This window comes from Mobula hypostoma, chromosome 1 (genome assembly GCF_963921235.1).
Source record: "Mobula hypostoma chromosome 1, sMobHyp1.1, whole genome shotgun sequence".
In the NCBI taxonomy this organism is placed as follows: domain Eukaryota; kingdom Metazoa; phylum Chordata; class Chondrichthyes; order Myliobatiformes; family Myliobatidae; genus Mobula; species Mobula hypostoma.
In genome coordinates, this window is record NC_086097.1 from 218,429,170 (window position 1) to 218,869,574 (window position 440,405).

Genomic DNA, 440,405 nt, shown 5'->3' on the forward strand with positions numbered 1-440,405 from the left:
GAGCGGTAGTGATAGGGGACTCAATAGTCTGAGGAACAGACAGGAGATTCTGTGCCCATTCTCCTAATCTGTCTAAGTCCTTCTCTAGCCTCTTTATTTCCTCAAAACTACCTGCCCCTCCACCTATCTTCCTATCGTCTGCAAACTTTGCAACAAAGCCATCAATTCCATCATCCAAATCATTGACATATAGTGTAAAAAGAATTGGTTCCAATCCCTGTGAAACACCACTAGTCACTGGCAGCCAGCCACAAAAGGCTCCCTTTCTTCCCAATTTTTGCCTTCTGGCAATCAGCCACTGCTCTATCCATGCTGGAATCTTTCCTGTAATACCATGGGCTTGTAGCTTGAAAAGCAGCCTCATAGGTGGCACCTTGTCGAAGGCTTTCTGAACACAACATCAACCGATTCTCCTTTGTCTATCTTGCTTGTTATTTCTTCAAAGACTTCCAACAGATTTGTTGGGCAATATTTTCCCTTGAAGAAACCATGCTGACCACGGCCTATTGTATCGTGTGCTTCCAAGTACCCTGTGACTTAATAATCAACTCCCAACATCTTCCCAACCACCCAGGTCAGACTAACTGGCCTACAGTTTCCTTCCTTCTGTCTCTCTCCGTTCTTGAAGAGTAGAGTGACATTTGCAATTTTCCAGTGTCTTCCAGAACTATTCCAGAATCTAGGCATCCTTGAAAGATTATTACTAATGCCTCCATAATCTCTTCAGCCATTTCTTTCAGAACTCTGGAGTGTGTGCCGTTTGGTTCAGGTGATTTATCTACCTTCAGACCTTTTAGTTTCCCACGACCCTTCTCTGTAGTAATGGCATCTTCACACACTTCATGCCCCTGATACCTGGTGCTAGTGTCTTCCACAGTGAATACCTATTCAGTTCATCCGCCATTTAGTTGTCCCCCCATTACTACCTCTCCAGCATCATTTTCTAGCAGTCTGATAGGCACTCTTGCCTCTCTTTTACACTTTATGTATCTGAGGAAACTTCTGTTATCTCTAAATATAGCTATGGAATCTTGGAATTTTGCCTCACCTTAACTGGGAAATCCAGTTTCTCAATATAAAGCCTATGTATATTAGCTGGCTTCTGTTTATAACACAGAGGGAATATGTCCAAGATGAAGAATATTTTAAGGTAGTTTTTCACTTTGGCACTCTGGTGTGACATTAACTCTGGAAGGAAAATAACAGCTTGTGCCTGTGCACATTTTAAATAAGAATGTGTCGTAGGACAGAGTGTCCTCGGAATGTAAATGTGCAAAGTTTAGTTATTTTGCTATCAGGTTAGCAAAATTCATATGTTCTGGTGAGGTTTGTGTTTTGATGACTTGGATCAAGTATTTGCAATCTGTAAATCAACAAAGTTGTGTTTCATTCTACATTGTATTTCTCCTTGCAGATTTAGAGGGGCTTTCAGGAACACATTTGGTTTTCCAGAAATTGGAGTATACCATTGTTTACAGTGATATCCACAGGAATGTATTTTGCATCAGTCGTTTTAAGCTAAAGTCTTTCATGTTATGAACCAAGCTGGCTTTTCTGAATGCAGCTGTGTTCTGGAAATTTCTCTGCCAGTGACTTCTCATCCAATTTGGTCAGATTATACTTCATGCAGCTGGCACTAAACTGTGAGTGGGCTGAAGAAACAAGAGCCTTCATACTGAAAATTCTAATATCTTCAGAAGCAATAAGTAAAATAAACATTGAAAATGCTGGAGCTAATTCATAGATCAAGCAGCATCAGTAGGGGAATATCTATGTTTGTTCATTTCCGGCCGTTTTAATATCCTGACCTTCTTGAACTACAATGATGTACGTGCCCTCATCTATCAACCCCCAGACTTCGGTATTCGTTGCTTAAACGTCTTGTTTGTTAAAACACACTAAAGCTTGCTGTTCATTCCATGTTTAGCACTGCCAAACTTTGACTTGGCCTCTGTGTACTGTCCACATTTTGCTGTGTTAAACACACTTTGTAAATATGACTTCGAGAAGCAAAGTAAACTTTACGGGTATCCAGTTTTCAGGAAAAGTTAGAGAAGTACAAGGATTTAAGTGTAGAATTGTGGAAGGATGAGAGGAGACGAAACAATAAAAGAGGAACACTATGATAGGGCGAAAGAAAGGAATGAAGGTCCAAGGAGCATTGGAAACATTAGGAGGCCTCTGAATGTCTTCAAATGATTGCTTTGCAAATCACAGTATCACGTGTAACAGTCCCTTCGTAATGTGTAAGTGAGAGAAAATTGTGTAATTCTTGGTGGAACAATTGTTTAAGGTGATGGTAATGGTTGTGAAGGTATGTTGAGGCAGATGGGAGAGGGGGAAGTTAAGGACAAGGAGGTTTGTTTAGTGGTTCTAGGAAGGAGGGTGAATGTAAGGGATAATTTTGAATAATGCTATGGACATGATTGAAGACTTAATCAATATTCACTCTAATCCTGCATGAAATTTAATGCAGTTGATGTACAATTGGCTCCTGAAATGGCTGAGCAAGCCACTCGATGGTATAAATGAATATGTCAAAAAATATACTTATTGAGAACAAAATCAGGACTTGGCAAAGGTATGTACATCCATGTCCAAAAACATAATGGAAGCCCTTCTCTTCATGTGGGCTCTGAGGTTTATGTAATGAGCTCCAATTATCACTTGGGTTCCATCTTCTGCATTCTTATCTCATTAAAAACCCTGCAAGGAATTCTCACTCCGAGCACCTTGAGTTTTTGAACCGGGCTTTCACCTTAATAGTACTCAACCATCTGTGCTGATACCGGCTGGACTGTTCACTGAGATCTTTATTTTTATCACTTCGGCAGTCTGAAATACCCGCCTGCTTTAAGTAGGCTTCACGTATACCAGCGTCCAAGAAGACATGGTAACCTCCCTCAATGACTATCATCTAGTAACACTGATATCCACATCGATGAAGTGATTTGAGAGGTTAATGAGGAAACATGTCAACTCTTGCCTGAGAAGCGACTTGGATCCAGTCCAGTTTGCCTACGAGCAACAGATCCATAGCAGAATCTATCTCATTAGCTCTTCACTCAACCCTGGAACATCTGGACAGCAAAGATGCATACATCAGGATGCTGTTTATCGACCAAAGCTTGGCATTCAATACCATCATCTCTTCAAAACTGATCAACAATCTTCAAGGTCTCGGCCTCAATACCACCTTGTGCAATTGGAAGTCAGCTGGATTGGCAACAACATCTCCTGCACAATCACCATCAGCACAGGTGCACCGTAAGGTTGTGTGCTTAGCCCCCTGCTCCACTTGCTTTACACTTCTGTGAGGCTAGTCACAGCTCCAATATCATATCCAAGTTTGCTGTTGACACCACTGTCGTAGACTGAATAAAAGGTAGTGACGAATCAGCATGTAGGAGGGAGACTGAAAATCTGGTTGAGTAGTGCTACAATTACAACCACTTACTAAATGTCCAAGGAGCTGCAGGAGGAGGAAACCAGAGGTCCATTAGCCAGTCCTCAGAGGATCAGAGGTGGAGGGCCAGGTGTTGTCATTTTGGAGGATCTGTCCTGGGCCCATACATAAGTGCAATTGTGAAAAAGTACGGCAGTGCCTCTACTTCCTTAGGAGTTTGTGAAGATTTGGCATGACATCTAAAACTTTGACAAACTTCTATAGATGTTTGGTGGAGAGTATATTGATTGGTTGCATCACAGCCTGGTATAGAAATACCAATGCCCTTGAAAGGAAAATCCTACAAGAAGTAGTGTATGTGGCCCAGACCACAATGAATAAAGCCCTTTCCACCATTGAGCACATCTATATAGAGCATTGTCGCAGGAAAGCAGCACCCTTCAACAGTGACCCCTACCACCTCAGTCATGCTCTCTTCTCACTGCTGCCATCAGAAAGAAGGTGCAGGAACCTGAGGACCCACACCACCAGGTTCAGGAATAGTTATTACCCCTCAACCATCAGGCTCTTGAACCAAAGGGGATAACGTCACTCAACTTCTGTCAAGGTGTGCGCTGACAGACGACTGAACCCAGGTGTGGAGGAACGGCAGACTCCCATGTCGAGACAGAAGGAAGGATTTATTCTTAGGAATTCCCACTGAACATCGGTGGCTTGACCAAGTGACGCCGTGAGACAATCCATTCTTGAAACACACTAGGTTCCCACGATCTGTGCTAATTTAGGAGTCCACTTTAAGTAAGTGCCGTCTGCTGATTGTGGACTACAGGAGGGGGCAGTCGAGGGGACACACACCAGTCCTCGTCGAGGGATCAGAAGTGGAAAGGGGGAGCAGTTTCAGGTTTCTGGGTGTCAACATCTCTGAGGATCTATCCTGGGCCCAACAGATTGATGCAATTACAACGAAGGCACAACAATAGCTAATAATTCAGTAGGAGTCTGAGAAAAATAGGTGTGTCACCAAAGACACTCAATAATTTCTACAGATGTACTGTGGAGAACACTCTGTTTGCATCACCTTCTGGTATGGATGGGCACAGGATCAAAAAGAGCTGCAAAATATTGTAAGGTCTGCCAGCTCCATCATGGGCACTAGCTTCATGGACACCTTCAAAAGGCGATGCCTCAGAAAGGTGGTATCCACCGTTAAGGACACTCGTCACACAGGATATGCCCTCTTAACATTGCTATCACCAAAGATTCAAGAATTCAAAGTATTTATTATCTGAGTACTGCATGCATGCAGTATATAACCCTGAGATTCATCTTCCCACAAGACAGGCATGAAACAAAGAAGGAAGATGAAACCTGTTCGAGGAAAATATCAATCCCCCAACATGCAGAAGAAAAGAACAAATCCCACAAATGGTAAAAAATGAGCGGAAAAACACAGGATATAAAACATCAAATCACAAACTCATTGAAACCATCTGGGAATGTTCAGTTTAGTTCAATTCAACTTTGTGCTGTGCCATTCGTTGCCTGAAGGGCACAGAGCCAGTCAACCCTGATCAAGATCATACAAAATGGCAATTGAAAACGGGGTAGTCAGAAACACATCATGATATGAACTACAGGCTCCAATCCATCATTTAAACCTTGCCCAAGGACCAAGACTCTGGCACCATTCTCTGGCATCGAGTTAGAGGAAGAGAAGGACCACTTGAAAGCTTGCACGTTCCTCTGGCAATGGCGAGCGAGACTGGTCAAACAGAGGTAGACGATGCTGAACACCCGCTCGCCTTCCACTCTCAATCTTCCTCGATGCTCTAATTGGTGAGATCAGCAAGAAATGGAGTCGATCACGGGTTCTAGGCCCGCACACTTCGTTCGAAACCTCACCAAGCTTCCTCAGAGAGACAGCAAATCGCCAGACCACTCAATCAGCCTGAAAACACGCCATAAAAATATAAATCACAAAATCTAATAGTATCAGAATCATATTTGAAAGGAGTAAAAGACATAGAGAACTGTCTGAAGGATATTACCTTTGGCCATGTTGTTCGCTGGTGCCATCTTCTTCAAGGAGGTGATACAGGAGCCTGAAGATACACACTCAAATGTTTTAGGAACAACCTTTTCTCCTCCGTTGTCAGATTTCTGAATGGATAATGAACCTACGGACACAACTGCTGTTTTTTACCTCTCTTTTTGCACTAAATATTTATTTCTTAAATATATACTTATTGTAATCTATAGTTTTTATTCGTATTATACTGTACTGCTGCCACAGAACATCAAATTTCATGACACATGCCAGTGATATTTAAGCCTGATTCTGATTCTGGCCATATTATTAGGTATACCCTATAACCAATAAAGTCGTCACTGAATGTATGTTTGTGGATTTCTGCTGCTGTAACTCATTCACTTCAAGAATTTAATGCGTTGTGAAATCGGGGATGCTCTTCTGCACATCATTGTATTAAAGTGTGGTTTTCTGAGTTACTGTCGCCTTCCTGTCAGCCTGAACCAGTCTGATTGTTCTCCTCTGACCTCTCCGATTAACAGGGCGATTTCAGTCATGGAACAGCTGCTCATTGGATGCTTTTTGTTTTTCACACCATTCTCTGTAAACACTAGAGACTGTTGTGTGTGAAAATCGCAAGAGAGCAGTAATTTCTGAGAGACTCACACCACCCTATCTGGCACCAACAATCGTTCCACAGTCAAAGTCACTTAGATCACATTTCTTCCCCCATTCTTCTGTTTGTCTGAACAACAACTGAGCCTTTTGACCAGGTCTGCATGCTTTTATGCAGTGAGTTGCTGCCACTTGATTGACTGATTAAATATTTGCATTAATGAGCAGGTGTACCGGTGTTCCTAACAAAATTACAAGAAAGAACATTTATTTCACATTGCTCTGCAATGAGAGATTCTTTTCTTAATTAAATACATTCTTAATTAAATCCAAATTCCAACATACTGTTCAGTTTTGATTTGTATTTGTTAGAACCTTTTACCTCTACAAGAATAAAACCAGAGGAAGCAGATGAACTGAAATGCTATTTCATTTTCAACCTGAAATATTGAATCTGTTAATCTTTTCACAGATGCTGCCTGGTGTGCTGACTGTTTCCAGCAGCTTGAATTTTGATTAAAGGTTGGGGCCAGTTTTAACCCCAATGTAGAAATGAAGTTGGTGTAATACCTGCATGTGGCCAGTTGGTGGTGTAGTGGCATCCACACCAGACTGCGAGGCGTGTACTCCCGAGTTCGAATCTGGCCGGCTTCTTGCATGCTTTCCATCTGTGCTGGGTTGAGCGTTGAGCGAGCAACTTGGCCTCATTTAAAACAAAAAGTAGCCAAATGCTATAAAGAAATGGCAAGGTTGCAGGTACCAACAAATACCTGCATGCATCTTTACACTTGCATGGTGCCTAGTGACATCTTAACTGAGGGTAAGGACTGAAAAGGGCACACTTTAATAAATAAAAACACTTTAATCTGCCATTCTGTCATGACAGACACTGCTTTGAACAAGCTGTTCTGGTCTGTTGTCAAGCTTGCAAAGATATAGTATATCAGTTTTGATTGAATGTGACTGTCTTGGAAGAATTCTCAGAACCACTCTGTATCTGCCTGATTCCAGGCTGCAACAGTGACCAGTACTAATGTCTACTCTTACATCAAATTCATGTGCACCAACACTATTATTATCTTACCCAGAGAAAATATGATCGACAATGAACTTTTCCAGAATAAAGCACTTCAGTTCTCCAAGGGTTTATTAATTCTCTTTGTGTTACTATTATAGCAGCTTCTCTCGGCTGACAAATTTCCTATGAATAGGAAATGCTTTCAGTCTCTCAAGGTTTCGTGATTATTCCATTGGAATTATGCAGCTGTTTGTGTGCACTTTGCAAAGTTCTGTGATGGAAACATACACCACTGGTTTTTCAGCAGCAGCAGTACAAGTAGATGACTGACAGTAAGGTGCAGCTTCCAGACGTGGTTAAATGCCTTTATGCATCATTTTCAATGTCTCATAAAACAGTACAACAGCTAGACTCTAGATTTGAAGCAGTATCCATATTGTGATTAGGAGCTTACATTGTCTATATGTACAAATTCCTATCATTGCCAAGTTAACTGATGGCATTGCCCACTTTCTTATCAAAGTTCAAATTACTTATGATCAAAGTACATATAATTCATCATATACAACTGTGAGATTCATTTTCTTGCAGATATTCACAGTAAGTACAAAAAACACAATAGAATGAAAGACTGCAACTGACAGGATGAACAGCCAATGTGCAAATGACAGCAAACTGCACAAATACAAAAAGAAAGGAAAAAAGAAAAAAATAATAATTAGAAATAAGAAATAAATTCAAACAGCATCAAATGAAGAGTCCTTGAGAGTGAGTCCATAGTGAGTCCCTTTTCTCACTGTTACCATCAGGTAGAAGATACAGAAGCCTGAAGGCACACACTCAGTGATTCAGGAACAGCTCCTTCCCCTCCGCCATCCGATTCCTAAATGGACCTTGAACCCTTGGACACTACCTCACTCTTTAAAAAAATATACAGTATTTCTGTTTTTACACGTTTTTAAAATCTATTCAATACTGTAATTTTTTAAATTTATTATTTTTTTTTTCTCTTCTATATTATGTATTGCATTGAACTGCTGCTGCTAAGTTAACAAATGTCACGTCACATGCCAGTGATAATAAACCTGATTCTGACCGATGTTCTGAAGTAGCATTAACCCTGCCATTTGAGGGAGCTCTCCAAAACAAGCCATGCTGAATTTCCCAGGTCGAGGTGGTACTATCATGCTGCAAAATGTTATTGCCTATAAGGATTGAGCAATTCCTAAATGGGAGAGGACAAATATCAATTGCAAGCTCTGAAGACTACGCGACCCAATAGCACTCACTTGAGGGTGAGGAAGATGCTTGTGTGAGGAATTTACTACAAACTAATGGAGGTAAGGTAATGTGGCCCAAGTGATAGAGTGCATATTTTTGTAGCCTTTGGATAATAATGTGATAAGACCACAGTGACACTTTCAACAATATCCTTGTTTACCAGAATGTCCAAGGTATCCTGTTCTCTGGAATAAGAACTGGTGATAGATAGTTCTTCTCCTCTCAGTTACTCCAATCAATTTTATTCAGAAGAAAGAAGGGCAGCATTTTACCTTGCAAAGCATATTTCTTCTTTTTCTTCTTAAGCCCATCACCCCTACTTGAGTATAGGCTGCTGCACAGAGTCCATTGTCTTGGGCCAGTCTTTCAAGTCATCCCCAGTGTAGCCTATCTTCTTGGTGCATCCTTCCACTCCCAGGGATGGGGTCTTCGGAGCCTTTGTTGGCATTTCTGTACTTCTGGGTTTTAATAGGGTGGGGTTGCTTGCCTCATGCCTAACCCTCTTCCATTTGCAGCCGGCATTAGGACCGTCCATGGCGGAGTTGAAGCACATTTATGTGTCCAAAATCGATATGCTACAGGTGCTTGGTGTGCTGTGAGCAGAGCTTTCAGTGGTATGGATGATGGCAGGACTATAGGAATGGTACTTATGCGTTAAAGTAAGCTCAGCCAATTAAAGGAACAGTGAGCGTAAGTGGTAGACAATTAAATTGGTTGAACACTTAATGTCAACTTCTTTTGAGTCCGTAACTGGGATGGAAGCAAGAATAATTGTGATAATTTGCGTAGTTTCTTCTTAAGGCTGTCATAGCCAGGGGGAGGCGTGGGGAAGGGTGGGTGATAGTGGGGATAAGTGTGTGCCTCAGATAGCCTCTGACAACCAAGTTCAGCTCCTGAGCTCCTCGACTTCACATGTGGTTTAGCTACCAAGCCTAGTAGAACTGTCTTTACTGGCAAGAGAAGGGGCACAGGTGAGTTACTGGTACCTTAAAGCTGGTTGCACCAGGCAGCTGGAGCTCCTCAGCTGTGGTTGGCAGCTCATCTAGGAGAAGGAGAACTTTTTGAACTCAAACCTCCATTGCCTTGTGGAAGAGGGATCATATTACTTCTATCCTGGTCTCTCTCCACTGGCTACCAGTATAGTTTAGAATTGATTTTAATGTTTTCCTGTTTGTTTATTAAGCCCTAAATGGGCTGGCCCCCTCCTATATCACAGACCTTCTAACCCCTTGTTGTGGGCACGTGGTCAAGTGGTTAAGGCATTGAACTAGCGACCTGAAGGTCGTGAGTTTGAGCCCCACCCGAGGGAACGTGTTGTGTCCTTGAGCAAGGCACTTAATCACACATTGCTCTGCGACGACACTGGTGCCAAGCTGCATGGGTCCTAATGCCCTTCCCTTGGACAACATTGGTGTTGTGGAGAGGGGAGACTTGCAGCATTGGCAACTGCTGGTCTTCCGTACAACCTTGCCCAGGCCTGCGCCCTGGAGAGTGAAGTCTTTCCGGGCGCAGATCCATGGTCTCGCAAGACTAACGGATGCCTTTTACTAACCCCTTATTCTACTTTCAGGTCCCTCAGGTGGGCTGACCTGGGGCTCCTGGCTGTCCCGCGATCTAAATTTAAGTTCAGGGGTGACTGCGTCTTTGCTGATGTAGCAGCCCCTAGACTGTGGAACAGTATTCCCCACCCTATCAGATCTGTCTCCTCCATTGACTCCTTTAAGTCCAGGCTCAAAACTTAACTTTATTCACTAACGTTTCAATCTTCCTGATGTGGCTGATTTTTTGGCTTGTGCCTAGGCTTATGTGTTGTTTATTTTGTGCCTATAAGTGTGTGCCTTGTTGTTTATATCTGTGTTTTTTGTATTTGTGATTTTAGCTACCTGTTATGGATTGCACTTTGGTCAACATGGGTTGACCTTAAATGTGCTTTATAAATAAATTTGACTTGACTTGACTCACTCATGGGGAAGGTTTCGGGAGCAAACTCCAAGGAAAAATCTGGTGCTGGAGTCCCTAAGACAGTTCTACATTGAGTTGTACACTAACTGGCAACTCCTGAGACACTGCTGGTGCCCTGGCTTGTATCAGCTTTAACGAGGATGCACCACCCCTAGTTGACCCAACCAGCAGATACCCATACATATCTCTATTAATGCCTGTGATTTGATTAGTTAGGATATGAGGAAGACACCATTACACACCCATGCTGGTTCCAACAAAACTGTGGGTCAGGTTTGCAATTTGAGGCATCTTTGTTCCGTTAAGGTCCTTTTTTTCTTTCCATATTCAACAGAAAATGTTAAGCATATTCTTGTTTTAAACTCAGCAGTTCAGGCACCATTTATGGAAAGGAACAAAGTCAATGTTTTGGGCCAAGACACTTCATCAGGCCTGAAATGTTAACTGTTTCTTTCTCTCCATTGATTCTGCCTGATCTGCTGAGTTCCTGCAGCACTTTGCGTGTGTTATTTTGGAGTTCCAGCATCTGCAGAATTTCTTGTGTTCATGTTTAAAATTTGTTTTGAGAGAGATTTTTCTTTATACAGAAGGAAAGCTGCTCATTTATGTCCTAAAATATGAAAAGATTAGATTATGAGGACACACAGTCCTCTTTTATTTTCATTTAGAAATGATTGTCATTGCATTAAGAAATGATACAATATTCCTCCGGTGTGATATCACAGAATCACAGGACAGACCAAGACTGAAAAACTAACAAAAACCACATAATTATAGCATATAGTTACAACAGTGCAACAATACCATAATTTGATGAAGAACAGGCCATGGCACAGTAAAAAAGTTCAAAGTCTCTTGAAAGTCCCACACCTCACGCACACGGGAGAAGGAAGAAAACTCTCCCTGCCGTGTCCGACCACAGTCCGACTCTGAGTTGTCCGAAAACTTCGAGCCTCCAACCAGCCCTCCGATACCGAGCACCATGTCTGCCGAACGCTTCGACCTCAGCCTTGGTCGCCAGCAGCAGGCAAAGCCGGGGATTTTGGGGCCTTCCCTCTGGAGATTCTCAATCGCGCAGTAGCAGCGGCAGCGAACCGGGCATTTCAGAAATTTCTCCTGATGTTCCTCTGTGCCTTCTCACATCTGTCTCCATCAAATCAGAATTGTGCACGGCATCCTACTTACAAATACGATATTTCACCGGACAGCTGCGCGCGCTGTGTTGTGCCGCCATCTTCTCCTCCCACCTAATATAGGGAGGTCATAGGGAGATTAGGGAGATTATAGGGAGATCATCCCTCTACCTCCAGCAAATGGATAAAGAAATCAAACCTGGAATTAAAATCTTTCCAATTGATTCCCAGGTATTTTTCTTTGCACATTCACACTGTATTCATGATTCATTTATAACATGTATGATTCTCCTGATGAATGAGAAAATTTTATTTTTTCAGTTCCTCCTACAGATGTTTATGTTATCAAAATATGGTTTCCCTACTCCTAATAGTTTTCTAATCACATTGCAATTGTGGCCATTGTGTATGAACTGGCTTCCTATCAGACTCAATTGTATTTTCTATCAGCAGATTGAAAACAAAGCTACATACATGCTACACCCTACAGATTACAAAAAGCAGATATTGGAGTGATTTTCCAGTAAACCAATTGTGTATCCAGATGCCTGTTAGAAAGCACTTTAACTTATACATGTAGTCTATGACATCATCAATTCCCCTTAATGAAAGCATTATAGTGCAGTTTGTCACCTATCCATTATTTCTAACCTATCGAGCTTCAGTATCTGACTGACCCTCACAGCATTTCAGTCCGAATGTTTTTACAATATGCTTTGCATCCTGTTTAGTTAGTACTGGAGAGAAGTTTGACATACATACATAACTTAGCTTCCCCTCTATCTCCACTTTTGCTCTTTTGTGCTCCTGAAGTAATTTATTACAATACTGTGGAAGCATGGTTACCATACCAAATGACTTGTGTATATTTTCTGGCTTACAAATAAAATTATGGATGTTTGTAAAAATGGAACATTTGTAACCTGGGGGCAGCCAGTAGTTTTGTTTTAGAAGCAGAGGTACCAAGAATATATTGTGAATTCTATACTTGTATCAAACAAGCAGCACATAATACAGATACCTTACTTAGCTCAAATCTGCCAAGATACAGATGTAGGGTTTGCATGAAATAACAATGAACCTGTCATCAGTCACTGTTTTGAAGGAGTAGCTGACAAAAGCTATCTGAAGTACAACAACATTCAGAAAACTACAGTGATGTACCATCTTTACAGGGAACACTGTTGTAAATTTACTGAGTAAATTGACGTGTATTCAAGATTTTATATACTGTCTGCTGAAAGAATACTCCGGGGGAGTCAAAATATCTGCTGTGGGCCCGAAGACCCAAGATCTTTGTGCTCTTCGGGCACAGAGCTCGGAAAAAGCGTCATAACGGACTTTTAACATCGTAAACCAGCGAGTTGTTTGTTATGTCTCCCCTCTCGCTGGTGAAAAAATGGAGACACCTTTTTAAGGAGAGAAAGAATGTCGTATGTTGGATGAAACGCGAAGTCTTTGGGGTAACTGCAAATCTGTGTCTTTGCTATTGCTTTGCTCATGCTGAGTGCTTGGTGGTGGTACTGATGCTTTTTTTTTGTCTCTGGAGGGAGGGGGGATTGTTGCTCACTGCTGCTTACGCGAGGGAGGGAGGGGTGCTGGGGGGGACTTTGGGGTTCTTACGTTTATCTGTCGTTCATTCTTTGGGGCACTTCTCTGTTTTTGTGGATGTTTGCGAAGAAGAAGCATTTCAGGATGTATATTGTATACATTTCTCTGACATTAAATTGGACCTTTGAAGATGTTTTGTGGAATGAGGTGAATGTGTGTTCTTCTAAATATATTAAATAATAATTAACTAATCAATCGTGTTGTTTTTGTAAAAGTAATTCTAATTTTGTGGGTTCTAACTCCTGAGAATAATTATAAAATTTAATGGATTTTAGTTTGTTCATGATAATTCAGATTTCATTTTTAATCCATATACAGTGGATTCTGTTTAATTGGACCATCAGTTAATTGAGACAGCTGCTTATTTGGGACAACATTTAAAGAACAAAAGCTAATTGAGAAAATTGTCAGGATTCCCTTCATTTATTTGGGATGCTATGCTGCTTAATAGGGGTAGGGGACTTGCCAAGCAGGTTCTAACTAGTGTTAGTCGTACACACTTGTGTGCCCATTAGACTCTGCACCATGCTTAAAGCAAACAATTTTAAAATAGTGTCATTTGCGCGTATTGGTGAGAAACAAGCAGTAAGATAATTCCAGACATTTTTGCTCACTGAGGTTTCAAGCATTCAGGGATGAAAGAAATAGCCAGGAGTGAAAGTGAAATGATTGCACTACTTCAACATGTTAAGAACTATGAAGACTTTGAAGTGATTGACAATAAACTTGAACGTTGCAAGTGAAAATGAAGATTTGTGGTATGCAATTATCAATGGCATTATATGAAGACAGTCCATTATCTGCACAGGTGTCTGCACTGGTTGGTTAATTGTGTACACTAGATTGATTCCTCTGTTGATAATTATTAGGAACTAATACAATGTTTTATAGTACTGTAGTACTATTGGTAGTGTTCTAAGTTGTTCTGTATTTCATTTAAATACATAATTTGTTCATCAGTTTGTCTTTATTATACCTTTTCAACTATTTCCACGAAACTTCAACTAATTGGGGAACCATTTAATTGAGCCAAAATATACTGGTCCTGTTGTGCTCCAATTAACTGGAATCCATTGTATATGGTAAAATATTTCATTAATATACTTAACAAATTAATAAAAATTGGATATTTTTAAAAAAATGTCTGTTGCCCCTCAGACTGTATCTGATCAGCTGACCAGAATAGTTCAATTTTAGTGATAGACTCTCAATATTGTTTGCTGCAGAGAATATCTTTTAAAAGGTGGATAATGGTTCCTCAAGAGAGAATGGAAAATCCAAGCTCCACTGCCCAAGAAGAGCAGGGTGAGCTGTCACAACTGTCACTCAGTTGCACTCACATCTTACTGCTTTGAGAGGTTGGTCATGACCAGGACCAACTCCTGCCTAAGCAAGGACATGGACCCTCTTCAATTTGCCTATCACTGCAGTAGGTCTACAATGGATACAATGTCACTGGCTCTCCCCTCTGCCTTGGGTCACCTAGACAATAGTAATACTTGTGTCCGACTGCTCTTTATTGATTGCAGCTCCGCATTCAACACAATCATACCGTCAGTTCTAATCAGGAAGGAAGGAAGGAACGTTGACTCAGACCATGAGAGGCCTGTGTCGGGCATTTTCATGCCTTACAAGGCGCAGATTGGAAGTCTGTGTGGGGCGCCACTCCTCGCACAGACTAGAACAATGTGTGATTAAGTGCCTTGCTCAAGAACACAAACACACCGCCACAGCTGAGGCTCGAACCAGCGACCTTGAGATCACTAGACGAACGCCTTAAACACTTGGCCACGTGCCCAGCAACAAGCTCCAAAACCTGGGCCTCTGTATCTCCCTCTGCAACTGGATCCTTGACTTCCTCATTGGGAGACCACAGTCAATGCCGTTCAGAAATAACATCACCCCCTTGCTGACAATCAACATCGGTACATCTCAAGGATGCATGTTTACCTCTTTGCTCTACTCTCTCTAAACCCACAACTGTGTCGCTGGGCACAGCTCAAATGCTGATGGCACAATTGTTGTTGGCAGAATCTCAGATGGTGACAAGGGAGCGTGAAGGAGTGAGGTAGATCAGCCAGTTGAATAGTGTCACTTCAGGAGCCTTGCACTCAATGTCAGTAAGACCAAGGAATTGATTTTGGATTTCATGAAGGAGAAGTTGAGGGAACACACATCCAATCCTCATCAAGGAATCAGCAGTGGAAAGGTTGAGCAGTTTCAAGTTCCTGGATGTTTGCATTTCTGAGGATTTATCCTGTGCCCAACATATTGATGCAATTACAAAGAAGGCATGCCAGCTGCTATATGTCATTAGGAGTTCGAGGAAATCTGCTGTGTCACCAAAAGACGCTTGTAAATTGCTGCAGATGTACCATGCAGAGCATTCTAAGTAGTTACATCACCATCTGGTATGGATGTGCTACTGTACAGGATTTTGGAGAAAGCTGCAGAGGATTGCAGTCTCAGCCAGCTCCATCATGAGCATTATCTTCAAAAGGTGATGCCTTAAAAAATGTGGCATTCATCATTAAGAACCTCCATCACCCAGGGCATGCCCTCTTCTCACTGTTACCATCGGGAAGGAGGTACAGAAGCCTGAAGGCACACACTCAGCGATTAAGGAACAGCTTCTTCCCCTCTGCCATCTGACACACCTCACTTTTATTATTTCTGTTTTTGCACTATTTTTAATTTAACTATTTAATATACTATATATACTTACTGTAATTGACTTATTTATTTTCTTTCTATATTATCATGTATAGCATTGTACTGCTGCCACTAAGTTAACAAATGTCACGACAAATGACGATGATATTAAACCTGATTAAAAGACACACACTCAGTGCTTTAGGAACAGTTTCTCCCCCTCTGCCATCACACCATCAGTTTTCTGAATGGACAATGAACTGACTATGCGTCCGGTGCTCCCGGCACGGCCTTCTATATATCGGTGAGACACGACGCAGACTCGGAGACCATTTCGCTGAACACCTACGCTCTGTCCGCCAGAGAAAGCAGGATCTCCCAGTGGCCACACATTTTAATTCCACATCCCATTCCCATTCTGATATGTCTATCCACGGCCTCCTCTGCTGTCAAGATGAAGCCACACTCAGGTTGGAGGAACAACAACTTATGCTCTGTCTGTGTAGCCTCCAACCTGATGGCATGAACATTGATTTCTTTAAATTCTATTAATGCCTCTCCTCCCCTTCTTACCTCATCCCTTATTTATTTTTATTCCCCCTCTTTTTTCTTTTTTTTCTTCTCTCTCTGTCCCTCTCACAATCACTCCTTGCCTGCTCTCCATCTGCCTCTGGGCTCCCCTCCCCCTTTCTTTCTCTCTAGGCCTCCCATCCCATGATCCTCCCCCTTCTCCAACTCTGTATCCCTTTTGCCAAACAACTTCCCAGCTCTTAGCTTTATCCCTCCCCCTCCTGTCTTCTCCTATCATTTTGGATTTCCCCTCCCCCTCCCACTTTCAAATCTCTTACTATCTCTTCTTTCAGTTAATCCTGATGAAGGGTTTCAGCCTGAAACGTCGACTGTACCTCTTCCTATGGATGTTGCCCGGCCTGCTGCATTCCAGCAGCATTTTGTGTGTGGTGCTTGTAATTTATATTTCTTTTATGTTGCTGCACTATATTGCTGCTACAAAACAACAAATTTCATGACATATTCCACAGATATTAAACCTGATTCTGAGTTACGTCTCCAACAACTCCCCTTTGATTTATTTTGGCGAAATATAATAATAGCACACAGTCAACCTGCCAGCTCATCTTGGAGACGTGGGATGGAATCTTAACATGTGGCAGAAACACGCGTGATCATGGAGTGAATGGGGAAGCTTCACCCAGACAGCGGCTCATGTCAGGTTCAAGCTGAGTTTCTTGGAGCTGCAAGGCACTGCACTATCATGCTGCCCCAATCATAATTTCACAACAATATCCCCTATCTTAGGCTAAGGGTGCCAAAATGAAAATCAGCACCATAGTTTTATTGAAATAACATACAATGAAGTTGATGACAAGGACTGAGATGGAACCAGAATAATAACACTTAAGACATAATATTCCACTTCACTTATTTTGTGAGTTGGGTGGGGGGGGGGGAGAAACAAAGACATATCTATTGGCCCTAATCTAATATTGTAATGCAAAAGCCCTGCTGAACTTACTGCACAGGAAAGAATAAATATATAATCTAGAAACAATGGCACAAACTGTTTGGATACTTATGGTAAGTAACAAAAAATAGCAATGACAGCATCCTCACAATGGTAGCTGCATACTTTAAAATGAAAACAATTCATAATTACATGCAAATCTGTGTATTCTGTAATATTCTGCTTATCCTGGGAATAGGGGAAAAAGTAACAATCTAAGGCGATATGGCATGGAAGCAGCAGCCAACAGTATGACAATTCATATGAATACCTTATCGCAGGGCAGCACTTTTCCTGATCTGACATATTTGCAACAAAGAGGTTAAATTAGGAAAGTAAATAAGAATTATAATTACAAGTGACTAGGAACTCAGATCCATTTTCATATAACAGAGGTTATTTCCTGACGTGTTCCAAATCCAATATCTGCTTACTTCAACCTGTAATGCAAATAAGGATTTCCAGGATCTGCAGAATCTCCTGTGTTTGTTTGTTAGTCAGATGCTGTACCTGATAAAATGCAGTAAAATGATTTTTGAATTTTTATTTGGCTTCATTAATGTACGGGAAACATCAGTACAGGCAGAAAACATTAGTGAACAAGAATCTGAAATAGGCATAGAAAATGCTGGAAACTGTGGATTGGGAAGCAGAGTTAATATTTCATGACCTTCATGCTGCATAGAAAGCAGAGCCTTCATCCCACCTGGTCTTCAGGTACCCATTTACATAATCCTATTAATTCTCACGTATGTATCAACTGCCCCCCAGGTTCTACCGTTCTCCATCACCATCATACTGTACCAATTCACTGTTGCCAATTAACTATCTTCTTTGGAATGTGGGAGAAACCCAATGCACCTCGAGGAGGAAACCTCCGCGGCCACGGGGACAATGTGCAGTTAGTTCTTAATTCTATATTTGGCTCGAGGTTACAATGAAGTCTTCAGCCCCGGAAGTCCTTGACAGAACTTGGTCACGTGGGTGTTTGGTGCTGTGATGCCTTGTACCTTGACTGGGAAGATACTGGCAGAGTCATTTCAAGCATCGGTGAATCAAGAACAAGGGCCAAAGGTTTAAAATTAGGATACAAAATAGGTGAAATAGTTTTGCTCACGGCTTTGGAATTCTAAAGGAGGGACGGTATCAAGACATATCTTGGCAAAATTACAGAAATATCTTCAAATAGTGGTTGAAGAAAGTGAACCAAAACGATTTAGGAATAATCGGAATTAATTAGATAGGATGGGCTGAAGGATGTGATATAAATCTAAGACCCGAGCACAAAGCATTGAAATACTGGTATCTCGGGTTCAAGCAAACTTGCTTCCCTTTCGCTTTCTGTGGGCTCTCAGGTGGCCAGTCTGGGATTTGCAGACTCAGAAGGGGCAATGATTAATGGGGCAGATGGATAACTTCCCGCAATAATAATAAATATTTTAGTCATGAGAAAAACTTCTTCACTCAGAGTGAGAGTGTGAAATGAGCTGCCAGCACAAGTGGCCGCTGCGAGTTCGATTTCAACGTTTAAAAAAAGTCTGGATAGGTACATGGATAGTAGCCATATAAAGGGTAGGTGGTTGGGAGTAGACAATTTAAATGGTTTCGGCATGGACTAGATGGGCCGAAGGGCCCGTTTCTGTGCTGTACTCCTCTATGACTGATACACTTATACACTTGCTGGTGTCAAATCCCACTAACTCTAAAGGTAATGAGATGGGATTGTTAGAATTAACCTAAAAGTTTTTTTGCCACTATGCAGTAATTATTCTCTCTCCCTCACACTCCCTCTCTCTCTCTCTCTCTCTTTCTCTCTCTCTCTCTCTCTCTCTCTCTCTCACACACACACACACACACACACACACACACACACACACACACACAAATACACACCATCAGTTATTAGTTCTCAGCTTCATTAAACCGTTCAGGGCCATTTAGAACTTGAATGCAATAGAGGTTGCCGATGATGCAGAAAGAAAACGCATTCGACTATTCAGTATTAGATTACTTCACTTGCGCCACCTAGCGCAGCACAGAAATATTTTTTTGGAGACGAAATTCTACCGAAAATAAAAGGGAAATGTAATTTAAAAAATTGTTTTGCAACCTTTGCGTGGTATTGTCAGTTTGCTTAAATGAAAAACACAATGATTAATTTACAGGTTTATTACGTTAGCGCCTTTAATCAATGGCATGTCATTTTTACGCATCTATTCACTAAACATTCTCTTAAAGTTCGGGTCCACGTGCAATTCAGATTTCAATATGTTTGTATTGGTTTCATGTATATCAGTTCCCAAGTTTGATGGATTTTATGATTTGATGAAGTTCAGCAAACAAGATGGTTCTTCCTGTTGGACCATTCGTGTCACTTGTAAGGACTATCAACTTTTATTTTCAACTTGTCTTGTTTTGCTTGTTTTTTAAAAAAAATATATCATTACAGCTGACAGGTCGTTATCTGAAACGTAATGATTTTAATTAAGTTTTACGTTACGGACGTTTTCACTTTTAAGGATGTTTAGAAGAAACACGCTGACAATTGGAAGAAATTCCCCCCCCCCAATTCTTTATACCTTCTCCGTTCTGGCCCGCCGAAGGGTTTGGGCCCGAAACGTCGACTGAATTTTTCCCACAGATGCTGCCTGGCCTGCTGAGTTCCTCCAGCATTTTGTGTGTGTTGCCCCCGTTCTGGCTCTCCTGTTAATCGTTTACCTCACCTGCCCTCCCTTCTACCAAAGTCCACTGTCCTTTCCGATCAGATTCCTTCTTCCCCCTCTTTTTTTCATCTATCACCTCTCAGGTTTTTACTTCATCCTCTCGCTCCCCCCTCACCTTCCCCCTCATCTGGTCCCACTTATCCCTCCCCACTTTCTAATTCTGGTTTCTTCCCCCTTTTCCAGTTCTGATGAAGGTCCTCGGTCAGAAAAGTCGGCTGTTTATTCTTCTCTACAGAATGTTTATTCCTTCCGCTATTTTCCTCCGTTCCCCATTTTCCATTTCCCTCAAGTTCCTCCGGCTTTTTGTATATGTTGCTCCGCAGAATCTCTTTTGTTCCGAATCTCTGAACAAAACAGTACTTGTAAATTTGGCCTCTCTTTTCCAGATTTTGGTCCCATTAGTAGTGGGAACTCTTTGCTCTGTGAGAAGTAAAACCGAAGCTTCATGGGGTTCTCCCTATAAGTTAAGACCATTAAGAAACAAAATCAAAGATAGCGTTTGCAGTTGATGTACGGCCGGGACTAAGACGCAATTGGGGACAGATTTCGTGGAAACATTCCCGGTATCCTAGGTGTGCAAGCGACGTCGGGGACACGAGGGTCTGCAGAAGCTGGAAATTTGGATCAACGCTGGAGGAACTCGACATGTCAAGCAGCATCGAGGGAGGGAAATGGAGACCCTATGTTTTGGGCCAAGACCCTTCATCGGGACTGTTGCTAACGAAGGGTCTTTGCCTGAAACATCGACTGCTTATTTCCTTCCAGAGACGTCGCCTGGACGCGTTGAGTTCCTCCAGCGCTGTGCGTCTGTTGTCCTTGCGATGTTCAGTATATTGTAAAAGAAATGGGTGTTTTGAGTGAGACTTGCGTGACTGTGTCTCGTCACAATCTCTTAAGATTGTTTACCTATCTCCTTTACTGATTCCGGTGAGGGTGGAAATATTTGATGAATGAGAGAGAGAGAAAAAAGTTTTTTCCCTTCCCAGTTTATTCCATCTGACTGCCGCAAGCAGCATTCAAGTCAACACAGACCGCCTGCTCTCCTTGGCCTCTCTGCCCTCCCATCTCCACAGCAGCCTTGATTTATTGGAGTCGTCCAGCTGACGGGAAGCCAGCCCCCTCCCCCTCTCACCTCTTAAACATTCTGCTGAAACTCGCCGAAATCCTGGGAAAACAATGCTCCCTTTCCCTCGTGTTGACGAGTTTAGACCCCTGAAGTGAGGGGAGGAAGCGGCGAACCAGACAACTGTGAAGTGGTACATTCACCATTGGAATAAATACAGAAGTAAAATGACCGAGGAGGGGAAGTCGGAGAGTAAAGGAGAAATTAGCGGCAAAGATTTGGAAAAACAGCTTCGTCTTCGTGTTTGTGTTTTAACCGAAATCCTGAAGACTGAGAGAGATTACGTGGAGACTCTGGAGTTCCTCGTCTCGGTAAGTTTATTCTCTAGTCCCTCTCCAACTTTAGGACGTTTCATGGACCAGTTTAAATTACAGTTTCATTCATGTTTGTTTTTGTTCATTTAGTCTCGGCACCAAGAATCGAGAAACTGCGCAGTGTCAGGTTGAATGGCAAGGTTTGGGCAGCACAATGTTGCTGCTATTTGTGAAAGTGATGCTGTAAATCTTGTCGGGTGATCGTTATAACCGCATCATTGAATTCTTTAATACGGATTTGCTGAACATTTGAAGAATAAACACCTTTCCTATACTCAATTTGGTGTACAGGAGTAAAATAAATCTCTGGGTGAGAGCACTTTGTGATTATCTATCACCCGTCCTCACTCCTATAAACTGCATTTTTTTTTGTTTTGGGTTTAAGTCCCAACAAGTTTCTCGTATTACAGTGATACCTGTAAACTCCATCTGTGCCAAGGCAGATTTCTTTTTGAACGTCTAATAAAACAGAAATATCTGGTATGGTCCTGATCTTCTTGTTGCGATAGTTGAGGTTTCTGCTTTCAGGCACTTCGACAACTAAATATTGGATCGCTGTTGCGGACACGGTCTACGGGTTCTGTCTCCCATGTTGCTGCTTGTCCTGATCGTCTCTCTAATTGAGCGCAGCCGTTCCGCTGTTTCACATTATGGCGATGGCAAACTCGGCTTAACATAAACGTTTAGGTGGCTTCTGTGAATAGCGAAAATTCCTACCCAGATTTATCAGTGGAAACTGTGCAGATGGTGGGAAACTTGCAGAGAGGAACCCTGCGGGAAATGCTTGGAAAGGCGATTTTGGCTTTTCTGTGATTAGGGAGGAAATGACGCGAATCCCGAGAATTTGGAGTCTATTTATATAAACTTTATTTCCTGATTTAAGGGCTCCCCGAGGGATTCTGAAGGAGTCCAGACAATAGGCTGTGAAATTGTCGGTATCCTGAAGGAAAAGTGACATTATTTTGGAAGCTTTTGACTGTTTTGTGAAGTTCAGAGACGCATTTGATCGGCATCTTACTGCACGGTTCAATGCGGGAAGTCGTTGAAAAAGTGTAATAATCCCGAAAATGAGCGACTCGCATAACATTTGACCGCCTAACTGGCCAATTCGCAAACTTACCGTCAATACGTACAAGTTAATATTGACGCTGCAAAGATAAGCTCTTCTAAGTCCGTCTTCAAATAAACGTAGAGGCAGATCTACACTAACCCTTACCAACCCAGGAATTTGTTTCTACCCTCTGATTGTATAATCAAATCCTCCCACTGAATCCTCCCGCTACTTTTATAAACTTGCCAGAAATAATCTCTATAACAAACTGCGATGCAAGTCCCACATTTCCGTGATACATTCCCAAGTCCATATTTATCGGGAATTGCCAGTGTCAAATTGTCACGCTGTTGTACATTCACTCTCCGGTGAAGGCGATGAGGCGCCGTGGAATTATGTCTATCTGTTTCCGAGTCCGCTCCATAATCCATCCAGTTTCCCTGCTTCCCAACATTTATATGCGTTTTGCTAGTTAACAACAACTGAAATCAAAATTACTGTCGTAATTTAAAGTGAAGCATGAATTCTGCGAATTACGACTGCACACGTCTTTTCAATTATCCAACCTCCTCTAATTCTGCTTAATTTGAACAAAGGTCTCAACCGCTTGTCTGCAATCCTATCGAAGAACACTGTGAGTGATAAATTACAAATGATCTGTCAGTGTGTCCTTCTGATCTGCGAAAACGTTTCAAATGCCACATTTAGATTAAACTATCGAGTCTACACTTGACAGTTCAAGGGCACACAAGACGATATGCACAGAGTATAAAAAAGATGAAGCAACGTGGGAGAATCATAACTTAACATCAGGGCAGAATGTGAAAATTAGTGAAAGAAGGAATTGAATCTTAGAACTGAAATAAGATGAGCAATCAGCAATAAACTGTAAATTCACCTTTAGCTATGGGAAAACTAACAAAAGCAAGAATTGGTGATAGAAGAATTGAACACTTCGGACAAGTGCTGACCAGAGACGGTCAGCATATACTTGAGAAGGGTAAACTATGCCTGGCTAATTGAGAGTTGAACTTTTGAGGAGGTCATTTGCATGGTGGATGGGAAGGCAGTGAAACAGAAACATAGAAAACCTACAGCACAATACAGGCCCATCGGCCCACAATGCTGTGCTGAACATGAACTTACTTTAGAAATTACCTAGGGTTTATCATAACCCTATACTTTTCTAAGCTCCATGTACCTATCCAGGAGTCTCTTAAAAGACCCTATTGTATCGGCCTCCACCATCGTCGCTGGCAGCCCATTCCACGCACTCACCACTCTCTGCATGGAAAAAAACTTACCCGTGACATCTCCTCTGTACCTACTTCTAAGCACCTGAAAACTCTGCCCTCTTGTGCTAGCCATTTCAGTCCTGGGAAAAAGCCTCTGAGTATCCACATGATCAATGCCTCTCATCACCTTATACACCTCTATCAGGTCACCTCTCATCCTCTGTCGCTCCAAGGAGAAAAAGCCGAGTTCACTCAACCTATTCTCATAAGGCATGCTCCCCAATCCAGGCAAAATCCTTGTAAATCTCCTCTGCACCCTTTCTATAGTTTCCACATCCTTTCTGTAGTGAAGTGACCAGAACTGAGCACAGTACTCCAAGTGGGGTCTGTCAAGGGTCCTATACAGCTGTAACATTACCTCTCGGCTTTTGAATTCAGTCCCAGGGTTGATAAAGGACAATGCACCATATGCCTTCTTAACCATGCAGTCAATCTGCGCAGCAGCTTTGAGTGTCCTACGGACTCGGACCCCAAGATCCCTCTGATCAAGAGTCTTACCATTAATGCTATATTCTGCCATCATATTTGACCTACCAAAATGAACCACCTCACACTTATTTGGTTTAAAGTCCATCTGCTACTTAGCCCAGTTTTGCATCCTATCGATGTCCCGCTGTAACCTCTGACAGCCCTCCACACTATCCAGAACAACCCCGACCTTTAGCATCATCATGGAAAAGGATAGAATCAGAGAGGACAGGAAAATAAGGCTATAAGGCTAGAACTTGTGGGTGTGAATTGGGATGATGTTTTTGCAGGAAATTGTACTACGGACATGTGGTCAATGTTTAGGGATCTCTTGCAGGATGTTAGGGATAAATTTGTCCCGGTGAGGAAGATAAAGAATGGTAGGGTGAAGGAACCATGGGTGACAAGTGAGGTGAAAAATCTAGTCAGGTGGAAGAAGGCAGCATACATGAGGTTTAGGAAGCAAGGATCAGATGGGTCTATTGAGGAATATAGGGAAGCATGAAAGCAGCTTAAGAAGGGGCTGAGAAAAGCAAGAAAGGGGCATGAGAAGGCCTTGGTGAGTAGGGTAAAGGAAAACCCCAAGGTATTCTTCAATTATGTGAAGAACAAAAGGATGACAGGAGTGAAGGTAGGACCGATTAGAGATAAAAGTGGGAAGATGTGCCTGGAGGCTGTGGAAGTGAGCGAGGTCCTCAATGAATACTTCTCTTAGGTATTCACCAATGAGAGGGAACTTGATGATGGTGAGGACAATATGAGTGAGGTTGATGTTCTGAAGCATGTTGATATGAATGGAGAGGAGGTGTTGGAGTTGTTAAAATACATTAGGACGGATAAGTCCCCAGGGTCTGATGGAATATTTCCCAGGCTGCTCCACGAGGCGAGGGAAGAGATTGCTGAGTCTCTGGATAGGATCTTTATGTCCTCGTTGTCCACGGGAATGGTGCCGGAGGATTGGAGGGAGGCGAATGTTGTCCCCTTGTTCAAAAAGGGTAGTAGGGATAGTCCAGGTAATTATAGACCAGTGGTGGGAAAGCTTACATCTGTGGTGGGAAAGCTGTTGGAAAAGATTCTTAGAGATAGGATCTATAGGCATTTAGAGAATCATGGTCTGATCAGGGACAGTCAGCATGGCTTTGTGAAGGGCAGATTGTGTCTAACAAGCCTGATAGAGTTCTTTGAGGAGGTGACCAGGCATACAGATGATGGTAGTTCAGTGAATGTGATCTATATGGATTTTAGTAAGGCATTTGACAAGGTTCCACATGGTAGGCTTATTCAGAAAGTCAGAAGAAATGGGATACAGGGAAGTTTGTCCAGGTGGATTCAGAATTAGCTTGCCTGCAGAAGGCAGAGGGTCGTGGTGGAGGGAGTACATTCAGATTGGAGGATTGTGACTAGTGGTGTCCCACAAGGATCTGTTCTGGAACATCTACTTTTCATGACTTTTATTAACAACCTGGATGTGGGGGTAGAAGGGTGGGTTGGCAAGTTTGCAGACGACACAAAGGTTGGTGGTGTTGTAGATAGTGTAGAGGATTGTCAAAGATTGCAGAGAAACATTGATAGGATGCAGGAGTGGGCTGAGAAGTGGCAGATGGAGTTCAACCCGGAGAAGTGTGAGGTGGTACACTTTGGAAGGATAAACTCCAAGGCAGAGTACAAAGTAAATGGCAGGATACTTGGTAGTGTGGAGGAGCAGAGGGATCTCGGGGTACATGTCCACAGATCTCTGAAAGTTGCCTCACAGGTAGATAGGGTAGTTAAGAAAACTTATGGGGTGTTAGCTTTCATAAGTTGAGGGATAGAGTTTAAGAGTCGCGATGTAATGATGCAGCTCTATAAAACTCTGGTTAGGCCACACTTGGAGTACTGTGTCCATTTCTGGTCACCTCACTATAGGAAGGATGTGGAAGCATTGAAAAGGGTACAGGGGAGATTTACCAGGATGCTGCCTGGTTTAAAGAGTATGCATTATGATCAGAGATTAAGGGAGCTAGGGCTTTACTCTCTGGAGAGAAGGAGGATGAGAGGAGACATGATAGAGGTGTACAAGATAATAAGAGGAATAGATAGAGTGGATAGCCAGCGCCTCTTCCCCAGGGCACCACTGCTCAATACAAGAGGACATGGCTTTAAGGTAAGGGGTGGGAAGTTCAAGGGGGATATTAGAGGAAGGTTTTTTACTCAGAGAGTGGTTGGTGCGTGGAATGCACTGCCTGAGTCAGTGGTGGAGGCAGATACACTAGTGAAGTTTAAGAGACTACTAGACAGGTATATGGAGGAATTTAAGGTGGGGGGTTATATGGGAGGCAGGGTTTGAGGGTCGGCACAACATTGTGGGCCGAAGGGCCTGTAATGTGCTGTACTGTTCTATGTTCTATGTTCTATGTCATCAGCAAATTTACTAACCCATCCCTCGACTTCCTCATCCAGGTCATTTATGAAAATCACAAAGAGTAGGGGTCCCAGAACAGATCCCTGAGGCACACCACTGCTCACCGATCTCCATGCAGAATATGACCCGCCTACAACCATTCTTTGCCTTCTGTGGGCAAGCCAATTCTGAATCCACAAAGGAAGGTCCCCTTGGATCCCATGCCTCCTTACTTTCTCAATAAGCCTTGCATGGGGTACCTTATCAAGTGCCTTGCTGAAACCCATATACACTACATCTACTGCTCTACCTTCATCAATGTGCTTAGTCACATCCTCAAAAAATTCAATCAGGCTTGTAAGGCATGACCTGCACTTGACAAAGCCATGCTGACTATTCCTAATCATATTATGCCTCTCCAGATGTTCATAAATCCTGCCTCTCAGGGTCTTCTCCATCAATTTACCAATGAAATGGTTGTGAAGGTATTTGATAAGACTCTGCGCAAGCACTTTAACAAAAATAAAGACGTAATCTTGTGATGGGTTGGGATATATGCAATTAAATCAAGACTATGGGGAATGCTTTTACTTGATCTCCACTTTTCTATGTTATCTACTGAGAAATGAGATGAAGGAATGAAGAATGGCTACTGAAGATATGCTGTACTTTTCTATGACTCTGTAAGCTTGATTTCGATGTTTAAAAGAAGCTTGGATAGGTACGTGGATGGTAGGGTAATGGAGGGTTATGGTCCCAGTGGAGGTCGATAGGAGTAAGCAGTTTAAATGGTTTGGCACATACTAGATGGGCCAAAGGGCCTGTTTCCATGCGGTACATTTCTATCACTCTGTGATTCTAATATCGCTATGCCATCTTGTCGCAGCTAGTATGGAAGTAGCTCTGGAAGTCTCACATCACCAGACTGAAGTACAGCTGCACAACCCTAATCACCTCAGTATAGCAACACAATGACTGCTTTGTACTATGATGGTCTTTGTTTTGTTCTGTTTTACTTGTATTAGTATCATTATTTTTGTTATTTATGTATTTCTTGTGAATGTTTTGTATATGTGATGTCATTGTAAGTATTTCATTGCACCTGTGCAGACAAGTTCTTGTGTGTATGGCAATAAACTCAACTTTATTGAGACACTGTTAGGAAGTAACATTAGTTATCTGAATATGGAAGGAAATTGTAATTGAACATACACATGATCTGTAGATGTGTATAAACTGAGTTGTGAAATTATAGAAAATAGATTTAAGAACATTAGAGTCAATGAAATAGTAGAGTAGAATAACAAGAATAGGTCTTATGGCCTCTCGAGTCTCTTGCACTATCAATGAGATTGTGCCTTATCTGACCTTCAAGTTAGCTCTACTTTCCTGCCAGTTTCTCATAACCTTTGATTGCCCTTTGGCCTCAAAAGATACCTTTCTCAGTCTTGAAATATATTCAGCGAAGTAGCTTCCATGGCTCCCTGGAGTGGAGAATTATAAAGATATGCAATCCTCTAATAATAGAAATTCCTTCCTATCTCATAAATAGCGCATCCCCTCCCCACTCGATTCTGGGCCATCAGTTCTAGATTTCCTGTCAATGTGGAACATCCTTTCAGTATTTGTATTATTAAGCTCACTTGGAATCTTTATGTTTCAGTAAGATCTCTGAGCAGCTACAGCCTCCTCAACCTTATCTTCTAAGATATATTCTTTCTTCTGGAATCAACCGAATGAAACTTTCCTGTGCTGCCTCCTCAATTAGAAGTATATTCCTCCTTAAATAAGAAGAATGAGACATGTCCCCTCCTACGTGTGCACACTGACTCCAGCGCTCCAGGTGTGGTCTCCCCAATACTCTACAGTTGAAGCAAGACTTTCCTAATTTTTAAATTCCATCCCCTTGATGTAAAGCCCAATATCCTGATTTATTTCCTAATTATCTGTTGTAACCATGCTTTATGTGTAAGGACAATCAGGCCCATCTGAACAGGTGCATTCTGCAATCTCTTTCTACTTAAATAGTAATCTACCTTTCAAATCTGATTACATTTTCTCACATTATATTGCATCTGCCAAATTGACTCAATTAAACAATCTATCCCTTTGTAGATTATCTGAATTCTCTTCTTAACTTGCTTTCCCTTCTGACCGGTTTTTGCAAATTTGGCTACACTGCACTCTGTTCACTTCATCTAAATCATAACTATAGTTTGCAGATTGTTGAGGCCCTTGAATGGACTTGCTTAGAATCACCTTGGAGGGCTATAGTCCTGGTGTATGTCAATGTGAGTAGGCAGTTTAAATGGTTTTTTAAATGGATGGGCTGAAGGGCCTGTTTCTGAGCAGTACAAGGGGTGATTGATAAGTTTGTGGCCTAAGGTAGAAGGAGTCAATTTTAGAAAACCTGGCACGTTTATTTTCCCTACATTTGCACACTGAGTCCAGTGGTTGTGGAGCATACGGATCCCTTCTTTGTAGAAGTCGGCATCTTGGACCTCCAGAAGTGGTCCACAGCAGGGGTGATTGATAAGTTAGTGACCTAACATGGAAAAAGATGGAATATGGTGTAGGGAAAAGTGTCTGTTCATGCACTTTGGAAGGAATAACGATATAGACTATTTTGCAAATAGGGTGAAAATTCAAAAATCAGAGTTGTAAATGGACTTGAAAGTCCTTCTGTAGGATTCCCTAAAGGTTAACTTGCAGATTGAGTTGGTGGTAAGGAAGGCAAATGCAATGCTGACATTCATTTTGGGAGGACTAGAATATGAGTGGAAGGATATAATGCTGAGGCTTTACAAGGCATTGGTCAGACTGTTCTTGGAGGGCATTCATGGATGACCTCACAGTCACCACAGAATCAGTCCCAGGCTTCCGGAGAATTCTGCAAGGGCTTGAAAAGCTGGTGGAGTGGGCCCGGATGCATTTCAAACCTGCTAAATCAAGATCGATGGTGCTGAGGAAAGGGAAGGTGGAGAACAAGTTCCGGTTCAGCATCGCAGGCACAGCCATCCCAACCATCACAGAGCCAGTCAAGAGCTTAGGCAAAGTTTTTGACCGCTCTTTAAGGGACACAACATCCGTTCAGGTGACCTGCACCGAGTTGGATGGCTGGCTGAAATCTGTGGACAAGCCTGGCCTACCTGGGAATTTAAAGCCTGGGTGTATCAGCATGGCATTCTTCCCAGAATCCTGTGGCCCCTCCTCATCTATGCAGTTCCGATCTCAACAGTTGAAACCTTAGAGAGGAGGGTTAGCAACCACCTCAGGAGATGGCTGGGGCTGCCAAAGAGCCTGAGCAGCATCGCACTCTATGGACACCACAACAAACTGCAACTGCCCTTCAAATCCTTGGAGGAAGAATTCAAGGTAATAAGAGCCAGAGAAGTGCTACAGTATAGGGACTCAAGTAACCTGAAGGTGGCTTGAGCAGGGATCCAAGTAAGTACCGGCAGGAAGTGGAGGGCAGAGGAAGCTGTTCAGGAGGCAAAGGCGAGGCTGCGTCACAGGAGGCTGGTGGGAGTGGTCACACGAGGCCGAGCTGGGCTAGGATCCTTTCCAACTCCCCAAATGGACATCAGAGGGAAGGAAAGGCGTCGTCTAGTTCACGAGGAAGTGAGGGCAGTAGTGGAGGCGATGAGAGCCTGCAAGGCGGTGGGAATGAAGCAACAGGGAGCTTGGACAAGATGGGAGAATGCGGTTGAGAGGAAAATGACCTGGGCTCATCTTTGGAAAGCCGAACCACACCGCATCCAATTTCTCATCCAGGCAGTGTACAATGTGCTTCCAAGCCCATCAAACCTGCACACATGGGGCAAGGCAGAGTCATCTGCGTGCCTACTGTGCTCCAAGCGAGGAACCCTGGAGCACATCCTCAGCGGCTGTGCAAGAGCACTTGGTGAGGGACAGTACAGGTGGAGGCATGATCAGGTCCTGAAGACCATCGCTGAAGCCGTCAGCGCAGGAGTTGAGTGGGCGAAGCGGTCCCGACCCTCCAAGCAGACCATTGCCTTTGTCAGAGCTGGGGAGCAGCCAATACCCGCCAAAAGAACATCTGCAGGCATTCTGACCTCTGCAAGGGACTGGCAGCTGTTGGTGGACCTCGAAGGGCAGCTGAAGTTCCCCAACCATATCGCAGCCACCACCCTGCGACCAGACATTGTCCTAGTGTCCGAGTCTACTAAGCAAGTGGTGCTGCTGGGGCTGACAGTCCCATGGGAAGATAGCTTGGAGGAGGCCTTTGAAAGGAAGCTTGCCAAGTACGCAGGACTGGTCAGCAACTGTCAGCAGGCTGGATGGAGAGCGAGGTGTCTCCCAGTGGAGGTTGGTTGTAGGGGATTTGTAGCCCATTCTTTAGTTAGAGCCTTCAGCATTTTGGGCATCGAGGGAGAGAGGAAGAGGAGAGCCATCCGCAGTACCACCGATGCGGCAGAGAGGGCCTCAAGATGGCTGTGGCTCAGAAGAGGGCAGCCATGGAGTCATAAGTAGCTAGCCATCTGGACACAAGCTGGTGTCTGATCAGCCCCGGCTGGGTCACCTGGAGGAGAGTGTATGATGTTGAAAGACCTGGAACACCCGATGATTCCAGGAACATCACTGAAGATGTCTCCAGAAGCATCAACAGATGTATGGACACAACAGGAGTGTTGTGAGCAGTTTTGGGCCCCTTAATTAAGAAAAGATGGGTTGACATTGAAGAGGGTCCAGAGGAGGTTCATGAGAATGATTCTGGGAATGAAAGAGTTAATGTAATGTTTGATGGCTCTGGGCCTGTATTCATTGGAGTTTAGAAGAATGACGGGGGATCTCATTGAAACCTACTGAAGGCCTCAATAGAGTGGATGTGGAGGACACGTTTCCTTTCATGGGTGAGTCTAGGTCCAGAGGGCACAGTCTCAAAATAGAAGGACATCCATTTATTGTGGAGATGAGGAGGAATTTCTTTAGCCACCTGATGGTGAATCTATGGAATTCCTTGTCACAGATGGCTGTGAAGGCCAAGTTATTGCGTATATTTAAAGAGGAGTTTGATAGGTTCTTGATTAGTCATGGTGTCAAAGGTTACAGGGAGAAGGCAGGAGAATGGGGTTGAGAGGGATAATAAATCAGCCATGATAGAATGGTGGAGTAGGCTCAATGGGCTAAATGGCTTAACTCTGCTCTTATGCCTTGTGGTTTTAAATTGATGTTCATGCCTTCAGGGTGGAGTCTATGCAGAGGCATAAAGTGAAGCTCCCCCAGTCTGAGAGTGGCCTCACTGTGATCATAGGGGAGGTCATGTCTGAATAGGAATAGGAAGTAGAATTAAAACAGGTGGCCACCAGGAAATCCCAATGTTTAGTCTCTGAGAGGGTTGAACAGAGAAACTATTTCCTCCGGCAAGTCTTTCCAGGACAAGGTAGAATGACCTTAAAATTAAGAGTAGATCCAGGAAATACTTTGGTAAAGAATTGGTAATGGAAATCTGGAAGTGTAGCTCAGAATCATGTTTATTATATGATGTCTCATATGATGTGTAATTTATCGTTTCACAGCAGCAGTACAAATCAAAGATGTAAACTTACTATAAATTACAATATATCTAAATAGTGCAAAGAAAAGGAATAATGAGGTAGAGTTCATGGAGCGTTCAGTGATCTGTTGGTAGAGGGGAAGGAGCTGTTTCTGAATCTTTGAATGTGGGCCTTCAGGCTCCTGTACCTTCTCCCTGATGGTAGAAATAAAAAGTCTAACCAATCTTATAGAGTTTTTCGAGGAGGTTACCAGAAAGGTTAATGAAGGCAAGGCAGTGGATGTTGTTTACATGGATCTTAGCAAGGCCTTTGACAAGATCCTTCATGGGCTGTCGGTCAAGAAGGTTCAGTCACTTGCTTTCAAGATGAGGTAGTAAATTTAACGAGACATTGGCTTTGTGGGAGAAGCCGGAGAGTGGTAGTAGATGGTTGCCTCTCTGACTGGAGGCCTGTGACTAGTGGTTTGCTGCAAGGATCAGTGTTGGTCTATTGTTTGTCATCTATATCAAAGATCTGGAAGATAATGCAGTAAACTGGATCTGCAAATTTGCAGATGACACCAAGATTGGGACAGTTAGAGAGAGGGAGGAAGGCTATCAAAGCTTGCAGCAGGATTTGGACCAGCTGGAATTTAATGCAGTGTGAGGTGTTGAACTTTGGGAGGACAAACCAGTGTAGGTTTACCTGGTGAGCAGTAGGGCACTGAGGGGTGTTGTAGAATAGAGGGTTCTGGGAATACAGATTCATAATTCCGTGGAAGTTTTGTCATAAGTAGATAGGGTCATAAAGAGAGCTTTTGGCACATTTGCCTTCATAAATCAAAGTATTGAATATAGGAGCGGGGAATGTTATACAGACAACCCACCTCTCCCGGAAGTTCCGGAAGTGTCCTGCATATTAATAGTAGCTCCCTGATGCCTGCAAATTATATACGATATCCCGGAAATCAATTTTTTTGAGAGCAAGCGAGCGAGAGAGAGTGAGAGAGAGAAAGCTAGAGAGAGCAAGAGCGACCACGAGAGAGAGAGAGATCATGAGAGAGCGAGAAAGCGAGTGTGAAAGAGACCATGAGAGAGAGAGAGAGAGAGTGCGAGAGACCGAGCAAGAGAGCGATCACGAGAGAGAAAGAGAGCGAGCAAGAGAGAGAGCGAGAGTGCGCCATGGCAGAGTGTTCCAAAAAAAGAAAATATAAAACATACGTCACCCCAGACTACCCTAAAGTGTACCCCTGCACAATAGGGGTCAAAATAATGACAGTGTTGCTCACTGCACTGTTTGCAACAGTGACTTTTCTATTGCCCATGGTGGGTTAAGACTGTAAAAGATGTGTTGAGGTGAGTTTAACAGGTGTCATTTGTTCATTAGCATAGCTAACATTATTTAAACTAGCTGGCTAGCTGCTAAGGAGCTACTCTATTGCAGACATCCCACCTCTCCCGGAAGTTCCGGAGTCTCCCGCAAATTGATGGTGCTACCTCCCTGAAATGAGTTCTTGCAGGGTGGGATGTCTGGTTATGTTGAATTAGCATATGACTTTGGTGATGCCAGAATTGGAGTGTTATGTACAGTTTAGGTCACCTATAGTACCTACAAGGAAAGGTATTAAAAATATTGGAGGATCAGAGGGATCTTGGGGTCCGAGTCCATAGGATGCTCAAAGCAGCTGCGCAGGTTGACTCTGTGGTTAAGAAGGCATATGGTGTATTGGCCTTCATTAATCATGGAATTGAATTTAGGAGCCGAGACGTAATGTTCCAGCTATATAGGACCCTGGTCAGACCCCACTAGGAGTACTGTGCTCAGTTCTGGTCGCCTCGCTACGGGAAGGATGTGGAAGCCATAGAAAGGGTGCCGAGGAGATTTACAAGGATGTTGCCCGGATTGGGGAGCATACCTTATGAGAATAGGTTGAGTGAACTCGGCCTTTTCTCCTTGGAGTGACGGAGGATGAGAGGTGACCTGATAGAGGTGTATAAGATGATGAGAGGCATTGATCGTGTGTATTGTCAGAGGCTTTTTCCCAGGGCTGAAATGGTTGCCACAGGAGGACACAGGTTTAAGGTGCTTGGGAGTAGGTACAGAGGAGATGTCAGGGGTAAGTTTTTACCCATAGAGTGGTGACTGCATGGAATGGGCTGCGGGCAACGGTGGTAGTGGTGGATACAATAGGGTTTTTAAGAGACTTTTATATAGGTACATGGAGCTTAGAAAAATAGAGGGCTATGAGTAACCCTATTAATTTCTAAGGTAGGGACATGTTTGGCACAACTTTGTGGGCTGAAGGATCTGTATTGTGCTGTAGGTTTTCTATGTTTCTAGATTAGATTAGATTAGATTCAACTTTATTGTCATTGTGCCGAGTACAGATACAAAGCCAATGAAATGCAGTTAGCATCTGACCAGAAATGCAAAGAATAGTGTTATTTACAAAATAACTGCGAATAAGAAGTAAGTGCTACAGCACACAAATATAAAAGTACTGAGACAGTACAATATGGGTGCAATACTGCTTAGCGCTGTAATGTGACGTTCAGCAGGGTCACAGCCTCAGGGAGGAAGCTCTTCCTGTGCCTGCTGGTGTGGGAGCGGAGGCTCCTGTAGCGCCTACCGGATTGGGGAGAGTAAAAAATCAATGGTTAGGGTGAGATGCATCCTTGATAATGCTTTTCGCCTTGCCCAGGCAGCGTTTATGGTAGATGTTCTCAATGGTGGGCAATTAGATGCTGATAATCTGCTGGGCAGTTTCTAATATGTTTCTAATGCAGAGAAAATGTATAAGGATGTTGCCAGGGCTTGAGGACCTGATTTATAGGGAAAGGTTGACTTGGTTAGGACTTTGTTCCCTAGAGTGTAGGAGAATGAGGGGAGATTTTATAGAGGTATACAACATTTTGAGGGATATAGGTAGGGTTAATCAAGCGGGGTGACACTACAAATAGAGGCCATGGGCTAATAGTGAAACATGAAGTGTGTAAGGGGAATATGAGGGGGAACTTCTTCACTCAGAGGGTGGTGAGAATGTACAACAGTGTTTCCCAACCTTCTTTAGCCCAACACCCCCTAAAGCACCTTCATACTTGCCAACGACCCCCTGAAGCACCTTCGCACTTGCTAATGCCCCTCTTAAGCACAACGTATACTTTCTGCCGCCTCCATAGTGTAAAAACATGTCTACCATATGCTAACATGAGAAAGATGATTCTGCTTTAAGTTTTGATTTGCCTTTAAACCTAGTTTACACCGTACCTGTATGCTGTACAGCAGCTTCGATATCAATCTGATCCTTGAGCTTCATGGTTTTTATCAAGAGTTGAAATAGCTGGTTCAAGTTGTGACAGCAAAAGCCTTTTAAGTCCCCATGAGTAACAATGTGCGTGTTTTCTGTTCTTTGTGAGAATGAGGTTCACTGCACTGAAGCATCACATACCACAAAAGCTGACATTTTGAAAAGTATTTTTGCTTCTTCATCATTCTGAATTTCAATAACATTTTCTTGTAAGTTCTCTTCCTGTCCTTCCACTTTTCAAATAAATGGGTTAATTACCCTGTCTGAAATCTCCATATCATCAAATGCTTGAATCAATTCTGAAAATCCTTCTTTAGTGACTGCAGATGTAAGCAGTACTTTCGCAAATCACCATCTGTGAAAGAGAGTGCCATACTTTCCATGTAGGGAAATTGTGGGAACATTCTTCTCCCAATGATTTGCTCATGTATTACCAATTTTCTGATAAAAGTGGACACTGCACATTTTGCCTGAATTAAATTGAAATTCTCACCCTGCAGTTTCATAGTTAGAACCTTCATTTTGTCATATAGATCAGCTAGGTATGTCACATCTCCATGTAGAAGTTCAATGTCATTTCCCAAGCTCTTGTTGAATTTGAGCAAAAATTCAACCCCAGTGTCAAAAAGATCAAAGAAACATTTTAAACAGCAGCCTTTCAACAGACAACACACTTCAGTGTGAAGAAACAAGAATTTAAACTCTTCATCGTTATCTTGGCATAACAGGCAAAGTGTTCTGCTATTTAATGGATGAGCTTTAATTTTTTGATGGCAGGTATTACAAGAGTCATGCTTGAAAAAAATCACTGGCTGAGGTTTCTGGCTGCAAAACGTTGATGATGAATTACACAATGGATTGCAAACAGACTAGGAATTTCTTTTTTCATAAATGCCACTAAATGAGCATGGCAACCTGTCATATGTGGTGCTCAGGTCATGTTCCTAATCACAAGAAATCATGTTCCTAATCAAAACACTTTTATCCTCAATATACATTTTGAGCTCATCATGGATTGATTCTCCATTGATATTTGTTTTTAACTTTTTACAAAAGGGAATCTCTTCATAAACTTTTCCATTTTTGATAAATCATACATATGCCATTAGTAATGCCTCATTGTCTTGCACAGTTGACATCCAGTTGCATTCCAAAATCTGTTTTTTGTAGCTCTGTCCATAGTTGATACTCAATCTCTTCATTCATTTCATCAATATGACAAGCTACAGAGTTATTAGTCAGAGGAATTGATTTTAAAACTGGTATGATTTTGGGAACAGTGGTGAGCACTTCTGATATAGCTGGCACAATTAATCTTTCACCAGTTGTATGAGATTTTCCACATTTAGTTATCATTTTGGAAATGTTAAAAGATTTAATGAAACCACTATCAAGGTGATTTTTAGCTTTCTTGGCAAATGACTTGTGGGAGCAACACTTTTCAAATGCTTCTTTCGTCTTCTAGAACTGCATAATACCATAAGTAGCCTTTTCAGGGTGTGTTTTATGGATGTGTTCCTGCAATCTTGATGGTTTCATGGCTTCATTAGACAGTACACTATTACAAATAAGACAGATGGGGCATTGCTGATCTGACAGGAACAGACTAAAACCATACTCCAGGTATGTAACATTGTATTGACACACTTTCTTTAGTTTCTGTTTCTTAGCAGGATTAGAATTCAAGGCTTCACCACCCCCAGACTCAAGGAGATTGCGCTGTACTTATTTATCCATCATTAATGTAAAAATTAATGTTAAATTAAATTAAATTAAAATAAAAAATTAACACAAACTGGGAATGCCTATTGGATGTTGATGATGGCAGCAAGTTGACACAGATGAAATGATGGTAGTGGCACGCAAAGGAATGGCGAGGCGAAGATGAAGATGATCACAGCAGTGAAAATTACATTGACAAGGATTCAGATTGGAATCTGAATGTTAGTTGGGATAGAGATGGTGTTGGGCAAGTTACCATTATACTATTCTAGTTAGAGTGATTGTCCGATCACATAAAGTCTCTTAATCCCCAAAGATGGTTCTTGACCACACATATGAAGCTAAGGTCGCTTTGAACACCTCAAGAGGGATCCTCGGGGTTGGCAGGCTCACTGATTGTCTCTATATCACCATTTGATTCCGGCCAGTGCTGTTTCATTGCATGACCTGTTTTCCATAAGTCTGGAGAGAAAGTTGAGACAGTGTTCTTGACTTACCAACTGTTAAATTGCATGAACTCCTTTTGTAGTGTGAGTCAAGGGGAACCCTTGGTTGCTAATTTATGCACCCTCAATTTATGTTTGGTTGGTAAGGTCGGATGAGATGGCCGATTTTCAGACACGTTGTGACGATGAGAGCTCATTGCCTGCAGGGCTGTGGTTCTTCCTGTGTTCCAGTGCCTCATTCTTATTTTTTGGAAGTACCTGCTCTACTAATAGTCGGTCAGGTCTCGTGCCTCAAGTTAGGGGTGCCGCTTACCGCCCCACCCTCCCTAATGATTTCTATTTCCGCTCACACCCCTTTAGGACACGTAACCACTCTGTTGGGAATCACTGGTGTAGAGCAAACTGCCAGTGGAAGTGGTGGATTCAGGTTTAATTTCAACATTTAAGAGAAATTTGGATAGGTACATGAATGGGAGGGGAATGGAGGGCTATGGTCCAGGTGTAGGTCGATGGGACTGGTCAGATTAATGGTTCGGCACAGACTAAATGGGCCAAAGGGCCTGTTTCTGTGCTAAAGTGATCTATGACTCTCTGACTCTAAGAGTTCATGTCCTAAATGGTGAGGGTCCCTAATGAGATGTGCCACCTTCTTGAGGCATCACCTCTTGAAGATGTCCTTGATGGTTGGGAGGCTTTTGTTCATTATGGGGTTAGCTGTGTCTAGAACGTTCCGTAGCCTCTTTTGACTCTGTGAGTTGGAGGATTCATACCAGGCTGTGAGGTGACCAGTTAGAATGCTCTCCACTGTATATCTAGAGAAATTTTCAAGAGTCTTTGGTGACATACCAAATCTCCTCAAACTCCTAATGGTGTGGAGCTGCTGATGTGCCTTTTGCATGCTTATGTTGTTATGTTGCACACCCTTTCCACTGCATCAAAGTTCCCAATTGCTTCCCAGTCTCAATGAGGCCTGGATAGCTGGATAAATCAATTGCATTTTTGAGGTGAACCAGTGAAAAGGTCTATCCAAAGAGACAGTGGAGAGATGATTCACTATTTGAAGTGAGTAATCAGAAAGTATTAGTTTTGGAGGCTAGGTGATCTGCGGAGATGACAAAATCCTGCATTTTTAAATATTTTTATTTCTTTTATAGAGAAGTCCTCTTCTACTTCGAAGTGCTGATGAGACTGCTTTGAGTATAGTTTACCAAACCTGGAATGTTGTCTGCTGGCAGGACGGTCAGGAAGCCTTCCTGTACATTCTGTGGATACGGGTTCTCATTTTAAACTGGCGAATGGCATGGAGTGCCATGGCGTCCATGCTGGAGTCAGTGCTGCCCCGCAGTGTTTGCTCAGTGGAACACTGGGGCAGCACGGTAGTGCAGTGGTTAGCACAATGTTTTCACATAGTAGTGACCTGTGTTCAATTCCCACTGCTGCCTGCAAAGAAGTTTGTACATTCCCCCCATGACTGTGTGGGTTTCCTGTGGGTGTTCCGGTTTCATCCCACAGTCCAAAGATGTACTGGTTGGTTGGTTAATTCATCATTGTAAATTGTCCCATGATCGGGGCTGGCACGGCTTGAAAGGCTGGAGGGACCTATTCCATGTTGTATCTCGACTCAAAATTAATAATATTTTTTTGAAAATATGAATATTTATTAATAATAGATTTTAATATTAATTATTAACAATAATTACAATTATTGTTAAATAAGTTAAGAATGTTAACACATGATGTGTCCTAGATTATACTCTCAATTGTACAAATAATACTAGCATCTGTGGAAAGAGAAACAGAGAGCTGTAGAAGATCAATTAGAACTACCAAACACAGTAGATAAATAACTTTGCAGGGAAGCTGGAAAAGGAAGGGAGAAGACACAGGCAATAAGTTTGACAGGGTGAGATCAAGTTTGCTAGCGGGATAAGTTGTAAATAAGAGCGCACCTTAAAGATGGAGCCAGATAGTGAGAGTACGAATAAAAGAAAAGAGAAGCTGTGACGTGTAGAGCTGTGAGAAATGCTCCGCAGGTCAGGCTGGTGGAGGGGAGAAGGAAGAGAGCCAATATTTGGTGTCACGGTAGTGTAGTGGTTAGTGTGATTCCGTTACAGCTCGAGGCATTCTGGAGTTCGAAATTCAATTCTGTTGGCGTTCTGTATGTAATCTCTGTACGTCCTCTGTGTGGGGTTTTCCCGGGTGCTCTGGTTTCCTCCTACGGTCCAAAGCCATGCTAAGTAGGTTAATAGGTAGTTGTAAATGGTCTCTTGATTAGATTAGGGTTAATAGGGATTGTGGGGTTGTTGGAGTAGCATGGCTTGAAGGGTTGGAGTGGCCAAATCCGTGCTGTATCACTAAATAAGTGAATAATGTATTATTGATGAATGACCTGAAAAATTATAATACAAGCACAGAAAGTCATTTGGTTATCTGAAATTAGAGTATTTGATATTGAATCATTCAGCTGGCTTGCCGCCTTCGTACATGCATGAAATGTGATAATTCTTTGGAAGACCCAAGATCTGCGCTGTAGCTGGGGTCATTCTGATTGTGCAAATGGTTGAATTCAGACTTCAGTCAAGCTGTTCATTGAGTACTGATGGTGAGTTGTGAGGTGGGATGAAATCATTGTGAGTTATTTTGCACTGTGGGTAATAATGTGTTTAGTGCCAAGATTATATGTCACTTTATAAAGACCTAAAGGTACATAATTCACCCGGACCAGATGAACTGCACCCTAGGGTTCTGAAAGAGGTAGCATTAGAGATTGTGGCAGCATTAGCAATGATCTTTCAAAAATCATTGGACTCTGGCGTGGTGCCAGAGGACTGGAAAATTGCGAATATCACTCCACTCTTTACGAAATGAGGAAGGCAGCAGAAAGGAAATTATAAACCAGTTAGCCTGACCTCAGTGGTTGGGAAGATGTTAGAGTCAATTGTTAAGGATGAGGCGATGGAGTACTTGGGGACACAGGACAAGATAGTACAAATTCAGCATGGTTTCTTTCAGGGAAAATCCTGCCAGATGAATCTGTTGGAATTCTTTGAGGAGATTACAAGTAGGGTAGATAAAGGGGAGGAAGTAGATGTTGTATATTTGGACTTTCAGAAGGTCTTTGACAAGATGCCACACATGAGGCTGCTTACCAAGTTACGAGCCTATGGTATTACAGAAAAGATACTAACATGGGTAGAGCATTGACTGATTGGAAGGAGGCAGCAAGTGGGAATAAAAGGAGTCTTTTCTGGTTGGCTGCCAGTGACTAGTGGTGTTCTGCAGGGGTCCCGGTGTTGGGACCACTTCTTTATATGCTGTATATAAATGATTTAGATGATGGAATAGATGGCTTTGATGCTAAGTTTGCAGATGATATGAAGATTGGTGGAAGGGCAGGTAGTGTTGAGGAAATGTGTAGGATGCAGAAGGACTTAGACAGATTAGGAGAATGGGCAAGAAAGTGGCAAATGAAATATAATGTTGGAAAACGCATGGCCATGCACTTTGGTAGTAGAAATCAATGTACGTACTATTTTCTAAATGAGGAAAAAATCCAAAAATATGCAAAGGGACTTGAGAGTCCTTGTGCAGAACACCCTAAAGGTTAACTTGCAGGTTGAGTCAGTGGTGAGGAAGGCAAATACCATGTTAGCATTCATTTCAAGATGTCTAGAATACAAGAGCAAGGATGTGATGCTGAGGCTTTATAAGGCACTGGTGAGGCCTCACCTTGAGTATTGTGAACAGTTTTGGGCTCCTCATCTTAGAAAAGATGTGCTGGCATTGGAGAGGGTCCAGAGGAGGTTCACAAGGATGATTCCAGGAATGAAAGGGTTATCATACAAGGAATGTTTGATGGCTTTGTGTCTGTACTCACTGGAATTTAGAAGGATGAGGGGGGATCTTTTTGAAATGTTGAAAGGCCTAGACAGAGTAGATGTGGAAAGGATGTTTCCCATGGTGGGAGAGTCTAGGACAAGAGGGCACAACCTCAGAATAGATGGGTGTCCATTCAAAACAGAGATGTGGAGAAATTTCTTTAGCCAGAGAGTGGTGAATTTGTGGAATTTATTATCACTGGCAGCTGTGGAGGCCAGGTCACTGGGTGCATTTAAGGCAGAGATTGATAGGTTCTTGATTGGACATGGCATTAAAGGTTACGGGGAGAAGGCCTTGAAATGGGGTTGAGGATGGGATAAAAAAAGATCAGCCATGATAGAATGGTGGAGCAGACTCGATGGGCCAAGTGGCCTAATTCTGCTCCTATGTCTTATGATCATTATTTGAAAAGCTTGGAGGCTGCCTTGGACTGGTTCAATATAAGCGGAGTTTTGAATAGAGCTGTAAAATCAGTATTGATCATCCCATTCTTATCCTGAGTGATGGAGGATCACTAACAGGATGATACACATGAGCCTTCGAAAATTTTGAAACAAGTTTTACTACTGAGAAAGTGTAATTGATGAATTTTAGTGCCCTTTGAATGGACAAAGAATAACTAATCTCCAAGATAATTTTAAGATATCCCCTCCTCTTCCTTACATCACTGTCCATATCTTCCTCACTCCACTCACTAATTTCCATTAATGATTATGCTGGTTTTCAGTAGAGCTCTCACTCTTCTACTTTTCAGATGAGACATTAAACACATGTTCTGTCAGGTGGGCATAGAAGATTGTTTGGAACAATTGGAGGAATTAAGCTCGGTAAACATTAAACTCTCGATCAACATTACTTCAATAGATTAGCTGATCATTATGTTACTACTTGAGGAGCTTGGCTGCTGCATTTCCTACATTATGTGAAAAGCAAAACATTAATTTGATGGAGAATATCAAATAGAATCAAATAGAACATAGAACATAGAATAGTACAGCACAGTATAGGCCCTTCGGCCCACAATGTTGTGCCGACCCTCAAACCCTGCCTCCCATATAAGCCCCCACCTTAAATTCCTCCATATACCCGTCTAGTAGTCTCTTAAACTTCACTAGTGTATCTACCTCCACCACTGACTCAGGCAGTGCATTCCACGCACCAACCACTCTCTGAGTAAAAAACCTTCCTCTAATATCCCCCTTGAACTTCCCACCTTAAAGCCATGTCCTCTTGTATTGAGCAGTGTTGCCCTGGGGAAGAGGCGCTGGCTATCCACTCTATCTATTACTCTTATTATCTTGTACACCTCTATCATGTCTCCTCTCATCCTCCTTCTGTCCAGAAAGTAAAGCCCTAGCTCCCTTAATCTCTGATCATAATGCATACTCTCTAAACCAGGCAGCTTCCTGGTACATCCCCTCTGTACCCTTTCCAATGCTTCCACATCCTTCCTATAGTGAGGTAACCAGAACTGGACACAGTACTTCAAGTGTGGCCTAACCAGAGTTTTACAGAGCTGCATCATTACATCGTGACTCTTAAACTCTGTCCCTCGACTTATGAAAGCTGACACCCCATAAGTTTTCTTAACTATCCTATCTACCTGTGAGGCAACTTTCAGGGATCTGTGGACATGTACCCCGAGATCCCTCTGCTCCTCCACACTACCAAGTATCCTGCCATTTACTTTGTACTCTGCCTTGGAGTTTGTCCTTCCAAAGTGTACCACCTCACACTTCTCCGGGTTGAACTCCATCTGCCACTTCTCAGTCCACTTCTGCATCCTATCAATGTCTCTCTGCAATCTTCGACAATCCTCTACACTATCTACAACACCACCAACCTTTGTGTCGTCTGCAAACTTGCCAACCCACCTCTCTACTCCCACATCCAGGTCGTTAATAAAAATCATGAAAAGTAAAGGTCCCAGAACAGATCCTTGTGGGACACCACTAGTCACAATCCTCCAATCTGAATGTACTCCCTCCACCACCACCCTCTGCCTTCTGCAGGCAAGCCAATTCTGAATCCACCTGGCCAAACTTCCCTGGATCCCATGCCTTTTGACTTTCCGAATAAGCCTACCGTGTGGAACCTTGTCGAATGCCCTACTAAGATCCATATAGATCACATCCACTGCACTACCCTCATCTATATGCCTGGACACCTCCTCAAAAAACTCTATCAGGCTTGTTAGACATGATCTTCCATTCACAAAGCCATGCTGACTGTCTCTGATCAGACCATGATTCTCTAAATGCCCAGAGATCCCACCTCTAAGAATCTTTTCCAACAGTTTTCCCACCACAGGCGTAAGGCTCACTGGTCTATAATTACCCGGACTATCCCTACGACCTTTTTTGAACAAGGGGACAACATTCGCCTCCCTCCAGTCCTCCAGTACCATTCCCGTGGACAACGAGGACATAAAGATCCTAGCCAGAGGCTCAGCAATCTCTTCCCTCGCCTCGTGGAGCAGCCTGGGGAATATTCCATCAGGCCCCGGGGACTTATCTGTCCTAATGTATTTTAACAACTCCAACACCTCCTCTCCCTTAATATCAACATGCTCCAGAACATCAACCTCACTCAGATTGTCCTCACTATCATCAAGTTCCCTCTCATTGGCGAATACCAAAGAGAAGTATTCACTGAGGACCTCGCTCACTTCCACAGCCTCCAGGCACATCTTCCCACCTTTATCTCTAATCGGTCCTACCTTCACCCCATCATCCTTTTTTTCTTCACATAATTGAAGAATGCCTTGGGGTTTTCCTTTACCTTACTCGCCAAGGCCTTCTCATGCCCCCTTCTTGCTCTTCTCAGCCCCTTCTTAAGCTCCTTTCTTGCTTCCCTATATTCCTCAATAGACCCATCTGATCCTTGCTTCCTAAACTTCATGTATGCTGCCTTCTTCCACCTGACTAGATTTTCCACCTCACTTGTCACCCATGGTTCCTTCACCCTACCATTCTTTATCTTCCTCACTGGAACAAATTTATCCCTAACATCCCGCAAGAGATCACTAAACATCGACCACATGTCCTTAGTACATTTCCCTGCAAAAACATCATCTCAGTTCACACCCGCATGTTCTAGCCTTATAGCCTCATAATTTGCCTTTCCCCAATTAAAAAATTTCCTGTCCTCTCTGATTCTATCCTTTTCCATGATAATGCTAAAGGCCAGGGAGCGGTTGTCACTGTCCCCCAGATGCTCACCCATTGAGAGATCTGTGACCTGGCCCGGTTCATTACCTAGTACTAGATCTAGTATGGCATTCCCCCGGTTGGCTTGTCCACATACTGTGAGAGGAATCCGTCCTGGACACACTTAACACACTGAACACACTGGATACACTGAGTTACATATGGCCCTTGTGGCTAAAGGGATCAGCGGGTATGGAGGGAAGGCTGGTACAGGGTTCTGAGTTGGATGATCAGCCATGATCATACTGAATGGCGGTGCAGGCTTGAAGGGCTGAATGGCCTACTCCTGCACCTATTTTCTATGTTTCTATGTTAACAAACTCTGCCCCATCTAAACCCTTGGAACTAATCAGGTGCCAATCAATATTAGGGAAGTTAAAGACACCCATGATAACAACCCTGTTATTTTTGCACCTTTCCAAAATCTGCCTCCCAATCTGCTCCTCTGTATCTCTGCTGCTACCAGGGGACCTATAGAATACCCCCAATAGAGTAACTGCTCCCTTCCTGTTCCTGACTTCCACCCGTACTGACTCAAAAGAGGATCCTGCTACAGTGACTTATTTGAAAAAAGTACATCTTAAAGTGCATCTATGCCTGAAAAACACACCTAACTTGCCTAAAGAGACTTCAACTGCAATTGTTTCACTGAGCTTCCTAGTTCCATTTACTTTGGATTAATTAAACCCTTGCCCTGTGTCTGTACTTAACTATGTTTTATCTTGGCTCACTGTCTGCATTGCCAAGGGAAATCATATATTTATGTGTTTTGAATAAGCTCTTATAAGTAATTGTTTATATAGCAATAATAGTTGGAATTTTGATCTAGTTTAACTTTCAGCTTGATTTTATCTACCGCTTGTTCAGTATGTTTGGTATTTGCTTCATTTATTTGTTTATTTTCAACTTAAATATTTAAAACTGAAATGTCTGTCTTAACAGTGTGTGCATATTTATGTAAGCATCTGTTCACATCATGTTTCTTTCTTCTGTTTTGAATGCAGTACACGCTTGTGAAACATCGTCTGTGTCCATTTTACTCAAGTTTTCCATGGCAAGTCCAAGCATTTACAGCATTTGAGCACGTTTATAGTTAGAACTTTTTATGACTTTGCCACAAACCATTCTATGTATAAAGCCCTCTGCCTGAGCAAATAATTTGCACAATTTTGTTAGCTTAGTTTTTCCAAAACTTTGTACTCCTTTCCTTATTTAAATAGTTGTTGCACATTTGATTTACAAAGGCCTTTAAGAAACAAATATCATCTATTCATTGATTATATATTTGCAGTTTGTGAGGTCATATTCAGATACGATAGATGGTTCATCTTCTTGTGATGTCAAGGGAAGGGAACAACTAATTGATATTGGGGCTAGTTTTGCAGGCTTTGTTGTGTAAGTGCCAGCAAGCTTGAAATTTCTATGTTTGCTTGCATGAATACAGAAAAAGCCAAGCTGACTTGTAATTATGTCTATCATTGGACACACTATAGTGTGGTATTCAGTCTGGGTATGTAATAGAATCGTAGAATGTTTACAAGCCAGAAAGAGGCTGTTTGGCCCATTACGTCTTTGTTGGTTCTCGACAAGAACAACCTTCTAGTCCTAGTCACCAGGATTATATTTCCAAAGCCCTGAAATTGTTCTCCAATGTACGCTTATAAAATTCGCTCATATTGGCCTCAATAGAACCAGCATCCACCACACTAGCAGGCAGTGTTTTTCAAATTCCAACCACATACTGAGTAAGAACGTTTTTCCTCACACCACTCTAAATTCTTTAGTCCTTTATTTTACACCTGTGACCTTCATGATCCTCTATTGTCTGTTACCCAACTAACTTGGTATCTGTGTTATTTATGTCCACTTTATGTTGTTATATGCTTCATCTTTGCTGATAAGCCTGTTACGTGATACCCTATCAAAAGTCTTTTGAAATACATTCAAAGAACACAAGTCAGGTTAAAGCAATTGAACTGAGTACTCCTTCATTGAGGCAAGAAGAAGACACATATTTCATTTTTTTGATAAATGGTTCAAAGCTTCTTTTTATTGTGAAAGTATGCATGCATAATACAACTCTGATATTCATCTTCTCCAAATAGCCATGAAATACAGAAGGGCTAAGGGGGTTGTTAAAAGAAAAAGCATCAACTCCCCCCCACCCCTGCATGAAAAAGGAAAAGATGCAACCCCCCACTCACCCTTTCCCTTGCAGGTAAAGAAACAGCGACCATAGCATCAAATCCCCCATTCTCTCCCCGCAGAAAAAACAGAGACAATAGCGTCAAATCCCCAAACCCCTCCTCGCAGAAAAAACAGTGACAATAAAAAATAGTGTCTGAGTTCTTATTTTTTTTTATTTGTGCTTTCATCAATTTGTTTATTTTTAGTATTTCTAATTTAATAGTTTAATTCATTTTAAGTAGGTTTGGGTTGTTTCTGACATTCAGAAACTTTATTTTGATGATTTTGATTGCTGTTTAATAATGGATGGGACCAAGCCAGCAGATTTTTTTTCCCCGTTTCTTGTGTGAGGCTCTTTCTGATATTTCACTCTTCCCCTGCCAAGCAAACATGTGTTATATGCAAATAAAAGTTCTAATATTGTTGAGAATTCAACCTTCTCCAAAATGGCTTGCCCACTGGCAAACAACAGTGTTGCGGGCTTGAGTTAAAGTCTACCCATGTTTCAATAAGATCACTCCTCATACTTCTAAAATTCAGTGAATACAGACCCGCCCTGTTTAGCCAAATCTTGATGAAACATTCCTCTCACCGCAGGATTTAGTCCAGCAAATCTCATTTGGATTCCCTCCAATACTACTAAATCCTTTTCTCAGTAAGAGACTATAAATGTGCATCAGGTAATTATTTGCGATGATCAAGTCACTCCAAATCACTGTGGAGATGATCTGGCATGGATCAAATTGAAATTTAATGATGTTGACACTGACAGTTGTTGTTGGACATAAATGCTTCAGAATTTCCATGGTGATGAAAGGATAAGCCTGCAGAGAAACTCAGACCTGTCTCATAAGCAATTCAAGTTATTAGTATGAGATATTAGTCTCTGGATATCTTTGAAACTTTCCTCTTGTATGGTATGTTTTGCTTTAAACTGAGGTGTCGGCAAACTAGGAGCCAGTCTTGCACTATGAGCAGTGATGAAATAACTTGGGGTGCCCTATATAATATGAGCATCAAAGTCCGGAAGACATCAGACAATAGAAAATATGAGGCTTTGCATGGTTTGAGGTTTTTATGGGAGAGCAACTGAGCCAAAGTCAGTGTCTAATAATTATTAGTTATTATTAATATTTGCCCAGCCCTCCTTCAGAGCTGGTGGTAGCATAATGAAAATCCTTGCATGTTACTTTCCTGCCTGTGAACACAATGCTAAAATTACCAGCAGATTTGCAACAAATTCTATAGTGCACTTATTGTGTACCATCTGTTCATGTCATCTTAATTTAACTCATTGTCACTGTACAAAATTTAACAAACTGTAAACTGTGCCTGTAGCTTGATATACCAATCACACCTTTGGCTGTAGGATGCATTTGATTGTATAAATGGGATGTTTACTGTGCCAGTAATGCAAATTCAAGTTTTGGATTACAGCCTGTATTAGTCACTGAAAAAATTTTGTGAAAACTTCTAGAGTTTTAAATAAGGCAGAATGCCTTGCCAATGTAGTGCGTGCCATATCCATATTCAAATTTGGACTATTAATTGGCATGTGTCATTTACATCACATTTGTGATGCAACAGGCAGAGCTTCATCCTCAATGATGTATTTTAAATCATGTGTTTTCTATGTGGCATTTGTACTTTCCTCTAGTAACCTTGTAGGCTTCCTCCAGGTGTTCTGGTTTCCATTCCCAACTCACGGATGTGTTGTTAGTTTAATTGGACATCACAAAATTACTCCCCATTTAGGTGTGCAGGAGAGGAGGTGGGTGTACTTTATGTTATATGAGAGAGGGAAATAGGCTGAGGAAAGAGACTGATGAAACCAATGTTCTCTCTAATTTGTCATGACCAGTGTATGCAAAAATCTTGTGCTGTACAATTTTTTGCCCGGTAACAACAACATGTGCGCACTGAATAATTTCTTCAATAAAAAAGTATAAGTAAGCTAGTTCTAAAGTCTGCAGGCAAATCATTGCAAATTCCACATTGTCAGCACTGTCTGCATCAGGAACCGGAAAAGGAAATGTGATTGTGTACGATCGTGAAATATACTTAATGTGCCAATGAGGTAGAGGGTGACAACCTTTTGTGCGCAGTTTAAGTTGCTTTGTGTGCTAGTAACAAAAGATGTGTGTGCACGCACGTGTGCACACCTTACAGGGAACATTGGATGAAATTGGTCTGAGGCTGGCATAGACCTGACGAACAAAATAGCTTCTTCCTCGATGACAAATAACTATGTGTTGTGTATTGAACTTCCTTAATATGTTCTCATTACATTGAGTGGCATATTGTTGCCAAATCTCCATCCATTATTAAATCTCTGGGGATCATCATTGCTCAAAAACTTATCAAGACCGATGGCATAAGTATTCAAGAGGAGGTGGGAGAGAACGTGTTCTATGGCTTGTACTTGGATCATGACTTTCAAGCGTCATGATCGAGCATCATAGGAGGTCATTGCTGCCTGTGGCCATCAAACTTTACAACTCCTCCCTTGGAGGGTCAGACACCCTGAGCCAATGGCTGGTCCTGGACTTATTTCATAATTTACTGGCATAATTTACTTATTACTATTTAACTATTTATGGTTCTATTACTATTTATTATTTATGGTGCAACTGGAACGAAAACCAATTTCCCCCGGGATCAATAAAGTATGACTATGACTATGACTAAATCCCTTGCTAAGGGTTCATTAACATGGCAGTTAAGTTACGATCTAGAAACTGAGGGTCCCAGAATTGATGATGGGGATATGAGAATTCAAATTCCAACAGAACTTGAGAGAGATTTAATTTCACTTGATTCAGTAAATTTGGAATAAAATGAGTGATGGTGACAATAATATTACTGAATGTACAAACCCATTTGATCCACTGTGAAGGGAATCTGGTTTTCTATGTGTGACTCGTACCTACAGCCATATTTGACCAACTGAAATGGCTGAGGAAGCTGCTCTGTTCAAGGGCAAGTTGAGACCTTTCTGGCAATGCTAACATCCCATGAATGAATAATTGAGTGAGATGCCATTAGTGTAATGGAATACTGACATCTTGCCTGGGTGTGTTACAGCTTCACCAATACATAAGCAGTCTGGCACTGTCCAGGATGAAAACAACTTGAATGACACCCAGTCCACCATTGTAAATACTGATTTTCATTGCCATGGATATATCTTACCTGCAGTGTCTACCATCCATGAAATGCACAGCAGCAACTTGCTTTATCTTACTTTATCTGGCATCTTTCGCAACCTTCTCCATACACTTATAAAAGTATGTTAAGAGTTCAACACAGAGTTAAACTATTTTCTTATCTTGGCAGCATTGTTGCTGATTTATCTCTCTCCAGCCACCTTTCATTTTGCTTGAGTATAATGACCGAAGCAAACTCCATCACAACTTTTAAATTCACTTGCCAGAAATGCCTCTGAGCCTCTTAAGAGTTTTCTTCCACATAAAGCATAATGTGAATGGACTGAATTAACAATGGGCTGGAATTTCAGCTGAAGATTGAGAATCCTTACTTTTACAAAAAGGCCCTTATTTGTATGCTGAGTACATCCTTTATGAAACCCTTGAGTATTCTGTGTGACAGCAGCATGCAAGTTTAGCTGGAAATATTGCGTGGGAGAGAGCTTCAAGTGAAGTCCGGGTGTGATTGTAGTATGTGACATTTCCTGGTCTCTATGCACTTGGTTCAGGGAAGGGCTCACCATTTGGAAATTTTAACTCAAATATTTTTTAATATTTTCAGCAGTCTTGAACTATTCATCATTTTTGTTACATTTAAAATAAGATCTGACTCTTACATGTTTCATGTTGTGATTACTTGCCAGCTCTCTTTCCTCTTCCATTAAATTGTAATTGTAACCAAATATCTTCTTGGCTCCTTCACTTTCCACTAACTTCATTCCCTTCCTGGCCATCATCGGAGACTGAACTAGTCAGCTCCATCTTGGGTACTAGCCTCTCTAGTACCTAAGACATCTTAAGGACCAGTGCTGCAGAAAGGTGATGTCCATTATTAAGGACCCCCACCACCTAAGGCATACCCTCTGCTCATTGTTACCATCAGGAAGGAGTACCATACAATTCCTAAATGGACATTGAACCCATGAACACCACCTCACTTTTTAAAATATATATTATTACTGTTTCTTGCACGATTTTTAATTTATTCAAGGAGTGCATCCCATGTATCCAGTCTCTTAATGTATTCCAGTTTCTATAGTTGCTGATGCACATGGGCTCCTTTTTCTCAATGCAATTTCAAAATCGTTCATTATATAGAGAGTCTTCTTCGGATTTTCTGCAAGAGCTTCTACAGTTTCCTCCACCACTATCCCCTCTCCTGAATGACTGTTAGTCTGTCCCTCTCACTCCTTCCTTATTCCCTGCTGGAGGCGCAGTGTTGAGGCTACCCGACTAGCCACTTGGAGTAACAATCATAGAATATTAAAGCACAAAAACAGGCCCTACGGCCCATCTAGTTCATTCCATATTATTAATCTGCCTAGTCCCAACAAGCTGGACTCGGGCCATAGCCCTCTATACCCCCTCTCATCTATTTACCTATCCAAATTTCTCTGAAATCGAACCCACATCCACCACTTCTGCTGGCAGCTTTTTCCACACTCTCACCACCCTCTGAGTGAAGAAGTTCCCCATCACGGTCCCCTTAAACATTTCACCTTTCACCCTTAAACCGTGATGTCCAGTTCTAATCTCGCCCAACCTCAGTGAAAAAATTCTGTTTGCATTTACTCTATCTGTACCTCTCATAACTTTGTATACCCCTGTCAAATCTCCCCTCTTTCTTCTATACTCTAGGGAATAAAGTGCTAACCTGTTCAACCTTTCCCTATATCTCAGGTCCTCAAGTGCTGGCAAGATCCTTGTAGATTTTCTCCACATTCTTTCATTTTTATTGATTGATTCAATCCAAAGACCTGAGTTCAAATTACACCACAGAAGCTGTGGAAGTTTAATAATCTAAAATTATTGGGGAATTAAATGACAAATATACTTTTTAATAATAACTACGAGAACTACTTATGAGACGATCTGAATGAATACTCCACAGCTGTCATGGACTATATAAAGGCACTTGTAGGCAAGTGTGTGCCCACAAAATCATTCACAGTCTTCCCCCACCCGGAAGCCCAGGATGAACAAGAGATCTGCAATCTGCTGAGGGCCTGGTCTGGCAACAAATGAAAGTACAGGAGGTCCAGGTATGACCTCTGGAAAGCCATCTCACATGTGAGGTGACAATTTCAGACCAAACTTGGATCACAGAAGGATACTCGACAGCTGTGTCAGGGCTTGCTTGCCATCCCCTCCTACAAAGTAAAACCAAGCAACATATGTGACAACAGGTTTCACTCTCAGATGAGCTCAATGTCATTTTTGCTCGCTTCGACTGACAGTACATGGAGGCAACTTCATCAACTCCCATAGTCCTCGACAACCTGGTGATTTTAATCTCTGAGGCCGACGAGGGTGATCTCACAGAAAACATTTGGCCCAGATGGTGTAGCTGGCTGAATACTGAAGACCTGTACTAATCAACTGGCTGGTGTGCTACTGATATGGAACAGTACAGCAAAACACAGGAGCAAGCCATTTGCCCCACAATGTTCTGCTGAACCAGTTAAAAAGCAAATCAAAAACACTCAAACACTAATCCCTCCTACCTTCACAATGTCCATATCCTTCCATCTTCCTTACATCTAATTGCCTATCCAAACATCTGGTAAAAGCCTCTAGGCATTTGCCTGTACCACCAAACCAGGCAGCATGTTCCAGGCATCCCTGACTCTCTGTAAAAAAAAAAACTTTCCCATCACTTCCCCTAGAAGCTACCCCCTCACACCTTCGATGCATGGGCTCTGGTATTAAACTTCAACCCTGGGAAACAGATACTCCCTATCTACCCTATCTATGCCTCTCATAATCTTTAAACCTCTATTGGATCTCCCCTCAGCCTCCAGTGCTCCAGAGAAAGAAACCCAAGGTTATCCAGCCTCCTGTGATAGCACGTGCCCTCTAAGTCAGGCAGCATCCTGGTAAACCCCTTCTGCACCCATCTCCAAAGCCTCAACATCTTTCCTATATCTTTCACCTCTCACTTTGGTAGTCTGACTTACCCATCTGCTTCAGGGCCGTGTGCTCAGACCCTGCTTTACTCACTTGACCCTTATGACTGTGAGGCTAAGCACAGCTCCAATGCCATATTTAAGTTTGCTGACAACACCACTGTTGTTGCCAAAGGTGGTGACGAATCATATAGGAGGGAGACTGAAAATCTGGTACAGTGATGCCACAGTAACAACCTCTCACTCAATGTCAGCAAAACCAAAGAGCTGATTATTGACTTCAGGAGGAAATTGTAGGTCCATGCACCAGTCCTCATCAGGGGATCAGAGGTGGAGAGGGTCAGTAGATTTAAATTCCTCGGCGTTACTATTTCAGCGGATCTCTCCTGGGTACAGCAAATAAGTGTCATTATGAAGATGGCACAGCACTGCCTCTACTTTTTTAGAAAGTTTGTGATGATTCATCACTGGCGTGTGGCTAAGTGGTTAAGGCGTTTGTCTAGTGATTTGAAGGTTGCTAGTTCGAGCCTTGACTGAGGCAGCGTGTGTGTCCTTGAGCAAGGCACTTAACCACACATTGCTCTGCGACAACACCAGTGCCAAGCTGTATGTGTCCTAATGCCCTTCCCTTGGACAACATTGGTGGCGTGGAGAGGGGAGACTTGCAGCATGGGCAACTGCTGGTCTTCTATACAACCTTGCCCAGGCCTGTGCCCTGGAAACCTTCCAAGGCGCAAATCCATGGTCTCATGAGACTAACTGATGCCTATAAAGATAAGATGATTCATCATGCCATCTATGACTTAGTAAAACTTCTATGGGTGCATGGTGGATTGACCGCATCACAGCCTGGTATGGAAACACCAATGTCCTTGAATGGAAAAGCCGACAGAAGGCAGTGGATATGTCCAGTCCAACACGGGTAAGCCCTCTCCACCATTTAGCACATCTACATGGAGCGCTGTCACAGGAAAGCTACATCCAGCGAGGACCTCCATCATCCAGGCCATGCTCTCTTCATGCTCTGCCCTCAGGAATGAGGTACTGTACAGGAGTATTAGGTCCCACGCCACAAGGTTCAGGAACAGTTAATACCATTCAATCATCAGGGCGGATAATTTCACTCACACCAACACTTTAAGCTGATTCCACAACCCATGGGGTCACCCTGCAACTCATGTTATCAATATTTATTACTTATTTTTTTATAAGTAAGTAATAAATATTGTTTAATATTACTTTTTTTCTTTTTGTATTTGCACGATTTGTTGTCCTTCACACATTGGCTTTTTGTTTGTCTGCGTGCAGTGTCTCATTGACTCTATTGCGTTTCTTTGTATTTACTGTGAACGTCTGCAAAAATGAATTTCAAGGTAGTACATGGTGACATATATGTGCTTTGATAACACTGATTGTTGTAAAAATCCATGTGGCTCACTCATGCGCTTGAGAGTAGAAAAATTGCTATTCTTACCCAGTCTGGGGTATATGTGACTTCAGACCCATTCCATGTGCTTGATACTTAAACTCCTTCTGTTTCACCCAGCAAGTTACTCAGTGGTACCAGTACTGAAAAGGAATAAAACTGGCAGACTAGTTGGCACCAACCTAGGACAGGGAAAGTCACACCCAGCCCAATTAACCTACAATATGTTTCTCACAAACCTCCAGGGACTGGTGTCTGAATAGAATGAGAAAACCCTCAGACAAGTCAAGCAACAGCCTCAAATATCTGTTCTTGCAGAATCGTGCCTTTTGTTTCAGTAGTACCCAGGCTCACTGTCATAACTGTTTCTTCAGTACATTGAAGACTGGATTAGTGCTGCTTCCTGCGCTTAAGCAGAACTTGAAAATTTCATTACTTTGACTTCCATTTTCTGCCCTGCTTGCAAATTCACATTGTCCATCTCTCTCGACCTTTCCCTTTCTGGATCTCTTCACCTCCCTTTCTAGAGTTAGGCTGCCTACAAGCATCCAATGACAGGTCCATAGATTCTCGTCGTCATCTTGAATATACTTTTTCCCAGACCTGGTTGACTGTCTTCTATTCTCTCTGTTCATTTATCTTCATTACACTTGCCTCTATGATGAGGTGTTCCGCACAAGTGTTTTCCTTCTTCCCTCACCATGTCTTCTCATAGACTTTGATCAGTATTAGTTTACCTGTCAGGTATAATGTTAAATAGACTGGTTGAAACCTATTTTTTTGTTGTTGAATCAGAGAATCACCAGCTCCTTCCTAGGAGTCCAGCACATAATCTAAACTGACAGTTCGTAGCGGCTTTGATAAAAGATTGTATTGTTAAGTGTGTTCTTTATCAGATGAGATCTTGATCTAAAATCCTATCTGCCTTTGTAAACAAAAGGGATCCCATGGCTCTTTTATAATATGGTCATTATTAGATGTGGTTGCACACATGCTTCATAAAGTCTGATAATTCTGCTATCTTACACGGAATAGAATTGAGATTAACTGGACATTTGTTGCCCATGGCTGTCTTAACCCTCTTCCATGGATATTGTTTTTAATCTGCTGGCATTTGCCCAAGGTCTGTTAATCTCTGATAATGCTTGTCAAAGCCTCAGCCATCTGTAAGAACTGCAATAGATGTCATGTAGCCTTCGTGATTTATTTCCTTTAAGCCTTGTTACTTTGTCTAGGATTTCCATTTCATTTATATTGAAACCATCAATTTTCTCTAGGCAATCTCTGTTTGAATCCAGCATGCTATTTGTAGCTTGTCTTTTGAAAACTAAATTTCTCCTTTCATAATTATTCTTGTGCTCACTTTAATATAACTGCCATACCCCTGTTTACAAAAGGGATGTTCCTGGAAAATTATTCATTCAGTGAAATTATGTAGATTGAACATATGGGGTGAAATGCCTTATAAGAACTCGGTTAAAGTTTATCCCAGTGGGTGGAGACTAGGCCACTATTTGTTAGAACACAGTTTCATAAATTAAAGACGGGCATTTCAAAAAAAATCAATGATGAATATTCATAATTTGAGTGTTTGTAAATGGAGGAATATATGCAATTCAAATAGTTCAAAGTAAATTTATTATCAAAGTACATATATGTCACTATACTCAACCCTGAGATTCATTTCCTTGCAGGCATATTCAATAAAAACAATAACCATAATAGAATCAATGAAAGACTGCATCAACAGGGTGGATAACCAGTGTGCAAAACACAAAAAGTAAAAAAAAAATAACATTAGTATTAGTATCCTGACAATCTGAGCAGACTAGATGTTGACAATGAAGTGTCAAATGCCTGGCTCACAGTTGGAGACCTCTTCCCAGAAATTGAGGGGTTTAACCAATGCAGGTGGTTAACATAAAAAATGATCAAAAATGCACAATAAAAGACCAAAAAGAAATCAAGATGATAGATGCAGAAAATGCCAAGAGAAACCAAAAACAATTCAACACACAACAGGATTCTGCAGTAGTTGAACTCAATCTGACTACTTACATAGACACAATCAAGTGGCAACATCATTCGCCAAAACCTTGCTTTAAAATACGAACTCGGGCCGGCTGGTGGTGCAATGACATCGGCACCAGACCCAGGAGTGGAGGTTCCCAGGTTCGAACCCAGTCGGGTCCACTCCCGAGTACACTTTCCATCCGTGCCGGGTTGAGTGTCGAGATTGCAACTCAACCTCGTAAAATAAAGGGGGAAAAAAACTGCAAAAATGTCTGTGTGGGGAGTGGTGTGCCACACAGTCTCTCTCTCGTTCCGTGCCTTGTAAAAAGCCACGAAAAAGACATCATCACGGATGGACGCACGCGCGCACACGCAGACGCAGACGCATGCACACGCATACACACGCAGACGCATACACACGCAGACACACGCATACACACGCAGACGCACACGCATACACATACACATGCATGCACACGCAGACGCACACGCACACGCATACACACGCATACACACGCATGCACATGCAGACGCACACGCATGCACACGCAGACGCACACGCACATGCAGACGCACACGCACACGCATACACACGCAAACGCACACGCAGACGCCCACACACAGACGCCCACGCATGCACACGCAAACGCACACGCAGACGCCCACACACAGACGCCCACGCATGCACAAGCCAGAAAAAATTAAAATATAAACTCATAAAAGACATCATACCTTTCTATAATTACAAGCCTAATCCAGTTTTAGAGTCAGAGTCCTACAAATTATATTATGATCGATCCATAATAACAGATAGGACAATCCATAATAACTTTCCAAATGTAATATTACAGGATAAACAAGCAAGAACAACTTACTTAATAGATATAGCCATTCCAAACACTCACAATATATAGAAATCAATAACTGAAAAACACCAGAAATATGCTGAATAAAAAGAGGAAATTGAAAGACTATGGAACATGAACAGGGTATACATTGTCCCAATAGTGATATCTACAACTGGTATCATCCCAAAGTCACTACACAATAGCATTAACCAATTAGGCCTACACAGTAATATCTATGTAAATCTTCAGAAAGCCACAATACTAAGCACCGCTAGGATAGTCCAAAAGTTCCTAGGAATTGAGAAATGAATGTGCTTGGTAATGACCATACTCAGGTTTTACCAGCTTGAGTTGAGAAAAAAAAACAATAACAGTAAATAAGCAATAAATATCGAGAGCATGAGATAAGAGTTCTTGAAAGTGAGTCCGTAGGTTGTGGGAACAAATGAGCTGATTATTTTATTCTGTTGATCTCTGTTCCCTTGTTTGGTTCAAATTGTCAGAGAATAGAGAGAGATCAAAATGATCTGCCCAAGTAAAGTTACTTGGGGTATGTACACGAATAGATAAATAGACTTGCACCAACTCTTCATCTGCTCCTCTGTGGTGTTTGAACCAAACAGGAAGTTGAACTAAATATGTTCTTAGGTCTGCTATTCAAGTTACCATTCAAGGTTGATATAATAAATTCAAGTATTTAGAAATTGTTCTTAGTTTAAATAAAACTAAAGATACTTATCTCTTCCTTCATTCTGGTGGCCCTCTCACCTTTTTTCTTCCCCTTCTCTGCCTGCATGACTTGCTCATCACCTTCCCCAATCTCTTCCCTTTGTTTCATGGTCTGTGGTTCTCTCCTACCAGATTCCTTCTTCTTTAGCCGTTTACCTCTTCATCTGTCACCATCCATCTGTGCTTTCTCGGTTCGCACTGTGACTGTCTGCCTTATCCACACCCCTCATGATTTTATGAACCTCTTTGAGGATACATCTCATTTTCCTGTGCTCCAAGGAATAAAGATCCAGTGTGTCAAACCTCTCCCTATAACTCAGACCCTCTAATCCAGGCATCATCTTTGCATATCTCTACTGCACCTTCTCCAGCTTTTCATTGTCTTTCCTATAACGTGGTAACCAGAACTGTACACAATACTCAAAATCAAAGGTCAAACAAATTTATTATCAAAGTACATGTATGTCACCAAATACATCTGTGAGATTCGTTTTCTTGAGGGCCTTCACAGTAAGTACAAAGAAACACAATAGAATCAGTGAAGATTGTACACAACAAGATGGACATATAACCAATGTGCAAAATACAACAACCTGCAAATACAAAAAGAAGAAAAAAAATTGTAGTAAGTTCTTTGGGCCTGTAGGGGGTGCCAGAAAGCATTGGGCTGCAAAGTTTTTAGAGCACTCTTTTGATCCTGTGCATTGGAGGCTGTGATGCAACCAGTCAGAATCTCTCAAGATACCGCTTTAGAAATTTGCTGGAGTCTTTGGTGATATATCGTGTTAGGGAACTGGAGCTGCAGCTCGATGACCTTCGTCTGGTCAGGGAGAGTGAGGAGTTGACAGAGAGGAGTTACAGGCAGGTGGTTACACCGGGACGACGGGAGGCAAACAAGTGGGTCACGGTTAGGAGGGGGAACGGAAAGAGTCAGGTACTAGAGAGTACCCCAGTAGCTGTGCCCCTTGACAATAAGTACTCCTGTTTGAGTACTGTTGGGGAGGGACAGCTTACCTGAGGGAAGGAACAGTGGCCGTGCCTCTGGCACAGAGTTCGGCCCTGTAGCTCAGAAGGGTAGGGAAAGGAAGAGGAGGGCAGTAGTAAAAGGGGACTCAATAGTTAGGGGTTCAGATAGGTGATTCTGTGGACGCAGTCAGGAGACCCGGATGGTAGTTTGCCTCCCTGGTGCCAGGGTGCGGGATGTTTCTGATTGCATCCAAGATATCCTGAAGTGGGAGGGTGAGGAGCCAGAGGTCGTGGTACATATAGGTACCAATGACATAGGTAGGAAAAGGGAAGAGGTCCTGAAAGGGGAATATAGGGAGTTAGGAAGGGAGTTGAGAAGAAGGACCGCAAAGGTAGTAATCTCGGGATTACTGCCTGTGCCATGCGGCAGTGAGAGTATGAATGGAATGAGGTAGAGGATAAATGCGTGGCTGAGGGATTGGAGCAGGGGGCAAGGATTCAAGTTTCTGGATCATTGGGACCTCTTTTGGTGCAGGTGTGACCTGTACAAAAAAGATGGGTTGCACTTGAATCCTAGGGGGACCAATATCCTGGTGGGGAGATTTGCGAAGGCTACCGGGGAGACTTTAAACTAGAATGGTTGTGGGGTGGGAATCAAATTGAAGAGACTAGGAGAGAGTAGGTTAGTTCACAAATAAAGAAAGCTAGTAGACAGTGTGTGAGGGAGGATAGGCAGGGAACAGAGAACAGAAGCACTCAGACCGAAGATGTAGGGGAGAAGGAAGAAAAAGTTAACAAAGTTGTTTGCACCATTAGGGATAAACAGAGAGTACGAGGTGGAAAGTTTCTTAAATGCATCTATTTTAATGCTAGGAGCATTGTAAGAAAGGTGGATGAGCTTAGAGCATGGATTGACACCTGGAAATATGATGTTGTAGCTATTAGTGAAACATGGTTGCAGGAGGGGTGTGATTGGCAACTAAATATTCCCGGATTTCGTTGCTTCAGGTGTGATAGAATCAGAGGGGCAAGAGGGGGAGGGGTTGCATTGCTTGTCAGAGAAAATATTACAGCGGTGCTTTGGCAGGGTAGATTAGAGGACTCATCTAGGGAGGCTATTTGGGTGGAATTGAGGAATGGGAAAGGTGTAGTAACGCTTATAGGGGTGTATTATAGACCACCTAATGGGAAGCGAGAATTGGAGGAGCAAATTTGTAAGGAGATAGCAGATATTTGTAGTAAGCACAAGGTTGTGATTGTGGGAGATTTTAATTTCCACACATAGACTGGGAAGTCCATTCTGTAAAAGGGCTGGATGGTGTGGAGTTTGTCAAATGTGTGCAAGATAGTTTTTTGCAGCAATACATAGAGGTACCAACTAGAGAAAGGGCAGTGTTGGATCTCCTGTTAGGGAATGAGATAGGTCAGGTGACAGAGGTATGTGTTGGGGAGCACTTTGGGTCCAGTGATCACAATGTCATTAGTTTCAATTTAATTATGGAGAAGGATAGGATTGGACCCAGGGTTGAGATTTTTGATTGGAGAAAGGCTAACTTTGAGGATATGCGAAAAGATTTAGAAGGAGTGGACTGGGACAATTTGTCTTATGGGAAGGATGTAATAGAGAAATGGAGGTCATTTCAAGGTGAAATTTTGAGGGTACAGAATCTTTATGTTTGTGTTAGGTTGAAAGGAAAGGTTAAAAGTTTGAGAGAGCCATGGTTTTCAAGGGATATTGGAAACTTGGTTCGGAAAAAGCGAGAGATCTACAATAAATATAGACAGCTTGGAGTAAATGAGGTGTTCGAGGAGTATAAAGAATATAAAAAGAATCTTAAGAAAGAAATTAGAAAAGCTACAAGAAGATATGAGGTTACTTTTGTAAGTAAGGTGAAAATAAATCCAAAGGGTTTCTACCGTTATATTAATAGCAAAAGGATAGTGAGGGATAAAATTGGTCTTTTAGAGAATCAGAGTGGACGGCTATGTGTGGAGCCAAAAGAGATGGGGGAGATTTTGAACAATTTCTTCTCTTCGGTATTCACTAAGGAGAAGGATATTGAATTGTGTAAGGTAAGGAAAACAAGTAGGGTAGTTATGGAAACTATGATGATTTAAGAAGAGGAAGTACTGGCGCTTTAAAGGAATATAAAAGTGGATAAGTCTCCGGTCCTGACTGGATATTCCCTAGGACCTTGAGGGAGGTTAATGTGGAAACAGCAGGGGCTCTGACAGAAATATTTCAAATGTCATTAGAAACGGGGATGGTGCCGGAGGATTGGTGTATTGTTCATGTTGTTCCATTGTTTGAAAAAGGGTTCTAAGAGTAAACCTAGCAATTATCAGCCTGTGAGTTTGATATCAGTAGTGGGTAAATTGATGGAAAGTATTCTTAGGAATGGTATATATAATTATCTGGATAGACAGGGTCTGATTAGGAACAGTCAACATGGATTTGTGCGTGGAAAGTCATGTTTGACAAATCTTACTGAATTTTTTGAAGAGGTTACTAGGAAAGTTGATGAGGGTAAAGTGGTGGATGTTATCTATATGGACTTCAGTGAGACCTTTAACAAGGTTGCACACGGAAGGTTAGTTAGGATGGTTCAAACATTAGGCATTAATATCGAAGTAGTAAAATGGATTCAGCAGTGGCTGGACGGGAGATGCCAGAGAGTAGTGACGGATAACTGTTTGTTAGATTGGAGGCTGGTGACTAGTGGTGTGACTCAGGGATCTGTACTGGGTCCAATGCTGTTTGTCATATATATGACTGATCTGGATGATGGGGTGGTAAATTGGATTCGTAAATATGCAGATGATACTAAGATAGGTTGTGTTGTGGATAATGAAGTAGGTTTTCAAAGCTTGCAGAGAGACTTAGACAAGTTAGAAGAGTGGCCTGAAAGATGGCAGATGGAGTTTAATGCTGAAAAATGTGAGGTGCTACATTTTGGTAGGACTAATCAAAATAGGACATACATGGTAAATGGTTGAGCATTGAAGAATGCAGTAGAACAGAGGGATCTAGGAATAATGGTGCATAGTTCCCTAAAGGTGGAATCTCATGTGGATAGGGTGGTGAAGAAGGCTTTTGGTATGCTGGCCTTTATAAATCAGAGCATTGAGTATAGGAGTTGGGATGTAATGTTGAAATTGTACAAGGCATTGGTAAGGCCAAATTTGGTGTATTGTGTACAGTTGTGGTCACCAAATTATAGGAAAGATGTCAACAAAATAGGGAGAGTACAGAGAAGATTTACTAGAATGTTACCTGGGTTTCATCCCCTAAGTTACAGAGAGAGGTTGAATAAGTTGGGTCTTTATTCTTTGGAGCGTAGAAGGTTGAGAGGGGACTTGATAGAGGTATTTAAAGTTATGAGAGGGATAGATAGAGTTGACGTGGAAAGAGTTTTTCCATTGAGAGTGGGGGAGATTCAAACAAGAGGACATGAGTTGAGAGTTAAAGGGTAAAAGTTTAGGGGTAACATGAGGGGGAACTTCTTTACTCAGAGAGTGGTAGCAGTGTGGAACGAGCTTCCAGCAGAAGTGGTTGAGGCAGGTTCGATGTTGTCATTTAAAGTTAAATTGGACAGCTATATGGACAGGAAAGGAATGGAGGGTTATGGGCTGAGTGCAAGTCGGTGGGACTAGTGAGAGTAAGAGTTCGTCACGGACTAGAAGGGCTGAGATGGCCTGTTTCCGTGCTGTAATTGTTATATGGTTATATATCAAATCTTCTCAGACTCCTGATGAAGTATAGCTGAATATTAAGTATAGCTGCTGTCATGCCTTCTTTATGATTGCACCATTATGTTGGACTCAATACTGATCGTTCAGAATGTTGCCATCCAGGAACTTGAAGCAGCTCACTCTTTCAAGTGCTGATATCGACATTAGTCAATATCCAAGTATATCAAACTGCAAAGTAAATTTTCGTGAAATAAAGATTAAATTGAATTGAATTGACTTTATTTCTTACATCCTTCCGTACATAAGGAGTAAAAATCTTTACGTTATGTCTCTGTCTAAATGTGCAATCATAGTAATTTATAATAAATAGAACAGTCATTGTTACATAGAAGTGCACTCAAATCAGGATGAGTTACTCAGTCTGATGGTCTGGTGGAAGAAGCTGTCCCCAGAGCCTGTTGGTCCTGGCTTTTATGCTGCAATACTGTTTCCTGGATGGTAGCAGCTGGAATAGGTTGTGGTTAAGGTGACCCGAGTCGCTAGTGATCCTTTGGGCCCTTTTTACACACCTGTCCTTGTAAATGTCCTGAATAGTGGGAAGTTCACATCTACAGATGTGCTGGGCTGTCTGTACCACTCTCTGTAGAGTCCTGTGATTGAGGGAGGTACAATTCCCATACCAGGCAGTGATGCAGCCAGTCAGCATGCTCTCAGTTGTGCCCCTGTAGTAAGTTGTTAGGATTTGGGGGCTCATACCAAACCTCCTCAATCGTCTAAAGTGAAAGAGGCGCTGTTGTGCCTTTTTCACCACACAGCTGGTGTGTACAGACCACGTGAGGTCCTTAGTGATGTGGATGCCGAGGAACTTAAAGCTGTTCACCCTCTCAACCCCAGTTCCATTGATGTCAATAGGGGTTAGCCCGTCTCCATTCCTCCTGTAATCCACAACCAGCTCCTGTGTTTCTGCAACATTGAACTCCTTTGTTTTTGTATATTGTTAAATTGTAACTATAAAGTAGCAGGAAGCAATCAAAAAGTAAATATCAAAACACTTAAAAAGGCTATTCTGGAGCTCAGCATCTTAAATGAATAATATCACAGAGGACTGATGCAGAAGAACTGAAAATGAGAGGATCTAGCCAGTCCCTGTTCTTTCCTTATCTACAGTGTTTACTGAAAGATGACTTTCACCTAAGGTGAGACAAACTTAGATGACACAATCAGGCTGAGCGCTGTGACAGGGTAAGTTGGCTGAATGTGTAACTGAAAACCAAGTCTGAGTAAACTGGGTCCAATTTTGCATTGATCTGAGGAACAAATTAATCACCATAGCTAGGAATTAATGTATAATTGTACTTAATTTATCCCATAATGTTTCCTTTTACCACCAGATAAAGAAACGTTACTTGCCTGAAAATTGGACTAAGTGGATGCTGCACAGAGCCCAAACATGAAATCCAAAAGTCAGAAGTAAATTCTGAAACCAAGACATCCTTGCCATGAGAAAGTATTTGTGACTTCTGACCTTTGGGAAGCTTTACCTCCCTATTTCGCAAATGGCAGCTTCATTTGTCAGATGACACCAGAAAATTTAAAGCAATTTCTTCATGGCATTCCTGGATGTGACATTTGGAGAAACTCATGGAAAAAAGTTGAGAAGGGTGAGGGTATAACAGTGCATGGTCTCCCTGACTATAGCAGCACTGATCGTGCCTAATAGTCATGTGTGGTGCTGGGGCTGGTAGTTTTGCTCTGGCATTGTGTTGACAGCTTGATGGATATGAGAGGTGCATTTAATAATTCACAGAAGCTTTGATCTTCACGTGACTACTATCACTGTTTCTTTTTAAAATTAAAAAGTACAGGGTTGATTTTTTTTTAAACAATGTTCTGGAGTTACTTTAACTTGCTCATAGTTCATGACTTTTGGCCAGATGTAACACTTAATATAAATTTGTTTATTAAAGTCATAGCTCGTGAAGTTTTCAAATTTCAAAGATTCTGAGATTCACAGATTCAAGGTCCTGGCTTCCTGGCCTTCATGCTACACGGTTTGCTTGCTGCCTCATGGAACCCTCTTGGAGACGGCAAAGCGCCAGTTCGCTTAATCAGCCAAAAAACACACCGCCAGAATGTAGATAACAGGCTCCAACAGTAGAAGAATCACATCTGAAATAAAAAGATGTAAAAGAAGTGAAAGGAATTGCTTCTTGGGGTTGCACCCTTGGTAGCATTGTTTCCTGATGCCACCTTCCTCTGGAAGAATAACAATTTTGACACAGCTTCTGTCATGAAGTAATTAATATAAGGTGTCCATACATAGTGTACGTAATGACATTTATCACAGATATGAAACTGAAGTTAGGATAAATTCTGGAAAAGTGCCTGGTTCAGTTTTCCAGCGGATGGGATTTTAAGAGGAAGCCGGCTCATTGTTTAAGAATGGGTGCAAAATGCATTTTCAGGTGTTATTTTACACACAGAAATCATGGAAATGGTACAATTTATGGGCCTTTCTTAAAATAAGGTCATATTCAATATTGTCAATCGCTTATCTTGTACAATTTTCAGATATTTCTATAGAAGTGCTTAAAATATTTTTTGGATTTAGAATTATTGAATCATTCTACAAAATCAAACTGTTTTGCCCACCTACTTTAATGACTCTTTCATAGACAGAACATATTTATTACTTACTCTCTTGTTTAATCCCTATTTATTTTCAAGCAAACTTCTAAATCCCTGAAAATCCTTGTGGGCTCTGCTTCTTCACTGATCTGTATTTTTAAAAAATATACCTTTTAACCATACTCATTAGAGGTAATTAAAGGACAATTTGGAAAAAAATATTATTTTGTATATTTAGGTTATTTAAAGGAAAATGTAATGATAAGATCCAAAACATAAACTGTTTATTCCACTTCGTAGATGCTGCTTGTCCAGCTGAGTTTCTCCAGCACTTTGTATGCATTCACTATTGCCAGCATCTGCAGAATCTCTTGTTTTATGACCACAGAATTGCCCAGAAGTACTGGGATCAAAGGGTTAGTTAGTTCTAGGCAAAAGTTTGGAGAGGAAAATGGACTCTCCTATCTGCTGAGCTTTTGAAGTTCTTCTTCAAAATGTCAGAGATGGGTCTGCAAATAGAGTAATGTAACATAATGCATTTGATGCATTTTCCTCATTTAGTGTATATCACTAGGATGTTAGGAATATCAGTGAACTATTGGTGCAGCTGTAGATGAAAACATTTTAAATACAAAATTTGTCATTGCAATGTAGTTGCTAGATAGGATTTCCTTCGCTATCAGAAGAAAATCTGCTTCCTTTGAGCACAGTTTTTAATTCTTAAAGGCTGCTAAATTAAAGAGCATAACAAATTACCTTCAAGCTCACCTATATCCTGCCCCATGATAGAATTATTTCTCATGCATATATTCATGAGAAAATAGTCTATTTTACCCTTGGGCCTCTGAGACAAAGATAATAAGACCATAAGATATTGGAGCAGAATTAGGACATTCAGCCCATTGTGTCAGCTTCGCCATTTCATCATTTTCCCCCTCAGCCTCAGTCTCCTCTCTGCAGCCCTTCATGACCTGACTAAACCTCCGCTTTAAATATATCCAATGACTTTGCCTCCACAGCCACCCGTGGCAATGAATTCCACATATTCAGTATTCTCCAGCTAAAGAAATGTCTCCTCATCTCCATTCTAAAAGGAAGCCCCTCTAATCTGAGGCTGTGTCCTCTGGTCTTAGACTGCCCCACCATAGGAAACATCCTCTTCACATCCACCCTATCAACACCTTTCAACATGCACTAGGTTTCAATGAGATCACCCCTCATTCTTTTGAATTCCAGTAAGTAGAGGCTCAGAGCCATCAAACACCCCTCATGTGACAAACCTTTCAATCCTGGAATCATTTTCGTAAACCCCCTTTGAACCCCCTCCAGTTTCAGCACACCATTTCTTAGATAAGGGGCCCAAAACTTCTCACAATACCCTGTGAGAAAAAATCCTCAACATCCTTGCTTTTATGTTCAAGTCCTCTGTTATGAATGCTAACATTGTATTTGCCTTCCTCACCACCAACTCAATATGCAAATTAATCTTTAGGGGTTTCTGCACGAGGACTCCCAAATCCCTTTGCACCTCTGATTTTTGAATTTTCGCTCCAGACCTGAAAAGCACATTAAAGTAAATTAATTAAACACTTTAATTGAAATACTGTATATGAATATAATATAGGAAAAGACAATTAAGTAGATAGCTCCATATAAAGAGTTAATATAGTGAGCTGAATGTTGTGAATCTTTATGAATTTTATTGAAATACAGTCTGCACTTTTGCACAAAAAGCAATTTATGTCTTGAAATTCCAATGCTAACATGAGTTAATTGACAAAATATTTGGCATCCTTTACTTCCAAAGTATGTTTCGCAAATCAATTTCCGACTTAAAGTAGTGTTGTTTGATGTTTCACAGAGTTCACAGCACAGAAACAGGGCCTTTGGTCCAACGTCTACAGCGGCCAAGATACCATTTGTATTTATTTGGACCATATCCCTTGATATCTTTTCTATCTGTGTACTTGTTCAAATCTCTTTTAAATATTTTAAATTTTAAATTGTATATGTCTTCACCACTTCTGGCAGCTCGTTCCATATGCCTATCACACTCTTTATGAGAAACTGGCTTTCAGGTCCTCACCCATTCACTTTACCTATGCCTTGTTGTGTTAGACTCCCCTACAACTGAGAAAAAGACTGACAATGTACCCTATCGATTTCACTGATAATTTTAGAAACCTCTAGAAGGTAACCCCTTAGTCTCCTTTGCTCCTGGCAAAGCAGTTCTTATAATTGAGGCCTTCCTGTCCAGCTTACATTTCTGTAAATCTTTTCTCGTGCCTCTCTAAATAAATCACATCTTTTTTATGGTGTGGTGACCTGAACCATGCACAGTACTCCAAATGTGGCCTTTTCGATGATTTGCACAACTGTAATATGACATTCCAGCATTCAATACAGAATGCTTCAGCTGATGAAGGCTGACTTACCATATGCCTTCTTCAGCACCGTGTCCTGTGGTGTCACTATTTCAGAGACTATGTACTTGTACTTCTCTAAACAACCTTCTTCATTGCCCATTATATTATTTAGATGTCATCTGCAAACCTATATTCGCTTTCATCATATATGGTACAAGGAAGGACCCATGACTAGGTCCTGCAGTGCACCATTGGTTACAGGGCTCCTATCTGAAAAGAAACCCTTCTCAGCCAATATTGTGTCCAATTTACCATGTCACACTGAATCCCATGTAATCCAACATTCTTGAACAGCCTGCTATGCAAGACCTTGTGAAATGCCTTGCTGAAGTAACGTAGTAATCCAAGTCATAGACTATACTTTTGATAACCATTGACCATTCATGAAATAAAAACTCTGGATTGAAATCAATGATGCACTTTATTATGCAATCAAGTCCAAAATCAGAATTAATTTTGTATTATCATTGACATATGATGTGAAATTGTGGCAGCAGTACATTGTAAAAACACAAATAAATAATGCAGAAAAGAGATATAATGTAGGGTTCATTGTTTATTGACCATTCAGAAGTCTATGGTGGAAAAGAAGAAGCTGTTCCTAAATCATCGAGTGTGGGTTCTCGTGCTCCTGTACCTCCTCTCTGATGGTAGGAATGAGAAGAGGGCATGTAACATTTATTCAAGGTCTTAATATTGGATCACAAACAAGAGAAAATCTGCAGATGCTGGAAATCTGAGCAACACACAGAAAATGCTGGAGGAACTCAGCAGGCCAGGCAGCATCAAGAAAAAGAGTACAGTTGATCTTTTGGACCAAAACCCTTCGGCCAGACTGGAGAAAAAAGCTGAGGAGTAGATTTAAAAGATGGGGGGAGGGGAGAGAGAAACACAAAGTGATAAGTAAACTTGGAGGGGGAAGGGTGAAGTAAAGACCACGAAGTTGGTTGGTAAAGAGACAGAAGGCCATGGAAGGAAGGTAAAGGGGGGAGGAGCACCAGAAGGAGACAACGGGTGGGCAAGTGGAAAAGGTGAGAGAGGGAAAAGGGGATGGGAAATGGTGAAGGGGGTGGGGGGCCTTACTGGAAGTTTGAGAAATCGAGGTTCATCCCATCAGGTTGGAGGTTACCCAAACAGAATATAAGGTATTATTCCTCCAACCTAAGTGTGGCCTTATCACGACAGTGGAGGAGGCCATGGATGGAGATATTGGAATGGGAATGGGAAGTGGAATTAAAATGGGTTGCCACTGGGAGATCCCGCTTTTTCTAGCGGATGGAACTTAGGTGCTCGGTGAAACGGTCTCCCAAGCTACATCAGGTCTCACCGATATACAGGAGGTCACACCGGGAGCACCAAACACAGTATATGACCCCAGAGACTCACAGGCGAAGTGTTGCCTCACCTGGAAGGACTGTTTAGGGCCCCAAATGGTAGTGAGGAAGGAGGTGTAGTGGCAGGTGTAGCACATGTTCCGCTTGCAAGGATCAGTACCAGGAGGGAGATCAGTGTGGAGGGACGAATGGACAAGAGGGAATGATCCCTGCAGAAAGCAGAGGGTGGAGGGTAGGGACAGATATGCTTGGTGGTGGGATCCCACTGGAGGTGGTAGAGCTTTCAGTAAGTTATAAGCTGGATGCAAGGCTGGTGGGGCAGGAGGTGAGGACAAGAGGAACTCTATCCCTGGTAGGGTGGTGGGTGGAGAAGTAAGAGCAGACATGCGTGAAATGGAAGACCATAAGACCATAAGATTTAGGAGCAGAAGTAGGCCATTCAGCCCATTGAGTCTGCTCCGCCATTCAGTCATGGGTTGATCCAATTCTTCCAGTCATCCCCACTCCCCTGCTTTCACCCCACACCCTTTGATGCCCTGGCTAATCAAGAACCTATCTATCTCTGCCCTAAGTACACCCAATAACTTGGCCTCCACAGCTGCTTGTGGCAACAAATTCCACAGGAAAAGATGCATTTGAGGGCAAGGTTGATGGTGGAGAAAGGGACATCTCCTTCATTCTGGAATGAAAGGTCTCATCCTGAGAGCAAATGAGGCGGAGACAGAGGAATTGAGAGAAGGGGATGGCATTTTTATAAGTAATGGGGTGGGAACTTGTTGGGATTTGGGGATAAGGGTGTGTTTGGGGAGGAAGTGATCTATGATAATAGATTAAGCAGCATTGCTCTATTCTTGAACTTGGAAGAATGAGAGGTGATCTCACCAAAATTTTCAAAATCCTTATTGTCTAGAACAAAATTTTGTTTAGAAATTTTCAAGAAATAATCTTCAAATATGGAATCGGCCATGAGATGGGAAGAAAGTACTGTGTACTGTACTGTGTATGGTGTACTGCGTTCCGATCTGGTCACTTCATTATAGGATGCTATTGAGAGAGTGCAGAGGAGATTTGCAAGGATGTTGCCTGGACTGGAGAGCATGACTTATGAGAAGAGGTTGAGTGAACTTGGCCTTTTCTCCTTAGAGCAATGGAGGATGAGAGGTGACCTGATAGAGGTGTGTAAGATGATGAGAGGCATTGATTGTGTGGATAGCCAGAGGCTTTTTTCCCAGGGCTGAAATGGCTAATACGAGGGGGTATAGTTTTAAGGTGCTTGGAAGTAGGTATAAGGGGGATATCAGAGATAAGTTTTTCACACAGAGAGTGGAATGCACAGCAAAGGTGGTGGAGGTGGATACAATAGGGTCTTTTAAAAGTCTCTTAGGTACATGGAGCTTAGTAAAATAAGGGGCTATGTAGTAGGGAAATTCCAGGCAGCTTCTAGAGTAGGTTACATGGTTGGCACAACGTGGTGGGCCGAAGAGCCTGTAATGTGCTGTAGATTTCTATGTTCTATGTTCTAAGTCTGTTCACCCAGAGGACTGGGAACATTTGGAGTAAACTATCCAAGAAGGTTATGGAGATTCAGTCAGTGAGCATATTTCAAGGAAAAGCAAGGCATTTGATAAGGTACCCCATGCAAGGCTTATTGAGAAAGTAAGGAGGCATGGGATCCAAGGGGACATTGCTTTGTGGCTCCAGAACTGGTTTGCTCACAGAAGGCAAAGAGTGGTTGTAGACAGGTCATATTCTGCATGGAGGTCGATGACCAGTGGTGTGCCTCAGAGATCTGTTCTGGGACCCTTACTCTTCGTGATTTTTATAAATGACCTGGATGAGGAAGTGGAGAGATGGGTTAATAAGTTTGCTGATGACACAAAGGTTGGGTGTGCTGTGGATAGTGTGGTGGGCTGTCAGAGGTTACAGCAGGACATTGATAGGATGCAAAACTGGGCTGAGAAGTGGTAGATGGAGTTCAACCCAGGTAAGTGTGAAGTGGTTCATTTTGGTAGGTCAAATATGATGGCAGAATATAGTATTAATGGTAAGACTCTTGACAGTGTGGAGGATCAGAGGGACCAGAACTGAACACAGTACTCCAAGTGGGGCCTGACCAGGGTCCTATATAGCTGCAACACTACCTCTCAGCTCCTAAATTCAATTCCATGATTGATAAAGGCCAATACACCTTATGCCTTCTTAACACAGAGTCAACCTGTGCAGCTGCTTTGAGTGTCCAATGGACTTGGACCCCAAGGTCCCTCTGATCTGCCACACTACCAAGAGTCTTAGCTATCTCAGCCTGGTTTGGCTCTACTGCACAGGATCACAAGAAGCCTCAGATGGTTATAGAGTCATCCAGCTCCATCGTGGGCACTACTCTACCTACCATCGAAGACAACTTCAAAGGCAGTGCCTCAGTAAGATGGCATCCAACATTAAGGACCATTAACATCTGGGTCATGCTGTCTTATTATTACTATTAGGGAGGAGATACAGGAGCCTGAAGATTCCCTCTACCATCAGATTTACGAATACCTCCCTATTCCTTTTTTTGCACTATTTATTTAAGTTTTGTAACTTATAGTAATTTTTATGCTTTGCATTGTACTGCTGCCACAAAACAACAAAATTCATATCTTATAAGACAGTGATGATGAACCTGATTCTGATTCAGAAGAAGCCCAAGTTCTTATTTCCTATTTCTTGAGAGAGGAATCAAAGTGGATTTAATTCCATGGTTGTCGATAAACAACGATTGAACGGCTCATCATATGATGAATGTTTGATGGCTCCGGGACTGTATTCACTAGAATTCAGAAGAATGAGGGGTGATCTAATTGAAACCGATTGAATGGTGAAAGACGTTGATGAAGAGGATGTGGAGAGAATGTTTCTTATGGTGAGAGAGTCTAAGACCAGAGGGCACAACCTCAGAATAGATGGTGTGTCATTTTAGAATGGAGATGCAGAGGAATTTCTTTAGTCAGAGAGTGGATAATCTGTGGTATTCTTTGTCACGGGCAGCTGTGGAGGCCAAGTCTTTATGTATATTTAAGGCAGAGCTTGACAGATTTTTGATTGGTCAGGGCATGAAGGGATACTGGGAGAAGATTTGGGGTGAGTGGAAAATTGGATCAGCCATGATGTAATGGCAGAGCAGACTCGATGGGTCAAATGGCCAAATTCTGCTCCTATAACTTATGGTCTTGTGGTCTAACTGTCTGCTGTCTTGGTTGGTAGCTGAGTGGGTAAATTACAGTGTAGTTTCTGTTTGTCTCAAGACACAATGGACATTAACTTCACAATTTGCAGAGAAATGCAGGTAACAGAAATAACAAATGTTCAGGATCTTATTAGACATCGCTTAATGCTTTGACTCAAATTTGCCTGCCCACAGGAATTTGTCTCCATTGTACTTTGACTTTATAATAGGTGTGAGTCTTGTTCCTAATTAGTGGACACACAAGAAATTTAACATCAGAGTGGACTGCTGCAAGGAAGGCTACGAGTTTGACTCAATATCTTTTCTCAATATTTCATTCTGCATTGTTGCATTTAATTTCTGGTAGATCTCTGACTGGAGTGGAGGTAACGTACAGGACTAATGGGAATCTTTTCCAAACCTGTAACTTCTCTAATCTTGCAAACACGAGGAAATCTGCAGATGCTGGAATTTCAAGCAACACACATAAAAGTTGCTGGTGAACGCAGCAGGCCAGGCAGCATCTCTAGGAAGAGGTACAGTCGACATTTCGGGCCGAGACCCTTCGTCAGGACTTCGTCTAGTCCTGACGAAGGGTCTCGGCCCGAAATGTCGACTGTACCTCTTCCTAGAGATGCTGCCTGGCCTGCTGCGTTCACCAGCAACTTTTTTGTGTGTTACTTCTCTAACCTTAGTGGTTGTGCTTCAGTATGCAGGAATGTCTCATGGATGCACATTCACGCACTGAAATCCAAGCCATTGTTGGCCCATTCACTGAAGAAAATGAGAGAATCAGCCTTATTCCAAACATCTGCCAAACAAAGATCCAGTACCAACTTGCTCCCACAGTCCAGCACTGCCCAGTGACACCAAGATGCCCTGAGTAGCCCTGGCAGCATAGAACACTTCCCATATTTGAGAAGGCACCTCACAAAGGCAGGTGGTGGTTGTTCTTGTGTGCAGAGCCTTCGGCTGTCCAAAGAAAAGAGTGTTTGAAGATCAAGACCTCAAACCTAGACCAAAACTCATGGTTTCCTGGCCTACCCAGAGAGCTACCTTCAGGTCCATGTATCAGAGTAAATAGCGAAAGATGTACATCAGCTCCAGCAATTTCCTACCAATAGCTCTATGTAACTATTTTCACCAGAAAGGTAATGGCAGATCCAGAAATCACATCTCCACCACCTTACCAAGGGCAATCAATGCTAGTATTGCCAATGATACCCAGAAACTGAACATTGAATGACCAAAAGCACATCCTGCTCCACATATGGACAAATCTACAAGTCTACATTGCCTTTATTGGTCATGTCAGAATGCACAAAACCAGAGTGAATGAAACCATCGTTAAACTCAAGAGACTGCCTCAGAATAAGAAGTAATCTCACCCATATGAACATAGTCAAAGCAATATATTTTACCATTGAAGCATTAGAGCACTCACTCAATTCTCAAATTTATACACTCTCCAAGAAAAAAATGGATAGAACTCATTTACATTATATAGAACATAGAATAGTACAGCACATTACAGGCCCTTCGGCCCACAATGTTGTGCCGACCCTCAAACCCTGCCTCCCATATAACCCCCCACCTTAAATTCCTCCATATACCTGCATATATAATTCCTCCATATATACACATAGGTACTGTATATTCCTCAGTGATCACTGTGGATGCATTGCAGAAATCTGAAGGTCCCTGACTTAAATCTGAAATATATAGTTTAAGTCAATGAACAAATAAGCAATAACAATATTATGTTTCATTTTGTTCTTGTATATAACATGAACATTTGGCACATGTCCATTGACCCAAGCCTTAGTTATCTTTGTTACTATTTTGGGTGCATAAGCATGATCTGGTTTTATACTTGTGGTGAGCAAAGCTTCCAAAATATGTTGGATGATTGCAACTCTGGGTATTTTAAAGCTTGTTTCAGTCCAAGCTGATTTCCTGGAATTTTTAGTTCATGTGGCTTGTTACAAGTCGGATGTACAATATTTCATTTTTCTACTATTTGAAAGAAGATGCTTGAAACATTCTTGGTTATAATGTAATCATTGACATGGGACACATGGTCATTGATTTAGTTCATTTTGATGAATTTCTTACTCTGGAGTTCTTTTGCAACAAAATATTCTTGAAACAGCTGGGGACATTTGATTTAAGTAACCTGTGCTTGTAAAGATGGTGAAACAGTTGATGTTTGCCATGATTACTGCATAAATCTGACAGCAATTTTTAGGATTTCTTAGCTTTGTTGTTTATGAAGCCTTTTCCATTGCAAATTCAATTGAATTTATCAAAGAGCTAACAAATTTACGGATGGGTAATAGTTAAAGTGGTGACATTGACTGCAATAAGGCCCTTGACGAGGCCCCACAGAGGAGATTGGTCCAAAAATTTAGAGCTCATGAGAATCAGAGAAATTTGGCAAATTGGATCCAAAATTGTCTTAGTGATAAAGGACAGAGGAGGAGGAGAGCATGGTTGCTTTGGTTGCTGGAAACCTGTGACAACCCCTGTGGTGTGCATCAGGGATTGGTGATGGAACTCTCATATATGTTAACAATTTGGATGTGATATTGGAGGTACGATTGGTAAGTTTGCAGATGAAACAAAAATTAATGGTATTGTAGATAAGGAATGTCCTTTGTTACACCGTAATACAGGAAACTACAGCATTACCAAATGGTTGTATTCTTAGAAAACTATTTATATCACTAGTTTCTGTAGTCCAAACCCAATTTTCAGCATTGAATCCCGTGATAATTAACATGGTCTGTTCCTATGGGTTCAAATGATTCAATTTAACATTAGAGAATGTATACAGTATACAACCTGAAATTCTTACTCTTCACAGACATCCGTGAAACTAGAAAGCCCACAGAATGAATGATAGGATCATCAGAACCCCAAAGGCCCCCTCTGCCCTGGGATATTTTTTTTCTCTTATTAAGCCATATTTTTGGCAATGATAAAGTGACCCACTGCTGAGACCAACATTAGACCCAAAGGTAGACAAGGGTCATGCAAAAGAATCAACAGATTTTTTCAATTTTTAGTCACTCAGTACTTTGAGGCAATAGGATGCCAACATATCCATTGGGTTGGGTGTCACAGCCAAGTCCGTTCTTCGCCACCCTGCTCCCACCCGGGAACATGTGAACTGATGTCTCAGTGCAGGGGTGAGACATTTTCTCGAATGCGCAATGTTTGTGGATCAGGAAAAAGGTCTAGGAAGTGGGGGTATCAGGGAAGGGGATGGGATTTGAAGATTGAGGTTCAAGGGAGAAAGGTGATATAGGAGGAGTTCAGAAGGAGTCAAGCATGCTGACTTAGTGGAAGTGGAGTAAAGGCCCATGAATTACTTTAATTACTTTTAAGAAGCTGGCCTCTGACACTCCACAATGCAGATTCATTTTCACCTTTCATTTCTGGCTGTCTGTTGGTGCTTTAAATGGAGGTTCAAGGTGTAGAGCGACTGTGAGGAAGGATAGGTAGTGGATAGGAGGTGATCTGATGGAGGTGTATAAGATGATGAGAGGCATTGATCGTGTGGATAGCCAGATGCTCTTTCCCAGGGCTGAAATGGCTGGCATGAGAGGGGGCATAGTTTTAAGATGCTTAGAAGTAGATGTCAGAGGTAAGTTTTTCACACAGTGAGTGGTGGGTGCGTGGAATACACTTCCAGCGATGGTGGTGGAGGCGGACAGAATAGGGTCTTTTAAGAGACTCTTAGATAGGTACATGGAGCTTAGAAAAATAGAGGGCAATGTGGTCGGGTAATTCTAGGCAGGTTCTAGAGTAGGTTACATGGTCAGCAAAGTACTGTGGGCTGAAGGGCCCATAATTTGCTGTAGATTAATATGTTCTATGTTCTATGATAGGGTATACATGCCGTCAGTTGGATGGGTTGAAATGTGTTCATTTTAGTGCAAGGATTATCAGGAACAAGAATGATAGATAGATATTTTATTGATATAAAATATTAGAAGCGAAGTAGGAAGAAAAAATAAGTTACCTCAAACAGCAGTCTAATGGAGTGGGGGTGGGTGTGGGGAGTTCATCACTTCCCCAGCTTTAGGTTGACTCATTTTAGCGCCTAATGGCTGAAGGTAAGAATGACCTATCTTTGGAACAGTACAGCTGTCTTAGTCTATTTCAAAAAATGCTCCTTTGTTCAGCCATGGTGGCATGCAGAGGTAAGAAACATTGTCCAGAATTGCCAGGATTTTCTGGAGGGGCGACCTTTTTGAACAGAGGTAAGGAGGGATTTTTTTAGCCAGAGAGTAGTGAATCTGTGGAATACTCTGCCACAGACTGTAGTGGAGGCCAAATCCATGGGTATATTTAAGATGGAAGTTGATTGTTTCCTGATTGATCAGGGCATCAAAGGATATGGCGAGAGGTAGGTTTAGGGGGTTGAGTGGGATCTGGGATCAGCCATAATGGAATGGTGGAGCAGACTCGATGGGCTGAATGGCCTAATTCTGCTCCTATGTCTTATGGTCTAAAACTGATTATTACTTAATAGAGAAATGTATCAGCATAGAATAGCCTAATGTGCTGGAACATGTTGAGGCAGTGTTGGAACTTGGATGAGGAAGTGGAAAGGTGGGTTGGTAAGTCTGCAGATGACACAAAAGTTGGTGATGTTCTAGATAGCGCTGAAGGTTCTTGTAGGTTACAACAGGACATTGACATGATGCAGGACTAGACTGCGAAGTGGCAGATGGAACTCAATCTTGAAAAGTATGAAGTGATAAACTTGGAAGATTGAACTTGAAGGCAGAGAACAAATTTAATGGCAGGACTTTTAGCATTGTGGAGTTACAGAGGGATCTTGGGGTCCAGTTCCTCAATTTTGCCATGCAAGTTGATAGGGAAGTTAAGAAGGCATATGGTGTGTTGACATTCATTAGTCAGGGGATTGAATTCAAGAGACATGAGGTAATGTTGCTCTATAAAACTCTAGTTAGACCACAAGAATGTGGAAGCTTTGGAGAGGGTGCAAAGAAGACTTACCAGGATGCTGCCTGGATTAGAGAGCATGGCTTGTGAGGATAGGCTGAGTGAGCTAGGGCTTTTCTCTCTGCAGTGAAGGAGAATGAGAGGGAACTTGACAGAGGTGTATGAGATGATAAGAGGCAGAGATAGTGTGGACAGCAGCATTTTTCTCCTAAGACAGCAATAGCCACTACCTGAGCACATAGATTTAAGTTGATTGGAGGAAAGTATAGGGGGTGCAATGCCAGAGGTAGGTTTTTACAAAAAGTGGTAAGTGGATGGAACACGCTGTTGTGGGTCGTGGTAGAGGCATTAGGGATGTTTAAGAGATTCTTAGATAGGCGCAGTGATGAAAGAAAAATAGTAGATCATGAGGGAGGAAAAGGTTAGATTGATCTTGGAGGAGGTTAAATGAACAGCACAGCATCATAGGCTGAAGGGCATGTACTGTGCTGTACCTGTTTTATGTTCTATGTAGTATGATTGAACATTGGTAATGGCCTATAGCATGAGGGGATAGCATGTTTCCAGCTATTGATGGGATCTTAGTATTGAGATGATTAAGATTGGAGATTATGGAGGGGATGAATGGCGAAGTGCGAGTGAACTTTACTCTTTCTAATGAGGAATAAAACTCACTCAGAATGCCACAATGTGGTAAGTTGGGGACATGCTTTTATTTCTTCCTTCTCAGCCCTTAACCAGACTTGTCTTGTTTGTCATGGTACTTCACCTACAAGTCCACCCTGACACGCCAGCTTCTTCAGCTAGAATAGAAGGGAATTCTACTGCTTGACCTCCAAAATGGTTGTCATTAAGTAACTGGGGGACAGTTCAAGGGAAAAACAGGTAGGAGACTTTAGCTCACAGAAAGGCAAGACTGCAATTGTTGCTCCTTTATATTGTCTTCCAGTCAAGATGGTGTTTGTGTACAAAGCTCCTTCGGTCGATATCTTCTGGACAAACCATGTGCAAACCTCTCACCTGCACTCGTATACAAATTTGGCTCGTTAGCTAACTCAGTGGTGAGAAGGTCACCTTCCATAAGCACACATGTCTGGGGTCAGTATGATTTGGGTTCAACCAAACAGGAAAGTTGGAACGCTCTGGAGAGGAACATTGATTGTAGGGAATGCTATGAAAATACTGCCCAGTGCAAAGTTATCATTTGCCAAAAAAAAAGGCAGACTGTACACTGGCATAAAATTACAAATGAAATATATTTATCAATATTTCAACTTTAACAAACAGCTAACAGAAAAAAAAGAAAAATAAAAGGGCCCATTTCAGCTAAAACAGTCCAATGTGCACATGAACATTGGAGCTCATTTCTAAAGTAGATGGGTGCATTGCTTTACCCAAGCGCTGAACCCACGTTCTAAATTCCCACAAAGACCACCTCGAATAAACTTACTAACTAAGGAGTATTAGCTCTTCTTCCTTTGAATCACTTGACTGCACAAAGCACTTCTTACAACGGGGTCTCCTGTGAGCGGCATTCTGCAGCATCTTCCCTTGTGCTTCACTCCACAGCTCCTGCCAAAAGACCCCAAACCAGACTACCGTCCTTCAGAAATCTGATCCTGCCTAGCTCTCTCAAATCTTCCATTGCATCCCACTCGGAAGAAAGTTACAACACATACCAAGACAAAGCTGACTGGCTGATACAATATTGCTAAGTTGGACAAAATGACTCTTTATCTTTAGCCGAAGCCAAAACACTCTTACTAACAGGACACACTGCTTTTGCAGAAAACTGCTAAAATAAAAATACCTCACAGCATAGCAGTAGAAACCTTAACCAGGGCACTGCACACAAAAGTATTTATTCCACTTCTTTTACATCTTTTACATCTGTTTTTCATCTTGAATGTGTTTCTGGAACTGCCAGAGCCTGCATTTTCCAGTTTGGGGATCAATTGAGTGATCCCACGTTTTGCTGTCTCCGTGAAGATTCTCGGAATCAGTGAATGTGAACCTTGAGGCAAAGAAACTATAAGACTCCATTTCACTGATTGAAGCATCGAGGTGAATATGGAGGGTGAGCACTGATGGCCTTCTGATCACTGGTGGGATCGCTCTGCTGCCTATCGCTGTACCCGATATATCTCTCTTTTGCCAGTGCAGGTGGATGTTACCAAAGTTTCTACGTATGGATTTTGGACTATGGACTTCATTTTTCAGTCTTACGGATTTTATATTCCGTGTTTTCACTGTTCTTTCTCAATGTTTTTGTGTGGAGGGTGAGATTTGATGGTTGATGTTCTTGTGACATTTTGTGCGGGGAAGTGGTGTCTGCGTGTCAATTTTTCCAGTTGCATTTTTGTTAGATATTTGTGTGGTGGGAGGGGGATTTGGAGGCCAATGCTCTTGTTGCATTTCATGCGAGGAGAGAGGGGTTTGGAGGGCTGACGATCGTGTTGTTTTTGCTGGCCATGACAGACAGAGTGCAGGTTCATAATCTGTAGCCCTTTGTTGACTTCGCAATTGCCTCCCGGCCTCCATCTATCTCCACCCTCCCTCCTCCACCTGGCTCCATCTGTTACAACCACCCCACCCCACCCCCCCCCACAACCAGAGTCCAGCTATGACTTATCACCTTCTACTTCACCCCTCACTCTCACTTCTTTATACAGGTTCTCCCCTGCCTCCCTTGCACTCTCAGCCCTGATGCAGCGTCTCACCCCTCTAACGTCAACTACCCCTTTGCCTCCACAGATGCTGCCTGCCACAGATGCAGCCTATTTTTTTGACTGAAGTAGAACAAGAAGCTGCTTTATTAATTGCAACTGACTCTCGAATATTTGAATTAAAGGATATAGGTTTATATAACTCACTGGCCAAAGACAAGGAGCCAAATACAAAACCTTCCAAAATTAAAAGCATCAGGTACTTGCGGGATGTGCCTCATTCCCAGTGTCGACCACTGGGAAAAGCGGATTGATTTAGCGAAGCAGCTTCTGAATGTTTCCACATCTGAATGATTTGGAAACAGATAGATGTGTGTTCATAATCTGATCAGAAGGCTAGAGTTGTTCTCAATTAGAAGGGAACCGCTGTCAAGACCCCTTTCACGGGCTGTGATGAGGTCTAACTGGTCGAACTGGGTCATAGTCATCCTGCAAACAAATATTCTGTTCCATGGCACTTGCAACAGGAAGCTGCTGGAATCCTTTGCAGCATCAGTGGTGGGGGCAGAGGTCGAGCTGCAGTCTCATTCACAGACACTGGGATGGCACAAGGCCCAGACTCTATCTGTGAGTGCTGTCACTGCAGATTTTAATTTCCATCGTGATGCAGATCAGATGTTATAAGGCTTTTTCTTTCACTGGAGCCAGTTCCCTTATGTGAGCCAAAAACATGTTATGTGAAAACAACAGAAAAAAAAATCGGAACTAGTTTCCTAGCAAATTGAAGACCCTATTCAATTATAATTCACATTTTCCACTTCTGTGTATGTGCATCTATGTCTGTGTTTTATATATAGGATTATTTACATTATCCTGTATGTCCACTGAAAAGAAAATTTAGGCTTTAAAACCTTTTGAAGTGTGACGCTTACGGTTTAAGTGAAACTGATTGGCCCTGCACTTTGCCAATACTGTGGTCAGGGTCCTGCTGTTTTAGACATTGACAAATTTCTCCAGTTCAGTAGCACAGGAGGAGGGTTCTGATCTTCACTAACTAGGGTCCTGGGGTTTAGCAGCCTTAGTAAATATAGGACTGAGCCCTTTCTTCCAGCCTGAATTTCAGACTCTTGCTTTCTTTTTTTTTACTATTTGACATCTATTGTTTCACAGTCATCTTATAAAGCAATCTCTGACATTTTTCTGCGCGAGAAATAGCAATGCACATTGTTGTAGTTCTGCTTCTGATCCTGTCATTCCAGATCAAATGCTCACAAATTCTTTGGATGGAATTGTAATATGTAATGTGGACAAACTGGTTTGTCTACATTACATGTTCAAAGGTTCATTTATTATCAAAGGATACAACTCCGAAATACTTCTTCTCCAGATCGCCACAAAAACAAGAAAGAAAAGAATGGCACCATGATCATCAGCCCCCAAGTTAACCCTTTCCTCCCACAAAAAAAACACTAACAAAATTGGAATAGACACATTGACCCCCAACCCCTCTGAGAAAGATTGGGCGAAAAACATAGAATATAAAAAAACCATACAACTGAAAATAGATCTATTGTCCATAGTCAAAGTCCATATCCATAATCAAAATGCAGCAAACCTGGGTAACATTCTTCGGGCATAGTGGCAGGTCACGCAGTCTCCCTTCTCCGGTAGCAGAGCGATCCCAGCAGTGATCAAAAGGCAGTCTCCCCTCTCCGTGGCAGAGTGATCCCCAGCAATCAAAAGGCAGCCCGGTGCTTACGTTCTGCATTTACCTTGTTGTTTCAATTTCCCTCGTCACTTTAATCGGTGAACAATGGAGTCAAACATCGACTCACACCCATCTCACAGTCTGCTCGCTGCCTTTGTCTCCCGGAATCCTCTCGGAGATAGCAAACCGCTGGATCACCCAAATGATCTTCAAACTGCAAATCACAGGCTCCACCAGTTCCAAGAATCACATTCAAGATGAGAAGCAGACATAAAAGAAGTGAAATAAATAGTTTCATAGTCTATCCAGAAGCTGTCGACTGTGGGAGCATTGTACACAGGCACCATCTTGACCGGTTAGTAGCTGGTTTGAAAGTTCATAGGCCATGAGAGGTTGGATGAACTTCAATTGTTTTCTTTGGAGAGTCCGAGGTTGAGGGGAAACATGAAAGAAGAATATCTAATTGTTGGGGTAGATAGTCAGAGTCAATTATGCAGTGGACCTGATTGAAATCCCCTCCTCTCCAAGCTTCCGATATCCGGATAGGCCACTGGTCAAAGCACAGAGTCAATGTGATAGCACTATTTAAGAGCCATTGAAACAGGCACATGAATAGGCAGGGAATAGAGGGAGATGGAATTAGATAAATGGCATCATGCTTGACACAGACATGGTCAGCCTAAGGCTCAGTTCTGGTGCTGTACTGTACTGTTCTATGTTCGGTATAAGATAGAACATTGTAGCACAGTTCAGGCCCTTTGGCTCACAATGTTGTGCCACCTTTGAGCTTACTCCAAGATTAATATAACACTTTCCTCCCACATAATCCTCCATCTTTCGTGCAAATGAATCACTATCTCCCTCTTTAGTTTGAATTAAATGACCAGATCTTTGACATCAAGGTTTCCATAGACCCCTTGCTTAATGGTATTGGTCCATGGCATAAAAGAAGTTGGAAACCCCTGTTTTACACAAATAAGAGACAAATGCAACCATTTGAAGAACCTTTTCCCTTTAACATCACATAATAATTATTAGTTTTATATTGATGATTTGCCGTTTAGTTTCTCAGGTTGAGTAGAATTCATAGGGTCTTAGAGTTATACTGAGCTAGTCCCATTTCGAATAGTACAATTGTACCTGGCTTGACTAAATTTTCTAATAGCTTACACAACATACCCTCCACCTGCTTTGTGGAAAACTTGCCCCTCAGGTTCTCTTTTGTATGCTGAAGTTTACTATCATTGTCATTATTCTCAGTATGCCGTTATTACAAGTTATACAGTAATAGAAGTCAACAAGGTTCATACAACTGTTTGCAATTATCTCAAGTGCTGGGGCCATGTGAAATAATGCCCTTTAAATAGAAGCAATAGATATTCTGCTGGCAAATCTCAATGAGTTGAGCAGTGTCTGTGGGTGGAAAGGATTTGTCAACAGTTTGGGCTGAAACTCGATATCAACATTCATGTCTCTTGTGTTTCCTTTTAAATAGAAATGTATTCTTCTGCAATAATTGAAAGTTTATCTTTGTCACTTCTTATTTTAATTATAGCTTTGAATCAACATTATTAACCGAATGAAAATTAAATGTTTGTACCAATGAGAACTTTCTTTAATTAATAAATAGAGTCTGTCAACTTGAGAGAATGGGCAATGTTCCTTTTGTGTTAGTTTGCTTCTTTCTGGACAAAAGCACAATGTCTAGCATAGCAGTCCATGTAGTTGAAAATGTTAAAAGATTAAGGGGCAGAAAATATATTAGAAGTAAAAGAAAATAGTAAAGATAGTTTAATAACATTGAAATAATCAGGGTTATTTTTAAAATTTGAGAACACATGAGTTGTGCCATTTGTCAGTGAGTTCCTTTACTAAAATACACACTCAGTGATCACTTTTATCAGGTACACCTTTACACAATGTTCATGCAAATATCTAATCAAGCAGTTATGACTTTGACAAGGTGCCACACATGAGGCTACTTACCAAGATAAGAGCCCATGGAAAGTTACATACGCGGATAGAGCGTTGCCTGATTGGCAGGAAACAGAGAGTGGGAATAAAGGGATCCTATTCTGGTTGGCTGCCAGTTACCAGTGGTGTTCCACAGGGATCAGTGTTGGGGCCGCTTCTTTTTACATTGTACATCAACGATTTGGATTATGGAATAGATGGCTTTGTGGCTAAGTTTGCTGACGATACGAAGATAGGTGGAGGGGCCGGTAGTGCTGAGGGAACGGAGAGTCTGCAGAGAGGCTTGGATAGATTGGAAGAATGGGCAGGGAAGTGGCAAATGAAGTACAATGTTGGAAAGTGTATGGTTATGCACTTTGACAGAAAAATAAACGGGCAGACTATTATTTAAATGGGGAAAGAATTCAAAGTTCTGAGATGCAACAGGACTTGGGAGTCCTCATACAGGATACCCTTAAAGTTAACCTCCAGGTTGAGTCAGTACTGAAGAAGGCAAATGCAATGTTGGCGTTCATTTCTGGAGGAATAGAGTATAGGAGCAGGGATGTGATGTTGAGGCTCTATAAGGCGCTGGTGAGACCTCACTTGGAGTACTGTGGGCAGTTTTGGTCTCCTTATTTAAGAAAGGATGTGCTGACGTTGGAGAGGGTACAGAGAAGATTCACTAGAATGATTCTGGGAATGAGAGGGTTAACATATGAGGAACGTTTGTCCGCTCTTGGGCTGTATTCCTTGGAGTTTAGAAAAATGAGGGGAGACCTCATAGAAACATTTTGAATGTTGAAAGGCATGGACAGAGTGGATGTGGCAAAGTTGTTTCCCATGATAGGGGAGTCTAGTACGAGAGGGCCTGACTTAAGGATTGAAGGGTGCCCATTCAGAACAGAAATGTGAAGAAATTTTTTTAGTCAGAGGGTGGTGAATCTATGGAATTTGTTGCCACAGGCAGCTGTGGAGGCCAAGTCATTGGGTGTATTTAAGGCAGAGATTGATAGGTATCTGAGTAGCCAGGGCATCAAAGGTTATGGTGAGAAGGCGGGGGAGTGGGACTAAATAGGAGAATGGATCAGCTCGTGATAAAATGGCGGAGCAGAATCGATGGGCCGAATGGCCTACTTCTGCTCCTTTGTCTTAATGGTCTTATGGTCTTATGTAACAGCAACTCAAATCCATAAAAGCATGCAGACATGGTTAAGAGGTTCAGTTGTTTTTCAGACCAAACATTAGAATGGGGAAGAAGTGTGATCTAAGTGACTTTGACCTTGGAATGGTTATTGGTGCCAGGTGGGGTGGTTTGAGTATCTCAGAAAGTACTGATCTCCTGGGATTTTCATGCACAGCAGTCTCTAGGATTTACAGAAGATGGTGTAAATGTAAAAATAAACATCCAGTGAGCAGCAGTTCTGTGGGCAGAAATGCATTGTTCATGAGAAAGGTCAGAGGAGAGTGGCCAGACAGGTTCAAGCTGACAGGAAGTTGATAGTAACTCAAATAACCACGAATTACAACAGTGGTGTGCAGAATAGTATCTCTGAATGCGCAATGTGTCAAACCTTGAAGTAGTTGGGCTGCAGCAGCAGAAGACCACGAACATCCACTCAGCGGCCACTTTACAGGAGGTACCTAATAAAGTGGCCACTGAGTGTACAAGGCAGTGACTACCCCCAGCAAGAGAGCCCAGTGACCTACTTTTAACATTTAATGCCATAGCCAGAAGAGTATTTCTGAGCACACAACATGTCAAACCTTGAAGTGGATGTTCCGCAGCGTTAGGAGACTACCTGGGCACCACACCTGTATGTAATAAAGTGGCCTCTGAGTACACATACTTAATGATTTATTTAAATAAAACATGCATTAAAGCTCACAGTATAACTAACCCCAATGCAAAGTGAGTGCCATCTGAGTAGAGTAAGATTGTGACTCTGATCTGAATTGCAAGATTTCTATAGAAAAGTCGACATGTCAATGGAAAGCAACAATCATATAAGTATTAAGGGAGTCATTACGTTGGTAGGTGAAAACATGATACATGGGTGCTGAGCTTAAAAATACTATTTTAAATAAAAAATAGTCAAAGCTTGGGACTAATTGTTTAGCATACCTGGGGGACACTGAACACATACCCTACTGCTTTAGCATTTGTACTTTTAGATTGTGTGTGTGTGTAACTTACATCTGCTGAAGCCGGGAACTGCAGTAGCTGCAGGACATCTCTAGATCCATTGAAGGAGACATGCAAGTATCCGTCCACAGCCCTAGAGCCCCTAGAAGGAGAGAAATACCCCGAAACTGCAGGTACTGGAGGCAAGTAGTCTCTCTGATTGCTGTTGATCCCCCCATCTGCAGCATTTTCTGCTGCTCATGTGGCCTTGTGGGATCTTTCCTTTCTTCCAATGGGCCAAATAATTTCTTAGCAAGGTGCATCTGACTCAGTGTTACCTGTTTGCTAATGACTCGTAGAACATGAAGGTATAGTAGTGAAACACAACACTTCCTTGGTGTTTTTAGGATAAACCACAGGGTCTGTCCAAGAATGATTAGATGTTCATAAATCTTGTCAAGGAAGTATGTAGATGAGGAAGACCCTTGCAGGATTTGCTTGTTATTTGTATACTGGAAGCAAGAAGAGATCTTCTGGTGATGTTCTGGCTTTGATCAGACAGGTGAGATCAGAATCAAGGAAGGGGAACTTAATGTGTTTGCACAATAGATCAGAGGCACTGGAGAAAGCTGCTTTGTTCTGCTAAGTCCAAAGGCTGACCAGAAGACACACAGAAAATACTTACAGTACTTTTGACAAAATAAGAAACATTGCCACTCCGTGGGGAGGATTTTATTGATGATAAGTGCAATACCTCTGGTCATGCATCTCCGAAGTGTACACTAAGATTACAGGTCCAAGTTTATAATAGAGTAGTATTTAGCAAGGATTGAAGAGCTAAATGTATGTTTTGTTAGGAGGGAGTGTAGGTGGGGGAGAGGCAGGGAGTATGTTGAAAGGAACAATCTTGGGGTCACTGATAAGGTCAATAGAATGGGAGCCAGGCAAATAACTTGAAAGGCCAACCAATTAATTAGAATGGGCCCAAGATCCAAAATGCTGCTTTGTAATTGTCAAGGTGATCTTCGAGATGTTTGAGGAAGTTCAGAGTGAAACTAAAAATAAAGGCGTGAAATTATAATTAGTGCAGATGGAATTCTGGAGTGAGGAGAATTATTTCAATGGCAAGGTAAGGATGTACAGGAGGGGGAGTAGGAATATTAGAGGAAACCACAAATGAATGAAAATTCTCAAATCTGGTTGCGACAATGTCTGTAAAAATTCAGCAGTTTTAGTTCCCAGTATGAAAACTGTGATTTAAGGGGGTCCAGTTTGAGGAATGGGGTTAAATCTACAATCATGTTTGTTTGGAGTGGAGTCTTTAAAACTTGCAAAACAGCCTTCAACTATTTCTGATCTTTACCAATAGTGCATTTGCTTTCAACAGTGGCTTTGCTAATACAAATAAAATCTTGCTAAATGATTGGACTCTATGTACAATGACCACCACTGGAGAGTAATGTGTAGTAATTTTCAACTTCTGTCAGGGTGAAAGAGCACGTAAAGTCATAGAATTATAGACCATAGCGCATCTAGTCCGTGCCAAACTGTTATTCTGCCTGGTCTCATTGACCCATACCCGGACCCTCCCATCCATGTGATACCCATTTGGAGCACTGTGCTCAATTCTGGTTGCCTCACTACAGGAAAGATGTGGAAACCATAGAAAGGGTGCAGAGGAGATTTACAAGGATGTTGCCTGGATTGGGGAGCATGCCTTATGAAAACAGGTTGAGTGAACTCGGCCTTTTCTCCTTGGAGCGACAGAGGTGACCTGATAGAGGTGTACAAGATGATGAGAGGCATTGATCGTGTGGATAGTCAGAGGCTTTTTCCCAGGGCTGAAATGGCTAGCATGAGAGGACGTAGTTTTAAGGTGCTTGGAAGTAGGTACAGAGGAGATGTCAGGGGTAAATATTTTACGCAGAGAGTGCTGAGTGCATGGAATGGGCTGCCGGCGGCGGTGGTGGAGGTGGAAACGATAGGGTCTTTTAAGAGACTCCTGGATGACTACATGGTGCTTAGAAAAATAGAGAGTTATGGGTAAGCCTAGGTAGTTCTAAGGTAGGGACATGCTTGGCACAGCTTTGTGGGACACAGGGTCTGTATTGTGCTGTAGGTTTTCTTTGTTTCTATAATAGATTTGTCATTTTTAAAATAGATCACACTGGGAAAAGAAATTCAGCTGGGTGTATGATGGGTGGCAAATTTTTCTATCTCTATCAAAGTTAAAAAGTACTTTGGGGTAATATTTTGTTCAAAGAAGAGGGAACCCAAATATATTTTAGCATTGCACATGAGTGACAGTCAAGAAGGAGCCTGTGCTGTAAGAATAGTGTCTCTGGTAGCTGCTGCAATTAATTTTCAGAAGTATATTCCCACTTAGAAAGGAAGAGTCCTGAATTTATATGTGGCGCCTTTTGTGAGTTAAGGCCATTCTGAAGTGAGCTATAGCCATGTAGTAGTTTTTGAAATGAAGTTTCTGTGAAACGCAGAAAATGCAGCAGCCAATTGGTGTGATGCAGCGGCCAAGGATAGTGTGATAATGGCTGAACATCTACTCTATTGTTGTTGATTTAAGGGTATATATCAGTGGAATGTGTCAGTTAGTCACTGCTCTTTGATATAATGCTATCTGATTTCTGAAATTTATCTTGAAGAAGCAGATGGTTTAATTTGTTTTCAGACAAATGGCATCTTCAATGATGCAGCTCTGCTTCAGTGCTGCATTGAAGTGGTAACCCAGGTTTTTGTGTTTGGTCTCCTGTAGTGGATTTCAAAGCACCTTCTGGCTCAGAGGCAATAAAGTGATGAAATATTACTCTCATGTTGCTTTCTGTAGAGTTGATTGGCACATTTATCAGGTGTAACAGTGATTACTATTTTATTTGAATATGTTAATCACTGCTATAATGCTAAATTGGACATAAGTAACCAAAGAGTATGGCAGGCAAACTCCACTCATCTCAGGTTTCTTCACTCAAAGCAATCCCCACAATAAAGTAAATTTTAAAACTATTTTGATGGGAGCTAAAGAAGCAACAGACACCAGAGAGTCTTTTCTGTCCCCAAACTCAGAGTGCAATATATATACTTGTTTCCATTTCATTTGCTGTTAACAAACTCAATTGATGTAATTTACTGTTAAAACATATTTTAACTTTACCATTCGAGGGGGAGATTTTTTATTCTAATTGTTGGACATTTTTTCTATACTCCGGTTGACTGTTTATTGATCTGAGGACTTGTGTGTAACCACAACGTCCTTGAAGGAGACAAATCAATATATGATGAGATTGCTTGCTTGTTTCTGTCTCTATAAATGTTCTGGTTCATTACATCAGTTATGAAGTTGTTGAAATGTTTAAAAAAATCAATTGATCTTTCATATTTCTACTGAAATATTCATTGAAAATTTCAGCATCTCACTGGAGAGATTATTGATTTCAGATGACTGCTTTCAGCAGATATGTGACCTGTTTTTAAATAGACCATTAATAAATGCACCATGTTTTTAAACTGTACCGTCGAATATGAATGACACACAAAAAGCTGGAGGGAGCTCAGTGGGTATTGGCAGCATCTATAGAGGAAAATAGTTGACTTTTTAGGTTGAGATCTTTCATACAGTGTTTGCTTTCATTTTGCAAATGTTAACATTCCATGTTATACTTTCTGGCAGAATGGGATGTTCTAATGAAATACACTTGGAGATTTATTCAGTATTTTCTGAGAATGAAAGTTGTCACTGATATGGGAGTGTGGGATGTGGAAAGCACCCTCTGCTGGTGAAATAGATGGTGTGTTATGTATATCACCGTGAAGATGATGATATTGCACCATATTCTGTGAAATACAGAAACTCCTGATGATCAGTCAATAGCAGACATCAAAAGGAATTTCAACAATGCCTTGATGACGCTATGACTGAAATAAGGCACTCATGACTGATTTCCTTTGTGTTAAGTAGTACTCTACTCAGGCCAATGGGAAAAGAAATTGCTTTTGCCCTTTGACCCAAGTTCCACTGGGACTGCCTGGTGCCATGCTCAGTTGAACAGTGTTTTGTTGTTGAGGGCAAATACTTTCAACTCTCCACAGACATTCAGAAGACATATTGTTACAGCTGTTGAATTGTCATTTATTAAGGCCAAGAGGAATTGTGTAATACTCAAAGCAACTCATGATTCCTGATAAGTACGGTAACTGTGAGGTACAGATCCTCTCCAGGTGTCAATAGGGTTCTGTTGCTTTGAATTGTTTGTCATCTGAACAGTTTACAAGTCAGAAGTGTGGCAGCAAACCGAGTTCCCACACAACAGAAGGTGGCAAATCTATTCTGCTGTCAGTCCTCTAATTGCTTGTTTCTATGTTTAGTCTGTACATGTCAGGCATTCACAAGCTGAGGAGGATCTGTAACAGGTAACTACTATAACAGATGCTTAAGTTAAATATTCAGGATGTTGGCTAACTGAAACATTAATATTGCTATTTGATGACAGTCATCTGTCAATGCAAAGACTAGTAGTTAACCCTTGAATGATAGCTAATCAGTACATAAATCTACAACAGCTGGCTATACCTTGTATGATCCAAATATTATTGTAATTTATTTTAGTTGTTTCCGGGAGAGTCCCCTGTTCAATGTATTACCATACCTACAGCATAGTTTCAAATTAAGTTGTACCTGGCTATGCTCTGCCAGCCTTTCAAATGATTTTCTATTGGAATTTTCTTGGAAAAAGCTCACATTGGTATTTTAAAAATCTGGATAAATGTATAAAAGAAAAATAACTCAATGTTTGAGCTACGTTGGTGTCGGTTTGGGTGGCAACACATGTGGGCTGCACCCAGCACAACCTTGGCCGCATTGGTCATTAAAGACTCATTTCACTGAATGTTTCAATGTACATATAATAAATAAATCTAAATCGAATCTAATTTAATCTAAGTATTAACTGCTGTAAGTGAGTCAGCTTCAACTGCTCTCACAGGAAGTGCATTTCAAATACTTGACTTCCTTTGAATGAAGAAACTATCCCTTCTGCTAAATCTCTTTCCCCTTATCTTAAATCTATGTCCTGTAGTTTTATCTATCTGATATGGGGAAAATTTTCCTGCAGTATATCCTATCTATATGTCTCGTAATTCTACATATTCTCACTTACATTGCAACACAACCTGCTCTGGTCTCTATTGATCCTCGTAACTGAACAACGATCACTGGCAATGTCCTGATGAATCTGTTCTGTATCCTCCTGGTGCTAACACTTCCTTCCTATAGCAGAACTCCAGCTGAGGTCTGACCAAGGTTGGAGGATAACCTTCCTACTTGTATATAGAGCCCTGTCTAATGAATGCCAGTGGGCCTCCTAACTACCTAACTTGTGTTGCCACCATCAAGGATCTGAAGACGTATACTTCAATATTCCTCTGCTTCTTAATTATGTCTGAGACCCTGCTATTCATGTCTTAGCTTCATTAATACCTCCAAAATGCACCACCTTACATTTGTCTGGATTAAACTATGTCTGCCATTAACCTCCATCTGTAAGGATCCCATTACCTATTAAAAATAAGAAATAACGTAACGTTAATATAACATGCACAGGTTAAAGCTGCGTGCTTTATTTACACGTGAAGTAATTTTAAAAAAAGGAATACGTTGAAGTAGTTTTGAGCCCCATATCTCAGAAGGGATGTGTTGTCATTGGAGAGAGTCCAGAGGAGGTTCACGAGGATGATTCTGTGAATGAAGGGTTAACATACGAGCAGCGTTTGGCAGCTTTGGGCCTGTACTCACTGGAACTTAGAAGAATGTAGGAGAATCTCATTGAAACTTACCAAATGTTGAAAGGATTAGATAGGATGGATGTGGAGAGGTTGTTTCCTGTGGTGGAGGTATCGAGAACTAGAGGGCACAGCCTCAAAATTGAGGGGCAACCTTTTAGAACAGAGGTAAGGAAGAATTTTTTTTAGCCAGGGAGTAGTGAGTCTATGGAATGCACTGCCGCAGTATGCAGTAGAGGCCAAGTCCGTGGGTATAATTAAGGCAGAAGTTGATTGTTTCCTGATCAGTCAGGGCATCAAAGGATATGGCGAGAAGGCAGGTGTATGGAGTTGAGTGGGATCTGGAATGGCGGAGCAGACTTGATGGGCTGAACGGCCTAATTCTGCTCCTATGTCTTATGATCTGAAACTGATTATTACTTAATAGAGAACTTCTGGATCTTGCTATTTCTATTAAAACTGGTGTTCATTGCCCATCCCTAACTATCTTTGAAATAATTTGATTGCTTAATCTTTTCAGAATCAACCACATTAGTGGGTTTGGAGTTACCTTTAGGCCAGACCAATAAGGGCAGGAGATACCCTGCACAACCCCCCTCCCAGCCCAATGGCAATTATGAACCGGATGCATTTTACAGATTGTGACTGCAACTGGTACTTATTAATTGCATGAATTTGAATTACACAGCTGCCACACTGAGATTTCAATTGTCTCCTGATTAATTGTCTCTGGAGTAACGCTGTTTCATTTGGCTGTATTCATGAGTATCCGTGTATGGCTGAAAGTCAATTAAACTTGAACTTGAACTTGGATTATTAGTCAAGCCACCTGGGCTACAGGCAGACAATAAGGAGAAAGGTACAATTGTATAGTGAAAAACTTGTTTTGAATGCTGTTCATATAGATCTTTTCATTTCAGCAGTGCAGAGTAAAGTAATACAATTACAGAGCAAGTGGAGTGCAGGTTGGTGATAAGGTGCAAGGTCAGAATGAGGAAGGCTGTGAGTCAGGAGTTCATTTTATCATAAACGGGGACTTTTCAATAGTCTTTGAATAGTGTGAAAGAACCTGTCCTTGAGCCTCGAGCTACACACTTTCAGACTTCTGGATTTTCTGCCCTGAGGGAAGATAGAATGCTTTCTATGGTGCATTGATATGAAAATTGGTGAGGGTTGAAGGGGGCATACCGTATGTCTTTAACCTCCTGAGGAAGTTAGTGAGCTTTCTTGACTGTGGCTTCAGTGTGGTCCGTTCAGGCGGTGGTTAGATCATGTGATGTTCGCTCTTAGAAACCTGCAGCTCTGAACCCTCTTGACCTCAGCACCGTTGATGTAAATAAGAGCATATGCACTGCCCCCTTCCTGAAATTAATGACCAACTCTTGTTATGCTGCTATTGAGAGAAAGGCTGTTGTGATAATACCATGTCATTAGGCTCTCCGTCTTCTTGTACTCAACTCATTGATGGTAGTAGCCGTGGACATATTGATGGAGTTGGAGCTGAATCTGTAAATATGTAGGGAGTAGGATAGGGGCTGTGTTGAGCTCAGGTGTTCGTAGTACAATCGTAGTGGAGCAGTTGTTGCCCATTTTTTTTACTGATTGTGGTTCATTGGTCCTGAAGTTGCAAATGGAGGTGTTGTACCATGATGAGGTAATTTGTGAGGGCAAGAGTGATTTCACGATTTGCGCGTAATTAACCGAACCTCTCGACAAACTATATCTTCTTAAATGAGTCTCAGCTCAATGGTTGTCACCTGTACCTTTGGGAAAAATGTGATTTGATCAGGTAAATATGCTTGCATCTCAAACAAACTAATAGATGCCTGGGTCTCCATGTAACCTCTCTGTAGTCATTAATCCAGGTGACCATTATTTAAAAAATATTTGTTTTATAAAAATGAATCAAACTGTGCATCCATTTCATTGGTCTCTAAGTGATTCACTTTTGTAGACAGTTTTTATTTTATTGTGCTCTGATAAATAATGTACAATAAGGGTTCAACAGCAGAGTTTCCTGAATTTCATAAAGATTAAGTAGTGATTATAATTGCTTGTGCCCTTTATTATTCCCAAAACAAAGGCTTTCATTTCATGACCTCAGTGTGAACTAATGTACTTTACAACCATTTACATAATTTGAAATACAGGTATTGTTGCAATGTAGGAATGTAACATCTTTCCTGCACCTTGTCTGCCCAGTCCTGCTGGAATTCTACAGGTTTCCTGTCATTCTTCTAACTTTTAGTGAGTACAATTGATATAAGGAGAAATGTTACTCAGAGGGTTGTAAGTATTTGGAATTCTCCATCCTTGACAGCAGTGGAAGCTCAGTTTCTCTACGCATTAAAATTGAATTCTGGGCATTATGGGACCAAAGGGGATAGTACTGGCAAATGGCACTGACATTGAAGATTAGCCATGATTTTGGTGAAAGGTGGAGCACGTCTTAAATCTAGTTCTCCAGTTTTTGAATTCCTGATGTTTGTAATGTGCTCCTATGTGGAGAGAAAATTACATGATTAAACCAACACTAGTATACTGACTTCAGTTTGGGTGCATTAGAACAGAATTAGAAACACAAAAACACAGAAATCCTACAGCACAATACAGGCCCTTTGGCCCACAATGCTGTGCTGAACATGTACTTAGGTTAGAAATTACCTAGGGTTACCTATAGCCCTCTATTTTTCTAAGTTCCATGTACCTATCCAGGAGTCTCTTAAAAGATCCTATTGTATCCTCCTCCACCACTGTTAGACTATCAGACTATCTTAAAAGAGATTCATGTAAATATAAAATACTTAACTGTCATTTACTTAAGATATTTATATTTGTTGCAGAACTTAAAAATTTGATGGATCAGTTATATGTAAGTTCACTTCATGCTTTGATAACTATATATTCTCTTCTGGGAGTGTAATTTCAATTAGCATTTTAACTTCCCTATGATAATAGCAACCGGCTGGTGGCATAGTGGCATCAGCGCCAGACTTCGGAGTGAAGGCTCCTGAGTACGAATCCAGCTGGCTCCCTTGCACACTTTCCATCCGTGCTGGGTTGAGCGTCGAGCTAGTAACTCGGCCTTGTAAAAACAAGAAAGCCTGCTTAAAAAAAAACACTGTCATGACAGCGTCTCGATGACTCCACTCAGAGTTAAGGGCTTTCTTCTTCTTCTTCTTCTTCTTCTATGATAATAGCAGATGTTGGATTCCAAGTTGAATAGCTACAGAAAGTCAAAATATTAGCTGGAAGTGCTGAGAGGCAAGAGATGTAAGGAGGCCAACCCCACAAAGTTCTTTGGAATAATTGTGTCAATTTGGTTTTGTCATTGAATACACTAGAGCAAATTACCAGGCAGCCCTGTATTAGCAAATATGAGAGAGAGGGAGAGGGAAAGGGAGAGTTTATGTGAAACATATGAAGCCAACTGCTGTACAAAAACAATGAGTTAATCTGTATTACTTGCATCAACGTGCATTAGCTACTGACAGACTTTTAAGGAAAATAACACACAGCTCTGTGTATTATTGTTGGCTTGTGCATACAGCATTAAGAAAGTTTACTTTCTGCTGTTTTAGGGTCATTTTAGGTTTATGTCTTGGTGAATAGTTGGCGGGAAAGTAGAATTTATGAGACCAGATTTCAGGAAATCTATGGATGTTTTACAGACAGGGAGTTCAAAAACATGTTTGAACTTGAAATGGGGATCTAAATAATTTTGTCACAAACTTTGTAACAAAGCCATTAGTTCCATCATATAAATCATTGACATCTAAAGTAAAAAGAACTGGTCTCAAAACAGTTCCCTGTGGGACATCACTAGTCACCAACAGCCAAGCAGAAAAGCGCTCCCTTTATTCCCACTCTTTGCCTTTTGCCTCCTGCCAATCAGCTACTGCTTTATCCATCCTAGAATCGCCCTTGTAATATGATGTGCTCAAAGCTTGTTAAACAGACACATGTGTGGCACCTTGTCAAAGGCCTTCTGAAAATCCAAGAACACAACATCAACTGATTCTCTTTTGTCTCTCCTGCTTGTTATTTCTTAAAAGAAATTCCAATAGATTTGTCAGACAAGATTTTCCCTTGAGAAAACCATGCTGACTATTGCCTATTTTATCATGTGCCTCTCATCATGATCAGGTGCCGTGCCCAGTTTGAGCTTTGACTGCCATGGCTCAAACACTCCTGTTTCCAGTCAAGTGGATCAATTCTTTGGTATTCATTTCCAGTTCTCTGGCTGCTGTCTCCATCATCATTGGTCTTTGTCTTCCTCTTGCTTTCTTCCCTTCAACTTTCCCATAATTACTGTGCATGCTAACTCCTCTTTGCTAATCACATGTCCAATGAAGTTACGTTGCCTTTTCATGACCTCATACATTATTTCTCTTTTTGAGTTTGCTCTGTTCATGGCATCCTCATTAGATATTCGTTTCGTCCATGATATTCTTTGCATCCTCCTCAAAAACCACATCTCTGCTGCTTCAGTTCGTTTCCTCATGTTACTAGATATTGTCCAACATTCTGAGCCATATAACATAACTGGATAAACGTAACATTTCAGTACTCTGAGGTGGGTTGTCATGCCTAGTTTAGTGTTTGTCAGTATATTCTTCATTGTCATAAAGGTGCCTTTTTCCATCCCTATTCTTCTTTTGATGTCCATGGTCGCACCTGCCATCTGATGTTACCCAGCTTCCTAAGTAACAAAAGTTCTGTACTTGTTTTATGTTCCCCATTTATTCTCAGATGCAGATAGGATTCTCCTTCTTTTTGGATATCACCATACATTCTGTCTTTTTGCAATTGATAGATAGACCCATTTTTGCACTTTCCTTCAACAACTATATCAATTAAGTTTTGTACTTCTTCCTCCATACTTGCAATTAACACAGTGTCATCTGCATATCTGAAATTATTGATGTTTTCACCACCAACTTTGATTCCCAAGATGCCTTTTATTTTTTGTAATATAGTTTCACTGTACACATTAAATAAATCAGGGGAGAAAACACACCCTTGTCTAATGCCTCTCTTGATTTTCGTAAACTGACTCACTTCTCCATCTATTCTTACAGCGGCAGTTTGTTACCAGTACAGATTTCTGATTAAGCGGAGATCTTTCGAATCTAGATCTAGAGTTTCCTGTAATATTTCAAATAAGTTATTGTGCTTCACTTTATCAAATGCTTTTGTGTAGTCGATAAAACAAACAAACAAATCTTTTTGCACTTGAATAGCTCGTTCTGATAGTATCCTTAACATCAACATTGCATTTCTTGTACCTTTGTCTTTCACAAAAGCACATTGTTCTTTACCTATTTCAGCTTGTATCTTACTTTCAGCTCTTGTCATCAAAATTCTTAGAAGTATCTTCGTGATATGACTCATTAAACTTATGGTCCTATGTAATTCACATTCTATTGCTTCAGGTTCCTTAGGAACCTCTAAGTACCAAGAAAAAAAATCCCTAACAATTGACTCCAACATCTTCCCAACCACTGTGGTCAGACTAACTGTCTTATGATTTTCTTTCTTCTGACTCTCTCCATTCTTGAAGAGTGGAGTGACATCTGCAATTTTCCAGTCTTCTGGAACCATTCCAGAATCTAGTGATTCTCAAAAGATCATTACTATTGCCTCCACAAGCTCCTCAGCCATCTCTTTCAGAACCCTGGGGAGTATAACCATCTGATCCAGGTGACTTATCTACCTTCAAACATTTCAGTTTCCCAAGAAACTTCTCCCTAGTAATGGTAACTTCACACACTTCATGATCCCTGACATCTGGAACTTCCACAATACTGCTAGTGTCTTCCGCAGTGAAGGTTGATGCAAAATGCTTTCTCAGTTTGTCCGCCATTTCATTGTCCCCCATTACTAGTTCTCTAGCATCATTTTCCTGTGCACCGATATCCACTCTTGCCTCTCTTTTATAGTTTATGTATCTGAAGAAACTTTTGATGTGCACTTTAATATTAAATTCATATTTCACCTTTACCTTCTTAATGACTTTTTAGTTGCCTTTTGTTGGTATTTGAATGCTTCCCAATCCTGTAACTTCCCACTAATTTTTGCTCTATTATTTGTCCTCTGTTTGGTTTTCATGTTGGCTTTGACTTCCCTTGTTAACCATTGTTGTGTCATCTTGCCTTTAGAATAGTTCTTCCTCTTTGGGATGTATATATCCTGTGCCTCCTGAATTGCTTCTTGAAATTCAAGTCATTGCTGCTCTGCAGTCATCCCTGCCAGTGTTCTTTTCCAATCATTCTGGCAAAGTCCTCTCTCATACCTCTGCAATTCCCTTTACTCCACTGTAATACTGATAAATCTGACTTTAGCTTCTCCTTCTCAAAATTCAAGGTGAATTCGTTCATATTATGATCATTTTCGCCTAAGGGTTCTTTCACCTTAAGCTTTCTAATCAATTCTGGTTCATTGCAGAACATCCAATCCAGAATAGCTGATCCTCTAGTGGGCTCAAACATGGGCAGCTCTAAAAGGCCATCTTGTAGGCATCTAGAAATTCCCCCTCTTAGAATTCGGTACCAACCTGATTTTCCCAATCTACCTGCATATTGAGATCCCCACTATTGTAACATTTTCCCTTTGGCGTGCAGTTTCTATCTTCCATTGTAATTTTCACTTACTATATTTAGATAACAAATAAAGTTATAAATAATTTGAGAAATACCTGAATTGTAGCTCTCCAGACTTGCAGATAATGTAATAAAAATAGATGTCAGAATAAATCAAAAAATATGGTGGTCAATAAGGGTCATGATTCATTAAAATATTATTTCATATAAATTTAATTATTTTGATGCTTAAGATGAATTAGGTGATTATTTTCTTTAGCCTACTTATAAATAAGACAATGCGCAAACTCTGAGTTCTTCTAGTTTATTTGTTTTTTTTGTGACATCAATTTCTTGTCATTTTTAAACAACTGAGCCTCCATTTTTTTGTGTGAATCTTAACCGAAGTCACTGCATTGTGCTGAGCCACTGACATTACACCATCTTACAAAAGTGCATTTTCAGTTGCTCAGGGTGTTCAATGCTTCAGAAAGCCACTAGATGTTCTTCCACTGAAAAGGCAAAAGAATGTACATCCAGATTTTGATATTTAATTTGAAGTTGAGTCTTTCTATTATCAATATGTCTGCATGAAGTAGAAAAATGTTGAAAAATAACTTTTTGTGTGCACGCCCATCATATGAAAAAGATTATAAATGATTGTTAGAATAATAATCCAAATTAATTAGTATTAAATGTATTAATTTCAAATTGACTTACATTTAAAAACATGTCTTAAGGACTACACCAGTTTTCAATGATATTTTAATTGCATCAAAAATGGATGCATATCTAACTATTTCAATTCCTGATTGATTGAAATATATTGCATCTTAAACTTATGCTGAGCTTCAACTCAATAAAATGTTTTAAAGTGCTTCATGTGAGATTTATATATGAAAAGAAAATGACACTGAGCCATATAAGGAAATATTAAGATAATATTGCCAAAATAAAACACTTCATGGGGCTTGATGTTTAGGGAAGGAACTCTAGATCTTGGGACCTGCTGATCAAAAGCTACAGCTGCTGCTAATGGAGTGATTTTAATTGGGTATGCTTAAGAGACCAGAATTTGGGAAACGTGGATATTTTACAGACAGGGAGATCAAAACCATGTTTGAGTTTGAAATGGGGATGTAAGTAACAAATCCATGTTTTGCTACCAGAGGTCAGTTTATAAATGACGACCAGGTTAATGCAAATTTGAATATCACTTCCAGAGTTTTGGATAAGCTCCATTTCATGAAGGAGATGCTGGGAAGTTAATTAAGACCAGAAGACATAGGAGCATAATTATGGATCAGCCCATTGACTCTGATCTCATTCCATCGTGGCTGATTTATTATCCCTCTCAATCTCATTCTCCTGTCTTCTCCCAGTAACCTTTAGCACCCTTATTAATCAGGAACCTATCAACTTCTGCTTTAAATATACCCAATAATTAGGGCAGCCTTATTAAATGATTAAATAATTAGGATGGCATTGGAATGATTGAGCCCAGAGATACAAATAACCTGTAATCTGGGTTTGCAGTGCATGAGTTGTAGCAGGTGGGGAGATGGGCAGTGTTGTCAAGTTGGAAATAGTGATGGGGAGGTTATGGTGTCAGCATTTCTGGGCTAAGTAGGATGTTAAGGTTGCAGTGTGTGTCCAGAGATAGTGGTTTTGGTTTTCCCCAGTGCTGGAGAAAGTTTCTGTGGGATGGTAGTTGGGTAGAGCTCAGTGACTGCATTCCACATAGTAAAACCTGAATAATCTGGTGCCTCAGGATCCTGGGGTGCTGAGCCAGCTGAATTTCAAATGGATGTAGTTATTATTTGTACCATGACACATCTGAGATTTGAAAATATATTAGAATAAATTTCCCAGTGAACCAGGTAAGATAAAAGGGAGCATGTGAAGTAGAACCCCAGTGAGCGGAAAGGGGGTCTAGGAACCAGGGCAGGGAATGTGGGGATCATAGGTTGTATGTGGGAAGTGAGAACAGCAAACTGGTGAGGCAGATATTGGACTGTAAGAATTGCCAAGTTATTGGATAGGGGGTTATTAGAATTATACTGGCATGTGCAAATGGGTGATGTATTTTCAGATGTTATAGTTGATGATAACTTGTAGAAAAGAAACAAAAGAGGATCATAAGTTATAGCTCTGGGGGTCTCCAGACATAATGCTGCAGGGTAGCTTTCACAATCAAAGTTTGAAGTTCAAAGTAGTTTATTATCAAAGTACATGCAGTATATGTCACCATATTCAACCCTGAGATGCATTTCCTTGTAAATACCAGAAACACAATAGAATCAGTGAAAGACTGCATGTAACATAGAACATAGAATAGTACAGCACAGTACAGGCCCTTTGGCCCACAATGTTGTGCTGACCCTCAAACCCTGCCTCCCATATAAGCCCCCACCTTAGATTCCTCCATATACCTGTCTAGTAGTCTCTTAAACTTCACTAGTGTATCTGCCTCCACCACTGACTCAGGCAGTGCATTCCACGCACCAACCACTCTCTGAGTAAAAACCTTCCTCTAATATCCCCCTTGAACTTCCCACCCCTTACCTTAAAGCCATGTCCTCTTGTATTGAGCAGTGGTGCCCTGGGGAAGAGGTGCTGGCTATCCACTCTATCTGTTCCTCTTATTATCTTGTACACCTCTATCATGTCTCCTCTCATCCTCCTCTCCAAAGAGTAAAGCCCTAGCTCCCTTAATCTCTGATCATAATGCATACTTTCTAAACCAGGCAGCATCCTGGTAAGTCTCCTCTGTACCCTTTCCAATGCTTCCACATCCTTACTATAGTGAGGTGACCAGTACTGGACACAATACTCCAAGTGTGGCCTAACCAGAGTTTTATAGAGCTGCATCGTTACATCGCGACTCTTAAACTCTATCCCTCGACTTATGAAAGCTAACACCCCATAAGCTTTTTTAAACATTCTATCCACCTGTGAGGCAACTTCCAGGGATCTGTGGACATGTATCCCGAGATCCCTCTGCTCCTCCACACTACCAAGTATCTTGCCATTTACTTTGTACTCTGCGTTGGAGTTTGTCCTTCCAAAGTGTACCACCTCACACTTCTCCGGGTTGAACTCCATCTGCCACTTCTCAGCCCACTTCTGCATTCTATCGATGTCTCTCTGCAATCTTTGACAATCCTCTACACTATCTACAACACCACCAACCTTTGTGTCGTCTGCAAACTTGCCAACCCACCCTTCTACCCCCACATCCAGGTCGTTAATAAAAATCACGAAAAGTAGAGGTACCAGAACAGATCCTTGTGGGACACCACTAGTCACAATCCTCCAATCTGAATGTACTCCCTCCACCACCACCCTCTGCCTTCTGCAGGCAAGCCAATTCTGAATCCACCTGGCCAAACTTCCCTGGATCCCATGCCTTCTAACTTTCTGAATAAGCCTACCGTGTGGAACCTTGTCAAATGCCTTAATAAAATCCATATAGATCACATCCACTGCACTACCCTCATCTATATGCCTGGTCACCTCCTCAAAGAACTCTATCAGGCTTGTTAGACACGATCTGCCCTTCACAAAGCCATGCTGACTGTCCCTGATCAGACCATGATTCTCTAAATGCCTATAGATCCTATCTCTAAGAATCTTTTCCAACAGCTTTCCCACCACAGACGTAAGGCTCACTGGTCTATAATTACCCGGACTATCCCTACTACCTTTTTTGAACAAGGGAACAACATTCGCCTCCCTCCAATCCTCCGGCACCATTCCCGTGGACAATGAGGACATAAAGATCCTAGCCAGAGGCTCAGCAATCTCTTCTCTCGCCTCGTGGAGCAGCCTGGGGAATATTCCGTCAGGGCTCGGGGACTTATCTGTCCTAATGTATTTTAACAACTCCAACACCTCCTCTCCCTTAATATCAGCATGCTCCAGAACATCAACCTCACTCATATTGTCCTCACTATCATCAAGTTCCCTCTCATTGGTGAATACCGAAGAGAAGTATTCATTGAGGACCTCGCTCACTTCCACAACCTCCAGGCACATCTTCCCACCTTTATCTCTAATTGGTCCTACCTTCACTCCTGTCATCCTTTTTTTCTTCACATAATTGAAGAATGAATAACAGGACAATCGATGTGCAAAAGGCAACAAACTCATATAGAAAAAGAAAAAAAGACATACTGATAATAACAATCCAACATACCTTGCAGTAGTTTAACTCAATCTGATTACTGATACAGGGACATCATTCACCAATATATTGCTTTAAAATACAAACTCAAAATACTCCATACCTTACTGTAAATACAAACCTGAAACAGTTTTAGAGTCAGAAGCCTGCAAATTATAATCCTTAATAACTGTCCGGATATAACATGAACAAGGTAAACGTTGTCCCAATAGTAATAATTACAAGTGGTACCATCCCAACGTCCCCACACAATAACATTAAACAATTCAGTCTTTCCAGCAATATTTATGTAAATCTCCAGAAAGCCACAATACTAAACACCACTAGAATAGTCCAAAAGTTCCCAGCAACTGAGAAATGAGTGTGCTTGGCTATGACCATATCTCAGGTTTTACCAGCTTGAGTTGAGAAAAAAATATAGCAATGATGATAGGATGTAATAAAGTTATGAAATGATGTAAAGAAGATTTGATAATAGATTCTGTAATTCTAAATCAAACCCGGCTGGAAAAGCAGAAATCTTTCAAGTTGTTATATTGACTACTAAAAAGCATTTGATTGTGTCCTACACTCATGGTTGATAGAAGCTCTGAATATAGATAAACTACACCCAACGCTTGTGAAATTCCTGCAGCATCTGATGAAGCATTGGTGTACTATAATCACACAATCTATTAACAACCAAAAAACAACAACTACCATGATCAAAATTTTCCAGGGTGGCTATCTAAGCTCACATATTTCTTTAGCTTTAAACCCACTCTCTAATTTACTGAATTGGACAAAAATAGGGTATCAGATCAGAGAGAACCAAATGAATTAGACCCTGACACACCTTTTATACATGGACAATTTGAAATTATACACTCTTTCATCAGTAGAGCCAAAGCAATTAATTCCAATAGTGGAACTGACATAAACTTTGGACTAGATAAGTACAGAAGAAAAGGTTAACCCATGAAAGAGCATGACCCTCCATTATCTGAGCAGACTTGACTTCGACAAAGAAGTATTAAATGCCTTGCTCAGGGAAGCTAGCTGCTAATGGGGGGGGGGGGGGAAATGATTTTATGGTTGTCACTTCTGATATCACTTGCAATCTTGATAAGACCCCTTCTCAGTGCTTTGGCTTAATGGAGAGATTCAAACATTATTTTTCAGTCTTTTCATGAAACCTCTATGTGTAATAGGGAACACTGACAAAACCTGAAGTTCAGCAGCAGTTTGATGCCTTCAGTGGGAATTGAGTTGTTAATGTACTACTGTCATTGATTTAAATAAAGCATTAAATCCAAAATACTAATTTCCATTAATTAAGTCCATACATTAGTGAAGAACACAAATGAAAAACAAGAGATCAGAATCAGATTTAACATCACTGACATATGTCATGAAATTTGTTTGTTTGCAGCAGCAGTACAATGTAATACATAACAACAAGAAATCTATTTTGAAAATTAAATTAAGTAAGCAGTGCAAAAAGCGAAGTAGGGTTCATGGGGTCATTATCCATTCAGACATCTGATGGTGGAGAGGAAGAGGCTGAAACATTGAGTGTGGACCTTCTGGCTTCAGTACCTCCTCCTTGATGGCAGCAATGAGAGGAGGGATTGCCCTGGGTGATGGGGGTCCTGAATGATGGATGCCCCCTACCTGAGGCATCGCCTTTTGAAGGTGTTTTGAATGCTGGGGAACCTTGTGTCCATGATGTAGCCGGCTGAGTTCACAACTCTCTACAGCTTCTTCTCATCCTGTGCTGTGTTTTATACCATGTCTCCATGAACTCCTAATGAAATATGGCTGCTGTCGTGCCTTCCTTGTAATTACATCAAAATGATGGACCTGGGATAAGGAGTCTAACATATTCACGAGGAATTCTGCAGATGCTGGAAATTCAAGCAACACACATCAAAGTTGCTGGTGGACACAGCAGGCCAGGCAGCATCTCTAGGAAGAGGTACAGTCAACGTCTCGGCCCAAAACGTCGACTGCACCTCTTCCTAGAGACGCTGCCTAGCCTGCTGCGTCCACCAGCAACTTTGGAGTCTAACATATCGATGCCATTACAAACAGATAAAAAATGACTGCAAAATAATCACTGAGCTAAAACAGCATCTGGTATAATAAAGAGATAACATTTACTGAAGTACTTTCTTTCTTTTTTAATAGAGAAGTCTTCTGGAACTATCATATGGCATGTTGACTCCCCTGAAACAATAAATAGAGGGAATTACACACAATTCTGTAGTTTTCTTTTCCTTTACTTACAATTGCCCAACAGGATTGTCTGATAGAAAATAAAGAACTTTCTTTATTTTTGTTAAATAGGTAATATAAAATACACTATTTCAAGTTTATATAAATGTTTTTACTTATCAGGCATTTCTTCAGCGAATGATTCAACATGCAGCTTCTAGAGTTGACAAAAATGTGACGGAAGAAACAGTTAAGGTAAGAACTATGGAGGCCATTTATTCTTTTGAGCCTATTTGATGATAAATGCATCATCAAATTGAGATAGTAATGGTGGATAAACTAATTAAGTATTTTATTCACTGGGAAGACACTAGCAGTATGCTAGAAGTTGAGGAGTGTCAGGAGACAGAAGTGAGTGCAGTTGCTATTCCGAGGGAGAAGGTGCTGGGGAAGCTGAGAGTCCTGAAGGTAGATAAGGCAGCTGGACCAGGGTTCTGAGAGAGGTACCTGAAGAGATTGTGGAGGCAGTAGTAATGTTCTTTCAAGAATCTCTCGATTCTGGCATGTCTTTCCGGAAGACTGGAAAATTGCAAATGTCACTCCACTCTTCAAGAAGGGAGGGAGGCAGCAGAAAGAAAATTACATGGCAGTTAGCCTGACCTCAGTGGTTGGGAAGATGTTGGAGAATTGGTGGATGTTGTGCACTTGGATTTTCAGAAAACCTTTGACAATGTGCCACACATGAGCTCGTTAACAAGATAAGAATCCATGATACTAAAAGCAATAACTGCTGGTTGGCAGGAGGCAAAGAGTGGCAATAAAGGGAGCCTTTTCTGGTTGGAATCTGGTTCTGCATGGGTCGCTGTTGGGACCATTTCTTTTAATGGTATATGCCAATGATTTGAATAACAGATTTGGTGGCTTCATAGCCAAGTTTGTGGACAATACAGAGGTAGTTGGAGGGGCAGGTAGTGTTGAGGAAGCGGGGAGGCTGCAGAAAGACTTAAACAGATTAGGAGAATAGGCAAAGAGGTGACAGATGAATTACAGTGTGGGAAGTGTGTGGTCATTCACTTTGGTAGAAGGAACAAAAGCTTAGACTATTTTCTAAATGGTCAGAAAATTAAAAATTCTGAGGTCTAACAGGACTTGGGAGTACTTGTGCGGGATTCTCTAAAGGTTATCTTGCAGGTTGAGTCAGTGGTGGAGAAGGCACATGCAACGTTAGCATTCACTTCAAGATGACCAACAAATAAAAGCAAGGATGTAATGCTGAGGCTTTATAAGGCACTGGTGAGTCCTCACTTGGAGTATTGTGAGTAGTTTTGGTCCCTTATCTAAGAAAGGATGTGCTGACATTGGGGAGGGTTCAGAGGAGGTTTACGAGAACAGTTCTGGGAATGAAAGGGTTATTGTATGCAGAGTGTTTGATGGCTTGTACTCACTAGAATTTAGAAAAATGAGGGGTGGATCTAATTGAAACCTATCGAATGTTGAAAGGCTAGATAGAGTGGATGCGGAGAGGAGATTTTCTACAGTGGGGGAATGTAGGACCAGAGGGTACAGCCTCAGAATTGAAGATTATCCATCTACAATGGTGAGGAGGAGGAATTTCTTTAGCCAGAGAGTGGTGAACCTGTGGAATTCCTTGCCACAGGCAGTTGTGGAGACCAGGCTGTTGGGTGCGTATAAGGTGGAGCTTGATAGGTTCTTCATTAGTCAGGGCATGAAAGGCTATGGGGAGAAGGCAGGAGAATGGGGTTGAGAGGGAAAATGGATCAGCCATGATGAAATGGTGGAGTAGACTCAATGGGCTGAATGGCCTAGTTCTGCTCCTATCTCTTATGGTTTTATGGTCTTATGGTGTCAGATAAGCAATATATATTTAAAACCACTGCTGGTTTCCCAATCCACATAGAATCTATGTATTTTGGCAGTGGTAACGGTGTAAGTGTCCTTAACATATGCTGCTGAAAAGAAGCGTGTCTCAGAATACCGTCTTATTTTACTTATTACTGCTTGTATGTGCATAGTGGTAACATAAATGCAGACAGTATTAATTCGGTCGTAATGGCCTTTGGGTTAAGAAGGTGGGCTGACATAGGGACGGGCAGAGAGAATGACACAGGTGATCAACTGGCAGGTTGTTGGGGCATGTGGAGCCATTTCTCAGCGTGGGTCATAATGTTAGTGAGCTAGGAGATAAAAGGTTGAATTTGTGTGGGGTATGGACGTGAATGAGGGTGTAAGGAGGTGATATAGAAAATAGCCTCAAGAAGAGTAGAGCCGGGATTTGATGGCACAATTTGAAAATTGTTAACAGCTCTGATTCTGTGGTATTTTATATTTACTTTCAGACGTTGTTTTCTAATATTGAGGACATTCTTGGAGTCCACAAAGAATTCCTGAGTATGATTGAGCAGTGCCTGCAGCCTGAGCCTAATGCCCAACATGAATTGGGAAGCTGTTTTCTTCAATTTGTACGTATTTCTGCCTTTACCTACACCGATGCTTCCTTATGTTCTTCACGCTGATTTCATGCCTTAGTCCTCTAGTGAAGGAAATATATGTTTATTTATCAATGATATTACCACAGAAATCACTTTGTCTATATAATATTGTCCATAACTTTGCAATCACCATTTTTGCTCCATAACAATAGTTGTCTGTAAAATTAATTGTGCAGCAAATAATACCATAACTCTGGCAAGTCAGGAAACATCTGTTTAAGTTTCAAGGTGATGACCTTTTAATGATCTTGGAGATTAAAAAAAAATTCTGATCCAAAGAAAGTGGAGAGGGGGAAAAAAGCACAAGGGAAAGTATTAGGGCAGAAAATAGGAGTAAGTTTTGTTCTTTCATCCCATATCACCTTCACACCATTTTGCATGTTAATATGTTACCGTTCAGTTTTTCTATTTCTGATGCAGATTTATGACCTACAGCATTCGCTCTGTGTCGTGCATCATAGGTGCCATCTGATGCCCTTTGTATTTCCAGCATCTGGTTTTACTTCACTGTTTCAGTGCCAATAACAGCTTTGGTAATATTATAATTCAATTGGCTTTGCAGAAAATCTGGTAGCTAATTAAAAGCAACATGCTGATTGCAAGGTTCTGAAACGCGTGATACAGAGAATATTGTTTAGCCTGGTGTCTAGAGCAATACTTCCCTATGTCTCTGTCACTCCAACTTCACTTACTCAGTCATTTTCTGTCTTTGAATTATACTTGTGGTGCAAACTTTAGATATCATAAGATATAGATTTTTTACTGTGTCTGCAGCGTCACTAATATGCTCTGAAGGAATGATACTGGGGCCAGTCTTTCATCCTGCATTCTCCCTTCCACCATTTTATTTGTTCCTATGTGGTCCATTGTGCAATCTTCCGTTGGGGTTCTGACTCCAGCATTTCAGTGTGGATGAGTGCAGCGTAGGGTTTGTTTCAGGATTCTGAATGGTTATTCATCAAGGTTGTTTATTGTGTTTTTTTGTTTGAAAATACAGAAGCATCGATTTTCTATCTATGATGAGTACTGCAGTAATCATGAGAAAGCACAGAGGCTGCTATTGGAACTGAATAAAATGCGGACGGTGCGGACATTTTTGCTGGTAATGACTCCATTTTTCTTTGACAATTGCCAAAAGCATTTGGTTGAACTGCTATTAAGGCATTTTCTATGCAACAAATTCCTTTTCATTGAAAAAGATATTCAGAAAAGCATTGCGGATGTGTGAATTGTTGTGAATGAAGTGGTCGAGACAAGTCTCCTGGTCGATTTTAATTGACCTCTTGGAGAGCAGAGTTGAAATATTGATCAGTTTGCAAGTTAATTTTGTCATAATACCTGTGAACTCACAAACCATGTACTTACACTTCTGAGAGTGCAAAATCATCTGCAATTAATTCTTTACTGTAACAGCAATATAGAAAGTTTCACTTGTGTTTCAGTGATTGGAGGCGTAAGAAAAGACTTCCATAACACTCTCATTAATGGCCTTAAGTGCCATGCGATTTATACCTTCATAATATGTGCTAACTTGCCTGATATACAGTGGCATGCAAAAGTTTGGGCACCCCTGGTCAAAATTTCTGTTATTGTGAATAGCTAAGTGAGTAAAAGATGAACTGATTTCCAAAAAGCATAAAGTTAAAGATGACACATTTCTTTAATATTTTAAGCAAGAAAACTTTTTTATTTCTGTCTTTTACAGTTTCAAAATAACAAAAAAGGAAAAGGGCCCGAAGCAAAAATTTGGGAACCCTGCATGGCAGTACTTAGTAACACCCCCTTTGGCAAGTATCACAGCTTGTAAATGCTTTTTGTAGCCAGCTAAGAGTCTTTCAATTCTTGTTTGTGGGACTTTCGCCCATTCTTCCTTGCAAAAGGCTTCTAGTTCTGTGAGATTCTTGGGCCGTCTTGGATGCACTGCTCTTCTGAGGTCTTTCCACAGATTCTTGACGATGTTTAGGTCAGGGGACTGTGAGGGCCATGGCAAAACCTTCAGCTTGTGCCTCTTGAGGTAGCCCATTGTGGACTTTGAGGTGTGTTTAGGATCATTATCCTGTTGTAGAAACTGTTGCTCATTGCGGCCAGAAGGTTCTATTCAAAAGGTTCAAAGAAACATCTAAACAAGCCTGAATGCATTTTGGAAACAAATCCTGGGGACTGATGAAGTTAAAACAGAACTTTTTGGCTGCAATGAGCAAAGGTATGTTTGGAAAAAAAAGGGTGCAGAATTTCATCAGTGGCACGGGGAACATTTACTGGTAGAGGGAAGAATGAATTTAATTAAATACCAGCAAATTCTGGAAGCAAACATCACACCATCTGTAAAAAAGCCGAAGATGAAAAGAGGATGGCTTCTACAGCAAGATAATGATCCTAAACACACCTCAAAATCCAGAATAGACTACCTCAAGAGGCACAAGCTGAAGGTTTTGCCATGGGCCTCACAGTCCCCTGACCTAAACATCATTGAGAATCTGTGGATAGACCTCAAAAGAGCAGTGCATGCAAGGCAGCCCAAGAATCTCACAGAACTAGAAGCCTTTTGCAAGGAAGAATGGGTGAAAGTCCTACAAACATGAATTGAAAGACTCTTCGCTGGCTATAGAAAGCGTTTACGAGCTGTGATACTTGCCAAAGGGGTGTTACTAAGTATTGACCATGCAGGGTGCCCAAACTTTTGCTTCAGGCCCTTTTCCTTTTTTGTTATTTTGGAACTGTTAAACTTGGAAATAAAAAAAAAGTAATCTTGCTTAAAATATTAGAGAAATATGTCATCTTTAACTTTATGCCTTTTGGAAATCAGTTCATCTTTTACTCGCTTAGCTATTCACAATAACAGAAATTTTGACCGGGGTACCCAATGTTAAATAAAACCTCAATGTTACATCCTTGCTTTTATATTCTTGTCCTCTTAAAATGAATGCTAACATCACATTTGCCATCTTTTCCACAGACTTAAACTGCAAATTAACCTTTAAGGAATCCTGCACAAGGACTTCCAAGTCCCTTTGCACCTCAGAGTTTTGAATGTTCTCCCCATTTAGAAAATAGTCTACCCTTTTATTTCTTCTACCAAACTACATGACCATACACTTCCTGACACTCTATTCGACCTGCCATTTCTTTGCTCATTCTCTTAATCTAAGTTCTTCTTCCTCAAAACTACCTGCCCCTCCACCTATTTTCATATTGTCTGCGAAATTTGCAACAAAGCCATCAATTACATCATCCATGTAATTGGCATATAATGTAAAAAGATGTGGTCCCAACACAGACCCCTGCGGAGCACCACTAGTCACCGGCAGTCAACCAAAAATATCTCCATTTATTCTCACTCTTTGCCTCTTGCTAATCAGCTAATGCTCTCTCCATGCTAGAATCTTCCCTATAATACCATGGGCTCTCAACTTGTTAAACAGCCTCATGTGTGGCACCTTGTCAAAGGCCTTTTGAAAATCCAAGTACACAACATTCACTGATTCTCCTTAGGCTCTCCTGCTTGTTATTATTTCAAAGAATTCCATCAAATTTGTCAGGCAAGATTTTCCTTTGAGGAAACCATGCTGTCTACAGCCTATTTTATCATGTGCCTCTGAATACCCCTGAGACCTCATCCTTAATAATCGATTCCAACGTTTTCCCAACCACTGAGGTTAGGCTAATTGCCCTATAATGTCCTTTCATCTGTCTCTTGCCCTTCTTGAAGAGTGGTCATGATTCTATGAGTGACAGGTACATTTCAACTTCCTCTTCAAGTCTAGAGATGGAGTTGGGATTTAAACCAACTGCAAGTTAGTAATTTAATAATTATTTTTGTTTCATCATCATGATCCTTGTTATAATTCGAATTCTTTGATTCCTTGTGTTGAAAACCAGCATCGGCCTAATTCTGTCATTCATTTTGTCATCTGAGTTCCTTAAATCGACAATTGTATTAATACCCAAGTACCCAAATGTATTAAATACTCTATCTTCTTAAAGCAAGCTATGTATCTTAATGCAGAAGAACTTAGTTTCTCATAGAATTATTAACAGGATTGTGTGCCTGCTTTGACATTTGAGTAAAATCTTGCCGTTGTTTAGTTAGCATTTTCCAGTTTGTCTCTTACTTTTCCTTTCAGCCTGGCTAGTGCAATTTAGATTTTGCCTATTTTTTAGAAGTCTAGCTCTCATGACTTGCCATTTTAAATTTCTAATCGTTGGACTATAAGCTATCAAAGTATGTGGAAAAGGATGTTGGAAATCTGCTGTAATTTTGTCATTAACAATGTACCTTAAGGCAACTCAAATGGATGGCTAGAAAGCAGGATCTTTTTTCTATATCACAATGACAAAGCCTTTGTTGTAGGTACAGGAGCTGTTTTATAACTTTATAATTTTATGCTAATATCAATATTCATATAATCTAATTTACTTATTTTGCATTTGGATATACGAGGGTTGTATGCTGCTTGCAGGACGGAAGAACCCTGATGTTCCACTTGAAGGATATCTAGTGGCTCCCATACAAAGGATCTGCAAGTATCCACTTCTGTTAAAGGTACTTAAAATATTGTTTCAGTTGTTACATGATAGTTACAGTAAATTTTTGAATACAGTGGATTCCAGTCAATTGGAACACATCAGGAACTGTACATTTTAGTGCAATCTAACAGCTGCTCCAATTAGCCACAATTTCATTGAAGTTGTTAAAAAGGTATAAAAAAGACAAGCTTCAATTTAACTGAGGAATTCTGTATTTAAATGAAATGCGGAACAGATTAGAACACTACCAATACTACTGTGGTTGTTCTTTGTATTTGGCAATAACAGAAAACTTTTGTGGAAGAGTTTTTAAAATGGAAAAGCACTGGGCAGTTCCACTCTCTCAACTTGGGTCCAATGGGATGAGAAGACATCATAATTGGAGTTTTCCCTATTTGCACTGGCTAACCATGACTTCTTCTTTGCCTTGTTATACACTTTGCTGCTCGCATAGCTTTGCAGAATTGCCTTCCTTGTCATTGGATCTCAGTCTAGATCTCATCTGCCCAGTCAGTGTAGCTGACTTTGCATGCTAGGCCGTCCTGTCTCACTGGGTTTTGGGAGGCGCTGGCTATCCTCACCTGGTTTGGCCCGTCAGTCGATGTGGTGTATCATGGTGTGGCCACTGTTGCTTGCAAACAGCTACTTGGAGCCACAGATGAGAGCTGGGTGTCTGATGGGGACCAAAGGTAACATTCAAGATGATTGTCCACACCTTCAAGTTCTTTGTAGTTACTAAATTGTTGAAGTAGTGAAATCGTTTCATTTTCACTCTTGGCTGTTTCTGGCATTTCCAAATCTGAATGCTTGAAACTGCAGTGAGCAAAGCAGTTTTGAATTGTTTTATTGCTTATTTCTCACCAATTATCAGTGACAAAAATCACTGCTTTTTGAACACTAACACATGCAACTGATGCTACTTAAAAACTGTTCACACTGAGCACTGTGCAGATTCTAACTGCCACACCGCATGCACGCCACTGACCCTAGTTAGAAAATGTTTGGTAACAGTCTCCAGTTAGGCAGCATATTGTCCCAAATGGCAAAGGGAATCCCAGCTATTTTCTTGATTTGTCCCAATGAACCGATGGCCCAATTAACTGGAATCCACTGTAAGTTCCAATCCCACTTCTCCATATTGAAATGGCTTTCAGAGCAAATTGGCTCTTAGATTTACCAAAAATACATATTTGCTATTTTGCTTAACTTGGATTTGGATTCAGATTCATTTATCACAAATGTATTGAAACATACGGTGAAGTGCACTATTTGCTTTAACCGCCAGTACAATCTAAGGAGTCACCACACATCCCAGCATCAACATAGCATGCCCACAATGTTCAGCAGAACAACACAAGCAACACAACAAAATAACAACAGCTAAATACAGCAGGCCAAGCAGCATCTATAGGAAGAGGCGCAGTCGACGTTTCAGGCCGAGACCCTTCGTCAGGACTAACTGAAGGAAGACCCACTCTTCCTTCAGTTAGTCCTGACGAAGGGTCTCGGCCTGAAACGTCGACTGCGCCTCTTCCTATAGATGCTGCTTGGCCTGCTGCGTTCACCAGCAACTTTGATGTGTGTTGCTTGAATTTCCAGCATCTGCAGAATTCCTGTTGTTAACAGCTAAATACGTTCCTTTTCTACCCTCCCACCCACAAATCATCTTGTGCACACAGACAGGCCTTCATCCCCAGGCCAGACACCTCCAGTCCTTTGACCTTCAGTCCTTGACCCTGGAATCTTATGCTCACACACATCAGGCCTCTGACTTCTGTCTTCAATCTTCGTGCTTTGATATCTGGAATCGACCCAGGACATCACCAGTCACAGGACTTTGAAGAATGTTCAGTTTATGGCAGGAAAATATTTTCCTGCCATAAACTGGGCACCTTTTTCATGAATCATATGAAGCAGAGGATGTTAGTCATTGTAATTACACAATTTTGCTATTAATTGGCTGTGGGGTTAATACACCCTCTTGTATTTAATGTTCTGGGATAATATTAAATCTGCACCATAGGTAACTCAACTTAAAAAAAAATCCTGGGTGTCACTACCTCAGAGGACCTGTCCTGGGTCCACTGTATAAATGTAGTTGCAAAGAAAGCATGACAGCACCTCTACTTCCTTAGATGTGTTACATCCTTATAGATGTGTAGTGGAAGATATTTTGACTGGCTGCATTATGGCTTGGTATGGGAACACCAATGCCTTTGAGCAGAAAATCCTACAAAAGGTAGTAGATTCAGCCCAGTACATCACAAGTAAATCCCTCCCAACCACTGAGCACATCTTCATGAAATGCTGCCATAGGAAAGCAGCATCCATCTTCAAAGATCCTCAAAGATCCATGCTCTTTTCTCACTGCTGCCACCAGGTAGAAGGCACAAGAGCCTCAGGACTCACACCACCAAGTTCAAGAACAGTTACAACCCCTCAACCATCAGACTCTTGAACAAAAGAGGATAACTACACGCATCTATTGAGATGTTCCCACAACTAGTGATCTCATTTTAAGGACTCTTTATCTTGTTATTTCATGCTCTCGTTATTTATTGCTATTTGTTTATATTTGCATTTGCACAGTACATGGTCTTCATTGATCCTGTTTACAGTTACTATCCTATAGATTTGCTGAGTATGCCTGTAGGAAAAAAATTCTCAGGGTTGTATATGGTGACATGTATGTACTCTGATAATAAATTATACGTTAAACTTTGAATGAGAAAAATAAGCATGGATGCATCAGTTTGGAATGTGGTTTAGCAAAGTAGGACAAACAAAGTTAAGTTTCCACAAGTGAGGAAAAGCTTGTACCTTTATTCAAAAAACAAACTTATCTATGTGTATTTTGGAATTGCATCAGACCCTAATTATTTAGGAAGTGTATGTTTATGTTTCTTTGTCATTAACAACTATTTATGTCTATGTTGAGACATTTGTGGGTGTTCAAGATACTATAGTGAGTTAGTTTTCTAGATTTTAATGTGGGAACGCCTAATGATAGGAACTTCCTTTCAATTTTCAAAAGTGTAATCTGTATGGTATTTTTTTTTGAAATTGATAAGAACTGCATTTCAAGGTCCAGAAATCTGAAATCCTTTGCCCATGTGGATGTGATAGAGACTTTCAGATGGTATGTTGCCTCTGAGGTAGCAGGTTCAGGGACATCTTGGATCGGGTCCCTGACATTCTAAAGGGAGTGTCACAGCCATGGATTCAGCAGCACATCAGATGCGGCAATTGCGCTCGTGAATGTGCACGTGTCAGCTAATTATTATTTCATTGTGATAATATTTAACTCCATTCATTCCGTCACGATACTTGTTGAGACTTGAACAGGACACAGCAGCTCTTCACTGCCTCCATTCCACCTTGCCTGAGAGAAAATGGACTGTCGAGCCACCAACTCTGAAGACTAGCCGCATTCTTTTTATTCTTAGTTGTTCTTTTCAGCCGCAGTTCATGCTTTGTTTACCATTTGAGAGTTTTAGTTGATGCGCCAGTTTGGCCTAGTGTTTATTGTTTTCTTTTCCCTGTAACACTGTTTGCATTAAAGTCTGTGAAATATCGACCCACTTTGGTGCCTCTCACTCCGCACTTGGGTCATACCCGCACCGTGGTGACAGGGAGAGGGTGAGCTGCTAGACATCTTGCTACATACTGGCACCAAAGGTATAGATAGGAAAAGGGTCCTGGAGAGAGAATTTAGGGAACTATGTAGAAAGCTGGAAAGCAGGACATCCAGGATGGTAATTTCTGCATTGCTGCCTCTGCCATGCGCCAGTGAGTGTGAGAATAGGGTGATTTAGCAGAGGAATCCATGACTGAGGAACTGGTGCAAGGGGAAGGGTTTCAGATTTCTGGATCATTAGGATCTCTTCTGGGAAGGGATGACCTGTTAAAAGGATGGGTACACCTGAACTCAAGGGGGACTGGAGGTATTAACATTTGAGTGCACGCACTTAACAGAATGAAGTAAATGATCTTGTAGTGTAGTTAGATTAGATTAGATTACGAGGACACACAGTTCTCTTTTATTGTCATTTAGTAATGCATGCGTTAAGAAATGATACAATGTTCCTCCAGAATGATATCACAGAAACACAAGACAAACCAAGACTGAAAAACTGACAAAAACCACATAATTATAACATATAGTTACAACAGTGCAAAACAATACCGTAATTTGATAAAGAACAGACCATGGGCACGGTAAAAAAAAGTCTCAAAGTCTCTCGAAAGTCCCATCATCTCACGCAGATGGTAGAAGGAAGAAAATCTCTCCCTGCCATGAGCTTCCAGTGCCACAAACTTGCCGATGCAGCACCCTGGAAGCACCCGACCACAGCCAACTCTTGAGTCCGTCTGAAAACTTTGAGCCTCCGACCAGCCCTCCGACACCAAGCACTGAGCACCATCTCTGCCGAGCGCTTTGACCCCGGCCCCGGCAACAGGCTATAGGCAAAGCCGAGGATTTGGGGCCTTTCCCTCCGGAGATTCTCAATCGCACAGTAGCAGCGGCAGCGAAGCGGGCATTTTAGAAGTTTCTCCAGATGTTCCTTGGTGCTCGTCATGTGTGTCTCCATCAAATCAGGATTGCGCACGGTACCTACTTAGAAATACGATATCATTTCGGAGCGGCCGTGCGCGCTGCGTCGCATCGCCATCTTCTCCTTCCCTGGCAGGTATCATGATGTGGGCATCACTGGATCGTGGCTGAAAGAGGATTACAGTTGGGAGCTTAACATCCAGGGATATACAAACAGTACATGGTATCAAAAGGACAGGGGTGAAGGGATGGTGTGACTCTGTTGGTAAAAAACTGATATCAAATCCTTAGAAAAATATGACATAGGATTGGATGACATAGAATTGTTGTGGGTAGAGTTAAGTAACTGCAAGGGTAAAAATTCCCTGATGAGATTTGTATACAGGCCTCTGAACAGCAGCCTGGATTTGGGCACAGACTACAACAGGAGTGGTCTGTGTTGGGACCACGTCGTTTTGTGGCCAAGTTTGTGAATGATATGAAGATAGATGGAGGGGTAGGTAGTGTTGAGGAAACAGGGAGGCTGCAGAAGGACTTAGACTGATTCAAGAGAATGGGCAAAGAAATGGCAGATGGAATACGATGTCATGAAGCGTAGACCATTTTCTAAGTGGGGAGAAAATTCAAAAATCAGAGGTGGAAAATGAGTTGGGAGTCCTTGTACTGGATTCCCTAAAGATTAACTTGCAGGTTGAGTCAATGGTAAGAAATGCAAATGCATTCATTTTGAGAGGACTAGAACATAAAAAATAAGGATGTAATTCTGAGGCTTAAGAAGGTACTAATATCATGGACAAAATGAATATCTAACGAGGATGTCATGAACAGAGCAAACAGAAAATGAGAAATAATGTATGAGATCATGACAAGGCAACGTAACTTCATTGGACATGTGATTAGGAAAGAGGAGTTAGAATGCGTGGTAATTATGGAAAAGATTGAAGGGAAGAAAGCAAAAGACAAATGATGATGGAGACAGCAGCCAGAGAACTGGAAATGAATACCAATGAATTGATCCACTTGACCCGAAACAGGAGTGTGTGGGCCATGGAAGTCAAAGCTCAAACTGGGCATGGCAGCTGATGATGATAATAAGAAGGCACTGGTGAGGCCTCTCTTGGGGTATTGTGAGCTGTTCTGGGCTCAAAAAGAAAGGATGTGTTGAAATTGGAGAGGGTGCATAGGAGGTTCACGAAAATGATTCAGGGAATGGAAGACTTATCATAAAAGGAACTTTTAATGTCTCTGGGCCTGTACCTGCTGGAACTTGGAAGAATGGGGGTTGGGGTTTGTTTTAAAACCAATTGAATGTTGAATGGCCTAGATAGAGTAGATGTGGAAAGGATGTTTCCTATAGTTGGGGGAGTTTAGGACCTGAATAGCGGGATGTCCATTTAGAATGAAGATGAGGAGGAATTTCTTTAGCCAGAGGTTGGTGAATTCATTGCCATAGGCAACTGTGGAGGCCAAGTCATTGGGTATATTTAAGGCAGAGGTTGACACATTCTTGATAAGTCAGGGCATGAAAGGTTACGGGAAGAAGGCAGGAGAATGGGGTTGAGCGGGAAATGGTCAAATGACCATGATCATTTGGTGGAGCAGACTCGATGGGGCCAAATGGCCCAGTTCTGCTCCTATGTCTTATGGCCTTATGATCAAGTTCATGAAAGTTTATTTGTCAAATCTTTTTCATTTGCTTCATAATATATAAAATTGAAAGGTTGTTTCAAAGCATTTTGCTTATTACGTGATCCTGAAGTGCAAAGGTACTTAATTCTCAAAGTCAATTCAACAAAAAAGGTGTATTAAACATTTCATGAAGAATGTGACCCTTGAGGAGAAACAACTTCTATTCTTTTATACAAACAACTCTGAATATTTTTAACGAATTACTTTTCTGTGCTTTTACAATTCAGGAATTGATGAAGAGGACACCAAAGAAGCATAATGACTATTCAGCAGTACTTGAGGCTCTTCAGGCCATGAAAACGGTATGCTCCACCATTAATGAAGCCAAACGACAAATGGAAAAGCTGGAAATTCTCGAAGAATGGCAGTCACATATTGAAGGATGGGAGGTATAGCTGCTCTTTGTAATTAAACCTTGAAGTTAAAGCTACACCATGATTATGTTCCCATACATGATATTCATGAAACTTAAAGCTAGCTCAGAGCATTTGCTTTGTGAAGTACGAGAAATAATATGAATGGTTTAGGTATTGGCATTTATTCATGTAATTGAAATATTGTTATTCCTCTCCGCACCATGTGGCACATTGGGTGGCAATCTTGCCGTTTCTTTCGCGTTTTGTCTGTTTTTTTTTATGAGGCCGATTTGCTAGCTCAATGCTCAACCCAGTGTGAATGGAAAGTGTGCAAAGAGCCGGCCAGATTCAAATCAGGACCACTCAATTCAAAGTCCAGTGCTGATGCCACTACACCACTGACCAGCTATTTGAAATATACAACGTAGTAAAGCGGATCTGGTCCTTTGTGCTTTTGATGGCTCTTTAAAGAACTAATCCATTTCACCCCACTGTCCTGCTTTTCCCCATTCTATAAACCATGCTTCAGGACCTTGACCCAGTGACAATAAAGGATTAACCGAGCACTCTCACGTTAGAATGGTGTATGAGTTGGTGGAAATCTTGCTTGTGTTAGTGTTCCCATGTTGCCAACACCCCTAGATTTTTCAGTGATTGAAAATGCAATGAAAGAAGCCTTCAGAAGTTACTGCAGTTTATTAAAAAGGTAATACTTGATGCTGGTGTTGTTTGCAAGTCCACTATTAAATGTTTATCTCTAATTTCTCTTATTGGTGGTTGAATGTCTTCATTGTCTAATGGGTAGAGGAATTCTGCAGTGTTGCTGTGCAGGGACCTCCAGTAATTAGGACTGAAAAATGATAAATGAAAGTGGCTGAGGTATTAGTACACATTTAGTCAAAATTGCCTTAAGGTCGGGGTCATTCACTGTCACCTTGCCCCTCAATAGCTTCGTGTTTCTGACAGTACGGGAATGAGTTGGGGTGAGTTTGTATTTGATGAGTAATGGCTGTTCAATAGCAATGCTGGCACTTTCCATCACTGTGCAAATGAATGGGAGTGGGGCGGTAACTGGAAGGCCTGACTCCACAGAACTCTGAGGTGCAGAATACGAAAGATTCACAACCATCTGACAGAAATATTTGCTTTCTCTCTCCATCTTAAATGGTAAGCCTTTATTCTGAAATGATGTTTTTCCAGATGGCAAATGTGCTGATACTATCTGCAATGTATTTATTACAGTTCAGAAGTAGGATATTTGGCCTATTTATCCCAAGTCAACTCCAAGGAGAATAATCCATTCATGCTCTTTCCTTGCAATGCTGTGATGTATTCTCTCCAACATGCTCACCAGCACCCCCTCTCCAACTTCTAGTTTGCCTACCTGCTTCAAAATCATGTCTGTCTCAATCAAAATAAGTTCTCATTTTTCTTGAGTGCTAATGCATATAGGCCTTCTGCTCAACTGTTTCTCATAGGACAACCCTTTCATCTCAGGAATTAACCAAATGAACCTTCACTAAATTGCCTCCAGTTCAAATATATTGCTCCTTACATAGTTCATGTTCAAGTTTATCTGACTGTACAGATGCTGAGGCCTCTGTTGGTCAGAGTTGACCATAGATATTTCGTCCTAGCGCTCTAGATACCTAAGCCTGAGTAGTACAATTTGGAGAGAAACCTGTTACCCATGTGGCAAGCTCCCCCCTCCATATAACTGATTAACCCCAAAGGACGGAAGAGACATATACAGTTTGGTACCAGCAGCATCACAGGAGTTGTCAATCAGCATTGAACTCAATGTAGGACTGCCTCAGGGACTCCAGCTCCGGATTTTTCCCTCAGGGTTTACTCCCGAAGCCTTCCCCAGGTGTGGGAACAGCTGCAAGGCAGCGGAGGTTTGAGATCAGAATTTTCCTTCTCCTAGATGAGCTGCCAACCATGGCTAATGAGCCCCATTTGCCCGACTGGTTTTAAGGCGCCAGTAACCAACCTTTGCCCTTTTTCCTGCCAGTAGAATCTGTTCTGCTGAGCTTAGTAGCAAAGCCACACGTGAAGGCCAGGAGGTGGACTTGGTTGTCAGAGGCATTTTGTGGCCCTTCAGGAACCATATACAACCAAATTAAACAACATTCCTCCGGACCACCAAATAACGCAAATAATGGTACACCCAAATAACATGTATCACACACAGCACATAAAACAAAATATTATCAGAAATAAGTAAATGCAATATAATTCAAAATGCATGTGAAGTGCGCAGCACAGGTTAAAGTAAACAGTCACAATAAACAGTACAGTAAATGGTAAACAGCTCACTGTACTAGTGATGTGACCTCAGTTGTGTCAGGGTATTCATTCGTCTCACAGCCTGAGGGAAGAAGCTGTTACCCAGTTTGTAGTCCTAGTCCTGATGCTCCTCTACCTCCTTCCTGATGGTATTCGGTCAAAAATATTGTGGGATGGATGGTAGGGATTCTCATCAGTGCTTTAGGCCCTGGCAAATGTCATTTATTCATGGCTCGGCTTTGGGAACGAAGATTTAGGAAGGGGGCTGCCCACGTCTGCTGCAGGCTCGCTGGTGGCTGACGAGGCCAATATGGGACAGGCAGTCCTGGCCACAGCGGCCGCAAGGGAAATTCTGTTCTGGGTTTGGTGCTGCTGTGTCACGGTTCTTCCTCCTTCTCCTTTTGTCCTCAATGCCAGCCCTGCGTGCGTTCTTGAAGGAGGAGACAGACTGGTGAATGGTGTGTCACCAGGCCTTGCGATCGGAGGCTAGATTAGACCATTGGCGATGGTCAATGTGATAGGCACCAAGGGATTTCTTCAGAGAGTCCTTGTACCTCTTCTTCGGTGCCCCTCTGTCACGGTGGCCAGTGGAGAGTTCGCCATACAGCACAATCTTGGGCAGGCGATGATCCTCCATCCTGGAGACGTGCCCTGCCCAGTGCAGCTGCGTCTTGATACTGGTGACCTCCGCCTGTTCGAGGACCTCAACGTTGGTGACAAAGTCACTCCAGTGGGTGTTGAGGATGGTGCGGAGGCAGTGCTGGTGGAAACGCCCAAGGAGTCTTAGGTGGTGATGGTAGGTGACCCACAACTCAGAGTCATACAGGAGGGTGGTCAGTACAATGACTTTGTACATGCTGATCTTCATGCCTTTCTTCAAATGCTTTTTGTTCCAGACTCTTTTGTACAGCCCACCAAATGCGCTGTTTGCCTTTGCCAGTCTGTTGTCAATCTCTTTGTCAATCTTGGCATCTGACGAGATGGTGCACTGCAGGTAGCTGAACTGGTGGACTGTCTTCAGATCTACCTCACCGATGGTGATGTGGGGAGGGTGGTAATCTTCCTGGAGTGTGGGCTGATGGAGAACTTCTGTCTTCTTCAAGCTGACTTGCAGTCCAAAGAGCTCGGCAGCCTCTGCGAAGCAGGATGTTATACACTGCAGGGCTGTCTCTGTGTGGACAACAAGAAGAGTAGCTCTCGGATGAGTTGCTCCAATGTCTTGGTGTGGGACTGTAGTCGACTCAGGTTGAACAGGCTGCCATCGGTGCGGTATCGGATGTAGACACCGTCCTCGTCATCAAGGTCTTCTGAGGCCCTTTCGAGCATCATGCTGAAGAAGATGGTGAAGAGAGTTGACGCGAGGATGCAACCTTGCTTTACTCCGTTGCCTATTGGGAAGGGTTCTGAGAGGTCATTTTTGTGTCTGACTTGGCCACGCTAATCTTCATGAAGCTGGATAACCATGCTGAGGAACTTTGGGGGGCATCCCAGTCGTTCCATGATTTGCCACAGACTTTTCCTGCTCACAGTGTCAATCGCTTTAGTAAGGTCGACAGAAGTCATGTACAATCCCTTGTTCTATTCCCTACATTTCTCTTGGAGCTGCCTGAGAACAAATACCATGTCGTTAGTGCTCCTGTTGGCTCTAAAGCCACACTGGCTCTCTGGGAGGCATTCTTCTGCAATGATGGGCAACAGTCTGTTCAGGAGTACTCTTGCGAGGATTTTTCCTGCGATAGAGAGAAGGGTTATCCCCCGGTAGTTGGAGAAGTTGGACTTTTCCCCCTTGTTCTTGTACAGGGCAATGATGACTGTGTCACGGAGGTCCTGTGGTAGTTTACCTTGTTCCCAGCAGCAGACAAAGAACTCGTGGAGTTTGGTGTGTAATGCTGGGCCCCCATGCTTCCAAATCTCAGGTGGGATTCCATCAACTCCCTCCGCCTTGCCACCATTCAGCTGCTCTATGGCCTTGACTGTCTCTTCTGGGGTTGGAATCTTGTCCAGTTCTGTTTTCTCTGGTTGTCGTGGGATGCGATGAATTGCTGAGTCTTGGACCATGTGGCTGGCGCTGAAGAGAGTCTGGAAATATTCTGACCACTGGTTCAGGATGGACGCCTTGTCTGTGAAGAGCGGCAAATGTCACAAATGGAACAAATGGTTGTGTGGGGGGGGGGGGGAAGATCCTCTTGGCAGTTTGTACTCAGTGATAGCTTGCAGCCAGACAGTACACTCTTGACGGTGCTCCTGTAGAAGGTTGTTAGAATGGGCGTGGGGAGCCTGACACACCTTAATCTCCTTGGAAAGTGTAGATGCTGCTGTGCCTTCTTGAGTAGTGAGGAGGTGTTGTGGGGTCAGGTTAGATCACCCATTATGTGCACAACAAGGAGCTTTGTGCCATTCACTCTCTCCACAGCAGAGCCATTGATGTACAATGGGGATTGGTCGACCTGCACTTCCCTGAAGACTGCAATCATCTCTTTTGTCTTGTCCACGTTGAGACTCAGGTTGTTGTTCTCACACCATTTGAACTAAGGAGACAAAAATGAGCATAGTTCTGAACATGCTGCACAGAAATAACATGATTTTCTGATTTTTATACTCTATCCTTGAGCATTTCTTATTCCATGCACATGAATGACACCATTATTTGATTAATGCTGGACTGGATTGGGCTGGCAAAGCTGCAGCTAATTTTAGAACAGATGCATTCAGTATAACAGCTGAGATATTGTTATGTTTTTCTGGCATCAGTGAAGCTCCATATAGGGTTAACCAATTAATGATCAAAGTTGCCACTTGAAACTTATGTGGTTCTAACTTGCTAAAGAAACTGGAGAAGTTTATTCTAGACATAGTTCAGGAAAATGATATCAAAGTTTTCAATATTCTGTGGAGAAAAGAAGGAAAATATGTAATGAATATATTAATAGTTGTTTTATTGAGATAGCTGTGTGAGCACGTGGCCAAGTGGTTAAGGCATTGGACTAGCTACCTGAAGGTCGTGAGTTCGAGCCCCAGCCGAGGGAACGTGTTGTGTCACACATTGCTCTGCAACGACACTGGTGCCAAGCTGTATGGGTCCTAATGCCCTTCCTTTGGACAACATTGGTGTTGTGGAGAGGGGAGACTTGCAGCATGGGCAACTGCTGGTCTTCCATACAACCTTGCACAGGCCTGCACCCTGGAGAGTGAAGACCATGGTCTCGCAAGACTAATGGATGCCTTTATTACTGAAATAGAGATTGTGTGAAATAGGTCGCTCAGGGAGGTTATGAAGATACACAGTGCTAGAAAAATAAATAGTTGAAAAATATTTTTATCATATGTTAAAATTAGTTGAATATACATAGGATTTCAATTGTAGTATGTATATATATATATATGATTTACAATTATCTTTCTAGTACCATTGAATCCTATGAACACACACTAATGTAGACTAATTGAGAAACCAAATGATGTACATAATGTATAAATTATATTTTACAGGCTAATTAATTAGTTATTGGCCTTAATGGAGGTAAACAAAATACAGTGAATATTTTTGTGTCTTCTTGAGGTTTGCTTTTACATATACCGTAGCCATAACCTGAGAAAATCTTTTTAATCACATGATATTCAATCCCAGATTATGTACATAGTGCAATCATCTGATTAAAGATGAAAGAATTCTCTGTGACAGTATAACTAATATAATGCATATATTTCATTTGCAGTATCACAAAAATTAGCTTAGAGGAAAACATCAATTGACGGTGAAATGCAGCACTGCGCAATTTAATGATAATAAGAATAAATATGAAAAGCTAATGCATTCTTGTAAACTAGCACTAATTAATTAAGTGATTTTATATCCAGCATTCAGTTATGGAGGAAAATACTTTAGCTTCCAGCATAAATGTACATCTGTCAAAATCTCCGAGCTGCAATGAAAGCATTTATAGCTTGCTTTATTAGAGTATGCTAAATTAGAATGGGGACTTGGTTTGAAGCCAATATTGGAATGGATTGGAATTGAGAACCACTTTTATTTTGTAAAGTTCAGTTCAGATGAAATCATATCACGTATTTTCCACAATCTCTCTTATTTAATAAGTGATTAGTAAAAGCAGATTTACTTAACTATTTATTAGAGAATATAAATGTAATTGGGAAAACACAAACAACAGATAGTAGTCAATTATTTCAGATATTAAAATTCCCATGGAATTTCACTTTAGCTATAAAAATGTGTAGAGCATATGCATATTCATAAATATTTTATTGAAAAGGAATCAATGGACCAAAGGGCCTGATTCTGTGCCGTATTTCTCTTCTCTATGAAGTGGGGTATTACAGAAATTGTTTAGCAGGTCCTCACTGCGACGCAACCTGCTCCCAATCATGTTTGTAACTCCAAAACATAAAACTAATCGAAAGAAAAACATTGAGCCAGGAAGAACGTGTCTTAGTTTTTACTTTGGTGAGGCATCACATGTGGCACTGGATCTCAAGAGAGAGAATTTGTAGAATGTCTGTGAGGATGGCTTTTTAGAACAGCTTGTTGTTGAGCCCACCAGGGGATCAACTGTACTGGATTGGGTGTTGTGTAATGAACCGGAGGTGATTAGAGAGATTGAGGTGAAGGAACCCTTAGGAGGCAGTGATCATAACATGATTGAGTTCACTGTGAAATTTGAGAAAGAGAAGCCAAAATCTGATGTGTCGGTATTTCAGTGGAGTAAAGGAAATTACAGTGGCATGAGAGAGGAACTGGCCAAAGTTAACTGGAAAGGGACATTAGCGGGAAGGATGGCAGAGCTGCAGTGGCTGGAGTTTATGCGAGAATAGACAACAGACAATAGGTGCAGGAGTAGGCAATTCCGCCCTTCGAGCCAGCAGCGCCATTCACTGTGATCATGGCTGATCATCCACTATCAGTATCCAGTTCCTGCCTTATCCCCATAACCTTTGATTCCGCTATCTTTAAGAGCTCTATCCATCCCTTTTTTGAAAGCATCCAGAGACTTGGCCTCCACAGCCTTCTGGGGCAGAGCATTCCATATATCCACCACCCTCTGGGTGAAAAAGTTTTTCCTCAACTCCGTTCTAAATGGCCTACCCCTTATTCTTAAACTGTGGCCTCTGGTTCTGGACTCACCCATCAGCAGGAACATGCTTCCTGCCTGCAGCGTGTCCAATCCCTTAATAATCTTATATGTTTCAATAAGATCCCCTCTCAGCCTTCTAAATTCCAGAGTATACAAGCCCAGTCGCTCCAATCTTTCAACATATGACAGTCCCGCCATCCCGGGAATTAACCTTGTGAACCTACGCTGCACTCCCTCAATAGCAAGAATGCCCTTCCTCAAATTTGGAGACCAGAACTGCACACAGTACTCCAGGTGTGGTCTCACCAGGGCCCTGTACAGCTGCAGAAGGACCTCTTGGCTCTTATACTCAATTCCCCTTGTTATGAAGGCCAGCATACCATTAGCTTTCTTCACTGCCTGCTGTACTTACATGCTGGCTTTCAGTGACTGATGTACAAGAACACCTAGATCTCGTTGTGCTTCCCCTTTTCCTAACTTGACTCCATTTAGATAATAATCTGCCTTCCCGTTCTTACCATCAAAGTGGATAACCTCACATTTATCCACATTAAACTGCATCTGCCATGCGTCTGCCCACTCACCCAGCCTGTCCAAGTCACCCTGCATTCTCATAACATCCTCCTCACATTACACACTGCCACCCAGCTTTGTGTTATCGGCAAATTTGCTAATGTTACTTTTAATTCCCTCATCTAAATCATTAATATATATTGTAAACAGCTGCGGTCCCAGCACTGAACCCTGTGGTACCCCACTGATCACTGCCTGCCATTCCGAAAGGGACCCGTTAATCGCTACTCTTTGTTTTCTGTCAGCCAGCCAGCCAATTTTCAATCCATGTCAGTACTCTGCCCCCAATACCATGTGTCCTAATTTTGCCCACTGATCTCCTATGTGGGACTTTATCAAAGGCTTCCTGAAAGTCCAGTTACACTACGTCCACTGGCTCTCTCTTGTCCATTTTCATAGTTACATCCTCAAAAAATTCCAGAAGGTTAGTCAAGCACGATTTCCCCTTCATAAATCCACGCTGACTTGGACCAATCCTGTTACTACTATCCAGAAGTGTCATAATTTCATCTTTTATAATTGACTCCAGCATCTTTCCCACCACTGATATCAGGCTAACTGATCTATAATTCCCTGTTTTCTCTCTTCCTCCCTTCTTGAAGAGAGGGACAACATTAGCCACCCTCCAATCCACAGGAACTGATCCTGAATCTATAGAACATTGGAAAATGATTACCAATGTGTCCATGATTTCTAAAGCCACCTCCTTAAGTACCCTGGGATGCAGACCATCAGGTCCCCAGGACTTATCAGCCTTCAGACCCAGCAGCCTATCCAACACCATTTCCTGCCTAATATAAATTTCCTTCAATTCATCCATTACTCTAGGTCCTTTGGCCACTATTACATCCGGGAGATTGTTTGTGTCTTCCCTAGTGAAGACAGATCCAAAGTACCTGTTCAACTCGTCTGCCATTTCCTTGTTCCCCATAATAAATTCACCCGCTTCTGTCCTCAAGGGCCCAATTTTGGTCTTAACTATTTTTTTCCTTTTCGCATACCTAAAGAAGCTTTTACTATCCTCCTTTATATTCTTGGCTAGTTTACCTTCGTACCTCATTTTTTTTCCACGTATTGCCTTTGTAGTTACCTTCTGTTGCTCTTTAAAAATTTCCCAATCCTCCGGCTTCCCACTCGTCTTTGCTATGTTATACTTCTTCACTTTTATTTTTATACTGTCCATTACTTCCCTTGTCAGTCACGGCCTCCCCTTACTCCCCTTAGGATCTTTCTTCCTCTTTGGAATGAACTGATCCTGCACTTTCTGCATTATTCCCAGAAATACTTGCCATTGCTGTTCCACTGTCGTCCCTGCTAGGGTATTGTTCCATTGAACGTTGGCCAGCTCCTCCCTCATCGCTCCATAGTTTCCTTTGTTCAACTGTAATACTGACACTTCCGAGTTTCCCTTCTCCCTCTCAAATTGTAGATTAAAACTTATCATATTATGGTCACTACCTCCTAATGGCTCCTTTATCTCAAGGTCCCTGATCAAATCCAGTTCATTGCACGACACTAAATCTAGAATTGCGTTCTCTCTGGTAGGCTCCAGTACAAGCTGCTTTAAGAATCCATCTTGGAGTGACTCCAAAAACTCCCTTTCTTGGGGTTCAGTACCAACCTGATTCCTCCAGTCTACCTGCATGTTGAAATCACCCATAACAACTGTAGCATTACCTTTGCGACATGGCAATTTTAACTCTTGATTCAACTTACACCCTACATCCAGACTACTATTTGGGGGCCTGTAGATAACTCCCATTCGGGTCTTTCTACCCTTACAATTTCTCAGTTCTATCCATACTGACTCTAAGTCTCCTGATTCTATGTCCCCCCTCGCAAGGGACTGAATATCATTCCTCACCAACAGAGCCACCCCCCCCCGCCCATCAGTCTGTCCTTTCAATAGGACGTAACCTTGAATATTTATTTCCCAGGCCCTGTCCGCTTGAAGCCATGTCTCTGTTATTCCCACAACATCATACTTACCAATTTCCAACTGAGCCTCAAGCTCATCCACTTTATTTCTTATACTCCGTGCATTCATATACAATACTTTTAATTCATTACTCCCCTCACCTCCCATATCAATTCCTATTTCACTTGGCCATACTGTACGATCCCTTCTTGAGCTTTCTGCTCTGTTGATTCTGTTGTCATTCTTAACTTTTCTTATTCTCACTTTCCCTTTATCTCCATCCTTATGTTTCCAGTTTGTCCCCTCTCCGCCACTACTTAATTTAAACACACCCGTGTTGCAGAGGCAAACCTGCCTGCTAGAATGCTGGTGCCCTGCTTATTAAGGTGCAACCCGTCCCTTTTGTACAATTCATCCTTCCCCCGAAACATACCCCAGTGGTCCAAGAATGTAAATCCTTGCTTCCTGCACCAGTTCCTCAGCCACACATTCAGATCCATTATCTCCCTGTTCCTGCCCTCTCCAGCACGGGGAACTGGAAGCAAACCAAAGACAACCACCCTGGAAGTCCTGGAAGAAGTGAGGAAGATGCAAGACAGATATATTCCAAAAAAGAAGAAATTTTTGAATGGAAAAAGGATGCAACCGTGGCTGACAAGAGAAGTCAAAGCCAAAGTTAAAGCAAAGGAGAGGGGATACAAGGAAGCAAAAACTAGTGGGAAGACAGAGGATTGGGAAGTTTTTAAAAGCTTACAAAAGGAAACTAAGAAGGTCATTAAGAGGGAAAAGATAAACTATGAAATGAAGCTAGCAAATAATATCAAAGAGGATACTAAAAGCTTCTTCAAGTGTATAAAGAGTAAAAGACAGGTGAGAGTAGATATAGGACTGATAGAAAAATGATGCTGGAGAAATTGTAATGGGAGATAAGGAGATGTTGGAGGAACTGAACGAGTATTTTGCATCAGTCTTCACTGAGGAAGACATCAGAAGTATACCGGACACTCAAGGATGTCTGGGAAGAGAAGGTGTGCAGTCACAATTATGACAGAGAAAGTATTCAGGAAGCTGAATAGTCCAAAGGTAGATAAATCTCCCGGACCAGATGGAATGCTCCCTCGTGTTCTGAAGGAAGTAGCTGTGGAGATTGCGGAGGATAATCTTTCAAAAGTAAATAGATTCTGGCATGGTTCCGGAGGACTGGAAGATTGCAAATGTCACTCCGCTATTTAAGAAGGGGGTAAGGAAGCAAAAAGGAAATTATAGTCCTGTTAGCTTGACGTCAGTGGTTGGGAAGTTGTTGGAGTCGATTGTCAAGGATGAGGTTACGGAGTACCCGGAGGCATATGACAAGATAGGCAGAACTCAGCATGGTTTCCTTAAAGGAAAGTCCTGCCTGAGTTGTTTGCGTTGACAAACCTATTGCAATTTTTTGAGGAAATTACAAGTAGGCTAGACAAGGGAGATGCAGTGGATGTTGTGTATTTGGATTTTCAGAAGGCCTTTGAAAAGGTGCCACACATGAGGCTGCTAAACAAGGTAAGAGCCCATGGAATTACGGGAAAGTTACATACGTGGATAGAGCGTTGGCTGATTGGCAGGAAACAGAGAGTGGGAATAAAGAGATCCTATTCTGGTTGGCTGCCAGTTACCAGTGGTGTTCCACAGTGGTCCGTGTTGGGGCTGCTTCTTTTTGCGTTGTACATCAATGATTTGGATTATGGAATAGATGGCTTTGTGGGTAAGTTTGCTGATGATACAAAGATAGGTGGAGGGGCCGGTAGCGCTGAGATTTCTTAAATTTGGCTGGGCCGGGGGCTATCATCCCCTAGATTAAGCTGCTAGCTGTACCGAGGGTTACACAGATATCTGCAGCATAGCAAATTTTAAATTGTCCCATAAAGACTTAATTGCTGTGGAGGATTTCTTACCCTTTGTGAGATAACCTCTTTCCTGACAGGAATGGAGGGGCGGTGTCGCTCTACCTGGCAGGTGAGACTTGTGGCTGTGAAACAATCTCGGGTACTGTCCTCCTTGGTGGTTGTAGGAATTGACTCTGGGACTGCAGGAAGTGGTTCTGATAGATCTGGACATCTTTCTTCTCTAACAATTGGCTCTGATCTCCTCAACTGATCAATGTGTTGTCTCCAGATAACGTCAGACATATTCTCTGCTGTGCAGGAGAATGGTCCAGTGCTGTCCTTAATCTTTCCACATTTCCAAGGCTCCAGAACAGTGTCACCAGCACCAGCCAACCCGCCATCAAATGCATACCGTATATACAGAAAAGTGCCAGGAAAGGGCCAGTAATATCAAGAAGGCTCCCACCCACCTTATACATGGACTGTTTGTCCCACTCCCATCAGGGAGGAGGCTACATAGCATCCACACCAGGTCCACCAGACTCAAAAATGGTTACTTTTCCCAAGCAGTAAGGCTGAGCAACACCTCCACCCACTAACTCCACAACTACTTATATCATTTCTTGTCAGTCACCTTATGTACAGCCCAGTGTCACTTTATGAACATAAATCAATCTATGTATATAAGCTACTGTATCTTGTGTATTTACGTTTATTGTGTTTTTTAATTGTTATTGTGCTCTCTATCTTTTGCGTTTATTTTTGTGCTGGATCGGATCCAGAGTGACAATTATTTCATTCTCCTTTACGCTTGTGTATGGGAAATGACATTAAGCCATCTTGAATCCAAACCAAATTTGTTCGTGGATTAGGGCAATAGACTGCAATGAACTGGAATGTATAGTGAACACAAGTGAGGAACTAAGATAAAACACTGTGGACATTTTGCTACGCAGCATGGAAACAGCTTGTTCATGCTGACCAAGATCCTTAAGTGAGCTGATCCCATTTGGTTGCTTTTGGCCCATATCCCTCCAGACCTTTCCTATCCAAGTAGTTGTCCAAAATATTTTAAACCTGGTAATTGTACCTGTCTCTATTGCTTCTCCTATTGGCATATTTCATATACCCATCACCCTCTGTGTGAAACTTTGCCTTTCCAGACCCCTTTAAATTTTGCCTCACCCGGGAAAGCAGTCACAGTCCATCTGTAATTTCCTTATAATTGAGGCCTTCCAGGTGTGGAAAAGGTACAAAAGTAACATCCTTGTTTATCTTTTCTGCAGCCTCTCTGGCTTAATCACATCCTTTTGATAAACAGCCACCAGAACTGCAGATAATGCAGAAATAGACCCCTACTCTTCATGATTTTTATAAATGACCTGGACGAGGAAATGGAGGGATGGGTTAGTAAGTTTGCCGATGACGCAGAATTTAGAGGTGTTGTGGATAGTGTGGAGGGCTGGCTGTCAGAGGTTACAGTGGGGCATTGATAGGATGCAAAACTGGGCTGAGAAGTGGCAGATGGAGTTCAACCCAGATAAGTGTGAGGTGGTTCATTTTGGTAGGTCAAATATGATGGCAGAATATTGTATTAATGGTAAGACTCTTGGCAGTGTGGAGGATCAGAGGGATCTTGGGGTCGGAATCCATAGAACACTCAAAGCTGCTATGCAGTTTGACGCTGTGGTTAAGAAGGCATATGGTGCATTGGCCATGATCAATCATGGGGTTGAGTTTAAGAGCCGAGAGGTAATGTTGCAGTTATATAGGACCTTGGTCAGACCCCACTTGGAGTACTGTGCTCAATTCTGGGCGCTTCACAACAGTAAGGATGTGGAAACCATAGAAAGAGTGCAGAGGAGATTTACAAGGATGTTGTCTGGATTGGAGAGCATGCCTTATGAGAATAGAGTGAGTGAACTTGGCCTTTTCTCCTTGGAGCAACGGAGGATGAGAGGTGACCTGATAGAGGTGTATAAGATGATGAGAGGCATTAATTGCCTGGATAGTCAGAGGCTTTTTCCCAAAGCTGAAATGGCTATCACAAGAGGGCACAGTTTTAAGGTGCTTGAGAGTAGGTAGAGAGGAGATGTCAGGAGTAAGTTTTTTATGCAGAGAGTGTTGAATGCATGGAATGGGCTGCCAGCAACGGTGGTGGAGGTGGATACAATAGGGTCTTTTAAGAGACTCCTAGACAGGTACATGGAGCTTAGAAACATAGAGGGCTATGGGTATCCCAAGGTAATTTCTATAGTAAGGACACATTCGGCACAGCTTTGTGGTCTGAAGGGCCTGCATTGTGCTGTAGGCTTTCTATGTTTCTAAGTGCAGTCTCGTCAAAGTCTTGTTCAACTGAAACATGATGACCCAAATCTTGTACGCAGAATCTCTGCTGAGGAAGTCTAATGTGGCATGTCATAAACACACGAGGTACTGCAGATGTCTGAGCAACACCCACAATCCATGGAAGGGAATAAACTGTCGATATTTTGGGCCGGGTCTGGAAAGGAAGGGGGCAAATGTCGGTTGGACTCATCCCAAAATGTCAACAATTCCTTCCCACCTCCAACCCCTGACACTGCTCAGTGTGCTGAGTTCCAATGCATGCTTCCTGCATCAAGGACAGTATCTGTCTAGATGGCATGCAAGCAAATGGTTTTTACTGCATTTCATGTGACATATTGAACAATTGCCCATCTCCTGCAACAGCTTAATTTTCCTTCAAATGTAACTCTGCTATTTGGTGTTTCGGTGATATTTACTAACTACCAGCGGCATGAATGGTAAGAAAACTTAAAAACAGGCCAACCACTCCCCTTTAAGGATGCAGTAAAAACAAAAGCAAATCGTGCATAGTTTGACAAGCGAAAACATCGAACTCATCCATTGAAATGTGATTATTTGCAACAAGGGATGGGAATAAGTAACTAATCATTTGTATTGTTTAGTATTGAGGAGCAGGGAGAGAAGTGATGCAAGAGTGGAGTTGGTGAGGATGAGGAAAATGAACAAAGTTTAGCCTTGTACCTGGCACCACAACATAGTCTGGTGTCTTGAGAGATGAACAGATTAAATTAGAGGGGTGTGTGTCACCAGGCCTAATAAGATTGTAGTCTGACTCAAGGTGTAGTAAGCTGTGTGGACTGCAGGGGCAAGGTCCATACAACTGTCTTGCCGCAGAAGATTCAAGAGTTCTATGATTGTGATGCCTTCCTGAAAAGATTAATGTTGATGTCCTTCGAAAAATACAGCGAAGTGTGTTGTTTGTGTCAATGACCCAACACAGTCTGCATTATGCTGGGAGCAGCCTGCAAGTGTCACCATGCTTTTGGTGTCAATATAGCATGCCCACAAACATGAGAAAATCTGCAGGCGCTGGGAATTCAAGGCAAAGCACACGAAATGCTGGAGGAACTCAGGAGGTCAGGTGGCATATATGGAAATGAATATACAGTTGACGTTTTGGGTCGAGACTCTTCATCAGGACTGTTTATTCATTTCCGTAGATGCTGCCTAATCTGCTGAATTCCTCCAGAATTTTGTGTGTTTTTGCCTTGAATTTCCAGCCTCTGCTGACCCTACTCGTATGTCTTTGGAATACGGGAGAAACTGGGCCGCCCGAAGCAAACCCGCAGGATCATAGGGAAATCGTACAAGCTCTTTGCACAGAATTCTCTTTGTTTTCAGTGAATCGCCAAGTCATTAGCAATGCTCAAATGCAAACTGTGCAGCCATATGTTACACTGCTGTGACAGATGTGAGTATTGCTGCATACTCTATGATGCCTCCTTAAGAATTGTTGCTAATATCACACATGTCAATTGTTGCTAGCCTGTGAACTATACCTTCCCATCAAAAATGATTGCAGCATGATTGCTAATGTTCAGGCTTGTAGATGATTTGCATTGGGTCAGTGATTTAGCAAATACCCTTCTGAAATTCTGACAATATTTCCGTACTTCTTTCATTTGAGGGATGAGGCTTTTGAGGTTCAGCTGTGACATCTCCGTCTATGTTCCCCTTGCTCCTTCAGGCCCAGTCTAATAAGCTTTCAAGCTCCTTGTTTTAATGAGGCTCTTCCTCTGGCTGCTGCCTGTGATGTGCAGGGTTGTGCAGCATGCAGTTTATTTTGGTGAAGTCTTCACATCTGTAAGCTATATACTGCAGGATATCTCCAGAGAGATACATGTAACCAGCTCTCGACTTTGGGAGAAAAAAAGATGCTTTTCCCCAAGGTTTTGATAATGCAGTGGCACTAGTTGTTTCAGTGCTCAGCTGTTGTGGTTGGAGACCAAATAGAAGTGACAAGCATTTAATTGGAGTAAGGGGAAATATGAAGCTATCAGGCAGGAACTTGGAAGCATAAATTGGGAACAGATGTTCTCAGGGAAATGTACAGCAGAAATGTGGCAAATGTTCAAGGGATATTTTCCTGACGTTCCGCATAGTACGTTCCAATGAAACAGGGGAAGGATGGTAGGGTACAGGAACCGTGGTGCACAAAAGCTGTTGAAAATCTAGTCAAGAAGAAAAGAAAAGCTTACGAAAGGTTCAAAAAACTAGGTAATGATAGAGATCTAGAAAATTATAAGGCCAGTAGGAAGGAGCTTAAGAATGAAATTAGGAGAGCCAGAAGGATGCTCTCCGAAGGTGCTTGGAAGTAGGTACAGAGGTGAAGTCGGGTAAATTTTTTACGCACAGAGTGGGTGAGTGCGTGAAATGGGCTGCCGGCGATGGTGGTGGAGGCAGATACGATAGGGTCTTTTAAGATACTCCTGGATAGGTACATGGAGCTTAGAAAAACAGAGAGCTATGGGTAACCTTAGGTAATTTCTAAGTAAGTACATGTTTGGTACAGCATTGTGGGCCGAAGGGCCTGTATTGTGCTGTAGGTCTTCTATATTTCTATGTTTCTAAGGGGCCATGAGAAGGCATTCTACAAGTATGTGAAGAGCAGGAGGATAAGAGGTAAGAGAGTAGCATAGTGTGACAGTGGAAAAGTGTACGGAACCAGAGGAGATAGCGGAGGTACTAAATGAATACTTTGCTTCAGTATTCGCTACGGAAGAGGACCTTGGTGATTGTAGGAATGACTTACAGCGGACTGTAAAGCTTGAGCATATAGACTTTAAAAAAGCGGATGTACTGGAGCTTTTGGAAAGCATCAAGTTGGATAAGTCACTGGAACCGGACGGGATGTACCCCAGGCTACTGTGGAAGGCGAGGGAGGAGATTGCTGATCCTCTGGCAATGATCATCAATGGGGACGGGAGAGATTCTGGAGGATTGGAGGGTTGCAGATGTTGTTCCCTTATTTAAGAAAGGGAGTAGAGATAGCCCAGGAAATTATAGACCAGTGAGTCTTACTTCAGTGGTTGTTAAGTTAATGGAGAAGATCCCGAGAGACAGGATTTATGAACATTTGGAGAGGCATAATATGATTAGGAATAGTCAGCATGGCTTTGTCAAAGGCAGATCGTGCCTTATGAGCCTGATTGAATTTTTTGAGGATGTGACTGAACACATTGATGAAGATAGAGCTGTAGTTGTAGTGTATATGGATTTCAGCAAGACATTTGATGAGTTACCCCATGCAAGGCTTATTGAGAAAGTAAGGAGGCATGGGATCCAAGGGGACCTTGCTTTGTGGATTCAGATTTGGCTTGTCCACAGAAGGCAAAGAGTGGTTGTAGTCGGGTCATATTCTGCCTGGAGGTCAGTGACCAGTGGTGTGCCTCAGGGATCTGTTCTGGGACCCCTTCTCTTTGTGATTTTCATAAATGACCTGGATAAGGAAGTGGAGGGATGGGTTAGTAAATTTGCTGATGACACAAAGGTTGGGGTTGTTGTAGATTGTGTGGAGGGCTGTCAGAGTTTACAATGGGACATCAGTAAGAAGCAAAACTGGGCAGAGAAGTGGCAGCTGGAGTTCAACCCAGATAAGTGTGAGGTGGATCATTTTAGTAGGTAAAGTATGATGACAGGATATAGTATTAATGGTAAGAATCTTGGCAGTGTGGAGGATCAGAGGGATCTTGGGGTCCAAGTCCATAGGACACTCAAAGCTGCTGCGCAGGTTGACTGTGTGGTTAAGAAGGCATATCGTGCATTGGCCTTCATCGTCCAGAACGAGGGGTCACAGTTTGAGGATAAAGGGGAAGCCTTTTAGGACTGAGATTAGGAAAAACTTCTTCACACAGAGAGTGGTGAATCTGTGGAATTCTCTGCCACAGGAGACAGTTGAGGCTAGTTCATTGGCTATATTTAAGAGGGAGTTAGATATGGCCCTTGTGGCTAAAGGGATCAGGGGGTATTGGGGGGAAGGCTGGTACAGGGTTCTGAGTTGGATGATCAGCCATGATCGTACTGAATGGTGGTGCAGGCTCGAAGGGCCGAACGGCCTACTCCTGCACCTATTTTCTATGTTTCTATGTAACCATGGGATTAAGATTAACAGCTGAGAGATAATGTTATGCTTTATAGAACCTTGGTCTGACTCGACTTGGAATACCCTGCACAGTTCTGGTCACCTCACTACAGGAAGGATATGGAAACTGTAGAAATGGTGCAGAGGATATTTACAACGATGTTGCCTAGATTGGGAAGCATGCCTTCTGAGAACAGGTTGAGTGAACTCGGCCTTTTCTCCTTGGAGCGATGGATCATGAGAGGTGACCTGATAGAGGTGTATAAGATGATGAGAGGCATTGATCGTGTGGATAGTCAGAGGCTTTTTCCTGGGGCTGAAATGGCTATCATGAGAGTGCACAGTTTTAAGATGCTTGGAAGTAGGTACAGAGGAGATATCAGGGGTAAGTTTTTATGCAGAGAGTGGTGAGTACGTAGAATGGGCTGCCGGCAACAGTGATGGTGGTGAATACAATAGGATCTTTTAAGAGACTCCTGGGTAGGTACATTGAGCTTAGAAAAATAGAGGGCTATGGGTAACTCTAGGTAATTTCTAAAGCAAGTACATGTTCGGCACAGCATCGTGGGCTGAAGGGCCTGTATTGTGCTGTACATTTTCTGTGTTTCTATGCCAAGCCATGCAAATAGAAAGAAGCTGCTGTACCCGAGGCTTGATCCCTCTGAGCATTGCTGACCATTGTAGATATCCAACAAGGTGGCCTTGCCAGGAATGAAAGAATTTTGGGTACATCAGCATGATATTTTTCTTATCATTGGTAACTAAGTGTATATTTAAGAAGCAGAAGTTATGTGTTATTAATCAGAGGCCTTACAGTGACGGCCTGCGCTGATAATGAACCAGTAAAACCATCTTTTCCTCAATGAAACGTGAAAAAGTGTCATAATTTCTTTTCTAGTGGAGACCCTGAGCAATTTCTCTGCTGTACTGTGAACTGAGTTGAGAAACAGGTCTATGACTCAGCAAGTCAGGCAGCATCTACAGAGGGAAATAAACAGTCAACATTTTGGACCAAGACCCTTCATCAGAACCTTCTATGATGCCACCAGGGTTGCTGAGCTCCTACAACATCTTGAGTGCGTTGCTCTGGGTTTTCAGCATCTGCAGAATCCCTTGCGTTTAGTTCTACTGCTGCCAGCTGGAATGATTCAGAGTCTAGGGATTGAAGCACTTATTGAATGAATAACTCAGTAGACTCTGTGGAACTTTGAATGCATTTGAGCCGTGTCTAATAATTTCTGTGGCTCTCCAGCCATGCTGGCAGTGCCCCTATAAATAACAAGGGCAGGATCATTGCTTGATCTGCTCTTACTTCCACTAAGACTAAACAGTCAGAATGTTGATATATGAGCTTTGATCTAGGGCAGTACAAGTGTTAATATGTTGTTTGGAGGGAATGCAGAATATGCTAACAGGAGTAATAATCAAAGGTGGCTGGAACAAATTTGCCAAAGTGATCTATTTCAGGTAAAAGCTATTTAATGCTTAAAAATTGCATGTGTCAATCCGATTTTACAGTGTTGTTATGGCTACATTTAAATTACATAAAATTTATATCTGACTGAAGCTCTTTGGACAGGAAGTTGAACACATTTTTGAAGTCTGAATAAACAGAACAGATTATTGAGAGCTAGTGCCAGAATCTTAGATGAAGTCCTCTGTCATGGAATGGATAATACTTTTTTAAAAAAACATAGCCATTTGGTTTTGGGTGAATGAACCGAAATACAAAAGGAAAGAGCACGAGGGTTTTCTTCCAGAAGGAAATACTCAGCTTGTTGCTTGGTTTTATGAGGAAATAGGATGGTTATTTTTGGACTTTAACAAGATCAAAGTTTAGTTGTAGTTCCTGTGTGGGGCAAAATAAAAGGGGAAGGTAGTTGGCAGGATCAGTAGAATCAAAAAGCAGATGTTGGAAATCTGAAATAAATAATAGAGAATGATGGAAATACTCAGCAGGTTACGCAGCATCTTTGTCAGAGAAACAGAGTTAAAGGGTGGCATTTTTGGCTGGACAAACCAGAGCTCCCCCACGCTGATCTGATGCCTTGAGTCAGAATAAGTCCCGACTCCATGTGGAGCCGGTTTCGGGGGCCTCCCTACAGTAGTATCATCTGCAAACTTGTAGTTGGAGTTAAAACAGAACCTGGCCACATGGTCATGAGTGTACAGAGAGTAGAGCAGGGAGCTGAGGACACAACCTTCTGGAGCACCAGTGTTTAGAATAATGGTGGCAGAGACATTGCTGTCTATCCTTACTGTTAGTCAGAAAGTCAAAGATTCAGTTGTAGAGGGAGGCATTAACTTCCAGGAGATTGGTAATGAGTTTGTTTGGAATAATGATATTGAAGGTGGAACTATAGTCAATAAACAATCATCTGACGTAGGCGTCTTTACGGTCCATATCCTCCAGGGATGAGTGTAGGGCCAGTGTAAAGGGAGGAAAAGGGAGAAGTTTTAGCACTGGACTCAAGGTCAAAGTAGATTTTTTTTGTGATATGTGCAAGTACATGGATGCACAGGTGCAATGAAAAATGTACTTGTGGCAGTATTCACAAGAAAAAATATAAACTTAATTATTCACAAATTCACAAGAAATAAAAAAGTGGAGAGGCTGAGTTTATGTGGGTATCTAGAAAAATCCTCCATACATCACTGTGGGATAAATTTCCGCAGTAAGAAAACACCAGATGCTGTTCAATGTGCTGCACCCTCGAGACTCATCCTCCGTAAATGGCAATCATTTTGGTTTTGCATGTTCAACTAAACTCTCATTTAACATATTTAACACTCACTTCTCACAGCATCCACCTACTGCCAGCTATTCGTCTGTAGCAGACACATTGCAAGATGACATTACAACGCACTGCAAGGTTTCTTCCCTCTGGCAGGAAAAAGCTGGCGCAGGAGAGTGACTCTGTCATTTGTGCCAGGTCTGGCAATGTCTGACTTCAGAGCCACCTCTGCTGTCTGAACCAGCATTCACAGTCATCAGGGACTAAGTCGATCTTGGGCAATAAGTGCTGGTCTTGTTAGTGACGTACATTCGGATACTGACAAAATGTAACTTAGGGAAAGAACCTGCGTGGGTTAAGTCACGTATCGGGGTGTCTTATCACCAAAGAATGGGCAGTTGATAACACTGCTCTTTAGGGATGAGATTGCATGTGCGCTGTGCCACCATAGACTCAGATGAGGAGTTTAGTTGGGTTGATATGAATGCATATTCAAAAGCTTGGTGAATTGATAATCCTGCCAGAAAGACTGAAAATATGAGGAAGCATCGCTGGAGTCTGGTATCAATCCCACCCCACCCCCCAGGACTTGGAACCCATCATTACCGATATGTTGGTGGCCGACAACCGCCTTTGCAGATTTGAGAGCTGGTGTGTGTTATGTCCACAGTCTCACCTAGTAATGTACAGAACTGAAAACCCGTGCCATTAGTAGAGAGCCCTTGTTGCAGAGTTTTTCATTTGTAATGGTGGTTCAAATACAGAAGTGGCAGCCCACTGTAGAGTGAAAACATTATGATTACTGTCTATTAATCATCTCAGTTTGTCAGACCTGTTGCCAGGTACACAGCAGAGAGGTGAGTTAGAATGAATGAAACGTGACAGCCACGAAGAAACATGATTGATGTTTTGTGACATGGGAAAGGCTGTAGTCCTCTTTATGCCACATGCTCGCTCCACGCATTTTGCCAAGGAAGCATGAAGTATGCCAGGTTCTCTTGGAATAGAGACTACAGTGATCAGAAAAAAGAAATGCTTGATGTTGCAAGTTTCCTCAGCTACAGCTATGAAAGAGCATGATACAGTACATGGAATATATAGTGACTGAGTCTATGGGCATGATTGGAAAAGCTGTCCACTCTGCCCTGAGACAAGATTAGTGACTAGAGCAGATGGAATATTTTAACTACTGAGTCATCAGCTGAAGTACAAATGACACACATGATATTCCCAGGTGGAGAAATTTCTCCATGAAGACGCTGATGGAAAAGATGCTGCTGAGAGCCCTCCTCTCCTCCTCCTTCTCCCTCTACCCTTTGTGGCCCTTTGCCTGCCATCTGCTTTTTAATCAGTCGTGCCCTTCCAAATGGACACGAACACATCCTCAACACTCATCAGATGACGCAGCTTTGTGGACAGAGAAATAATTAAAGCATCTGTGTCTGAAAGCATCTGATAAACATAAACTTGCAGGTTTAAATAAACTTAAAGCATCAAACAGAACTAATAACAAAAGCCTTCTGAATTTAATTAGCAACTAATGTGCAAGTTTTAAGAACATAAGAAATAGAAGCAGGGGAAGGCAATCTGGCCAGTCGAGCCTGTTCCGCCATTCAATAAGATCATGGCTGATCTGTCCATGGACTCATCTCCACCTACCTGCCTTTTCCACATAACCCTTAATTACTCTGCTATGCAAAAATCTATCCAGCCTTGTCTTAACTATAGTTACTGAGGTAGCCTCCACTGCTTCATTGAGCAGAGAATTCCACGGATACATCACTCTCTGGGAAAAGCATCCTAAATCTACTCCCCTGAATCTTGAGGCTATGCCTTCTAGTTCTAGTCTCACCTACCAGTGGAAACAACTTTCCTGCCTTTATCTTATCTATCCATTTCATAATTTTATATGTTTCTATAAGATCTCCTCACAATCTTCTGAATTCCAGCAAGTACAGTCCCAGGTGACTCAATCTCTTCTCACAGTCTAAACCCCTCATCTCTGGAATCAACCTGGTGAATCTCCTCTGCACTGCCTCCAAAGCCAGTATATCCTTCCTCAAGTAAGGAGACCAGAAATGCATGTAATACTCCAGGTGCAGCCTTACCAGTACCCTGTACAGTTGCAGCATAATCTCCCTGCTCTTAAATTCAGTTGCTTTAGCAATGAAGGCCAACATTCCATTTGCTTTCTTGATGGCCTGCTGCATCTGCAAACCAACCTTTTTCATGTTTTATTTCAATAGCTTTGCTCTGTATATTGGGGAATTATTGGTTTCTCCTGCTGCTGAACGTAAGGTTGTCAGCTAGAGCTCTGAACTAAACATTGTTGTCGATTCAGAGTCAGATTCATTTATTTATCACACATATATTAAAACATGCAGTGAAATGCATCATTTACATGAACAACCAACACACTGAATGCCGTAGTGTGGGCAGCCCACAAGTGTTGCCACACATTCCAGCACCAACATTGCATGTCTACAATGTTCAGCAGAACAACACAAGCAACAACAACAACATAACAAGTCCCATCCCCTCACGCACACATCGACAAGCTTCCATCCTCAGGACAAGTCACCTCTGAGCCTCCAGTCCTTAGCCCCGGACTCTTAGACTTGTAGACAGTGGGCCTCCAATCTCCAGTACTGGACATGCAAACTCACCCTTTGGGCTGTTAATGAAAGCACTCCACGGTCAAAGATCAGTGATCCTGGAAGTGGTGTTGGCAGGTGCTGAGGAGACCAACGATTCCCAGGTTGTCAAGTCCTGGATTGGAGGACACACACGTGGGATTCAAAAGAGCCAGTGGCACCCCCCTCCCCTGCCTACCCCCAGGTCACTGAGTTCAGAGGACCATGCTGAGGGTGATGGGTGATATGTCTACAATGCATTTGTGTTGTACTATCTAATATTTTACAAATATGAATCTTGGTGGGAACTCATACTTCAAAGAACTATCATGTGCACTTTGTCATTCCAGTTTTCAGATATTATAAACTAGGAAAGAGGAGACCATGCTGGAAATTTCAGTTTATAACCATTCATTTCTTTGGAGAAGATCTAAGTGCCTTCTGGCTAAGGTCCAACTCAACCTTCTTGTGTGTGCGTTATCCTCTTAAACTCGTCTTGTCTGAAGTAGGGTTCGTCTGCTCTGTCTCCATACACACTCTTATTGTAATAAATACTGTTTGGTTTGTTTTCCCTCAGATGTGGTCTCTAAAAGTGGTATGACATAAAAACTAATTTTCTCAGCATGTCCGGCCTGTTCTCAGATAAGCGACAGAAAGGTATCCTAGAATGAAACAGAGAAATGAAAGTCAGCATTGAGAAAGATAATTGAGCACCAAAGCCAGACAACATCACCATAATGAGAAGAGATTGCGGAATTCAAAATAAAATGGTTAAAGAGAAAAAACAAAATGTTGGAGATAATCAGATCTCTTGGAGCATCTGTGGAGAGAGAAATGGAATTAACATATCAGTTTGTTGACCTTTCATCAGGACGGCACAACCTAGTACTGAAGAAAAGTTACAGCATGAGGTGTGAAATCTGTTTCTCTACTCACAGATGCTGCCCTACTAGCTGAGTACACCAATATATGTTTTTGCTTTTATTTCCAGCAAGTGCAGTTTTCACATTTTGAATAACAAATAAATAACATTTTCAACGTTGAAATACTATTCATTCCCGGTTCCTATAGTCTGTAACAGGGAAATACATTGTTCAGTTGCTCCAGTGTGTGCATTGTTCGAGCAAGTGGGTCAGGATGGGCTTCTGCCCTTTAAAAATGCCAAAAGCCTTTGACAGTTCGTATGAGATATATTTACAATGTAATGTCCTTGGTATTCTAATAACTGTAAATGAAATAATTATGATTTGGAGAAATTTTATGAGAGAATGTAAATTTTCAATCTCTTCGGCAGCCATTGGTTAAAAGGTATGACTTTTGATAGCTCAGAATCAGATTCAGGTTTATTATCACTGATGTATGTCATGGAATTTGTTGTTTTGTGGCGGCAATACAGTACAAGATGTATTAAAACTACAATTAGTTACAATAAAAGATTAAATAAATAATGTAAAATAGGAATAGTGAGGTTGTGTTCATGAGGTCATGCACCATTCAGAAATCTGATGGTGGAGGGGAAGAAGCTGTTCCTAAAATGTTGATCTAAATTAAATTAAAGAGTCAGAGTTGATTTCTGACTGCGATAAAGAAAATACAGTTCTCTGCAAAAGTCTTGGGCACAGGTATGTAGTTAGGGTGTCTAAGACACAGTACTGTATTTGTCAATGTGGAGCGGAGAGCGAGATTGTAAATCTGGTGGGAGCAAAGGATGTTGGGAATGGTGACGATTCGGGACAGATGGCAGAGAAGGGAGTGCCACGGGTAGCTGCACACATCCCAGCCCTGAAACACCAGATAAGTTCATTTGATTCCAAATTATTGGTTTATAGATCATTGCAGTGTGCATTTCTGATACTTCCTACTCCCTCTCCTCTCCCTTCCCCATTTCCCAGCCATGAATCCCTGCTCCTTGTCCCCTTCCCACTCTTACAATGAGGTTTATAATCACTCACATATGTCATGAAATTTGTGCAATACATAAAATTGCTATAGTACTGGGCAAAGATTTTAGGCTCTATAGTTATATATACGTGCCTAAAACTTTTCTGCAGTACTGTAGAATTGCAAATTAAATGTGCACTCTAAATTTTAATTTTATGCCTTTTACATGTGTTTGAACTGGCATGGTATGTTGTTAATTGGTGATTTTGGAAATGACCAGTGAGGTTCTCTGAAACTATAACAAAACAGTACAAATGTTATTCTTAGATTTCCATGGCTTTTCAACTATCTTGGCAAAGTGACAAGAGAAATTCTGCACACATAATTTAGTAAATAATGGAGTTTATTTGAAAATTTAAGCACTGTTGAATACATTTATTATTTGACATAATGAACTGTAAAGAATCAATATTATTTTATTCTGTGCTTTTTTAGGGATCCAATATAACAGATACATGCACTGAAATGCTGATGCAAGGGATTTTACTGAAAATTTCAGCTGGAAATATTCAGGAACGAGTTTTCTTCCTCTTTGATAACTTGCTGGTATACTGTAAAAAGAAGCATAGGTAGGTGTTTTATTTCACTGTTTATGATCAGGAAATGCTTTGAAGTGAACATTGCTCCATATGTGTATGTAACTTAAGAGTGGCTGTTTTTTGTAAGATTTGCTAATCCGTATATAAGTTACCAGAGGCAATGTTTCTCAGTTGTTGAGTTACCCGGCCAATGTTTGTTTGAAGTTAAATTTAAAGAGAAGGAAATGGTCACATGTGAAGATGCTGGTGGGAGGGTTGGAACAGCAGATTTCCTTAATTTGCACAGATACATTAGTTATATATTTAATGTATGATATTATTCATCTTGTACCATGGGTTGAAACTATTTATTTCATATCTAATGTATTCGGAATATAAAAATATAAGGCTGTTCTTATCATCTCACATAAGAGTTTAAATATACTAAACATGTATATAACTAAACAAGAGTTTAAACATATACATGGGCCTTCAGTAAGTTAATTTCAAAAGCTTTACTGCCAGAGCATTACAATGCTGAATTTATTATTCCCAAATGCTCCAGTCATTTTTATCTTAATTTCAAATGGTCCTCTCCAGATTACGAAATCTCAACTCATGTACAGCCTAAGCATTTGAATGTGAGTTTAGGAGACTGGTGGGGTGGATCTACAGGGCGGAATGCATCGTTTTACTCGATTATTTGGTCTGTGGCCATATTTCTAACTTGGGAACTGTCTGAGTTATGAACTGCTCACAGCAGTGTAACCCTGCCTAACCTGGGGAGGACCTGCCAATAAATATTACAATTACAACGAATAATTCCAGGGAAATTACCTGTCGGTTCCCCATTGTGGTTTTTGTGCTTTTCTTTTACTTTGCTCTTCGTCACCATTCACAATGGGCAGCCGGTCTCTGTCAGAAAGTCGTGACTTTGTGTCCTGCTTCTAACACCAATGCACAAAGTGTCACATTACTCTGGGAGAGCAGCAGAGTGAGAATTGATAAAGATGGCCATGTCTACCTTCTTAGGTGGTTTGAAAAGATTCTTCAATATGACTGAAGAACTGTGAGGAACTTTTCGCTGTTGACTTGGCAAATATTTATTTTTCAACTGCTGCCTAAAAGCAGATTACCTGGATATTGTAATATTGTTCTGGGACTTTGCCAGCATAACTTGGTTGCTGTTTTCCCTACTTTATGAGGGAGTACATTTTTGAAAGATTTTAAAAAAATTCAATACTTGTTGTTTCTAATGCCTCGAGGATTCGAAAAGTGCTAAATAAATGCAAATTGTTTTTAAGTGTTACACATGCAGTTATAGTTGCAACTTTATAGTTCCAATATTCCCCTATTAAATATAATCACAATAGAGCAAGTAACAGTAGAATGTACTTGCTTTAAACAGCTGGGTTGAAACTGACTTGTATGCACTTTGGGGCAAGCCTATTTGGTCAAGAAGCCTTGATGTACACTCAGTTGGTACTTTATTGGGTAGAGGATTGGAACCCGGTGTGGCCTTCTGCTGCTGTAGCCCATTCACTTCAAGGTTGGACGTGTTCTCCATTCAGAGACGTTCTTCTACACACCGCTGTTGTAACTTGTGATTATTTGATTTACTGTCACTTTCCTGTCAGCTTGAACCAGTTTGGTCATTCTCCTCTGACCTCTCTCATTCACAATGCATTTTTGCCCACAGAACTGCCACTCATTTGATTTTTTTTAGTTCTGTTTTCTGTAAATTCTAGAGACTGTTGTGTGTGAAAATCCCAGGAGGTCCGTGGTTTCTGAGAAACTCATACCTCTCTGCCTGGCATCAACAATCATTCTATGGTCAAAGTCACTTAAATCACATTTCTTCCACATTTTGATGTTTGGTCTGAACAATGACTGAATCTCTTGACTGTGCTTCCATGTTTTTATGCATTGAGTTGCTGCCACATGATTAGCTGATTAGATATTTGCATTAAGGAGCACGTGTGGCCACTGACTGTATTTTAATGCAATGCTTGGATTAAAACTGAACTTGACAGATGTTTAGCAAAAATTTCAATGTTTCACATGTGCTTCATACCCTCTAGTGTCGCAATCTGCAGTTAAGTTAAAATGTAGACCAATATTTCCATTCACATATAAACAGCCACTGAGGACAGAATAATCAAACTGTATTTTGAATTTAATAAACTTTCTATAATTTCATCCATCTGCTGGTGCTTTTCAATATTCTTTGCAACAATGTTCAATCACCTCGAGTATCTCAACCTGCTCTGGTAATTTTAGAAGAACAGCTGGTCATTTCATAAGAGCAGCTGGTAATTTATTGCATGTGCCATATATTTGTTTGAAGTCTAGAAGATCCAAGTTGGGTTGGCTTAATTTGATAATTCCTCTTCACTGATTATTTTGAGTTTTAAAAACTTCTCATTAAGCAAAAACTATTCAGAAATAGGAGTCAGAGTGAAAAGGATTTTTTTTTGGTATTTATTGCTGGCAATAGTAAGATTTATTAATCATCTCTGAAACATTAGAAAACCTACAGCACAATACAGGCCCTTCAGCCCACAAAGTTGTGCCAAACATGTCCCTACCTTAGAAATTACTAGGGTTACACATAGCCCTCTATTTTTCTAAGCTCCATGTACCTATCCAAAAGTGTCTTAAAAGACCCCATCGTATCCGCCTCCACCATCATGGCCGGCAGCCCATTCCACGCACTCACCACCCACTGCGTTAAAAAAAACTTACCCCTGACATCTCCTCTGTACCTACTCCAAAGCACCTTAAACCTGTGCCCTCTTGTGGCAACCATTTCAGTCCTGGGAAAAAGCCTCTGACTATCCACATAATCAATGCCTCTCATCATCTTATACACCTCCATCAGGTCACCTCTCATCCTCCGTCACACCAAGGAGAAAAGGCCAAGTTCACTCAACCTGTTCTCATAAGGCATGCTCCCCAATCCAGGCAACATCCTTGTAAATCTCCTCTGCACTCTTTCTATGGTTTCCACATCCTTCCTGTAGTGAGGTGACCAGAAGTGAGCACAATACTCCAAGTGGGGTCTGACCAGGGTCCTATATAGTGCAACATTACCTCTCTGCTCCTAAATTCAATTCCACGATTGATGAAAGCCAATACACCATATGCCTTCTTAACCACAGAGTCAACCTGCGCAGCTGCTTTGTGCGTCCTATGGACTCGGACCCTAAGATCCCTCTGATCCTCCACACTGCCAAGAGACTTACCGTTAATACTATATTCTGCCATCATTTTTGACCTACCAAAATGAACCACTTCACACTTATGTGGATTGAACTCCATCTGCCACTTCTCAGCCCAGTTTTGTGTCCTATCAATGTTCCGCTGTAAACTCTGACAGCCCTCCACACTATCCACAATAACCCCAACCTTTGTGTCATCAGCAAACTTACTAACCCATCCTTCCACTTCCTTATCCAGGTCATTTATAAAAACCATGAAGAGTAAGGGTCCCAGAACAGATCCCTGAGGCACACTACCGGTCACCGACCTCCATGCAGAATATTACCTGTCTACAACCACTTTTGTGGGCAAGCCAGTTCTGGATCCACAAAGTAATCTCCCCTTGGATACCATGCCTCCTTACTTTCTCAATAAGCCTTGCGTGGGGTATCTTATCAAATGCCTTGCTGAAATTCATATACACTATATCTACTGCTATTCCTTCATCAATGTGTTTAGTCACATCCTCAAAAAATTCGATCAGGCTCGTAAGGCATGACCTGCCCTTGACAAAGCCATGTTGACTATTCCTAATGATATTATACCTCTCCAAATGTCCATAATTCCTGCCTCTCAGGATCTTCTTCATCACCTTACCAACCACTAAAGTAAGACTCACTGGTCTATAATTTCCTGAGCTATCTCTACTCCCTTTCTTGAATAAGGGAACAACATCTGCAACCCTCCAATCCTCTGGAACCTCTCCCATCGCCATTGATGATGCAAAGATCATCGCCCAAGGCTCAGCAATCTCCTCCCTCGCCTCCCACAGTAGCCTGGGATACATCTCATCTGGTCCCGGCCACTTATCCAACTTGATGCTTTCCAAAAGCTCCAGCACATCCTCTTTCTTAATATCTACATGCTCAAGCTTTTCAGTCTGCTGAAAGTCATCACTACAATCACCAAGATCCTTTTCCATAGTGAATACTGAAGTAAAGTATTCATTAAGTACCTCTGCTATTTCCTCCGGTTCCATACACACTGTCCCACTGTTACACTTGATAGGTCCTATTCTTTCATGTCTTATCCTCTTGCTCTTCACATACTTGTAGAATGCCTTAGCGTTTTCCTTAATCCTGCCCGCCAAGGTCTTCTCATGGCCCCTTCTGGCTCTCCTGATTTCCTTTTTAAGTTCCTTCCTGTTAGCCTTATAATCTTCTAGATCTCTAACATTACCTAGCTCTCTAAACCTTTTGTAAGCTTTTCTTTTCTTCTTGACTAGATTTACTACAGCCAATTCTGGTCAGGTCACTGGTCTGAGTGCTACTGGTACCATGTAACCCAGTACTACCTGTTGCATGGTTGGGTGGTCGGCAACTAAACTGGCTCCCCCACCAGGCTTGCCTGGAGGAGAGGGTGGCTAGACACCTTGCAGGACAAAAAACAAGACCTGTCAAAGGGCGGATGAACCCTCTCATGGGGTCAACGGCCATCTAGCAAACATGTGCCGTGAAACGCGGAAAGAGCATCCCTTGCATTGAAGCTTGGTCTGGCCATTCACTGCAAAATAACTTCCCCCAGCTGTCTTGGACCCCACCATGCCACTGGATCCGGGAGGGGATGTCGAGAGGGTGGGTCTGGACCTGTGCAACCCCCTACTCACCTAAAATCCACTCACACACACACTGTTCCTTTCTGAGGAGTGGGGTACCACCCCACTAACTGACTGAAAGGAACCATCATCATCCTATGGAATGGATAGCCAGAATACTGATTCCTGTACCCTACCATAACTTCCATGTCTCATTGGAACGTACCTATGCAGAACTCCACACAAGTATCCCCTGAACATTTGCCACATTTTTTCCATACATTTCTCTGAGAACATATGTTCCCAATTTAAGCTTCCATGTTCCTGCCTGATAGCCTTATAATTCCCCTTACTCCAATTAAACGCTTTTCTAACTTGTCTGTTCCTGTCTCTCTCCAATGCTATTGTAAAGATAGAATTATGATCACTATCTCCAAAATGTTCTCTCACTGAGAGATCTGACAACTGACCAGGTTCATTTCCCCATACCAAATCCAATTGTTCTAAGCTGAGCAGGCATTTAATAGTCTTCCACAACCCAGTATGTTCATGATTCCCATTACTAAGGCAAACTTTAAAAAAATCCATATTTTGTTTATTTGCTTGAACTTAAATACACCAGTTGCCCTGATAGAATTCAGACGTACCTAATTCTGGATGCCAGTCTTAGTAATTGCACCATTTTAACCTATTTGAAAATATGCTGACAAATAAACAAATCTTTTCACTTTGCTCTTAACTCAAAATGCTAGTTTAGTTCGCAGGGATACAATTGGTCCGTTAAGCATTCAGATCAGGATAGGACATTATTTCATGGAGAATTTTGTGGTTGTCTTCTAGTTTCCCTGCAAAGATGCAAGTGGCAAAAATGCTGCAGGGGAATTATGAAACAACTGAAATTGTGACATACTTTCAAGCTCCACGTGGCCAGGTGCAGTGTTGAACTGACACAAGGGTTCTGATTTTAATTTGTCCTGAGTGGGACTTCCAAGCTAGTTAAATGTTGGTCACATCACATATATTACAAGTTCTCAGCCCTGCACTTTTAACCAGGCAGAATTCCAATGGTGGATAATTCCATTTATGTCATTTATTAACACTAAGCTCCTTGAACTTGAAGGTGTACATAGAATTCAGATCATCAGTAAAGCTAGGAGATATGATTAAATGCCCAACAAAAGAATCGCCAAGAAAAGTTTTAAGGTTCTGTGTGGGCTGAGAGAAAATAAGAGTGCTCCTGGACTCCTCACAAGGAATCAATAGACAATAAGTGCAGGAGTAGGCCATTCGGCCCTTTGAGCCAGCACCACCATTCACTGTGATCATGGCTGATCATCCACAATCAGTACCCCGTTCCTGCCTTCTCCCCATATCCCTTGACTCCACTATTTTTAAGAGCTCTATCTAACTCTTTCTTGAAAGTATCCAGAGAATTGGCCCCCACTGCTTTCTGAGGCAGAGCATTCCACAGATCCACAACTCTCTGGGTGAAAAAGTTTTTCCTCAACTCCATTCTAAATGGGTCTACCCCTTATTCTCAAATTGTGGCCTTTGGTTCTGGACTCCCCCAACATTGGAAACATGTTTCCTGCCTCTAGCGTGTCCAATCCCTTAATAATCTTATATGTTTCAATTAGATCCCCTCTCAGCCTTCTAAATTCCAGAGTATACAAGCCCAGTCGCTCCAATCTTTCAACATATGACAGTCCCGCCATCCCGGGAATTAACCTCGTGAACCTACGCTGCACTCCCTTAATAGCAAGAATGTCCTTCCTCAAATTTGGAGACCAAAACTGCACACAGTACTCCAGGTGTGGTCTCACCAGGGCCCTGTACAACTGCAGAAGGACCTCTTTGCTCTTATACTCAAATCTCCTTATTATGAAGGCCAACATGCCATTAGCTTTCTTCACTGCCTGCTGTACCTGCATAATTACTTTCAGTGACTGATGAGCAAGGACACCTAGATCTCGTTGTACTTCCCCTTTTTCTAACTTGACACCATTCAGATAGTAATCTGCCTTCCTGTACTTGCCACCAAAGTGGATAACCTCACATTTATCCACATTAAACTGCATCTGCCATGCATCTGCCCACTCACCCAACCTGTCCAAGTCACCCTGCATTCTCATAACATCCTCCTCACATTTCACACTGCCACTCAGCTTTGTGTCATCTGCAAATTTGCTAATGTTACTTTTAATCCCTTCATCTAAATCATTAATGTATATTGTAAATAGCTGCGATCCCGGCACCGAGCCTTGTGGTACCCCACTAGTCACTGCCTGCCATTCTGAAAGGGACCCGTTAATCCCTGCTCTTTGTTTCCTGACTTCCAACCAATTTTCTATCCATGTCAGTACCTTACACCCAATACCATGTGCTCCAATTTTGCCCACTAATCTCCTATATGGGACCTTATCAAAGTCTTTCTGAAAGTCCAGGTATACTACATCCATTGGCTCTCCCTTGTCCATTTTCATAGTTACATCCTTAAAAAATTCCAGAAGATTAGTCAAGCATGATTTTCCCTTTGTAAATCCATGCTGACTTGGACCGATCCTGTTACTGCTATCCAAATGTGCCACTATTTCATCCTTTATAATTGACTCCAGCATCTTCCCCACGACTGATGGCAGGCTAACTGGTCTATAATTCCCTATTTTCTCTCTCCCTCCTTTCTTAAAAAGTGGGATAACATTGGCTACCCTCCAATCCACAGGAACTCATCTGAATCTATGGAACATTGGAAAATGATTACCAATGCATCCATGATTTCTAGAGCCACCTCCTTAAGTACCCTGGATGCAGACCATCAGGCCCTGGGGATTTATCTGCCCTCAGTCCCATCAGTCTATCCCACACCATTTTCTGCCTAATGTGAGTTTCCTTCAGTTCCTCCATTACCTTAGGTCCTCTGGCGACCATTACATCTGGGAGATTGTTTGTGTCTTCCCTAGTGAAGACAGATCCAAAGTACCTGTTCAACTCATCTGCCATTTGTTTGTTGCCCATAATAAATTCACCCGTTTCTGTCTTCAAGGGCCCAACTTTGGTCTTAACTATTTTTTTCCTCTTCACATACCTAAAGAAGCTTTTACCATCCTACTTTATATTCTTGGCTAGCTTACCTTCGTACCTCATCTTTTCTCCCCGTATTGCCTTTTTAGTTATCTTCTGTTGCTCCTTCAAAGTTTCCCAATACTCTGACTTCCCACTCATCTTTGCTATGTTATATTTCTTCTCCTTTATTTTTATACTGTCCTTGACTTCCCTTGTCAGCCATGGTTGCCCCTTACTCCCCTTAGAATCTTTCTTCCTCTTTGGAATGAACTGATACTGCATCTTCTGTATTATTCCCAGAAATACCCACCATTGTTGTTCCACTGTCATCCCTGCTAGGGTATCATTCCAGTCAACTTTTGCCAGCTCCTCCCTCATGGCTCCATAGTCCCCTTTGTTGAACTGTAATACGGACACCTCCGATTTTCCCTTCTCCCTCTCAAATTGTAGATTAAAACTTATCATATTATGGTCACTACCTCCTAATGGTTCCTTTACCTCGAGTTCCCTTTTAGTGCAAGATTTCTTTCTTTGTTCGCTCTCACCTGGATACCTTCAAGTAACTTCTTCCCAACTCTTTTACATTAAGTTGAGTATCATCTTGGAGGTCGTGAACTGTACCAGCTACTGCTATTGATGTTGATGTCAGGAGTATTCCATTACTGCCTTCAGATGGATGACAGTTTATCACAATCAAAATCAGAACTGAATATTGAGTATAAGAGCTGGAATGTTATGATGAGGTTGTATAAGGCATTGGTGAGGCCGAATCTGGAGTATTGTGTTCAGCTTTGGTCAACAAATTACAGGAAGGATATAAATAAGGTTGAAAGAGTGCAGAAAAGGTTTACAAGGATGTTGCCAGGACTTGAGAAACTCAGTTACAGAGAAAGGTTGAATAGGTTAGGACTTTATTCCCTGGAGCGTAGAAGAATGAGGGGAGATTTGATAAAGGTATATAAAATTATGATGGGTATAGACAGAATGAATGCAAGCAGGCTTTTTCCACATAGGCAAGGGGAGAAAAAAAACCAGAGGACATGGGTTAAGGGTGAGGGGGGGAAAGTTTAAAGGGAACATTAGGGAGGGCTTCTTCACACACAGAGTAGTGGGAGTATGGAATGAGCTGCCAGATGAGGTGGTAAATGCGGGTTCTTTTTTAACATTTAAGAATAAATTGGACAGTTACATGGATGGGAGGTGTATGGAGGGATATGGTCCGTGTGCAGGTCAGTGGGACTAGGCAGAAAATGGTTTGGCACAGCCAAGAAGGGTCAAAAGGCCTCTTTCTGTGCTGTAGTTTCTATGGTTTCTATGGTTTCTATGATATGTAAAATTACTCGCACCTTATGCTTTGGGAACTGCATAACTTCTATCTTGAGGCTCTTTTCATTTTTTTTTAATACCACTGATTCCCACCTTGTTGGTCATTTGGTGGTCATTTTTAGATTTATTTCCCTTGTTAAATTTTATTTGGTCTATGAGTGCATGGTTGTTTATAGACTTTTAATTTTTTGTTAAGCTAGTACAAGTGAAATTGAAACCAACAAGAAACATTAGAACTCGGTGAGTCAAGCTGCAACTGTGAGTGAAAAGGTGTGAGTCCATGTTTTGCATCCAGAGCCAGTACCTGGACTGAGAAGGAAGAGGAAAGATTGCCACTATAGAGCAGTACGAGGGAGGCACAGGACAGAGACTGGTGGGTGGTAAGCGAAACCAGATGGGAAGAGGATAATGGCAGATGGAACTAGATGCGGGGATGGTAGAGGTGAACAAAGGGAGAAGAAAACTAGGTGAACATTTGTTGAAAAAGAACACTGGAGATGAGAGTTACCCGAAACTGGAGTCCAAATTGCATGACCTGCAGTCTCATTGTTTGGTCTTTGAAGATTTATTTAGGGTGTCTTCATTTTGAATCTATTTTTTCGTCATGTACAATTGAATTGTATGTGAAGTAAAACATGTACAGTTTTATTTAGCATAACCACTTGTACTCAACTGGAGAAGCAGGAACTTGTATGTCAGTATAAGTTTTTGAAAGTTATATTGATTTAAAGCTGATCAGTGTCAGCTCTCCTCATCAATGACTTATCCATCTTCCTTCCAGTTCCTTCCCTACTTTCTCAGCATGTTGTTTACTTACTTCACTCTTATATTCGAATCTGATAAAAAGGATTATCCTTCATTACAACTGCATTAGTTGCACTGTAAGCATTAGAAGTAATTTTGTCAAAGTCCAGTTACATTGTTGATATTCTTCTAACCATTGTGAAATTGCATGGGGAAATGAGAGAAGAAGCCACAAAGCTTTCCTAGATATTATGTGTTTGACGCTGTTGAATAGGTTTGGGCATGAGCCAAGTATGGAGTGCTGATCTAAATCTTGCTATCATTAACCCCAGAAAGCATAACTATCCCAGCAGGTGACCTTCCTTTCTCATATTAACCATTCAGTGTGCAAATGACATTGCATAACAACTATTAAAAACTGAAAAAAAACATTGCATATTCCTGATGACACACTTGAATAAAGCAACTTCATTCAAATAACAATAAATAAAATGTTGACCACTCCAATTCACGAGACTAGATTCAGACTGAATCCCACTAAAAAAAAGGCTGTATACAAGAAATTAAAAACGGACAATTCTGAGAGTCATTCAGCAGGTCAGGCAGCATCTGTGGAAAGATTTAATGATTTATCGGAACTGATGGGATTTCATCAACCTAAAACATAACTATGTTTCTTTGATGAGTGTTCCCACATTTTCTGCTTTTTAATTCAGGTTTTTACTTGTTTATATTTGAACTCTGTAAGCATTATATGTAACATCCATCTTACATTTATAACATCATCATCTCCAAAAATATCAGATTATTTAAATACTACTCCTATTGCTTATGGAATTCTTATATTGAACACTTCATGCTCTTGATACTTAGGATTAAATTAAGACTCTTGTAAAACTCCATTTAAAACATGATTAAATGAACTCTGCAAAAGAAGTATCCCAGATCTGTGATGCTTTGAATAAAGTATGCTGTAATTAAACTTGCAGACGCTTAAAGAATACTTCTCACCCAAAGAAAGTGCCTGATGGACATCGGTACCTTTTTCGTGGCAGGATAAATACAGAGATCATGGAAGTGGAAAATGTTGATGATGGAACAGGTAATTCTTTGTTATATTGCTTGAATTTAACCAATGTTTAAGGATTTTATTTATTTTTATCGATGTGATGGATTCAAAATGCCACCAAATATAAATATTACATTGCTAATAATATCAATGCCATTAAATAAAATTTTATTTTGCTGGTAGCTGAACATTAATTAAAAATATTCAAAAATTAAAGATCAACTTTAATTTGACAGTGGATGTGCCTTTAAATATTCCACTGAGATGGACACTGCAATATCATATCCTACAACACAGTTGTTTATGCAGATTTGATTATTAGAAGGTTAAACAAAAAGCTTAAAATGCAACATTCAGCTTTGGAGAATGCATCCAGGCAAACATAGAACTGGGCTTGATGGAAATCATGGCAGGCAAATGCTAAATAGCCGGGGAGTCTAAATTCTTTTAACTCTATAAAAATACATGGAGATCATGTTGTGTAATAAACTTCTGTCTATTCAATATAAACTAACCAGTCTATCAATTTAATACAAGTTGTGTACCCCTTATCTGAAATGCCTGGGCCAAGAAGCGTTTTGGATTTTGAAATATTTGCCTCTATATAATGAGATACCTTTGGGATGGGACCCAAGTCTAAACACAAAATCAATACTTTACATATACAGCTTATACCCTGAATGTAGTTTTACATAATATTTTAAATAATTTTGTGCATGAAACAATGATGTGCACATTGCACTATCAGAAAGGTAAGATGCACTATGTTGGCCACCCAGGTGGCCAATTTGTGGATGTTTGGGATCACCATCATTCCCAACTCTGAATTTCCACCAGTAACCAGACTTTGCCTTACTCTTGCTCATCACACGTATGTACTGACCTAGTCATTCAGCAGGTTAGATTTCTGTCAGCAATGATCTTGGCAAACTCATCAATGAATTTCTCTGCTGCTTTGTGATAGCAGACACAAAACTTCCAAAATTCACTGCTGTGCCCTTTCTTTCACTTCTGCAACAAGCCTCCAGAATATTTATGATTACCTTCAATTTTCAGTTTGCCTTGATAGATCTCGTTTCCTGATCTGTGAAGCAGCATTGGTTCACTCTGATGCTGACAAATCCACTTTTACAATACACAATCGAGATCATAAATTTTCACTTTATACAGTGTTCTCCACTTTTCATTACAGTTGTGAAGCCACTTCTCAGAACTGTCTGTGGTGTGCAGAGACCCGCACACCACCTGGGAAATCTTCCCAGCGTCTTGTGGAATTTTCCATTTGTGACGTCACGTCAGCGCTCAAAAAAAGTTCTGATTTTGGAGGTTTTCGGATTTTGGAATTTCGGATAAGTGGTACTCAACCCGTACTAGCTACTTATTACAATGATCCAATGGCCTATTTTGGGTTAAGCGTGCTGTTCCTTGTATGGACATCAGTGTTAGGACAGTTTCATGAGTTACAGGCAGCCTACACTACTGTAAATTAGGAATAAATCCTATAACACAATAACCCTTTCATATATGTGGAGGAAGGAAGAAAAGAAATCGAGGCAGCTCAGTGTGAGGAGTTCAGCTGCAAGGACCTGGATGCATTAAGTGAGCATGCTCAGGGATTAAGGGCAGTAAATGCAGCTCCAGATTCCATATACTACTAATAGCTCCAGTTCCCAGGCACTGCTAAATCCGTAACACGCTGACACTTACTGACTAGCCATCTGCATGAATCAGGAGGTGAAACTAAACAAAAGAAACACTATGTAACGCTTGAAATTTAAATTACAAGCGGGAAATGCTAGAAATACTCAGCACATGTAGGAAGAGAAGCAGCACAACACACAAAATGCTGGAGGAACTGTGAAGGTCAGGCAGCTTCTATGGAAATGAATGAACAGTTGAGACCGTTTCGCTGAACACCTACGCTTTGTCCGCCAGAGAAAGCAGGATCTCCCAGTGGCCACACATTTTAATTCCACGTCCCATTCCCATTCTGATATGTCTATCCACGGCCTCCTCTACTGTCAAAATGAAGCCACACTCAGGTTGGAGGAACAACACCTTACATTCCGTCTGGGGAGCCTCCAACCTGATGGCATGAACATCGACTTCTCTAACTTCTGCTAATGCCCCACCTCCCCCTCGTACCCCATCCGTTATTTATTTATAAACATACATTCTTTCTCTCGCTCTCCTTTTCCTCCGTCTATCCGTCTGACTATACCCCTTGCCCATCCTCTGGGTTTTTCCCCCCCTCCCCCTTTTCCTTCTCCCTGGGCCTCCTGTCCCATAATCTTCTCATATCCCTTTTGCCAATCACCTGTCCAGCTCTTGGCTCCATCCCTCCCCCTCCTGTCTTCTCTTATCATTTCGGATCTCCCCCTCCCCCCCCACTTTCAAATCTCTTACTAACTCTTCCTTCAGTTAGTCCTGACGAAGGGTCTCGGCCCGAAACATCGACTGTACCTCTTCCTAGAGATGCTGCCTGGCCTGCTGCGTTCACCAGCAACTTTGATGTGTGTTGCTTTAATTTTCAGCATCTGCAGAATTCCTCGTGTTTACAATCCACAGTCAAAGTCACTTGGATCACATTTCTTCCCCATTCTCAGATTTGGCCTGAACAACAACTGAACCTCTTGACCATGCCTGCATGCTTTTATGAATTGAGTTGCTACACTTGCTTGGCTGATTAGATATTTGCATTAATGAGCTGATGCACAGGTGCACCTAATAAAATAGCCACTGAGCATATGTTTGTTAACATAGATTAATTTACATATTTCAAATAATTTCTGAACTCACTTATTTTCACTGAGAATGTATTGTACGAGATGTATAACGGCTGGAATCATCTTCTTCACCAACTTGGTGCTTTGAACATTATGACTAATGCAACGCAAACTCCAAATCATAGAAAGCAGTGTTCAAAGAAATTCTGAGCTTCTACCCACAGGACAATTTTTTCTATGATTAACATTTCCCACAAGGATGTGGGAAGGAGAATAAACCAATGTGTTTGCCCAGTTTAGAATTAATCTGTAAACATAATAGCTAGGCAGGAAAATGAAGGTAAACTTACAGATGATTTGTGCGACAGTCACATCTTGATACATCAGCAAGATTCTGCATTGACAACGAGGGACCCAGGGAAACTTTTTAAACACAATTAGTACATTCATTCTTTCCACGTGGAGAAACCAGAGTGGCAAAGCAATAAGGGGACAAACAAGGAGAAGTTAAACAAAACAGTTGTTTGCGTTCACCAGCAACTTTGATGTATGTTGCTTGAATTTCCAGCATCTGCAGAATTCCTGTGTTTGCGTTTACAAAATCATTGTAATTTTCCATAGCATCTGAACTACAGATATCTTGATGATGAGTGTTATTTTTTTAACCATGAAAGTAAACATAATAAAATTATAAATAGAGCACAAGTGCAGGCTCTGGAATAGAACCTCAACCACCAAGATTTACATTGGGAAGTAGTTAGCTCACTGCACTGTTTTCATGAGATTTTCCCAACAATTTCTGCCTTTCACAATGAACTGCTTGCTTGTTTATTTTATAGAATCTGAGCTATTAATATTCTGACACCTTAGACTATTTCTACCATGTGAATGATACAATAGGTATGTTGTAGAATACTCTCTGCAATTCAAACGTTACCCACCCAAGCACAACACCATATGGGACAAAGCATCCTACTGAGCGAACATTCAGTCTGCTACCTGAAATATTTATTCTTTCCACTTCTGGCGCATTCTGGCTGCAGTGTATCACTTTTTTTTCAGATACAGCACTAAGTAGATTGCTAAACCAGTCAATACTGAAGTTTGCTCTATTGAAAACACTTCTTTTCCTGAAAGTATGCAATATCAGGAAAAGTTAAAAATCTGGACAGGTGCAAAGTTTCTGATGGGTGAAAAAGAGATCCTGATGGGAACCTTAGGTATTCCACAGCTATTGTAAGTTGTAACTTTTTATTTAAGAGACTTGCCTGGAATTCAGCCTGTTTTGACAGGCCTGGCTTCCAGATGGACAGAGTGCATTCTGGAACAGTCCTCACTACAGGTAAAGGCCTGGCTATTTCTGGTTAGCATAAAGAGAGGAGGGGATACAATTCTTAACCCAATTAGCCAGTGGATGTTTTGATCCTGAAGGAGATGATCCTATTGGGTTCTGATCTTGGGGAGGTTGAACAGTCCGCTTCTGATCTGGTTCCTTGTAGCTGGGTGGTTGGGTGGGTGGTTGGGGGACATTCTGATGGCAGGAAAGCAGGTAAACTTGAAGTTTAGGAGGGATGTCCCAAAGACAGAGCTACATGGCTTTTTAGCATTTTCTTTAAAATATCCTTGAAATACTGTACTTTTATTTAATTCTGGGACAAAAACATGCAAAGGAAGTTAGAGACAGGAGAGATTCAGCAGATACTGGAAATTTCGAGCAAAGTCAGGCAGCATCTATGGAGGGGAATAAGCAGTCTATGTTATGGGCTGAGGCCTTTCATTAGGATTCAAATCGAAGGGATCAGAATCTAGAATAGAAGGAGGGGGAGGGGAAGAGGTTCAAGCTGGCAGGTGATAGGTGAGATCAGGCGGAGGGGAAGGATGGTGGGTGGGGGAGGAGGGGTGATGTGACGTTGGGAGGAGACAGGTGAAAGAGATAAAGGGCTGAAGAAGGGATCTATAGGAGAGGAGAGTGGACCATGGAATGAAGGGAAGGAAGTGGAGAACTAGAGGGAGGTGATGGGCAGGTCATAAGGGCAGGTAAGGGGAAGAGAAGGGTGAAAGGATCGCCAGAATGGGGTATGAAAATAGAGAAGAAGGGGCGGGGGGTGCAGGAACAGAGGTAAGTGATATCAATATCAGGTTACTCACATAGAATATGTGGTGTTGCTACTCCAATCTGAGTTTGGCCTCATCATGGAGGTAGAGAAGGCCGTGGACAGATATGTGGATATATGAATAAGAAGTTGAATTGAAATGGATGGCCATCAGAAGATCTTGCCTTTTACAGCACACAGAGTAAAGGTGCTCCATGAAATGATTCCCCTATTTGCGCTGGGTCTCACCAAGGTAGAGGAGGCCAAAGTGGGAGCACTGAAAGCAATAAATGACCTCAACAGGCTTCCAGGTGAAGTACCGCCTCGCTGGGGAGGCTTGTCCCTGCAAATGTGACAAGTGCAACACCTGGCCTTACACTTCCACCCTCACCAGCATTCAGGGTCCTAAATAGTCCTTCCAAGTCTGGCGCTTTCCTTCTTTTTATTTTATTTTCCGCAGTCCTGTCCTATTAGGTTCTTTCCTCTTCAGCCTTTCACCTATCACCTATCACCTCCCTGCTTCTCACATCACCCCCCCGCCACCCATCTACCTTACCCCCCTCACCTGCCACCTGTCAGCTTATATTTCTCCTCCCCCTACCTTCTTATTCTGGTTTTCTGCCCTCTTCCTTTCCAGTCCCGATGAAGAGTTGTGGCACAAAACATCCACTGTTTATTCCCATCTTTAGATGCTGCCTGATCTGCTGAGTTCCTCCAGTGTTTTGGGTGTGTTGCAAAGTAATTTGTTCTACCAAGTTTAATCTATTAGTCTAATGGCTCAAACCATTTCCTGGGAATAGGGTTCTTGTCTCTGTCTTTGTTTGGAAGTTGGACGTTTTGAAATGAATCTGATATTTAATTACTTTTTACATTTCTGTTGACGGCAATTCACCAGTTTTCAATGGATTAAGTATTCCTATTTCAAGTCATAGAGTTACAGGGTTAAAGAACACTACAGTACAGAAGAAGGCCCTTCGGCCCATCTATTCTATGCCAAGCTATCATTCTCCTTAGTCCCATCCATCCCATGCGGTTGGGATTTATCTGTGTTTGCAAATAGTGCTCTGGACTGGTGGAAAGAATAAGTATTTGACATTGGAGTTGTTTAAGAAATATTACAGTGCTTTATGAAACCCCCTGGTTTCCTTGGCTGCATTAGTCTTGGGAAAACACTCTCTGGTCCTGCCAAACTCATAAGATTGAGACAGCTATCTTGCCCCAAACCCCGGTGTGTGTGGATGCTGTGTAATTTGCTACCCTGTTACAAATTAGAGCTATGAATTAACAGACAGGACACTGCATACAATTAAAGGAATTATATTTATGAATCTTAACTTAACTAAAGGGTTAGTAAAGAGAAACAAAAAGAAAAGGGCCCATTTTAATTAAAACAGTCAAATGTGCCCAAGTCTTGAACTTCTCTGTCTCTCATGCGCTGGGCCCTCAGTCAACATGAAAGCACACGTCATCTTCCGAACTTTGCTCGCATCCATCTCGAACAAACGACTGGTTCTTCCCAGCATCTTCTCTCTTCATCTCCCACAGAACCAAAAAACCCCCCCAAGACCAACCTTAGTGTCCCTCATGAAGAAAACCTCCCCCTAATTCTACCATCCTAACTGGATGGCACACATTCCTCATCTTCAACAATAACCCAAACAAGCTGCCAGCAGTACTGACTGCTCTTACAGAACTGCTAAATGAAATACATACAGCTTAACAGTAAAAAAATATGAACCAGGGCATTACACTTAAATTACTTGATAGGATTGCTTGGTCCACATCCTGAAATATGAACCAGTGAATTCAGCTGATGGGGAAATGGCTACATTACTAATACAATTTGTCTTTTTTTTCAATTAATGTCGAACAGTATAATGCTTTTGGCTTGATGAGGTATGAAATAGCCTTTTCTATTATTAACTTCTCGGGGTTTGATATTGTTCTTTGTGTTACATTTATTCAACTGTTCATTTATTTCCCACAAATGAATAAAGAACTTTCAATTACATTATAAAACTATATATTTTCAGCATTAATGAATTGAATAATTCAATATCGCCTGCCGCTTTGCACTAATTTATGCCACATGCTGTGGATTCAAAAGATTTACAAAACTTTATTGTCTTTCTAACCATACATCAGCTCTGCAGGGCAGAATGAGACAGCGTTTCTCAGGAGCAGTGCAATCATAACATAACAAATGCAACACTAAATAATAAACATAACAATAAATAGTAAATCACAACAGCCACATGTCAGTTAAAGTCAAGTTAAAAGTGTCCAAAGCAGAGTCAGGTGGAGCAGCTATTTAGCAGTCTGACTGCCTGTGGGAGGAAGCTGTTTAGTAGCCTTGTGGTTTTAGTTTTGATGCTCCTGTAACATTTGCCTGATGGCAGAAGAACAAACAGTTCATGGAGAGGGTGTGAGGGGTCTTTAATGATATATCGTGTCTTCTGGAGGCATTGACTCTGAAAGAGGTCTTGGACAGAAGATAGGGAAACCCCAATGACCTTCAAATAAGATGATCAAATAAGTAAAAAAAGTGAGATCATAGTTTTTCAGAATTTATGTGATATTTCAAACTTATTTCCTTGGTTAGGGTTTAAAATATAAAACAAAGTTGTGTATAATTATCTTTGCTCTTCTCTCCAGCGGATTATCATAGCAGTGGTCATACAGTGATCAATGGTTGGAAAATACATAACACTGCCAAAAATAAATGGTTCGTCTGCATGGCAAAATCATCAGAAGACAAACAGGAATGGCTTGAGGCCTTTCTAAAGGAGCGAGAACGAAGAAAGAGTAAGCTGTGTAATTTTAGTCTTTGTTAAACATTAATGAAATTAAAGAATCTCTTCTCTACTGCTGTCCTCTGCCTCCCATCATTCCTCAGCTCCCCTCCCTTCGACCCTTGATCCTCTCCCAGCTGACCTCTGGCCCTGACTCACTGCCGCACATTCAGGCATCCTTCACTTGCATCTAAACTCTTGTCAGTGCTCCTGCCTGCATTCCCTCTGCCAGTGACTTATGGGTGTTCTGGCTATCCATTCCTGAGATAGCGCTTTGGAGAGACAGGCAGGTGACTGTGACTAGAAATGACTGCAGGACATTAGTAGTCCCTGCTGTCCTACAAACTTTGGAAACCAGACTACCTAAAGAGAGCGTGTTTTTAATTTGGGATATTATCATTAGTGTCAAGACCAACTTTTATTGCATACCCTTGATTGTCCTGGTGAAGGTGGTGAGAGCTGTCTTATTGAACTACTGACGTGCTACTAATGAAGGAACTCCCATAGTTCTGTTGTGTTGAAAGTTCCAGGGTCTAGATCTGTGATACATTTCCAAGATGGTGTGCAACTTGGAGGGGATCTTGCAGATCTCAGACCTTCTTCGTGGTGGAAGTTGTAATTTGGGAATTGCTCTTTGACAAGCTTGTGTGAGTGATCGCCATGCATTTTGTACATGGTATGCAATGTAATAATTATGTGCTGGTGAAGAAGGGAGTGAAAGTTTAGAATAGCTTATGGCATGTTGAACAAGTAGATTACTTTGCCCTGGATTGTGTTGAGCCTCCTGAGAGTTGGCATTGCTCTCATCTAGATAAATGAATGTATTCCATCATACTCCTGACTCGTACTCAGAAAAATGTTTTTGTGTTACCTGGAGAGTCTCTTCTTGCAGGATAACCAGTCTGATCTGCTCCTGTAGCCATGGTATTTGACTAGTGTAGGTAGTTGAGATTTAACTTGACTCAGTTACTGTGGGAGTTTCATGCCAGAAGCATATTCTACCATATTCCACGGATAAATAGTTGATATGCTACTCCTTGCTATGCTCCACCTGTTCAAGTTCAAGTATTGAATATTGAAAAGCCTAGATAGAATGAATGTGAAGTAGATATTTCCTATAGCGGGGGACCCTAGCATCAGAGTGCACAGCCTCAGAGTAGAGGGATGTTTCCTTGGAAAAGAAATGAAGAGGAATTTTTTAGCCACAGGGTGGTGAATCTGTGGAATGCCATGCCACAGATGGCTGTGGAGGCCAAGTGATTGGATCTATTTAAAATAGAGGTTGATAGGTCCTTGATTAGTAAGGGTGTCAAGGGTTACGGGGAGAGGGTGGGAGAATGGGGGTGAGAAGGATATTGGGTCAGCCATGATGGAATGGTGGAGCAGACTCAATTGGCTGAATGGCCTAATTTTGCTCCTGTGTCTTATGGTCTTATTCTTAATGGCAGAACATCAATTATATTCTGTGTTGAGAACAAACCAGTTTTTTTTTGTGGAACTGTAGAACAATGAATGTTACGCCCCTGAAAAATGGGGAGAAATAATCACGACAGTGATGTGGTGTTTCCTCATTGAGAGCATTTACTCAAGTGATCAAAAATATATACAAATTACAAAAAAAAATCTTCACAACAAATTGGTTGCAGCAGAATACATGCCCTCTGTAAATTACAGCAATATACATTATTTTCCTGAGACATAATTCTCATTTTCTCTACTGTTACTGGTGAATAATATGTAGCATTAGATCAGTAAACTCTCACAAAACTTAATAAAGTTACTAAATGAACAATACACAAACAATTGTGCAAAATACATTTACATATGTGCACATGCAAACTCATAAACGGCAACAATGATGTATTTTGGATTGTACTCACAAGGTTTGAAACTAGGCGTGGAACAAGATACCTGGATGATGATCTCTGAGAAAGGGGAAAAGTTGTACCATATGCTGTGTAAACAGGAAAATTTAATCAAAGACCGAAAACGGAAACTCAGCACATTTCCAAAATGCTTTTTGGGCAGGTAGGATATGAAATTTTAATATTACCATTAACGGCAATGGTTACTTAATTTTTCTCTGACATTTTCTCTATCTTGCTTCTCTTGAAAATATTCCGTGTCTCATTTAAATGTGCCTTAAATGACACCGTTGTATGTGCCTCAACCACTTCTTCTGGCAGCTCATTCCATACTCTCACCACCTTCTGTGTGGAAATTTTGCCCCTTGTATCCCTTTTAAATCTTCCCCTCTCACTCCAATTTTCTGACCCCTAGTTTTGGATGTCTCTACCCTGGGGAAAAGAATATTACCATCCACCTTATCGATGCCTCTCATAATTTTAAACATTTCTATCTGGTTGCCCCCTCATTCTCCAACTTTCCAAGGAATAAAGACCTACCCTGTCCAACCTCTCCATGTAATTCAGATCCACCAGTTGTGAACCTTTTATGCACTCCATTGTTGTAAATCTTTTATGTATTCTTTCCAGTTTAACCACATCTTTCCTATAACAGGGTGATCAAAACTGCACATGGTACTCAAAGTGTGTCCTCGCCAATGAGTTATACAACTATGACATAATGTCTTAGCTCCTGTGCTCAGTGCGCTGACTGATGAAGGCCAGCATGCTAAATGTCTTTTTCACAACTCTGTCCACATGTGACACCACTTTAAACAAACTGTGTACTTGTACTCCTAGATTCCTCTCTTCCATTACAATCCCAAGAGCCCTACCATCCATAATATAAGTCCTACGCGGGTTTGACGTTTCTAGTTGCGCCACCTCAGAGTTATTTGTATTGAAATCCATTTGCCACTCCTTGGCCCGCTTCCGTAACTGATCAAGAACCCCTTGTAATCTATGATAAGCTTCTTCACTATCAACGCCGCCTCCTAAATTTGTGTCATCTGCATACTTACTGATCAAATCTTGAGCATCCAACTCATTTAAATAAATGAGGATCTCAATTCAAACCCCTGTGGCATACCAGTAGCCTCCATTGCAAGAAACAACCTCCAGCCACCGCCTTCCGCTTTCTACCTCCAAGCCAACTTTGAATCTACCTAATTAGCTGTTACTAGATTTTGGCATCTGAACTTCCAGACTAGACTGTCATGTGAGACATTGCCGAAGACCTTCCTAATGTCCAAATAGACAACATTCACGATGCCATCCTCATCTGCCTTATCAGTTACTTTTGAAAGACTCTAAAATGTTCATCAATCATGACTTTCCACACAGAAAAGCCTGCTGACTCCTCCTAATCAGACTCTAACTATCCAAATGTTGCTCGATCCTGTCTTTCGGAATCACCTCCACTAATTTCCCCACCACTGATGTTAGGCTGAACATTCTGTAGTCCCCTGGCTCATCCTTGCTACATTTTGTAAACAATGGAACAGCATTTGCCACCTTCTAGCTTTTGGGAACTTCAATCATAGTAAACAATGAATCAAATATCCCTGCAAGGACTTCCTTCTCTAGCCTCCCACGGTCACAGGATTCATTCAGTCAGATGCTGGATTGATTCACCTTAATGTGCTGTGAGATTAAAATACCTCCTCCCTGGTAATATGAATGTTCTCCAAAACAGCTCCACTTGTTTTCCGTATCTCTCGAGCAAATATTATTTTTCTCCTCTGTATCTACTGAAGAGAAATATTTGTTAAAATCATACCCACTCCATGTGGTCCAAAACATAGCTAACTCTGCTGATCTCTAAGGGGATCTACTGTCTTCCTAGCCACCCTTTTACCCTTAATATAGCTGTAGAATCTCTTTGGATTTTCCTTAACCATTTCATACCTTCTTTGTCCTATTGATTTCCCTATTAAAGGTATTCTTAATTATCTTTTAGATATGAAGGGATTTGCTCGATTTCAATTTCCTCACCCAATATATGCTTCCTTCTTTCACTTGATCAGAGCCCCAATATTCCTTGATAGCCGGGGTTCCCTAAATTTGCCAGGTTTACCTTCTACCCTATCAGGAACATATTGCTCTTGGACACTTGTTATCACACCCTAAAAAGCCTTCCACTTGCCATTTGTTCATTTTCCTTCAAGCAAGCTCACTGAATTGACCTCTGTTAGATCCTGACTAATTTCCTCCAAAATTGGACCTGCTCCATTTTAGGACCCTAACCTGTGGACCTGACCTATCCTTTTCTATTACTGTCTTAAAACTAATAGAAGTATAGTCACTACAGCCAAAGTATACCCTGGCACCCACTTTAGTTACCTGCCCTGTCATGTTTAGAACATAGAACTGTACAGCTCAGGAGCAGGCCCCTTGGTCAAACCAGTTAAATTAGTAAACAAATGGCCAACTACACTAATCTCTTCTGCCTGCAAAATGTCAATATCTTTCCATTTTCCTTACATTCATGTGTCTATCTAAATGTCTTTAATGTATCTACTCTACCACCACACCAGACAGTGCATTCCAGGCACCCACAACCCTCTGTGTAAAACATTTGCCCCTCAGATCTCCTTTGAACTTACCCCCACTCACCTTAAATGCATGCCCTCTAGTATTAGACACTTCAACCCTGGGAAAAAGATACTGTCTGTCTGCTCTACCTGCGCCTCACATAAACTTCCATCAGATCTCCCCTCAGCCTCCGCTGTTTCAGAGGAAGCAACCTAAATTTGTCCAACCTCTCATTACAGCACATGCCCTCCATCATTCTTATAGCTGTGAGTAATATTCCTGCACAACTGTTCTTCAAGTTCCCACTAGAGTGATGTTTCCCATCTTGTTAAACCTTAGGTACTAAAATAAGTGCAGTTTAACTGAGTATTCTCTTCCCTGCCTTTACCATGTCCCTGGCTATCCTGGTTACTAGACTCGTTCTTGCTGGCTGTTGATTTATGCCATGACTAGCTCCTGCTCAGGTTCCACCACCCTGCCAATCACTAGCAGATTTACCTGCTAGGATACTAGTTCCTCTCTAGTTCAACCTGTCACTCTTGTACTTATCATCTCTACCAAGTAAGAGATCCTCGTAATCCAAGAAACTGAATTCCTGCCCCCTGCACCATGTTCTCAGCCATATCTGGCCAATCCTTCCATTTCCAACCTCACTAACGTATGGCATTGGGAGTAATCTGGAGATTACCACCCTGCTTCTTAAGTTACTAATTTTACTTCTAACTCCCTATGTTCATTGAGCAGGACCTCATCCCTTGTATCGTGTAGTGGCTGGTGCTTGTCACTGCATATTTTCTGAAATCAACATAAAATGAAATTGAACCTTGTGATGAAGGAATCAGCACAGCATCTCTCAGAGGAGCTCTTTGGCCACTCTGAGATGGCGTTTGAGAAGGAACATTACAATGCATTTCCTTGAGGCAGACAGCATGGTGACATTAGGCATTGCAACATTGGATTTATCTCCCTTTCTGGAGATGGTCACTATTACCACCTCTCTGCATGCTGTCCTCAACCGCAGAATAGTCAATATCTTCACAATAGAAGTAGATTGATGCTATGCTCTAGTACTTCAACAAAGATTCTGTTTGCTTATGAGGTCATTTTTTCAGCTGTCAATGACCCATTCAACCTCTAAACTGGTGGGGCAGTACTGAGATTATATCTTTTTGCATCAAAGGAGAACTTACGAGCTCTTCGGTAAAAGGACCGATAGCCCAGACTATTATCTAACTGGGGAGAAGGTTCAAACATCAGAGGTGCAGAGGGACTCAGAAGTCCTTGTGCAAGACTCCCAGAAAGTTAATTTAAATGTTGAGTCTGTGGGAAAGAAGGCAAATGCGATGTTGGCATTTATTTCAAGGGGAATAGAATATTAAAGCAAGCAGAGAATGCTGAGCCTTTACAAGACACCAGTCAGGCAGCACTTGGAGTATTATCAATAGTTTTGGGCCCCATATCTCAGAAACATTGCGTTGTCATTGGAGAAAGTCCAGAGGAGGTTCACAAGGATGATTCCGGGAATGAAGGGGTTAACATATGAGGAGCATTTGGCAACTTTGGGCCTGTACTCATTGGAGTTTAGAAGAATGCGGGGGGGAATCTCATTGAAACCTACTGAAAGTTCAAAGGTCTAATTAGGGTGGATGTGGAGAGGATGTTTCCTATGGTGGGGGTATCCAGAGGTAGAGGACATAGCCCCAAAATTGAGGGGCGACCCTTTAGAACGGAGGTAAGGAGGAATTTTTTTAGCTGATGAGTAGTAAATCTGTGGAATGTTCTGCCATGGACTGTGGTGGAGGCCAAGTCCATCGGTATATTTAATGCAGAAGTTGATAGCTTCCTGATCAGTCAGGGCATCAAGGGATATGGCAAGAAGGCAGGTATATGGGACTGAATGGGATCCGGGATCGGCCATGATGGAATGCCGGGGTAGACTCGATGGGCTAAATGGCCTAATTCTGCTCCTATGTCTTATGGTCTTAAGGTCTTCTTCAGGGTGCTCAGACTAATCAGTGCTGACTGCCTCAATGACCATGATAGGCCTTCTTTGTATGGCTGGTCCCTGGGAGTTTGATCTGGGCACTGTGAGGAATTCCTGCATGTTGAATCTCCTGTTATCTTTCAACCAGACATCAGGAGGGTCTAGAGACTTGAGGGCTGACGATGTCACCGAAGTGTGTTGCAAACCTACTGGCCACCATCCTCGTTCTGACTTTCTATGAGCTGGAAAAATCAGTAATGAAAAGCATGCTTTCTGCTCCGCTGCCACGTATAATCTGGTGAGGTGGGTGGGCCAGCATTTTGGAGCAGTGCAGTTGAGGAAAATTTAGATATTTATCAGGACATCTTTAACAATGTTTCAATGATCACAACTAGCCAAATCTCCCACTTTCAAATCTCTTACTATCTCTTCTTTCAGTTAGTCCTGATGAAGGGTCTCGGCCCAAAACGTCGACTGTACTTCTTCCTATAGATGCTGCCTGGCCTGCTGCATTCACCAGCATTTTGCGTGTGTTGCCTGAATTTCCAGCATACGCAGATTTTCTCGCGTGTACCCAAATCTACATAGTGGTTGTCAGTGATATTTGAAGGCTGCAGTGAAAACTGCGAATCAAAGCCAGTTTCAGAGATTTGCATTCTGTTTTCTGACAGGATAAAATCCAGCATGTGGTAGAGTGCTGAGTGGCTATTTGGGAGCAGCAATATTTTTAATAGGAACTAAGCATAGCTTTTATACTTTAGTGAGTTTGTCGCATGGCTGATGGAAATTAAAGAGATCAGTAAACCTGAAGAAGGAGTTCATCTGGGCCAAGCGCTGTTGGAGAACGGAATCATCCATCATGGTGAGTGACGATGGGGTTAGTACTGGGCTGATTGGACATATGAAGCATTATATATTGATTTTATTGGTTTATTATTGTTCCTTGTGCTGAGATACAGTGAAAAACTTCTGGTTACATACCATTAGGTAGATCATGCCATACACAAGTTATGAATGGATATCAAAGTAGACCTTATACAGCTGTATACATAGGTCTACATTGATATTAATTTATAATCACTCCCTGTGACTTAAAATGTATCTCACTCCAACAATTATTCGAAGGGTCTGTTGGATTCCGATGTTTTTAATTCAATGTTCTTTCAGAAGTCGGGAAAGAGGCACGGAACAAAGAAAATCTAAACCAGACAGTAGCAGGAGTGGTGCATAGTAGCAAAAGGGAGAAACAAAAGTAAAAAGAACATGACCAATGTGGAACAGCTCTTTTTCTACTACAGAAGTAGAAGAGAAAAATTCCATTACAATTTTTACAGATAAGAGTCAGCCAGTCAGAAACCCCTTATTTAAAATGATGCAGCACCAAGAGAAGTTTCCAGAGCTTTCCAGAATCATACTAATGTATCCACTAGGGGACACACTGAACAACTGCATATACATACTGTGACCACTAGGAAGCATACTAAGCAATTACTTACATATAAGTAATTATATAAAATACAAGCAGACAATTAATTGTTAAACTGCAGAGAAAATAGCAATTATACAGTCAGATTCAACAATCACCCCTTTGATTCTAAATCACACATCTAGAATCATTATATCTGAAAATACAGAGGTAGAAAAACTTGTGGTATCTACATCAAGTATAAAGTAATCAAACACTACCTTAGTTATAAAATTATTAAAGACATATTCTTCAAAGTATTCACAGGATTATGTCAGGGTTAGGCAGATTATTAGGCATACTTACATGAGTTTGAACTATTCTATTAATGACCGTTATACAGTACATGTAAAAAAGATGTAAACTATGATAAAACATATTAGTAGGAATATTAGTACTCGTAAGTAGGAGAAATTGTAAAAAATGTAACAACAACTAATATCAGAATAAACTTCATAATGTCCAGTAGTTGTTGATTTGCTTGAAGTCTTCTGGCTGGTTAGTGATTTGTTCACTACAGACCAGCAGCATAAGCATTATCATTAGCACATTAACTACAGTGCTTATTGTCCTCCTCAAGTGCCACTTTAGCTCACTTGCTGTGGCTGGCGTGTATCCATTTACTTTTGCCGTCTACCTTCACCACTGAGTTGGCAACAGCACTTGATAAGAACCTTCCCATTGAGCTCTCCAGTGGATCGTTATGTGGCTTCTTAATCAGGATCCACTCACCAGGAATCAGGGTGTGTCCTCCTCCTATTGGATCACTCCAAGCAGCAGAAACCTGCTAAGAAGCAGACTGGACAGCTTGTGTTAATTTCACACAATAGTTAACTAAACTGTCTGCCATAATGTGTATGTATATTAGCCTCTTAGAGATTGAGTGCTCCTAGCAATGACGTAGGATGTCCTGTTACCACATCAAATGGACTTACTTTAGTTTTGTTGTTTGGGGTTGCTGCGATGTTACATAAGACTATAGGAAGAGCTGTAGGCCATGGTATGCCTTTCTCTTGATACTTGATGTTGTTTGATAATTCCATACTCATTCATCTTGTTCTGAAAATGCTGGGTGATGTGGACAATGAAAAGACCATTCAATGTGGCTTCCCATCCCATGATCCTTTCCCTTCTCCAGTCTGGTATCCCTTTTGCCAATCAACTTTCCAGCTCCAGATCCACCCCTCCCCTCCTGTCTTCTCCTATCATATCGGATCTCCCCCTCCCACTCCCACTTTCAAATCTCCTACTATCTCTTCTTTCAGTTAGTCCTGACGAAGGGTCTCAGCCCGAAACGTCGACTGTACCTCTTCCTATAGATGCTGCCTGGACTGCTGTGTTCGCCAGCATTTTTTGTGTGTGTTGCTTGAATTTCCAGCATCTACAGATTTCCTCATGTCTGTGTTTTTAAATTCAATGTTCATCAGTTGACATAATTCTTGACAAATGTTCTGAGTGAAATGTGTGCCTTGATCAGAGTCAATGTGACATGGCAATCCCCATCTAGGAGTATAGTCCTTGATCACAATTTTTTCTGTGCCTGTGGCAGTGGCTCTTCTTGCTTAAACTTAAACCCATCTTGAAAAATTGTCCACTATAACCAGTACATCTGAGTATCCTCGACACTTTGGTAAAGAAATGTAGTAAGCTTGACCAGGTTGGGCAGGGCACTTAGTTTTGATAGCTTTTCCACTGATCCTGGATTTGTTTTCTGGTACAGGTTTCCCCCGCCATCCGAAGGTAAAGTGTTCCTATGAAACGGTTCGTAAGCTGAAATATCGTAAAGTGAAGAAGCAATTACCATTTATTTATATGGGAAAATTTTGTGAGCATTCGCAGACCCAAAAATAACCTTCCAAATCATGCCAAGTAACACATAAAACCTAAAATAACAGCAACATATAGTAAAAGCAGGAATGATATGATAAATACACAGCCTATATAAAGTAGAAATACTTTTCCACAATCATTACTGCACTGTTCTCCGTAGCGAAAATCTCACGCAAGCGCCATCGGCAGAAAATCTCACGCAAGTGCTGTTGGCAAAAACACGGCGCAAGCGCTCTCCAGTAACCTTTAAGCTATGAAGCTGCCAAATTATACCAAATAACACATAAAAATACCCAGCTGATATAAAGTAGAAATAATGTATGTACAGTGTAGTATCACTTACTGGAATTGGGAAGACAGCGCTGAGCACACTGATAATGATGTGTTAGGCTGAGTCGGAGCTTGGGTGGTGCAGTGGCCCCCACCCTCCAGGCCGCCGAGCGATACATTGCCGCGAAGCATGCAGGGGTGCAGTGGTAGCTGGGAGGCACACAGCACATCTTTAAGAAAAAAGCCGAAATAAACATGCTAATTAATTAGGTGCCGCCCAGCACGTAATTGTTGGCCCAGATCAGTGCCGATTTTCGATTGCGTCGTCTCTGATCTGGGCCGACAATTACGTGTCGGCAGCACCTAATTAATTAGCATGTTTATTTCGGCTTTTTTCTTAAAGATGTGCTGTGTGCCTCCCGGCTACTGTTGCATTCAAAGGGAATCGGTATCTGTCCATAGCCTGGGGATTGGGGTGGTGGGACACTGGGGTGTCATCTCGTCATCGTCTGTTTCCATTAGGACAGGCAGGTCATCTTCTATCTCTACCCGCCTCAATGTCGAAGGTCGAGGTTTGTCGTCTGCTGTGGCTGATGTGGAAGGCTTGCTTGACTGCTGAGCCTCGCGCATTTTTCTATCACACAGTTCTTTGTAAGGACTCAAACTATCCTGCAAATATCCTCTAAGCCGACGTACCCTTTCAAAATTAAAGTCGTACTTTATCGTTACTCATTTGGTTTCTATTGTTATCCTTTTTTCTTCCAATTGCATCAGATCTTCATCTATCAGATCTTGGTCATGGGATGCCAAAACCTCTTCAACATCATGTTCATCAGCTTCCACAAGCCAAACTCACGTTGTCCTTACTTCGTTCACCACGATCGAAACGCTTAATTATGTCTAGTTTTACGCTAAGTGTAACACCCTTACGAGCTCTTTTAGGCTTCTCCGATACCATAGAACTCATCTTGCAAATGACTGCTCACAGCATGTGTTAAAGCAATGCCGGTGAGGTTGCAGTTCTGAATCCAGGGGAGTGCGGCTGCTCGGGGCGCACGCTGCCTTTTATCGCGCGCTGATTTTTTTCGCAACAGTGAAAACACCTTCTGAAAGCTAAAACAAGGTACTAATGTAGGTCTTTCGTAACAGTGAGGTTTTGTAAAGTGAACGTTCGAAAAGCGGGGGACACCTGTATGTCATACATAATTCAAGCATTTATCGAGCTTGTGCCCTGAACTTTGGAATGCACCCCCATTGGGTGAATCTGCCGATCATCTTTTACACTCCAATGTGCCCTAGGGAGTGTTTCTGCCATGCCAGATAAGGGAGTATTGTAGTTGGAGCTATTAGCTTATGACTAGTGCCGTATCTCCAAACTCCATCACTGTTTAACTTCCCACTACTCTCCTTCCAGAACCATATTTCCTGGTTAGAGCATTGAGATTGAACCTCTCAAATATCTTGTATGTCTGTCTATGATACAGAGTTCAACTTCATTTCCATAATTCCAGTTGTCAGATTCACTGCACATGTTCTTGGTACTTTTATTTTCTTTAATTCTTTCCATGATGCCCTTTTTGCAATTTTATTAGCCAATGCATTCTTATGACTTTCCATTGTAGTCATTTTGAAGTGGTTTTTACATTGTGATAGAACAACTTCTGACAGTTGTTGTGTGACGTCATAAGTATTTGTACCAGTTGGACATTCTTGATTGGGGTTCGTACAGCTGTAAGAAATCCTCTTTGTCTCCATAAGTTCCCAGACTCATTAACAACTCCAAAAGCATATCGAGAATCGGTGTAGATATTAGCTGATCTTCCTTATGCCAACTTGCACGCTTCAGTCAAAGCTTTTAGTTCTGCCTCTTGCACAGAGGTACCAGGAGCCATGCATCCTGCTGTCAGCACATCAGTTCCAGAAACAATGACTCATCCAGCCATTCAAATTCCTCTCTCAATTGTTGAGGAGCCATTAGTATACAGAATCAGATCTGGGTTTGATAAAGCCATTTCTTTGTAATAATTTGCATCTTTAAGGCATGCTATTATTCTTGCACAGTTGTGGTCATCATAGTCTTCAGTGTCCAATGGTAGCAGTGTTGCTGGGTTCCCTGGACTCACTTGTTGTTTGATGGTATCAGATGCCTCAAGAACAGTAGATCTCTTGGACCTCTGAGCAGCTGTTACTTGAGAGGCCCTATTCATTGTCAGTAACGTGTGTACTAAGTGTGAATGTTGAACATTTAAAATTTGATCAAACATGATGCTAGAAATAGCTATGACAGTCCGATAGGTTTCCTGCACTGCTCACGGACACAGACCTCATCCTAATGCTACATTATCCAATTCAACAGAATAATAACCAACAGGATGCTGCAGGCCTCCATGTTTTGAGTTAAGACTGCCATCATGTAGCCATGTTTCTTGTTTACATATGGGGTAAATAGTTTACCTGTATCGGAGATTCCTAATACAGGTGCAGTACACAATGTCACTTTCAAAGTTTGGAAAGCTTCCAGTTGTTCTTCATAATGAGCCCATAGGATTATATGACCACTTACTGCCCTTCAGCAGGTTGTTGAGTGGTTGAGCATTTTCAGCACATGAATTGACAACTTCCCTGCTTAATGGATTGCAACCGATGGATTGTGCAACCAGAGTTTTACAAGATACTGAATGTAATGCCAGGCATTTAAATTTTAATGGATTGTCCTTCAACCAAATTAGAATGCTGTTCAACCAAAATTTATTTGCAAATGTTATTTTAACAGATCTGTTTTTTTAAATAGCAATGAATGAGTGTCCTTACTCCTAATTTCCAAGCAATGATGTATTGGAACAGAGGAAGTTCTTACTGTTTTTGTTGCACGCTGAAAATATTCAACTTTGCCTGGATTGTTCCAAGTCCATAAATCTATTCAATCATCCTGTTTACTATGCCAATTGTTGGATTTTGATGCTTTTTGTCCAAGGTTTTTTCATAAGTCTGCAAAGAGGCGCAGGACCTGTTGCTTTACGATCATTTTATTTACCATTATTAGAACAAAGAAAGTCTAAAATGGACAGTAACAGGAACAGAGGCTAGTAGCAAAAGAAAACAGATGGTGCCCAATGTAGAACAGCTTTTTTTATAAATAGATAAGAAATATTCCATACAAATTTACATATATGAATCAGCCATTCAGAAAGCCCTTATTTAAATAATGCCGCACCAGGAAAAGCTTCCAGTGCTTTTCAGAATTATACAAATGTAATCACTAGGGGGGGCACACTGAACAATCGCATATACATACTGTGACCACTAGGAAGCACATCTTGTTGGTCTTTTTTTTAATGGGTTCTTTTGTGTTTCTTGTTTTATGGCTGCCTGTAAGGAGATGAACCTCAAGGTTGTATGATGTATACATGCTATGAAAATAACTGTACTTTGAACTTTGAAGCAGAGTTACTTGTACATAAGTAATTATATTGTATAAAATATAAGCAGAAAATTAATTGTTCAACTGCAAAGAAAATAACAATTAGACAGTGGGATCCAACTGAACTTTTTCCATTGTGTACAGGCAATGTGTACAGTTTCTTTGCATGCAGTTCTTAAACTTTAAATATTCCTCATTTCTGCTTTTGGCTGTAACTGCAAAATTAAGTAATATAAAATCAAATATTTTATTATAAATATTAATTTATTAATATAAAATATAATGTAGCTGTAATTAAACCTCCTTTGCTTCAAGATATTTAGGATGCCTAGTTCTCCCTAGGGACAGAAATAATTTTGCCTGCTTAAGTTTGAAATTGTCATTAGGTCACAGGTGTATTTGTAAATATATCTATTGTGTGATTTTTCAAACTTGGTTCCCATAGTTCCATGCACCTCAATTAAAGGTTTTGTGTAATTATGACTAGCATGTACATAACTACTGATACAGCATGCAGAAGCAACTTGCATATTATTTATCACAGTTTGAATGTTAAATAGGTTCATTTAAATGCAAGAATCCTCTTTAGAATTCAAGTACTATCACTGTGTAACTGTGATTTACAATTATAAATCATAAACAAAATTAATTGGTAAATAGCTCTGTATTAGAAATTGAAATGTTAGAAACATCTCAGTGATTTATGCACACTGAATTACTATTAAGTTATATTTTAGTGAATTAATAAATGACATGCATATTGAATTAATTATTATTGTTCAACTGTGCAGTTTTAAACAATATTCTTGTCATCTCTGTGGGTGCTCATTTTTGACTAATACACTTTGATATTCAGTAACAGATAAACACCAGTTTAAACCTGATCATATGCTGTACAGATTTCGATATGATGATGGAACATACCATCCAAGATGTGAAATTCAAGATGTTATTTCGAAGGTACAGACCTCATGAAGATCAATTGCTACATATTAATACTTTATGCAGTTGAAAATCTAAAGGAATGAAAGACTGTATAGAATTTATGCATGTACTTTTTAAGCACGTTTTCAAATAGCCATTTTAATAGTTTCTGTGCCCTAACTGCACCATTTTTCATTGATTGACAACATGTAAAGAAATAAGAAATAGAAACAGGAGAAACAGGACCATATGCCTGTTTTACCTTTCAGTAAGGTAATTATTGATGTTTCCATAAAACCGTAAGACCATTAGACATAGGACCAGAATTTTATTGGCCATTTGGCCTATCGAGTATGCTCTGCTATTCGATCATGCCTGATCCTTTTTCCCTTCCTTTTTAGCTCAACTCTGCTGCTTTCTCCCCATAACCTTTGATTCTGTGGCCAATCAAGAACTTATCAATCTCTGCTTTAAATACACCCAATGACCTGGCCTCCGCAGCTGTCTGTGGTAACAAATTCCACAAATTCACCACACTCTGGCTAAAGAAATTTCTCTGCAGCTCTGTTTTAAATGGACACCTGTCTATCTTGAGGCTGTGTCCTCTTGTCTTAGACTCTCCCACCATGTGAAATATCCTTTCCACATCTACTCTGTCTAGGCTTTTTGACATGTGAAAGGTTTCAATTAGATTCCCTCCTCATCCTTCTATATTCCACTGATTGCAGGCCCAGAGCCATCAAACGTTCCTCATAAGATAACCTTTTCATTCCCGGAATCATCCTTGTGAACCTCCTCTGGACCCTCTCCAATGTCAGCACATCTTTTCTTAGATGAGAAGCCCAAAACTGTTCACTATACTCAAGGTTAGGCCTCATCAATGCCTTATAAAGCCTCAGCATCACATACCTGCTGTTATATTCTAGACCTCTTGAAATGAATGCTAACATGGCATTTGCCTTCCTCACCACCAACTCATCATGCAAATTAACATTAACGGTGTTCTGCAATGGGACTCCCAAGTCCCTTTACATCTCAGATTTTTGGATTTTCTCCCTGTTTAGAAAATAGTCTGCACATTTATTTCCACTACCAAAGTGCATGACCATGCATTTTCCAACATTGTATTTCATTTGCCACTTTCTTGCCCATCCTCCTAATCGGTCTAATTACTTCTGCAGCCTTCCTGCTTCCTCAACACTGCCTGCTCCTCTACAATCTTCAAACTTGGCAACAAGGCCATCTATTTCATCATCTAAATCATTTATATACAGCATAAAAAGAAATGGTCTCAACACCGACTCCTGTGGAACACCACTAGTCACTGACAGCCAACCAGAAAAGGATCCTTTTATTCCCACTCACTGCCTCCTACCAATCAGCCAATGCTCTAACCATGTTAGTAACCTTGCTGTAATACCTTGGGCCCTTAACTTGGTAAGCGGCCTCGTGTGTGGCACCTTATCAAAGGCCTTCTGAAAATCCAAATATACAACATCCACCTCATCCCCTTTATCCCCTTTATCTATCTCCTCAAAGAATTCCAACAGGTTCATCAGGCAGGATCTTCCCTTGAGGAAGCCATGCTGACTTTGTACTATCCTGTCTTGTGTCACTAAGTACTCCATAACCTTATGCTTAACAATTGACTCCAACATCTTCCCAACCACTGAGGTTAGGCTAACTGATCTATGATTTCGTTTCTGCTGTCTTCCTCCATTCTTAAAGAGTAGAGAGACATTTTCAATTTTCCAGTCCTCTGGCACCATGCCAGAGCCCAATGATTTTAGAAAGATTATTACTAATGCCTCCACAATGTCTACCACTACCTCTTTCAGAACCCCAGGGTGCAGCTCACTGGTCTGGGTGACTTATGCACCTTTAGGTTTTTCAGCTTTTTGAGCACCTTCTCCCTTGTATTAGTAACTGTACTCACTTCGTTTCCCTTGCACCCTTCAACACCAGGCACACTGCTAGTGAATTCCACAGTGATGACTGATGCAAAATACCTATTCAGTTCATCTGCCAACTCCTTGATCCCCGTTATTATTTCTCTGGCCTCATTTTCTAGCATTCTTTTTCAATCCAGCTCGATATTGTTTGCTAGTTTGCTTTCATGTTTCAATTTTTCCCTCCTAATGTTTCTTTTATTTGCATTCTGTAGTTTTTTAAAAGCATCCCAATCCCCTTTCTTCCCACTAAATTTTGCTTTGTTTTGTGTCCTATCCTTTGCTTTTACTTCTCTTGTGAGCCATGGTTGTACTATTTTGCCATTTGAGAATTTCTTTGTTTATGGAGTACATTTATTCTGCACCTTCTCATTTTCCCCAGAAACTTGAGCCATTGTCGTTCGACTGTCATCCCTGGTGCCATCTCCTTCCAATTTACTCTTTCTTTCTTTTTCAATCTTTTTATTAGTTTCATAAAGATATAAACATAACATGGTAGTAGTACAAAGTTATTGGGAATACATTATTATAATTAATATGAGCAATTATAAAGCCAAATAATACTTAAATGATAAAACTCCCAATCATATAGGATACAATTTACTTTGGCCAACTCTCTCATACCACTGTAATTTTCTTTATTCCATTGAAATACTGCTACATCAGGCTTTTCTTTCTCCCCATCAAATTTCAAGATGAACTTAAACACATTGTGATCACTGCCTCCTAAGGGGTCTTTTACCTTAAATTCCCTAATCACCTCCGGTTCATTACATAACACCCAATCCAGTATAGCTGATCCCCTAGTAGGCTCAATGACAATGCTGTCTTGTAGGTATTCAACAAATTCACTCTCTTGAGATCCATTACCAACCTGATTTGATTTTCCCAATCTACCTGCATGTTAAAGTCTCCCATGACTATCATAATGTTGCACTTTTGACCCACCTTTTCTATTTCCCATTGTATTCTGTAGTCCACATCTCAGCTGCTGTTTGGAGGCCTGTATATAACGGCCATCAGGTCCTTTAACCCTTGCAGTGTCCTGTGGATCCTTCAACCCACAAGGATTCAACATCTTCCAATCCTATGTCACAACTTTCTAATAATTTGATGCTATTCTTTACCAGTAGAGCCACACCCCCGGCCCCCACCAAACCTCTGACCACCTTCCTATCCGTCCGATACAATGTATAACCTTGAACGTTCAGCTCCCAAGTACAACTATCCAGCCATGATTCAGTGATGGCCACAACATCACACCTGACAATCTGTAAAAGGGCAACAAGATCGTCCACCTTATTTCTTATACTCAGTGCATTGAGATGTAACACTTTGAGTACTGTATTTGCTACCCTTTTTGATTCTGCAACCCTATTGCAGTGATATATGTGTATCTATCTATCTATCTATATGTGTGTGTGTGTGTGTGTGTGTGTGTGTATATCACGTTTCAGGTCAATGTCCTTTCATCAGAAATAGGAAAGTGAGAAAGTGCCTTATGTGTCAGTGGAGTGGGGCAGTAGAGAGAAGAAGGGGGGAAGTCTATCTATGATAGGGTGAAGACCAAGGTTGGTCTAGTGGCACAATGTTTTCAGTACCCTCTAGTCAATTATTGCTTGATCTTTCTGAGGGAATATAAACCAGAGGGATAGATGAGGACAGTGAGAAAGAAAAAAACAACCAACCTACTACAGCTGTGAGATGCAGAAATGCAAATATGAAATCTGAGAGAAATTGGAAGGACTCAGTGTTCCATTCTCACTCTGATTTCCAGGTGGTCCCAAAGCTGGGAGTCCATTGTATGGTACCTTATTTTCCAGCAATGATATTTTCACAAAAAGTACATTCAGGGAAACCCAGTTATATGATCTAATTTCTTTCTTAAATTTTATCTTTAAGAATAAAGATATTGCAGAATTAATAAACTGTGTGAGATGCATAAGTATATAGGGTAGAGGAGTAGGGATAACCTTCACAATCCTCAGACTTGATCCTCTATTTTAGTAGAATGTGCCAATCCTATACTTCACTTCCTGACTGCCATAGCATTGTATACAGTCAAGATCGAAAGCACTTTTTAGTTGACAGCTTGCAAGTAAATGAAACACTGATGGTAGAGGTGATGTATGGAAGCAGGAATTTGGCGTGATAGAGTTGGACTTGTAAAGAGGTGGAGAAGAGGGAGAATGGAATGAGAGGAGGGGGAAATCTTGTTGAGGAAAAGCTAGATAGAAGGGAGCAAGGCAACCTATTGAGAGTTGTGGAAAAGCAGGTTTGAAAGGAGATAAGGGAAAGGGAGGATGGGGGAGATGTAATTGCTACAACAAATTATGTAAGCATGTTGGTGTGAAATAAAGTAGCAAGACATCATTGAATAGAAAAGTAATCAAGGCATTAGTTCAGAACGGCACAACAATGTAGCCCGTGAAATTAGAAAAGAATAAACAGAAATAAAGTAGTAAATATTATTCTATTACTATGTTCCTACATTGCGTTATTTTACTGCTGGCAGAAAAATCATATTATCTTTTGTTGACAGGGTGTGAGACTTTACTACCGACTTCATAGTCTATTTACTCCTGTGATTAAGTAAGTAAAATAAAATATTGTTTCAATATATAGTGACAGTTTGAACAGATTTCTGAGTATCCCTGCAGTATGCAGAGAACTATAATAGAAAATATACTGGTTTGCTCTTAACTTTAGTGTCTCTAGGATGTTTTCAGTTTTCAAATCTTTTTGTGTGATGAGTTTCATGAAAAGGATATTGCAGGTTAGCTATCTAATCCAAAACTTAGTAAACTCTAGCATGCACACATAACTACCGTCCTAGAATCCTTTGAACCTCAGGGGTTATTTCTGCAAATGAACAATATGGATGCAAAGTTTGGCTTACTTTTGCCAACATTTCTAAAGTGTTATTTGGCTTACCCTGATTTCAGGCCACTTAGTCCAATAGTTAATCACTAGTGGATCCCACCTCTAAGCCAAACTCTGCACAGTATGGGTATTTGTTCTGGTTCATGTAACTAAAACTAAGGAATCATGCTTCTTCAGATTCTCTTCAAGGTGCTTGTGGTTTTTGGCTGATTGAATGATCCATTTTCCCCAGCCTATGTTGGAATATCTATCCATCAACTTGGTTTGATTAACATGGGAATAACATTTTAAGGGAGATTAATTCTTAGAAAATAGATAGTAGATGTAAGGTAGCTTGAATTTAATTGAGATAATTTCATTAGATTTTCTTCTTAAAGTATTTGCAGAAGCTTCAGTTGTAAATTTTAAAACACTTTAACAGCATGTTTAACTTTAAATAGTTTCACTAATGATCTCTGGAAATTTTGTTATCGAGAACCTCCTGTGGTGACGCACACTGTTTTGATTCATGATCAGGTAAAACTTGATGCAGGTCAGAGCAGACTTATTGGGTAAGCAACCAGGAAGAATACAAAGATTAGATCAATGGAAGTGTTAATGTTACATTCCCTTCACTCCTCTTTAAACTGTATACTGCACATGGAGCTAATGAATTCAGAGTGAGTGTTAAGGATAAGATCATAAGATATAGGAGCAGAATTAGACCATATGGCCAATCGGGTCTGTAAAACCATTCCATCATGGCTGATTTATTTTCCCACTCAACCCCATTTTCCTCCCTCTCTCCATTAGCATTAACACCATGACGAGTCAAGAACTATCAACCTCTGCTTTAAGTATACTCAATGACTTGGTCTCCACAGCTATCTGTGGCAATGAATTCCACAGATTCACCACCCTCTGGCTGAAGAGATTTCTCCTCATCTCCATTCTAAATGGACACCCCTCTATTCTGAGGCTATGCACTCCGGTCCTAGACTCAACCATTATTGGAAACATCCTCTCCACATCTACTCTGTATAGGCCTTTTAATATTCGATAGGTTTCAATGAAATCCTCCATCATTCATCTAACTCCGGCGAATACAGGCCCAGAGCCACCAAATGCTCCTCATATGTTAACCCTTTCATTCTTGGAATCGGTCTTGTGAACATCCTCTGGACCCTCTCCAATTGCAGTATATCTTTTCTTAGATAAAGGGCCCAAAACTGCGTAGAATACTCCAAGTGCATTTTGACCAATGGCTTATAAAGCCTCAGCATTAATTACATCTATGCTCTTATATTCTAGTCCTCTAGAAATGAATGCTAACATTGCATCTGCCTTCCTTACGGAATGTTAATTTGTAAGGGATGCTGAACAAGGGCTCCAAAGTCCCTTTGCATTTCTGATTTTTGAATTTTCTTCCCACTTAGAAAGAGTTATTCTTACTACCAAAGTGCATGGCCATATACTTCCCTACACTATATTCCATCTGCCACTTCTTTGCCCATTCTCCCAACCTGTCCAAGGCCTTTTGTAGACTCCCTGCCTCCTTAAAACTACCTGTCCCTCCAACTATGTTCATATTGTTTCCAAACCTGGCCATAAAGCCATCAATTCTGTCGTCTAAATAATTGAAATATGAGAAGAAAAGAAGTGGTCCCAATACTGACCCCTGTGGAACACCACTATTCAGGTCTCTGCTGACCAGAATAGGCCCCCTTTAATCCCACTCTTTGCACTCTGCATTCATCCAACCTTCTATCCATCTAATATCTTTCCTGTAATACCATGGGTTCTTATCTTGTTAAGCAGCCTCATGTGTGGCACCTAGTTAAAGGCCTTCTGAAAATTCAAGTAAACAAAATCCACTAACTCCCCTTTGTCCATCCTGTCTGTTATTTCCTCGAAGAATTCCAACAGATTTGTCAGACAAGAGTTCCTCTTAAGGAAACCATGCTAACTTTGGTTTACTTTATAAAGTGCCTCCAAGAACACCAAAAGCTCATTCTAAATAATTGACTCCAACATCCTCCCAACCACTGAAGTCAGACTAAATGGCCCATAATTTCCTTTTTTCTGCCACCCTTCCTTCTTAAAGATTCCAGTCCTCTGGAACCATTTCAGATTCTCGTGATTCTTGAAAGATTATTACAAGTGCCTTCACAATCTCTTCAGCTACCCCTTTCCGAACCCTGGTGTGTAGTCAATTTGGTCCAGGTGAGTTATCTACTTTCAAACCGTTCAGTTTCCCAAGCACCTTCTCCCTTGTAATTGCAACTACAAGCACGTCTCCCACCCAACACTCTCGAATTTCTGGCGTACTGCTAGTGTCTTCCACGGTGAAAATGGACACAAAATATTTATTAAGTTTGTCTGCCATGTTTGTGTCCCCCATTTCTACCCCTGCAGTGTCATTTTCCAGCCTTTCAATACCCACTCTTGCCTCTCTTTTACTATTTATATATCTAAAAAAAACTATTGCTATCCTCTTTTATATTATTGGCTAGCCTACCTTCACATTTCATCTTTTCTCTCCTTATGGCTGTTTTAGTTGCCATCTGTTGGTTTTTAAAAGTTTCCTGATCCTTTAACCTCCTCCTAATTTTGCTACATTATATGTCCTCTCTTATGTTTTTATGCTGTGCTTGACTTCCTTTGTCAGCCAAGGTTACCTCATCCTCCCTTTAGAATACCTTTTCATCTTTGGATGTACCTATACTGCGCCTTCTGAATTACCCCCAGAAACTTCAGTCTGATACATCTACTGATTCACTGATACACTTCTAACTTCTTCTCAAACTGCAGGGTGAATTCTATCTTATTATGATCTCTGCCTCTTAACGGTTCCTTTTCCTTAAGTTCACTAATCAAGTCTGGGCCACTCAATCCAGAATGACCTTTCCCCTAGTGGGGTCAACAACAAGCTGCTCCCTCCAAGATGATCCCCATGTGAAACTGCAGTTAAATCAATGCAATGCTCGCTGAAGTATCCAAAAGCCCAAATTCTTGTATTTAAATAAAAAAAACCGGTCCTCACTGAAATTCTGAAATGTTTTGTAATTGTTCATTTCCTAATAATAGTTGCAATGCAAACGGATAAATAAAGGATAGTAGTCACATTAAAATATTTGCTTAAGCTGGGAAACAATTTTCATAACTTGTTTTATCATCTATTTAAAAAAGATCTAGTGAGGAGTCAGGGTCAAACCCTGAATTAGTTCGCTGGATGGGAAGATATGCTCACCTGTGCTTTCAGCTGAAATTATTCCAAGGCAACCTGGGCAGATTCCACGCATGTAGGGAAAGTATTTGCTGTGCAAACAGATGTTTATCAGGTTTAAGCATAATGCTTATGGCAATGACTGTGTTGAATTATGTACAGTGTACACTGTTAACTGAAGTGTTTTTTATTTAGGGATAAAGACTACCATCTAAGAACTTACAAGTCAGTGGTCATGGCAAACAAGCTGACAGACTGGCTAATTGCACAGGTAAAGAAAATCAGATATTTATTGTAGAATCTAAAATAAATAAGTCAGTTCCTCAAGAATTTGTTTCACTGATTAGAAATATATTGGGTGTATGGGATGGGACACTCAGATGGCCCTGAAGAATCAGCCAAGTGATGTTTTATGACATAAATTGAAATGGTGTGGTTTCCTTCAAAGCTGGAGCCGCATGCCTCATTGGTATAGCTTATTCCTGATTTAGTGATTTTACTTATAGATTCCAGTTTAGTAAGGAGGTGAACAGAAAATTAAAGTCAAGACAAAAGGGTTTGGAATCTGGAGGATAAGGATTAGCAGTAGCACACAGATGAAATGAAGAATATTCATAGCCCAGGGATATAAGTGAGTGAGGAAGGAAAGGAGAATGAAGCTCAGTCAAATGGATTGGCTGGAATTCGATAATGTTGCAGAGAACCAACAGAATTTGGGGTGCAAGATATCGATGAATTTAGAAGAAAGCATAAGCATGGTTGGGAAGTGAAATATATCTTAGTCAGAGCCACTTTTAGCAACAGGTAACTGTGCTTTCAATGTTGTTATACCATTGTTAATATATTGGGATGATTGAGCTGATAGACACCACTGGTTAATTGCAATACATGTGTTAGACAGGATTGGATATCCATGAATGCACTCTGTAAATCAGAATTCTGGAGTATGTCTAACTTTCCCCCTGCCTTTCAACCCACTATTGAGCCCATGACATTGGGTGGCAATGGGAGTGTTTGTTTGTATATGCTTTTAAAATAACATTGTTAATTATGGTTATTTCTCATTATCATTAGGTTTTATGTGAGCTTAGATTTTACTTTTATTTATATTTTTTATTTTAAGAAATATTTTGATATTATACAGTTTCTAAGTGTCTCCTTATGGGTAAAGTAGTAAAGAACTATGCTAGTGTGAGCTGTTAGAAATCCAACAGGATGGCCCATCAGTAAACCCGTTTATCTGCTGCCTACAGGCAATCTGCAACCTGTGGATTGGTCTGTTTTGTGAAGGTATAGTGATAATGACACTAGGAGAACATCAAGCGTTCCACTACATTTTGGGTCCAGAAAGATCTAGCCCAGCTATTTTCAAACATAAAAATGTAAATTTAAGATGTTAAATGTATTTTCTTCACAGACCTTTGGATTAAGTATACAAAGCAAACTGATTTATACAATCTCCTGCATACAACTGAAGCTGTTGTATCTGTGTAAATATTTTAAAGTTGTGGGCTTATTGTAGGCTCCTTAGGAATTAATGGCATCTCAGAAGCTGATTTTGCAAGTAGGGAAAGGAAATCATGTATTTGGTGAATGTTAATAATTAATTTGTAAGATTGTTTAAAGATCATGTTTACCCTTCATTCTCCGTCCTGTAATTACTTCTGACTTGATTTCATTTTAGTTTACAAGTATTTGATTTTTGAGTATTCAGTGCTCAGTAACAATATTTAAGTCTATAGAAGTTCATCTCAAATCAAAGTGAAGAAGTTTCTAAAGAATGTGCTTTTTCACTTTTGTTTCTTTTTAAAAAAGTTTTACAATCGTTGCAGTTCAAAAGTGGGCATGAAGCACCTTCTGTCAGTTCTAGGCAATCTATTCTTGATTATAGCATTACCTAGTGCAGACTGAAATTATGACAATTATGTTAATTGTGAATATTATTTTATAGTAGCTGCAGCTGTGATTTTTGGCCCCAGACTAAGATCCTAATGCCATTTTTTTTGCTTAGAAACTCAGAGTCTGTGGGCTTCTTGATCAGACAGGTTCAACACCACTGTTTGATTTACAACTTACCAGTAAATCACATGGAAGGAGTTCACAGAGCAGTCATGCAGCCATAGGTTGGGATAGAACATGTAGTTGGATGTACCCACTATTATTCTGGAGAGGCTGAATCAAATCATCTTGCTCCTTTTTTGATGCCCCTCCCCACCTGTCATTTATTAATTCCAAACATCCCAGGGGTCCTCACGATCTGTTGGCTGAATACTGCATCAAGTGTGACACGTATGCTAGAAGCACCACACGAATAATGAAATAGGTAACATTGAAGCTGCATGCTAAATTCTGAGCTATCTTGTGCTACGGAGATGGCATCCACCAAGAGACGAATGAAAAGATTACCAAATTCACTAGGACGTCAGAACTGACGGTGAGAGATTGTAATTTCTTCAGTATGAGTTCAGTTCAGACTACCAAGGGAAAGGATAAATTAAGTGGAATCTTCCCACTAACCAGTCGCTGTGGAACGTGTGGCACAGTGGCGCAGCCAATGGAGTTCTTGTCTCACAGCCCCAGTGATCCAGGTTTGGTCCTGATCTCCAGTGCTGTCCAAGTTGAACTTGCAAGTTTGCCTGTGACTGCGCGAGATTCCCCTGGGTCCTCCAGTTTTTTCCCACAGCCCAGAGGTGAGCAGCTTGGTAAGTGAATTGGTTACTGTAAATTACCCCTGGTGTGTAAGTGTAAGTGCAATCTGGAATTAATGAGAATGTGAGAAAAATTAAATGGGGTGCATTTAGGATTATGGTAAATGGGTGGTTTATGGTTGGCATCGATCTGGAGTGGTGACGGGTCTGTCCGTCTCTGTGATTTTATGAAAACACTGTCAAGCTTGTACTAATCATTTCCAGCCAACTCTTCAACTTAAGATGCTTTATTTTGTTGCTGACAAAAGGCTTTCCACTTTATGCCAAAATATTTATGTTTAATGGATGGAAAAATTAACATTTTGCTGCTTAGAATGGTAATTTCTTGGTCTTACACATGCAGTAGTGAGCTTTACTTCCAGGAATGACTGTTGGTAAACTTTCCTTCCTTACCCATTTTGACTTGACTGTGAAATCTGAACGGTTAACCAGACCATCAGTGACTTGCTTCTGTCACCTAACTGGCTACAGTCGCATCTGCTGTTGCCCCTCCCTGTCTATCAAATCACAGCCACTAAATAAATCATTACCACAATCCATCATTTGTCTCTTCCAATTCATCTACACGCTGGCCCTTAGCAAAGTTGTTCAATATTACATCAGGTCCTGCATCTACATTGTTGACACCAGCTTTAACTTTTTCAGCCTCTAGCATGTTACACGGCTCTCTGATCAGTTAGAATTTCTTATAAAAAATATTAAGAAAACAGAACACTTGTGTTCATTACTACACACTTTATTTGCTGGCCGCAAGCTCTATCTCTCTGTTTGGCAACTGAGACTGAAACAAACTAACCTTGTCATTTATGACCTGCAAAATGTTTCAGACCATGTAACTACATTGGGATTTAAATAGTTCACTTTCACATGAATAAAATTGCCTGCTTTCTCGCTTGTTCAAGCCATCCATCGTTGGGATTCTTTTATTTTCCTTCATTTCCACATGACATAATTGTAGACCATCCCAGGATTAGAAAGTCCTGACACAGGTACTTGTACATATAAGCAAGCTCACATAATGTTATCAAATTCAAAAATCCAATGTATGTGCACATGCTCATTTCAACAAACCGCTGAAGTCTTGTCTGAAACCATAGAAACCATAGAAACTACAGCACAGAAACAGGCCTTTTGGCCCTTCTTGGCTGTGCCGAACCGTCTGCCTTTCTTACTAGTCTTGTATGTTTTTGGTTCTAGTCAATATAATGCAGTGGAGGCTTAGTAACCACACCGAGTGTCTTTCTAAAATATATTCTGACTTGGGGACAAAGTACTATAAAAATAGATCCTGTTTATTACCCAGGGGTGGCCTTTGTCTGAACAGAGTACTGACCAGAATTGCACCCCTACAGTAACTTGTGATAATAGAAAACTCCTGCTTTTTAACCTGAGGCCCATTCACCATCATTGTAGTTAAGCAATGCATCAATTTAAAAATTCTTCATCTATTTTAAATGGCTCTGTGATCTAATCGGGCTCATAAGATACTGCTTAAAACATACCTCTTTTACGAAGCTTGGCCTTAATCTTCAAAGTCTTAGCTTCACATTTTGTTTCATTACTCTCCTAAGAAGTTTTTAGAGTGTTTTACTATGTTCAAGACACTATATAAATGCAAATTGTTGTTGAATCATACTTTTGAAAACTGGTTTATCCATTAGCATTCAGGATTATGAAAATATTTCTTATATTATGCTAAAGGTGTTTTAATTTTTTTGTGAAATAAATACTTAAAAAATTTAATCAGGATGTTTTGGCTATTATATTGTTAGAACGTGCAATGTCGAATGTCTATTACCTTATCACCAGGGAGACTGTAAGACCAGAGAGGAAGCAATAATCCTGGGTGTGGAACTGTGTGACAATGGTTTTATGCACCACGGTAAGGCTAAATTCAGTGCATTCTTCTGGTATCAGATCTCTTAGAGCAGTAAGTTGGCAGAATGTTTATGCTGAATTTCAGACTTGTCACATGAAAAATAAACTTTTCAAGTTTTCTGTTGTTAGCTGCAATTTTACAAGAATACCTTTCCCATGCCCATATTAAAGTATTGGTCTTCATTTTGATTTCATTAATTAAATGTATTTTTCTGAAAAATATATTTCTATAGAATTAAAGGTATTATGGTAAATTATAACAAGTTTTATGTGATTTCGGAGTATAACTGAGTATGAAAATATATTTCTTTATTGCAAATAATAATAAAACAGTGGAAAATCAGAGGTCTGTTGATTCCCTCGAAGAACTGTTTAGTTAGTCTCAATTTTTGACTTCACATATCTTTGCCGATAAAGCTTGAGCTGAAATTGTTATTTTTCACATTGTTTTTCTTTGCAGTACTTGAAAAGAGTGAATTTAAAGATGAAACCCTTTTATTCCGATTTTTTGCTGATGAGGAAATAGAAGGCTCAAATTTAAGGCAGAAGCACATGCGACATGACTTGAAAATAGTCGAAAATGTTATAGCCAAGTCATTGTTGGTAGGTATCTCTGACTACTATAAATGTGTGAGATGGGACTGTTTGCATCACAAATGTAAGCATTCAAAGCAAAATCAATTATTATTTTGATTTGTTAGTAACAGGAATTAGTTTCTTCCTTTGAGAGTACCTTACAATGATATGTAAAATACTTGATACCAAGATTAAAATACTTGGTACCAAACTCAAAATGTTTGTAAATTAGTTGTGAGTGAAATTCTACACATATATTTTTATATGCAGTAAGTCTACTATAAATGCAATCTAATAAAAGTGTAGAATGTTGTGTTTTACTCCGTGCTGCCTTGTTTCAGGGTGTATCGCCCACTGATCACCTCTCATTCAATATGTTGTAGGTTCAAGTGTTGCTCTATAAATTTTAAGTGTGGTCTCAACTGGCAAACTATTCTTATTTTGAATAAAAAGTTAAAACACCTCATGCAGATTTTATGTAAGTTATCGGAAAATTGTGGACAAATCCATAGCTGAATCTTTTCTGCAAAAACCTCAATTGCCAGACTTCAGGCTTAAAGATCACATTGAGTTTCACCTGCTCAAGTGTGAACTGTTTCAATCTGCCCTCACAAGGAGCAACAGTGTTTTGATGCTTTGCCAAAGTTTCACCTGAGCTCCAGTGGTATAATGATTATGCTTTCAAATCCATTAGTTCTTTTTCTCTGCTGAATATGGTAAGTGAGCTCCTCCATTCCTCATCTGTAACCTAATTTCAGTTAACATTTGTTGTCTTCAGAGAGCATTGAAAGGCAGATCATATAATGTTTTATTGTCATTACTTTCTGATCTGCCAAAGAAGTTTTAATTTAGTAAGACTTTGGGGACATTACAGTAGTGTAGCAATTCACACGATACTATTACAGTTCCAGTGTCAAAATTCAGAGTTCAATTCCAGCACTGTTTGTAAGGAGTTTGTATGCCCTCCCTATGACCATGTGGATTTCCTCCAGGTGCTCTGATCTGCTCCCACAGTCCAACCGATCAGTAACTTAACTGGTCATTGAAAATTGTCCAGTCATTAGGCCATGCCATTCTCCAAACAAACAAACAAGCATATATTTATATATAAAACTGACAATAATTGGAATTTAAAGAAATTTATTTCTTACTTTATTAATTAGGATATTCTTAAGATCTAGTTACAAAGTTGAATGATTAAAATATGCAAAGTGCAGTTGCTGAACTTGTAAACTAATTGTGTTGGGAGCTCGTTACTCATGTAGTAAGGCGTTAACAAATTTAAAACTTTCTTTTAAACTGAAACTAATTATTGCTCAATAAACATCAGAAAACTGCAGATGTTGGAAATCTGAAATAAAGACAGAAATTGTTGAAGCACTCATAAAGTTAGGGTGCATCTGCAAAAGGAGAGGTACTGTTAACTTTTCGGTAAAGTCCCTTTGTCAGAGCTATGAAAGAGAAAAAAAAACACAGTTTAGTTCTACATTTGAAATAGAACTAACTTATTTTCTCTTTTTTTCAGATGAAGTGAAGGGTCTTTGACCTGAAATATAGATTCTGTTTCTTTTTCCACAGATGCTCCCTGATTTGTTGAATGATCCCTTGTTTTCTATTTTTGTTACAAGTTAGAGATTGCTCAATCTCTACAGTTAGCTTTGGTGAGACATTGTTTATCACTGGTGGATGTCTTGAATTGTGCAATCTACTGCCTAGAAACTCAAATTAGAGTAACATATATACTGAAGGAAAATGTTCTAATACCCATGTTTGCTGATATGCAGAGGTGAATTTGCAGCTGTTAATCTGAACGTCTCATTGGACTTTAATATGTTAAATATGAGTATGAATTACTCTATGGGGATTCTCTTTTGCCAAGATCAGCAGAGAAAAAGGTAAACAGCAGGAAGGAAAACAGATGCGATACCATCTGAGGCAGATGCAGCCCATTGGACATTAACCCCACTCAAGATTTAAGCAATAAATTTTAACTGATGACACTGAAGTTTACAAAACAAAGTATAGTTAAACTCTGCCAGATAATATATGAAAACCGGTTTTGTGCCCTTTCCAGTGGGTTTCATAGGACACCAACAAGATGGCTGCTTTAACTCTCTGGCTTGCTTCAAGCAGCAGGTTCATCCAATCATGTGTCTAACAGATCAGACACTCAATTGTCAGAACAGTTGGTAAATTTGTACAACTTGCATAACTACAAAAGGCACAAATCATGATAATCATCATTATGTTGCTAGTTTTTCCCGTGTTCCCCAAAAGGATGTAATAGATGACATTCTTATAACATTGTAGGGTAAAACCATCTCTTCAACCAGACATTAAGTGTGACCAGTTTCAAAACATTTTGTACTTAAATATGAAATGTGCAGAAAGCTGTAACTGTGTGTGTTTACTGAGAAATTCCAGAGAGGCGTAGGCTGAATTTTGGGAATGGGAATCAGCTTCTCCAAAGAATGAAATGGAAGCATCATTCTTCATTGAACGTTGGAAAACAAAATACAGATGCTGGAAATCTGAAACAAAATGAAATAAAAATACTGTAAATATTCAATTGGTCAGGCTGAGGTCAAACACACTTCTGTTCACACCACAGGGTACAGTGAACTTTGAGTTCTTTTCTTAATTCAACTCTGCATCTCATTTCCACATTGACCACTCTGCTAACAAACATATTGATCTAGTTTTCTGAACTGTGCAAAAGAGAATAGTGTGGAACAAGTTATTTATGTTATGAATTGCTCCTTCTCATCCTTTTCCTGGGTATTTTCATGCAGCTCTCTCGCCAGCCTCACTGTTAAAATGTTATTATTAATACCCTCCAATCAAATTAAATAACTATATTTTCCTACATTTAAACTAATGATTATGTTCCTAGTAGTTGGACATAATTATTCCTCTTCATAATCATGGCTTGGCAATGGTGTGTTTTATTGCAGGGAGATTAGATTGAAAATTGAGGGGAAAAGTTACAACTGCAAATGCTAGAAATCTGAATTAAAGATGAATTGCTGGCAACATTCATCAGAAAAGGAGCAATTGTCGAAAGAGAAATGGAGTTTTGTTTTAGGTCAAACACTTCTCAGCTGTTTAGGGATAGGTAGGACAAAGGGAAGGATTGCTGTTGGGATAAACTATTGATGAAGTAATCTGGTTGATAGGTTAATGAAGAAGGAGGACTGGGTTCTTTGTGATGTTGTACTTAAAAAAGAGTTGAGTGAGGGAGCCCAACTAAAATATGTCCCATATAAACAACCAAAGGACAGGCATAGTATGAGCACATACGAGTTCCTGTGACTATACCTTTGATTTTTGTTATGCCTTCTCTCTAACTACTTTCGTTAGCTTCCTCAACTCTTGATCTCTTCAACAGCTCATCGCCTTTATAATTGTGGCCTCATTCTATCAGAGATCTTCCATTTGTCCTATACAGTATATTCTGCCTCACCCTCACTGCAACAAAGAAATAACTAGCTTCATACCATCTCCATTTTACTAAAGATCTTCAGCCTGAATATGCATAGTTTCTCCTCTTGTAGCAGCTGTCTGACTTGCCGAAAAATTTCATTTTCTGTTATTACTATTCCTGCCAATGTTTTATTTCATGTCAAGTTTATTGTTATCTAACTATATACATGAATACCATCAAATGAGACCATGTTTCTCTGAACCAGGGTGGAAAGTACCGTAGTACATATAACACACAATAACTTCGAGAGTAAGGATAAAATCTACAGATGAATTATGCATAAAAAACAAAGTGAAGATTAAACGTTGTAACATACAAAAGAGATAATCAAAATGCAATCAAGCAGTTTTTCATTCATCCTTTTGTTCATTTACTTAATTTATGTATTTAATCATGGACACAAGTATATTTTAGCAGGACTTGGCTGTTCAATGCCAATTGCAGGTTGCAGTTTATTTTGGAAACTGCATTTCCGTTCATTTTCCTGGAACAACTGGACAGCAGAAGTGTATACATCTGGATGCTCTTTATCGACCACAGCTCAGCATTCAGTGCCATCATATCCTCACAGATAATCAATAAACTCCTAGATCTTGACCCTAATACCTCCTTGTGCAATTGGGTTCTCGATTTCCTCACGTGCAGACCCCAGTTAGTTTGGATTGGCAACAACATCTCCTCCACAATCTCCATCAGCACAGGTGCACCACAAGGCTATGTGCTCAGCCCCTGCTCTACTCCCTTTACATTTATGACTGTGTGGCTAAGCACAGTTCCAATGCCATACTCAAGTTTGCTGATGACACCGTTGTCGTTGGCTGAATCGAAGGTGGTGATGAACCAACATATAGGAAAGAGATCTGGCTGAGTGGTGCCACAGCGACAACCTCTCACTCAATGTCAGCAAGATCAAGGAGCTGATTAATGACTTCAGGAGAAGGAAACCAGAGGTCCACGAGCCAGTCCTCGTTGGAGGATCAGAGGTGGAAAGGGTCAACAACTTTAAATTCCTCAGTGTTATAATTTCAGAGGACCTGTCCTGGGCCCAGCAGGTGTGTAATTATGAAGAAATCATGGCAGCGGCTCTACTTCATTTGGAGTTTGCGGGCATTCAGCATCTAAGACTTTAACGCATTTCTATAGATGTGTAGTGGGGAGTATATTGACTGGCTAAGTGGATACGGCCCAGTCCATCATGGGTAAAGCCCTCCTCACCATTGAGCACATTTACATGAAACACTGTAGCAGCAAAGCATCCATCATCTGGGATTCACACACCCAGGACATACTCTCTTCTCACTGTTGCCATCAGGAAGAAGATACAGGAGCCTCAGGACTCACACCACCAGGTTCAGGAACAGTTATTACCCCTCAACCATCAGGCTCTTGAACCAAAGGGAATAACTTCACTTAACTTCGCTTGCCCCATCATTGAGATATTCCCACAACCAATGGATTCACTTTCAAAGACTCTTCATCTCATGTTCTCGATGTGTCTTGCTTATTTATTTATTACTATTCTTTCTTTCTTTCTTTATTTGCACAGTTTGTAGTCTTTTGCACATTGGTTGAATGCCAAAGTTGGTACTGTGTTTCATTAATTCTGTTATGGTATTATTGAGCTTGTCCACAAGAAAATGAAACTCAGGGCTAAATGTGGTGGCATATATGTACTTTGATAATAAATGTACTTGGAACTTTGAAATGATCAGGTGACCTCGAATGGCAAATGTGCCATCACTGCTGATTTGCGTGCTTTGGATTTGAAAAATAGCGAAGTATGGGCAGATGAAGAAAGCTAGGATTATCACAGTAAATGACAAGATTTATAATGTATCTCCTCCATCGATCGAAAGTCTAGACTATTGTGTCAAAGGCTTTGAAACCTTTTTATGTGGTAGAGAAATCTAAATACCACATGGCATGTTTCAATAAAAAGTTTCTTACTATTAAGAAATCTTAAAATAGATCTTAATAATAGGAATATCGTGGACATGCTGTGCACATGTGGGAGTTTGTGCAATTAATAGTAAAGTAATTGGTGCAATGTAGCACATTTAAGAAAACAGCATATGTGACCAATTGACATCAGGCCATATACTACAAATGTTTACATGTCTGTTATAAATTACTCAAGCTATGGTCCAACTCTCAAGTATATTCTCTCACTGTCCTAGATTAAAGCTCAAGATGGAAGTTATGGTTTTACTCTGGAGGAGAGAAACAAGGTTCCTATTGTGAAGTCTGTGGAGAAGGGATCTTATGCTGAGGTGAAGTTCTACACAATTACAAGTAAAACTCTTTTGTAGAATATTATTGCAGTTTGAATAATCATAGTTTAGTAAAATCAATTTTTAATATTTGAGCACGATATTTGTAGTGCATTGTATTGATACCCTCAGAAGTATAAGTGTAAGGTCCCACACAGGAGATTAGTGTGCAAACTTAAAGCACACGGTATTGGGGGTAAGGTATTGGTGTGGGTGGAGAATTGGTTAGCAGACAGGAAGCAAAGAGTGGGAATAAACGGGACCTTTTCAGAATGGCAGGCGGTGACTAGTGGGGTACCGCAAGGCTCAGTGCTGGGACCCCAGTTGTTTACAATATATATTAATGACTTGGATGAGGGAATTAAATGCAGCATCTCCAAGTTTGCGGATGACACGAAGCTGGGTGGCTGTGTTAGCTGTGAGGAGGATGCTAAGAGGATGCAGGGTGACTTGGATAGGTTGGCTGAGTGGGCAAATTCATGGCAGATGCAATTTAATGTGGATAAATGTGAAGTTATCTACTTTGGTGGCAAAAATAGGAAAACAGATTATTATCTGAATGGTGGCCGATTAGGAAAAGGGGAGGTGCAACGAGACCTGGGTGTCATTATACACCAGTCATTGAAAGTGGGCATGCAGGTACAGCAGGCGGTGAAAAAGGCGAACGGTATGCTGGCATTTATAGCGAGAGGATTCGAGTACAGGAGCAGGGAGGTACTACTGCAGTTGTACAAGGCCTTGGTGAGACCACACCTGGAGTATTGTGTGCAGTTTTGGTCCCCTAATCTGAGGAAAGACATCCTTGCCATAGAGGGAGTACAAAGAAGGTTCACCAGATTGATTCCTGGGATGGCAGGACTTTCATATGAAGAAAGACTGGATGAACTGGGCTTGTACTCGTTGGAATTTAGAAGATTGAGGGGGGATCTGATTGAAATGTATAAGATCCTAAAGGGATTGGACAGGCTAGATGCAGGAAGTATGTTCCCGATGTTAGGGAAGTCCAAAACGAGGGGCCACAGTTTGAGGATAGAGGGGAAGCCTTTTAGGACCGAGATTAGGAAAAACTTCTTCACACAGAGAGTGGTGAATCTGTGGAATTCTCTGCCACAGGAAACAGTTGAGGCCAGTTCATTGGCTATATTTAAGAGGGAGTTAGATATGGCCCTTGTGACTACGGGGGTCAGGGGGTATGGAGGGAAGGCTGGGGCGGGGTTCTGAGTTGGATGATCAGCCATGATCATAATAAATGGCGGTGCAGGCTCGAAGGGCCGAATGGCCTACTCCTGTACCTATTTTCTATGTTTCTATGTATGTTTCTATAATGCCTGATCTGGAAATTTTCAGCTGCTGTTGCAAGTTGGATTTTTATACTGTTACATGCACTCTCTTCAGTCCCAGTTACATTTCTTGATGCTTGTCAGGTGTTGAGTTGTGGGGTTGTGAAATGTCATAAGGGGTTTAGGATGTTTGGAAAAGAAACAAATCCTTCATAGACAAAGGATGTGAATAGATTACGCCACGAAAAGGCATGGCATTTGAAGCAAAGATAAGAACATAATAAATGTCCAGTTGAAATTGTTATAAAATATCAAAATCAAAGGACATACAATTTACAAGAAATTAGGTCTACTTCAATACAGTAATCTTTTTATTTCGAAAACATGATTGAAGTATAAAACATCAATAATGTTGTGAGTTTATTAATTGCTTATGTCCAAGTATATGTCTACATCCATTTGGAGTTTCTGTAAACACAAGCTTGAAATGATTCACAATAATCTTATATGACTCATCTTTTCTGTTGTTTATGTAGCAGTTGCTAAGCTGAATGTAACAATCATGTGCCTTCCAATTTTTATGTGATTTCAACCCAGATGGCAGGCCTAGAGGTCGGGAAAAAGATTTTTGCTATCAATGGAGATGTGGTTTTCCTTCGACCCTTTCAGGAAGTCGAATGCTTCCTGCAGCACTGCTTCAATAGCAAGAGGCCTCTCAGGGTGCTTCAGAGCACAAAGCCACGAGAGTAAGTGCTTTTATTTTAGCTTATGCTTTTAATAACGGAGCACATGCCTCAAAAATGACTTCTTGTTTTCATTCACTACTAAATAATTCTAGATATCACTCTGTGATGCACAGTCTCCTCAGAGATACAACAGAAAAACATCCTCTAGGTTATTCAAAGTCACAAAATAAAATTCAAAGGCTGACACTGCTTAGGCTTATCTGAAGTGCAGGATCACCTATTCTCTTTCTTTGGATTAGTTTTCAGAACCCAGTACCTTCTGCATCTCAGCTACAGATATTAAACTGCAGAGGTCTGTAGAGAGACATTGGCATTGATTTACCACTTCCTAGCTCTACAGAACTGCAAACAACTTAGCTGGTAAATAACTAAAGCTTGGTCTGTTATATGCATGACATTTCCTCGAGGAAATTCACTTCAGAAACTTATGTTGAAATGCAAAGTAATGGTTTAAGAATTTTCCCTTAAAGGTTCTAGCAGAGAGGTTTGCACACAGGAAAGAGGTAACAGAGGTTGCTTGCTGCCTGCTGAAGAGGAGCCTCCTGTGATCGTTCAGAATATTAGGATTCTGTCTTTCCTTCATGGGTGCGGAGTTCCTTGTTCAATAAGCAAGTGGTTTCAGAGTGTTGGAAGATAATGCTGGAAATGCTCAAGTAGCATCATTAGAAAGAGGAAAACAGATTTAATTTTCCAAGTTGATGACATGTTTAAAAGTAAGTTGGCCAAATTCCTTGAAGTGTTTGTTGCCAAAGCCCTGTAAAACCTCCTGTAGCAACATTCAGTTTGCTGCCAGTTCTGAAATGACATTCTTGTTGGAAAGTCGCCAAAACTTCATTAGGTTCAGAGTAGAAAAGACCATTCTGTTACCATGCTCAGTCATCAGACAAAGGAAATTCTTGCTCTGATGTGTCACTTATGTTGCAATGACACATCGGAACACCAGGAGACAATCTTGGTGGTATAAGAGCTTGCACTAACGTTGTCTGTGATCTCAGCTGTCTTGTCAGGACAGGAGATGGCACAGGAGATGAAGAGCTTGGTCCCACATAGTTCACTCTTATTGAGATTTACTGTCATTAATACTTGGTTCCATCCGGCTCTGCATCATACCTCCAATAGAAAGCCAAATAATTTGTTATTTTATTCACAATAAAAATAAATAACCTTACCCAGCAGCATTTATTTGTTTGACATTGAACATGAGAGAGGCTTTCATTTTAATGAATACTTGTACAACATACCATGGTGAATGGCTGAATGGACTATGATCTTGATTACCTATATTCATTTTATTTCTGTGCAAAGTATTAAACAAGAGGTACATTACAACATAGTTCATATGAATATGTACATATCCGCTTCTGCTCCCATCCTTCTTTTGAGCATCACCTCATTGTTGAAGTGTTAATATTCTCAAAGTAATGTACACTGCCATATTGCACTAAACTCACATTATTTCATTAAATTCTTTATACATATATCTCTTTACCTAAAATGTTATAAATTAAAATGAGTGCTGAATGATAAAATTATGTTTTATTGCATTTGTCAAGACAGTTTTAACAAGATATTCTTATTTTCAATGACGTACAGTAATCAATCAAAATCTATTTGCTAGTATTTTCATAGATTCAAATAATTATTTAATGAAGCTTTCCCTTTCTTTGGAAGTGTTCTTTAAATGAGCTTAACACCAGGAAGTGACTGCAAGAACACCAACAGAGAAATAAATGCATCATTCCAAGGAGTGAGGGCATTAGTTGCTCAGACCAACATCAGTAACTTTGTATCCATTCCTCCTTTTGTAGTGTGGCTTTCCAATGCATACAGAAGGGTGCAGTGACCCTAAGGTGCACTGCCATTGTGACAAGGTATCGTCCATTTAGGCCACGTGTATTACTCACCTTGAGTTGAGTTGGTGGGGGTAAAGGGAAGCTGAAGTGATCTGGTTCTGGAAATCTGGCCTTAAGACTCTCAATGGATTGGAAGAAAGTCATTAAGCACTCTGTAGCATTGCATCTTCCAGCTGCTTCTGAAATTGTGGCAGATCTATTGGTGAGCACAGAACTCCATGTGACCCCCCCCTTGCCCTTTTCAGTTGATCTGCTGGCACATTCAGTTAAGAGGCATTATTACTGCTATGATCAATCTTTTCTAATTTACTCTAATGCCAGTGATGTCTCTTGTAGCCACTGGTTTGCCTAGAAATTTAGAGCAAAATTTTGAAGATGCACACTGAACGAAACATGCCCTGACTAGTACTTTTTTTTTGCTGCACTTAGAGATCTAGCATGCCACAGTGCGGAGAACGAGATCTACCTCAGGCATTCGATAATAAACATGATACAATTAGGTGTCTTGGCAAAAGGGACCATAATATGACAAAAAATTAAAACAGAATTATAAAATGTACGATTTTGAGAGGTGAATTTGGGAAATTGGACCAAGGACTCCTGTTTGAAGAGAGCCATTGCTTAAATGATGATTATGTGGTGTACTTATCTGTTCTTCGCTGCTGGGAATGCTGAGAATGTTCTCTGTTTCTGGAATTCTGTTCAGTGAACAGGTCTACTGACTTGCTTTTATGCCTGGATTTTGCTTTTTTCCCCGGATTTTGCTTTTTTCTCCAATGCCCACAAAGCATTTTGTGGATCATCTGATTAAAAAAAAAAAGACTTTCCTAATGTTATAGTGTTTCCTATCTGGCTACTTGGAGCTACAGAGTCATAGGGTCAAATAACACAGAGCAGGCTCCTTGGCCCACCAACTCACCAACCTGGCTGCACCCATCAAGCACCCGTTTACACTAATCGCACGCCCATCTAATTTTTACCCTCCCATCTCTCTAAGCAACTGTCCCCAGATTCTAGAACACACCTACGTCTGGACCACTTAATCATAACTAATTAACCTCTGAACCCACACATCTACAGGGTGTGTTGGGGGGGGGGGACCAGAGGAAACTCGTATCACAGGGAGAGCATGCAAATTTGACATGGATAGCAACAAGGGCAGGATTGAACCCGAGTGACAGAACTGCATGGCAGAGGCTCTAACTGCTGCACCACTGAGCTAGCCTTTCGATAGATAGATAGATATACTTTATTAATCCCGAGGGAAATTTGGTTTCATTACAGCCGCACCAGAGCGAAAAAATAGCAATACAAAAAACCCCAACAATCAAACAACAAAATGCAAAACTATGCCAGATGGAAAATAAGTCCAGGACCAGTCTATTGGCTCAGGGTGTCTGACCCTCCACGGGAGGAGCTGCACCTTCGATGGCCACAGGCAGGAACGACCTCCTGTGCCTCCCAGTGTTGTATCATGGTGGAATGTGGCCGGTCCAACAGCAAAAAGTTCAATATCCAGTCTGCAAACACGTTCCTCGATTGTAATATACCCCGGATTGCACCATCTGTTGCTAGCCAGATCAGTAAGCACCCCACTCCTTCACGCCGCTTACTGCTCTCAGTGCACTTCCAGTCAGGCGGAACGGTATTACCCACCGAACTCCTCTTCTCCAAAAGTCTCTGTTGTCTACCAGATGGATCATTTTGGCACTCTATTTTGCAGCTGGACAGCCTCAGGATTTCCAAACAGAGGCAACACCCAACCTTCTCCTAAATCGTTGATCTTGACTCCAATGACTTCTCTGTGAGATAGCTGTTATTGCATTCACAGCTCTGTGTGACTCCATTTACTTTGGAGAAATCCAATGCAGATTAAGTGACAACACTACCAGCTACTTCAGTCCTGTCTGCACTTGTGACTCCAAAACACTGTGGCCCATTATTCCTATTCTACGTCTGATGTCCTTGTTCATTTCTCTGTTATTAACTTCATGTAGTCCTTCAGTGAAGTGCAACACAAGCTGCAAAGTGGAGAACATTTATTTTCTCGATGGTATCAAGTAATCCTGTGTCTGAGTTCACTTCAGTTACTTAATAGTATGATGATAATTTTATATTTAAACATGTTTTAAATTCAACCTCCAATTCTTTAACACTATCTTGCACTTGTTATTGCTTAACTGAGATAACTTTCAGTGCTCCTCTACAAAAGCTTCTGCTCAATCTGTATTAATATGCTTTTCTCACTGTAAATGAGTAAATATACAGTAACATCTGGTAATTCAACATCTTTGGTGCCAAGCTAGCATACTTTTGGATAGTACTCTTATTAGTACCCCACCACAATTTTAGTTCATTTTTTTAAAGATATTTCATAATAAACTTTCCAGTGATCCCAGTGAGTTTAAAAGGACTGCAGGAACAGGATATTTTGCTGAGTTTCAAAGGAATGAACCAAGGTCTCGGTGAGTTTAAAGGGAATGCAGGAAATGGGGCCCCTGGTGAGGTTAAAGGGGACTGTAGGAAATGAGTTTAAATCCAATATGGGAAACAACCAGATGCTAAACCATCAAGATTTCTGGACAATTGGTTATCGGAATTTTACTGTGCTTTTTTATCTTTTTCTTTTCAGCCCTGATGAATGGTTCCTACAGAAATAGAAATGCTTTGTACTCTCATCATTCTGTCTTTGACCTAGATCACCTGCATTTATTTCACTTGTGCAATGGGATGTCGGGAAAGAGGCAGAGAGCCTCAAAACATAAAGGAAAATACATTTGAATATCAGTGAACTGTAAACTCAGTTTTAGAAATATTTGAAAATGCCCTATTTTGATACGCTCTATTTCTATCCAAGTGTTTTACTTCTGTATGATGTATGTCTGGATTTCTTTTAAAATGAATTATTTTCTTAAAAAAATCTGCCTCATTTAGTCTGTCACAAACTACTACTGCTACTACGTTGACTCAGGCCTAGGCCTGTCACAAAACCGCATAATTAGCAAATGGATTTTCTTTGGATAGGACAATAAAGATTCCAGACTCTGCGGATGGTCTTGGATTTCAGATTCGAGGATATGGTCCATCAGTTGTCCACGCTATTGGCAGAGGTAAAAAGATTTTTTTGCCAGGCACGTTTAACACCAGTCACTGACAAACACCTGGCTGACATCTGTATGCTGTCAATGAAAGGAAAATTTACTTAATTACCTGTTTTAAACTGCATCAGTATGCACTGGTACATAACTGCCATTAGTGGATAGCACGGAATGTTTCTCCTTCAAGTGTTGTACAGTCAAAACTTGCAATTTATATTTTATAGCAACTCACTCAGGTTGGAGGAACAACACCTTATATTCCGTCTGGGTAGCCTCCAACCTGATGGCATGAACATTGACTTCTCTAACTTCCGCTAGGCCCCACCTCCCCCTCGTACCCCATCTGTTACTCTTTTTAATGCACACATTCTTTCTCTCACTCTCCTTTTTCTCCCTCTGTCCCTCTGAATATACCTCTTGCCCATCCTCTGGGTCACCCCCCCCCGTCTTTCTTCCCGGACCTCCTGTCCCATGATCCTCTCGTATCCTCTTCTGCCTATCACCTGTCCAGCTCTCGGCTCCATCCCTCCCCCTCCTGTCTTCTCCTATCATTTTGCATCTCCCCCTCCCCCTCCAGCTTTCAAATCCCTTACTCACTCTTCCTTCAGTTAGTCCTGACGAAGGGTCTCGGCCTGAAACGTCGACTGCGCCTCTTCCTATAGATGCTGCCTGGCCTGCTGCGTTCACCAGCAACTTTGATGTATGTTGCTTGAATTTCCAGCATCTGCAGAATTCCTGTTGTTTGCATTTATATTTTATAGTTACATTGTATTCAACTGACATGTTTGTTGGGTCTTGAAATATTGAAGGACAGCTTCAAAAACAGTGAAGGCTGCACGTTTAATCAAATTTCTTTCAACAGAAGTGCCAAAGTAGCCAAGTTACATTTATTTTCATGTAATGGATTTATGTTCGTAATAAAAACATGATTTGTTTTGTAGTAAGGACCTGGTTGCATATGGTTATGGCTGATAAGCCTGACTTAGATATAGGGGGATGGTGTTTGAGGAGCAGGTCAAAAATGAGGCAAGAGAGGGAGGGTAGGTTGGAGATCGGTGATCATTTTGGGTTGTGGAGGGGCAGGAGATCTCAGGTCTGGGAGGAGTGGAAGATCGTGGTCTGCTTCTGGAGAGATTGTATATCGGAATATGGAAGGTTGGGGTTATGTGGAGGGGACAATTGGAGATTATGATTAGGTAAGTAAAGGATTTAACTAATTGGGATCTGGGTCAATTCCTATGCCAGTAACACCAGAGGTTCTCAACAATGGTGATTTCTATAGCAGTCTGCCTACTTTCCTTTGCAAAGATACATTGCATTGAAGTTGATATTGCCCCTTGAGTTACTGATGGTGTTAGCTGCACTTGGGTGTTTATTTAAATTTACAGCATGATCCTTAAAGACCTGGAAGTGGGAGTAATTGCAATTCACTCCCAATAAAAAAACATTTTTCAATTGCAAAATGCTGGAAGAAAAACTGCTTTGGACAACTGAATTTCTAGGCATTTGTGTGTTAAATTTTATGATAAAAAAAGATCTCAGAGAAGACATGAAAGTGAAGGGACACAAAACTCTGAAAATATTCTTCAACCAGACAGGTTTGAATTCAAACCTTTCAATGAGGAATATTTTGGCTTGAAGGGAAGATTGCTACCAAATGAGTCATGTCTGAGATGGATTAAGGAAGAGGGAGTTCTCCACCTGGAGTTTCAAAATAGAGGATTTAAAACCTGGCATTTTAAGAAGTACACATTAAATCTTCAGTAATTAAATCTGCATCTGAGATCAAAGCTAGTTTAACTTGTGCATAATCCAATACGAAAAAAAAACAACCATAAAGACCTCAACAACATTAAAAATTTGGGGCAAGTGATTTGATGTACCATGACATCCTGTAACAAATTCTGATATTCATTACATTGCATGACTTACTGTACATCGCAATCAATGTGAAACATTCCCAGAATTAATAAAAACACCAGATCCACACTGTTGTTGCTTGAACAAAGTCACTGGAGAAAATTACTGGTAGATACAAAGCAGCTTCTTTATTTGACAAAACAAGGTACAGCAGGCATCATATGGAGACACTTTTGGTTGAATGATCTCGCTGGCCCAACACTGGGCTCAATATTTTATGCGCTAAAGATCAAAGGACAACTCCATATTTACAATGTATGAGCAATGTTACACACAAACTTCACACCTCCTGATTCAAATCCACACCACTGACATCCAAATGAATTTTAATCAGTATTGTCTGGACTGGGATTCACAATTTATAGGAACCCATTGTTCAGAGCTGCACTCCAAATTAAATCCCCAGTACTGTCTTTCAAATGTGAAGACTGATAGCCAAAGTCAATTGCTAAATGCCCTAAACTCAAAAATCACTCTGCCACATACCACCAATAAATCACTTGCCTGATCATAGTTTCATGTAATGATACAGCACAAAAGCAGGCTGCTCAAAGATCAGAAACTGTAAACAGAATCAATGAACAACAAATTGGGCAAGTGTAAATATAAAGAAATAGCAATAAATAATGAGTATGAAAGAACATGAAAAGAAAGAGCATGAAATCACAAGATCCTTCAATTGAGACCATCGGTTGTGGGAACACCAGAAATAGAATGAGTGTAGTTATCCCCTTTTGATCAAGAGCCTCATGGTTATGGGGTAGTAACTGTTCTTCATCCTTCTGGTATGAGTCCTGAGGCTCCCGTACCTTCTAACTGATGGCAGTAGCGAGAAAAGAGCATGGCCTGGGTGGTGAGGATCTTTGATGATGGATGCTGCTTTTCCATGGCAACATTTCATGTAGATGTGCTCAATGGTTGGGAGGGCTTTACCTGTGATGTACTAGGCTGAATCTATTACCTTTTGTAGGATTTTTCGCTTAAAGGTGTTAGTGTTCCCAGACCAGGCCGTAATGCAGCCAGTCAGCGCACTTTCCACCACACATCTATAGACGTTTGCCAAGGTTTTTGATGACATACCGAATTATTCAATTAACCCCACTTCTCCACTCTCCTCCCTTGAGACCCAGTACTATTTTTCTTCAGGATCTCACCTTTCCCATGTACCTATGTCATCGGTGATAAGTCAGACGCTCAGTAAGTTACTTAACAGATTACAACCTCTAATATTGCAAACTAAAAGGTTGCAGGTACTTAAAGTCAAGAAGCTGTACTTACACAATCCTTTGAGGGTGGCAGAAAACAGATGAAACCATTTTAAAAATCCATGTCATTCTATCTATGAGTATTAAAGGAATAGAGTTGCAACATAAAAAGTGGACTAAATCGAAAGGGGTGAATACAGGACTGAAGGTCTTATACTTGAATGTGTGCAGAATATGGAATAGGGTGGTTGAACTTGTAGCGCAGTTACAGATTGGCATGTATGACATTGTGGGTGTCACTAAGTCGTGGCTGAAAGAAGGTTATAGCTACGAGCTTAACATCCAAGGATATTCATTCTTTCAAAAGGACAGGCATGTAGGCAGAGGGGGTGGTGTGGCTCTGTTGGTAGAAAATGGAATCAAGTCAAAAAAAGAAGAGACATCAGGTCAGAATGTGTGGAATCATTGTGGCTAGAGCTAAGGAACTGCAAAGGTAAAAAGACACTGATGGGAGTTGTATACAGACCCCCAAACAGTAGTTAAGATGTGGACTACAAATTACATTGGAGGATGTCTTAAACACGAGAAAACCTGCAGATACTGGAAATCCAAAGCAACACACACAAAATTGTGTTCATATCTTCAACTATACTTTCTCTGGGTTTTCTGGGTATTTCTGAAATCATCCTTTCAGCAGTTTTAGAATAATTCTGTATTCTTTCCAATTTCTAAGCAAAGTTGTAGAATTTTTGTTCTTCCTCCACATTTTTGATTAATTTGTTAATTCATTTAAAATCACATGAGTTTGTGTTTATTCCGTTTGCCTCAAAGTTTCAGATTAAATATATTCATGTAGCTACACGTGAATATGTGTTGCACTATCACACCCACCTGTGAATTTTATTAAGGTGCTCCTTCATTTGGCTGAAGTTCAATTTTTCTTTTTAACTCCAAAGCCTCATAATTATTCTATTTCTGCCAGCTGTTTTGTATTGCCCCTGTATTTGCATTATTTAGAAAATCCAAGTCAGAATAAACGAGGTACTCGATAATAAAATGATAATGCACTGGTTTTATCCCTTTAAAGTCACCTACTATTCTCCTTGATCTGTTTCCTGTTTTTCCATCAAGCAAATAGATTTTCTTCTTCTAGTGACCTTGTGGTTTGCTGCTAGAGAGCTGTATAGTCCCAACTATGATGGCCCAACAAGTTTATGCTGTACTGCTGTATATATTTATAAAGTTAAAAATAATCTTGGCAAACACTCATGGAAACAAAATATTTCTTCTCTATCTATTGCAATATCTAGTCAGACACAACTCTAGTATGGCTTTGAAAGGAATCATTTAACTGATCACTCCAGTCCCATTTTGATCATCTGTCCTCAACTGTCAGGAAATTTATCGTTTTGTGGCAGCAGCACATTGCAATACATAATGATTTAAAAAACAATATGTATATAAAGCAGTGTAAAAAGAGAGCAAAAAATAATGGGATAGTGTTCATGGGTTCATTGTCATTTCAGAAATCTGATGGCAGCGGGGAAGAAGCTGTTCTTGTAACTTCGAGCGTGTGTCTTCAGGCTCCTGTATCTCTTCCCTGATGGTAGCAATGAGAAGAGGGCATGTTCTGGGTGATGGGGGTTCTTAATAATGTATGCCTCTTTCTTGAGGCATTGTCTTTTGAAAGTGTCCACGATGCTGGGGAGGCCAGAGCTGGCTGTGTTTAGAACTTTCTGTGGCTTTTTCCGATCCTGTGCAGTGGCCCCTCCATACCAGACAGTGATGCAGCCAGTTAGGATTTTCTACATGGTACACGTGTAGAAATTTGCAAGAGTCTCAGGTTACATACCCAGTCTCCTCAGCTCCTAATGAAATCTAGCCCCTGTTGTCCCTTCTCTGTAATTGTATCAATATTTTGGACCCAGGATAGATCTTCAGAGATGTTGATACCCTGGAACTTGAAACTACTCACCTTTCCACTGCTAATCCCTCGATGAGGACTGGTGTGTGTTCCCTCGATTTCCCCTTCTTGGAGTCCACAATCAAATCTTTGGTCTTACTGACATTGAATGCAAGGTTGTTGTTGCGGTGCCACTCAACCAGCTGATCGATCTGGCTCCTGTACGTCTTCACGTCACCATCTGAAATTCTGCCAGCAATAGTTGTGCCGTCAACAAATTTATAGATGGTGTTTCAGCTGTACCAAGCTACATTTTCGTGTTTGTAGAGAGAGTAGAGCAGTGGGCTAAGCACACATCCCTGAAGTGTGCCAGTGTTGATTGGCGGTGAGGAGAAGAGGTTATTTCCAATCCACACCAACTGTGGTCTCCTGGTGAGAAAGTCAAGGATCCAGTTGCAGAGGGAGGTACAGAGATCCAGGTTTTGGAACTTGTTGACTAGAACTGAGGGTATGATGGTGTTGAATGCTGGCCATAATCAGTAAAAAGCAGCCTAGTGTAGGTATTGCTATTGTCCAGGTAGTCCAAGGCTGAATGGAGAGCCAGCGAGATTGCATCTGCTGTGGATCTATTGGTCCAGGTCCTTGTTTAGGCTGAAGCTGATTCTGGCTGTGAGTAACCTTTCAAACATTTCATCACAGTAGATGTGAGTGCAACTGGATGATAGTTGTACTCCTTGAAATCACCAGAAATTCTGAACTGTAGGAATATGTATCGAGTGTGAGCATTATGTTTTCAGCTACCATGGGTAAATAGAAACACGAACCATTGTGTTTTCCTTTTGTAAGTGTCTTCGTGGTAATGTAATACTCTGTAAATTTGTGCATGATAGGCTAGAATAAAAAATGAATGGAACATCTCGGAGCCCTTGGTCAGAAGGTTTGCCTTGAGCCTCCTCTATCATACTGCTTGGAATTGCAAAGTTCTTCTTAAAACTGCTCTGGAATTTCCTTCCATATTCCAGAAACCCTCAATCAAAATGAAATAGTTCACGCATACTTGTTTTCCATTTTGTAAACTTTCTATTTATTTTCTCATTCTTAATTGACTTAATGTTTTCCTAACAAGATAAATTGTCTTGGAGATGAAGGGTAGAGAGAGGAGGAAGCTGAATGATTGCTATTTTCTTGCCACATTCACAGTTCATGATCCTCCTAGTGTTTAACTAACATCATCTATTTATTGTATCATAGATTTATAGAGTTGGACTGGATAGATAAGGGCCCTTTCTTGCACCACATCTATGTTAACCTTTGCCAACCACACACATCCCATTTGACAACAATTGATCAGTAAACTTTTATGCCTTAACTATTCAAAAACCTATCTACGTGTCTCCTAAATGTAGTGATTTCATTTGACTCTACCCCCTCTTCTGGTAGTGCATTCCATAAATCAATCACTCTCTCTGTAAAAGAATGCATTCCTTTCACATCCCCATTTATAACCCCTTTTTTGACATTAATCCTATGTCTGCTTATCTTTGATCCACTGCCATGGGAAAAGATTCTGAGTGTCTATCATATCCACGATTCTTGGAATTTTCAAAGGTTTCAAAGGTACATTTAATGTCAGAGAAATGTACACAATATACATCCTGAAATACTCTTTCTTTGCAACCATCCACAAAAATAGAGGAGTGCCCCCAAAGAATGAATGACAGTTAAATGTTTGAACCCCAAAGCCCCCAACTCCCCCCTCCCACACATAAGTGGCAGCAAAGCAACAATCTTCCCACCCCCACCAGCAAAAAAAAAGCATTGGAACCCACCACCGAGCACTCAAGCATGCAGCAAAGCATCAGCAAAGACACAGACTTGCAGTACCCCAAAGACTACTCGTTCACCTGGTATTCAACATACACAGGTGTGCGCTCTCTCTCTCGCCCCCTCTCCCTCCCCCTCCCTCTCCCTCCCTCTCTCCCTCTCTCCCTCTCCCACTCCCTCTCCCACTCCCTCTCCCCCTCCCTCTCCCTCCTTCTCCCTCCCCCTCCCTCCCTCTCTCTCTCTCTCCCTCTCTCTCTCTCCCCCTCCCTCCCTCCCTTCCTAATAAGTGAAAAGAGGTGTCCCTTTTTCACAGCAAGAGGGGAGACATAACAAACAACTCATTGTTTTACGATGTTAAAAGTCCGTTGCGTCGCTTTTTCCGAGCTCTGTGCCCAAAGAACTTGGGTCTCTGGGCACACAGCCAGCAGCTAGCTCGCTGCTTTCGATCTTCCGTCTCCCACGACACACTGAATTCCAGCAGAGGCATCGACCTTCAGTCCACCTGTCTCCAGAGCCACGAGATCCCGTAACTCCGAAGATGAGCTAATTTCCTAGGCCACATCCTTGGCATACCGAATAATGGTCAGTCACGAAAGCTCGTGAGCGGGTCCCATTCGCACAAAGAACCAAAGTCAGCATGTAACTCCAGGTCAGGGTCTTCAAAGAACCCTGAAAGGGAAAAATAGAGATATTGAAGTTAGAAATAGAGCTGTTCTTTCTGAAGATGCAAGCAGAGGAGTTGCTGTTAGGCTCCATTGTCCTCCTTTTATATCCCTCTTTAAGATAAACGATCCCTCTTCCATCTCACACCCTAGATTCCTTTGTTCCATGAAAAACCTATCCATTCTCTCCCCATAACTAGGCAACATCCTGATGAATCTCCTCTGCACTCTCCAATGCAACCACATCCTTCCTACAGTGTGGCAACCAGACTATAGTCAAAAAGACAGTTTGTAAAGTTGAAACATTGCATCCTAACTTTTATATTCTATGCCTCAATCTATGAAGACAAGCATGTGATATAATTTCTTTACCATCATCTCACACAGTGTTGCCACTTTCAGGGAACAATGGACTTGAACTCCAATGCCCCCTTATTCATCAGCTTGCACTTGTTGGGATTTAGTTCCATCTGGAATCGTTCCACCTAACGTTCTTTCTAATCTATATCCTGTTGTAGTCTAGACAATCTTCCTCACTATCCATGAAATGAATTTTCATATCATCTGGAAATTAGCTAACCATACTTCCTTCATCCGCATCCAATTTGTTAATACATATCTGCGTTTCACAAGCAGCAAAGGTCCCGGTGCCTAGCCCTGTGGCGTCTCACAGGTCAGAGACCCCAGCTAGAAAAGCATCCTTCCAACAGCATTGTTTGGTTCAAAATTTGGTCGCAATATCCAGATCAGCTTGGGTCCGATGTGACTTAACTTTCTGGTTAAGACAATGATGTAGGTCAATTTCATTACAAAATTCCATATAGCCAATGTCGGTCACTTTGCCTTATTCATTATTCTTTGTTAGCTCCTCAAAAAACTCAAATAAAATTTTCAGGCAAGATTTCCCCTACATAAACCAGTGCTGGCTATTGCTGATTAGCTCTACCTTTCCAAATATATGAAAAATCCTATCCTGTTGGGAGAATTTTCTCCAATAATTTCTCAAACACTAATGTAAGGCTAATGTATTGGCCTGCAGTTACATTGCCTTATCCCTATTGCCCTTATTAAATAAAGGAATCACATTAGCTGTCCTCCTTTCTTCTAGTACCTCACCAGTGGTGAATAAAAATGCAAAAATCTCCATTAGGGTCTATGCTACCTTGGTGCCCACAGCAACTTAGGGATTTACTAACTATTATGAGTTCCATGACAATAACATCTCCATTTTCTTAATGAAATCTCGAATGCCATTGTGATCTGCATTGTTATTCATTTTTATTAACTCATCTACATATGTTACAGGATTTTAGGAAGATAATCTTAACCAATTGTGCATATTCCTCCAGCATGGCCAACTTTAAGTTCAATGCAAATTTGGTATGTTGGAGCTTAATGTGAATTTCATGTCCGCTGCCTCATTTCTGTCAGGCCTGCTCCTGCTGACATCTCCCAGTCTCCACCCATTAAAAACATTTGTTTCAGACTCATCACCTGCATCCTATTTAACCCCAGTTCTCATCCACGTCCTTGTTCACTTATTGAACCAGCTGGTCTCATCCAGTTGCTCTGAGTTTTCATTCTCCCTTCCTAAAGCTTACCTGGTTCCCTGCTGTGCCTAGTTTCTGTTCTCTCTTGTTTTGTGGGCCCTCATGCTTGTTATTTTACAGTCTTTATTTAAGTTATCGCTTACTCCTAAATCATCTCCACCACTCTGCTTCTGGGTCAAGCCTCCTCTGCATTTCCTGACAATTTCATGCTCTTGCTAAGCAACCGATAGAGTGGAATATAGTAATTTGTCTAAGAGGTAATAATTGAATCAATCTACCGATGATATAAACAGTTTTCAATTTATTAGTCCAGTGAATTGCCTTATTTAACTTTAGTATTGTTGCTAGTTTATTGTAGAAATTCCTCAAAGAAACAATGAGGGTTAAACTATTGTGAAATATTGCATTATTCACTATAGATGCAGAGAAGTGAAAAAATAATGACACTGAATTAAAAGTTTTCTGATTTCCGTTTCATGTTGTAAAGGAACCGTAGCAGCAGAAGCAGGCCTCCATCCTGGTCAATGCATCATCAAAGTAAATGGCATCAACGTAAGCAAGGAGAGTCATGCAAGTGTGATAGCACATGTCACAGCGTGTCGGAAGTACAAGCATCCTTCACAGGTAAATATGTGGGAAATATCTCCAATTAATGAAGATGAAACTCTAGTGTAGGATTTCTTCATCAAGCAAAAGTAGGGTACACAAAGGTCCGTTGGTAGGTTAGAGCAGTGGTCCCCAACCTCCAGGCTGCAGACCGATACCGGGCCGCGAAGAATGCAGCGGTGCAGCGGTAGCCGGAATGCACCCAGCACATCTTTAAGAAACAAGCCGAAATAAACAAGCTAGTTAATTAGGTGCCACCCGGCACGTAAGTGTCCGTCCAGATCAGAGGCGTAGGCGACATTTACGTGCCAGGCGGCACCTAATTAATTAGCTTGTTTACTTTGGCTTGCTTCTTAAAGATATGCTAAGTGCGTTCTGGCTACCGCTGCATTCTTCGCGGCAATGTATTGGTCCGTGGCCCGGAGGTTGGGGACCACTGGGTTAGACGACAGGGAAGTTTCTAGCATTCAGCATCAAAAGACAAGAAAGCAAGAAGGGAGAAAATGGATTTTCAGAGAAAACTTGCATGTAATACCTAAACAGTCAGTAAGAGTTACTGTGGATATATAAGTAGTGAGAAGGTGGCTAGATTGGTGTGGGACCTCTAGAAAACAAGAGCGGTAATTAACAAGAAACAAGGTAACGATGGATACATTAAATCAATTTTTCTGTATCAGTTTTCTCCATGGAATACACTGCAAATATCTATAAGATAACAGATAGACTAATTCAAATAAATTCTGTGAAGGTACCAGAAAATTGGAAAACAGCTAATGTGACTCTACTGATCCAAAAGAGAGGAAGACAGAAGATGAGAATTATTGGCCAGTTATTTTAACTTCTGTTGTTGACAGGATGCTGGATTGAATAATCAAAGAGAAAATAACATGCCATATAGGAAAGCTAAATATAAACAAAGCCAGGGATTCATGTGTGACAAATTTGCTCAAAGGCAAATAGTAGCTATAAAATAATGGGCTAGTCATTTAATACTGAGGTGGGTAGAAATTTCTTCTATCAGTTCTGCTCTCAAATGTGGGGAATGCCAGGTTATTAGATACATTTAGGTTGGGGATAGATAAATATTTGAAAGAGTGAGGAACTGAGGACATAGAGTGGGAGTTGAGGCTATTGTAGATAAGCCATGATCATATTGAATGGTGGACAGGCTTGATAGGACTGGTGCCTACTCCTGGTCCTATTTTCTTGAATGAGAAAATAACATTTTCAATGAGAAAATAACACTAATAAACATCAAAAAGGTTGAGGTATCAGGAGTTTGTATTCTAGGGGAGTGTTGCCAAGGTCAGAGGCTTCAAATTAAATATGCAGCTCTGTTAAATTATGAATATATCGAGAAGTATTATAATATAGTTGCTAAAGGACAGTGTTCTTGCTGCATGAAATAGAATTTAGTTGCATAAAATTTAGAGAAAATCAAGTTCATAGCAATAAGAAAAATAAAACAATGCTATAAAGAAACAAATGAAGGGCAGTACTAATTATGCAATGTCTACTGTATATATATATATAGAAATGTATAATAATTTGCAAGTATTAAACTCCATGATAATTTAATAAAAGTACAAACATTGGATATAATTTTGACAATATGGTATTTAGTTTTTAATCACTAGTTTCTGTGGATTAACACATACAAAATGCCAGAGGAGCTCAGTGGGTCAGATAGCATCTATTGAAAGGAAAAAAAGAGTCAATGTTTCATCAGGACAGATGAATGGTCGCGGCCCAATGCATTGACTCTCTATTCTTTTCCATAGACACTGCCTGACTTGCTGAGTTCCTCAAGCATTTTGTGTGTATTACTTTAGGTTTTGAATCTCTGCACTAAGCAGATGTGGCTGTAAGAGAATGTGACACAATATTGTAATAACTGGTGGTGTAGCATAATTTTATGATAGTAAAAGGGATATAAAATTGGTATCTGATATAGAAAATATGTTCAGTTTATATTTGGTAACTAGTTGCACAAAATAATCAGAAATTCATTGATGATGGCACAATGTGCATCTTGTCTGTGAATAATACAGATGTGTAAAGGACGGAGCATGAAGATATGAAGATTACATCTCTATATCAATTCATTTATCCCAACCAGTTTCTGTGGATATTAATCCTTCTACAGCAAATGGTCTTAAGCATATTTACTCATCCATGTCACTTCTTGCCTTCTTTTGTTTACTTACTCAAAATTGATCTTGATGTTGATTGTTTGTGACTGGATTGTTTTTAATCCAGTGTTCATGGCCCTAAATTATAAGTCATTGGAAACAGTTACTTTTGCTTCTTCATTCATTTATTAATGGGAGTGGCTGACAAGGCTAGAATTGATTGTTTGTCTTTAGTTGCTGTAAGAACCTGCTGGTGGAGTTCATTAAGTTATTGAAATCTATACGGAGCCAAAACTCCCATTTTTTGCTCAATGGTAGTTTTGATATTATGACCTGACATTGATGATTATATAGTGCATTATATCCAAGTCATGATGGTAAATAGCTTCATGGAAACTAGTGGCCTTTCAGAACTTTTCAGCAGGCTACAATCATAATGATCTCCCAGGGACTTAGCTGGGTCCAATGAAAGAAGTAAGGTGTAAGCGGAGTGGCCATTGTTGGAGTGGATAGTGTTAGAGTGGCCAGGCTTTGGCTTAACAGGCTTAGGTGACTGCAAGCACAGACTAGAAATTAAACTTGAGAAATTAGAGCTATAACAGGTATTGACAGGATGGTAGTTAACCTGTGCAATGTCCCTCCTGTAAGATGTGGCATTGTAGGTGCAGCCCCCCCTCCACCGGGCTTGTATGCAAACTTGGCTCGTTAGCCAGCTCTACTAACAGCCATGTGACTCAGCCGTGAGAAGGCCATCTTTTAAAAAAATATACATCTAGGATCGGTATGATTTGGGGCTTAAACAAACAGGAACGTTGTGATGTTCTGATTGAAGAAACCTTGATTTGAGTGAATGCTGTGTAAATACTGCCCAATCACAATTGTCAGTCGGCAAGAAATAACAGATCATACACCACATCAAATTATAAAGAAAATATATTTACCAATTTCAGCTTTGTCAAACAGTTAGTAGGAAAGAGAAAAGAAATAAATAAAAGGGCCCATTACAGTTAAAACAGTCCAAGGTGCACATAAAGTTGGAGCTCATCCTGGAGTTGTCTTTTACTCACACACTGAACACACGGCCTGCATGAAAGCACACACCACATTCCATACTGTACTCGAAGTCCATCTCGAACAAGTGGGCTCTCTCTCGGGAGTATTGGCCCTTCCTCCTTTGAGCCATTCGTCTACACAAAGCACCGTGCAATGGGGATACTCTTTCCCATGGCATTCTCAGGCATCTTCTCTCCTGTCCTCTCCGGAGCTCCCACCGGCTTACTGTCCGTCACAAATCTCTCTCCGAGCTGCTCCCTCTAGAATTTTCCCCTGATTCCACCATCCTGATTGGTCCTCATGACTTGAAACTTATTAAACCATTATTAATACCGCAGCATTCAAATGAATTTCTTGTTTTCAGGACCCCCAGTCCAGTTGTAAATGGAAGTAGCATATCTCACCATGGGAAAGGACCTTCTCGGTTTCCCAGGTGCATCTTCTGTCAGCCTAGCTAGGGGTTTCCTGACTCTCTGACATCTACTTATCTCATATTCAGCTTCTACAGCTTCAATCATTCCTTGTGACCCTCCCTGTCTATCACTCGTACTTCTGGCAGCTCAGGTTCCCCTGCTCCATGCCTGAACTTAGCTTCCTTCAGTTTAAGCAAGTGCTGCTGAACCTCTTCAACCTCTACTGGTGCTAACTGGTGAGCCCTCTCTCAGAAATGGGTATTCTAGGTCACTCTAGTAATGTGACAAGTATTTTTGGAGAACCAACATCAAACTCATCAGTAGAAAAGGCATCTTTGTGTTCCAACATCTTCTCAGATAATCTCCTTTTCCATTCCTTGGGCATTGGTGAGTCACAAAGTGCATGACTTCGATGTTGACTTCCTCAATCCAGGAGATGGCTTCTCTTCTGTTTCCCCCAGAAAACTAGACATGACTGTCACAGGAAAAAGATGGGCAGTTGGCACCCTAAGTCTGAGGGTAACATCTCTTGTGTAGGCAGATGAAGATTTCTGCAGTTCAGGTCTCACCAGCACTCCTGGAGGTAAGCATAACTCTTCTTCCTGATCATCAGGAACATCCGCCTGGATGGCCAAGGCATTGTGCATTCCAGCAAATTTGGGGCTTCCTGTCACTCTAGATACTCCTCCAGGATGTAACATGGTAGGTTTAGACTGGGTGTACCACACAGTTCCTCCTTTCTGCTCATCATCCTGCTTAGGAGGAACTTGCACCTTCTCAAAAGTAGCTCTGAACACAGGGTGAATGGACAAGGTTTTCAAAAAGCTTTCTCCATTTCTCTTGCTTGCTCCCATGAGCTTTCCCACAATGGAAGTATTTATTCCCACAAGAACGGAAGCTCCGGCCAGACCAACACTGGTGTGTCAATAGTCTCAGTTACACCACATCTGCTTCCGAAAGCTCCAGTTTCAACAAGTCACCATTGTATGGGTACTCATTAGTACTAAGACCCTGAATCTCAAGGGCACTGAGTGGCGTCAATGGTAAATGTGTCAGATAGGAAAGGGACCTATAAAGCAAAGTAACTCGAGAACCTGTGTCAAGTATGGCTTTAGCATAAACACCTTCAATCCGTATGGATATATCAGAGCTTGGTCCCACTAACCCTACAGGAATAGTGTTTTGCACTTTCGTATTCCTCTTGATACACTGATGGGAATGTATCCTCTCTGAAATGCCAGCCCACTCTTTTGCTTGGTCCCTCCATAATTTGGCTCCTTTTCTTCTCTGTTTGATCAACCGCTGACTTACTCTTCGAAGTTTTCCTGTCCTACACAGTCCCACTTGAAACGTCCACCTTCTCCACAGTTGTAACAGAAAATACCAGTCAATGCCAGTCCTCTGTGTCTTAAGTCCTACAGGTGAGCTGGGTTTCCCAATGGACGCATTATATTTAGTTGAAATATTTGCAGTCATCCATTGAATCAGCTCAGCTTGAAGGTTTTCCACTTCATTCTTCAAAAGTTCCAACTTTGTGGCATCAGGAGACACTTTAGCAGCAGAAACTACCATTGGAGACACTACTTGGCTTTTGGAAATGTCCCGCTTCTTAATCATGTTTTCCTCCTCTCTAACTTCTCTGAGTAACTCGGTAAAAGATGGAGGGGGGCGCATCATGTGGGCCATTCAAATACGTCGAGTAATCACATCATGTGACAGCGCGCCCTTCACAACTTGTTCCACCCTCAAGCAATTTCTCTCAGACAGTTGAATGCCCCCTTTGTGGCACAAACAGTGCAGCAGCTTCTCCAACGTGAAAAGGTAGGCAGCCATCTTCTCTCCTTCCTCCTGGAATGTGTGCCTAAACTTCATCTTAAGATTGGCTGCACTTTCAGCAGTGCCAAAAACAGCTTCCAGAGCTTGCAGGTAATTAGCTGGTGCCTAATTGATTTTCCCCCTTTAGGAACCTCACCTTATCAGCCTTTAAGCTCTTGACCAGTCTCCATTTTTCATATTATCTGAGCACTGCCGTTCTTCCAGTATCTGAGATATCTGCTCCCCAAGCCTCATATTCTTCTTCCCCATCGGCTGTGGGCTGGACTCCAGAGAACACCTCAGCCTATGATAACTTTAGCTCTCTGCAGGTACACTTCTGCATTGATCAACCAATGCCGTAACAGCCAAAACCAGCTCAGAATTTAAATCACCTGCTGAAGGACCTATTAGACCTTTCATACCAGACAACTCTTTTCCCTCACTTTGCAGAAACAACGTCTTTAAAGTCTTCGTCCTCAGATTCTTGCCCCCCTTTTCTTAAAATATGGACTGCCCATGGCCCCGCTTCTCTAGGGTCTCCCAACCTATCAGGCAGCAAGACTACAGTCACATCACTGCTAGTCTGGACTGACATGACATCCTGAGCAGCTGACTGGTCAAAGTACCATTCAAACAGCACAACTTTCCTCAAAACGTTTACAGCACTCCGAGTAACAGTTCATCAGGAATTCGGGCATCCATCCCACTCAAAACACAAGCATTGTTTGTGGATAATATCTTTGAACTGCACCAAAACCTTAATTCCTGCAGCACCTATAATAAAGTACCTAAGTCACTAAGTACCCCAGCACTAGTTTAAACACAGGCTTAAACACACAAGCCGCTAAATCAGATCTAGAACAGCAGTCACACAGCATTCGAGAATCCCCGGACAATGGTCCCCACAAATGTTGTTAATAAAATGTTGAAAAGTTAACAGTTAATATAAAGTAGCGAGGTGTAAGTAGAGTGCCCATTGTTGGATTGGATAGTGTTAGAGTGGACATGCTTTGGCTCCAGAAGACAATAAAACATAGAAGCAGAATTAGGCCATTCAGCCCATCAAGTCTGCTCTGCCATTTCATCATGGTTGATCCCAGATCCCATTCAACCCCATACACCTGTCCTCTCACCATATCCCTTGATGCCCCGACCAATCAGGAACCTATCAACTTCCCTGTTTTAGGTGTACCCACAGACTTGGCGTCCACTGCAGTCTGTGGCAGAACATTCCGCAGATTCACTATTCTCTGGCTAAAATAATTCTTCCTTACATCTGTTGTAAATGGTCTCCCCTCAATCTTGAGGCTGTTCCCTCTAGTTCTGGATAGCCCCGCCAGAGGAAACATCCTCTCCACATTCACCTTATCCAGTGTTTTCAAAATTTGATAAGTTACAATGAGATACTCATGCATTCTTCTAAATTCCAGTGAGTGCAGGCCAAAAACTGCCAAATGCTCCTCATATGTTAACCCCCTTCATTCCTGGAATCATCCTTGTGAACCTCATCTGGACTCTTTCCAATGACAACACATCCTTTCTGAGATAAGGGGCCCAAAACTGTTGACAATACTCCGAGTGCGGCCTGACTAGTCTCTGATAAAGCTTCAGCATTATCTCCTTGAGTTTATATTCTATTCCCCTTGAAATGAATGCCAACATTACATTTGCCTTTTTTACCCAAAAACTCAACCTGTGAATTAACTTGCACGAGAACTCCTAAGTCCCTTTGCAGCTCTGGTGTTTGAAATTTCTCCCTATTTAGATAATAGTCTGCACTATTGTTCCTTTTACTAAAATGCATTATCATACATTTCCCAACACTGTATTCCATTTGTCACTTTTTTGCCCATTCTTCCAATACGTCTAAGTCCTGTTGCAATGGCATTGCTTCCTCAGCACAATCTACCTCTCCACCAATCTTTGTATCATCTGCAAACTTCGCCACAGAGCTATCAATTCCACTATCCAAATCACTGACAAACAATACGAAAAGTAGTGGTCCCAGTACTGACCCCTGAGGAACACCACTAGTCACTGGCAGCCAACCAGAAAAGGCCCCCTTTATTCCCACTTGCTGCCTCCTGCCTGCAAGCCATTCCTCTATCCTTGCCAGTATCTTTCCTGTGATGTCAAAGGATTTTATCTTGTTAAGCAGCCTCATGTGAGGCACCTTATCAAATATCTTCTGAAAATCTAAGTAAATGACATACACTGCCTCTCCTTTGTCCACCCTGCTTTTACTTCCTCGAAGAATTCTAACAGATTTGTCAGGCAAGATTTCCCTTCACAGAAACCATGCTAACTTTGACTTAGTTTATCATTAGTCTCCAAGTACCTCGCAGCCTCGTCCTTAATAATAGACTCCAACACTTTCCCAACCACTGAGGTTAAGCTAACTGGCCTATAATTTCCTCTTTTTTTGTCTTCCTCCCTTCTTAAAGAGTGGAGTGACGTTTGCAAGTTTCTAGTCCTCCGGGACCATGCCAGAATGAAGTGATTCTAGCAAGATTATGACCGTCATCTCTTCAGCAACCTCTCTTAGGACTCTGAGATGTAGTCCATCTGGTACAGGTGACATCCACCTTAAGGCCTTTCAGTCTGCCTAGCACTTTTCCCTTTGTGATAGTAATAGCACCCACTCCTGCTCCCTGACAATCACAGACCTCTGGCACACTGCCAGTGTCTTCCACAGGAAAGACTGAAGTAAAGTACTTAATAAGTTCTCTGCCATTTCTTTGCCCCCAGTACTACCTCACCAGCATCATTTTCCAGTGGTCCAATATCAACTCTCACCCCCTTTTATCCTTTATATAACAGACAAAACTTTTAGTATCCTGCTTTATATATCAGCTAGTTTGTCCTCATATTTCATCTTTTCCCTTCTTATAACTTTGTTAGTTGCCTTTTGTTGGATTTTATAAGCTTCCCAATGATCCAACTTTCATCTTACTTTTGCTTCTTTAAGTGCCCTTTCCTTGGCTTTTATGCAGTCCTTAACTTTCCTTGTTAGCCACGGTTGCCTACCCCTGCCATCTGAGAACAACTTCTTCTGTGGGATGTATCTATCCTACACCTTGTGAACTATCCCTAGAAACTTCAGCCACCTCTGTTCTGCCATCATCCTCACCAGTATCCCCCTCCAATCCATCTGAGCAAGCTCCTCTCTCATGCCTCTGTAATCCCCTTTATTCCATTGCAATACTGATACATGTGATTTATTCTGCTCCCTCTCAAATTGCAGTATGAATTCAATCATATTATGATCACTGCCTCCTAAAGGTTCCTTTCTGTTAAGCTGACTAATAAAATAAGATAGCCTTTCCCCGAGTAAGCTCAAGCACAAGCTGCTCTAAAAAGCCATATCAACAAATTCCCTCTTTTACAATTTGACATCAACCTGATTTTCCCAATCCCCTTGCATATTGAAGTCTCTCATTACAATTGTGATATTACTCTTATTACATGCCCTTTCCAGCTTCCTTTGCAATCTCAGCCCCACTTCTTGGCTACTATTTAGACTCCTATATATGATTCCCATAATGGTTTTCTTACCATTAATCCATCCACAAAGATCCAACATTCACTAACCCCATGTCATCTCTTTCTAAAGATGTAATTCCATCTCTTACCACTAGAGTCACAATGCCTATGCCTTCCTGCCTTCATTTTGATACAAAGTATATGTGCATGTGATCAGTAAATCTCAATCTGTCATCAGGGATCACTGAGGATGATGGCGGAACTTGTCATCAAAATGTTGGTTATAATCGATACCTGTAACCGGCTGGAAGTCCGAGAAGAATTTATTTGTCATCTACCCCAGGAAAGCACAAGATTGCTTTGCAGATCTCAATTTGATTCTGAGGTCAAGGATCCAGTTTCAGAGGGAGGTTTTGACTCCCAGGTTTCAGGGTTTAGTGATGAACTTGCTTGGAGTTATAGTACTGAAGGCTTTACTGTCCAGATGATCCAGAGATAAGCAAGATGGCATCTACCATAGACCAGTTTTGGTGGTAGGCAAATTGCAGTGGGTCAGGGTTGTCTGGGAGGCTGGAGTTAAAGGTGTGCCATAACCAGGCTCTCAAAGCACTTCATGATGTACCTGAGACCCATTAAGGCATGTTACCTTGCATGTATTAGTTACAGGGCTGATCGTGGATTTCTTAAAGTAGATGGGAAATTCAAATTGAAGCAGGGAGAGGTTAAAAGTGCCGCAAATATCCCTGCCAGTTGATCTACACAGGATCTAATGATACGGCCAAGGACGCCGCCTGGGTCAGGTGCGTAGGAAACCGACCAGAAACTTTATCAGTTAACTGATGGATCACTGGATATGCAGTCATTGCTATAATTCTCAATGACTCGTTGGCTTATTGATGATTTGGAGTAGGGGCTTTGAAGAAAACTGGTGTAAGAACATTGCCTGCAGACTTGATGTTCTAAAAAAGCTTCAGGGAAGGGAAAGAGACATTATGATGCCTAGATCTGAAAAATAAATACGCAAAGTGAGCCATGCTTATGAGAATTAATGATGAACATTCAGAATTAATAGAATGGTAACTGAGAAGGCAAAGGAATATTCTGAAGAAGATCAACTTAATTAAAAGATTGCCAAATAATGGACTAAGATTGGTTCTAACAGGGTAAAGTAAAACCACATGATACATACAAACAATGTTCTGAAAGGCCAACTATGACCTTCTTTCAGCCATGACTCAGGGGTGTCCACAACATTATACCGACCAATCTCTAACTGCACCACGAGTTCGTCCAGCGTATTCCGAATATTACGTGCATTTAAGTACTTATTGTTGAGGGGAATGGCCACAGGGGTGAACATAAGAACATACATAAGAACATAGGGATATAAGAAATAGGAGCAGGAGTAGGCCATCTGGCCCATTGAGCCTGCTTCACCATTCAATAAGATCATGGCTGATCTGGCCATGGACTCATCTCCACCTACCTGCCTTTTCCCCATAACCCTTAGTTCCCCTACTAAGCAAAAATCTGTCCAACCTTGTCTTAAATATATTTACTGAAGTAGCCTCCACTGCTTCATTGGGCAGAGAATTTCACAGATACACCACTCTCTGGGAAAAGCATTTCCTCCCCATCTCCATCCTGAATCTTGAGACTATGTCCGTTAGTTCGAGTCTCGCCTACCAGTGAAAACAACTTTCCTGCCTCTATCTTATCTATCCCTTTCATAATTTTATTTGTTTCTATAAGATCTCCTCTCTTTCTTCTGAATTCCAATGAGTACAGTCCCAGGTGACTCAATCTCTCCTCACAGTATAACCCCATGTTCTAACCCCAGAACTGCACGCAGTACCCTGGGTGCGGCCTCACCAGTACCCTGTACAGTTGCAGCATAATCTTCCTGCTCTTAAACTCAATCCCTCCAGCAATGAAGGCCAACATCCATTTGCTTTCGTGATAGCCTGTTGCACCTGTAAACCAATCTTTTGTGATTCATGCACAAGCACTCCCCAGTTCTTCTGCACAGAAGCATGCTGCAATTTTTTACCATTTAAATAATAATCTGCTCTTCCATTTTTTTCTTCCAAAGTAGATGACCTTGCATTTACCAACATGGTATTCCATCTGCCAGACCCTTGCCCACTCACTTAACCTATCAATATCTCTCTGCCGACTCTCTGTATCTTCTGCACAATTTGCTTTCCCACTTAATTTGGTATCATCAGCAAACTTAGATACACTACACTTGGTTCCCTCTTCCAGATTGTTAACGTATATTGTGAACAGTTGTGGGCCCAGCACCAACCCCTGTGGCACACCGCTCACCACTGATTGCCAACCAGAGTAACACCCATGTATCCCAACTCACTGCTTTCTATTAGTTAAGCAATCCTCTATCCATGCTAATATGTCACCCCCAACTCTATGCCTCCTCATCTTATGGATAAGTCTTTTATGTGGCACCTTATCAAATACCTTCTGGAAATTCAAGTAAATAACTTCCATCTGTTCCCCTCTATCCATTGTACTTGTTATATCCTCAAAGAACTCCAGGAGGTTTGATGAATCCATGCTGTACTGCCTGATGGAGGCGTTTCTTTCCAGAAGCTCCGCTATTTCTTCTTTAATAACAGCTTCAAGCATTTTCCCAACTACGGATGTTAAACTAACTGGCCTATAGTTACCTGCCTTTGGCCTACATCCCTTTTTGAACAGCGGTGTGACATTCGCTGTCTTCCGTTCCGCCGGGACCTGACCAGACTCCAGAGAATTTTGGTAAATCATCACCAAAGCCTCTACTATAACTTCTGCCATTTCTATCAGTACCCTGGGATGCATTCCATCAAGACCAGGGGACTTACCTATCTTTAGGCCCACAGGTTTGCTCAGCATTTCCTCTTTAGTGATAGCTATTGTATCGAGGTCCTCACCTCCCGTCGCATCCATAACATCTCTCTTTGGCATGTTAGATGTGTTCTCCTCTGTGAAGACTGACACAAAATAGTCATTCAAAGCCTCGGCCACTTCCTCATTACCCAATATCAATTCCCTCCTCTCATTCTCCAAAGGATCTACATTCATTTTAGCCACCCTTTTCCGCTTTGTATAATTATAAAAACTTTTACTATCCATTTTTATATTTTGTGCTAGTTTTTTTTCATAATCTATCTTCCCTTTCTTTATTGCTCACTTAGTGGTTCTTTGTTGCTTTTTAAAGTTTTCCCAATCTTCCAGATTCCCACTACTCTTGGCAACTTTGTGTGCACCAGCTTTTAGTTTGATGCCTTCTTTTACTTCCTTAGTTATCCAAAGCTGGCTCTCCCCACCCTTACTGTCCTTACTTTTAACTGGAATATACTTCTGTTGTGCACCATGAAAAATCACTTTGAAAGTCTTCCACTGTCTGATGTTTTCACTTCCCTCCCCTGATAGTCACTCATTTATCTGTCTCTAGTAGCCTTGGGGTAACTAGCTCCTTGCAGCTCTTGCCTATCACCTCTTCACTTTCCTCAACAACAGGCTTAGGTAAGAACCTGCACAGGCTGGAACTTAAACTTGAGAAGTTGGAGCTATAATAAGCGTAGGCAGAATGGTGGTTAAGGCAGTGCAGTCCTCCTCCTGTAAGATGTGGCATTGCACGGTACTTAGCGGTCTCCCTGATGACGACATCTGCGGGAGGTGCACCCAACTTCAGGTCCTGACTGACAAGCTCACGGAACTAGAACTGGAGCTTGATCCTCTGAGGACCATCCGAGAGGCTGAAAACTTCACAGAGGAGACTTTTACTGAGGTGATCACAGCCAGAGTGCAAGCTTCCGATCAGAGATGGGGGACCATCAGGAGAACTAAAGGGAGTAAGCTGCCAGTGTAGCGTTCCCTGTGGCTGTTCCCCTCGGCACCAAGTATGCCCCTTTGAGAGGGATGACCATCAGGGTACAGCAGTGGCAGGCAGGTCCATGGCACAGAGGCTGGCTCTGAGGCTCAGCAAGGAAGGGTAAAGTCAGGCAGAGAAGTAGTGATAGTTAGTGGGCAGACAGGAGATTCTGTGACTGTGAAATAAACACCAGGATGGTGTGTTGCCTCCCAGATACTGTGGTCAATGATGTCTCAGAGGGATGCAGTAGATTCTTAAGAGGGAGGGTGAGCAGCCGGATGTCATAGTGCAAATTGGTACCAATGACATGGGTAGAAAGGGGGAAGACATCCTGCGCTGTGAGTATAAGGAGTTATGGAAGAGGCGGAAAAGCAGAACCTCCGAAGTATTAATCTCTGGATTGTTCCCAGTGCCACATGCTAGTCAGGGTAGGAACAGGGTGGTAGTACAGATGAATGAGTGGCTGAGGAAATGGAGCAGTGGGGAAGGACTTCAGATTTCTGGATCATTGGGATCTCTTTGGGACAGGTATAATCTGTACAAAAAGGACAGGTTACACTTGAACCTCAGGAGGACCAATATCCTTGCAGGCAGGTTTGCTAAAGCTTTTGAGCAGGGTTTTAAACTAATTTAGCAGGAGGCAGGGAGCCAGAATGAGAGGGCTGAGGAAGGGGCAGTTGGTATACAAGTCGATGCATTGTGTATTGAGACAGTGAGGAAGGACAGGCAGATGATAGGGAAAAATTGCACTCAGGGGTTTAAGTTGAAGTGTAAGATGGAGGCAAAATTGAAAAGGGTGATGAAAACAGGACTGATAGAGTGATATCGGAGTGCAGGCAGTATAGAGAATAAGGTAGATGATCTTGTAGCAGTTAGAGATTGGCGGGTATGACATTGTGGGTTTCACTAAATAGTGGCTGAAAGAGGATCATAATTGGGAGCTCAGCATCCAAGGATACACACGTTGTATCAAAAGGACAGGCAGGTAGGTACATGGGCTGTGGTGGCTCTGTTGGTAAAAATATGAAATAAAATCCTTAGGAAGACATGACATAGGATTGCAAGATGTAGAATCTTTATTGGTAGAGTTAAGAGATGACAAGGGTAAAAAGACCCTACTGGAAGTTATATACGGTTTGGGATGTGGGATATAAATCACAACCATAAGACCATAAGACATAGGAGCAGAATTAGGCTATTCGGACCATCGCGTCTGCTCTACCATTCCATCATGGCTGATTTAATATCCCTATCAACCCCATTCTCCTGCCTTCTCCTCGTGACCTTTGACACCCTGACTAACTACAAACTTATCAACCTCTGCTTTAAGTATACGTATGTCTTGGCCTCCATAGCTGTCCATGACAATTAATTCCACAGATTCACCACCCACTGGTTAAAGAAATTCCTTCTTATCTCTAATCTAAGTGGATGTCCCTATATTTTGAGGCTGTGCCCTCTGGTCCTAAATTCACCAAATATAGGTAACATTCTCTCCTTATCAACTCTATTTAGGGCTTTAATATGCAATAGATTTCAATGAGACCTCTCCTCATTCTTCTAAATTCCAGCAAGCACATACTCAGGGCCATTAAACGCTCTTCATATGTTAACCCTTTCAATCCTGGAATCACTCTTCTGAATCTCTTCTAACGGTCTCCAATGCCAGCATATCTCTTTTTAGATAAGGAGCCCAAGACTGCTCTCAATACTCCAAGTGTGGTCAGACTAATTCCTTATAGAATCTCAGCATCACATCCTACACTTTCCCTACACGATATTCCTTTGCCCATTCTCCCAATCTGTGTAAATCTATTTGCAGACTCCCTGCTTCCTTAACAGTACTTACCCCACTATCTATCTCTGTATCAACTGCAAACCTGGCCACAAAACCATTAATTCTGTCATCCAAATCATTGGCATATAATGTGAAAAGAAGCAGTCCTAATACCGACCCCTGCGGAACATCACTGATCACCACTAGCCACCCAGAATAGGCCCCCTTTATTCCAATTTTGCCTTCTGCCAATAAGCAGATCTTTTCTCCATGCTAATATCTTTCCTGTAATAATATAGGCTCTTGTTAAATTGCCTTTTGTGTGGCCTTCTGAAAATCCAAGTAAACAATATCCACTGACTGTCCATCCTGCTTGTTATTTCCTCAAAGAACATCAACAGATTTGTCAGGCAAAGTTTCGCCTTAAGCTCATTTCCCTATGCTCATTTTGGTCTACTTTATCATGCACCTCGAAGTACCAACATGCACTCTCACCTCTCTTTTTATAGGTACTGAAAAACTTCTGGTATTTTTTAAATTTTATTGGCTAGCTTACCTTCATATTTCATCTTTTCTCAGAAAATGAAGAGTAAAAAGAGATGAGAGTGAATGACGGTGGAGAGTTAGCTATGGGAATGAATAAATGATGGATAAATGTAATAAATATTTTGCATCAGTTTTCACTGTGGAAAACAGAGTGGCAGAAATTCAAAATTGTCTGGGTGTAGAAATAATGCAGTTGCTATTACTAAGGAGATGGTTTTTGAGAAGCTGAAAGGTCTGAAGGCAGATAAGTCATCTGGACCAGATGGACTACATCTCAGGGTTCAAAGAGGCGGCTGAAGAAATCGTGGATGCGATCTTTCAAGAATCATTAGATTCTAGAATGGTTCCCGAGGACTGGAAGATTACGAATTTCACTTCACTCTCTAAGAAGAGAGGGAGGTAGATAAATATAATTATAGACCAGTTAACCTGACTTCAATAGTTGGGAAGGTGTTGGAGTCCATTATTAAGGATGAGATTTTGGGGTACTTGGAGGTGATAATAAAGTATTCTAAAGTCAGCATGATTTTCTCGGGGGAAACCTTGCCTGAAAAATTTGAAATTGGAATTCTTTGAGTAAATCACAGGCAGAATAGACAAAGGGGAGTCTAATGGCTTGTAAAAAGAAACTGTTCTATAGCCCGTTGGCCCTAGATTTAATGCTGCAGTACCATTTGCCAGATGGAAGCAGCTGAAACAGTTGATAGTTGGGGTGACTGGTGTCCCTGATGATCTTCTAAGCCTTCTTTCTGCACCTGCTGCTGTAAAGGTCCTCACTAGAGGAAAGTTCACATCCACAGATGTGCTGGGCTGTCCGTACCACTCTCTGCAGTGCCAACGATCAAGGTTGGTGCAGTTCCCGTACCGGGAGGTGATACAGCCAGTCAGGATGCTCTTAGTGGTGCCCCTGTAGAAAGTCTTGAGGATTTGGGGACTCATGCTGAACTTCTTCAGTCGCCTGAGGTGCTGTTGTTTTTTTTTTACCACAGAGTCCAGGTGAGATCTTTGATGATGTGTATACCGAGGATCTTGAAACTAATCACCCTTTCAACTGCGTTGAGGTTCAGAAAGCAGAGGTGATGGAGCCCAGATGTTCTTTATTTGGATTTTCAGAAGGCCTTTGTCAGGGTGCCACACTTGAGGCTGCTTAACAAGATAAGAGCCCATGGTACTACCGGAAAGATATTACATGGATAGAAAATTGGCTGACTGATAGGAGGCAAAGTAGGAATATAGGAGACCTTTTCTGGTTGGTTGGTGGTGACTAGTGGTGTTCCCCAGGTTTCAGTATTGTGGCCACTTATTTTCACATTATATGTCAACAAATTGGATAATGAATTGATGGTTTTGTGGCAAAGTTTGCAGATGGTGCAAAGATAGTAGAGGGGCAGGTAGTATTGAGAAAGCAGGGAGTCTGCAGAAGGACCTTGAGTGGGAGAATGGGCAAAGAAGTGGCAAATGGAATATAATGTAGGGAAGTGTACCGTCATGTGCTTTGGCAGAAGGAATAAAGACATGGACTATTTTCTAAAATGGATGAAAATTCAAAAGTTAGATCTGGAAAGGGACTTGTAAGCCCTCGTGCAGGATACCCTGAATGTTAACTTGTAGTCAGAGTCAGTGGTAAGGAAGGCAAGTGCAATGTTCCATTCAGGAATAGAATGTAAAAGCAAGGATGTTATGCTGAGGCCTTTGAGGCTTTGGGCAGACCGTACTTGGAGCATAGTGAGCAGTTTTGGGCCCCTTTAAAAAAAAATGTGTGGGCATTGGAGAAGTCCAGAGGAAGTTCATGAAAAAGATTCTAGGAATGAAAAGGTTAACATATGTGGAGTGTTTGATGGCTCTGAGCCTGTACTCACTGTAGTTTAGAAGAATGAGGGGTTTTCTCGTTGAACCGTATTGAATACTGGAAGACTTAGATAGAGTGGATGTGGAGAGGATATTTCCTAAGTGGGTGAGTTTAGTACAGGAGGACACACCACACTACAGAGGGATGTATTTAGAACAGAGATGAGAAGGACTTTCATTAGCCAAAGGGTGGTGAATCTGTGGAATTCATTGCCATCGATGGCTATGGAGGCCAAGTCATTGAGTATATTTAAAGCAGAGGTTGATAGATTCTTCATTAGTCAGCATTGCAAAAATGATGGGGAGAAGTGAGGGGAATGGGGTAGAGAGGGTTAATATTTGAACCATGATAGAATGATGGAGCAGTCTTAATGGGCTGAATGGCCTATTCCTGCTCCAATGCCTTATGGTCTTCCTTTTCAACAAATACAATTGATTTCAAAAAGGTTAAATATTTAAAAGAACCAGAGACGGTCCTTCACTCGGAGGGTGATGTGACTGTGGAACAAGCTGCCATTGGAAGAGGTGGATGCAGGTTTGACTGCAACATTTAAGAGTTTGGATAAGTACATGGACAGGACATCTATAGAGGGCTGTGGTCCAGGTGCGGGTTGATGGGAGTCTGCAGAACAAAAGTTCAGCATGGACTAAATGGGCCAAAGGGCCCGTTTTTGTGCTGTAGTGCTCTAAATCACAGCTTTGTTTTTATAAATTGCTTTTAGATTGGAATAAACCAAGAGGTTCATGTAAAAATTATGCAGCACCTAAAAAAAATCATTGAAAAGAGGTTAAATGGTGCCTTGTGCCAAATTTGTTCAAAGCTTACTGGGTGACAAGATGCCATTGTGCATGATCCTAGTCATTATATGCAATAACCAGTGATTGCATGCATTAATTTATACGTAAGTGTGTTGGCGCGTGGCCAAGTGGTTAAGGCGTTCGTCTAGTGATTTGAAGGTCGCTAGTTCGAGCCTTGACTGAGGCAATGTGTGTGTCCTTGAGCAAGGCACTTAACCACACATTGCTCTGCGACAACACCAGTGCCAAGCTGTATGGGTCCTAATGCCCTTCCCTTGGACAACATCGGTGGCGCGGAGAGGGGAGACTTGCAGCATGGGCAACTGCTGGTCTTCCATACAACCTTGCCCAAGCCTAAGCCCTGGAAACCTTCCAAGGCGCAAATCCATGGTCTCAAGAGACTAACGGATGCCTATATAAAAAAAATACATAAGTATTTTCTCTATCAGCTTCACCAATGCAATTAGCAGAGATCAGCTAGGTAGCAAATCATAAAATTATACTACCTTTTTAATAACAGTGGATGAGTCATGTTGTGTGAAATAGCGGTGATGAAATTAATTTTATCTTCTGTTTTGGCCATGTAGCAAGACTCCATTCAGTGGGTGTATCATAATATTGAGAGTGGTCAGGAGGAGCTTCAGAAATTCTGTGTAAAGAGCCCAGCTTCAGGAGGAACTGACACCGTTGTACAAGAAAGATTTAATGAAGGTACGTCTCAGTGACATGCTCATGAAATTATAAACAGAAAATACCAGAAATATTCAGCAGGCCAGGCTGCATATAAATAAAGAGAGATAATATTTCAGGTTCTTGACTTTTCATCAGAATATTAACTATTTCTATCTTCACAGATGCTGCTTGACGAATGGACTATTTCCAGCCTTGTTCTCATTTCAGGTTTTTAGCACCTGCAGTTTTCATTGTTGATTAGAGATTATCAGAGATCAACACATTACTTACACACAATTCAAAAATGTTGCTTCTTGTTGAAATGTGTTTGAAACTTATTTTACAGCAACCTTGTAACTCTGCTCCCTTAGTCCATATTGTTCGCCTTCCACTCATGAATTCAGCCTCATCTGTTTAAAGTTTCCATTGCCCTAATTCAATGATTTTCTTCCCAGAAAGAGCAATTTTGCAATTAAACCATTAAAAAGTATAATTGAATAATGCAAGTCTGACGTTAAGTCTTCAGGATTTCAATGATTCAAATGAATTCAAATGGAATCAGTGTATGCATCAGAATGAATGTTCACAGAATTGGATATATTAATTGATCAAGATTGTATCTTAGTCCATGGTAGAGTTTATACTGCAGCAAATGTATTGGAATGCCTTCCGATATTTCTTTCAAGTCATTTATCTATTCCAGATAGAGTACAATTGTATGACACATATGTTAAATAGCCAAATAGCAGTGTCAAGATTAAAAATACTTTGTCAGTAGGAAAAGCCCAAGGGCACACGGGAGCTTAGCAGCTAGCGCGGAGATATTACAGCCCAGGGTGTTGCAGAGGTTGGAGTTCAATTCTGCAAGGACTTTGTAAGTTCTCCCAGTGAATTGTGTGGGTTCCCTCCATGTATTCCAGTTTCTAAAGATTTACGAGTTAGTAGGTTAGTTGGTCATTGTAAACTGTCCTGTGATTAAGCTAGTGTTAAATCAGTGGGTTGCTGGGCTGGGAGGACCTGTTCTATGGTGCATCTGTAAATAGATAAAAATATGCAGAAAAAAGATATGTTAATAATGTCTGGATTGTTATATCAGAATCACAAGCTTGTAAGTTTCTCTCTTTCCACTCCAAGCACAAAATACTCATTCTAACTAAATTAGTAGCAAATATAAATGTGATGCATTTAAAAATTGCTCTTTCTATTATTTTTCATTGCTGTAGTGTAAGTGGAAGAAGGTTATTTTACTCAAATATTTCAGATCCATACATGGGTGTTTTAGGAGGAGAATAAAAATTATCTGCTTTTGAATGTTTTCATAGCTGAAGACTAATACTATTCCCTTGGTTCCAGTGAACATGTCTACTTCAATCCAATTTTTTTTTGTACTTTTGCCTCAAGCCCACTAATGTTAGATTTTTTTTAGAACAAGTGAATCATTCCAGTTAGATCTATTAAACAGAAAGCTTCATCTAGATTATTATCAACAATCTTGGTCTCCTTTCCTTAGGAAAGATGCACTTACTATAGAGGTAATGCAACCAGGTTGGTTTTGGAGATGGTGGGACTGTTACCCGAGAAGTGACTGAGGAGTCCAAGCATCTGTTTCCTAGAATTTAGAAGAATGAGTGGCAACATACAAAGCTCTGATATTTGAAGGATATTTCCCATGGCTATGGAGTTGCAAAATAGGGAGCAGGCCTCTTAGAATTGAAATGAGGAGGAATTTCTTCAGTCACATGCTGATGTATGTTTGGAGGTCTGTGGTGCCTCAGTTGCAGGTTGCAATGGATTGCTGGATTTCTGGATAGCAGAGAAGTTAAGGTGAATGGGACAGAAACTGGTCATGTTGAATTGTGAAGCAAACTCAAGGGGCTGAATAGCTTATTCTTGCTTCTTATTCATTTATCTTATAGTTCTCATTTTAAATGCAGAAAAAAGAAAACAATTAGGTATTGTAATTAGATTGAGAATGATTGATTTTGGGGTAATTTGGAGCCTACCATGTTGGGTATGTATGAAGCATCAGAATTATATTTTTGCATAACTTTTGACATGAGGGCATCTGCTTCCAGTTTAAATAGGGCAGGTTTGGGGATTAACATTTTATATGAGGGTCAGGAATATTTAAATGATCATCTAGTCAAGTCAAGTTCAAGTTTATTGTCATCAAACAATGTTCCTCTGGACCACTATGCACCCACGATTCATATATAACACACAGCAAATAAAACTGATTATTACCACAAATAAATTAAATAAAAGTATTAAAATATTATTATATATCATAGATAAATGATTATTTTCAGAAATTCCTTTGCCCATAATATCTTACCCCAAAATTGACACCCAATGATTTTTAGATATTTCTTTCATCTTTTTCTTTTTTCTTTGATTTCTCTTCCACAATCTCTCCCGCAATCAGTGTTTCACAATCTTTTCCCTCCAAGTCATTATTCTTTGATCCATCTCTCTGCCACAAAACACTTGCTATCATTGGCTCCTTCTCTGACTGTGAGCACACAGATTTTATCATGACTTTGAATTTAATGGAATTCAGCAGAAGTTCCAGAATCAAAAAAACCAGCCAACTTCAAAGTTCAAAGTAAATTTATTATCAGAGTATGTGAATGTTACCATATTCTATCCTGAGATTTATTTTCTTGCTGGCGCTCGCAGCAGATCAAGAAATACAATAGAATCAATGAAAAACTACACTAACAAAGAGCAGCAGACTACCATGTACAAAAGAAGCTAATCTGCGCAAGTAAATAAAAGCAAAATAAGAATAAATATATAATGCTGAGAACATGAATTTGTAGAGCCCTTGAAAGGAATGTACAATTGGAGTCTTCCTAGGGGAAAGAGAATCTGCCTCACCCAACAGGAAAATTTTAGTTCATGAACAAGAGTTCCTGTGGATGCTGGAAATCCAGAGCAACACCCACACAATACTGGAGTGACTGAGCTTCTACGCAAATGAATAAACAATCAATGTTTCCGGCAGAGACCCTGGAAAGGGAGGGGGAAAATGTCAGAATAAGAAGATTGGGGAAGGGGAAGGAAGACTAGGTGGGTGCGTGAGGGGGGATGATGGGAGGTGATTAGTGGAAAAGGAAAATGTCTGAAGAGGAAGGGATCTGATTGGAGAGAGGAGAGTGGATCATGGGAGAAAGGGAAGGAGGAAAGGGTGAGGTGATAAGCAGGTGAGAAGAGATAAGAGGCTAGAGTGGGGAAATGAAGAAGAGAGAAGGGGGAGAGAAAAAATACCAGAAGTTGGAAAAATCGATATTCATGCCATCAATTGAAGGCTACCTAGAAAAAATACGGAGCGTTGCTCCTCCATCCTGAGAGTGGCCTCATCATGACAGAAGAGGAGGCCAAGGGACCAACATGTCAGGAATGGGGGGGCAGGGATCGAAATGGTTGGCCACCAGGAAATACGGCTTTTAGCAAATGGAGCTAAGGTGCTCCACAAAACAGTCCCCCAATCTATGTCGGGTCTCACCAATGTACAGGGGGTCATATTGGGAGCACTGGACACAACAAACACCACCAACAGATTCACAGGTGAAGTGTTGCCTCCCCTGGAGGACTGTTTGGGGCCCTGATTGGAGATGAGGGAGGAGGTGAATGGGCAGCTGTAGCATTTCTGCCGATTGCAGGGAAAAGTGGCGAGGGACAAATAGACAAGGGATCGATCTCTGCAGAAAGCAAGGAGTGGGGGGGGGTGGGAGGGCTGGGTAGATAGAGATGTGTTTGGTGGTAGGGTCCTGTTGAAGATGGCAGAAGTTACGGAGAATGATGTGATCATTGTTCTTGAGCTTGTTCAGCACATGATGTGTGCTGAATCATGAACAAGCATGGCAATCTCCCAACATTCCTATGAGCTCCAGTTTCCAGACAGCTCCCCTCTTTACATACCTCCACTATTATAATCTCCATGTGCCACATCCTTGAACTCCCCAATTGATAATCTCTAGCGACCATCCATAATATCAAGAAGTCACCTCATAATTTGTCATCTCACATCTCTTGATTAGTAAGGACACCAAAGGTCACAGAGGAGGCAGGGGAATGGGGTTAAGAGTGATAATATATTAGCCATGATGGGATGGTGGAGAAGACTTAATGGGCTGAACGGTTAATTCTACTGCTATGTCCTATGGTCTTATAATATTTCCACTTTTTCTCTTTCTGGAATTTATCATCTTCTAGGATCACTTTTCCCATGGTATCTTTTCCTAAACTCCATATTGCAATGTACTTTTATTTCTCTGTAGTACAGGCTTCTCTGTAAAATGACATTGTTCAATTTGGCAGCTGCCAGTAGGAAACAGATCTAAACAGCTATAACAAGTTCCCACTGTCAAATTCAGCAAGTCTTTTGTGTTCCTGCCATTCCCAAGCTGCCAGGCTATTTGCATCCCATGGGAAATATTATGGCCATTGTATTTTCAAGAAAACCTTCAATGGTAGAAACACTTCATAACTAAAACACATGAAGTGTCACTTGTACATAAATTAAAGGGTAAAACTGCTAAGTGCAAGTGAGTGGCTTATTAAGATACATTTAATGTGAAAATATTACAATCCAGAATATAAATTGGTGTAAAACATTGTTTCAATTCTGTCATATCTATAATATCGGTATTGTGTCTAAATTGTGCGTCTGATTAAATTAGACATGTTTGGCTATTCTTTTTGATGATGGATTTGACTGCAATTCTTACTGACAGAAGTACTTCTGTTTGGTGTTCACCATATGAACTGCTTTCATGTATAGTTTATATTTATTTAGTTTTATCGGATGTAAGTATGTTACTATATTTCCTTTCCTGCAGAGGTTTTCGATAAATTTAACACAATGGCTTTAATTGATGGGAAGAAGGATCATGTGAGCCTAACAGTAGATAATGTTCACTTGGACTATGGTGTGGTGTATGAGTATGACAGTACTGCTGGTACAAAGTGCCATGTTTTGGAGAAAATGAGTGAACCTAAGGGATTCTTCAATTTGACTGCAAAGGTATGATTGAAAGAATGAACAATCAGTTTGTAGAATTTTGTGTTTCTGAAGTTTAGTGCCTTATCAGCATTTTTCCTCATCAAATAATTTGAAGACCTCATCAAAAGAGGCAAGCTAGCTCTAATGGAGTTCCTGTAATAGCCTGGCAGAAAATATTCATTGATAGGCAGGGTCTCAGAAGGACAGTGCTCTATTTTGGACACAAACCACAAATTGGCTATTTAAACAGTCATTGTCTGCAATCTCAGTATTCTAATATTATGTATGGCCCTCATTACCATCTGTTGATGCAACACAGAGCGTCATAGGAAGTCATTCCTGCCTGTGGCCATCAAACTTTACAACTCCTCCCTTGGAGGGTCAGTCACTCTGAGCCAAATGGCTGGTCCTGGACTTATTTCCATCTGGCATAATTTACATATTATTATTTAATTATTTATGGTTTTATATTGCTATATTTATACTCTATTTTTGGTTGGTGCAACTTTAACGAAACCCAATTTCCCTCAGGATCAATAAAGTATGTCTATCTATCTATTTATCTATCTAAAGCAGTTCACCATCTTCTTCCTCATCTGGAGCCATAACATATTCCAGCTACATACAAAGCACAAGCACCAACACGATTCAGCCAAACACTGCTGACTCAAAGAAACCCTGTCATTCCATAATTATTATGACAATTGATCTTTGTGACATTATATTTATTTGTATCTTTTAAATGTTAATAAACAGAACCACAAAAGGTGTTACCCCCACAAGTAGTTGAAAAAGCATTGAGGATAAAATTGCAGGAATATTAAATCACTGTGTAAACTACAACTAAAATTAATACTTTTGGGAGAAGATGTAGTGATACTATGCAAATATTAAGTGAGAGAAAAACATGGCAAATAATATTCTAGAAATTTCTAACATAAATCTTTCCATATCTCACAATTTTCTGGACATGAAATAATAAATGTGAATGATTTTAAGAATGCAGAATTCAAAATGATAGATTGTATAGCAATATATTGTGGCATAACAAATATGTGGCACCTCGCCCCCTCAGGTCATTGGAACAATTCCATGTACGTTTGATGTATTTTCATTTTGCATGACGGCATCACATTAGAGTGGACTGTAAATGACAACTTATTAAATTGCACTTCTTTGCCAGGTCCTTGAGTGTTTTGCTAAGAATGATGAACAATTTGTGGAAAGTTGTGGCAGGCTAACCTGCCTAAGTGAAGCAATCCCTCCTAAACTCCATTCAAGGTTCAGCGTCAAGCGCAGTGAGAAGCTTGAACATATTAACCGAAGGATTATGACCTACAAGAAGGTAAGTCTGGCATTTGAAAAGCTGAACCATATTTCATCTTCATAGCTGTAGTGTTCATTTACAGGGTTAATCAAAATATGGTTCAATGGTGACTATTCCACTAATACAGTCTTCAATATTCCATGTATTTGTCACAGATTGAAGGAAGTAAATAGGAGTAATTTCTGTGTGAAAGTGATCATCCCTTTCTAATTCTGAATGATATCATGACAGGGATTTGTATGAAATATGTATCTAGCAGTTTCTCAGAATTCAAGTGACTAACTGGAGCCACAAATGAGAACTTTCAGTTTAATGGTGTATTGACTATGGGATGTTGTACCTATCAGATGACTCATTAAAAAATTTCAAAGTTTGTCTAAAATTTGGTTTAAAAAATCATTTGAATAATCTGACATTTATATGTGTTCATTATCAACAAGAGGATTGGCAAAGTATTTTCTCTCCCCTCCCTCTCTTCCCCTTCTCTAGGATGCTGACTTCCTTCACATTACATACACGCCTGCTTCATTGTCAAGCAAGAGGGCGTAATTAGCCACTGAAAGAATTCTTTTCAATACTTATTGTTAATTTGATGATTGATAACTACATAACTGTTACATCAGTAATTTGTGTCTCAACGACTTTGATCTGTCCAGTTTTCACGAGTTTTGAAAAACCGAGCCTGGCCAACTTTTAAGCAAGCCAAGTCCAAGATATCGCCACTGCACAGCAGTGATTTCTGTCCCACCAATTGCCATATAAATGTCATGGAAGTATCCTATCCCAAAAATGTTGCATCACTGGGAAGCGCCTTTGGTGTTCAGCTGGACAGTCGGAAGCAGTCCTGCAGTGATATTGACCAAAAAAGCTTCGATCAAGGTAGGAACCCAGGATTTATGTCTCAGTTTGACAGTTATTTTATGTTTGATTTTATCTAGAAATGCAGCATGGAACAGGCCCTTCAGGCCTACCGAGCTGTGCCACCCAGCAACCTACCTATTTAACTCGAGCCTAATCACAGGACAATTTACAATGAGCAATTAACCTGTGAAATGGTGCACCCATGGACTGTGGAAGGAAACTGGAGCACCCGGAGGAAACCCATGCACACATGAGAAGAACATACAGACTTTCAGGATGCCGGAACTGAACTCCAAACTCCGATATCCCAAGCTGTAATAGTGTGGTGCTTGCCGCTACACTGCTGTGGTGCCCCAAAGTATAATCCACTTTTCACAAACCTGATCTAAGTTATAAAAGGTCTTTGATCTGCTAGACACTTTTGCTTCATGGACAGCTAATCTTTAATTGGGCTAATTTCTTGCTGACGACATGAGTGTGGGAGCATAGTACAAAAGAGGTAATTTGGAGTATGTACTTTGAAAGCATATTGGGTGAGGACTGGAAAATAGGTGATGGATTGTGAAAATGGGTGATGGAATATGTAACAACTACAAAACCTAACGTCTGATGCTTAAAACAAGCAAGAGCATCATAAAAAAAGGAATAAATTTATAACCATATCAATGGATTAAACAAGAAGTTTCTGAGAGCAGAAGAATTGTTTTACCCAGCAAAAGAATGGAAAAACCAAATGAAGACTGCAACAGTGAAAGTCACTGGCTTGACCTTGAAGATCACTTGAACAGCAGGACAGTCAAAATAAACTACCAGCTTTCCCTAGCATTTCTTTGAGGTTGCTCTATATGAGCAGCAGCTCTTATTCATTGAATGCACGAAGGCAAATGAGTGAGAGGTGAACAGATCTCATCTGTCATCTGCTGGTTTTTGAGCCTATGTGATCAACCATGCATAACAATAAGACTCAACATTACTTTCGTGCAGATGTACTGAAAATTCTTTTGAGGCATTCAGGATAGATTGCGGACATCTCAAGAAATCATCATCCTCATTGCCAAAATGTAAAAAATGACAAAATGATGCACTACCTGTGGAGGATAGGTAGTGCATCATATGAGAGAGTTGCCTCCACTCCTTTCACTGACATTCAAAGTTCTCAAAGTGCTGATTCTTTACAGAGAGAAGTTTGTGGAGAAATTGGTGGGAAGCTGTGGTTGTGAACCTTGGGACATCATCTCTAGTTGGTAACATCTTCACTTCTGGTGATCAGAGGATAATGAAATCCATAAAACAGCATATGTGTCTAACAGCTTAACATGGATCGAATTTTCCTGATTTCCCAGCAGATGGCTGATCACGTGGCTAAATTGATTTAGGAGCAGTCCCTTCCCACCTAATTAGAGTGGCAGCCCAGCTTGCTGCATGCTTCTTCCAGAACAAGTCTTGAGTTGAGGGTCATTTCAGCTCCAGAAAGCCCATGATATGACAGCATTGACATTGATGTCATAGTCTCAAGTGGCAACCTGGTGCAGCACGATGATAGTCTGATTACAGAACAAGGAGAACCAGACTAAGCATTACTTAAAATGGAGCTTTTTTTTTGTAAAATGCATACCCTTTTGTGAAGGCCTACAACTTCACAGTGAAAATTCTTTGCTGCATGAAGTCTAATGTTCTGTATATTTCTGGTTTAGATTTTTAAGTCTGAGAGTATGTTTAAAGGCCAATTTGCAGTGGTTTACACGGGAGCCAATTTTATACTCCTGTGTTTGGTAGAAACTGGAAGAAATCATGCACCACTTGCTTATAGTGTTTGAAGATTCTTAATAAGCTCTGCTCCTCTCTGGATATATCAGATTGCGCAATTGCCTCTTTTATGTGCCAGAAGACTTACATTTACTGACCTAGTGAAAAACTTGGCAGAGTCTGGCCTATACATATTGTTAATATTTCTCTAATGCTTCGAGTGCGTAAGTAAAAACCATATGAGAAACTAAATACAATCAGATGAGGGGGATTACAATTTGTTTGAATGAGTATTACACGAAGATAGGTAGATTTAAAGGTTGCAAGCATTTATTGGTAATGAAACTCGCTTGCAATAGTCATGTGCTTATTTTGTCAGGCCAATAAAACCTAAAGTTTTACATGTGGGAATCATGTTCTTGTAGTGTATCAAAGGTGGCACAACAATCAGAAATTATTATTGGTGCCATCAACATTTACAACTCAGTCTTTCATTTTCCCGTTAATTTATAGATAAACTGGATCCAGTGGAATATGTTCATCACTGCATTGCCACCATGGCAGCTCCCTCCGGACACAGCTTGGGTCAGCAAAACGGGCCTGGCCTGTACTTCACCCTGAAGGAAAAGGATATTGAAACTCAAGATGCATACCAGAAGCTTCTGAATAAGTTGCAGACAGTTGTGAAGGAACTGGAATCGTATATTGGTCAGATAGATGAGTGAGTTTCTCAGCAATTTGTAAATACTGAATGTAGAATAAATATTGATGTAGAATTTACCGATGTGGTTCAAAGAACTTCCTCTGGTTATTATGGAATTGCATCATATTCAATCCTGCCTGCAATGTGCTTACTTAATGATATTTTGAATCCTGTAAACAGTATTATCTCATATTTCATTGAAGATTCCCAATGAATACCTTACTGTCTTTGCTAAAATTTTCTACCATAGCACCATTGGGATGCAGGGCCTGGTTACAATCCATAAACCCATTAGAAATGTCAGCATCTTTGTCACCAATGTGTTTCCAAGTATATTTTAAAACATTCTAGTGGTAAACCTCATATTTCACACCAGTTATCAGCTGTCAGTATATAAAAAAACAACTGCTTTCCAACACACTCGTGTTGTTAAATGCATAATATCCAGGGATGAAAGCCAAATTGTAATCAGAATCTGAAGTATCAAGATGTCTCATTTGGGATTCATTTCACTGTAACTCTATTTCACGGGTTGAATTAATTTAAAATCCACATGCTGAACTTCTTTGAAAGTTATGAATGCGGGTGTGGAAAGTATAAGTGTCACCAAATATTCCGACATTGTACCTCAATTCACAAGGCCAAAGGTAGCTTGTTTTAAGCATTACTTACCTGACAATCCAATGCACTCTGCTGAGAAAGTTTAATTCTCTCCTTGTAAAATTGGGAATTGGAAATTCCAATGGCAATAAAGACAATGATAATGCATCAGGAGCAAGAAGACCGATGGTTCTATATCCTTAATGCCATGCTAACATAAATAGACTTGGCAGTCCTTGTGCAGAGCAGCCTAAAGGTTAACTTGCAGGTCGAGTCGGTGGTGAGGAAGGCAAATGCAATGTTAGCATTCATTTCAAGAGGTCTAGAATACAAGAGTAGGGGTATGATGCTGAGGCTTTATAAGGCACTGCTGAGGCCTCACCTTGAGTGTTGTGTACAGTTTTGGGCTCGTCATCTTTAGGGTTGCCAACTTTCTCACTCCCAAATAAGGGACAAAAGGTGGCGTGCCGCGGTGGTGTGGGTATGGTGCAGGCCCGGGATGAAGTGACTGAGGGGGCTGGAAGCTAGCAGATGGTAACAGGGACCTTTTTCAAAAGAGAGAGAGAAAAAAAAAACAATAACCTGAATAGGTAAACAAATCCAATATATGAACCATGTTCATCTTCATCTTCAGTGTTATATATGAAATGTAACACCAAATTATAACAAAGCATAATACAGAGCATAATCTGACTACCAGTCAGACATGAAATAACACCAAATAACCCTATGTGTATGTGCCTATAGAGTAGACGTATAATTACTGCAAAAGAGGAAAAGAAGGGGGGACTCACCAAGTCTACTTTTTCCATGGATATTTCTTGCTGCTCTTGACTGATTCAAGCAGTCCTTTGTCCTATTGCACAGCCAGAGAGAAGTCCTTACATGACAAGTCACAGCTCACAGATATCTGAAGTTCATTTTTGATCAGCTCTGTGCTGCATCTGTTTCTTGAGTCTGACCATCTAATGGTCATCGAAGAGAAGATCCTCTCTACAAAGACATTTGAGCCTGGCACACTGAGGACAAATGAGACGATCCTGAACATGTGGATCAAGTTGGCTTTCCCTATGTTTTGGAAAACTGCCACCCACTCCTCACTGGTGGATTTTGTGGTATCCTGTCTGGCTTTCTGTATTTTCTCCCAGCTAGCACAAAACTCTTCATAGAGTTGGTCCATATTGACTGTCTCTGTCATTTTGAGGGCAGCCACCACCTGCTCCAGGTCAGTGAAGGAGAGCTTCTCATAGAGGCCAATCAGTTTCAGTTTCATCATTACATTTTCTGGTGAGAAATCAAACCACTTGTCAATGTATGTAATGACAGAGTCATAGAACTTCACGAAGTCCTGTTGCTGCTTGAACCTTTGTGCTGGCACTTGTTTGTCCATCAGCTGCTTGGTCTGGTATCCAAAAAAGCTGTCCTGTTTCGGCTGAAGCATCTTCATTTTGAACTTTCGGACTTCCTTGTAAACATCTGTGATGCAGAATTTTGTTTCCTCCAGCTTTTTTACGAGTTGGTCAAAAACACACTCCACGTTGTGGAAAAAGCACAGATAAATTTCAGTAGCTCCAGTTTTTTCTTGATCCTCAAAAATCCTCTTCAGTGCCACGGGACAGGTCTCAAGAGACCTGAAGTATGACGGAAGAGCTGACCAGTTTTGTAGGAGACTTTTGACAGCTGGATGATGAGAGAGCCATCGCGTGCAAACATGATGCAGAATTTCACACCACTCAGTGTCAACAAAGGCGAAAAATGAATGCAGTTCCTCTCTTCGGGAAGCAGATATTGAGAAGTGGTTGTAGACCTTTAGAACAATTGTCTCAATATCGACTGATAACTGATCGCAGGTTAGCTTTCAGAATGCGATTGTTGGCACTGCTCAATAACTGGTAAACTGAGTGGTGTTTTCCAAATTTTACATTGGCATTATCTGCTGCATAGGCTGTAACGTGACTAATATTCAGTTCATACCTTTCCGGACAGCTCATCAGAGATTGATGTATGCCATTTGCAGTTTCACCACTGTCTTCATAAAAGTCAAGTAACTTACACTGCACTCCATCAGACACAGAGAAATATCTCATCACACTGGAAACATTTTTCTATCTCCCTTGTTTGAGGCATCGGCGGCAACTGAGAAATACGCGGGGTCCGCGGGCTCACCTTCTTCGGTCGGGGACAGATCACCCATAATATCCTGCACAGTCTTTCGTCCTAAAACATTCATTGTAATCATCTCAGCTTTCGTTCTTCCCATTAAACAAAGCAGCGTTGAGCCTAGAAAGACAGTCGATGCTGTTGTAGCTGAGTCCGTGTTTAACCGTATGGTACTCATACGAGGCTTCACTTGCTGCGATTTTGTCATTTTCCATGGTAGATTTCAGGAAGAATGCACCAATATTGCTTGCACCTTCAGCTAGTGTGGCCTTCTTGTGCACTTCTGTGGAAGCATGCTGAGTTAGGTCATTCTCATCTCCATGGCCAATTGAGAATTCCCGACGGCATAAAGTATAGAAGGCCTTCGTCGACGTCGAGTCACCGCTGACGGGCTTAACCCACGTCTTTTTTGCTTCTCATTGCCTGTTATAGCTGTACAGCCTTTTCCTTTCTTGGAGGTTTATCCGTATTGGCACATGCCAAACCGTCCGAACAGCACCAGACATTACTGAAACTTTTTGTTTTGGCAGGAATTGGCAAAATATACTTTATACTTCATATATAGCACACAACTGATGCGCATAAGGGGGTCTGTGATTGGATGACAGGTGAATCACTTCACTCGTGCGTGGCGTCAACAGCACATGCAGCACGCACACACTGTTGTATCAGATCTAGGATCTGTCTGTAAACGTGCCCTCTGGTGATTACAGAGTAGTAGCAGTCAAATATGGGACAAGGGCGATCCCGTATGGGATAAACCAGTTTAGCCCAATATATGAGATGTCCCGGCTAATACGGGACAGGTGGCAACCCTACTATCTTAGAAGAGATGTGCTGGTAGTAGAGAGGGTCCAGAGGAGGTTCACAAGGATGATTCCAGGAATGAAAGGGTTATCATACGAGGAAATTTTGATGGCTCTGGGTCTGTACTCGCTGGAATTTAGAAGGATGGGGGGGGGGGGATCTCATCGAAACCTTTCGAATGTTGAAAGGCCTAGACAGAGTAGATGTGGAAAGGATGTTTCCCATGGTGGGGGAGTCTAGGACAAGAGGGCACAGCCTCAGGATAGAGGGGCGTCCATTCAAAACAGAGATGCCAAGAAATTTCTTTAGCCAGAGGGTGGTGAATTTGTGGAATTTGTTGCCACGTGCAGCTGTGGAGGCCAGGTCATCGGATGTATTTAAGGCAGAGATTGATGTATTCTTGATTGAATATGGCATCAAAGGTTATGGGGAGAAGGCCAGGAAACGGGGTTGAGGTGGAGAAAAAAAGGATCAGCCATGATTAAATGGTGGAACAGACTCGATGGGCCAAATGGCCTAATTCTGCTCCTATGTCTTATGGTCTTATGGTTTAAATAGCTAATTAACATACCTATTTCAATTTGCTTGTGCCTAAATGTCTGTTCCAAAATCAATTTCTACATTTCAAGTTTTTGGTGATATTTGAAGTTGTTTGTTTGTGTTCTTCAGCCTTTAGTGCTTGATGAAGGATCCTCAACATTGTATACCCAACACTGGTTACCATGTGAGATATTATAGATTGATTTAAATGTCTTATGGTGCTCTTGAGTTTGAGAGCTGGGAGAACTGTTGTGAGTGGAGAGGCAAGGATTCTCAGCAGCTGCTACTGCATTCAATTCTTAATAATACTTGGGAGACGGACGAATAAAGGCCTTAGTGATGTGTTAATCTTTGGACAACCAATAAAGCACAAAAATAGGAAAGTTCTGAAAACGCCCATCTTGAATAATTCAATGTTAAGTGAATGACTTCGAAGTAATTGTTCCAGTCTACAAAGTCATTCATTTAACAGTAAGTTATTCCAGAAGGGTGTTCTTCTCTAGTTAGACATTTGTTACACATACAAAGTCAGAAGAACTTTTCTATTTTTGTGCTTAATTGGTTGTCCAAAGATTAACACGTCACTGAGGCCATTATTCAAGACCGTCTCCCAAGCGTGATTTAGAATTGAATGAGTAGCAGCTGCTGAGAATCATCCACCCCTTGACTCCCCACTCACAACAGTACCCAGCTCTCAAGCTCAAGACATTTAAATCAATCCATATTTGTAAACTAGAACAATTTGTTTAAAGGCCAAACAAATTACAAGTATTTGTACAGTTACAGCCAATTAATGACTTTCATAATATTGAATAAGAAATTATAATTTTGAGTTGCATACTAATGTAACTGAGGGAGAAGGAAGAGGTGTTGACTTTAAGTGTTATATATCTTTATTATATGCAAATTAAAGTGCATACCAAAGTAGTTCTGTAAAGGAAATTTAAAGATTTCAATGGTCCCAGTCAAAAGCTTTATTCACCAGCCATTAATCCATCCCTTTCTTCAGCAACTGAAGCAGGTAGTTTGCAACTTGGTATCTTATTTAAACTGGAGTTCAGTTTACATCCCTGCCTATTATTACTTGTAAAACATTTCCCAATTCAAACCTGCTGTAGCACATCTACTAATGAAGCGCTGCCCATGTTTCTGGTACCTCCAATCTAAGTTAGTCCAGTAGATTTCCAGGTGGTCTTGAAGTATTCTCTAGTATTTCAAGATCAAGCAAAGTGTAACTGCCAGGCTAGAGGTTTACATTTGAATACCAAAGTCCCAGTCCTTGCTGGTGATTATCTGACTGTACTTTGGTATTGATTTTGGCGTGATATTGGTTGGCTGAATTACTTGAACTGTGAGGAACAGTTGTGAAGGACCTAACAAAGCATCTAATTTATATTTTGTTTATTTAATTGTGCTTGCTTAATAATTTAAAATTCACTTTTAAATTATGATTTATTAATTATGAACTGTTTTAATTATTGCAGTGATTTTAATAGTTATTTGAAAGTTTCTGAATGCCAGGGACATTCATAGACATTCTGGATTTTGGGCATCTTTGACAGATGGCCAATGCAAGGTTGTGGCTTAGCCAGCCAGCAGTTCTTTTCAGTCATTGATTGGATGACTGGAGCAGGGGAAATGTTGTGCATTCTTGTCTGCCTACGTGATGGGAGTTAATTGGCAATGCCCTGTAATTGCTCATGGCTTTACCAATTTGGATCAGAAAGGCTTGGATAACAATCAAAGTGGATCCAAAAGAGACAAGTTCCAACCTCCCACATGGATTAGTAATGAATGTGATTGGCTCGCTTCTGGGAACAAGAAGCTTTGTCTTTGGTGTTTGAAACAGGGATGTACAATATGGATGAAGTAGAATAGAGAGGAAATATCTTCTTCCTCATGAATGTTGATAGCCTGACCAATCTGGTCAAATTTATTGTACTTTTGAAATTAGCATGCATTATTTAATCGAGGTTGCCGGCCTGCATTTATTTCCTATTATATAACAGATACTATAGCAATTTCATTGCTCCTATATACTGATGCACAGAAAAAAACATATAAAAATTGAGATAAGTTGCAATATCCATGGGAAGCTTAAGCTGACATGAGCAGATGTACCATCTCTTTAATCAATATATTTAGCAAAATGGAAAAGTCCAGTATTGGGTTGAAAAGTCTGGGGTCTGGCTCTGGTTGCAAATTAGGCAGAAAAAAATACCTATTTTGTAGAGCTGGATTTATAAATTAAATTTAATGCATGATGAGTTCAAATACCTGTATGAATATTAAATGAGCAGTTTACATATTAATACATCTATAAATGGATCATTCTCCTCAGCACATTTGGATCAGTGACATTCTAAAAAATTGATAGAAAGATTTGGAGGAAAAGTTTTTAAAGTAAGAGAATGAACAACCTGAGCTGCTGTCCTGGGAGCATAACGCTGACAGTTCCGTTCTTCGTTTGATGCTGCTCAGCTCACTGAGTTCCTCCACCAGATTGTCCTGTTGCTTTGTAATTAGTCACAAAGAAAAATAGAATTAGCCAATAACTTTACTCAAGGCAGTGATTAGGTATCTAGGTGTTGATGGCAAGCCATTGGTCTTGGATAGTGTGGTTCAGGAAATTTTAAACCCCAACTCCTCATTCTTGGTAGACGCCCCTGACTGATGTAAACTGAAGGCAACAGCAGTGGATAGATCTGAGTTAGTTCTTGTTACATTGTTTGGCTAAGACTGAAAAATGAAATGGGACATTCAATCTGATGTCAATTAAAGGAAAATTTGGTCTCAACTCTGGTACTTGACAGAGAGCGAACTTGCCAAATTGTCGTCATTTCACACAATAAGCCTCCGGAAGGTCCTCCATATTTTCTGGCCAAGGAAGATCTCCAACCATGCCCTACTCGTTCAGTGTTACCAAGAGGACATGACCACAATCATCATGAGGGAAATGTTGGAGATGGATTGGACATGTGGTTAGGCATTTGATAAGGTACGCCATGCAAGGCTTATTGAGAAAGTAAGGGATCCAAGGGGACATTGCTTTGTGGATCCAGAACTGGCTTGCCCACAGAAGGCAAAGAGTGGATGTAGATGGGTCATATTCTGCATGGAGGTCAGTGACCAGAGGTGTGCCTCAGGGATCTGTTCTGCGACCCCTTCTCTTTGTGATTTTTATAAATGACCTGGATGAGGAAGTGAAGGGATGGGTTAGTAAATTTGCTGATGACATGAAGGTTGGGGGTGTTGTGGATAGTGTGGAGGGCTATCAGAGGTTACAGCGGGGCATTGATAGGATGCAAAACTGGGCTGAGAAGTGACAGATAGAGTTCAACCCAGATAAGTGTGAGGTGTTTCATTTTGGTAGGTCAAATATGATGGCAGAATATAGTATTAATGGTAAGACTATTGGCAGTGTGGAGGATCAGAGGGATCTCGGGGTCCGAGTCCATAGGACACTTGAAGTTGCTGCGCAGATTGACTGTGTGGTTAAGAAGGCATATGGTTCATTGGCCTTCAGCAACTGTGGAATTGAGTTTAAGAGCCAAGAGGTAATGTTACAGCTTTATAGGACCCTGGTCAGACCCCACTTGGAGTACTGTGCTCAGTTCTGGTCAGCTCACTACAGGAAGGATGTGGAAACTATAGAACGGGTGCAGAGGAGATTTACAAGGATGTTGCCTAGATTGGGGAGCGTACCTTATGAGAATAGGTTGATTGAACTTGGTCTCTCCTCCTTGGAGTGACGGAGGATGATAGGTGACCTGATAAAGGTGTATAAGATGATGAGAGGCATTGATTGTGTGGATAATCAGAGGCTTTTTCCCAGGGCTGAAATGGTGCTTAGAAGTAGGCACAGAGGAGATGTCAGGGACAAGTTTTTTATGCAGAGGTTGGTGAGGGTGTGGAATGGGCTGCTGGTGACGGTGGTGGAGGCGGATACAAAAGGGTCTTTTAAGAGACTGCTGGAAAGGTACATGGAGCTTAGGAAAATAGAGGGCTATGGGTAACCCTATAATTTCTAAAATAAGTACGTGTTCGGCACAGCATCATGGGCTGAAGGGCCTGTATTGTGCTGTAGATTTTCTATGTTTTCTGTGTTTCTCTGTGATGAGAAGAGAGGCCAACTCCATCATCAAGACAGCACTTCATTGGACCCCTAAAGATCGAAGGAAACAGAAGAAACCAAAGACAACTTGGCGCCGTGCCATAGCGGCAGAAATGGGCACCCCAAACCACACCTGGGGCACAATAGAGAAGATGGCTAAGAACAGACAGAGATGGGGGATCTTCATTGCTGCCCTAAATGCCATCAATGTAACAGGCTTTTGATGATTGTTGATGATTGGCACCAACGTGAAGCAAAGGAGTTTTCGAAGAACGTTTGGGCCCAAATAGTTTCATAACATTGACTTGTTATAATCTTGGAATTGTGGGATGGTGGAGTTTGATGCCAAGCAGCCTGTTTCTGTGAAAATGACTCTGAGTAATTGATATCTCACCTCTCTCCTGAGGTTATGTTTGTGCAGAAATAAACTGCAAATATCTGTGGCATGCTTTCAGTTTTGCCCGCATTGGCCCTTCATTGGCTCCCAAATCCACATTCTCCTGCAGATTAACATTTAGCCCATGTCTTTGTCAGTTTCCTACAGTGAAAATTTGCTGCATTTATATTTCTTACTGTCTGAAATTATTTATTTTCTCCCATTTTATAGCCTGCTTTCATCAATAACCCATCCAACTACACCAGAGATGAAGTCGGCAGAATCACTAATAACAGGAGAGAATGACACTGACAAGGTAGAACGGAACAGCAAAAAGGTCTGCTTTGTGGTAACTGGAGATGATCAGGAAGATTCAGGTCATGATACAATAAGCAACAGGGATTCCTACAGGTAAACACAGCATTGTGGGCCTGTAATGTGCTGTAGATTTCTGTGTTTCTATGTAAAATGTGCTTTAGATTATCCTACAATGGAGAAGGGCTAAATATTTGTTTGTGAGTGAATGAAGCAGGAATTGTAAATTGTGTTGTTTCCTCCAAATGTAAATTGTGTTGTTTCCTCCATCTTGAGCCTATGTGTAGCTGTCTTGATAGGATTGTGATAGTGATCTGATTTTATAAAGGATCCAGCGCACCAGAATTACCAGTAGCCTACACCTTCATTTTAAGAAAATAGAGAAAAATATCACTGTTAAATTGACGATATATATCACTGACATGATTTGCATGAAGCAATGTGCCCCATTATGGCCATAATGAGATTTGAGTGTGTGGCATGTCAGTAATTCATTTAAACCAACATAACATATTGATGCAAACATGTGAAAATCTACAGATGCTGGAAATTCAAGCAACACACACAAAATGCTGGTGGAACGCAGCAGGCTAGGCAGCATCTATTGGAAGAAGTACAGTCGACGTTTCGGGTCGAGACCCTTCTTCAGGACTAACTGAAAGAAGAGATAGTAAGAGATTTGAAAGTGGGAGGGGGAGGGGGAGACCCAAAATGATAGGAGAAGACAGGAGGGGGAGGGATGGAGCCAAGAGCTGGACAGGTGATTGGCAAAAGGGATGCAAGGCTGGAGAAGAGGGAGGATCATGGGACGGAAGGCCTAAGAAGAAAGAAAGGGGGAGGGGAGCACCAGAAGAAGATGGAGAACAGGCAAGGAGTATTTGTGAGAGGGAAAGAGAGAGAGAGAGAGAAAACAAACAAACAAATAAATAAGTAATGAATTAGGGATGGGGTAAGAAGGGGAAGAGGGCCATTCACGGAAGTTAGAGAAATCGATGTTCATGCCATCAGGTTGGAAGCTACCCAGACGGAACATAAGGTGTTATTCATCCAACCTGAGTGTGGCTTCATCTCGACAGTAGAGGAGGCCATGGATTGACAGATCGGAATGGGAATGGGACGTGGAATTAAAATGGGTGGCCACTGGGAGATCCTGCTTCCTCTGGCGGACAGAGCATAGGTGTTCAGTGAAGCGGTCTCCCAGTCTGCATCAGGTCTCACCAATATATAGAAGGCCACACTGGGAGCACCAGACGCAGTATATCACCCCAGCCGACTCACAGGTGAAGTGTCGCCTCACCTGTAAGGACTGTCTGGGACCCTGAATGGTGGTGAGGGAGGAAGTGTAAGGGCAGGTGTAGCACTTGTTCCGCTTACAAAGATAAGTGCCAGGACGGAGATTAGTGGGAAGGGATGGGGGGAACGAATGGACAAGGGAGTCGGGTAGGGAGAGATCCCTGCGGAAAGCAGAAAGTAGGGGGAGGGAAAGATGTGCTTGGTGGTGGGATCCCGTTGGAGATGGCAGAAGTTACGGAGAGTTATATATTGGACCCGGAGGCTGGTGGCGTGGTAAGTGAGGACAAGAGGGACAACACCTATGCTCTATTCCTAGTGGGGTGGCGGTAACATATTGATACCAGCTCTGTCAGTTTAATCATTTGAAAATAGCTCAGTACCTGTGTCCAGTAATTAAAATAATCACTCTTACACAGCAGTCCAATAACTTTGGGACTCCTTTGTACCTATCCATTCCCATCCCCTTTGTTCTAAAATAGAAGAATACTTCTGAGTTACCCTAATCATGAAATCTGATGGTTCTTCCTGTTGTCCTGCCACTGAAACTCTCCAATTCTGCTTTAACTATGCTATACATTAAAACTATGGCTGATCATTTACCACTTCACAGCTTCCCTGTGGATCCCAGATCCCTTGATCCCATTAATACCCAAAACTCTATAAAATATCCAAAAACAAATTATAATTGGATTTGATAGCCAATTATCAATTCTCCAACAAAGCATAATGCAGTTTTAGACCATATATTTTAGTACTTCTTTAGCTGCATATAATTGTTTCTTGTACTCTTACTCAATCTACTTTCTAAGTTTAGACAGGCAGCAGTTTTATTTATTTTATTCAGAGATATAACTCAGTAAAAGGCCCCTCTGCCTCAACAAGCCCGCACGGCCTAATTACACCCACATGACCAATAAACCTACTAATCCATACATCTTTGGAATGTGGGAGGAAATCATGTGGCCATGGGGAGAAAATACAAACTCCTTATAGACAGCCGCTGGACCTGAACCTTGGTCACTGGTGCTATAAAGCCATTGCCAACTGCTAGGCTACCATTGTAATAGAGAATATTTAATATACTAAGTAGTTTAATTCCTGACGAAGGAAGCCCACAGGAAATGTAATTCAGTTCTACTAACTATTTACATCTGAATGTCACTGACACATTGGTGTTTGAAATCTGGGTATTAATGTTGTCATTGGAAAACTGGGTTAGAGTAGAAACATAGAAACATAGAATCATTTATCCACGTCAGATCAATATACTGAATTATCAGCAATATTTAAAATGTAGCCTGGGGCACTGCAGTTAATACACCAATTGACTTAGTTTACATTGCCTTTGTATTAGCTCCAAACTAGTCTTCTTGAGGCTATTAGTTGCATTTAAAATAAGTTTGCACATGGAGAATCTGTTTATAAAGAGTACCCAATAGTGAAATCTCTATCTAGAGCTTGGCTACTTCCATTGAGTCTTTCGAGGTGCGACTATGTGTCAAGTTCTGATCAAGTTCAAGTAAAATTAAAATTAGAAGTTCACTAGCTTGGATCAGATTGAGCCAGTCTAAGTCTTTGTTAACAACTGCGCTAAAACTCGGTACTATAGGAGAGAGAGAAAAAAAGAGAATGAGTCACACTGTGCAGATCATTCTTCTCAGGGTATAGGGTCAGTGCAGAAGCTGACTCCCTTGCCTGTCCCAAAGGCATATGTGTTAGGTTCAGACTTGGGTATCAAAAGTATTGTGTCCTCAATTCACTATGGTTGGTGTGGGTTTTAATTTTTGACCCGAGCAGACTTCAGTCTCTTCAAACATTATTGTTAGCCTTAGCATTGTGTGTAATCAAACTAACTACAAAAGAAAGTTTCAAAAGATTTCTTCACATCCAAGTTAGTTTTATGTTGCAGGGAAAGGTGGGGGAAAGAGGGAGAGATTGAAGGATGAGGTGGGATGATCATCACTGGATTTAGTACAAGTAGTGAAAGCGAGTTATCTGACAAGTTATATTAATTTCTGCAGGCTGCATTCTGCCCAGACTAAAGATGAGACATTGCCCTTTGAGTTCATCTTGGAACATTGCGGAATGTGACAGACAGATAAATCCATGAGAGCAAAATGGTAAATTAAAGTAACAGGCTGAAGGTCATCTAAACAAGAAATACGAATGAATTGCAATACTGGAGGAACTCAGCAGGCCAGGCAGCATCTATGGAAAAGAGTAAACAGTTGATATTTTGGGCTGAAACCTTCATTAGGACTGGAAAGGATGGGGACTGTTTACTCTTCTCCACAGATGCTGACTGGCCTGCTGAGTTCCTCCAGCATTTTGTGTGTGTTGTTTGGATTTCCAGCATCTGCAGGTTTTCTTGTGTTTGTAATACAAATGAATTGCAACTTCATCTGAAAGAATTGTCTGGATGGATGACAGTGCTGAGGAGTTAATCTCATGCAGTTGCATGGGAAAGTGCCATGAGAAGGGCAAAGGTTGATGGAGCCAACGATTCATAAAAGGGGAAGTGAAGATATGTTTGGTGGTCAAACTTGTTGAAGATAGAAGATTAATAACCACTTTTAATAATCTGGATTGAGGAATTATCATGCCCTTAGGTATGTTCTTAAAATCTGTGAAAATGCTGAGGAAGATGAATTATGTTATGTTATGATGCCTGCATAATTTATCAATATTGCATAGTACACTGTAGCTCCATCTATCTGCATTTAGTAAAGGTGCACCGCATAGTAAAACAATATTCAATATCAAATACATTTATTTTGTAAGAAATGAATTTTAATGAGTTTTCTTCCTTCCCTAGTGACTGCAACAGCAATAGGAATTCTATTGCTTCCTTTACAAGTATCTGCAGCAGCCATTGTGATTCTTATGTACACAGTGATGACATGGATTCAGGTAAGCTGCATCTGGTAAGATACATTCATTGCAAAATCATTGCTGCTAGGTAGGAAAAAGAGAGCTATACCACAACAGGGTTACACAAGAAAATTGTGCACAAAAATGTTGTCTCATTCAAGCATTTTCTGTGCTGCCCATTCGTGTTTTGCATACCTTCTTGTCATTTTTTTCCATTTTTTTTTGTTTGCTTTTCATTCTAACCTGGCTTTAACCCAACCCAGAAAGGGGGTGTTGTGGATAGTGTGGAGGGCTGTCAGAGGTTACAAAAGTGGCAGATGGAGTTCAACTCAAGTAAATGTGAGGTGGTTCATTTTGGTAGGTCAAATATGATGGCAGAATATAGTATTAATAGTAAGACTCTTGGCAGTGTGGAGGATCAAAGGGATCTTGGGGTCCGAGTTCTCAGGACACTCAAAGCAGCTGCGCAGGTTGACTCTGTGGTTAAGAAAGCATACAGTGCATTGGCCTTCATCAACTGTGGGATTGAGTTTAGGAGCAGAGAGGTAATGTTACAGCTTTATAGGACCCTGGTCAGACCCCACTGGAGTATTGTGCTCAGTTCTGGTCACCTCACTATAGGAAGGATGTGGAAACTATAGAAAGGGTGCAGAGGAGATTTACAAGGATGTTGCCTAGATTGGGGAGAATGCCTTATGAGAATAGGTTGAGTGAACTTGGCCTTTTCTCCTTGGAATGGTGGAGGATGACCTGACAGAGGTGTATAAACTGATGAGAGGCATTGATTGTGTGGATAGTCAGAGGCTTGTTCCCAGGGCTGAAGTGGCTAACACGAGAGGGAACAGTTTTAAAGTTCTTGGAAGTAGGTACAGAGGAGATGTCGGGTAAGTTTTTTTATGCAGAGTGGTGAGTGCGTGGAATGGGCTGCCGGTGACAGTGGTGGAGGCGGATACGATAGGGTGTTTTAAGAGACTCCTGGATAGGTACATGGAGCTTAGAACAACAGAGATCTCTGGGTAACCCTAGGTCATTTCTAAAGTAAGTACGTGTTTGGAACAGCATTGTAAGTTGAAGAGCCTGTATTGTGCTGTAGGTTTTCTATGTTTCTATGTTTTTTATATTTTGTAGTTTTATCCTTAGAATGTCTTTAATCATGTTGAGTTGTGGACAATCTTTGGAGAATTTTGATTTGGAAATAGAGCTGTTGCTATGTTACCAATGGGTTCGGTTTTAGCACAATGCCCAAAAGTTGACTTTGGTCATAAGTGGGGGATAAACACAAAATCCCTTGGTATGGTAAACATATGTAAAGAGCATTGTAATGAATGATGCTGATGAGGATGAATTAACATGAAGGTTTTTAAAAAAATGTCTTCCCCTGCCTGATTACAATGGTACAGAACCCGGATGTCCCACTCTCAGTGGCTGGCTTCCATGCACTTGGAGCATCAGTGAATATTACATCATTGTTTAATCGGATACTGTTGCAAAAGTAACAATAAAAGTGATTGTTTGCCAATTTCCAAAGCAACTTTCTGAGGAGACCCCCTGCAATGAAACTTGCAGCTCAAGTTCTTAAGAACATAGAACATAGAACAGTACAGCACAGTACAGGCCCTTCGGCCCACATTATTGTGCCGACCCTCAAACTCTACCTCCCATATAACCCCCCATCCTAAATTCCTCCATATACCTGTCTAGTAGTCTCTTAAATTTCACTAGTGTATCTGCCTTCACCACTGACTCAGGCAGTGTATTCCACACACCAACCACTCTCTGATTAAGTGATAGTGAAGCTTGATTACTGTGGGGAGATTACATGTAAGCAGTTTTATTTCCCAAGACTTGTTTGAATTTAGTAACATTTATAGGAGCTCATTCGTATATGGGTGTCCAGAAGTAGATACTTGTAATACCTGTGTATACTGTAATATTGATTCAAAGGTAACATACAAAATCAATGTAAAAATGAAAATTCTGAAAAAGATGTATGTTTGAATAAAATTATATTTATTATACTCGGCTTAATACGATTGTTAAAAGCATTAATATGAGCCTAGATATTCTGTAGCAATGTGCCCTTTCCCATGCTATTGATGTGGCAGACTGAGATACACATCCATCCATTTTTGCACTTGAACACTCCATAAAAGCAGGAAAATTACCTTCTATTTTATACGGTAAATCCAGAACTTAGCCAGGTCCAGAGCTTGGAAAGCATTTTGACAAAATTAATTAATATGGTTATAAAGTAAGTCATAGGGAAAGACAAAGTGACTGAAGTTTTAGAAAGAAAAGTTTAAGATCAAACCCGATGCAGATCTTTAAAAGGATATTAAGAAAGAAGATCATGTGGACAAAGTGACTTGAGAAAATCAGCGTGGATAACGCATTTCAGGGAATTCCTGCACATCTCAACGCATTGGCTTCCCAAGATCAGATTGGAGGATTGTGTCCCAGCTAATCTCTTAGTAAAATTGGAAGTGGGCATGTTGGTGACAAATTTACTATTACCTTTAATTTTAAGCTTCCACAATCCTCCTCTCCCCATCACTTTAGATTTGACCTCAACATACTTATTAATTAGGAAGGAAAGGCATTTGGTGATTACTGAAACAGCACATTGTGTATTGTACTCCATTAAGTAGACAAGATATATGCTGACTGTAGTTCCAATAGGTTAATAAAATATAATACAGGTCATAAAAACCAATAAGCTATGTACAGTGTTGGATTAATGTATTTGATTTTTCCTTGTATCTGACAGGAGATGAGCTACCTTGCAGCGTGCGCATTTCCCATGATAAGCAGGATAAGTTACACGGCTGCTTAGAACATCTCTTTAGTCAGGTGAGACACAGCCAATACAAGCTACTTGCTAGTTACAGCTTTTTAAAAAATCTCTTTCGTAAATCAATGTTGACTATGCCTGGTTCCTATCAATGGGGTATCATAGGTGCTCACTTGATTGTGGTATTTCCCTAACCACTAATGTCAGCCTAACAGGCCAGTAGTTCCCAGTGTTCTCTCTGCCACTCATAAACAGTGGAGTTACAATTGTACTTTCTAGAGCTACTAGTGATTGACCATGCTCAGTTCTAGATATGCTAGTGATGTTGATGTTTTTATTCAGGTGAGTGAAGGGGGTTAGAACACCACTAGTCACCACCCTCTAGGCAGAAAACACTCCCTCTACAACCAACACCTGGCTTCTGTGGGCAAGACCTTTCCGAAATCACACAATCAAGTTCCCCTGGATCACATGCCTACCGACTTTCTGAATGAGCCTACCTTGGGGACCTTATCAACCGCCTTATTAAATGCCATATACTACATATCCACTCCATTACCTCATCAATGTGCTTTGTCACATACTTGGAGAATTCAATCAGACTCATGAGACATGACCTTCCCCTCACAAAGCCATGCTGACTATCTTTGACCATGCTGACTATGGGAGATCATGCTTCCATCTCCCACCAGCAACTTTGATGTGTGTTGCCTGACTATCTTTAATTGGACTATGCTTCTCTCAATCTTCTCTCTAAGAATCTTCTCCAATAACTTGCCACCACTTGAAGTAAGACTCTCTGGTCTATAATTCCCGAAGTTATCCCTACTTTATTTTTTTAAACAAAGGAATAACAGTTGGCACCCTCTATTCATCTGATACTACTCCTATGGCCAGTGAGAGCACAAAGATCATTGCCAAAGGTGCAGCAATGTCTTCCCCTGTTTCTCATAGTAACCTAAGGTATATCCCGTCTAGTCCCAGGGACTGTCTTCTAATGTTTTTCAAAAATTCTAGCACATTTTCTTTCCTAAAGTTGACGTGTTGTAGAATATCAGACTATTTTATGCTGATGTTAAGGTCCCTCTCACTGGGGAATGCTGAATTACAGACATTTTCTGCACAACCTAATTTGGGGGCTTTTGTGTAGGAGAAACTAGGACACAAATACAACAATTAATAGCAAAAGCTAAAGAATGTAGGTCCTCATTTCAATGGGTTTGAGTATAATACGTGGTAAATCTTACTGCAAATGTACAAGGCATGAGAGAGATTGGACCTAGAATAATGTGAACATTTCTGAATGCCCCTACTTAAGAAAAGATATCACCTAACTGGTCACAGAAGGTTCCCTGCTATCATCCTGGGTATTGAACACCAATTGTGTCTATTCACCAATTGGTCCTCACTAATTGTTATTGATGCACCATAGAAAGCATCCTATTTTGATGTATCAGGGATTGGTATGGCAAATACTCTGCATGAGACTGCAAGACGCTTTGGAGCGTTGTAAACACAGCTCAACACATCATAGAAAACAGCCTCCCCACGATGAATATATACATTTACACTTTTCTCTGCCTCAGTAAAGCAGCAAACATTATCGAAGACCTCCCTTCCCCCGTCCCCCATCTAGACAATCTCTTTTCTCAACATCCTCATTGGGTAGAAGGTAAAAAGACCTGAAAGCACGTACACAAGATTCAAAGACAGCTTCTATCCCACTGTTATAAGATTATTGAATGGTCCCCCAGTTCCAAAAATGGATAACTGGCCTCACAGTGGAAGTAAGACAATAAGGTACAAGAGACTTTGTATTTTATTGTCTACCTCCACTGCACTCTCTCTATAACATTCTATTCTGCATTTCTGTTACTGTTTTCCCTTGGACTACCTCAGTGCTATATGATGTGATGAAACAACATGAATAGCATGTCATTTCATCACAAACAGCGAATGTATGGATAGCATGCAAAACAAGTTCTTCGTTGTACTTTGATACGTGTGACATTCATCATCATCATTATGTGCCATGTTGTATGATATGGATGATCATGGTCTTCCATCTGTCTTCAATCTGTGAAGTTCTAATAAGCTCTTCAGAAACTTTTACCCGTCCATCCCTTGATGTAGCTCATGAATGTCATGTGCTGTCGAACACAACTTTTTCTTCCATCAATTTTTCCCATCGCTGCAAGATGTTCAAGCTTCTTTTCCCTCAGTATATGTCCTAAAACTTCCAGCTGCTATTTCATGATTGATCGTATCAGCTCTCTTCTTATTCCAGTTTTTCACAACACTTCTTCGTTTGTTACTCTGTCCTTCCATGATATTTTCATCATTATTTTCAAAAACCACATTTCTGCAGCTTTAAGTTTTCCCTGATTTTGCTTTGATGTTGTCCAACATTCGCTTCCGTATGTTAGTGTGGAATGAATGTAGCACCTCAGCTCTCTGAGTTTTGTACCCAGAGCAATTATGCTATTTTTATTATGCTGCTCAAACACTTGAACGTGCATTTAGCTATCCCAATCCTTCTTTTAATTTCAATATCTGCTTCCTAAGTAATTGAACTTCTATCTTTGTTCTCACTTCTGTATTTTTTCCTTCTTTGTGACAACCATACATTTGGTCTTCTTGCAGTTGATTGTCAATCCTCTCCTTGCACTTTTCTTTGATGGCTTTATCTGGTATTTCTTGGAGCTTCTCTTTAGAAGTAGCTATCAGGACTGTGTTGTCTGCATATCATAGGTTGTTCAAATTGTATCCACTAATCATCAGGTCTGGAATACTGCAAATTTCTCTTCTCGCTATACAGGTAGAATAGGTCGGACGAAAGGATACAATGGTGTCTGACTCCCCTCTTAATCCGGACAAAATTGCATGTCTCATTTTCAACTCTCATTCCTGTTTTTTGTTCTGAATACAGATTTCTGATGATTCTGATATATTTCCCTCAATGTCCAAGAGCTGAATGATTTTTATAAATTTTTTAAGTCTCACCTTACCAAAAACTTAGGTATAATTGATGAAACATCAGTATAGGTCTTTCTGGACCTCTATGGTATGCTCACAAATCATTCTAAGACTGAAGATTGCATTTTGTGTTCCACTATCCTCAATGAAATTGCACTGCTCTTACGTGATCTCCAGTTTTGTGTTTTTTCTTGCTCTCTGCACGATGATTTGTAACAGGACTTTCACAACATGACTCATAAACTAATTGTGTGGTGTGACTCACATTCAATTGCTCGAGACTTTTTCAGCTGTGCAATGAATGCTGACTTGCTCATTTCCTTGGGTATTTCCCTGCTAGCATATATTTCATTCAGCAAATCTGTCAACAATTCAATCCTGAAGTCTTCCAGCACTTGAATCATTTCAACAGCAATGCCATCCAGCCAAATTCTTTTTAACTTTCCCCGCTGCTGCTTTAACTTCTGATTTCATAATCAGTGAGCCATCCATGTTGGTATTAAGTATTGGCTTCTCTCCTCTCGTATCTCTAAACAAGTTGGCAATGTATTCAGAACATCTAGTAAGGAAATCTGCTTTTTCCATGAGTATCAATCCATCTTTTGCCTTTAACCGCCCACTAGATGTACAAGAATTGGCACCAGTCAGTGCCTTCACCCACATGTACTTGCCGCCAGAATTTTTCAGTTTTGCTACCTCTTCACATTCTCCTTTCATCCATTGTTCCTTTGCTCCCAGACATTTTCATTCGATTTCTTTGTTCAAAGTTTTATATTAGTAGCTGCTCTTTGGTGTGATTTTCTGTCTTTCTTTCATTAGATCCAGAAATTCACCTGTCATCCATTTTTTTTTCTTCTTTACGTTTCTCTTTTGTGGTATCACTTCATTGGACACATCCACCACTGCCTTTTTAAATTTCAACCAGCTTGGTTTCTCCACCATCAGAGCTTCAAATCTGTTCCTCACTGCTACAGTATATTTCATCTTCATGTCTGCATCTTTCAGACAAGCCAGGTCTAATTAGGAGGTATTAGAAGGGAGATGCAGTGGATGTTGTATATTTGGATTTTCAGAAGGCCTTTGACAAGGTGCCACACATGAGGCTACCTAACAAGATAAGAGCCCATGGAATTACGGGAAAGTTACATACATGGATAGAGCGTTGGCTGATTGGCAGGAAACAGAGAGTGGGAATAAAGGGATCCTATTCTTGTTGGCTGCCGGTTACCAGTGGTGCTCCACAGGGGTCCGTGTTGGGGCCGCTTCTTTTTACATTGTACATCAACGATTTGGATTATGGAATAGATGGCTTTGTGGCTAAGTTTGCTGACGATACGAAGATAGGTGGAGGGGCCGGTAGTGCTGAGGAAATGGAGAGTCTGCAGAGAGACTTGGATAGATTGGAAGAATGGGCAGAGAAGTGGCAAATGAAGTACAATGTTGGAAAGTGTATGGTTATGCACTTTGGCAGAAGTAATAAACAGGCAGACTATTATTTAAATGGGGAAAGAATTCAAAGTTCTGAGATGCAACGGGACTTGGGAGTCCTTGTACAGGATACCCTTAAGGTTAACCTCCAGGTTGAGTCAGTAGTGAAAAAGGCGAATGCAATGTTGGCATTCATTTCTAGATGAATAGAGTATAGGAGCAGGGATGTGATGTTGAGGCTCTATAAGGTGCTGGTGAGACCTCACTTGGAGTACTGTGGGCAGTTTTGGTCTCCTTATTTAAGAAAGGATGTGCTGACATTGGAGAGGGTACAGAGAAGATTCACTAGAATGATTCCGGGAATCAGAGGGTTAACATATGAGGAATGTTTGTCTGCTCTTGGACTGTATTCCTTGGAGTTTCAAAGAATGAGGGGAGACCTTATAGAAACATTTCGAATGTTGAAAGGCATGGACAGAGTGGATGTGGCAAAGTTGTTTCCCATGATGGGGGAGTCTAGTATGAGAGGGCATGACTTAAGGATTGAAGGGCGCCCATTCAGAACAGAAATGCGAAGAAATTTTTTTAGCCAGAGGGTGGTGAATCTATGGAATTTGTTGCCATGGGCAGCAGTGGAGGTCAAGTCATTGGGTGTATTTAAGGCAGAGATTGATAGGTATCTGAGTAGCCAGGGCATCAAAGGTTATGGTGAGAAGGCGGGGGAGTGGGACTAAATAGGAGAATGGATCAGCTCATGATAAAATGGCAGAGCAGACTTGATGGGCCGAATGGCCGACTTCTGCTCCTTTGTCTTATGGTCTTAAGGTCTTGTCTTATGGTCTACCCTGAGACATTTTTAACCATCTAAGTTTAACCTTCAGCTTGCATATCACTGGAACATAGCCACTTTCATATTCCACTCCTGGATATGCCTTGCACTGTTGCATGGCATTCCTGAAATGCTTACTGATTGTGATTGTGATCTTCTGGGCTTCTCCAAGTTTACAACCTTCTTATGTGCTACTTGATGTACTTAATGATAATTACGTGTGACATTAATGAACTAATTTACGTGCTTTTCAATGGAAAATTAAACAGGTTCCTACTGTTGTGTTCTGTAACTTGAAAACATAAAACTAACTAAAATAAATGTATGGTGCCAGGAACAGTATGTCTTAGTTACATTTTTACTTTAGTGAGATGCGCATGTATCATGTGGTGGCGTGCTGATGTATTCCATTTACGTACTTTTACATATAACCCGTAATGAATTATGTAAACAACAGAATGCGTAATCAAACTATATATTTACAATATTACTGAAATATTAAATGCTCCTGGCCTTCACATGTAGCTTAGTTACTAAGGCCGGCAGAACTGTTTTTACTGACAGGAGAAGGAGAAAAGGCTGGTTACTGGCACCTTAAAACCAGTCTGGGCTCTTCAGCCGTGGTTGGCAGCTCATCTAGGAGAAGGAAAACTCTGATTTCAAACCTCCGCTGCTTTGCAGCTATACCAATTCATGGGGAAAGCTTCGGGAGTAAACCCCAAGGGAAAAGTCTGGAGCTGGAGTCCCTAAGGTAGTCTTACATTCAGAATCAGAATCACTGGCATGTGATGTGAAATTTGTTAACTTAGCAGCAGCAGTTCAATGCAATACATAATCTAGCAGAGAGAGAGAAAATAATAATAATAAATAAAATAAAACATAATAAATAAACAAGTAAATCAAGTATATTGAATAGATTATTTAAAAAATGTGCAAAAACAGAAATACTGTATATTAAAAAAAGTGAAGTAGTGTCCAAAGCTTCAAAGTCCATTTAGGAATCAGATGGCAGAGGGGAAGAAGCTGTTCCTGAATCGCTGAGTGTGTGCCTTCAGGCTTCTGTATCTCCTACCTGATGGTAACAGTGAGAAAAAGACATGTCCTGGGTGCTGGAGGTCTTTAATAATGGACACTGCCTTTCTGAGACACTGCTCCCTAAAGATGTCCTGGGTACTTTGTAGGCTAGTGCCCAAGATGGAGCCGACTAGATTTACAACCTTCTGCAGCTTCTTTTGGTCCTGTGCAGTAGCCCCTCCATACCAGACAGTGATGCAGCCTGTCAGAATGCTCTCCATGGTAAAACTATAGAAGTTTCTGAGTGTATTCGTTGACATGCCAAATCGCTTCAAACTGCTAATAAAGTATAGCCACTGCCTTGCCTTCTTTATGACTACATCAATATACTAGGATCAGGTTAGATCCTCAGAGATCTTGACACCCAGGAATTTGGAGCTGCTCACACTCTCTACTTCTGATCCCTCTATGAGGATTGGTACATGTTCCTTCATCTTACCCTTCCTGAAATCCACAATCAGCTCTTTCATTTTACTGACGTTGAGTGCCAGGTTGTTGCTGCGGCACCACTCCACTAGTTGGCATATCTCACTCTTGTACACCCTCTCGTCACCACCTGAGATTCTACCAACAATGGTTGTATCATCAGCAAATTTACGGATGGTGTTTGGGCTATGCCTAGCCACACAGTCATGTGTATACAGAGAGTAGTGCAGTGGGCTAAACACACACTCCTAAGGTGCGCCAGTGTTGATCGTCAGCGAAGAGGATATGATATTGCCAATCCGCACAAACTGTGGTCTTCCGGTTAGGAAGTCGAGGATCCAATTACAGAGGATGGTACAGAGGCCCAGGTTCTGCAACTTCTCAATTAGGATTGTGGGAATGATGGTATTAAATGCTGAGCTATAATCGATGAACTGCATCCTGATGTAGGTGTTTGTGTTGTCTAGGTGGTCTAAAGCTGTGGGAAGAGCCATAGAGATTGCGACTGCCATTGACCTATTGTTCTCTTCTTTCTTTATCAATCTTTTTTATTGATTTAAAAGGAGCATAAATACAAACAAGAGGAGAATTATCTCATATATATATATATATATCAATAACAATACAAACAGGAAGTGAAATAGGCATTAGCAAAATCATACGTAGTGTTAAGCTAGTATGCAGGATATAATAAAAAAGAAGACAGCTAATTCTCCTCTTACCAATTCATGGAGAGAAAAAAACTTTACATTTTTAAGTAAAGAAAAAAAAACCCACTACACTATACAAAAAAAAGAGAAAAAAGGGACTGGGCAGTCCATTCTGAGGATACGACCAAAAAAAAAAGAAAGAAAGACTTTCTATCAAATCTAAAACTTCAAAAAAAATTGGAATAGTAATAAATCAAATCAAATGAAAATATTGAATAAAAGGTCGCCAGATTTGCTCAAATTTAAAGGATGTATTAAATGTCCGACTTCTTATTTTCTCTAAACTTAACAGGACATGATGGAGGGAAGCCAATAAAAGACAGTAGGTGGATTAGAATCCTTCCACTTCAGTAAAATGGCTCTCCTAGCCAATGAAGTTGAAAAGGCTAGCATATGTTGAACGGAAACAGGAATATTTCCTGGTTCTGATGGGTAATCCCAAATATTGCCGTAAGTAAATTAGGTTGTAGGTCCAGATCCAAGACTTTTGATAATGTTTTAAAAACATCTCTCCAAAAATTGTCTAGCTTTATGCAAGATCAAAACATATGAGTTAAAGTGGCCACGTCAGTATTACATCTGTCACAAATAGGATTGATGTTGGAGAAAATTCGTGCTAGTTTATCCTTTGACATATCGGCCCAATGCACTACCTTGAACTGTATCAAGGAATGACGGGCACAAATAGATGAGTTATTAACCAAATGAAAAATTTTACTCCATTGATTATCTGAAAATGACTCTTGAAATTCCAATTCCCAAACACGTTTAATTTTATTGTTAGATATCATTCGTAAATTCAATAGCTGTTTATAAATTATAGCTATCAACCCTTCTTGAAGTGGTTTAAGCTGAAAGAGAGCATCTGTCATATTAGGTGGATAAGCAGAAGGGTAATTTGGCAGCAAACCACGTAAAAAAATTCCTAAATTGTAAATATCAGTGTAGCCGTTGACCTGTTGTGACGATAGGCAAATTGCAATGGGTCTAGGTCCTTGCTGAGGCAGGAGTTCAGTCTAGTCATGACCAACTTCTCAAAGCATTTAATCACTGTTGATGTGAGTGCTACCGGGCGATAGTCATTATTCTTCTTTGGCACTGGTATAATTTTTGCCTTTTTAAAGGAAGTGGGAACTTCTGCCCGTAGCAATGAGAGGTTGAAAATGTCCTTGAATATGCCCGCTAGTTGGCTGGCACAGGTTTTCAGAGCCTTTACAGGTACTCCATCGGGACCTTCTGCCTTGTGAGGGTTCACTCTCTTTAAAATAGTCTAACATCGGCCTCTGAGACAGAGATCCCAGGGTCATCAGGTGCAGCAGGGATCTTCACATCTGTAAATGTGTTCTCCCTTCTAAAGTGTGAATGAAAGCCATTGAGTTCATCTGGTAGTGAGGCATCGCTGCCATTCACACTATTGGGTTTTGCTTTGTAGGAAGTAATGTCTCGCAGACCCTGCCAGAGTTGCCGTGCATCTGATATTGCCTCCAACCTAGTTCAAAATTGTTCCTTCACCCTTGAAGTAGCCCTCCACAAATCATACCTGGTTTTCTGGTACAGGACTGGGTTGCTTAATGTTGACGGGCAACTCCTGCAACGCTGCTGGTATCAAAGTGTAGCAGCTTCTGCCATTCCTTTGAGTTCATCAGATGTGTGGAGAGGGGGAGCTTGCTACGTGGGCAGCAGCTTACTCTCCATATTGTACTGCCAAGGTTTGCATTTCTAGACAGCTAGCACGCAACATTAATGGCCAAGTCTGACCAATGGAGGTCACTACATTAAATGCACAACATTTCTCCTAGCTTAGCTATAAATCCCAACTCAATATAGAATACAATTATTATATAGACATCCACAGCACAGTAAATCTTAAATTGTCCCATTCAGGCCGAAAGGTTTAATCACTGTGTCGGCTTTCTTACTTTTGTGGGATAACATCTTTCCTGACAAGGAGATCACTCTGCTTGTAGGTGAGACTTGCGGCTGTGAAGTAATCTCAGGTCTGGGGCCTCCTCCATGATGGTTCTAGGAGTTGACTCTGGGACTGCAGAAAGTGGTTCTGACAGCTCTGGCCACCTTTCTTCTCTAACAATTGACTCTGCTGTCCACAACTGATTGATGTGGCGTCTCCATATGATATCAAATGCAATCTCCACTGGTAACAAGAGTGGCCCAATTCTGTGCTTAATCTTTCCAAGTACCCAAGTTTGATCACCTCTGTAGTCCCTCACCAGGACTGTTTGGCCAGGAGTGAAACATCAAATCTTCTTATTTGAGGGGCTCTCAATTTGTCTCAGCTCTTTGTCCAGCATACTCCTTCTGAGATTGGGTTTGAGCAGATCCAAGCATGTATGCAAGGGATGGCCCATGAAAATGTAATGCCCTGGTTCATATTCTTACTGTTTTGCTGTATGTATTTTATTTTGGCAGTTCTGTAAGAGCAGCTTGTTTCAGCTTGTCTGAGTTACTGTTGAAGATAAGTGATGATGTGGAATGTGTGTCATCCACTTAGTGCAGTGGTCCCCAACCACCAGGCTACCGGGCCACGAGGAAGTGATATGATTTGGCGATATGAATGGTATGAGTCAGCTGCACCTTTCCTCATTCCCCGTCACGCACTGTTGAACTTGAAATAACCTACCAAATCATACCAAATAACACATAAAACCTTAAATAACACTAACATATAGTAAAAGCAGGAATGATATGATAAATACACAGCCTATATAAAGTAGAAATAATGTATATACAGTGTAGTTTCATTTAAGAGAATCGGGAAGATTAAGCCAAAACTGATTTGTAGGAAAAAAATCAGCACGTACACGCATCTGCATGTCATGTATGTGCACGTCACGCATGCGCACACAGGTGCCCGCACAAGGCTTCATGGTCATGGTAGTCTTTCTCGGGGTAAACACAAGTGTCCCGTATTTGACTGCTACTTTTGTCCCTTATTTGGGAGTGAGAAAGTTGGCAACCCTACATGAACACACCCCCCATCCCCCGTCGGCTGGTCCACCGGAATATTGTCAATATTAAACCAGTCCGCGGAGCAAAAAAGGTTGGGGACCCCTGAATTAGCGGGAGGTTTTCTTGGTGAGGGACGGTCAGGTTGGTCATGGGCTTTTGTTCGGCGGGAGATGAAGAGTGAAGACGCTGGGGAGAACCAGTCGTAGCATACGATCTGGTGGGAGACCTATTTGTTCAAGATGGATTGCGAGTGACATTTGGAACGTGGTTCATGCTGGCGAGGGCCCAGCTCATGAGTGACACAGAAGTTCAAGATGAGCTCTAACTTGTGTACATTTGACTGTTTCATTAGAATGGGCTCTTTTTGTTATTCTTTACCCTTTAGTTAGGTTAAGATTCATAAATGTAATTGCTTTAGTCATATGCAGTGTACTGTCTGTCATTTCGTGGCACCAATTTGTAGCAGGATATCAAATTACACAGCATCCTCACAAACCGGGGTTTGGGGTGGGAGAGCGCCCCGATCTCACAAGTTTGGCAGGGTCAGAGGTTGTCTTCCCTAGACTTATGCAGCCAAGGAAACCAGGATGTTTCAAAAAGCATAGCTGGTGGGTTGTTGGTTGTGGAGTGTGCTGCATTATGATATGCAGGGAGGAAGTTGGTGAGCTTCTGTTCAGTGTTGGTGTTAAGTATTCTGCTGATGTTGCTGGCAGAGTGCATTCTTTAGATTCTGAATAAACCTTCTCACCAAGCCATTTGTAGCTGGCTGGTGCAGTACAGATGTAATATATCTTATTCCATTCTTTTTCAGGAGTAACTAAAACTGTTCACAGGCTAGGTGTTCTGGAACAGATCAACAATGTGTGAGGCTGTAGTGGAGGCCATTGGGAACACTTCTGGCCACTTCGTAGCTGCATCCACTACCACTAAGAAATTTGTGCCCAATCCACAGGAATCCTCTGCCAGGCCAATGCTGGCCATTCCCAGGGATGCAGAGGTGCTGCTCTAGGCATGTTCTGGATGTGTTGGCATCTCAGCCAGTGCTTGGCAAGCTGCTCTGTCTGCTGATCGGTCCCAGGCCACCAGACAAAGCTCCAAGCCAACACTTTCATTTTGACCACACCTACATGACCAGCATAACTCCTCCAACACTTTAGCTTTCAGCTTGCATGGTACAAGAGGGGAAACTGAAGATCCTGCCGCACATTCCAGCCATTTTGGGCAGCCATGTAGACCTGAGACACTGTGGGATTTTTCTGCTTTCCCTTTGGATCATGTCTGTTATAATATGGAGAATACACAAGAGGAGTGTCCTCTTTTGTAAACTTATCAGGTATTTCATCTTCCAAGGGTAAACGAGACAATCCATCAGCATTTCCATGATTAGCCATATTTTTGAGTTTGATCTTATAATTGTGTCTTCCAAGAAACAGAGCCCATCTCTGCATTCATGCTGTTAGTAGAACACCCCACAGTGGATTGAAAATGGACTCTAGTGGTTGATGATCAGTAATAAAAGTAAACTCTCTCCCATACAGTAATGTTACAGCAGTTATATAGGACTCTGGTCAGACCACACTTGGAGTACTGTGCTCAGTTCTGGTCACCTCACTACAGGAAGGATGTGGAAACCATAGAAAGGGTGCAGAGGAGATTTACAAGGGTGTTGCCTAGATTGGGGAGCATGCCTTATGAGAATAGGTTGAGTGAACTTGGCCTTTTATCCTTGGATTGATGGAGGATGAGAGGTGATCTGACAGAGGTGTATAAGATGATGAGAGGCATTGATCATGTGGATAGTCAGAGACTCTTTCCCAGGTCTGAAATGGCTAACACGAGAGAGCACAGTTTTAAGGTGCTGGGAAGTAGGTACAGAGGAGATGTCAGGGGCAAGGTTTTACGCAGAGGGTGGTGAGTGCGTGGAATGGGCTGCCAGCGATGGTGGTGGAGGCAGATTCGATAGGGTGTTTTAAGAGACTCCTGGATAGGTACATGGAGCTTAGAACAATAGAGGGCTATGGTCGGCACAACATTGTGGGCCGAAGGGCCTGTACTGTGCTGTACTATTCTATGTTCTATGTAACCCTAGGTAATTTCTAAAGTAAATACATGTTCGGCCCAACTTTGTGGGACGAAGGGCCTGTATTGTGCTGTAGGTTTTCTATGTTTCTATGTTTCTATACAGGTATTGGACGAAACATTTTACACCCCAATCCAGACTCAAAGCATTTCTGTTAATTTGTGTAAAATATCTCTCTGCAGCAGTAAGGGAACATGATGTAAAGGCTATGGGGCATTCACTTCCATCACTTACAACATGTGACATGATTGAACTTATACTATAAAATGACGCATCATAGGCAAGCTGCACTGGATGATGTGGATCATAAAATGGTGATGTCGTACGGTGTCCAACGTCACCACTTATTTTACCTTTCGGAATGCCACCTCAGTGCTTTGTCTATTGCCACTTCTTCCCGATCTGTAGTAATGAGTTCAAGGGGTGGAGCACAGAACATAAGAAATAGGAGCAGGAGTAGGCCATCTGGCCTATCAAGCCTGCTCCGTCATTCAATAAGGTCGTGGCTGATCTGGCCATGGACTCATCTCCACCTACCTGCCTTTTGCCCATAACCCTTAATTCCCCTGCTATGCAAATATGTATCCAACCAGCAGCCAGGTTTGGCAGGAATCTGCTACAGTAATCCTAAAAGTGTTGCAACTGTGAAAGGTACACAGGATGCCTTGGGGCATGCAGCACTACTTGAATTTTCTCCGCACACTTGTGTAATACTTGTGCGTCAATGGTGTGACCACAGTAAGTGATACTTGGTTTAAATAATTTACACGTGTTGCATTGTGCTCTGAGCCCATAATCTTCTAATCTTCTTAACACTGTCTTGAGATTTGGAGATTTTCCTTGTCATCTTTTCCTATAACAATGATGTCATCCAGGTGACGTTGAGTGCCTGGGCTACCTTACAGCACCTAGTCCATAGCTTTCTGGCAGAGTCCAGGTGCAGATGCTAGTCCAAAATAAACCTATTATAGCAATAAAGGCTATGGTGAGAAACACTTTGGTCCTTCTTCCATCTCCATCTGTAGGTAGGCCTCAGTTAAGTCCACTTTGCTGTAGTGTTTCCCTCCAGAAAGTTTTGCAAAGATGTCCTATATCCTGGACAGAGGGTATTGATCTACTTGCAGTACTGGGCTGATCGTGACCTTAAAATCACCACAGATCCTGTCAGTCCAATTCTTCTTTGCAACTGGGACCACTGGCATTGCCGATGGGCTCCACTCAACCTTGGAAATAATTCCTTCAGCCTCCATGTCATCTAGCTCTCTGGCCTTTCTTAATTCACTTCCAGTTGACTCTGTTGCAGGAATGTGGCATGCAAATGGTGGGTGGACCTTCAATTAAGTTGTAGTTGTCTCAGCCAATCATGGCTACACAATGCTGGCCCTCCAATTTTTACCACATACAAACCCAATGTGGCTTGTTGGTTGATGTATTTCCGTTTTACAAATGTCATTCCCACAGGCGTTATCTTTTCTCCAGTATAAGTTTTTAATTGAATATCTGCAGGCTTCAGTTCGGTAGCTTTGAACTGCCATTCAAACTCATTTTGTGGAACGACGAAACATCTGAGCCTATGTTCATTTCCATTTTAATTAATTTGCTGTTCATTTCTGGTGCAAGCCATATTGCATGTCGAAATCATTTTCACATTGTAAATCTCAATTACTCAGTCCTGTATCACTCTCAACACGATCAGATTTTTCATCAGCAACATGCAGATTAGTGCTGTTTTTGAAACTGCACCTTGGCCTTTTAGCTTTTTCTTTTCCCTGTGGAGTACATTTATTTTTGTCTGCCCAACATGCTCTTTACATGTGTCCTACTTCGTTGCATTTTCTGCAAGTTTTGCATTGAAACTTCCATTAGTCTGGTGTATGTGAGCCCTGCCACAATGGTAACGCAATTTGTTTGGCCAGGCTGGTTTTTGTTTAAATGTTGCAATTTTGTTTATGCTCTCTTTCATTCCTGACTGCAAATCAATTGCATCTCTGTCTGTTGTTTCCATTGATACAGCTATTTCAACTGCTCTTTTAAATATCAGTTAAGAGCTGTTTTTAAATGCTTTCTTGTAGGAATTCACAAACCAAATGATATCTTTGTGTATCATTAAGCCCATCACTGAACTGACAATGCTCAGGTACCTTCTTCAATTCGACAACCTATGCTGAAATAGAATCCCTTCCTTTTGATTTCACTTATGAAACCTAAAGTGCTCTGCAATCAACTATGGTTTTGGTTCTAAATGTTCCTGTAGTACCTTTATGATATCAGTAAATTTCATTTTGACTGGTTTGATTGGAGCAGTCAAACTTTGAAGCAAACTATATGTTCTTACACCAATTATGCTCAGTAACACTGACACTCATTTTTCATTGACTAATTAATTTGCTTCAAAATACTGCTCAATTCACTGGGTGTAAATATTCAAGTTATCACTTATGTAATCAAATACATCTATCTTTCTATTTCAGAAATAGACAGCTATTTCTGCTCTTCCTTTTATTTATCACCATTATTATCACTCACTGTTTATGAACCTATAAATTTGTCAGTTTTCTGCCTTTTTAAACTCAACCATGTCTTAACACATGCTGCCATTTAACTCAATGGTTTTGCTGTGCTTTTTTTAACTTGAACATCTCACTGCATTTCACCAGGTAGGTAGTTGTCTTGGGTTTGCTTAAAAAAAGTCCTTGTCCCCGCTGTTATATTTTTAAATTCCAAAACATGAAACTAATTAAAATAAAAATATGAGTCTGGGAATACTCTGTCTTGGTTTCGTGTTTACTCTAGTGAGACGTGTTTATATGACATCACCCAATGTATTAGGTAAACAATAAAGAATACTTAATCAAACAATATATTTACAATATTACTCAAATGTTACTTTACTATTAAATACACAACACGTGCCAACTGTTATACATCCATTTACACTAATGAAACAAAATAAAAATTTCTTCCAGGCTTGTTTTGTGTTAGCGTAGTATTCTGTAGCTTGAAGCTAACTTAGGAGTTCTAATGTTTATTTTCAAATAACTAGCATGGTTAATCATCAAGGAGTTAAATTGCTGTACAGGCATTGAATCAGAGTATTTAATTTGTATTTGAGCTTGTTAATTAAGTTACTTGAACTTGTGGACAATGTAAGTCCTCTTGCATTTTCTAAGTGCATTGCTAGATGAGTAAACTTGAACACACACACACACACACACACACACACACACACACACACACACACACACAATTATGTTTGGTTGGATGTACTAGTAGACGCAATAAAGTCTCTACTTTGCATCCAGCCTCTGAAAATTAATTTCATTGTGTAAATGGAAATAAATTGAAGAAACAACATATAATTTAATTATAGACTGTTAATTGAAAACATTGTGTATTACAGACTAATCTAAATTTACTACTGTAGTTTGATTAAATTGTGAAGAAGAATGCTTTGTGAGTGATATTCCTTTGTTCCAAAAGGTTGATGCAGTGACTAACCTTCTGAAAGGTCCAACTGTGGCAAAGGCATTTGAACAAACAAAGAACTTCATCCCAAAAAGAAATCTGCAAGGTAACATTTGGCACCAACATTGCATTGCTGACAAATCCTAAGTTTAATACAGGGATAATGTTTAAAGAGAATTTGATATTTTTTTTTGTATTTATTATTGGAATTTGAATCACTCGAGTTTCATTGTGCAGAAGATTAAGGGCTTTCCTTACATCAATGGGTTTAACATGAAAAAGAACTGCAGCATTTGTATATACTAATTTCTTACTCATTCTCCGGTAACAATGCATTTGAATGGGCTTTAACTGTTGCAATTATTTTATTAGCAAAGGATTTAGCTTGCTACTATAATAGTAGCACTTTTATTTTTTTTAATTTTGTACTATGATACAAAAGGAGACTGTTCCACTCTTTAGGCCCATACCAAATCCCAGTAGAGCAATTCCATCTGTCCCATTTCTTCTCTCTTTATTTCCCTGTACACCTCAAATAACTTTCTCTGTCACATGCCCATCAACTTCCATTTGATTCTTTTTGCCACTGAACCCTGATTTACAGCTGCAAATTAATCTACCAGAGTGCCTTTGGGATTTGGAAGTAAACCACAATTCTAAAATAAGTAACACAGTTAATCCATCAAGGAGTTAAATTGATTAATTTTTTTTCATCTGATCATGAAGTTCACAGCTACCTGGACTATTCCTCTTCCCACCCTGTCTCTTGCAAAAATGCCATCCCCTTCTTGCAATTCCTCCGTCTCCGCTGCATCTGCTCTCAGGATGAGGCTTCTCATTCCAGGACGAAAGAGATGTTCTCCTTTTTTAAAGAAAGGGGCTTCCCTTCCTCCACCATCAACTCTGCTCTCAAATGCATCCCTCTCATTTCACGCACATCTGCTCTCACCCCATCCTCCCACCACCCCACTAGGAATAGTGTTCCCCTTGTCCTCACCTACCACTCCACCAGCCTCCGGGTCCAACATATAATTCTCCGTAACTTCCGCCACCTCCAACGGGATCCCACCACTAAGCACATCTTTCCCTCCCCCCGCCCTTTCTGCTTTCCGCAGGGATCACTCCCTACACGACTCCCTTGTCCATTCGTCCCCCGCCCCATCCCTTCCCTCCGATCTCCCTCCCGGCACTCATCCTTGTAAGTGGAACAAGTGCTACACATACCCTTACTCTTCCTCCCTCACCACCATTCAGGGCCCCAGACAGTCCTTCTGGATGAGGCAACACTTCACCTGTGAGTCAGCTGGTGCTCCCGGTGCGGCCTTCTATATATTGGCGAGACCCGACGCAGGCTGGGAGACTGTTTCGCTGAACACCTACGCTCTGTCCGCCAGAGAAAGCAGGATCTCCCAGTGGCCACACATTTTAACTCCACGTCCCATTCCTATTCTGATATGTCTATCCACGGCCTCCTCTACTGTCAAGATGAAGCCACACTCAGGTTGGAGGAACAATACCTTATATTCCGTCTGGGTAGCCTCCAACCTGATGGCATGAACATTGACTCCTCTAAATTCCGTTAATGCCCCTCCTCCCCTTCTTACTCCATCCCTTATTTATTTATTTATTTATTTGTTTGTTTATCTATCTATCTTTTTTTTCTCTCTCTGTCCTTCTCACCATAACTCCTTGCCTGCCCTCCATCTTCCTCTGGTGCTCCCCTCCCCCTTTCTTTCTCCCTAGGCCTCCCGTCCCATGATCCTCTCCCTTCTCCAGCCTTGTATCCCTTTTGCCAATCAACTTTCCAGCTCTTAGCTCTATCCCTCCCCGTCCTGTCTTCTCCTATCATTTTGGATCTCCCCCTCCCCCTCCCACCTTCAAATCTCTAACTATCTCTTCTTTCAGTTAGTCCTGACGAAGGGTCTCGGCCCGAAACGTCGACTGTGCTTCTTCCTATGGATGCTGCCTGGCCTGCTGCATTCACCAGCATTTTGTGTGTGTTGTCAGGATTGAACCTGGATGTTTGGAACTGTGAGGCCACAGGCAGAAGTAGACCACTTTGAATTATTAATATGCATTACAACTTCGTGCACAATAAAGCTTTATTTTCCAAAGTCTAGAAACTGAGTTAGAAGTCCATTAGCATTTGTGCAGGAAACACCAAAGCCTTGAAAATCTGCATAGAGAACCTATTCCCTATTGGGAGTTTCCATTGATCCTGATAAATTTCTCGGTCTGCAAATGAGTACCACAACAGAGTTTCAGCCTAATTTACAATGGTTTTAGTTTGCATCTGACAGTCTTACAGCTAGCTATACTTCACCTGACTGAGCACTTATTCAGGAGCTTTTGACTATAGCAATTATCTGGAATATTTACAACATTTTGGAGGATTTAAGGAGATTTACCATAAAATTGGAAATAAAATTAGACATAGAAGAAGGCCAGTCTGCTCACTGAGCTCCTGCTCATTCCCACCAAGGCAAATCCCATCCACCCCTTTCTATATTTAACCTGTAATCCTACAATTTATTCATGCTCATATGACCATCAGCTTCTATGAACTGCTACCAAAGAAAAGTTTTACAACAACCAATCAACCTTTCATCAAGTCTTTGGGATGTGGGAGAAAACTGGCACCTTGGATAAAACATCTGTTGTCATGGGAAGAATTCTATCAGGACAAGGTGAGGATTGAATCCAAGTTACCGTGAGTTGTGAGCCACAGTGCCACAGTGCCAACTTAAAATTCACCGTGGAAGTAAATGATAAGAGGCAAGGAATCAACTCATTATGCTCAGAATACAGACTAAAATAAATTAAATATATACTGTGCTGCATATAGCTTAATTATCCTCAGCACACTGTAAGTCTATTTGGAGATGACCTATAATCTCAGTCATGAAACATGGAGGAAGCTTTTTTTCTCTGTGTTGACATTTAGCTCTTCTGATGAAGGCAGAAGTAAAGCTTTGAAGTAATGACCTATGTAAATAAGAATATTGTTGATCTTCTGTTGACATGCATTACACTTTCTTCTCAGGCAATGTGGAGAGGTAAATTATTTAACTATGGAAAAATGGATTGAGTTGATCCTGCATGTTAAAACCCTCTGAGAACTTTGAGCTCCCTGCTAATTAAGATTGCAGCATGCTACCAGCTCACCAAGCTGTTAGTGGATGCACGTTACCCCCCTCCTGAAGTAGACCATCATGCAATTTATTATTCAATATATGCCGATGGAATTGGCTGTGAGAATCATAGCAACTAATTTGAAAGTAGTTGATCAGCTATTTCGTGGTATTATGGTAGGAGTCCTTCCCACTGCTTACCATTCAGTCAGATGTACCATTCAGTCAATGTAAGAGACATTGGTTAAAAATGCACTCACTCTCAAGGAAAATGTAAGAAATGCCAGAAAACAATAGCTGGCAAAAAAAAAAACAGAGAATGCTGAAATACCTCTGCATTGGGGTGTAAAAACATTTTATTAAAGTCTTTACTTTGCAGGACACTATAATTTTGATCAGTGTGTTTCCCCGGAAGTTCATATGCTAGGATATGTCGGACCCAGTTTCATTTCGCTAATGACTCAAGCTTTCCTGTTCAGAATCAAATTGGGATTTCATTAAATGCATCACCTTCTTTTTGGGCAAGACATTTATTCACCACTGTCGTCTGTGGAAAGTGAAACAGAGCTGACCCTGGGAAAGAACCCTTTAAATATTGCAGCAGTAGTGTGACAGTGCGAGTCGAGTATGATGTTCTTCTAAGGAGCTGTTGGTTGGCGGGTCCTCAGGTGACTGCAGAGGCTGATCCACATACTCTGCTGCAGTGTGGGCAAGTGTGAGCGCTGGTTGTAGTTAGTGGTCGGGTCTTTCGGTTGTTCAGTCTCTCCTTTCCCAGCTGCCGCTTGTTCTCTACAGCACTGTGGGGGTTGTTTTCATATAAAACAGCTCCCTCTTGAACAGATTTCCTCTGCGTGTATCTATTGAGTGTAATGTCTTCCCAGTTTTTAGATGTAATGTTGAATTTCTTCAGGCTAATTTTGATGTCATCTTTGAAATGTTTCCTTCGCCCACCAAGATAAGCTGACCTTCCTTCAACTTAAATATATATCTAATTTAATGAAATCAGGGGTTGACCTGCGACATTAAACAATTATATCTGCCTTTACCCTCGATGATAATTCAGGCCTTTAACTTGAATCATCTTCTATTTTCTGCAGATGCTGCCGGACCTGCTTTATTCCCGGCATTTTATGTTTCTTGATAATATTTAAATAACTCCAGTCATTTTATTTTCATCAACAATAACTGATTGTCTGTACCTGACCAGATTAATGCTGTAGAAAAGAGGACAATTTCCCTGAAAGTCTTGTCACTGAAGGACACTGCTGAGTCAGTAGCTTACATCATCAAGTAACGTTTGAAACATTGGCTTTGTTTTCCACCTTCTACCAGTGGAGTAACTCTGAGTTTTCTGGATATATTCAGATATTTCTTTATAGGAGGAAATATAACTGAGGAAGAAAAGGAGAAAGGAATTAAATCGAGTCAAAGATACATTGGAAGATGCTCCCACAGAGTTGTGTCAGAAGAGCACTGCTTGAGGAAATGGCCTGATACTTTCTGTTAGGGAAATGTTTCGTTGTGGCTGTAAACTATCAAACCGTGAGTAAACAGAGCTCTTGCTAAACTTAATGGCAGGATCTGGATCCACTGCAATTTGCCTATTGTCACAATAGGTCTACAGCGGATGTGATTGTATAGGCTCTCCACGCGACCTTGGATCACTGGGACAATACAAATACCTATGTCAGGATGCTGTTTATTGACTGCAGCTCGGTGTATAACACCGTCATTCCTACAGTTCTGATTGAAATGGTCTAGAACCTGGGCCTCAGTACTTCCCTCTGCAACTGGATCCTTGACTTCCTAACCAGAAGACCATGATCTGTGCGGATTGGAAATAACACCTCCAGCTGACTGACAATCAAAACTGGTACACCTCAGGGGATGTGTGCTTAGCCCACTGCTCTACTGTCTCTACACCCATGACTCTGTGGCTAGGCACTGCTCAAATGCCATCTTTAAATTTGCTGATGATACAGCCATTGTTGGCAGAATCTCAGATGGTGAAGTGAGGGTGTACAGGAGTGAAATATACCAGCTAGATGAGTTGTTTCACAGCAACGACCTTGCACTCAGTGTCAGTAAGACCAAAGAACTGATTGTGGACTTCAGAAAGAGTAAGATGAGGGAACAGACACCAATCCTCATAGAGGGATCAGAAGTGGAAAACGTGAGCAATTTCAAGTTCCTGGGTGTCAAGATCTCTGAGGGCCTAACCCGGACCCACTATAAAGAAGGCAAGACAGTAACTATATTTCATTCAGAGTTTGAGGAGATATAGTATGTCAACAAATACACTTAAAAACTTCTATAGATGTACCATGGAGAACATCCTGACAGGCTGCATCGCTGTCTGGTATGGGGGGGGGGGGTGGGTGTGGGGTTGCGGCTACTGCACAGGATTAGAGTAAGCTGCAGAGAGCTGTAAACTTAATCAGCTCCATCAGGGGCACTAGCCTCCGTAGCATCCAGGACATCTTCAAGGAGCGCTGCCTCAAAAGGGTGGCGTTATCACTGAGAACATGCCCTTTTCTCATTGCTACCATTGGGAAGGAAGTACAGAAGCCTGAAGGCACACACACACCGATTCAGGAACAGCTTCCTCCCCTCTGCCATCTGATTTCTGAGGGGACATTGAACCGATGCACACTACCTCACTACTTTTTTATTTCTATTTTTGCGCTACTTATTTAATTTAACTATTATATATATTTACTGTAATTAGAGTTTATTTTTCTCTATTATTATGCATTGTACTGCTGCCACAACGTTAACAAATCTCACGACATGTGCCGGTGATAGTAAACCTAATTCTGATTCTGAAACTCTTCATCAGTTTCCTGCCTGGCAGACAGGCAGTTTCTGAAAGTGGCGAACTAATGTGATCATGGATTACTTGACTTGGATAGTTTTCTTGAATTTTGTAATTGTAGGCCTTTAATTCTCCCATCTATCGTTGGAAGCTAATGTAACCCTCAGGTTCCGCCGTGGCATTAGTCCAGGGAAAACAGTCTCTGGCCCCGCCAAACGTGTGAAATCTGAGGTGCAAAACCTCTTGTTTGTGTGGATGCTGCGTGATGTGTTACAAATCAGGACCAGGAAATAACAAACAGTACACCATATGCAATTAAACGACTTAGCTTTATAATTTTAATTTGACTAGAGGGTTAGTAAAGAAAAACAAAAAGCAAAGGGCTCATTTTAATGAAATAGTCTAATGCGCGCATTGGAGCTCACTGTTTCCGGTCCATTAGTCCTCCATCGATTTTCCCTGGGCATCATCGACTCCCGGCCCCATTCCAAATCCATTCCATCCTGCAGTCTACGACCTCTCCATTCTGGCATCTTCTCTCTCCATCCTCCGCCAAACAAAAGCCCGCGAATACCTCGGTCTTGGGCACACAAGAAAGAAAGAACACTCCCCTCATTGGACAGTGCACATTCCAAAGCCCCCGTTATCTCTAGTCATAACCCAAACACTGCTGCTACAGAAAAACCACTACATTAACAGTGAAACTTTTCCCAAGGCATTACATTAAAATAAGGTTCTGCTTCTCATTGTAGACTGACACCCTCAAGCAATTCTCAAGCATTTTGCAATATAGAGCCTTACTGTTATAGAATATTTTACCATAATGCTACAACACATGCTTATTCTTAATTTAGTTTTTTTTATTTCTTAAGTTCACTTTCAAGGACTCTACAACTCATATATTCAGTATTTTTTTGCATAATTTGTCTTCCTTTTCCACATTGGTTGTCAGTTTTTATTTATGTATAGCTTTTCATTAATTCAATCGTATCTTCTTTCCTGTAAATGACTGCAAGAAAATGAATCTCAAGGTAGCACAGTGGAACACCCACAAAATGCTGGAGGAACTCAGCAGGCCAGGCAGCATCTGTGGAAAAAAGTACAGTCCATGTTTTGGGCTGAAACCCTTCAGCAGGTCCTGCTGAATGGTTTTGGCCCGAAATATTGACTGTACTTTTTTCCCATAGATGCTGCCTGGACTGCTGAGCTCCTGCAGCATTTTGTGGGTGTTGCTCAGATTTCCAGCATCTGCAGGTTTTCTCTTGTGGATTCCGGTTAATTGGGCCATTGGTTAATCGGGGCAGCAACTTACTTGAGACAACTCTTAAAGAACAAAAACTAATCGAGAAAATGGCCAGAATCCTTTTGTTTATTTGGGACACTATGCCCCCTGATTGGGACAGGAGACTGTTGCCAATAGATTCTAACTAGCATCAGTCGCGTGCATTTGTGTGCCCGTTAGGTACTACACCGTGCGTAGAGTGAACAGTTTTTAAATAGCGTTAGTTGTATGTGCTTGTGTTCAAAAAGGAGTGAACTTTGGCACTGACAGCTGGTGGGAAATAAATGGTAACAAACTTCAGAACTGTTTTGCTCACTGCAATTTCAAGCATTCAGGCTTGGATATACCAGCAATGGCCCAGAGTGAAAGTGAAATGTTCAATCCCTTCCTACCTACATCCGTGGCACTTCACACACACTCTGGCTATTTTCAATGATTTCAGATTCCCTGGCCCCCATCATCTTACTTTTACTGTGGATGTCCAGTCTCTATACACCTCCATCTCCCACCAGGAAGGCCTCAAAGCTCTCCATTTCTTTCTGGACACCAGACCCAACCAGTTCCCCTCCACCACTACTCTCTTCTGCCTAGCAGAATTTGTCCTCACTATAAGTAATTTCTTCCCACTTCCTTCAAACAAAAGGTGTTGCCATGGGCACTCGCATGGGTCCCGGCTATGCCTGCCTGTTGTCGGCTATGTGGAACAGTCTATGTTCCAAGCCTACACTGGTGACCATCCTGCACTTTTCCTATCCTATATCGATGACTGCATTGGTGCTGCTTCCTGCACCCATGCTGAACTTGTTGACTTCATCCACTTTGCCTCCAACTTCCACCCTGCCCGTATATTTACCTGGTCTATTTCTGGCACTTCCCTCCCTTTCACAATCTCTCTTTCTCTGTCTCTGGAGACAGCTTGTCTACTGATATCTATTACAAGCCCACAGTCGTTCACTGCTACCTGGACTATACCTCTTCCCACCCCATTACTTATAAAAACGCCATCCCCTTCTCTCAATTCCTCTGTCTCCTCTGCATCTGCTGTCAGGATGAGACTTTTCATTCCAGAGTGAAGGAGATGTCCTCCTTCTTCAAAGAAAGGGTCTTACCTTCCTCCACCATCAACGTTGTCCTCAACACACCTCTTCCATTTCACGCATGTCTGCTCTCACCCCATCCTCCCGCCACCCTACCAGGGATAGGTTTCCTTTTGTCCTCATCTACCACCCCACCACCCTTGGTTTCCAGCACATAATTCTTCTCAACTTCTATCATTTCCAATGGGATCCCACCACCAAGCACATCTTTCCCTTCATCCTCCCCACTTTCTGCTTTCCACAGGGATCACCCCCTACGCGACTCCCTTGTCCATTCGTCCCTTCCCACTGATCTCCTTCCAGGACTTATCCTTGCAAACAGAATAAGTGATACACCTGCCCCTACACCTCCTCCCTCACTACCATTCAGGGCCCCAAACAGCCCTTCCAGGTGAGGCAACACTACACCTGTGAGTCTACTGGTGGTCTTATACTGTATCTGGTGCTCCCAGTGTGGCCTACTGTACATTGATGAGATCTGATGTAGATTGGGAGACCTCTTTGCCGAGCATCTATGCTCCGTCCACCAGAAAAAGTGGGATCTCCCAGTGGCCACCCATTTTAATACCACCTCCCATTTCCATTCTGATATGTCTATCCATGGCCTCCCCCACTGTCGTGATGAGCCACACTCAGGTTGGAGGAACAACAGCTTATATTCCATCTGGGTAGCCTCCAACCTGATGGCATGAACATCGATTTCTTGAACTTCTTGTAATGCCCCCCTTCACCATTCTGCATCCGCTTGTCCCTCTCTCACCTTATTTCCTTGCCTGCCCATCACCTCCCTCTGGTGCTCCTCCCCTTTTTTCTTTCTTCCATGGCCTTCTGACCTCTTCTATCAGGCTCCCCCTTCTCCAGCCCTGTATCTCTTTCACCATTCAACTCCCCAGCTCTTGACTTCACCCCTTCCCCTTCAGGTTTCATGTATCACCTTGTGTATCTCTCCCGTCGCGCCCCTCCCCCCCCCCCACCTTTTATGTTTACTTCTCAGCTTTTTTCTCCAGTCCTGCCGGAGGGTCTCAGCCCAAAATGTTGACTGTACATTTTTCCATAGATGCTGAGTCCCTCCAGCATTTTGTGTGTGCTGCATGGATTTCCAGCATCTGCAGATTTTCTCTTGTTTGTGATATTAAAAATTGAGGTCCGTGCAACTTGCAATTGACTCTATATACACTGTTCTGTTTCATTTGCTCTGTAGTGAGGGAACCTGGATCAGATTTACCTGAGGAACGTGAGAATCAGAAAAGGCACCCTATAATGTGTGGATCTGACAGAGGTCTGGACATTGATAACTGCATTTTCAATTCAATGGTCTTACTAGTAAAGCATCATTCAGTTTCCCTGAAATGAATCTGTGATTTAATTTGCAGCAGCTGGCATGATATTAGAAATATAGAGAAACATAGAAAATCTACAGAACAATACAAGCTCTTTGGCCCACAATGCTGTGCCGAACATATTTTCATAGGCATCCGTTAGTCTCGTGAGACCATGGATTTGCGCCTTGGAAGGTTTCCAGGGCGCAGGCCTGGGCAAGGTTGTATGGAAGACTGGCAGTTGCCCATGCTGCAAGTCTCCCCTCTCCACGTCATCAATGTTGTCCGAGGGAAGGGCACTAGGGCCCATACATCTTGGCACCGGTGTCATCGCAGAGCAATGTGTGGTTAGGTGCCGTGCTCAAGGACACAACATGCTGCCTCAGCTGAGGCTCGAACTAGTGACCTTCAGTTCACTAGACCAACTCCTTAACCACTTGGCCACGCGCCAACACACATATACTTACTTTAGAAATTACTTAGGGTTACCCATAACCTTCTATTTTTCTAAGCTCCATGTACCTATCCAGGCGTCTCTTAAAAGACCCCATCGTATCTGCCTCCACCACCGTTGCTGGCAGCCCATTCCACGCACTCACCACTCTCTGCGTAAAAAAAACTTGCCTCTGACATCTCCTTTGTACCTACTTCCAAGCACCTTAAAACTGTGCCCTCTCATGCTAGCCATTTCAGCCCTGAGAAAAAAACCTCTGACTATCCACACGATCAATGCCTCTCATCATCTTATACACCTCTGTCAAGTCACCTCTCACCTTCCGTCGCTCCAAGGAGAAAAGGCCGAGTTCACTCAACCTATTCTCATAAGGCATGCTCCCCAATCCAGTCAACATCCTTGTAAATCTCATCTGCAGCCTTTCTATGGTTTCTGCAGCCTTTCTATGGTTTCCACATCCTTCCTGTGGTGAGGCGACCAGAATTGAGCACAGTACTCCAAGTGGGGTCTGACCAGGGTCCTATATAGCTGTAACATTACCTCTTGGCTCCTAAACTCAATTCCACGATTGATGAAGGCTAATGCACCGTATGACTTCTTAACCACAGAGTCAACCTACGTGTCCTATGGAGTCGGACCCCAAGATCCCTCTGATCCTCCACACTGCATAGAGTAAAGAGTATTGTTAAGAGTATTGCTTTTGAAATTTACAAATCCCTGTCAGGGATGTGCTTGGAAGATGAAGTGTAGGACTCCTGCCGGTGGAGTTTGTGTATCAAAAGCATGTTTTATATGATACACCTTCTTCTCATTATGGAAAAAATGTGGCTTTTCTTTGGCATCTTCTGCCAGCTGTAAAATTCAGACTTGGGTATTCTGCATACAAGATAAACTAGCCAAGGACATAATAGGACATTCAAAACTTGTAAGTAAACTCTGATTTTCAATATAAACAGCTATCTGAACTGAACCAAATGCCATTCTGTTATTCCTTAGTAAGAATGATGCAAAGTATAATCACAGGGAATTCCTTATGCTTATGATCCCTTTGAGAACATAATTAAGATTAAATTTTCATCTTGTTATTCATTAAGCACAGAGTAACACTTACCGATCACATCCTTGCCAGAGAACAACCTGTCCCATTCCACGCTTTTGTTTGTATTTGATGTCTGTATTTCCAATCTTGATCACACATTGTGGGATGTTTGTCTTTCTGGAGATGACCATGCTTTCTGTCTTCTTGGTCTTGATTGAGAGGCCTCTGCGATTACTTTCTGCTGCCACTATAGTGAGTAGTTCTTGAAGTTTTGTTTCTGAGTCAGCTATTAATACAATGTCATCAGCCTATCTGATGTTATTTATATTATGGCCTCCAATTGTGAATCCTTTGATGTCTTTGATACTTCTCAAGCTATTTTCACTATACAGGTTGAATAAGTCTGGTGAAAAGACACAACCTTGCCTGACTCCTCTCATGATATTCACATACTCACTCACTTCTCCTTCTATTCTGATGGATGCTGTCTGGTCCCAGTATAAGTTTCTTAAGAAACGTATATCTTTCCCATCTATGTCGAGGTCTTGAACCATATCCAGAAGATCTTGCTGTCTGACAGTGTCAAAAAAAATTGAACCAAAACTCAAGTCTTATTTATTCCAATAAAGCAAGGAAATGTGTTAGCTTTCTAACAGCAGCAAAAGGAAATATGCTTTTTTGCATGACTAAACATAACTGTAAAAATCTCTTACTGTCTCTTCTTTCAGTTAGTCCTGATGAAGGGTCTCGGCCCGAAACATCGACTATACCTCTTCCTATAGATGCTGCCTGGCCTGCTGCGTTCACCAGCATTGTTTATGTATGTTGCTGTAAAATTAGAGTTCGATTCCAGAGAAATAAATTGTGCAACAATGCTTCAGTACTGATTGCTCATTTCAACTGGTTGCAATTGCCTTCTTGTTTATACGGCTCCCAAAGCTGCCAATCCTCACAGTTGTGTTTGTAAGTTCACAAGACAGAATTCTGTTCTAATTTTGACATGCAGTTCTGCCGTAAATTAATGCAGATGGGGATGACTAATGGGGCCGATTTTGGAACTACAGACTCTTCCCTAGAAGAGGGAGGAGATACCCTGAATGGGTGTGTTGGTCGATAGTTGGGTGATGTGCCATTCATACTGGGACCCTGTGTGCTCTGTCTCTCAATATCCTCATGAATGCCACTTTTCCACTTAGATTGTTCATGGAATATGGTATGTAGGGCATGTTTTATTTTTAATGAGATTTTGAACTTACTCTTGATTTTTTTTCCTCTTCCCGTGATAGAGTTTGGAATAGAGTCACAAGAGACTGCAGATGCTGAAATCTGGAGCAAGAGACAATCTGCTGGAAGAATTCGGTGATTTAGTAGCACCTGCAGCAGGTTGGGGAGAGGGGAGGAATTGGTAGTTCAGATCTAAACCCTGCATCAGGACTAACTGTGGAGAGGGGAGATAAATGTTAGAAGTTTAATGTGTGGCATCTAGTCCTCTAGCTTGCATTGAGCCTCACCCTGGATGGACAGGCCGGTGTGGGAGTGGGGAGGAGAACTGAAATGACATGATGCCGGAGCTCTGGGTGGTCATTGCCGAGAGCGTGCAAGTTCTCTGCAAATCACTCACCTAATCTGCATTTGGTCTTGACAGTCGGTGGGTACATCATGAAAAGCAAATCCAGTTTGCAGTATTGGACATATGAGAGAGATGGCTGTCCAACACAGCCAAGTTTGTATAATTAGTGCTTCAATGCTGAGGATGTTGGCATGAGAGATATTGCTTTGCATATTCTTCATGCCAATTGAGAAGATTTTTATTATTAACTACAAACAAAAGGATTCAAGGATTGGAAGCCTCACCATTCCTGATGGGAAATGAAAAAGATGTACTGACATCTTAAGGCAAAGATTTAGCTGGTAATCTATGACCTAGGCAACAAGTGGTGGATGGAAAGACTGTAGAAGACTCTGCAACTTGCTGAAGGAATGACATGCATAAGTTCTTCAGCACCTGTGGCTCAACACCCAAGGCTTCAACCCATGTGTTCCAAGAATGACCCAGGGCAAAGAGGCAGTCAATTTTCGAAGGATGGAACACCTCCTCAACAATATGATATGAACCTCTTTGATTCCATTAGCAGGACTTCTGTCTAGCCTACTACCAACTCTGATTAGCCAATTACAGAACCCGTCTCAATGAGAGTTAGCCTTAAGGTCAAAAACTTCAAGACAGATGTCCCCTGAGAACCAATACCTTTTATGTAACACCATTCACTTAACAAATTTTCATATCAATGTAATGTTTCTAAATATTTTGCTGGGATCTTCCCAAATTTATGGCAGGAGAATCTCCATAGAATTTTAGGATTATTATTGCATATTAATAACTTCATTCTAAAACATACAGGTTTGCTTCTGATGACACTAGCTGATGTCTTGCTATTTGTGGTGCCTTGCCATGCACACATTATTTTGTGTACCCTACATTAAAAAGCACATAACTTCTTTGTAAAACCAACTTTTGGGGGCTGTTTGTAGTTGGACAAGATGTTGCATAAGTGCAAGGACTTCTTCCTTTCTTGTCAAATAATCTAACTGTCTTTTTATAAAGATTACTATGGTGGGTAGGAGTCATTGCCAGGGTGAACATTTAAGTCCAAGCTAATTGCCTTTGAAATGACAATGGTGAGGTACTCTCTTCAACCACTGCAGTCCTTGTAGGGAAGGAAGACACTCCTAAAGTGTGTTTGAAAGGACACCCAGGACTGGTTGCTGCCATTCACTTTTTTATGCTTTGTTACAGAATTTTGATACAAAGGAATTTTGCTACTCCATGCCAAGGCTAGACAAGCCATTTCATTATTAGCCATGCAGCTGTAGACCTGGAATCACGTGTGGGGCAGCTTATGAGAGAGCAGCAAATTTCTTTCCCTGATCATTAAACCTGAAAGGTTTTTGTAATGGTTTAGTAGTTTTATGGTCACCATCATTGATGCTTTCTTTTTATTCCACATTATTAATTTTGCTAAATCCCATTGTAATTAATTACATTCATCTCACATTGAATTCTGATCTGGGGCTTCAAAAACGGTTGCAATCATTGCACTAGAAGGCAGTCTTGTTCCCTCAGTCCCTACATTGATTGAATGTAGTCATTCTCTGAATTACTTTCAGTTCAATTTATCTTAATATTCTTGGTTATCCGGTTATTGGTGGACAATTATGTCACAGTAATTCACTGATCTTCAGACCCATTCGTGGTAACTGAATTGTGTATTAGAGTCATAGTCAGGTTATGTATCCAAATCTCGAGAGCATGGTAGATGTTTCAACCTAGAAATGAGAGTTATTATGTCCTACATATAACTCTCGGTTTGGCTAGCAGCTTAATATAAGGGATGATAGCCCCTGGCCTGGCCAAACTTAAGAAATCTCATTTGGGTGGATGCTGCATGATGTGTCCCCTGTTACAAATCAGTACCCCGAAATAACAAACAGTACACAATATGTGATTAAATAATTGAGCTTTATAATTCTTAATTTGATGATATGGTTAGTAAAGAAATAAAAAATGAAAAGGGCCCATTCTCATGAAACAGTCTAATATACATCATTGGAGCTCACTGATAAGGCCGTTCGTCCAAAATCAACCTCCTCCGATTGTCGCTGACCTTCGACCCCTCGCACCAAGTCCACTCTGTCCGGCTGTCTACCAACTTTCTCCAATCGCGTCTTCTCTCTTCGACTCTCCCCGGTAAAAGACTGCGAATCCCTGGCTCCCAGACACACAAGAAAGTACAACATCCCGCTCATTGGCTAACATGTCCGGTTATCTCTAGTCATAACCCAAACATTGCTGCTACAGAGAAACCATTACCTTAGCAGTGGAACATTACAGGGAAGCCATTACATGAGCAGTGAAACCTTACGGCGTATTACATCCTCATGACGTTGAGATAATTTGCCAACCCTTCCTGCAAAACTCAAAGCCCAATCCAGGTGTACAAGGCAGTGACATAACTCCCCAACAGAGTAGGGGTCACATTCTGTTCCCCCGATGCTACATAGGCCAGCCTATCCGGTGGTCTCCTAATTTTCTGAGACCTCCTCACCCTCTCACCTAACTCTTCAGGTTCAGATACTACTGGGGATACTTCCAGTCTACCTGGCAAGGCCTCCCCCGATCTATCATTTGTGCCCACCTGCAACTTGGAGCCCTCTGTCCTATGGCCAAGCCCTGCTTCCTCCCCTGCAGAGTCCTGCTGCAACCCAGGCTGACCACAGATAGTTCCCCCCACCCCCCACACTTCACCTGACTCAGCGGGAGAAGGGCTGGGAGACTCTTCCTCAATCAGTGGGGAGTTAGCGAAAGGCAGCATATACCACACATCCAGGTCCTCATCCTCTGAATCAGTATCTCTCTCAGGGACGGGGGCTGGCCTAACCTCGCCTGCTCTGGGCCCTGCAGTCGCCCGCGTTATCGCAGAGTCCTCTTACTAGGTGTAGGCTCCAAGTCAGTCTCTGGACCTACCTGCACCTCTTGTCCCAGGGGCAACAGGTGGTTCCAATGGAGAATCTTTACAGGCCCATTTCCATCCTCTGGTTTCACCTGGAAAACTGGTAGGTTTGACATCTGACTCTCCACCACATAGGACATAGCCGCCCAGCGGTCAGCTAACTTATGCTTTCCAGGTAGCTCCAAATTCCTAATGAGGACTCTGTCTCCCGGCAGGAATTGGGAGAACCTCACCTTTTGATCATACCTCCTCTTATTTCCCCAATTCTGCTTGGCAGCTGCGATCCCAGCTAATTCATAAGCCCTTTTCAGCTCTCTTTTCATATCAGACACATAATTCAGATAAGTCTTCGAGGGTAAGTTATCCTCGTCAGTCCCCAAACAAAGGTAAATGGGCAATCGCGCCTCGTGCCCAAACATCAAATAATATGTCGAATACCCAGTAGCTTCATTTCATGTACAGTTGTAACTGTGAACCAGATGCCCAATATATTGGCATCACTTGCTCTTCTTGCTGATCTCCAGGGTCCCGAGCATGCCTAGAAAGGTCCCATTAAACTTCTCTGGCTGGGGACCACCCTGTAGGTAATAGGGCGTGGTCCTCGACTTCTCGACTCCAAGCACGCCCAGTAACTCATGGATGAGTCTGCTCTCAAAGTCCCGTCCCTGATCACTATGTATCCACCTGGGAAGGCCATAATAAATGAAATACTTCTCCCATAATAGTTTTACCACCGCAGACGCCCTCTGGTCCTTGGTAGGAAAAGCCTGAGCATATCTGGTGTCGTGGTCTGTGATGACTAGGATATTCATCGTGTTGCTGGCATTGGGTTCTGTTGACAGGAAATCCATACACACCAGGTCCAGGGGCCCTGAACTTTGCAAGTGGGACAAAGGAGCTGCCCGCGTAGGCAGTGTCTTCCGCCATATGCATCAAATGCACGACTTGCAGTATTCTTCGACCTCCGATTTCATCCGGGCCCAGTAAAACCGGTCTCTGAGCAACCCATAGGTCTTTTCCACCCCCAAATGTCCAGAATCATCATGAAGTGGTTTCAACGCAATCCTCTGATACTTCTTGGGCAGAATCAGCTGGCAACGCCGAGGTCAGTCTGGGAGTGATGTGACTGTGACCTGGTGTAAGATCTGGTCTTTCAACTCCAACTGAGGCTATTTTCGCCATAATGGAGGCATCAACGCTTGTTTCCTCTTCTCCTCCTGAGCCACGTCTCCCTTTTTGACAGCTGCCCAAATGGTACCAATGCCCGTATCATCTCGCTGAGCCACTGCCACTTCCCCAGAACTCAATTCCGGCAGCTGATTGGTCTTCAGAGCAGTCAGGTTACAGTAAACTTGGGGAATGGCGTCATCAGACGTTCCCAATTGATCCACCGCTCGATCCTGCCCCTCCTTTTCCTCTGCCTTCACGGTGATGGCAAACTGACACATGGCCTTCATCCCTGGGGCAGGAACGCTCTCCCACTCCTTGTCCCTGACCAGTCCCTTATGTGCCCATCGGGACAAAGCATCAGCATCAATGTTCCGGCTCCCCAGCCGGTATTTCAGGCTGAAATCATAGGCGGACAACGCTGCCAACCACTGATGGCCTGTGGCATCCAGTTATGCTGAGGTCAGGATATAAGTTAGAGGGTTGTATTCCGTTCTCACCTCAAACTTGGCCCCATAGATGTAGTCACTCAGCTTATCTACCACCGCCCATTTCAACGCCAGAAATTCCAACTTGTGTGTGGGATAGTTTTTCTTGGAGGGCGACAGACTCTGGCTGACAAATGCAATGGACCTCAACCTGGTGCCCTGATGCTGATACAGGATGCCCCCTAAACCCTCTCTGCTAGCATCCGTGTGCAGTACATACAGCAATCAGGGGTCCGCAAAGGCCAGCACCGGCACCTGGGTCAGCAGCCCCTTCAATGACTGAAAGGCCTCCTCACATTTTGCATCCCACCTCAGTCCAAAGGGCTCCAACGGGCTAAGATACTCTCCACCTTGCTGTCCATTTCTCCCTCTCCCTTTCTTTCCCAAGGGAGGGTAACCGCACAGAAGCTGATTCAACGGGTGACTCACTTTTGCGTAGCCTTTCATGAACCTTCGATAGTAACCACAGAACCCAAGGAACGAGCGCAGAGCGCTCACTGTCTGGGGTCTTGGCCAAGTGGCGACTGCCTCGACCTTAGCTGGATATAGCTACCCCATCCCCTGAGACTATGTGCCCAACATAGCTAACAGATGTTTGGTAGAACTGGCACTTGTCCAGGGAAAGTTTTAACCCTTCAGCTTTCAGGCGGCCCAGCACCTTCAGCAGCCTCACTTCATGTTCTTCCAAGGTGGATCCAGACACTATGAGGTCATCCAGATATACCAGTACCTCAAGCAAGTTCATATCCCCCACCGTCTTCTCTGTGACCCACTGGAAGGATGCAGGAGCTCTCAAGATGCACTGGGGCATCCTTTCAAACTGGAAAAATCCCAGGGGACATATAAATGCCATTTTCTCTTTGTCAGCCTCACTCATGGGGATCTGGTAATATCCACTCCTCAAGTCCAGCACACTGAACCACTTTGCACCACTCAGGCAGGCCAGTGCGTCTTCAGTCGTTGGGACAGTATACTGGTTAGGGACGGTGTGCCTGTTCAGAGTCCTATAGTCCACATATTTCCATACCTTCCCATTCTTCTTTTGGGCCACTACTATTGGGGACTCGGTGATGATCCCAACTTCCTTCAACTTACATAAACACTGCCGAACGTCTTCCATCTCTGCAGGGGCCAGTCGCCAGGACCTTTCTCTGACCTTTCTCTAGATCAATCACACGATCTGGCTCTTGGAACAACCCACATCAAACTCGTCAGTGGAAAAGACACCTTCCAGCTTCAACATTTTCTCTACCAACCTCGTCTTCCAACCCGCAGGAACCGGGGAGTCCCCGAAGTTGAATGACTCAGCAGTCAACTTCCACCTTTTTCCAATAGTTTCTCCCTGGCGTGTCTCACAGAGACACAAGACATTACTGTCACTGGGAACAAATGCATCCCCTGCGTGATGGTGACCTCTCTCTTCATAGTGTTCCTGACAGTTACTGCCACCCTGTTTGCCTGTACAACTGAGGTCTTCTGCAATTCGGGCCTCACCAGTACCCCAGCAGGAAACTCTGACTCCCCTTTGTGGTCTTCCGGAGTATCCACTAAGAGGGCCTCACCTTCAGGCACTCCAGGAAATTTGGGTGTCCCCATCACTCTCACTACTTCCCCGGGCAGTACTACATTGGCTTCGACTGGGAGAACCACACAGTCCCTCGTCTAAATTCAGTACCTGGCCTAATGCAGCCACGCACTTCCTCAAAAGCAGCTCGAAACCCCGGGTGCATAGACAATGTAGCTAGAAAGCTCTCACCAGCCTTCTCCTTGCAGGCCCCCATGAGCCTCCGCACACAGGGAATGTTGGTCCCCACCAGAATTGAAACGCCGCCTTTCTCAACAGGGTCCAGACAAACCAGCACCAATGTATCAAGGACCTCAGACACTCCCACATCAGCCTCCAAGAACTCCAACTTCATCGACAAATAACCATCGTAAGGATAATTACTAGCACTAAGTCCCCAGATTTCCAGTACCCTGAATGGGGTCAAGGGTAAATGCTTCAGATACCGGTTGTAAAATGATCGGTACAACAACGTGACCTGTGACTCGGTGTTGAGTATGGCTTTAGCATAAATACCCTCTATCCATAGCAACACACTGGAGCATGGTCCCACTAAGCCTTCAGGAACTGGGCCTTCCACTTTCCGGGGCTCCTTAGTACATTGTTGGGAACATGTTTCCCCAGAGACACAAGGCCTGTTCCTCACTGGGTCTCCTCTAAGTTTTCCCAATCAGGGGCGTATCTATGGAAAATAGAGCCTATGGCAAGCAGTGAAATTGCGCCCCTGTCCAAACATCTGACACCCATCTTTTAGATAACTTTACCATAATATCAGCTCAAAAATACAAGTTGAGCTCATTAATCTTTTAATTAACAAATTATGGCACTACACGAAAATTATAACTGCACCTTTCTTGCTTTCACTGATGCAAATTTGTCTATGATGTGATCAAAATCAGTTTTTTCTCTATCTACACTCAGCAGAGCAAGATCACAGAGTCAGCCTTGACCCATGGAGGCTCTCAAACATGAAAGTATTTGTTTTAACTTGCTGAATGATCTCTTACAGCTGGCAATGGAAACTGCGATGGTTAGCATTATCTGAATAGCAATGTGAAGATTGGGGAAGACGTTCTCATCTCCATACTGAACAATAAAGTCAAGAAGCTCTTCAGGTCTTGATATTTTCATGTTGACCCGCCTTGATAGCAACATTCTGCAATCCAAAATTTCTTCATGTAGCTGCTGTCCATCAACATCAGAGCTGTACAATTCGCCCAAATTTTTTAACTTCTTCTTTAGGTCGTTACTGTCAGCGGCGTAACACAATCCCTCAACATCGAGAAGGAACCCAAACTTGGCGTCAGTGTCGTGCAAATGAGCGAACCTTTCATCCGTTTCTCTGTGAAGATGGTCGAGTGTTCCCTTCATGACTCTGTCCATTTCCTCCTTAGCTGTTAACCCAGCATCTCTCGAGTTCTCATCAGCCATTCGTTTCTTTCGTCTCGGACGTCTTTCAACTTCAATATTCCATTCTTGACAGAGACCGACTCCTTCTTCGAGTGACTCACTGACCAACACTTCTCTTTCATCATAAAAATGATCTCAGAGGGTTTTGAAATCCAGGGCAGCATCGTGGAAGTTCATGCTAGGATCCTGCAGTGTCTTTTGAATACGGTCAATGCGAATGAGTACTTTGTTCCAAAATCCTAGCAAAATCAGAAAGTCGTAACTCAACATACGGTTGTACAGCTGCCTTGCATCACTTCTTGTTTCACTGGTCACGTTTTCATTGTCTATCATGTCCTTGAGAATCTGAAGTATCTCCTCAAGGTACTTGTTAACGGGCTTCACTGCTTCTGTCCTTGCACTCCACCTTGTTTCGGACTCTGACTTAACAACCACAGGCACGACGATTTTGAGTTTTTCCCAGTGCTGTGTTGAATGAGAGAAAAACACGTAGACAGCTTCGATGGTTCCAAAAAATGTGACAACATTGTATCCTGCTTGGCTGCATGTACACCCACCAAATTGCATGAGTGATTGTCGTAATTCACAAACACTGCCAGGTTGTTTTTCTCACTTATTCTTTGATGAACACCACTTCTGTGTCCAGCCATCACAGCAGCGTTTTCATAGCACTGTGACCGACAGTCTTGTAGCTCCATTTTGTCCTTCTCTAGCTGTTTCAAAATGTCTTCAACCAAGCTCTCAGCATCCTTCTGGCTTATCTCGATAAAACCAAGGAAGGACTCTCTAACATGGACTGTTTTCCTCTCAAAATCAACTTCCACATACCTCACTACTTCTGACATCTGCTCACAGTGTGCCTGATCAGGAGTCGAGTCAAACATGAGACCATAGTACTTGGCTTCATGAATGCTTCTCAGTAAACTCTGGTGAACAGTGGATGGCATCATGTGGATGAATTCGTTCTGGACACCTGGTGAAAGATAAGACATGGATCCAGGATGACTTTCCAAATGAGTGAGGTGTTTTTTTATGACAGGGTCAAAGATGGCCAGTAGTTTCAGTAAGCCAAGGAAATTTCCAACATTGGAGTCATTGTTTAGCTGAAGTGACTCCCTGTGTCCTCGCAAAGCCAGGTTCTGAGTCGCAAGGAATTTTATGCAGTGAAGGATTCTCGTCAAGATATCACGCCACTTCTGCTTTTCCTTCTGTGACTGAAATACCACGTCAATAACTCCTCTGTTTCCAGCTAAATTTCTTTCCATTTCTTTCCACTGTGTGAAGCATTCCTGATGATCCTTGGCATTTTCATGAACACTAATCCTTTCAGGTGCCTTCCACTGGTTGAATCCACTTTCCTGCTCCAGTGAGGATTGAGGGTCTGACCGGGAATAGAGAAGACAACAGATACAAAATGCAGACTTTTTAGAAGGGGAATAGACCAGCCATGAGCGAGTCATTTCCTCACCACGACCATTTCCCAATTTCCTCTTGAACCAAGTTTTGTTCATTGAGCAGTTATTTGTTGGTAAGAAAGGCCCCTCACTGTTCTGGAAATACTTCGAACCCATTATTATTTCTGTTCTCAATGCATCAGGCAGAATTGCTTTTCCAGTATCCTTGTTGAACTTCAGAAGTCCAATGTCAGGCTGTTCAATCACTTCTGGTATAACAGTTGGAGGCTCTTTGACACCATCCAGTTCACTAGATTCAGTGTCGTCAGGTTCAATCTCATCAGGTAAAATCTCGTCAGTAAACTCAACATCACCACCACCACCACCACCGTCGTCCTCCCCACCTGTCATGTTCACTTTCTCTGTAGCAGCCTCACTCTTAATCTCGTCATACTTGGATTTATCTGACTTGACTTCCTCCTTGGCTTGTTATGTATTTGTACTTGATCCACCTTTGGATTCTAACAAACTTGTAGCAGGTGGAGGTGACTCCATAGAACGTGTCGAACTACTTGTTCCGGGCTTTTCAAACAAGGGCATGAAGAACTTGCTTGACTTCTTCGCTTCCTCCGCCTCCAACTTCCGTCTCTTCTGTCCTTCAGCTCCACTTTCCTTCTTCTTCATGAAGAAACATTCCATGGTCTTCTTACATAATGCTCTGAAATAAGGCCATCCTAGTGCTTCTCACCCATGATAATCAAAGACAGATCATCATCTGAAGAAAATTCTTTTTTCACTATCTGATGATGGCTTGTCTGACTTTAATAGAAACTGCTCAGTGGCGACCCCCTTCAAGTGGTGCCCAGGGCCCGTGCCAAACCTGCCATACCTTAGATACGCTTCTGTTCCCAATGACTCTCTGTGCTTAGGTACCCGGGGGCTAACTCTCCTTCTGGCATGACACCTGCTGCCAGCAGCCCTCCACATTGTCCATCCCCTTGGGGAAATCCACCCATCAAATGGGGAGGGGTCACACCCGCTGATTACAGCTGACGTATCTCTGTTCTCAAGTCTGCCACAATCTTCTCTACCGCTCCCCGGGGTAGGCAATCTGTGGTCATTTCACCACAGGGGACTACTACCGAGGACTGTAGCCTGCTGATGGAGGCCTCTCGCACTTCCAATGTGTTCTCCTCTTCCTGTACCTCTCTGAGCTACTCAACAAAAGATGGAGAGGGGCGCGTCTTAGGAGACTGTCGGAGACCCCAAGCAATCAGGTCATGGGACTGGGCGCCCCTGGCTATCTGGTCCATTCTTACCTGATCCACCTCAGCTGTCTGAATGACCCCCTCTGCGCTACAAGCAATTTAGCTGCCTCTCTAGCCAAAAAATGAAAGCAGAAAGCTTCTTCTCCTTCTCCTGACGCATGTTCTGAAACCCCACCAGGAGCTCCATTGGGCCCGCCCATTCAAACTTTCAACCAACCTCTGTTGTTTTAGATTATCAGAGCATTGCCACTCATCTCACAACTGAGAGGTCTGCACCACCCAAGTCTCATACTCCTCCTCCCCTTTGGGGTGGGCGTAATGCCAGAGAATAGGCGGAGCCTACTTTAGCAGGTACTTTGAACCTGATTTTTCCATTTATTCACCTGAGAGGTAAGGGTGGATCCTAACTCAGAATTCTCACTCTACACCGTGGGACGTGAACTAATTAGACATTCCAAATCCAACCACTCCTTCCCCTCACTCCTCAGAAATGATAAAACCCTGTCTTTGAGATCTCTGCCCCCAGCTACCACTACTTCAGCGCTGGTCTGCATTAAAACAAGATCTGCGCCCACCATTTTATCAAACCTTCACCCACAATCGCAACTTTAACAGTACTTAACAGTGGAATTAACAATTCATCTGGAGTACAAATATCTACCCCACTGGTTCAATGCTCAGGGTAATCACACAGCATTCAACGGAATCAATCCCGGACAAGCCCCCACATTTGTAACACTCGGTTCAGCTAGCAGCTTAATATAGGGGATGATAGCCCCCAGCTTGGCCAAACTTAAGAAATCTCGTTTGGGTGGATGCTGCACGATGTGTCCCCTGTTACAAATCAGTACCACGAAATAACAAACAGTACATAACGTGTGATTAATCGATTGAGCTTTATAATTCTTAATTTGACTATATGGTTAGTAAAGAAACAAAAAAAGAAAAGGGCCCATTCTCATGAAACAGTCTAATACGCATCATTGGAGCTCACTGATAAGCTGTTCATCCACCATCGACCTCCTCCGATCGTCGCTGACCCTCGGACTCTCGCTCCAAGTCCACTCTGTCCGGTGCTCTACCAACCCTCTCCATTTGCGCCTTCTCTCCTCATCTCTCCCCGGCAAAAGACCGTGAATCACCGGCTCCCAGACACACAAGAAAGAACAACATCCTGCTCATTGGCTAACATGCCCTGTTACCTCTCGTCATAACCCAAACATTGCTGCTACAGAGAAACCATTACCTTAGCCGTGGAACATTACAGAGAAGTCAATTCATTAGCAGTGAAACCTTACAGTGTGTTACATACAGATGGTATAGTTACTGTGTTAAAGAATGATATAAAACTACATGCAAAAATAAGTAGGTACATTTTTAATCTCTATTCTTTGTTTATTTTATGTATGGAATAACATCCTGAATCTGAAGAGGACAGTGTTCTTATGGAAAAATATAACAAAAAAGCTTCATGCAACAATACAATATTATGAATAAGATCCAAAATTTCCACTCACGAAAAGTATGTGACAGTTCCTAAAACTTGTTTTTGAACAGAATTCAAGAAGGAAATGGAGTCAACGATCAGTTGCACAACGCAGCTCCGAATTCACGTGCAGAGAGATCCCTGGAATTTACCGAGTGGTGTGCACAACCTTATAGCTGCCATTACAAGATTTGTCGAAGGTTTGTATTAAATGATGGTATGTTCTATAATTAATGAGGTTTATCTGAAAGGTAACATGTTTTGGGAAACAGAGTAACTTGAAATCCTGAAGCAAATACTGTTAGAAGAATATTATTACCTTTAACTTTGAAAACAATATTTCTTTATCTATGTTAATTTTACAATTTTTTTTAGTTTTAAACAATTTGTGCTACAATTAAATACCATACAGACAAAATATGTACATGTTGTGGGCTGCATCAAAGAAACAATTGAGAAATAATTTTGACACTATTTTTGCATGCCATTGACTATGAATGTTTGCTATGTGTAAGGTCAAGTCAATTGGATATCAGACAAGAGGATATGGGGTTCTTATGTATTAAAGTAACGAAACAGCTTCCTGCAGCAATCCAATATTATGAATAAAATCCAACATATCCAAAAGACTACACCTTACATGTGCAAATGTACACAAAAAGAAAACTGGGGGAGACCGTTGTGGCCAGCAATGTTTCTCACCCTCTGCATGCCACCTTGGTTGAACAGAAGAGCACTTTCAGTAATAGACTAAGACAACTGTGCTGCCCCATGAGGTATATGAGGTCGTTCTTGCTCTTGGCCATTAGGCTCTATAATGAGTCAACCTATAGACAGGGAAGTGATGACCCCCCCCCACCCCGCTTCTGTTAGATTGTTTGAGATAACTTATTTTTTATTCTTTCTTACTTCTCTTCTAATATTTGTATAACTGTGCACTTGTAATGCTGTGACACTGTAATTTCCTTTGGGGTCAATAAAGTATTTATCTGTCTATCTATGAAGGATGGCTAGTGGGAATAGTTAAGAGAAGCAGCTGGTGCAGGTTTACCCTGAGAGTTTGAGACGACCCCTGAGGATGTGGAGGGAGGTTGAAGTATCACCTTAGACAGGTGGCTGTACATAAGAAATAGGAGCAGGAGTAGGCCATCTGGCCCATTGAGCCTGCTTCACCATTCAGTAAAATCATGGCTGATCTGGCCATGGACTCATCTTCACATACCTGCTTTTTCCATATGTCCTTTAATTCCCCTACTATGCAAAAATCTATCCAACCTTGTCTTAAATATATTTACTAAAGTAGCCTCCACTGCTTCATTAGGCAGAGAATTCCACAGATTCACCACCTCATCTCCATCCTAAATCTACTCCCCCGAATCTTGAAGCTATGTCCTCTAGTTCTAGTCTCTTCACCTACCAGTGGAAACAACTTTCCTGCCTCTACCTTATCTAACCCTTTCATAATTTTATATGTTTCTATACGATCTCCTCTCATCAGATAGAACATAGAAACATAGAAAACCTACAGCACAATACAGGCCCTTTGGCCCACAAAGCTATGTCAAACATGCCCTTACCTTAGAAATTAACTAGGTTTACCCATAGCCCTCTATTTTTCTGAGCTCCATGTACTTGTCCAAGAGTCCCTTAAAAGACCCTATCGTATTCGCCTCAACCAGTCTCTGGCAGCCCATTCCACGCACTCACCACACTCTGCGTAAAAAAACTTACCCCTGACCTATCCTCTGTACCTACTTCCAAGCACCTTAAAACTGTGCCCCCTCGTGCTGAATTCAGTCCCAGGTATCTCAATCTCTCCTCATAGTCTAACCCATCATCTCTGGAATCAACCTGATGAACCTCCTCTGCATTGCCTCCAAAGCCAGTACATCCTTCCTCAAGTAAGGAGAGCAGAACTGCATGCAGTACTCCAGGTGCAACCTCACCAGTACCCTGTACAGTTGCAGCATAACCTCCCTGTGCTTGAATTCAATCCCTCTAGCAATAAAGGCCAACATCCCATTTGCCATCTTGATAGCCTGCTGCACCTGCAAACCAACCTTTTGTGATTCATGCACAAGTACTCCCAAGTCCCTCTGCACAACAGCATGCTGCAATTGCAGTTGGTCTCAGGGCCTCTGGTTTAGAGACAGGAGAGTGAAAGTCAGTAAGCATGATACCAGTTCAGTGACTTGCACTGGAAAAAATGTCGGTCTGAATATTGGAGTTCAGATTCAGCTGTGAAAGTAAAAAACAGCTTTTATCACCACTGTATTGATACGTAGATAATTGTTCAGGTGACTGTTACACAAGGAACATAATGCATGGTAATCTGTACCCTGGCATGATTGTCTTCGGTGGAAGGAAAAGATAAAATTTGAAATGAAAAATATTAAACATTTAAAACAACTTCAATTCACTAAAGAGCTTGTTAGGAAAAGCTCTAAGTATTTTGCCCTTCTTAATTCATCACTTGCCTAAGTATTCTTGCAACCACATTATTAAAATGATGTAGTTGTATCTAGAACTTAAATCTAAACAAAGGAAACTATGAATATACGAGGGGAGAATTTGCTGTGGTCAGTTTGAAAGGTATGATAATTACTAGTCAATGATTGGCTCTGATATAAATATGTTTTGCTATAAAAATCTCTTTTAGACTGTTACCCTCAACAGGAAAGTGGTCTCTTTATGGTTGGCAGAAGAAATTAAAAGTCAGAATTAAGCAAGAGGCTCATAGAATTGCTAGATATAGTATTACGCCTAAGGCCTCAAATTTAAAGAATGTAGCAAAGAAGGACCAAGAAATTGATACAGAAAAGGAAATGGGACATGAGAGTAAACTAGTGAGAATCATATAATTGATCATAAGAGTTTCCATAATTACATGCCAATAGCAAGAGCAAATATGGATTTCTTGCAGAGATGGGAGTTGATGTCTTTATGTGAGTTGCATCCATAGAAGAGAACAAAAAACTGGGTCTTCAGTATTGAGAAAGAGGAAATTAGCATCTGTAAAAAAAAAAGGGAAATTGGTGAGACTAAAGTGAGAACATCTAAGGACCTGATGATTTACACTGCAGAATTGACAATTTTGAATTATTTATTTATTGGTATTTGAAGGAAGACGATTGAGACAACAAGAGTGTTGAGTGCCAATCTTAAAAAATCTATAGAGTCTGGAATGGACCCTGCAAACGACCTAATTGTGACTACTTACGAGAAAGATGGAAAGAATACAAGATGACCTAGTAATCTGTTCAGATGAAAACAGTAGAAGGAAGAAAGCCGGAATCTATAATGAAGGATGCCGTAAGAGAATATCTAGAAGAGAATTTTAGTATTGAGTGAAGTCAACATATTTGACTGAACAATTAGCATTCTTTGAGAATTTGACTGGTGAAATAAATAAGGCAGAATCAGCGGATGTGAAGTATTTTGATTTTTGAAAAGGGCTCACACAGGCGGAAAAGATGAGCATGGTTAACAGGATGCAGAAAGTGAAAATAATTAAGTCATTGTTAGTTCGGAATACTATGAATTGTTGGGTACTTATCCTTCAGCTGTTCACAATCAATATCAGTGATTTGGCCAAATGTCATAATTCCAAGCATGCTTATGATGTAAAACTAGATGGGAATGTGAGTAGGAAGGAGGATGTAAAGAGAGTTCAAGGAGATATACAAGTCCACTGAGTGAACATAATCTCAGGATAAGGGAATTATTTCAATTAGATAGAAATGAAGGAAAATCCCTTCACTGAGAGAGTGGTGAATCTTTGGAATTCTCTCCATTAATGGCAGTTGAGACATTGAAAATAGATCAATAGATATTTAGGTAGTAAGTTAATTGAGGGTTATGTGAATACTACAGGGAAATGACACTGCGGTGAAATATCAGCATTGATGCTAAAAATGACAGAAAACGGAAGAGATAGATGGTCTAATCCTGCTCCTAATTCTTATATTCATATTTTAATTTTAATACCATATAAATAATAGATAATAAAATCACAAATCCTTTAATACAAATTTACATCTGTATCATTTGCAGATGACATATATAAATCAATCTGTTGAAATATTCAATAGATTTGGAAATAAATATTCTTTGTGTATGTAGTTTGAAAATAAGCAATGAGACCTTCTCTTTCTGCTCCCCTTCTGTGAACTCTGCTGCCCTCTGATTCTTCGACCATGTACCCACCCAGACTTGTTACCACCCAGACTTGTTACCACAGCCACTTATCCTTCCTGGGAACCTGTACCCACCAGGCTTCACCTTTCACCTTCTACTAACCTTCTTCCTTCCTGTCCCCCCCACCCCCCACCACCTTTATATTCTGGTGTCTTCCCCCTTCCTTTCCACTCCCGAAGAAGGGTCTCGGCCCAAAACATCAACTGCTTATTAATTTCCATAGATGCTGCCTGAGCTTCTGAGTTCCTTCAGCATTTTGTGTGTGGTGCTTTGGATTTCCAGCATCTGCAGAATTTATCATGCTTAGAATCAATATATACTTGGTGTAGACATTCCTTTACAGAAATAAGAGCATATTTATATTTATATAGTAGACCATAGTATCATAAATGCATACGAACAGGGGAAATTGAAATTTGAATCATTGAATATTTCCTTAGGAATAAATGCTCTCTAAAAACCAATGCTATTTTTTCAAGTAAAAATGAATTTCTGTGTATATTCTGATTTCTACCACTGAATCTAAGAATTTTTGATACATTGCATGATTCTAGTGTACTGTGCAGTTACCAGTTCATGATGTCGTAATATTGGTGTAGCACCAGTTTGCTGGTAATTGCATTTTCTAATAAGGTGTTTTTTTTCTCAGAGGTACAGCAGCGAATATTCCTGGCTCTTCTTGAAAATACAGGTAATGTCAAAGCCCATTAAATTGAAACAAATTAATTAATGGTGGTATGTATCTTAGTTTTGCAGTCTGCAGACAGTCATAAATGGCTCACTCCTGTTACAGGAATATTGGATTAATGCCAGGGTCATCCAATGATCCTTCACTATAACAAGCTATTGCTACTTGAGAATTATTCCAACCTTAACCTTATGTATGTAGCTCAGCTGAATAAAGGATTACAACATTTTTCCACGAAATAGTTAAAGTTCCCAAGCAAAATTATTACTATTAATAATACATGATTTCTGATGGAATAATCAATTATAATTGTCACTGAATACCATATATTTATAGTTAACTTAGTCATGTTGAATTGTACATTTATTGGCACAAAGAGAAACTGAATAAATTATTTTGTATGGAAGGGACAGTTATGATAACAGTCTTTTTGGCCAGTTCTAATGAAGCTACTGCATTGATATACTGAGCATTGAAATATAAAATCTGCATCATAATTGAGAAATTCAATTCATGATTTGATACTTGACCTAACTGGATTCTGTTAAGTAGGGAGAGGTGATTTCATGTTTCTTTAGCAACAAATGGTATTTCATGTAAATGTACCAAATTGAGTTCTTGATTCTAGGTTGGCTTTTCATGTTTCATTATGATCTAAGTTTAAAACCAATGTATGATGTGATTGGGCAGTACTTTGCTGATTACTTCAAGGGAATAACCAGCTTCAGAGCAGGTATAAGCATATTACCACTTCAGCACAGTGGAGATCAGAACTCATGATGTTTCAAAAAAAAGATGCTCTTGAAGAGAACACTGAAATTTTGAGTCAGCGTTATAATTTTTTACTGCTGGCTCATACTGCCCTCTTATAACTGCTAAGTATAAAACACAAAGGCTATTAATTTGTTAATGATCCATTTATTTGCTGTGTTATGAGAAGTGCTGAACTAGCATTATTAGATTTTACTAGATATCTGTATGTGAATGTTACAAGCTCTTTGTTTCCAAGTGATATTTATTGACCAATTTGTGGGATATCTCATGAACATCTCTCATGCCACTGTCCCCTTGAATAGTTATAGTAATTCAATCTAATAATTTTCCCCCATAAATTTCTTACGACTTTTGTCAAAGTGAAATTCAAGGAATCATGCTGGAGGGAAGAAGAGCGAATAACTTCATCTCCCATAAAATCTGAAACCCATCAATACTTTCAGTAAAAATAAATACTCACCAGAGGATGGAATCTGCAAGGATCGTTAACTTGTCATGGTGGAGGGACTTGTGAGCTCCTAAGGTCATGAGAGCAATGCCTTCTGAGTTTAGTCATCTGGTGCTTAGCTGCTGGTAGGGTCATCCATGCTGATAAGGTCAAGTGAAAGGTTCCAGACAAAGAGTGCTCCAACCAGCGCCTCGATGGTGGAGCTAATGGAAGATGATGACACATCACAATGGCAGAAAAAGTGGAGGAAGGGGGCAGCAGTGAGGGATCTTCAGTTTTCTTGCACTCCAGGCCACTGAATTCTGACCCTGATCTGTCAAGGATTGTGACAGCTGCCCATGTTAAACAAAATCATGTGCTGTGTGTTGTCCAGACAACCCCTTAAGAGGACATCATTCTTGACTCCGGTAATCACAGTACTGGAAATAATTTACTCATTGACGCTGTACTGTGACTTAAGCAGCAAAATCAGTTGTGTGTAAGGATGCATTTTTGAAATTGCATTTATTTCCATTTGAAATTCAATAGCACAGAGTCTATATTGCAGTGCAGGTAATCCAGTTCCCACCACAATGTCTGAAAAAAAAAATTCAGCTAATTAAGTAAATCTGGAATAAAAATGTACTTCCAGTGAAGGTGGTCATGAAGCTACAGACCTGTTAAAAGCTTAAGGAAGTAAATCTGCCACAGTTGTGCAATATGGCCTGGCTGTGTTTTCAGGCTCTCAGAGATCTTAATTGTATGAGACCACCATGACACAGCAAAAAGAAGGAAAACAGACTGCTTGTTTGACATAGGTCAGGTACATCCACTTTCCATTTCTCTTCAGCAACAAATTGGGAGATGTCCCACAGAGTAATGAATAAGCAGAATCATACCTTTAAACCAAAGTCATCATCAGGCCTTTGTTTAGTTATAATCGGGGTTACGGATTATAACTAATAGCATTAGTTATTAGCAGCATTAGCTCTGGAACTCATGGAGTTTTATGCTTCAGGTCAAATATAGGTAAGGAAACCTGATAATTACCAATTCTGGTCATCTGTCCATGAGTGAATCATTACTTCTTCACATTGAACGCCACTTGGAAGAAGGTAATAGGGCATCCTATGTAACCTGGACTTCACTGAGAAAGGTGTAATTGCAATGTTCGTCGTCAACCTGGCCTGATCCCCTATTGACATCAATGGATCTGGGGCTGAGAGGGTAAACAGCTTTAAGTTCCTCAGCATCCACATCACTGAGGACCTCACGTGATCTGTACACACCAGCTGTGTAGTGAAAAAGGCACAACAGTGTCTCTTTCACCTCAGACATTTGAGGAAGTTTGGTATAGGCCCCCAGATCCTAAGAACTTTCTACAGGGGCACAATTGAGGGCATCCTGACTGCCCACTGCCTACTACGGGAACTGTACTTCCCTTAATCGCAGGATTCTGCAGAGAGTGGTGAGGACAGCCCAGTGCATCTGTAGTTGTGAACCTCCCATGGTTCAGGACATCTACAAAGACAGGTGTGATAAAAGGGCCCGAAGGATTAATGGGGACCCGAGTCACCCCAGCCACAATCTAGTCCAGCTGCTACCATCTGGGAAATGGTACTGTAGCACAAAAGCTAGGACCAACAAGCTCCGGACAGCTTCTTCCACCAGGCTGTCAGACTGATTAACTCACGCTGATTTGAGTGTATTTCTATGTTACATTGACTGTTCTATTTATTATAAATTACTATGATTGCACATTGCACATTTCGATGCAGACGTAACATAAAGGTTCTTACTCCTCGTATATGTGAAGGATATAAGAAATAAAGTCATTTCAATTCTGTGACCAACATAAATGAATATAGTAACTCCTGAACAGAGAATAGAGTTCTCAAATGAACCATCTTTTTGAACCATTATGTAGTACCTATTGTTTCTTAATAACTGTTGAGATCTTATCTTGCCAAACAGCTGTATAAAAAATTGTCCAGATTTAATTAGATAATTCAATGTGCAGTTTTTAGTTCACCGCTCTCACCTTTCTATGAAAGCAGATGAAAAACAAAACCCTGGTTGCAATCCTCTGGCAAGACACAAATGAATTCAATATAGAAGACACATGTAGTAAAAAAAAATATAAAGACCTGTCTAAAATTTGTTATTTAGTCCTAATCCAGGTAAAATCAAGATTTGCAACATTTCACTGTTTCCCAGTGAGTTGTGGGTGTGGGGTGGGATCTGGTATAAGGACAGCATGATGAAGAGAGATTAGAATAAAGGACGGACTGAAGAATGAGAACAATAACTTAGCTTGCAGAAAATGGATTGGATAACCTAAAGGTTGAGAGAGGAATCTGACTGAAACTTATTGAATTTTATAAGATCTGGATAGACTGCATATGAAGAGGCTGTTTTCAGTAGTGGGACAATGCAGGAGCAGATGGCACAGCCTCAGAATACAAGAATGCCTTTAGAACAGAGATAAGGAGGAATTTCTTTAGCCAATCTCTGGAATTCATAGTCAAAGATGGCTGTGGAGGCCAATTTATTGGGTATATATTTATAATAGACGTTGATAAGTTCTTGATTAGTAAGGGTGTCAAAGGTTACAGGGAGAAGGCAGGAAAATGGGGTTGAGAGGGATAATAAATCAGCCATGACTGAATGGCAGAAAAGACTTGATGGGTCAAATGGCCCAATTCTGCTCCTATGTCTTTTGTTTACCAGAACCATAAAATGTGGGTAAAAGGTCCAAGGCTTATTTAAGAAAAATTCTATTTAAAAACAGAATTTAGTTTAAACATACTTGAAGGTTCTCTGGTCTCCAAATGATTAAAAACATGCTGTAGAAAATAGTAAGAAAATTTACATAGAGGTGATTTCATCTACTGTAGGTCTTTAAAATTATAACGGAGCAAAAAATTATTTTCCTTTGTGAGGGTCTTAAACTAGCGGTCTAATTCTAAGACTGACTCTAATGCTTGGCGAAGGTGCTTATTTTTCAGAAACAGCTCAGGAAAGGAACAAATTGATGTGACAAATTTCAAATGCTGACCATAAATTTTAGGGCTGCTATCACATTTCCAATGTAGTTGCAGCAAAGTAGTGCTAGAAATCTGCTAGAGGTGATATTGGGCAAATCAATTCTTCAATGGTACACATAGTAGTATGTTGTCTCAGGAATTGACATTCAAGTTGAGGTAGTAAATTGGAATAGACATTGGATTTGTGGGAGAAGACAGAGAGTGGTAGTTATGGTGACTGGCAGGGCAGTGTGGAGTGTGGTAGGGATCTGGGAATATAGATCCATAATTCCCGAAAGTGGCATCACAGGTTCATAAAGGAAGTTTTTGGCACATTGGCCTTCATAAATCAAAGTATTTGAGTACAAGAGTTGGGATGTTTTGTTGAAGTTGTGTAAGACATTACCGAATTTGCAGTATTGAGTACAGTTTTGGTCACTCAGTGCCCTGCCACACACTGGTTTGTTTGCCCAAAGTGCAATGCTTTACACTTTTCTCCGTCAACATCCATCTGCCATTTTTCAGACCATTTTTCCAGCTGGTCTAGATCCCACTACAAGTTTTGATAGCCTTCCTCACTACCCACTATGCCCCATTCTTGCTGTCATCTGCAAATTTGATGATCCAGTTTACTATATTATCATTCAGATTGTTGATATAGATGACAAACAACAATGAGCCCAGCACCGATCCCCATACAGAGTGCACAGAAAATTTACGAGGATATTGCTGGGACTTGGATCTGAGTTAGAGGGAAAGGTTGAGTAGGATAAAACTTTATTTCCTAGAGCATAGGTGAATGAGGGCAGATTGACAGAGGTACATAAAATTATGAGAGGTTTAGATAGGATAAATATAAGCAGGTTTTTCCCACTGAGGTTGGGTGAAACTAGAACTAGAGGTCATAGGTTAAGCATGATAGGTGAAATGTTTAAGGAGAACATGAGGGGGAACTTCTTCATCTAAACGTTGATAAGCATGTGGAATGAGCTTCTTGCAGAAGTGGTGGATGAAGACACGCAGTCTCCTTTTATTGTCATTTATTAATGCATGCATTAAGAAATGATACAATATTTCCTCCAGTGTGATATCACAAAAAACACAGGACAAACCAAGACTGAAAAAACTGACAAAACCACATAATTATACATATAGTTACAACAGTGCACAATACCATAACTTGATGAAGAAAGTCCGTGAGCACAGTAAAGTTCAAAGTTTCTCAAATGTCCCACATCTCACGCAGACGGGAGAGGGAAGAAAAACTCTCCCTGCCATTCCCACCACAATCTGACCAGAGTTCCGAAAACCTCGAGCCTCCAATCAGCTCTCCGACACCGAGTCCTGAGCGCCATCTCTGTCCGAGCGATTCAACCTCTTTCTCGGTCGCCAAAAGCAGACAAGGCCGGGGATTTTGAGGCCTACCCTCTGAAAGATTCCCGACCACACAGTAACGACAGCAGCGGATGGGCGTTTCAGAAATTTCTCCAGATGCTCCTCTGTGATTTTACGTCTGTCTCCATCAAATCAGAAATTGTCCATGGCCCCTACTTAACAGATACGACATCATTTTTCACCGGAGAGCTGCGCATGCACGGTGCGCTGCCATCTTCTCCTCCCGCCTCCTCCCAGATGAGCGTTTGATTTCAATATTTAAGAGAAATTTGGATAGATACATGCATGGGTAGGGTATGGAGAGATATACTCCAGAAGTAGGTCTATGGGACTCGGCAGATTAATAGTTTGAGTCCAATTAATAGTTGAGCACGGACTATTCCTGTGCTGTAGTGTTTTATGGCTCTATGATTCTATAACTTCTTTATTCTTCTTTGCCAATGTCATAATCGACCACAATACTATAAAGTGTTAGGAGATTTAATTGTAATTATTTTTGAAGTAAAAACTGAGAGATGCTTTATGACTAATAATTCATTTATCTTTTGTTCCCTATGTGTTTTTTTTGCTTTCTCAGATACCGAGATTCAACTCAGACAGGATATGGTGTTTTGTCAAAGTCTGGTGGCCACAGTTTGTGCTTTCTCGGAACAGCTGTTGGCGGCATTGCATCAGATGTATGACACTAACAGGGAGTACGAAATCGAGGCACAGGAGGCGAGTAGAAAATGGTTGGAACAAATAGCCAATGCAGGAATCCTCTTTCACTTCCAGTCACTGCTATCTCCTAATCTGGTAAGAAGAGCAATGTGCGGAATCTATTTCAAAGTTTTGTCGGCCATGCACTGTACATGTTTACTGTAGGTTGTATCTGGCTGATTGAATAACATGATCTACATCTTCCGAATTTATGTAATATGAACTATAGAGGAATTACAGAAGGTAATTGAGTATAAAGTTGTTGGGTAAAATATTTAATGTCCAGTTCACAGATAATTGACCAGCCAAAAGGTTAGGGGGCTATATTCTGAAACGTTTAGCCGCCAAGATGAAGGAAGAGCCTGAGCAGAATAACAGGATAGAGGCTTGGAGCACTTGCCACTTCTGTACTGACAGTAAATTTGTGGAGCATACTGTCAGATGTTGATTAAAATTATAATGAATGGGTTACTTAATCTCTCTGTATTGTACAGCTACTGTATAATATGGGACTACTTTATGTTGTAGGGACACGTCGTTGCATGTGCTATTAGGCAAGTATTGAGCATGCGCTATTAGGTGCGTATTGATCTGTATGTGTGTGTTCAGTCCGGTTTCAGTCAGTAAAGAACCCTGTTAACTTAGCTCCCGTCTCCAACGTTTTTATTTATAGCTTCGTTGTGTAACCCTGCCACATACACAACACTCTCAAATCTGCTTCCATTGAATTTCGACTTCCGTTGGCGGTGCAAACTTATTGCATGCATTTCTCTGCTTCCACAATTTGATTCCACTAAATTTTTAGACAGTAAACTCCCAAATGCTGAACTCCAAGATAGCTGCTAGAATATTCCCATTCACATTTCTACATGTTGGTCCATGGCCTCCTCTACAGCTACAATAAGGCCACTCTCAGTATGGAGGAGCATCACCTCATATTCTGTCTGGGTAACCTACAATCTAATCTACAGATTTCTCTAACTTCCGGCAATTTCTCCCCTACCCCTCCTCTTTTTACTATTTCTCATTCTGGTTCCTCTCTTACACCTTCTCCTCCTCACCTGCCTATCACCATCCTTTGGAGCATATCATTCTTTCCTTTCTCCCTTGGTCCACGCTCCTCTCCTATCAGATTCCTTCTTCTTCAGCTCTTTACCTTTTCTACCTATCACCTCTCAGATTCTCACTTCATCTCTCTCCCCACCCAACAACCTTCCCCTCACCTGGTTTCACCTATCACCTTCTAGCTTATACGCCTTCCCCTACTCCTCACCTTCTTATTCTGACTTCTTCACCCTTCCTTTCCAGCCATGATGAAGGGTTTCAGTCAATTCTTTATTTCTTTCCATGCCTGACTTGCTAAGTTCCTACACCATTTTTTCCTGTATGTTACTCAGGATTTCCAGCATCTGCAGAATCTCATGTTTATGATTTCCAGCTGGAATATTTCTTGGCTTTCATCAAATCTTTCTACAGTTTGCAATCTGTGGTAAAACATTACCTCACTGGGTATAGCAGAACAATTGAAAACATTGGTACCTAACAAAATCTAGCCCCTCTTGGCCCCTCTGGTACGTTACAAAAGCTACAATGCATGTTTGTTGAAAAGAAAACAATAAAACAATCAGCTTCATCAGATATATTCAAAATTAAAAGGATGGGCAGAAGCAGATAGAAAGGTTCTAGGGTTAGTGATGGAAGCAGAAGCTTGGATGAGTAATTAACAGTACAGAAATGAAAAGTCAGACAGGAAATGAGAAGAATAATATTTTAATTACTAAGAATATTATATTTTAAATATGAGAAGTTGCCTTTCTTAGTATTTTCTTTTAATACTATTTCGAACAATATTTCAAACTCAGTCTTGAATATGAATGCTTGTACTCATAGAAACATAGACACATAGAAAATCTACAGCACAATACAGGCCCTTCGGCCCACAAAGCTGTGCCGACCATGTCCTTACCTTAGAAATTACCTAAGGTTACTCATAGTCCTCTATTTTTCTCCACGTACCTGACCAGGAGTCTTTTAAGACTCTATCGTATCCGCTTTCACCACTGTTGCCGGCAGCCCATTCCACACACTCACCACTCTGCGTAAAAAAACTTACCCCTGACATCTCCTCTGTACCTGCTTCCAAGTACCTTAAAGCTGTGCCCTCTCGTACTAGGCATTTCAGCCCTGGGAAAAAACCTCTGACATCCACACGATCAATGCCTCTCGTCATCTTATACACCTCTATCAAGTCAGCTCTCATCCTCCATCGCTCCAAGGAGAAAAGGCCAAGTTCACTCAACCTATTCTCATAAGGCGTGTTCCCCAATCCAGGCAACATCCTTGTAAATCTCCTCTACACCCTTTCTATGGTTTCCACATCCTTCCTGTAGTGAGGCGACCAGAACTGAGCACAGTATTCCAAGTGGTGTCTGACAGGGTCCTATATAGCTGCAACATTAGCTCTCGGTTGAACTCCATCTACTCTTGAGGAAATAACAGACCTCTGAATTGCTAGACCAATTAGACAGGTTATTTTTTTTCTCCAATAACCTTTGCATATAACTGATAAACAAACCCTGTAACATTGATATCCATTTCAATGTGCGTGTTTGAGACAGCATGTTAAATTGTATATTTCTCTCAAAGGCCTGTTTTGACGGGCAAAGCAAAGAGGAAATTTAAAACAGAAACAGAAAATGCTGGAAGGAAACAATCAGCAGGTTAGGCAGCACTATTGAAAGAAAAAGTAAATTTATTCTGGTTATAATGGATATTTTTGTGAATTAATATTTATCCATCTCTGTGATGTTGCCTTTTATGGAAAATAAGCATTATTTTCAATGACAGTTCAAATAATTTCAAGGCAGTGTTGGATTTTTTTTCATACGTAGAACATGTCCTTGAGAAATACTGTTATTTTCATGACATCTTTGGAAAATAACAAGATTGGAAGTAATAAGGAGAAAACTAACTCAGCAGGGATTGCTAAGATCACTCTGTATCAGATTTTTAAAAAAACATTTTACCTGGAGAATGCTGTGGGTATTAATTTAAAGAAGAATAAAAATGTGCAATAATTTCAAGTATCATTTTCAACAACTGAAAGGTTATTTTACCAAAAGTTGCAAGAATCAGCTTTTTTCATAAAAGATTTTTTTATTATTTCCATTGATTTGTTCACTTTACCAGGATTGTGTTGGATCTCATTGCATCATGGTTCTGTCAAGTGAATATAATGTTATTTTAGCACTGTAGCAAATAAAGCCAAAGTTATAGTTGCTTATACAATTAGAACTTCCAATGTAAGGTCTTTTAATAACATATTCTCAGAGTATATGTCAGCAGTGATTGTGACCTATTGAACTAAAAATGAGAGTGGTTGAACCACAGTGATAATTTACCATTTCAAAATGGAATTGCGATTAATTTGTCACGGAGTCTTTCAGAAATCAAAAAGTCCATGAATGTTTATTGATTGACAGAGAGTTCTGTTTCTTGTGTCCATAGTGTAGATGAGCAAAAATATCATGTTATGGGCCATAGGGCCTGTTTCTGTGCTGTATAACTCTTTGACACTATATCAAGCAGTTGTCACAAAGTGCAAGATTCATACCAGAATGGATATTCTATTGGGTGATGGCTTTTATCCCTCCATGCTATAAACAATACATTTCTAAAAACAGAATTGTGATATATATGTATTGGCATGCAGAATCCATGTGAGAATGTGGAGCTATATTGTGTAAATCTGAATGTACTTGGGACATGTGCAACTTTTAACATTTATAGTGGAGAAGAATCAATCTTCTAGATGTAATTCATTTAAGTATTTCCTTTTCATACAGAGTTAAGTATTGATTTTTTTTGTTCTTTTGTGTAAATTTAAATTATCATGGGAGGGTAAAAAATGAGAAAGGCATTTTAGAGCATTGGATTGACAGGAATGTAAGTTAAGTAATCAAGGTTTTCAAGAACAAAATAGCATTTTAATTGTTTTCATTCATAAAACACAACTCACTGTAGAATCCAGCTATGTTTGAATTATACTTTAGTTGGTTCATCAGTGTAATGAATTAAATTGCAGAAGAAATCATTTGCTGCCTCGATAAGTTGGCTTAGTAATTAAATTGCTAGCAAGAGTTGGGTGCAGGAAATTATCCCTGATCCCAATTTTACATAATCAGAAGTGCATCTGATGTTTGGGATCTGGAGTTACTTGATTGACACAGAAACCTATGGAAACCTATCTTGTAGCTCCAGGTAGCTCACCCACAAACACGAGAAAACCTGCAGATACTGGAGGTCCAAAGCAACACACACAAAATGCTAGAGAAACTCAGCAAGCCTGGCAGCACCTATGGAAAAGAGTAAACAGTTGATGTTTCGGGTCAAGACGCCTTCTTCAGCTCACTTACAAAGCTGCTTGGATCCTTGGGCTATCACTAATAGAGGCAATAGGTGAACAAATAAGACCATAAGATATAGGAGCAGAATTAGGCTATTTGGCCCATTGAGTCTGCTCCACGGTTTCATCATGGTTGTTCCATTTTTCCTCTAAGCGCTAATCTCATTCCTTCTTCCTGTATCCCTTCATGCCGTGACCAATCAAGAATCTGTCAACCTCTGCCTTAAAATACATAAAGACTTGGCCTCCGCAGCTCCCCTGTGGCAAAGAATTCCACAGGCTCACCTTGCTGTGGCTAAAGAAATTCCTCTTCATCTCATTCTAAAAAGATGCCCCTCTATTTTGAGTCTGTGTTTTCTGGTCTTAGATTCTCCCACATAGGAAACATCCTCTCCACATCCACTCTATCAAGGCCTTTCACCATTTGATAGGTTTCAATGAGGTCACCCCTCATTCTTCAGAATTCTAGAGAATACGGGCCCAGAGCTATCAAACACTCTCCATATGACAAGCCATTCAAACCTGGAATCATTTTTGCAAACCTTCTTTGAGCCCTCTCCAGTTTCAGCACATCCTTTCTAAGATAAGGGGCCCAAAGCTGTTCACAATCCTCCAAGTGAAGCCTCACCAGTGTTTTATAGTCTCAAAATTATATCCTTTTTTTTATATTCGGGTCCTGTTGAACCGAATGCTGACATTGGATTTGCTTTCCTCACCACAGACTCAACCCACAAATTGACCTTCAGGGAATCCTGCACAGGGACTCTCAAATCCCTTTGCACCTCAGAATTTTGTATTTTCTCTCCATTTAGAGAAAAGTCAGCCCTTTCATTTCTTATATCAAAGTGCATGACCATACACTTCCCAACATTGTATCCCATCTGCCACTTCTAAAGGCTTCCTTTATCCCCACTCTTTGCCTCCTGCCAATCAGCCACTTCTTTATCCATGCTAGAATCTTTCTTGTAATACCATGGGCTCAAAGCATGTTACGTACCCTCATGTGTGGCATCTTGTCAAAGGCCTCCTGAAAATCCAAGTACACAAAATTAACCGATCTCCTTTGCCTATCCTGCTCAATATTTCTTCAAAGAATTCCAACAGATTTGTCAGGCAAGATTTTCCCCTGAGGAAACCATGCAGACTATGGCCTATTTTATCATGTGCCCCCAAGTGTCTCAAAACCATATCATTAGCAATCGACTCCAACATCTTCCCAACCACTGGGGTCAGACTAACTTGCCTATAATTTCCTTTCTTCGGCCTCTCTCCCTTCTTGAAGAGTGGAGTGAAACTTGCAATTTTCCAGTCTTCCAGAACAATTCCAGAATCTAGTGATTCTTGAAAGCTCATTACCAATGCCTTCATGATCTCTTTAGCCACCTCTTTCAGAACGTGGGCTGTACACCACCTGGTCCAAGTGACATCTACCTTCAGACCTTTCAGTTTCCCAAGAACCTTCTCTCTAGTAATGATAACTTCACACACTTCATGACCCCTGACACCGGGAACTTCCACCATACTACTAGTGTCTTCCACAGTGAACACTGATGCAAAATACTTATCCAGTTTGTCTGCCATTTTGTTGTCCCCCATTACAACCACTTCAGCATTGTTTTCCAGTGGTCTAATATCTACTTTTGCCTCTCTTTTACACTTTAGGTATTCGAAGAAAGTTTTGGTATCCTCTTTAATATTATTGGCTAGCTGACTTTTGTATTCCATCTTTTCCTTAATGACTTTTTTTTAGTTACCTTCTGTTGGTATTTACAAGATTCCCAATCACCTAATTTTCCACTAATTTTTGCTCTATTATATACACTTTCTTTGGCTTTTATGTTGGCTTCGACTTCTCTTGTTGTGCTATGGTTGTGTCATCTTTCCTTTAGAATACTTCTTTTCTATTGGGATGTATATATCCTGTGCCTTCCAAATTCCTTCCAGAAATTCCAACCAATGCTGTTCTGCAGTCATCCCTGCCAGTGTTCTTTTCTAAACAGTTCTGGTCAAGTCCTCTCTTATCCTTCTGTAATTCCTTTACTCCACTGTAATACTGATGCATCCAACTTTAGCTTCTCCATCTCAAATTTCAGGGTGAATTCAATCATATTATGATCACTTGCCTCTCAGCGTTCTTTTACCTTGAGCTCTCTAATTAATTCTGGTTCGTTGCACAACGTCCAATCCAGAATAGCTGATACTCCAGTGGGCTCAACCACAAGCTGCTCCAAAAAGCTATCTCGTAGACATTCTAGAAATTCCCCCTCTTAGAATCCCGCACCAACCTGATTTCCGAATCTACCTGCACATTGAAATCCCCCTCAACTATTGCAACATTGCCCTTTTGGCTTGCATTTTCTGTCTCCCGTTGTAACTTGTAGACCACATCCTTACTGCTGTTTAGGAGTCTGTATACAACTCCCATCAGGATATTTTTACACTTGCAGTTCCTAGCTCTATCCACAATGATTCAACAACACCCACGTCACCTCTTTCTAACAATTTAATTTCATTTTTTACCAACGCCGCCCCCTCTGCCTTCCTGCCTGTCCTTTCATTACAATGTGTATCCTTGGACATTAAGCTCCTAGCAATAATCTCCTTTCAGCCATGATTCAGTGATGCCTACAGCATCATACTTGCCAATTTGTAACTGCATAATAAATTCATTGACCTTATTCCATGTACTGCACACATTCAAATATAACACCTTTAGTCCTGTTATCACCTTTTGTGATTTTGTTCACCTTTTACATTGCAACTCCTCCTGTTGACTGCAATTTTACCCTATCATAAGCCTCTCCTTGCTAGGAGTGTCACTGCACATTGCTTCCATTTATAAACCAACTACCTCATCTTGTGCACTATCACTCTGGTTCCCATACCCCTGCCAAATTAGTTTAAACCTCCCTAACAACCCTACTTAACCTGCCTGCAAGTCTGTTGGACCTCCTCTGGTTCAGGTGTAACCCACCCCTTTGTACAGACTCTACCCTCCCCAGAAGAGATCCTGATGATCCATAAATCCGAACCCCTGCCCCCTGCACCAGTTCCTCAGCCATGCACCCATCTGCTGAATGCTCCTATTCTTACCCTCACTGACGCAAGGCACAGCCATCAATCCAGAGATTACTGCCCTGGAGGTCCTGCTTTTCAGCTTTCTACCTAGCTCCCTAAAAGCTCTCTTCAGGACCTCCTCACCTTGTCTACCTATGTCATTGGTGCCAACATGTACCAAGATTTCTGGCTGCTCACCCTTGCCCTTGAGAATGCCATGGACAAGATCAGAGACATCCCTGACCCTGGCACCCGGGAAGCAACATACCATCTGGGTGTCTATCACACCCATGGAACCTTGCCTTTGATCTTCTAATAAAGGAATCTCCTATCAACACTGCAGTTCTCTTCACCTCTTCACCTCTTCACCTCTGTGCCCTTCTGAGCCACAGCACCAGACTCAGTCTCAAGGACCCGGTCACTGTGGCTCACCCAGTAGGTCGTCTCCCTCAATAGCATCTAAAGTTGTACACTTATTTTTGAGGGGAACGGCCACAGGCATACTCTGCCCTGGCTGTGCATTTCCCTTCCTCCTCCTCCTGACAGTCACTTCTTGAAGTACCAATTCTCAAGTACATGTCTCCTGCAACCTACTGGTGACTACCTCCCTGTAGCTCTTCTCTATCGCCTCCTTATTTGCCCATATGAACCAAAAGTTACTGATCTGCGGCTTCAGTTCCTTTCTGCATTCTTTCAGGAGCTGCAGCTCGGTGCACTCGGGGTAGATGCGTTTATCTGGGAGGCTGGCAGTCTGCGAGACTTCCCACACCTCACACACAGTACAAAACACCGCCCCTGGAGCTATTCTCACTACACTATGCACTAATAGATATAAAGGGGAAGTGCAGAGTCGAAATGAGAATATCGACACTAGTCTCTAGAAGATAAATTGAGAGAAATGATCCTGCACCTCACATCTGCTTACATAAGTTGTTCTGTTTTGGAAGCTTCCTATTTTGGTGGCAGCTAGCAGCAGAACATTTAAGGACAATTAATTAGTCTATATTTTGCACCTAGGATTATACAGGATGTCTCAACAAATATTAGGGACTTGAAATAGTTTAGAGTGCAAAAGGTGTGTGAAAATAGCACAGCACGTTGAGCCCATGAAGTGGGATTTTCTTATATACTTGATGTGCAAGAAGTCATTCACACAATCATCAAGGATCCTGGACCTTCAATATGTTCATGCATAATAAACAGATGCAAATTGAAGAACAGCATGAGATGCACTAACTACCTACGTGAAATCCCTCTTTTGAGAGAGCTCTTAATCTGGCTGTACTCCAAGAAGAAGGGATGAATTATATAAATAAAGGACGATCAGTGGATCAAACATTCCAGTAGTGACAATGGACAATGGAGGAAACTTGGTCCTCACTTATTCCCAAAAGAAAGCAAAAGACCTGACTTGAAACATCAATGCATCTTGCCATTAGTGAAATTTCCATGTCTTGCCTCAGTGGTGGACGTCCCAATGGTTGCTTGGTTTAGAAATTCTGCTTGAATGTGAATTCTTCCTCCAGTAAGTCCTGCAGACAAGATCCATCCATGTGGTTCTGTGACATGCTCTAGCAACATGATAATTTCTGCCACCATTAATGGGATTCTACCACCAGCAACATCTTCCCTCTTCTCCACTTTGATCGTTGATAAGGTACCCCATGCAAGGCTTATTGAGAAAGTAAGGAGGCATGAGATCCAAGGGGACCTTGCTTTGTGGATCCAGAACTGGCTTGCCCACAGAAGGCAAAGAATGGTTGTAGACGGGTCATATTCTGCATGGAGGTCGGTGACCAGTGGTGTGCCTCAGGGATCTGTTCTGGGACCCCTACTCTTCGTGATTTTTATAAATGACCTGGATGAGGAAGTGGAGGGATGAGTTAGTAAATTTGCTGATATCACAAAGGTTGAGGCTGTTGTGGATAGTGTGGAGGGCTACCAGAAGTTACAGCGGGACATTGATAGGATACAAAACTGGGCTGAGAAGTGGCAGATGGAGTTCAACCCAGATAAGTGTGAGGTGGTTCATTTTGGTCGGTCAAATTCGATGGCAGAATATAGCATTAATGGTAAGGCTCTTGGCAGTGTGGAGGATCAGAGCGATCTTGGGTTCTGAGTCCACAGGACACTCAAAGCTGCTACGCAGGTTGTCTTTGTGCTTAAGAAGACATACAGTGTATTGGCCTTCATCAATTGTGGGATTGAATTTCGGAGCCGAGAGGTAATGTCGCAGCTATATAGGACCCTGGTCAGACTCCACTTGGAGTGCTGTGCTCAGTTCTGGTCGCCTCATCACAGGAAGGATGTGGAAACCATAGAAGGAGTGCAGAGGACACTTACAAGGATGTTGCCTGGATTGGGGGGCATGCCTTAAGAGAATAGGTTGAGTGAACGCGGCCTTTTCTCCTTGGAGCAACGGAGGATGAGAGGTGACCTGATAGGGGTGTATAAGATGATGAGAGACATTGATCGTGTGGATAGTCAGAGGCTTTTTCCCAGGGCTGAAATGGCTAGCATGAGAGAGCATAGTTTTAAGGTGCTTGGAAGTAGGTACAGAGGAGATGTCAGGGGTAAGTTTTTTACACAGAGAGTGGTGAGTGCGTGAATGGGCTGCCAGCGATGGTGGTGGAGGCGGATACGATAGGGCCTTTTAGGAGACTCCTGGATAGGTATATGGAACTTAGAAAAATAGAGGGCTATTGTTAACCCTTGGTAATTTCTAAAGTAAGGACATGTTCGGCACAGCTTTGTGGGCCAAAGGGCCTGTATTGTGCTGTAGGTTTTCTATGTTTCTGTTCTGATAGGAGTGTTCCTTCTGTGACTCACCAATTGCCACTTACTTCTCCACCAACCACTCCCTTCTCATGACATGTTCCATTTCAATAACTGGTGATACGGTACCTTCTCTTTCACCTTATCCTATGCCACCACCCAGGCACTCAATAGTCCTCACAAGTGAAGAAGCAATCCACTTCCGATCTAGTCTGTGGTTGTCATGATGTAGTTTTCACTGCACCAGAACAACCAAACACAGGTTGGGTCTCCACTGTACAGAACACCTCTGTTTAGTGTGCAGAGACAGCCCTGAACTTCCACTTGTTTACCACATTAATTCTCCATCCTACTGACCTCTCTGTGGGTTCCTGCTCTTTTCCAACAAAGATGAATATAACCTTGAGGAAATCTCTGAAAACTTTGCAGCCATTGGAACTCAGTGTTGAATGAGTGGTTTCAGATAACTTGCTTTTCTCGGGCTGGCTGGTGGCGCAATGACATCAGCGCTGCACCCGGGAGCGGAGGTTCCTGGGTTCGAAACCCACCGGGTCCGCCCCCGAGTACACTCTCCATCCGTGCTGGGTTGAGTGTCGAGATCGCAACTCGAGCTCGTAAAATAAAGGGAAAATACTGCAAAAATGTCTGTGTGGGGAGTGACGCGCCACACAGTCTCTCTCTCTCTCTCTCTCGTTCTGCGCCTTGTAAAAAGCCATGAAAAAAGACATCATCACGGACGCACGCGTGCATATGCAGACGCAGATGCACAGACGCGCATGCACGCAGGCACACACCAAAAAAAAACTTGCTTTTCTCTTTTTGTTATCTGAACTGGTGAGTTCTGATGGAAGGTTATCCATTTATATATTAACTCAGACAGTGCCCGACCTGCTAGGCATTTCTAACATTCTTCCATTAGTTTCAGGTCTCAGCAACAGCTGTAATTTGCATTTCACAGATTTAATTTGTCCCTGATATTTGTTTTCCTTCTCTTCAACTATTCTCATTAATCTCTCAAACTGACAGCTCCATCATGGTGGTGAGATCAATGATGCACGAGATAAGACAGGGTCACTTAGGCTTATATTCACCTGAGTGTAGAAGAATGAGAGGGGATTTCATTGAACTACGAGATTCTGAGGGGGGTAGACAGGCCGGAAATGGGGAGAACGCTACTGACAGCTATGGAATTCAGAAGAAAAGTGAACAGCCGTATGCTGAGAGGGATGCGACTTAGAACTATGATCAAGAGAAAGTTCTCCACCTGGAGTGTGATGAACATGTGAAATTCTCAAGTGTAGAAGACAGTAGAAGCCAAGTCAGTAAATATATTTGAGAAGGAACTAGATATACTTCTTAATACGAAATGGATCAGGGGATTTTGGAAGAAGGCCGGAACAGGGCACTGAAGTAAATTATCAGTTAGAGTTGTGTTGAATGTTTGAACAGACCTGAAGGGTCAAATGGTTAATTCCTTTTTTCTATGTTTCTAACCAGTAGGATTAACTTGTCAACACTGGCTTCACCCTGTCAGAAAAATTCATGTTGTATTACCTATCCCTTCCCTATTTTCTCTGCAAATCAAATCTTGTCTATTTTCTTAATTTTCCAGTTCTAACAGCAAGACTTTGATCTGAAGTAATAAATCTGTTTGTTGAAAAAGAAAATGCTTGTGACACTCAGACAGCATTCACGGAAAGACAAACAGATTTCATATTTCAGATGTCTGTTTACAAAGAAAATGCTGGAAATCCTTAGGTAATATTCAAGGAAAGACAGATTTATCTTGTGTTCTAGGCTTAATTAAATTACTTTGAAGAAATGTGTTCTGCTCTCATTTTATAATATAAATTAATTTTATTTTGGTGGAAGTTAGTGGCCTCTGGAATATGGTAACACAAGACCATAAGACATAGGAGCAGAATTCGGCCATTCAGCCTATCGAGTCCGGTCTGCGATTTCATCATAGCCAATCCCGGATCCCATTCAACCCCATACACCTGCCCTCTCACTATATCCCTCGATGCCCCGACCAATCAGGAATCTATTAACATCCATCTTAAATATTGTATCATTTCTTAATGCATGCATTACTAAATGACAATAAAAAAGGACTGCGTGTCTTCATAATCTAATCTAATATACCCACAGACTTGGCCTCAACTGTAGTCTGTGACAGAGCTTTCTACAGATTTACCACTCTTTGGCTAAAAAAAAAAATCCTCCTTACTTCTATTCTAAAAGGTCGTCCCTCAATTTTGAGGTTGTGCCCTCTAGTTCTGGATACCCCCACCAGAGGAACATCCTCTCCACATCCACCTTATCTACTACTTCCAACATTCGGCAGGTTTCAATGAGATCCCCGTGCATTCTTCTACATTCCAGTGAGTACCCAGCCCAAAGTTGCCAAACACTCCTCTTATGACAACCCCTTCATTCTTGGAATCATCCTCGTGAACCTCCTCTGGACTCTCTCCAACGACAATATATTCTTTCTGCGATATGGGGCCCAAAACTGTTGACAATACTACAAGTGCGGCCTGACCAGTGTCTTATAAAGCTTCAGCATTATCTCCTTGTTTTGATGTTCTATTCCCCTTGAAATAAATTCCAACATTGCACTTGCCTTCTCTACCACAGATTCAATCTGTGAATTAGTCTTGCATGAGGACTCCTCAGTCTCTTTGCACCTCTGATGTTTGAATTTTCTCCCCATTTAGATAAAAGTCTGCACTATTGTTCCTTTTACCAAAATGCATTATCATACATTTCCCTACACTGTATTCCATCTGTCACTATTTTGCCCATTCTTCCAATTTGTCTAAGTCCTGCTGCCATCGCATTGCTTCCTCAGCACTACCTACCCCTCCACCTTTCTTTGTATTGTTAGCAAACTTTGCCACAAAGCCATCAATTCCACTATCTAAATCATTGACAAAGAATGTGAAAAGTAGCAGTCCCAATACCGATCCCTGAGGAACACCACTATAGTCACAGGCAGCCAACCAGAAAAGGCCACTTTATTCCCACTTGCTGCTTCCTGCCTGTCAGCCATTCCCCTATCCATATTAGTATATTTCCTGTAACACCATAGGATTTTATCTTGTTAAGCAGCCTCATGTGAGGCACCTTATCAAATGCATTCTGAAAATCTAAGTAAATAACATCTACTGCCTCTTCTTTGTCCACCCTGCTTGTTATTTCTTTGAAGAACTCTAATAGATTTGTCAGGCAAAATTTCCCTTTACAGAAACCATTCTGACTTTGACTTATTTTATCATTAATCTCCAAGTACCCCAAAATCTCATCCTTAATAATAGACTCCAACACTTTCCCAACTGGTGAGGTTCGGCTAACTGGCCTATAATTTTCTCTCTCGTGTCTTCCTCCATTCTTAAAGAGTGGAGTGACATTTGAAATTTACCAGTCCTCTGGGACCATGCCAGAATCATGTGATTCTTGAAAGATTGTGACCAATGCATCCATTATCTCTTCATCAACCTCTCTCAGGACTCTGAGATGTAATCCATCTGGTCCAGGTGACTTATCCATCTTACGACTTCTGAGTTTGCCTTGCAATTTTTCCTTTGAAATAGCAATGGCATGCACTCCTGCTCCCTGACACTCACAGACCTCTGGTAGTGTATTCCACAGTGAAGACTGATGCAAAGTACCCATTAAGTTAATCTGACATTTCTTTCTCCCCCATTACTATCTCACCTACATCATTTTCCAATGGTCTAATATCAACTCTCACCTCCCTTTTATTCTTTAACTGAAAGGAAAAACCTTCAGTATCCTGCTTTATATTATTAGCCAGTCTGCCCTCATATTTCATCTTTTCCCTTCTTATAGTTTTATTAGTTGGCTTTCGCTGGATTTTAAAAACTTCCCAATCATCCAACTTCCCAGTCATTTGAGACCCCTGCCATTTGAGAACAACTTCTTCTGTGGGACATATCTATCATGCACCTTCTGAACTATTCCCAGAAACATCAGCCACCTCTATTCTCCATCATGCCTACCATTATCCCCGTCCAGTCCACCTGGGCAAGCTCCTCTCTCATACCTCTATAATTCCCTTTATTCCATTGTGATACTAGTACGCTTCTCCCTCTCAAAATGCAGTATGAATTCAATCATGTTATGATCACTGCCTCCTAAGGGTTCCTTTACTTTAAGCTCCCTAATAAGATCTGGATTATTACACAACACCCAATCTAAGATAGCCTTTCCGCGAGTAGGCTCAAGCACAACCTGCTCTAAAAAGCCATCTCGTAGGCATTCAACAAACTCCGTCTCTTGTGATCCGATACCAACCTGATTTTCCCAATCCCCTTGCATATTGAAGTTCCCCATTAGAATTGTGACATGACCCTTATTACGTACCCCTTTCAGTTCCTTTGCAATCTCAACTCCACATCTTGGCTACTATTTGGAGGCTATATGATTCCCTTAATGGTTTTTTCACCCTTGCAGTTTCTTAACTCCATCCACAAAGATTCTATGTCAACTCTTTCTAAAAATGTAATTCCATCTCTTACCAACAGAGCCACACCACCACCTTTGCCTTCCTGCCTGTCCTTTCATTACAAAGTATATCCTTTGATGTTAAATTCCCAACTATGACCTTCCACCCACGACTCCCTGATGCCCACAACATCATACCGACCAATCCCTAATTGCTCCACGAGTTTATCCACCTTATTCTGAATGCTACGTGCATTTAAGTACAGCGCCTTCAGTCCTGTATTCTTCCCCCTTATGAATTTTGCTTCTGTGGTGCAACTTAACTCTTGGCTCTGTCTGCAGTTGTACACAAGGTAAACATCAATCATTTCAAGAGCAGAAAGAATTACTTGTCTGAGATAAATCTGCATCTACTCCAGCCAGAAATTGGTTGTTATTCAAACACAGCAGAGCACCCTTGGTCCATTTAGTGTGACAGTTTTTAGTTACACATCGTCTCTGAAACCGTCTTGTTAGAGCTGAATTCGAGCTGCTGCCCAATGAAACTACCTTAATTTGTTCCATCTCTTGTGTTGCAACTCAGTAGGCAGAGGAGACATTAATTTATCATTCTGAGCAGTTTCTAAACCAATGTCCCTAAAGGGAAAGGCTGGAGTTGAACCAGTCAAATTGGAAAAGCTCAAGTCAGATGAGAGTAGGCTTTTCATCTGCTTGACCCTGTTAAATGTTGAATTGAATCTTGGTTGCAATGCTTGTTGATCAAATATGATATTTGGGCAATGACTTAGGTCACAGCAGAACATGGATAAGTCGATGGTCAGGTAAAAACACATGATTAACAATTGCCCATTATATCTGCTGCAGTAGGAAAGCAACTGAATTATTCACAACATTTTAGCATCCATTAAATACTAAACACACTGATTGCACTGTCATCAAGAGATTACTAAAGTTCAAACGAGCTTATGTGTTTTGCAACCACAAGGTCTTTCTTTTATAGAGTAGCTCACAGAAATGGCAAGACTCTGTCCCTCTCTGTAAATTGCCATGCTTTAATTTAGGAAAGAAATTTATTTCTTTAACTTTTCTGGATACAGTGACATTATAGTTAAGTTATTGGACTTGTAGTCAGTTCTGAAACACAGATTTGAACCCCACCGTGATCAGGGAATTTAAATTCATGTGATTTAATAAACCTAGTATTTGATTAAAAAATAGTCTCAGTGACAGTAACCACCAGATATTTGAAAAACCCATTTGTATTCTTCAGGGGAAAGAAGGTTTAGCATTCTTACTCACTCGGACTATACGGTATAACATTAGAGAACCACTGCTGTGGTTCCCCAAGGGGTTGGCTGGTGGCACAGTGAGATCAGCGCTGGGCTCGAGAACGGAGGTTCCCGAGTGCGATCCAGTGACAGACCGCTCCCGACCGCGCTCTCCATCCGTGCCGGGTTGATGTTGAGCCCGCAACTCGACCTCGTAAAAAAAGGTCACCTCCAGTTTAAATTCCCACGTGGAATATTGTGGAGGATCAAATACCCATACCCATAGCTGACAGCAGCTTGCCAAAGTCCTCTATCATATGCCAATCTCTCAAGTTATCCCAAGCAAGCCCATCTTCTCCTTCCTCGCCCAGGGATGAAGTCATTGGAACTTCAGCTGGCATTTCTTTAGGCACTGGGATTCTATGAGATGAGGTTGCTTGCCCCATGGCCAACCCTCCTCCTTTTGAGGCCAGGCTTGTGTCCGTCCTTGGCGGAGTTAGGGGCTTTTAGGGATGGACGATAAATGTTCGTAATGCACTCGCATCCCATGCAGGAAAAATAATAAAGATCTATGTAAGCACTACCTTCCAGTTTCTTATTAAAGTGATACTAGCTCATGAGATCAGAAATGCTGTTTAATAAGGCAGCTGAATGCCAGGTACCAAGTCCCAAAGACTGAGTCAACAAGAAAAAATGCAGAGGAGTTAGAACTATGATATTCCTCATTCAAATGGAGCTTTCAAATAGTGCTGGAAAATAGACAATGACAATGTGGCAGGGTCGTTGAATTTCAAATTATTCCTATCATGAACAAGTGGCTTACTACTCAATACACACACCCCATTAATTGCTCTCAGAAATTTCTGTCAATCAGTATGTCAGACATCAATCCATGTCTGACATATGCAAGTGTATGTGGAATAAGAATGGAACAAAAGAGTTCACTACGCATTTAAACAGAATATAATGAGCGGCATTATCTACTTTCATGCTTCTGTGGATTCTGGAGATCAGAATCAGGTAACATGGGTAAGCAACAGCAATACCACTTGAATCGCTTTGCCTTATATTTTCTTGGCCAGCATCACAGAAGGGGGAAGAAATGCAAGCTGTTGGCTTTATAAAGCCCCATTTGAATGAGGAAAAATATGCTGTGGACATTGCAGTTCTGCTCTCCTGCATTTTTCGTGTTGGCACTGAGATGCAATTCCCATTTAAGCTGATTCATTTAGCTTTTAGGTTTGTGACTACTAAGAGTTCTCTATGATAATCAAAATCTAATTTTTACTCTAATGTCACTGATTCTTTGGGATACATGCCTTTAATTTATGGGGCACTTTTTAAACTACAACAAATGGTGCAACATTATTAACACATAGAAAATTTCAAACAATCATTTTGATTGATGAAATGTTGCTTAGTGAAATGTTTTTGAAAAGTGCATGCTTCTCATAGATCTAGAAAGAGCTCTAACTATACACACTTATTGCTAAGCATTATGCAGACAATGGCCGGTTTCTTTAGAGCCAGGTCCAAGATACTAGAATTATACTACGTCCTCAAAATTGAAAATATAGCAAAAGCGCTTAACAGTAATACTACTCCTACAACTTTACTTCCATTTAAGACAATAATATAAATTAATTGATTGTTTTTTAAATTTAATTATTTTAATTTTAGTTCTGTTTTGTGGATGTCTGCAGAGAGTAAGAATGTCAGGTTGTATACTGCATACATTCTCTGATATTAACTGGAATCATTGAACCATTAATGTTACAGGTTGTAAATTTATAGTAAATTTATTATAACACTATTTGTATTAGAAATACACTGCTTGACCCAAACAAGGATCAAAATAACTGCAGATGTAGGAAACACTCAGCAGGTCAAGCAGCATCTATGGAAAAGGAAACAAGTGATGAGCATTTTTAGCATTTTCAGTTTTCATGTATTGACTAAGTTACGCAAGTATAACTTACATAGATATCTTCTGTCTTAATTAGTTCAGGATATATGTTTTGCAAGTAACAATTGCATATATAGGCTTGTCTTCATTCTGTATTCTGTCCACGATGTACTATTTAATACAAGAAGATACTCCTAAGATACTGAAACTGTAAAGACTGTTTGCACATAATAATTTACAAAATCACTTTTGTTACTTGAACATTAGGGGATGATCACATGATTTGCTTTTGAATTTTTGGGGCCTTGGAAAAGCACGGATGCAGAAGAATCATAGGAGAGATTTTCATGCAAAACCAAATGTTTGACAAAAAATTTTATTAACCAAGTCTGAACTGATGCCTCAAGAAAGTTGAAGTGGTCCAATGTACTGAAATACACACTTTATTGTTGGTTGATATTTCAGCCAAGACCCTGACTGAAAAGATAATGATCTCTCCTCTGATTTCCTCCAGCATTTGGTGTATGTTGCTCAAGATTTCTGGCACCTGTAGATACTCTTCTGTCTCCACTTTGTGATGTTGGCTCTGCTCCATCATTACTACTCTTCCAGTCTATGATGATTCATATAGCTAACTCTACATATACCCTGGATTCATCTCTAGTGCTAAAAGTCCATCATTGGCATTCAGTAATCAAAGCTTAACTTTGAATTTGCCTCATTAGATCTTTCTACCTTGCTTTCCTCCTTATTACACTCCTTACCCATTCTGACATTCCTTTGGTCATCTGCCCTACTGTCTTCCCATCTAACTCAGCTTCAAATTATGTTGCAATGCATCAATGAGCATTGTGTGCTTTACTATTTAAAATTTCTACATAATGTTGTTATTGTAATAACAAGTGTGAATCCCTGAGGCTAACAAAAGGCAAAATAACTATCTTAACTAGTTCACTGCCAGCTGGAGCAAAGTGAATTGCCTAGGAATTCAGAGAGGCATAAGATGTTAGAATCTTGAAGTCCTAAGCAACAAACAATATGCTGGAGGAACTCAGAGGATAGATCATTATCTTTGTTTCACGGGGTGGGGAGGTTGTGGGAGGGAAAGGAACTGACGTTTTGGGCCAGAACAGCTATGTGTGCAATGAATTCCATAGATTCACCACCCATTGGCTAAAAAAAAATCCTCATCTCTGTTCTAAAGAAACCTTCTTCTATTCTGAGGCTGTGCTTGCTGGTTTTAGACTCTCTCACGATTGGAAACATCCTCTGCACGCCCATTCTCTCTAGGCCGTTCATTGGCTTTTCCCCGGGTGCTCCAGTTTCCTCCCGCAGTCCAAAGATGTACCGCATAGGTCAATGGTCATTGTAGCTTGTCCCACGATTAGGTTAGGTTTAAATTGGGTTGTCAGGGGGTGCAGAGGGAGTGCTGCTTGAAGGGCTGGAAGGGTCTAACCTGCGCTGTTTTGCTCAATAAAGAAATATGTTGGACTGGATGACAGCTAGCACTCCCCAGCCATTTTATTTTCCATATTTTTCCAGCAACATTTATCAAATCAAATCAAATCAAGTTTAATTATCATTCAAATCATACATGGACACAGTCGAACAAGCCAGTGTTCCTCTTGGGCTAAGGTGCACAACATACATTTCAATAATGAGAGGAAAAGAAACACACATCGTTATGCAAGAAAACACCTATATAATCCAAGACCCCTGAGTGGCATGCAAATTGATGGTACAGCTCCTGGTAATCCAGCCTGTCATTCTAACAGTTGAACACCGGAGGGCAGCACCATCCGAAGCGGCTAACCCCCACATATTTTCAACAGATGATCACAACATATTATCCAGTGAAGTACAGAAATTAAAAATAATACAAGCAAATACACTTTGAAGTTGGACACATTTGGATTAGGATAATTTAATATGATGCATTAAGTATATCCAACTCCGTCTGATTTATTGAAGCTCTTTGATTCTTTTTGTGTTTGCTAATGTTTTCTAGATGGATGAACAGGCTATGTTGGAAGACACCTTGGTTGCCATGTCTGATTTGGAAAAAGTCACGTTCTACTTTCGACAGTCTGAAGAAGAGCCTCTCGTAGCAAGTAAGATTTTTTTTTCCCAATTTGTAGGCTTAAGGCAATCAATTTGTGGCTCTGTTAAGGTGCCATTAGCAATTTATGTTAATGCCAATTAATGGCATTGTCCTGATCAACTTCCCATATTTCCTCAGCGTCAGTGGCACTGAAAGAGACTTTGGACCCAGAGGAAGACAAGAAACCCAATAGTTTTGATGTCTTCTGGTTGCTGCCTTATTTGAATTTAATCCATATTTATATGCAGTAAATAAAAAAATACAGTGGAGATTCTGCAAAGGGTGAATCCTGTCTATATTTCTTCCCTTTTAGTGCTGACTTCAGTACAGAATTTAAATATTGGTGACCTATGTCTTCAACCTGGAATTCTGAGAAGTGGTTTTACCCCCATTTGCCAATCAGAGAGGGAATGTGATGATTTAAATAGACACAGTATTCTCCCCTCCAGCCTTAAGTTTCCACCAATTTGATGCGTTTGTTCTGTGTGTTCACTGACCATTGTGGCTAGGCACGGTTCAAATGGCATCACTGTTGTTGACAGGATCTCAAATGACAAGCAGGTGTACAGGAGCAAAATGGATGGGCTGGTTGAGTGGTGTCGCAACAAGAATCTTGCAGTAAATGTCAGTAAGACCAAGGAATGATTGTGGACTTCAGGAAAGGGGGAGGCAGGAGAACACACACCAATCTGGTCAGCAGTAGGAAATGTGAACGGCTTCAAGTTCCTGAGCATCATCGTCTCAGATGACCTATCTTGGGCCCAACATTTTGATGTAATTATGAAAAAGGCACGCCAGCAATTGTACTTCATTCGGATTTTGAGGAGATTTGATATGTCACCAAAGACTTGGAAATTCCCTCAGAGGTGTAGTGGAGAACATTCTCACTGGTTGCATCACCGCCTAGTTTGGGTGCTTCAATGCGCAGGATCGAAAGAGGCTACAGAGAGTTGTAGACTCAGCTGGCTCCATCACGGACACAAGCCTCCCCACCACTGAGGACAGCTTCAAAAGACAATGCCTCAAAAAGGTGGCATCCATCATTAAGAACTCTCACCACCTGGGACATGTCCTCTTCTTATTACTACTACGGAGAAGATACAGGAGCCTGAAGACTCACACTCAACATTTTAGGAACAGCTTCTTCCCCTCCGCCATCAGGTGTCTGAACGATCTGAGAATCCTTGAACATGACCTCGCTATTCCTCTTTTGCACAGTTCATGTGTTTTTGTTCTTACAGTAATTTTTTCTATGTTGCAATGTACTGCTGCCACAAAACAACATAATTCATAATATATTTCAGTATAACAAATCTATTTTGATTCTATTTGAGGCCCTTTTCTGTTTATTAAATGAGAAAAAACAAGAAGTTTAACGTAAATAGGACCTTTTAACATGTGGTTATATGACACATTACTAATGCCATACTTGCCATTGAAGTTTGATGGCAGGTAGGAGCTGGCACAGGAAAAAACAGAGTTAAGATTCACACCTATTTTCACGATCAAAATATTAACAGTTTCATACCGAAACCATTACCTGATAAATGCAGTACTATGACCTCCAATTGGACAAAGAACTGATGAAGCCATGAGATTACTATCATCTTCAAGACATCTGACATCTATAGCCGGATTTATATAGTCATTACTTCATCAAATAATCTTGGAATCTTGTACTTCCCCACCCAATGCACTTTATAAACAATGTTCCACCACTACTCATATAGAATTGTAAGTGTAAAGAAATACCCTGGGATATTTTATGGAGATGTCATGTGAAGAAATGAACAGACTACTTTAAGAATAGAGAATGTGCTTCAGAGATGTGTCATAAAAAAGGATGCAGAGACAAATGCCATTATCCTTCTACTGCAGTTACCTCCCTTTCAATAATTCCATACAAGCTAAAAATAAGGAAATCTGAAAAAAAAGCTTTAAAAGAGGAACATTACCTTTACTAAAACATTCACACTTACTCAAAGTTCAAAAGTAAATTTATTATCGAAGTGTACATATGTCACTCTGTTCATTTTCTTGCAGGCATTCACAAAAATACAAAGAAAGAGAATAGAATCAATGAAAGATGGCACACAACGATGGACAAACAACCAGTGTGCAAATGACAACAAACTGTCAAATAATAACTAAATAAGTGCATAAATAAGCAATAAATATTGAAACATGAAATGAAGAGTCCATGAAAGTGAGTCCATAGGTTGTGGGAACAGTTTAGTGTTGGAGTGAGTGAGGCTGAGTGAAGTCTGGTTCAAGAGCCTGGTGGTAGTGAGGTAATATCTGACTCTGAACCCGGTTGTGTGGGTCCTGAGGTTCCAAACCTCTTTCCTGATGGCAGCAGCGAGAAGAGAGCATGGCCCAGATGGTGGGGGTCCTTGATGGATGCCGCTTTCCTGCGATAGTGCTCCATGTAGATGTGCTCAATGGTGGGGAGGGCTTTACCTGTGATGGACTGGGCCATATCGACTACTTTATGTGGGCTTTTCCGTTCAAGGGCATTGGTGTTGCCATACCAGGCTGTGAAGCAGCCAGTCAATATACTCTCCACCATACAGCTACAGAAGTTTGTCAAAGTTTTAGATGACATGCCGAATCTTTGCAAGCTTCTAAGAAAGTAGAGGCACTACTGTGCTTTCTTTGTAATGACACTTACAAGCTGGGCCCAGGATAGATTGTCTGAAATGATAACACCGAGGAATTTAAAGTTACAGACCCTGTTCACCTCTGATCCCCTGATGTTGACAGGTTCATGACCTCTGATTTCCTTTTCCTGTGGTCAATAATAATCTCCTTGTTCTTGCTGTTTTTGTTGTGGCACAGGCAGCCAGATTTTCAATCTCCCTCCTATATGCTGATCCTTCACGACCTTTAATTCAGCCAACAGAAGTTAGCAAACTTAAGTATGGCATTGGAGCTGTACCTAGCCTCACAGCCATGGGTATAAAGTGAGTAGAGCAGGGGGCTATGCACACAACCTCGTGGTGTACTTGTGCTGTTGGTGAGAAAGTTGTTGCCAATCCAAAAAGACAGAGGTTTGCAGGTGAGGAAATCAAGGATCCACTTACATGTGGAAGGTATTAAGGCCTAGGTGTTGAAGTTATTGATTAGTTTTGATGGGATTGATTGATTAGTATTGAAAGCTGAGCTATCGTCAATGAAGAGCATCGTGATACATGCATCTTCAATGTCCAGGTGTTCCAGGATTGTATTCAAGTTGCATTATTTTCCATCTTTTCAAACTCAAACCATGATGAGTTTGAGCAATGAAAAATGCCTATAAATCTTACCCATTAATATCACCCGGCTGAGTTATGGATGCTTTTGTTTTATTAAAATCAGATCTATTATTAGAGTAGGTTAAATGTTACTATTTTCTATTTCATGCAGATAATCCTATTACATACAAAGTAGAAGGAAATCGACAAGCCTTAAAAGTGTTCTTCTACTTGGAGAACTACAATTTCGAGCAGCTTCCTCAGAGGTTAAAGAATGGAGGTGGTTTTAAAGTTCATCCAGTTCTATTTACACAAGGTATGGGTCAATTTACAAATGGTTCAGATGATCCTGGAATTTATTTGATGCTTCTAAATATTTTGCAGTTACAAAATGAATGATGAAGTGTCTCTCTCCTATAGCGATGGAAAGTATGGAAGGTTATTACTATACCGAAAATATGTCTGTGGAAGAATTCCAGGCTCAGATCAATTCGACTTCTCTGGAGAATGTAAAAAGATACTGTCAAAAGCTCAGGTATGGGCTCTGCTTTGTCTTGCCTTTTATGGTTACTGGTTTCTAGTTACTAAATGTTTGAAATGTTGGGAATCATTCAAAAGGGTCACTCTCTTGTAAGCTGCCATACGGTTCTCTTCATGTGTCAGTAAACTGAAGGCAGCATTGTAATTTGAACTGGTAACATACAGGTGTAACTTCATTGTGACAATATAGAAAATGTCATTTTTTGAAAAGCATCTCATCTTTCAAAGCTTGGTGGCAGCTTTTGTGTTCATTCCAGGAATCTGCTATAAAATTACCTGAGAAGTAATGTTGCAACTATATAGGATCCTAGTCTGATCCCACCTGGAGTACTGTGCTCAGTTCTGGTCACCTCACTACAGGAAGGATGTGGAAACTATAGAAAGGGTGCAGAGGAGATTTACAAGGATGCTGCCTGGATTGGGGAGTATATCTTAAGAGAATAGGTTGAGTGAACTTGGCCTTTTCTCCTTGGAACGATGGAGGATGAGAGGTGACCTGGTAGAGGTGTACAAGACAATGATCGGCATTGATCACGTGGATAGTCAGAGGCTTTTTCCCGGGGCTGAAATGGCTAGCATGAGAGGGCACAGTTTTAAGGTGATTGGAAGCAGGTACAGAGGGGATATCAGGGGTAAGTTTTTTACGCAGAGAATGGTGACTGCGTGGAATGGGCTACTGGTGATGGTGGTGGAGGCGGAAATGATGGGGTCTTTAAAGAGACTTCTGAATGGATACACGCAGCTTCGAAAATTAGAGGGCTATCGGTAAGCCTAGGTAGTTCTAAGGTAAGGACATGTTCGGGACAGCTTTGTGGGCTAAAGGGCCTGTATTGTGCTGTAGGTTTTCTATGTTTCTAAAATACTACATTTGGGCAAATTATCAACGGAAAGTAATAATCAAATTCGAACCCTGGCTTTCTGGCAATATCCATCTGGTATTCCGGTGACATTTTGTTTGATGTTTCCAGGATATAAGCCCCAGAACCTCCATCACTCTTTGCCCCACTGAACCATATTCCAAATGATGAGGTTAGCATTGGTGGCAATTAGCCACATGCTTAATTAAACATCAAAGGCACAAAATCTAGACCCTTGAAATCACTTTTGTAATTGTATTTAACTGTAGCACCTGAAGTCATTCTGTGTTATATCTGGACCTCTTTATGTAAACTCCAATTGCTGTTTCGCTGTTTATGATTGTTCAGCGTGTAATTTCAAATTTCAGCAATATCCTCACTAGAGAAACGTACAGTTGGACGTAACGCCTGACCCTTCCTGCTCACCTTACAACTCCAGTATCTCTTGGGTGATTCCACAGCTTTTGATTCTATCTCTTTCATTAGAAATATTACCAGGTATTGATCAATTTCTGGTCACGAATATAGGTCTGGAAATGTGATTATATCGTGCATGTTTATTTCTTCAATCAACATTTCTCATGACTACCAAAGCTCCTTGACCATTTCACAAACACGAGGAAATCTGCAGATGTTGGAATTTCAAGCAACACACATGAAAGTTGCTGGTGAACGCAGCAGGCCAGGCAGCATTTATAGGAAGAGGTACAGTCGACGTTTCGGGCCGAGACCCTTCATCGGGACTAACTGAAAGAAGAGCTAGTAAGAGATTTGAAAGTGGGAGGCTTTAAAAGTCAGTGAAATCATTGACCTGTATCGTGAGAAGAAGCAGTCCCAACACCGACCCCTGAGAAGCAACACTAGTCACCAGCAGCTGACCAGAAAAGGCCCCCTCTTATTCAACAAGTATGCTGTGCTCTTGCTGATATTTGCCCCAGTTTGCAAATGCAAACCAAGTTGAAGTGCATGCTTTGCTCAGCAGCAAGGAAATACACTGACTAAATACTCCCAGAAATATGCGTAGCATGTCACAGGGATTGGTATGGAGTCAGTGCTGTTTGTGATATATTTTAATAACTTGAATATCAATGTAGGGGATATGTTGAGTAAATTTTCAGATAAAGTAAAAGTTGGTGGTGCCATAGATAATGTGGAAGATTGGCCAAAGGTACAGTGGGATGGGGATCAGATGGAACCTTGTGTTGAGTCTTGGCGGGTGGAAGTTAATCCTGACAATTCAAGGTAATACAATTTGGAAAGTCAAAGAGGGGTAGGGCATATACAATAAATAATAGGGCACAAAGGAATGTTGATGAACCAGTCCATACTTCTCAGAAAGTGGCATTCTCCTTTATATTGGTTAAGTTGTTTTTGATTTTGAAAGCCTTATGTCGCATGATTATAATCATGCATCTGCTGGTTTTGCTTTTTGGATGATGTGATTTCTGGACCACCATTTGCTCATCTTAGTCTGAAATTCTGAAAGAAGTTGACATATATATATATATATATAGAGAGAGAGAGAGAGAGAGAGGAAACCAAGCATTCAAAAATAGAGAGGGGTCATGAATGTATTAACTTAACCACGCCAGAACCACTATTTCATCTTGATGTTTTGAATGTTCTCAATAAATTTAATTTTTTTCCAGTTTCAAAATTCCCTCAGACTGACATCTTTCATATGCTTCAGTCATTTCCCATTACAGCTACAGTTCACCTTCCATCCTATATAGAGTACCAAAGAGTATTTCATAAAGTGAAATGTTTTGCCTCAATATACAAGTATGTTTTTAGAAAAGAAATTGAATATTTACTATGAACATACACTTTAGTAACCAGTGATCAATAATGCAGGAGCTCATCAAAGTTTCAATTTAGTTACAACGGTTTCCATTTCATGATCAAATCCTTCCATTAGATGATAGGGGTTACTGCAACTGAATCTCCCAAAATCATGCTCACAACTTCTTGGGATGGACCTAGCATACAACTGCTTTTATCCTTTGGGAAAATAGTAATGCCTAGTCAGAGAAAAGCTGACATAGTAACCACTTAAAAGTAGGATAAACCTTTCATTTATTTATTACGGGCATTTTCTGTGTCTACTCATCGCCTGTAACCCGGGACATGAAAGGTGAGCCTTCTCCCGCTTTTACTTCTTATGTTCTTGTGTCTGGAGTTAGTGACATTAAAGAACAAGCCCAGCAATTTAAGATGGAACAAAGCAGATTTATTTATTAATTCACTGCCAGGATCACGAGCTTGGTCAGAATATGTTGCCATTCTCAATGGATAATAACAAACAAGTGACATTAGCAAGAAGACCTGATGTCAATATCAATTCGTCTGAAACTTTTAAAATGCTCCAGAAATTGCCAAGAATAACATTATTAAATCAGATGGGATGATAAACTGAAGTGACTGATAGCTCCCTTATTACTGAAGGACACTGTAAAGCAAAGGGTTACTGGGAGGTTTTGATGGAGGGGATGTTGGCAACTCTACACTCCCTTTGCCATTCAAGACCTTTGCCTCTGTTCCATACTTAAAAAAATGTGTGTTGCCCACTTGGACAGTTGGTAAAAATACTGTTCCTGCTCATATAAGAATGGTGTGCTTTGCTTTGGGTAATGAGCTCTTCCATTAACTTTAGGCTAGAAAAGCAAGATTCCTGGAATTACTGCTCCATTGTCATTTTTACATGGTTAATTTTATTTTCTGTGAGCACTGACTAATGGTTTTATTCCTTCCACAGGGCGTATTATATGGATAATTCAAATTTGCCTCCAGGCTCCTCGAAAGCTGCTGCAATTGATAAGGTAATGCAGATATTTAAGCATTTTACCATGAAATATATAGAAATCCCATTCATGTTTTTAATTGGATTTAAATCTGTAGCATTGCTTTCATTTTTTCAAAAGGGTTTTTTACGTAGGGAGTAAAATGCCAAGGTTTTCCAAGAAAATTAATGGCTTTAATTTTTTTTCACAGACCAGGAAATTGCAGACAGTTGAAGCACTGATCAGATTGTAGTCTTTATTAGCTTGCTTATCTTGTAAGATCTTTGTCCCTGAGCTACTTGCAAGTATTAACTTCAGCATCATTTATTTTCTGCCCCTAGCTCCTGCGGCCACTCAATGCTTTGGATGAACTTCATCGACTGATGGAATCTTTTATCAGGTCAAAGCGCACAGCTGCTTCTGCTTATACTGCTTGTAGTGCCTCTGGTGTGGGATTGTTGTCAGTTTCTTCTGAACTCTGCAATCGTTTGGGAGCTTGCCACATCATAATGTGCAATAGTGGAGTCCACAGGTTTGAGGCCTCTTATTTTCTTACTAATGTGACTTTGAATAGGCCATATATAGGTGTGACAGGGCTTTATACTACACTAGCGTATGCAAAATATACCCAACAACATTTGAGTTCGTAAACTCAGCAAAAATTCTCCTCCAACTTCCCGACTCAAATCTTGAAAACCTTTTTACAACTTGAAAATTTGACTCCTACGACGAACACGCCGAATGGTGCCAATACTGGCACACCAACACGCCCCTCCCCCCTCCCCCGCCCAGCAGGGATCTGATCGAACACCTCACCTTGCCTCCTCCGGGCTTTACTACAGCTACCAGGAAAAGCTGGACAGCAGCAAATAGACTCGGAAGTTGACATGCGCAAACACTAGACCGATGGAGCACCCGGCAAACCTCAGCTTGCCCCTGAGGTGCCTCAACTCAGGACGTCCCCCACCTGGTCCAAACATGCCCCCGCTCCGAGATCTGAGACAGCTTTGTCATGGTCCATCAATGTAGCTACGAGCTGGAGGAGCGGCTTGTCAAAAAAACAGTTAGAAGTGTGAAGAGAAAAACATCTGCCATACAAAACAACAACAAATTCTACACAACTTGCAGACTTTTAGCAAGTCCTGGTGCGAGGCTCTCCTGGGAGAATGTCTCCCACGAGAGCCTTGAAAATTACTGTGCATGGTACTCCTCATTTGGACAAAGTGACGGGCCGGGATGCATGGCTCCATTGTGATTCGTGCTGTTACATTCCGAGCACTTTATGGCGAACGTACACACTTTAGCAAGATGGGAGGTAGAGGAACAGCACTTAAAACATTTTCTCTTTTCCTTGAGAAGGGCCTTTCTTTTGTCAAAGGGTTTGTTTCGAAACATTCTGCATTTTTTGAGGGGATAGGGTTTGTTGTGCAATGGACAATTCTTGCTAGGGTCATCGTTGATTGCGGAGACTTCTGTTTTATGCACTGAAACAGGTTTATTGGTGACAAAATTATTCGAAATGGGTTTGACTGGCTTGGTGTGAGTTGTCCGGAGCTCTTCACGATCACGCTGCATGCATGGCCCTCACCTTCACACCTTCTCTGAACTGGAGGTTACACATAAGACGCGGCGAAACCGGAGGTGACATCATCACATGCCGCGATATACCGTAGACAATGAATTTACGTTTGTTATACTGTAACATAATTATCAACCTTTAACTTTAACTAGAAAATAGTTACAAACAAATCATTTAAAACGTAGACCCAACAAAGTCAAATAAATGCCTACGGGCAACATACTCCCCGCCTGACCTTTGTAAGGCCACTATAAACATGATATAGAACTTTAGTCTCTAGATCAGTCTTTAGGTAGAAGTAGAACGACCTCTGTAACTGGTCTCAGGTTTCTTTTTCAGGGTTCATTGTAAAAGTTTTAAGTACATTGAGGTTTATGCTGTTTAAGTTGATGAATATATACAGTCTCAGTAGTTCTATTTGCATAATTCACTTTTGAGCATAGACAGGTGGCTCCCTGGAATTACATATTTACAATGGGAGCAGATCTCAGCTGACGAGACTGCTTCTTCTAACACCTTTGTTGCAAATCTGTGAACACAAAATCAGCTTACTACTGTATTGAGAGATAGCTAAATATTGATCTCCAACAAGAGAAATTCAGCAGATGCTGAAAATCCAAGCAGCACACACAAAATGCTGGAGGAACTCAGCAGGCCAGGCAGCATCTATGGAAAAGAGTATACGAGAATGTGATCTCATTCACATTCACCTTGGCAGGCAAGGCATGTCAAGCTGGGTGCCATAGTAGCTTAGCAGTTAGCACAACACTATTACTGCTTTGGGCATCGGAGTTCAATTTCTAAGTCATCTGTAAGGTGTTTCTACGTCCTCCCTGTGGAATATGTGAGTTTTGTCTGGATGCTATGGTTTTCTCCCACAGACCAAAGACATACTGGGTTAGTAGGATAATTGGTCATTGTAAATTGTCCTGTGATTAGGCTTGGGTTAAATCAGGTGCTGCTGGGCAGCACAGCTCAAAGGGCCTATTCCTTGCCATATCTCAGTAAATAATAAATAAAAAGTTGAAATCAAAACAACTAAGCCAAAGAAGGCAACATTTTACATGGTCAAAATGCGGTCAAATGTTTGAACTTTATGGAGAGTTTTAAACAGAGAGGTTGAATCTCAGAGAAATGAATGTCAGGATTATATAGGGTGATATATACAGTGCCTATAAAAAGTATTCACCCTCCCTTGGAAGGTTTCATGTTTTATTGTTTTGCAACATTGATTCACAGTGGATTTAATTTGGCTATTTTGACACTGATCAACAGAAAAAGTCTTTCGTTTCAAAGTGAAAACAGATCTCTACAAAGTGATCTAAATTAATTACAAATATAAAATACAAAATAATTGATTGCATAAGTAGTCAGTATTTAGTAGACGCACCTTTAGCAGCAATTACAGACTTGAGTCTGTGTGGATAGGTCTCTAGCAGCTTTGCACATCTGAACACTACAATTTTTCTCCAATCTTCTTTACCAAACTGCTCAAACTCTGTGAGATTGCATGGGGATCGTGAGAGAACATCCCTTTTCAAGTCCAGCCTCAAATTCTCAATTGGATTGAGGTCTGGATTGTGACTTGGCCACCCAGGAGATTAACTTTATTGTTTTTAAGCCATTCCTGTGTAACTTTGTCTTTTTCTTGGGCCATTGTCTTGCTGGAAAACAAATCTTCTCCCAAGTCCCGGTTATGTTACAGACTGCATCAGGTTTCCCACCAGGATTTCCCTGTATTTTGTTGCATTCATTTTACCCTCTACCTTCACAAGCCTTCCAGGGCCTGCTGCAGTGAAGCCTCCCCACAGCACGATGCAACCACCACCATGCTTCACGGTAGGGATGGTGTGTTTTTGACGATGTGTGGTGTTTGGCTTACACCAACATAGCGTTCAGTCTGATTGCCAAAAATCTCAATTTTGGTTTCATCAGACCATAGAACCTTTTGCCAGCTGACTTCAGAATCTCCCACATCCCTGCTGGCAAACTCTAGCTGTGATTTCATGTGAGTTTTTTTCAACAGTGGCTTTCCCTTTGCCACTCGCTCACAAAGCTGTGACTGGTGAAGCATCCAGGCAACAGTTATGCGCGCAGTCTCTCCCATCTCAGCCACTGAAGCTTTTAACTCCTCCAGTTGTCTTAAGTCCCTTGGTAGCCTCTCTCACTAGTCTCCTTCTTGCACAGCCACTCAGTTTTGAGTGGCCTACTCTAGGTACATTTACAGCTGTGCCATATTCTTTCCATTTCTGGATGACTGACTTGACTGTACTCCAAGGGATTTTAGTGACTTGGAATTTTTCTTGTATCTACCTCCTGACCTGTGCTTTTCAATAACCTTTTCATGGAGTTGCTTAGAGTGTTCTGTTGTCCTCATGGTGTAGCTTTTGCCAGGATACTGACTCACCAGCAGTTGGACTTGTGTATTTTTACAATCAATTGAAAAACCTTGACTGCAGACAGAGATCTTCATTTAACTAATTATGTGACTTCTAAAACCAATTGGCTGCACCAGTGATAATTTGGTGTGTCATATTACAGGGGGGTGCAATCGATTATTTTGTGTTTTATATTTGTAATTAATTTAGATCACTTTGTAGAGATCTGTTTTCACTTTGAATTGAAAGTCTTTTTCTGTTGATCAATGTCAAAAAAGCCAGATTAAATCCACTGTGATTGAATGTTGTAAAACAATAAAAAATGAACACTTTCAAGGGGGGTGGTGAATACTTTTTATAGGCACTGTATATACTGTGATGATAAATTTCCTTTGGCTTTGACCTTTGAAGGGAAGGAGTTTTGGAAAGTAATTTAGTTTATTTGACCTCCAAAACAGAAAACATAGCTGCCAACATGATCCACAAGTGGTCAGAGTAATAGAAAAGTTGGGGGAAGGGGATTGGAAGGGTTACAGATGGGGCTGGAAGATTTTGTACAGATCATTGAGGGATTGAGCCATGATAGGATGTAAAAATGCATGAGAGTTTTATATAGAAGTAGCATAAAGTCATGAACTAATTATTAATAAGAACAGGGATAATGAATTAGTGGAACTAGTGGGGAGAAGATCTTCTTTGGATTTTAGCTATAGAGTAGCCTTCAGTGGAGTGGCTGCCCAGCAGCACAGCAGGGTGAAAGGAAGTGTGAAGCTCTCCATGTATGACAAGCAATCCGCTGCAGGAACTCAGTGAGTCAAGCTGTGACTGTAAGGGGAAAGGAAATGTTGACATTTTAGCTTGAAACTCTGCATCAGTTACCTGGTATCCTCATTGTTCCTGCCAATACAATCCTTACTCCCCCCCCCCACCCCCAAAATGCTCTAAATTCCAGCATCTGCAACCTTTTGTGTCTGCAAAGGGAACCATGCTTTTCATGAGAATTCTCAATTGTAATAGACACGTGGGTCTCGAACGTATATTCTGGTCAGAGGGGAGCCGCTTCTTCTTGGTTTCACTAAGATACTTTCAACACAAACCTTTCTGAACTTTTTTGAATGTCCTGCCAAGTTGAACTGAGCTTAGTAAGCTCATGGTAGCATGATAATCTGTCATCCAATAGTTACATCCACTGTGAAGAAGAGGCTGAAGTTGAATCCACTTGAAATGACTCGAATCTACTCCGATTGGCCTACCGGCACAATGGGTCAACAAAAGGTGCCTTCTCATTGGCTCTTCACTCAACCTTGGAACATGTGGACAGTGAAGGTGCATACACCAGGATGCTCTTCATTGACTACAACTTTGCATTCAATCTAATCATCCCCTTAAAATGAATCTATAAGCTTCAAGTCCTAGGCCTCAATACCTCCTTGAGTAACTGGATCCTCGACTTCCTCATCTGCAGACTCCAGTCAGTTCAGATTGGCAACAACATCTCCTCCAGTCTCTATCAGCACAGGAGCACCACAAGACTGTGTGCTTAGCCCCCTGCTCTACTTGCTTTACATTTATGAATATGTGGCTAAGCACAGCACCAACGCCATAGTTAATTTTGCTGATGATACCACTGTTGTTGGTTGAATCAAAGGTGATGATGAATCAGCATATAGGAGGGAGATTGAAAATCTGGCTGAGTGGTGTCACAACAACAACCTCTTACTTCATGTCAACAAGACCAAGGAGAAGCTTATTGACTTAAGAAAGAGGAAACCAAGGTCCACGAGCCAGACCTCATCAGGAGATCAGTGGTGGAGAGGGTCAGCAACTTTAAATTTCTCTGTATTAATCTGTCCTGGGTCCAGCACTTAAGTGTCATTATGAAGAGAACATGGCAGCAACTCTACTTTCTCAGAAGTTTGTGAAGTTTTAGCATGTCATCTAAAACTTTGTCAAACTTCTATCCATATGTGGTGGGAAGTGTATTGACTGTTTGCATCATGGCCTGGTATGGAAACACCAATGCCCTTGTGCAGAAGTGCCTCCAAAAGTAGTGGGTACAGTCCAGTCCATTTTGGGTAAAGCTCTCCCCACCATTGAGCACATCTACACAGAGCTCGGTCTCAGGAAAGCAGCATCCATCATCAAGGACAACCCCTCCCTCCCCTATCCCGGCCATGCTCTCTTCTCACCGCTGCCTTCAGAGAGAAGATACAGGAGTCTCAAGACCTATACCATCAGGTTTAGGAACACTTATTAACCCTCAACCATCGGGCTCATCACCAGAGGGGATAACTTCACTTAACCCATCACTGAACTGTTCCCACAACCTATGGGCTCACTTTCAGGGACTCTTCATCTCATGTTCTCAATAGTTTTTATTTATGTATTTATTTTTATTGTTATTCTTTTTTCTATTTCTTTTGTATCTGAACAGTTTGTTCTCTTTTGCATGTTGGTTGTTTACTGGGTACGGTCTTTCTATTGTGTTTCTTGCATTTGTTGTGATTGCCCGCAAGGAAGTGAATCTCAGGATTGTACAGTGGCATGCAAGTGTTTGGGCACCCCAGTCAAAATTTCTATTACTGTGAATAGCTAAGCGAGTAAAAGATGACCTGATTTCGAAAAGGCATAAAGTTAAAGATGACACATTTCTTTAATATTTTAAGCAAGATTACTTTTTTTTATTTCTGTCTTTTACAGTTTCAAAATAGCAAAAAAAGAAAAGGGCCTGAAGCAAAAATTTGGGCACCCTGCATGGTCAGTACTTAGTAACACCCCCTTTGGCAAGTATCACAGCTTGTAAACGCTTTCTGTAGCCAGCTAAGAGTCTTTCAATTCTTGTTTGGGGGATTTTTGCCCATTCTTCTTTGCAAAAGGCTTCTAGTTCTGTGAGATTCTTGGGCTGCCTTGCATGCACTGCTCTTCTGAGGTCTATTTACAGATTTTCGATGATATTTAAGTCGGGGGACTATGAGGGCCATGGCAAAACCTTCAGCTTGTGCCTTTTGAAGTAGTCCATTGTGGATTTTGAGGTGTGTTTAGGATCATTATCCTGTTGTAGAAGCCATCCTCTTTTCATCTTCAGCTTTTTTACAGACAGTGTGATGTTTGCTTCCAAAGTTTGCTGATATTTAATTGAATTCATTCTTCCCTTTACCTTTGAAATGTTCCCCGTGCCACTGGCTACAACACAAGCCCAAAGCATGATCGATCCACCCCCGTGCTTAACAGTTGTTCTTTTCATGAAATTCTGCACCCTTTTTTCTCCAAACGTACCTTTGCTCATTGCAGCCAAAAGGTTCTATTTTAACTTCATCAGTCCACAGGACTTGTTTCCAAAATGCATCAGACTTGTTTAGATGTGCCTTTGCAAACTTCTGACGCTGAATTTTGTGGTGAGGACGCAGGAAAGGTTTCCTTCTGATGACTCTTCCATGAAGGTCATTTTTGTGCAGGTGTTGCTGCACAGTAGAACAGTGCACCACCACTCCAGAGTCTGCTAAATCTTCCTGAAGGTCTTTTGCAGTCATACGGGGGTTTTGATTTGCCTTTCTAGCAATCCTACGAGCAGTTCTCTCGGAAAGCTTTCTTGGTCTTCCAGATCTCAACTTGACCTTCACCGTTCCTGTTAATGGTCATTTCTTAGTTACATTACGAACTGAGGAAATAGCTACCTGAAAATGCTTTGCTATCTTCTTATAGCCTTCTCCTGCATGGTGGGCATGATTTATTTTAATTTTCAGAGTGCTAGGCAGCTACTTAGAGGAACCCATGGCTGCTGATTTTTGGGACAACATTTGAGGAGTCAGGGTATTTAAAAAGCTTTGAAATTTGCATCACCTGGCCTTTCCTAATGATGACTGTGAACAAGCCATAGCCCTAACAAGCTAATCAAGATTTGAGACCTTGGTAAAAGTTATCTGAGAGCTCAAGTCTCTTGGGGTGCCCAAACTTTTGCATGGTGCTCCTTTCCTTTTTTTCCACTCTAAAATTGTACAGAACAAAAATAATACACTCATCTTGCTTAAAATGTTGAAAAGAATGTTACACCTTTAACTTTATGACTTTTGGAAATCAGTTCCTCTTCTACTCATCTAACTATTCACAGTAACAGAAATTTTGACCGGGGTACCTAAACCTTTGCATGCCACTGTATATGTATTTTACTTTACTTTACTTTACTTCATGTTATACTTTATTGTCACCAAACAATTGATATTAGAACATACAATCATCACAGCGATATTTGATTCTGCGCTTCCCGCTCCCTGGATTACAAATATTACATATTAAAAATATCAAAAATAGTAAAAATTAGCAAATATAAAAATTTAAATTATAAATCATAAATAGAAAAATGGAAAGTAAGGTAGTGCAAAAAAACCGAGAGGCAGGTCCGGATATTTGGAGGGTACGGCCCAGATCCGGGTCAGGATCCGTTCATCAGTCTTATCAGAGTTGGAAAGAAGCTATTCCCAAATCTGGCCGTATGAGTCTTCAAGCTCCTGAGTATTCTCCTGGAGGGAAGAGGGACGAAAAGTGTGTTGGCTGGGTGGGTCATGTCCTTGATTATCCTGGCAGCACTGCTCCGACAGTGTGTGGTGTAAAGTGAGTCCACGGATGGAAGATTGGTTTGTGTGATGTGCTGGGTTGTGTTCATGATCTTCTGCAGCTTCTTTTGGTCTTGGACAGGACAACTTCCATACCAGGTTGTGATGCACCCTAGAAGAATCCTTTCTATGGTGCATCTATAAAAATTAGTGAGGGTTTTAGGGGACAGGCCAAATTTCTTTAGTTTTCTCAGGAAGTAAAGGTGCTGGTGGGCCTTCTTGGCAGTGAACTCTGCTTGGTTGGACCAAATCAGGTCATTTGTGATATTGACCCCGAGGAACTTAAAGGTTTTGACCTGTTCCACTTGCGCAACACCGATGTAAATTGAATTGTGCGGTCCGTTACTCCTTCTGAGGTCAACAACCAATTCCTTTTTTGCTGACGTTGAGGGATAGGTTATTGTCTTCGCACCATGCCACCGGGTTCTTAATTTCTTCTCTGTACTCAAACTCATCATTATCCGAGATACGGCCTACAATTGTTGTGTCATCAGCAAACTTATATATTGAGTTTGATGGAAACTTGGCTACACAATCATGGGTGTACAGTGAGTACAGCAGGGGGCTGAGTACACAGCCTTGTGGGGCACCGGTGCTCAGAGTGATTGTAGAGGAGAGCTTGTCCCCTATTTTTACAGCCTGGGTCCTGTCTGTGAGGAAATTGAAGATCCAGCTGCAGATCTGAGTGCCAAGGCCCAGGTTCTGGAGCTTAGGAATCAGTTTATTTGGAATGATGGTATTAAAGGCAGAGCTGTAGTCAATGAAAAGGAGCCTCACGTATGCATCTTTATTCTCCAGGTGTTCTAAGGAGGAATGTAGGGCCAGAGAGATGGCATCTGCCGTTGACCTCAAACACAAAATAATCAGCAGATGCTGGGGTCAAAGCAACACTCACATCCCGCTGGAGGAACTCAGCAGGTCGGGCAGCACCCATGAAAAAGATCGGTTGACGTTTCGGGCTGGAACCCTTCGTCAGGACCGTAGAGGGAAGGGGCAGAGGACCTATAAAGAAGTTGGGGGGAGGGTAGGAAGGAGACAGCTGGTAGGTTCCAGGTGAAAAACCAGTAAGGGGAAAGATAAAGGGGTGGGAGAGGGGAAGCAGGGATGTGATAGGCAGGAAAGGTGAAGAAGGAATAGGGGGAAGCACAATAGGTAGTAGAAGGAGGCGGAACCATGAGGGAGGTGATAGGCAGCTGGGGGAGGGGGCAGAGTGAAATAGAGATAGAGGAAAGGAGTGGCGGGGGAATTATCAGAAGTTGGAGAATTCTATGTTCATACCAAGGGGCTGGAGACTACCTAGACGGTATATGAGCATACCAAGGGGCTGGAGACTACCTAGACCTCCGCTCCCTCCGCCACAACAGACAGGATCTCCCAGTAGCCACCCACTTCAACTCTGCTTCCCACTCCCATTCAGATATGTCCATACATGGCCTCCTCTACTGCCATGATGAGGCTAAATTCAGGCTGGAGGAGCAACACCTCATATACTGTCTAGGTAGTCTCCAGCCCCTTGGTATGAACATAGAATTCTCCAACTTCCGGTAATTCCCTCCCCCTCCCTTCCTCTATCTCTATGTCACTCTGCCCCCTCCCCCAGCTGCCTATCACCTCCCTCATGGTTCCCCCTCCTTCTACTACCCATTGTGTTTTCCCCTATTCCTTCTTCACCTTTCCTGCCTATCACCTCCCTGCTTCCCCTCCCCCACCACTTTATCTTTCCCCTTACTGGTTTTTTACCTGGAACCTACCAGCCTTCTCCTTCCCACCCTCCCCCACCTTCTTTATTGGCCCTCTACCCCTTCCCTCTACAGTCTTGATGAAGGGTTCCGGCCTGAAACGTTGATCGATCTTTTCCACAAATGCTGCCCGACCTGCTGAGTTCCTCCGGTGTGTTGTGAGTGCTGTTGACCTGTTGCTCCGGTAGGTGAATTGCAGAGCGTCGAGATTGACCGGTAGGCTGTGGTTGATGTGTGCCATAACCAATCTCTCGAGCACTTCATAGCAATTGATGTCAGAGCCACAGGTCAATAGTCATTCAGGCATGCCACCTTTCTCTTCTTCGGCACTGGGATTATCATTGCCTTCTTAAAACATGAAGGGATTTTAGACTGAAGCAAGGAGCAGTTGAAGATGTCAGCAAACACTCCAGCTAACTCGCTTGCCCAGTCCCGGAGAAACCGTCCTGTGACGCCATCTGGGCCCGTCGCCTTCCTTGGATTTATCTTCAGGAAGGCCCTTCTAACGTCCTCCTCGGTGACGATGAATCTTGATGCCACCAGGTCTGGTTCATTTATTTTGATAATAAATTTACTTTGAACTTTTGTGGATGAATTATCTAGTAAGCAAGTGGTTAAATTTACACTGAGTTCACCTTTGTATCATCTGACACCAGTTTGCAGAGATTAGTGAGGCTCTTGCCTAATTCTAGTAAGCATCCCTTTGCCACTCAGTAAAAAGACGAGGGTATATCGAGAGGATAGAGTGTAGAGTGGAAGTGGATTGGCTATTATTGTGAAAAGAACAACCTAAGCCTGAATGTGGAGAAGAGAAAGGAAATTATGGACTTCAGAAAGGTGCAGACAATTTATCTCCCTCTGCGAATATATGGCTCTCCCATAGAGAGAGTTAAATGCACCAAGTTCCTTGGAGTTCACATCACAGATGACCTCACCTGGTCCTTTAATATCACCTCCCTGAACAAAACAAGAAAGCAGAGCAGCACCTCCACTTCCTAAGAAGATTGAGGGAAGCATGGTTGCTCCCACCCCCATATTAACTGTGTTTTACAGGAGCACCACTGAGAGTGTCCAAACAAGTTGCATCTCCGTCTGGTATGGGGGCAGTCTAGTATCGGACCAGAGGTCCCTACAATGGATTGTGAGAACAACTGAGAGGATTATCGGGGTCTCTTTACCATTTATTGGGGACATTTATGAGGAGCACTGCATATGCAGGGCCCTTAGTTTTATTAAGGATCCCAACCATCCATCCAGTATCCTCTTTGACGTTCTACCATCAGGCAGGAGACTATGATGCATATAAACAAGAATGGTTAGGATGAGAAACAGATTCTTCCCCCAGGCTATGAGGCTTCTGAACTCCCGGCCGCATTGCATTCGAAGTGTCACTGGTTAATCTGTTAGATACCTTACAATATTTAATATTAATACTCTTTGTTTGTTATTTATGTGTGAGTCATTTGTAGATTTTATTCCTAGCTTCATAAGTTAGCGTGTGTTATGTGTACTACTGTGCTTCACACCCTGGTTCAAAGAAACATTGTCTTGTTTCTATATACATTATATGGTTATATACATTATATATATGTATATAGTTAAATCACACTTTACTTGCATTGATAGGTTTAAGGCAAGGGGTCAGAGGCTCAAAGTGGTTTTGAGAATTATTTTTGTCACTGACTGGGTGGTTGGAATTTCCAATGCAATGCCTAATTGTACAGAGGAAGTAAGTACTCTCACAACCTTAACAATTATCTAAAGGAGCACTTGAATAATCAAGGCTTCATTAAGAAATCATCAAGTTCCTAGCAGGGTACTGAAAATATTTTCTGACCAGCTGGCTGGACTGTTCAAGGACATCTTTAACTTTCCTCGGCAGCTGCCTGAGGTTCCCAGTGCTTCAAAAGGGAGGCAATCATGCACTGGTGCCCAAGAAGTGCATGGTGAGCTGCCTCAGTGACTTTCACCCTCTGGCACTCATAGCCACTGCGATGAACTGCTTCAGGAACTTGGTGATAGCCACAGTTAACTCCTGCTGGAGCAGGGATCTAGACCAGCTGCGATTTGCATCCCGCAGCAGCAGGTCTGCAGCAGACAGTCTCATTGTACCTCCCCACTCAAATGCTGCTTTTTTCAGGTGCTCTGTCGATAAGCTGATAAGCACGTCAGCAGAGAAATTCTTTTGAATGTCGACTGAATCCATCAAAAGCATTCTTCTTTCTAATATGAATATAAAGCTCCAAAATGTGTCAATTCATCCTGAGCCTGTGGGGATTAGTCTGAATAAAAAAATCTTGCAATAGATATTAGTGTAGTCAGTCAGATAAGAGAGAATGAAAATAGCCTGAGGGCATATTTTTTCTAAGTATGCAAAGAAAGAAGTAATTGAATTGCATGGGAAGCTTGATCACTAAAAATTACTAACTTGCAATAACAATGAAAACTATATCTTTCATTCACTCCCCTTTAACTGGTTCATGAGTAATATCAATTAGTATGAACATCTGTAATCGTTGTAATGTCCCAGCACCAGGCTGACAAATTAGTGATGAAGAATTTTTTTTGGCATTTTGCCAGTTAGGGATATGACAATTGAGAAAGGGAATCAGAGTGAAGAAAGTGTTGATAAACTGATTATAGGAGTTTTTTCTTCCAAATACTAGGTCAAGGGACAGTTTTCTGGATATCACCTCTTATTTGGTACCACAGAGGGCTTCTTTCAGCACATGATTCTGAGAGCAAATTATTGTGGTCCCATCTCTAACTCACTTTTACACAGTTTGATAAATTGTTGTGGGGTGGTGGGAGTAGTCTGATTAACATCAACCCTTATGCAGCTTACATTTAGCAGACCCAAAGAGAAGAAATTCAATTACTTTTCCATTGTAACTCACTTGCCCTAAATGGCAACGAGAGCATTTTATGATTTTGCAAGCCCATGATTGTGAGGATAGGTGGGATTGAGGTCAATAGCCTTCATTCCACAAGATGTCACCTTCTGCATTCTCCAAATCAGTAGAGCAATGTCCCTGGCTGAACAAACTTGCGGCAGTACCAGAGAGACCAGAAGCATCAATGAATTACCCCAAAGACCCAAACATTTGATGCATAAATTTTAAGAACAGTACAGTTGGAAGAGTCTGTTAATAGGTTCCTTTCCTGAAGGAATAATAGTATTACAAGTAGGGCCCACTGTAATGTTCAGTGGTGCCTTATGAAATTTTCTAGACAGCAATTTTTCTTGAAATCTGTGTCCAATATTTCCACACTACTGCCATACGTTATGTATGTATGAGTGTACAGAACATTTATATGGACAGATTTTGTTAGTACAGTTAATTGGGACACAACAGGAACAGTACATTTTGGCCCACTTTAGCAGCTCCCCCAATTAGCTGAAGTTTCATGGAAATAGTAAAGAAGGTAGAAAAACACAATCTAAGTAACAAATTATGCATTTAAATGAAATGCAGAACGAACTAGAACACCACCAATAGTACTACAGTACAGTACAGTACTATAAAAATGTATATTAGTTCCTACAAGTAATTGGTACTAGTAATTACTAGTAATTGATGGAGGGATACATTCAGTGTACACAATGAACAAATCAGCACAGGCACCGAGTGCAAATAATGGACTGTTTTCATACAATGTCATCGATGATTACATCCTCCAAATCTTCATTTTCATTGTAACATTCAAGATGATTGTCGATACCTTCAAATTCTTTGTAGTTCCTAAATGATTGAAGTAGTGCAATCATTTCATTTTCACTCCCGGGCATTTCTGGCATCTCCAAGCCTGAATGCTTGAAACCACAGTGAGCAAAACGGTTCTGAATTTTCTTACTGCTTATTTCTCGCCAACTATCAGTGACAAAAGTCACTCCTTCCTGAACACAAACACACACAACTAAAACTATTTAAAAACAGTTCACTCTAAGCACAGTGTACCATCCAATGGCCATCCGCATACACGTGACTGACACGAGTTAGAAACTGTTTGCCAAGTCTCCTGCCCCAATTAAGCAGCGCAGTATTCCAAATAAGCAGCTGCCCCAATTAACTGAAGCACCAAATAACTGGAATCAAGTGTAAATATTATAGAATAAGTCATTTATACTGTCGAAGATAAGAAAAAATTCCAACACCTTAAATTTAAGTTCGTAAACCTGAAATGAATACACAAAATGCAAAAAAAAGTTTTAATTTTTATATGATCACATCATAAACATTCTACAGAAAATTGACAAACTGTTTTCCACTTGATTAGTTATTGATGCATACATTTGGAAATTTGTTTTTCTTGTGCACATTTAGAGATGAACAGAATTGAAGATTTAAACACTACTAAGGCACATGCATTATCAGTAAGGTTCTATTTGCTTTGGAACAGTTACTAGCTGTGAACAGTCTTAATACAGTACATGAGTTGGTTATTTATCTACAATCTAGAGATACAGTATAGTAATAGGTCCTTCCAGCTCCACAAGCCCATGCTGCCCAATTACACAATTACAACCAAGTACTACCCACTAACCTGTACGTCTTTGTAATGTGGGATGGGGAGAGGAAACCGGGGCACCTGGAGGAAAAGCGAGCGCTCATGGGGAGAACGCACAAACTCCTTGCAGACAGCGGCGGGAATTGAACCTGGGTCGCTGGTGCTGTAACAGTGTTACGCTGCCATGTTGCCCCCTAAATAATATCAGAGATCAAGCAGGTATGAGAATGACATTCACAATAATCTTGTTTGGAAGAGAGGTCCGCCACCTTTACTGGCAGTGGATTTCATCCCTAAATTGATACTTCAGTAAGTTCTTTGAATAATTAATATTTAGCTACTCTGTGGTCTATTCATGATTTTTCACTTAATGCTATTGTTACGGGCCAGCAACAATAGATGTAGAATGGAGTTGGGGAATTATTGCAAACAACTGAATTTATTAACATTTATGCAGAAATATAGAAAATTAAACAAACAACTAACTTAAACAGAATATAACGGCGTTACACGTCTATAGCTCCCAAACAGTCAAACTTAGAAACAGTTCTTAACAAAGTCTTACTCAAGCACAGTCTTAGAGTGGCAGTTTAGGAAGTCTAGGTGGTTCATGAAATAAGTGAGAGACTTGTATATTCACAATGCACCGAAGAGACGATCTTGGAGATTCACCATACGGTGGAGAGGTGATCTTGAAGAAACAGTTACTGGAGTTTGTAGCTGCGGAGTACCTTTTTTGAAGAGTCCAAGAAGAGCGAGATTTCACAGAGTCACCACACAACATCCGAGACCATGCAGGGGTTAACCAAAAGTGTGTGCCACAATCCATGTATGGGTTATACGAAATGTCAGTCACATTTGAAATGCACAGAGTGCTGCTGGCTAACCCAATCCTTTGGGTTCGTTCGAAGCCTGCAATCTTCACCCTCACTCTCTTCCCGTCGATTTCTTAACAACTCCTTACCAAGCGACTCCCTAACGAGTGACTTCCTAATGAGCGACTGCCCACTAAACGACTGTGAGTCTTTTTACACCGTCGGGAATATGTTATCATGTGACTCTCACAGAAACAAAGTCATGGATTCCCAGTAAACCACGTGGCGCCCCTAGGAATCGAAACTACAAGCTTCCAGCAAAACAAGAGTTTAGATACATCACACTTAGTAAATGAAACTAATATCACGTGACATCCACAGGAATCGAAACTGTGAACCCATAACACTATAATTACATTTGGTCAAACGAATTAAATATAAAGCAAGCTGGAAAAGAAAACATATTTGTGAGGTATGCATATAAATGATGCAAAAGATGTGAGTTGCTTGCTGGTTCCAGATAGAAAGGTGTGTCAGTCTTGAGAAGATGCATTGAGGGTGTAGCATTTATTGACTGACAGTGCCATATCTATCACCATAGCCTGACACAAGATTCCACATTAAGCGCAAATGTGGAAACAGAACTGCTGGGAACAATAGCATTAGGCTAGGCAAACATAGCTTGAATCCTAGACCTGGCACAGGATCTGAGACCTTGTTGTTCCCAGTGGGCATTCTAGGTCAGCAAACTGGAAGGCAAAGTCATTGAAGATATTTCTATATTATTTTAAATTAGGTATGCAATTATCGGTGTTTTAAAATACACTTTTATTTTAAAGTTAAAAAGTTTAGGTCATTATTATTCAATTCAAAGTTAATAGATTATATATAAAGTATCGCTAGTTAAGTTCAACGACATAATTGACAGGAGACAATGCTCCACCACAGCTTTTGCCTTCAGCCAAGTCCTTATAGGGGTAGATAGTATCAGTGCCTCTGCACCACACTGTCTGAGGCCTAGTTGGTATTTGCACATTGCCACTTGTGACATGAAGACACAAGAGGGGCAACAAAGTAAGCTTCTTTCAGTCACTCCAGCTGGTGTAAGAAAATGGGTCCTGTTGCTGATTCTCAGCTTAGAATGTTTGTCCATTATGTTGAACCAAACTAAGGGAATGCCCAACTGATGTTAGGGAAAACGACGAAGATTAGACCTGTTAGACACAGCTTTTCTTTCTCTTATTTCCTATGTGCATCCGTGGATGGTCAGGAAAAGTGCTGAAACTTATGTTTCCATAGTGACAGGAAGGATCTGACCTTATTTAAGCTGAACACAGTGTTCCACTAACATTTGTCCTTATTCATCTGCTGCAGCTAGCAGGTAAAAGCATGAATGCAGCAAGCAGGTAGCGTAGCCGGAGGAGTAGTAATCCACTCTCTGCTAGTGCTTACATGAAGGTTTATAGAAGAGCAAATGCAAGACCTTAGTATGTGGAATAAAAACATGGGTTTGTTTCAGGATAAATATACTTTTAGACAGGCTATTAAAACAGTCCAGTCCAGGTGAAGGGACAACACATTGACTGTGCAATTTCCTGCTGTATGTGAATAATGACTTCCTCCAGTGCTGTGTATGTTGCTCCAGGCCATTAAATTTGATGTTTGTCATCCAGAGTCCAGCTTTAAGGAAGCATTCATTATACCCCCTTCAATTAAGTCTCCCCTTGGTCTTCCATGTTTCAAAGAAAATAAGTCTAGGTAGTGTATCAGTCTTCCAGTCTTTCCCTACAGCTGCAATTTCCCAGTTCTGTCAACATTCTAGAAAATCTGGATCCTGTCCAAGTGAAAGATGATGAGGACATTGCTTTTGACAGACATAACATTTAGTTATATGGATTTTGGGCATGCAGATACTGCAGTGGCTACTTTCCCATATTTCCCCAAAGCGTTTGGAAGGATTAGTTATTTTCACATCCCAAGAGATTGTTATTGAAGATGTCAGCAGGGCAGTTTGAAATAAGGATGGTGGTGTTAAACAAGTATTTTTTTTCTGAAATGTTTTTTGGAATTCCCAGTTAGAGACGTAGGATCTGCAAGTCCAGGGCCTGGGTGAAGGCTGCTGAGTTTTCCTTCATTCATGTATAGGCTATTCATGAGCTTCTAAGAAGGGTTTCCGGCATCTACAGATTTTCTCTTGTTTCCAATGGTTACCCAGTTTCTTTGTTGTGAGGTACAATGAGGATAGGCCTACACTCTCTGCTAAAATGCTCAATGCAGTCAGCAGAATCTACAAGACTTAGAACTTTTAAGTATTTTTTATCGCTAGTCATTTAATTCAATTCTAGCACAGCCAATTCTGTCATCGTTAATATCAACTCTCACAGAACAAATCAGGAATGAATTTTCTTTCAAGATTTTTATTAATATCATATAAATTGCTTGAATACAAATATAAAATTCATAAGGATACAAGTAAGTAATATGATTTACATTACATTTAAATCACAGTAATATGATCACGGTATGTCATATTCCAAATCAATCATGTAGAAAAAAAGATTGAATTATGAAATGAAATAAAGTAAAATAATTTTATTTTATTAAAAAAATTTATCCCCACTACCAAAATGAGCTGGTTGGTAAAAAAAAAGAAAAAAAAACCTTACCATATAATATTATTATAATAATGGCTCAGATCCATACTTTAATAACAGTTCAAAGATTATGAAAATAACTCAGAAAGGGTCCCCATAGCATTAGAAAATCACGTTTGGAATCAGAAATCGAACAACGAATCTTCTCTAGATCTAGGCATAACATAACATCAGATAGCCATTGAACATGAGTGGGTGGGGCGGCCTCTTTTCACTTGAGCAAGGTCGCCCTCCTGGCCATAACAGACATAAAGGCCAATACCCGCAAATTAGATGGCTTCAATATTGTAGCACTATCCTCAACAATACCAAACATGGCAGTCAAAGGTTTGGGCTTAAAACTAACATTGAAAAGTACAGAAAAAGTTTGAAATACAGCTTTCCAAAATTTTTCAAGGCTCGGACATGTCCAAAACATATGAATTAGTGTGGCCACTCCATTAGTACATTTATCACAGTAAGGGGAAATATCTGCGTAGAAATGAGAGAGCTTGTCTTTAGACATATGAACTCTATGTACCACTTTGAATTGTAATAAAGAATGACGAGCACATAATTATGAAGAATTAATCAATTTTAAAATAATCTTCCAGCTCTCTTCAGATATGAAAATTTGTAATCCTTTTCCCAGTCTCCTTTAATTTTATCTAAAGAAGCCTTTTTCAGTCCCAACAGCAGACCGTAAATGTAAGATATTGAACCGTTGTCAAAGGCTTTCAGATTAAAAATTATATCTATTATATTCTTATCTGGACTTGTAGGAAATGTATGTAATTGAGATCTTTAAAAATCTCTAATATGTAAGTAATGAAAAAAGTGGGTATTGGAAAGGTTAAATTTCATTGGAAGTTGCACAAAAGAAGAGAGATTCCCTCCATCAAACAAGTCCTGAAATCGTTTAATACCCAATCTATCCCATTCTTTAAAAGATAAGTCAATTGTAAATGGTTTAAAAAAATTAGAAAAGATGGGACTCGAGAGGGAGAATCTCAATAAACCGAAATGTTTTCTAAACTGTAACCAAATCCTCAAAGTATGTTTGACCACCACGTTGTCAATAAGTTTATTTAAAGATAAAGGAAGCAAGGATCCAAGTAAAGAAAATTTCATAACAGAGTTGACTTCCAAAGAGAACCATATAGGACAGTTCTCATGGTTAATGTAATATATCCAGAACGTAATATTTCATATATTAACTGCCCAATAATATAACCTAAAATTGGGTAAGGCAAAGCCTCCATCCTGTTTGGTTTTTTGAAGGTGAGCTTTATTTATTCGAGGTTTTTTATTCTTCCATATATAGGAAGAAAGAATTGAATCCAAAGAGTCAAAAAAAGATTTAGGAGTAAAAATAGGCACAGCTTGAAAAAGGTATATAAATTTAGGTAAGATATTCATTTTAATAGAATTAATTCGACCAATCAGTGATAAAGAGAGAGGCAACCAATTAGAAAGTGTTTTTTAACATAATTCATTAAAGTTAAAAAAATTTCCTTAAGTAAATCTTTATAATTAGTAATAGTTACTCCTAAATATGTAAATTGTTTTCTTAAAATTTTAAAAGGAAGGTTAATATCAGTTGGTATTAAATTGTTTAAAGGAAACAGTTCACTCTTATGTAAGTTTAATTTATATCCTGAGAACTGACTAAAATTAGTCAGTAAATGGAACACAGATGGTAAAGAGGTTGTAACATTAGATATAAAAAGCAATAAATCATCAGCATAAAACGACACTTTATGAATAGTACCTCTCCTTAGAATACCAGTAATCTCTTTAGACTCCGAAAAGCTATTGCTAAGGGTTCTAGAACCAAATCAATAAGCAGAGGGCTCAAAGGACAACCTTGTCTAGTCCCACGTTGGAGTTTAAAGGGTTTAAAATTCTGAAGATTAGTAAGGACCCAAGCGGAGGGAAATAAATAAAGTAACTTAATCCAATGAATAAAATTAGGTCCAAAATAAATTTTTCTAAGGATGTAAAAAGATAATTCCATTCAACTCTGTCAAAGGCCTTCTCCGCATCCAAAGATATTCCGATATTTCCTTAGATGGAGAATGCATAACATTTAACAAACGCCGTATATTAAAATGGGAATATCGATTTTTAATGAATCCTGTCTGATCATCCAAAACTATAGAAGATAGAATATATTAAAGTCTGTGAGCTAACAAAAGTCCTCATCGGGAAAACAAAGAAATGGTTTAAATTCTTTATTGTAAAGTTCCGACATATCTTCTTTATATTTCATACGATCAGCCATAACTTAAGGTGAATAGTCCTCCACAAATCTGACCTTGTAACCATGGAAATCGATCATTCCTTGTCGACGGGTATGGTGAATTAAAAGGTCCTTAATACGAAATTCATGAAAACTTAGAATGACTGACCTAGGTCTTGCTGCCGGCAACAGTGGCTTCAAAGTCAGCGAGCGATATGCTCAATCATGCTCAGGCTCAGAAGTGAATAAAACAGGGAATAGCTGCTTCAGAAAATTTGCAAAGAACTTCGTAGGGTCAGCGCCTTCAATTGATTCTTCAAGACCCAGAATTTGCAGATTATTTCTCCTGTTTCTACTTTCCAGATTGATAATCCTTTTCATCAATTTTTCTTTGCATAAAGATAACTCTTTGCAGAGCTTAATTGTATCTTCAACATCCTCTTCAAGTGTCAACAGCTTTGCAGTATTTTCCTGAATTCGGTTCTCATGCTCAGTTAAAGTTTCTTGGATTGTATCCAATTTGCCATTAAGTCGTTGAAACTCCTCAGAAAATTCTGATTTTTGCCGTTTAAGGAAGTCACTGATAGAATCCGAAGTGACTGGGGATTCTCTTTTGCAGAAGCTTTTATTTTTTCCCCAGCCACAGTAGAGCAGTATTAAAGCATTATAATAAGGTTTCAAAAAAAAACTGGTAGGAGACAATAAAGTAAATAGGGTAGGAGCAATCCAAAACGATGTTACTCCATCAGCTGCCAACAGGGCTCTCCCTGGAATGAATTTTGAATACCAAGCTTAAACATGATTATATGTGTAAAAGCTTTGAGATACTAATTTCCAGCTATAAGATCATCTTTATGACCATGATGTTAGAACCAAAATAATTGAACCTTTATTAGAAAGTTAATGTAAAACTGATTTTCATGGTGGCTACCTGCTAACCATGAGACATAGCAAAAGAAAATCTCTAATTAATTATGCATATTTTATTCAAGCATTCTCAAATCCTTTGATAACTAAACTAATTTAGTGATGAGGTTTTGTAGTTAAAAGTGGACACTTTTTCATTAGAATATCTTTTCAAAATCTTTGGAATTATCATAATGAGTTTGCTTTAATATTATAAAAATTAAAAAGAAAAGCAAATAATTTTATGATTACATTTTCACTTGGAGCTCTGGTTGTCTACATTTTATTAAAACCAAATATTTATAGAAATCCTTGGACAAATTATAATTATAATTATAATTTTTGCAGAAAAGATGCTTGGAGAGTTGATGCACATAAATCAGTGCTGTTGCAGGATTGTCTCTCTTAGAGTGTGACTTGATTGCACACTGGATATGAATTGGTGCTCACAATTGCTAAGACAAGATCATGGACATATTTAGTATAATAACCTTTATTACCCAGAGATTTGATTATTCCTTGATGATTTCCTTTGTTTTACTGTTGATAAAATTGAGATCCTCCAAATCCTTGCCCTTTTGTAGTATGCACTTCATCTTGATTGCAGTAGGGAAATGAACAATGCTCTGGGCTCCCTCGTAAGCATGTGCAGGTATAGAACTTTAAGTCAGTGTATGATTGAGGCCTCCCTCTTCTTGAGTTAAATTTCAATTCCTTGGCTTGATCCTGCCCATAATTCCACTTTTGTGTCTGTGCTGGCTCCCAGTTACATCACAGCCCATGGATTCTCACCCATTTCTTTATAGTTTTTCTCCTCCCATTTCTTTAATCACTGGAAGCCCTATATCTCTTCTGATCTCCATTCCCCTTCTGACACATCAGTCCACAGCCTCCTCTTGTGTCAAGGTGAAGCCACCGTCGGGGTGGAGGTGCAACACCTTATATTCCATCTGGGGTAGCCTCCAACCTGATGGCATGAATATCGATTTCTCCTTCCAGTAAAGAAAATCCCCTCCCCCTCCCCTATTCCTCTATTCCCCACTTTGGTCTTTTACCTCTTCTTTCTTGCTTATCCCTTCCTCCTGGGTCTCGTCCTCCTTGCCTTTCTCCTGTGGTCCACTCTCCTCTCCCACCAGATTCCTTCTTCTCCAGCCCGTTTCCTTTCCCTCCCAACTGACTTCTCCTATCAGATTCCAGCTAGCCTCCTTTCCTTCACCCCACACCTTTTTATTCCTGCATCATTCCTCTTCCTTTTAGGCCCTGAAGAAGGGTCTCTGTTCATTGTCAACTGTTTGTCCATTTGCATAGATGCTGCCTCACGTGCTGAGTTCCCTCAGCATTCTGTGTGTGCTCCAGTGGAATTTGTCTACGTGGACTTGACAGAATTTCACATGGGCGGATAGTCCTGAGAGTTCAGTCACTTGGCATTTAGGATGAAGTAGTAAACTGGATTCAACATTGGCTGCGCAGGAGAAGTCAGAGATTGGTAATAAATAGTTGCCTTTCTGACTAAAGGCCTGTAACTAGTGATGTACCACAGGGATTGATACTGGGTCCATTGTTGTTCGTCATCTATATTAAGGGTAGATAGGGTTGTAAAATGAGCTTGAGCTTTTGGCATATTTGCTTTCATAAAACAGAATATTGAGTACAGGAGTTGGAGTGTTATGTTGAAGTTGTCTAAGACGTTGGTGAGGCCATATTTGGAGTATTGTGTGCATTTCTGGTCACCTACCTACAGGAAAGATATCTTTAAGATTGAAACAGTGCGGATCAAACTTGCAGGGGGTTGCCAGGACTTGAGGACCTAGGTTACAAGGAATGATTGAATAGGTTAGGACTTTACTCCCTGGAGCATAGGGAAATGAGGAAAGATTTAATAAAAGCATGCAAATTATGAAGGGTATAAATAGGGTAAATCTTTGGAAAGGCCAACCAGATCTTAGTTCTATTATTCAGATGTAGAATAAAAACAATGCTGACACCTTACTGCATTTAACAAAACTGCAATTCCATATTGTTAGCTGTGCCATGAAGATGGCTTAATCAGTTAAAAAAATATTTGGGATGGACTCTTGCTCCTGCAGAATTAGTCTTCCTTACTGATTAGCTGGCAAGTTCACTATATTTGGAATGCATTCATTTTTTCCAGTGTATATTAATTAGACATACTTGCACCACAGAAGTTCCACGCTATCCTGGTAGGTCTGCATTTCATGCAGCAATGATTTATTAGTAGCCATGAATGTAGTCTTCTAAAGTTACAGAGGTCAGACTTCAAATGTAAAATGTCATGAATAATTAAATTATTTATGTTAGCAAGATGGAGTGAACTATTGGCAGCATAAATTTGAATGACATGAATAATACTTAAGTAAATTCATTCTTTCTCCATTAATCTGCCATGTATAAATTATTGCAGAGTACATAATTAGTTGATGTGAACCATGTCTTAAGTGCATGGTCATGAATTTTATTCTAGTGTTTGGCATTTGAGCAATTAAATTAAATATACCAAGAAGATATCTGTAATTGTTCAAAGGAGCTGAGGAGGTAAATAGATAAGAAAATATTTATGGCTGAAGCAGTAAACCTGTAGGAAAGTAAACTTGGCAAGGAGATAAATTTCCTGATCAATTATTTATCACCTAGTTCAGGACAGAATTATAAATGTCTGAAAATTGGATTCTGGATCATAACGTTTGATTTGTGGCCCTAATCACATTCTGTCTGTCATTTAAGAATGTACATTCTAGTCTTGCTGTATATGTGGAGAGAGTCTGCTAACATTTATGCTGCAATAACAGATAAAACCCTCACCATATAAATTAATTGTTGCAAAATTACATTGTCCTTTAAAGTAGAAAATTACCAGGTAAACCACATAGATACTCGTTCTTCAGCTCCTGGAGGGGTAAGAAATTGGAGCACAGTGCAGGAGTGGATGGTAGTTTGTAACTGGGGAGGCCAGCAGCAACTTTAGAAGAGAGAAAGTGAACAGGCTGGTATCATATTTGAAGCAGATGGGAAGAGGAGAGTGAGATTGAGATGGGAGGTCAGCATTAAAATGTAATAGGCACATCAGGGTAGCATAGATCGGAGAACTAACAGTTCATTGTGGCTGGTGGAGGGGTTCTGGGGAGACTAGAAAGCAGATTAGCTTGAAAATTTTAATAAGTTTTTGACTTAGCTATAATACTCTCTCTTCAGCACAGCAAGGCTATAGTTTTGGAAGTGCCTTGTAATGGTACAAAGTTCCCTGTAATACTCCCACAGGGAATAACATAAATTCTTGTGGTTCTGATTCAGAAATCACATTGTATTCGCTTCCTAATAGTATTAATTTAACCAGCACCATTTCATTATCTATGCTGCAAATATAAATTGCTATATAATTCAGATTCAAAGTCTATACTTTCAAAAGTAGTTACAGGCTTAAGAGTTTTGGAAATGCACATTAAAGCTAACCAGACTAGAATAAAGAAAGTCACAGCATCTCATCTGTCCAATGTGAGAGCGCATGCCAGTTGTAATCCAAGCCTATTTGGTCAGGGTGGCTACTGTTCATTTTAAAAATCAAATGAGAACATTGTCAATGACTGAGTTTTGAGGCAACTGCATATATGCCTGTGGTCACAGTGAACTGCCTGTGCAATAGCAGCAAAGCCAATTTATTGAAGAGTGTAGGAAACAGACTGGTGACAAAAGCTATTGTATACTCCATCAATAAAATGATGCAATTTTAACATAAAAATGAAGCAAGTGTTAATTACAGAGAAACAATGCAGGCAAAATCAATATTAGACATTTCCAACACTGCAGTAATAAGTTTGATTGCCAAAAGCATAACCCAATCACCTCCTTTCTACCATACAGAATATAGCATTACCGTTATCACAGTCCATTTCTCGACTGGGTTGGAAGGCAGTCAAATTTTATTGACTGAAGGTTGTATATGTGATCTTAACAGCAGAGGCGTAATATCTATTAAAAAGCAAACTTGGCAAAAGAAAATTGAAGGTTTTATCAGCAGTCAAAAGCGAGTTAATGTAGTTACGTCTGTTTTCTATTCCTGAGCAGAGAGGGGCAAGGTCATTTTGCCTTGGTTTTAGACAAGCTGGTCACCGCGTTAGACTGAATCTGTGCCTTATTAATCCCACTAAATCAGGGACCTAAAGTTAACCCAATATTAATAAGTAACAATATGTGGACATTTTAAGAAGTAGAAGGTAAATATTAAAAAGGAATGCATATTTCCTTGTGAATGTAATTGAGTCAGAGAGTTATAGAGAAATACAGCAGAGATACAGATTCTCCATGCTGACTACTTTGTCTGCCTTGCTGGTCCGAATTTCCTGCGTTCTGCTCATATCTCTCCAGGTCATTATGGTCCCCCTGATTTGTAATGGAAACATAGAAACATAGAAAACTTACAGCACAATACAGGCCCTTCAGCCCACAAAGCTGTGCCGAACATGTTCCTATCTTAGAACTACTGTACCTAGACTTTACCCATAGCCCTCTATTTTTCTAAGCTCCATGTAGCCATCCAGCAGTCCCTATCATTTCTGCCTCCACTACCCCACCTGGCAGCCCATTCCACGCACTCACCACTCTCTGCATAAAAAAACTTACCCCTGACATCTCCTCTGTACCTATTTCAAAGCACCTTAAAACTATGTCCTCTTGTGCTAGCCATTCCAGCCCTGGGGAGAAGGCCTCTGACTATCCACACGATCAATGCCTCTCATTATCTTGTACACCTCTATCATGTCACCTCTCATCCTCCGTCGCTCCAAGGAGAAAAGGCTGAGTTCACTCAACCTATCCTCATAAGGCATGTTCCCCAATCCAGGCAACATCCTTGTAAATCTACTCTGCACCCTTTCTATGGTTTCCACGTCCTTACTGTAGTGAGACGACCAGAACTGAGCACAGTACTCCAAGTGGGGTCTGACCAGGGTCCTATATAGCTGCAACATTACCTCTCGGTTCCTAAATTCAATTCCACGATTGATGAAGGCCAATACACCGTATGCCTTCTTAACCACAGAGTCAACCTGTGCAGCTGCTTTGAGCGTCCTATGGACTCAGACCCCCAAGATCCCTCTGATCCTCCACACTGCCAAGAGTCTTACCATTAATACTATATTCTGCCATCATATTTGACCTATCAAAATGAACCACCTCACACTTATCTGGGTTGAACTCCATCTGCCACTTCTCAGCCCAGTTTTGCATCCTAACAATGTCCCGTTGTAACCTCTGATAGCCCTCCACACTATCCACTACACCCCCAACCTTTGTGTCATCAGCAAATTTACTAACCCATCCCTCCATTTCCTCATCCAGGTCATTTATAAAAACCACAAAGAGTAGGGGTCCCAGAACAGATTCCTGAGGCATACCACTGGTCACCAGCCAGTGTGCACAAAAATTTTGTGCTGTGCAAGTTTTTTGCCCAGTGACATTATTTGCGCACTGAATAGTTTCTTCAATAAAAGCAGTATAAATAAGCCAGTTCTAAAATCTGCAGACAAATCATCGCAAACTCCAAGTTGCCAACACCGTCCACATCAGGAACCAGAACATAAGAACACAAAGGAAAAGGAACTATGGTTGTGTGCAATTGTGTAGAATACTTAACACGTCGAGGTAGAGGGTGATAACCTTTTATGCGCAGTTTAAATTCCTTTATGCGCTAGTAGAAATTACTAGGCTTACCCATAGCCCTCTATTTATGATGCGTAATGTTTAAACCTCTTGTGTTATTATATTAAACTTGCTGGAAATTTTAATTCTTTTGATGAAAATTTATTTCTGTGACTTTTCTTTTTGCTGAAAAGTATTGAAATGATGAAATTACACCAAAACTCATGAACATATTTGTATTTATTTAGTTTAATGGCATAAGAGCATGAGAATTATGTGGCACAAGTACAGGGAATTATAATTTCAAATTGCAAAGAGAATGGAGCAATGTATCATAAACTCTTGAAATATGATTGGGAACTAAATTCCAATGAGAAATGCAAAATTTATATAATACTAAAACTCTCATGCTCTGTCTGTCTGTTTGACTGTTTGTGACCTCCAATTAGCGCAAACAGTGCATTACAGCCGCACTTTTTTTGGCTAAATCGAATTAAAATGTGCTAACTTACAGAATGCAGGCAAAGTTCAGGGTTGTATATTCATATAAAATTGCTCATTCCCCAAAAATTGACAGGCTGCCTTTCACCGGAGACCCGATCGGCCAACACGGAAATCTGGACGCGACAGCCCAACGCATGCGCACAGCCAGCCTCAGCAGCGACACCTACTGGAGCAAAAGGGCAGGGCAGCTCTATTTTGAGGGGTCCACAATCTGCTAATCACCATCAGCATGCGCAGGATTGGGATAGATCTAACTGCCACCCATCAATAAGAGATAATTAAATTTTATTGTAATGACGTACTTCGAGACACCCATAAAACCCTTTGCTACAGTCAAAGGACAGCAGTGACTATATCACGTCCATTTAGGAGAGCGCCAACCACATCATCAAGAATAATCAGCATCCTTTGGTGTTACTACTTCGTATCTTCTATCCAGCATTAGGGTAAAAAAATGATCAGCCTAATTATGCTGCGTGGTCAAGAGATGACGCCAAACGTTGTCAGGAAGTGGCAAGGAGAAGGAGAGAACAAGAATTGGATGAGGCCAGGGTCGCACGACTCCAGGATCAAAGAGTCACGACAAAAAAGGATGAGAGAAGAAGAGACAGAGAAGGAGAGGCATGCACGTTTCCAGGATCAGAGACAAACAACAAACAGCAGAAGAAATGAAGAGACGGGGGATGAAAGGACTGCACGTCTCCAGAATGACAACGAGAGGCACAAGGGTGGCAGATAAACCAGAAATGATGCCATCAAATTGTCCTTCGCTAAATAAGGAGCAGCTATATTTGCTTTGCTACGCGTTGTTCTTCTTTAATAAACTGAGGTTTTCTACTTCAGTTTCCAAAGCAAAGCGATACCAATAGCATTCAGGAAAATTTAATGTTCATTTTGGTCATATCAGACTGCACTACCTTTCTCTCAAAGGGTGCCCCAACGGGTCACCCCGTTGTCTAGTATATATTATCACTATGAGACATTTAAAGCTAATACCAATTGCTTTGCTTTTCATGAAGATGTCAATCTTATAATGCCATGATCTGAAAATTGTTTGGATTGACCCTAGTCGTAGAACACCACAGTACTGAAACAGGCCCTTCAGCCTGTCTCGACCATGCTGAACCATTAATTTGTCTAGACCCCTGTAATGTATGGATCTACTTTTCAAGCAATGACTCCCCTAAGCACTACGTATGATCTGTTGTCTGCACATGCACATTGATCTCTCTCTCTCTCTCTCTCTCTCTCGCTGCAATGCGAATATATCAGTTAAACCCATCTCCCGCGAGCATGCTTTTATTTTAATTGATATGTAAGTTGCCCAGACACAACATCTCCAATACCCCTCCCATCCATTCTGAACATTCTCAACATTCTCTTGAATGTTGCAATTGAACCCACATCCACCATTTGCACTGGCAGCTTGTTCCACACTGTCAACACTCTTTGAGTGAAGAAGTTTCCTTTAAACATTTCACCCTTCCCCCTTAACCCATGACCTCTAGTTGTCGCACTCAACCTCAGTGGAAAAAGCTCCCCTAACTTTGTATACCTCGATTGAATCTCTCCTCAATTTTTTTACATTCAGGAAATAAAGTCCTAACCTATTCAACATTTCCCTATAACTCAGGTCCTCAAGACCCAGCAACATCCTTGTAATTTTTCTCTGCACTCTTTCAATCTTACTTACGTCTTTCCTGTAGGCTGCTGGTTTCCAGTGGTGTTCCACAGGGGTCCGTGTTGGGGCCGCTTCTTTTTACGTGGTACATCAGTGATTTGGATTATGGAATAGATGGCTTTTGGCTAAGTTTGCTGTTGATACAAGAATAGGTGGAGGGGCTGGTAGAGCTGAAGAAACAGAGAGTCTGCAGAGAGACTTGGATAGATTGGGAGAATGGGCAAAGAAATGGCAAATGAAATACAATGTTGGAAAGTGTATGGTTATACACTTTGGTAGAAGAAATAAACGGGCAGACTATTATTTAAATGGGGAGAGAATTCAAAGTTCTGAGATGCAATGGGACTTGGGAGTCCTCGTGCAGGATACCCTTAAGGTTAACCTCCAGGTTGAGTCAGTGGTAAAGAAGGCGAATGCAATGTTGGCATTCATTTCTAGAAGAATAGAGTATAGGAGCAGGGATATGATGTTGAGGCTCTATAAGGCACTGGTAAGACCTCACTTGGAGTACTGTGTGCAATTTTGGACTCCTTATTTAAGAAAGGGTGTGCTGACATTGGAGATGGTTCAGAGAAGATTGAGTAGAATGATTCCGGGAATGAGACGGTTAACATATGAGGAACATTTGACCGCTCTTCGACTGTACTCCTTGGAGTTTAGAAGAATGAGGAGAGACCTTATAGAAACATTTTGAATGTTGAAAAGCATAGATAGAGTGGATGTGGCAAAGTTGTTTCAAATGGTGGGTGAGTCTAGTACGAGAGGACATGACTTAAGGATTGAAGGGCTGCCATTCAGAACAGAGATGCGAAGAAATTTTTTTAGCCAGAGTGTGGTGAATCTGTGGAATTTGTTGCCACAGGCGGCAGTGGAGGTCAGGTCATTGGGTGTATTTAAGGCAGAAATTGACAGGTATCTGAGTAACCAGGGCATCAAAGGTTATGGTGAGAAGGCGGGGGAGTGGGACTAAATGGGAGAATGGATCAGCTTATGATAAAATGGCGGAGCAGACTCGATGGGCCGAATGGCCGACTTCTGCTCCTTTGTCTTATGGTCTTATGGATTACATCCACAACAAAAAGAAGGGAGTTAATTTAATTATCATGAAGATTATGTAATTAGGAATCAAATTATAAAATTAGATTTTTGCACGGTGGCTATGATCAAATGACTCGGATTTGATACAGTGCCATTGTGAATTAATTTGAGAGTGTAATTTGAGTCAGCATAACTGATTTAGTGAAATAGAACCAAGAGAAAATGTGGCATTTGTAGGTTAACAGAGAAAAAAATTTTAATCTTGCTGCCAAGGCTGGCTTACTTCAAACACGTAGTACAAATAAGCTTTATTCAAATCTAAAATGTGTAATTTATATGACACTAGAAACAACGATAAACAAAAATACTCAGTGCACTTAAGAAGTGAAAACAGGTTTTGAGCATTGCTAGGAAAGGGATTTGGTGCGGTGGAATGGCTGAATGTTGCATTAAGGAGAGATGTCACACTGCATTTGAAGTTAAGAAGTAGTGGCATTGATAGATTTGGAGGAATGCATTTCAGGGTCTGTGATAAAGAGACTGAAGATTGAACAAAGCTGAGCCTTGGGCTCCTAGTCATAATATTGAAGAATATAATCACTGGAAGCTTGACCTTAAGCAAAGATGTTTTATTTTTGTGTGTGGAAGCAACTTTTAATAAAGCCTGAAAGAAGGTGGGGTAAATAATATTCTATCAAATTGTTTATTTTTAATTAAATGTCAAAGTATATTGTGAGAAGTTGCATGCCAGTTTTATAAAAAGGTCTCTAAATTTTCTGCTGTTATTGAATCATAATATGTTCCAGTATTTAAACCACTGTATTTAAGATAATGAAGCTGAATCTGTTTGGTTCTTCAACTCCACCACCAACTATGTGGGGAAAAATCGAGTTCAATGGAATCAATTGAGCAATAAATGCAACTTAATACCCTTTGTGTATTTAAATACCAAATCTCTGAATGAGATATTATTGAAGTATTGAGGCTTGAGCAATGCTTTATATGGCTGCAACATGACATCCCAACTTTTAACCTCTCCCTGTTTCATTCTGGGTTCCCACTTGAAGAAGGCCTCTATTGTCCTAAATCCTTAGCAAAATAAGGTAATGTACCACCAGCATGAAGTGTGTCAAGGGGCTGGTCATGGCACGCATCACTCCAGCATTGCAAACAACTGTGACTCACTGCAATTCATCTACTATTGCAAGAGCTCTATGGCAGAAAACATGTCCTTGGCCCTATACTCATCTCTGGAGCATCTGAGTAAAAACATTTACATTAGACTATTGTTTATTGATGACAGCTCTGCCTTCTAAGTTCAAAGTAAATTTATTATCAAAGTACATATAAATCACCATATACCATTGCGGGCATAATCCGTAAGTCCAATAATCATAACAGAATCAATGGAAGACTGCACCCAGTAAGACAGACAACCCGTGTGCAAAAAACAACAAAATGAGACATCTCCATCCATGACGGACTGGGCTGTTTCCGCTACTTCTTGTAGGATTTTCTTTTCAAGAACATTGTTGTTTCCATACAAGGCTGTGACGCAGCCTGTCAATATCTCCAACTCTTCGACTCAATCCCACCTTTTTGCACTGGATCCTGACTTCAGACCTTCAAATTCCTATGAGTGAACATAATCAAAAACCAGTTCTGGACCAACAATATTGACGCCATGTCTGAGAAAGCTCCTCAGCACCTTTACTTCTTCAGGAAGTTTGAGAAATCTGCATGTCTCCTTGACTCTCACAATCCTGTCCAGCGGCATCACGGCTGGCATGGCAACCGCTCTTTCTTCTTGAGACACCTCTCACAGGGCTTCCAATATCCTGCAGAAATAAAGTACATGGATAGTGAGATGTTTAAGATGAGATAGTGACAGCTTCTTACTGACTCAGCACCATGGTTGTTCACTGCTGGGGAACACTGTAGAGGTGTTGAAATGAAACATTGAAGGGCAAGTTTGAATGGTTTCACATTCCACTTAGACTCAGCTCTCTGAGGTACTTGGACCCACTGTCAGTCAGTCTCAGTATTATCACCGTATGTTTGATGGGATACCGACCCCTGTGGTATCCTTTTCCAGTCCTTTCTCCTGTTCATATTAACTTTTGATCAAATGGAGAATATATAAGATATCAGTAGACTTTATCAGTTGTTTCCATTGAATACTAATGGTGGTAAGAGGATGTAAGTGATGTTGGAGAGGGAGTGATTTGAGGAAAAGAGCATAGAGCACTACAGCATAATACAGGCCCTCAGCACCTCCATGATGGACTGACACTCCAAAGATGCCCTTGATGTTGTGCTGACCTTTTTAACCTACTCTAAGAACGATCTAGCCCATCCCTCTTACATAACACACTATTTTTCTGTCATCCATATGAATACTTAAGTTTTTTAAATACTCCTAATGTATCACTAGCTCCTGCTGGACTTTCAGAAACACATCACTGTACTTGTAAAGAACTTGCATCTGACATGCCCCCTATACTTTCCTCTAATCACCTTAAAATTATGCCCCTTTGTATTAGCTGTTTGTATCCAGGGAAAAAAGTATTTGGCTGTCCATACTACCTAAGCTTCTATCATCTTGTACACCTCTGTGAAGTCACCTCTCATCCCCCTTCACTCCAAACAGAAAAGTCCTAACTTGCTCAACCTATCTTAAATAGAAATTCCCTCTAGTACAGTCAGCATCCTGGTAAAGCTCCTTTGCACCCTCTCTAAAGCTTTGATATTTTTAGACTGTAAGACCACAAGACATAGGAGCAGAATTAGGCCACCTGGCCCATCGAGTCTTCTCCACCATTCAATCTTGGCTGATTCTTTTTTCTATCTCTTCCTCAACCCAAGTTCCTGGCCTTCTCCCCGTAACCTTTGATGCCATGTCCAATCAAGAACCTATCAATCTCTGCCTTAAATACACCCAGCTACCTGGCCTCCACAGCTGCATGTGGCAACACATTCCACAAGTTCACCAACATTTGGCCAAAGAAATTTCTCTGCATCTCTGTTTTGAAAGGGCGCCCTCCTATCCTGAGGCTGTGCCCTCTTGTCCTAGACTCCCCCACCATGGGAAACAACCTTTCCACATCTACTCTGTCTAAGCCTTTCAACATTTGAAAGGTTTCAATGAGATCCCCCCCCCATCCTTCTGAATTCCAGTGAGTACAGACCCAGAGCCATCAAACGTTCCTTGTATGATAACCCTTTTATACCTGGAATCACCTTTACAAACCTCCTCTGGATCCTCTCCAATGCCAGCACATCTTTTCTAAGATGAGGGGCCCAAAACTGTTCACAATACTCATGGTTAGGCCTCACCAGTGCTTTTTAAAGCCTCAGCATCACATCCTAACTCTTGTATTCTAGACCTCTTGAAATGAATGCTAACATGGCATTTGCCTTCCCCACCACCGACTCAACCTGCAAGTTAGCCTTCGGGGTGTTCTGCACAAGGACTCCCAAATCCCTCTGCATCTCAGATTCCTGGATTTTCTCCTCGTTTAGAAAATAGTCCGCAACTTTATTTCTACCACCAAAGTGCATGACCAATCATTTTCCTACCTTGTATTTCATTTGTCACTTTCTTGCCTATTCTCCTAATTTGTCTAAGTCCTTCTGCATCCTACCTGTTTCTTCAACACTATCTGCCCCTCCACCAATCTTCATGACATCTGCAAACTTGAAAGCAAAGCCATCTACTCCATCATCTGAATCATTTATATACGAGGGGTGATTGATAAGTTCGTGGCCTAATGTAGAAGGAGATGAGTTATACACCTCTCATTACATGCACATGCAGAAAGTTTGAAGTTAATAACTCATCAAGGGTGATTGATATGTTCGTGGCCTAAAGTAGAAGGTGATATTAACTCCAAACTTTCTGCATATTCACTCAAAGAGTTGACCTGCATGTGCATGTAACGAGAGCTGTATAACTCATCTCCTTCTACCTTAGGCCATGAACTTATCAATCACCCATCTGTGGACACTTTCTGGAGGTCCAAGATCCGTATGCCACCACAATCTCTAACGCCACCTCTTTCAGAACCGTAGGGTGCCGTTCCTCTGGTCCGGGTGATTTATGTACCTTTAGGTCTTTCAGGTTTTTGAGCAGCTTCTCTCTTGTAATAGTAACTGCACCCACCTCATTTGCTTCACACATTACAACATCAGGCATACTGCTAGTGTCTTCCACAGTGAAGACTGATGCAAAATACTCATTTAGTTCATCAGCCATCTGCTTGTCCCCCGTTATTATTTGTCCTGCCTCATTTTCTAGCGTTCCTATATCCACTCTCAATTCTCTTTTATTTTTAACATACGAGGGTGATTAATAAATTTGTGGCCTAAGGTAGAAGGAGTCAATTTTAGAAAATCTAGCACATTTATTTTTCAACATAGTCCGCTCCTACATTTACACACTTCGTCCAGCAGTCGTGGAGTATACGGATTCCTTCTTTGTAGAAGTCGGCGTCTTGGACCTCCAGAAAGTGGTCCACAGCAGGGTGATTGATAAATCCGTGGGCTAAGGTAGAAGGAGAAGAGTTATTAACTTCAAGCTTTCTGCATAATCACTCAAGGAGAACTGCACGTGCATGTAACGAGAGTCGTATAACTCACCTCCTTCTACCTTAAGAGAGAACTATGTTGAAAAATAAATGTGCTAGGTTTTCTAAAATTGACTCCCACCTTAGGCCACGAACTTATTAAACACCCCTCATACTTGAAAAAACATTTACTATCTACTTCGATATTATTTACTAGCTTGCTTTCATATTTCATCTTTTCCTTTCTAATGATTTTTTCAATTGCTCTCTGTAGGTTTTTAAAAACTTCCCAATCCTCTATCTTCCCACTAATTTTTGTTTTGTTGTACACCCTTTCTTTTGCTTTTACAGTAGTTTTGACTTCCCTTGTCAGCCACGGATGTACTACTTTACCATTTGAGTATTTCCTCATTTTTGAAACACACATGCCCTGCACCTTCCTCATTTTTCCCAGAAGCACACACCATTGCTGCTCTGCTGACATCCCTGCCAGCAGCTCCTTCCAATTTACTTTAGCCAACTCCTCTCTCATACCATTGTAATTTCCCTTACTCTACTGAAATACTGCTACATCAGACATTACTTTCTCCCTATCAAATTTCAAGTTGAACACAATCATATTGTTATCACTAAGGGTTCTTCTACCTGAAGCTCCCTAATCGCCTCTGGTTCATTACATAACACCCAATCCAGTACGGCTAATCCCCTACTAGGCTCAACGAAATACTGCTCTAAAAAGCTATCTCTTAGGCATTCAACAAACTCACTCTCTTGCGATCCATTACCAACCTGATTTTCCCCAATTGTCCTGTTTCTCAGCTTTTTACCTCTCTCTAAATTCTCTTTTCAGGACCTCATTGCGTTTCCTTCCTATGTCATTTGTATTAATATGTACCAAGACATCTGGCTGCTCCCCGCCCCTCTCCAAAATGTGGACACGATCTGAGACATCCCTGACCCCAACATCTGGGAGGCAACATGCCATTCGGGTGTCCTGTTCACGTCCACAGTACACGTTTGTTGACCTCACTATCAAGTCTCCTATCACAACCACTAACTTCTTCTCTCTTTTTCCTTTATTTTTCCAATAATGAGGCAAATGGAAAAGTATGAGGTTTAGTGGAAGCAGAAGAGAGATCTCTTTTCACACAAAACACATAAAAGTTGCTGTTGAATGCTTTACGGGTAGGACCATTACAGACGGCAAAGAAAGTGTCCCGAGGGTGTGGATGGGTCTGATTTACGGGTAGGACCATTACATTTCTTTTCACATCTCTTTTTTTTGTAAAGATTTCTATTCCGTTAACTGTACACAGAAACTTCTCAATTGCTTGCGCTAAATGCGCAGCATGGTAGCAGCTGCGCATTTTGGTTTTTTTTGTGAATTTCTGAGCATGGTTTTATGTGCAGCCACTAGTAATTTGTGCATTTACTGTTGGCAACCAAGGATGAATTTCTGCATATCTGAAAAATGTGTGTGACCTAAAGGAATGTTTTGTGATTTAACGTTTCTCATCTCTTCCAGATGTACCTTGAGTGTCACTTTGGAACAGGCCATAATTCTTGCAAGATGTCATGGGTTACCTCCACGTTATCTGATGCAGGCTACTGATATGATGAGAAAACAGGTATGGAAACTGAAAATTACATGTCAAATAATTGTTTACTTTATAATGTTATCTGAACCCTTATGCTAGGGGATAAAGCAACTCTATCTATGATAGAGTTCTAAGAATTCAAGTTATTTCTCATTGACTTAGTTTCAGCTTAAGCTAAAAACTAAACTGCTAAGGTATTAGCAAAGTTTCATTCAGTTCTTTGGACCAAAAGAGCTGTTTATCATACTACACTGCCAGCAGCAAATGCACAATTTAGCTTTGCTGCTTTCATTAGGACTGGTCAGCATGGCTTTGTGAAAGGTAGGTCGTGCCTTACAAGCCTAATTGAATTTTTTGAAGATGTGACTAAACACATTGATGAAGGTAGAGCCGTAGATGTAGTGTATATGGATTTTAGCAAGGCATTTGATAAGGTACCCCATGCAAGGCTTATTGAGAAAGTAAGGAGGCATGGGATCCAAGGGGACCTTGCTTTGTGGATCCAGAACTGGCTTGCCCACAGAAGGCTAAGAGTAGTTGTAGACGGGTCATATTCTGCATGGAGGTCAGTGACCAGTGCTGTGCCTCAGGGATCTGTTCTGGGACCCCCTCTCTTTGTGATTTTTATAAATTACCTGGATGAGGAAGTGAAGGGATGGGTTAGTAAATTTGCTGATGACACAAAAGTTGGGGGTGTTGTGGATAGTGTGGAGGGTTGTCAGAGTGGAACATCGATAGCATGCAAAACTGGGCTGAGAATTTGCAGATGGGGTTCAACCCAGATAAGTGTGAGGTGGTTCATTTTGGTAGGTCAAATGTGATGGCAGAATATAGCATTAATGGCAAGGCTCTTGGCAGTGTGGAGGATCAGAGCGATCTTGGGTTCTGAGTCCACAGGACACTCAAAGCTGCTACGCAGGTTGTCTTTGTGGTTAAGAAGGCATATGGTGCATTGACCTTCATCAATCGTGAGATTGAGTTTAGGAGCCGAGAGGTAATGTTGCAGCTACCTAGGACCCTGTTCAGACCCCACTTGGAGTACTGTGCTCAATTCTGGTCGCCTCACTACATAAAGGACGTAGAAACTATTGAAAGGGTGCAGAGGAGATTTACAAGGATGTTGCCTGGATTGGGGAACATGCCTTATGAGACTATGTTGAATGGACTCGGCCTTTTCTCCTTGGAGCGATGGAGGATGGGAGGTGACCTGATAGAGCTGTACAAGATAATGAGAGGCATTGATCGTGTGGATAGTCAGAGGCTTTTTCCCAGGGCTGAAATGGCTAGCACGAGAGAGCATAGTTTTAAGGTGCTTGGAAGTAGGTACAGAGGAGACGTCTGGGATAAGGCTTTTATGCAGAGAGTGGTGAGTTCGTGGAATGGGCTGCCGGTGGTGGTGGTGGAGCTTTTAAGAGACTCCTGGATGGCTACATGGAGCTTAGAAAAATAGAGAGCTATGGGTAAGCCTAGGTAGTTCTAAGGTAAGGACATATGTAGGCCGAAGGGCCTGTATTGTGCTGTAGGTTTTCCGTGTTTCTATGTTTCTCTGTTAACCTAATGATATATAGGATTTGAGTTATTTGCCAGGTATTTTTGGTACTGCCTAGCAGGAGGGTTTTTAATATTTAGCAATATCACACATTTTTGCTTATAAAAACATTTTCCATTAATTTGGTAACTGTTGTTTCCTATCATTGAAATCAAATTGGAAATGACATAAATAGTGTCTGCATAGTCAGTGTCCTCACCATCATCCATCATCAGCTGTAATTTTATTAATGTTTATTTCTTCTATTGGCCTGCCCCACTCTGAATTAGCCAGTCATATCATCGAGTTATTCCAATATGTGTCCACCAAATGAATGTGATTATCAGTGCACATTTTAATTCTGAATTCTTAAAACAAAATTCAAGATTTACTTCATAAGCATGGGGTCAATACAGAGGATTATTTGTATAAATAAAGTATTTTTGAAGTAGGTCAAGGAGTTTTTTGATTACAGTTAAAAACTAAGAAATGTTAGCTAAATTTATATCTAGCTAATACAAGATGCATTTTGTATGCATGGACTTTCAGCAAACAGCCAGACAATAGAAGATAAGTTTGTGTGAAATATTTTTTTCATTATGGAAGTTTTCCTCCAAAAGATTGGAAGTCACATTTGTGTTTTGCTATTGTAAGAAAAATGTGGCTCACATAGCTACCAAACACTTGCATTGGGAATAGATCTGTAGATGTTTACAACCTTCTCTGGCTTCTATTGGGTTGGTGAAGGTTGGCAAATTTTGGCAAACTGGGAGAGCCATTGGTGCAATCATTATTTAGGTACTGAAAATCCAAATATCTGTGATTGTCTTTCACAGCTAAGTCAGATGCAAAATTTGCTACAAGAAAATGTGATTAATTGAATCAAAATTGACCAATTGTAACATCCCAACTGGGAAATGAGAACAGTGGCGCAGGAGTCATTCATCAGCATCTCTCATTGATGACACTGAAAATTGATTTTGTTTTAAAATTTAGGCCTAATCCTTGTATATTTTTCAAAATAATCACAATACATAGCATTTGATCCTGGATCATAAAGCCCAAATTCTAAACACGGTCCTTTAAGTAATCCGTTGATTGAAGTCTTAACTCTCCACCTGATTTTCATTCTACTCAGACAGTTTATCACAGTGTGATAAAATTAATTTTCTTAAGTATTGTGTGGATATAAATGTTTATTTATCCATTTTACTCCCAAGGTTATTTGATGATGAGCTCATCATCTCTTATTTATGCACTGTTGATCATTCAATTTTTAATTTAGCAGATTGATGAAGCTCAGTTTAAGCCTCTATATATGAAAATAACTTGTGGCCATGGTTCCAAGGGAAATTAAAAGTTCCTTTGCATAAACTCCTCTTGAATTAGCAGTACCTTGTTAGTTAATTGATCATATGTGGCCAACAGAAAGCCCCGTGAAACAATTGCCCAGGAACAAGCATGACATTCACGACAGACATCCTTAATGTTCACCTGAAAAAAATGGGCATTTAAAAACCTAATGTTATAATCATCTTGACAGCCATCAAAGGTTGCCATACTGACGCAAATCCACTCAAATAAAATAGCACAATTCTGTCATTATCTTCCTGCTGAAACAAATTCTTACTGATAATAAATGCCATGTTTTCTGGTCATTCCTGTCACTAAAGTAGTGAATCTAATGACAGGTACACAACAGGACCAGCTCAAAAATTCTTGAGGTTTTCTCTGATCCATCTGGGTCCTCTTCAGCCAAATTCAGATGTCAGTGAATACAACACTTATTATTATTATTATATTACTTAACATATCCATTACTATTAACAATCTGATAATTTCTTGCCTCTGCTGTTAGTTTTGTTTGGATACCTGAATAGTTCTGTGTAATGCCTTGGTTCATATTTTTACTGTTATGCTGTATGTATTTCATTTAGCAGTTCTGTAAGAGCAGTCAGTTCTGTTTTCAACCTGTTTGGGTTATAGTTGAAGATCAGAGATGAGGAGAATTATGTGCCACCTAATTAGGATGGTCAGATTAAGGGGAGGTTTCTCTGGTGAGGGATACTAAGGTTGGGCTTGGGGCTTTTGTTCAGCAGGAGATGAAGAGGAAGACGCTGGAGAGAAACAGTTACAGCATATGATTAGATTAGATTAGATTAGATTAGATTCAACTTTATTGTCATTGTGCTGAGTACAGATACAAAGCCAATGAAATGCAGATAGCATCTAACCAGAAATGCAAAGAATAGAATTATTTACAAAATAACTGTGAATAAAAATTAAGTGCTACAGCACACAAATATAAAAGTACTGAGACAGTACAATATGGGTGCAATACTGCTTAGCGCTGTGATGTGAGGTTCAGCAGGGTCACAGCCTCAGGGAAGAAGCTTTTCCTGAGCCTACTGGTGCAGGAGTGGAGGCTCCTGTAGCACCTACCAGATGGGAGGAGAGTAAAAAGTCTGTGGTTAGGGTGAGATGCATCCTTGATAATGCTTTTCACCCTGTCCAGGCAGCATTTATGGTAGATGTTCTCAATGGTGGGCAATTGGGTGCCAATAATCTGTTGGGCAGTTTTCACCACATGCTGGAGAGCTTTGCGGTCTGATACGGGACAATTGCCATACCACACTGAGATGCAGTTGGCGAGTATGCTCTCAATGCTACAGCAGTAAAAGTCCGTCAGTATCCTGGGACAGAGGTAAGCTTTCTTGATGCTCTGCAGGAAATAAAGGTGCTGTTGCACCTTTTTGATCAGGATGGCGGAGTTCAGGGACCAGGTGAGATCCTCAGAAATGTGGACACCAAGGAATTTGAATCTTGATACACACTCCACTACAGCTCCGTTGATGTAGATGGGGACGTGAGTGTGGCTCCCAGCATGCCTGAAGTCCACAATGATCACCTTGGTCTTCTGGATGTTAAGGCCAGGTTGTTGTCGCCACAACATGCGGCCAGGTGCTGGACCTCGTCCCCGTAGGCCATCTCGTCATCCCCCCTGATCAGGCCAACCACCGTGGTGTCGTCTGTGAAATTGATTATAGAGTTAGAACCACGTACAGGAACACAGTCATAGGTGAAAAGGGAGTACAGAAGAGGGCTCAGCACACAGCCTTGAGGCACGCCGGTGTTCAGGGTGAGAGTGGAGGAGGAGAGGTTGTCTAACTTAACTGATTGGGGTCTGTTAGTCAGAAAGTCCAAGGTCTGATTGCAGAGGGATGAGCAGATACCAAGCTGGCGAAGTTTGGCGATCAGCTTGGAGGGGATCACAGTATTGAATGCCGAACTAAAGTCAATGAACAGCATTCTGACGTAAGAGTTGGGGCTATCCAGGTGGGTCAGGGCAGAGTGAAGTGCCGTGGAGATGGCATCCTCTGTTGACCTGCTGGTGCAATAGGCAAATTGATGGGGGTCCAAGGTAGTGGGCAGACAGGATTTCAGAAGTGATAGAACCAGTCTCTCAAAGCACTTCGCAATGATGGGAGTGAGTGGAACTCGGCAGAAGTCATTCATACCCGTGGCAGTGGAATGCTTCGGCACCGGCACGATGGTGGTGATCTTGAAGCTTGTGGGGACAACTGCCTGGGCCAGGGACAGATTAAACATGTCTGTGAAGACCCCAGCCAACTGCCCTGCATAGACTCTGAGCACATGGCTAGCTATTCCATTCAGACCAGCTGCTTTCCGTACATTCACCCTGCTCAGGGTGGCGCAAACATCGGAGGTGGAAAGTGAGAGAGGCAATTCATCACACATCAAAGTTGCTGGTGAACACAGCAGGCCAGGCAGCATCTCTAGGAAGAGGTACAGTCGACGTTTCAGGCCGAGACCCTTCGTCAGAACTAACTGAAGGAAAAGTTAGTAAGAGATTTGAAAGTGGGAGGGGGAGGGGGAGATCCAGAATGATAGGAGAAGACAGGAGGGGGAGGGATGGAGCCAAGAGCTGGACAGGTGATTGGCAAAAGGGATATGAGAGGCTCATGGGACAGGAGGTCCGGGAAGAAAGACAAGTGGCGGGGGGGGGTGGGATCCCAGAGGATGGACAAGGGGTATATTCAGAGGGACAGAGGGAGAAAAAGGAGAGTGAGAGAAAGAATCTCCAGTGGCCACACATTTTAATTCCACATCCCATTCCCATTCTGACATGTCCATCCACGGCCTCCTCTACTGTAAAGATGAAGCCACACTCAGGTTGGAGGAACAACACCTTATATTCCGTCTGGGTAGCCTCCAACCTGACGGCATGAACATCGACTTCTCTAACTTCCGCTAATGCCCCACCTCCCCCTCATACCCCATCCGTTATTTATTTTTATACACACATTCTTTCTCTCACTCTCCTTTTTCTCCCTCTGTCCCTCTGACTATACCCCTTGCCCATCCCCTGGGTTCCCCCTCCCTTGTCTTTCTCCCCGGACCTCCTGTCCCATGATCCTCTCATATCCCCTTTGCCAATCACCTGTCCAGTTCTTGGCTCCATCCCTCCCCCTTCTGTCTTCTCCTATCATTTTGGATCTCCCCCTCTCCCTCCCATTTTCAAATCTCTTACTAACTCTTCCTTCAGTTAGTCCTGACGAAGGGTCTTGGCCTGAAACGTCGACTGTACCTCTTCCCAGAGATGCTGCCTGGCCTGCTGCGTTCACCACCAACTTTGATGTGTGTTGCTTGAATTTCCAGCATCTGCAGAATTCCTGTTGTGAGGCAGTTCACCAGGTGGGAGATCTGCTTTGAGGGTGAACTCCTTGTTCTCTTGGTCAAAGCGAGCGTAGAAGTAATTGAGCTCATCAGGGAGGGAAGCAGAGCTGGAAGGGGGCACAGTAATAGGTTGTTTGAAGTCTGTAATGACCTGTATGCCATGCCACATGCACTGGGGGTCCGAGGAGTTGAAATGCTCCTCGATTCTCTGTTTGTATATGTGTTTAGTCTGAGAGATTCCCCTCCTCAGGTTGGCCCTGGCTGAGCAGTAAGCCTCCCGGTCTGCAGACCTGAAGGCTGAATCTCTGACTTTGAGCAGGAAGTGAACTTCTCTGTTCATCCATGGTTTCTGATAGGGGAAAACTTTTATTTGTTGTCACTCTATCTACACACTTGTTGACGTGCTCAAGGACAGAGTTGGTATACAAGTCAATATTAATCTGAAAGTCTGTGGTGGCATGGGCAGCACACGCGCTCCAGTCTGTGTGCTGGAATTGATGCTGAAGAGCAGAGTCAGCCCACTCCAGCCAGATCTTAATAGTCTTCATTGTGGGTTTCACATGTTTAATGACCGGACTGTCCCAGGTGGGGGAGGGTAGTGGCTTTGTAAACATCAGCCACATTTGTGTAGACATGATCAAAGGTTTTATTTCCCCTTGTGGTGTATGATACATTTTGGTAAAATCTTGGAAGCACGGTACGTAGGTTACAATAATTAAAGTCCCCAGCGACAATAAAGGCTCCATCTGGATGCAGTGTCTGCAGCTTGCTAATAGTGGCACTGAGATCTTTCATGGCTACTTTAGCCTTAGCATCCGGCGGTACATAAACTGCAACAGCAATGATGCATGTAAACTCTCGTGTTTGATAAAAAGGTCTGCACTTAATAAGCAGGTATTCCAGATCAACAGAGCAATAAGTGTCAGCAATGGTAGAGTTAGTACACCGTGATCAATTCACGTAGATGCATAAACCACCTCCCCTACTTTCACCTGTCGCTGTTGCAGTTCTGTCAGCCCTGAAGACCGTGTGCCCTTCCAGTTCCACCAGGTTGTTTGGGACATCACTGTTTAGCCAAGTCTCCATAAAAAATATGACGCTGCAACCCATAAGCCTTCTTTGTGTGAGGGTCCAAGTCCTTAGTTCGTCCAGCTTGTTCGTCAGAGACCGAACACTGGCGAGGAAGATGCTAGGTAGCGCTGGCCGGTGTGGATTTAGCCTTAGCCTAGCACGCAAACCTCCACGCTTACCCCGTCTTTGTTTTCGGTCTTGATGCTGGCACCGGGCCCTTCCCGACGGAGCGAATTGAATGCCGGTCCGTGGTCCTTACTAACTCCGGAGGTAGTTGGTCGAAGTTGAATGGATAATTCAAAACTTGTGTTGGTGCATCGATAGTTAATGTCCAAAAGTGACTGCTTGCTGTAAGTGTAGTTCGCGTAGCCGAATCGAGCGAACACGCTGAAACAAGCAGATAAATTAACACCATTTTTCGAAATCTGGTAAAACACTGAGCCTCGCGATACACATGTGCCGCCATATATGATCCAGTGGGAGACCTGTTTGTTTGAGATGGATTGCGAACGATGTTCGGAAGGTGGTGTGAGTGTTCACGCTGACCAAGGGTCCAGTGTGTGAGTGACAGGAAGTCCAACTTGTGTGTATTTGACTGTTTAATTAGAATGGGCCCTTTTCTTTTTGTTATTCTTTACTAACTTTTTATTTAAGTTAAGATTCATAAATATAATTTCTTTAATCATAGGCACTGCAGTGCCTGTTATTTCCTGGCACTAATTTGTAACAGGGTAGCAAATTACACAGCATCCACACAAACCGGGGTATGGATTGGGAAAAGCCACCTCAATCTCACGAGTTTGGTGGGATTTGAGAGTGTCATTCCCTAGATTATGCAGCCAAGGAAACTAGGGTGTTTCACCTGTATTTATTAACCTCCATCCTCATGAAATCTTCATGTAACAGTGTTTGGTCTGATTTTTTAATATCCAAATATTTTACATCCACTGCCTTCCACACGTATTACATTCTCGAAAGCTCTATTCGATTTGTCAAATCTCTTTTATTGAACAATGTCATCTGCAGAATTATGTTGTGATTGTCTAAGTTCCAGTTACTAGGTCCTTAAATGATAAAGTTACAACACTTTGCAGCAATAGATATCAGGCAGTTTATAATTTTCTCTTCCTCTTTTTACTTTTGCCATTACATTTGCTAATTTCTAATCTGCTGCTTTAATCCAGAAATAAGAGAATATTGGAAGTTAACATGAAGTATAAAAGCTGTGTCTGCGATTACCTCTTTTAAAACATTGAGATGCAGATGTCAGGCTCAGAGGATTTGCCTAGTTATGTTTAATTAATTTCTCTAGCAGTTTCTATTTTCATGATATTATTGATTTTCTGTTTCTTGCTGTCATTAGGCCTTCCAGTTATGTTATATTTAATCTATTTTTTGCAGTGCAGACCAATGCAAAATATTTGTTTAGCATTTCAGTCATACACTATTTCCCATTATGCTTTCTCTTATCTTTGTCCCTGTTGAATTGACATTTACTTCTGTTCCTCTCTCTTTATATGATTATATAAATTTTCACAATTATATTATGGTCTAGATTTTTAAGGTATTTGCCTTTGTATTTGCTGGTATTTCCCCAGGTAACCACTAGGAAGGTTAGGAATCTCATATGAATGTAGGAAACTTGAACTTTCTTTGAGGTTGTTGCAGTGATTTCCTGACTCTGTGCCAATGTTAAACAAACCATGGACTATGGGCTTCTGTCCCACAAAATCTGCTTGATGAATGCTGTTACATACCCCGTAACTGGGTTGCCAAACCAGCAGAAATGGATCACTCAGTTGGAGTCTGGATTACTAGAACTAAGGAAGTTTTATTAAAGAAACAAACAAAACAGTACTCTAATCAAAAGGATAATAAATGCAACAGTTTAGCAATGATAAACACACATGTACACAGAATTAAGATAACAGGATCAATCAAGCTCTATCGTTGTCTAGGGGTAAATGACCAGTTTCAAAGTGACGCAAAGTTCAGTTCAATTTAGTTCAGTTCAGTTTGCAGTAATCGCTGCCGTGAGAGATGGACAGTGGGGGGAAGGAGAGAGAGAGCAAAACGAACGAATATTCAAACGGCTTCCACACAGACCTTCGACATTCTTCTCAGTCAGCTTTTGTGCGAGCCCTTTGTGATGTCATCTGAGGTCACCGACCGTGACCCCTCCGTTTCCAGATACGATCGTTTCTCTGTGGTGACTGGCACCCAGGCAAGGGTGGACACACACCAGGTTCCCGCCGATCGGGCCTTTCCACCCTGTGCGTCTATGGCTTGTCCCGCGATCAGCAGTCCAAAACTTCCCACCGACTTGTGGGAGACGCACCGCTTCCAGGGTCTCGTTACCTCGGGGTGTCGTGTGTGTGTTGCCTTAGCGAACCTGTCCCTTTTTTATCCCCCTGCTGAGGTATCGCCTGTCCATCACTTCAAACAGTTCAGGGTTCAAAGGGGGAGCCAATCTTCACAGCTCTCCTTCCGTTACTCTCTCCCGTCCCTTCATTAACATCTCCAAATGCTGCTCCATTGTTTTCCTTATCTCTCTTCCCCTGAGGACAGGTGGCAGACCAACCGCTGATCCCACTGGTGCCAGTCCAGGCCAGCTAACATCTTAATTTATGTGTATTCTCGTCACAATGCATACTAATTATTCAGTTCAATGGATGGAATGGGTAAAAGAAAGTGGGACAGCCAGTGAGCAATTCACAATTTGTATTTTTTCAAATAGCATGCTGAATTCCTATATTTTTCAGATAAATGTGGAATTCAGAAAGAGCCAGCATTGCCAGCTGTCTTTGCATCTCTGTGCAGCTTCTCACTCCTTAGGTTGGACCTGCTTCAGGAAAATCCAGGCTTAGTTTTCCTCATGATGGAATCCATCCCACTTTAACTGACCCTTTTTCCCCCAGATTCCCAGCAATCTGAATTCTCCCCACTTGGGCAATACACACAAAATGCTGGAGGAGCTCAGCAAGTCAAGCAGCACCTATGGAAGAAAATAAACAATTGATGTTTCAGGCCGAAACCCTTCATCAGGACAGAAATGCCTGATCTGCAGAGTTCCCCCAACCTCTTGGGCGCATTGCTCAAGATTTCCAGTATCTGCAGAATTGTAGCTCTTCCCCCTTGGGCAGTATAGCTTCATTTCCTTCAAAGTCTTACAAAGTGAAGCCAAGTGACCATGTGACAATAAGGTTTGGCTTCCAGATGAGCTCAGTGCTCACTTTGACCGACAGAACATGGAGGCATCTTCACAAACTCCCACAACACGAGGCCAGCATGAGAGCATCCTTCAGGAGGGTGAACCAGTGGAAAGTATCTGGCTCAGTCAGGGTACCTCGCCTCATTGACTATCACTCAGTAACACTTACATCTATGCAATCACATGCATTGAGAGGTTGGTGATGAAGCACATCAACTCCAACCGAAGGAGTGACTTGGATCCACTCCAGTTTGCCTACCATCACAATTGGTCATTTTTTGGCTCTGCACTCAACCCTGAAACAACTGGACAGTGAAGATGCATACATCAGGATGCTCTCCATTAACTACAGCTTTGCATTCAACACTATCATCCCCTTCAAACTGCAAGATAAGCTCTAGGACCTAGGCCTCAATGCTTCCTTGTGCAACTGGTTCCTCAATTTCATCACTTGCAGATGACACAGTCAGTTTGGATTGGCAACAACATCTCCCCCACAATCATCAGCAGCACAGGCGCGTCACAAGGCTGTGTGCTTAGACGACTGCTCCAGTCACGTTATGCTTATGACTGTGAGTCTAAGTACAGCTCCATTGCCATATTCAAGTTTTCTGATGACACTGCTGTTGGCGGCAGGATCAAAGGTGGTGACAAATCAGCATCTAGGAGAGAGGTTGAAAATCTAGCTGAATGGTGCCACAACAACAACCTCTCGTTGAGTGTCGACAAAACCAAAAACCTGAATATTGACTCCAAGAGGAGGAAACTGGAGGTACATGAGCTAGTTCTCACCAGGGGATCAGAGGTGGGAAGGCTCAGCAACTTTAAATTTCTTGGTGCTATCATTTCAGGGGATTTGTCCTGGGTTCAGCACGCAAATGCCATTATTCTGCCCACCTGGGTGAGCTGTTGTGTCATGTCAGACAGATTTCAGAATCTGCCCTCAATCCAAATTTCAGATTGTGTATCAATTCCCGAACATGCGTGTTAAAGGATTAACAGGAAGGATGGAGGAAGTAGTGATCTTGCTACAAATTGACTTTGAGCTGAAATTGAGGCTCAAAAAATCATATCAGGACTTTTGGTTGCAGAAAGAAATCTCTGCGAGCTATTCTGCACTGAGGAGGAAATCAAGAAACTCTGTATTGCCTTTCCAATATCATACTTAGTGAAGCACAGTTTCAGTGCAGTTGCCCAACGTTTTTCAAGGCAATGAAACAGACTGTAAATTACTGAACATGGTGATCTGAGACTTCTTCTGAGTGACTTTCAGCCTGATGTTGAGAAGCTGGTCCAAGCCAGTCTATCTCATTGAAAAGGGCAAAAGCAATGAAGTAGTAAATAGCTGGACTAGTAATGTACATTCTAAAATTGTTGTTGAAATTTGTTTTTACTGTAATTAATTAAATAAAGAAATAATTTTATTTATAGCTTTAAATAGATTTGAATAATATTTGGAATTATTTGTCACTACTTTAAATCTGCAGTTTCTATTCTCTTTCACTGTGCTTCGTAAATGAAAATTCTTTCAGTTGTTATGTAATGACTGGAAAGGGAAACGGGTGTGCTGGGGGTGTGGTCTGGGAGTCAAGGAGACGATAATCCAAAGAAGTTGGGGGACCACTGGCTTAGAGTTATGGGAGAGTCTGTAATGTTAAAGACAAAAGATTTCAAGTTCAAGTTCAGTTTATGTCATTCATCTATATAGATGTATACTGCCAAATGACTGTGTGGCTAGGCACAGCTGAAATGCCAACTACAATATAAATTTGCCGATGACACAACTATTGTTGGGAGAATTTCAAATGGTGACAAGGAGGCGTACAGGAGCGAGATAGATCTGAGTGGTGTGGCAGCAATAACCTTACACTCAGTGTCAGTAAGAGCAAGCAATTTATTGTGGACTTCAGCAGGGGGAAGTTAAGGGAACACACAGCAGTTCTCATCGATGGATCAAAAATGAAAAGGGTGAGCAATTTCAACTTCCTGGGTTTCAACATGTTTGCAGATCTATCATGGGCCCAACATAGCCATGTAATTACAAAGAAGGCATGACAGCGGCTATATTTCATTCGGAGTTTGAGGAGAATTGGTTTGTCACCAAGGTCAAGTAAATTTCTACAAATGTATCGTGGAGAGCACTCTAAATGGTTGCATAACCATCTGGTATGGAGAGGCTGCTGAACAAGATCGGAAAAAGCTGCAGGAAGTTGTAAACTCAGCCAGCTCGCACACGGGCAGTAGGCACTCCAGCATCAAGGACACCTTCAAAGGGGTGACATCCAACATTAATGACCCCTGTCACCCAGAACATGCCCACCCCTCATTGCCACCATCAAGGAGGAGGTACTGAAGCCTGAAGACACACACTCAAAATATAAGGAACAGCTCCTTCTAGTTCACCATCAGACCAAGGTGCATAACACAGTACAGAACAAGTCACACACATAATACATAATGTAATATTAGCACAAATAAACTAACAAATAATAAGGTGCATTTATGACACAAGTTAAAAAGTAAGCGGTGTAATGCTACTGGCGCATCACGCAGAAAAATGATGAAAATTTGGTTGGCTGACCTTATGTTGCCTGATTCACACTCTTACAATGGCTTCACAGATGTCTAACAGATTGCTACAGATACTTTAGTTTAGTGTAGATATGAACTATGTGATCTTTTAACAGAGAATTATGAACTGGACACAAGGTGACATTTTTAGATTCTTTTTAAACATACATCAGTAAATTGACATGAGCGTGAACACGTATCTCATGGAAAACCATGCTATATAGCAGTTGTGGGTGAGATTCATTTAACGGCTGAGTTTAAAAATACTAACAAGGGTGATCGGAACCAGACCATATTGTAGTTGTTGCCCTGCATCCACTGGGCTCCTGGACTGACTTCATTCACCTCAGCGCTGCCTCACTGTGCAGTCTGCGGACTCACTTTCAGGGAATCTGCAGCTCAAGTTCTCAGTATTATTTGGTGACTTTATTATCTGCACGATTTGTATTCATTTGCACATCAGGTGTTTGTCGGTCTTTGGTTTCTCGTGGATTCTTTGTTTTGTGGCTGTCTGCAAAAAAATTAATCTCAAGGTCGTACAGTATATGGTATACATATTTTGATGATATATCCACTTTCAAGTCTAATTTCAGCAAGGTGATTTAAAACTACTTTCTAACTTTTCCTGACAAATAGCATTTCAGTTTATGCATTGGTTTTTATTAGTAACTTTGACATACTGTGAATTTTACAAAAGATTTCAAAATGATACACCAGTTTATTATTGCATCTGATAATACATGTAGAAAAAGTTTCAGTTGATTTCTTTGCATACTGATCTGCCACATTGTGCACTTATGATGGGACCAAGGAAACCAAGAATTCTTCAGCCTTGCACTGGATATTCTTTCCTTTCAAAGCAGACGTGAAAACATAATGATATTCTACAGACAGAATAGTAGGCTTATTAGCATTTCAATTTAGTCAACATTTTTGCTGAAGAAGAGCTATTTGAAGCGAAACAAAAACACTTCAATTCCAATTTTCAAGTCAAACCAAGTCAAGACAAATTTATTTATAAAGCACATTTAAAAACAACCCATATTGACCAAGGTGCTGTACAAAGCATAACAGGTAGCTAAAATCACAAATACAAAAAAAAAACAGATATAAACAACAAGGCACACAGCTTGTAGGCACAAAATAAACAACACATAAGCCTAGGCACAAGCCAAAAATCAGTCGCATCAGGAAGATTCAAACGCTAGTGAATAAAGGTAAGTTTTGAGCCTGGACTTAAAAGAGTCAATGGAGAGGGCAGATCTGATAGGGAGGGGAATGCTGTTCCACAGTCTAGGGGCTACAACAGCAAAGGGCTGTCACCCCTGAACTTAAATTTAGATTGCGGGACAGCCAGGAGCCCCAAGTCAGCCGACCTGAGGGACCTGGAAATAGAATAAGGGGTTAGATAGGAGGGGGCCAGCCCATTTAGGGCTTAATAAACAAACAGGAAAACATTAAAATCAATTCTAAACCATACTGGTAGCCAGTGGAGAGAGGCCAGGATATGGACCCTTTTCCGGGCACCTGTCAGGATCCTGGCTGCGGCGATCTGGACCAATTGCAGGCGGGACAGGGACGACTGACTAATTCCAGTATATAGGGAGTTGGAGTAGTCCAAGCGGGAGGATATAAGGGCGTGGATGACTTTCTTGAGATCTCTGAAAGAGAGAAACAACTTGATTTTGGCAATAGTACGAAGCTGGAAAAAACTGGCTTTTACTACTGCATTAACTTGCTTGTCAAACTTAAAGGCGGTATCAAATGTCACAATTCATCATATTGCTAGATTTATTGATTACATTTCCCTGACTATTTTGCATTTAACTCTGAAAAATGCATTTGACAAAACATTGTATATTGCACTAATTAGAAATATCTAACAAGAGAATAATCTGCAGATATCTGCAGATGCTGGAAATCTAAGCAACACACACAAAATGCTGGAGGAACTCAGTAGTTCAGGCAGCACCATGGAAAAGAGAAGCACAGTCGACGTTTCAGGACCTAGATCCTTCGGCAGGAAATCTCTTTTCATTTCGTAAGACATTAGCTAACACCAAAATATAAAGTGATATATATACACATACATACACAGTGCAAAAGTCTAAATTTCTGAGGACCAAAATAGATTCAATATATGAATAAGTATTATTTTTAAAAACTATTATATTAATTAAATTAATTTTTAATAGCTAAGAAATGAACATGAAATTTTAATGAAAAGTAATAGAAGTCATAAGTATTTAATTATTATTCTACCTACTTTACATGGAATATATTTCCTTAAATAGCACATATAATTTGTGAGTGTGATAGTTAAATAAGGATCTCACTGTAACAGTTATATAAATTAACCATACAAAGACTACTGAATTCTATTAAATTGTATTCTAACGTAAATCAGCAACTTTCCAATATACTTTTTTTTGAGGAGCAGAACAGAATCCATTTCTATTTGCAGAACCATAAGGTAAACATTAAAAATTGTTATAATATCAATATTTGTAATAAAATTCAAATGCTTAAAAATGTTGAACTAAAACCTTGCAAAACTGTCAGAGCTATTGGCTCTTACTTCTAATACTCAGCAGACTGCTTGCTTCTTGTTCTACTCGTACCTTTGAGCAAAGTTGCATTGGTATCTGAATTGGAAATAACAGAAGTTAATTTCTTCATTCTCATTTGGGGGATATTTCAAGCCATTTGTATGATTTACACTTAAACTTCAGTGCACAACTCTTCGACGTTGTAGATACCAATTTTCAGATGAGGTGTAAAGCCAAAGTTCTATTTGCCATGCCCCAGTAATCTTGTGGAAATTTAAAGATCCTTTAACCTTGCCTAACGAGAAACTATAAGACCTTCCTCATTTCTCCACTCTCACTCATCTGGGGCAGCAACAAATTAAATGATCAATCATGTAACTCTGGTTTTGTGATGCCCAAAATGGCTGCTGTGTTTTCCTACCTGACAATAGCCACTGCAATTCAAAGTTATTAACTACATATTAGATGCCATGATATGTTTGTGTAATTTATGGTAAAATGGTATATAAATTAACTTTAACACGAGGAAATCTGCAGATGATGAAAATTCAAGCAACACACACAAAAAGTGCTGGTGAACACAGCAGGCCAGGCAGCATCTATAGGAAGAGGTCCAGTCCTGAAGAAAGGTCTCGGCCCGAAACGTCGACTGTGCCTCTTCCTATAGATGCTACCTGGCCTGCTGCGTTCACCAGCATTTTTTGTGTGTGTTGTATAAATTAACTTTTCTACCCTTAATGCTTCTCCAAGTGAGTAAATTATCAATTCCCTGAAGGAATCAATTAGTCTGCCACTGTCTGTGAAACTCTGTACTCCAACTTTTATACGTTGTCAGTGTGTAAAGGTAATCTCACTGTGTATTTTTATCACTGTAGTTTCTTCCAAGACGCGCATTAAAACAGTTGAACTAGCATTATGCACCAGTAAGAAGCCTTTGTTTCATTTCAGGGAGCTAGAGTGCAGAACTCCGCTAAGAATCTTGGAGTGAGGGACCGAACACCCCAGTCTGCTCCAAGGTAACTGAAACAATTCATTGTTTATTTCCTATTACTCCATAACCTAGATACTGAACTGTAAAAATGCAAATGATCACTTGTGCTGACTTGTTGAAATAGGTATTTGTGTTAACTAGTCACTCACCCTTCATTGGAAACCGTTACTCTCCATTTTTTCTTCCAAGGCTGTCAGTGGGAATTGGTGGGAATGAGAGTGTAATGCCCTGGTTAAGATTTCTACTGCTATGCTGTAGATATTTCATTTTAGCAGTTTCTGCAAAACCAGTGTGTCCTGCTGGTAGAACGTTTTGGTTTCGGTTCGAGATAAGAAGCCCTGCTGCCCAACACGGGATTTACACAGCACTTGTTCAAACTGAGGTTTCTTTAATCGGAACATCGCAGCATTCCTGTTTGCTTGAACCTCTAATCATACTGACCCCAGGCGTCTGCTGTTTATGAAAGGTGGCCTTCTCAGCACTGAGTCACCTGGCTGTTAGCAGAGCCAGCTGATGAGCCAAGTTTGCTTACGAGCCAGTGAGGGGGCCACAAGAGGAAAATAAAATGGATTCAGGTAGAATTACTGTAAAAACGAGTTCTTGATATATGGTGCAGCAAGAAATATGGTGATATTTCTTGCTTATTTATTATTATTTACATTTTCTTTTGTTTTTGCATTTGCACTGTTTGTTGTCTTTTGCACATTGGTGGGCTGAATCTACAGCCTTAAATTAAGACCATAAGACCATAAGATTTAGGAGCAGAAGTAGGCCATTTGGCCCATCGAGTCTGCTCTGCCTTTCAATCGTGGGCTGATCCACTTCATCCAGTCATCCCCACTACCCTGCTTTCACCCCATGCCCCTCGATGCCCTGGCTAATCAAGAACCTATCTATCTCTGCCTTAAATACACCCAATGGCTTGGCCTCCACAGCCTCTTATGGCAACAAATTCCACAGGAAGAGATGCATTTGAGGGCAAGCTTGATGGTGGAGGAAGGGAAGCCCCTTTCTTTGAAGAAGGAGGACATCTCCTTTGACTGGAAATTAAAAATCAAAGTTCAAAGTTAAATTTGTTATCAGAGTACATACATGTCACCACACAGAACCCATTGACTCTTTTTATGTGGATGTACTTAGCACATCTATAGAACAGTAACTGTAAACTGTAAACATCCCAGTCAGTCAGTCAGTTTGGGTGCCGTCCCGAATCTGGGGTTGGCAGCTATGCACCTCCATCTTCTTTGATCTTGCGACAGCACCGAGTACAGCCTCTCCTCCAGTTTGTTCTCGCTGGCCACCTTGGCATCGCCTGCTGCTGCCCCGCCGAACTCGAGCCCAAGGCCATGTTGGCCTCCAGCCGCAGCCGTTTCTTCAAGCTCAGCCCTTCCTTAGGCGGAGGCCTTGGGCAGGTCCAGGCACACGGTGCAGCGCCCAAGTTCATCATGTCTCTCCTAACTAGGTGCATAGCATACGATTCGTAGATACGTGGTGAGGCTTTAATCTCTTCCACGGAAGATGGCCGTTGGCTCACAAGGAGCTCATCCACCCTTTGTCAGGTCTTGTTTTTTTTAGTCCTGCTGAGTGTCCTCACACCTCCTCACCAGACTAAGTCCGGTGGGGGAGCCGGCCCAAGTCGTCGACACCCGATCAAGGCTCCCGGCCAAGCGCCAGGCGCCCGTCCCCCGCTGAATCTCTCCGAGCGTCCGGCACCCGACGGAACATCCCAACATTCATTCAAATGAGAGCGGGGATGTTCTCCAAATATCCAGTCAACCTGTATCCCTAACCCAGCATCACTAAAGATAAACAGAATATCTAATAATGTAACTAACAATCTGTTAGAAGAACTCAGCAGGTTGAGCAGTAATTGTGGAAGGAAAGGAATTCTTGGATCGAAAGCCTCCATCAGGAATGACAGCAAAGAGGTGAGATGGCCATATAAAGAAGAAAAGGGAAATGGTGAGATTGGAGACGGTGAAAGGTGGTAAGTATTGAGGAAAGATACGTGGCTGAGGTAGCAAGTCTTGTAAGAACATGCCAAAGAGTTGAAGAGCAGTGGAGACCACAGAGGGTCTGTAGGAGAGGGTCTCACAAAATGTCCATTGGAGAGAGGAGGAAAACTTCTTTGCAGTTGGTGTTCCTTGAAGCAAAGAACAATTTGCTGGGGATCTTCTAAATACTGCCTGTCCACTGAGTTCCTCGAACAAATTGTTCACTGCTCCCGATTCCAGCATCTGTTGTCTCTTGTGTCTTCATTATACCACTCCACTGTGAGTCTCTTCAAAGCACACCGACTTTGAAGGAAGTTTCATTCCATGTCCAATGGAAGTTCTGTGAGACCCACTCTCAATGCTCCCCTATATGGTTTTCACTACTCTCTGACTACTTGGCCACACATTCTTACCAAGACTTGTTATGACTGCAACATATCCTTCATCATTACTTGTCATCTTACTCCCTTTTCAGTCCACTAAACTCCTTGGACTTCTGCCTCACTACCTAACCCCAAACTCCCTCCCCCTCACTTTATATTAGCCATCTCAGTTCTCCACTCTAGGTCCCTAAGCAGAATTTTGACCCAAAACATCAACTATTCCTTTCCTCCCATAGATCCTTCTCAACCCTTCAGCAGGTTGTTTGTTGCTCTGCAATGTCTTAGAAACATAGAAAACCTACAGCACAATACAGGCCCTTCGAACATGCTCTGCGAACATGTCCCTTCCTTACAACTACCTAGGCTTTACCCATAACCCTCTATTTTTCTAAGCTTCATGTAGCCATCCAGGAGTCTCTTAAAAGACCCTATCATTTCCGCCTCCTCCACTGCCGCCAGCAGCGCATTCCACGTACTCACCACTCTGTGTAAAAAAAACTTACCCCTGACATCTCCTCTGTACCTGCTTCCAAGCACCTCTCATCCTCCATCACTCCAAGGAGAAAAGGCTGAGTTCACTCAACCTATTCAAATAAGGCATGCTCCCCAATCTGGGCAACATCCTTGTAAATCTCCTCTGCACCCTTTCTATGGTTTCCACATCCTTCCTGTAGTGAGGCGACCAGAATTAAGCACAGTACTCCAAGTGGGGTCTGACCAGGGTCCTATATACCTGTAACATTACCCTCGGCTCTTAATCTCAATCCTAACCACAGAGTCAACCTGCATAGTAGCTTTGAGTGTCCTATGGACTCAGACCATAAGATCCCTCTGATCCTCCACACTGCCAAGAATCTTACCATTAATGCTATATTCTGCTATCATATTTGACCTACCAAAGTGATCCACCTCACACTTATCTGACTTGAACTCCATCTGTCATTTCTCAGCATCCTATCAATGTCCTGTTGTAACCACTGACAGCCCTCCACACCATCCACAACACCCCCAACCTTTGTGTCATCAGCAAATTTACTAACCCATCCCTCCACTTCCTCATCCAGGTCATTTATAAACATCACAAAGAGTAGGGGGTCCCAGAACAGATCCCTGAGGCACACCACTGGTCACCAGCCTCCATGCAGAATATGACCTGTCTACAACTACTCTTTGTCTTCTGTAGGCAAGCCAATTCTGGATCCACAAAGCAATGTCCCCTTGTATCCCATGCCTCCTTACTTTCTGAATAAGCCTTGCATGGGGTACCTTATCAAATGCCTTGCTGAATTCCATATACACTACATCTACTGCTCTACCTTCATCAATGTGTTTAGTCACATCCTCAAAAAATTCAATCAGGCTCGTAAGGCACGACCTGCCTTTGACTAAGCCATGCTGACTATTCCTAATCATATTATGCCTCTCCAAATGTTCATAAATCCTGTCTCTCAGGATTTTCTCCATCAACTTACCAACCACTGCAGTAAGATTCACTGGCCTATAATTTCCTGGGCTACCCCTACTCCCCTTCTTGAATAATAGAATAACATCCACAACCCTCCAATCCTCCGGAACCTCTCTCGTCCTCACTGATGATGCAAAGATCATTTCCTGAGGCTCAGCAATCTCCTCCCTTGCTTCCCACAGTAGCCTAGAGGTACATCCTGTCCGGTCCTGGTGACTTATCCAACGTGATACTTTCCAAAAGCTCCAGCACATCCTCTTCCTTAATGTCTATATGCTCAAGCTTTTCAGTCCACTGCAAGTCATCCCTACAATTGCCAATATTCTTTTCCGTAGTGAATACTGAAGCAAAGTATTCATTAAGTACCTCCGCTATTTCCTCCGGAGTCTTGTGTCACTACTTAACAGTATATCTGTATGTGGGACTTGCTGTGCACAATTTCACTGACACATTGTGCTACATTAAAACAGTGCGTATAATTCAAATCCACTTAATTGATTAGATTTCCCAATGATGTGTTACGTATTATGTAAAGGCAAGTCACCTTCTTTTCTTACAAGTGGTATGTTATTACTTTGGTGCGGGTGAATTTGCTTCTGTGAGCTATCGTTTTAATGAATTGCCATAATTATTTCCCACCATAAAGGAGAGATTGTTTACTATGAAACCTTAAATGACTGTTCCATCTCTAATCTCATTTTCTTAGTAAATGCACTTACATTCACTTGCATTTCAAAACAACAATTTGTTCTGACACATTATTTCATCCTGATAACTTTATCTGATTGATATATTTAATAAGATGCCCAATGGTATCTTGCAAATATTTGCTCTTTTTATATTAGTTTGCTTAATCAGGTTTCTTTAATTATTGCCTAGAAAATGGATTGGATATATTTTGGATGTGCTAAGGTATAGTGCAAATGTAAAATTGGCTTCCCATTATAAGAACATGCAATTAGTCAAAAGCTTGTGTAAAGCAGCAGTGGGGTATTATACAGTACATCCACAAAGCATCTTTAACTCATGACCTGATAGTTCTTGGATTACACTAAATTCAGTGCTGCAGTTAGTGAGTGAAGTCCACCATCATGGCACATTTCCATAAAACTGTAAGACACAACATCAGAATTAGGCCATTCGGCCCATTGAGTCTGCTCCACCATTTCATCATGGCTGATTTATTATACCTCTCAACCCCATTCTCCTGCCTTCTCTCAGTAACCTTTGATGCCCTAGCCAATCAAGAACTTATCAACCTCGCTTTAAATATACCCAATAACTTGGCCTCCACAGCTGTCTGTTGCAATGAATTCCATAGACTCTGATAAAAGAAATTCCTCTTCATCTCTGTTCGAAAGGGACACCCTTCTATTTTGAGACTCCCCACTATAGGAAATTTCCTCTCCACAACCACTCTATCTAGCCCTTTCCCGTGGCAGTCAGGCAGCAGCGCATATTATAGTTATGATGGAGAAGGATAAAGATGAACTTTGAGACATTGAATTCCTTATAACAATGATAAATACCTGAAGGGATGTTCTGTGTGTATAAGGGACAGAGGGTTGACCGAGTCTTGTTGACAGAAGTTCATGAGGGGTGGCTATTTGATGGCTTGAGTTCTTCCTTCCGGGACTGTATGAACTCAGACAGCAGGAAGAAGTGGAGGAAGGAAAAATGGAGGAATATGAAGTTATCTTTTCAGAGTAGTGGTGATTAAAGTTCTGGAGCCTGGTGGTCGTAGGGTAAAAAACTGTTCCTGAAACAGATGGTATGGGAGCCGAGGCTCCTGTAATACTGAGAAGTGAGCATGTCCTACATGATGGAGGTCTTTTATGATAGATGCTGTTTCCTTGTGGTTTGGTTGGTGAACACACGCCACCCAGCACAGAAGCAGAATGAGGCTCCAACAATATGCTATCAAGGAGCAGGTTAATGTCCTCGTGGAGCAGACGGATGCCACTCTTGAATGTAGAACTGCAACGTTCCGTTATATTGACTCGTGTATGTCTAGGGGAAATCCCGCCCAGCACCTGCTTCAACACTCCCCTTAGGGTAGGTCACAGCCCGAATCAATCCCAAACATCAATCATCAGCCAGCACACCCAGTAAATTTTAACAAATACACTTTATAGATATTACTAATTCTATGACATTAATATAAATTTGATACACAGAGGAAAATAATGAAAAAAAAGGCGCCAACACTTATCAAAGTCCAAGATCTTCGCGCGCTACTGTTGGAGCTCAATCGAATCCCGACGACCACCCAGATCCTGTCGACTCACGGCTCGGGACCACCCGGAGTGATCGACTGGAGTCTCTCCGCACGTCCGCCGTCCTCCCCGTCTCTCCTCCGACTCCCCGCCAAAAACCCCCTCCATCGTCCTCCCCGTCTCTCCTCCGACTCCTCGTCTCTCCACCGACTCCCCGTCTCTCCTCTGACTCCCCCCAAAAACCCCGTCCACCGTCCTCCCCGTCTCTCCTCTGACTCCCCATCTTTCCATCATCCTCCCCGTCTCTCCTCTGACTCCCCGTCTCTCCTCTGACTCCCCCCAAAAACCCTGTCCACCGTCCTCCCCGTCTCTCCTCCGACTCCCCATCTTTCCATCATCCTCCCCATCTCTCCTCCGACTCCCCCTCTCTCCTCTGTCCTCCCCGTCTCTCCTCCGACTCCCCGTCTCTCCACTGTCCTCCTCGTCTCACCACCGTCCTCCCCGTCTCTCCGCCGTCCTCCTCGTCTCTCCACCGACTCCCCGTCTCTCCTCTGACTCCCCCCAAAAACCCCGTCCACCGTCCTCCCCGTCTCTCCTCCGACTCCCCATCTTTCCATCATCCTCCCCGTCTCTCCTCCGACTCCCCGTCTCTCCTCTGACTCCCCCTCTCTCCTCTGTCCTCCCCGTCTCTCCACTGTCCTCCTCGTCTCACCACCGTCCTCCCCGTCTCCCCTCCAACTCCCCATCTCTCCTCCGACTCCCCGTCAAAAACCCCGTCCGTCGTCCTCCCCGTCTCTCCTCTGACTCCCCGTCTCTCCACCGTCCTCTTCGTCTCTCCTCCGACTCCCCACCAAAACCCCCGCATGTCCACTGTCCTCCCCGTCTCTCCTCCGACTCCCCACCAAAACCCCCGCACGTCCACCGTCCTCCCCGTCTCTCCTCTGACTCCCTGCCAAAAACCCCCACACGTCCGCCGTCCTCTCCGTTTCTTCTCCGACTCCACTCCAAAAACCCCGTCCACCGTCCTTCCCGTCTCTCCTCCGACTCCTCACCAAAACCCCCGACGTCCACCGACCTCCCCGTCTCTCCTCCGACTCCCCACCAAAATCCCCGTATATCCACCGTCCTCCCCATCTCTCCTCTGACTCCCCGCCAAAAACCCCCACACGTCCGCCGTCCTCTCCGTCTCTCCTCCGACTCCCCCCCAAAAACCCGTCCGCCGTCCTCCTTGTCTCTCCTCCGACTCCCCGTCAAAAACCCCGTCCACCATCCTCCCTGTCTCTCCTCCGACTCCCCGTCAAAACTCCAGCTACAGTCATATCATACAGCATGGTATCCGAAAACAAAATGATACATAACCACCCATTGGCTAATAGAACGCTGCTCTCTCACTTTAAAATAAAACAAACTGCTAGCGCAAACTCTCTTCAATGTTTAACACAACAAAGCCGCATTTTCCAGATTAACATAACAAAGTCGCCATTTTAACTCTAACAAAAAGAAAGACTCCGTACAGAACATACAATTTAGAAATCTACAGCATAATACAGGTCCTTCGGCCCACAATGTTGTGCTGACCATGTAACCAACTTTAGAAACTGCCTAGAAATACCCTACTGAATAGCCCTCTATTTTTCTAAGCTCCATGTACCTATCTAAGAGTCTCTTGAAAGACCTTATTGTATCCGCCTTCACCACCATCACCAGCACTGCATTCCATGCACCCACCACTCTCTACATGAAAAACTTACCCCTGACATCCCCTCGGTACCTATTTCCAAGCACCTTAAAACTATGCCACCTCGTGTTAGCCACTTCAGCCCTGGGAAAAAGCCTCCGGCTATCCACACAATGACCAATGGCTCTCATCATCTTTATACACCTCTATCAGGTCACCTCTCATCCTCTGTCGCTCCAAGGACAAAAGGCCAAGTTCTCAATGAGGAGCTGCATGCCATTCATGCTGTTGCCAGAGGAAATAGGAACACCACACATGAGCAGTACACATTTGTTCAGGAAGAAAGAGACGATGCATGTCAATGGCAAAAGAGATGTAGATGTGCTGGTATGTTGAGATATGTCAAGACTGAACAGATAGCTATCCAGTTGTCAAAGCCTTCTGCCCCTAACTTGCACCTGAGTTCTTCACTATGAGTTGTTCTGCGGAGGAGAGGGAGGACAGCAGAAACAAGACACCTGCAGCTTGGTGCACCACGCCTAGGTCACCCCCAAGCTTGCAGGTTGAAATGATGATGTTCTAGATCATTGCACCATTTTCTGCCCTATCCCCTGAGAAGACGTACAATGTGCAGCTTGGAGCCACCCAAGAAGTCATCAATTCACTTCAGAACACAGTGACTCAAGCAGCATATTTACTTTTGTCCCACAGTTAGTCACCCCAGATTGATCCTTCAGCTGGCCAGAGCCACCAGCTTGAGGACAGCCCACTTTGAGCAAGTTTTGAGGATATCTGTACAAATTCTAAGTAACAGCGAGGAAACCTTCCAGGTGGCTAACTTATAACCACTGACAGGACATCATGACGTAGCGTTAGGCCTTCAAAATCTACCTACAAAATTCTCAAGTAGGAAAGGCATGAAAATATCTACACTGATAATTATGATATTTGTCCAGTGATATATATTGTATAATTTCACCTTGTACAAACAATTCAGAAGATTTAAGCAATATTCAAATGAATTCTCACTGAAGAGAGAATTCGTGTACAAAAATAAGTCGTAATGATGTGACATCATTGATACCTATCAGGAAAGAATGCTAATATAATACATGTCATGTCAGCATGCTTGAGCAAAGATGTGCAATGCCTTTCAATTAGGGATGGATCTGCCTAGTTGTTCTTGCAATTATTGGATCTGAGCTTCAGTGTAAAATTTCTCCAGATTGTAAACATGTCTCAGCAGGTTGGGCAGCATCCATGGAAACGATGAGTGAAGGGTTCCGGCCCGATACGTCGACTCATCGTTTCCACGGATACTGCCCGACCTGCTGAGTTCCTCCAGCGTGTTGTGAGTGTTGCTTTGACCCCAGCATCTGCAGAGTATTTTGTGCGTAGACATGTCTGCAGCCTGCTCTGCTCTTCCAATCACAGCTCTGTAAGCTTTAACTTTTTCTCAACAGTACAAGTTACCCAATGCATAAAGGAGTAGAGAAATTTTATTGATTCACACACACAAATCACTTCAGTTATTGAAGTATAATAGTGGAAGGAGGCATATGACCCAGTGGAGATGTATAAGTTCCCCAGCTATTGACTGATCAGTCAAACAATAAACAATGAAATGTCTCACCATCAGTCACACACACTAACAATGTCCCTTTTCATGGTCATCATCTCAAGCTCATCAAGTTATCAATCCATGATAGGCACTGAAGGACCTAACTCTTTGTTAGCTGACTATTTCAAGGAGCTGGCAAATGGTTGCAGTCCATCATTTCCTAGTTATGTCAGCTCATTAAAGAACTAATCCCAAGAAAACATGTACTGCAACCAGCTCCTTGATTAGATAATGTAGCATTGATCTTTCCACATCACTCAAATAGTCTATTTAAGAACTGCTGCTTTGCCCGCTCTGAGATCAGCAATTTAGTTGATTGAACTGTCTTATCAGTCTGAACCTACTGATGCTATGGACTCTGTTTCTCTTGTCTGCATCCAAGAAAACATCACTTGCTTAATTTATTTCTCTGAAGGAAGTGTAACCTGGACTAAGCCCTATTACCAGGGGACACAAACAGTTGCTTTGGAATATTTGTTTAAAAAAAAAATCTGTTGAACCTTTAAATTACTGTCTCATCACCCATCTGTTCATTCTCCTCATGTATTTTCCTTCCTGACTGCAATACCTCAAAGTTCAAAGTAAATTTAATATCAAATTATGTACTGTATATGTCACTATATACAACCCTAAGGTTCATTTTCTTGTGGCATATTCAATAAATCTATAAAATAATAATTATATTAGAATCTTTGAAAGCCCACCAAATTAGGAGGGAGGGAATTAGAGTGTTCAACTAAAGTGAAGAATTCAACAAACTGTGCAAATATAAAAAGAAGAAATAATAATAATAAATAAGTAAGCAATAGGTATCAAAAACATGAAATGATGAGTCCTTCAAAGTGAGTTCATAGGTTGTGGAAATATTTCAAAGATAGGCCAGTGAAGTTGAGTGAAGTTTTCCCTTTTGGTTCAAGAGCCAGATGGTTGAGAGGTAGTAATTATTCCTGAACCTGGTGGTGTGAATCCTAAGGCTCCTGTACTTTCTTTCTGATGGCAGCAGCAAGAAGAGAGTGTGGTAGTGTGTGGTCCCTGATGATGAATACTGCTTTCCTGCAATAGTTTTTCATGTAGGTATGCTCAACGGTTGGGAGGGCTTTACCCATGATGGACGGGGCTGTATCCACTACTTGTTGTAGGATTTTCTATTCAAGGGCATTGGTGTTTCCATACCAGACTGCGATGCAGCCAATCAGTATATTCTTCACGACACATCTAGGTTGCTATAGGTGGGGTGGTAATGGGGATAAGCTCCCATTAGCTATTAAATTCTCCTGGTGTCATGTGCCTCAAGTAGTCTCTGACAACCAAGACCAACTCCTGGCCTTCACGTGTGGCTTAGTTACTAAGCCTGACAGAACCATTTCTACTGACAGGAGAAGGGGCAAAGGCAGGTTACTGGCATCTTAAAACTAGATACCTTGGGCAGTTAGGCTCATCAGCCGTTGTTGGCAGTTCAGCCAGGGGAAGGAAAACTCTGATCTCGAAACTCTGCTATCTTGCGGCTATACCCACTCACGGGGAAGACATCAGGAGTAAACCCTGAGGAAAAAATGCAGAGCTGGAGTCCCCAAGGTAGTCGTACATTGAGACCAGTGCTGACTGGTAAATCCTGTGATGCTGCTGGTGCTAAACTGTATTGGTCACTGCCGTTCCTTTGGCTTCATTAGTTGCATGGAGAAGGGTAGCTTGCTGCGTGGGCAACAGCTTGCTCTCCATATTGTACAGCCCTGGCTTGCTTGCATATCCAGACAACTAGGAAGCAACATCCATCGTCGCCCCTGATTATAGGAGGCCTTAGAAGATTCGTCTATGGAACAACCACAATCAAGAGAAAATCTGCAGATGCTGGAATCCAAGCCAAACAGACAGAATGCTGGAGGAACTCAGCAGGCCAGTCAGAATTTATGGAATAGAATACAGCTTACATTTCAGGCTGAGACCCTGTTATTCTGTTCCATAGATGCTCCCTGGCCTGCTGAGTTCCTCCAGCATTTTGTGTGTGTGTTGCTCACATCTATAGAAGTTTGTCAAAGTTTTAGATGTCACGTGGATTTTCTTTGGCCATTACTAATGCATTATTAATTTAATATTTTCATGCAATTAATTCTTTATTCTACAAAGTAATCTATAAATTAACCTTCAATATATTAATGATGTGTCAGAATGAGGGACTCTCTGACAGGCTCAGGAAGATAGGTTTACTTCCTTTAATTTATTATCTGATGTGGTGCGGTTCGCCAAAATTCACAGAGCAGCCCAACTCAGAACCCCTTTGAAAACTTTACTGAATTGAGATAAAAGTGCCCATGATGTGAAACAGCAAATATAATGTGACATAGCCAGTAGCATTTACATCCACTGTGATGAATTGTTCTGAGAGGTGGTGTTGACACATACTGAGGAGCAACTTGGATCCACTCCAATTTGTCTACCATCACAACAGGTCAATAGCAGATGCTATTTCATTGCCTTTTCACTCAGCCCTAGAACAATATCTGCACAGTGAAAATGCATACATCAGGATACACTTCATTCACTACTGCTCTGTATTCAACACCACTGTCCCCTAAAAGCTAATGAATAAACTCCGAGACCTTGGCCTCAATGCCTTCTTCAGCAACTGGATCCTCAATTTCCTCACATTTAGACCCTAGTCAGTTCGGATTGGCAACAACATCTCCTCCAGAATCACCATCTGCACAGGTATACCACAATGCTGTGTGTTTAGTCCATTGCTTTACTCACTTTATACTTATGACCGTGAGGGCAAATACAGCCTCGATGCTATATTTAAGCTTGCTGATGACATCACTTGTGTTGGCCAAATCAAAGGTGGTGATGTATCAGCATATAGGAGAGAGATTGAAAATCTGGCTGAATGGTGCCATAACAACAGCCTCTTACTCAACATCAGCAAAACTAAAGAGCTACAGGAAGAGGAAACTGGAGGTCCATGAGCCAGTTCTTATCAGGGGATCAGAGACGGAGAGGGTCATTGGCTTAAATCCTCAGTGTTATCATTTCATAGGATTTGTCCTAGGTCCAGCACACAAGTGGCATTAGAAAGAAGGCACAGCAGCATATCTACTTTCAGAGAAGTTTGTGAAGGTTCAGTACGTTATCTAAATCTTTGACATACTTCTATAGAAGTTGCTTTTCTTCTGTCTTTGTGTGTAATTTTATCATGTTTCTTTATATGTACAAGAATGTGAATCTCAGGGTTGTATATGCTGACATACAGCATACTTTGATAATAAATTTACTTCAAACCTTGAACTTCATGAACACGGGAAATCCAAAGCAACACAGACAAAATGCTGGAGGGACTCAGCAGGCCAGGCAACATCTATGGAAATGAATACACGGTCGATGTTTTGGGTTGAGACCCTTCATCAGGACTGGAGAGGAAGAGGAGAAGTCAGTGTAAGAAAGTGGGAGGAGGGGAGGAAGAAGTCCAAGGTGGTAGGTGATAGGTGAAACTGGTGTTTCAAAGGAAAGGGGGAGGGGGTGAAGTGAAGAAGTGGGATGTTAATTGGTGAAAGCGATAAAGGGCTGGAGAAGGGGGAATCTGATAGGAGAAGAGAGAAGAGGGAAGGGGAATGAGCACCAGAGGGAGATGGCGAAAGTTATGGAGAGTTATATGCTGGACGCGGAGGCTAGTAGGGTGGTAGGTGAGAACAAGAGGAACTCTATCCCTCACAAAATGCTGGTGGAACTAACTGAAAGAAGAGATAGTCCTGACAAAAGGTCTCGGGCCGAAACGTCGACTGTACCTCTTCCTATAGATGCTGCCTGACCTGCTGCGTTCACCAGGATTTTTTGTGTGTGTTGCTTGAATTTCCAGCATCTGCAGATTTCCTCGTGTTTGAACTCTATCCCTGGTGGGAGGATGAGGTGAGGGCAGATGTGCACGAAATGGAAGAGATATGGGTGAGGGCAGCATTGATGGTGGAGGAAGGGAAGACCCTTTCTTTGAAAAAAAGGGTCACCTTAGTAGTTCTGGAATGAAAAGCTTCATCCTGAGAGCAGATGCAGTGGAGACGGATGAACTGCGAGTAGGGGATGGCATTTTTACAAGTGGCAGGGTGGGAAGAGGTATCGTCCAGGTAGCTTGAACTTCATAAACAAGAGAAAATCTGCAGATGCTGGAAATTTAAGCAACACACACAAAATGCTAGAGGAACTCAGCAGGCCAGACAACTCCTCATCTTTTTTTCCTGCAGTCCTGCCGAAGGGTCTCAGCCCAAAACATCGACTGTACCCTTCTCCATTGATGCTGCCTGGCCTGCTGAGTTCCTCCAGTTTTTGTGTGTGCAGCTTGAACTTCATATTGGATTATATGATGGGAAATACTACAAACTATGGTAAAATGCACGAAGTGCTTCATCCTTTGTGTTTTAATGATCTTACAGAGCTCTTAACTCTAACTGTAACTTCAGCTCAGTGGAGAGTATACTGAGTGGTTGCATCATGGCCTTATATGGAAACACTAATGCTCTTAAAAAGAAAAGCCTACAAAAGGTAGTGGATACAGCCTATTCCATCATACGTAAAGCCCTTCCCACCATTGAGAAGATAGAGTTGATAAGTGGCAACTCATTCTGTGCAGCTCCGATGGTGTTGGGTACGTGGATTATGACCAAAGAAAAAAAGTGGCTGGAGTTGATTAGCACTTTAGTGCAAGGGTGTTTATTAGGTGTGTCAAAAATCTCTCCAGCTTTAGCACATCTTTTCTGAGACACGGGTCACAAAACTGCACACAATACTCCAAATGTGGCTTCACCAGTGTTTTAAAAAGTCTCAACATTACATTCTTGCTACACACATCAAAGTTGCTAGTGAACGCAGCAGGCCAGGCAGCATCTGTAGGAAGAGGTGCAGTCGACATTTCAGGCCGAGACCCTTCGTCAGGATTCTTGCTTTTCATATTCTAGTCTTCTTGAAATGAATACTAACACCGTATTTGCATTCCTCACCACAGATTCCATCTGCAAACTAACCTTTAGAAATTCCTGTAAAAGGTCTCCCAAGTCCCTTTGCGGCTCAGGTTTTCATACTTTGTCTTCATTTTGAAAATAGTCAACCCTTTTATTTCTTCTATCAATGTGCATGACTAGACTCTTCCCAACATTGTATTCCATCAGCCACTTCTTTGCCCATTCTCCTAATCTGAATTCTTTTGTAGTCTCTCAACTTCCTCGGACCTACTTGATCCTCCACCTATCTTTGTATTGTCTGCAAAATTTGCAACAAAGCCATAAATTCCATCATCCAAATCATTGAAATATAATGTAAAAAGAATTGGTCCTATGGAACACCACTAGTTACTGGTAGCCAATCAGAAAAGACTCCCTTTATTCAGCCATGGCTTTTTCTATGCTAGAATCTTTCCTGTAATATCATGGGGTCTTAGCTTGGTAAGCAACCTCATATGTGGCACCTTGTTAAAGGCCTTCTGAAAATCCAAGTACACAACATCAACCGATTCTCCTTTGTCTCTCCTGCTTGTTATTTCTTCAAAGAATTCGAACAGATTTGTCAGACAAGATTTTCCCCTGAGGGAAAGACAAGATTTTCCGCTGACTGTGGCCTATTTTATCATGTGCCTCCAAGTACCCAAAAGGACATCCTTAACATCTTCCCAAACACTGAGGTCAGACTAACTGGCTTATAATTTCCTTTCTTCTGCCTCTCTCCCTTCTTGAAGAGTGGAGTGACATTTGCAATTTTCCAGTCTTCTGGAACCATTCTGAATCTAGTGATTCTTGAAAGATCATTAATAATGCCTCTACAGTCTCCTTCAGTCACCTCTTTCAGAACCTGATGACTTATTTACAGTGCCTTCAGACCTTTCAGGTTTCCCAAGAATCTTCTCCCCAGTAATGGTGAGTTAACACAGTTCATGATCCCTGATACCCGCAACTTCCACCATACTGCTGGTGTCTTCCACATTAAAAACTGATTGAAAATACTTATTCAGTTCATCTGCCATTTCCTTGTCACCCATTACTACCTTTCTAGCATCGTCCCCTAGGTCCAATATCCAGTCTTGCCTCTCTTTTACACTTTATGTATCTGAAGAAAGTTTTTGTATCCACTTTAATATTATTAGCTAGCTTACTTTAGAATTCTATCTTTACCTTCTTACTGACAGTTTAGTTGTCTTCTGTTGATATTTTAAATTTCCCAGCCCTCTAACTTCTCACCAATTTTAGCTCTACTCTACCCCTCTCTTTGGCTCTTATGTTGGCTTTGACTTCTCTTGTTAGCCATGGTTATGTCATCTTGCCTTTAGAATATTTCTTCCTCCTTGGGATGTATATATCCTGTGCCTTCCAAATTGCTTCCAGAAATTTCAGCCATTGCTGCTCTGCCATCATCCCTGCCAGTGTGCTTTGCCAATCAGTTCTGGCCAACTCCCTCTCTCACACCTCTGTAATTCCTCTTGTGTGTGTGGCATCCATTAGTCTTGCGAGACCATGGATCTGCGCCTGGAAAGTCTTGCTTCAGTCTGTGTTAGAGCAGTATCTGTTGTGGCTGTAGAGGCCCACACGGGAGTGACAGTCTCGGCTGCAGCGACTGCATTTGAAGGCACTGTCCTCCAGTGTTGTCTCAGTGCTGTTTTTCCGACGAGTGCACTTTTCTTCAGCAGCAAGCCTCAGCTTCTCTTCTCCTCTTTTTAGACCTCTGCGTAGTTCCAGCCTCCAGTGAGAGCGATCGCTTGCGATGTCCTCCCACCTCTCGATGTTCATGTTCAGTGACTTCATGTCTCTCTTGCAGACGTCTTTGAAACGAAGATGGAGCCACCCTTGTGCTCTCATGCTGGAGGCCAGTTCCCCGTACAGCAGGTCTTTCGGGATCCTCCCGTCTGACATGTTGTGCACGTGGCCCCCCAGCGGAGACGACGTTGTTGGAGCAGAGTGAAGAGGCTGGGTATCTGGGCGTGGGCCAGGACCTCATTGTTGGTGACTCAGTCAACCCACTTGATGTCCAGGATGCATCTCAGGCTGCGAAGGTGGAAGGCGTTGAGACGCTGCTCTTGTCTGGAGTAGAGGCTCCAGGTCTCGCTGCCATAAAGCAGTGTGCTGAGGACGCTGGCCCTGTAGTCTGCAACCTTGGTGTGCGTCGTCAGCTTTCTGTTCTCCCAGACTCTCTTTGTCAGCCTGGCGAACGTTGAGGCTGCTCATCTGATCCGTCTGTTGATCTCAGGGACTAGGGGGAGGCTGTCCGTGATGGTGGAGCCAAGGTGTGTAAACTCCTGAATTACCTCCAGCTCGTAGTTGTTGATGGTAATGGCAGGGGGGTGCTCAACGCCTTGGCCCAACACATTGGTCTTCTTCAGGCTGATGGTCAAGCTGAAGTCCTGGCAGGCTCTTGAGAAGCCGACCATGAGGCGTTGCAGTTGCTCTTCAGAGTGTGTTGCCAGGGTCGCATCGTCTGCAGACAACATGTCCCTGATGAGTACTTCACGAACCTTGTTTGTTGCCCTCAGCCGGGACAGTCTGAACAGCCTCCCGTCTGATCTGGTGTGGAGGTAGACATCATCAGTTGATATTCCAAAGGCGTGCTTCAGCATGACTGCGAAGAAGATGCCAAACAGGGTGGGGGCAAGCACACAGCCCTGCTTCACACCGCTGCGGATGTTGAAGGCCTCCGAAGAAGAGCCGTCGAACTGACCGATATCCTTCATGTCTGTGTAGAATGACTGAACTATCCTGAGGAGCCTCGGGGGACAACCAATCCAGGCGAGGATTTTGAACAGGCCACCTCTGCTCACAAGGTCGAAGGCCTTTGTGAGGTCAATGAAAGCGACGTAAGGTGGTTGCCTTTTCTCTCTGCATTTCTCTTGTAGCTGTCGAAGGGAGAAGATCATGTCGATTCTGGACCGTTCTGACATGTGTCTGTAATTCCCTTTACTCCACTGTAATACTAATAGATGTGACTTTAACTTCTCCTTCTCAAATTTCAGGGTGAATTCAATCAAATTATAAAAGCAAACACGAGGAAATCTGCAGATGCTGGAAATTCAAGCAACACGCACAAAATGCTGGTGGAACGCATTAGGCCAGGCAGTATCCATAGGGAGAAGCACAGCCAATGTTTCAGGCCGAGACTCTTTGTCCTGACGAAGGGTCTCGGCCTGAAACATCAACTGTGCTTCTTCCTCAATCATGTTATGATCACTTGACCCCAAGGGCTCTTTTACCTTAACCTCTCTCATCAATTTTGGTTCACTGCACAACACCCAATCCAGAATAGATGAGCTCAACCCCGAGCTGCTCTAAAAAGCAATCTCATTGGCATTCTAGAAAATCCCCCTCTTGCAATCCAGCACCAACCTGATTTTCCAATCTACCTGCAAATTGAAAACCCTCATGACTATTGTAACATTGCCCTTTTGGCATACATTTTCTATCTCCCATTGTAACTTGTAGGCCTCATCCGTACTACTGTTTTGGGGTCTGTATACAACTCCCATCAGGGTCTTTTACCCTGAAATATAGAATTGTTGTTCCTCTCCTCACCTTGTGGTGCATTGAGCAACGATCTTTGCTGTTTTCTTAGCACTTGCCTGCGTTTTTTTACAAGGCCGTGTTGCCAGCTTGACGCTCAACCCAGCACGGATTGAAAGCGTGCAAAGAGCCAGCCAGACTTGAACTACTCACCTCGAAGTCCAGTGCAGATGCCACTACACCACCTTTTAATTACAGTATACAAGCAACATACTGTATATACATGAACATATCCCTATTAATAAAGAAATGGAATATTCCACTGTGTATGGAGGGAAAGGCACAACAAAGCCAACCTGAGCAGATCAACTCATTTTAGGACCCATTATAAGAACATACCGGGGATGACATTGAAGTGCCTACACTCAGTGGAATGATAGCTGACTGACAAGGCAGTGTTTGTGAGTGAATGAGCGTGTGTATGGAGTGCACTTACCTAGTTCTCTCTCTCACAGAGGAAATCGTCAAGTATTTCTGTTGAGGATGATTACAGCTGATATCCACTGTCACAGCCATGGGTACTTCAGTAAGAAACATTATTTTAAGATGATAAAACAATCTAACGATCCTCAAAATCTGCAAACCCTAGTTGCAGACTCAGGACATGAGTGCAGTTCCCTTTTAAGAATAAGGAAGCGGGGAAGGTGTGCTGGACTACAGTGCTCTCAGAATGCAGAGGCCTTAAACCCCCCCACTCCCTAACCCCTGAATACTTTACAGGCAAATGTACAGTCTCTGGAAAATAACAGTTACGATATCAGAGCAAGATTGCTGTACCAGAGGGACATCAAGGACTGCTGTGTACTTTGCTTCATGGAAGCATGCCTTGCCCCTGCAATTTTGAATGCAGCACTGCAGCTGGAGGCTTCACCGTCCACCAAAAAGACAGGTCACCTTTTCAGTCTTCTAAAGGTAAAGAAGGTGGAGTTTGCTTTGTGATTAACCTATTGCAGTGCACAGACATGACTGTCCTGTCTCAGTTCTGTTCACACCACCAGGAACACTTAGTGGTCAAGTGTCATCCATTTTATCTGCCGAGGGAGTTTTACCTCCGTCGTCCTGGCAGTGGTGTATATTCCACCTCTGGCCAGTGTGAGTCAGGCACTGCAGGAGCTGAGCAATGTGATCAGGAGACACTGAGTAGCATACTCTGAAGCCTTTCAAATTATTGCTGGGAATTTCACCCAGGACAGTTTGAAGAATTCTCTAAAATACTTCCACCAACACATCAACTGTGGAATCAGAGGAGCCAACACACTTGACCTCAGTTACACCACCATGTAGAACCTTTACTGTGGCAGCCCATGCCCACACTTTGGAAAGTCTGATCAGCTGGCTGTACTCCTACTCCAAGCATACAGTCAGGGCCTAAAGACCAAAGCACCAGCTGTGAGGACCAAGAAGGTATAGCCAAGGGAGGTGGACGAGCGTTTACAGGACTGCTTTAAGTCGGTGGACTGGACAGAATTTGAGGATTCATCTTCGAATATGAATGAATCCGCCACAGTTGTCACCAACTTCATCAAGACCTGTGCGGATGAGTGTGTGCCTTCAAGAACATACTGGACATACTAAACTAAAACCCTTGGATGAACCAGGAGATTTATACTCTGCTGAGGTCTAGATCTGTGACATTCAAGGTCAGTTATCCAGAACTTTGTAATAAGTCCAGGTACGACATATGGAGGGCTATTTTAAGAGTGAGAAAACAATTCTGATTGAAGTTAAATATGGAATCCAATTCACGTCAGCTCTGGCAGGGTATGCAGGCCTTTATTTTGTACAAGGTGAAACCTAACATCAGGAGGGGCTGTGATGCTTCACTCACGGATGAGCTTTTATGTGTGCTTTGAAAGGTAGAATAAAACTACACCTGCGCAAATTCCTGCAGCATCTGGTGACCCTGTGATCTCTGTCTTGGAGGTCAACATCAGAACATCTTTCAAAAGAGTCAAACCCTGCAAGGCATCGGGCCTTGATGGTGTATCTGATAGGACACTGAAAACCTGCGCTAACCAACTGGTGGGGGTGTTGAAAGATATCTTCAGACTCTCACCGCTGAAGTTGGAGGTTCTTGCCTGCTTTAAAAGGGGGATAATTATACCAGTGCTCAAGAAGAGCAGGGTGAGCTGCCTCAATGACTATTGCCCAGTTGCACTCACATCTGCTGTGATGAAGTGCTTTGAGATGGTCATGGCCAGCATCAACTCCTGTCCAAGCAAAGATTTGGACCCACTGCAGTTTGCTCCTTGCCATAATAGGTCTACAGCAGATGCAATCCACTGGCCCTCCACTCGGCCTCAGATCACCTGGACAATATAGTACCTATGTCAGGCTGCTGTTTATTGATTACAGCTTAGCATTCAACACAATCATACCCTCAGTTCTAATCAATAAGCTCCAAAACCTGGGCCTCTGTACCTCCCTCTGCAAGTGGATCCTTGACTTCCTCATTGGGAGACCACAGTTAGTGCAGAACGAAAATAACAGCTCCTCCTTGCTGACAATGAACACTGATGCACCTCAAGGATGCATGTTTAGCCCTCTGCTCTGTGGCCTCTACACACATGACTGTGTGGCCAGGCACAGCTTAAACTCCATCGATAAATTTGCTGATGACACGACGACTGTTGGCAGAATTCCAGATGGTGACAAGAAGGCGTATAGGTGTGAGATAGATTAGTGGTTGAGTGGTGTTGCCACAACAACCTCACACTCAATGTCAGTAAGACCAAGGTACAGATTGTGGACTTCAGTATTGGAAAGGTGAGGGAACACACACAAGTCCTCATCAAGCAGTAGAAAGGATGAACAATTTCTACTTCCTGGATGTCAACATCTCTGAAGATCTATCCTGAGCCCAACATATTGATACAATTACAAGGAAGACATGACAGTAGCTGTATTTCGTTAGGAATTTGAAGAGACTTGGTATGTCACCAAAGACCTTCAGAAATTTCTACAGAAATTGCTTGGAGAGCATTCTAACTAGTTGCATCGCCATCTGGTATGGAAGGACCACTGCACAGGATTGGAAAAACCTGCAGGAAGTTGCAAACTCAGCAAGCTCCATCGTGGGCACAAGCCTCCTCAGCATTGAGGACACCTTCAAAAGTCGATGCCTCAAAAAGCTGCCATCCATCATTAAAGACCACATCACCCGGGGCATAATCTCTCCTCATTGCTACCATCAGGGAGGAGGTACAGGAGGTTAATGACACATGCTCAATGTTTCTAGAACAGCTGCTTGCCCTCTGCCATTAGATTTCTGAATGAACAATGAACTCATGTATGCCACATCATATTTTGTTCGTTTGTTTTGCTTTTTTTTGTACTACTTATTTAATTTAATTTTATATGTATTTCTTATTGCAATTTATAGTTCATTTTATTACTTATTGCAATGTGCTGGTGTCACAAACAACAAATTTCACTACATACAGTATGAGAGTGATATTAAGCCTGATTTCTGACTCTGAGCACATCTGTAAGGAACGGTGTTGCAGGAAAGCAGCATCCACCATCTAAAATTCTCACCAACCAGGTCATGCTCTCTTCTCACTACTGGCATCAGGAGGGAGGCACAGGACCCTTAGCTCCCACGCTACCTGATTCAGGAACAGTTTCTACCCCTCAACCATCAGGCTCCATCAACTTCACTCACCCCAACACTGAACTGAATTCCACAGGCTATGGTCAACCTTTCACGAACTCTACAACTCATGTTCTCAATAGAATTTATTACTTGCTCACCTTTTTTTTTGTTTGATTTTGTATTTGCACAATTTGTTGTCTTTAGCACATTGGTTGTTTGCCTGTCTTTGTTTATGTGCAGTTTTTCATTGACTCTTTTGTGTTTCTTTGTGAATGTCTGCAAGAAAATGAATCTCAGGGTAGCATATAGTAACATATATATACTTCCATAATAAGTTTACTTTGAACTTTGTGTTGGATCATATGATGGTAAATCATGCAAACTATGATAAAAACCCACTAAGTGCTCAGCATTTGTGTAATAATGATCCTATAGAGCTTTTAACTCTGTCTAACCGTGACTTCAACTCCTATGAATTCATTCCAACTCTGATTCTGGAGACAATTTATCCTCATGATCAAACAAAATAACTTGCCCATCTGTAAAACTGATGTGATTAACTTGCATATTTTTTGAAACTACACTTTCAAAACAATCACACCTGCAACAATTGGTTGATGCAAACCCCTTCCGTTGTGATTGCCCATTCCATGACCAGTTTATTTCTTTTTGACACATATCTTCATGCAATTAATTTAATTAGTCCTGTGTCATTAATTTTCATGAAAAGATTGTTTTTATGGGCTCATCAACAACTAGAAAGGATTTTACTCTTTAGAAATTCTGCAGACATACGTAGAGTCTCCGTAGAGAAAGAAGATAATACAAATTATTTCCTTGGGTTCATCTAGTTTATGAAAGAAAATAACTCTTTCTGCCAATCCTTCAATTTACTGTCCTTTATTTTAGAAAATGCTTTAAGAAAGGTCCCGAGGTTTCTCATGGCATGCTTAAATAGGTGTTTTTGCATGATGGGATGAAACATCTTTCAATATTATTTGAATAGGTGAGAGAACATTTATCAAAAATGAACACAAGTAGAGGAAGGCTTAACACACCATGGATCACATTCAATTGTTGTGAACATTGTTGATTGCCATCTTGGATGAGTGTTGCTCGTTAAAAAAAGGCATCCGTTAGTCTTGCTAGACCATGGATCTGCGCCTGGAAAGTCTTCACTCTCCAGGGTGCAGGCCTGGGCAAGGTTGTATGGAAGACCAGCAGTTGCCCATGCTGCAAGTCTCCCCTATCCATGATACCAATGTTGTCCAAAGGAAGGGCATTAGGACCCATACAGCTTGGCACCAGTGCAGAACAATGTGTGATTAAGTGCCTTGCTCAAGGACACAACACGTTGCCTCGGCTGGGGCTCGAACTCATGACCTTTAGGTAGCTAGTCCAATGCCTTAACCACTTGGCCACGTGCCCACATGTGTTGCTTGTACTACTGCAGTTTTATCAGTTCTTCTCCACTGTACCAACATACCATTTTATGGTACACAATGGCAGAAAAAGGGTCCTTGTCTGAGAGTTCCATAAGGAATTTCTCTCAATAAATGTTTGCTTTTTCCATGTCTGCTCCTACCAACTGCATGGTGATCTAATTAATGTGATTTAGCTAAAATAGCAAAGAGCAATCACAAATACTGAAGATCAGTCCAGAGCATTCATGTTATCAACCATTGTCCTGCAGAATAGAAATCCGCTGAGCAAGGTCAGGATTCCTTAAACATGATACCACTCACCAGAAAATACCATGGCATTCAGGCAACACATTCAGGGTAATCATAATCATTTATATGTTATGATCATACCTGCAAAGTAAGATGTGAGGATACCAAAAGAGTACATTACTGAATAAATCCAGTCAAGAGAACTGGGTATAAAACAAAAAAAAATAGTAAAATGCTATTTTAAAACAGTTTTCTCTAAGCATGATGTAGTGTTTAACAGCTACATAAGAGGTAGTTGTAAACTTTGACAACAGTCTCCTGTCCCAATTAGGCAGCATAGTGTCCCAAATAAATGAAAGGAATCCTGGCTATTTTCTCAATTATTTTTTGGTCTTTAAAAGTTATTCCAAATAAGTGGTTATCCTAATTAACTGATGGCCCAGTTATCTGAATCCACTGTATATGCATTAGTGGTACTAGAGTAATCATGGATGATTTTAACCAGGTTAGCTATAATACTGAGGAGTCAGAATTCCTGAAGTGAGTACATGACAGCTTTTTGAACCAGTGCTTCGAACAATGAACTGGAGAACAGGCTTTTTTAGCTGGAATATTGTGCAATGAGAAATGATTAGTTATTAATGTTGTCATGTGGGGTGCATCAGCCTAGTATAACAAATACTGAAGGGGAAATAGTTCAATGGTGGAAAGCAAAACAGGATAAGAATAACATCAGATCCAAAGAGAAGTTATTTAAGATCCCCAGACAAGTGTTTTCTTTTTCAATACTTCTACTTCCTTCACCCATTCAGGCAATTAATTCAAGATTCCAACCACCCCACCGGTGAAAAAAATCTTCCTTAAATATCCTCTCACCCTCAACCTATGCCTTAAAATTTGGATACCTCTGCCAGGGGAAAACTTTCTCACTTTCTGCCATCTCAACTCAGATCTCACAGGCTCTAACCTTTTTGTAAGTTTCAAAATAATTCAATAAACTTGTTGAGATGGAATATCCCCCTAACAAAAGCAAACTATCTGTGATTAATCCCTGCCTTTCCAGGTGTTCATTAATTCTGTTTCTCCAATTGTTTTCTACTAACTTTGGTTCACTGACCTATAAATAGATGGCTAACACTCTCTCTAAATGGACTATCTCACTTCTACCCTTTAGTCCAGAGGAAGAGACTCACTTCCACAAATACTGCCTGACCAGGTGAGTTCCTCCAGCATTTTGTTTGTTAACCCTGATGCCACTGTTGAATAAAGGTACCATATTTCTTCCAGTGATCTGGCACCTCACCTGTGACAGGTGAAAACTTATAAATCCCTTGCAAGGCCCAGTATTCTCCTTTCTTGCCTTGCAGAGCAGCCTGGAGTAGACAGGCCCTGGGATTTTGCCCACTTTTAATTCCACTAAGGCTCCATTTTCATGATAATGTTCAAGAATTTCACCGCTACCTTCACAGAATTCTTCAAATAATATCCTTCTCCTTAAGGATGACAAATGAGAAGTATTAAGTTTAGATCTCACCTACATTCTCTGACTCCATGCACAGATTGTATCTTGCATGACTAATGGGCCCTACTTTTTCCCTGGCTTCATCATCAGTCCTGAAGAAGGGTCTTGGTCCAAAACATTGCCTGTTTATTCCTTTCCATAGACGCTGCCTAACGTGCTGAGTTCCACTAGCATTTGGATGTGTTATCCAATAATATAAAAGAGGATACTAAATTTTTTTTCAGATATATAAAGAGTAAAAGAGGTGAGAGTGGATATTGGATTGCTGGAAAATGATGCTGAAGTGACAGTAATGGAGGATAAAGATATGGCAGATGAACTTAATGAATATTTTTCATCAGTCTTCACTGAAGAAGACACTGGTAGTATGCCAGAAATTTAAGAGTGTCAGGGGCAGAAGTCAATGTAGCTGCTATTACTAAGGAGAAGGGCTTGTGAAGCTGAAAGGTCTGAAGGTAGGTATTGTAGGTTACCTGGACTAGATGGAATACACCCCAGGGTTCTGAAAGACCTAGCTGAAGAGATTTTGGAGGCATTAGTAATGATCTTTAGAATCACTAGACTCTGGAATGCTTCAAATGTCATCTCCCTCCTTAAGAAGGGAGGGCGATAAGAGCAGATGATTTTACAGGAAAGGTACGAGCATGGATAGGAGATTGGCTGACTGGCAGGAGGCAAAAATTGGGAATAAAGGTTCCTTTTCTGATTAGCTGCCACTGATTTGTGGTGTTCTGCATGGGTTGGTAATGGTACTACCACTTTTCATGCTATATATTAAGAATTTGGATGATGAAATTGATGGCTTTGTCATCAAGTTTGTGGACAATGTGAAGATAGATGGAGGCCAGGTACCATTGCGAAAGCTGGGTGTCTGCAGAAGGACTTAGGCAGATTAGGAGAATCAGCAAAGAACGAGCAGATGGAATATAGTGTCAGGAAAGTGCATGGTTATGCACTTTGGTAGAAGGAATAAAGGCATATACCATTTTCTAAATGGGGAGAAAATTCAAAAGTCAGATATGCAAAGGGACTTTTGGAGTCCTTATGCAGGATTCCTGAAAGGTTAACTTGCAGGTTAAGTCAGTGGTAAGGAAAGCAATTGCAATGGTAACATTCATTTTGAGAGGACTAGAATATAAGAACAAGGATGTGATGTTGAGGCTTTATAAAGCATTGGTCAGACCACAGTTGGAGTACCACTAGCAGTTATAGGCTCCTTATCTAAGAAAATATATGGAAAGGGGCCAGAGAATGTTCACGAGAATGATTCCAGGAATTATGGGGTTAATGGATGAGGAATGTTTGATGGCTCTGGACCAATACTCACTGGAGTTCAGGAGCATGAGGGAGATCTCATTAAAACCTATTGAATATTAAAGGACCTAAAAAGGGTGGATATGGAGAGGATCTTTCCTATAGTGGGTGACCAGAGTGTGCAGCCTTAAAAAGGGGGACATCCATTTAGAACAGAGCTGAGGAGGAATTTCTTTAGCCAGGGGGTGGTGAATCTGTGGAATTCATTTTTCACGGATGGCTGTAGATGCCAGTTCATTGACTATATTTAAAGCGGAATTGAGTGGTTCTTGACAACTCGTCAAAGGTTACGGGGAGAAGGGAATAATAAATCAGCCATGATGGAATGGCAGAACAGACTCGATGAACCAAATGGCCTTATTCTGCTCCTTTGTTTTATGGCCTTTTGCTCCAATCTCCCATGATTGCATTAAATAGAGGAGCTGAGTCAAAGAGCTGAATGTGGCTCATTCCTGCTCCATCCCACAGTACAGTGGTATTTGCTGAAAATGCCTGGCGGTGCGGACTCCATGAAGATGAAGGAGTCAAGAAGTGTGGAAGTGACCATCAATAAAATCTTCTCATGCTCCACAAATAGTTGAATCCAGACCATGTTTTAAATTTATTTTATTGTTTTTCCAGCTTTCCTTATTAATGGATTCATGTGTACAGTTGCAGACGTGACTTATTTTAAGAACATACGATGTATTTGATAAAAATGTGAAAATGCATTGTTAAATTGCCATAACAAATTTTGGGAAAACAATGTAGCAGTGTAATTAACTGGGAAGTGCCCATGAAATGGCCTCATGTTCTTCCTTTGTGCATTTTTCCATCTCCTCTGTCCCAAGTTTATTGCACAAAATGACATTTCTCAACACACATATGCACATTTTTTGTCAGTCAGTAGTGAATTATTTTAGAATTGTTATGTTAATGATAGGTATAAAAGGAAAAACAGAAAATGTGTAGAAAGGATTTGAAAAGAACAGTATATTATTCTGGAATAATGTTTAAAAAGCAAACAATAATATACTGCAAATGCCTGATATCTGAAATTAATGTAGGATATGATGGAATTTTCCCACACATCATACACCATTTATTTAAAGAGAAACAGATTCATTTGTTTCAGGTTGATGAACTGAGGTTTACAACTTTCTATTTCTGCAGATGCCTGATCTGTCCAGATTTCAGTTGTTAGTTTCTTTACCCCATGACAATAGTATATCAGGATTAATGGATCATTCTGGTTTTGGCAAGCTGCCAAAGCTAGTTGGCAAGTGAGGCCTCTCAGAAATCAAGAACAAGACCCTTAAATACTTGCAATGTATATTAATAAATTAGATGAAGGAGTTGAGTATGTTGTAGGCAGATGTGCTGATGATACAAAGATAGGCCAGAAAGCAAGTTCTGAGGAGCATGTAAAGCCTCAGCGAAGTGGCACAGATAGATTCAGGATAAGGGCAAAAATTGTAAGAATAGAAAATTGTTTGAGAGGTACGGCTGAATCCTGAAGTCCACCGATAGTTGGATGTTCATGTGAATGAAAGAGATGAGCACTGTTCAACATTAGCGGGCAGGTTCAGCAAGTGGTTAAGGAGGCAAGCAAAGGGGTGTAATTTAAGAGCCTGAAGATTTGAGGGGAAACCTTATTAAAACATATAAAACCTCAAGGAGATTTAACAAGTAGATGTCAGTAGGAAGAGAATCACATAGGTACAAAACAAAAGAACAGGCATTTTAATCTGGGGTGCATAGAAATTTCTTCTCTCAGGTAGTAGTGAATCTCTGCCTTCATGGGTGGTGGAGGCCAGATCATTAGATGTTTTCAAGCTGGAGTTAGAAATATATTGGAAAGATTTAGGAATTGAGGGTGATGGAGAATGGCACAGTGGTCAGCATTGATCAGCTATGATCATATTGAATGAAAGGTCATGCTTGTGGGGCCTGGGGTCTCTACTTCTGTTCCTATATTCTAGTGTTCTTGATATTTAGTAGAATGTGTTTTAGTAAAGTTTACAATGAAGTGTACACTAGAATAAAGTGAACTGTGATGTACAATAGATTAGATTAGATTAGATTAGATTCAACTTTATTGTCATTGTGCTGAGCACAAATACAAAGCCAATGAAATGCAGTTAGCATTTAACCAGAAATGCAAAGAATAGTGTTATTTACAAAATAACTGTGAATAAAAAGTAAGTGCTACAGCACACAAATATAAAAGTACTGAGACAGTACAATATGGATGCAATACTGCTTAGCGCTGTGATGTGAGGTTCAGCAGGGTCACAGCCTCAGGGAAGAAGCTCTTCCTGTGCCTGCTGGTGTGGGAGCGGAGGCTCCTGTAGCACCTACCAGATAGGAGGAGAGTAAAAAGTCCATGGTTAGGGTGAGATGCATCCTTGATAATGCTTTTCGCCCTGCCCAGGCAGCATTTATGTTAGATGTTCTCAATGGTGGGCAATTCGGTGCCGATAATCTGCTGGGCAGTTTTCACTACACGCTGGAGTGCTTTGCGGTCCGATACAGGACAATTGCCATACCACACTGAGATGCAGTTGGTGAGTATACTCCCAATGGTACAGCGGTAAAAGTCTGTCAGTATCCTGGGACAGAGGTAAGCATTCTTGATGCTCCGCAGGAAATAACTCATTATTGCAGGCCTTCCTGTGATGCAGTGATGGTTCACCTCAATCCAGTGCTTTATAATGAATGTTTAATAAACTTGATAACCAATGATGCTTTCAGCCCGTTCAATATGTAATGACTGTCATCTGTTTCCACCAGATTATACAAACTGTGTCAACCCCCCCCTGATGGTGATGCTTGAAGACACCTGCTTCAAAACTTGAAGATATCTGGGCATTGCTTCTTCAACTACAATTCAGAGGGTTTGCACTGTAAATAGTAGGATACTCCTGGCTTTCAAACAAGATATTGCTGGGAAGTGCTGGTGAAATGTGCTGCATTTTCTAAGATAAACCTCAGCTATTCAAACTGGAATAAATGCTTTTCTTTGCCACATCGAACAGGCACAAATTAGGGTGGTTGTTCAGTAAATTTCTTTTTCAAACCATGAAGCTAATTATTGCTTATTGTAAATTTATTAAGCATAAATAGGTTTCATTATCTATCAAATTAAGAAGCTTTAGTCAGTTTGTATCTTTTACAATCCTTTTAACTTTACCTTAAAGTATTAAGCAATAATTTGTTGATAAAGTTTTGTATATTTAAACAGGTTCACTATTTAGGATTATATTATAACTGGCTCTTTTCAGGCATAAGAACATTAACAAATGCACAGCAATCATTGTTGTTCGAAGCTCTCTACAGATGATAGCGAGTACGTGAAAAGACTGCAATATTACAAGGGGATTCTGATGTTTTAGGTATCACAGCCATAGTCTCTTTTTATCACCTCAAGGCTGAGATGATGTTATAAACTTAATCTCAGCCCCAACCCGAATTTGTTTATTTTAATGTGTTGGAAGATCACAGCCCTGTTTTTTCTCTTGCGTGTAGAATCCTCTGTGGCAGTATTTGTATTGTGAAATAAGAAAGGAGGGGTCTTGAAGCAGCGTCTGTTTTCCTTCATTTAGCAAGAAGGGAAGGTGATTCAGTTTCGCTTTTGCAGAAAATTAACTATCTTGCATACTGTATATTGTAAATGCATAACACTTGAACAAATATTCCTTTCATCAAGCAAACAATATTTAAATGCACAAAATATAAACTTTTACTGCCTTTTTATTAGATAGGAACTGATGTAAAATACATTTGCATTTGTATAATTAGGAACAATATCAGGTGACATTCTCTCAGGATTAAGACTTTTACTTACTAATGTGCAAAAATAACTTCAAGGTCTTATTCTTGATGTGGGTTTTTTTTAAGTATAACCTTATTCTCTTCTGTTGGCCAATTTCAGTGTAACAATTTATGCTTGCTTTTAAGCAGTTGTACTTTACGGTGAAATGGACAATCATATTGAAAGTAGCTAGGCATAGTTCTAATCTTAAATAATAAATAGTTGTATCCAGATAATTGGCTACTTGAAAAGCTATGACTTTCAAATATTTGAGTTTTACCATAGTGTTCGTGGACAGGTAATCAAACATTCCAAGTTTATGGAAGAGAATCATTTCACTTAGCTCATCATCTGGGTTAGCGATATGTTTCTACAAGGACTAGTTGCTTGTGTCCCATTCAAGCAATACTGTAATGACCTGAATAGCCTCCTTCAACACTCTAAAAACAATCAACAATTCTATGACTCCCAATTGTTACAAATACCCTTCTTTTTTTTTCCAAGCAAACACAAAACTACCTTTTTCATTTCACGGAGTCTTTTATCAAGTTAAAAATAGGTGTTCTTCTTATATTGATTGCATGCATCACATGGCAATAACTTTCCCCAATTACATTTACTCTGTGCTTTCTAAGCAATAAAGATGCAATCGGCAAACAAAATTCATTGGATCTACTGAGCCCTGTTTACTTTCTATATGTCCAAAATAATTGTTTCTAGATGAGGGTTTGAGGTTTTTGGGCCCACTTCCTGTTGAACGCCTGCCCATCAGAAAACTGGAGGGGCAATTCTTGTGATTCACACTAGCACAGGTGTTATTTCCCCATTTTTGCCATCGTCAATGAACACTGCACTTGCCAACAGAAACCAGATTATAGGTTGCAGCCTACAACATTGGCTTTCAGCTTTCAATGAAACAAATACATTACATCAGCAGTTACTGAATTGATGTGTCCCCGAAAGGTCGTTGCTTTGTGTTTCATAAATCTCACCCATCCCAGTCATTTCAGTATATTAAAAACCTCATTATTGAAGCAGGCCTAAGCATGGATGGCTTTAGGTCACAGATATCTAGATTTGTGCCCCCGTTTCAACTTGAAGTCACACGTGTCTGGTAGGGAGGGAGATCGGCCGGTCACTGGCTGTGGGCAGAGGTAGGATTGTTGTACAGTGCAATCACAACCTACAGGCCCGAGCACTGTTTATCCCGTCCTCTGCCTTTTCCCTCATGATATCCCTGTTGCTGTCAAAGAGAATAAAATAGCACTGCCTTGCTGCCCATACGATTGTATCTACTTAAGCTGCTTAATTAATCACAATTTAATACTTCTGAAAGGTGGGAATCACAATTTTCAAAGCAAGAATGTGGTATATTTCCTTTTCCTTCTACGGCACCTTATGATACATTTGGTGCATCAAAAATGGGTGAAATCCTATTGCTAGAAAAAATGTATTTTATTTCCCCGAGGACGAAATTCACATTTCCAAGTGCTATCATTGCTCCTCGGAGCCAGGTACCTGATAAGCTGTTTCCAGAAACTGCTGCTGCCTACAAATACATACAGTACATTAATAGGGGCACTTACTTAAACATTCAATATTACATCAATGCCTAGCACATTAACTATGAATGTTAGAGTCAGATTTATAGAACAGAATCTGAAGTATCAATGTTGTGTCCTGGGTTAGCACTTTCCCTAACCTAGTTTCCTGCAGGGGAAGTGACTGACCACTGCGCAATCTCACAACAAACCCAAGTTGTGTCATGTTTTGGAGCCAGTTGTTCGCTCTAAAACTATTATATGATAAAGCACTGTCTTTGATTTTTAGAATTTGTGAAATCATTTAATCTAATTTTAGCTTTACATGGTTGGCAGGAAATAGATGCCACTGATTTAGGACCTGTTTTACACACGATCTGATTTTGCCTTCTGACAGCGGGCTGCAGTTGGTTTCCTGTCAGTTTCCCACTGGATGAGTTAGCAGATAATTACTTCCATTACTTTACAGGAATATTTCTTTCTAAGTACTTTTAGTGACATTATGAAGTTAAGTATGTCAAACTTACATACTTTAAAATGTGTGTTAAAGAAACTGATAAACTTGATTTTATATAAATAATCTGCTGATTAGTATCAATATATATGGTTCATATTTTAAGTATTTTAATCTTGCACTAACTTGCAGAAATAGGATTGGAAGATGACATTGGGGAATGGACATTAGAAAAATACAGTCATATTAGTTCCTGATGTAGAATTTGCCTGACACAAGACTTTACTGTACATACATTCTGAATCAAATTTTAATCAAGATGGCAAAAGGTAAAAGAAGCAAATGATGTCACACCTTCATTATAAAATTCAGTTAACTAATAATGGAACCTGGGTCAGTCATATTCCATGTGGCTCGGAGATGAATCACAGAGTATATTTAATATAAACCAATATCACTTTGATAGATTTGCCAGAAATGTTGAGATTGTAGTACCTAATATTTTCTCTATATTTTCTGCAGTGACGGTGCTGAGGGATTATTGCAATGAAAATAGAAAATCTAAATGTAGTGGGGAGGAAATTTTTGTGAAGGTGCATTTTTGTGGACTTATAATGAAATCTTCATGATCTTCAATAACAATGCAAAAATAATCAACTTTACGTAGCAGAATTGTTCTCTTTCATTATTATAAATTAAATTATAAGTAAGAACTTATTTGTTCTCTGATAACTACATTATTCCCTTTGTTAAATGAAACATTCTTCAAAATGGAAGGTAAAATATAGAATCCAATTTCCTTTCATGTTCTTTAAATGCTTTAATATTTCATAAAGTATGATTTCAAAAGATCCAAATCAGGCTTTGAGATCTTGAACTATTTAACTTCCATTGATGCAATGGTACATTATTTGAATAAAGCCATTGAGAAAGCTTATTCTGGAAATAATTAATGTTTCTGAGTGTATTGACTGTGACTGTTAGACTGAGGGCTTTGAATTTCTGTAATGACTTATAACTAGCGATGTACCATGATGCATGTTAGTTCTATGTGTGTTACATTTAATCTTTTCCCTGATAAAGTTATAAGCTGAAGTTTGTATGCCTTTCAAAAGAATACCTTTCTCTGTAAATACATAATTACAGTATGCTGTGATATATTGTTAAATTATACTGACTATTTAATCATACTTATATATTAAACACTTAATGCAGGAATGGAACACAGTGTTTAAAGCAAAGCTGTTACATTTTCTTTATGTTTGAAATATATTGCTGTAGAAATGCAATTAAATTCAACTGATAATAAAAAAAATAAAATCTGCAGGATGCTACAATCAAGTGAATCTTCTAAAAAAATGTTTAAACTACAGTTAAAAAAAAAATGCCAGTTTACAAACTATAGTCCTGGATTTCATCGATGTCACCAACTGCTACTGATATCTACTGCTTTCTTCTGCCTGCTTTTCTGGTTAATATTAGAGTTCGGAAAGGTGCCTCAATCAATCATTGACTTAGATACAACCCTCAACTCATTCTCCCAATTTAAGACAGGTAATAAGGTTATCCCAAGAAACCACTCCAGGAGACTTCTTGGTTAGGCACCTAGCCAATGAAAAAGACATAAAGAAAACCCAGAAACTTGCAGACTGGTTAAACGACAAAGAAACTGGTTTTTCAGCCCACCACGTGCCTGCCAACCATCAAGTACCTTTCTATACCAGTCCTGAAGAATTGTCTTGGCCCAAAATGTCAACTGTTTACTCTTTTCCATAGATGCTGCCCAACATGCTGAGTTCCTCCAGTATTTTATGTGTGTTGCTATGGATCTCCAGCATCTGCAGACTCTCTCCTGCTGGTGCCTTTCTATACCAATCTCACTTGCCTTGGTGATTTCTGAAAGGCTTCTTTCCCAGAGTTTCATCAAAATACTGCACACACCAACAGCTCACACAAAATACTGGAGGAACTGGTACTGGTGCCCCTGAATAACACAGATGAGAGATGGAGAGTGAGGAACAAATTTGCTGCGGTAAGTCATCCACCCAGAATACTCTCTCATTTTATGTTCAGTACGTAACACATAGGGAAGCTTGACAGTAACCCATAAACGTCAAAACATATAACATATCCCTCCCACCTTATCTTAAAGGTTTCCAACCTTTCCTGTACACAGACCAGCTAGAGATTCAATCTGTCTGGAGGCCGCATGTTCCTGTGTGAGCACTGACAACCTGGGATGACACCAAAGTAATTTTATCTCTCGGTGGTGTAAGTATAGATCTTGACTTGGGTACTGTAAGCTCCTTCCGTTGAGCCAGGTAAGGTTTCAGTTCTATTGTTGGCTCTCCTTTCCATTTGTGAGTTACCATGTCCAGCACTTTAGGAGGAACAGGGTCAATACATGCGTGCTTCTGGACTTGCACCACAGTTATTGCAGTTCTAGGTACTTGTGTGAAATAAAAGGTCTCTTTTAAGGATGGCTTTGGAGCTGTAACAGCAGGAGAAGTCTGGATGCTCTATCAGCATTCAAATGGTGCATTGACCAGCTGTACTTTATGTTGTACTGACCTGCAGAGAGTAACAAAGCTCAGCATGGCATTTGACTAGCAGCCAGGGAAGGAATGCTCGCATAAGACCACAACACCATAAGACACAGGAGCAGAATTAGACCATTCAGCCCATTGAGTCTGCTTGGCTCTTCCACCATGGCTGATTCCAGATCCCACTCAACTCCATGCACCTGCCTTCTTGCCATATCTTTTGATACCCTGACTGATCAGGAAGCTATCAACTTCCGACTTAAATATACCAACAGACAACACACATCAAAGTTGCTGGTGAACGCAGCAGGCCAGGCAGCATCTATAGGAAGAGGCGCAGTCGACGTTTCAGGCCGAGACCCTTCGTCAGGACTAACTGAAGGAAGAGTGAGTAAGAGATTTGAAAGCTGGAAGGGGAGGGGGAGATGCAAAATGATAGGAGAAGACAGGAGGGGGAGGGATAGAGCCGAGAGCTGGACAGGTGATAGGCAGAAGGGGATACGAGAGGATCATGGGACAGGAGGTCCGGGAAGAAAGACGGGGGGGGTGACCCAGAGGATGGGCAAGAGGTATATTCAGAGGGACAGAGGGAGAAAAAGGAGAGTGAGAGAAAGAATGTGTGCATAAAAAAGAGTAACAGATGGGGTACGAGGGGGAGGTGGGGCCTAGCGGAAGTTAGAGAAGTCAATGTTCATGCCATCAGGTTGGAGGCTACCCATACGGGATATAAGGTGTTGTTCCTCCAACCTGAGTGTGGCTTCATCTTTACAGTAGAGGAGGCCATGGATAGACATGTCAGAATGGGAATGGGATGTGGAATTAAAATGTGTGGCCACTGGGAGATCCTGCTTTCTCTGGCGGACAGAGCGTAGATGTTCAGCAAAGCGGTCTCCCAGTCTGCGTCGGGTCTCACCAATATATAAAAGGCCACATCGGGAGCACCGGACGCAGTATATCACCCCAGTCGACTCACAGGTGAAGTGATGCCTCACCTGGAAGGACTGTTTGGGGCCCTGAACAGTGGTAAGGGAGGAAGTGTAAGGGCATGTGTAGCACTTGTTCCGCTTACACGGATAAGTGCCAGGAGGGAGATCAGTGGGGAGGGATGGGGGGGACGAATGGACAAGGGAGTTGTGTAGGGAGCGATCCCTGCGGAATGCAGAGAGAGGGGGGGAGGGAAAGATATGCTTAGTGGTGGGATCCAGTTGGAGGTGGCGGAAGTTACGGAGAATAATATGTTGGACCCGGAGGCTGGTGGGGTGGTAGGTGAGGACCAGGGGAACCCTATTCCTAGTGGGGTGGTGGGAGGATGGAGTGAGAGCAGATGTACGTGAAATGGGGGAGATGCGTTTAAGAGCAGAGTTGATAGTGGAGGAAGGGAAGCCCCTTTCTTTAAAAAATGAAGACATCTCCCTCGTCCTAGAATGAAAAGCCTCATCCTGAGAGCAGATGCGGCGGAGACGGAGGAATTGCGAGAAGGGGATGGCGTTTTTGCAAGAGACAGGGTGAGAAGAGGAATAGTCCAGATAGCTGTGAGAGTCAGTAGGCTTATAGTAGACATCAGTGGATAAGCTGTCTCCAGAGACAGAGACAGAAAGATCTAGAAAGGGGAGGGAGGTGTCGGAAATGGACCAGGTAAACTTGAGGGCAGGGTGAAAGTTGGAGGCAAAGTTAATAAAGTCAACGAGTTCTGCATGCGTGCAGGAAGCAGCGCCAATGCAGTCGTCGATGTAGCGAAGGAAAAGTGGGGGACAGATACCAGAATAGGCACGGAACATAGATTGTTCCACAAAGCCAACAAAAAGACAGGCATAGCTAGGACCCATACGGGTGCCCATAGCTACACCTTTAGTTTGGAGGAAATGGGAGGAGCAAAAGGAGAAATTATTAAGAGTAAGGACTAATTCTGCTAGACGGAGCAGAGTGGTGGTAGGGGGGAACTGATTAGGTCTGGAATCCAAAAAGAAGCGTAGAGCTTTGAGACCTTCCTGATGGGGGATGGAAGTATATAGGGACTGGACATCCATGGTGAAAATAAAGCGGTGGGGGCCAGGGAACTTAAAATCATCGAAAAGTTTAAGAGCGTGAGAAGTGTCACGAACATAGGTCGGAAGGGATTGAACAAGGGGTGATAAAACAGTGTCGAGGTATGCAGAAACGAGTTCGGTGGGGCAGGAGCAAGCTGAGACAATAGGTCGGCCAGGACAGGCAGGTTTGTGGATCTTGGGTAGGAGGTAGAAACGGGAAGTGCGGGGTGTGGGAACTATAAGGTTGGTAGCAGTGGATGGGAGATCCCCTGAGCGGATAAAGTCGTTGATAGTGTGGGAGACAATGGCCTGGTGCTCCTTCGTGGGGTCACGATCGAGGGGTAAGTAAGAGGAGGTATCCGCGAGTTGTCGCTGTGCCTCGGCAAGGTAGAGGTCAGTACGCCAGACTACAACAGCACCCCCTTTATCAGCGGGTTTAATAATAATGTTAGGATTAGTGCGGAGGGAGTCCGACCTATGTTCGTGACACTTCTCACGCTCTTAAACTTTTCGATGATTTTAAGTTCCCTGGCCCCCACCGCTTTATTTTCACCATGGATGTCCAGTCCCTATATACTTCCATCCCCCATCAGCAAGGTCTCAAAGCTCTACGCTTCTTTTTGGATTCCAGACCTAATCAGTTCCCCTCTACCACCACTCTGCTCCGTCTAACAGAATTAGTCCTTACTCTTAATAATTTCTCCTTTTGCTCCTCCCATTTCCTCCAAACTAAAGGTGTAGCTATGGGCACCCGTATGGGTCCTAGCTATGCCTGCCTTTTTGTTGGCTTTGTGGAACAATCTATGTTCCGTGCCTATTCTGGTATCTGTCCCCCACTTTTCCTTCGCTACATCGACGACTGCATTGGCGCTGCTTCCTGCACGCATGCAGAACTCGTTGACTTTATTAACTTTGCCTCCAACTTTCACACTGCCCTCAAGTTTACCTGGTCCATTTCCGACACCTCCCTCCCCTTTCTAGATCTTTCTGTCTCTGTCTCTGGAGACAGCTTATCCACTGATGTCTACTATAAGCCTACTGACTCTCACAGCTATCTGGACTATTCCTCTTCTCACCCTGTCTCTTGCAAAAACGCCATCCCCTTCTCGCAATTCCTCCGTCTCCGCCGCATCTGCTCTCAGGATGAGGCTTTTCATTCTAGGACGAGGGAGATGTCTTCATTTTTTAAAGAAAGGGGCTTCCCTTCCTCCACTATCAACTCTGCTCTTAAACGCATCTCCCCCATTTCACGTACATCTGCTCTCACTCCATCCTCCCACCACCCCACTAGGAATAGGGTTCCCCTGGTCCTCACCTACCACCCCACCAGCCTCCGGGTGCAACATATTATTCTCCGTAACTTCCGCCACCTCCAACGGGATCCCACCACTAAGCATATCTTTCCCTCCCCCCTCTCTCTGCATTCCGCAGGGATCGCTCCCTACACAACTCCCTTGTCCATTCGTCCCCCCATCCCTCCCCACTGATCTCCCTCCTGGCACTTATCCGTGTAAGCAGAACAAGTGCTACACATGCCCTTACACTTCCTCCCTTACCACCATTCAGGGCCCCAAACAGTCCTTCCAGGTGAGGCATCACTTCACCTGTGAGTCGACTGGGGTGATATACTGCGTCCGGTGCTCCCGATGTGGCCTTTTATATATTGGTGAGACCCGACGCAGACTGGGAGACCGCTTTGCTGAACATCTACGCTCTGTCCGCCAGAGAAAGCAGGATCTCCCAGTGGCCACACATTTTAATTCCACATCCCATTCCCATTCTGACATGTCTATCCACGGCCTCCTCTACTGTAAAGATGAAGCCACACTCAGGTTGGAGGAACAACACCTTATATTCCGTATGGGTAGCCTCCAACCTGATGGCATGAACATTGACTTCTCTAACTTCCGCTAGGCCCCACCTCCCCCTCGTACCCCATCTGTTACTCTTTTTTATGCACACATTCTTTCTCTCACTCTCCTTTTTCTCCCTCTGTCCCTCTGAATATACCTCTTGCCCATCCTCTGGGTCACCCCCCCCCCGTCTTTCTTCCCGGACCTCCTGTCCCATGATCCTCTCGTATCCCCTTCTGCCTATCACCTGTCGAGCTCTCGGCTCTATCCCTCCCCCTCCTGTCTTCTCCTATCATTTTGCATCTCCCCCTCCCCCTCCAGCTTTCAAATCCCTTACTCACTCTTCCTTCAGTTAGTCCTGACGAAGGGTCTCGGCCTGAAACGTCGACTGCGCCTCTTCCTATAGATGCTGCCTGGCCTGCTGCGTTCACCAGCAACTTTGATGTGTGTTGCTTGAATTTCCAGCATCTGCAGAATTCCTGTTGTTTGTGTTTAAATATACCAACAGACCTGGCCTCCACCGCGGTATATGGCAGAGCATTCCACAGATTCATTATCCTCTGGCTAAGCAAAATTCCTCCTTACTTCTGTTCTAAAAGGTCACCCCTCTAGTTCTCGATACCCCCACCATATGAAACATCCTCTCCACATCCACCCTAGTCCTTTCAATGAGATCCCCCTGCATTCTTCTAAATTCCAGTGAGTACCAGCCCAAAGCTGCCAAATGCTCCTCATATGTTAACCCCTTCATTTCCAGAATCATCCTCGTGTGTCATGGTCCAGTCCATGAAGTCCGCGTTCCGGTTCACGGTCCGCTCCGTGGACTCTGGACTCTGGGTCTTCCGTCTGTCCCTTGTTTCATTTGGGCTTAATCATAGGCACCTGATGCTCGTCTTGGGGCTGGGAATATAAGTGGCCCTGGGTTTGAGTGTGGTTGCTGGTTCGTCTTGTCAGTATCCCGTCCTTGCCTCCGTGGGGTAAAGGTTGATTTATACTTCTACGTCAAATGGACGCCGTAACCTATGCAAGAGGGCTACGCACGTTGTGAGCATTTATCCTTGTGCATCGGTGTGTCTGCGTCACTCTGCAAGTCAGGCACGTCGCGCATGCGCACACATCTGCCTGCGCAAGGCTTCATGGTCATGGTAGTGTTTCTTGGGGTAAATAAGTTTAAAGCAAGCATCTTTTTTCGTAAAGGCAAAATGTGTCCTCCATAATTTTGGAAGTCTGTAAAGCATTATGGAAAGCATTGCAGCCAGAGTTCCTTCCCTGCCCTTCAGTCGCCCTACGGGAAGCTATTGCAGCGTAGGATGAAATGCGATGCTACCCAGCGGACCAATCGCAGTTGTTTGGTCTGCATTGCCGCGATGCGTAGTTACATTTTGGAAGAGATGCGCGTCAGGCTGCAGTGTAGGGTTCATGGCGCCACCAAACCTATGGCGTCTATTTGACGCAGAAGTATAAATCAGCCTTAAGTCAGGCTGTCTTTGCCATTACCCTGCGGTTGGATCTGTCCCTTCCTGTCCTTGCCTCCATTGGGTAAGCCAGGCCGTCTTTGCCTGTGTCTGGAGCCTTGCCCACAGCCTGTGTCTGGAGCCTTGCCCGCAGCCTGCGTCTGGAGCCTTGCCCGCAGCCTGTGTCTGGAGCCTTGCCCTGCAACCTGTGTCTGGAACCTTGCCCGCAACCTGCGTCTGGAGCCTTGCCCACAACCTGTGTCTGGAGCCTTGTCCTGCAACCTGTGTCTAGTTCTACCACCGGAGAGCGACCAGAGCCTTACTGTATCAAGATAAGGAACTGTCTATTGCTGAGTTGGAACTGTCTCTGTGTCCATGCCTTCACTAGGTAGGTCCAGCCGTTTTCCGCTACCTAGTGTTGGGTACCATCTCGTCATGTTCAGCATTCTGTGTAGAGCCCCGGCCCCAAGTCCTGTCCCCAAGGAGGGGTCCTGGTTCTGTGTTCCGTGTACGAGTCCCGGCCCTAAGTCCTGTTCCTAAGGAGGGGTCCTGGCTCTGTGTTCCATGTCCTGGTGTTCCTGTCTCTCAAGTCCAAGGCTCCATATTCCTATGCTCTAGACCAAGGCTCTGTGTTCTTGTCCTCCCCAGGACCACGGCTCTGTGATCTGCGTTCCTGTTGTCTCAAGTCCAAGGCTCGGCTATTCCTGAGTACCAAGTCAAGGATTTGTGTTCTCGTCCTGTCCATGTGTTTCATCCTGTGCTGGAGTTCCCTCGTCTTGCCCAGGAGTTTCTCGTTCTGTCCTGTAGCCTCACCTAGTCCTGTCCCCCAAGACCACATCATGTCTTCGCCTAGTTCCGGAGTCCAAGCCCGAGTCAAGACCCAGGTTCTGGGTCCTTGTCAAGTCTCTGGCTCGGAGTCTGAACCCAAGCCTCATCATGTCCTCGCCTCGAAGAACCCAAGCCTCGAAATACCCAAGCCATGAAGCACCCAAGCCATGTCCAGTCCTGTAGCCATGTCATGTCCTTGCCTAGTTCTGGGGTCCGAGCCCAAGTCAAGACCCAGGTTCTGGGTCCTTGTCCAGTCTCCGGCTTGGAGTCCAAACCAAGGCTCCTAGTTCCCAGTTCCTTGTCCTGGTCCCGCTTGCCTAGCCAATGTCCTAGCCCAAGTCTGTGTTCTTGTCCCAGCTCTCTGGTCAAGTCCTGTTCCTATTACTTCAGTGTCTCCGTCTTGCATTTGGGTCCACTTCCAGCGCTCCGTTCTGACATCGTGAACCTCCTCTGGACTCTCTCCAATGACAACACTTCCTTTCTGAGATATGGAGCCCAAAACTGTTGACAATACTCTAAGTGCAGCCTGACTAGTGTCTTATAAAACCTCAGCATTATCTCCTTGCTTTATGTTCTATTCCCCTTGAAATAAATGCCAACATTGCATTTGCCTTCTTTACCACAGACTCAACTTGTAAATTATCCTTTTGGGAGTCTTGCGCAAAGACTTCTAAGCCCCTCTGCATCTTTGATGTTTGAACCTTCCTCCATTTAGGTACAGTCTGCACGATTGTTCCTTTTACCCAAATGCATTATCATTCATTTCCCAACTCTGTATTCCATCTGCCACTTTTTGCTCATTCTTCCTATTTGTACAAGTCCTGCTGCAATCGCATTGCTTCCTCAGCACTACTTACCCCTCCAATTAATCTTTGTATCATCCGCAAACTTTGCTAGAAAGCCATTACGTAATTCCATTATCCAAACAATGTGAAAAGTAGCGATCCCAATGCTGACTCCTGAGGAACACCACTAGTCACTGGAAGCCAACCAGAAAAGACCCCTTTATTCTCCCTCAGTGCAGAGGAGGTTCACCAGGTTGATTCCAGGGATGAAGGGCTTAACCTATGAGGCGAGATTGAGTCGCCTGGCACTATACTCTCTGGAATTCAGAAGAATGAGAGGGGATCTTATAGAAACATACAAAATTTTGAAAGGGATAGATTTGATAGAAGTAGGAAAGTTGTTTCCATGGGTAGGAGAGACTAGAACTAGGGGACATTGCCTCAAGATTCAGGAGAGAAGATTTAGGACGGAGATAAGGAGAAACTGTTTTTCCCAGAGAGTGGTGAATCTGTGGAATTCTCTGCCCAGGGAAGCAGTTGAGGCTTCCTCACTAAATATATTCTACCAACAGTTAGATAGGTTTTTACATAGTAAGGGAATTAAGGGTTATAGGGAAAAAGGCAGGTAGATGGAGCTGAGTTTATGGACAGATCAGCCATGATCTTATTGAATGGCGGGGCAGGCTTGATGGGCCGGATGGCCTACTCCTGCTCCTATTTCTTATGTTCTTATGTTCACTGCCTTCCGCCTGTCAGCCATTCCTCTCTCCATGCCAGTATCTTTCCTGTAACACCATGGGATTTTATCTTGTTAAGCGGCCTCATGTATGGAACCTTATCAAATATCTTCTGAAAATGCAAGTAAATGACATCCACTGCATTTCCTTTATCCACCCTGCTTGTTAGTTCCTCAAAGGTCTCTTAACAAATTTGTCATGAAATATTTCCCTTTACAGAAACCCTGCTGACTTTGTCTTAATTTATCATTAGTTTCCCAGTACCCCGAAACTTCGTCTTTAATAACTTAAAGAGTGGAGTGACATGTGGACAAAAAACTGACATCAAGGGATGATGATCTGTCAGTCATGTAAATCTGTGACCAAAGAGGAATCGATGGAATTTCTTGACTCCAAATGCAATCGTGAGTGCTTCCTGCTCAGCCTGGCTTTTAGCTTTGTCATAGAGCTATAGAAAAGTACAGTACAGAATCAGGCCCTTCATTTAAATCTCTACTCCCATCAACCTGCACTGGCACCATAGTGCTCCATACCCCTACCAACCTAACCAAACTTCCCTTAAATGTTGAAATTGAGTTCACATGCACCACTTCCACACTCTCATGACACTCTGAGAGAAGGTTCCCCTTAAAATTTTCACCTTTCACCCTTAAACCATGACCTTTAGTTGTAGTCCCACACAATGTCAGTGGGAAAAGCCTGCTTGCATTTACCCTATCTATACCTGTCATAATTTTGTATACCTGTATTAAATCTCCTCTCAATCTTCTATGTTCTAAGGTATTAAGTCCTAACCTATTTAATCTTTTCATATAACTCGGGTCCTTCAGACCTGGCAACAACCCTGTAAGGTTTTTCTGTACCCTTTCAACTTTATTTACATTTTTCCTTTAAGTATATGACCAAAACTGCACACAATACTCCAGATTAGGCGTCACCAATGTCTAATACAACTTCAAATTAACATTCCACCTCCTGTCCTCCTGTACTCAATACTTGGATTTATGAAGGCCAATGTGCCAAAAGTTAATTTTTCAACCACACCACTTTCAGTGAATTATGGACCTATATTCCCAGATTCCCTTGTTCTACCGCACTCCTCAGTGCCCTACCATTCACTATGTAAGACCTATCTTGTTTGGTCCTTTTGAAGTGCAACACCTCGTTATTGATTGCATTAAATTCCACCTGCCATTTTTCAGCTTATTTTTCCAGCTTGTCCAGATCCTACTGTAGGCCAGGGTGGTCTTCCTTGCTGTCCACTACACCCCAAATCTTGGTGTCATCCGCAAATTTGCTGATCGAGTTAACCACATTATCATCCAGATCATTGAAAAAAATGACAAACAACGTCGGACCCAGCACTGATCCCTGTAGCTCTCCACTGGTCACAGGCCTACAGTCAGAGAGGCAACCCTCAACTACCACTCTCTGGCTTCTCCCACAAAGCCAATGTCTAATCCAATTTACTACCTCAGCTTGGATGCCAAGCGACTCAACCGTCTTGACTAACCTCTCACGCCGGACCTTGTAAAATGTCCTGCCAAGGCCCATGTAGACACCACCCACCGTCTTGCCTTCATCAACTTTCCTGGTAACGTGCTTGAAAATCTCTGTAAGATTGGGTAGACATGAGCTACCATGTGCAGTGCCATGCTGACCATCCCTAATATGTCCATGTCCCAGTATGCTCCATCTTGTACATGTTTCTTTTTGTTTTTCCAAAAGACATTTCTCTTTATTGAAGTAGTTTTGGTTGACAGTGAATTTTTACTTTTACAGGCATGTTTAATATATCCCTTCTTAGCACAGCTTCCCTTATGTAAATCATTATACGAGCATTCTTTTGCTGAATGCCCAGTTTTGCCACAATGGTAACATTGTGTACCAATCGGTGTCTTATTCTTAAAGTCAGGAGAAAATATATGAATTTGGGAAGATGTGCTTAATAATTGTGTTTCTCTAGCTGCCATCTCCAGAGATGAACTAATCTCAATTGTAATGTTAGTCTGCCTTCTGTAAGCAACCATTTCTGAATTGCCTCACCATGTAAACCACACACGTCTGTAATGTAATGTGTCATTCAGTGACTGCCCAGAATCACAGTGTTCAGACAATTGCTTCAGCACTGCCACAAACTGTGAAATAGACTTGCTTTCCTCTTGATTCCTTTCATGAAATCTAAACGTCTCGGCAATAATCAAAGGTTTAGATGAATAGTGGTCCATTAAGGCTTCAGCTATATCGCCATAAGGCTTATCATCAGACTGAGCAGATTGCACTGGTCTATGTAGCAAATTAAATGTTTTTTGCACCCATCGCAGTCAGAAGGGATGGAACATGACTATAATCTGAAATTTGATTTACCAGTGCAAAACATTAAAAGCTTTCAGTATATGAACTTCATTGCTCTGTTGTTTCATCATATGGCCCCGTACTTCCAAACATTTTCGCCTTTTTCAAACTCTGACTTGTTCCAGAAAAGTTAATGTCTTATTCATCTCTCTCTCTCTTTCTCTTGTGTTTTATTTAACCATCCTATTCTCATTCTCTCCTTCGGGTTCTTCACCGACCACACTTCCTGTACCCGTCTTCTTTCTGCTGACCTACATTGCCAGCATTGCACATGGACTTTTCTTGCCGATGGGAAAAAAAATCAATAACTATCATGTGAGGAGCTATCACCTCATTGCCAGTTATTATGTATGTGGTAGTGGGAAGCCCGGTGTCCGTGATTTACACAGACGAGAGACAGAGAGGTGGGAACAGATGGACAGCTGTTTATCTACCCAGAATGCCCTCTCACATTATATTCAGCACGCAACTCTCAAGGAAACTTGATGGCAATCTGTAAGGGTCAAAACATACATGAATACATTACACCCATTACACTACTGTCCTCTCATATTAGATTCCTTCCTCTTCAGCCACTTACCACACCCTTCCAACCTTCTTACTTCATTCCCCCTTCCCCCCACAGGTCTCACCTGCCAGCTTGTATTTCTTCCTCACCTTCTTATTCTGGCTTCTGCCTCCTTCCTTTCTAGTTCTGATGGAGCATCTCGGTCTGAAACATTGACTGTTTATTCCCCTCCATAGATGCTGCCCTACCTGCTGAGTACCTCCAGCATTTTGTGTGTCTTGCTCAAGGCTTCTTGCATCTGCAGACTCTCTTATGTTTATGCACACATTACCAAGGCCTATTTCTGATTAACGTTCTTGCTTCACCAAGAAATAATGTGAAAAATCTTTACAGCACTCTCCAGACCTGTGCCTTCATAGCCAAAATGGCTGGTCAACACAATCTGGTTATACCTCAAATTATATGGATGGAAATGAGAACTGACCTTTTCACAAATTAATGTCATTGCATGTCATTGATTATTTTATTTATTACCTCTTCGGTCTAGTTAGCTAAAATACTACTTCTGTCATCCTTCCTATTCATTTTGTCAAGGGTTCCCAAATTTTATATGTCTATTAAACCTCTCCACAGAAGTCAGTAAACAACCACAGAAAATTCAACTTTTAAGGTCTGCATCACCGGTAGCATCTTTGTAATTTCTACTATTCTTCTTTGGTGTGATTCTTCTCTGTAATGCAGTGACCAGTTCTGAAAAGCATACCCCACTGTGCCTATCGTTTGAAGTTCGAGGATTGCTCTGATATTTTTGTGCATGTCCTGATATTATCCTGAATGACTCAACAATATTTTCTGATCCCACTATCAACTTGTAGCCTGAGCTCATCATTCTTATTAACCAGAACTCATATAAAGCACATTGAAACTTGTTATGGTGGTTAATAGTGTTATCCCTATCCCGCTCAGTTAGCCACCCCCATATAGAAGGAGTTCACATGCTGTACGAGCGGTGTTATCAATAAAGTTCAGTCGTATATCTTGCATGATGCTGAGCTGGGGTCCTGGTGTGCTCTGCACTCAACCTCACTTCGAACACAACAAAACTCTCCTAATGTTTGTTCTTTAGCTTTCTTGCCTCTGCCTTCTAATCTCACCAGCAGATACCCAGCCTTCTAGTTCCAGGTTTGATGCTCTTCCACTGGAACTACGTATGTGACTGAACCCATCCTCCTCCCTACCAGAGGTAAACCAATCTCAGTAACAGCAACTGACCTCCAAGTAAGGGATGAGAATTGAAAGAGATTCAAACGCTGGAAATCTGACATTTAAAAAAAAAGGAAATTCTGGAGATACTCAGCAAACCTGTGGAAAAGGAAACAAAGTCAATGTCTCAGGTCCGAGAGCTTTCATCAGAACTCATCACTGGACCATTTCAGGTCAGTAACTTAAAAGATAGATGGAAAGCTGTAATAGTAACCTGTTGCTCTGATTTCATTTCTTGATTTTAAAAAAATGAATCCCACTTAACTTCTTCTCCTTCCAGTAATGTTGGGCTTTTCACTAACATTTACCTGCTCTGCTTCACTCTCTCCGGTCAAGTCCCGCCCCTCTCCTTTTCTCCCAGTGAACACTTTGGATTCCTCTCAAGTACAGACTTTAGCCATTGCATAAAATTTCCAGTGAAATCAGCACTGTAAGCTGCACAATCATGGCCCTAAGCAGCAAAATGGACTTTAATGCTGCTGCTTTCGATAAGGCTGCTTAGCTCTGTTGGAAGCCTCGTATTGTATTTAATGTGTGTAGGACACTACAGAAATTCCATAGGCCAACTGGGTATGCTCAAGCACCCTGCAGGCACCAACCTTTGCAAACAGCTCTAAAAGTAACTTCAGTATGTGCAAGAGCAATAGGAATAATTTTTCTGGGTCTTATAAGGAAAGGTATCTTTGCTGCTCACTCTTATGCATTTTCTCAAGCTCTCTTGCATCTCATGTTTGTGCCTCCACTCGTGATTTAGCTACCTGTTGGTCAGATCTCTAGAGAGATACCTCATATATACCAGCTCTTTCAGATGGGCTACTCACTGAAAATGGTGAGATGGAGGATTTTTTATAAAAGATACAGGACCTACTTGTTGGTTGATTAACAACTTGAAGGTCAAAATTACATGGAGCATGTGTCCAGATATTGCAAGTTATAGGTGAGTAAGAAGAAAGAAAAGCGGGATGGAGATGTGATCTTGTAGCAGACATCTAGATGCCCACCTCCCCCTACACAGTCATCTGCTGTTCACCACATCTTCCATTTCTCAGTGACTGAGGATCAACTATCTCTCTCAGATTGATTGATAAAAATATTTCTAGGTGTCAATGCACAGCCCGTACTAGCTACAGTATAATGTTGGTTCAGACACCACATAATTAGATGCTGTTTGAAGATATTTGTGGATACCATGCAGAATTAAAAATAGCACGTCAGACTGGAGGACAGTAATGTAAAAGGGCAATTAGCTGCTTGCTGGGCATTAAACTGTAAGTCATTCAAACACTTTAACAAAATGTGAGAGGAAATTGCTGAAATTAGCAGACCAGCCTAGCACAGTGCTTCTTTGGAAGCTGTGGCTGGCTTTTTATAATTTGTCGAACTAGGCACAATTAGATGAACTTTTCCTGAACTGTACGATTATGCACGGTACAGTTATTATTACACTAACTGCTTCTGGCTTCCTCCTTCTCTTGTACTTCTCTCCTTGTAGCCTTGTCTCACTTTACTTTTGGTACGTTTTACATGAATGAATCGCTGTCCTCCTTGCCACCGTTGTTCATTAATAGACAGCAGCATCAATTGATAATTATTATTTTAAATCAAATCATACTGTTGCATCAATGTTGGTGGGGTGATACATATGTCTCTAGGTAGCACAAACTCAGCATTTGAACAATCCAATTTGACAGGACAAATGAATTAAATCTAAATAGTGGCATGCGCTTATTAGCATCTCCCTTACTCACTCCATATCATTTTCCCTTCACTTTCACCCAGGTTTCTTATCCATCTCTCAGCTGCATTCCGTCTTCTTATGCCTTCTGGTTCGTTCTTTTACTACTTTAATATGCATGGGTCACTATTCAATGGTTTTAGAATATATTTATAGTTTTATATAAATACTTTAAATGACTTTACAAAATTAAAAGCAGAAAATCTTGAAACATTCAGCTGGTGGCCCGTAACTCTTGAGAGGGTAATTTTAACATTTGAGGTTATCAACCAGAAACAGTAAACTTACCATTTCAAACAGATGGCTGACTCATCTCCCGAGTATTGCCAGATCTTAAGAATTCCAGCATTTATAGAATTCTAACATTTAAAATGTCAATTACACTGTGGACTGGTTTTAGCATTGATACAAATGAGTGCCCATTGTTTCACAAATGTTATTAAGCAGTAAACAGAAAGGAAAATTGAAACTTTTGAACTTTGTTTCCAAGTTATGCTGTTCTTCCACATACTGTGCTACAATTAGAAGTTTATCAATTTATTTTAATCCAACATCTACTGTGCATAAAGCCAAGATGCTGCAGTACGTAATAAACATGGTGAAGAAGTTGGTAATGATCAATTTTTAATTGACACCATATTATAATTTGTCATAGAGTTGTTAAGGCACAGGAAGAGGCCATATGGCCTATTGAATCCATGCCAACTCTCTACAGAGCAATCCATTCAGCAACACTCACAACACACTGGAGGAACTCAGCAGGCCGGGCAGCATCCGTGGAAACGATCAGTCAACGTTTTGGGCTGGAACCCTTCGTCAGGACTGAAGAGGGAAGGGACAGAGGCCCTATAAAGAAGGTGGGGGGAGGGTGGGAAGGAGAAGGCTGGTAGGTTCCAGGTGAAAAACCAGTAAGGGGAAAGATAAAGGGGTGGGGGTAGGGAGGCAGGGAGGGGATAGGCAGGAAAGGTGAAGAAGGAATAGGGGAAAACACAGTGGGTAGTAGAAGGAGGCGGAACCATGAGGGAGGTGATAGGCAGCTGGGGGAGGGGGCAGAGTGACATAGGGATAGAGGAAGGGAGGGGGAGGGAACTACTGGAAGTTGGAGAATTCAATGTTCATACCAAGGGGCTGGAGACTACCCAGACGGTATATGAGGTGTTGCTCCTCCAACCTGAATTTGGCCTCATCATGGCAGTAGAGGAGGCCACGTATGGACATATTAGTATGGGAATGGGAAGCAGAGTTGAAGTAGGTGGCTACTGGGAGATCCTATCTGTTGTGGCGGACGGAGTGGAGGTGCTCGATGAAGCGGTCCCCCAATCTGCATCGGGTTTCACCGATGTAGAGGAGGCCGCACCGGATGCAATAGATGACCCCAACAGACTCACAAGTGAAGTGTTGCCTCACCTGGAAGGACTGTTTGGGGCCCTGAATGGTGGCAAGAGAGGAGGTGTAGGGACAAATGGAGCACTTGCGCTTACAGGGATAAGTGCCGGGTGGGAGATCCGTGGGGAGGGATGTGTGGACCAGGGAGTCGTGGAGGGACAGATCCCTGCGGAAAGCGGAGAGGGATGGAGAGGGAAAGATGTGCTTAGTGGTGGGGTCCTGTTGAAGGTGGCTGAAGTTGCGGTGGATAATGTATGGATCCGGAGGCTGGTGGGGTGGTAGATGAGGACAAGGGGAACTCTGTCCCGGTTGCGGTGACAGGAGGATGGGATGAGGGCCTTAGTGCGGGAAATGGAAGAGGTGTGGGTGAGGGCATCAGAGATGATTGCAGAAGGGAAACCATGATCCTTAAAGAAAGAGGACATTTGAGATGTCCTGGAACGGAAAGACTCATCCTGGAAGCAAATGCGGCTGAGATGGAGGAACTGGGAATAGCTCCCCAACTTTTCCTTCACTACACTGACGAATACATTGGTGCTGCTTCCTGCACCCATGCTGAGCTCGTCAATTTCATTGACTTTACTTCAAACTTCCACCCAGCCTTCAAATTCACTTGGTCCACCTTGGACACTTTTCTCCCCTTTCTCGATGTCTCGGTCCCCATCTCTGGAGACAGACTGTCCACTGACATCTTCTACAAGCCCACTGACTCTCATAACTACCTCAACTATACCTCTTCCCACCCCGCCACATGCAAAAATGCCATTCTCTATTCCCAGTTCCTCCGACTCCGCCACATCTGCTCCCAGGATGAGGCTTTCCGTACCAGGACATCTCAAATGTCCTCTTTCTTTAAGGATCATGGTTTCCCTTCTGCCTTCATCTCTGATGCCCTCACCTGTACCTCCTCCATTTCCCGCACTTCGGACCACACCACATCCTCCCGTCACCACAACACGGACAGAGTTCCCCTTGTCCTCACCTATCACCCCACCAGCCTCCGGATCCAGTACATTATCCTCCGCAACTTCCGCCACCTTCAACAGAACCACATCACTAAGCACATCTTTCCCTCACCACCCCTCTCCGCTTTCCGCTGGGATCGGTCCCTCCACAACTCCCTGATCCACACATCCCTCCCCACAGATCTCCCACCTGGCATTTATCCCTGTAAGCGCAAGTGCTATACTTGTCCCTACACCTCCTCTCTTGCCACCATTCAGGACCCCAAACAGTCCTTCCAGGTGAGGCAACACTTCACTTGTGAGTCTGTTGAGGTCATCTATTGCATCTGGTGCTCCCGGTGCGGCCTCCTCTACATCGGTGAAACCCGACGCAGACTGGGGGACCGCTTCGTCGAGCACCTCCGCTCCATCCGCCACAACAGACAGGATCTCTCGGTAGCCATCCACTTCAACTCTGCTTCACATTCCCATACTAATATGTCCATTTACGGCCTCCTCTACTGCCATGATGTGGCTAAACTCAGGTTGGAGGAGCGATACCTCATATACCGTCTGGGTAGTCTCCAGCCCCTTGGTATGAACATTGAATTCTCCAACTTCCGGTACTTCCCTCCCCCCCAACTTCCCCCCTCCCAGTTTCACTCTTCCCCCTCCCCCAGCTGCCTATCACCTCCCTCATGGTTTTGTCTCCTTCTACTGCCCATTGTGCTTTCCCCTATTCCTTGTGCACCTTTCCTGCCTATCCCCTCCCTGCTTCCCCTCCCTCACCCCTTTATCTTTCCCCTTACTGGTTTTTCACCTGCAACCTACCAGCCTCCTCCTTCCCCCCCTCCCCCCACCTTCCTTATAGGGCCTCTGTCCCTTCCCTCTTCAGTCCTGATGAAGGGCTCTGGCCCGAAACATTGACTGATCGTTTCCACGGATGCTGCCTGACCTGCTGAGTTCCTCCAGCATGTTGTGAGTGTTGCTTTGACCCCTGCATCTGCAGAGTATTTTGTGTTTACAATCCATTCAGCAGCATTCCCCCAATCCAGACAAAATGCAACAAAACCTAGTGTCCGTTAAAGATCCAAATATACTGTGGGGAACTGGCAAGGTGTTGAATGACAAACCCAGTCAGTCATTGTTGACTTCATTGTTTCTGGGATGTGGGATTATTGAAAATGTCTGGTTTCCTTTCTTTTTTTTCTTTAACTTGAATATTAGCAAGTATTAACACAGAAATAGATGTTAATGGAGGTAGAAAATAATTGGCCATGATATGAATTAGCTTTAACAGGTGTACATCTTCTGGATATACACCAATTAAAGATAATCCATATTTCAAAGCTCAAGCTTGTTTCCTGTATTAACTTGCTCACAGTCACCACCATTGTTTTTCTCAAAGACTCCTCAGTTTATTATCCTGTCACTCCAGTTATCAATGTCCCTTCCCATTGCAGGTTTCCATTCAGACAAAGTGTAGGTAACGTCTGTTCATTCACTAACTTTAATACCGCAGTTCAATCATCCAGACTACTTTCCAATGACTTACTTTTTTAAAATCCTGGTGAGATGCAGTTGCTGGTTACAGTGCAGTCTCATCTTCAATATGGAGGTTAAAATATGGAAGTAATTGCTTTGTACAAGTGCAGTCTTCGCATTATTATTCCTTGCCACTTTATATTTC

At 41.5% G+C, this 440,405-nt stretch overlaps 1 protein-coding gene across 1 annotated transcript; it reads left to right on the forward strand.

The window, feature by feature from the left end:
- Positions 1 to 20,389: 20,389 nt before the first annotated feature.
- prex2 (phosphatidylinositol-3,4,5-trisphosphate-dependent Rac exchange factor 2) lies at positions 20,390 to 421,536 on the forward strand. Its single transcript, XM_063064762.1, has 40 exons — positions 20,390 to 21,386; positions 104,577 to 104,648; positions 106,751 to 106,873; positions 107,901 to 108,005; positions 111,345 to 111,446; positions 117,902 to 118,063; positions 143,937 to 144,070; positions 154,937 to 155,049; positions 162,491 to 162,640; positions 164,511 to 164,655; positions 169,812 to 169,912; positions 176,893 to 176,996; positions 181,452 to 181,501; positions 185,193 to 185,268; positions 189,515 to 189,587; positions 190,044 to 190,186; positions 195,821 to 195,913; positions 197,791 to 197,939; positions 202,817 to 202,902; positions 212,442 to 212,578; positions 230,890 to 231,013; positions 235,819 to 236,003; positions 237,166 to 237,327; positions 237,966 to 238,188; positions 240,430 to 240,637; positions 249,448 to 249,627; positions 253,640 to 253,734; positions 256,463 to 256,545; positions 272,457 to 272,547; positions 296,938 to 297,066; positions 301,713 to 301,754; positions 307,951 to 308,168; positions 327,962 to 328,064; positions 331,460 to 331,603; positions 331,708 to 331,822; positions 335,440 to 335,503; positions 335,806 to 335,996; positions 371,841 to 371,943; positions 388,490 to 388,557; positions 417,282 to 421,536. The coding sequence occupies exons 1-40, from the start codon at positions 21,243 to 21,245 to the stop codon at positions 417,322 to 417,324; spliced, it is 4,833 nt and encodes a 1,610-aa protein (XP_062920832.1). The 5' UTR covers positions 20,390 to 21,242; the 3' UTR covers positions 417,325 to 421,536.
- Positions 421,537 to 440,405: the final 18,869 nt, after the last annotated feature.

What these genes read in the sequence shown, in the direction of transcription:
- prex2 (XM_063064762.1), top strand. Translation starts at nt 21,243, where the DNA reads ATGACCGAGGAGGGGAAGTCGGAGAGTAAAGGAGAAATTAGCGGCAAA. An exon ending in ACAAGAAAGATTTAATGAAG is followed by an intron (nt 231,014 to 235,818) that starts GTACGTCTCAGT and finishes CCTTTCCTGCAG; the next exon opens with AGGTTTTCGATAAATTTAAC. An exon ending in ACACCCCAGTCTGCTCCAAG is followed by an intron (nt 388,558 to 417,281) that starts GTAACTGAAACA and finishes TGTTTCCACCAG; the next exon opens with ATTATACAAACTGTGTCAAC.